The 550,725-nt window shown below is 39.9% G+C and overlaps 73 protein-coding genes, 7 long non-coding RNA genes and 1 other non-coding gene across 160 annotated transcripts; 40 read left to right on the top strand and 41 right to left on the bottom strand.

Moving 5' to 3' along the window:
- Positions 1-7,160: 7,160 nt before the first annotated feature.
- LOC136339350 (protein tolkin-like) lies at positions 7,161-13,376 on the top strand. Of its 3 annotated transcripts, none has more exons than XM_066282523.1 (16): positions 7,161-7,290; positions 8,452-8,650; positions 9,283-9,421; positions 9,480-9,716; positions 9,876-10,054; positions 10,112-10,345; positions 10,478-10,702; positions 10,758-10,911; positions 10,968-11,234; positions 11,284-11,447; positions 11,507-11,679; positions 11,737-11,920; positions 12,204-12,529; positions 12,588-12,743; positions 12,805-13,050; positions 13,104-13,376. In XM_066282523.1, exons 2-16 carry the CDS (start codon positions 8,491-8,493, stop codon positions 13,269-13,271), a joined length of 3,012 nt encoding a protein of 1,003 aa, XP_066138620.1. In that variant the 5' UTR covers positions 7,161-7,290; positions 8,452-8,490; the 3' UTR covers positions 13,272-13,376. The 3 variants fall into 3 exon arrangements, with proteins under 3 accessions (XP_066138620.1, XP_066138619.1, XP_066138621.1); XM_066282522.1 differs by having other exon boundaries at positions 8,275-8,650; XM_066282524.1 differs by lacking the exon at positions 7,161-7,290 and adding an exon at positions 7,343-7,472.
- Positions 13,377-15,602: 2,226 nt separating this feature from the next.
- On the top strand, positions 15,603-19,145 carry Galk (N-acetylgalactosamine kinase). The gene is made up of 8 exons (XM_066282537.1): positions 15,603-16,654; positions 16,702-16,872; positions 16,921-17,119; positions 17,175-17,283; positions 17,335-17,492; positions 17,588-17,843; positions 18,641-18,785; positions 18,897-19,145. Exons 1-8 carry the CDS (start codon positions 16,542-16,544, stop codon positions 19,114-19,116), a joined length of 1,371 nt encoding a protein of 456 aa, XP_066138634.1. The 5' UTR covers positions 15,603-16,541; the 3' UTR covers positions 19,117-19,145.
- A 9-nt stretch (positions 19,146-19,154) lies between these two features.
- On the top strand, positions 19,155-20,531 carry LOC136339356 (lysosomal-associated transmembrane protein 5-like). The gene is made up of 6 exons (XM_066282541.1): positions 19,155-19,394; positions 19,448-19,621; positions 19,687-19,782; positions 19,844-19,906; positions 20,217-20,279; positions 20,334-20,531. Exons 1-6 carry the CDS (start codon positions 19,320-19,322, stop codon positions 20,529-20,531), a joined length of 669 nt encoding a protein of 222 aa, XP_066138638.1. The 5' UTR covers positions 19,155-19,319.
- A 34-nt stretch (positions 20,532-20,565) lies between these two features.
- Vha26 (V-type proton ATPase subunit Vha26) lies at positions 20,566-21,858 on the bottom strand. Of its 2 annotated transcripts, XM_066282540.1 has the most exons (5): positions 21,697-21,858; positions 21,416-21,591; positions 21,144-21,312; positions 20,757-21,086; positions 20,566-20,664 (listed from the first exon to the last, which is right to left on the bottom strand). In XM_066282540.1, the coding sequence occupies exons 1-4, from the start codon at positions 21,727-21,729 to the stop codon at positions 20,784-20,786; spliced, it is 681 nt and encodes a 226-aa protein (XP_066138637.1). In that variant the 5' UTR covers positions 21,730-21,858; the 3' UTR covers positions 20,566-20,664; positions 20,757-20,783. The 2 variants fall into 2 exon arrangements, with proteins under 2 accessions (XP_066138637.1, XP_066138636.1); XM_066282539.1 differs by having other exon boundaries at positions 20,566-21,086.
- A 289-nt stretch (positions 21,859-22,147) lies between these two features.
- Positions 22,148-25,654, top strand: LOC136339354 (uncharacterized). The gene is made up of 7 exons (XM_066282538.1): positions 22,148-22,483; positions 22,547-22,794; positions 22,889-23,073; positions 23,127-23,300; positions 23,352-23,702; positions 23,774-23,998; positions 24,213-25,654. The coding sequence occupies exons 2-7, from the start codon at positions 22,559-22,561 to the stop codon at positions 24,323-24,325; spliced, it is 1,284 nt and encodes a 427-aa protein (XP_066138635.1). The 5' UTR covers positions 22,148-22,483; positions 22,547-22,558; the 3' UTR covers positions 24,326-25,654.
- On the bottom strand, positions 25,358-34,037 carry LOC136339357 (uncharacterized). 3 transcript variants are annotated; one of them, XR_010732132.1, is made up of 4 exons: positions 26,423-26,603; positions 25,885-26,363; positions 25,694-25,826; positions 25,358-25,631 (listed from the first exon to the last, which is right to left on the bottom strand). It is a non-coding gene; the product is annotated as an uncharacterized lncRNA (long non-coding RNA). The 3 variants fall into 3 exon arrangements; XR_010732133.1 differs by lacking the exon at positions 26,423-26,603 and adding an exon at positions 33,950-34,037 and having other exon boundaries at positions 25,694-26,363; XR_010732131.1 differs by having other exon boundaries at positions 25,694-26,363.
- Positions 26,636-99,392, top strand: ckn (CRK like proto-oncogene, adaptor protein). 11 transcript variants are annotated; one of them, XM_066282527.1, is made up of 12 exons: positions 85,019-86,695; positions 89,091-89,485; positions 92,620-92,796; positions 95,444-95,631; positions 95,809-96,243; positions 96,595-96,831; positions 97,453-97,629; positions 97,701-97,716; positions 97,777-97,949; positions 98,000-98,434; positions 98,727-98,923; positions 98,974-99,392. In XM_066282527.1, the coding sequence occupies exons 2-12, from the start codon at positions 89,125-89,127 to the stop codon at positions 99,074-99,076; spliced, it is 2,499 nt and encodes an 832-aa protein (XP_066138624.1). In that variant the 5' UTR covers positions 85,019-86,695; positions 89,091-89,124; the 3' UTR covers positions 99,077-99,392. The 11 variants fall into 11 exon arrangements, with proteins under 11 accessions (XP_066138633.1, XP_066138631.1, XP_066138629.1 ...); XM_066282526.1 differs by lacking the exon at positions 85,019-86,695 and adding an exon at positions 83,809-83,938 and having other exon boundaries at positions 97,701-97,949; XM_066282530.1 differs by lacking the exon at positions 97,453-97,629 and having other exon boundaries at positions 84,597-86,695.
- Positions 99,393-100,607: 1,215 nt separating this feature from the next.
- Positions 100,608-103,161, bottom strand: elgi (E3 ubiquitin-protein ligase NRDP1 elgi). Its single transcript, XM_066282174.1, has 5 exons — positions 102,923-103,161; positions 102,654-102,796; positions 101,704-102,160; positions 101,489-101,654; positions 100,608-101,260 (listed from the first exon to the last, which is right to left on the bottom strand). Exons 1-5 carry the CDS (start codon positions 103,010-103,012, stop codon positions 101,157-101,159), a joined length of 960 nt encoding a protein of 319 aa, XP_066138271.1. The 5' UTR covers positions 103,013-103,161; the 3' UTR covers positions 100,608-101,156.
- A 173-nt stretch (positions 103,162-103,334) lies between these two features.
- LOC136339067 (uncharacterized) lies at positions 103,335-106,204 on the top strand. The gene is made up of 10 exons (XM_066282022.1): positions 103,335-103,642; positions 103,692-103,842; positions 103,901-104,102; positions 104,157-104,370; positions 104,421-104,584; positions 104,692-104,844; positions 104,903-105,049; positions 105,104-105,338; positions 105,395-105,596; positions 105,655-106,204. The coding sequence occupies exons 1-10, from the start codon at positions 103,635-103,637 to the stop codon at positions 105,814-105,816; spliced, it is 1,638 nt and encodes a 545-aa protein (XP_066138119.1). The 5' UTR covers positions 103,335-103,634; the 3' UTR covers positions 105,817-106,204.
- A 200-nt stretch (positions 106,205-106,404) lies between these two features.
- LOC136339078 (E3 ubiquitin-protein ligase rififylin-like) lies at positions 106,405-107,694 on the top strand. The gene has a single exon (XM_066282033.1). The coding sequence runs from the start codon at positions 106,545-106,547 to the stop codon at positions 107,421-107,423; it is 879 nt and encodes a 292-aa protein (XP_066138130.1). The 5' UTR covers positions 106,405-106,544; the 3' UTR covers positions 107,424-107,694.
- Positions 107,695-107,755: 61 nt separating this feature from the next.
- Positions 107,756-108,884, top strand: LOC136339077 (alpha-ketoglutarate-dependent dioxygenase alkB homolog 4). The gene has a single exon (XM_066282032.1). It carries the CDS (start codon positions 107,889-107,891, stop codon positions 108,765-108,767), a length of 879 nt encoding a protein of 292 aa, XP_066138129.1. The 5' UTR covers positions 107,756-107,888; the 3' UTR covers positions 108,768-108,884.
- Positions 108,768-112,056, bottom strand: LOC136339071 (alanine aminotransferase 1). Its single transcript, XM_066282024.1, has 7 exons — positions 111,392-112,056; positions 110,548-110,681; positions 110,326-110,501; positions 110,058-110,248; positions 109,690-110,004; positions 109,463-109,639; positions 108,768-109,414 (listed from the first exon to the last, which is right to left on the bottom strand). Exons 1-7 carry the CDS (start codon positions 111,641-111,643, stop codon positions 109,085-109,087), a joined length of 1,575 nt encoding a protein of 524 aa, XP_066138121.1. The 5' UTR covers positions 111,644-112,056; the 3' UTR covers positions 108,768-109,084.
- A 380-nt stretch (positions 112,057-112,436) lies between these two features.
- On the top strand, positions 112,437-116,658 carry LOC136339073 (UNC93-like protein MFSD11). 2 transcript variants are annotated; one of them, XM_066282026.1, is made up of 8 exons: positions 112,437-112,579; positions 113,065-113,376; positions 114,877-115,049; positions 115,112-115,288; positions 115,343-115,620; positions 115,671-115,793; positions 115,846-116,150; positions 116,222-116,658. In XM_066282026.1, the coding sequence occupies exons 2-8, from the start codon at positions 113,290-113,292 to the stop codon at positions 116,390-116,392; spliced, it is 1,314 nt and encodes a 437-aa protein (XP_066138123.1). In that variant the 5' UTR covers positions 112,437-112,579; positions 113,065-113,289; the 3' UTR covers positions 116,393-116,658. The 2 variants fall into 2 exon arrangements, with proteins under 2 accessions (XP_066138123.1, XP_066138125.1); XM_066282028.1 differs by having other exon boundaries at positions 112,448-112,579; positions 113,120-113,376.
- On the bottom strand, positions 116,285-128,459 carry LOC136339076 (meteorin-like protein). Its single transcript, XM_066282031.1, has 4 exons — positions 128,132-128,459; positions 118,209-118,319; positions 117,811-118,154; positions 116,285-117,752 (listed from the first exon to the last, which is right to left on the bottom strand). Exons 1-4 carry the CDS (start codon positions 128,245-128,247, stop codon positions 117,412-117,414), a joined length of 912 nt encoding a protein of 303 aa, XP_066138128.1. The 5' UTR covers positions 128,248-128,459; the 3' UTR covers positions 116,285-117,411.
- A 5,097-nt stretch (positions 128,460-133,556) lies between these two features.
- LOC136339063 (ionotropic receptor 75a-like) lies at positions 133,557-205,751 on the bottom strand. The gene is made up of 10 exons (XM_066282016.1): positions 205,328-205,751; positions 136,059-136,240; positions 135,800-136,007; positions 135,472-135,741; positions 135,295-135,419; positions 135,065-135,244; positions 134,649-134,854; positions 134,382-134,600; positions 134,063-134,330; positions 133,557-134,012 (listed from the first exon to the last, which is right to left on the bottom strand). The coding sequence occupies exons 2-10, from the start codon at positions 136,175-136,177 to the stop codon at positions 133,799-133,801; spliced, it is 1,809 nt and encodes a 602-aa protein (XP_066138113.1). The 5' UTR covers positions 136,178-136,240; positions 205,328-205,751; the 3' UTR covers positions 133,557-133,798.
- TRNAV-UAC (transfer RNA valine (anticodon UAC)) lies at positions 141,799-141,871 on the bottom strand. Its single transcript has one exon. It is a non-coding gene; the product is annotated as a tRNA-Val (tRNA).
- IRSp53 (Insulin receptor substrate 53 kDa) lies at positions 150,810-204,132 on the top strand. Of its 4 annotated transcripts, none has more exons than XM_066282009.1 (16): positions 150,810-151,100; positions 174,346-174,459; positions 185,755-185,830; positions 192,036-192,128; positions 196,703-196,764; positions 197,826-197,897; positions 198,221-198,358; positions 198,965-199,030; positions 199,093-199,284; positions 199,337-199,559; positions 199,617-199,872; positions 200,646-200,832; positions 200,927-201,221; positions 201,421-201,550; positions 201,645-202,915; positions 202,978-204,132. In XM_066282009.1, exons 2-15 carry the CDS (start codon positions 174,394-174,396, stop codon positions 202,906-202,908), a joined length of 3,120 nt encoding a protein of 1,039 aa, XP_066138106.1. In that variant the 5' UTR covers positions 150,810-151,100; positions 174,346-174,393; the 3' UTR covers positions 202,909-202,915; positions 202,978-204,132. The 4 variants fall into 4 exon arrangements, with proteins under 4 accessions (XP_066138106.1, XP_066138105.1, XP_066138107.1 ...); XM_066282008.1 differs by adding an exon at positions 157,690-157,717 and having other exon boundaries at positions 201,645-204,132; XM_066282010.1 differs by having other exon boundaries at positions 199,623-199,872; positions 201,645-204,132.
- Positions 205,752-206,002: 251 nt separating the features above from the next.
- Positions 206,003-208,261, bottom strand: ArgRS-m (arginyl-tRNA synthetase, mitochondrial). Of its 2 annotated transcripts, none has more exons than XM_066282018.1 (6): positions 208,134-208,261; positions 207,250-208,077; positions 206,872-207,202; positions 206,695-206,819; positions 206,417-206,640; positions 206,003-206,359 (listed from the first exon to the last, which is right to left on the bottom strand). In XM_066282018.1, the coding sequence occupies exons 1-6, from the start codon at positions 208,167-208,169 to the stop codon at positions 206,209-206,211; spliced, it is 1,695 nt and encodes a 564-aa protein (XP_066138115.1). In that variant the 5' UTR covers positions 208,170-208,261; the 3' UTR covers positions 206,003-206,208. The 2 variants fall into 2 exon arrangements, with proteins under 2 accessions (XP_066138115.1, XP_066138116.1); XM_066282019.1 differs by having other exon boundaries at positions 206,269-206,371.
- Positions 208,262-208,866: 605 nt separating this feature from the next.
- On the top strand, positions 208,867-213,024 carry Prp4k (Pre-mRNA processing factor 4 kinase). Of its 4 annotated transcripts, none has more exons than XM_066282014.1 (11): positions 208,867-208,929; positions 208,987-209,055; positions 209,176-209,817; positions 209,870-210,650; positions 210,703-210,791; positions 210,849-210,995; positions 211,054-211,322; positions 211,378-211,754; positions 211,890-212,122; positions 212,333-212,397; positions 212,559-213,024. In XM_066282014.1, the coding sequence occupies exons 2-9, from the start codon at positions 209,048-209,050 to the stop codon at positions 212,091-212,093; spliced, it is 2,517 nt and encodes an 838-aa protein (XP_066138111.1). In that variant the 5' UTR covers positions 208,867-208,929; positions 208,987-209,047; the 3' UTR covers positions 212,094-212,122; positions 212,333-212,397; positions 212,559-213,024. The 4 variants fall into 4 exon arrangements, with proteins under 4 accessions (XP_066138111.1, XP_066138110.1, XP_066138112.1 ...); XM_066282013.1 differs by having other exon boundaries at positions 208,904-209,055; positions 212,559-212,697; positions 212,772-213,024; XM_066282015.1 differs by having other exon boundaries at positions 208,904-209,055; positions 209,879-210,650.
- Positions 213,000-214,320, bottom strand: LOC136339079 (inositol monophosphatase 1-like). Its single transcript, XM_066282034.1, has 4 exons — positions 214,039-214,320; positions 213,486-213,988; positions 213,275-213,434; positions 213,000-213,221 (listed from the first exon to the last, which is right to left on the bottom strand). The coding sequence occupies exons 1-4, from the start codon at positions 214,105-214,107 to the stop codon at positions 213,123-213,125; spliced, it is 831 nt and encodes a 276-aa protein (XP_066138131.1). The 5' UTR covers positions 214,108-214,320; the 3' UTR covers positions 213,000-213,122.
- Positions 214,321-214,388: 68 nt separating this feature from the next.
- On the top strand, positions 214,389-215,206 carry Alr (Evr1_Alr domain-containing protein Alr). The gene is made up of 3 exons (XM_066282040.1): positions 214,389-214,650; positions 214,700-214,914; positions 214,965-215,206. Exons 1-3 carry the CDS (start codon positions 214,507-214,509, stop codon positions 215,125-215,127), a joined length of 522 nt encoding a protein of 173 aa, XP_066138137.1. The 5' UTR covers positions 214,389-214,506; the 3' UTR covers positions 215,128-215,206.
- Positions 215,139-218,708, bottom strand: LOC136339060 (CCAAT/enhancer-binding protein zeta-like). The gene is made up of 9 exons (XM_066282011.1): positions 218,197-218,708; positions 217,771-217,956; positions 217,435-217,718; positions 217,095-217,376; positions 216,845-217,041; positions 216,002-216,790; positions 215,662-215,948; positions 215,389-215,604; positions 215,139-215,334 (listed from the first exon to the last, which is right to left on the bottom strand). The coding sequence occupies exons 1-9, from the start codon at positions 218,411-218,413 to the stop codon at positions 215,192-215,194; spliced, it is 2,601 nt and encodes an 866-aa protein (XP_066138108.1). The 5' UTR covers positions 218,414-218,708; the 3' UTR covers positions 215,139-215,191.
- Positions 218,709-218,882: 174 nt separating this feature from the next.
- Positions 218,883-220,500, top strand: LOC136339075 (zinc finger CCCH domain-containing protein 15 homolog). Its single transcript, XM_066282030.1, has 4 exons — positions 218,883-219,085; positions 219,145-219,343; positions 219,403-219,641; positions 219,691-220,500. The coding sequence occupies exons 1-4, from the start codon at positions 219,005-219,007 to the stop codon at positions 220,348-220,350; spliced, it is 1,179 nt and encodes a 392-aa protein (XP_066138127.1). The 5' UTR covers positions 218,883-219,004; the 3' UTR covers positions 220,351-220,500.
- Positions 220,388-221,779, bottom strand: LOC136339082 (nicotinamide riboside kinase 1). Its single transcript, XM_066282039.1, has 2 exons — positions 221,649-221,779; positions 220,388-221,087 (listed from the first exon to the last, which is right to left on the bottom strand). The coding sequence occupies exon 2, from the start codon at positions 221,076-221,078 to the stop codon at positions 220,521-220,523; it is 558 nt and encodes a 185-aa protein (XP_066138136.1). The 5' UTR covers positions 221,079-221,087; positions 221,649-221,779; the 3' UTR covers positions 220,388-220,520.
- Positions 221,780-221,822: 43 nt separating this feature from the next.
- On the top strand, positions 221,823-226,646 carry Sugb (Sugar baby). Its single transcript, XM_066282017.1, has 8 exons — positions 221,823-222,191; positions 223,111-223,281; positions 223,336-223,517; positions 223,578-223,980; positions 224,037-224,224; positions 224,279-224,740; positions 224,802-224,970; positions 225,533-226,646. The coding sequence occupies exons 1-8, from the start codon at positions 222,122-222,124 to the stop codon at positions 225,631-225,633; spliced, it is 1,746 nt and encodes a 581-aa protein (XP_066138114.1). The 5' UTR covers positions 221,823-222,121; the 3' UTR covers positions 225,634-226,646.
- Positions 226,647-226,857: 211 nt separating this feature from the next.
- On the bottom strand, positions 226,858-228,684 carry CSN3 (COP9 signalosome subunit 3). Its single transcript, XM_066282029.1, has 8 exons — positions 228,519-228,684; positions 228,224-228,466; positions 227,950-228,170; positions 227,681-227,896; positions 227,489-227,629; positions 227,268-227,438; positions 227,045-227,215; positions 226,858-226,995 (listed from the first exon to the last, which is right to left on the bottom strand). Exons 1-8 carry the CDS (start codon positions 228,571-228,573, stop codon positions 226,918-226,920), a joined length of 1,296 nt encoding a protein of 431 aa, XP_066138126.1. The 5' UTR covers positions 228,574-228,684; the 3' UTR covers positions 226,858-226,917.
- Positions 228,685-228,843: 159 nt separating this feature from the next.
- LOC136339080 (uncharacterized) lies at positions 228,844-230,655 on the top strand. 2 transcript variants are annotated; one of them, XM_066282036.1, is made up of 6 exons: positions 228,846-229,280; positions 229,330-229,361; positions 229,431-229,476; positions 229,547-229,635; positions 229,690-229,848; positions 229,901-230,655. In XM_066282036.1, the coding sequence occupies exons 1-6, from the start codon at positions 229,167-229,169 to the stop codon at positions 230,166-230,168; spliced, it is 708 nt and encodes a 235-aa protein (XP_066138133.1). In that variant the 5' UTR covers positions 228,846-229,166; the 3' UTR covers positions 230,169-230,655. The 2 variants fall into 2 exon arrangements, with proteins under 2 accessions (XP_066138134.1, XP_066138133.1); XM_066282037.1 differs by lacking the exon at positions 229,547-229,635 and having other exon boundaries at positions 228,844-229,280; positions 229,679-229,848.
- LOC136339081 (EEF1A lysine methyltransferase 1) lies at positions 230,644-231,654 on the bottom strand. Its single transcript, XM_066282038.1, has 4 exons — positions 231,446-231,654; positions 231,214-231,364; positions 230,852-231,061; positions 230,644-230,798 (listed from the first exon to the last, which is right to left on the bottom strand). The coding sequence occupies exons 1-4, from the start codon at positions 231,590-231,592 to the stop codon at positions 230,662-230,664; spliced, it is 645 nt and encodes a 214-aa protein (XP_066138135.1). The 5' UTR covers positions 231,593-231,654; the 3' UTR covers positions 230,644-230,661.
- A 159-nt stretch (positions 231,655-231,813) lies between these two features.
- Positions 231,814-236,089, top strand: LOC136339068 (lipid scramblase CLPTM1L). Its single transcript, XM_066282023.1, has 8 exons — positions 231,814-232,152; positions 232,210-232,358; positions 232,414-232,567; positions 234,687-235,005; positions 235,060-235,248; positions 235,301-235,503; positions 235,566-235,817; positions 235,870-236,089. The coding sequence occupies exons 1-8, from the start codon at positions 231,899-231,901 to the stop codon at positions 235,946-235,948; spliced, it is 1,599 nt and encodes a 532-aa protein (XP_066138120.1). The 5' UTR covers positions 231,814-231,898; the 3' UTR covers positions 235,949-236,089.
- On the bottom strand, positions 232,551-234,529 carry LOC136339072 (DDB1- and CUL4-associated factor 10 homolog). The gene has a single exon (XM_066282025.1). The coding sequence runs from the start codon at positions 234,249-234,251 to the stop codon at positions 232,695-232,697; it is 1,557 nt and encodes a 518-aa protein (XP_066138122.1). The 5' UTR covers positions 234,252-234,529; the 3' UTR covers positions 232,551-232,694.
- Positions 236,079-238,769, bottom strand: Ent3 (equilibrative nucleoside transporter 3). 2 transcript variants are annotated; one of them, XM_066282021.1, is made up of 9 exons: positions 238,411-238,769; positions 238,202-238,356; positions 238,026-238,154; positions 237,631-237,932; positions 237,381-237,573; positions 237,119-237,326; positions 236,775-236,995; positions 236,599-236,720; positions 236,079-236,537 (listed from the first exon to the last, which is right to left on the bottom strand). In XM_066282021.1, exons 1-9 carry the CDS (start codon positions 238,602-238,604, stop codon positions 236,493-236,495), a joined length of 1,569 nt encoding a protein of 522 aa, XP_066138118.1. In that variant the 5' UTR covers positions 238,605-238,769; the 3' UTR covers positions 236,079-236,492. The 2 variants fall into 2 exon arrangements, with proteins under 2 accessions (XP_066138118.1, XP_066138117.1); XM_066282020.1 differs by having other exon boundaries at positions 236,079-236,547; positions 238,411-238,767.
- Positions 238,770-239,266: 497 nt separating this feature from the next.
- LOC136339139 (E3 ubiquitin-protein ligase ZNRF1) lies at positions 239,267-243,248 on the top strand. The gene is made up of 5 exons (XM_066282142.1): positions 239,267-239,785; positions 240,381-240,616; positions 242,118-242,213; positions 242,296-242,401; positions 242,516-243,248. The coding sequence occupies exons 1-5, from the start codon at positions 239,637-239,639 to the stop codon at positions 242,571-242,573; spliced, it is 645 nt and encodes a 214-aa protein (XP_066138239.1). The 5' UTR covers positions 239,267-239,636; the 3' UTR covers positions 242,574-243,248.
- A 27,449-nt stretch (positions 243,249-270,697) lies between these two features.
- LOC136339051 (voltage-dependent calcium channel gamma-5 subunit-like) lies at positions 270,698-330,308 on the bottom strand. Its single transcript, XM_066281996.1, has 6 exons — positions 330,090-330,308; positions 323,990-324,482; positions 293,415-293,535; positions 281,320-281,444; positions 277,356-277,576; positions 270,698-271,910 (listed from the first exon to the last, which is right to left on the bottom strand). The coding sequence occupies exons 2-6, from the start codon at positions 324,201-324,203 to the stop codon at positions 271,281-271,283; spliced, it is 1,311 nt and encodes a 436-aa protein (XP_066138093.1). The 5' UTR covers positions 324,204-324,482; positions 330,090-330,308; the 3' UTR covers positions 270,698-271,280.
- On the top strand, positions 288,754-323,996 carry LOC136339054 (uncharacterized). 2 transcript variants are annotated; one of them, XR_010732071.1, is made up of 3 exons: positions 288,754-288,858; positions 289,209-289,263; positions 323,286-323,996. It is a non-coding gene; the product is annotated as an uncharacterized lncRNA (long non-coding RNA). The 2 variants fall into 2 exon arrangements; XR_010732072.1 differs by lacking the exon at positions 288,754-288,858 and adding an exon at positions 288,881-289,152.
- A 1,177-nt stretch (positions 330,309-331,485) lies between the features above and the next one.
- Positions 331,486-334,964, top strand: LOC136339053 (uncharacterized). Its single transcript, XR_010732070.1, has 3 exons — positions 331,486-333,183; positions 333,244-333,389; positions 334,516-334,964. It is a non-coding gene; the product is annotated as an uncharacterized lncRNA (long non-coding RNA).
- Positions 334,965-335,490: 526 nt separating this feature from the next.
- LOC136339052 (uncharacterized) lies at positions 335,491-338,988 on the top strand. 2 transcript variants are annotated; one of them, XR_010732069.1, is made up of 5 exons: positions 335,491-337,345; positions 337,958-338,195; positions 338,253-338,319; positions 338,373-338,570; positions 338,630-338,988. It is a non-coding gene; the product is annotated as an uncharacterized lncRNA (long non-coding RNA). The 2 variants fall into 2 exon arrangements; XR_010732068.1 differs by lacking the exon at positions 335,491-337,345 and having other exon boundaries at positions 337,368-338,195.
- A 3,069-nt stretch (positions 338,989-342,057) lies between these two features.
- Positions 342,058-346,236, bottom strand: Cpr66D (Cuticular protein 66D). Of its 3 annotated transcripts, XM_066282219.1 has the most exons (7): positions 346,021-346,236; positions 345,845-345,966; positions 344,702-344,772; positions 344,432-344,651; positions 342,864-343,043; positions 342,288-342,410; positions 342,058-342,235 (listed from the first exon to the last, which is right to left on the bottom strand). In XM_066282219.1, exons 1-7 carry the CDS (start codon positions 346,181-346,183, stop codon positions 342,170-342,172), a joined length of 945 nt encoding a protein of 314 aa, XP_066138316.1. In that variant the 5' UTR covers positions 346,184-346,236; the 3' UTR covers positions 342,058-342,169. The 3 variants fall into 3 exon arrangements, with proteins under 3 accessions (XP_066138316.1, XP_066138313.1, XP_066138314.1); XM_066282216.1 differs by having other exon boundaries at positions 345,845-346,236; XM_066282217.1 differs by having other exon boundaries at positions 344,432-344,648; positions 345,845-346,236.
- A 9,876-nt stretch (positions 346,237-356,112) lies between these two features.
- LOC136339486 (uncharacterized) lies at positions 356,113-357,087 on the bottom strand. Of its 2 annotated transcripts, none has more exons than XM_066282786.1 (3): positions 356,982-357,087; positions 356,408-356,714; positions 356,113-356,347 (listed from the first exon to the last, which is right to left on the bottom strand). In XM_066282786.1, the coding sequence occupies exons 1-3, from the start codon at positions 356,985-356,987 to the stop codon at positions 356,175-356,177; spliced, it is 486 nt and encodes a 161-aa protein (XP_066138883.1). In that variant the 5' UTR covers positions 356,988-357,087; the 3' UTR covers positions 356,113-356,174. The 2 variants fall into 2 exon arrangements, with proteins under 2 accessions (XP_066138883.1, XP_066138882.1); XM_066282785.1 differs by having other exon boundaries at positions 356,973-356,997.
- Positions 357,088-360,376: 3,289 nt separating this feature from the next.
- Positions 360,377-363,211, top strand: LOC136339462 (uncharacterized). The gene is made up of 8 exons (XM_066282756.1): positions 360,377-360,533; positions 360,598-360,755; positions 360,869-361,025; positions 361,332-361,696; positions 361,750-361,960; positions 362,008-362,292; positions 362,348-362,456; positions 362,514-363,211. Exons 1-8 carry the CDS (start codon positions 360,410-360,412, stop codon positions 362,689-362,691), a joined length of 1,587 nt encoding a protein of 528 aa, XP_066138853.1. The 5' UTR covers positions 360,377-360,409; the 3' UTR covers positions 362,692-363,211.
- Positions 363,212-363,844: 633 nt separating this feature from the next.
- On the bottom strand, positions 363,845-405,098 carry hiw (highwire). Its single transcript, XM_066282745.1, is given in 63 exon segments — positions 363,845-365,502; positions 365,557-365,824; positions 365,882-366,091; positions 366,770-366,877; positions 371,063-371,248; positions 371,303-371,463; positions 371,521-371,599; positions 371,965-372,318; positions 372,433-372,661; positions 372,712-373,130; positions 373,186-373,358; positions 373,417-373,602; positions 373,657-373,774; positions 373,827-374,081; positions 374,153-374,419; positions 374,594-374,765; positions 374,818-375,013; positions 375,067-375,238; positions 375,289-375,707; positions 375,990-376,614; positions 376,667-376,831; positions 376,885-377,194; positions 377,247-377,406; positions 377,456-377,530; positions 377,585-377,745; positions 377,800-378,154; positions 378,230-378,939; positions 378,994-379,211; positions 379,327-379,549; positions 395,567-395,708; positions 396,077-396,330; positions 396,403-396,600; positions 396,653-396,852; positions 396,903-397,137; positions 397,201-397,379; positions 397,433-397,570; positions 397,629-397,715; positions 397,772-397,891; positions 397,942-398,136; positions 398,318-398,557; positions 398,609-398,882; positions 398,940-399,178; positions 399,241-399,453; positions 399,500-399,770; positions 399,820-399,969; positions 400,022-400,397; positions 400,580-400,704; positions 400,757-400,893; positions 400,942-401,169; positions 401,224-401,389; positions 401,438-401,578; positions 401,631-401,744; positions 401,798-402,071; positions 402,149-402,304; positions 402,361-402,561; positions 402,612-402,999; positions 403,050-403,217; positions 403,277-403,594; positions 403,650-403,897; positions 403,953-404,048; positions 404,102-404,247; positions 404,300-404,473; positions 404,524-405,098. Coding segments are annotated over 63 exon segments (13,752 nt in total). The 5' UTR covers positions 404,595-405,098; the 3' UTR covers positions 363,845-365,386.
- LOC136339482 (uncharacterized) lies at positions 367,081-367,622 on the top strand. Its single transcript, XM_066282784.1, has 2 exons — positions 367,081-367,225; positions 367,282-367,622. The coding sequence occupies exons 1-2, from the start codon at positions 367,153-367,155 to the stop codon at positions 367,518-367,520; spliced, it is 312 nt and encodes a 103-aa protein (XP_066138881.1). The 5' UTR covers positions 367,081-367,152; the 3' UTR covers positions 367,521-367,622.
- LOC136339485 (uncharacterized) lies at positions 369,411-370,510 on the bottom strand. The gene is made up of 2 exons (XR_010732146.1): positions 370,410-370,510; positions 369,411-370,353 (listed from the first exon to the last, which is right to left on the bottom strand). It is a non-coding gene; the product is annotated as an uncharacterized lncRNA (long non-coding RNA).
- Positions 380,708-388,358, top strand: be (ben). Of its 2 annotated transcripts, none has more exons than XM_066282752.1 (9): positions 380,708-381,076; positions 385,373-385,624; positions 385,681-385,851; positions 385,903-386,037; positions 386,092-386,249; positions 386,452-386,763; positions 386,822-387,189; positions 387,250-387,484; positions 387,591-388,358. In XM_066282752.1, exons 1-9 carry the CDS (start codon positions 380,900-380,902, stop codon positions 387,943-387,945), a joined length of 2,163 nt encoding a protein of 720 aa, XP_066138849.1. In that variant the 5' UTR covers positions 380,708-380,899; the 3' UTR covers positions 387,946-388,358. The 2 variants fall into 2 exon arrangements, with proteins under 2 accessions (XP_066138849.1, XP_066138848.1); XM_066282751.1 differs by having other exon boundaries at positions 387,235-387,484.
- LOC136339465 (uncharacterized) lies at positions 389,145-395,408 on the top strand. Of its 4 annotated transcripts, none has more exons than XM_066282759.1 (4): positions 389,146-389,322; positions 393,307-393,532; positions 393,680-393,895; positions 393,951-395,408. In XM_066282759.1, the coding sequence occupies exons 3-4, from the start codon at positions 393,725-393,727 to the stop codon at positions 395,157-395,159; spliced, it is 1,380 nt and encodes a 459-aa protein (XP_066138856.1). In that variant the 5' UTR covers positions 389,146-389,322; positions 393,307-393,532; positions 393,680-393,724; the 3' UTR covers positions 395,160-395,408. The 4 variants fall into 4 exon arrangements, with proteins under 4 accessions (XP_066138859.1, XP_066138856.1, XP_066138855.1 ...); XM_066282758.1 differs by lacking the exon at positions 389,146-389,322 and adding an exon at positions 391,158-391,400; XM_066282762.1 differs by lacking the exon at positions 393,307-393,532 and having other exon boundaries at positions 389,145-389,322.
- A 105-nt stretch (positions 405,099-405,203) lies between the features above and the next one.
- Positions 405,204-407,394, top strand: LOC136339466 (juvenile hormone epoxide hydrolase-like). Its single transcript, XM_066282763.1, has 7 exons — positions 405,204-405,820; positions 405,872-406,063; positions 406,117-406,261; positions 406,320-406,475; positions 406,529-406,777; positions 406,832-407,066; positions 407,125-407,394. Exons 1-7 carry the CDS (start codon positions 405,644-405,646, stop codon positions 407,345-407,347), a joined length of 1,377 nt encoding a protein of 458 aa, XP_066138860.1. The 5' UTR covers positions 405,204-405,643; the 3' UTR covers positions 407,348-407,394.
- An 835-nt stretch (positions 407,395-408,229) lies between these two features.
- On the top strand, positions 408,230-415,803 carry Nup153 (Nucleoporin 153kD). 2 transcript variants are annotated; one of them, XM_066282747.1, is made up of 11 exons: positions 408,230-408,419; positions 408,800-409,346; positions 409,446-410,765; positions 410,818-411,107; positions 411,163-411,261; positions 411,316-411,946; positions 412,071-412,374; positions 412,536-413,037; positions 413,095-413,210; positions 413,329-413,447; positions 413,555-415,803. In XM_066282747.1, exons 1-10 carry the CDS (start codon positions 408,360-408,362, stop codon positions 413,399-413,401), a joined length of 3,942 nt encoding a protein of 1,313 aa, XP_066138844.1. In that variant the 5' UTR covers positions 408,230-408,359; the 3' UTR covers positions 413,402-413,447; positions 413,555-415,803. The 2 variants fall into 2 exon arrangements, with proteins under 2 accessions (XP_066138844.1, XP_066138843.1); XM_066282746.1 differs by having other exon boundaries at positions 413,329-415,803.
- Positions 415,430-418,233, bottom strand: l(2)k01209 (lethal (2) k01209). The gene is made up of 10 exons (XM_066282755.1): positions 417,946-418,233; positions 417,580-417,713; positions 417,437-417,527; positions 417,299-417,381; positions 416,967-417,244; positions 416,592-416,915; positions 416,290-416,545; positions 416,046-416,191; positions 415,852-415,992; positions 415,430-415,802 (listed from the first exon to the last, which is right to left on the bottom strand). The coding sequence occupies exons 1-10, from the start codon at positions 417,996-417,998 to the stop codon at positions 415,629-415,631; spliced, it is 1,680 nt and encodes a 559-aa protein (XP_066138852.1). The 5' UTR covers positions 417,999-418,233; the 3' UTR covers positions 415,430-415,628.
- A 138-nt stretch (positions 418,234-418,371) lies between these two features.
- Positions 418,372-420,094, top strand: LOC136339472 (palmitoyltransferase ZDHHC3). Its single transcript, XM_066282774.1, has 5 exons — positions 418,372-418,924; positions 418,983-419,119; positions 419,176-419,260; positions 419,314-419,491; positions 419,543-420,094. The coding sequence occupies exons 1-5, from the start codon at positions 418,655-418,657 to the stop codon at positions 419,731-419,733; spliced, it is 861 nt and encodes a 286-aa protein (XP_066138871.1). The 5' UTR covers positions 418,372-418,654; the 3' UTR covers positions 419,734-420,094.
- Asciz (ASCIZ zinc finger protein) lies at positions 420,086-421,258 on the bottom strand. The gene has a single exon (XM_066282765.1). It carries the CDS (start codon positions 421,196-421,198, stop codon positions 420,140-420,142), a length of 1,059 nt encoding a protein of 352 aa, XP_066138862.1. The 5' UTR covers positions 421,199-421,258; the 3' UTR covers positions 420,086-420,139.
- Positions 421,259-421,451: 193 nt separating this feature from the next.
- Positions 421,452-433,122, bottom strand: LOC136339474 (maternal B9.15 protein-like). Of its 2 annotated transcripts, XR_010732143.1 has the most exons (6): positions 432,964-433,122; positions 431,662-431,894; positions 426,233-426,421; positions 423,909-424,284; positions 423,685-423,773; positions 423,418-423,556 (listed from the first exon to the last, which is right to left on the bottom strand). XR_010732143.1 is itself a non-coding variant. In XM_066282776.1 (5 exons), the coding sequence occupies exons 2-5, from the start codon at positions 431,781-431,783 to the stop codon at positions 423,419-423,421; spliced, it is 825 nt and encodes a 274-aa protein (XP_066138873.1). In that variant the 5' UTR covers positions 431,784-431,894; positions 432,964-433,122; the 3' UTR covers positions 421,452-423,418. The 2 variants fall into 2 exon arrangements, 1 of the variants encoding a protein (XP_066138873.1); XM_066282776.1 differs by lacking the exon at positions 423,685-423,773 and having other exon boundaries at positions 421,452-423,556.
- Positions 432,363-443,307, top strand: LOC136339484 (uncharacterized). The gene is made up of 2 exons (XR_010732145.1): positions 432,363-432,491; positions 443,263-443,307. It is a non-coding gene; the product is annotated as an uncharacterized lncRNA (long non-coding RNA).
- Tpc1 (Thiamine pyrophosphate carrier protein 1) lies at positions 433,511-435,491 on the top strand. Of its 3 annotated transcripts, none has more exons than XM_066282771.1 (4): positions 433,511-433,901; positions 434,033-434,205; positions 434,259-434,468; positions 434,520-435,225. In XM_066282771.1, the coding sequence occupies exons 2-4, from the start codon at positions 434,033-434,035 to the stop codon at positions 435,076-435,078; spliced, it is 942 nt and encodes a 313-aa protein (XP_066138868.1). In that variant the 5' UTR covers positions 433,511-433,901; the 3' UTR covers positions 435,079-435,225. The 3 variants fall into 3 exon arrangements, with proteins under 3 accessions (XP_066138868.1, XP_066138869.1, XP_066138870.1); XM_066282773.1 differs by lacking the exon at positions 434,520-435,225 and adding an exon at positions 435,385-435,491 and having other exon boundaries at positions 433,531-433,901; positions 434,259-434,464; XM_066282772.1 differs by lacking the exon at positions 434,033-434,205.
- Nf-YA (nuclear factor Y-box A) lies at positions 435,866-437,771 on the top strand. Of its 2 annotated transcripts, XM_066282766.1 has the most exons (7): positions 435,866-435,998; positions 436,237-436,596; positions 436,648-436,808; positions 436,872-437,042; positions 437,098-437,189; positions 437,264-437,408; positions 437,468-437,771. In XM_066282766.1, exons 2-7 carry the CDS (start codon positions 436,257-436,259, stop codon positions 437,531-437,533), a joined length of 975 nt encoding a protein of 324 aa, XP_066138863.1. In that variant the 5' UTR covers positions 435,866-435,998; positions 436,237-436,256; the 3' UTR covers positions 437,534-437,771. The 2 variants fall into 2 exon arrangements, with proteins under 2 accessions (XP_066138863.1, XP_066138864.1); XM_066282767.1 differs by lacking the exon at positions 435,866-435,998 and having other exon boundaries at positions 436,005-436,596.
- Positions 437,925-440,795, bottom strand: LOC136339473 (uncharacterized). The gene is made up of 5 exons (XM_066282775.1): positions 440,474-440,795; positions 440,146-440,337; positions 439,912-440,091; positions 439,622-439,859; positions 437,925-439,557 (listed from the first exon to the last, which is right to left on the bottom strand). The coding sequence occupies exons 1-5, from the start codon at positions 440,654-440,656 to the stop codon at positions 439,499-439,501; spliced, it is 852 nt and encodes a 283-aa protein (XP_066138872.1). The 5' UTR covers positions 440,657-440,795; the 3' UTR covers positions 437,925-439,498.
- On the top strand, positions 441,139-443,307 carry LOC136339464 (facilitated trehalose transporter Tret1-like). The gene is made up of 3 exons (XM_066282757.1): positions 441,139-441,693; positions 441,805-442,289; positions 442,340-443,307. The coding sequence occupies exons 1-3, from the start codon at positions 441,645-441,647 to the stop codon at positions 443,225-443,227; spliced, it is 1,422 nt and encodes a 473-aa protein (XP_066138854.1). The 5' UTR covers positions 441,139-441,644; the 3' UTR covers positions 443,228-443,307.
- Positions 443,308-444,065: 758 nt separating this feature from the next.
- LOC136339483 (uncharacterized) lies at positions 444,066-444,669 on the bottom strand. Its single transcript, XR_010732144.1, has 3 exons — positions 444,527-444,669; positions 444,259-444,365; positions 444,066-444,202 (listed from the first exon to the last, which is right to left on the bottom strand). It is a non-coding gene; the product is annotated as an uncharacterized lncRNA (long non-coding RNA).
- A 932-nt stretch (positions 444,670-445,601) lies between these two features.
- On the top strand, positions 445,602-446,394 carry Bet3 (blocked early in transport 3). The gene has a single exon (XM_066282782.1). It carries the CDS (start codon positions 445,812-445,814, stop codon positions 446,343-446,345), a length of 534 nt encoding a protein of 177 aa, XP_066138879.1. The 5' UTR covers positions 445,602-445,811; the 3' UTR covers positions 446,346-446,394.
- On the bottom strand, positions 446,358-447,220 carry Coq4 (Coenzyme Q4). The gene has a single exon (XM_066282777.1). The coding sequence runs from the start codon at positions 447,166-447,168 to the stop codon at positions 446,374-446,376; it is 795 nt and encodes a 264-aa protein (XP_066138874.1). The 5' UTR covers positions 447,169-447,220; the 3' UTR covers positions 446,358-446,373.
- A 182-nt stretch (positions 447,221-447,402) lies between these two features.
- Neos (Neosin) lies at positions 447,403-449,053 on the top strand. The gene has a single exon (XM_066282764.1). The coding sequence runs from the start codon at positions 447,618-447,620 to the stop codon at positions 448,926-448,928; it is 1,311 nt and encodes a 436-aa protein (XP_066138861.1). The 5' UTR covers positions 447,403-447,617; the 3' UTR covers positions 448,929-449,053.
- A 401-nt stretch (positions 449,054-449,454) lies between these two features.
- On the bottom strand, positions 449,455-453,129 carry Cdc27 (cell division cycle protein 27). 2 transcript variants are annotated; one of them, XM_066282750.1, is made up of 13 exons: positions 453,074-453,111; positions 452,901-452,981; positions 452,764-452,839; positions 452,282-452,704; positions 452,103-452,226; positions 451,906-452,050; positions 451,647-451,853; positions 451,485-451,588; positions 451,275-451,437; positions 451,025-451,207; positions 450,371-450,964; positions 449,933-450,314; positions 449,455-449,872 (listed from the first exon to the last, which is right to left on the bottom strand). In XM_066282750.1, exons 2-13 carry the CDS (start codon positions 452,922-452,924, stop codon positions 449,805-449,807), a joined length of 2,493 nt encoding a protein of 830 aa, XP_066138847.1. In that variant the 5' UTR covers positions 452,925-452,981; positions 453,074-453,111; the 3' UTR covers positions 449,455-449,804. The 2 variants fall into 2 exon arrangements, with proteins under 2 accessions (XP_066138847.1, XP_066138846.1); XM_066282749.1 differs by having other exon boundaries at positions 452,901-453,129.
- Positions 453,130-453,306: 177 nt separating this feature from the next.
- mRpS35 (mitochondrial ribosomal protein S35) lies at positions 453,307-454,692 on the top strand. Of its 2 annotated transcripts, none has more exons than XM_066282768.1 (6): positions 453,307-453,536; positions 453,600-453,687; positions 453,737-454,144; positions 454,202-454,328; positions 454,383-454,548; positions 454,598-454,692. In XM_066282768.1, exons 1-6 carry the CDS (start codon positions 453,440-453,442, stop codon positions 454,675-454,677), a joined length of 966 nt encoding a protein of 321 aa, XP_066138865.1. In that variant the 5' UTR covers positions 453,307-453,439; the 3' UTR covers positions 454,678-454,692. The 2 variants fall into 2 exon arrangements, with proteins under 2 accessions (XP_066138865.1, XP_066138866.1); XM_066282769.1 differs by having other exon boundaries at positions 453,431-453,536; positions 453,584-453,687.
- Positions 454,693-454,757: 65 nt separating this feature from the next.
- Positions 454,758-455,922, bottom strand: LOC136339477 (acyl-CoA-binding domain-containing protein 6-like). The gene is made up of 3 exons (XM_066282778.1): positions 455,412-455,922; positions 455,122-455,355; positions 454,758-455,071 (listed from the first exon to the last, which is right to left on the bottom strand). Exons 1-3 carry the CDS (start codon positions 455,769-455,771, stop codon positions 454,904-454,906), a joined length of 762 nt encoding a protein of 253 aa, XP_066138875.1. The 5' UTR covers positions 455,772-455,922; the 3' UTR covers positions 454,758-454,903.
- Positions 455,923-455,924: 2 nt separating this feature from the next.
- Positions 455,925-457,029, bottom strand: LOC136339478 (histone-arginine methyltransferase METTL23). The gene is made up of 4 exons (XM_066282779.1): positions 456,873-457,029; positions 456,451-456,775; positions 456,119-456,400; positions 455,925-456,066 (listed from the first exon to the last, which is right to left on the bottom strand). Exons 1-3 carry the CDS (start codon positions 456,957-456,959, stop codon positions 456,135-456,137), a joined length of 678 nt encoding a protein of 225 aa, XP_066138876.1. The 5' UTR covers positions 456,960-457,029; the 3' UTR covers positions 455,925-456,066; positions 456,119-456,134.
- Positions 457,030-457,442: 413 nt separating this feature from the next.
- On the top strand, positions 457,443-459,047 carry LOC136339479 (SOSS complex subunit B homolog). The gene has a single exon (XM_066282780.1). The coding sequence runs from the start codon at positions 457,806-457,808 to the stop codon at positions 458,433-458,435; it is 630 nt and encodes a 209-aa protein (XP_066138877.1). The 5' UTR covers positions 457,443-457,805; the 3' UTR covers positions 458,436-459,047.
- A 138-nt stretch (positions 459,048-459,185) lies between these two features.
- Positions 459,186-461,898, top strand: LOC136339481 (LITAF domain-containing protein). The gene is made up of 3 exons (XM_066282783.1): positions 459,186-459,487; positions 460,943-461,102; positions 461,422-461,898. Exons 1-3 carry the CDS (start codon positions 459,370-459,372, stop codon positions 461,525-461,527), a joined length of 384 nt encoding a protein of 127 aa, XP_066138880.1. The 5' UTR covers positions 459,186-459,369; the 3' UTR covers positions 461,528-461,898.
- A 910-nt stretch (positions 461,899-462,808) lies between these two features.
- DUBAI (Deubiquitinating apoptotic inhibitor) lies at positions 462,809-465,926 on the top strand. Of its 2 annotated transcripts, none has more exons than XM_066282753.1 (5): positions 462,809-463,051; positions 463,466-463,833; positions 463,883-464,586; positions 464,655-465,078; positions 465,130-465,926. In XM_066282753.1, the coding sequence occupies exons 2-5, from the start codon at positions 463,473-463,475 to the stop codon at positions 465,669-465,671; spliced, it is 2,031 nt and encodes a 676-aa protein (XP_066138850.1). In that variant the 5' UTR covers positions 462,809-463,051; positions 463,466-463,472; the 3' UTR covers positions 465,672-465,926. The 2 variants fall into 2 exon arrangements, with proteins under 2 accessions (XP_066138850.1, XP_066138851.1); XM_066282754.1 differs by lacking the exon at positions 462,809-463,051 and adding an exon at positions 463,095-463,342.
- Positions 465,927-466,080: 154 nt separating this feature from the next.
- Surf1 (surfeit locus protein 1) lies at positions 466,081-467,362 on the top strand. Its single transcript, XM_066282358.1, has 5 exons — positions 466,081-466,360; positions 466,482-466,603; positions 466,657-466,848; positions 466,896-467,069; positions 467,120-467,362. The coding sequence occupies exons 1-5, from the start codon at positions 466,196-466,198 to the stop codon at positions 467,325-467,327; spliced, it is 861 nt and encodes a 286-aa protein (XP_066138455.1). The 5' UTR covers positions 466,081-466,195; the 3' UTR covers positions 467,328-467,362.
- Positions 467,363-467,465: 103 nt separating this feature from the next.
- pins (G-protein-signaling modulator pins) lies at positions 467,466-472,022 on the bottom strand. Of its 4 annotated transcripts, none has more exons than XM_066282351.1 (11): positions 471,863-472,022; positions 471,351-471,583; positions 471,152-471,297; positions 470,965-471,097; positions 470,364-470,603; positions 470,029-470,293; positions 469,790-469,981; positions 469,543-469,702; positions 469,358-469,489; positions 469,031-469,307; positions 467,466-468,798 (listed from the first exon to the last, which is right to left on the bottom strand). In XM_066282351.1, the coding sequence occupies exons 1-11, from the start codon at positions 471,905-471,907 to the stop codon at positions 468,717-468,719; spliced, it is 1,905 nt and encodes a 634-aa protein (XP_066138448.1). In that variant the 5' UTR covers positions 471,908-472,022; the 3' UTR covers positions 467,466-468,716. The 4 variants fall into 4 exon arrangements, with proteins under 4 accessions (XP_066138448.1, XP_066138449.1, XP_066138450.1 ...); XM_066282352.1 differs by having other exon boundaries at positions 469,546-469,702; XM_066282353.1 differs by having other exon boundaries at positions 469,558-469,702.
- A 45-nt stretch (positions 472,023-472,067) lies between these two features.
- Positions 472,068-473,762, top strand: beg (malonyl-CoA-acyl carrier protein transacylase beg). The gene is made up of 5 exons (XM_066282357.1): positions 472,068-472,674; positions 472,733-472,890; positions 472,950-473,167; positions 473,220-473,447; positions 473,503-473,762. Exons 1-5 carry the CDS (start codon positions 472,211-472,213, stop codon positions 473,668-473,670), a joined length of 1,236 nt encoding a protein of 411 aa, XP_066138454.1. The 5' UTR covers positions 472,068-472,210; the 3' UTR covers positions 473,671-473,762.
- Positions 473,763-473,939: 177 nt separating this feature from the next.
- On the bottom strand, positions 473,940-482,955 carry blot (bloated tubules). 7 transcript variants are annotated; one of them, XM_066282346.1, is made up of 13 exons: positions 482,618-482,955; positions 479,225-479,403; positions 478,564-478,720; positions 476,402-476,645; positions 476,200-476,345; positions 476,010-476,146; positions 475,785-475,953; positions 475,626-475,729; positions 475,338-475,575; positions 475,056-475,281; positions 474,732-474,997; positions 474,322-474,664; positions 473,940-474,267 (listed from the first exon to the last, which is right to left on the bottom strand). In XM_066282346.1, exons 1-13 carry the CDS (start codon positions 482,672-482,674, stop codon positions 473,984-473,986), a joined length of 2,550 nt encoding a protein of 849 aa, XP_066138443.1. In that variant the 5' UTR covers positions 482,675-482,955; the 3' UTR covers positions 473,940-473,983. The 7 variants fall into 7 exon arrangements, with proteins under 7 accessions (XP_066138443.1, XP_066138445.1, XP_066138444.1 ...); XM_066282348.1 differs by lacking the exon at positions 482,618-482,955 and adding an exon at positions 481,984-482,205; XM_066282347.1 differs by lacking the exon at positions 482,618-482,955 and adding an exon at positions 481,490-481,630.
- A 1,038-nt stretch (positions 482,956-483,993) lies between these two features.
- Positions 483,994-485,078, bottom strand: LOC136339252 (E3 ubiquitin-protein ligase RNFT1-like). Its single transcript, XM_066282342.1, has one exon. It carries the CDS (start codon positions 484,966-484,968, stop codon positions 484,042-484,044), a length of 927 nt encoding a protein of 308 aa, XP_066138439.1. The 5' UTR covers positions 484,969-485,078; the 3' UTR covers positions 483,994-484,041.
- A 190-nt stretch (positions 485,079-485,268) lies between these two features.
- Positions 485,269-487,813, bottom strand: RanGAP (Ran GTPase activating protein). Of its 2 annotated transcripts, XM_066282327.1 has the most exons (7): positions 487,537-487,813; positions 486,974-487,476; positions 486,682-486,925; positions 485,979-486,625; positions 485,794-485,922; positions 485,618-485,693; positions 485,315-485,384 (listed from the first exon to the last, which is right to left on the bottom strand). In XM_066282327.1, exons 1-7 carry the CDS (start codon positions 487,652-487,654, stop codon positions 485,350-485,352), a joined length of 1,752 nt encoding a protein of 583 aa, XP_066138424.1. In that variant the 5' UTR covers positions 487,655-487,813; the 3' UTR covers positions 485,315-485,349. The 2 variants fall into 2 exon arrangements, with proteins under 2 accessions (XP_066138425.1, XP_066138424.1); XM_066282328.1 differs by lacking the exon at positions 485,618-485,693 and having other exon boundaries at positions 485,269-485,384; positions 485,798-485,922; positions 487,537-487,812.
- A 184-nt stretch (positions 487,814-487,997) lies between these two features.
- On the bottom strand, positions 487,998-490,298 carry Mys45A (SDA1 domain containing protein Mys45A). The gene is made up of 3 exons (XM_066282325.1): positions 489,561-490,298; positions 489,255-489,501; positions 487,998-489,197 (listed from the first exon to the last, which is right to left on the bottom strand). Exons 1-3 carry the CDS (start codon positions 490,194-490,196, stop codon positions 488,035-488,037), a joined length of 2,046 nt encoding a protein of 681 aa, XP_066138422.1. The 5' UTR covers positions 490,197-490,298; the 3' UTR covers positions 487,998-488,034.
- A 242-nt stretch (positions 490,299-490,540) lies between these two features.
- LOC136339251 (G-box-binding factor-like) lies at positions 490,541-491,727 on the top strand. 2 transcript variants are annotated; one of them, XM_066282341.1, is made up of 4 exons: positions 490,541-490,710; positions 490,795-490,992; positions 491,049-491,232; positions 491,285-491,727. In XM_066282341.1, the coding sequence occupies exons 1-4, from the start codon at positions 490,706-490,708 to the stop codon at positions 491,375-491,377; spliced, it is 480 nt and encodes a 159-aa protein (XP_066138438.1). In that variant the 5' UTR covers positions 490,541-490,705; the 3' UTR covers positions 491,378-491,727. The 2 variants fall into 2 exon arrangements, with proteins under 2 accessions (XP_066138438.1, XP_066138437.1); XM_066282340.1 differs by having other exon boundaries at positions 490,542-490,710; positions 491,034-491,232.
- On the bottom strand, positions 491,715-493,469 carry PIG-V (phosphatidylinositol glycan anchor biosynthesis class V). The gene is made up of 2 exons (XM_066282337.1): positions 492,043-493,469; positions 491,715-491,970 (listed from the first exon to the last, which is right to left on the bottom strand). Exons 1-2 carry the CDS (start codon positions 493,157-493,159, stop codon positions 491,780-491,782), a joined length of 1,308 nt encoding a protein of 435 aa, XP_066138434.1. The 5' UTR covers positions 493,160-493,469; the 3' UTR covers positions 491,715-491,779.
- Positions 493,470-493,745: 276 nt separating this feature from the next.
- Positions 493,746-509,444, bottom strand: Rdl (Resistant to dieldrin). 7 transcript variants are annotated; one of them, XM_066282332.1, is made up of 11 exons: positions 509,198-509,444; positions 508,226-508,411; positions 506,596-506,699; positions 504,784-504,851; positions 500,680-500,751; positions 500,475-500,629; positions 500,332-500,414; positions 498,987-499,124; positions 497,715-497,999; positions 497,519-497,652; positions 493,746-497,390 (listed from the first exon to the last, which is right to left on the bottom strand). In XM_066282332.1, the coding sequence occupies exons 2-11, from the start codon at positions 508,351-508,353 to the stop codon at positions 497,070-497,072; spliced, it is 1,488 nt and encodes a 495-aa protein (XP_066138429.1). In that variant the 5' UTR covers positions 508,354-508,411; positions 509,198-509,444; the 3' UTR covers positions 493,746-497,069. The 7 variants fall into 7 exon arrangements, with proteins under 7 accessions (XP_066138429.1, XP_066138427.1, XP_066138428.1 ...); XM_066282330.1 differs by lacking the exons at positions 498,987-499,124; positions 504,784-504,851 and adding exons at positions 498,601-498,738; positions 505,301-505,368 and having other exon boundaries at positions 509,198-509,442; XM_066282331.1 differs by lacking the exons at positions 498,987-499,124; positions 504,784-504,851 and adding exons at positions 498,601-498,738; positions 504,425-504,492 and having other exon boundaries at positions 509,198-509,442.
- A 2,908-nt stretch (positions 509,445-512,352) lies between these two features.
- LOC136339245 (glutamate receptor 1-like) lies at positions 512,353-520,618 on the bottom strand. Of its 3 annotated transcripts, XR_010732109.1 has the most exons (17): positions 520,466-520,618; positions 519,979-520,131; positions 519,417-519,928; positions 519,250-519,359; positions 518,871-519,141; positions 518,366-518,587; positions 517,993-518,113; positions 517,642-517,736; positions 517,420-517,587; positions 516,944-517,369; positions 516,780-516,888; positions 516,593-516,728; positions 516,433-516,538; positions 515,200-515,412; positions 514,914-515,152; positions 513,378-513,445; positions 512,353-513,205 (listed from the first exon to the last, which is right to left on the bottom strand). XR_010732109.1 is itself a non-coding variant. In XM_066282323.1 (16 exons), the coding sequence occupies exons 1-15, from the start codon at positions 520,548-520,550 to the stop codon at positions 514,922-514,924; spliced, it is 2,958 nt and encodes a 985-aa protein (XP_066138420.1). In that variant the 5' UTR covers positions 520,551-520,618; the 3' UTR covers positions 512,353-513,445; positions 514,914-514,921. The 3 variants fall into 3 exon arrangements, 2 of the variants coding, with proteins under 2 accessions (XP_066138420.1, XP_066138421.1); XM_066282323.1 differs by having other exon boundaries at positions 512,353-513,445; XM_066282324.1 differs by lacking the exon at positions 514,914-515,152 and having other exon boundaries at positions 520,466-520,617.
- A 1,850-nt stretch (positions 520,619-522,468) lies between these two features.
- Positions 522,469-526,404, bottom strand: LOC136339250 (ras-related and estrogen-regulated growth inhibitor-like protein). Of its 2 annotated transcripts, XM_066282339.1 has the most exons (6): positions 526,168-526,402; positions 523,383-523,439; positions 523,198-523,271; positions 522,952-523,116; positions 522,784-522,900; positions 522,469-522,733 (listed from the first exon to the last, which is right to left on the bottom strand). In XM_066282339.1, the coding sequence occupies exons 1-6, from the start codon at positions 526,253-526,255 to the stop codon at positions 522,599-522,601; spliced, it is 636 nt and encodes a 211-aa protein (XP_066138436.1). In that variant the 5' UTR covers positions 526,256-526,402; the 3' UTR covers positions 522,469-522,598. The 2 variants fall into 2 exon arrangements, with proteins under 2 accessions (XP_066138436.1, XP_066138435.1); XM_066282338.1 differs by having other exon boundaries at positions 522,952-523,271; positions 526,168-526,404.
- Positions 526,405-527,816: 1,412 nt separating this feature from the next.
- LOC136339194 (uncharacterized) lies at positions 527,817-532,641 on the bottom strand. Of its 11 annotated transcripts, none has more exons than XM_066282226.1 (19): positions 531,664-532,641; positions 531,438-531,616; positions 531,314-531,385; positions 531,051-531,262; positions 530,884-531,001; positions 530,617-530,832; positions 530,505-530,564; positions 530,420-530,460; positions 530,224-530,371; positions 530,112-530,171; positions 529,844-530,059; positions 529,583-529,795; positions 529,470-529,529; positions 529,286-529,417; positions 529,129-529,230; positions 528,698-529,077; positions 528,527-528,645; positions 528,189-528,464; positions 527,817-528,138 (listed from the first exon to the last, which is right to left on the bottom strand). In XM_066282226.1, the coding sequence occupies exons 1-16, from the start codon at positions 531,969-531,971 to the stop codon at positions 529,055-529,057; spliced, it is 2,160 nt and encodes a 719-aa protein (XP_066138323.1). In that variant the 5' UTR covers positions 531,972-532,641; the 3' UTR covers positions 527,817-528,138; positions 528,189-528,464; positions 528,527-528,645; positions 528,698-529,054. The 11 variants fall into 11 exon arrangements, with proteins under 11 accessions (XP_066138323.1, XP_066138324.1, XP_066138325.1 ...); XM_066282227.1 differs by having other exon boundaries at positions 530,420-530,454; XM_066282228.1 differs by having other exon boundaries at positions 530,420-530,454; positions 530,508-530,564.
- Positions 531,837-534,732, bottom strand: LOC136339197 (uncharacterized). Of its 8 annotated transcripts, none has more exons than XM_066282235.1 (9): positions 534,328-534,732; positions 534,086-534,273; positions 533,963-534,034; positions 533,710-533,912; positions 533,306-533,660; positions 533,144-533,254; positions 533,012-533,091; positions 532,928-532,954; positions 531,837-531,934 (listed from the first exon to the last, which is right to left on the bottom strand). In XM_066282235.1, exons 1-7 carry the CDS (start codon positions 534,531-534,533, stop codon positions 533,015-533,017), a joined length of 1,212 nt encoding a protein of 403 aa, XP_066138332.1. In that variant the 5' UTR covers positions 534,534-534,732; the 3' UTR covers positions 531,837-531,934; positions 532,928-532,954; positions 533,012-533,014. The 8 variants fall into 8 exon arrangements, with proteins under 8 accessions (XP_066138332.1, XP_066138331.1, XP_066138333.1 ...); XM_066282234.1 differs by having other exon boundaries at positions 531,877-531,980; XM_066282236.1 differs by having other exon boundaries at positions 531,886-531,977.
- A 560-nt stretch (positions 534,733-535,292) lies between these two features.
- Positions 535,293-541,291, bottom strand: ple (tyrosine hydroxylase ple). The gene is made up of 7 exons (XM_066281915.1): positions 541,058-541,291; positions 539,373-539,484; positions 539,219-539,290; positions 537,683-538,169; positions 537,293-537,625; positions 536,433-536,559; positions 535,293-536,142 (listed from the first exon to the last, which is right to left on the bottom strand). The coding sequence occupies exons 1-7, from the start codon at positions 541,124-541,126 to the stop codon at positions 535,738-535,740; spliced, it is 1,605 nt and encodes a 534-aa protein (XP_066138012.1). The 5' UTR covers positions 541,127-541,291; the 3' UTR covers positions 535,293-535,737.
- Positions 541,292-550,725: the final 9,434 nt, after the last annotated feature.

Genomic DNA, 550,725 nt, shown 5'->3' with positions numbered 1-550,725 from the left:
ACCTGAACTAACCTAAATTGACCTAAAGAAATCTGATTTGTGCCGAAAGAGCTTTACGGCAAAAATTCAAATATTAGTCCGCGTTAGAAATTGACTACGCCACTGGCTTTAGCCAAGATTCCGAATTTTTGTGCGCACAATTTTTTTGTGAAATCCATGAAAATTTTCAATGATTCTGCACCGTTCTACGGGACCGACCCGGGCAAAAATCTAACGAAGGGATCATCATAATATTCGCGATTGGTAGGCACTAGTTTTCGCTAAACTCGTAACAATTTAATGTCTTGAGCATAAAACAAGCGGCAATCTCAAATGAAAAATGGGGAATTTATTCAAAAACCTATTTACATTAAACGACAAGTAAACCCGGTAATAAGCAATTTAAATTGTAAATTGGCAGTTAGCGCCTTATTTCCAGCAAACTTATCATTACCGGATCGTTTTCAATTTGGCCAAAGTCATTTTTGCAAAATATAAGGCAGCGAGATTGCTTTTATCAGGGGAAAGTGCCTCATTAATAATGTATAGTGCGGTACTTAAGTGCAATTACATCGGTACCGGTACGGGTACTGCAAGAGGTATCGAATTTAGATAAGCGGATTAATTTTTTCTTTCGATGAAAATTGCAGGATGCGGACGTTTAATGCTGATGGCGAACTCTCAACCATCTCATATTATCATCATAAGTTGATAAAGTGCGTCAAAGAGCCAAGAAATGTTCCCAATTTATCGATTTTCGAAAAGGGAAATAGCACCATAAAATAATAGAAAATCCCCAAGCTGGCTCCAAATCCAATCGAAGGCGCCCTCCATGTTGGATCTGAAGTGAAACGACACATGCGTGAACGAGTAACAATCATTGGCGTAGTTGGTTTTCTGAGGGCGTTAGCAATATTTAAAAAATGCCAAAAACTAAATTGACGTTTGGTACCCCTCACGTTCACGGAGTTGTCTACCGAATACCATATGCAAATACGAGTTTTTAATCGACTTTCAACGAAATTTCTTGTTGCATAAAAAAGACCAAGTCGTAAGAGGATTTCTAAAGGTTTTTTTTCTTCTGAAAACCAAATCAACTTCACCATCTCCTGAATTAACCGGTACTAAACTATACGCCTTTGGTTGTCCTATAGGCTTGATATATATATATTGATGTTTTCTCAGGTATTGAGTAAATTTGAAAAAAATTCAAAATCGAATTAATCTCATAATTAACCAAAGCACTCCCCACGCCCCTGGCTTACAGAAATATCTGTAACGCGCAAACGAAGAGATCATTGGTGTAGATGCGATAGATTGAACTGATGGTACACGTTCGACATTAACGCATGGACTATTCTCCTTTTCTTCGGGCCCATGTTACCGGGGTGGTCCTTCAACTCTCCGGTTAACAACCGATCGGCGAAGACCCGTCAACTTGACATGTTTCTTCATGTCGCGGTCGCGATTAATATTGATCAGGCGACGTTGCCTCCAGCAATCTTCGTAGCTTCTGCCTTTTATAGTTTGCAATTTCGGAAGAGCCCCAGATTAGGCAAGAAGCACCTGCCGTCGTTAAAGCTCACCGAGAGCAATTAGAGAACTTCTGTTTGTACAATTGCCGCAATTAACCGCAGGATATCCTACAGATAAGGAGCAATAATTAGAGTATTGTTAAGTTATAATGAGAGCGATTTCCTTTGCGAGTTGCGTGCCAGAACTTACTGGTTTTTGGTCCAGGACCGTCACGGCTCATCCGTCATAGAATTCCATCCCTTTCCATTAGCGCGTTTCCGGTGGATACTCCCTTCGGTTTCCGACCGTGGGGAGGGGGTGTTTTAAAGCCGGAAATGCCCATTTGCGGCTTGCGCTGACAAGTGTCATAAGACGGACGCTGTTTTTGAATTATGACGGTTTTTAATGGGGAGAGAGTGACAAATTTCGCATTGTTAAAACTTTATGGCTGGAAGCATCGATTTGCGGTGGATGAATCAGCTGCACGGTAAATGAGCAGATAACAGACTCATCATCGAAAAATATGGGAGTAAGAGGACTCGAAAATAAGGCGCCATTAAGAACCAGTCGTCGGATTGCCAAATTGGGCATTCATGTAAATTTGGTTAAGCAAATGAGCGTTTTTGCCCTCCCTGTATCTGCCTGCCCTCATTACGAGGCTATTATCGTTATCCGTTGGAGAAAAATGAGGATTAAAGGGAAATTTCGAAGGCTGTGTTGCATTATACAGGTTGGTGCAATTACGATTACCAACGCCGGTTAAATAAGACTGAAGCTGCTCACTAAAACGGTAAACCAATATTAAAACGCAATATTGTCAAATCTCGCTTCGCTTACGGCGAACGCTGACAACGCCGCAATCACGAAAAAGTATTTTTTCAAACTTCCGTTGCGACCTTTGCCCGCTTACAGCTTCCGAGATATAATGTGAAAATCTCATGTTCTCGTAGGCAACTTCTCAGATTTGAGCTCGGGTTACGTAAGTTAACTGCACTTAGTTTAAATTCCCCGCCACTCCTGCAGAAGATCCTCCCTTGCCTCTATTTTGCACTTCGTGCCCTCTTCACAAATTTCCACTCTCTTCCGCCTTGCAATCTCTCCCTAACTTCAACTAACCTGTAAAGCTGTTTTGGCAGTAGTCCGGATTGCTTGACCGTAATGGCGGATTCTCCAGCGCTTCCCTGCCTTTTCCTCGCTCCCAAGTCGCCAGATTGTCAGGAAATGCAAGAGAATTTACATCTTTTTTAGCTCCGTGGGTTTTGCCGTGAAATATACTCCCCCAAGTAAGGCATGGCATGAATCGTTGAGGGCTTCGCGTGGCACTTCATGGCGTTTTCCAGTTAGGTGGAATACATACGACCAGGTAGACTGCAGCATAGATCTCTGAAAGATTCGCATGGCATCTGACGAACTTGTCCAGACGGGTGGAATATGTCTCGCCAGGTGGAGCCCAGTGCGGATTTCTGAAGGCTTTGCATGGCACTTGATGGACTTTTAGACGGTTCCTGGATTTCTCTATTTGTGAGATAAGTCATTTTCCTAGCGCATTGAGTTCATGAGATGCAATTAACAGCATTTCGGGACAGTTTATCAGTTTTCAGAGGTAAGTCGTACAGAAATGAGTATCAGCGCCCGGACTACGTCCACGTCATCAAACAAAAACTCCGAGTGAGCTTTAAGGCACCGGCCGCGAGCCAATTAATGATTGATTTAATTGGATTTAAAGTTTAATTTAAAGTGTTTAAAGTACATTCTACGCATTTTGTTCGTTTTTCCCGCAATCGCGGCCTGTTTTGATGCGACGATCAATTGATACAAATTTATTCCACGCCTCAGTTAATTTATTTTGCCCATCGGGAGAAGCTATTGACGTTTGTTTTGCCGTTGCAAGAAAATTCTGAATTATACGGCGAAATTCGCAAACTCTCAGGCGACAATGGGAATTTCAATAATAAATTTATTAGTATACTTGTATTTACCGAGCTTTGAGCGCTGGATTTTCATTAACACGAGGGTTTCAGCTTTTCAATTTGTTTTTGTTCGAAGTTTTCGGCGTCTGAATGCAAACTTTTAAGAGGATTTGCGAGCGATTTTACACCGCCGGATCCCGGAAGCGGCTTCTTCCCTCAATGGGGTTAAGTCGAGCCGAGTTAGCGCTCGAAGTTCGGAATAACGAAATGCCCATTAATAACCGAAAAAACAATCGCCACCTAAAGGGGCTCTATGTGTGGCATGTGGCGGTTCGGAGGGACAAAAGGCCGCAGCTATTTTACGTCGTGTTTCAAACAGCCACCTTAGATGCGTGATACCATCTGTAGACCAGTTTTTCGGTGCTCCGTAAATTTCTGGTCCAGACAGGGCCGGCGCGTCATTAATTAACGTGCGGAAAAAATCCGCATATTTGCGGATTTAGATTAATAACGTCGGGGTGGAAGTGCATTAGCCCCGGAGCGTGAAACGACAAATGAACCCTTGCGGAGGACGCGTGTCGCTGAGTAAACTGGCCGCCCCTTCGACGGCCGTATTCATTACGGTCACGTGGCCCGTTTGACACTTTAGTGTTTTGTTTTGGCAACGTGGCCGTCCATTATTCTAAGCCCGTGCACTTGTTCGGAATTTGCCCATCGCGCCCGAAGGGCCCCCGCATTGACCGGACACGTGGCCGCGTGAAAAACTTCCCAGTCATTACGCGACGTTTTCATTATTGCAGCGGAGCGTTGAGAATCTGGCTTGCATCAGCGTCAAATTGAAGCGATACCCCCGATTCGGGGATAAGTTGCGATGGGAGGTGAGGGGGGGGTGCTTTTCTGGAACTGAACTAGGGAGATTTCGGTAACCATAAATACAACCTGGTAAATATCATCAACATTTATGGGCCCTGCGATGTTTGCTCATGAATGAGGCAGTTCTTAATCCGACTCGATCAGGGATTCAGCTGGGAAATTGTTTTTGTTGACGTGCCCTGGCCGACACTGTGCCCCAGATTTTCCAGTTGCTGAGCTGAGTCAAGACAGTTCCGCCTCTTTAGACTCTGGTCAAGCATCCTATCTCCCCGTAAGCACTACGAGGAGCAGAACTATAGGCTCATCAAGCAGCCGTGGGTGCTTATAGAATTGTAGGGTTATTCGGGTTGGATCGGGGCCACGTGAAGAAAATTTTGAGTGGTGTTCACCCTCCACTTCCAGACACAGTTCATGCGTCTTTTTAAATTCGGCATTGATCTTAAAACGTCCCTATTTGTTATTGTGATCCTTAAAGTTGTGATGACCCTTCTTTCCCAGCTCATCAATGTCGGTGGCTACCGATTTATAAATGAGGGCGCGCATAGTCCAATGGAGCAAGATCTGGTAAACGTGCCGGCTAAGGTATATACAGTTTATTGTTTTAAATGGAATGATACGGGCCACATTTACGTTTTTTGAGACTCTCCGTGCTAAATTCACTTATGATTTTTACCATTTTATACCCGAGCCAAGAAAAGCGGCGATACAAATAATTTGTATTAACCAATCCGTTGACGTCTACCAGTTTTTTTTTATCGAAAAATTTGTTATGCGTGGTGGTCCAAGCACTTAGTAAAGCCTGAATGTTATTCTTAGTTAGTTTTAACTGAGAATAATGCGCAATTCCACGTTTACGTGTGTGCGAGTCCTGATTCCCAAACGAAAGAAAAAAGATCTTGTATAAAAATGTTGGATAATAGATTTGTTTTACTACATCATCATAAAATTTAGTTTGTTATTTGCGCCACTGGCGTAGATTCGAACCACTGTACTTTCCATGCTGAATTCAGAAATTTATGCTTGCGCATCATTTCTCGCTAAGCTGAGAGATATTTAATGCGATTCACTATTGTTTCATGACGTCATGGCATGCGTAATCATGACGTCTCCGAGCAATCTTCATTGCTACACACTTGTATTGTTATTATTATTATCATTTAGTATTTGTTCGTGCCCTTAGTAACGAGGGGCAGTTATTTTGGATGAGTTTTGACTGAGAACAGTGCGCAATTTCACCCCTACTTGTGTATTAAGTCCAATTCCAAAATAGCAAAAGAGCAGATTGTCGTATAGCAATATTAGATGAAACAGTTGTTGTAAAACGTCATGATAAAACTTAATTTATTACTTACAGCACTGATCTGGATTGCAGACATTGCGCTTTTCATACTGAACTCGGAAACTGCAACTCGACGATCGTTTTCAGCGTGGCCCCGAAATTTTCAACATGAAGTCAACGCACCAACGAATATTCAATTGTTTTCGGCCATCATGGCGGTCCACGGCCGTCTTGGGTAAAAGTACCAAAGTGATTCAACATTTAGTGAGTGTGGCAGAAGTGACAGTACTCTAGCGGGAATTTTGAGGGGCTACAAATCCAAATTTTCCGCTACGCATCTCACTAACTTTCTAATAACTACAAGTAGACAAGTGAAAAATCTGCGAATTAATTACCGCGATTGTTACAAACGCGAATTTAAAATGATTATTGTAGATTTCAAAAAACCTCAGTTGTCATTAAACAATCTCAATATTTGCCATTAGAGTAGCTGCAAAGTTAAATTTGAAGGAATATGGGTCGTCTATTTTGTAGTTGCTACACACAAAACTTCAAGCATGCAGAAGTATCACAAAGACGGTACCAAGGTGCACTCCATAAGCTGAGAGAAGCTTCGTCCTCATACATCTACACGTTGAAAATTGTTATACCGGGCTACAATGACAAATTCTCAAGAGTTTGAGCCATTCACTTGTAGTGGCTACACAAAACATTGGAGATTCTGGATTCTGGATTCATTGGATGATAACTACGCCAATCTAAAGCTACTTTTAAAAACTACAAAAGGCAACACACAGGAACTTGATCCTTCTAGTTCCAAATGGCCGTAAATCCAAATTCATTGCAGTAACCATACGTAAACCTCTCTGCCTGGGGACTCACCATTGCGGCAGGATCCCAAAATCAAATGATTTTTATAGATAAAGATCCCAAAATCATCATGGAATTTTCCAATTTAGAAATTTTTTTGCTCCTTTTACGACTACGAACCCTAATATCTCCCCACGAGGCAACTCTATTGCTCTAAAAATAGTTCAGTTACTCTACTTAAAACGCTGCGTGCCATCTACCCGCCTGCCTTAAAAGCTTCTGTTTGTTTTATTGATTTTCGGTCACACTGGACCAATAGGCAGATTCCTAACATTGCGGCGAACCGAGGCTCAAGCGTCATCATATACTGCTTATAGAGTACACTAGTACTAGATTCCTGATGATGGAGTACTTGCGGTATTGGAAAAATGGGATAAGATTTATTCGAGGTACGCGTAAAGTATTGGAAAATTAAATATTTATTTACAACCCCATAAAATTTGGTCTCAAAATCGCCGAAAAGAGAGAAGAAACATTTTTTGAGAGTTAAATAATTTTGCTTCAAACGATTCGTCTTTAAGACGATGCCCCTCCATAAATACCAATATTTTCATGCCTATGCCAGAAGGAATGGTACAGTCAGGTATTCGTTTCTATAGAAAAAATGTTCTATGTTTAGAATATGAATAGTCTTAAGGTCCCAAGCAAATCAAATTTGGCCCTGATACAACGTTTTTCTACCAAAACTACCTCTCAGGTAGTATCATAAAATTTGGGTATAACGACTTGTAATTGCAACTCTTTGCAGTCAGTTTCCGCACGTCTTCCCTGAAGGTTCGAAATTTGCTCCAACATTAAACTATACTTCTGAACATCAGCTAAGTTATACCAAAATCAATTTTTTTAATCTCTAGTGCACATAAGGTAAGCTTCTAACACACACGCTATTACTAAGACCTCACTAGCACCACAGCTGGTCACTGGCCAGACAGTATGGTTCCGATCGCCGCGCTATCCGGGATAAAATATTCCCCACTCACGTGGTCTTTTATTCGTCTTTACTTATTTTTTGTGATAAGCCTGAGATTGGCGAGTATACGCAACAGGTATTTCTTGGTCCCCTCTTAAGCCCTTCAAATTCACACATCCCCATCACGAATCAGATGAATTTTGGTCAATTTACGACAATTTAAGATCCAAATGCGTCCACTCGTATCGACTCACATTCGGAGTTTCCGCGTTTTTGTAGGCATCACATTGCCCCGAAAAGCCTCATTTAGGACCTGGTGCAGTCCAGATAAGCTGGCTACAAGTCCCAATTAAAAACTATTAAGATATCCTGGAGCTAAAGGTCAGGAGACGCAAGCATCTGTTCAAGCGGCCTCAGTATTCATTTAGAAACTCTTGTGCAGTGGCGGACCTAGGGGTGATTGTGCCTCGTGCACGATCGCTTTCTTGCCTGCGCCACTGGATATGCGCAACGTTCCGGCAGAATTATTTCTCCTCTTCGTTGTTCTCAGCGCGTCAGGTGCACAGCTGCTTCTTTAGCAGTTTCTTCCACATTTTAGCGTACCTTAGCGCCATTTTAGCACTACCTAAGTCAGTGGTGTATCAGCAAAAAAATGTCCAAATCTTAAATTTTTTTTTCATCTTTCTATCTTCGCCACTGCACGCAGGAAGTTTTAGTGATTTCTCATATGACTGGTCACATGATATATGGGGGCTTAAACCACATGCTGCGGCCCGCGTCACAGGCTTTGATTAGCTTTTTCCCCAGAATCTTTCCACGAAATCAATGGTATAACGGAGGTCACGATTTTTCTGTTGAACCATAATTCACATAAGTGATTTAGATTAAGCCTCGCTCAGCTGCGATGTAAACAAATAATTAATTTGTTGTTTTTTCAGATAGTTGCGCTAATTATTGATTGATTCATCACAATATTAATGACAGTTCGATGCTGTTATATTTAATCGTCAAACGCGGGCAGAATAGGCGGAGAATTACATAACATTGCACAAACTCTCCGTCTACTTTCAGAGGGCCCCCAGTATAGTTGCTTATCAGAAATAATTACTAATTAGCGCACATCAGAGCCGAGATACAGATTACACTCAGCAACCATGTTCAGTTGGGCGGCATTGGTTCTGTGTGTGCACCACATTGCGGTCATCGCTGCCTACACTTACCAGAAAGATCACCAGTTCTCCATTGACGAACTGCTCACCACGACTTTCCCCAGGAAAATCTCCAATGACATCGGATTGAACCCGTGCAAAGCCGGTAAGTGCACTTTCTTTTAAAATCGTCGCTTTGGTCCCTAGGGCTCGGATTTCCAGCAGATATGCCGCAAGCTATTTTTAATTTTAATTGCGAAATATACTGGGCACTCAGAAATTCCCAGAAAGGGGATCAGCGTTAGAGCGTATAAAAATCAGGCCATTGAGGTAAACTTGTCTCATACGAAACCTGCTTGTTTGCGCTCGACGCGGTAGCAAAGTTGCATTTTCGACATTTTTACGAATTTCGTCACAAAGAGGCGTTCTGTGAAAAAACTCATTTCCGACAGTTTTCGAGATATTTTGAATTAAGTCATTCCGTGCATTTTCAGACTTTTGTTAATGCATATTACATTTTTAGCGTGCGCCGTAGAATACAAAAACGAAATTTTTTGCTCGAGTAGAAAATAAAAATTTCGATTTGCTCCTCTTTCCATTAGTTCAAGTTAGTTCAGGTTAGTTAGAGTAATTTCGTGTCACCTCGGATAAATTCAGGTGATACCGGGCTTCTATGAATTTTTCTATGAGTCCATGAATATTTTATGAAAATTTCGCACCTTTTCCAGTGCGCATTTCAAGTTTTTTTTTACTTATAAGTGTGCACTTCAACCATTACTGCATGGTTTAAATATCCAGATGTGTTCCTGGATGATATTGCGATCCATTTGGAAGACTCCAGAAAGCGCTACCTTTCCAAGGATAGGGAAAATGAGCAGGAGAAGAACGCTGCCATGTTAGTTAGCGCGAAGAAGATTCTGGAGAAGAAAAAAATTTGGTAATAGAACCGCAACTAGAATTTCGTTTGGGAAAATCCTTTGATGCCCTTTTCTCAGGAGGAATCTGCGAGACAAACACAAAATCCGGAAAAGGGCTTCAGCCACCACCATAAAAGACCGATTGTGGGACTTCGGGATTGTTCCTTACGAAATTGACGAGACCTGGAGCTCTTCCAGGAAAGCCTTGGCCAGACAGGCCATGAGGCACTGGGAGAACCACACCTGCCTCAAATTCATCGAGAGAGACAAGAGCGAGGACGATGATTACGTGTTTTTCACCGAAAAAGACTGCGGGTGAGTTCAGTTTCATTTTATTTTTAATATGAACAAGAAATTCCAAACATGATGCTTCAAACCTCATAATGTACTGGATGCTCGAAACTACAGTTTCGCCACCCCAACCGTGGGGAAAATCGTTTTTAAAATGAAAGCTCAATCATTTCACGTCTTCAGGTGCTGTTCCTTCGTTGGTAAGCGTGGAATTGGGGCTCAGGCCCTGAGCATTGGGGACAAGTGTGCTAAATTCGGTGTGATCGTACATGAAATAGGCCACGCGATCGGATATTACCACGAACACACTCGGCCGGATCGAGATAACTATGTCCAAGTGTTTGAGCACAATATAATGGAGAGTGAGTATAACAGTTTGTTTCTTATCCTACGGGGCAATGACCATAAGATCCTTTCAGATCAGAAGAACAACTTCAACAAAATGGGCTCGGACCAGGTGACATCGTTGGGGCAGAAGTATGATTATGACTCTATCATGCATTATGCGAGGAACACCTATGCGATAAACCAATTTTTGGACACCATCCAGCCCATTGGAATTCCCCAGGGCAAGAACCCTCCGGAGATCGGCCAGAGGGTTGCTTTAAGCCCCGGAGACATCCAGCAGACGCTGAAGTTGTACAATTGTCCTAGTAAGTCCTCCTGGGCAGATTTGAACTCATTAAAAAAGCGGTAGTACCGGGAAGGACCAATGGGGAACTTTCCTGCGTATTAACGCAAACTCTCGGAGATCTGTTTTTCTAAACACGCTAAACATTCTGCAGGGTGCGGTCGAACCTTCCAGACGAAATCGGGCACGTTTTCATCCCCCACCCCGAACGTGAACTCGGCCGCTGACGAACCCGCTTCATGTGAGTGGCGGATCATGGCGACTCCAGGGGAAAGAGTCATTCTCAACATCACTTCAATGGACATTCGTAAATCGCCCAATTGCAGCACCGATTATCTGGAAATTCGCGACGGGTACTGGAGGAAGTCCAGATTTCTAGGTAGATCTCTTGCCTGCTTTGATGAGTTGTGGTGAATGAAAGGCGACCATTACAGGTAGATTATGCGGCAGTGGTGAAGTGGGTGGGTTCAGAACGGAAACGAGCCGTATGCTGGTCACCTATGTCTCGGAGAATACCCGGGATTTCAAGGGGTTCAGCGCTAGCTTTGAAGTCGTCTGCGGGGGCGACTTGTACGTGGATTCTATAGGGTTAGTCATGGTAAAAATTTCAGCGATTGTTTGACAACTTATGGAATTAATTCCAGATATCTCGCGTCCCCTAATTACCCCGACGAGTACCAACCCAGCAAGGAGTGCGTCTGGCAAATTTCTGTTGCAGAGCAGTTCCAGGTAGCCATTCAGTTCGTCTCCTTCGACTTGGAGCACCACGTGGATTGCAGCTATGACTTCGTTTCCATTCACAGCGGTTTGGGGGAGAACTCGACACATATGGACACCCTCTGTGGCTCTCTCATTCCCGACCACCAAGTTTCAACAGGGAACCAGATGACTGTGCGCTTCTTCAGCGATAAGTATGAGTGAACCTAATTTCTCGACCTCGTTTGTAATTCATTTATTTAGAACTAATCAGAAGGGGGGATTTTCTGCGAAAGTGTTTGCCGAGTTCAATGAGTGTGAACACATTGAACATGGCTGCGCGCAAGTTTGCATCAACACACTGGGCAGCTTCCAGTGCGGATGCAAACCCGGGTTCGAACTGCACTCGGACAAGAGAACTTGTGTTGGTAATTCCCCGTGTTCATTGCGATCGTCGAATAACATAACTAACGTTGCTTCCCTCTAGATGCCTGTGGGGGCACCTTCAAAGGTCCGAACGGCACTATAACCTCCCCGTCGTTCCCCGAGTTCTATCCCCCAAAGAAGCGCTGCACCTGGCAAATCGCGGCTCCCCCCCAACACGTGATTTTCTTAAATTTCACGCACGTTGACATCGAAGGCAACAACTATGAGGATCAGGTAAGTGTCTCAGTCGACAAGGGGGCGGAATTAATGGTGGATTTATCGGAATTCCAGCCTTGCGAGTATGATCACGTGAATGTATCCAGTCTACTCACGACGGGGAAGTACAGAGAGCATGGATCTTTCTGTGGGACCAAGAAGCCGGGCATTATTGCCTCGGAGAGCAACGGGCTCAAGGTCAGCTTTGGGTCGGATGACAGTGTCCAGCAGACCGGATTCGTGGCGGTTTACTTCATGGGTACGGGTGTGCTTCCGTAGTAAGCGCTGAAAATTTTATCAGTTTCACCCATTGTGTATGCAAGTCGATTTTTTCTAATCAGACACCCTGTATATTTTATGTTTTTTAGTTCTTTCGAATCAAAAAACTAAGATTTACCAATAAATGATTACCCTTCCGCTTTCTCTCCCTCCATCCCTGCTCATCTCTCTTCCTCTCTATCTCTGTCGACGAAAAACGCATGACTATATCTGGATTCTTCTAGAATTTCCATTACTCACTAGATTTCCACTCTTCTTTACAGATTTAGATGAATGCGCCGCCAAAAATGGGGGCTGCGAGCACGACTGCACCAACACCCTGGGCAGCTTCCAGTGCTCTTGCCGCACCGGCTTCACCCTACACGAAAACCAGAAGAGCTGTATTGAGGGCGACTGCGTCCATGACGTGTTCACCACGGACATCCCACCTGAAATGGGCACCATCAGCAGTCCCAACTTCCCCAAAACGTACCCCCCCTCGAAGGACTGCGCATGGCATCTGCGAACGTCACCTGGCCACCGGATCAGATTGACGTTCATGATTTTCAACTTGGAGTCGCACCCTGAGTGCTATTTCGATTACGTGCAAGTGAGGACATGGTGTGCTGGTTAAAGTAACTGGAGTGACTGGTTTGGTTGCGTTGCAGGTGTTTGATGGAGATTCCTCCAAAGCGCACCAGAAGGGAAGATACTGCGGAGCTGGTGCTCCCAGTGCTATCGATTCCACCGACAATCAGTTGTATATGACCTTTAAATCAGACGCTAACGTCCACAAAAAGGGATTTTTCGCCACGTATCATACTGTATGTTCTTTAAACGTCAACAAAACTTCGTGACATTAATCGTCTAATTTAATTTAAAAAGCTCTGCGGAGGAATTCTCCAGGCAACCCAGGAAAAACGCCAGATCTACTCTCATCCCTCATATGGGAACACCACCTATCCAGCAATGAGATCGTGCGACTGGTTCCTCATAGGAAGCGACGGATTCAACGTCAAACTCACCTTCGAGGAGTTCCATCTTGAAGAGGATTGCTACGATTTCGTCGAGGTCTTTGACGGCCTGCACAGCGACGATTTCCGAAGTTTGGGGAGATTCTGTGGCAATGAAGTAAGCATTTTCCTCTTCCCCATTTGAGATCACTTAAAATCGATTTTTTATAGACAGAAAGCGAGCTGATATCCACGGAGAAGGGAATGATGGTCAGGTTTAGATCTGACGACAGAGAAGCTGGGCGCGGATTTTTGCTTGAATACCAGCTAGTAGAGAACGTTTATAGTGTAGAGCAAGAGTCACCAAACTACGGCCCGCGAGCCAAATTCGGCCATTGAGACTTACCTATGCGGCCCGTGGCCGCATAGAAAAAATAAATTCACAAATATTCACTATATTAAATAAAAATGCCATATAAAGGCGTAAAGAAAACTTTAAAATAATGCGTTCATGTCTTATCCAATAGCAAAATGTACCACATTGAGGGGTTTCCGGAAATGAGGAAATTCGGGAATTTACCAAGTTGCTTGTATCCAGATCATCAGGATCAACGCACTGAAACAGTTAACTCGCTTCGTATGTGTCTGTGCCAGCGTCTTTTATGTATATGCACATAAAATTTCTTTATCCCTTATTTTTATCTATTTAAAAATGTTATCAAAGAAAAAGAGATAGACAAAGAATGTCGAGTTTTTAATGAACAATGAAGATTTTTTTCATTCAGTTTAAAGACAGGAGTTTGTGTCTTATTTGAGACGAAACTGAGGCATTTTTGAAAGAATACAATTTGAAAAGGCTATGTTAATAACCAAGTTGAAAATATGAGAAATTCCAAGCACTACTGCGTGGAAAAACCGTGTTATTTTTGTTTTGTCTCGATGAAAATCTTCTAAAGGCGCCCAGGCCTGTATGTTGGTCACGGCCGGGTAATGTAGGGGATATCCTAAGACGCCTATACCGACTAAGAACCTCAGAATAGAAGGTAACCCCTTCTTTTCCGACCCTGGAAACTTATTTTGCTTGAGTATCCGTAGATACATACATACAGTACGCGCAAGGATGATTGGGCCAATTTGGACTCACACATCATATGATGCAAAATGCGGAGGGAACGGGTTAATCGGCGAGGTCAGTCTTACTTAGTACTTAAGTATCGGTCTACCGTGCTGCTATAAATCCCCCCCTTAATGTTAACTTTTTAACATTTTTTTTTAATTCAAAAGCAGCATTAAATAAGACAAAAAGCTACCTTTTGACGTTTCTTTATTTTTTTAAATATTGCTTAAGTCACCGGTAGCGCAAAATGGCCGATTTTTTTAAATTGAGATACGAGTCAAGTGATACCTCAGATTAAAGGCCTTTCAATAATACATTCAATCGTGTATTGTGATTAAAAATCTATCAATTAGTTTTTGAGAAAAGTAGGTATACATTTGGTAAAAAATGCAATACAAACTCAGTTAAATAGTACGTAAACAATGAAAAAAACTTGTTTTTTGATAGAAAATTGGTTTGTTTTCGATTTTGTGCTGAATGATCGACTTTGTATTAATGTGGTAAAAATTCAATACAAAGTGATTTTGTATTGCATTTTTTAAATAAATGTATTCCTGTTTCCCTCAAAAACTTGTCGATAGATTTTCAATTGCAATACACTATTGAATGTAGTGTTAAAAGACTTTTAAGATGTTATGTTTCTCATGTTTCAATTTTAAAAACTCTAGCATTTTGCGCTATTGGTGACGTAAGCTACATTAAAAAAAAATAGTAGTTTTTGTTATATTTAGTGCTGCTTTTAAATAAAAAAAATAATTTGTTAAAACATTAATGGGGGCGGACAGTTCAGAGTCGAATGGTATAGAGCATGCTATGCCGATTCCCTGAATAGTTCGCATCAAAACTCAAATTTATACGAATTGTATAGTCTTCGAGGAATAAAAATAAATTGTTTTCACGTGTCATTTTCACATCAATGATGTGAGAATGATAAAATCTCTCTGAAAATAGCCCCTAGTCAGCCTAACGCGCAATATATATCGTCAGTACCGGAGAAAGTCTTTTTTGCTTTATTTTCGGATTTTTAGATTATTTTCCGTGTCGTCTTGACCTTTACTCTTGGTATGGGCTTTCGTCTGATGTGCTTTTTGCTTTTTTGCTGAGGACAATATTTTTCTTTTGTGAGTATTACCTGCGGTCATCTTTCCATTCATTAGTCATCTCATCAACATCGCTTTACTTTGATGTTTTTGTGAAAACCAGCGTATCAGCGTGATCCATAGTTAATTTCTAATAGACTGTTAGACACTTATGATATTTTCATAGCTGCTTCATTTTTTTATAGATTTATGCCTATTATAAAATGCCCCCTTTTTGCATTTATAAATATCACCTAATGCTGTACAGAGGAGGTACTGACGAAATTCCTCCTTTACCACTCGAATTTTGTTTATGATAGTTCTTTTTTATATATACATACGAAGTTTCAATTTTAGTGTGTGTGTGTGTGTGTGTGTATGTAAATAGGTAGCAAATTAGACGTTCTAGTTGAGAAAAACTCTTTTATTTATGAAAAAAATATATGTAGGGTGTTTCATAATAGTATCGACGGATGATTGAAAGAAAAAATCCCATGTGAACAAAAGTCCGTTTTTTGGGGAGCATTTAGAAAATTATTTTTATTAAAAGAGCAGTGGCGTCTCTTATCTGTCGTTTAAAATAATCAGGATCACATTAATAAAAAGCCGCTGGCGAAATTAAAATTGATTGTGTTGCCCTTAAAAAGTATGTTTTTACATCTACTTTGAATCCTCCAAATTTCATAAAAAAATTAATAACAGAACGGACTTCTTAGGAAAAAACTTCATTTTTTTATAACCCTGTCTTTCACACAGGAAGCAGCCCCATGTTCACGTGAACTTTTGTCTAGAAGTCATCCACAGATTCAACCCTTCAATTCTTGACACATTATTATGAAACACCCTGTCTATAAAGAATAAATAATATGTACTACAGTTGTTCGTGACGAAACGAAAATTTCAAATAAAAGCGGAATGTATATTGGCGCCACATGTGGATACACTGCATAAGCTACTACTAGCTTGGAAGCTGAAAGCTGTGTTGCCGATCTGACGATTCACTAGGTAAAACGACCAGTAACTTACAATTATTTTTAATTTTTATCGAATTACAATAATATTTTAATGATAATTTCAAAACAATATCCAATTAATAGTACACTAGGGTGTTATGTAACAGAACTCTGTGGTAATTAGATGACAAACCGGCAACGCGGGAGAGAACCAAGCAACGTATGAAAAAACGTAAATAAACACCACATAACCTCATTTATTTATCAATTTCCGTTAATTTATGCGAAAAGAAAGCTGATTTTACACAAAACATGCTTGAAATTCAGTTCACAGATTAGAAAAAGATGGAAATAACCTTCAGAATCGCACGAAATCGTCAGAAATTGTTTAAAACGCAACTAGAAACTTGCAGTAAATCGCCTAATCTATTGATAATCATTCATCAAACAATTTAAAACCATTAATAAGTATTACTGCAACCACTCGATACATATTGGTGCAAACAACAATCAAAGCAAAATGACTGTAGAAATTTTGCCATTGCCCAGAAATAGCAGAAGTGAGAAACTCCAAAAAACATTTTATGAGGTCTATGGCAAGAGCCCAGAGTTTTACATTCGAGTTCCTGGAAGGTAAGTTTCAAGTGAAAATTTCACGAATTTAACCTTGAATTCCCAAGAGTAAACCTCATTGGAGAACATATTGACTATTGTGGCTATGGGGTCTGTCCAATGGCACTGGAACAGGACATTTTTCTTGCAGTAAGCTGTCATGAGGATCCCAAGTTGTTCCTGCACAATATAGACCCAAAATATGACAGCTTTGAGTGTCCTTTGAGTACTGATCTTAGGTAAATCATGAATCATAATCAGCAAGCATTGACCTAAATTCATTGTAGGATAACTTTAATGGAATCAGCACCACAGTGGCACCAGTACTTCTTATGTGGGCTTAAGGGAATTTTTAATTTATTGAAAAGTGGAGTTAATAAAGGGCTTCTGGTTGTTGTTAGTGGTAATGTGCCACAGAGTGCAGGATTGTCCAGCAGCAGCGCCTTAGTGAGTGCTGCAGCTTTAGCTGCGACCCATGCATTTGAGGTACTTTTATGAGTAAAAATTTTGGAGTAATCAGGGAAAAGGAATATGATTTTAGTTGTATTTGCTGAAGGAGGAACTGGCAGATTTATGTGCTAAGAGTGAGAGGTACATAGGCACTCAAGGAGGGGGCATGGATCAAGCAATAGCATTTTTAGCTCAAGAAGGTACATTTTGAATTAAGAATCACTTTCTGAGTTGCAAAACAAAAATTTCAGGGAGTGCTAAATTCCTAGAATTTGAGCCCCTAAGGTCCACAGATATAGAACTACCCTCAGGGGCAGTATTCATTATTGCCCACAGCCTGAGCAGCCTCAACAAGGCTGCTACAGACCATTTTAACTGCAGAGTAGTTGAATGTAGACTCGCCGCTCAAGTACGTGAATAATTATAACAAAACTCTCTGCTATCTCATGTTTTCCTACCAGAAAACATAACTCAAAAGCTCTGCGTGTTCATTTATTATCGCAGATAATCGCGATGAAAAAGGGCCTGGACTGGACCCAAATCAAGCGTTTAGGAGACTTGCAGAAAATGCTGAATATGACCCTAGATGAAATGGTCCAGGTCACGAAAGAATGTTTAAAAGAGACGCCCTACAGCAAGGATGATATCATGCGAGAATTAAACACCACTTCCAGTCTGCTAGAAACCATGTCGCTGACTAAAAACACGCGAGATTTGCAAAGTTTTAAATTGTTTCAAAGGGCCCTTCATGTATTTTGTGGTAAGTGCTGAAATGGGTCTCTGTTTGATATATTTACCTGAATAATGCTGGACTATTACTTTTATCTCAAATGACCAAGTTTAAGAAGGAAGGTTATGTAAAAAAAACGCTTTTTTATCCATGTTTATTTCTTTAGGGTCGATTGCAGCATAGAAATAGATTATTTTGTATCTATCATGCGGTTTTCAATACGTTAAAAAATTTGACGTACTCTATGGTTTGAAACTGGTTTCTTGGCATTTAGGTAATGAAAATATGTTAATAGTGTAATTTGTAGTTTAAAGTAGTTTCTTGACAATCAGGTGAGGAAAATTAAACCAAAAATATGACTTGCTGTTTAAAACTGGTTTCATGGTCGAAAATTTGTTTTTTCAAAAGAAAATTTGAATAGTTTAATGCTCTCCATCAATCTCTTTCTCTATTTCATAGTTATACCTCTCCTTCGTGAAAATCCCACTAAACACATATTTTATTCCCCTCAATTAGTTAAATTCACTTATACCTCGTTTTTCTGATTGTCACCCATCTCGCACAAGTTTAAACGATATTGAGAGTATTGGGAAATATCAATAAAGTTTTATTACCGGATATCGATTCGGCATTTACTTATATCGAGGATAACCCATTGAACTAGTGGATTTCTCCGTCTCATTGGCGTGGGTTTACAGGTGTTACCCTAATTGAAGATTAACCCCGATTTCCAGCTTTGTTTATCTGGTATAATCTGGATGTTATCTTGAGAAATGAATCTGTAAAAATAGTCGAGACAATCGGGTCAAATTTTCTTCATATTCCAGAGGCGAAACGAGTGAAAAAATTCCACGCAACATGCAAAACCCTTTCAGGGGCTAAGAATAGTCTTGTCATCTTAGGAAAATTGATGAGTGAGAGCCACCATAGTCTCAGAGAACTGTACGAGTGCAGCCATCCTCAATTAGATAAGTGAGTTCTGTTTATTACAGCTTCAAAGTACTCTGTTTCGAATCAAAATATATGAGGACTTTTCTCGATATCTTTCTTGGTCTTTTAACAAAAGTGGATTTTTAATTACAGAATTGTGGACATGGCCAAGGGCTTTACTTTGGGGACCAGACTTACAGGGGCGGGGTGGGGGGGTTGCACCGTCTCTCTGGTCGTGGCGGAAATGGCCCCCAAGTTCATTCAATACCTCATCGACAATTTCTACAGGCCCTTAGGGGTCACCGATAATTTTGATTCTGTGGTTTTCACTACCGCCCCCAAAGGCGGTGCTTGTGTTTACACCTGTGACTAGACTTCCGGACAATAAAGTTCTGATTATGATTTTTCCTGGTTTTATTGCACGAAACCACTTGAGGAGCTGGCTGCCGTTATCCTCGAAGTTTCGCGTTCCGGTTAAATTTCACGCGGAATTTTTATCAGTTGTGTTTAAGCTGCAGAGAAACTTCCAACTTCTGCCCTTTTAGACGCTCACGAAAGTTTAATATTGAGTAAAAAATGCCGATTTTGCAATCTTGTTGCTGCTTTAAGTCTCTGAAGAAGGCCACAATTGCCACCGGCATTTACACTTCGGTAAGCTAGAATTAATGATAATGAAAACTAATAATTTTTTACCATTCTCGTAGATCTACTACACTCTTAACGTAATTCAGGCCTCTTATGAAGAGCATGGATTGCTGAATAATTCACCATTGAGGTTGAATCAATTTACCGCCTCTGCAGCCTTTTTAATACTGATTTTTACCATTTCTTCGAGCGGAATTGTGACCTCTTTTTTGCTTTTATTTGGAGTGTTCAAGGTAGGATTTAAAGTTGATTTCGGAGCCCGTTTGATTGGCACTTTATTCTTTTCTTGGCTGAGCAGAATGCCGAATACCTTCTAATCCCGTGGATTTTAAATATGATTGCGTTCACGATATTGGATGCGACGTATATTTTTTATGGGTTGTTGGTACATGTTGTACGTATTTTAGAGTTAACTGTTAGTAAAATGAAAAAAAAAAATCCTCTGTGTTTTTCAGCTCAAATGGAGCCCTTCAGTGGCAGTTTTACTCGTTTTGGATTTTTTCCTTAACGCTTTTAATGTAAGTAGTATTCCTCTTGTTTTTGATTTCTCAACAGTCAGATCAACAAATCTTTTCAAGAGACAATTTACCAATAAATATTCTTATATCTATCTGCAAAGACCTGAAACCCCAACTAAGTTCCGGTCTAAACTTTGCGGTCGGAGGTCACCGGTAGAGCCTAAAGAGCAAGTTTGCCCTGCCAAATCCGAATGACCAGCGGCCTGTGGAAACCCAAAAATTTAACTTTATACTTCAAAATAATCCTGTTCAATTTCTTGTTCATGACTATTTTTGTCTCTGATGTATTATCCGTTCTATACTGTTTCAGTTCTACACAGTTCTTTGCGTGGTCTCCTACTACCAGGAATTAAAAGCCCAAAGCAGTAGGAATGTAGGAATTTCCTGTAATATCCTCAATTATGTCTCTTATATAATCAGTTTTCAGGCATCAAACATTCAAGTTGTGTTCCGAAAAACGCCTGCAAGCTCAAACCTCCATATCCCGTCTCAGAAACGAGAAGTTGTGCGCGGGAAGCAGGAGAAAACTGTGAAATTTTCGGAAAGGTCGCTGGAGAATGAAGCAAAAGGGGACATTAAGAAACACGATGCTGTTCCCCTAATAAATCTGCAGCAAAAACTCTAATAAAACTTAAACAAAGGAGATATAAAACACTTCCTTTTGTTATTTATGATACAATTTTATTGGTAACACTGTAAATACATAACACATGGAATATCTAATAATCATTACTGTGTCTCAGTTAAAACTTCAAAACCTAGAAAATAACAATACTTTTAATACCAATTGCTGGAATATTTACAGAGGTCCCACAGGACCGCTTTATAGCATTGAAAGTCAACTACTTACTGCTTTAATTTCCATTTCATACAAAACTTAATCAGAGAATTTACGGTTGAGGTTGCGCCCAAAGAGGGCGGTACGAATCTGCGGAATCAACTGCTGCGAAATCAGCTCCAATCTCGCCTCTAGAGTATTACTGATTTTGATTCTGTTCTGGTGGGTGTAGAGTTCAATTCCCCCAGTACTCTCTTGGGAGAGTTGTACCTCCTCGTTGACGGTCAAAGCCACATTCCGTGAAGTCTCATCATTGTACTTTGCAGTTACAGTTGGTAAAACTGACTTTACCAACTCCCGATCCTGAGGCCTCACTCTAACTGATACATTGGTCTCAAAGAGCTTTGAAAATGTGAGAAAATCATTTTTTTTTTATAATACATACTGAGATAGCCTTACTTGGAATAAAGCTTGAAGAATTAGGGATTCTAAAATCTGGGCATAACGCCCTTGATTTTGGGTCACCTCACCCAATCTTTTACGAGCTTCATCCAAAACAGCCCTAACATGGTCTTCTTTCACTTTAAGCACCTTAAGACGGGCCTGGTTCAACATGTTTGACGATTGGCTGCATATTAAAGTACATTCAATTTAAATGACCTTCTGAAGTTAAAATCACATGACCACATATTTCAGAGCTTTAACACAAATTTTCACACTATTTAACTTACATTTTCTTCTGTAATTCCACCTGTTTTTCCTTCTTCTCATAGTATTCCATGATCTTGAGCCTCTGCTGTTGCACCAGACGCCCTTTTTCAATGTTGAATTCCTCCTCAGCTTTAGCATCAATTTCCTCAGCTTTTTCATTGGCTTCTTGCTCAATGAAAGCCATCATATGCTTGATCTGAGGAAAAACGCAAATAGGACTTAACTCATCTCAAAAAGAGGGCTTACATGGGTGGTGGAACATGTTTTGGGGATCTTGCTGAAATGGGGAAAAGTGATATACCTGTTTTTGAACGTCGGAGTCGCTGAGGGCCATGGCTGCAAATTTTCCTTAAATTCTTCTTTTGAAACAGGGAAAATTGAGATTTGTTGGAAACGCCTTGCAGTGATCAAAACCGTAGCAAATAGGACGTTTTTCTATTGATCATATGATCTAACCGGATGACACTGACGTTGTCGCCACCAATGCAGGTGTTTCAGCTGAGTGAAGCATATGGGAATTCATTATGTCTTTTTCTGATTCATGACAATACTAAGAGAGAGGGAACAAAACTGGTCTGATCTTGTCACATGCAGTATCATGTGATTGACTAAAGACTATTTTTCCCATAAAATAAATCTTCCTTTCAAATATGTTATTGGCACGTGTCTTAGGTTCTTTCCTCGTCTTTAATATAACATGAGATAAAGAAAGAACGTCTTCTATAACGTCAGAGAAAGTGAAATTATTTACGTCAGTGTTGCTTTCGCCATTTTGCGATTTTAGTTTTGCAATATTTACCTGGATATTTTAGCATTTTTCTATAAATTCATTCAATTTATTACAAAATTCGAGGTACTTATACTCAATTCATCACATATTTTCTAAGATTATATTAGTAGCATCAATACTCAATTCATATCACTTCAAAAAAGCCTTTAAAAAAAAGCACCTTTGCTCACTCTCAGTTATCACATTTTTTGCTACATAAACACACTTTCAAAAATGCCTAAAAATTCTTTAATTTCATCACCAAATTCCACTAATCCCTGCTGAAAATGCTCTGCTGCAGCATCTTAAACTCTTAAGGGTAAGTTTTATTGCTTAAAATATTCCTATGAAGTCCTTTCATGCCTCCACAAAATCTCTTCAGCAACGTGTTGAAATGGATTTAGCAGAGACAATGAAGAACGTTCTGGCCAAAGGCCTTCAGCAGGCCTCAGTTAACGACCTTCCTGGAGCCAACATGGGTTTCCCAGGAGCGGGCTATGTCACTGAGAAACTCTACATGCTTTTGCAACTTTACCTGCAGAATAAGGGATGGAACCCCTCTGTAGAGCTTCTACAATGTTTTACTGAATTAAAGGAGTCATCTATGCTGCCCAATGCTACTTATTTGCAGTAAGTTTCCATTTCCTTTTTGAAATACTACTGTTCAAATTTTTTCAATATATCTCTTAGAGACTGATATATTACCATTAATTTTATCTATTAGAATGATGGCCTCGCGCGTAACCCTTGACTCTCAGGGCCGGCTCATATTGCGTGAGAATGGCAAGATAATTCTGCCCTTTGAGCATTTTGCCAATGCTGTCATGTTGAAGCACATGAATGGTCCCCATGGACTACATTTGGGAGTAGAGGCTACAGTACGGGCTGTAATGGAGTCTTATACCATTGGTACTGGCATGTTTCTCACTGCAGCCAATAAATAATGAGTAGTTCTATTATAGGGCGTGAGAATTTCGGCATGGAAAAAGAATTTATTGTAGAGGTAGTGCAAAACTGCCCAAACCCTGCTTGCAGATACTACAAGAACCAAATGGAGCTGACTCAGAAGACATTACAACATTTGGCTCCTGGGTATTTGGGAGAAAGAAGCTCTACTGGGGGGGAATTAAGAGGGCGTAAGTTCCAGAAAAAAACTGAAGTCAATTAAAGCTGAAAGACCGTCTTAGGTTTGGGAGCAGTCGACCTCAGTGGGCAGCAGTCTCTAGATGCAAAAACACAGTCTTTATTGGAGCGTCCAAAATCTGTGGCTCCATCACAACAAGAGATTACTGCAGCTTTGTTGCAGCAGCAAAGCAGGGTTATAGCTCAGCAGAACTTAGACAAAATTAACGCGAATTTAGAGAAGCAGAGGCAGCAACTACATTTGCAGCAGCAGATGGACTTGGCTGCAAAACGGGAGCAACAGAAACAAGAGCAGCAGCAGCAGCAAAATCAAAGTCAAAAGCAGCATTTTGATTTGCCTTTAATGGACCATAAGTTGACCGATTTTCTTAGGGCTAATATTGAGAATTTAGAGGGTCAGTAAAAAAAATCATTAGTTAATCAAAATCAATAATTATTTTTCTACATGTGTTTAACTCCTCCATAGGCCTAGGAGCTTCAAACAAAGATTTGTTAGCCCTGCACAATGGGGCCTGGGCCACTTCAGGCAATATGTCTAGTTCAAGTGAGGATAAAAGGCTGTCTGAAGGAGGGCAAGACAAAATAGTTCGGGCTTTCAGCGAGGTAATGAAAAATATGCAGAGAATGAAGACTTATGTAAGACCTGCAATGTGCAAACCTTATGGAAAACAGTCGGAGGCCTTACAGAAGAGTGAGTTTGGTTCTATATTTTCTTTTTTTTCCCTTTTTATGTGTTTGTATATGATGATTCTCCGAAGGTGAGCTCTGGAGAGCCCCACGAGAGGCTTTCGGGCATTGATTTGCGATTTAAACTTTGATCTTATCTGATTTTTACACTAATTCTTTGTTTTTAACCATAATAACTCCCAATGAAAGCTAACAGAGTCCTTCTTTTTTTGCATTAGCCCTCATGGACACAATTCAACTCATTCAGTCGCTGAGAAGCTTTCTGCCTCCTCCTCACATCCAGGTGAGTTCCTGGAAGAATGAGGACAAACATCGCTATGATGAAAATTGAGAGATCTGCAATATTTCTATTTTTTCTTTATAAAGTATTGGACGTTTAGGTTTTATTTAGCGCTCCTTCTGAGACCAAAGGCAGCTGTTAAAGGGTAGAAAAATGGTCTGTAACGTTTGGGAGGTATGAAACTCGCATTTGAGATGATTTTTATTCTATATGTGTAGGTTTTGTTCTTGTTGTTGTGGGGGCTTGGTTTGAGCGGTTGGGAAGCAAATAGTTTCTAAATTATATATACATATACACGGTGGCCCGGGCTTTATTGCTTGTTGATATTTGGAGCTTCTTGGACACTCCTATGACGTGAATTTTAGGGTTTTACTAAAAATTTATTTGCTTAAACTTGGGAAGAAAATGATTGAGTTTTAATGACGTTCTTAAAGGTATCTATAAACTGCATTATTTTCGTTAATTTTCATTAAATTTTTTATGGCTTTGCTTCGTTAAACTTGTAAATTCTTTGATTTATTAAATAGGTTTTTAAAGAAATTTCCATGCATCTTTAGACACATCTATGACGTTTCTAGGGGTCAGTAGGGAATTTTTCCCTATTTTTCAGGTATAAAATTACTTAACAGCAATTGCAGACGCATTTCCCGCTCGAGCAAGAATGGCGTGACTTTAGACTTTAAACTGGACCACCCTGTACATCACATTACTTTTTTTTTTATAAAGTTTTCAAATTTAGTTCCTTGGCAAGTCGAGATTCGAAAAGTATTTTTTTTTTGTGATATTTTATTCGGTACTTATTGATTTTATCGTGCGCATATTGAATCGATGTAATGCTCGTGTGCAGTGCAATGAGGCCAGAGCCTCGTTGTACCTTAAAAAATAATGTTTAAGGTTATTTACGGCAATATTACTGTTGTTTTCGGACCTATGGGGCTCGAGAATTTGTTCCTGGTTAGCTCTCTATATTTAGTAGGTTGTCGTTTAATCTGGGGCTAGGCCAGAGTGACTTCGAATAGAAAAAAATAATTGAAATCTAGTCGAAATGAAATTGAAATTAAGAAATTATTACGTTTTTCTGTGATATATTTAGGATCGCTTCGGAAATTGTGCGTTTTTGGAGTGCGACACTGGCCTAACTTGCCTAAAAAGTGCCGTTTATGGCGTTTAACTAATTATCTCCCTCAGTAAAGTGCAGATAGTTCTCTTTTTTTAATTGTCACGGACACAGTTTTATATTACTTTTAGTTTTTAATGCCGAAAATAGCATCGAATGGCTATAATTAATGGTACGTCCAGGTTGGTTATCTGCCAAACCTCTGGACCATAGAATCTCGCTGTTGTTTTGTGCAATTTCCTATAATAAAAAATCTGTAAGAAGTTTTGAGCCTCATTTCAATCCAAAATGAGTTGATTTACCTACACTTTATGCCTCACAAGGTCTCCACATCAGCCCAATTTTTCTTCAAATTCAAGTAATTTTTCTTATTTACAGTGCACGCTCTAACCTCTCTTACCCGAAAACCCAAAGTCTCATCAAACGATTGCGATCCTGCATGCATTTCTTCCAATCAAATTGGATATTTTCTTTGAAATTATGCTTAATATACCTTCAATGTTGATACACAAATCTATAATAAATCTCCAATAGAGACCTACATCATTGGTTCCGATGTCTCATAGTCTTGTTATCGCGTAACTGCAAATCAAAGACATTAGATTTTTTAGTCGACCTTTAATACTAAAACCGCAATGTCCAAAATTCATCATCTGATCCTCGTTCTGCTGCTTTTCCGTCCTTTCCAAAGGGGTTCAATGCACCCCTGCGTGCGACTGGAACTACGGAAGTTCAATTTGCGTGGCAATCAGCATCCAAGCATCTACCACGGCCTGCACCTAAAGCCCTGTAACAATACCGGAATGCACTACTACAACGACGCTGCATATCTGCAGTGCTCCCAGCTTTTTGAGGCTTATGAATATTCCAGGGATTACATGTGGTGCCTCCAGAGAGGTATGTGTGACGAAGATGGCGCTATTGCGATGTGCGCGGAAGTGACTACTATGGTTGCGCCTGACAGTACCATTTCTGTAACACAGGAGAAGGGGAGTGCTTGGTGGTGTTGGCTGTTTTTAAATTTGCTTTACTGAGTAATGCATGTGAGCAAATAAATTTCTTTGAAGATTTTGGATTTGAATGCACGAAAGAAAATAAAAAGTGCTCTGGCGTCGCGACGCTCCCCGTTTGGCAGTGAGCGACGGCCGGCGGCGTCCCATGCGTCGCCCTCCGCAAACGGCGCAACTACTAACATAGTAATCAATATTACAGTCTGACAGAAACGACATTCCAACCTCCTTTTATATACACAAAAATAGTGCTTATTTTTGTTACGTAAAGCCACTAGACTCGGTCGAAATTATCCCGGAAACGGTTAGAGTAGACCCCAGTAAAAGCAGCGGTGCCTTCATGCAAATAGTGTCTTCACTAGTAAAAGTGCTTACAGTCGGTAATAATTACTTTCTAAGATTCGAGCATACACTCCACGACCTCCCTAAGAGGGGAGAGAAGGGAGGGTTTAATGTTTTGAGGCTCTTGACCCTTAATAAGGGCTCTGACAGATCGGGCTGGCGAAGTTTCGGCGAAAATGAGAGTTTAACCTAGAAAATTTCGGCAAAAAGACTCACAACTTTTCCCTAATGACTTGACGGCAATGAGTTGAGGGTTGATCGATTTGGGCAGAATAGGAGCGATTAGGTAAGGATAGATATTGCATGTTTTGAATGATATCATAAGTAGTACATGCAGGCTTTAGTTCTATTCCCCTCGAGGGTGGGTATTAGCCCTTGCGAGCTGAGGTGGTTTTGGACGGTGAAACCCCACTAAAAAGCTCGATATTTTTTCCTAGTTCTGTTGTGGCAACTTCGTATTTAGTATCAAATAGCATTGGCATAGGTCCCTATTCCAAAAGGATATAGATTTTTAATTCACTGCGCCAAATAGAATATCTGGTACCGCCACTAGTGCTGGCACAGGCAACTTACTTAGAAATTCACGTTGAATTCCAGACGCGTAAGTCCAAATTTGTGTTAAAAAAAATTTCTTAATTCAGAACAAACAAAAAATGCATAGCGACTTGAAATTTCGGCATTTCCATTGAGGCTGAATTTTTCCCAAATTTTCATGCAGCTACCACAAATTTCACGTAAAAACCGCCTTTCCCAGTTACTCCTGCAATTCAATTCAAACGAATCGTCATATAAAACTACTTTGACGTAGTTTTTCTATTTAAAGTACTAAAAAAAATGTGAATTGCTAATGATAAACAATCTGTGCCGCCACTGAAACTAATACTTTACCCCGCCAAAATGAGTTCCAATTACTCTCGTAATTATTTTACATATTCCACACCACATTTCAATGGCACAGATATTTTTCCGCTACATCGACACATGACAGTTAAAGTGTGAAAAAAAAAAGAAGCTTGTGCCGCTACTGGAGCGCTCCTCCCATCAGGTCGACAAGCACACCCCAGAAATTTCTTTTCGCTTCCTTCTTGGAGGTGACTGTACTCAGATTGTAGAGCTTAATTTGTAGCAGCTCCAGAAACTTCAGAGAATTTTCTGGAGCCTGCCGCGAGGTGCCATAAGAATTTAATCAATTTTTGCGTCCTGTGACAATCTAATCGCCAAGATTACACAACATTTAGCGGCTTTTGCAAAAATACGGCCAGCTCTCGGCAAATAGATCCAATCTCACACACATTTCGAAACCTTTTGGGGTCACGACCCCGCAATTTAGATTGTTAATAATAATGGTACGATTTGCTTGGAGCTGCGAATTATTGTTTGTATCTCATAGGTTAAATGGTTGCTTAAGTAGGTGCTTGCAGAGATTATTGTCTGAAGATAGATTGGTACAGTACCACCCTTTTGGTAAAGAAAGAACCATAGAAGACTGAGTGCTGCTTGTTACAACTAGTAGGTTACGCGGCTCGAATGAGTTGTGTGCAGGCGTAAACTCCATAAATTGTTGTTTAAATAATATGAAAATTAACTAGAAGCAGGGGAACGCGTTAAAAAGCAGCAAAAATAAAAATAGATACTCTTAAGAAAATTCAAAATCGAAGCTAGAGGCTCGAAAGAGACTCGAACAAGATGGAAATTGGTTAGGTTCGGTTTGTTGTTGATGAAAGTTCTTGTGTAGTCACGTATGTCCCTTTGTAGCGTATCGCGTTCCCCTCTAGCCCCTTTTGTTCCTTTACAGTCCTCTTCGTTTTTCTGTAGTTATCTGTGCCTCTATGTAGTCCACTGCGCCCTTCTATAGCTTTTTGTATTCCTTCTGTATTGAGGATCTCTCCTAGGAATTTCGAGTTATTTTCAGAAGAATTTTTGAAGACTTCTGCTCAAACTGGGCAAGAATCAATTTGGTTCAAAGACACCTCTTTTGTAGCTGCCCAAAATATGCTCAACTCATGTTTATATCTTTACGAAAACGCATTTATTTATCATAGAATCTAGATATCTAGTAGGCCTTGAATTTTGAATCCCCACATCGCGTCAGCGCCATCACCGCGCTGTCTCGCGTATCTGCGCTGTTGCCGAACCTCCATCATTCATGCTTATTCTCTCGCTGCTTCTGTTATGGAGGCTCACTCCATGTGCATCCTCGGTATGGGACAGATTTGCTTAATGTGGCAACATGGCACATGTAGCCGTTCGTCCCGCGCGCGGTTCAACGTTCAGCACAAAACACTCGATCGTGTCGTCGTCGGTGGCGAACGTCATTTATTTCCCGGAATTTCCGTAAAAACTGACGAATTTGTGCACCAAAAAAAGTGCCGAAAGGGCCTTAAAATTGCTCCACTTTTCGTCATTATTTGTATGTGCCCGATTCCAAGGAGCGATCGGAGTCGTTAGTGCCACAAAGTGCTGACGTCTGCTTCCGCGTTAGCGGTTGTTTTTGTTCAGAGTTTGACGTTTCAAGAGGCGAATTTTGATTTTGAGGTGACAGTTGAGTGACGTTTTTGGGATTTGGGAGTTTCCGCATCGAGTTGGAGTGTTCCGTGCATGCCCGCATGAGGAAAATAAGCGGTGAGTTCAGTTGGCAACAGTTATTGTTGTTAATGCACAAAAGTTGATAGTGACTGGGTTGTGTCAAGGTCAGCGTCAGATAAATGGGCGGGAAGATGGCTGCCTTAGAAAAACAAAACAATCCTTTATTTATTTCCCTTTTGCGCGAATTTTTGGATTTCACACGATACCTTTGGTTGCCCGCACAGAATTTCAAATAAATTTAAAATGCGTGAGAAGACCATCTGGCACACCAGGCACACCTGTGCAGTGTACACCGGGTGCAAATTAGCGCACACTCCAATATCAGCCCGATTAGGCTTCGCCTCAAGGCAGGGTCAATATCAGAATACCTTCAAGGGCACAGGACAGGCCCCCTGAAATTTGGACAGCATTCTCTCTTGGACGATTTGCCGACTACTCTAGGTAGCGTTTAAAGGTCCGAAAGCGCTTTGCTTCAAAACTTGAGGCCGTGCAATGCACTTCAAAGCAATCTTTCAGTGCTGCTGTGCCTGATTTTACTATTGGCATATTTTATTCATCTAATTGCGGCCCTGGTAGCAAAGGTGCAACAATAATTAAGGAGTTCCCTAAAACTCCGACCATCTGCTGCCCAGCAGGCTTATGGGGCACGTGCCACTTCTCCAGCTGTTCGACTTTCCGACAGTTTTACCATTTTTCCCCAATTCGAATTATCGACAAGCCCAAATGCGTGACACACATTTGGGCAGATCTGTAACCCCCCCCCCCCCCACTCGGGAGGGGGGCGCCCCTTGACCCGCTGTCATTCCCTTGTTACGTGGAAATCCTGCGGAATGTTAAAATTAGTTTTTTCGCCTTCCACTATGAGAAATGGGAAAATCTTCGGCTGACGCCAATGGGGTCGTAAAGCTGTCACTTGGACTAATATTTAAAAGAAGTTTCACCCCTCTCCAGTTTAAATTTTATTACCAGCTGCTGCCCATAAATAGAGAAATATATGGAGTTTATATGGGTGCGGAGAGAGCGTTTTAGTCCCGGTTTTAGTACACCGCTGTCAAAAGTTTGCGTAATGTAAATTAAGGCGCAATAAATATAATTTACACCGGTGCAGAACAATTATCCCATAATTTGCACTTGTGCAAATTGCTCGCTGACTATTGAGATATCAAGTTTGACAAATAAATTCCTGGCGGGTATTTTTATTTTAAGTTCAATATTGATACACGTCCAGTATCAAGGAATTGCTGAGAGGGGAGGTTCGATTGCGTGGGCAAACAATTAAAATCAATAAAGTGACACGTCTCTAATCTCTAAATGGAGATAATAGTACGTTGCCCCACTTACCCACTGTAATGTACGCGGCAGAATCACCTGAAATGCCTTTCAATTCCAATTTTCAATGTTTGAGTTGGAAATAGGGATAATAGTGTTAATGACGACGCGCATTGAGCTTTACGGCTCTCAAAAACGTCTGATGAAAAAGTTATAATGCTTACACCACTGCTTTTTTTATAACCTACAGCCTCACGTGCTCGGCCAAACTTACTGGTTCTTCAGAAATTAACTAAGAGCGCACCAAATGGGTTTTCGAACTGTTGAAAACGACTAGAAAGTTCCTCCTAAACCCTCGGTTATTGATAAAGTGAATAGCCCTGTGTAAAAAACGATGTACGGCACTGATTTTTTCATGCTTGAAACCTCAAGTTTGGTTTATAATCTGTCCGATTTTAGTAGTTTCTTAGAAAAAAAAACAGGCGCATTGTACGGGGCTTTAAAGGGCCAGAAACAAACTGACAGCTTATACCATAACTGACAGAGATGTTGGTCTGACAACCAATTTTTCCGGCACGAGTCTCGGATGATTACGCTTCTGTTCGGCTCGATACAGGTTCGTTCATTCGTTTACGTGTTTTGTGGACTGTTGTTTATGCTCTAATTGGCGTGAAACACTCTGTATATCCTGATTCTCGTTACGTGCCAACGTTTCTCCACTCCATTAGACCCTCCTCAGACGCCAGAAACCACTCTTCCCCGATCTTTCGGTGTAATTTTGCGCAGTTTGTTACGACTCAGGCTCGCTGTTTACTTGGCCAATGTTTATTTTATAACAAAGATAAAATTAGTCTTATCTGTGATATTATTTCTGGTCGTTTCCTGATGGATTTCGTTCTAAAACGCATTCACGGACACAAAAGCTTATAGTATTTGTTATCTAGATTTAGGGTGGATATTATAATAATTGCTTTGCCTTATTGTCCCGATTAGGTCACCAAATCTTGTGTAACGCAGCCTTACATCACCGTAGATTTATCGGCTGTTTATTTCAATTGTAATTGACAATTCTAAAGGTCGATAAATTAACGCTGTAAACGCAAAAAATGCGTGCAGCCGCGTAGGAGGTTGTGCGCATTCACACATTAGTTATTTATGTATTTATTTATTTACTTGTAACATTAACAGGAGGTCCGGGCACCTTTTCACCCTTTCTCGCCATAATGAGATGGATTTATTGCCCATTGGATGGATTTATCATTCTCGTTTTAGGTTTAATTGCGTTCAGAGTTATGAACGATAAATCAATCTCGCTTAAATGTGTCGTCCATTGTTTCAATTGGCAACTGTGTATTAAATAATGCCAAAGAAGTGAAGCGGGGTCGCACCACCAGAATTGGTCGCGCATCTAACCGTTCCCGAGATCTCGTGCTTTTTGAGCGCTGAAAATTCATGCGAATCCTTCAGGGCGCCTCTTTCAAGCGCTCATAAATCCAATCAATTCTCGAGCAGTTTAGTGCAATTTCATTTGCATGCGAATTAACCAAATGCAAATTTCTCGGGCAGTTTTGCGGTGGATGACGGCGGTCAAGGATATCGGATGTCCAAATTTCTCGATAATCTGCCCAACTTTCCCACAACATATCTCCCTCCATCCGAGGAGAAAAAAAGTCGGTCTTATACCGGAAGATTCGAGCTAAAACGTCGAAAATTGGCGTGGGAACCACGGAGATTGCAAGGACTAAATTGGTACGGTTTGATGGAATCTGTTACCTTCAATTGCGGAATGGGCTCATGAGTGTGTTCGACTGTTGGTAATTATAATGAGCATCAAAGAGGCGGGGCTGGGTCCATCAAAAACCTCAATTTCCTCAGTAGAACAGGCTGCGCCATTAGATGCCTCATTCGATTTTAATTGTCGTTTGCTAACCCGGTAATTTCGTGATCTTCTAGCTAATATAGATTTTTCCTGTGAACTTGCACTGTCCCAAATCGCACGGACGTTAAAGCCCTTTTCCACTCGAAAACCTTCACTTTCCGCATATTTCCTGATATCTTGAGAATAGTAAGAGTCGTTGATCGGAGCCGTGTTCCCCTTGGGGGCGGAAGAAATGACTCATTTTTTGAAAAACTCCACTGTTTCTCCCAGTTAGTTTTCAAATTGCCCCTCAGGAAGTTTGCACAAACAAGGCAGTGACACGAACTTTGTTTCCACGTTTCCATTGTTGCTGACCGCAAACTTTCCATAAAGGACGAAAGGAGACCGTGAAGACACTCGTTATAGCACCAGTTCGCTACATAATATTGGAAAACTTACAATTTACGGCTCTCCATGGTTATTAGCCCATATGGGTTCATTCCGGTCTCAATTTGGGCACACATTTTATTGCGCTCTTAATTAAAATACTCTTAAACGATCGTAAAATGGCTTAAGAGGTCTTGTAAGATATCAGGCACTAATATTTTTTTAACCAAATAATGGTTATTAGGGTGCTTTTAGCGGCAAATTTAGCTGGTCAGGTTGAAACACCCATTAAATTTTGACCCTTTTTAAGTTAGCTTTGAACCACATTGTCCATGACTGCCCATATTCTTCCATTTTTTCATTGATGTCCTTGTTACTCCGCCTCTGTCTATTGATGGTCGACAATGAACAACGTGGAAACTCCTTCATTTTGGAAAAGTAAAATCTGCATAAAATCAAAGAACCGCACTTGCGTTGTAACTCGTTGATTTGTTCGATGCTACACCCCAGTTAGTCTTATCTGTTGGGATGTCAAGGGCGTAGGCAGCACCTTTTTGGACTAAGGTTTTCCTTTCCAGTAAGAATCTGCAATTGTCACGTTTTTCTTATGTTTTCTGTCGATTCTTTTGCTTTGCCTGTCCACCACTATTCATTTTTCAATTTGTCCATGTGGGGTTCAGTGAATGGCAGATGATCATGCCTCTGCAAGCTCATACTGTCAAAGATGTGGGATTGTTACCCCTGGAATTAGTAATAATTGTGAAAAACTTTCTGCTTTCAACTGTGCATTTTTCCTAGTGATTTCATTGGATAAGAGCGCGATCTGGCGCCCCACTGTTTACTATCATACTTAATAAAAATCGCAGTGGCGGCGAGTGATTCTCCCGGGTTGTTAATAATGTTGTGAAACTTTATTCATTTAAATGTGCATTTTCTATAGATGATTTTGTATGCTCTACAAGGCATCAGATCCGGCCCAATCGAGGAGAAAAAAGCCTCCTTCGTAGGGCCTTTCGAGGGTACTTTTGTCCCCGACCCGAACATCATTCGTATCAAATATATCGATCGCAATTTTGCCTATTTCTCAGAAAGTTTTAGGTACTTACCCTGCCAGGTTTGACCGCAATAGCCTTGAATGGTTCTCCTAACATAGCGTTATGCAATTAACCATATGGTTTACTTAGCTGGTACCGACTGAGGCGTCGACAGAATACAAATCGCACTATAAATAATGAGAAAACTCTAATCGCTTTTGTACTTTTACGCTTTTACTAATATCAATCACGAGAAAGTCGTGTATTTGCTCATGATCGCTTGCCTTAATCTTACTTTTATGGGTTAATTTCAGCGATCTCATAACAATGATCATATCTGAAGGCGATCGCTTTTTCTCAGCTCAATTGCCATCAATCCAAGAGAAAGAACCTAAAAATTCTTAAAATGTTTTCCCTCTAACTCGTACATTCTGTTCCAATGCAGATCCTCAAGGCTGTCAGCATGAGCTCATCTCCTGCATCTCGTTATGTTATCTACAGAGGATTTACTTGTTATTTATGACCTTTAGTGATGCGATCTGAAACGTCCTTGTCACGGTTCTGTTTCATCATTACCAGAATTGATAGAATCGCGCAGCTATTAGTTATTAAGCGATTATTGAATTGAATCGGTTTATTGGCCCTCGAGCAGGACCGTTCTCAGGAAGCCTCTTGGGACCATCATCGACGTGTGAGCCTCAAAATACCGAATTTCAGCTTCAATTCTTAGCTGAAATTTCGCCCTAGGCGGAGGCACCATGACATCCTAAATGCTGCTTAATATGCACTATGCGAGTTCCTGTAAGGGTACAAGCTTTGGCCGCACAGACGACTCAGTTTTGGGACAAAGCCTATGCATTGAACCCTGTATAAACTCCATTAGAATTGCTAATTTATTTAAACGAATGCTAATGGACAACGTAATGTTTTTAATGACAATGGTCTCGGCGAAACCTGTAAGTTATTACGGTTAGTTATAGTTTTTTTGTAGTAGTAAGTGTGTAGGAAGACGGTACCAGGTGTGGCTCCTCGATTTTGACCAGTTTAGCACCGTTTTGGGGCTATCACGATTTTCTGTGCCTCAAAAAACACAAAACAAAAGAGAAATCAAATGTGCACAAGTCGGGGCGTCGTGGGGGCCATTCACGTTCCAGAACTCCCTTACATCGACAAGGTAATGAGCAGGAGCGCCGTCTTGTAGAAACCAAGTACATAAGTCGTTTCTCGAAAGGCTGAACTACTGCCCCCATTTAGTTTGCCGGAAGGTCAGCTGGTTCCAAAATCATATTAAAAATAAATTATTGCAAAAAATGATTCGGGGTTGAAAATCGCTTGGTAACAAGTACTGAATGGAAAATTAGGAAGAAGTCCTTGGGATAGCCCTCTAGGGCCCCACGAAGCCCCGACTTTAATCCATTAGTTATCTTTCTTTCTTTTTTTAACACTGCATCGTGGCATTTTTTTTATTTCTCAGCACCGAATGCTCACGCGTTTCTCGGACACTCTGTGTAAGCAACTGCTTAATGATGATTCAATCGCAAGGCCCCCCTCCCGCCGATGAAGTACTTCTGCTCAGGTGCCCACTCACGTATCGTTTTTTTTATCGTTGACTTCCCCGAGAAGGAGGACTGAGTGCAGGAAGATGGCACCACGTGTGGGTTGGTGGTTTCTCGGTTTTGACAGTCAGTGCCATTCAAAGATTGTCACGTGTTAATGGCGAATTTGACCTTGTCGGCCGTAAACCGGCGATTTACGGATCCCGCCCGAAGAAAGTGCAAGATATGCAATTAAATTTTTTCTCTTTGTGAACGCCGTATCGAAAATTTAATGATTAATTCGCAGAACTGACGGATAAAAATCGGACTTTTTACTAAGATTTGCGCGTAGCGAGTGCATTGTCGATTTTCCTTTTTGCCTTTTACCTCTAGAAAATCCATGCAAAATAAATAAGATTTTCCGCACGATGTCTCTCGCAGGGGAGTTTAACCTCCACTTAAATTATTTCCGGGGAAGTTTTCTCGAAATTTGCGCGATGGCCCAGAAATTGCGATAAAGCCACTTTTGATAAAACGGGGGGAGTTCTAACACCGAGCAGAGACTTTCCACCTCAAGGCTCCTGCTACCGTGCAGCGATTTTCCTGCTGTGTGAGGTTTAAAGTTGGGATTTTTTAATTGAGCGGCTTTATTGAATTGAATTGGGTAGGCGAAGTTTTAAAATGCCACTGTAATGCGGGAGTCCCCCTTGATCTACATTTCTGGCAAGGTTCCTTGCTATTTTCGAGAACTTGGGGAAGGTTGAGAAACGTTCACTCACAAGGCTGTCTTCTTCGTGCGGCCTCCTACCATCTTTGGTAATTTAAAAAAATTAAAGTAGGCAATTTCTATCAAAAACTCAAAATGAATGACCCGATGCGCCTCTGGAATTTGACGAATCAACACGGAAATGTTTTAACTTCACTAACGTTTTAAGTCATATTGAATTTGTCCGGATATTTTAGAATGTGACCGTCAATTTCAATAATGACCGAATTAGCCACATGTATGCCAACATGTATAACATAAATGACAGTGACAGCTGACACATTTGACATCCTCTTCATGTGAAATTTACGATGCGAATGCTTTAAAAAGGACCCCACAACGTCATAGCGTTTCCATTTAACGAACTGATGTGATCAAACTATGACGTAATGGAGTTCTTCATGGGACCAACGTACTAGGCTCCAAAGCCGGGGTTTTGGGTATAGCCGATCGTTTTCTGCATGTTGCTAGAATGAGTTGCACGTGACAGAGATTATGCATTGTGAAGTAGGGTAGAATGACGATTCTCCGAGTGGTAAATACCGCGGAAAAATGCGACTGAGGCAGAGAAGTCATATTGAATTTGTCTGGAGATTTTTGAATTTGACCGTCAATTTCAATTATGACAAAATGAGTGACATGAGCCTTCGGGTTCAATACTCCAGAATTGGGGTGACACCCGAATTTTCTCGTTTTCTGCATGTTGCGACAGATGCCAGAATGCGTGTACACATGGGTTCTAGTAGCCGATGTACCATTTTCTTAAGTCGATTTGTAGCAATAAATTACCCATTCTCATATTTTATAACCCATAACGAACGTCAGCAATTACAGATAAGTGCGTTTAATGAAGCTTCAAACCGTGCGTAATACTATTACGTAACAGTGTTCAGCTGGGACGCGTTGGTAAATTAGCATATAACAACGACCACCACGCCACAACAGGTATGTTATATGTATTGATTAGATTATTAAAAATGCATGTTTTAAGTGTTTAGTCCACCCCTGGTCCATGGCCAGTGGCGGAGGAACCTAAATCATTTTTAGAAAGTATCGAGAAATATTTGATAGAATTTCGTTCAGAAAATTTCAATTAATCGTGATGAGCCTCTGGCACGTGCCTGTGAATACCCGTTCCCTAAGAGGGCTGTCGAAAAGTAAAAGCTTGATGAAGCTGCATTTCTGTAGCAAGACTCAATGGCATATCACGTTGAAACATTTTCCAAAGTTACACTTTTCTTTGTTTCATCCAACAGTCCCAAAATTCGTACAAGCTAGATCCGATCCATCGGAGTATTCCTAGAGTTCATTGGCGCACCTTCAGTTTTTATGGGTATGCAGATAACATAGTTGCTGGCGTAAGAAATTCGGCGTTCGTTTTCTCGTTTTACTGCGTGTTGGACCTTCACGAGGGTCTTTACTTTCTTCTCAACATAAAAAAAAAAACCATTTCTGGGTTCGTAAAAAGGGAAAATCATCGAATCTCGTCGGAAGGCTTCCACTTTTTCACCCCGCCAGCCCCGAGATCTGCCAGATGGTTCTGGCGCACGCAACGATTCCATAATTTTCCGATAATAGACAATTCGGTTCTTCTTGTCTGCATTCAAATGGCATGTACCTAGATGGGGCTGCATCGAGGATGGAACCGGAATGCGAGCCGCGGAACCACAAGAACGATCCTCCGAGAAGCACGAAGAAATTGCGGGTTCCCAAATAGGGACATCGGCTGCTACGGTAAAGAGGAAATTGTTACGGTAGTTTTTTTGCCGAGGAAATTTAATTTTGCCATGTTGGGATGTCGTGGAATGCGGCTTTTTGTCGCACTTTGAGGCGAAGCCATTAACAAGGCCGAACGGACTACTTCGCGGAGGTGCCAACTTTCCAGCATATTGCGAAACACACAGCCACTTTGGCAATAAAATATTGCCGCTCGTAATGTATCCGATCGATTCGCTTCAGTGGCAGATCGCTTTTCTCAGTTTCTTCATTTGCCCATGTAAAAACCTGACACGAACTCGATGCTCTACTTATGTAAACCGCTAGTTTCTAATCACTTCCAGCGCCCTTGGACTATAATAATAGTGCGAGACCAAATGGTCGGCTGACTTTCTCCAAGGACAGCTGTGTGCACACTTGAAATTAATTAAGCTCCGCTCTATTTTTACCCGATCGGGGCCTTTGAAATAGTGCAGCTTACAAATTGGCCCCTCTAATTTAGATCGATGTGCTCGCTTACGTTTCCTGTGAAAACACCTCTGGCGTTAATGGGCTTTCGGTTTTTAATTTGATGTAAAACAAAACGGTGTTTGTCAAGTCGTGGGTTGCGTTAATGGTCTCAAACTTCAGGCCGAGCCATATTGTACCATATCGCCACAAAGCCTCGTTGAGTTCGGTTAACGGGTTGTTCTAGAAATAAATGGTTTCCGTTCAATGTGGCGAATGCGCCTCTACGAGGCGCATCCACCATGTTGACCACGAACCTCATCGTGAAATAAAAGGCAATTGCCAGATCGCTATTACAGAATTATTACACTTGCTCAAAACATCTGCTCAATGTCCGACTTCGAACCCGTTGAGTTCCATCTCCCTCTCAGTTGTTTTTTCCCTGTAAATCACCTCAGATCATCGTTGTCGAGCAGCGATGCACTCCCAGGGATTAATCGCAGATTTTCATCAATTGCAATTATGCAGGCGACGTGCGCTGCACTTTATCTTTCCCCGGAGGTCTGAAGCCATTAAGATTCCAAGTGGAAACTAGTCCAGACTTGAAAAAGGGCGCGTTTTGAGGCACCTGGGAGGGGGCTAATGGAGCGTAGCTCAGGTTAAAACGATTCCTCGAACTTTAATACTTCGTATCTTCATCTTCGTAGGTTCACCGTTAAGCCGGTGCACGGTTTCCGTTTATCTAGACGTCCTAAATTTCCTCGTTTCGCTTAAATCCAGTGGGTGCAAACATACGTTCCTCGCTTAGAATATGTATGGCGGTTTTTTCTTGTTTGCTTTCGAGCTGTTATCTCGTAACGTGGGCTTAACTCCAATGGCAAACAGAGCATGCCCCAGTTCGCTCATCTACATTAAAAAAAATACCGTCTTATAGGGTATACGGAGTGTCCTAAAAATTATGGTGCAAATAAGTACTGGATCTTAGGGCCAACAATAAAGTGATAACCCTTTAAAATCCTTTAAAAAACCAAAAACAAAAGGATCAAATGGGTTTAAGTCTGGACGTCATGGTGACCACGGCCTTACTCAGCTCTGTAACAACAAACTCTCATGTATACCATTCTTTTTGGGACACCCAGTGTAACGGACAGCTTAGTGATGATTCAACCGCAAGATACCACAACCCCGCAATAGAGAACTTCAACTCCACTCAAGGGCTTACTAGGGTCCTTAATTCTCGGCTAATGTCCTGTGCACACTCACACATCCTTTTTTTATGCTTCATTTTCCCGGGGAGGGAAAGTACGATATATTGAGCATCATCATGGTGGAACATGAAGAAATTTTTTACTTTGATTTCGTTTAATAAGCTTGATAAATTGCACTGCACTGGAGCTTTAGTTTGAGGCCCGAAAAGAAATTCTGAGCGAAGGAGACTTAAAGAAAGGGCCTTCGCCGATAAACGCCCAAAAACATCACGGTTAAATGTAGCAGAACAAAAACAGGATCGTAAAATTTATCCGGACATTTCCGGCCGTGATGGAAATTTATTTTTTACGACCGCGCCGTAACTGGATTCGAATGAAATTGAACTTAGTGGAGTGAATAGAGGGAGGGGGGTAGTTTTTAGATTTATGCACCTCAGAACGGGGCCGGTGGCAAGATAATCCCTTAGGGCGAACACAAACAGGAAGAAATGAGTGATCAGCCTCGCACCTCGATTTGGCGTGCAGAAAATCGCTATTGACCACCTGTCAAAACTCCGATTCTAATTTGGCGTGCCGATATCTCGGGAACTCGACGAGCAATCGAAAAAGAAATACCGTAAATTAATCACCTCCATGAGCGCTATGACCCCGCTCGAAGGGAGCTGCAGCATCTTTTTTAGTTTGTCTCAATTTTTGAAACTCTCACGGCAGCTCTAAAGAAGGGCGGAGGCCGCAGATTTTCGTACACAGTGGATGTCCAGAATTGCTTGTAAAATTCGAGAATTTTATAGCTGAACTGCGAACACTAATGTAGCCCCAATGAACTATTACGACCTGAAAATTATCGCAAAATTTAGGAAAATTTACCTAAATATTCCACAGATCAGGGTGTTTCCAGAAGGGGGATTAAACACACAGCAATATCTCGATTTCAAGACTTTCCTTCCAGGAGCTGTGACGCTCAAGCAATTCGTACTGGCCCCCAATGATCCCGTTTGATAATAAATTTCTTCCAATCTCCCGTGTGGGCTGACCATGATATGGTACATGGTATCTTTTCAAGCCCCAGTCGTAAACTCTGGTACCTGACCCGTTAGCCCCTCTCTTTACTTTATCGCATTTGTTGGACTTATTTGAACGGATGGTGCCTGCCCACCTTGGGGCAAAAATACGTACCATTGGCACCAAGAACCAAGTTGACTTCTGACACTGCTAATCAGCTTTCTGTTTACGTTTAAACGGGTGATTGCGTATATTTCGGCCATGCTTCAATGCCGAGCAAAGTACTCAGATTTACTGCGAAGTCTAATTACAGAATGTGCGTTTTGCTGTTAAGCGACCACGAATGATCATTTTAATGAATATTTTTGTACCATCCGATGGGTTAAATAAACATTTCGCCTCCCAATCAACGCAGCATAAGTAATGCAAAAACTAGGAGTATTTACCTGCAATCACTACGAATTACGGAATTTATTGGTTTAGCGACTTATTACTGACCATGTTGCGTGGCCCATGGGTGCATACCATAAGCATGGCCCATGGTGGGCCTGCGTGTGGTAAAAGGCGCGCGAACATCTCGTTAACAACCTGAAAACTCGGAGGCCACGGTGGTTGTCCCATGTCACCTTCTAGAGGTGTGAAGTAATAATTTCCTTTATTAAGTAATATATGGGGGCCGATTTATTACTTCGCGGATTTGCGGTAATTTTTCACTCGCCTTCACTTTCGACTCAACACCTCCGAATTAGATCAGCCCAGTTTTGCCACTAGAATCGAGTTTCCTTTCAATATGCCTTAACTGCGAGATTCACCCACCAACCCCGAAAAACGGGCAATTTCGCCCGAATAAACACGGGAAAACTTTCAGTTATGTACTTTTTAGAATTCAATGATTACTTGTTTTTGATCGGCCCCACATTCAATTTACCGGCGACTTTTTCCTTTAACTGAAATGAGATTATTTAGCTTCGTTGCCTTGTGGCTCTGAGAGCCATAAAACCACCTCCTAAGCAAATGGTAACGCCACGATGTTCGCTTGTCCTAACAAAATGTCCGGCGAACGCGCCCCCTCGTGAGTGCAACAGGGAAAGAGCACTGCTGTCAAGTCGTTGCGACGTTGCCGCACTGCAACAAAAATTTCCGAAAAATGATGTTTCCAGTGACTGTCCTCGAGCCGATATTCTGCTTTTCGAGCCACGTGTTCGCGTGTACGTCTCACACAGTAGACGCATGTTTATTTATAGGCCAGCTGTCTAAATTTTTGTTGTCCGGTGACGTCAGCCATTAAAAGCGGCTGCTGACCAGATATCGAGAGTGAAATAAATGTCCGATTCTTTCCGGCGTGATCACTCCGTCTGATCTTAATTTATTACTAAATGACCAATTAGCCGGCCATTGTTGATTTGTTTGCGCGTAATTAGGCCGCCATTGTCTTGAACTAGAGCAAGTTTATTAGGGTAAGCACACAGTTGGTTAGGTACCGCAAATCGTGATTAGCAACAATGTCTTCTTTTTCTATTCTTTTTTCTTTAATTTCCGGGTAGAATGCACACTTAAACACTCCCATGGTCTTGCACCTCAATTGGGGTACTCCAAAGGGGAGGACGTGTCCACTTTGCCACTCCTCTACCATACAAAAAAGTCAGAGGTTGAGAGGAATCACCACTTTAAATCAAAGGAGGCAGACGTCGGGGGCACTCTCTTCTTTTTTGTTAAATATTTTTTGAGCCGCCCCTGTACTAGAACCCCTAACGCCAATCATAATTTCAGTACTTTGAAATTTTCAATGTTTTTCCAAGTGGAAAGTTGAAGCCTCTAGCGGCGTCCCTAATGCCTACCACTGCGAAAGACCGACATCCCAGCCTCCATTACGCATTCGCAGAGACAGATTGTCTTCGATAATTTACAGGTTAAAAAACCTTTTGGGCCACTGAGTTTGTTGAAATAAAACCGCACGAAAAAAGGCCACAGTTTATAATGATATATCATGGCAAGTGAGACTTGTTTGGCATTGATTTATGACCAACTCCATTCTTAACCGAACCTAAACGGTATCATTATCTGTATGCAAATTAGAAAGGCTTGTTTGGGGTATAATATTATATTTTTCAACGCGCATTGAGAAGTTGCTGAAAACCTACAGTGTCCCAGAAACAATGCTGCAAATGAATACTGAATGGGTGCTAGAAGTTTGGAGCTGGTCAAAATCTTCGAAAAAAACCCAATGAAATCTGATGGTTTCAAATAGGAAGTTCGTGGAGGCCACGAATGACTAGTTTGACCAATCTTAGCAAAATGCCCATTTAATTTTGGTTACTAAGGAGTATTCAATTTCCGATTGTGTGGTGTGGAATTGGGGACCTATGGAAGTTCCGGCAAACTGAATAGGGTACTTGAGCTGCTTGAGAAATTACTAGTTTCAGAGAGTATTTCTCAAACCTTAGCACAACGTTTGCGTTTTCGGCAAGATGGCACTTCCGCTTGTCACCCTGCGTACATGTAAGCGAATTCTCGAAAATGAAAGGCCGACGCGAAGTCCCGACCTAAATCCATTGGATTTTTTTTCGGGTGTTGTCGACGTTGTTGGAGAAACAAATCCGTAATCAAAAGTAAAGGGGAATTATCTGAGGTGAAGTTCCAGAAGGTATATGAGGTTGTACTATTTTTTTTGTTTGTGGGACATCCCGTATACGAAGTCAGCTGTTAATTTGTGTTAGATTTCAAGCAAAGCTGACGCATATTTTAGGGGGTGTATCGCGAAGGCATTAAGGGGAAAACGACATAAAAGCAACAAGCAAAGTTTAAAGTGCCTTTGTTCCCCTCGGTGCTTAAAATGGCGGAAAGTTGTACGACATTTAAAACCCTGTGACTGCGGGTAAACAGCCCGTATTGTTTTGACTACATTACGAGCTTTAAAAGTCAATTTGCTGTGTCCTATGGAAAACACGGTTTTCGAATGAAACTGGAAAATTCGACAAAAGTGGCCTGAGCCAGGTGCGTCGGGCTGAAACCCGGCCAGAATTATTTAGAGCGCCCCAATAATTGATGAGCACATAAGTGTAGTACGTCCTTAGGGGGAGTTTCATTAACTTTGAATTTGAATGCCTGCATGCGCAAAAAAAACCCATGGAAAAGATCGACCCCCTCAGGGGATTCAGCAATAAAATCCCGGAGAGGGATTCCGAGTCGCCATCAGAAACTCAAACATCTTTTATTGGAAGTTCGATTTTTAAAAGGTCTCGGGGTGACGCCGAACACCTTTGCGACATTTGGGCAGCATTTGCCTCCATGGGCGCGCCGATTGTTCGGCGCGGAAATCGGCGGTACGCCTCTGCGCTCGTTGAAAGACAAATCACAGGGGCGAGTCCTCGGGGAAATCACGTCGCGATACAAACGCACAGGATTTTCAGGGGTTTTAATGCCTCAGTCCAAAAACTATAAACCCACATTAATTCGCCGGTAAGGGTTGATGCAATTAATGTTTTATCGTCTGCCGGATAGCGCTATCCGGGGGATTAAGTTTTTAATAGCTGTTCATGATGGCCGTGAGACGGCGAGATACGCAAATGAACATGGAGATGACGACAAGGCCTGAATGCCCGGCAGAAACGGGCATACTTCGTATGTCCGCAGGTGTTACACGTTACGTACGTTCTTACATTCAGATGCCGAGATTGGGGTCAAATTAATTCGTTTTTTCTCGACATTGAGCCATACACGCACCTAAGCTCCGTTGGGATCATTACTGGAGCTTTTTGATAAAAAAATTCGCGATTTTGGGGCCCCTCCTTTGAGAAGCCTCCACCTTCAAAGAATAATTGAAAATAAATCAGGGCCGCTGGAATGGAGACCGGGCAATTTGCAGGGGTCATTCCGGTAACGAGCTAGGGACCTCGGGGTTAATTAAACCAGCGACGTTCCTGACAACGTGCAGGGGCGCCCCGTCCAAAAACTCTAAAAGATCGCGCATAAAATCCTCCGAGGACCCGCGGAATTCGTTATTTTTATTACCTGAAAGCACCAAATTTTATATTTTAACACGAAATTACGGTAATGGGCCCAGCATTGGAGCTCGAAAACTTGTATTGTCGATACCTCATAAAAGTGGAAAATATGGTTTTTGCCGTTGACTTTTATCTGATCGTAAAGTCGCTTACACTTCAATAGTGCTGAATGAAGCCCATCTCACTTTATATCTCAAAGATTTTAATCTCAAATTGCTTCTGTTCAACATCAAGCTCCATGTATGATTGGACAATGCGGCGATTTACTTTTTGAAGATTTTTTCAGTCTGGAAAAGCCGATTTTCTGGATGGCGACACTGATCTATTGAAAATTTGACAGATTCACGTTAAGTTCGAGGACGAAAGTTAAGCACAACGTTGCCGTTTTCTATTTATGCGAGTTTTACGGAATCTCAGACAGATCAGCGGCGCCTTTTTGGCTAATTCATCGTGATGGGACGCTTTTGATTGATATAAAAAAACTAACCAAGATTCGAAATTTTAAAAAAACTGAGCTTGACGTGACACATCTCTTGTTTGTAGGCACTCTAATTGCTATTTTTTCAAAGAATCTTTACTAAAATCATTTAAGAAAACATAATCAAAATCGCTCTTTCTTGTCGCTAAATGTAGCAAACCCTTGAGGCTATTTTTCAGAAAAAAGTCACAGTGACGAAGCATTTAAGTTCGAAATTTTAACGCGATCAATTTTTTGAAATACGAAGTGGGTACTTGACAAATTCCAATCTCGGCGTGATACGCCCCTGGTTTTAATATTAACACTCAAACATTTTCAACTCCCAATTTCTAACGCGGCAACGCTGTTTTACCGGCTGTCAAAGAGAGAATCTCCAACGTTAACAATTTGTCAAAAGTCGAACAGCCGAACGCGGCGTTGCCGCTTTCGGAACAAACGACCACTGGTGAACCTGCACCAAGATTCGATCTCTGACATTTTGGTAGTCTCGGGCGAGTTTTCGCGTAAATTATCGTTAGAAAGAAATACGTGACAATCTTCGGGTCGTTCAAGCTGCGGCAACACCCGAAACTCATCAGGATGTTTGTTTTAAAGTTCTGCGGTGGGCAGAGACGCATTTGGCCAAGATTTATATCCTTCATTTCAGAGCCCCTCCGCATTAGTCAATGTTTTCTGGCGAGGCAAAAATGATAAATTCCGGACCGCCGACACCGCCGTACAAGAGAATTTTAATAATTTGTCATGCCGGTTGCATAAACGGCGCACTTTTCCCTTTTTCTCCCCGAGATAACGATCGTTTAAAACCCCCCGAAGGGCCTTATCGGCGCTCCTCCAAACTTCCTACTGTGTACACATTTGCGGCAACAAACAAATTAAATCTGTATTCGCGAGGCTTAATCGGGCCTATTCAGACACCTACCCAACTTTGGTCATTACTCGATAAGCCGGCCCATTTGGCAAAACTTTAATATCGGATTATCCGGGCAATATCTCATTATGTTATTCAGTGCGGGCCAGACAGGCCCGGAGGGCGCGTTTTTGGGGCGCGCAACCCCCCTTCCCCCTCATATTTCACCCTGGCTGCCGGAAGTCTGAAAGCGGCTTTAGCAGACGTCCGACCATGTTTTAACTACATCGACAGTGCAAAGATAAGACGCCAGACGCCGTTTTGGCAACCCGAGACAAATTTACCCCCATTTTTAATAAATGAGGGTGTATCATCTGCAAATCCGCAACCCCCACGATAAAAACACCTCTTCTGACGGAAAATAATGATCCCAACTGTCAGGCGCATATTTCACCTCTTCGGGGGCTCTTCAGCCGGGTTTTCCTCGGAAGTTTCCCAAGTTTTCTTATGGGCGACTCTCAATCCGGGCTTTTGATAGTGCTCAGCATCAAGGGCATCTTAAGAAATTCCTCGAAAACCCATCTAAAAGTCCGTTGTTCCCGAAAGTTCCGTACATGCAGTGTTTCTACTTTGCCGTCCATCAGTGGAAGTCGATAGCTGTTATCGTTTCCGAGATATTGTCGCTTAAGCAAAGGGGAGTGAGAGTGCCAAAGACTGCTAAGTATGCATTGAGCGCGACTGGGAAGATTCCGAAATCATCGATTTCGCCCTAACTCCACCTCCCTATTATTGAATATAATTCTTATTAAATGGCAACAAGGCGCTGTTCATTTGTCAGAACAACATGGCTGGCAGTACGGACAGCCACATAAGAGCGACAAAGACGGTAGGACACGCCCGTTGTCGATGTATTTGAGTCGCAGGTTGCCAGGCTTGAATAGAAATCGTGATGCTTGTGAATTGGAAAGAGCTTCAGGCCAAGGAAGTCACTGGAAATTTTGGAGAAAAGATGATGTTGGGACGAGTCATGCGGACAGGAACGAATTTTTCGATCCACTCAAAGGGGATTTTAATATTCCTTATTATCCGACAGCACGTTTCAAACACTCGATATTTTTGCGCTTCTCCTATTTCCGGAATCCGGTAAGCAGAAAAACAGTGGTACCGTGACAACTACCTAAACCGCAATAAATTCCAACTCACGTGATCTGAATGGGCAATCGGGCAGCGGTTGAGACGCCTGCAAAAGCAGCCACAAAACGAGATTTTGCAAAATGAATAATTCAGACGAAGAGAACCGGAAATTCTCGACGTTGCAAGGAAACTTCAAGGTTGCTGTAAGTACCACCACTCACAACAAAAGGGGGGACTGAGAGCCGTTTCGAGTGCTTTAATCCCTTGCTTCTGGCCAAATTACTCCCCTTGTTGAATCTTCAAGTGGGTGCGTTTTAGGCTGCAAACGCCAGTTGAAGTCGTATGAAGAAAGAAGAATAATAAACGTGTCATTTGCAGTTCTCTAAACCCATCGATATGTCGATTCCGGTTTAGACTGATCGCAGCAGACGTTGCATTAAGTGGGTACCATCAGTTAAGGAGATTATGCTAATATTTAGAGTATCGCTAGATCTATCGATAAATTGGCTTTTGCCGGATGAAAATGATGTGCAACTCGTAGGATTTATGTATTAAATGAGATGGATTTGTTCTGTCGATCAGTACCGCATTACCGAGTAAATTTTGGTGGCGGGGCGATTAGGTATCGAAAATGATTCCTACAGCAAGTGGCAACATCGTGCTTGGTTGTCGTGTCAGAAAGAAACTGTCAAACTTTGACAACTGACTGACGGAGCAATGTTGGCGGATCGGGCAGGAACTCCCAAGACGAATTTTTTTTCTACGATTTTGTTCATACGTACCAACTGGCAACGGAGCGTTGTCACGGTGCCAAATTGTCAGGTGAATTTACTTTGGGGAATATTTGAGTCTCTAGTCCCTAGAAAAATTTAGAGATCCCGTTGAGGGGGTCTGCCACACTCCTCGAGGGAAAGCATTCTATACAGGGAATTCTCTTTCCCTGTAGAAAAATCCGTCCTAATCAATGAACACAAATATTCGCAAAAATTATATTACAGTTTTACGTTATATAAAACGTTATGTAACTACCTGTTTGTCCGTTTAAAGGCGTTGGGCGAATCGAAATGGAAATATTATTCGTATTTCAGCTCGAGGCGATGGTCATACGAGGAATTTATGACTTATTTCCTTCGAATGTGGATTGGTAAAAATAGTTAATGAATGCGCAATAAGTTTATTGCAGAGGCGGATCCGCGAGAATCATTAAAATTAGAATTCTAGTTTGGAATCTTGGGCATGTTTGAAACGCGAAAACTCTACTTTTTCATTTGAAACATCTCATATATTGTGAATTTTTTTTGTCCTGCTATTCATTAGAGCGAATTCATGTATGAAAATTCCTATACCCATCCCCTTCAGTTTCCGTCTTTATAAGGCCTCGTTTGGATTTTTTTCCTCTGCGTTCGGGACGCGAAAACTCCACCTTTGCACTAGAATTAAATTTTCTATTTATTTAATGCAGTTTACTGTAGATATATCTTTGCCAATTTCCGAGCAATTTGACTCCACCTGATGCCAGCGGTCTGAAACTCGTTTCCACCATTTTTGAGACGCAAAAACTCCACTTTTTCATATGGTGAAACTTCCTGTATATTCCTTAATATTATGCGACTTTTTGCGGGAATTATTGACGTGCGATTGATCTGAGGATAAGTTCCACCGTGCTTGTGAGGCAGAAACTCAGCTTTTTGACATCCTAAAACCCCCTGTATGTGATGCTATTTCTTTTGGGGAGTTTTCGCCGCAATCTCTTTAAACCTCCCAACTTGGCACATTCCCATGGAACACCCATATCAGCGAATACTCGTCATTCCTGGTAAATAATCAAGGCAATACGATATTTGTTGGTACCGCAACGCAGTACTGCGGGTACTAATTCGAATTTGAACTGAAAAGCTTCTTTCTTCTCTCCAACCATAAGGCCACATGTGCAGTCGTTTGTTTCCATGGCCAGCGCAGCAGTCAAGAGCTTTCAGAGCTTTCTCGCAGAACCGAGTACTACTCAGTTCACAGTCGGTACTCGACGGACCTGCTAGGGTGGTCTTGCGCGCTCGTTTGACTTATCATACAGTGATCCGCTTGTTATCGGGAGACATTAGTGAGTGGCGTCAGTCAGAGTGATGGGTGAATTGTGAGTGATTTCGGATAGATAGAGAGCGAAATCAAGCTGGCTGAAAGTATAGAGATGGTACTGCTGGCCAAACATGGTGGGTTAACGAATGGTAATCCGGAAGTTGTTTTAAAGCAGCTGCAACTTCCTTCTACGAAAAGTTCTTATCGCCGATTGATTTATTGTGGCGGAAAAAAAAATTAATGGGATCCGCTGATGGCCAACTTTTTCTCGGCCTCCATCGAGGTCATATCTCTCTTTTCAATTACGAGGATTGGACGTTGACTCCGCGGCGGCCGCCATCATCAACAATAGATCAATTTGCTGGCGACATGACATGTTTATTTCGATGACTCCGGTTCCCCCAAAAACGGGCCACGGACCCGGAAATTGCCACGGAAAAAAATGTGCTCCGATGGGGCCTCCGTGCCCCCGCGCGGAACACGCAAACCCAGGCACTCCCCCTCTCGCAGGGCGAAGTTCACCATTGCCGGACTTATTGACCTATTCGTAACATTAAAACAACAATTAAAATTCTTGCTCTATCGGAGATGAATTCGGATTCACGGAAGACGACTCACGCAGCACTGAGCATTTGATCAGAAGACGTGCGTCCACATAGACTATGATTGACCTCGTTAGTGGCAGCGATAATCGAGAGTGCCGCCCTTAGCGACCGACTTATCAATACTCTCCATAATTTTCTGCGAGCAGTTATGATGCGACTCTGATCATTTGCATATTAATACACCAGTGAAGTGGCGTTCTAAAAAGCAATTTCGGAACTCAAGAAACTAAATTTGAGTTAATTCGAAGTGTTCTCGTACGAGATTTTCACCGACTGGGGTGGTAACAGTTTACGGTGAATTCTTACTTTCGTTTTACTACGGTTTTACTAGGAAACAGACTTATTTCTCGTGGTGGTACTCCCGTCGGTCTCGCATCAAACAGCTTTGTTTGCAATGTAATCCTCCGAAATCCGCTTTACTAAGGCCGATTTTCTTAAACTTAGAACAAAGTTAATCTCCCGCCCAATGCCTTCTAGCTCTTTTAAATAGATTTTTTTTATTTCCAGGTGAGTACTTTCCAATCTCTCTATACGCGGGAAGCACCAGAAAGATGCAGTAAGTACTATATGTGTGTAATGAGTCCTGATAAGCCCCTAATTTTTGTAATTTTCCGTCATATTTTCGACTCGAAAATTGACTGCTCGGCGACACACAGTGGAGCAACATGATGATTTCGGCCCAAAAATTACGTATTTTCAAACTCACTCTCTCCTCAACCAATCGCCATTTTTGTCCACTTTAAGAGGGACGTGAAGCTGTTTTGAAATTTGAATTTCACCAAAAAAATCTACTTTTAGGGGTGAAGGGAGATTGTGATAATTAATTTGTCCGGTCCGCTGTCGGTGTTTGTAGTTTCCGCCAGTGCACATTTTCGGCCTCAAAACTGAGCATTTGATGTTACACACAGTAGCGGTACATCACAATTTCGACTCCCTAAACTTTCCGGCTAATTTCGCCCTTAGTACTTTTAACTCGGAGACTTCTAATTGAAAAACTTGGGATTGGAAAAAGAGAGAAACGTCCCTCTTAAAGGCACCTTTCGGGCAAATGAGGGCGACCTAACTTATGACAATCGCACCAAATTCGCCGAATCATTCGGGCCCTCTTGTCACGTGCTAAAAGGGCCCCTCTTAATTACGAGGGCAGGAAATTTGTTATTCGAGCACTCGATAAAAGTTTGTTTCCATTTAACTTTCCCCGATCGATGCGAAATCTCGCTGATTCGATTGATTGATGTTTCGGTAAGGAAGACACGGATATATGACATTCCATAAACCTCTTCCGCCACGAGGAATTTGCAATAATGGCCTTTTCATCCCCCCGACACGTGGGACGACGCTTTCCGGAGGGTGAAGTTGTACACGAAATTGGCACAAAACCAGGAGACAGCTCTATTTATCATAAACAGACGGGGGCACCCGGAGCGGGGGCTGAAAAATGCGTTTCCACTTAGCTCTCAATCGATATCGCACTGAGATGAAGCGAATGTCTAAATCAAAAGGTTTTTCTTATTGCAGGGGGCCAATTGTGTGTGTGCGTGTGTGTATGTGTGTGTGTGTGTGTGTGTGTGTGTGTGTGTGTGTGTGTGAGAGGGGGGAGGGGGTGAAAGAAGGCCCATTAATTGGGAGTATTTTTTCTATTCTCTACCCGGGAAAATTGGCCTCCTTAGCTGGGAAAGGCGCGAACTTCATCGGAACCAAGGCATTTTCAGCCCCCCCTCGGCGCAATAAAATCCTCCCTAAAAGCCGTTTACATAAGGCCTCTCGTGGCAAAAAAGATTCATATCTGCCTTTGATATCGTCCCAGTTTATGCGGAGCATCGCGTGATTTAAGAGCTTTTCCACACTATACGGGAAGCAGATAACTACATGCATATGTTGCCGCTCTATCGAGGGAGAAAATTGGTTTCTTTGCTCCTTTGAGGGTTCGGGATCTCCAGCGGGTTCCTCCCTTTAGAGCAAATTAAATCAGACCCTTCGACATTATCTTAATAGGCGCGGATGCGTCCCGAAAGCCAAGCTAAAACAATTATTTTCGCCAATTAAAAAATACGTCTCTCATTTTAGGTTCATTTGCATTCGCATTTGAGGGAGAAAGGGGGCAATCTGCATAATTCCGGCCTTTTTTTCGTTTCGGAAAATTGAAACGATTTATAAAGTTTTTAATCCGCCGGTCTAAACGGCTGCAGTGTGTGTCACTTTGAGCGGGCAATTTCTCAATCGAAAGTCGCCTCGGATGGTGCCCAATTAACAAGGAGTTCGAAAATGACGTAAAACTGGGTTTAATCGCCGAGGAATTGGCGATGGGTGCAGGCCTTCGGTGGCCCCGTTGGCCCAAAAGCTTAATGGCACTGCTGGTGCTTTGTGATCTCGGCAGTGCTTTGTGATCTCGGCGGTGCTTTGTGACATCTCGGCAGTGCTTTGTGACATCTCGGCAGTGCTTTGTGATCTCGGCGGTGCTTTGTGACATCTCGGCAGAACTTTGTGACCCTGGCGGTGCTTTGTGATCTCGGCAGTGCTTTGTGATCTCGGCAGTGCTTTGCGATCTCGAAGGGTTTTGTAACCTTCGTTCCTTCATAAATTTAAAATGCTACCCAGAGAATTTCCGATTCGACCGTTTTTCATTTCTGCGGGAATATCTTGAAAACCGCCAGAGCTGCCATTTGGGCCTCGCCGTCGCAGACGAAGAAAAACATTCTCAGACGTAGCTTCGATCTTATCGAAACCGTCAGGGTGGAGGAAAAATCAAGGACTATTTAAAAATGGCAAGAGCCGCGCTCTCCGCCGCTGAGATTTTTTTGAACATCCGATATATAAAAAACAAGTACCAGCTCCATCCTCCTGAATCCAGGAGAGTACGCCGGCTCGATTCTACGTTAACGAATTCCGAGAAAACTATTCTGAGAAGAAATTCGCTTTACGCCACTGGACTCCGCCACATGAGCGAATTCTTTGGAAATTTGGCGGAATACTGAGCAAAGTTTTGGGATGGTTATTAGGTGAAAATTTCAAGTTTGAGCACGTTTGTGAGCTCGGGGCAGCTGAAAACGAGCCCAAATTTGTCGCGTCTCACTGATGAAAGAGCTCGCGAGAAATCACCGAAGATGGCGTCTGGGCAGCTCTTGGATGTTCATCAAATTCTCGCGAATTTGAGCGTTATCGGTCAACGCAAATCAAATAATAACTATATAATACGTTACACATCGGAAGAAGTCAGGGTGTGGACTTAACAAAAATTGATGTGGGCATCGCGTGCGATCATCCCCTCAAAAATAGGTCGCATGACGGGGTGGTTTTCGTTGTCCGAGTGCGAAAACACGGAGGATTACACGGCATTTCCATTTATTATTTAAGGAATTTGGTACGTTTTTGTCCAGCTTGTCGGATATTAATTCGCCCCCAACGGGATGGGGGGGGGGGGGGAATAGTGTATCCGCACGACTCCGCAGGCGCCTGCTTTTTCTCGACCGAGCACTTGTGTTCCGCTCCGTATTCAGTAATTTGCGTAAGAAGAAGTGAAACAACAAGCAACGGGGTAGTTTCGGGCACCCAAAATTGGGGGTTAATGATGTCTCGAATGCCCCCTCGGGAGGGTTGTGATATATTCAAGGGACGTCTCACAAGGTGGAGGGGATGGCGGCTGTGATGAGAATAAAAATTGCATCCCGTGTATAGATATATTGCTGAGGCGATGACACATAGACACCCCCGCGGAATATCAATGAATCCCTCTCCCCCCCATTCCGCCGCCCCTCACCGTATTAAAACGTAAATAATGGGCTCTTTTGCATCGACGTAGGTGGAAAGCTTCAATCGCGATAGGGGCGGATTTTCTCTCCTGAAAGAAGGTTTTTAATCTGCCGAGTAGCTCCATTGAAAGAAATATTCATTTTCCGGGGGGAGGGGGGCACAGTCGCATCCCCGATGACAAATGAAAGAAAAGAATGGGGGAAAAAATGGGGAAAACGTGTGACGTAATTAGGGGCGACACGAGGCTATTTTTCAGGGCAATATCTAGGATTTGAATCATAAAATTTCAATTATGGTCGCTGCCGTTCGTATAGCTCGTTGATCAACGTCGCGTTTACAGGGTACACGGTGTCCCAAAATCGCGGCATGGATCCAAACAATGAACGTCTCGATTTCGATTGATGGCGTCCGCAGTAAATGAGGGAAAGGACATGAAAAAAAAACTGTCCGGCTCCCCGGGAGGGTTTTGATTGATTGCGGCAACGACCGAAACAACGACGGAACACGGTCGTGATTTTTGTCTGTTCGGTTGCTTTTCGGTGAATGCGTCGATTTGCCCGCAGTATGTGGATTAGCCCTGGGAAGTCATGTAATTTTTAGAATTTAATTGGATTGCCAGCAAGGAGCAGCTGAAGCTGCCGTCCACACAAAGGGTACTTCCCGCATCTCCCTCACAAGGATCAGAATTAGAAATTGTTAAAATACCTCACTGTTTTACACCAACCCTGGTGTTTCGCTGCTGATTACGTTGGCAAACATTTAGTTTCCAGTTAATGCGATCGATTTAACAAAAATGGGCATTTTTTGCATACAATCAAGAGACGCACAATCTGCAAACTTGCACAACCGAATATCTCAATTTCAAACATTAGATGTATCAAATTTCGCCACTGTGTGTTTTGCAAGATAACCGCTTCGAGGGTATGGTGTACTCTGCTAAAAATTGAGAAAATTTTTAATGTGATTGATTAACTAACGGTTGCGTAATGGGAACTGAATTGATCGCTCTGCAAAAAATACTTAAAATTTGCGACAAAAGCGGGAAATTTTGTAAAATTTTAACGGCCGAAAAGAAACGATCTACGTCAATGACACTCGAAGGGATTAATCCCTTAAGTATTGTGTGTATGACAAAAATTCCAAGGTCGTTGGTTAACTAGCAGTAGCCTACTTGGGTGGAAATTAATGACTGTAGAAATTTCCTTCAAGAAACAAACTTTTTTTTTTTCAATTTTATGACCGAAATACCTATCTACGCCAATAAAATTCGGGGTAATTAATCAAATTTTGTGTTTAAATGACAAAATATGTTTTATGATTGGATAATTACGAGTACAGTAATTGGGCCGCAATTAATGAGTATTAAATGCTCGAATTCAATTAAAAATGTACAACTATTTTGAGCCTCTGGATTTTAAATTATCTAAAATCTAAAGGCGCATTAGCGTTGATTAGTAAAATTTTCCCTGGGAACTCTTCAATTACATGGACACAATTTTTACGGACTTTTTTCTCGTTTGTAAGTAACGCGTTCCGCCTCTGTGTATTAGGAATCGGGCCGCAGAAACCAGCGTCGTCCCAGGTCAATTCACGGCCGAGTGTCGGGCACGTTGTTGTTCATTGGGCTAAAATGAGATAGGTATTTATTAAAACGGCCCATCTGAACGGTCTTCAAATCTGGCCGGAAGCGGGCAATTCCGCCACCCTCGCAGCCATTAAGGGTGCGCCCTGCGAAGCGCCAAAAAAGGGCATTATCGTTTAGGTCGTTTTTGGGCTTTTCGATTTGAAATTTAAATTCAGGCCTCGTTCGACGGCGGATGGAGTCGAGAGAGATTAGCCGAGAGCCCACTTCTTCTTATACGCCCCAAAACTGGTTAATCTGTTAATATAATTCGATTGTATTTTGGCAGTTTGGAATTTCTTCCCGCGAGCCCTTCTGAATATTAAGCGTTTCAATTTTCGTTGGTGTTTTTGTTCCCGTTTCGGCCAGGTAAGCAAAACCTTCCGGATTTCACCGGAGGCCTCCCGGAGTCATAAATTGAATTACCCGAGATGGAAGGCAAGAACTACGCGTTGATAGATATATTGCAGCCCTTTCGCAGTCCCGGCGGCCGATTTGAGGGCGCAGCGGCCACCACTCGATCTGCAATTGGGGAGAGATTATGTAAATTGGTCCGAAATTGACTCTGTATTGTGTTAATTAAGGCGGGCGTGTCCAATCTGCCCTTTTTTTCTCGTTCGATTCGTCTCTCGGATATTTCGGTCCTGAAACCCCTGTTGATCATCGGAGATTAACGGCCTCAATAAACCGAGAGTCATACCTAAAACGGGGGAGGGCGGGGGGAATGGAACAAAAATTAAACCGTAAAGCCGGACATGAACGGATAATTCCGGGACGTAAATCTAAAACCGGTACTAAATTTTAGTGCCGCGAGGCCCGATAAACTAGCTTTTACGATAAACGAAACGGTTTTTGAGATATTGGGCGATTACGTCGCTTTTTGCCGAAAAACCCGCTTCATTAGAGAGCTGCACCAGGATTGGAAACAAAAACGAGCCAATAGAGCGTGGAAAAGAGACAAGAAGCAGCTGCGGCCGCTGCGGTTTTTCTGACCAAATCCCAATAGAAACCGGAATTTCCCTGACCCGCACATAAAACAGTGTTTGCACTGCGAAATTTGAATGCAGCGAGTGCATGAAATCATAAAGCCAGTGGAGTGGAACGGTTTTTCAAGCCGTACCTCGGCTTCAGTGCACAATAAAACCGTGCCAGAGGTCCTATCCTAGCTGTTTGATATTTCAAACGTGATTTTTTTAGACTCATCAGAGGTGGTCCTGCTACGCCACTGTTTGTTAATCGATCAAATCGCGAATTTTTGCATTTACACGCGACACTTCAGGAAAAATCTGTCTTTAAATGTGATTTTTTTAGACTCATCAGAGGTGGTCCTGCTACGCCACTGTTTGTTAATCGATCAAATCGCGAATTTTTGCATTTACACGCGACACTTCAGGAAAAATCTGTCTTTAAATGTGATTTTTTTAGACTCATCGGAGATGGTCCTGCTACGCCACTGTTTGTTAATCGATCAAATCGCGAATTTTTTCATTTGCACGCGACACTTCAGGAAAAATCTGTCTAGAATTTCGATGGTGTAGAGGGTCTTTTTGAGGTGCTACAGATTTTCGAAATTATAACGTTTTTGTAAAAAAATTTAAGCGAGTTGCACCGAGTTACCTCAACTGAGACTCAACTGCGGCACTATTTGGTAATTGTTGGAATTTTGTCATTTACATGGAACACTCCGAGGAAAATCCGTCTAGAATTCCAGTGGCGTGGAGCGTCTTTCCAAGGAGCCACACACTTTTAGACTTGTTTGTTGTACGGGAATTTCAAGAGGGTTACCCCGATTGGAACCCAGCTACCCCATTCTTTGGTAATCAATCGAGTCACGAACTTTATCATTTCTTTGCAATACTTCAGGGAAAATCTATCTAGAATTTCAGTGGCACAGAGCGCCTTTCTGGGGCGCTTCAGATTTTCATATTTACAAATTATTTGTAGGGATTTCACGTGCGTTACCTCAAATGAGGCCTCGCTGCGCCATTGCGTGCGAACCGCCGTTTCACCGCCTAAATGCAACACTTAAACGATTATGCGCCCAGAATGTCAGTGGCGTAGTAGCTCATTTTGGGCTGTCACAAATCCTCACATCTCGAATTGATAAATATCTCGAAAACTGCGCGAGTAGCGTCAACTCGTCGCGTCTTTAATATCTCAAAAACGAGCGGTTTTTTTTTCCACCTTCAGTGCTTAACCGTCCTTCACAGCAGCAGACCTCACCTGCATTTAATTCCTGCTCCGCAGGGATTTCAACTTAAAGTGAATTTTTTTTCAGCTTCTCCGTTTTATTCCTTTTCTAGCTCCTGCGGACGCGAAACATTAAACCCGAGGCCGGTAAACCTTTCACAATTTTACTTTTGAAACTGTGTCTGAAACTTTCATGGGGCAATAAAAAGGCCAAGTATGCGGCGTAATGCAAAAATAAGAACCAAACCGACTCTATTGTGCTGGCTTGCGCCTTTGAGTCGATTTTAAACTAGTTTCTCGTCATCTTGGAATGCAGAAACCGAAACAACGCTCTTAAAGGGAGAATTTTCATTTTAAATTTACCCATTTATATGGAGAGAAATTCGAAATGGAACCTATATTCCTCGCAATCGAATAAATTGGAATATTCTTGAAGCAATTGAACCTCCGGAGAGGTTAAAATCTAGATGCTAAAATATAATTTCCGTTTTTTCACCTGTTAATTCCGAGCATGCTACCTTCCTTGAGAGTACAATTTCTTTCCAATATGGCTGAATATACAGGGTGTCCTCGAAAGGACCGTACAACGTTTGACCGAAAACTCCCGAACAAAAAATAAAGCTCTCTGGGCGAACTCTCCAGTATCCACTGCGGTTCGTTTTGCCGCTACAGAGCGCCAAATTTTTCAAAATAATTGCTAAATGCTTTTGTCGGCATTCGCCAATTTTGAGACTAAGAGCTACTGCGTAAATTGACGTGTTTTGACATGAGTGGCAGGATTTTTCAGTGCGTGGTAATATAAAAAATGGCGTATGTTTCCCATATAAAACTTGTATTTTTTTACTCCCTGTGCGAATAACTTTCATTTTTTTTCTCAGCCACAAGCGGACTTTAATTTGAAACTTTCTCGTCCGTTGTAAAACTTTCGCCGGGCGCACAGTTTCTCCGCAAAAAAATTATTTGCTTTACCCTTGCAATCCATCATTATTGTTTAGTCAGAAGGAAAACACCAAAAAACGTTTCTGTTCTGAATAACTGCTGCCAACTTAGTTTCATTCTTACAATTTTTTAAAATGTTGATCGTTTTCCGCAAATAAACTCGTTCCAAAAAATTAATCTGGATTTTGAGCATCGTTTCGAGCTTATTAAAAAAAAAAAACCTGCAGCGTTGAAAATTCATTGCAGTAACTCAGTTTCCATAGCGACGGAAGAAAAATACAATTTTGATTTAAGAGATCTTTACAAGAAAAAGTCTACAGATGCTAAATCGGGTGACCATGCTGGCCAATTTACGAGGACATCATTACATCTTCCGCTCCATCTATTAGAATGCGTTTCATTTAAAAATCTACGAAGGCTGACACTAAAATAGGGGATGGCGCCCCTCAGTGCGTAAACCACATGTCGTCACGGAATTGCAGCGAAAAAACCTCCAGTGAATCGGGTGGGGTTTTGCAAAAAAAGCAAATAGTTGTCTCCATCTAACCGCTTTGGCATTACATCAAAACAAAAAAGGGACAATTTTAATTCCTGAAAAAAATTCAATATTAATTTCAACTCGAAGCAGGGATGTATAAAGCTGAAACCTGAAACACAAAAAAATCTAATATTAATTCCTCAAAAGAATTCTATATTAATCCCTGAAAAAAATCATCAAAAAAGTTTGGACTTTTGAATTAATTTCGATCTGACGCAGAAGCGAACACAGTAGAAACCTGCAGCACAAAAGTATTCAATATGAATTCCTGAGAAGATCTTCAAAACAATTCGAGTTTTGAATGAAATTCTACTCTAAGCAGAGGCGTACTCCGTGTAAACCTGAAACAAAAAATTTAATATTAATTCATAAGAAAATTTTCAGAACACTTCTATTTGCCGATGAACTTCTACTCGGAGCAGGAGCGCTAACAGTGGAGACCTGGACAGAAAAAGATTCAGTATTAATTTCTGAGAATTGCATATTAATTACCGAAAGAAGTCTTTAAAACAGGTTACAGTTTCGAATTTATTTCGGCTTGAAACAAAGGCATGCACACTCGAAACCTGAAACACAAGTCAAACAGTATTAATTCCCGAAAAAGTGTTTAAAATCTTTGAAACAGCTCATTTGCGACTCCATTCTTCGACACGTCCAAAGATGGTTCCTCGCACCTGCCAGAAGAGCCAATATTGCAAATCATCTCGACTTTCATCTAAAACTCTAATTACGTCATTCTCAGCGATGTGACAAAACTTAACAGCAAACCACAAGAAACAACAATCAAAATTTACCCCCCGGCAACAAGAGCGTGAGTCATAATTAAGTCAGCAATATTTCCTTTCACTCAAAAAATGACAGATTAGACGTCCCTCACTTTCACTCACTGAGTCGTGGATACACTAACGGCGTACCTCACAAGTCTTTAGAACAATAGGAAACCCGATTATCCCGATTACTAGGGCAGAGCGCATGACGAACGTCTCGTTCACTGTCCGACTGAGGTTCGAGCGAATCGTTTAGGAAGTGGTATCAGTACTACCTGCCCTTTACCTGAGGTACTGCCGATCCGTCTTGGAATCGATATGCGATAGAGGGAGTAGCATGCGATGTTTCCAGATTTAATAAAATGGGGAAAAAGTTGCGAATTCGAGGCAGTAGCCTCCTTATGAAAATATACTTTAGCTATTGAAAAGAGTACTTGATTGAAAAAGAAGTCAGAGGTTTTTCTAGGAAAATATTAATTTAGACTTTCATACGTCGCGTGCATAATTAATATACGGTAGAGACTCGATAATCCGGATCAATTAAAGTTAGAACTAATCCGGATTAATAGAAAATCCGGATTGTCCCGTCTTGCATTTTTATACATACAGTGAGTCTCATGAGTATTCGTACCCTATTGATTCCAGATTTAAAAATAAAAATACTTTTTTATAAGTAATTTTCAACAATTTTTTTTTTAGTAGAAATGTTTTATGGGCGTGTAAAAAGCCCAATTCCTATAAACTTTATTGAAGATAAACAGTATTACTAACAAAATATAATTTTAAGTATAATAAGTAACAAAATCACGCCCACAAGAGTATTCGTACCTACTAAAACTAAACTAAAAGAACAGTTTAAAAATAAATAAATAAACAATATAATTCCTTCTTAAATAAGAAGAGGCTGTCGGCCTACGTGGCCTTTCTGCCCATGTTGGTATTTACAAGTGTTACAATGATAGCAATCGTAATCTCAAAAACAGTATCATCCACAACGATCACCCCAAAACCACCAGTACCAATCACATCCAGTAGAGCAACCAACATCCAACCTTCACAACACCGAACACAAGTGTAAGCATATCAGGCACATCAAACATCCCACATCTAGTCTATGTCTTGGTAGTGTTCAATCAGAGTTGTGCCCGTTGTGAGGTAACGTGAGTTTCTAGTCTGTCGGTCAATGCACAGTCCATCAACGATGACCCAATTTTTCTCTTTGTCTTTCCACTTTTTTTGTATTTGCAATAGTCTGTCTGAAATTTTTGTCATGTTAGTTTTTTCCTATAGCGCTTCGTTGGAAGGGTTGGACAGTGGGTTATCCGGGTGACGAATTTTTGTAATTCATCTTAAAGTTATTTGCTCTGTAGTTTGTATGTATTTTTTTGTTTTGTTAGTTGCGTTTGCCATAATTATGTTACCGTAGTCCAGTAGTGGTCTACAAGTGGATTTATACCGGGTGGTCCATTTAACCTGACAAATCGGGATATCTCGAAAATTACGCATCAGATTGAAAAAAGTTTCAAATGAAAGTATTTTGTCTCGAATGGATCCACGATATAACACTAACCATGACTTCCCAACTCTTTCACTTGGGGTTGGGGCGGGGGTAACTTTGAAATCTCAAATGGCAACCCTCATTTTTTATTGCAGATTTGAATTTTACGATAAAAATTACTTGGAGTTTGTCTGAAATTTTTTTTTCAATTCGCCGCAGATGGCGCTGTAATCGGAAAAATTTGTTTTATTCTGATTCTGAAAGAAATCATCGTGTCTTTCATATTTTTAATGGAAACTTGTTGGTTTTTTTGGGTACCTCCGATAGTTTAAAGAAATAAAACCGTGGTTTCAGCATGATGGTTGCCCAGCTCATTGGGCTCTAATATCCCGAGAAATTTTACATCATAAATATCGCAATCAATCGATTGGACGAGGTGGACCTATTCATTGGCCAGCACGATCGCCTGATCTTACCCCACTCGACTTTTTTTTATGGGGTTATCTCAAAGAAAAAGCGTATTCAAGAGTACCCACAACGCCCGAAAACATGATGGAAAGAATTAGAGATGCTTGTGTTTCTGTCGTTCCCGAAGTGTTAGTGTCTACTCAACAAGCATTACAGATGCGCTTAAGAAAATGTATTGATGAAGGTGGTGGACATTTTGAACATTTGCTTCGTCATTAATTTAATGTTCGAACAGTTGTGTTTAATGGAATGAAAATTCAATGTGGATCTAAGTTTATTTAGAAATTTAATAATAAATAAAGTTTTTTTGTCACAGACGGTTTTATTTCTTTAAACTATCGAAAGTACCCAAAAAAACCAACAAGTTTCCATTAAAAATATGAAAGACACGATGATTTCTTTCAGAATCAGAATAAAACAAATTTTTCCGATTACAGCGCCATCTGCGGCGAATTGAAAAAAAAATTTCAGACAAACTCCAAGTAATTTTTATCGTAAAATTCAAATCTGCAATAAAAAATGAGGGTTGCCATTTGAGATTTCAAAGTTACCCCCGCCCCAACCCCAAGTGAAAGAGTTGGGAAGTCATGGTTAGTGTTATATCGTGGATCCATTCGAGACAAAATACTTTCATTTGAAACTTTTTTCAATCTGATGCGTAATTTTCGAGATATCCCGATTTGTCAGGTTAAATGGACCACCCGGTATATCTTGGTTGCTGTGTTAGTGCTGATTCCTTTGTCCCTGTAAGTCAGCACTCTAAAGTGTTTTGCTCTTTTGGTCATTTCTGTTCTCATGTTTTGTAAGTGTTTTGTAAATTTCATTTTAGGGTCTAAAGTGATACCTAGATACTTAACGAACTTACTTGGTTTGGTGATGTTTCCGTCGGCAGTAATTGTAGGTGAGCTAAGTCCTATTTTATGATTTGAGAGCAGAAGCTGGTTCTTTTTTGAATTAGGCGTTAATCTCCATTTGTAGAACCACTTCATAGTTTCGTCTGTAAGGGATTGAAGTCTTTGTGTCGCTTTCACAGTTGTCTTGTCGTGTACAATAAGTGCGGTATCGTCTGCGTATTGTAAGATGTATGCGGCACTGTCAATATTACCTTTGTCTAGTCGATTGTGATAGTATATGTCGTGGCAATATGTGTTATACAGAAGCGGAGACAGTGGAGAGCCCTGAGGGAGACCTTGTTCAAGAGAGACAGGGGATGATAATGCGTCGTTAACAAGTATTCCTATCTGTCTGTCCAAGAGTAGATTTTTAATGCTGTGTATTAAATAATGTGGTGTACCTAGTTGGTAGAGTCGGAAAAGCATGCTCTTATGCCACACACTGTCGAAGGCTTTGTTGATGTCCATCAGAAGAGTTGCTGTTCGCCCGTTCGTTAAATGCGTGGCTTGTATGTTGCTGGTCAGGATAACCAAGGGATGGATAGTTGAGTTTCCATTTTTAAAGCCACACTGGTAACCTGGAATGTAAATCTTGGTTAAATGCTCTAGTCTCTTCTTAATGATTTGTTCAAAAAGTTTCCTCATCACTGGTAGTAGAGTAGTTGGTCTATAGTTATGTGTCTGTGAGTTATCTAGTCCGCCTTTAGGAACTGGTATTACTATACCCTTATTCCATATATGTGGGATTGCTCTGTTTTCAAGACATTCATTAAGTTTTCCAAGAATGAGCGTTTGAGTGTTAGGTGTTAAGTTTTGTAAGATTTTGTTTTGTATGTTGTCTTTTCCTGGTACAGTGTTCTTCAGTTGTTGTAAGATCAGTTTATTTTCTATTATTTCATATTTTGTCGGACCTCGCCGGAATTTTATAATACTTTTAAACCGATTGGGCATACTACTAACTAATTTTTTCGTATACGTTGGTTCAATTTTATTCCAAACATCCAAAAGTTTTACTTTTAATGTTTTTTTACTATCAATTTCGTAGTTTTTTAATCTTCTTTTCATTTCTGATCATAAACGTTCTATAGGATTGATATCGGGATTTTGGGGTGGTATTGCCAAGGTATGTGGCGTATTATATAAGATCCATTCTTTCGCAATATGAGCCGTGTGTTTTGGATCATTACCTTGCTGGAAATAATAGTTATGTTGTAACTCTAATTTTGTAGCACTTGATGCCAAGTGATTCCGTAAAATATTTAGGTAATATGTTTTGTCCATGATTCCTTCAATAAAAACCAAATCACCAACACCATTTGCGGACATACAACCCCACACCATGACGGAACCACCTCCATGCTTTACGGTTCCTTTTAAATTTTTTAATTCGTACTCTGAATTTGATTTTCTCCACGCCATTGTTCGTCCATCTGAATTGAACAAATTGAATTTACTTTCGTCAGTGAAAATTACTTATTCCCAAAAATTAATATCCTTGTCGACATATTTTTTTGCAAATTCTAAACGTTTCATTCGATTCCTTTTATTAATAAATGGCTTCTTTCTGGCAACTTGGCAACATTGTAGTCGTTCCTTCTCAAAATTCTTCTACATGTTTCTGCTGATACTTGTTTTTTGAAGTATTTTAACACGAATACTGCTAACTTGGGTCCACTAATTTGTGGATTCTTCTTTATTTCCTTAATAACTGCTTTTTCCTCGTAAGGAGTAAGTTTCTTCGGGCCTCCTTCACGTTGTTTATTGCAAATATCTCCACTTGACTTAATGTTTTTTATAACATATTGTACCGTAGATTTACTTCTTCCCACTAAATTTGCAATTTCTAAATAACTTTTACTTTCAGTGTGCCATTTAAGAATTAACTTCCTATCACTTAATGAAACTTCACTACTTTTTCTCCCCATTTTCACTAGTATCTCCTAAAGACTAACAAATCGATATGTCTATATTGATAATCGTTCGTATTATGCCGCAAACAAGTTAAGACAGGCTAAATTTCTTATCATCTTGATTTAACCCATAACAAACAGTTGCAGTACGAATACTCTTGTGAGCCTCATTTTATTCTTATTTCCTTAAAATAACGTTTTCGCCATATAAACATTTGAATTTGCAAGAAAGCACATATGAGTTTAAAAGCCCTTTAAGTGGAAAGTAGGTTTGTGATGGTACCAGTTTCAAATCGTTCATTGTAAATTAATAACAGTAATTTAAAATAGAGAAGCAATAGAGTACGAATACTCATGAGACTAACTGTACGTACAGTCGCTCAAAAAAGTATTCGTACAGCGGGAAAAAAATTCTGTGACCCATAATTTTCGACTGATTTTGTTCAAAATTTGTAAAATGAAAAATCAATCCTAAACTCAGTTTAGGTGTTCGAGCAAGTTTTGGAAATTAAATTTTTAGAGTGCTTTTCATGGTCTTAAAAAAACTCCATTTCGAAAACTTCTTGTGCGGTGGAAATTTTTCAGTAAGATTTTAATGATCCTGTAGAGGGTATTTTTCTAGGTATATCCTGAAAATTTGATCAAAGTCAGAGCACAAATAAGGGAGTTGCAGCTTTTAAATTCGCCAAAAATGTTTAAATTTTATTATTTTGCTTGAGAATCGTCACTTTTTGGCGCAAACTTCCTTATTTGTGCTCTGACTTTGATCAAATTTTCAGGATATACCTAGAAAAATACCCTCTACAGGATCATTAAAATCTTACTGAAAAATTTCCACCGCACAAGAAGTTTTCGAAATGGAGTTTTTTTAAGACCATGAAAAGCACTCTAAAAATTTAATTTCCAAAACTTGCTCGAACACCTAAACTGAGTTTAGGATTGATTTTTCATTATACAAATTTTGAACAAAATCAGTCGAAAATTATGGGTCACAGAATTTTTTTCCCGCTGTACGAATACTTTTTTGAGCGGCTGTAATTTCTTATTCCTTAATATTGTACAGGGTGGGCCACAAGTAATGCCTCGGAATTTCGTGACAAAGCCAAGAGATTTTTTAACTGTTTCTTTTTTGAGGTGTATACAGACTAACTAGAGCTACATTTTAAAATTATTTTAAAAGTATACAGAGTGTCCCAAACACATGTAATTGATCAAAGTTGCAATTTTTTTAAATGGGATCCCCTGTATATTATATAATTTTTGAACTCACCCATTAAAATAAAATTAAGTTGTGTTAAGGTTTATGGTATCTACCTCTAGCAGTTTTTGAAATAATTCAGTTTTTGTCAAGATGCAAGATAATTTTCAACACCCAATCTCTCATCCCATATTTAAGTTTTTAAAACAAAATTTTAATAGGAAGCCATCAAGGGGCCAAATTTTGTACTGTAAGTTTCAAAAAGTCGGCGAATTGTGCAGGGTGTTCTAAAAATAGCGCCAAATTCGTTCAACCTTTAACTGTTAATAACTTTTTTAAATTAAATGGGACACCCGGTATGTTGTGTTACTGTTAGATGCCAAATTTAATTATCTATCGAATATCATTAGGGTTCCCTATGCCTAGCTCTACTCATTTTCGCAAAAAACATACATTTTTATAAAAATATCTAAATCCCCAATTTTAACATTATGCCATATGAAATTGCCAAGATATTCATGCAATTTAATGCTTTTTATTTTAATGGTTGAGTTCAAAAATTATATAACATACAGGGGATCCCATTTAAAAAAATGCAACTTTGATCAATTACATGTGTTTGGGACACTCTGTATACTTTTAAAATAATTTTAAAATGTAGCTCTAGTTAGTCTGTATACACCTCAAAAAAGAAACAGTTAAAAAATCTCTTGGCTTTGACACGAAATTCCGAGGCGTTACTCGTGGCCCACCCTGTATAAACATAAATGAACTTAAAACATATTATAAAAGCAGAAAAATACTGCATATTTTCAAATGGATGCTTCATCTATATGTCCTCCACGCGATTGAATAATTGCAGCGCATAATCGGGGCATCCTTGCTACGATTTTTTTCAAAAATTCAGGTGCTATTTCGTCCCAAGCTGCTTGCTTCTAAGTTCTTGAACAGGTCATTGGTTGATGTGGAGGCCAATTGCCGAACTTTTCTGTCTAATTCATCACACAATAATTCTATTGGATTCAAATCTGGGCTCCGAGGAGGCCAAGTCATTAATTTAACAATACCTTCCATTTCTAAATTGTGTAAATATTCCTTGCATAATTTAGATGTGTGTTTCGGGTCATTGTCTTGTTGTAACACAAAATTCTGACCCGAAAGCATTAGTCCGAAAGGTATTGCATGAGTTTCCAAAATATCGCGGTATCCTTATTTTTTCAAAATCCCTTCGATTCTCACGATGCCACCCACGGTTGTGCCAGCAAAACAACCTCAAACCATGACCGAACCACCTCCATGTTTAACAGTAGGCAGGAGACACTCTTCTCTTGCACTTTCACCCACCGATCTACGAACAAACACACGTCTTCGTGAACCAAACGATTCAAATTTCGACTCATCTGTCCATAGCACTTTGTTCCAGTCTTCTGTTGTCCAATGTTGGTGTTCCCGGGCCCATTGAAGTCGTTTTTGTTTATTTTGTTTACGTAAGGAAGGTTTTTTCATAGCTAATCGTCCATGAAGACCATATTCCTGTAGGCGACGTTTTACAGTAGAAACACTAATTGCCCTTGACCGCGCAATATTTATTTCTGCAGAAATCTCTGGAGCAGTTTGCGCCTGTTTCTTTTACTAATCAGTGATGTTGCACGATCATCTGAATATGTAGTCGCTCTTGGTCTTCCAGTCCGTTTTTCGTTTACAAAACTATCAGTTTGTTTGTATTTTTTTACAATGTAGTCAACGGTGGAGTGAACTAAATGCAATTCTTTGGCAATTTGTCGATTGCTTTTGCCACTTTTGTGGTAAGCCACTGTAAGCGCACGTATTTCGATGTTCAATTCTCCTGTTTTAGGCATTTAAAAAAATTTTTTTAGCACTTTATTTCCTACACGGCCTTTTCACTGTAAAATCTTAAGCATACTAATTTTGATTTCGATGTTTTATGCCAAATCGTCAACAACGCAAAATTATTATCAGTAGGTATAATAACAATAACAAAAACAAACGTAAATTTTCCTTACGAATCATTTTAAGTTATTGCTACAGTTGTTTTTCTTGAATGTTCAATAAAGGTTTTATTTAAATTTACGGCTTCGTAGCTAATAACGTCTTCAAACTAATATTAATTGTTATAGTTTTATGTAAAAATACTATTCTAGAGAAAAGTAATTAAATGTATTCAATGAGTATACTCATACTACCTTTTTATTTAAATAATACGATAAAATAAGCATGGCCAAATATTTTTGAGCGGTAGTGTATATGCATAACACACTTTATTCTCAAAATATCGAAAAAAATATAATGCAAAATTATTAAAACGCATTAGATCAACCTACTTACTACATACAGTGGCGGCCATAGAAACAGGACCACTTCAAAAATTTCAATTTTTTATTTTTAGCAGTAAAGAGATAAAAAAGTACAACAAACAAAACTGGAATAGATTTAATAACAAAGAAAACAATATACAAAAATATGATTTAACGAAAAATAAATAAAAGTCTTTAACGAAACAATAAAAACAAAATAAGTATGTGGTCATAAAAATAGGACCGGTAAAACATTATCAAAAAAAAAAAAAATAAAAAGGAAAAAAAAAACGAAATTAGCAATTGAATATGGCCCAACGTTTAATATTTGGTTGCTTCTCCCTTTTGGGCAATCACCGCCTTTAATCTTTTAGGCATTGACCTTATTAAACGCTGGCAGAGCTCAACAGGAATAGCTTCCCATTCCCGTTCGACTATGGACCACAGTTCTTCTTTATTTCTGACCTGATGACTCCTCACAGCAGCCTTAAGGTGTACCCGAAGATTTTCGATGGGATTCAGATCCGGCGAATGTGAAGGCCGCGGCACAACAGAAATTGCTTCATTTTGAAAAAATTGTTTCACTCGCCTAGCCGCGTGTTTCGGATCATTATCTTGTTGATATTTCCAAATTAATGACATTTCTTCCGAAGCATACGGCAGCATAACGTTTTTCATTATTTTAAGGTATTCTTCTTGGTTCGGGATTCCTTTTATCCAATAAATAGGACCAACTCCGAACCAAGAGAAGCAACCCCACCATTTTATGTTACCACCTCCATGTTTAAGGGTTTTTAGAGTATGTTTTTAATTTGTTTGTTTTTGATAACGACGGTACCTTTCCAGCCACTCGGCCATGTAAATGAACTTCCAGCAATCGTCTTCGGATAGTTCTGGAACTTATTTCCAGTTTTAGGTCCTTTTGAAGTTCTTTGGAACTTAAAAAAGGGTTTTTTTGGGATTCTCGCTTTATTCGGCGGTCGGTCAAAATGGTTGTTTTCCTCTTACGACCGCGATTTTCTTGTTGTTCTTCGCGTTTGAGGGCATTTATTATTACCGTTTTCGATCTTTCTAGTTTTTGAGAAATTTGACGAAGGGAATTGCCCTCATCTCTAGGTGTTCGTATTCTAATTCTTTCAGTTAAAGAACAATGGTTTTTACGCTCTATCTGTTTTTATATTAATTATTAAAATGCATCAAAATGCTTCGAAATAATTAATTAGACTTACCTTTCAATTGCTATTCTAATGAATGAGGAATTATGAAAGTTATTTAAAAAAATAACGAGCTTTTAATACACTGGTCCTGTTATTATGACCACCTTAGTTTTGACTGTCTAAACGAAACAGAGGAAGTACGATTCTAGCATAAGGTAATTCCCCTGGTTTCTATTGACACACATAATTACCAAATTTGTAGAAATTTAGAACCCAATTTCGAACGAGATAGAATAACTTTCAATAAACTTTTTTCCATATTTGAAATTGAACCAGTAGAGGCCCTATTTCTATGGCCACCACTGTATGTACCTATTAGTATGTATCTATATACCAAATACTAGATACATACTACATTATTTAAAATAATCGGAGATTTTACTATGCTTTTTAAGCGCAATAATTGAAGAATTCTTAATTATAACTTTCTGTTGTTAATTTTCTAGCATAAGAAAGTCTGTGACGCTAAGATTACTTTCTTCAGCCCATTGCAATCGCAATGTAAAATATTTTATTGCATCCACATGCTTGATTTCTTTTGGCTGGATATCGACTATTTCATCACTGGTCTCATCGTCTATAACCTCATGCTCAGGATCGCCATCTTCCATAACATTTTCTGCATTCCCAACTCGCTGATTAATTTCAATATTTGAATGAATCTCACCATCAATTTGTGCCAGCATGTTTGACATGTCTTGGTAGCTATGGCTTATTTGCTGACATTTCTTTTGTAATGGGCTTCAGATCATCTGGGTCATAATCGGGTAAATTGCCTAATAAAAGTTTGTGCCAACACTTTTCTGAACGGTTCGTGGCCACTTTTTGTCATGAATTATGGAGCAAACAAACCGCATCTGTAAGATTAACACTTTTAAAGCAATTAACAATATCATCCTCGTCCTCAAGTACTGAAAGAATATGTGCTAAAAGGCCTTTTCGGTAATTTAGCTTCGTTAATCTGATAGCATTTTGATCCATGGGTCGAATTAAAGCTGTGCAATTTGGTGGCAGAAACATAGTGAAAATCTTTCCATCTTCACTAATCATTCCTCCTCAGAACAGTGACTTGGTGCATTGTCAATCAATAATAAGGCCTTTTCAGGAATTCGTTGGTTGTTTAAAAATGACTTCGCTTCTTTGCAAAATGAATTGTGAAGTCAGTCCTTAAATATTATAAAGTCATCCATGCATTACTGCTAGAGACATATTCCACAGGTGAAGTTCGGTTCTTGAATGGCTTTTCCAATGACAAGAAGTCGAAGTTTTTGGGTACCATCACCGTTAGTGCAAGCTAGAAACGTGATTCGTCCTTTGCTGGATTTTCTTCCGGGAGCCGTCTCTTCATTGCTGTGAACTAAGGTTTTATCGGGCAGCAACTTCCAAAAGAGACCCGACTCGTCAGCATTATAAATTTGCTGAGGAAGAAGACCGTGAGCTTCTATTACTTGCCTAAGTTTCGCAATAAAGGGAGTTAGAGCAGATCCATCATTCGATAATTTCTCTCCGCGGATTTTAAGATGTCTCAACCCATGTCTTTTTTTTTAAATTAAGTAGTCAGCCTCTGCTTGCAACAAATGTACCTTTTCCATATATGTTCTGGAAGAGCTGTCGAGCCTTGGCCCCTAGTATTTCATACGAAAGAGGAATATGTTTGCTTCGTTGTTTAATGAACCAGGTATACAATTCTTCTTCCATCTCCGGATATTCTGCTTGCCGCAAGGTTTTACGAGAATCTGGCTCAGAATGACAAATTCTAATAAATCTAAAATATCGATGAGTAAGTCATCATCAAAAGACGTTCCAAAACAAACTAGTCTTACCTCCTTATTTTATCCTCGTTTTTTTTCATTTCGGAAATAGTAGACGTTGCGACGACGCACTGTAGCGCAAGTGATTTACCACTACCACCATTTTTTTAATTTGTCTAATATTCACCTTTTTGTTTTATAAACAAAGTAATATGTTTACGTTTCTCCATTCTACACTACGTTGAAACACACCCAGCCACCAAATATGTAATATAACTTAAGATATCGCGAGCAAGAAAACTCTTTAATACTATTGGTAATACTATTGGTATACTATACAGGTAAGTTACTGGTTCAGATGTAAAGCTCTGACTGACTTCTTACTTCTGCCCCTGGCATTAAGGAAACCAAAAAGTTCTTAGACAGCATCAGCAGCAATAATAGTAAGCAATAGTGCTGGAGCAGGTGGCCTCATAACTTATGTTTTGGCGCTTTGAAATAATGCGTTAAGTTAGAGCTGATGATCACGTATGTAACGATAGCAAATTCGGATTACTAAATCATACGATCCGAATTACAAGATACATAATTTGAACTTGGTATCAATCCGGACTAACAAAAAATCCGGATTAACGGTCTCCGGATTATCGAGTCTCTATTGTATGTACATATGAGTGGGGACGCCACTGTTGCTGGTGGAAATATTCTGCCTCTTCGAGAATATACAGGGTCGTCATTTAGTGCGGTCTCGGAAGATTACGGCTAAACCATTTAATATTTTGAATTTCTTTTTTTTTGCGTTATATGGAACTCGATTATGGGTACATTCTAAAATTGTTTTCGTTTTATACAGGGTGTTCTAAATAAGTGAAAAATATCAAAGTCGTGCTTTTTTAAATAGGACACCCCATATATTAATATGGTTTTAGATTTCTTGAGAAAAATAAATGTAAGTTTCATTAAGGTTTACTTGTCCTAAATCTTAAGGATTTCGAAATAATTAAGTTTTTTAAAAAAAAATCATGCAATTTTAAAATATTTGTTTTGAAGGAAGTTTAAACTGGAGTAAATCAAAATTCATACCAAACCTTAGATATGAGACGTATTTTATGCCGGAATTATTAAAATTGAAATATCTCATACAGTGCGTCCAAAAAATAACATGAAAATTCCTTTTTTTTTGAAAGGAAATAACTTGCTTAATTTAAATAGAACACCCCATATTTAATTACTTGAAATAAGAGATAAACATATGACTAATCAAAAATCGTTACACCTTCCTATACTTAAATGTACAGGTTTTCTTCGAAAAATAAGATTTAAGAAAAGGTAGCAAATTTTATTACTTTTTATATCAGTTGCTATGGTTACCTATATATAATAAAATATGGGGTGTCCTATTTAAAGAAACATAACTTTGATATTTTTCACTTATTTAGAACACCCTGTATAAAACGAAAACAATTTTAGAATGTACCCATAATCGAGTTCTATATAACGCAAAAAAAATAAATTCAAAATATTAAATTGTTTAGCCGTAATCTTCCGAGACCGCACTAAATAACCACCCTGTATATACATTTGTCCGGCCATACTGTGGCCCTAACCTCGGGTCCTTATCCCAAACAGTTTTTAAATTATTTTAAAATTTTAAAGAAAGATAAGAATTTAAACACTCTGGATCTTGGAAACGAAACAATTTCGGACCCAAATTTATTCGTTTTAAATACTTGTTTTTATGAGCTCTACATCCCCAGAAACTTTGTCGGTATGTGTACGACACAACACCCCGTATAAAGTAGAGATAAATCCATTATCAGCCTTAATATTTTATAAGTGATCTAATAAATTTTTCTTCTGTTCTGTTATGAACAATAGCTATAATCGCCGGCAGCATGTCTCCTTCAAATTGTTCAGAATTTGTAACTTTTTATTAATAGAAGATTTCTATCTTAACCAGAGAAATATGTTAATATTCGCCATAAATATACAAGGTGTATGAAGAAATCGTCGCTCTTTAAAACTCCAAAAATGAGTTTCTGGAATATCAAATCTCGACTACAAGCGAATGAATAGAAACATGCAAATGGAAGACTCGTTCAAAGATCTCTAAAAGTTTCTTCTGCCATTGCTCTTTGCAATGTTATATTCAAAGACGCGAGCTTAATGCCGCATATGATATTTAATCAAAGAAGAAAAAAAAATGCAGAAAAAATCCATATGGCAATTTAACGCATTGAATAAAAAATTAATGAGTAGTTATTATTTGTGCATTAATTATGCTATTTAGTTATGATTAATTTTCCTGCTCGAAACTGAGAACCGCTGCTTCTGATATGTTTCTTCCATTTGGATCTCCCTCATTCGCTTACAACGTCGAACTATGATTTCCAAGAAATTCATTTTTGGAATTCTAACGGGCCACACTTTTTTCCATATGTAGATCTCATTACATGTTTGACTTCGGTAAAATACGCATCCAAGTTTGTATTAAAAAAAAATAGTCAGATCACGTGTTCCAAAAAATTTTGCTAAAATTAGAAAAAATTAGAATATCTCGAAATGTATATAGCTGTATAATAGTACATATGGCCCAATATACGCCACATCTGAAAGAGAGTGGTCAGTAGCACCTTCTTTCAGATGTGTATCGTTGCACCTGTATAAAAATAAGCCTACCTCTCGATGGACCTCCTAAAGGCTCTCTTACCATTTATTTTTATATCGGCCACTTGGTTACCAATGGGTTTTTTGCGGTTCTTTTTACAAAAAAGAAAAAATGCCGAAAAACTACATACCTGACGAAGATTTTGTAAGAGATAACAAAACTTCAAAATAAAATCGGCTCGTCGTAGGGAAAGAACGAAAGTGATTCCTACAGGGGGGTAATAAAAATACAGGGTGCGGCGCGAGACTAATACTCGAACGTTTACAATGGAGGGGTTGTGCTTCGACAGGCATTTCATTCTTTGGCCGATAGCATTTGATTATTATCGTTCAGTTGCCGTCACGGAGCCATCGTGAACGTTAGAACATCCAACGTTCCTTTATGACTGTTTTGTTATGAGTGGTGAGTCTGTGACAGCAGTTCACCGTGAGTTTCCTCGCAGATCCGATATTAATCGAAATTAGTCTGTTCCCACGCGTGACACACTCCTGCGTTGAATTCACAATTTAAAAAGAGAACGTTCAAAAACAAAAAAGAAGCCTTCCGGCCCTCAAGACACTGTGCCTACTCCAGAAAGCATTGGAAGGGTGCGGCAAGTCCACTTCGCTCTGTTCGGAAAGAGGCCAGGTGTAACTTTCTGTTCTTGATTATAAAATGCTATATTTTCGACCATGCTGTTATAATAAAAAACAAATTTTACAAGGCGTGGATTAAGTACATGTACTTATTTGCAAGTATTAATCTTTAACCGATTTTATCGCAAAAAGCCCCTTAAGAACTAGAGGATGTGGCAATTTCATTTTTAATTGTTTTTTGTTTATACAGGGTGTCCCAAATAAAGTGAGTTCCATGGGGATTATGGAAGCGGTAAGAGATACAAGATGACTCAAATTGGAAAAAAGAAGCGCATTTTTGTGCCCATTCAGAAAATGTTCTAAATTTAAAAATATGCACAGGGGTTGTCAAAATATTAGCAAAAAAGTGAAAACTGAGATTTTCGAAAATCATAAATTATGAGTACACTGTTTGAGTAAATTGTACCAAATTTGGCAGTTCTTCATTATCGACAACTGCCAGTTGAATGGCGTTTTCAGAATTTTTCCGGGCCTTCTAGATTTCGAGAATTTATATTCAACTTTGTTATTTCTTATGGCCGCCATATTGGATTTTGGTGCCGTCGAATAGACAATAAAAAAAGTTTTTTAACCGTGTATCACAAAGGTGTCCTTGAACCTGCCAAAGTAAGAAAAATAAATAAAAACATTTTTCACCTTAGTAGGCTTAGAAACAAGTGCTTTAGTGTTGCTATGGATACTTTCATTACATGCAACGAATGTCAACAAACAAATTTAAGGTCAATTTTATTCAAATTTATTTTTCTTTAGGACCCGATAAGCAGTTGATCTAGGTATACCAATACTATATTCTATTTGACGCAGTGAGATGCGAGGGTTTTCAACAACACTTCCAACAACATAATTTTCAACATCTTCATTAATCCTGCGTGTTCTGGTTTTCTTTTCAAATGATCCATACTTAAGTAGATTCACTCTAAGCCTATTAAATATTGCGCGTCCAGGTTGACGCCTCTCTGGATACCTCTGGAGATACATATTGTGAGTTCTACCTACATTTCTTCCAGTTAAAATGTAACAGTCATTAATCTCCAGCTTTTCTTGATTTGAAAATCGTTCCATAATTTTATTACTTGAAAATTTGTGCCGAATGAAAGCGTAAAACTGATAGAAATGAAATAGAAAAAATAAAAATTGACCTCAAATACAACAATAGTGAAGATTTTTTGTTGACATTCGTTGCATGTAACGAAAGTATCCATAGCAACACTAAAGCACTTGTTTCTAAGCCTACTAAGGTGAAAAATGTTTTTATTTATTTTTCTTACTTTGGCAGGTTCAAGGACACCTTTGTGATACACGGTTAAAAAACTTTTTTTATTGTCTATTCGACGGCACCAAAATCCAATATGGCGGCCATAAGAAATAACAAAGTTGAATATAATTTCTCGAAATCTAGAAGGCCCGGAAAAATTCTGAAAACGCCATTCAACTGGCAGTTGTCGATAATGAAGAACTGCCAAATTTGGTACAATTTACTCAAACAGTGTACTCATAATTTATGATTTTCGAAAATCTCAGTTTTCACTTTTTTGCTAATATTTTGACAACCCCTGTGCATATTTTTAAATTTAGAACATTTTCTGAATGGGCACAAAAATGCGCTTCTTTTTTCCAATTTGAGTCACCTTGTATCTCTTACCGTTTCCATAATCCCCATGGTACTCACTTTATTTGGAACACCCTGTATACATTTCGGTACAATGACGTAATAATCGCACAAAATCGTAAATGTGTAGAAAAGAATATATAATAAATGTATGGAAGTCGGAGGTGCACCTTTCCAAAATCTATTATAATACTAAACTAATTTCGATAATTTCAATAATTTTCATTCAATCCATTTTGCCCAAATCGTGTTAGTGGCAAATACCGTTTATCCCCAAAACGGTAATTTCTGCAGACATTTTCGAAGATTGCTCTTTTTCAATAGAAATAAACGTAGAATAAACTTGTAAATGAAAAAGTGTCATACGGTGTAGGGCAAAAATCTTAGGGCCAATTAAAATGTGACAGAACCCTGTGTGTGGCGCCCTCTATCATTAATTAAACATTTTTTTAAATTTTACATCATGTAACAAACCCGTATACCAAATTTTGTCTGATTGTTAAATCTCTGTGCGAAAATGCTCGAAGAAAAAAGCAAATTAAAAATGAAATTTGAACACCTTCAAGTTCTTAAACGAAGGCTTTGTGGGCCTACATTTATAGGGACTTTTTGTGACAAAGTCAGTTAAAGACTCATTCCTTAAAACAAGTGCACGTACTTAATTAACACCATGTATACGGTGTATACCACCATTTATACCAAAAACGGACGATTGCATGACTATTTCAAAAACGCTCGATTCCCACGACACACCCTGTACAAACCGTTATTCACGAACCAGGGGCCGTTTTCGATATTTCCACGCTTTTTGAAAAAATACCCTGCTCACGTCGAAACCGGCCAATTTATGTAGCAACCCTTAGCTCTGATCTAATCCCTGAAGATACTTCTTCAGGCATTGCGCTTCGAGATGCTCGCGTTTAGACAACAACCAAAAAGCAGTACGGAAGTCTAAAAGGCTTTTTGAATTTATTTCGGAGGTGAATTTTAAGCGGTATTTTGGGGTTTTCAACCGATCTATTCCGTCATTAACATTTCGCGAGAGACACTAACAGGACAAGGATTATTGAGGTCTCCGCCAAGTCCACCCCACGGATAAAATTCCGGTAATAACCGCCCTCCGCGACGTTGCCATCGTTGGAAATTTAATTTACAGCGAGTGAAGATATTGTTAAAGGAAATTTAATAAGTAATTTACCGACTTTTAGCATCGGTAATCTGCTGCCGGAGTCCCCAATAAAGAAAGTATTAGGAGTTTGTGTGGCCCGCGGGGTCGAAGGCGGCGCTTGCGGAAACTGCGAAGTTTCAGCTTTTCGGCTAAATGAAACTCGCCCCCTCTCGTACTTTTTACGGGTTTCCATCAAGTTTTAGGACATTTTATTATTAAGAGAAGTTCCGGCGCGAATTTACGAGCGGCAGCGACAAAACGTTTATTTGCTCGCTTCTGGCAAATTAGGACGATTTTCAGATATTTGCGTTAGGGGGACGACTCCAGCTCCCACGGACCGAACAAAACCACCAGTTCTCGGTGTTTTGGAAGTTGCGAATGTCAGCTGCGTGCAGGCATGTAACCGATTTTTTCCCCGTAGCTGCTTACGTCCCTTCCTCGAAGTGTGCCATTGTATATCGTCACGTACTTGGGCGATAAATTAAATTTTATACCGCCGTTCCAGCTAAAAACGTTAAGCACTACTCGAGTTTCTTTTGTGTACACGTCCTCAAAGGCCGGCCCCCTCCCCGCAATCCGAACGACCTCGCGAGGGCGACCGAGAGGGCGAGTGATTCTCAAAGTTAAATCTCTTATTGTTCCAAGGCGACTGCATAAATCAATTTGCGACGAACCCAAATTGCCAAAGTTCACCCCATTAGCCGGAGTTAGCTGGAGAAAAGTTCTCTTTGGAGACCATTTTTCAAGTCTGATGGAGGAATTTTAATGGAACCCGTGAATATTGTTCATATCGATACTTCCATAGAACAATGTTGCCAAGAAAATAACCCAGAAAGTTTGCGGGAAAACCATAACGTGCGGTAATGCAATATAAATACGCGGACGTCGGTTTATAGCTTATGACGGCCATTTCGCAACAATAAAGTCCATTTTTATGATCCGCCCAAGACGCTTTAAAAATCATCCCGGCCACGACATTAGAGTTTGTTCGATTGAGAGAGCGAATAAGATTTCGTTTTGATTTTCAACCCAGTTCAAGTGCCGCTAAATTCTTCGCACAAACACTGAATTACAATTTTTTGCCGAGCTTAAGGTTTCAGACATTGGTCCTCCGTGGAGGTTTAATCGAAGGTCCGATGTGGCGATGTCAAAACCTTGGCTGCACCACACATTAGGAAATTGAAGCATTGCACTGTTTGCGTCTTTTCCTGATTCCGAAGGCGCGCGCAGGTGCCGCTAGTTCTCGTTAAACTATACGTTTTTTCACCGGAGAACGTGCTAAGATGTATGAGCTCGCCTCGTACGAAATTTCAACCAAGCACCAGCAGCCGTTTTCGAGATATCGGCATTTAGATTTTTAATCTCCGGGAAGGTTAAAATCTAATCGACTACATCTCGGAAACGGCTGCTGGTACTGGGTTGAAGTTTTATAGGCAGAGAGTCGAGGTGTTCGCCTAAGTTACCACGTCTTGGACACGAGCACATGACGACCTCCCTGAAGATTAAAATATCGCAATTACATCGGCGCGTGTGTCAGCTTCTCGCATGCCAAATTTCAACCGAGTGCGAGCAACCGTTCCCGAGATATCAGCGCCTAGATGTCTAACCTTCGAGGAGGTGAAAATCTAAATGCTCACACATTGGAAAACGGCAACTCGTAACGAGATGAAATTTTGCGTGAAGGAAGCCGATGTGCCGACCCGTGCACTCACGTAGCCGACATCAATATGTGGCAACGTTTCGGCATTCACTTGAGACATTTTGGAATAATTCTGTTGGTCTCGAGCCCCGGACATAACTCAACAAAACCTCGGGCAGCTCAGACAGATATGTTCAATTAGATTTTTAACCTACCCAGAGGACGGTTATCTAAAAGGCAATATTTCAGCACTGTTAAGCCGCGTGGTAAATTCGTCAGAAAAACTCACTAATGTGGTCACTTATGCAATAATCGCACAATTACCAAACCGGGTCCGGTGCAATTAAACACGGTCGGACAAATATGGTAATAAGAAAGCGTTTTGAGCACATTATAATCTCAATAAAGCGAATTGTTTTACGCCGAATCGAGGCAACAATTAGGCGCTTTCATATATCGTAATTAAGCCGTAAAAAAGCTCGTAAACGAGCTTATTTTACCACATGTTATCGCTACTTATTACTGGGCCTAGACCTAAACTAATTAACACATCCCGCGATGGGAAGAGACATAAGGCGCGATTGTCTTTCTTATATCAGACTGAGAGGGAAATTAATGATGCTCGGGGTGTGTGTGTGTGTGCGAGATTGAGGATGTGCACATTGTTCAGGTGACTAAGATTTATTTACACGGAGGTCGATTAATTAGGTGTGAGTAGAGACCAAAAAACCAGCTCTAAATTGGGCTGAAATAAAGCCGTCGTCGAATTTAATCAAGCAAACGGTTCACAGTGTCTTTACGATACACCCTTTTCCTCTATCCCGTAATGAAATGAAGACTTCCCTATGTAGGGCAGAGGCATTTCGCAGCGGGAAGGGCGTTTACCTAGATTATTAAATGGGAGCGATGAGAAGCAAATTTCTTAACTTCACTAGGGGGTGGTTAATAAATTCTTTTATGCCAAAATCCTTCCTTTTACCGAGGGAGGTAATTAGATTTTCGTCCTCCAATCCTGCAAAAGACGGTTCGCGGGTTTAAGGCGGCATATCAGACGTGTTGGCTGACGCGAGGCATCGCTCATCAAAATTTCAACCTATCCGTCTCGCAGCTGATATGCCCCTCATATTTTTACGAATATCTTACTTCCAGGGAGGCTGCCCTGAGCTCGTACTTAATACGCGACCACAAGGGGTAACACATTACCTTTCTTCGTGCAAAATTTCAACGCCGCACAAGCGGCCGTTCCGGAGATATTCGCCGTTACATTTTAACCTCCTTGAAGGTTAAAAATCTAGATGCCAGAATCTCGAGATCGGCCAGTCGTATACGGCTGAAATTTCGCGTGAAGGGAGCTGATACGTCCGCCTACGTAAACACCGTCAAGTGTGGACACAAGACAAGGTTTCGGCGCTCGCGCGGGGCCTCATCGGGGTCAAGAGCGAAATGCGAATATCTCGCGAACGGGTAGTCTCACTGAGGTGAATTTTTTGTGTGAAGGAAGCTGATATTTGCCCGTATCGCTGCGTGTCGAATGCGAGCACACGGTGCGGTCTTACGACAGCTAACAAGAGCGGTCTTGCAGCTGATCATTATTTTCGTGGTTGTTCGTAATGGAGCTCATATTTCTAACGTTCGGAGCTAATAAGCAATCTTCCCCGGTAAAAGTACTGAATATAATGGCGGCGATCTTGGAAGTGGAAACGGTACAATAGAGAGAGAAATTTGTTCAGTACCTTGTAAAATTAATTTAGTACTTCCTTATTGTCTTTAATAAGGATTCATTTATTTTATAAGGTGATGGCAGAGCGGCGCGGTACAGCTTCTCGGTTTCTCCGGGTCTAAAATTGAAATCGGTTGCAGCAGTCACACGACACCTTGACAGATGTTTCGACTAATCTTTACCTTTAATTTCCGGTCGCTAGTCTAATTAAATCCGTCTCATGACACGCTAGAGCTGAATTTCAAAGGGGATTTCTCGCGCGTTCGTCGCAGCCGCAGGTCAGCGACTTCGCCCCCATAAAAAGTGATGAAGATCCGTAATTTCTAAGTCTCGTCCTCCGATGACAAATGATTTTCCGCGATTCCGTTCCGAATCCTTCCGGGGGTTTGTAAGCGCCGTGTCCGCCCTGCGGGCGTCTAGACGCCTTTTGTCATTACCACCAAAGGAACGTTTGTTCTTTTCGAATCCGCTCAAACATGCATATTCCATAGCGTCACGTCCCGAATGCCCGCAGTTTCTTAGGCCTATACGTGACCGAAATCCCTAGGGGTGGTCGAACGCATTTTCCGAGTTTTCCCCCCTAAATTGGTTTCCTTTGATTGGCCGGCACGTTCCAAATCAATCGGATTCATTTCGGCTACCTGTTGTTGTCGTCGTTGTTGTTGTTGTTGTTGTTGTTGTTGTTATAGTAGACGTGCTCCATGAGTCATCAGCGCCCTGAATTTTAATTTCGGCACTTTAAAACCGCCGGTAAAAGAGAAATTTGCATTTCGCCCCAATTCGTTTGTGTTTTAACCGCGGTTTTAACGGGAATTAATCGCCTGGAATTCGCCGAATGATTCGCCCAATTTCGCGTGGCTGGTCATCCATTTTTCCTATTGAATCGCATAAGTTATGTGAACGTTGCTCCGTTCGATCAGGTCCGATGCACAAATCCGCGTGGGTGTACTTTTGCATTACTTATCTGCCAACCGTCTTTTGTTATGGCGCATGTCGAACGAAAATGTCGTAAATTTTTTCAGGCACCAAAAATAAAACTTCGCTTTATAGTTTATGGCACCAGTGGGAGAGAGCGGTTATGTGCCCCACTTGACCCGCTTCTCCAAAGCTTTTTGTCACGGAAGTTCATCAAACCCCAAAATAGCGCCGTGTCGTGGGTAAACGCGACGTCTTCCCTCATGCAAAATTTCAGCTCAATAGGAACAGTCGTTTCCGAGATATTGGCGTTTAGCTTTTAACCTCCCTGAAGGTTAGAAGTCTAAACGCTGATTTCTCGGGAAGGGTCGCTCGTACTCGGCTGAAATTTTAAACGAGAAAAGCTGACATATTTGCCAATGTAACTACGAAGTTTTAACTTTCGGGGAAGTACTGTGAAAAAAAAATAAGGGTAAACTTTTCACTTAACCTTCGCGGGTGTTATAAAATCAGGATTGGTAGGTTGTAGATTGGTAGCGCTGTCTGCGACCTCTGTGCGAAGTTTCATGTTAATATATTCAATTGTTTTTGTACACGTGTTTTGGTAATTATACAGAAGTGAGTTTCTCGATTGTTGCCATGTCTGAGTTTGTTGAACAAACAATCTGCATTAAATATCGTTTGAGGGGTGTGTTTCGAAAACAACCATTTTAAAAGATGTTGCGCGTCCCAAATGCGCTAAATCTCGATTGGTTCCCACAACGCACATTTTCTCGGAAAAAAGCGTCGCGCTGAAATCTGTCAAACTACAATTTTTGACTACGGCATTTCTATGGACGTCACGAGACGCCTCGTTGCGGAAGGTGCGCGCTAGATCTATGCGCACGACCCGAAAACAGCTGAAAGGTGAAGAAAAGCTGACGGGTGAAAGAAAAGCATGAAAAAAAAAACGCGCCAAAGTCGCTCAAAAATCAACGTTCGCAGATTTCTCCCGCCAGGACAAACTGTTAAAAAGAAATATGATTTGATCGTTGTGCGTCGTTTGCGTGAAGCCATTTGCCCAGGAGGCCTGAATGATGAGCAGATAATTCTTAGTTTTTACACCACAACAATATGCCGCGTTGGTTCTCCGCGAACATGTTTGCCAAAAATTCCACCCATATAGTTCCGCAGTCACCGTATTCGCCCGAATTAGGACCGTTGGACTTCTGGCCGTTCAACAAGCTCAAAAGACTGTTCCGGAGACGTTGTTTCGACTCGATTCCGGAGATAAAAGCCGAATCGAAGAAAGTATTGAAGGGCATCGCGGAAAAAGACTTTTCCGACTGTTTCGAGAATTGGAAAACACGATGGCGTAAGTGCATTGTGTCGGACAGGGAATACTTTGAAGGCGATGAAATTTTTTGCAAGAATAAATAGAGATTTTTCGTTTTATAAACAAATTAACTTTCTTTTTTGATCGCAGCGGCATGCTCATATTTAAGACGTGCTAATTCAGGATAATGATACACATGATAAATAATGCCTCAGCTTCTTGTATTTAACATATGCGAAACCATCAGAATTATTCCAAAGAATAAGAAGATGTCTGAAGTGAATGTCGAAACCTTGTCATATTTGGACATTGACAGTGTGACAACATGGACTAACATATCCGTTTCCTTCGTAGAAAATGTCAACTCACTACGAGGGGCCATTTCCAAGATATCATCATTTAGATTTTACCCTTCTTGAAGATCAGACATCTAAACGCCGATATCTCGAGAACGGCTGCTCGTTATCAGTTAAAATTTTATTTGTGAAAACCTGATACGTTCACCCATATAATTCTGAATCTTTTATTGTCGGAGAAGTTTTCATATATTCACATTTAAGACATTATAAATGTAATGTATTCCTTCAATATTTAAGTTAAGCAGGAGCAGCGCTTCCAGAAATACTAACGATTACCTCTTATCCTTCTTGAAGGCGAACCAAAACCAGACACCTCCACTGTGGTTAGTGCACGTGCGCTGAAATTTGTATTATTAATTCAAAGTATTCCTCCATTTTTCAACAAATCAAAATTTTTACGCTTTAACGTTCCTGCAGAACAAGCTCTAAGACCCGACGTCTCGGAGGCAGTGCGTTCCGTCGGAATAAAATTTTAAGTGCACGCTAATGGGTAACCAATATTACTCATAAAACCTGAAATCAAAAACCTGAAGTCAGCCCTATCTCGGGAGAAATTGAAGCTAAAAGGTCCGAATTATGAATCCAATCTTCCCCGCATCGTTCCTAATATCCTACCCCCGAAACGACAATCACGCCTTTCGCTTTGACATGATCCTGCCGATCTAATTATTCCTGCCGTACGTTGAACCCGAAACACCTGGGAGGGGCTTTAATTAACCTTAACCACCAAATTTCCAGGGCTAATGTTTTTTTTTTTTTTTTTCAGGTGAGTACTACTTGTGTCACGTAAGTACCTACTAACAAAAGCGCATCGCACCAAGACACAGCCAACTCGGGTTTTGACCAATACGGATCCCGCGCGATAGTCGGCCTCGATGCTCGTTTGTCTTGTGCAGTGCCGATCGCGATACACGGGCCGATGCACGGTCGAGATATCGTCCAGCTAATGGGCCGGTGGCGATTTTCGTTTGTTTCCCGGTCGCGTTTTGTTTTTTCTTTCTGAGAGAGTGAGAACGAAACAAAAGAGAGCGAGGCAATGGCGGAAGACGCAAATAGCAAGTTGTTGGTGGTTTACCGCAAACGCACCAGTCGCATGTTTACCTGCGAGGAGGAGGAGGAGGAGAAGGAGGAGGAGGTTCTTCTGAACTTGTCCAGGCGTAGAGGTGCGCAGTAATTCATTCATTTAGTGACGGTGATGGTGGCGCATAAAGAAGCACTGAAATACATTTCCTAGAAAACACGAAACCATGGTGGTCCTGAACACGTGCAAGTGGGCGATCCCGACGTCCTTATTGCCCACGCATATCTTTACGTGATGAGCGTTTAAAAAGGGCCTAATTACCCCCCCGATTAAGGGAGCATTGGCGAAGCCCTTGACTAAATTACCGTAGTTCCTCCCACTTAAATTGACGATTCGACAAGACAATGCCTCCCTCAAGTTATTATGATTATTGAAACCATGGGCGTGGCACTACGTCTCTCATACAGGGCTCAAAGGCAGGATGTTCTCCTCGCCAACAAACTCGTCCTATATTTAGATTAATTATCCGCAAACTTAGACGTTTGTCACTTAGGTTCTTTCAGTTTTATTGGCTCGTTATTTGTGATTCTAACGGCTTCCACAGGATGTTTGCATTATCTAAACTCTACCGAAATATTCCTCTAACCTATTTCCCATGGCAACATGTGGTTATCACTTCTCCATGTGGGTTAAAAGAAAACACCCATAAAGGAATTTCGCAGGTAGAAATCGAGGCCCATTTCCCTTAAACTTTTTTTTACCATTGGCGTGCCCGTTAGCATATATAAATGCGAAGGTTGCGAGCGGTCCGCCCATACACTCGTTCAAAAATATGAACTTTTGGGGGTTATCGGGTTTTATTATCTCTCGTATGTCCGAGGAAGGTACGGCAGAAAAACTGACTCGAAGGGAGTTTTATTTCAGTTAAAGGTTCCTGCTCTGGGGTTGTACCTTTTTTCGCGGGTAATACCTGATTAATGTGTGGTTCATTATTACCAATCTAGCGCCTGTTCTGGACAGATCAAGTCTGGAAAATTTCGGCTCGATTGGCGCAGTAGCTTCGGAGATACTCGCATTTAAATATTTAACCCCCTTCGAAGAAAAAATCGAAATCCTGATATCTCTAAAATTATTAAAGATAGAACCATCGTTTTTTCTCCAGATGGTAGCGAGACAGATTGCGCATCCCATGAGACTCGCGAGCTTCCCGATATTCCTAGGGCTTCCGAGCTCGTTTATTTGGGAATGTTTTCTCATGGCTTAAAAATTTGGCCAGCAGGTGGTGAAATGCCAATTACTGCCGCCACATTCCGCACCTACGCAGCTCGCTATTTTATTAGCCCTAAGTTCAGGAAATGGTGGCCAATCGAGAACCAGATCGCCCACCCAGCAATTTCACTAGACTGTGTCCGCTAGTGTCTCCGCCATTTTTTTAAATTAATCCCAACTGATTTATGGCCAAAAGTAAACGGATTATCGGCATTCGCCCGATAATATCTGCGGCCTAGTCGATCGAGTAATTAGCATTTGACGCACTTTTTTCTCCGTGTACATTACCTCACCAACCTACGCGAAATTCTGCGCAGCGGCGCAGTCCATTCGATCACCAGTGGTGCGAATCTGACAATTATCGTTGGCGCGCCACTGGATTTACATAGCAAAAATTAGCAGGTTTTCTTCGGAAAGTTGATTAATACGAGATGTTATCAGGCTGGTGCCAGAAGCATCGAGCGGCCAAATTAATCAACGATAGGCCGGTCGAAACTCCTAACTTTAGTCGCATTGACGCACCTCGTTCTTTGACAATTCGCACCTCCCACGCATGCCCCTGTTTTAAATGTAAAAGCTTCTTGAATATGGGAAACTGGCACTTTCGTGGGTTTTTCTATCAATTATCATAAGAATGCAGCGAGTTTTCCCCATAGAAATTGTAGCACTGAGCAGCCGTTTTTAACGCCCATGACGTATGCATTGTCCAGTGCCCACATGGGTGAAAACAGTCGGTCACGTGTGGGTTTCGTCTGCGTTTACGCTGGCAAAGGCCTTTCAGATGTGTAAACCCACTCAAATTTCCATTGTTTACACTAAGGTGTATCGATATATCTCTCGGGACCTGCACGTACGCTTAAATGGTTTGTTGTAGTTATGGCGTTAGTAACGACTTCCGTGACCCACTTGTGCCATTTTTAGCCACCATTTTATTGCCACATATTTAGCTCGTAAATCGGAAAACTCTTGATTTCAATTTAAACAATCTACCGCTTTCGATTACGCTCTTTACGCATGCTCCAGAGACATCTAGCGACTCGTACCGCCCACAACTCTTAACTTATGTTCATTGTGAATAGATGTCGCCGATGTTGAGCGTGAATTTCTCGCGACCTCGTGGAGCAATCATAAAAATCCCCGTTTTTAATTACAAAACTGAAACCTAACGACCCTTGAAACCAAAAAACTGGTTCACTTCCACCTGAAGGTACCGCAATTACTTGCAAAATTAAGCCGGAAACGAGCCGTATAAGAAATGGTACCACGCAAAGTACTTTGCTTTTGTAATTGCGGGCAAAACCCGCTCTATGAGATAAGTCACTTCATTTGGTGCATTGATAACGATTCTTTCGATAACAAGTCGAAAATGCGCCATCGCAGGTGGGCGAGTCACTTCTCGGTCGTACCAGAGGTGCGTAGGCACTAAAACCCACTCTTAATGCAACCGCGAAACCGTCAGAGATTGCCCAGAAGGCCCCGGTACTTCGGTACACATTGCAGTCCGTGTTTACCTTCGCCAGTGTAAACATACGTCGTCTCGTTGTGTATCTTAGCTTGAGACGTGTCCGCGGTGCAACGTTCGCTGGCGATACCGCGAGTTCAGTCCTCGGTTAATTGCTCCTTCTCGAAGGTAGTACCTGAACGTGCGGTTCGTTGTTACCAGTTTGGTGCCTATTTTGTGCAATTAGATCCTGAAATTTTTATCTCAACAAGAGCAAGGGTTTAGGAGATATTCGGGATTAGATATTTAACCTTCTTGGAGGACCAAAATATAAAACCGCGTATCTTTAAGACTAGGAGAGATAGGATTCACATTTCCTCTCTAAATACTAGAAGGGCCTATCCTGCGCCACACCACCAGGGTAAAACATTGAGGACCGCTCCATTTTAACCTCCATGGAGGACGCGATTTTTCCATAATAAAATTTCACATTAGCGCCCATTTATGTGCACTGTAGTCCTCGACATCTAAACTGGATCGGTGCAGGGATTCGGGAGATATCCGCGTTTAAATATTTGAGATCTTGGAGGACCAGATTCTAAAATCCGCAATTTTAAAAATTATTGGAGCTAAAATTCCCATTTCCTCTCTAGGCAGTAGCGGCACATACAGTACTTCACATGACCGCATAAATATCCAGGATTATCAGTACCTTCTTGAAGGTTACCGGTTCTACTTTTGATACCGTAACCAAGCAAGGTTTCGTCAAAAGACAGAACTAATCGAGTTTGGTAATCATCAACTTAGCCTCATGAATCAAGAGATTTACGAGATATGAGAGATTAGATAATATGACCTTCCTGAGAATGTACGAATTCCTAAGAGGCGTTGAAGTTTTGCTCAGCCAGGCCCGAAATATCAGATTTTATTTGCCAAAGCTGACTCGATTCGGTCGCTGATTTCCGAGATATCGTTGTTTAGATGGTGACCTCCTTGAAGGACCTAAATCGAACCTCCGCAGTAATTTAGGCCGAAAAAATCTAATTTGTGTGGTGAGACCGTCGACAACACTGCGGTTTTCAGTTGGTTTTAGATCTGATTATTTGTTATATAGGTGCACGTATATTACACATTTAGCCTCTGAAGGAGGACAAGATCTAAACCGCCGTGGCAGCTAATCTTGGCGTTTTACAACAGTGCGGTTTTCGCTAATGCCTTTAAAATTGCCCAGTACTAGGCGACATCACCTCTAAAAGAGGACAGACCTTAGAACCCTGTAGTAGCCGAATCACCTGGAAAAATTAAAAAGAAAACGTTCCCTTAACGCACGGAGGAACACAAAAGACTTATTGTGAAAAGAAATCCTGATTAAATTGATCACGCGGAAAATGTCCTTTTTAAACAAAAGGGTTTTTTGAATATTAAACCTTCGGGGGGTGTAAAATAAAAATGTCTGTACTAATAGAAATGCAATCATGATTATAGTCATTTGCTGCACTTTAAAGGGGAAATCCATTAGTCCACCCTAAGGGTCATTAGTGCGTTAACCTACTTCCGAAAGGTCAGTTCGCCCTACGAGAAAAAGGACAAAAATTCCACGCCTGGTGACTTTCTCTTCTTCTCATACTGCAGTTTCTCCATATGAAAAATGGTCGTTCTTCTTGACACCGGGCGATTAATTCGGGGGGCCATTTTTCACAGCTATCAGTTACGCAAGGTTCCCCCCTTTGCACTTCGCTTCGTTATCGGGCTGCAGGTCCCCCCATAAAAACGTCAAATGCATAAGTTTTAATAATATAGAGTGCGCGGCGGTCCTATGGGACAAATTTATGACCCTTTTGAAGTCCCGAAGTGTGTTTAAAGATTCAACTTTTACTTCAGAGTGAAGAAGCTGAATAATGGACCGCAAGTCCTGCCCTGAAGCGATTATGACGAGAAGTAAATTTGGGTTGAAGTGGTGATTACAGGCCTGTAGTGGGTAAAGTTTACATGGGTTTAGTCGGTGGTCTCCGAATTATCGCCATGGCGAGACAATAGGGCCTTTTTCGAGATATTCTTCGCACGTCTGGTACTAATGGCGGCATTGTCTCTCTGCATGGTCACGTACATTCGAAGAAAACACGGGTTAAATCGATCGCATTTGCATTAATGAGGGAGAAAAGCAGACTAGGGAGAAGCACCTTTGTCTGTCACCGAGTCATCCGGGCCCCATCGGATCTGAGAAGATTTTTCTTGTTTTTCCCTTTGTGTGGACCTTATTTTGTTTCCAAATCGAAATTACTTAGAATATGAAAATTGCTCTAAACTTGGGACTGAAGTTGGAATTCACTTCCCTTTTTAAGACGAAAAAGCGAAATTGCATCCAATATCGATATTGTACTATATTTAGTACAATTCAAAAACCGTTGGAAAATCCCTAAAATTTGCCAAAAACGATGCTATCTCCAGAAGTTCTACTGCATTTAGTACATTTCGAAAACCACCAAAATATTATAGACTCACAGTAAACAAAAATTCGAGTACATGCAGGCACCAAACTGGCACTTAGAGTTGAAGAACTAACTTTAAAAGTGGAATTTTTCAGGCTGAAATGACCAAATAGCTTTTTTGTGGGCAAAATGGCGACAATTTGCTTTCGCCCTCCCCCGCTGCCCCCCAACAAAAAAGGACTGTCTGTCCGTAAAAAAAACAGCTGCGTCAACCTCTCCTCCACTTACATGAGCTTCCGCGATCCCTCGGAAGACGTCGTGGCGGCCGAATCGATCCAGATGATGACTAATGTGAGGACGAAACGTTCGCGTAGGGTGTCGCACACCAATTCGTTGAAACGGCCCTCGCGCGAGGTCCGAGTCGGCCTCAGTCGGAGCCACTCCGAGGGCAACTTAGACAAGAAAGGAGTTGAGGAGGAGGAGGTGCCTCAGCTGTCCATCAGCAGGTACATGAGAGTGCTCAGTGGCAGTTGGAAGAATTTGCTGAATCGTAAGTCCAATTTGTTTTACTGCTTAGGAAAGGGGCCTTGCAGGGCTTATCCAGGCTGAATAAAACGTGGATTAACCGCGACGAATTGAGCTGTCAAATCCAGGGTCCGGTCTCAATTCTGGATGGATTAAATCCACTTGGCAGCAACTTTATTAAAAACCTTTAAATCAAAGGGTCGTTCCGTCAATACGGAGCCCCGAACTTTTCGGGTAAAAGCCACTTAGTTGAGGACTGTATTTTATTTGCCCTCGGACGAGAAACGAGGGTCGTATGATGGGAATTAATTTGAAATTTTAAGGGAAAATTTAATTATTGCCCCGAAGGGGCACCACTAAGAGTTAACCGATACATTTGGCCTCTTTCCAGACTTATAGAAATTATATTCTCCGTTCATAGATCCACTGCGGTTTGCGCGCAACACAAGAACATGACTTGAAGCACCCCATTCGCCTGGTTTTATATATGTTTCCCTAAAACATACCCCTTAACTGCCGTTTTCTAATTAAATTTCGCATGGAAGTCCCATTCCGGCTAATGCGCCTTGCGATTTGTGTTTCTTGGCTCGTTTAAACCCGACCCGTAATTTACGGTTTGTACATCTTAGCGCCATCTATCAAGTGACGGGCCGAACGGGCAACGTGTCGCCATCTAGAGCTCGACTTGATTAAAGTCATTTAATAGGAGGGAGGGAGGAAGGGGTCAGTGACGATAAAGAACGGGAGTGCAGTGAAAATGGTGCGGATTGTGGTGCGTCTGTTGGGGGAGAAATGAGAGGATGTCAGGGGGATTTTCTTTTTCTGATGTGTGAATGGGGCCTCCGACGTCGCCGCTAGATATCAGACATTACTGCGACACGCCATTTAGCAAGGCAAACATGATTACTACAATCCACACACATTTATGGGACTGACGGTTAACAAATCGGTTCCCACGAAGAATTCCTGGTCAGAGACGTTCTGTTGACATTTCACTGCTTCGGACAATGCGACTAGAACGTGACCTTCATAGACGTACCGTCTGGCACAAAACGCCACTTTGAAAAGTAACCGAACTCAGCCCGCACACGCCACTGTCTGAAACCGAAATCGTAGCTGACTAAGCAGCTCTGCATTGTTTTGCTATCGCCCAATGAAATATCGCTTGATGCGACATTAGTGAGTTTGCCAGTGATGTGGAGTGTGATCTTCCGGTGTAGCGGTGATGAAAAAGGTGAGCCACGCCACTGGCCAACGCGGATAATCCTATTAATTTCAAAAGCCAGCGCCATATGTTCGTTGTTGGCAAATTCGGTAGAAAAGTACCGATTCATGTCGAGCTCAAGGTGCCGAGTAGGATGCAACAAGGATCGGTTAAGCCCACCACACGCCTTTACACTACAATATAGCCCAAGAATTTTGTTTATTGTTTTCTAGGCGTAACCTGCGGAATAGCGCTTGTCCGTTAGGTCATAGCCGAGCCAAAAAACCGGGCTTAAGATTCGCGGTAACCCTCATCAAGATTAAAACGGCGTCATTCAGCCCAAACAAAGGCCGATGTGGCGCCATTTATTTAATCATCATCTTCCATTTAACATTAGTCAGAAGCAGAAAACCTTATTACATAAATAAGCATATTAATTTCCCATTGAAACTATACACTTTCACGTGTCGGGCGCCATGGCATGACAAAATGTGGGCGAAACCGTCAATGTTCCTCTGATAAATGGTTAGATTTAAATGTCGGGAAGTTGGGTGCTACGCCCCTGTTCCGCGGGTTTTCCCCCAGTCACGTGGGTGGTTTCATTGACAAATCGCATCGATAGTAAAATGCCCATTGATGGAAATGTCGATTGTCGATATCTCCATTTAAACACCCGTTTCGAGGGTTTGGGAAAAAATTCGCCTTCGCGTGTGTATAACGGTGAAAGGGATCGTTTACAATATGTAAATTCGAGTTATGAATTAAATATGCGGGCAACGGGCTTGTTGGTGGGTTTAATTATTGTCATTAGGTCTAGTTCCGAGATGTCAGTGCTGCGCCACTGGCTCGCGAAATTTAACGTCCGGATGTGACGAGATAATGACACACCACTGACTTTCACAAGCAGAACCCTATATTTTTGATTCGCTACGCCACCGTTTTTTTTTTAATCATTTCAAAGCGCAAAAAGTCGTCTGCTAAAATCATAAATTTCCCACAAAATTTCTCAAGAATCAGTGGCGTAAACTGGAGGCGAGCTGGTCGCGAAGCGAGACGAATATTTTAACATTTGCTAAGGTTTTAATATATTTTTTACTCATCGATAGGTATCACGCCACTGATTTCTTAATATCTTCACAGGCGCGCTTGGAGCCACGCGAATTTTTGCATTTCAATGAATTTTTCCGTGGCGCTCTGGCCTTTGGCCCCAAAACGTCGTTGAGGGACCACCCAAGACTGTTTGGTTTGCGTTTCGCGTGCAGATATGACAAAACGAACTCGTTTACATACTGCGTATCTCCGATTCGATGGGAGAGGCAAAAATAGCACGTTTGTGGCACTCGTTGCACAAGCGAAATCACGTCCGTTTGCATATAGGGAGAATCGACCTGAGGGAGCATGCAAATGGGATTTCTGCATACTAATATTACATAGATAACATCGAAGTTGTCAGGAACATCCTTCATCAACGCCGAATGTGTGCGAAGTTTCCTGGAAACGGTCGTGTATGAACCCGGTTTTAACTAGAAAAATAAGCTTGAAATTCGCAGTTAATAATCCGGCGTAAGAGGTGTGGCAACCTTGGAAGACACTTGACAGATTTATGAGAAACGTCCGAAGTGAAGCAAAAGCAGAGCGCGGCGTTGCCGCTTGTCTAATTGTTCATTAATCAGTTTTCAGGGTCGAGCGTCAACGAAGGAAAGTTTTCCACAGGGGGGGGCGCTTTTGGTTTTTCAGTCGCAATCGCATTTTTCGTGACTTTTCCCAACTTGAAAATTGTCTCGAATCAGTGACGTAGAAGAAAAATATCAAGAACTTAAAAACAATGAATATACTCTTATTTATCGATTTATGTTCTACGAAGCCAGGGGCGCCACACGCCAAATTTTCAGCATTACGGCCGATTTTTGACTGCGTATTATTAGTTGATTATTAAAACTTTCGTTTTGTTTCAGTGGGCGGCATGTCCAGGCCGCCTAAGCCCACCGCCACCGCCAAGAAGGTGGCGCCGCCGGCGGTACCCCACGAATTCCGCCATTCCGGCAGCTCGTTCGGCAGCGCTGGATATGGGAGCTCTGAGGACGGCAGCGGGGGGTTTCTGGCACCCGCGGAACCTCCCGGAGTACCGAGAGGTGAGTACCAGTGACGACGGGGAAGTGTCCTTTTCGCACGCTCGTGAATACACAAGCAAAGTGACTTGCGTTACGAGCTGTCGGGACTGAATTATTGATCGAACGTAAGATACTGTTTGATCTAATAATCGTGCACTTTGCAAATGACAAGCGAACTCGACATCTGCGTGTTTCTCGGCTGAAATTGCGGTACAAATTGTAAATTATGGCCGCTACAAGAGCGAAATAAAAGCAAAAATCTACCGCAAACACACACCCGAAAGTCCTTTATCCGGATAAGGTGAAGTGGCCCAAACTGGTTCTGAACCATCAGGGTCTTATTGTGAGATCTACAATTACACGGCTCGCAACGAGATTACAATTAAAACCACCTGTGGAAGTCTAAATCCTGAGAGATGTACGTAAAATGTAGGAGCAACATTTCTCCGTGGGTTCGCGGGTTCCAGATTGCAAATGCCGATTGGCACGCTGGAACCACCACACCGATCCCCACGAAGATAACGGAAGACAAAGACTCCAACTGGAATAAAAAAATATTATTGCGCAATACTCATCATTCAATCGGACATATTTGACCAGAGGCCGAAGCAGAGTCCCACCGACATTCTTTATGTCCCTCGTGGATGAAAAAATACGCCCTATAAGGATAGGCCGGGTTCGGTTTCCTTTCTCGGCCTTGTGGGTATGTGTGCTTTGGCTTTGGCGAACGAGAGAATTTTTATTAGAAAACGATCGACAAAGAACCTGAGAAGACAATAAAGGCAATTGCGCGCTCGTAGGTACGAGAAAAGGCGCGTTATTGGACGTTTAGGGAAAATTGGTGGAATATGGTCAAGAGTTGTTTCGTAAGAAAAATTTCGTCAACTTTGGCGACGATTAAGACCCACTTTCTGCCCGCTTTGCAAAGCTGTTTAAGAAAGTATTCGTTGAACAAATGAATGTTGCACTTGCAGTCGGAACGAGGACCAATTTTTTGAGAGAACTTCATTGGGACACCCTGTATTTCATCGAATTTTACAAGGAGCAATGTGTCAATGACTTTTCTTATAACTATGATGTTCGTGATCCTAAGTCTATGTTCGCAAGGGTGGAACTCCATTTTTTCCTATAAACCGTATATAAATTTACTACTCATTAAGGTTAATTTACCCATATAAATTCTTTTGCTCATCTCACAGTTTTTGAGTAATATGAAAAGCAACAAGAGCACGTTTTCAGTGTTTTTCAAGGGAGTTTTTGAGACGTTTCTCTTTGCAAAAATGACCAACTTAAAATGGCAGAAGCAGGCGCGCCTGACGGTTAATGTTAGCAAGTGCAAGAAAGAACGCGTTTGTAGGCTAAGAATTTTCAAAAAATTCTAGCTGTCAGCAGAATTATTCTGCAACACTGCAACATGGCTCGATTTGAATCCTACAACGTCTCAATGCTAAAAAAATTATAAACTTGATTTCACATAAAACAGGGGCGTATCGAGAGCCCGAATGAGCGGAACAATAGAAAAAGTCCTGTGAACATGATTTTTTGAGACGGAATGCCCCGTACAAACGACCCGTTTGACCTCCGGAAATTCCCCTGAACCTATTAGAACTAATAAGCTAACAGCATCCTTTTTGCAGACAAAAGGCCTTAACTGCAATCGACAGCCATAGAAGATGGATAACGCGTCTCGATTATTGCACATAAATTTCATCGCTACGTGCATACATTAATGGGGCGATCACGCGGCACTATCACGCGGAGTCCTGTCCTGCCTTTGGTCCTGCAAGTCGCGAAATTGTCTCCATATAAGCCTGAGTCCGTGCAAATTTCCCACAAGCAACCTTCAAAACCAATCGGGACTAATTTGTGACGTCGCACACATCTGGTTTTTGCAATCGTCGATATTCATTTCTCTTTTACTACTGGGGTGCGTAATAATATAACACGAATTCGGGCACTCCGGGTATTTTATGGGCACATAACCCTGGTTTACGACGTGCCATGTACGGCCATAATTCCCCGATCGAATGGCATTTGCAAGCCTCATCCGCTTTCCCCCAGCATCGATTACGATAAACGCTAAAAGGCCAAGAAGAATCATTTTTGTCTATTATTGTTATATCTGGCATTGTCTTCACTTCATGTTGGCGCCATCGCTGGGCCATCAGGTGAATGCACTCCGCGTAGCTCTGACATTGCCCCCGGCTTCGAAGAGTGTGAGGCTTGTTAGGCGAGCTTGCTTAAGATAAAACAGTGTCAACAAAAAATGAGCAGATGTGCCCCATAAGCCCTATCGACGGAAGCTTGAAAACCCCTTCTATTATAGGCCTGGTCAGAGATTTTCAACGGCACCTTCTTCGTAATTGCTCTCGTACAAAAACTGGAACTATTTCAATAGACTTAAAGTGTCACTGCCTGAAGGCACTGCGGAGTGGGCAACGCATTACGCCTCTGTTTGTTTCTGTTCTAAAGGGATAGAATCATGCTCCGGCTCAAAAATGCCCGCGCCACTGAGTCCAAAAAATGCCTTCAGTGAGACCTGACATGTTGCCTATGCAAAAGTGAGGATTGTACTAAGGGCAGAATCTCAGACACCCATGAGATGCCGAGCGCGCCACTAATTCATATAGCACGGAAATTCGATTGCACTAAAATTGCGGTTTTACAGATGACCACTCGGACTACGGCAGCAGCGTCAGCGGTAGTACCGGGAAATCCCCGGGCCCCCTCTACTCCGCTCCCTCCTTTACCTTCCCGGGGCAGCCGCCCCCGGGGGCGGTCCTTACCCATAAGGCCGCCGTCTACTACCACAACCAGCTGAGTCTACAAGAGGACCAAGGCATCGACATGACCCAGGTAATTTCCTAACCACCAGCATTATCGATATTTGCCCAAGCCGATTTCGTATTCCGCGTTTACGACCGTGTAAACATCATCAACATTCATGGGGCCCCGCGTTGTTTGCTTATGAATAAGGCAGTTTTTAAATTAACTTGATCAGGGATTCAGTCGAGAAATTGTTTTTTGTTGCAGTCCCCCGGCCGCGACAGCCCTGGATCTTCCAGTGGCAGTGCTGGTTCGGGATCGAGACACAGTACCGCCTCTTTGGACTCTGGTCGAGCCTCCTATCACCCTTTGAGTACCGCGGGGAGGAGCACTATAGGCTCATCGAACAGTCCTAGGTGCTCACTAAGCTCCTGCTCAATCGGGTCGGACCAGGGTCGCATAGAGCGCATGATCAATCAAGGAGTGCCCGACCAAGATATCATCCACTCCTGGTTGGTTGACTTGCAATTCGAAGAGTACTTCGCCTTGTTTATAAGCGCCGGGTACGATCTGCCGACGATCGGGCGCATGACTCCCGAAGACCTGACTGCCATAGGAATTAAAAAGCCCAATCATAGGAAGAAATTGAAAGCCGAAATTGCTCAGCTCAATGTGCCTGATAATTTACCAGAGTTCGTGCCTGTAAGTGCCAGATTAATTATATAGGGGGTGCATTGCTGGAGCGCAACCATGGGGATCCATGTCACAATGCTAAATCTGAAATCCGTCGTTTCAGTTCTCGGCAACCATAATCCACTTTACCTCTCTTCATGGGGGGCCATTTTGGGTTTTACCATTTTTGAATTCAGTTGTTTCCTACTCACGAAAAATAAATGAAAATTCGAGATGGTACCCTTAGGAGAAATCAAGTTAATCGTGGTTGCCGAGAGCCGAAACGTCAGATTTCACACGTAATATCGTGACATGAATGAGCCCCAGGAATGAAGACCCTGTGTAGTTCCTGGGTCTCATCAAGCAAATTTTCCCACTCAGGGATCATTGGAGGAATGGCTAAGCATCCTGCGTCTCGATGAGTACCTCCCCGCCTTCATCGAGCAAGGATACCAGACCATCGATGACGTCGCTCAGTTGACATGGGAAGACTTAGAGGAGTTCGGGATAGTAAAATTGGGTCATCAGAAAAAGGTTATGCTGGCTATCAAGCGGATCAAAGATATTAAGGCGGGCAAGCGCATTAGCTCCGACTCGAACCGAATCTATTCCACACAGGTAAACCACCCTGCCACCCCTTTCCAGGCTTGATCAGTTCAATGTTAGATGCTCCCAACTTTGAGCATGTTTTCCGATCGATCTTTCGATGCGTGATGTCATCACTCATCACACATGTTACACACATTTTTTCGGTTTATTACCAGTTAAAGACAAACACCGAACAACATGTTCAAAGCAGTTAGGGAAACCCGAGACACTCGTCCTTGTTTATGTGTTTGAAAAGCATATGGATGAACATATGTGCTAAATCTCTGTGTTTGTTATTCGGTTTTTTCTTAATTTGATAATGACGCTGTTCATTCCGAATCTATTACATACTCTATCGACACAATACTTAAAAGCGCATTCAGGGCAGAGTCTCAAACCAAGCTCCTTGGCCGCTCGCCTGAATTCGTCCCAACCTCAACATCAGAGCTCTCTAGTGTCAGTGACATGAATGAATGCATTAGGTTCGGCACTTTACTACCATAGATAGCGTGCAAGCTCTCCACACGCTCCCCACTCTAATAGTACCTCCGAGGTTGCCACCGTAGGGAGGCTAATGGCGGTGGCAACGTCGGAGACCCCTTTGACATCACACTTGACCCATTGCTTACGCTGCATGTCTGTGTATATAAGGACGTGTTGGTGCACGTTCCCATGGAGCTGCCATCGCCAGGGGCGGTACCGCAGGTGCACAGTACCTTCCACTCGTTCCACCAGGCGTGGGAGATCGACCAAACTCGTCAAATGTCCACCTCAATAGGTCCCACCTACACGCACACCATGTACTGTCCCGATATTGTCCCCATAAAGGTACTGTTCTTTGGTTCTGCATGCGGCGAGACTGTTTTTAGTTATTTGAGGGTAATGGGGGGTTGTTTTAGATACGAACGGGGCGAGGTAAGTCGCTGGAATCCCTCGAGGATCCGACGGAAAGGACTCATCACACGTTTTCTGCAGAGAACACACAGACTTTTTACTATAATCAGCCCTCAGGGTGGCGGCCCCGGTCGTACGACGACGGCGATATTACCCCCACCAATGAAAGTGGGTTGTTCTATGAGGGTGGAGGCACCCTGCCCAGGCCCAGGGGCATAATCCGGCCTAGACCCATCGCCAAAATCACTGCCAAAGTATGATGCCGCACCAATATATATTAACAAATACTCAATTGATGTTTTAGGCTAGAGAAACATTCCCCGATTTCGAAAAGCCGCAATTCAACCCTGAGAAGTACGGCAACCCTCAATACAACAAAACCCTGCCGGGGGCCTACATCCAGTACGGCAGTCCCATGATGGGCAAAAAGATACCCCCCAATCCCCCCAAACGAAGGGATAGCGAGTGTACGGAGGAAACCACCACGGTGGAGATTCACCACGTGCAAACTTCGAGCCCTTTACCCCTCCCTGCGTATCCTAGTAGCGATAGCTTAAGCATATCTCTGGATAGTGGAGGAGACTTGCCCTTGCCACCCCCTCCCGCACCAGGGACCCCGCCGGGGGCGGTTTCGTCGCACTGTAAACTGAATTCGTCGCAAAGTTGGGGAGCGGAGGAGCAGGAGCTGATCAAGACTTTGGCACTGCAACATCGGAATGGGTCTGATGCCAGTTTTAAGGTGAGTTTCTATTATGGGAATTAAGAGGTTGTTAGAATAACTAAATTCACCCCATTCGTGTAAAGGTGTGGTTATTCACTAAAAGCTCGCTAAATCCACATTTAAAACGGACTCACTGCACTCCAATGACAATATCATAAAAATGATCAAATTGTAAATGTTAGAACGTGAGCTTTCCAAATTATTTAAATAGTCGTACGCGCTTACATCAATAATGTCAGAAGCCACGATTGTCACCTTTTAAATGTCACATTGTTCCATTTTCTTGACGTTACTTTTAATTTTCTTTCAGTCGAGCTCTAGCACAGAATCGGATTCGCTGCCCTTCGCCAATGAAAACGCTGGTACCATTCGAACCAGGGCTGGAACGACTACACGGCAGAGTGAATTTTCATCCCCAAAATCGCGTCCCGCGGGCCTCCCGGCGCATCCGTCCCCGACCCCAAGTCAGAGCCGGGCTCAGGCCCCCGGCCCTAGCACACGCAATAGGTAAATTTGTTTATCATCTCCCAATTACGATAAATTACCAAAACATCTAGGTCTGAACCTGCTGCCGACGTACTGAACGACATTGGTAACATGCTGGCGAACCTGACTGATGAGCTTGACGCCATGTTGGAAGAGGAAAAGAGACAGCAATAGAAGACTGACTGGGGTTATAAGTGTGGGAGGTGACTGACGCCCCCCTGCAACTTGATACAGGGTGTTTTCGTCGCAATAGATTTTAGCGCTGGGCCGGATCGGCCCATAGAGCTAGTCACGGTCTGAGGTGATTTGTGGGAGAGCAACGCCCTGTAAAATATACCGCGTGTCCCATGATTGCGGGGTACACATGAGCGTCTCTGTATATATTTAGATGTAGTGGCTGTAGTCTTAGATAGGGGATAAATTTGTACAAAGCCACCTTTAGTATACGGAGTTCACAAGGCGAAGAGGAGAAATGAATATTTAGTAGTTATCGGTGTTTTATTACCTTTTACACAACTCCCGCGCGTAACAGTTTTAATTTCCTTTGTGTGTATAATATTTAGTCACTTTTTCACAATTTATAGTGACTTTAACAGATTTTTCCAAAAAAAGACTGGTTAGAAAATTGTGTGATTGTTATTTTCCTTGAGCTTTGCTCTATAGGGTAATCCGACACTGTCAAATTGACGTGTTCCTCTAATCACTGTCAGAATCACATGTCACTTTGACAGCAGCCGATCGATGCTCGCGTAAGAGCAGTCTTAAATGGGCGATTTGTGCCATAGCAATTGAATTGTGAAATCGCCCCTTTTCAACCCGAATAGGGCGGTATAGATATTATTATTTAGCTGTCCAAGAAACGTTGTCCTTTACGATATAAAAAAAACTGTAAAGTTTCCCCCTTAATTATCATCGTTCGAGTGGCAGATAAACTGATGAAACGTTGTGCTACTTAATATTTTATATTCGCATTTATTATATTATTGTTATTTATATTTAGCGATTCTCTCATTGATTAACTAATTAATTATAGTTGTTATAGGCTCGGTTTCGGCCCTACGTCAACGGGTTCTGTTAAAGCACTTCCAAGAGACGGCCATGTTGGACCGTCAATTGACGCGTATCATGCAAACCTAACCTCCCACTTTGACTAACATTGACACTTATGACAGACGCTTTGGAGATTAGGTATAAATTTTCCAAACTATCCAATATGTCCGCCAAAAGTAAAAACTTTAGCAGAATCCGTGCGTTAATGAATATGGATTTCATTATATTATTTTTCAACTATTTTATTGTTAAAATATAGATTAATAAATACCTTGTATAAAAAAATTATGAAGTTTTACTGTTATTGAACTAATCCCAAATATGATCAGGAAGGTTTAAAAAAATAATAATGGCATGTCATAAGGCGGTGCTCTACGAGATATGAACAGTTTAGAAGCTCCAAGTGTCCTTTAAAATTCACGAGATTTGCAAAACCTACAGTGGATAATCAGCGGCGTATCAATGCGTAACGAAGATAAATTTTCACCATAGGAGGTATGAGAGAACATGAAAGATATGACAACACGTGAGAGGGTTGGGAGATCAAGGCGAAAAGCCACCAGAAGTGCCTACAAATATTTCCGAATTTCGAGTATAAACCTAAAGAAATGCATGGAAGAGAAATGCGTAACAGCGTACAAGAAAACAACCTTGGTCTTCACAGTCGTTGATCTTTATTTATCTTAACATATGCAACATATAATATAAAAAAACCAAAATTGGCAGCTTGACAAACCTAACAACAAATTCTAATGCCCAGGTGTATGTCCATGACGCACAAATACCAGATTCAGGGGATACACCCTTAACTAACCTGAACCTGACATCAGGGGAAAACCCCCGTTAAGGGATAGTTTCTCCGACCTAGGCATCAAGCGAGATCTATAGACTTGCACCAAATAAACTTAGAACCTAAAAGCTTTCTGGGAAACAAGGAGATAAACAAGGAAGAATTAGCTACCAAAAAAAAAACAATAAAATTTACTCTCCGACCTAATTTACACTTATAATTTAACACATTTTCATTTTTGGTTATTTAGTTAAAAAAAAGAACCTACACGAGGATAAATCGGTATGCATTTATGTATACAAATAAGCCTTTTACTCTCTTCTATTTGTCGAAATTAGCTCATAAGGACAATTACGGTTACACCAACTGAAAAAGTAATGAAGGAATGTAATTATTCTGCAGGGAAATTCGCAGTTATTCCACCCCGTGTGCGAATATCATCACAAGACCGGGCTCCACCATCATGTCTTCGCCCATGTGCTGGTTGTCGCATTGCAGCACCAGGACAGCCTGCTTACCTGCGTCAAACACCAATGTACAGGGTAGCCTCGCAGAAGAGAGAAGTTGCACAATGGCTAGAGTGCTTTAAGAAGCTTCTACAAATCCCCACGTGCTCTTTAAGTCAGTCAAAATGCCTGAACATTGTGTTTCCAATGGTGCAACTTTTCTCCCATTCAAGTAAACCAACAACCACTTTTGTGTAAACCGTCCAGTACACCATCACCAAGAAACAACACTCAACGAACCTGGCACTCTTTTGCAGACATAGTTCTCATACTGCCTCCTGTTATTCTGTCGAGTCTCCAAGGAACACAGCCCCGGCGGCCACCTACATTCATGACAGTTCTCCATGAGATTATCCAGGATGTGGATAGGACATCCCATCTCCGTTAATGTCCTTTTGATCATCCTCTGCAAGACAATGCTTTATCCTCGGGAAATCCAAACCCTAAGCAACAACCTGCAGGGCATCGTCCGGGGTGGAGATCATTCCCCCCCACCTGGTCACTCGGGCTCTTTGGAGAGAACTGCTCCACATTACCACCTCCCTATCTAACTGGTCCCTATCCATGGCATCGGCGATTGCTCGCATTGACGGATTTGATACCTTCAAAGCCCTCATGAACTCCTTCAGTAACTGCATCTCTCTCCTTTGCTCAAGGATGAAGAATCTTAGCTCATTGAATTCAAGTTGGCATTCATTCATCTTTTGCTGCTGCTTCTGAATGAGGGTGCGTAGCTCTTTGATACAATTGTGATCTTTTAGTTCATCTTTGGGGACTACCAGGGCACAGCCCTGTTCGCAGAGAACAGGCCTCTTTGGGTTGTGATCACATTCTTCGAGGTGTGCAGTCAGGGTGTCCAGATTCAGCTCGCGCGGGCAACCATACTGGGCGTTATCGCAGCTTATTGTTAATCTTGGGAAAACAGCTTATTTCAAATTCATCAAGGTGATGTGTGTAATAGGAAGTTCACCTTGTGAATTGTTAAATAGAAGTGGGTATGATGGGGGCTAGACCAGGAAGATTTTTATGGGCGAAACAGGGAGGAGGATGAGAATAACAACCAAAGGCACTGAGCACAAACCTGGACATGCCTAAATTAAAATCAAAGAAGTTTCCATCACCATTTAGTAGTGAAAGTTACAATTAAATGCTTCTTCGATGCCTTCTAAATTGGCAATTTTCATGCAATTTTGCAGGTTTGTTGTGTCATGAACATGGAAATCCCCCTACTACTAAGCGTGGCACAACAAACCATTTTTACATGTGTAATTATATGCTATGACAAGTAAATTGATACTGGTTAATTATGGCCAAAAAATTGCTATTTAAATTTCCAATTGGGCATTTTGATAAGGCAATTAAAGCGTAATTTATAAGATAGGAAAATGGTCTTTGTAGCCCTTACCTTGCAAGCAAATTCCTCAAAATTCGTGGCACTTGAGTCAATTGTGCAGGAGTTAAGTTTTGTCTGTCGACAGGACAAGTGGGCTGCCGAGATATCCACTGTGTAATGCAGGCTTTACAGAATACATGCTCACAGTCTGGGGCCTACAACAAAAACCTTAGTTTAAGACTGACTGGATGAGATGAGTGGGTCTGAATTAGGAAAGTTATGGTGTCTAGGGAGCTATAAAATAATGTCGATGTGTCCCCATATAAGGCAGTAGCACTCACTTGTAGGGGGTCTTCCAGCACTCCCGAACAAATGGGGCAAATGAGTTCCTCGTCGACGTCTCCTTGGAACCTGTTCACTTCGAAACCCATTTCCCTTCAAAAACCCACTTCCATAACAGGAATTTTACCCGAAATTTGGCGATTTTGAGATATTTATGTACGACTTCTTGCTAATTTTGCGGACTCTTCGATTGACAGATGTTCGTACATAGGACATGAAACGAGTTTTTTTTGTTTTGGTTATGATGGATTCAAGGCGCAGGGGTGAATGTGAATTCGAATCCAATTCGCTATTTTATTAGGAACTGATGCATCTTTGTCTAATTCTATGTGATAGAAAAAGACAGAACGAAAACTATGAGATACATCGAAAAATTGAAGCATATGACTAATTTATGAAGTGATTTTTTTAATGTTTACTTGTCGTATTGAAACTCAATTTTATCTGTGAAAAACTTTTAGACAATAAATTTATAATGAAAATTATCGTTCATTTAATCTTAAATTTTAATATGTTAAAACCCTACTGAGTAATTATATAGAACACAGACTAAAATAGCTGCTGATCATCACCCTACGCGCCATATTGCCATATCGTCTAATTGCTAATTGCTTATATCTTTCAAATTGAGAGATAATCGGTTTGTTGTCAAACCCCAATTAATTAGGGTTTTTGTTTATTAAATTATTTATTTGTTTACAATTATTGAAAATGGACAGGTTAGTAACACCCCATTATCTCTTTCACTCTGAGTAAAATTTTAATAAGTAGGGACTCCCACCTATATAGTGCAGCAGCGCCTTCAGAACTCGAACATGCAGAAGGTGGCAAAGAGGCTTCAGAGCTTCAGCAACTGAGCCCTAATACCTTAAAGGTGGCTGCCGCTGATTGCTTAAACAGCTGGATCGGCTACTTGCAGGTAGAACCAGCTTCCATTGAAAACACCCTAATGGGATACCGACATCATAATCTATTAGATGCTCAATAGTATGTGTGCAGCTGGTATGCGCCTATCTCAATCCCTATATAATTTATCACAACTGCAAAACCTGCCACTGGCCACCCAATGTATGAGCAGTTGGGATGATTTAACTAAAGCAACAGCAGTAGCCAGCAGCTCTGTTAAGAACCATATTGCAGCTGCAATGCAAGATATGAGCATTGGAGACACTTTTACTGGCATGTTCTTCCACAATTAAAAAAACCAAAACTTAAAAATTCATCATTCAATAGAGTGTGATGCTCAAAGGCAACTTGAGCACAACCAGAACATAGTTGCAGAAAACTTACTCACTTTCATCAATCTACAGTATCAGTTCTCCATAGCAAGTTGTGAAAATTTTGGGTCAATGGCCATGTGTCCTTCATGCCAAACGACCCCTGGAGGGGTGCACAATTCAGATTGCAGTATGGCTACAGTACAGCAGTGTTTCAGCAAATTGACAAGGTTTGGTTGATTTACCAAAATAATAATGAGAGATAAATTAGTTGAAATAGGTCTCAAATGTCTAGTCCAAGGATGGAAGATGTTCCACGGCAACACAGTCCAATGGCTGATACAAGGGGTTCGTCTCCATATCAGGAATCAATGAGGGGGCCTAGTCCCATTCATGGGTTTCCAGAGGGACAAAAGGGGATAAGTCCTCTTGAAAGTTTAAGAGGTAAGTGCTAAGAACAATTATCCAAGTTTGAACAAATATGGAGAATTTCTGAAATATACGACCTACCATTGTAATCTTGGGAATTGTTAATTTTCTCCCTGTATCAGGCCCCTTTCCTACCCCAGGACCACTGCACACCATGAAGTTGCCCTTTCCTGGTCGAGGAGGGCAGCGATCACCCCTTCACTTTCCTTTATTTCGTTTAGGAGGTCCCAGACGTTGGTCAGAAGCAGCAGCCGCCGATGTTAGCGGATCTGAAGGTTGTTCTTTACGATTTTCATGTCAGAAACTTAAAGGTAGGTAGGTTTTGATGTGTAGCAACCAAGGCAGATGGCAATGCGCGTCGATGGTCAGTGCCATATGATTCCAGTTGGGTTGGAGAGGGTCAAATCCGCCCTAGTAGTCAGGGTAAGCTAATGGTCCCTGGAGGAGGATCTCAGGACAGAAGTAGGAGTACTACTCCAGGTATTATATTTTATTTTCTTTTTGTAGTTTGGAATGAGTTTATAATTATTGCAGAGTCAGTAGCGTCTCAAACTTCCACTTCAACTACGGCCCACATTCAGCCTCCTTCTGCTGGTGGAGAGCTGCCAAGTGTTGACGGTCTCTCCGAGGCCATTCAGCTTTTGTCTTGTCGTCCTAATCGCTTTTCCATTCCCGGCACTACCATTCCTGGGCATTCATATGTCCCTGGGTGTATGGGTGACACGTATGAGGAACGTATTGGACATCGCAGAATGTTTCCCTCTCAAAGGTTTTTTATTTCTCCATTCCCCATATGATTGTAATTTATTTTTGCGGTCGTTTTAGAGGCAATTGGCAATCGGTGGACGTGCCCCACGCGAGTCACGTAGCTGTGTCAGAGCAATTCGATATTTTCCCCGCAACTTTGCCTCTGACCTCCAGGAAAAGCAGCTCCTCCACCGATTCCTCCTCCTGTCTGTCCATCCACAGCAAATCCACTGCTAGTGGTTCAGAACCGAAGAGCTCTACAAGTGAGGGCGGCGGTCCGGTAAGCTTTTAGATATTTCTATATGGAAGTTAATTCAAGTTTTAACCTGTTTTTTAAGGACGCCGTACGTCTTCACACGAATTACTACTCGATGTGGAGTGGCAGCGAGCATTTACCCTTCATTAGATTGCCGGAGAGTCAAGAACCGCAAGATGATAGCGATGCAGACGATCCTCCAACAGGGCGAAACGAATTTACTCTCTTTCCTAAACCCACATAGACTGATTTAAGACTGACTTGGATTTTGTATTTGACCCTGTCGTTTTTCTCGCTTTTCTTAACTTTCAGAGTAGAGAGTAGCTCAATGTTTTAAAGTCTTGGTGTAATGTGATATAATGTATGTAAGAAGGTAGTGAAATTGGTTATTTTGAGAATCAATTTAAATTATCTGTTTTTTCTATAAAATACTCGCAGTGAATGGAATCTCCTTTGCACGAAAATGTGGTAAGTTATTTGGTAATGTGATTGTCTTATTGGAAATGCACTCATTCTTTTCTAGTCATAACGTATAATAATTATATAGGCAATTTACTCGCTCTTCGCTGGCTGAAGGGTTTTATTTACAAACTTTAGGATAGTTTTACTTGGAGTATATAACAGTAAATCAATATTTGTATTTCATTTTATTGGCATTCTCTGAAAACCATTGACAAAATAAAAATGTTCCAAAAATGTTGGTGATAATGGTAGTGTCAAAGTTACAAAAAATGGGCATAAGCCCTATTTGCGATGTTGTCAAAATTATCTAAAGTTATTACTCATAAAAAAACTTTGACAATCAAACTTCTTGTCAACAATACCACTGACGCAGTAGACCCACCCACTTTCGTTTTCAGTTCGTTAGCAAATGCAGTTTGTAGTATTTTCTCAATTCCCATTTTGGTTCCAAAAGTAATATATTATACCGAGTTTATCCTCATATGATACACCTCAAAGTACAATAAGGAAATGCCTTGTTCTAAATGCAATTCCGACTTTACATTAATTAACTGGAAAATCAAGTGCGGGGAATGTGAAGACAAATACTGCAACAAATGCCTGAAACGCAAAAATGGAGTTCTGTACTGCGAGGTATGTCTAGTGCTAATCAAGCGGCCGCCCGACCGTGTTAAACTAATGGAGCTCCGTGTCAAAGACCTCCGAAACTACTTGAACAAAAACAAAGTGTCTACATATGGTTTAGTTGAGAAAAATGAGTTGGTAGATTTGTTGTGCAACAAATACATACCTGAGAAACAGCACAGAGGGGTGGATAAACTTACTGCAAACTTCGGCGATCCTCTGAGGCCCATTAATGGATTCTTCAATAATTTAGAATCAGTTATTACTGAAACTCGCCCAACTACAGTGCCAGCACCTGCACCAAAACCCCGAGTTGTACCACCTTCTGCACCTCCGCATGAGGAACCATTGCAGCCACAGCCAACAACCTCACAGGTTACTGAAACAACTCCTCAAGCTAGTCCATTACTACAAAGACACCCAAGATTAGAAGACTTTTCTAGAGTTGAAGAATTGAATGAATTAACTCCAAAGCAATTAAAGATTCTCTTGACTATTAATAGAGTGGAGTTCCGGGGATGTATAGAGAAAGAAGAGCTGCTGGAGAGAGCTAGAAGACTTTGGGAAGACAATAATCGAAACAAAGATATTGCTGAGGATGTGCCATTTGAGGAGCTTTGCAAGCTTTGTATGAATGCTCCATTGGACTGCGTTTTGCTTGAGTGCGGTCACATTACTACTTGCATTGAGTGTGGGAAGAAATTAGCTGAGTGTCCAATCTGTCGCAGATACGTTGTGAGAGTGGTTAGAACATTTAAAGCTTGAAATGCAGGAAAAATGGGAAAATTGTGATTTTACTACTGTTTGGGTGATAGAATTGTATCTTTGAAGTAGCTTTAGGTATAGGAACAACTGGCTAAAAGTTGTGGTATTGATGTGAGCTTTAATTGAGGTTGTAAATTTTTTAGGTTTATCCAGATTTTATTTTATTTTATGGTTTATGATTAAGTCAGATTGATAGTGTTTAAATTTTATGATGTTTTGTGGTAGTTTTAATTTTTTTCTAGTAATTTAGCCAATATATAATTCTTACTCATTTAAAGTTTAATGAAGTTAGTTTGAGCCGTATAAGGTCACAGATGCAGAGAATTAAGAAATATATTAAATTTCAGTGAAAAACGACACCATCAGCAGTGTTGCCACATATCTTTCTATTCATGCTGACAAATGGCTATAAATCTCAACCTCACTTTAAATTACTTATTATTTTTCTCAGTTTAATCAAATGCTATGAATACGACTCGTCCCTGTGGCTGCAAAGGCCACAGAACATGTCTTCGTTGTGAGTTAATCCACAAAATTCCCACTTCAGGGAATAACATCAAGAAAAGTCCCTTAAAAAAACTGGTTTACTGTCTTTACTGCAACTTATGTTACCCTAATGAGGACCCCAATTCCTACAAATCTCACCCTAACCACAAAGGAGAAGCAGTCAAATTAGAGGGTCTATACATCCAAGAAGATTTCATAACTGAAGAGGAGCATGATACGTTAATGCAAAACATTGATTCAATGCCTTGGGATGTCTCACAAAGTGGCAGAAGGAAGCAAAATTTTGGCCCCAAGACCAACTTCAAAGGACGCAAGCTACGCCTTGGCAACTTTAGCGGCTTTCCCGCTTTCTCCAAATTTGTACAACAGAAATTTGAAGAAGTGCCCTTAATGCAAGGTTTCCAAACCATTGAACAATGCTCATTGGATTATGATCCCAAACGAGGCTCATCCATTGAGCCCCATGTGGATGATTGCTGGGTTTGGGGGGAAAGAGTAGTGACTGTTAATTTGTTAAGTGACTCAGTGCTTACATTGACTCCAAATGAACATTTAGAGAGGTACAACTTGGATTTAGTGAAGACATATCCTCCTGTTTTAGGAGGTTTTGGCAATTTAGTGAGTGCAGTGATATTTGTCCCTATGCCTAGGAAGTCATTAATTATCATGTATGGTAGTGCTAGGTACGACTATGAGCATAGAGTAGTAAGAGAGGATGTGAAGGAGAGGAGGGTTTGTTTGGCATATAGGGAGTTTACTCCTATATTTTTGGATGGAGGAGAATGTTATCAAGAGGGAAAAGTTATCACGGAGAAGGCTAAAAAGTTTTACTCTTAATTCAACAAACAATTATTAATTTTATTCCATCATTTTGTTTTTCAGTGCTTACATAAAAGAGTACAGGGAAAAATGTAAAATATATTAATTAAATAAAAATGCTTCTGAATCAATCTATTTATGGTCTTTGGCTCAAATCTAATAGAGAATGCTTAAAAATTTGTCAATGTGGAGTTACATATTGTCTTAAATTACTGTTTCACAGTGAAGGGACTTTCACAGAGATTATCCTCTCTGTTATAATTGCCCATGGGGCATGTGAGTTATTATGGCCTTTTTGAAATAAAAACCGACTAAATCAGGTTTCCATTATACATTTACGAATACTTCTTGATAAATTTCTTATGGAATTCTGCAAATTTCTCTAACATACTTTTAAGTTTGTCAGGTTGTGGTAGAATGGTGGTGCGGAAGTGGTACGTTCCAGGCTGCTGCCCAAAACCTGAACCTGGCACAATACAAATTCCTGTGTTTTCTAGGAGTTCAAAAGCATAGAAAGCATCAGGTTGTTTTCCGTCTTTCTTGGCGGCTTCAATGGCTTTTTCTGGAAGAGTGATTTTGGGAAAGGCATACATGGCTCCTTGAACTTTGTTACAGCTGAAGCCCTCCATAGAATTAAAGGTGTCTGCCACCATTTTAGCGCGCAGCTACAATAACCCGATCAAACCAATTCCTCGCTCAACTAAAAAATTTACCTTTAAAGAATCTAAAACACCTTGCTTTTCTTTGATAAATGATTGATAACTAGGTTCCCCCTTTTGGGGAGGGTTGACAATGGCATCTAAAGTGACTTGTCCTAGCACTGTAGGACACAGCATAGCGCTGATGGCCTTCAAGTACATGGCCTTAACCTCTGGACACATGTTGATCACCTAAACTCCTTTAAAATCATCAAAAAATCCCTCTCAATTTTCTTCTTTACCTCTGCATAACCTCCGCGAAGCCCACACTCTCCCATATAACCCTTTGAACAAGACATGAAACTAGCCAATTCCATAGAGCTGTAAGGCTCCCCCATCTCTATTAACACCTTTTTGAAGGAGTAAAATTTTGAGCCTTCGGCATAAACGTTGTCTTGATAGACTTCATCGGCGAGCACGAACAGCCGCTCCTTATGGGCAAATTTGATTATTTCCTCAATGTTTTGGCGAGATAAGACTTGACCTGTTGGATTTCCAGGGTTGATTACCACAATTGCACGAGGGTTGCAAGTTTTTCGGGCCTCAGTAATCGATCTCTATGAAAGTTTTTCTTTTAATAGAAACATTTAAAAGGAGGATAAAGACAGACCTGTAGCTCTGCAATGTCCAAACCCCAATTGCGAGACTCGTCCAAATAGTATCCTACTTGATGAATGCCAAATTCGGCCAACGAGGCCGAATATAAGGGGTATTGTGGAATAGGGATCATTACTCCTGGGTTTTTACCACCGATGTTGCAGATTAGGAGTTTGAGCACGTTTTTTATGGCATCACTGGCCCCTATGTAGTATTAATATTTGTATAAGAAGCCATCACCCCATAATTTTTCAAACAAATTCATTGTCAGAAGATAGTACCTGCGCTAATAATGACATTTTGCCAATCAGCAGGAATACCATCTCTCCTCTCAATATACTGAGCCACATGCTTCCGAATAATCTCAATGCCTGGTGAGTCAGTGTAGGACCCTACAGAACTCCCTCGACAACCCTTAAGGATTGTCCTAGCCCTCTCCTTGGCATCATCAGCAAACCTAATGCGGTTGGTGAAAATCCAACATTTCCAATTTGGAACCTTACCTAGGGTCATCCAGAAGAGTAGGCAAGGTCACCAAAGCCAAGACCTCCCGGATGAAAGTGATGGGAACTTGGCCCATTGCATGGCAGTCTCCAATGTTCGCTTTGATGACTTCGGTAAATGGCTTTTTAACTCCCTAGGGAGATTTCATGGATTTACTTGATGTGAAGATGGGTTTTGAGGAGGTAATTGAAATGGAGCAATTAAACCGTAGCTTATTAACATGAGATTGATTTCTGTGGAAAAGTATTTGTCTGTTGACCCTTAGGTGAATGGTGATTGTGTAACTGGGTGCAGTGCCAGTAATGAATGTTTTGTGATCCATGGTCAAGGAAATCTATTTATATGTTACATCTGTAGTGTTCAGCTGCCAAGTGCTTTTCTACACATAGTTGATATTCTCTCAAAAATGAATTAATAGAAGTATTTTTCTGTCCTTTCTAACACTCATCTAGAAGTATCAAAATTCCATTGTTATAAGTAGTCACACAATAGTGGTCCAGAATTCAAGCACAGCAAATTTGTTCATTTTGTTTACCGTGCATAATACATTATTGGGCTTTTAAATAATAGTCGATTGTAGATAAACTTGTGATAATCCCTGGTCTAAAGTTCAACCTCTTATCTTGCAAATGAGTGTTTACAATAAAAATTCTAATGAGATTTTGAGGTGTTACAAAACGGTGATAATTGAATCTTTTAACAACTACCTTTTACCAGGTTGAGAAAAGGACAAGAGGCAACGTTAACAGGACCATAAAGTTCTTAATATGTATGTCACCTTGAAGACACAGGCCCATGAATGGTGTCTTACGTTGAATACGTCACTTCCCTACTTGAGCTCACCTTCTCCAGCTCCTTTTCGATCTCCCCAGCCCTGGTGACCAGGGGACCCCTCACTGCATACTCCAATACTTTGATGTTGGGATTCATGTTATCTATAGACAAACAATGCTTCTGTCGCCCATCTGTGGGCTGTGCTTGCATGGCCATGTTTCTAGCGAAAAATAGGGCTCCACTGCCGCCCCTGTCCCTTTCAACTGCAGTCAGAGCTTCACCCACTGCGGCGCGCACTGCCGTGAAGTTAGCCCTCCTCATACTGGCAGGTGACTTTCGCGTGAAGAACGTACTTATCGATCGTAGTTAATTGGTTGGATTTTTGTAAATACGGTCGGATTTCGATTAAACGACCAATCGTCGCTCAGTATTTCTCGTTTAACAAGATAATCGTAGCAGTTTTACCGGTTCCTGATGCATCACTATGTCACACAAGGCCGAATTAATTTTCTGTTATGTAATCGGTGCAAGAGAACAATTCCTGCAACTATCGCTTGTTACGAACTGTACGGCACTGCGCTGAGTTATTGGATTTATTTTCGAACTTGCACTGTTACGATTTAGACTGTGGAGCGGACCCCGCAGGAGTCAAATGTTATCATCGAATTATCGGCAGATTACAGAAGCTTTTTTGGCAGAAGCACAAAAACCCATGAGTTTGTTTTGGATATATTTCAACCGCCAGAGTGTCAAGAAAACAGAGCAACATAGCACGAATATAAAAAATAAAATGAAAATATTAATTAGATTTGGCATTTGCGCAGAAGTGGCTTGAAGTAAGTAAATATGGCTATATAATGAAAAGATTAATAATGTTTCGGTCATATGATGGCCACATTGTGTCTATAGCAAAGCACTTGATAACACGAATTATAGTCAAGCAAATTTAGCGAAAAGTAACTAGTTAATGTGGCAAAACTCTCAATTTACGTAGAAGCACATTTCATGAAAATGGCAACTATAAAAGTCCTATATGGTTAATTTGGTATTGTTTTCCTTGTTTACAACATCATTTTAGCAGAAGACGGAAGACATGCTTAACGATGATTTTGACAATAGTGTAAATTCTAAACTTCAAAATGGCCAGCTGATGAGCGTTTGTTTAATGTAAATTGTAAATAAACATCAGTTTTTAGTGTTTTTGTTTAATATAGTGAATTACCAGGGGCTTAACGATGTTTTCACATAGAAATTTAGGTAATATGCTAAATTAAAAAACGAGGAAATAGTCAAATTTCTCCAAATTATTTTCAAAAAAGTTGTCATGTAGAATCAGATAGGATAAAGCCAAAAAACCCAAAAGTCTTACACGATTACATGATAACATCTACTCAATATTAAATTTAAATCAACTTAAATGATTTTACGAAAGCATAGAGGGTCACTTAAAACTTAAAATTTTTATTATTTTATTTGTATTATTGAAAATTTTCATGTTAATAACAACTCAAAACTTCGCATCAAAACGCGCTCATCAAAACTATAAGCCAGATCTGATATTGTGGGCCTTAAGTAGAAAAGTGAAATCACGTGACCTAATACAGTATGATTTCGATAGGCCGCCCTGTATGCATACAAATGTATTGGCTCTTAAAGGTACATTAATCACAATGAAAAATTATCTTTCCCTTTCCCCATACACCCATTAACAGATAAAATTACTAAGGTATAACAATTTTCAGGCTTGTTTACACACTTATTTGCCATATCCAAGTACCCATCAACACACTGTTTCAGTGATCGGTTCGGCGACCGCAGTGAATGGTGAATTACTGCGTGGTACCACATCGCGTCTAGCAAAGGAAAACTCAAGTAACTGACGTTGCTGTTGTAACAGTATGGTGACGTATTCCTAGGGTTAAAAACGCTAAATTCAAAACTTTTCCTGTGTAATTTCTTTGGTCTAAATGGACCGTGGATTCATTAATGTGTTGCTCCTGGGGTTAGCTTTCATGCTGGTCTTTACTGCCTTCCAGACATGGACGAACATTCAAGTAAGTTTAAAAGAATGTTTGTTTAATCAGAAGTCAATATTGTTTTGTTAACTATTAACTTTAAAGTAGATGCTTCGTTTCTATGGAAATTAACATTGCTGGAAATAAGCCTCCTTCCGGCAACACAACACATAATAATCACAAATAAACCAATATATTTCTTAAATTTTAAAAGTTTTTAAGTTTTCGTACGTTACATTTAATACTGCTCTATGGTGAAACAATATTTATCTGTTTATAGATTGTGACGAGTTAAGACGGGGATTTCTTCTATCTTGTATAATATTGGTTTAATTGTCAACGATTTCCGATTTCGAATCTCTAATCTCGAAATGAAATATACGATTGCATGAATAGTCATAAGACGTACATGGTTTTGCAGTGTTGATCTGCCTACGTGATTTGCTTAAAGGACACTTTAATAGACGCTTCCTGCGGACCTTTATATGTAATAATTTCTGCCTTAAATAGCGCTTTCGATTTTTTAAATACCTGTTGGATATTCATCCTTGGCCTAATTCCAAAGGGACGTGATTTACTCAATAACATTGAATCGCTTGGAAAAATTATTGATTTACCCTCGTTTAAGCTGATAAAAATGATCATAATTTTTTAAGAGAAATCTCGTTGGCCATAGACCAGTTATACCGTTAACCTAAATGCATATTGCAACAGTAATAATATTGCGTCATCACTAGTTTCACTTGAATTTGAGTTTATATCAAGTATTAATAATGACTCAACTTATATCAAAACAACTTTAACCTTATTCTGGAAAATGCTTGCGAAAACTCCCTTTCACTGGCTCCCTGATGCCAAAAATTGTCTCCATCTCTGATCATTTAGTTGTACTTAGTCTCGGAAATTGGTTACAATGAAAAAATATGATTTGAAAGTTCCAAATTAATGCTAAATTGAATTCATAAAGACCGAAACTAGCAATTACGATCCTGATTACTTCTAGTGTTTCAAATTTGTCAAAAAATTAACAATAAATTGGCAAATGTAAGGCAAAGAGACGCTTAAGAAAAACATCGTTTATAAACCATATAAACTATTAAATAAATTGTTGTTTGAATGCGAATTTCGATGAAATGTTCCACTTTTTTATTACTTTCACAATCGAAACGAAACTGAAACTTTGGAAACTAAAAACTAAATACGTCGTTGATTATCACTTGTTGCTGTAAACTCTGATTGGCTGTACCCGAGAGGGTGTATCTATAATCAGTTAACCGAATTAAAACCCTCAAAGCTTGCTCTGAACGAGAAATACAGTTTTAAAGATTATAATAGCATTAGATCTTGTTGCACTAGAGGTTCAAGCATCAAAATTTCCTATTTGTACCCGTAACTAATGTATCTCCGGCGTATTACATTTCTTAATTATCATATGGTTTATTTTTCAATATCAAAAATCATATTGGTGTTATCAGCAATTCGAAAGTAGTTTTTATTACATTGGTGAAAGTGGTTTCATGAATTGACCAAACTTTTCAGAAAACCATAATCGACAGTATTAAAATCGATGATACAAGCTTTAAAGATGCCAACGCCTACTCCAGCCTTGCCATCATCTACATCTCCATGGCTATTTTCAACTGGAATTCCCCTTCAGTTATAAGTCTGATCGGCCCTAGGGTTGCAATGCTCATAGGAGGAATTACTTACGTGTAAATAAGCCTTTTGAGAAGAATTTCCCTTGCTGAGGCCTAATAATATTTTAATTCTACAGCCTCTTCGTAATGTCCTTTTTCATCCCTTATGTCTGGCTCTTGTATCTGGTCAGCTGCATAATGGGAATAGGAGCTGCTCTCATTTGGACCGGTCAAGGAAACTACTTGACGTTAAATTCGAATGAACAAACTATATCTAGGAATTCTGGTATATTTTGGGCTATGCTTCAAATGAGGTATAAACTTATAACACCCCAATTTTCTTTGTCTATTATAACCGTTTTTTAAAGTATGTTCATTGGCAACACTTTCGTTTTTTTCGTCTTTCGGGACAAAGAAAACATTGACAGGAGTACCAGGCAAATTGTAATTTGGACTTTATCAGCCATTGCCGTGAGCGGTTTGGCAGTCATGGTGTTTTTCCCCAAACCAGTTCATACAGAAGAAAAACTTTCAACAGAGATTTCGGAGACCGCAATCAGCAAAGCTAAATTAGCATTAAAGAGGGCAGGGCGTCTCTTTTGCACCCGTAACATGATCCTGTTATGTCTGACTTTTGTTTATACAGGTCAGCACTGAAGTTTCTAATTATTATAGTTACAATAAGATTATTTGCAGGTTTGGAGCTGGGCTTCTGGAGCGGAGTCTACGGATATTGCATCAGCACTACTAAAGTTTTGCCTAATAGCAAACGACTAATGGGGATTTCTGGAATTTTCATTGGGCTTGGAGAAGTCATAGGTTTGTTTCTTTTGAAAATTGAAGCGTAGTAACTTAACAAGCAATGATTTAGCTGGGGCGGCTTTCGGCATCCTCGGTTCCAAGACCAACAAGTGGGGCAGGGATCCCATAGTGATTTTAGGGTTCATCCTGCACGTAGTCAGCTTCTTCGTCATTTTCTTGAACATCCCCAACAACGCCCCTTTCAAAGATACCCCGGACCAGGCCTTCATTACCAGCAACGCAGTTTTGGCCATCATGTGTTCCTTCCTGCTAGGCTTTGGAGATGCCTGTTTCAACACGCAGATCTTCTCCATGTTAGGTGGAGTGTATGTTGAAGACAGCGTTGCTGCTTTCTCTATATTCAAGTTCACTCAGGTATATGACACAAAACAACTGTGAAAACGTTTCCTGGATTTATACTCCCAAACAATTTACTTTTTTTTTAGTCTGTGGGTGCAGCGATTAGCCTTACTTATGCCTCCTACTTTTACCTGTATGCGCAACTGGGGATTTTGCTCGTTTTTGCCATTATGGGAACGGTCAGTTTTGTGTGGGTCGAGTGGAGACATAAAAGACCTGTCGTAAATGCTGAGGCATCAGTTTCGGATTCTGAGTGAATATTTTAGCTTGTTTTGTATTATTATTATAAAGATTCCAAGGAAAATGTGGACAAAATGGTGAGAGTGTTTTAAAGTCTGGTTGCCATTTTATACAATTTAATAGTCGAAAGTGAATGTTTTTTACATACATATATAAACTTTCATTTACTCTGATGCGCTGAGAGCCCTCGGACCAATTTAAATATGTATATTGGACCAAATTCCGGGTAAATGTTAAATAATTTTCGAACAATTCGATAATAAATCAGGTAATTCAACATAAACACTTTATTGAAACTACCCTATCGGCATTTTTCACATTCATCCATCATCACTACATTATGAAGTATTTACAATATATTTAATATACTATATGAAACTACAAAATCTTTTATATATATAATTTTCAATAACGTTAATGTACACGAGACCATTATTATTGTTATGTTTATTGGCACCAGCACATGGGAGTGTGCTCACTATCACAGAAACGGACCATATGCGTCTGCACCATGACGACAAGGGTCACAAAAAAAGAATTGGGGAGATTGTTGTCTTGACAGATGAGACAGCGCACAATATCAAATAGATGACAAAGATATTTAATGTTAATGACAATTTATATGCGAGGTGACGCAAAAAGAATATTTTTCTGTCATTATAGTGAACGTAAAATACATGTAACACAAGTTTAGTTTAAATATTTTACAAATAGTTTAAGGGAACTTTATGACATTTTGGGAATAAGGAAACGAAATTACGTTCATTCGAATGGCAACTCTTACTGAAATAAACAATTTTTTTTTGTCAAAATAACAATCCTCCAACCCCACCTTCTACACCTACGTTAATTTACATCTATCTCAAAGAAGAATATTGGCACATAGAATTCAAAAGCTTACAGGCTTTTTTCCTCAATGCTGGCAAGCAAGAATCTAACCACATAGCTTGAGATCACACTCTTCATTGCACTCATCATGTCTCTATTTACACTCTATTCACGAAAATCACAGAACTGCCTAATTGATCAGTCTTTGCTAACTTCGCAGCATACAATGGCTACGGCCGTCCTCGTTCATGCGCCCTGACAGAAGCGCCCAGGTCTCCAAACGAGGGGCGCAGACTAGGGATAAATCCCCTAATTTTCTGCGCGCCATAAATACAAACTCCCCCAACCCGTGGTTAATTCCACAGTGTTGAGGCACTGTTACTGTTACCTGCTTGCTGGAAAAGGGGCCTGGAAGTATGTCATTACTTTCCACTTTTTCTAGGAAGTCATCAGCGGCAGAATGCCGAATGAGTTTGGTGATCTTCACCGTCACTAGGGATTGTTCTAAGTGATCGTTGTTCTCAACAGAATGGATAATTCCTCGGGTTACTATATATACAAAAAGGGTTAATCAGTAGGAATTCTAAAAAGTTTAGTATCCACCTACCTAAATCGCTGCTGCAAAAGACATTGGCCATTTCTTCATCTGAGCAGGGGCGACACTCCTCAAGAGGATCGTAGGAGTACACTCCTCTTTGCAGAGGCTGCAAATCATACTCAACTTCACTAAACTGCTTCTCAAAGGATCTTTCATCTGTAGCTTCAATGTAAATCGCTGCTTGGTAATTTTTGCTGTTGAAGCACCTCATGGGTTGCAATTCTCCCTCCCCTCTATGGAGGGGAATTAAAGAGCGAGGACCCTCTAGGTACACCCTAGTCACAGGCCACCCCGGTTTGGAGGTAGTGCGGATTTTTACGCAAGCGCGGAAGTTCCGATCCTGTGCTGGTAACCTTAAAGTAGTTGAGTTAAGAGTTGAAGTAAGTTTATGTCTGGGGGTTGTTTACCTGAGGAGTACTCTTAAGGCGCCCCTGGGGTAGAGCCATTTAACTTTTCCTGCGGAGCAGCGCAGGTAGACTGGAGTCACTCCCTTGTCTGAGGTGGGAGTGGTGAGACCGCTGAAAGCGATGAGAAATATTCAATGAGGATCAAATCAGTGGCGAAACATCGTTTTCTGCTCATTTTTCGGTTATAAGAGATAAGACAAAAGAAATATAGCGCTGCCTAAAAAGCCCCATACCATACAAGCCATTTAAATATGGGTCTTTTGTTTATGGGTGACGCGTGGGCATTTAAAGAAACAATACTGGAGCCGGCCCCACCTACGTACCACCAATGGTACCCGGAGAAACACGACCGTACCTTGCGAGATAAATATGAAAAACCGTTAAGCCAAGATTCGGTCTTAGGCGCGTGGGCGCTCAGGACCCGTATTAGTACCCGATAAAATTGCATTAGGTGGTACCCAAGGTGAGACCACCAAATAACTTTCTTTCGCGTAAACGTAATTGTAGCGTTTCAACTGTGTCAATTTCGTGGCTTTCTATACACACAGCTAATCCAGCTTCCATACCTTTTTACCTCACGAGTGAGATAAATACGTTTTTGACAAGTAGGTGATAAAAGCTTTTAATAAGGGCCCTCCAATGAGCAAACATTAATGGTGGTGGGCCCTCATTAAAGCCCACGGCGTGTGGGTCAGGGGAAATGGCGCTTAAATGCCCATTATCATTACCAGCACAAGCGAAAATTGCATTGACTGTGGGTTTTGCCGTATCGAGAGATGCATCCTCTCTATTAAAGAACGTCGGTATCTGTGCTGGCACTGATGCTGGTTCTGGTTCAATGCGGGCACGTGTGCATGGTACGAATCGATGGGTTCTAAATACCTGCTTGTTTGTAGCACGCGAAACTTGTGCGCCCCTGGTTTCCAGTGGCTCAAATGGGTCAGTTTAGAGACGGTTGTTAGCTGGGAGTGCAGTGATGTACGTCTATTGATTTCGTAGCAAAGTAGATTCCTTAGTAATTATCGTTAGATTTGTAAAATCAAGGTGTCCTAACATCTGAGCTTGTACGCTCGTGTTTGGCAGTCGCTGGAATGGACAATTTTCAGGGTTCTAGAGGAAGTTGTTGAACACGCTATTAACTCGAAATGTAATAGCGTGAATTTGTTAGCTTTTTAAATGTCGCTTTATTTCTAAAGAGGTACTCTAAATTTGAGGCTGGTACGTCCCTGTTTTCGAGTTGCTTAAATGAACAATTTTTGAAGTTTTACATGAACCTATAGTCTCATTGTCTACAAATTTATTGATGTACAACCGTACCATCAGTAGTAGCGTAATAAAGTCTTTAAGTCTCATAAGGATCGTACACTTGTCTGCCTATTATAGAGAAGAATAAGCATACGTCACGTTCGTTACGTCATGGAGTGTACGTCACAGGAGCAGCCATTTTGCTTATGTCATTCTCTTTCTAATTAAACAAGAATTTCTTACAATTTCATGACGAAGGGTTTGTTCCTCGTTGGCTGAGAATTGGAATCTTGGAACGCAGCCATTTGGTCGCAAGCCACACTTAAGATTTATAATCGGGGCAGCAAAGGCGTAAGGCGGACAAAGCCATTGTCATTTGTAGCATAAAATCTCCTATAATGGAAAAATGTAAACCAGTTTCGGAGAGAAAGAGTTCGTTACGTTCGGGCGTCGCGTTATTGTTATTTTTTATGGCCCTGCCTTAAGTGCCATATGTCGTTTTATTATGTTCCTGATACCGCCGATTTACATATTTTTCGGATGCAGAAGAGATGGAAGGTAGATACGCCAAAGCGTTCCTTGAAACTTTAGACTTTGTACTATTTTTGTCCCTGGAAACACCAGAATTTGGTCCTTAGACAGCTATTTATTAACATGGAGTTAGTGTGTTATTATTACACGTAAATATTTACAACACGTTCCAGGCATGTGAAACCGACTGAACGAGATTTTTCCCATGAAGTTAATTATTTACTCCTCGGTCTCTGTGTGTATCTTAGACGGGTTCATTAGGCGATTGATGCCATCGACAAAAACAAACTATGCAGCACTAGGTGGTTTTTAATTATTATGCATTCGTTCGGATTAGCTGCATCCATCTTACTGCACTTCAGTTAGTCGAAGGACTTGAAAGGTCGCCTTCTACTGTTGCTCTATTAGAACAAAATCTCACAGGTTTTTTCCTGGGTAATCGCGGTTGGTACACTGTTCTCAATTAGAACAGGCTCCCCGTTTCGAACTCATATAGCTAAAGTACTGGGCGGCTTCACAATAAAATAGGAAAATTCAAGCTGAAGTGGATTAAATTCTCAACTCAGTCCAGATTAATGGACTCGCGGTTTTATATAAAATCCGTCATACGGAGAGCGAGGCTCTTTATGAAGAAGGCTTTGAAACAAAAAAAAACAAAACATTTCTGTTGTCAGTGTTAATGGCATCTCCGAGTGCCTTCCCGTGGCGTTTGCGAAAAAAATCAAATTTCGAATGAAAATGTGGCAGAAATTCGGAAAATTTTGTATCGTTTACACTGCTAATTTCATAGAAACGTAATGAGTGTTCGTACGAGATGGTACCCGGCTAAAAACGCGTAAAAATCGCACTTTTAAAATTCGATTTGGTTAGTTAATACCGAGAACTCAACGTCGTTTGCATTCGGGACTCCGGAGTTGCACGACCACCCAGCAGCATGCCTCGATGACGATCAAATTGAATGTAAGTAAATACAGTCACCCGCAAAAGTCTTGGTACAGTCCACCTCTTCATTACAAGGTGTAAATATTTTCCTCGTATGAAATCAAAATTTTATTTTATTTAAATATGTATGTATTGTACTATTTATATATATATATATATATATATATATATATATATATATATATATATATATACAACTAATAATTGTAAAATCCCACAAAAACTAAAATTTCTTTAGAAAAAAAATTAACTTCATTTTCTAACAATAAATTTACATCACAAAACTCTCGGTACAGGTAACATTACCGCTATTATTTGAAAATACATATAAAGAAAATTAATATCGGGTTGGGTGTTCTTTTTGGTTAAGGACTTCTAATAAACGATTCGGCAATGACCCAATCCATTTTCCTGTTTCTGATCATCCGATATTTGTGACCATTCTTTTTAGTTAACTTTTTTGAAATCCGTTTTATTGTGAATTATGTTTAGAAATTTATTTTTCGAATGATACCATAAATGTTTTATAGGGTTGAGGCCTGGCCTTTAGGGAGGCGTTTCTAATAGGTGAAAATAATTAAAGATTAGCTAGTGATGTATCGTATTGGCTTTATGTTTAAGGTCGTTATCCCACTGGAAATAAAAATTCCCTCCCAATTTAAAATTTTCTGCACTTGGGTTTAAATTTTCCTTTAAAATCTTCAGATATTCTGCATAGTTCACGATTTCATCAATTACCACCACACCGCCTATCCTAGAACCTGACAAGTAACCCCAGATCACCAATCCTCCGCCTCAGACTTAACGCTTAAAATTGTATTTTCCCGATTCACTGTCCCTTTTGCTGTTCTCCACCCCTTTCTGCAACTTTTTAATTCAAAAAGGTTAAACTTACTTTCATCCAACCAAATTAGCTTTTCCCGAAATTTTAGCTCAATCACTCTGTATTTTTTAACTTTTTTGGATGCCCACTTCGTGATTTATTATTAATTATGTTTTAGTATTTGAAAAGATTTACAATTTTTTGATCATTTTTGAAATTTTCGGATAAAACTTTCCTTATTTAATTAAATTAATAATAATTTGTCACTCACCATGATTCAACTCCGTTCAGTCCATGTTTTACGTGACAAAATAAATACTACTGACTATAAATTATTGCTCTTTGTACGTTTATAGTGAAAAATTATTAAAAAAAAACAGTAAACAAGTTTATTCTTGTTTCCTCTATTCATATACAGGGTGTTTCCTAACTACATGTAAAAAATTTAAAGGCGTAATCCTCGACTGATTTTGAGTCAAAAATGTCTAATAAACATATGTCCGCAAATGCCTTGTTTCCAAGATACAGGGTGTTGACTGAAAGACGATGAAAAAGGTTTTAAAGGTTTCTAAAGGTTTGGTGGTATTTACTAACTTGTTTATTGTTAGTTTTTTTTTGCTACTTCCACTACTATAAACAAGATAGTCAGTGTTATTTTGGTGTTTTACTCTCTAAAGGGAAAGAATTTAGTGCTGTGTCCCAAAAATCAGATTATACTTCAGTTTTGAACATTTTTCAAATCCCTAATTACACTAATCAAGAAATGGCCAATATGGTTTTTGTTTATGGCCTTGCTGATGGTAAGTGTTTGGCAGCGAAGCGCATTTACATGGAAAGGTTTCTAAACCACCAAGCTCCCAACCACCAAACCTTTAAAAACCTCTTTCAACGTCTTTGTGATACAGGATCTCTTATGAAAACTCCAGGAGGAGGAAAGCCAATGACACAGGCATTTGCGGACATATGTTTATTAGACATTTTTGACTCAAAATCAGTCGAGGATTACGCCTTTAAATTTTTTACACGTAGTTAGGAAACACTCTGTATATATATAATGGCAATCTGGTTGGTGTGTCAAGACGTTTGTGGAATCAATTTATTATCGGAAAATGTATTTTCTTTTTCTGAATAAGTTTGAGTTTTTGTTGGATTTTATTATTACTTATATAGATATAGATAATACAATATATCTATTTAAATATAATTAAGTTTTGATTTCATATGAGGAAAATATTTACACCTTTTAATAAAGATGTGTTTTGAACGAAAACTTTTATTTATTTCGGTTATTGAGGAGAAAAAAAATCAGGGATGTACGCGAAACACAGCAGTGCTATGTGTGTCCTGCGCTACCAAATTAGATTTTTTATTACACATCAGCGAGAGTGGTTGAAGTGATGAAATTGAATTATTAGCTTAAACTCATGTGCACATCCACTGTCTAAATTTTTGATAAATTTCCTCAATTTATTAGTCGAAAATCCAAGTTCTTATATTAAAAATTGTAGCCATGTTTTAGGAAAATTAAGAAGTGCAGATTTATTCTCAGACGTATATAACATATTTATTGAGAACGGCTGTAAGGTGGGACCTATTGGCTAGAGACTCCCCGATGGGATGACGAATGTTGTTTATGCGGACAGTCGTCCATATAACACTTTTAGGAAACACGTCTCCGGCTTATGAATAAATTTGAAATTAAAAGTACCTAAAGGAAACGAGCGATTGATGGAAATGGCCTGTCCCCATCAGACAATGCCCCTCAGGGAACTTGAAAAATTATACCTCTGCTCTTTGGGAATACGACACCCTTGATTTCGCTTAAATTCCATCAGCCCCCTTAACGTATCGAATTTTGGCTTGAACATTATGACCACCTTGGACTCGGCCTGTTGAGAAGAGTTACTTTGAATTTAAGCACCGATATCTCACAATAATCCGAAACCGACCGCTGACAAAAACTGGATTATTCCGAGATAGTTTTGGTCGAGCGCGGGCACCTCCCGGCGGCGCCCCATTATGCCCGATGATTCAGCTGGTTTTGACATAATCGAACTGTTTAAAAAAGTACCCCGTCGATATGGGAGCCAAAGCGCTGGAACGGTTATTGCTTGATAGAAAACCTTTCTTGCGCTTTATAGACCAACCAACGAACCACTCGAGCCAAAAAAGTCCATATTGTTTACCGCAAACGGAGAGATTTATTTGCTGTTAATAACAGTTTTTACTGGTCAGGTGAGTGAAGAGAAACCCTGAAATATTGACGCATTTCACTAAAGAAGAAGCGATATACGCTTTTGGTCGCTTTTTTTTTTAAACGTTGTATAACTTGAGTCCAAACCCACCTTGCAACATGCACCTATCTACTCATATACCTGAAAAACCCCATCCTCAGTTTGGCAGTCCCAGTTCATTATCCCCAACGTATTTTCAGTAGTATTCCTTTTAGGACTTAAAAGGTCCGAAATGCCGGCCGTAAAAAAGTCCTTTGTGGCTACGTATCGGGAATTGATTGCATTCTCGTATTGCCTTTTTCGATTGCTAATGATCCCCACAACAAAAAGCGGTGTTTTACGAGAAACAACTGTTTATTTCCATGCAAAACGAGCAATTGTACATGGGCCAATGCGTGGGCCTGGAGCCAACGAACTCGCCCTTATTGGCACCACTTCATCAATGTGGGAAAATCCTAAACTAGTAACCCAAATGCAGCTAATTACGCTGTGTGTGTACTCCATCAATTAACTCGGTCAACGGTAGATGCTTCAGAGTTCCTCGTAGATCAAATTAATAATCGTCCATATACGAATAAAACGTCGTTTTCGAGTGGTGCCCAACAGGCCACTCGAGCCAGTCCACTCTATAATAAAGTGTACACAATATTAAAAGCTCTGCCCCTGCCCACGCCTCGACTTTTTCGAAAAATCTCCTACAGTAGAATTCCGCCTTTGCAGTGCTATGCCCACGTGTCCATCTGTCTCCCTCTTTTGCTCTTGTATTCAAGAGTCAAGAGCACACGCCAAATAACTGCGTTCTCAGCGTCACACATGCATCCAATCAGCGAGTGGATGGGACGACAGTTGTTGCATGTCTTGAGGTTTAGTCCGCCATCTTGCGCACGTCAACAAATGCTATAGAATATGCATATCGTGGGATCAATCTTGTGTATGTGTGTAACAGTGACAACTCCATCAAAACCGACAGAGATAATCGCTTTCGAGGAAATAACATCGCGTGGTGTATTTTTATTTTTAAAAATAAAAAACTTTCTTTTGACATTGACAGCAGATTAAATGTTTTTGGAGCGGTCATGCCCAGTAACAATTTTTTTTAGTAACACGTGATTTTTATATATTTTATTTTGTTGTGAAGTGAGAACGCAGTGCCCGAACCCAGCGGCCGATAAAATATTCGTATTTGCCATTAGTCCAATGGGTACCGGAGGGTTCTAGCGGCAGAACAATGGCTACGTGGGCAGTGTATTAAATGCATTCGGCGACGAGGGCCTTAAGAGCGGCCTTTTCGTCTTGTTTGCTGCCTTTTAGGGAGGCCGTGCGTTTCAATGTTAATTGGCACAAACTAAAGACCCTGATGATGGTTGCCCTGTCACCCCCGCCCCCAGGAGGGTGATGTGGAAACTTGCGTCCCCCGTTTTTCCCACACTTACTTTAAGTACAATTTCATACCTGTCCTAATAATAATAGGATGGAGCGTGGCGCAAGGGAAAGTTATTTAGTAGCTGGTATTGTTCCATCACCCTTCCGGGCACACGACTCGATTTTAAAGGGGACACTTTTGATTACACACGCAACTAGAACGACCTCGTAAACCCAGAGCGACCACGCCTGGTAAGTAATAAAGGGTCGCCTTATAGGGAACATACGTATTTGGTAGTGGTCGCCTTGTAAAAACAGCATTATACAATATAAGGTTCGCAGTACCATAAGAGTCGTTTTTGCGCCGGGTTCCGGGGAACGTTCAATGGTACATCACCTTATATTAGCGCATAATGTCTCGTTCAATGGGATAATTGCCTGGTAATGGCGTTTTTGGTCTAATCTAATGATGGTTTGTTGCATGTTTACGGTAAATTAATGATGGCAACAAAGAAGTTATCGACGAATGTGGTTGATTTTAGCAAAACAATATTGCGGTTTGATTAGATATTCATATTGCGTTTATCACTATGGGAACGGTGAGAAGCAAGGGGCCGTTAAAAAAATAAGAAAAAAGTACTCCAATTTCTTCCAATGTTGTTCAAAAGCCACATTTAAAAACCAAAATTCTCAACAGGCAATAAGCAACTTTGTGCAATAGTGCAAATATACAACGCAATTAGAGATGGACTGCAGTATCGGTTTAGTTACACTCGCTTTTTTTCTGTAAAAAAACAAATTAGCATTTTTATGGATATAATAAAGTGGTCCGTTGGATGATGAAAGAATACAAAGAACATAATTAACAATGATAAGTTAAAAATTTCTTTAAATATACTGAGTTACAGTCGAGAAGGAACTTGGGTTTTTCCACCGAACTCCCTCTATGTTATGCGTTATTTGAATACCTGAGACGTTGACTATTACTGGTACGTATATACCCACATCTACCTATTTCAATTTTAGAGATGCAGAGCATTGAAATTTGATTTATTATTTGATTACAAGTTATGAAAAAAGTCCGTATCGTACCCTTTTTCAATGAATTCTAGTAATATTTTTTCAAAATTTTAACAATTTTGCAAAGCTATTTTTTCAAGTACGTCATCGTATTTTGAGGATTACATAATTTTAGGAGTTGCCGCCTTCGAATTGATTTCAAGGAATTTTCTATCACAAATTGTAACAAAATGTGATTTAATTTCGTGTACCTCTCATGGATTAGTCGGTCGTTAACGAGGGTCATAGATAAGAATTTCAAGGGCCGTTTAGGTCGAATTTCGACAAGAGGGATGGCGAAGCGATAAGGGACTTAAAAGATAAAGAAGTTGGGTAAACCTTCCATTAAAAGCTTCTTTTTGAAGAGCACGTGTTTGGCAACAATGTGCTTTGTTACATCCCGCAATGGGATAAATGACAGTTCCGGTGTCCCAGGCGTTTTTGTACCCACTTACGCACTTAAAATTAAACTGGATTATAGCAGGCCACTCCGAATGTCTTACTCATTATCGCCTGGATGTGGAGTTGTGAAAGCTCCCGACGAGCTTTTCCCATAACTCCGAGCCAGAAAAAAAGTGTTGAAATTCCCGTTCTCAAAAGGGGGCCGTGTTTTATGAGATTTCCGAGTCCGGACCATCTGGCAACTTGTCGATGCAAGCTTATCGCCATTAGCAAACAGCTCTAAATCATCGACGAATACAAATACCCGGGCCCATTAAACCAACAAGTTCCATACACAACTTTCCTACTTATCAGCACAATAATACTTGCGGCGACGATTTAAAGACAAATACGAGCCCGCTTATCTAGTATTTGCTGAAAGCTGTTGAGTCAAAAGGTTCATAAAAGACGTGGTTCCTTTATACCTTTGAATGATAACGATTCGCTTCTAATCTCTGTGAACACGTTAACCAGATCCTGGACTAGTTTTCAGCAATTGCTGCACGCGTATGAATCATTGTTTTAATTTACTGTCAAGGTTTTAGTGAATGAAACGTTAGCAATTTCCAACATTTGTTTTGTTTAAACGTTAGGCAGAGAAGTGGTATTTCGTCAATATAATACGGTCACTTTTGCGTGGAAAATTCACTAATGAAAATCATGAAAGTTTCTGGAATACAATTTCACCTCAACAGTAAACAAATTTGTTATTTGGCCATCCCGATCGCCAGATCTGGCATTTCTCGAAAACCCAATTAGCTCGCAGGCTTTGCGGAAAAAAATTGGCCAAATGTGGGCAATTTCAACACACAATACGCCTGGGAGTTTGTTATGGTTTTTGGCATTGTTTTATCGATGGAGATGGGTACCATGTGTGGTTCTGACGCCATAGTGGCGGCAAATGCGGGCAAAAGTTCATTAGCGCAGCCCACAAAAGTACGTGATCGAGGTAGAAATGGCCCTTAATAAAGGGAGATTTTTATCCTGGCTTCTATGTCCCAGCCATTTATCTCCCAAAAGATTTTCTCTATATGTTATAAGTACCACCACTCTCTAAACAAATACAAAATAACATAAGCCAGAGCCGCAATAAAACAACATACGGTTTACGTTCTCTATGTACATTATATGCAGCACAATGGTTCTGCCTCATTTATTGTAGGCAAATTACTCGGTACCACTTAGAAGCAGCTGCTCAATTACCCCGGGCACATGCCTTAATTGAACTTTAAATCTGGTTCTATTGGATTTAATTGATTGGCGCAATTCCAGCATAATAAACTCACCTTCCAGTCCAATCGCACTCATCCCCCATGATTGAGGCGCCCGCCATGCTCAAAACTACTCCCCAAAGCACCACCGCAGGTCCCCATTTCCCCGTCAATGTCACCGACATTTTCATGGAACTACACCTTCAAAAATGTCACTGCTACATTATTTCCCGAAAAGTACTGCTGTGCGTAACTCTGTACGTAATGCGCGCGATTATCCGGACCTACCTTATCAGTACGACGCTCGAACAAGTTGTACCAACACGGACCACGGAACGGACCCAACAAGTGGTGCGCCAAAGAGCCCTCGGAGCGCCGAAGGAGGCCGAAAAGCGCCGATCGCGGTTTTAAATCCCCACTGTTGGTAGCTATATGTAACGCTCTTTTGTTATACGTGGAGATTTGTTGTGAAAGGTCTCGAAGGGGGAATGGAAATGAGGACCCCAAAATACGAGGGGCGAGCGAGAGTTCAGACTTAAGATGAGTGGGCTTTGAGCTACCTTTTGGTTAGAGGAAATGTGCCTAAAATATTGAGTAAAATTATAGGTATTGGAGGAGGAGTTTTTATGTTACGACTTTCTTGTAATTTTGATTGCCTACCTGTCACAATTTCTAAAGTTTGGACCTCGAAAAGGGCCACAGTTTTGTAGGTAAAATTGAAAGAGCGAGGCGTCGGGTTCAAACTATTTGTACTTGAAAGGGCAAAAAATCGAGCAGGCAAATGAGAAAAACTGCTTTTTTTTCTTACTTTTGAGTATTTTATTAGCGTTAGAGATCCAAGATGCGCCTCTGTGTCAAATACGAATTTATATCGCGAAAACACTGAAAATCAGTAAGAACAAAACAACTCTGCAAGTTTGGTTGCCTATCTCTCCGAGTCTCGGCCGCCCTCCTCCTGTATTTATCAGTATTCTATGATGTTTTAAATGTGACTATCCGATTTCAAAAGTTTATTTCTGCAATTTTCAACTCTCAAATAGGAGCATCTGCTATCGAATTTTGCATTTAATTAAATCGAAACATGTTAGAACGGCAAATTTGTGATAGAATAAACGAATCGGAGCAAAAAATAATTCAATTCTACATGTAAACATGACAATTTTGAGAAGAATTATGTGGCCGCTTCCTCATTTCTGATTCATGTTCAATATGTAAGTTTTGCCTTCTCAGAGGTAGATTGTCGCGTCGCGCCGGGAAGAGTTAAAATTTTAGTGGAAGAACATATACAGGGTGAGTCGGGAGGATCGTGCCAAACTTCAGGAGCGTGTTGTACATGAAAAATAAATGTAAAAAAACTCAAATGTTGTTATCCGATTTCCGTTTGTTTACAAGTTATAGCGTAAATAAAAATAAAACATAAAATTAAAAAAAAATTAATTTCATAAGAAATTCCATAAATTAACGTTTGAATATCATAGTAAATGTTGAAAAATATTGCCATTAACTTCTAAACATTTTCAGCTTCGTCTATGAAGAGCCTTCGTCGCGTTCCTGATTGTTTCATGTCTTTCTTTAATAGCAGCTGCAGCATTTCTAACGCGTTGAATTAGTGCATCTTGAACGTCCACTTTTACTCTGTACACTTCAGTTTTAAACCAACCCCACAAACAATAGTCTAGTGGTGTTAGGCCTGGCGACCTTGGAGTCCAACTAATAGGGCCACCACGACCAATCCAACGTCCAGGAAAGGTACGTTTATGGTAAATAGAATCCTAGTTAAGAAATTTTATTTACGCTATAACTTGTAAACAAACGAAAATCGGATAACAACATTTGAGTTTTTTTACATTTATTGTTCATGTACAACACGCTCCTGAAGTTTGGCACGATCCTCCCGACTCACCTTGTAGAAATGCAGATAGAACTTATGTCTAATTATTTCGGAATGTTTTCCAGCGAAAAACGATCTTTACTTGCGAAAAAGGACGATTTGAAAATGATTAGTGATGGCTGCTAGTGTAGAGTTGCTACATTAACCGAAGCTGCAAATTTGAAATTCTCCTTCAAATAAATTTTTCCTGCCTAAAATCTTCGGATTTGTTGAAATTGTAATTATAAAAACTGCAGTTTTCGCCGTTAGTAAAACATTTTTTTTCGTTATAAAGATTTTTGTGTGGCGTTAATTCTCATCATAAATGCAGCGAAGATGAATGTTGCGTTCCCAAATTCGCGAATCCGCTCTAAAGCGAATAACCAAAAATAGTTTGAAACGTACATAAGCTAAAGATAACCCCGCCGTGCATTTAACTAATGTTAACTTACCGTTCAACTATTTGGAATTTATTTCCTTTCAAAAAATATTTTGATTTTCCTGTCACATTACTTTTAACGTGCTCCCCGTATTTTTGTTTGCAAGAGCAAGACAGAAACAGTTGTCAGCAATTTTATCTGGAGGGCATAAATACAAGCCTATTATGCAGTTATTTCAGCGAACATATGTTCGTCTGTAGGAGTCAGATCTGGTCGACAAAGTTAATTTATGAAAGTATCGAAAAAAACCATTTGTGAGCAGCAGAGCGAGGAATCTCGGTCGATTTTGATTGCAATATAGTCGAGTGAGCGGCACTGAAAAACCACTCACTCCACCTACCGTGCGGGTGCTAACGAAAAACTCAAACAAAAGTGCTAAGATGGCCGGTTTCCCGGTACTACCCATCTTTTTGTTTCCTCATTTGATTAACACGTATTGGTCAAATAGCACTCCGTGTCTTCGACGGGTACTTGAAGGTGTTAAAAAGCTTGAGAACGCGAAAAAACGGTTTCTTGGTTGAATTTTGAAATTAATATCCACTCTAGAGTGAAAAAGTGTTTGTTTTCACATTTTGTAGGCGACGAACACGCATTGGAGTGTAGATAATGAGATTCAACGTTAAACTGTTTGTTCAATAAAGCGTATGGGTATTTGGTATTCGTACTTGTACGGTTACGGGCATACTTGGGACTCCATAGTGACCAAAAGTTTCATGGGAATTTCGTTCGAATTGAGGCTCAATCCTTAGTTTTGTGAGACACAGATTTGGCTCTTTCTGTTGATGTTTGGTCTGGTCTTTTCTTCGATTTTTCGGAAGAACTTCGGTGGCGTACCTAGTTTGTTTTGCGGAGCGTTTGTGCATTTACAACAGTTTAACAATTTTGAGTAATAACAAACGAGGTTTTCGTTCAGAATTTTTTACCCCTTTTGGTGCTGCACTGATTTCTTACAAACGTTGAAATTACAAACTTTTCGTTACTTAGAGCTTTCGCGAATATTCCCTACAAGTATCAGTGATAAGCGAGTTAAACGACCATAACTTTTCTCTTGGGAATTTGGCAGTTTTCGGTTCAACCTTGTTTTTTTTGCTACATTTTATAAGTATTTAAAATTTTCGTTCTGTACGTCTCTGTCTTTATTGAAATAAAAGACGTGTTTCACTATGTCTCCGTACAATGAGTGGCAGATTTAGGGGGCATAGGTGCTCCTCGATCCAAAGCAAATTCATGTCAACCACTCATCATTTCAAAGGTTTTTCAGTGTCCATGTTTCACTCATTCTTTTAAGAGTGCCTTTTTTTCCTTCGTAACGAAATTTCAGGAGAATTCCTCGCCCGAAGTGAGGCTCTTCTCTGTCATTAAGTCTTCAATCAACAGTTCAGAATCAAGGGTGATTCACCCACTCTCACTGTCCAGTGCGCATTCCACCTTCAAAGTATTTTTTAATGGTGCAGAAAATGAACGATAATCGCACCCGATTTGGCTCGATTTAATCGCCGAAATGCAAATGTCCTCGACAAGATGATCGGCGCATCGTTTCTGCCTTTTTGACCATATAAATAGCCAAATAAGCTTAACTCCATCAGCAACCCGCCATTAGTCGTGAAGCTTTTGACTTGGTTTACCGCACAAATTTAAGGTCGTTTGCAGAGCTTTCAACAGTCAAAGTGTTATACAGAGAAGAAGGATGGAGGCATAAACGCAGTCAACACAGGTCATTTGGCGCGTACCTGTCCAAATTTATTTCTCATCCATTTTTTGTGGGACTTGCGGCCGCGGGGAATTAAAATATGCGGTTTAAGACACGGATGAGAGACCAAAAGCTTTTTAGGCCTTTTTCTGAGCTTATGCAGCTCGTGTTTAAACCGCTTGTACACCAACGACCTTTAACGAATGTGCAAGAATCTGAATAATTCGGTAGCCGTGCCGGTAATAGGGCAGAAAATTAGGCCAAAAAGGATTGGTTACACCCGCTTATTTGGCATGTAAATGGAAAACTTTGAAAATTCCACAGGACCTCAACGACATCCCATCAGGTAGAAAAACGTGCTGGAAAGCTTGTGTAGGCTTAGGCGTGGTGTTTGCCCACTACATTAACAGGCTTTTAAAAATTTCGAGTGGTCTCGTAAAGTAGATATATGAAGTGCCAAAGGCCGATGCTGAAGTAAACGATAATTCCAATATTTTCGGATACAAAATCTATAACTATCGACATCTCAAAGAAGACATGCATCGATATGTCGAAGGAGCCGTGGCGTAAAAATCAATTAGTGCCTTATAATGGCCACCTCGCTGACCGGATTTGAAGGTCCGTGAGCGGCCATCATTGTCTTAAATTAGCACTTCGACTTGTCAAGTGGTTGACGCTAAAAAGACAGTGTAAAACGTGACGGTTAGGGCGATTGTTTCTATTCATTTGGGGAGTGTTGGTCGAGGGTTGCTTTGAAGATATTACCGACAGAATTTTACAGACAAACGTTACTTTTTTTACTTAATAGAAGGAGTCCTCCATGGGTGTGAACAATTTAGAAAGTTCTTCTAACGGTTTACAGTGTTCAATTTTATCACTTTTTGGCATGGTATTATTTCAAAGTCATTCTTTCCTATGATACCTCTCACTTTCTTATGCTTCGCCAATTACAATTTCCAATTGTAAAAAAAATAGTTTTTTTAGCGCCTCTAGGGTTGCCTTTTAAATAATTCAAATTACAGGACTTTTTCTCTCTTCGTGTTTTGTTTTAGGATGTAAAAAAAGGTGGGGACCAAAATAAAATTGTTTTACATTACAATGTTTATTGACCTGATGCTCGTTCAAATTTGTTTTGCCATCTACCGGAAATAGTTCTAAATTACTTTGATCGAAGGGAACATGTGTTCTGTATGGAATTCCGTTGTTTAAGCGTTTGGTGTTAAGGGGGCGCTTGCAACAAGAACTATGGTTTAAATGATTGTCATGTAGATGGAGAAGAACCTTCACAATTTCTTATAAGGAATAGTTTAGTGAGGTGGAACATAATACTGAAAAAAAACGAAGTAATTAATTTAATTTTTAATAGTAGTATTAAAATTTGATATAGTTTCAGCTAAAACTGAAGACAGAAGCAACCGCGACTTCTCTGTACCGACCAGAAGCGAGACGAATATCAATTCAAACATGTAAAGAATCAGATCGTCCAAAAATTACCGTATCGTACAATCGACATATTACATTTTTTTTCACACAAATTAACTGTTGTTACTCTTAACGCACGGTTTAGAGATCTACAAATCCCTTCCACTCCGTGCCATCTACCAACGATAGTCGTAAACTCTACATTACAGATCTCTGTCTGCTGCGGAAGCTTCGCCCTCTGTGCGCATGTATACGAGGGGTTTTTTCAAAGTCGAAATTAACAAGATACCAGAGTTCATCTAAATCTTCATTGATTTCCTTTATGCCAAAATTGATTTTATTCTGTTCCAAGTGATTTCTGCTCCTAACATGAGCAGGGAAGCCGATACTCCCATCGCCAGTAGAACATAGGGCAGAAAAAGGTCGTTTATGCCCACGGATTTAACTCGGGCACTGGATAAGCACTCGGGTCGTCTGGTAACCCAAGTGTTGTGCAGCTTTTTAATGATGCCGCTCTGCCACATCTTGCGAAGGCTGCAAACGCATTTAAGTTTAATTGGCTCTGTTTTTATTTACTGGCTTACCTCACTTGAAACAGTTTTTTGTACTGGCTCCGCTTTTGGGCCATCAACGAAGTGTCACTGTTGATCAGGGCAATTTCCGCCAAGTCGCAAATTGATTCTTGTTCGAAAGTGTCTCCAATCAAGGGGTAGGCTGTAATGGATTCCGTATGGAAGGCAAAACCTCCATGACGCACCATTTCAATGCCTTTTTCGGCCGTTAGGATGTTGGGTACGTCGTGCTCGTATATTTTTGTCTTGTTTAGAGCGTCCAGGAAGCGATCACTCTTCACTGATCTCCACGGTAAGAAAACTCAGAAACCTGCTTATTTGTACTTATTACCTCGATCAAGCATGTAAGTAATGGTGTAAGGTTGATACTCGATGCCGACATTTAACTGGCTCTCTAGCAGCTCTCGGATATTCTTCAAGACCTCGGGCTCAGTGCTGATGAGGGAGGACACTAAACTGGAGGTGTAGTAATTGTAGAGTAGCACGGAGCAGAAGAGGAGATGAAGAAATATTATGCGACTGGGGAGGTTTGCAGGGATGTTGTCCAGCCCTTTTTCAGTTGTTTGTTAATTGAGGAAAATGTGACTCACTGAGGTACCTTGCTGGGAGAAAGCTGCGACCACAACAAAGACCGAGTGGTACCAGAACGAGTCTCCTCTTTTGACCAGATACGTAACCTCAATGGCTAAGCATATTAAGCCAGTTACGCACAATGTGATTATCCAAGTTTGCGCGGAAAACGGCTTCAGCACTTCGGCAAAGTTCGGTTTTACCACTCCGGGATTGCGGAAGTAGAAACATGACCTTTAATCGAAGGTCAATTTATTAACTGGTTTAATTAATATACTTAAACTAAAGACAGCGACATCTCTGATTGAACCCGTAGACAGCAAAACTTTCTGCTGCTAATATTAATACTAGTGTATTAATAGTAACGGCAGAAAATTTACCAATAGTTTACCACTAGTTACCAGCAGTACATTCGTTAACACAATAGATTGGCCGTTTTATTACCGGAATTTATAGTATGGCATAATAAAATCATAGAAATCAATTCTTTCCGTGCCCAGAAGCCTCATTATGCATCCTGCACTGCTTATATCGACGACGTCTTCCCATAGGTACCTGGCTAGGCCTCCGTCCTCACCACTCGAGGTGTTGCCAAACCACGAAGGGGCCAAAGTCGTATTAAAACTGAAAGCCTCTTCGAGCACAAAAATAACTATTTATTTCCCTTACAATACCTGAACCCATGAATCTCAGCTAAGCACAGGAAGAGCTGATAGTGAAACTTGCTGTATATGTCGTACTTCCTCAGCTTAGGATCGAGCATGTATTCTTCGTAGGAGGTTTTAAAGGGGTATCTAATCTTTAAAAGGGAGAAACCCATGGAATTACATTAAGGCGTCTATAAAAATTACCACATTTGAGGAGCGCACAATCACCCCTTTCATGTCTTTTCTCGAATCGTAATAGGACAGTTCAGAAATCTCTTCAAATAATCGCCTCTTTAGTCCCACGTTAATTCCGGGATTATAAAGCTCAAAAATCCTAGAACCATGAAAGATTTTCACGTCCATATCCATGCGGGTTTTGAGCCTTCCAAACATTTCTTCGACTTCACCGATGCTCTGATCTGCGTTCATCAGCAAAAACCAACTGTAGAGAAAATGCAACTTTCCGAACGCGGCCTGCAATTTTCCCCTAACAATTATTTCCAGGCGATTCCACTCCAAATCCTTCGACAACCTCCTGCAAAACCGTCTCAGCTTGCCGTAGACTGCACGTCTCCAAATCCAAAAAATAACTGAATTTCTCGTGCTTCTTTGTGTCGACTTTCCCAAGGGACTGCGCTTCGGCCTTCAGGAAGGCAACCCGAACATCCATCAGGCCCTCGGTCCGGATCATTTTATGCATTTTAACTTTGTCTATCGGGGAAATAAATTGCCTCTCAGTCCTGACGCAGTGCAAGGTTTTTATTAAAAATCTCTCATGATGGATGTCCTACCTCGTCTCTTCCAGCAAAGGAAAAGCACCGCAAAGCTGGGCCTGTAAGAGTTTAAGCAGCTCACAATCAGCTTTTGCCGAGGATTGGGCTGAAAGGCGCTGGACAGAAGCAACGGCCATGCGAGAAGGTAGTTCAGCCACATGTTTCGCGTCGAAAGGCCTCAAGTAAGTCTCGAGGGAAAACTATAAAAGAATATTAAATTTCTGTTCTACAAAGTTAAGAATTCCGAATTGCATTTATGGTGTCAGCTTTGAAGTTTGATTGTTTTCGTGGAATTGAAACAATAAGTTACTCAAGAATTCTTTTAGTTGCACGAGATACCGGGGGCGATCGATGCCGCGCTCTCAGATTCCTTGTAAGAAACAAAATAAGAATTTGAAATAATTCTAAAAGGAATTTAATTGAACTTAACCGGAGGCAAAATGGAAAAATTCTCGGGAAAATAAGCGCCTGGCAAATTGCTGTTCAGACGTAATTTCCGTGCTTTTAACAAGTTGCTGGGCCGTAAGGTGAAAAGCACTTATTTATCGAGAACATTTCGAAAGTTAATTTATTCATATAGTTTCTGCTCCTGAATGCTGTCGGTTAATCGCCACTCTCTTAGCTTTCTCAATTAGTAGTCTAATTATATTAACTCCGTCGAAGTACCAATAGGACCGGAATCCTCCACAGCCTCGAAACGATTTAAGAAAATTGCCAGAGGGCCGTTAGACCGGTAATTATCATATCTCTTCAGAGTCTGTCTGCCGTTATCGTTCCTTTGCCCCAAAAATTCCTTCTTATTAAATTACGCAGCGAAAGCGAAAAACGTATATTAACTTTTTCTATAGTTCTCTGGGCGGTGGGCGAGCTATTGTGTGAGCCTTGTCGGAATATAATTAAAATTCACAAAGGGAACAGTGATAACAATGCGGGATAATTCGGGAGAAAATATTCATTACTTGGACCAAATTGCCTCAAACTGGAAACTTTGCCGGCCGAAAACTTTGCTTTTATATTGTGTAACTTTTAGCTGTCTTCTTCAGCTCCCACGTAATATTAGTTTGAAGTTTCGTAAGGCGAGTAATTATTTAAGACTCGACACCTCCAACGGTATACTAAAATAAATAACTTACCACAACGTAATCGTGAGCCGTGGCGCAAGCATATTCAACATAAATACAGTTTATACGGAAAAAATAATTTTTGACCGATAGGTGAAGGAAAGTGTTTTTGACAGAACTTACGTCTGACCTCTATAATGGGGCTTTCTGATCACCAGTAAAATTCTTTAAGTGAAATAGCATATATCAGCCTAAATTTGTGAAATATGAAGACCCTAAAACCATTTTTAAAAGAACTGTCAAGAATCATTTGCGAATTCCTGACAATCGGTGAAGGGGCGTCAGTTATGCCTAAAATACTGCGGCTCCTCTACAAGCAGCTTTTACAAACGCAATTAAGGATTATTAGTTCACTACGGTCAACGAAACTTAATTAGGGAGACATCAAGCCCTGTAAAGCAGGTCCTACTACCAATGTTTCAAGAAAATTTGCGAATTCTTGACAATTGGCGAAGAAAATTTTTACGAAAACTTACCTATGTGGTCTTTAAGTACACCGGTCGTCAGTGTTCATGCCTCCAGGGCACTAATCGAGGGTCTGTGAGAATAATAAAGAAAACCCATCACATCCTAACCGCATCACGAGGTATAATTGGTCGTATATGACCTGGGGGGAGTTTATTAATTTTCCGGTATACCGGCCGCGCCTAATTTTATTCCGATCGTCATCTCCGCCATCGAATGCCTAACAAATTTTTAATTTCGTACGAAATTTCCCGGATAATCCCGTTGCGGGATTAGCTCTCGGTTTTTCGGAAATTGAAGGTTGTATGAGAATAGACGAAATCGGATAATAAGGGGTTTTAATTGCGGTCGCGAAACGCTCGACATAAATATGAAATAGTGGGCAATTTTTCATGGAAAATCCCCCATAAAATATTTCAAATCACCGGTGGAAATGCACACTTTCCTGCGATATATATATTTTTTATATCCCCTAAATTGAATTTGGTCATATGCCCCGAACTAATACGTTTAAGGATGAGGTAAATGGGGCTTAACAATCTATACATAAAGTGCCTCGTTTAATCCATAATTTATGTTGCTTAACTTTGTTCTTTTTCAGCGCCGCAGCCTCCGCCTTAACAACGATAAATTATAAAGTTTTAAATAGAAAGTGAAGGGGGGATTTTTTATCATTCGCGTGGGGAAAGACGCCCCGAAATAATGATTTATACTAATGGGGTTTCATTTCGGTCTGATGAACAACAGAGCGGCGAATTCACGGACAAACTGATGGATTTTCCTGCAACGCAGAGCCGATTTGTTTCGTTTGAACCTTTATCTCGGCATCGTATGAGCAAAACTCGAACAACATTCCGAAAACTCGGTAATATCTCAATCAGTTTTGCCGAGAAAAGCGCCGTTTTACCTAAAACTTTGCGCTGTTCGGGGAAAAATATGGGACTCAGAGAAAATCCATATAAAAGATTACCCATAAATTTCTCGCCGATGCAACGTCCGAGGGATTTTTACGACAAGCTATTGAGGAGTTATTTTGTTGCCTCGCGAATATACAGGGGAAGCTACGAATATCGGGGTGAAGCAATTGAAGCATTGTCAATAATCCTATGTTCTTTATTCTATTTGGGAATGACGCCTCACACCCAACCGGCGGTGCGATTGCACCTTATTCTCACGATTTTCATCTAAATGCTAACTCAGAATAGTGTGACTTCAGAATATACGTGCTTTTGCTCAATTTGTTTGCCTCTATGGATGCAAAAACAGATATGCTTCTGCAGTTTCTGTGCGTTTTCATGATAGAAGAAACGACCAGAAACTCCTTTTTGTCACGTTCCTATTCATCTATGATCCACAACCTTTCTTATTCCAGTTTCCATGCCGTTTGGCCAACAGCGATATTGACGTCTCCCACGACCCTTCAAAGACGAGTTAAGGACGTACTAACGTTTCAACCTCGGCCACTTCTGGTTCCTCTTAAGTGATTTACGGCATTTCTCCGAGTTCACAAGAAAAAACGAGCATATATCTAACGGAAGTCCGCTGTCACTCCACGAGGGGCTAAAACACTGTCAAGAGAGCAAAGCTGTTGGAAGGGGGGATACGTATGTCGCACCCAATTTCGCCCTCTGACGTGTTGCCAAACTTCTTTGTACGTGCGTTTTTAGGTAGGTACGTCTGATGACAATCTATTTCTCCAGTGGAAGCCGTCTTCCCCTATTCGAACGACCCTGCACCGCAACTGATAAGGCTTGCTGGTGAATTTATGAAAGTTTTCCTTCCCCTTTTCACCATAAAAGTTGTATATGAGACGTACGCCACATACCGAATTTGTCATATCGGTTAAAAGGGGGAGCGTAATCAATATGGCGATCGGCGACACATTCCATAATGTTTGAGTCTACGGCTTATCTTGGCAATTTAGCTTGGATTGCTGAACTCTCGGCCTCCATCGGTCTAAGTTGATTTAATCTCTATGAAAACTTCTTCCTCGTGGTATCCAGACAAGCTGAATTTAATCAGAAAAAAATTCCCATCTGCGGTAATTTAGCAGAACAATGTGAATTTCCAGGCTTTCGAGGTTTATTTGCAATTTGCGCCGTTTGGACGGTAACATTCTTTCAACTGTGTGTGCTCTCAGAGGGGCCCTTTTTTGACTAAATTTAAACCACCACAATATTTTCCAGGTTTTATAGCACTGCGAAAATGCAAACGAGAGGACCTTTGAAATGTTTCATTCGTTCGGTAAATTACCACGTTAATTTGGCCGTTAAAACATCACACAGAGGAAACAAACTCTTTTTCTATAAAGGGTACCTATTTATATCGACTGTCCGGGTTTAACTAAGGGGTGAATTTCCAGCAGATTTGCGGTCGGTATTTTTTTGTGCTTTTTTGCACACATTTTTTTTTATTTCATATATTTTGTATGAATTAATAATTAATTTATAATGCATAATTAATTATTCAGCACCGCCCTACATAATTTTGGCATTCCGCCTCTGGTCGTTACTAAGAGTGTCACGGGGAAACCCAGCAGAGATCGCAGCGATTATGGTTTGAGGTTGGGCTATACAGAATGTTAACTACTGACCAAACCAACTGTCGATGAGTGGATACAGGGCCGTTCGGAATTGAAATACGAGGACAACAAACTAATTTGCAAGGCCTGTGTTAAGGCGGTTTTGGGGCGGAATACCGGGTGTGCCAGTTCCATCTGAGTCCGCGATTACACGGAGAATGGCTGGGTTACATGTTGTTTGCTCTTATGCTGATTTTATGGAATAGTTCAAGACGATCGTACTAGGGCTTTGTGAATCTCACTCCGGGGCAATGGAAAAGTGCCAAGAGGTTGTGACGATGAAAGAAATTTAACAAAATTTAGCATTTTTGACCAACTGACCAAACCGAGCTGACCAAAGATAATAAAATACAGAATAAAAGAATATGCAAGTTTATGTGCATATTTTGGGAAAACTCTCTGCTTTTCCAAAAGTTGATTCTAAGATTTCTTATGATTATAAATCCGCACTTTATCACAACTCAGAAACGACTGTTAAACCGGCGCCGGCTTGGTGTTTATACAGGAATTTCCGCCCGTCAATTCGGTGGCATACCCGGAAATCGAAAGGCACGATCAGATTATGAGATATTAGGCAACCTCAATAAGCTTAACTGGGGCCAAAACCCTCAAAATCTTTACTTTATAATCATTTCGCATAAACAGAAAGTTCTGCCTGAGAGAGGGATTTTCGCTAAACACACTCGGCGCTTTCAATTCGATTACGAAACATGTCGCACCGTGGAGAAATAAGTTTGAATGGGCTCAATCTCGTTTTATTTCCAACTGCGGACTCCAAACCGAATAGAGCTGAATTCAGGCAGTTAGTGGAAATTACGTTATGTGGACGATTATAATAAACTTTAATAAGAGTGTTTAATGATAAATAAAACTACGTGACTTTTTGTACAAACTCTTGCAGGCGAATAGCCAAATTGTATTTTGATGCCGAATGCTCTACCTAATTTGTGCCCCCATTTCACCCCTCGTCACGTACCCCCCGTGTGCTTTGCTTCATAATAAAATGCACCTGCTGCCCGAAACCCTCCAAAGTGCGGAGATGTTATATCATTGAAACGGCAAGGGTATTATTGGCGGTAAAGTGTCATTTCGGGGATGTTTCAAACACAGAGCCGAACCCAGCCGTGATTTTTCTTAGTACACATTGTATTCGAGATATACAATTAAAAATGCGCCAATCCGGCCCTGCATTTGTTTTTGCCTAAAACCGCAAACTCTCGGAAAAACGCATTAAGAGGAGAAACAGGCGGTTAAAACCGTTTTGTTTCATCACACTCTCCACGTGAAACTTTTAGCGTGCCTCTATTGAGTGTGCTTAAGAGTTTGTCCTAATGGATGATAAATGAGAAAAAGTAAATAAAGGGGAGTTAATGGTCACTTATCGTGTTAGAAGAGGGTTATAGAAATGTAGGAAACAGCTTAGATATTTTTATAATTTCATTGGTTCCGCAATTTGAGGGTCAGCCAGAGGGACAAATTTTCTTAAGAATATACATTTCGGTCGGTGTTGGATGCCGGGAAACGTAACTGTAACAATACAATTTTTGTAAAATAATAAATGAAAAAAAAGTTACACAACAAAAAAAAAGTGTGGTTCCGCCCGGGATCGAACCGGGGACCTTCTGCGTGTAAAGCAGACGTGATAACCGCTACACTACGGAACCCATGTGCTTTATGCTGTATTACGTTAATGATAACTTGAATAAAACTACTTGACCTATTAATACTAATTTGTCTAGCATTAGCATTCACAATAATTAATTTTTTGTTTGCTCCATTCACCACGAAAATTCACACAACCCAAACTATCCTCCAGACAGCCCTAATGTACGCCTCAAACACGGCTCCACAGTGCAAAAAACCGTCCATTTATCACGCTTAGCCATATAAAACTACACACTCTTATAAACCCATGAGACATCAGGTACATAATAAAACCACTCCAAAAACAATACGGGGAGGGATAATTAATCACGTTTTTACATCCTGGCTGTTCAGTCATTAATAATTTTTAACATTCAAATAAAGTTTCGTTATGGTAATAATCGGGATTCGGACGTGTGAAACTTGGCACTGCTGAAAACCATTTTCAGAAAAAAACGAGTTTTCGTTATTTGCTACATCGCCATGCAAAAGGCTTCCATATGTGTTTGCCAACAGCTGGAAATCTTTCCTCTAAACCTGTACCTCATATGGTTTCCGAGATCCTAGCGATGCAATCTGAATTACGGAATGGAAAAAGAGTTTTGGGTCAAATCCTCGTAACACCGTTGGTAAAACTCCCCTTTAATGTGTACGTGCTGTAATATTTTGTCTTGCTTAAAATGTGGTAAAAACAAGATTCAAATCTTTAAAATAGAATTAATTACGTTACTATTTGCAAACTAGTGGTTCGAAGGGCGAGTCAATCGAATTGTTAGGCAAGCTGCGGGCGAAACCTGAAAACTTGGTGATCCTGCTAAGGACGTTTTTGGTCGTGTAATATCCGGAATGCTCTACGTGGAAAAGTAGAATTTTTGTACCCTACAGCGCTATTCAAATGTTCAAAAAAACAGCATCATTCAAGGTCTGTTAACAAATTAATTTTTAACATCTCAACATGTATTTTTAGAAATTTCGAAGACATGACTTAAGATGTTTTTAGATTGCTTTAAGTGCAATTTAAGGGCTTAAAGTGAGGATATTGTAAAATAAAAAATATTTTAATCAATTTAATAATCGATTTTTGACGTTGCGATGCCTCCTTCAACTTTATAATTTAATTTTTAAACTTTAACTCTCATGTTTGCCTCAATTACATTAAAGAGTTTGTTCCCTCTTGATCTAAAGCAATCCCCATTCTGGCATCATCCAGATCGATGTTAAACGTTCTGGATACGTTGTTTACTCAATGTAATATTCTCCGGGCTGGTAATGTAGAGCAATGGGTCTGACATTATTCGGGTCAAATGGATTAGACTGATAAGGTTTCTCATTCAAGGAAAGTACGTCGGAATTTGCGGCAAAAAAGCACCGCATAAATGAACATAAAACCGATGCTTTCGCAAATAACTTTGGCCATATAAAGACGAAATATGAATATTGAAAAAAAAGTAGAAAGCGGAGCAACAAGTTTTAATATTGGCAATTTTTTTCTATCGCTTTTAACACATGGCGAATTCTTTCGGGCTCATAAATAGGGCGTTGCAAAAATAGCGAAACAATTGGGGCTCCCGTTGCACACGGAAACCTCATAAAATTCCTCTGAGCCCGGTAACGGGACAGTATATCTCTCTGCTTACGTTCAAACAGACAGTAAAAGGGGTTGCACTTCTTTGTGCCCGCATTCTTTATGTCCACCGTTTTGTTGGTTTGATGAATCCAATGCAGGATAATTCGCAAAACTGTGCTTCCATCGATTTTTCAGTCCGACACTGAAATTAAACTGAGACGCCGGAATAATGAGAGGTAGAATGGCTTCAAAGCATTCCTTTCTCTCTTTTGAAACTGAACGTGTGTTCTTATAGTTTCCACGTCTCGCAGGGAAAATGTTTCGCTCCTTTGAATTACCTTCTTCTTGTTAAGGGCTTTCTTATTATCGCGCTTGTTCGTTCGTTCGGAATATTTACCTACAGCCTTAAAAAGAACATTTTGCCTCAGTTACAGCCTGTTTCAAAGCCTTAAAAATCTCGGCGCAGCGTAGTTTAATTAGTCCACATTACGCCTTAGTTAACCGGCATTTGTTACATACATCCCCGGAGAGTGTAAAATTCAGGCAAAAGGGATCCAGTTTTTAGTGCCATTTCATCCATTAAAGCAGTTATTGATGTTTGTCGAAGTTTCTTAATGAAACAAGTTTTTGTTCTCATGGAAACGTAGCAACTTAATCGTAAACCGCAGCGTTGCGGTCAATATCTCGAGATACTTCGATGCAAATCCACTCATTAAATTCTACCGAATATCGATTTTTGTTCGCAGGAATTTTCTGGACATTTGGCGAATGTACCTGAATGTAAACTTTGCCATTTTCATATTAGGTTTTTTACCTGATTTAATCTCCGTTTGAGAGGATTTTTGGAGTAAATCTATCAATGCTATTTCCCTACGAACGCACTCATTAAGCTCTGTCGAAAATTGATTTTTTTCCACAGAAATTTTCTTGACAATTTATGGATGCATATCAATGGAAACTTTGCTAATTTTTAACTTGGTTTTCTGCCAGATTCAATCTCTATTCGAAGAGGGTTATAGCATCATTTCCACAATGCGTTTTTATATAAACCGTCTTATTAAACTTTACTAAAAACTCATGCATTTTGGCAGATTTCCGCATCATTCACCAAGCCTTCATAGAGCACTTCTTTTTTGAGGAAATTCCAACAATGGCGAATTTTCAAATTCGGTCCTGATTGGTTGTTTTTTCTGCGTCTACGTCTCTCTGTTCGTTACACATTAGTGTGTCGTTTGACTCCAAATAAAATGACGATAAAAATCCGACGGAGCTGCTTCTCAGAAAATTTGCATTTAATTGCATCATGGAGGAGTTTTTTGAGTTCGTTCTAATCGAAGCAATTATAGTTTCGTCCCTAACAAAGCTGAATCAACCGATTCCGTAAGGGATGAAGTCAATAGGGAACACGGCACAACAGTTTTTCGTGTTGTAAATACGTCAACGTCCTCGAATGGGTTTTCACATTCGAATAACGTGCCAATTTTACGCCAACTTGAGTTCCTTTCGTGTCGATGCCGAATTTCACAGTGAAAACGAGAAACACGAATTTTGTCCCATTGATACACATTTTTTAAACCGACGTCTGAATTCTGACAAGAATGTTTTAAAAGTGTGATGAGTTCTTGAACTCTAATCACTGCTTCTTTTAATTAAACATCATCGTAACCCCCATCGAACCTCTTTTTGTCCGGAAGCGCGAACGCAGCCCTAAAAGACAATATATGATCTCCATCTAAGATGACTAGCTCACGTCCCCTTTGTGGCACTGCGTGGCTTGAATTTAAAGTACATCCATGCATGCAATAATTCTTGTTCATTTTAAGCCAATATACCAAAGGAAAATTTCTCAGAAATTTGCTTTTGAGGCTCAATTTAAGGGTCAAATGAACGTACATTTAATTGCAACAATTCTCGCTGTGCCTCATAGCGGACAGCACAAGAAATTGGTCTCCTCTAAAGCGATATTAAAACGGTTCGGAAACTATTTCAAACACTCGTGTGTTCGATACCAAACGCCCTTAACGTCTTACGCCAGAATGACACATAGTTCAGACAAGTTTAAACTTTGGAAATTTCGTCCATTAAGTCAGGGTTGTTCGGTCGCCAACCGGATTCCTCGTCTCATCCCGAGGTCTGCGACGAGTCGCCCCTGACGGCCGTTTACCCAACTTGTGATTGTTCAATCAAGGTTTTAATTAATTTTCGAATGGCTCTTCACACAGATATCGCGGTTCGATTGTTCCGGGCCCGGATCACTCGGCTAATCAGCGGTTTCCTCAAATCTTCAACTGCGACCATACAGAACGTGGGTCGCGATATGAAAGCGGCAGATTTGACTTGGAAATTTGGGGGGGATTAACCCAATTAAATCGGTCTAAGTTGTTGATGGATGCAGGTTTGGTGATAACGAGAACGCGCCGGAAGCCCTTTTTGAAGAACTGAAACACTCGAATAAAATTAAAAAAATACTTTTTCGTTATTCATAAATAGTTTTTAGCGACATGGAAACGCGGCAGCTACCGTCAAATAAAAATCGTTTGGTTGCATTCTTCGCAGGATTGTCACTGTCTTTGTCTAGTTCACGATGATACTTGCTCTCTCTGTTTTACTGCGTTTCCATGGAGGCCTGGGTATTTTTTCGCTACTGCAGTTGTCTGTGATGGAATCGCGGTGACTTTCCTTAAAGTCCCGGTCCACAAATTTCCCAAATCTATTTAATGAAACAAGAGCTCGTCGTTGGCTTTTATATTCAGCCGGTGCATCGGCCTTTTATCTTCCTCCGGAGTGAGTCCCGGAGCTTGTTTATTTATCTTTCTTTGGCTTTTTAGGCGAACTGGATTTGTTCCAATAAACTGACTTTGTAATACCGACTCGAGTGGATCTGGTGGCGGAGGGCTCTCTGCATTATTGATATCCCGATGCGTCCTCTCTTCGAAGTGAAACGAGTAAACACGGCGTTTCCCTTTTCTTAACTTTTAAATATTATTTCTCCCCGAAAAATAAAGGAGACTCCATTTTCTTTGAAATTGGAAAGCCCGGGATTTGCCACTATTTCGGATATCGGAAAGGCAATTTGCGGAAGTACATTCTTGTTGCAGCATGGGGATATATAGAACGGAAGTAACGAGATTTCACACTCTCTTAACTGCACCTAGGCATGTGCGTCTAACTTCTCGGCGAATACACTAAAAGTGCAAATTTCTCGCTTCCTGCCCATTCCTACCGCCATCATCTTCGTGTCGATACTGATTAAAATTTATTGCATCGAATATCCGGTTCGATTTTCGGCTTTGGGCTCGGAACACAACACCGAAGCGCCCTTTTAACGGCACACCGTAAATCCACATTTGGACGTTGATACCTACTTTTCCAGTCGGCAGATTTGTGCTCTCCAAGGGATTAAGTCGCCTCTTTTTCTCCCCGTCGAGTTGAGAACACCACGTGGGTCTTGGAGAAATATTCGATCACGTTTTGATGACGAATGCATTTCTGCATTGAGTGGATACATTCAAGGGCGACTATCGACTTGATTTGCGTTAATCGCAGGCATTTCAGCTATGAGAAAACCCCGTTATTCGTTGATTTTTTCATTTCATGAAGCAGTGACTAATCCCACACAGTCCAATGAAAATTATTATCGTGGCAGATTCCTGGGCATTATGGCCTTGATCTTGATGTACCACTTTGCCGCAAGAGTCCATTACCTCATCTGTTAAATAAACGTTCCCAAGACCGCCATTCTTCTTCAACTTTGCAATACGCAACAATTTAAAGAGGTACAATTATCGGGCACACAGGTGCGACCTTGGCGTGCCGCATTCAATATTATTTATTTGTTTGTTACTTATCTGATCCTGTTATTTTTTCAAATTCTAATTATTCGTCTCGTTAGGCATACTTGGCATGTTTGTGCAAATCGCCTATTTTAGCATAACGAACCTTCCGTATTATATACAGTGACTCGCATTAATATTGGGACACTACGGTATTTTTGGAAGTATTAGGTTTTTTGCTAACTTATTCTTAACTAACATTATTTATTGCATAATCTTTGGTTACAACAATGTTTCTAGTGTATATAAATACATTTTTGATCTTTTAAATTTAATTATATACAAAGATACTGTCGAACAAAGAAAACAAGGCATAATTTTACTAGCGCAAAAATATTCGGACACGGAATGCGGTGCGATGCAGCGCACGTAAAAAATAATAAAAAAACATTGCATACAGAGATTTTTATGATCGTAAAAGATTAGAGATGCCTCAGACTCAATTTTCTTGTTAGTTGTGTGCAAGGGGGTTTGAAGGCGAACTTATTACTTACTAAAACCCACATTACGAAGCGAAAAAGCAAAAATATTTCTTTTGACATAGGACAATTGATTATTTTTCATCACGCTAAGGACAGATCGTATCGAGAAATCGGTAATTTTTTAAGTATAAGTAAAAGTACAGTTGGTGATATGATTAGAAGATTTGTTCGAGAAAATCGAATTGAATCAATTCCGCAAAAGGGACGCCCGAAACCTATTGATGAGTGTGAGAAGCGAAAAATTATTAAACGAATTAAAATAAACCCTGGACTGAGTGCTCCTAAATTAACAGCTGATTAACTAGAATACAGTGGCAATAAAGCACATCCCGACACAGTTCGGCGATTATTAAAAGAAGACGGGCACAACGGAAGAGCAGCCCGAAAAAAGCCCCATACGTATGGGAAGTCAATCGCAAGAGACGTCTCGCCTTTGCTCATGAATTCGTTGTGAAAGAGAAAACATACAGGGAAAGCGCTATATTTGCTTATATAAAAATTCAATATTTTTGGATCCGATGGTCGTAAAATGGTATGACGAAAAAAGAATGAAGAGCTAAAAATGAATAACCTCCGGCCTACCGTGAAATACGGCGGAGGGAGCATAATGGTTTGGGGCTGCATCGCAGCTGCAGGAGTAGGCGAATTCGTATTTATTGAAGGAAATTTAAATAAAGTTATGTACTCGGATCTTTTAAAACGAAATTTACTAAAAAGTGCTGAAAAATTAGGTACATGCTACAATTTTAAATTTTACCAGGATAACGATCCAGAACACAAGTCGCGTTTAGTCCAAGATTATTTATTATATAATTGCCATAAAGTATTAAACCCTCCTGCACGATCACCTGATCTTAACCCCATAGAAAATCTATGGGAATTTTTAGTCCGTAAAGTCCATAATAAGCCAATCAACTCCAAAAACGAGTTAAAACAACGATTAGTTCAAGAATGGCAATGCATACCTGAAGATTACATTGAAAAAATAATTGAAAACATGCCGAAACGGCTACAACAAGTTATACAACATAAAGGCAATCCTACGAAGTATTAATTTGTTTATATAAATTTTGTTTACAAATATTATGTTCCTGGTATGTGTCCGAATATTTTTGCGCTAGTAAAATTATGCCTTGTTTTCTTTGTTCGATAGTATCTTTGTATATAATTAAATTCAAAAGATCAAAAATGTATTTATATATACTAGAAACTTTGTTGTAACCAAAGATTACGCAATAAATAATGTTAGTTAAGAATAACTTAGCAAAAAACCTAATATTTCCAAAAATACCATAGTGTCCGAATATTAATGCGCGTCACTGTAGTTCACTGCAGAACTATCTCGTTTGAGATTTTCTTGACGAAAATAACACAGTTATAAAATGTAAAGTGTATTTCGGTATTGTGTAATTTGTGGGCGTTCCTAATGCAAATTTACAACGGATGTAGGATTAATATTTAATTAATGTATCGGTTGTAAACGATAAGCTAAAATCAATAGCAGCGCTGTCAAATAGTAGGGCTTAATTTTAGTGGACAATGGAACGTAGATTTAACATCAGAAGGCCGCCTAAAGATGGTCCAACACCTCTGTACAACAACAATAATAATTAATTAGTTTTATTAAATGTCTCATTCATGATATCTTTAAGAAATAGTTGCTGAGGGACTTTTTTCCGCTTTCCTGACACCGATTTCCAGAGGCGCCGAAATTGTTTTCCAACTATGCAAGTCGCATTCACCAAATCGTCAGAAAATTGTTGCAAAATCGTGTTGGTGCAATATTTTTCCACGACACTGCATATCCATGGTATAGCAGTGGTTCGGTCAAAGAATTTTTCTGCCCTTTCAATCCATGACAGGTACATCTAGCACTAATAGTACTCAAATTTCCACATGAGGAAAGAAAACACAAACATGGACTTCTTTTTGTAGTGCCCGAGCTGTCACCGTTGAACTTAAACAAACCACTCGAGCATTTCGGGTGCGCCAAAAAACCCGGTAAAGGTTGTCGCAAAACAGAAATTACATTCTGCGGTCTGGGATAACGAAGGCAGATATTGGATTCGCTTTTTCGCTTATGTTCCGAATCGGTTTTTCCGCGATTGGATGCCGCAATATCAATACCCGTTCCGTCTTTATTAGTTTTGGAAATTATATGAGCTGCTATACATCCGTGAAAGCACTTAGTTTTCTCGCGAACACCGCTAAGCCTGCTCACCTAAACTAGCAAAACTCATTAGATACCCCGGACGCTCATCAAAATGACAGTAACGTCATTTATACACGTCACAGTATGATAGGACTACTTTACTCTTCTGGCTTGGCATAGCTGTGACAGTTACGCTAAAACCATCAGCGACAATTGCTTACATGTCACTGCTAATTTTGGATCACACGTGACATCGTTGTAGTTACTGTCACAAAAACTACACCACAACCACATTGTGCTGCGTCCTTATCTAATTCATCTGCAATCTCGACGTAGTTCTCTGTCTGTTCGACCTCCAGACTCAATTATCATGAGCGCTATCATTATCATTTTCCGACTTATTAATCTCAGATCATTTGATCTTTGTTCAACTCGCGTAATTATTCCCATTTAAATTATTGCGTCGTTTACTACGTTACAAAGGGAAGCTTAGTTCGATTTTAGACTCATGAATTATGCTTTTGACACTTAAGAAATGCCTGTTCGTTTGGTCATTGGTCACACGTCGGCCGACCTTTGTTCCACGCCCATAATTGCCTTTAAGGCTTCTGCATGGCTGCGGCCCTTTAACATTATCGATGCCTCTCTCCGGGGACCCGAAACGTTAATCCGGGCGAGACCTCCCAAAGAACGGTGAAAAATGGAAAGGCGTACATCTACTTCGCCTGATTCTCATCTCAGTAATTCGTCCCTAGGGCCGTTTCTCCAGTCGACTTATCGTCGGAAGTCCGATATTAGGTCACTGTGCTTATGTGTACTTTGGGAGCGATTTTAATAGAATTGTTAAAGGGGCAGCAGGCGACTCCCTTTGCTTCTTAGTCACCACTCCTTCGAAACCTCCTTGATAAGAACGGGAGGTGGACGGTTTCATACCAAACCCGTACACCTTCTCTGCCAAGAAAGACGCGTTGATCTGACAGTGCGCGCGCTAAATTCGCGCGGAATTAGAAAGTGAACCGGAGTCGAACCCGGAGCCGCTCGACATTTCTGCTTTGCCGACGCAGAAGACACGAACGGACCGGACCCTCTGTTGCGCTCTTTTCGATACGAGAAAAACACGCGAATACCGGAAAGTTTTTTGAACTTTGTGGATTTTTACGGCTTCGAGTTTCAAAGTGGATTTCGGGCTAACGTGTCAAGAGTGACGTCAGACAGGTAGGTCTTGGCCTTAGCTAACAATTAAATGATCATTATCAATCAGACTCCAATCAGGCAATCGACGTGGCCAACACAATGGATTATTATTATTAACTATTAAACGAGAAATATTTTTTTGGCAATTTCCACTGAGATATTGCGCCACGGCTATTGTGCATGGTTTTGCCTCGTATGTGCTATATAACATAATTATAGCTGTTTGAAAATGATCGTATAGGTGAATGAATCAATCGGGCTCGACAAGTGACCTTAACGTGTAATATTCCTCTAGATTTACGTTGTATTCGTATGCTCATGAAGGAGTATTCATAGACATGAACATCATTAAGAAGGAGAACATTCATATGGGACTATGCTGACATTATCAAGAGTGTATAATCTGGAAAATCGCAATGGAATATTAGTTCGTTACTGTCGAGAGACTACGTTGTTTATCGAGACGCGTAGCGTTGAAATAAACCAAGATTCGAGACAGTACATTTTAATGAATATCTCAAAAGTTTGTCAAATTTCTTTCTTGTATGGCCTTGTAAGTTTCTGGATTCGATTGTTGAAATTAACGGATGACATGGAGATTCTTTCATATTAGACATCGATGTGCGGCCTCCGGTGCAGTAAGTTTGTTCCCGATGATTGAACAAGAAGTCAACCTCAGGCACACCTAAAGACACTAAAACTAACGAATACCACTGAAAGCAGTCCATACAGCAAATGCATTTAAACATACACAATTTTAACGAGGTATAAAGATCGAACATCAATTTGAAGTCCATTCCTCAAATTGACCTTTTGGAATAACTACATTACTCGTCACCAAGAAAATTGTCATTCCTCAGCAAATTAAAAGAGGAATTTAAATATGTGTATTTTCGTTCGTCTACTCTTTCACAAAAACTTTTGTACGAGTTCTTAGTGCATGGTAAATATTATTCCTAAGCAGTTTTTACTGAAAATGGTGGGGAATTCCATCCCTACTGGTATGTGAGATATTATTTCCAAGGGACAAAAAAAGCATTGAAAATGTTAACAAAAAAATCGACATGACATTAAAGTTTAATAAATAATTGATATTTGGCAGCGATCTCCAGAGTACTGAACTGCCCTATCAGACGTCCGTCACTGACATTTTCTGGATTAAAACAAAAACTTTTACTTTAATTCTATCCGAGTTCTATTCGGATTTGCTGCTTAATTGTCGTGCGAGTTGGGGACCCGAACGAAAACGACACGTTATCCACAGTAATGTTAAACCGAATTAAATTTAGAAAATGCGGTTTTTACGTGTTTTTAAGTGGCCACAATCTTGTACGATTCTATGAAATTATCTTTCAAACTTGTACAAAATTATCCGAATTTTTGTTACATTTTCCTTGGAAATTTGGTATTTTTCGAGAGCGACGCGGGAGAAAACTCGGAGACGCCATCACTGCTGACAACCCAAGCGTTATTGTTTTGTCTCCAACGCCTTCTTGGCGAAAAGCATCGCTATCGTGCGGTGAATTTCTGTTAATCATTTTGATAATAATTATCTAATTCGTGTTATCAATATACGTTGCGTACAAACTAATGCACAATTGAATCTGACATTTGAGAGGAAAATTTGGTAGGAAACTCAGGATGCTACGCAAAAGACAGTAATATGACTCTTACAAAATTTTAAAGCCGATAATAACAAAATAAAAATGCTAAAAAAATAGCTTAAAAAGACGAATTTTAGGCTTAGGTTTTAGGCGCGTGACCACCTAAATGAATTCATTAATAGCACTCTGTAAATACCTTATCAACATCATGAGAAAATATAAAGAAATAACAGCTAAAAGTGCTGTGCAAGGCGCTTCTAGTGGCATCATGGCTAAAATAAGCATCACTGAGGCACGTCCGAGTCACTTTGAAAATTCATTGAACAAACGTGCAAACAATAACATTAAAATAAATCATTGTAGACTGTTTATCCCTGTAAAGTTGCATTATTTTGGTCAGAAAATTCACTTCTAAGCCTTTCTACACGGCCATTTTGGGACGAAGTCTTTGCTATTTGTCCGACATTCAGATAAGAATTCAACTCGAAATAAGAAGAACAATAATAAATAATTGAAGGCCTACACCTTACACAAATAATTATCGACCATGAGGAGTTCCTTTTGCATATAATTTAATCCCATTGAAATAATTCATGGCGGATGCCAATTTGCCTGGATCCTGACAAATTTCCGAAAAGAGAAAAAAGGTTCATGAGCCACTTAAAGCGTCAAATTTCCAGGCCTGATTTATTGTCTTCGGCTGGGGGGATTCGGGCGAGGCGTGCGGCAAAGGGTGATATATGCCACTATTAAAGCGAATTATTGCTAGCAGGGAAAACTTTAGTTATCACGTGAGCCTTTCTGCGCTTTAATCTGAGCCTAATTTACGTTTTTCCTGCAAGCGAAGAAGTGGTTCTTGACCCAGCGAGTATCCTTGGTCAGGCTAATTTGCTATTTGCCAGAGTGTGATATTGCATTGCCTTGACATAAAGCCGAAGTACGTTGTCTTGTAGGTATGCGATAATGTGCACTACTTCATAGATACGGACTCGACGTTACATGGACAAGGAACGTGTTTATACGGTCGTGCTTTTATAATAGAATTGAGGTTAGAAATTCTTCGAATGATTCCTTATTGTGGTGTACATCCAATGGTCATTGCATGACGATAAAGTAAAAGTCTTAAACACCTGAAAGCCTGTACTAATGCAACTACAGCTATTAAGGCGTGTTCGATGGTGAATTTCTATAAATGGCGTATGCAAGATGCGATAAGTGACGCAATTATTTCATTTAATGTGGTGCTGCAAAAGTCATTAACTCTGAAAACAAAGTAAAAAGAGCATAAAATCGGATTAAAACAAAATCATCCCCTGATGGATTGTCCTCTTGGGCGATACACTCGGTTCAAATTTGTTTTCGCGCACTGGCGGCGCAGCCCTTGAGGCACCTTAGAACTTATCGCTTTGATTGTTACGCGTTCTCGCACAAAATTTTAAGGTTAGATTCACGAGGTTTTCTTTATATTTAAATGTAAGTCCGAAGTAATTTGAGCTTCAAAGACAAGAGAAGCTCCATGATTTGCCTAGATCAGGCACGTATCAGCATACCCAAGGGCAAGTTCTTTAATGGCTATATTGATACATGCCTGATTTAGCACTTCTTTCTGTCTCTCTGGCGAATAAGTGCCTTGCTCATGTGAATAAAATCATACGGCTTCTTTGAAACAATTTTTTTTCAGTGCTCCTTACCACAACCCTGAGCCCCACTCTCACGAAGATCTTTTAATAAAGCTTCGCCATCTCCCTTTGGCTCGTGCTACGCCTTAAATTCGCAGTAAATACAATTTAGGCCCAGCTTAAGCCAGTTTATGCTTCCCGAGGATACCTCGTTCTATATCCCTTAATCTGCGATTTACAAGGGTACGCGCTATTATAAGGAATAATCCGTCCAACTTTCTTTAATTTAGATGCCGAAATCTCAGATAAAAGGGTGATTTCGTCGCATCTTAATCAACATGCAAAAGCCGACCATCTCCAGATTAAATTAGAAGAGAATAAGATAATTTCTGGACGTCTCGAAAAACAACAATTACAAGCTTAACATTATACAATAAATCTTTCAAGCCCACCTTCAAAGGCCGTGATGGTGAGTTATTAGTGAAAGTTACAAGACATACTTGCTGTTTCATGTACCAGTAAACGTGACCACGAATAGGCAATAATGTTGCAGTCTTGTTGAGAATGCCGGCTCTCGGATTTCTGAGCGCGAAAATAAACCGAACTCTTCAGTATTCCCGACTTTGGCCGCCATATAAGTTGCACTTAAGAAAGTTTTATTGGCTTGTGTCGGGAAGAGGCGAAATAGAGAAACTTTTTTAATTGGCCTTTATTGGAATTAATTATAGTCCGGCAACTTTCGTTAGGCACTAATAGCCTGAAGTTGGACAATAGCCAGAAGTTTTTTAATATTCACTTAAATTAACAGTTGAGTAATGCGGATTTTCTCTCGGAACTGTTTATAACATGTAACAAACGGCAGACAATTTGCTTAAGAATTCAGCCGGCCAATAAACTTTCAGTCGACTTGCGTAACATTGTCAGAAACGGATTTTGCATCACAATAAGGAGACTTTTGCATATTTGCATTATTTATCAGGGCCCTTGAACAGAAAAACTCCTGAAAACGGTTATTTTGTAGCTATATAAAACCCGTATAATACGGCCTTATTTGCCTACAATGAACTGAGCATTAAAAACAATTTCACAGCCGATTTATTAATAAGAAAATAACGCACTCAGTAGAACCCAGATCGGGTGCCCACTTGCTACGACATTGAATTTAAATGCAAAGTTTAAGCACAACAAGTTCTCAGTAGGCAAAAATTGTGATATTGCGATACGCGGCCTACAAACTGCGGTATTTGTAACAATTACAAGTACTCGGTTTCGTATTGTTTGTTTCGCACCTCCTTTTCTTGTCAATGGTTTCTTTAAGCCCACAAATGAGATATTGCGACAGTTTTTAAACATTTGAATATATCTGAGATTCTGATGGGGCTGGAGCAAGGTCGTCGTTCAAGGAGTGTCTGGGAAGTAAAAAAATTGGAAATAAATGAACGAAGAAAATTACAGGAGGCGCTCGAAGGGTTCGCCATCCGCTTGCAAGCGCAGCTCAGTGCCCTTCTCAAATTCTTCATTAACCTCAAAACGTCCCTCCTTATTTTGGTACTTAAAAACTGCGAGGATCCTTCTCTGCAGCTCATTAATATCGGTGGGCACAGATTTATGAATGAGGTCTTTCATAGTTCCCCATAAATAATCTGGTAAGAAAAGATGTGGTGAACGTGCCGGCCAACGTTCGTCTCCATTGTTTGAAATGATTCTACCGGGAAATATTTCAGGCAAACAACCAGCTGGTTATGTGGTGGAGCACTATATTGTCGGAATCGACAATTGTTCAAGCGATTGCGAAAAAAGCTGAACTCGATAATGTAAAAATTCGAGATTGCGCCAAAAAGAAAAAAAAACAAAGATCTCATCTTTGATGGTTACCGAAATCCCCATGATTGAGCTTCAGAAAGGTGCGTTTTTCATTATATTTTATGATTGAGAGGAACACTGTTAGTTATTAACAACGCAATATAATGACACAAACTATGAGTACCAATGGACCGCAATATATAGCAATTAGGAATGCGGTGTGTTTCAACATACATTCCACCTACAGTTTCGCAATTTTACTTTTTGCTCTGGGTTGTAACTGTAAACGCGCTTGTATAGGTAAATGTCAGATCTGCCTTTTCAATGAATGCGTCAAGGAATATCTACGTAATTAAACCGAGAACCAAACCTTTACTTCTAGTATAATTTAGTGACATTTAATACACTGAATAATTAAATAAATATAACAAAACGCACGTCCATATATTTATGTTGTTTTTGAATTTCTGGAAAATTCTAGAATTTTCTGGAAGTCTTTTATTTTTTCATAACGTGAAACGCCTTTACAGTTTATAAAAAGAAAAAGACAAGTCAATATGTACCTTTGCCCCTTGACTAAGGAGACTCCGACGTCAACAGAGATTGCCAGGCTGGTAAGGAAGGACGACTGACTCAGGAGGGGATGGATCACGGGGAGAAAACTTGTTGAGAGTTAACATAAACGAGTTGCACGTGGCTTTAAAGATGAGACAAGAGTTTACTCTAGGGCACACAGCAATAATGTAAAATCGGACACTCTTGAACGAATTCGTTGAAAACGAATTAAAATTCACAAAACAAAGTGGCGCCACCTCTGAGCGGCCCTGTGAATGTATAAAAAAAACAAGCATTTGAGTTTTACCAATACATGAACCGAAAATAGCCGAAGTAGTCTACATGATATGGCCATTTCGCGGCATAATCGGGATAGATAATTGAGCTATTTGGTACACTAACTTTTAAATAGCTATCATTGTACAATGGGCAAATTTGCAATACATAGTTATAAACATTTCCCAACTCCGCTTATTATTAAATTAGTATTGTAGCTGCTCTAATTAGCGAGGTATGTTTGAAACGTGATACTTTGGATCGCAATCGCAATGAACCGTTCTGCAAGGCTGAGACACAAGAAAATAATTGAAATTATGATTAATTATGAGCTGCTTAATTATTATCAGTTAGGAGGATAAGCTGGAAATGTTTTTGTAGAGCGCGACTGAATAAACTTCCATAGATTTTACTTATAAAAAGCTTTCTATAGCTATATTGTAATTTCAGGCATTAAAATTGCAAAGGTATCAGTTTTTACAATGGGGCCCGTGCATGAAGAGTATCAATCATTTTATCAATTAGTTTCTTTACTTATCGTTACTCCCTATAGCTCATTAAGCTTGAGGATCGGGTTTCTTGTAGGAGTAATTAATTATGAGGGATAATGGCCTATTCGATGAGTTCCAAAATGAGTAAAAAAAACGTAAATGTTGTCTAATGATATTTATTTGAGGTAAAAAAAAACTATGTTGCTCTTCAAAATTTGTTTGTCCTCGTTAACGATTTTTATACATTTTCTTGTTGTTTCAGGTATGATGATATCAGATTATGCGTACAGGTAAGGAGGAATATATGCTGGTGGATAGCGGTACCTGTGAAATGCCGGAGCAGTATTTTTTCGAATTCTAATACGCTCAGCTTCTCTACGTGAAGAACCGGGCTTGATTATAATTTCTGATTATATTTACATCTTTCAGAATATTACCCGGTAACCCCATAATAATGATTTAAAAAATCTAATGGACTTAAGACGGGACTTCGTGGTGGCCATTTGAATACAACGTCTCTTTTTCAAATATTCAGTGATGCGCAGGAGCGCCATATTGTTCAAACTGAAAAGATTGTCTTAACACTCAATTCCCATTTGAACCGTTGTTCCTGGGACACCCTGGACAGAAACTCCGTTTTTCGTGCTCGCGCAACGACTGAATTTCTCGATTTCAACTTGCTCTTTTCCATTATAGTACGTCAACAACAAAATCATCTGCAGGACATCGCAGTCACATCCGTAACAAACACACGTAAACGCGATAAAAATGATTAAAATCGACAGTTAATTATGCTGAAAATAATTGATGAGAGCCATTCAGAAATTGGTTTCTGTGGCTCGCGGCGCTCATACGGTCGTTTCAGCAGTGAATTACTGTATTTTACGAGAAATTTGATGGCTTTCGCAGAAGAACTGGACCTGAAGTGGGTCCAATTGCCGATAATTGATCTGTGAAATATATGGTCGAAGCAGTGTTTTTAGCGCGCCTATCATATGTCGCAGTGCCTTAAACATGTCTTTCTCAGAGCGACGTTGTTGTCCTCCAGAATGGCGCTTCGTTACCCAATCTCATCCCGCATCATATCACGCATTTCTGCACATTAAATATACACGCGAATTGGCCTCGAATATGTCACCTCGTTAAGTAAAAGTGATAGTCTTTCACTTACGCTTATATTCGCACCTGAAGGCGCAAATGATACTTACGTTGTTTGGGCCATTAAAGAAAGCAGCTCTTGGTCCATGCAGCAAAAACCTGACTTCAGGCTTTTTATTGTCGCACACTTTCATTAAGTAACCGAGCATTGATTTAGATTGTTCCGTGAGCTAATTTCTCCTTGTAATGACCAACAAGTAGGACCGAAAAAGCTATTAATAGATCCGCTCTTCCTGTTATAATGATATGCCGTGGTCCGTCTCATCATCATCAACAGGAAGGAATCGGTATTAAGCATCCGCATAGTGCAGATCTAATAGGGACATTATCGTGTAACAGGCCATTAGACATGGCGAGCTTAAATGTTGAAGAAAAAACTACCGCATGGATTTTCTTTTACGTGGAAGAATGCGCAGCCCGATGGGAAAACGTCTACTTGGCAATATTTTGTACATAATACGCAATAAATAAGTTTTACTTTCATTGCGTTCCTTGAGCCATCTGACGATTGATTTAAGTGAAACCGTGATTACGTACATAAATCTAGATCATTGCAACATCGCTGCAACACCATCAGGAAGACGTCGTGTCTCGAGTACGGCAAAGGCATTTGAAAACTGAAGATTTTTCGGAAATCGCCTAATATGCCGATTTCAAAACATGCCCCGAAGCTGCGAGAAGTGAAAGTGCAGACATGAGGTTGTTGGCATTAACATGAGATGAATGGTAAACAGTTGAAATGGCACCAGTGGAAGAACATGCAAAGGTGGCATCTAAGTATTGACCAGAGGTGGGTGCGATAAAACTACATCTTCCATCGCAACGTTATCAAGAAACCGTTATGAGTATGAGTAGGTCAGCGAGAACAACGTTCTCTTGGCCCAGAGCGCGACTTTTACTTACCATCTGTAAAATGGGCAGAAATGTCGCTGGACTCGGCTGAAGGTCGCTACACTCAAATCAATGAAGGACCATCGAACTTGTGAATTTTTCCCTGTCGTTCCGTAACGGTTATAACCAATTAATGGCAAATGGTTGTAACCGTTCATTTCTTCATACTGGAACTCAATTAGATTTTAGTGCAGAACTGTGAAATTGTATCATTAAAGCGTCTTCTTCGGCACTAACGAAGTAACTAGAGCATAGTGTTCGAGCGTGCCGCAATTAATCTAACCTAATTGCGTAATTAGCACTCATTACGCAAGATTTATAATATTTTGTTGTTGGCCCTCGCTGGTCAGTCCTCTGCTAGGGAAAATGGGTTTTCTGTCCATCTTTAATACTCGAGGGCCTAATAGTAAGCAATAACCTGTCAAGGTGAATTAAGCCCATTAATAATCATAAACCCTCCCAGTTCCATTTACATGCGGTAATTAACACCTTCATTCTGCAGATGCTATCAACAGATAATTTCTTTTTATTGGTGGTTCAAGTAATTAATGCGTTTTCAATGCGACGGTTTTATGTCTCTCTTAATATTCCGCTTCGAGATTGAGAAAGATATTAGCCCGTTCTAACGTTAATTAAGGCCTCAGTTCTTAAGGAGACGCGTAATTCAATAGCATGCTCAGCTGCGTGTTGTTGAAACTGATAGTGGCAATAGCTTTTCCGGGAAAAACTCAGCTGGAAATCGGTACCGAAACTGTGGGTTTGATTTCGGAAACTTACTGAGGTTCGATTTTCCGAAAGATCGATTTTTTTAATTCAGTAAGAGCTACGTCCAAACTGGCAGTGACGATGGCTTTTCCCATAACAGTTAGCTGAAAACGAGCACCACATCGAGGAGACTGACGTCGAAAACAAGAAAGCTACAACATTATGAAATTTGGAATTTTTGCGAACTGAATGATCGCTACGTTAAACCTGACAGTGCAATCGCTTTTCCTGGAAAAATTTGCTGAAATTTGAATATTTCCAATTTCTTTGTTGTAGAGAGAAGCTTAATTTAAAAGCTCACAACTTCCACGAAGAGCTGAAATGCCATTTTGACATTTTTTTAATGTCCAGCCTACAACTGCTGGAGTAGACCACTGTTTACATAGTGATAATTTCAATAATTAATAAAAATCTTCTTCCTAAGGCTTATTTACACATTAATTAACCTGCTTCAATGCAAATAAGCAAACAGGTTTTTGCATATGAATATTTACGTATTTTGAAGTTGCATTATCTAGTAAAATGAATAAATTTAAAATAACCTGCAACATTTGGGTCACTAATGATTATCTAATGATAGAGGTTTCAGAAATGCTCAATTTCACTGAAATATTTATGGATAAATTAATCTTTTTGCAAACGTATTTTCAGAATTGTGGCATATGTGAGTCAAGATTAATGGCACTTCCCCTCTTGGTATGTCATGGACGTCGCCTCTAGGTAAACTTACCAACACTCGGATAACTTGGCCCTTAAGTCTTCGCCTCGCTCTGAAATATTATCCCAAAATCCAGCTGTGATTTCCATTTTTAATTAGAGGAGCACTGATAAATTTTTTGTCCAATATCCAATTTTGACCATACTGGCTAATAAAAGCCAATTTGGTTCATTGAAAAAGGAATATTTTAAATCAAACACATACAGGGGTATATTGGACCGAAATTAAACAATTATCCGATGAACAAGTGCATGGTTGTAAAAACGAAATATGTTTGTTTTAAAGTCCATGTATAGGTATTTAACTGAGCACCTGAATTTCGATTTAATTAAACATGGACGTTCCAATTGAAATTATGTATTGGATTGCAAAATGGGGTCTATAGTAATAGAAGCAGAAACCTTCATCCATCCTAAATCAATAGCTAACAAACCTCGTTAGCGTCAAAAGCCGTTGCTATAAATCTGCCTCTTTTAGTACCATTTCCTTAGTACCGGCAGAGATCAGTGAGATCTGTGGATGGGACCGTCTTTGACTGTTGAAGTCCAATGAAATCACTTTTGGCTATTGCGGAGAGATGAGAAAATTTAAGGGAAAGCAGCTTCTTGACACAAAGGCGACGGTAAACATAGGCAATTAAGTTAACTGCAAACCAACTTCCAACCGCACAACTTAAGACATTACTCGCAGCATTAAAAAACGGTATAATCGATAAACCAAACCAATTGCAACAATCAGTAAACATTGCGGTTTGGTTTTCTCATAGGCAGGTTACTCGCCCGTTATGTTAAAGGCGTGGCGGAAAAAGGCGAATTCTTCAAACATAAAAGAAAACGAAGGTTAAACGTGTCGCACTTTTTTCCCTCAACCAGCTGAGTCATTTGTTGATGTGTAATAGTAGTTATATGACCAGGTGACCTTTCACCAAAACGAAATTTGATCAGGAACATGAACCGATTGTTAAATTATTGAACTCTAGCCGCGTCACGCGATATACAAAATCTCCTTCGAGCGGCCTTGAAGGCTGGACGCGTTAATTGCAGAAAAATAAGACAATGAGTAGTACCCCACTAGGAAGCGCTAATACCCGTAATTAAGAGTGCCGCCATTAGTGATACACGAACCGCCAGCATTGGCCTTGCATAAGATTGTTCATCTGCTTCTCTTCGGTTTAGTTCTAGCGCTTCTACGCGTCCTTGCTTCAACTACTGTGGTAAACACATTTATTATCGGTGTTTTTTTTTCTTTTAGATTCGTTTAAATTAAAATTTTCTACAAAGTTGGCGACAATGTTTCGCAGGGATTAAGCATTAAAGATTAACTAAATCCTGGCTTTTCCAGTTTCTTTGCTCCCTTCTTTCGTACACTACAAAGCTGACTTTCTCGCAGGGAAAAAATGTTCTTTGTGGGAGATTTTCATAGTATATTACAATGCGATATTTAAAATATTTCATTACGGTCCTGAGATTTTGCTGATGACTTTTTTCCATTGTTTCATTATCCAAGTTTATGAGATATTTATCTCAAATTTGAAATATGCACTAAATACATTATATACATACGTTAGATGACCCGTCTAATAGCGGGGATCTACAGGGTGTCATGTTTTCTAAGGTCACGCCGTCTTTTTAGTCAATCGTATACAAAGTATTCCATTCCGAACGAAAATTGGTAAATGCTGACCTTTTGACCACATTCATTACGCAGGGTGTTCCTGAAGTGACTATGTAACGCTGGACCAACAATTCCTGAACCAAAAATAAGGCGCTGTAGGTAAATTCACCTTAATCCAATATGGCTTCGTTTCGCCGCTAAAGGAAGACGGTTTTCAAATTAATATCGTTTTTCGAAATTATTTCTAAAAGCTTTTTCGTCGCTACTTGTCGGTTTTCACCAATTTTAAAACTAAAAGTTACTGCATAATATGGAATTTTTTCACGTGAACGGAATCCTTTTTTAATGCACAGAATTTTTAATATTTACGCATGGTTCGAAAATGATAATTTGTACTTTTGTTATTCTTTGTGTGAATCTCCATTCTTCAAAAAAATATATATTAATTCCTAAAAAAAATTTTCAAATTAGTTTCGAATTAATTTTGACTTAGAGAAAGGCACAGAGTTGAAACCTGAAATATAAAAAAATACAATTTAATTTCTCGAAAAAAGAAATGAAAATCTAAACAATTCGTACTTTGAATTCGTTCCTGCTCTAAGCAGAAGCGTACACAGTGGAAAACTAAAACAAACAAAAAAATCTCATGTTAATTCCCGAAAAAAAATATTCAAAACGTTTAGAGTCTCGAATTAATTTCTACGCGAAGCAGAGGCGTACAGAGTGGTAATCTGAAATGCAATAAAAACATATTAATTCTCGAGAAGAAGCATTCAAAAGAGTTCGAGTTTATAATTAATTTCTACACGCAGCAGAGGCGTGCACAGTGGTAATCTGAAGCAAAAAAAAATTATATTCATTCCTGAAATAAAAAAAAATCTTCGAAACATTTCAAGTTGTAATGGTGTTTTTTAGGTACGTTCAAAATGGTCTTAAGTACCTTCCAGCAGAGCCACAAGTGCAAATAATTTCGACTTTCAACTCAAATTCTAATTACGTCTTTCCCACTGACATGACAAATCTTAACTCTAAACCACAACAAATAATAATCATAATTTACCCCCGAGCACCAAAAGTGTGAGCTAGAATCACGTCAACAACATCCCCTTTAATACACACGACATGACAGCAAAACACCACCCACTTTTACTCACAAAATTATGGATATACGAAAGGCCTACCACACGAGTATTTAGAACAATAGGAAACCCGATTATCCCGATTACTAGGGCAGAGCGCATTACGAACGTCTTGTTCGTCGCCCTAAGATTCGAGTGAATCGTTTAGGAAGTGGTATCAGTACTACCTGCCCTTTGTTGAGGTACTGCCGATCCGTCTTGGAATCGATATGCGATAGAGGGAGTAGCATGCGATGTTTTCAGATTTAGTAAAACGGGAGAAAACGTCTGGATTCAACGCAATAGTTTCATTATGCAAACGCACCCCGATGGAATGAACAATACATTTTCTATTGGAAAGGGGACTTAATCGAAAAAGAACTCTGAGATTTTTCAACAGCAACACTAATTTATAATTTTATACGATGTTAAATACGTGACGTTCATAATTAATATAGATAGTATAGCTACAGCAACGTTTATAGTAAAGATGAAGCCACCATCAACCTCAACATTTTGTCTCGGTCTGTTAAAAGCTTAACAACTTTGACGGCTGAATGAGATATCTGAGCTTATAAATTTAATTATCTTATGAACAATAGCCGTGAGCATCGTGTCGTGATCTTGCGAGGGTGTCTATTCCTTCATCAAATCGTTCGAATTTGTTGTTTTTATGAAGAGTACCGTTTTGACATATGCAGGCAAATATTTCAATATTTACAATAAATATACTGTATATACAGTGCCGCAGAAAAGTATGCGTACCCCCGTCGAACACGGCTTTTTTACGTAAGGAATTGGATAATAAAGAAAATCCTTTTGGAAAAATTATACAGGGTGTCCTCGAATTACGTGGCCAAAATAATACCGCAGATTGTTTGAGTGAAAATAAGTCGATTTAACTAAACTTCCCTCAGTCCAAAAGTTGATAATTTTGGAGCTACAGGGTGTTAAAGTTGAAAAAAAAAACATTTTCTTTAATATCTTTCGATTTCTTTGAGTTAATTTCACGAAATTTCATATTTGAGGGTGTTTTAGGATACGAAATTCAAATTTATTAACGATTTAGTTGTTTCTTCTAGGGGGCGCCACAAGCGACTATTAGGACACATTTAAATCTCTGTAACTTTTTCGTGCCACGGTGTATATTATTTTGGTATTTAAAAACCTTTTTCCCTACTTTTTATACTTAGAAAAGGTATACTTTATTGACGTCGCTAGAAGCAACGGTTTTGGAGAAAAATGCATCTAAGCCTGATGATGCATGCAAATTACCTTAAAATTATTTTCCGTTAAAAAAAAATTAAGTTTTTCAAAAATAATTATTAGTAAAGGTATAACAATAAGTTTTCAAAATCAGATATTATTAAAAATCCTTCATTCCTCAATCTAATAATTTGTTCACGCAATTCAATGCTAATCTCTTTACTTTTTGCCGCCATATCGATCAATTATTCTGTCTAACTAGTGAGAAACCTATGCTATCTGGTCAGATTACAACTATTGCAGAAACCAGACGTTAACTTGCAGCAACATATCAGATCTTAGAGGAATATCGCAAAATCTATTGCCCGTACGCATACCTTTTTGTCCTGCAATTATGAGTTTTTTAAATTTTGTTAAAAGAGGATTTTTTTAATGTTTTGTTAATAATAAAATTTAATGTATTTTTGGGCATAAATAATGTTTCGAAAAGATGTTTTTCCTTCTCTGATCCGTTCTGTCCAAACAGCCATTTTTGATGGGGATAAGCATACTTTTCTATGGCACTGTATGTATAAACTTAATTCTACCGCCCGATGCACCTCCTGAAGGCTTTTTTGCGATTTTTTTTTATATTGGGAATTATTGAGAATTCGATTAAGAATCGGTTTCTTTAGTACCTTCTACTTCCACAAAAATTCTCCCAAGTAACTGGGATGGTACCGTTTTTTTTTTCAATTTTTGACGTTTTTTGGTGAGATGGCGTTAGGGGAAGTAAATGCACCGAACATCACGTTATGAGAAGTGGAAAACCCAAGAATTGGCGTAAGAGAAATTAGTCTCGAGATCAATGAATTATCAAAATTCAACACAGAGAACATTGAAACTATGGCAACGCATGTTAAACAGTCGGACACTTAGTCACGAGTGCAGATTTTCCTGAAATAATCAATAACTCCGTTACCATTTAAGGTGTCATATGATTACCACTTTCGAACGAAATGAAGAAAACCGAATTTTCTCTCATCCCACGTCATTCCACCCACATCACCTTCAGCTTAAGAAGAAATACCTGCCCGCCAGTGAAGATAAACAACGTGGAAATTCTCCAGGCAGAATCAGTGAAATGCCTAGGAATGCACCTCGATAGGAGGCTAACCTGGAAGAAGCACATCAAGGCCAAAAGAACTCAACTAAATCTCAAAACAAAAAAACTTACCTGGCTACTGGGATACCGCTCTCAAGTATCACTAGAGAACAAAGTGCTAATTTATAAAACCATCACCAAGCCCGTGTGGACCTATGGTATCCAGCTATGGGGAACCGCCAGCAACTCTAATATCGAAATTTTACAACGTTTTCAATCTAAGACGTTACGGATGCTTGTTAATGCACCATGGTATGTTAGCAACAATACAATTCACTCCGACCTCTCAATCAAAACAGTCCGAGAAGAAATAGAGAGCTACTCAAATAACTACATGCGAAGATTAGATCACCACCCAAATCACTTAGCCATAAATTTACTGGACACAGCGACATTACGACCAGGTTGAAGAGATTCAACCCTCTAGATTTGCCACATAGATTCAACCAAGTAAGGGACTGAAATGTTGGTCCTTTTACTACACCACTTAGTACTATAATTTGTAATTGCCAGCATAGATGGTGAATGTCCAATTTATCTTTACCTTTATTGTGACAGATTGTATCTCTACAAGTAATTAAATTAAAAAAAAAAAAAATCCCACGTCATAATACCACACCACCCTCTTTGGAAAGGGAAGAAATTGAAGTTGTTATTGTGAGCCTCTTGTACGCATTTTTGACTAAATGAATATTCGTGTTTGCTGAGGTGATCTTACATGAGAATAGATTCTAAGAATATCAAAATCTCAGTTAAGCTAACTGCGATATTAAGGATTTTATGCGGCACTGCATTCCAGGTTAAAAAAATTTAGGGACGAAAGAAACGTACAGTTACTCACATAATTGAGTATACACCTCTGAATTTATCAAATATGGTTCTAATTTTCAAATTTTAACCGACTTTTTCAATGCCGATTCTGCATCTAAATAAGGCTTACAATGTCAACAACATTATATTAAAAAAAGAAATTTCAAAAAAGTGCTTTTACAACGGATTTTGAATATTTTAAGAAATCAAAGCGAATTACGATGACAAAAAATTAAAGATACGCCTGCAAATAATCTATAAAATATCTACGGAATTTAGAAAAAAAAGTTGTTAACGCACTTAGGAATTCTTGGTTTTATATGTCAGTTGCTTTCTGTAGTTACTTGCATTAGTAAATCATCTTAAACAAAAATGGCACGTGTTCGAAGCGAAATATCAATTGATATGAGAAAGCAAATTAGAAAGTGCTATTGCCAAGGAAAATCGTTTCATGAAATAGGAAAATTGATTGACAAAAACCATTCCACAATACAGAAGATCATTAATCGGTACAGATATGAAGGAACAATCGAAAATAAACCTGAAAGAGGAAGGAAAAGGATCCTGAGTTCGCAAGATGAGCGTTTTATATTGCGACAAATTAAAGGAAACCCTAAAAGAAGTGTTGCACAAGTACGTCAGGAGGTCGAGGAAAGAATACATCGGACGACATCCAATGAAACAATACGAAGAGTACTTCGGAACAACAATTTTCATAGTAGAATTGCATGTAAGAAACCCTTCATTTCCAAACGAAATCGTCTTAAAAGATTGGAATTTGCCAAAAAATATGTTAATTGTGATGAATCATTTTGAAACAACGTAATATTTTCCGATGAGACCAAAATCAATTTATTTGGCTCTGATGGTCGTCAAATTGTTTGGAGAAAGCCTTCAAAACAGAGCACACCGTTCCTACTGTAAAACACAGAGGTGGTAGTGTACTATTGTGGGGTTGTATGGGAACTGAAGGAACTGGGACTTTGGAATTCATCGACGGCATTACGAATAAGGAGAGATACCTGGAAATTAAAAAAAATAATTTGCGTCGTTCAGCTGAAAAATTAAAAATGCCTCGATGTTACCACTTTCACCAAGACAACGATCCCAAATACACTGAGGCTATAGTTAAGCAGTGGCTAATATACAACGTTCCTCGATTAGTAAACCCACCTCCACAATCACCAGATATCAATCCCATAGAAAATTTGTGGATGGATATGAAAAGGACCCTTAAAAAAAAACAATCTTCAAATATCTTCCAACTCAAGCAAGATATTATTGATGTATGGGAAAACATCCCTTCTTCCGTTACGACAAATTTGGTAGCATTTATGCCAGATCGTCTAAAGGCCGTAATTGATGCTAAGGGATTTGCAACCCATTGTTAAACAAAATTATCTTTAGAAATTCATTATTATTAAGCGATGTATCTTTAATTTTGTGTCATCGTATTTTGCTTTGATTTCATAAAATATTTAAAACAAAATGTTAAATTGATTTTTTGCAATTTCTTTTTTTACTATACTGTTGTTGGAGTTCTATCAATTATACAGGGAGAGTCGGGAGGAGCGTGCCAAACTTCAGGAGCGTGTTGCACATGAAAAATAAATTTTAAAAAACTCAAATGTTGTTATCCGATTTTCGTTTGTTTACAAGTTATAGCGTAAATAAAATTAAAACATAAAATTTAAAAAATTTATAAATTTCATAAGAAATTCCATAAATTAACGTTTGGATATCATAGTAAATGTTCAAAAATATTGCCATTAACTTCTAAACATTTTCGGCCTCGTCTATGAAGAGCATTCGTCGCGTTCCTGATTGTTTCATGTCTTTCTTTAATAGCAGCTGCAGCATTTCTAATGCGTTGAATTAGTGCATCTTGAACGTCCACTTTTACTCTGTACACTTCAGTTTTAAACCAACCCCACAAACAATAGTCTAGTGGTGTGAGGTCTGGAGACCTTGGAGGCCAACTAATAGGGCCAGCACGACCAACCCAACGTTCAGGAAAGGTACGTTTATGGTAAATAGAATCCTAGTTAAGAAATTTTATTTACGCTATAACTTGTAAACAAACGAAAATCGGATAACAACATTTAAGTTTTTTTACATTTACTTTTCATGTACAACACGCTCCTCCCGACTCACCCCGTATAGAGAGAGATGTGTTATTCCGAAAGCTGTTTAAATTGAAAAAATAGACCTTTATTTGACAAAATCAGAGGTGTATACTCAATTGTGTGAGTAACTCTAGGTCCTATTTTAAAAACTGGCAGTTTATGCGCCGCAATTTTTTGGGACACCCTATGCCGTTGTGACTAATTAAAACTTACCTTCGTTAGTCTCGCAGGCATACATCCCTATAATTGATTTCTTTGCGAAATCAAACATAAACTCGTGGGACATTTAAATCTGAAATTAGAATTTTCCGAACAAAATTCTTCAGAAATTGCAAACAAACTGTGTTCCAGGATCCCTATTAATGCATAATTTATAAACCCGCCGTGCGACAGGAAAATACGGAGAGGAAGCGAAGGACAGTAATGTGGCACTCCCAAAAAAAGTCATTAATAAATGAAAAGAGGATAAATTCCAATTTCAGTTTCACTAGTCCTGTTCACTGTGAATTGTGACTTGATAATCGAAATATTTAATAAGTTTGTTTAGGAACGGCATGTTTGCGCTGCACGCGGATAAAGGTGAAATCCCGCGGTTCGGCGTTATGAAAAAGTCTGAAATGAAAGTGATAAATAACAAAAACTAGTTCTCGTGAGTAGTAGCGGATTTCATGGCTAAATACGAGACCGTGTTCTAGCACATTCCTTGGGCGTCACGTGTACGTGTGTGTGCTGCAAAAAAATGGTTGTCGCGCCCATCTTTTTAATGCACTGAACAGACCGATAAATTATCTCCTCAAATAAAAACTCTTTCGGGCCCCAAAAAAAGGTTTCCGTGTCCGAATTGTCAGCTTTTAGCACCAAATTTTTCGAGCGGAAACATTACGCGAGGCTTCATTAATGTCGCGCTGCATGCGAATCGTTTGCCATTCATATACCTCGCACTAGAGGATTATTATCCCGGCTTAATTACATCTAGTTACGCTTACAAAAAAAAAAAAAAAACACATAGATGCGGAAAAAATTAGTCCTATTTTCACATATTAACTGATGTGGAATTGGCGTTTGCACCGTTCAAATTAAGCTTGGGGCTACGAGGGAGCCAGTTTAAGGGCCGAAAAAGCGGCCTGGCCCAATTTTTTTTTGCAGAGTTATCCAGCATAAGCGCCGGCTATAAAACCGACACGCGACATATCGGATTCGGAGGTCACGCTTTTTTAAGTCCTCTAGCCTGTGAGATATAGTTATATGACCACTTACCCCGTTATATGTTATTTTTATGACGCACCTCGTAGATGCACCTCCAGTGATAACTCAGCCGATGAATATTACACTGACTTTCAAAAAAACCGCAACGCCAAGAAGAACGCACTGTATGTATTTGAAATTTTGGTATGATTTTGGACTTGTAAAGAGAAAAAAATGATAAAAATTTCAAGTTCGTATTTTAATGCGATATGAAGTTTTTCTTTACTTTTTTATCTGTGACGAGCGTTCTTTTTGCAAATTTTTTTACAGGCGGATAGCGATAAAGGTACTATCGTTAGTACCATATTGAATGTGTGGTAGGGCAAAATGCCTCGTGTGCGCCAAAATGCAGTTAACTCCCTTCGAAAGGGGAAGAATTGTTGGTGCGCATGAGGCAGGTTTACCTTTCCGCGAAATTGCACGTAGATTGGATCGAAACGCATCAACAGTGCTAAGAGCTTGGAGAGATTGGTCTAACGAAGGGTCAGTAAATCGTCATCGTGGTAGTGGCCGTCCAAGAATGACGCGAAGACCGGCGACTTCGTCGTTCAGCGACAGGCGCCCCGTTTGAAACAATCCCGTCTCTTGGTGCTAACTGGGTAGCCACCCTAAATCGAAGGGTGGAATCCCTTGGTACGATGTATCGCAGAATTCGAAGTTTTGGACTAAATTCATATCGTCCTATGCGTCGGCTTCCATTATCACGAAACCACAGGGTGGCCCGACTGGAGTGGTGTCGTCTGAGAGTGCAATGGGTGGATGAGTGGAGAAGAATCGTGTTCAGTGACGAGAGCCGATTTTGTTTATGGCGATCTGATGGACGGTCACGTGTTGGAAGGCGCAGAGGAGAGCGATTAAATTTGAACTTTATGGAAAGGCGTCATTCTGGTTTAACACCAGGTGTCATGGTTTGGGGGTGCCATCCAGTATGGTAATCGGTCTCCTCTTGTTTTCATTTACGATAGACTGAACGCTCAGAGGTACATTAATAGCGTCTTAGAATCGGTTCTTGTACCATACATGCACGACCATCCCGGAAGTACATTTCAACAGGATAATGCGCGACCACATGTAGCCAACGATACTTTGAGGTATTTGGAAGCTGAAAATTTGGATACTTTGCCTTGGCCAACTCGGTCTCCAGATTTGTCCCCAATAGAGCACGTATGGAATATGATGGGTCAGAGACTTCAACGTTTAGCTCGCCCTCCAGAGACCACAGATGAACTCCGCGAGCAGGTGCAGATTGCCTGGGATACAACACCACAGGAAGACATTGACAATTTAATTTTGAGCATGCCACGTCGCTTACAGGAATGTATTAATCTAAGAGGAGATACCGCCCATTATTAAATTATTATTAAATTTCTTCGCTTATTGACAATAATTTTCTTTTGATATTTTAATCGTTTTTACCTATTACCGGACCCAACGTAATGCCAGAATTTCAAACGTGTACGATCAGTTCTTCTTGGTGCTGTGGTTTTTTTGAAAGTCAGTGTATTATACAAACTGAGTCAGTTTATACTGGCAGAACTCAGGTCTTCCATATAGTACCTTATTTTAAATTCGGTAAGTCATGTAAACATATACCGGTAAACGCTTCGTGTTTAAGATACAGGGTGTGAAAGAATGGATTTTTTTGCGTTTCCCACGTAGCTTCTACAGTTTTTGAGATAATCCATTAAAATTTTTACTATTTGTTACCTATGATGATTGACAAGTTTTGACGTGTCCAGACGACTTAAAAACGTTCACGGTGATAATTTTTCGGTAGTTAGACCCCCTTTTACCTTCCAGAACTTTTTATGGTGCACCAGCCACTAGTTAATCTCAAAAATGTGGATTCCCCGTTGAACTTAAAAACTTGTTAGTCCTTTGCAGTTCTGTCGTATCTGTAACTATTTTCGAGTAATTTGATGTGATGATAAAGTCTGTGAAAGGACATATGATTGTCGAACATTCAAAATCGGTTTAGCGTTAACGAATGGGTGGGAATTTTTGAAAATCGTTTGTTCGGGCCCTATTTTTTACCAGGAAGAGTCAACTCGCAAAATTGCTTAGAGTTTCTAGAAACCGAGTATACTAATATGTGGTACGATGTTTCTCTAAACTTAAAGCGGCAAGCTTGGTTTCGGTTAAATGACTATTGAGCTCATTTTGGAAGAAATAGGAGGGCTTCATTAAACTTCAATTATCCAGAGCGATAGAATGGATGTCGTATGGCCCCCACGTTCTCCGGATCTATCATCATTGGATTTTTTTCTGTGGATCTTTCTTAAAGGAAAAGTATATGCAACTTCTGTTCAAGACGTTAAAAATCTTAGAGGGCGTATAAGACGGGTCTGCGAAGAGATTAAAGTTTATCACTTAGTTTCAGTAAAGAGGTCAATTGAGACGCGATGCCGATTATGTATTCAGCAAATGAGTCGCATTTTGAAGATTTAATTTAAAAATAAAATAGTTCCGGGTTATTCATAAAGTACTAATGCCTAACTTATTATTACACGCTTTCATGCAAAAATGTTCGGTAATTTTGATGCTTTTACCTTCGAAATTTTTTTTTCATAAAATTTTTTTTTCAGGGACTTTCCCAAATTGCTCGAAAATGATTGGAGATGCGATAAAACTGCAAACGACTAAAAAGTCTCTATATTGAACGTAGACCTATATTTTTGAAAGTAAACAGTCAATTGCGCAGCACAAAAAATTTCTTGACGGTTCCAATCGGCCTTAATGCCGAAAAAATATCACCGTCAGGTTTTTAAATCGTCTACACGCGTCAAAACTTGTAGGCCATTATAGGTAACAAATGGTAAAAATTTGAATAAATTATATCAATAACTGTAGAACCTGCGTGAGAAATGAAAACAAAATCTAAACTTTAACACTACGTATCTCAAAAACGAAGCGTTTGCCGACATGTTTATATAACTTACTGAACTCGAAATAAGGTACTGTATCGAATACCTGAATCCTGCTAGTATGAACTGACTCATCCTGTATGAGGCGAAGCATCACCCGCATAATCAGTTCATTAGTTCTCTTGCTGCTTCGTGAGTAATTGATACAATCTCGCTAACTTTTTTTGAAATAAAAGTCTTAAAAAATGGATTTTGTATTAATTAATATAAAATTGTATTTCATTGAAATGGCGCATTGGCAAGAGAATCGTTCTAAGAGTTCAACACTTACATGTTAACACTTGTGTTCCCTTTTTCTGTTAATAATTCCAATGCAATTTTCCAGTCTGGCTAAAATACGAGTGGCCTCATGCCGAATCACAGCGGCGTAGATAAATTATCTTTCTAGTTCCAATTTGTGTAAGAATGAATTTTGATAATTGAATTTTCTTTGCAATATTTTGCACTGAGTCAACCTCGGCACGCCTCCACGTTTCATTAAATTTCGTTGACAATTTCTGCAGCTATGTGGACTAAAATGAATTGGTTTTGTAACATACTTCAATGACGTAGATTGATGTTCTTTCGGGTAAAAAATTTCACAAATAATTCATTTCGAAAATTGAGTATCTCCCATATTTCTCCTATTGAATCAGGCCTCAACATCTTTTTTGCCGTTGTATGGTAAGAAAAGGATCTTCCGCAGCAACATGGAGAAAAAAGAGACATTTTTGTGTGAAAGTTCAGTGAAGCAGAGGGATTTTTTCTCATGCTAGAAATTTTTTCGAGTTTTTGTGAAGTTAATCAGCATAAAACACAAATATAAAACAGATATGAGTAATTTGAAAAATCTTTAGACAACGAGATAGTTCATCGAAATGGTGTTCAAAGCGGCGTAGTTGTCCTTGTTTCACTCGCGTGCTTTCCCTTTGAGCGTCATAGAAATGGTAAAACCTACTGAAACTTTTTCCATTTGAGTGAAGTTTTCACTATAAAATACGATTTGAAACAAAACATTGTACACGAAAGTAAACAAAAATTTCAATATTAACAATGTCCCCGATGAAAACTGAATGGGGATTTATTGATGTTTGTTTTGCTTTACTATTGACTTACACGGGAGGGTAATTTTCCGAAAAGAAGTATTTGCATGTTTAGGATTTAATAAATGCTTGCATCAGAACTGGAAAAAGCTATATTGATCGAAATTCGTTTTACAGGCTCACGTCGACGGGAGGGTGAACGTGCTATGTCTGGTATGTAACTGAATGAACACCACAACCACCGCAATGGAGACCGAAGAGCTTATAAAACTCGTAGATGGGATCTATAAGGTAAGTTAATTAATAGCAAAGCCCCACAACTACTGTATAGTTTACTGTAATCCCATATAGTTGGTTTAGCGGGGAATGTTGGATGGTAATTCGATAAGTCTGTGCATATCGGATATCGGTCGTAACAACTGTTCTATCGGGTATTGTCGCGTCGAAAAAGTTATTCTGAATTATATTCTCTTCGTTTCTGAACCAGAAATTTGCCTAATCAAAACATCCCCAAAAGCCGCACGTACTCCCCGTTAATTATTTTTCCTCTTCCCGAAAGGTCACAATGGTTGTTCACGCTTAAATTTAATTTAACCAATAACATTTTGCTTAATAATGAATGCTAATGAGCGACCTTAGAAGAAGTGAAAGGCTGATGGAAAATATTAGAGTTGAGCCATAAGAAATTGGTTCTAAACTGAGCCGAGACGATCAACTGTTTTTGATCAGAAATCCGGGCATTTCCTGCTGGCAATAATTAGACCTAATAAGAGCTGAAAGGGAGATTAATGGTCGCGGTTCTCACGACCTTGATCTGTGCTAATAATAACGCGACGAATATGTACAGCCGAGGTTTTTTTGCCTTAGATTTCGAAGCAGTCGCCATTAATAACTCGTTATCTCTTCAGGACACAATAGGCCCTCCTCCATCTCTGTGGTAATCGTTTCGGACCTCTTGACGACCCGCCCTTTATTTTAACGGTCTTATCTTAATGGGCCTCGCTAAGACGCCGGCTACGTTAACAAACGGCTGCCATTTTTTTTCCAGCACCAGTGGGAGGACGTTTGGGGTTTTAGACAAATTTCACTTTTAATCGGCTGCACCGCAGAACATCTTAAGCATCAGCACGAAAGCGTGGACAGGGCGTCTAATTGTGAGATGTGGGAGAAAAACAGTGGGGGAGATGGGCAAAACTCGGAGTTCGGCAAAACACCCCGCATACGCGAAACCAAGATGGCGTCGCCTTACGACGATAAGTGAACGCCCTGTATAGTTTTAAATTGCGACTTCGGTTTGCTCTTTGCGGTCGCATTTGGAGAGGTAATAAATAATAATGGCATCTTTGTGTTTCGACGTCCTGAGCCGAATTTAACCCTAACACCTACGATAATGCGTGCCCCACATATCCCTAAAGTTCTATTATTTAGAATAATCTAGACGAGGGTTTTTTATGGCTCCATTATTTCGACAGTGTTATCTTGACAAGCGCAGCTTATTTTGCCGGAAGAGAACTAAAGCTAGCATTACAAATAACCGTCATTTTTCTTCGAGACGACTGTGTTAGCAGAGCCAAAGATTAACTTTTCCTCATTTCCTCGCCTATAAGCGCACGTATAAAGGGAGTATGTAAAGGGCCTTTCGCGAGCGAGTAAGTTTATGTACAGGAAAATTAAAATCATTAGTCTTGTTTGTTTACCCTTTACGAGAACTTTTTGCCACGGCTAAAGGCCTGTCCACTTTACCAGCTACTTAACTTGGCGGACATTTATCCCGGAAAAATCTCCGGGAAAATTAATGGATAGAAAAAGCGGGTTGCAACCTGTTGAACGACGCGGAAAAACCACGTCTGATTATTTCACGGGTTGTTAGAGCGGCACACTTTGTTAGAGCGAAGGTTTTCTCTTCATAAACGGTGGACATCGGAATTTTTTTTAAACCACACATGCTGTAAACCTAGAAAGAGCGATTATTTCCCGTGCCCCAGATCGGATAAACTATCGAATAGCCAGCGCTAAATTGATTAAGAAACCGTTAAGACCGCGTAATTTGATTTATAAAGCAAGAAACCGTAGAATCGCCCTGTAGGCCTGAATTGGACCAGTCCGAAAGCTCTTTCCAAGGAAATTCTGTCGGGAATAATCTCTATTAAAGCTTTAATGGGGATGTGCATGACCTGATTACTGCCGCTTCTAGTTTAGAGAATTTTGCAATCGTATTGTCTTTTCGATTTGTGTAAGCGGCTCACGGAGCAATTAGAGTGTTTCAGTTTTAACCCTCGATGCACGAGTTTCCCCCTCAGTTTGCAATTCCGAGAATCTCATTTCGTAACAGTAAATAACGAGGTGCAAATAAAGTTATTTGCACTTTTCAAGAAACCCGAACTGTGCGGTTACAAAACGCCGGTTCTCGGATTCCGGCGTGTTTAGCAAGATGCAAATTGATACCGCACTATTTAAATTCCGCGCATATAATTCAGTGCAAACTGGTACGAGGATTTTCATACTTTGTCGCAGCTGAAACTGAACCAGTTTGAGCAATGCATTTACATGCAGTCAGACGCGAAGTGGCGAAACCGCAGCTGAAACTGTACGAGTTTCGAGGAAAAAGGAGGACGGAGAAGGAAATATTTGCGATGCACATGCATTTAAATTAATGTTTGTTCATGAGGAAGAGCCGTTCTGTTTTGTCGCTGATACAACAGGAATTAATTTAATCCAGTTGGAAGGTGCGCTTAATTAGATTACGTTTGTGCGTATGTCGAATGTATGAAGCCATTGGAGACGCTCCTAAAAGGGGGTAGACGCTCACTAACCACCACACTTCGGGTTACTTAACATTGAAAAGGGGAACCATTACAATGGATGCGGCATTTTATGCTCGTCCTGGCGCCGCTTTTATCTTAATGAAAAAGGCTCAGTCTATTGATGGATTGAAGGACCACTTTCTTGCCCTTGATATATTAATTACCGTAATGCGAGCAGGCGTCCATTTCGCTTTCTGTGCAATTTCAAGGCGGCAATTAATCTGATTTGATCATAACCAGTCAGAAATTGTGGTCTGTCCATTGCCTTAATGGAAAAAGTGACCAAACCCTTCTTGAGGTTATGAAGTTATTAAGTAACTCGGGCAGTTGCCCGATAATCGACGCACGTAGGTTTTTTTTTTGTTTTTTTGAGAAACGGTTGAGGTACCTGATGAGTATCTGCTGGTTCTTATTTCATGCTTCGGGCACCAGGCGGCGCCGAAAGAAAACGTCGTCTGTAATTGGGAGCAGAACGTGAAACTTGGGAGTTTTTCCCTCTGGGTGATACATACATCTAAACTAAATGCAACATTCGTCTTTCTGAGAGAAGTTGGCTGAAAATGAGTTGCATGTCAGGGGACATATCAATACAAAATGGGGAAGTTACAGTTTTTCAAACATTCGAGTTTTTTGGCACAGACTCGCAGCCATGTCGAATCTGAGAGTGGCGATGGCTTTTTACGAAGGGTCGTTGCGGGCGATAGACCTCTCGATATGACACTCATTTCCATCGAGCTTTTTCCAAAAAATCGCATCCCACTATCGATTTTAACGCACTTGACACCCAGTCCGGGAAAAATGGCCACTAATAATTTTTCGCCCCTCGACACTTGTAGGGAAATTCCCCTTGTACGGAAATTCTGAAAAAACCGTGCTAATCTCCAAGAATAATCTGCGTAGGAAATTAAACGACTGGGACGCAATCCAAACACTATTTTAAAAATTTGCACAACCGAGTATTTGCAGGGTCGCGGACGGTGCTTGAGCAGAAAGAATTTATAACAAGCCTGAAGATTGAGCAAATACTTTTTGAATGAATAATTTCCGAACCCCTGAGGGATAAATATTTGCCGAGGCGCTTGATTAAAATTCGTGAAGGTGTCGGAAGAGGGAGGAGTGTTTACAAGACAGCGGCCGGTTACGCAACGACTTACCATCAGACAAATTGCGAGCAATCATCTCTGGGAAATTAAGATGCTATCGCTCGTTTATAATTTGTAAGGGGCACCTTGTACGGCACTCACTTCCTTTCCGTTACAAGATGTTCCGCGGTAATTTAATTACCAGACCTGCCACTTGCGTTTCACCCAAACAAAATCAATCAAATCGAACCGATAAAGGAGTAGTAAAAGCAATCAAGCATCCTTTATTAATAACAAATGACGTGAAATTTCGTTTGTTTTGCTCGATAGGTTATGGAGGCCAATTCTTGAAAGAAAAGTGGCAATTAAGCTCGAATACTTCATACAAGTTTGGAACATAAAATGGCTTGTTATGTGCAACTTTTGCCTTCTTGCAGTTGCCTAACAGTAGATGCATTGAGGCTCTAGTTACGCCTGAGGAGAACGTCTGATGCATACATCTTTCAGTCAATGATTCGCTGGATTTATTAGGCTATAACTAATTAATTTCTGCGTAAGCCTTGTTACGTGACTATGAATAATGCAAACTGTTGTTTCGTCATTTTCGATAATACGGTTTTTGTTATGGTTGTATAATATCGACGATTAGGTCTCTCGTTAATTCCGACTCCAACGACTCTTAATGGCCACTTATGCAGTTGTACTTGCAATTTTCCAGGCATATGTCCCCTTGAACGTCCTTTACGTAATTCGCAGCCCTAAATAATTACCCGCAATTGAATCGTTCTTAGCAATTAGCCAGCGAAGCCAGGTGGTAAAAATACATCTCCCTGAAACATTGCTGCTATAAATTCCATTTGAAACTACCTGAAATCCCAAATGTTTGTTTTCTTTTTTGCCATTAATTTCGGCAATTTCATTAACTCTAAATGCTGTATACGTGGATGGGAGCGAGCCATATTTCTTCGGCCCGAACGCCCGTATATTTTGCGCCTGCATTGTTATACATAGAGCTGCAGCGTTTCGTCTGAATACGTAAGAAACGAGAACCGCAGCTTTTTAATGCTTTATATAGATATAAGAGTTTGGGACGTGACAAGGAATGTACAAGCAATTTCAACTTCACAAAATATACACTCAGTGTACCATAAAGTCGGCCTTAAATTGACTAAAATTGCAGCCTACCGTCAGGAAAACCTCTTTGTTCCAGACATCAGGGGCGTGGCAAAATGATACGGTCTAGATCTATGTAAAGGCATTTAAAACCTGTATAGAAAATTCTTTGCTTGTTCGGCGCGCCGATGATATCGGTGCGCCGATATTTTACATACCATCCAAAGATTGGCATGTAAAATCTGAACTCCGACAGTGGGGTCCAAGCAATCAAGAGCGCACAATACCATAGCCGCCAACAGAGTCTTAATTTAAAATGAAAGTTGCGCCACTGGTTTAAGTAATGTTCGAAACTCCATTGAGTCGCCTACAAAATTTCAACCTTATGCGCCAATTTTTCGCAAATCAAGCCCGTGGAGAAATCGAAGAAATCTGTAGTATTTTGCGAATTCCAAGACGCAAAACCGTACAGGGTGCATCAACTAAATTAACCGATGTAAATTTAAGGACATAAGGGTGTATACATTTCCTAAGAAACGCCCCGTATAACGCGACTGCCATCGAGACAATATTAGAAAAACGCCGACAGTGATCCCTTACCGTTTGCAGAGACACCGAACGTGAATTAGTGTGGTCACTGTGATATTCCAAACGATTTTTTTTCGGGGCGTGGCGTTTGAAATCGAAATTCACTTGTAACATAATGTAGGTCTAGACTTACACAGTGGGGGCATGGTCGTGTATATACCCATATACAGGGTGAGTCTTAAGTAATGGGACACAGAGCAACGATGGATTTATGACATAAAAATAATGCAACATAGCTAAATTTATGTTATACCAAAAGTTGAAAATAACTGAGATACAGGGTGCCAAAGTTGAAAAATTAAATCAAATTTTCTTTAAAATCTCTGGAACAGTTCGGGCTAATTTCACGAAATTTCTGATATAGGGGTTTTTGGAGATGATCAATTCAAATTTATCGACGATTTCGGTGTATCTTCTAGAGGGTGCCACAATCGACAATTAGGAGTCATTTAAACCATTTAAACTTTTTTGTGCCACGGCGTATGTCATTTTGTCCTCATAAAATTTGTTCCCCTACTTTTTTTAGTTAAAAAAGTTATACCTTAATGGTGTCGCTAGGAGCAACGGTTTTCGAGAAATTCAATTAAAAAACTTAAATTCCCATTTTTTCTACTTATTGACATGTAACAACATAATTTTTTTGTATTGTTAAAAAAGCACAAAGATTATATGAAAACAATTTAATATCGTAGTTGGTCTTCTATTGACATTTATTTAAGCTCCAAACGAATATTTTAACAATAACAAAAAATTAAAAATTAATCATATCTTCCTGTGACAATAAATGTTCGACGTGTCCACCATTTACTTGGATGCATTTTGCAATTCTTTTACAGAACGATCTCTTTATTTTAAATAGCAATTGTTCATTCCAAAATAATGTGGCTGCATTTTGAATTTTTAAAAATAATTTTTCAGGTGTATTTATTGTATTTTGGTAAACGGAAGTTTTCACGTAACCCCATACACAGAAGTCCATAGGATTGAAGTCGGGGCTCCGTGGGGGCCAGGGTATTTCAAATCCACGTCCTATACAACGATTGGCAAAACGTGTACTTAACGAATCCCTTACTGGACGGGAAAAATGTGCGGGTGCGCCATCTTGCACAAAAAAACATTACTTGCCTTAAATTCAGAGGCACATCATCAAGAAGGTTCCCTAGTTCATTTTGGAGGAACTCTAAGTACAGAGGACCATTCAATTTGGGTGGTAATACATAGGGTCCTACGAAATAGTTGTCAATAATCCCGCACCAAACATTTATTTTAAATTCGTGCTGAAATTGGCGTTCAGTAGTTAGGTGAGGGTTTTCTGTGTCCCATGCATGTTTGTTACGGTGTTTAATTATACCTCGCCGGGTAAAAGTTGCCTCATCCGTAAAGAGGACCTTATTTAAAAACAGTGGATCTTCGTTCTGGCACATCCGAAAGAAGTTACAAAATTGCAATCTCGCTTGAAGATCGACTTCACATAAGTTTAGCACCGGCGTAAAATGGTACGGGTACAGTTTTGTCTTCATGAAAAATTCGCACTACATATCTTTGTGCTTTTTTAACAATACAAAAAAATTATGTTGTTACATGTCAACACGTAGAAAAAATGGGAATTTAAGTTATTTAATTGAATTTCTCGAAAACCGTCGCTCCTAGCGACACCAATAAGGTATAACTTTTTTAACTAGAAAAGGTAGGGGAACAAATTTTATGGGGACAAAATGACATACGCCGTAGCACAAAAAAGTTTAAATGGTTTAAATGACTCCTAATTGTCGATTGTGGCACCCTCTAGAAGATACACCGAAATCGTCGATAAATTTGAATTGATCATCTCCAAAAACCCCTATATCAGAAATTTCGTGAAATTAGCCCGAACTGTTCCAGAGATTTTAAAGAAAATTTGATTTAATTTTTCAACTTTGGCACCCTGTACCTCAGTTATTTTCAACTTTTGGTATAACATAAATTTAGCTATGTTGCATTATTTTTATGTCATAAATCCATCGTTGCTCTGTGTCCCATTACTTAAGACTCACCCTGTATATATAAATGTATACGGGGTCAGCGCTGTTTGTCGAAATGCTGATTCTTTTGTTAATGGCACCTATAGCAACCAAATCGCGCAGCTCTGGTACCGAGCAAGCAAAACTCGAAGAAATAATCATTTATCAAACCAGCCTGTGATGTAGCAATACAGCGGCATTTACTCTCCTAGTTTGGCATTGGCAAAGCAGGTACAATTAATTTTTTGTAATTGTATCGATTGCGGAAATCTTAATAATAGGTATTAATGGGTTTGGTGTACAAGATCATAAATCAAACATTATATTATTGTGGGTGGTCAAAGCATGAGCCATATCGATCTTTGACATTTTAGCACCATCCCACAAGATTGCCTATTTTAATTAAACCTTTTTCCTTTCGCAAACAAACGTATAGTTGATTACATGCCCAACATGCCTCTGGAGAACTGAGGGGGAGATAACCCTTAATTGTATAAATAAATCGCGTCCTTTTGATTGCATTTCAGTCAATGAGCGGAAATTACAGATTCGTGCAGGCTGCACTGATTTATATTGTGTCCATTTTAGGGCAGAATGCCTGGAAATATTGGGCCTGATTGAACAATAAAAACCGTTCTTCTCGCCTCGGTAAATTAGAGCGCGCCATCTCCTAATCGGACGGATAAATCACTATCTCTTTTTAATTGCGTTTCCACAAATCTTGGGATTTGGATTGTTTTTCGTTACTAATTGCGGCATTAAGGTGGTATTTCTACTATGTGTCAAAGGAGATTAGTTCTGTGGCGAAACTTATTTGAGTATGCGAATATTAGTTAATCAAGTCGGGACTGGTAATTTCATGATCGAGGCATAGAATGATTTTCGTAATCTCACCGATGGATGGAGCTAAATTAAATGAGTTTCACCATAAATTATCGGACAATTTCTGCTGTCTGTTGACGTGTAGCACCGTCCAAGTATTAGGAGTTGGAATTAATTCGTAGCGTTTTACAAGAGATGGCATAGATAGTACAGTATTGCGTCGTTACCTACAATAATATGCTTATCGTGAAACAGCGGTCGTTAGAGGTCATTTGCTTTGCATATCCCCTTTTTAAATAATAAATAACGACATTTTATAATTTATTGAATATGTCACAGTTTGTGCCGAATAAAGGGTTTTTGCGGGGAATTTTACTTCATTACTTTAATATGAACAAAAGTGCTGCTGAAGCTCATCGTATTTTAGTGGAAGTATATGATAAACATGCTCTAGCTGAACGAACGTGTCGGAAGTGGTTTGCACGTTTTAAAGCTGGTGATTTCGACTTGGTTGACAAGGAGCGACCTGGTCAGCCAAAAAAATTTGAAGACAACGCTTTGGAGGCATTGCTCAACGAAGACCCATGTCAAACACTTCAAGAATTGTCTACATCATTGAGAGTTAACTTATCAACGGTAGGAAAATGTTTTAAAACTTTGGGTATGATTCAAAAGGAAGGACGTTGGGTTCCATATGAATTGAAACCAAGGGACATTGAGAGGCGTTTTTTGACGTGTGAACTGCTGCTTCAACGGGAAAAAAGAAAAGGTTTTTTGCATCGGATTGTCACTGGTGATGAAAAATGGATCCATTACGGCAATCCGAAGAGCAGAAAGTCATGGATTAAGCCCGGTCAACATCAGTGGCAAAGCCGAATATCCGTGGGTCTGAGCTTCTCCTCTGTATTTGGTGGGATCAGAGGGGTGTGATTTATTATGAATTGTTGAAACCATAACTGGAGACCGCTACCGACTACAACTGATGCGATTGAGCCGTGCATTGAAAGAAAAACGGCCGGAATACTCCAAAAGACACGACAAAGTCATTTTGCTGCACGACAATGCTCGTCCGCACGTCGCAAAACCGGTACAAACATACCTGGAAAGACTTAAATGGGAAATCCTGCCCCACCCGCCGTATTTCCCAGATGTTGCTCCATCTGATTATTATTTGTTTCGTTCGATGGATCATAGTCTGTCTGAGCAGAAGTTCACTTCTTACGAAGATTGTCAAAAATGGGTCGATTCATGGATTGCATCTAAAGACAACGCGTTCTTCCGACGCGGTATTCGTGCCCTGCCCGAAAGATGGTCAAAAGTAGTAGAAAGCGATGGGCAATACTTTAATTAATGTATTTTTTTATTTTCATTTAAAATCAATAAATTTTTTTCTTAAAAAAAACGCTACGAATTCATTCCAACTCCTAATAATAATTGCCCGAACATGGATAGAAACGTAATTCCTGCTATTTCTGCTTTTAGAGCAAAACTGCATCTCTAACCTTTTTCGAGGTCTCCACGGTGAAGGTCCTTATACTCACTGGTTTTTGTAATGAAAATTCGTATTTTACCGTTAAACCTCTCATTTACCGCCACTGCGCCAATGTCAGGAGATTACGTTCAGCATCATATAGCCGTCTCTGTGTTCGCTGCACTATTTATATTTATTGAGTTAGAATAGACGAAGACGGAAGCTAATGCTTTGACTCTGCTACAATAAAGTAGGCTGTTGATACATACCTACGTTACACGCTTTATCTCCATTTAACACGGTGCGCCAGAAAGGGATGATTATAGGCGATATAACCATCCCTGAATGTGCGAGTATTAACGTGAATCATAGACGGACTCGGACAGTAGTGGCTAATAACAGTTTACGCAGACAAAATAATAAATGTTTAAACAATGATGGAAGATGAAGGTTTTGCAATGAGGAAATTTGACTAGAAACCGCTCTGTCAATTATTGATTTACTGCATAAAATGCGGGGCATGTTCAAAGATGGGAACTGTGCATTGTCCCTGTACACACACGGGGGAGATATTTTTATTTAAATTTCAGCCATTTGGAAGGCTGCAAGGCACAATAGACCGTAAATTACTGCCCGCGTGACAATGTTAAATTCTGGTCTATTCAAATGAGCAGAAAATAACGTACTGTTTATGTAAATTCGATTTTCTTTGGCAAAATATCTTATTAAACTCTCAACGCAAAACAGTTTAGAACAAAACAATTCGATTGTTCGCTTTGCTTTTTAGCTCGCTAAATGCCTATCGCTTTGAGGTTGTTAACAACTGCCACTCCCATCTCTATCCAGTTACACACTCCCGATAACCCGGCCTCATTAATTAGAAAACCTAACTCGAACTAAACTCATTTCCATCACATTTCACCCTCGAATTTAAACTACTTTAGTCGTTGATTTTCCGTTTCCGGGACGGCAAAACTAAATCCCTGTCGAGAGTTAAGTAGGTAGGTTTTCGAGGACAGGGACGTACTGCGGGTAAAGAGATTAGTTTGCACATTGGAAAAAAAATAATAAAGCACAATCGAAATCCCTTTTTTCCGGTCCCCTTTTATCGCACTCATAAAACTGTGATTCGTTAATTTGGCCAATGGCAAAGGGATTTTTCAGCACTAACGGTACACACATATTGGGGCGGTTTTTCATTAGTTCGGTGGCGACGTTAATAGCCTGGAAATTAAATTCCCGGACATTTAAAAAGAGGGTGGTCAAATAAATTAAAAACCGTAAAGTTGCCTTTTTTAACTTCCAGGCCCTTGGCAACGGTTAGTGCGCCCCAATGACTAGTGACAGTAATGTTTTTTTCTAACATCATCTAATAAACAGAGACAGAGATACCTGGGCCTCTCTCTAGCAGAGTAATTTCAATGCATGAGTAGTATAGACAACTTGAAAGTATGATTATATACTTGTAGGTAACTGTCCATTATCGGTAATAAATATTCAAACAGGATGCAAGTTTCCTGCTCAGGCTTTCCAGAACAGGAATCATTAAAACTTTATTTCTAAGCATATTTAACTATTATCGAACTTCACCTCGACTTTCGGTAATAGTGTAACCTGCGGGATTGGAAAAGTTCCGGTCATGTAAAATGTGTAATTTGTTCAAACTGATTTTTATTGATCAATAAGCCAGCTACTTTTGTTTACAGAACATCCTGGATAAGTTCAATCCCGGGGCGAGGCAGATGATCAACGCCGGAAAGGCTTACCTAAAGGCCCTACACAGTAAGTGTTTGTAACTTTAACTTGTTTTCTATGAAATAACGGATTGTTACCCTGTAAAAATCTCAAAATAACCATTTTAAAATGCACCCCCTTTTTCGTCAACGCAAAGGCAATAAAATTAAGGCCTTCTTTCACTTCTCCTCAGTCGGCGACAAAACCCACGAAGACGGCAATATAAAAGCGCATTTTTAAGCCCCTGATTCGATTAGAATGAGGGCTGAATAGTAGATCGGGCTTTAATTTCTTTTTTCAACCGTTTGCGAGATATGCAGCGGCGACGTGGGTTGCATATCGCCCTTTCACGGCTTTATTTTGTAAGAAAGTCGGGCCACCATCAATCACTCTTCAGTTTTCCTCTTTTTTTTGTCTGTAAATGTACTTGTTGGCAGTTTGTATGGGGGGAGGAGAGATGATTAAGTGCTCAATCGGGATTTTATGCTTCCATCCACTCTTTCAATCTCGCTCGATCTCTCAGTTTTTAGGCAGATGTGGGAGAGGAGTTTTCACACATTTTGGACTACTGACAATACCCCAAAAAGATGGATGAAGAAAATACTAAAATTTACATCCGCCGAACAACAGTAATCATGTTTGCGTTTTCGATTATCCGAAATAATCCCCAGGGAATTATTCCTGCATGCGGCTTCCTGTTTTCGCTATCTCGTTTACTTTAACGAGAATTCGTCTATGTGCGTGAAGAGCTGACATTTAAATACCTTTTAGAGTTATGCAAATACTGTTGCGCTTGTCTTGCTGGGTTATTTTTCTAGTTCGCATCCATTCGAGGGAAAAATTACTAATTTCATTATTTATTTTCTTGGGTAATTCCGGCCGAGGGCAATACATCACGTCCGAGCTCCTGATGGTCCGTGCAAATTCGAAACAAGCCCACGTCGTAAATTTCACCAGCAACAGTTGATCGGGGAACAAAAAACTTGAGCCGATTTATCAAAATGAATTGTGACTTTCGGAAAGGAAATTTCATTTTACGGTGGCAGGAAAATAAGAGAAATAAATATCATATACGTCTCGTGAGTTTTTTCATCTACGAACTTTGTAAAAGTTTGAGGGGCCCGTTTTTGTTCTGCGATTGTTCAATGAAATAATGCCTTAATAATTTTTGAACAAACACCCTTTTCTGTTTCAATCGCCTAAAAACTACAGCTTTAGTCCCTATCGATAAAATTCCATTACTTATCTGCGCACCCCTCCAGAACGTTCTTGAACAAAAGATTGGTTCACCCTTCGGCCTAGAGTTCTTCCACTCTCGGGGTGCCAATAGCGCTCCTTTAACAGATTACACAATAATTTGACTGACGAATTTAATTCCGTTCGGAACGAAAGAGAATTGTCTTTTTTTCGGTCAGCAAAGACCTTATTTAATTACCATCAAAGGGACAGGAGTAATGTCCAAAGTTGCCAAACTAATTACTCGTTGTGGCTTGTGTCTCTGACAAGTCCTTGTGCGTCAATGCAGGGTCGGCTTTAGGTCGCACTCCGAACAGAAATCTTCCTTCGGGCAATATTCGCATTCAACACACAACAATAAAACCGTCACTCACAGGCGCCCCTATCTGGAATCAAAACACAATTTGTCTTGCCCGGATGTCCCTTCAGAGTCTTTGGACAGCCCAATAGTTTTCCCCGGGTCCGGATAGTCGAAAAGTCTATTTCCCAGCAGCTTTTTCCATCACAGAAGATGGATGGACGAGAGATCAAGATTTTCCTTTTGTAGGACAATAATTGTCATAGGACATGTTTTACTGTGGTAAAGCAGGACTTCTCCTTAATTTGGGGAGCTGGCTGAATTACAAAACGCAGTTTCCATTAGACTGGAGTTTTACTTTGGTTTTGTAGCGTCGGAAAAGTCAGCTTTATCTGATGCAGACTAACAAATGGCCGCAAGTTACGTTCGAGAGACAAGCTCTAGCCAAGGTGCTTTTCTTTTGCTCAAGATAAATTAGTTTTAAGCTCCTTACATCTTGGAAAATTAATTGGGTATTTGCCGAGAGTTATGTGCTCAGAAACCGAGAGCATATTCAAATATATTCTTATTTTGACCTAATGCCCGAAAAAAGGGAGCAAAGAGCACTGCGTCGCCTTGAATGCGGGATATCCGCCGTCTGGAGTGCAATAGCCTGCCGTTTAACGCATTGAATCGAATACTCAACGCTAAAAGCGAGACATCTTTAATGGCAACTTTTAACACACAAACGCAAAAACATCAAATCTGAAGTTTCCCAATAAGAGCAACGTCAACGTTGACTCATTTTCTAAAGTTGAAAGTTTTCAAAATAGAGCTCCAACGGACAATGGAGAATGATTTGTGATTTGAGCCGTAGAAGTAACTTTCATACACCGTTCAGAAATAAAATATTTTAAAAACTTGTATGGAGTAAGACCCGGGAAGTACAAAGCCAATATAGCTTCAAACTAAGTCCTAATCCATATTAAAGACTTGGTGTGCGTCCAAAACTGTTAAGAGCAACATAAGACCGAATAAATTGAGAATAAAATTCCAAGAAATCATCTGTGAACTTTAACGGTTAACAGCCAATGCCAAAAGCCATTTGGCACGTCTGGGCCAGTTCGTCCGATAGGCTCCTTGATGCGCATACAGGGTATTTGAGATGCCATTTTTTGGGTCAACATAAGAAAAAAAAATTCTCGTGAATATTGGAAATGCCTTCTCAGAGAATTAGAGCAATTAGAAGATTGCCTTCATCAGCTTATTTATCCACAAGTTTCTCTGAATACTGTATCGCTCTCTGAAATATCACGGGAGGTAACTAATCCCCGCGCGTATGTATATTGAAATGAATATATCTTAATATATCTATTATATACAGCGTGTTTCCTAACTACGTGTAAAAAATTTAAAGGCATAATCCTCGACTGATTTTGAGTCAAAAATGTCTAATAAACATATGTCCGCAAATGCCTTGTTGCCAAGATACAGGGTGTGTTGACTGAAAGACGTTGAAAAAGGTTTTAAAGGTTTCTAAAGGTTTGGTGGTATTTACTAACTTGTTTATTGTTAGTTTTTTTTGCTACTTCCACTACTATAAACAAGATAGTCAGTGTTATTTTGGTGTTTTACTCTCTAAAGGGAAAGAATTTAGTGTTGTGTCCCAAAAATCAGATTATACCTCAGTTTTGAACATTTTTCAAATGCCTAATTACACTAATCAAGAAATGGCCAATATGGTTTTTGTTTATGGCCTTGCTGATGGTAAGTGTTTGGCAGCGAGGCGCATTTACATGGAAAGATTTCCAAACCACCAAGCTCCCAACCACCAAACCTTTTAAAAACCTTAAGCACTTAAATGCCACTTTTCCAAATAAATGGATAGGCAGAGGTGTCCCAGAGCCTAATCAGTCGTGGCCAGCAAGGTCCCCGGATTGTAATCCTCTGGACTTCTACTTTTGGGATGATCTGAAGAGACTTGTCTATGTTGTCCCAATAAACACTCTAGATCAACTTCAGGAACGTATAATTACCGGATGTGAAACGATACGCAACACACCAGGAGTTTTCGAGAGAGTGAGACAATCATTAATAAGAAGGATGGAAGCGTGCATTATGAGAAATGGTGGTCGTTTTCAGCAATTCTTATAATTATTCATTAAAGCATTCCCTCAAAAAATTGTCTTTTCTAAAATTCAAACACCCAAATTGAGTCATTTTGGAAATAAAATATCTTTTTCTTGTCACATTTCAACACCCTGTATCTTGGAAACAAGGCATTTGCGGACGTATGTTTATTAGACATTTTCGACTCAAAATCAGTCGAGGATTACGCCTTTAAATTTTTTACACGTAGTTAGGAAACACCCTGTATAAACAATGGGGAACAAATCTCTGCACTGACATTCTTCAAGAGCAAGTGACCACGAGAATTGAATGTAGTAGATTCGTTTTAATCAAAATAAATCCGTCTGTTTTCCTTGAAATGCTTTGTGACCTCCTCCCATAGTGGTTTGCGGTCGAGAAATATAAAAATTAGTTATTTTTAATTTAGAAATTACCATTTTTCTATTCGCAGTTGCTCCGCACGCCGACACCAATATTCAATTGAAGTGAACAGTCAATAAAAAGAAAAAAAAGTTCGATGTTCACCGATAGTCAGACGAACAAGGCAGTGCCGTGCATTTCGGTTTCATGTAAACATTGTGTTTTGTCACTGAATCAGCCATGAACGGCTATGCAAAAAAATCATCAAATACAGTTACCTTCGGAGCACAGCCTAAGTGGAACGAACCGTTAAATCCAGGCTGACCAGCTCCTACTAAACTTTGACAGCCCGTATCTCAGAAACAAAGCGATTGAGGAGCTATCTTTATGTGAGCTTTTTGCCTTATTTTCGGTCGAAAAATGCTTTCATACTAATTTTGTGCCACCGTGCCGGCTTGGCCAATAACTGAGTAATGGCTTGAGATATCGAAATTTGTGTATGGTTTTATCCGGGCGGACGTGCTCGTCTGCACTGAGCTCAAATTCCAAATAAATTTCTGTGAAAAAGCTAAAGCTTAGTTATTGTTAATTTTCGACACGGCGCGTATTGTGCCGCCGGGTATCATAAGCGTTCCTGAGTTTTTTTTCCTCTCAATAACCGCGATATTTACTTACATTCAATTTGAACTTCATCCGGGCGTGCTGCCGGGATGAAGTGATCGGGCGACTCCGGAGATCCGAACGCAAACGAGACGATATTCCCGGTATTGTAAAAGCAAATCGCATTTTAAAGGTGCGATTTCGACCGGTTTGCAGCCGCGCACAATCTCGCTCGAACACTCATTACGTTTCTATTAAATTAATTTGAAAATACTTAACATTCTTTTCCAAATGTCTGTCACATTTTCATTCGACATTTGATGTTTTTTCCCGAGCGACGCGGAAGGAAACCGGGAGACGTCATTAATACTGACAATCGAAGCGCTATTGCGTGGGTTTCCAAAGCCTTCTTTATAAAAAGCATCACTCCGATGTGGCGATTTTTTGATAAAACCGCGAGTCCATTTGTGAGTACTGAATTGTGAATCAAAATTAGTTCTATTTGCATTGAGCTTTTTAATAAAATTTATTTAAAGGTTTTATTTAAATTCATTTTCGTTCATGTAAGTTTCTTTCCAGTGCTTCCGAATTAAGCGCGTAGTTTTCATGAAGAACTTTGATTTAAAAAGAAATCACTGCAATATTTCCCTTTCGCATCCATTTTTAGAGCTTTTCCATATGGAACATCGGTTTAGTTTTACTTTATCTCTTTCTCGAGCGATTGTTTCGAAATCTTCCCTAAAAGTGAAAGTAATATATCGACGAAAGAGGGCCATTTATAAGCTAAAGCAGGCAGGCCTGAAGGAGACCCTTGTAGCAAAACAATCCGGCCCTTTTTCGTCCCGATGCAGTCGGATTTGACTGTGGTGAATTTCGAAATAAGCGATTTCCGAAGGCTGCTTAAATATTAATTCGCCTGTCAAATCCCATTTCGCAGGCACAATACCTCTTTCCCGATGAAAATTTCCTTCCTTATTGTCAAACGTATTTTGCTTTCGATGTAAACTGCTTTACATCGCTATACAATGGAATTCCCATCGACATCAAATGCCATTTATGATATTTCGCGATCGGGATATATATTTGGGTTTTGTGCGCCTTGAGCACTATTTATTTTTCCGTGAATGTGAATAAAACGCCGCGTAAGCGTGTGCTCACGAAGCCCATTAATTCTCGCTATTATTTCGAAACGTCGCCCTCTATTTTCTCACCAACGCCGAGTTACTTAGCGGACTTAAGTAACCGGAAAGTCTTCGAGGCCATTTATTCCAAAAAATTTCACTTTAATTACAGAAACTGGAAATAAAACCGAGCCCTCGTGCGTTTCTCTTAAGCCCCCATTTTCTGGAGCAATGCAATTAAGGACGCGAGATTTACAGGGACAACTTTGAGTTATCTCCCTCTAATTTTTTTACGTCTTTAAGGGCTCAAATTTAGTCTCATATGGCGGCATTTCATAGCCCCGTTTCACATCTGCCTCTGCATTATTGCTTCGTGGTTATCGGGGGAGTGAAATGACATTGTTATCGTCAAGAAAATGTTATTCCAGCACCAGGTGCCGGCAATGTTACGCGAGATCGTCAGGGGTATATTTTTTAGTATGGAACTAGTGCAATGTAAATGGATTTAATTAGTTAAAATTGTTCACAGGTGCAGCTGCAGCTTCGAGGCTGTACGTGGACGCAATCGGCAAATTGGCCAAGCAGGCCCAGCAAGGCACATGGGGCGGATCTTCGGATATAGGTACGTAATTTCTAATAAAAAGAATCTCGTCAAAAACTCAATTTTCGTTGATGCCGTATAGCGAAGGTGGCATTAGCCGTCATTTTCTTTTCAAAGGCGAATCCCTTAAGCTCCGTGGTTTTATACGGTCTCGCCCCTATTTACTCATGTGGCGTTCGACGTAAACCTGTTATACCGTGATTTCCTGGGATTTTGGTTCAATTTTCTACTTTTATTCTTTCACATTAAATCGAAAAATATGAAGAAATAATTTTCGTTGTGCCCTGAACTTGCATTTGGGTTGAGTCATCTTCCAGCCCGGGATCGAAGGAAGGCGCAAAATGCAGAACAAAAAATTTTAAATTTCCCGAGGTACGGCATCATCATATCAAAAAGGGCCGTCCACGAGCCCTATCATGGGAAGAAACACGTGCATCTAAAGCAGCCCCTTGCGGGATTTTATAGTTTTTCCCGGGCAATATTTATTTAACCAGGTTAAGCTCCAACCAGGAGAGATATATTATATAGACGTCTAGTTTTTTACCACCGTAGCACAATTTATGCGCCCGCCTGAGCAGAATTACATCAACAACAAAGTTAATTGCATTCCTGCTTTAATAACAATACCGGGCGTCAACAAATTCCTGTTTTATTTCAGTCTAGACGGTGTTCGTGTCTCCCTTCAGACCCTTATCCTCAATGATCACGAAATAAGGGCAGACCCGGGCTGTAACATTAATAAAGTTAGATTATCGCGTATCCCGGCATAATCCCGGAATCCCATTCAAGTAATATTCCACTACGTTTTCATTATGTTGCTGTTATGGTAATGGGCTGAGTAGCCGGAAAAGGCAGATCTTTGTGCTAGCATACGAGTGGCAGTAGCACGATAACTTTGGCATAACTGTTAGTGGTGGAACCACCCCCGTCATGGTCAATAATTAAAAAAAAATTGACAAGGTATAATGCACCTTACGTGTAAGGCCACCCCCTCTGGTATATGTTCTTGTCAAACTTACCTAGGAGCCTGCTACCTTTTTTAACCGATGATCAAATAGGCAACACGCAATACACATCAGACGATGGCGCGGCTTTCTTTAACGTTTTCAGTCTTTGTCGAAGTTATATACTGTTCTCTCTCTCTCTCTCTCTCTCTCTCTCCCTCTCTCCCTCTCTCTCTCTCTCTCTCTCTCTCTCTCTCTCTCTCTCCCTCTCTCCCTCTCTCTCTCTCTCTCTCTCTCTCTCTCTCTCTCTCTCCCTCTCTCTCTCTCTCTCTCTCTCTCTCTCCCTCCCTCCCTCTCTCTCTCTCTCTCTCTCTCTCTTTCTCTCCCTCTCTCTCTCTCTCTCTATTTTCATTGAGATCACATTAATTGCATTTCCAAAAAAGCCTTAATTCGAATTAAATCAGCTTTTTGGTTTTTAAAACGTTATGAAGGTTCTGAGTGCAATAAGTTACTAAAATGACATTGTGTTAGAATTTAGATGGAAACTCAATGCAATAATTTCAAGATCTGAATGTTAAAATGTACGTTTCAATGGAGAGCCCTCTTCGCATAAATTTTATTATCAGGCAGTTTTCATAATTGTTTTCTTTTTAATTGAAACTCCAATAATACACTGAACTGCGTGGACTGCAGTACTAATTAAAACACGCCAATTTGACTACGGAACGTCACAAATCAAACTCATTCCGGAATTAAATCGTTAGTAGCTATAGAACACTTAATCGGATTTTGAGCAATTATGGAATTAACCGATTTCCGGCCTCTCGATGGAGTATACGTATAAATAATGGGGGTCAACGCTTGTTTTTTAATTTCCAGAGGCAATTCACCGGAGAGCAGCGCACCCTCAATTATAAAGTTTTAACCCTTGAAGGAGGCGAGCGACACTGCATAACGTCGACTTACGGGGGCAATAAACAACTCGTCGCCTGAATTTGCCACAGTCTCAGTTTCTTATTACGTTTATGTAGAGAATAATAGCCCGAAGTTGAGGATTGCAATTTCCCACATAATAAATCCGCGTTGTTCCAGTCCTTTGTTTCTCTGTAGTAACTTAATTCGCGAGGAGAGCGACGCGTGTGTACGAGGAGGGGGTGCGGATGTGACTCTCGTAGCTAATTCGATACTTTCCATTTCCATACGCTTTCCATTAACGCAAAAGCCCTCGTTATAAACGATCTTCACGTATCACTTTCGGAGTTAATTGGAAATTTTCCTGGGTTTAAATTGAACGGTCGAGTTTTGCCTTCGGGTCCCAAAGGTTTTCCTCTGTCGAAGGGATGTTTTAATGCAATTCTCAACATATTCATCATTGTTTGACGCGCGTTCCATTAATAAACACATATCGTACTTAGAACGACGTATTATGTTCCATTAGAATATTACGCTCCGCTTAAAGTTTCCTCGAAAGCGGGGAAATATGCGCAAATAGAGTTTTTCATATGTAGGAAATGCGATATTAACTGCAACACTCGGCGAAGCTCGTCCGGAATATTACATTTTCCAGACCCGGATTAATCCCTTAATCTCCCTCAAATATATAATAGATGTGCTTAAAATTCCTAGCTCCTTGTACATAAAAACGGCCAGAGCATAGATAAACTTCGCGCAATCGGCAACATCTGCTTTCTCAACTTTGAACAACTTCCTGTATTGTGTGGGGTAAAAGGGAGTTATTATTTTCTTAGGCTTTTCCCTTCAATCTGCCGCTCCTGCCTATAAATGGCCGCTTTCTATATCGTTTTCACTTCGGCTTTATCGTTTGAATCTTTTGTTTTGGAAAAATTCTTAAGTCTGTATCTCTCAAATGTCCATTGCCTTCGTAATGTGTAATAAATTTTAAAAATAACACTGATAGCCATAAAACTGGATATATGTTCTTAATGACCCATTGCTCGAGCCACTAAGCTGCAGATGTTCTGTTTTGTATCGGCTTTTTTCTTGTGCTGCACTATACAGAGCGATAAACGGCAGGAGTTTTACAGCATAGGTATTCAAGGCACAATATATCGGCGTATGTCACATACATACAAACTGAGGGCTTTAGGCCGCCACTGGCATCGCTATCTCCCTGAAACAGAGCCCCGGAATAAATGGGGACACGTCCTCGCTAAAGCCTTTTTATGAGGAAGTGTTGCTGGTAGTTTTTCTTAATAAACTGGGGATTTTTTACTGGTATTTCAGCCGCAGGAGTTGTTCCTCCGTTACAAATGAGGCGGCACTTTTTTCGCTCGGCAATCTCGACGAGATTTAGCTGCAAACTTCAATATCGGCGGATATTGTGAATTATGGCTTCTAGAAGCCGGGAGGAACCCTAACGGCGCCCTAAATTTAAATCGAGAGCTTATCATAACCTCAAATGCCTTTATAGCTCCAATTGCGCCTGAGGCGGATCGAGCGGTATAATATGTATAGGTGTAGTTTGCCGGTTTAAAGCTCATCCCTCTGCAATAACTTGTAACACAAAATCCCTTTATTTCGCAAAACAACGGGCTAATTGGCCTCCTCAATCATTTGTCACCGATTTTTTTCTGTGGAAGCACATTTGGGGAAAACACCTATACCAATACTGAGGGACAATTTCTGGAGAAATGTATTATAGTAACGACGCACATATCACATATTTTTCCAGTTTGCGAGATTGATAAGTCTCTTTGATGACTCGGCACTGTTGCTGTAACAGCTTAGTCATGGAATTTAAGTTCAGCCTGAAATTAACAACCTTGTTGTGTTGAGCAACCTCCTTATGTCCCTATTTTGTTCATGTTTTGGTCTGTTGTCTTATTTGAATAGAAAGTCCTTTAAGCCTTTTTGCTTGTTGATTATAGTCTAGCGATTACCCTTTGCCCGGACATTCGAATGCAAATTCCCCCAAACCCCACTAACAACGTTATTCCAAGGAATTACTCGCTTTACTTGCCGAGTGCTCTGGGACAAATACCTGTAATTCTCGTGGAACTGTGAAATACATTATAAGAGCACTGGAAGCTCGCGCAAAGCGTAAACCACCACCTCTATATTATAAAATACTTAGGGGTTAAGGGCCCCGAGGGGAGCATCTCAAGAATCTTCCTCAAGTGTGCCACTTCAGTCCTTTTTCGGGCGGTTTTGAGGCATCATTTTGCATAATTTTGCAGCCAGTTTTTTGGCAATTGCGAGAGATATACTTACTGGACTAGCGGGTGGTATTAAAATGCCTCGAAAATTGTGTTTAAAATGGGGGAAAGCACGTAATCGCCACTTTTTAGCGGACATTTTTCGGCTTTCTTGACAATTGGCGAATGCAAATTTTATTCGAAATGGACATACAGGGTATTTATCTAAAAGGTCTGTTAATTTCCATCGCCATTTTTAAAGCTCTTATACAGTGGTGTGGATAATAGAGAAGCATAAATGCTGAAGTAAGGAAGTTCCTGATGTAGCAGATATCTTGACAATTCGGTATATGTAGTTTCTTTTTCGTACACACCCAGTGACAAATTTCCTTGATTGGTTGTTTTCTTGCGAATTTGGTGAATAAACCGTTTTACGCGTTTTACGGACTTGATCCATAAAAACGTATATTAAAGACTTCTATTGTTGGTATTTCAGGTGTGGCTTTGATGAAAATGGTTGAGGTGTACAAGGAGATCCAGGACCAGCAGATGAACATCGTAAGTTTCGGAATTTATTCTCGAACTTGAATCAAATACGTAGGTGCACACAAGGGCGAAAGTCAATTATAAAACAAGCCCGAATGTCTGGCAATTATTAAGCAAATAAAGTTCCGTCTCTCGTCGAAATTAAGTTAATGGGATTATTGCAAAATGCAAGCTACAAACCGTTCGTTCGGAGATATTTAAAGTTGGAATTAATTAAAGTTCGGGATACGCTGTTGACGAAGCCATTTGCCCTGTTCGCAAAGTATTAATCAAGTTTCCTGCGAACAGGTATATTTAGATTTGATGATTTATTATTAGGCGATGAATGTAAAGCCTTTTTTTGCATCCCTTTCCGAGGTATAATTCGAGCAAATCCCGAACAACGAGTCAATTCACAAAAACATCTTGTTAACCCGGGTTGACAAATTTATTCATTAAATCGGCCGCAGAGACACAAGAAAGACAAGCGAGCGAAAAAAGAGAAAAGCCAATTAAAGCGGAAGAGGTGCCGGAATAAAATCGATTCCGCACAGAGCGTAATTGCTTTTCGGACCAGGAAAACGAACCCTTGACGCGCGACCCTCTTCTTTAAGTGCCATCAGCCACCAGAATACGATTATGTCCAGTGCTAATGGTCAGATCTCTAGCAATAAGCAAACGCTTCAGTTTCACTGAGGCGACACCCTTCATTTAAAAAAAGAGGTCAATATCCACATTAACACTTGACCACCAGGCTTTTATTTGATATTATAATAATTACTGTTGAATTCGCTGTTTGCGTGTCACACACGAGCGAAATTTCACATAAACTAAACGCGGGGGTCATTTGCAAACTTGTTAGTGTCAAAATTTGCGTCTCTCGTCGCATTTGTTTTGACAGTGTCGGTTTGGACCGTGCGCTTCGCAGAATCGACTATTAAATTTATTTACACTGGGGGAGATTGGAACGATTAACGTTTCGCTAAAATTGCCCGCAGTTAATTTTTAATTAATGGTTCCCGACTCCGATTCCCTGCGATTGATTCGCTCCATTTTAAGTGGATTAAATTTAATAATGATCGTTGTTTTCGCAGCTGAAAGCCTTCTACGTCGACCTCCTCGTGCCCCTCGAGACCAACCTGGAAAAGGACACGAAAGTCGTCCAGGTGAGTAATCCGGTGATTTGATTAGTTACTGTACACAGTCGGGACTAATTAAAAATCCACTTTGCGACTCCCTTAATAAGGTTGGTTCTTCGAAGTAATAATAAACCCCAGATCGCCCTTCAAACTCGCAACTTTCCTAAGTCGCCATAACTCCCCCGACTAAAGTTGTTAAGCCCACAACGAACTGAGATAATACCGGAGGATAAACCGTTGGGAGAGAGGTCACCTGACCTTCGGAAATTGTTATAATTGAATTACAAGAGAGGAGGAGGGTTGAAATGTCCGTTTTTAGTCACACCTAATGGAGTCTTTGCTTATTTCAGTCGGAACAAAAGCGGTTCCTGCAGCAGCACAAACAACGATCAGAAACGTATAGCAAAGCAGCGGCAATTATGAAGAAACAACGCAAAAAGTCCAGGGGCTCGACCAAGGCCGGACTCGCTATGGACAAGGAACTTAAGGTGAGATTTCCAGAGCGGGAAAAGCGCGAAATTAGATTTGCGGGGGCCTTAACTTTATAGTCCTTATGCGGTGTTCTTGGTAATAAGCGTTAACTGCTCGTTTTCTAATCCTTCGTGTATATTCATAACAGTAGAGGTGGATCATGTTACCATAAGCCTGAAGCCAGCCATGTAGCTACTCCGTATTGTTCAGGCCTTGAAATAATTATAAAATCAACCGCACATAGGCAAAAAAACTTACTTGCTGATTTGGTTATACTAAGAAACAGAAAAATGGCAATTTTTCCGAATTTTATATGTCCTGCACCTATAATAATTCTTGAGACATTATTAAAACTCTTCGCAAAATTTAGCATCTCTATGGTCAAATCAATAACCAACAGAAAATCAACTGGAAATCGCTTAGTCCAAAGCTTTCTAAACAAACAATAAAATTCACCTCGTACCTTAAGCCCCTTTGTTGCAATTTAATTCAATGGAGCTCTGAACCTTATTTAAACGTTGACCCTAGGATACGCCGAAGGTGTTGGAAAGGGACCGTTATTGTCGCACTCTTCGACCTTTCATTTATTCAGAAAAGATACTATAACCATCGAATTGTTTCAGAACATGCAGGTTTTAGAGGAGGAGAAAACGAAGCTAGACGCTTTCTGCGAGCAGAGCTTAAAAAACGTACGTTACAAAATCAAATTGGAAAAACTTCACTTCTTTCGGTTTTTGCTCTTGTTTTATAGGCAATGACCCAAGAAAGACGCAGGTATGGCTTTGTCTTGGAGCGGCAATGCTCTCTCGCCAAGCACTACCTATCGTATCACACCCATGGGGCCGAAGGCTACAGCCAGAACCTGGACAAGTGGTCCGAAGTGGCCAAAACCAGGGAGTACCTTCCCGACTCCGTCGAGACCGTTTTTAGTAGCAGAATCCGAGTAAGACTTCCCTGTTCTATAGATTCGTTTTGCATTAAGTCTCAAATTCTAGCAAATCTCTGTGTGGCAGGATGAGGACTTATACTCAAACCCGCGCAGCCCCAATTTTGAAGAAGACCGCATAAGCATCAATTCGCAACTGCGTAAGACCAAAAGTATGGACGCGTCCTGTCTGGACATCCGCTCCATCGCCGAAGTGGGCTCCCCCGTCACCACCATGTCTAGAGCTAAGTCCGAGTACAATCTCAACTCGTCAAACGCAAATGGTGTTCAAGGTATAATAATTACAATTTTCAGTGGAGGATTGGGCTTTTAATCATGCGAACGGTTAGATACAGATATTACCCCGACGAGGCGTCCAAAGTCCATAGCGGTGCCCCCGCCGCCCACATGGGACGCTCAGTTAGCGCGCGCCCTTTACGCCTATCTATCCAGCGGTGACAATCAGCTAAGTTTTCACGAGGGGGACCTTATTGCCCTCATTGGAGAGCGCACCAAAGGGTGGCAGTTCGGGGAGAATTTGAGGACACAGTGCAGCGGGTGGTTTCCGTTGGCCTATACCGAGATTTTGATTGACGACTCCATGAGGTTAGTCTAATCTATAAGTCCTTCTGGGTAAAAGAAGACGAGGAGCGTAACGACATTGTAAAATCTATCTCGATGATTTAGCAATGCGAGTAATTTAACACAAGTTTAACACTTCGGAGTAGGTAGAACAGCAGTTTTATTTCACTCCTACGCATTCTAAATATGTTGAAAGGGCAAACAAAAGCTCGTACGGTATACTCCGAGTGGAAATTGAAAAAAGGCCGGTGGTAGGAAAATACAATGAGGTAAAATTGTCAAAAGTAAGTAAAAATAATTACATGTTATTTAAACTGAAAATATGTGATCGTCCATGCAAAACGACACGAAAGTTTTACAAAAAAAATAATTCACGAATTTTTATCGACTTCTATATAAATAACCTTCAGATGGGTGGCACCTCACTGACTTTTCCACCCACTGTATAACAATTCAGACCCGCTTTAAGAAAAAAAAATGGCGGCATTAAATTCAATTCTGCCAATGTTCGAACAGTAAATTTCATCCGTAAATCCACGATAAAAATTTAATAGAATAAAGTGACAAACCGCCCGTCCCGCTACTTTAAATTCCTCCAATAAGTTTTCGTTCTTTCACGGCCGTCAGCGCATTCCCGGCTCCGATTCGGTCTGAATTATTGTCCGCATACTTTACGTGTTCATTCCATTATTTGTCGCCATTTGTAAAAGTGAACGCCGTCATTTGTACCCCTACAAATAAAAAGAGCGTATGATTTTTAAACTTAAGTCGTTATATTGAATCGTTGTTTTTGTCAGCTCCCCGACACATCGAAGCGATGCCAGTCAGCAGCACGTGCCCACCACGCCCACCAACGTCATGTCGTCGTCACTGGGTTCAGGTGCTCAAATCGCCTCTGGCGGTGGTAGCACGCTCGATCAGCCTTCTAGAATGTTCGGTGACACCCTGCACTTGCACCGCTCCTCTAATAACGCCACCAAGCAGGTAGAATGTGCTAGATACTCGCTTTTTTCTTCTCTTCTGGGTGTCTTTGTTCTTCTTTCTCCCGCCTATTCGCAAATAACAGAATCCATTTCAGATTCGGCGAGCGATCGGTACTAACAACATCCCCCCACCAGCCGCCCCGGCGCCCGTTCCCACTCCGTCCTTGCCCTACCAAAAATCGGGCACCAACATCCCGCAGTCGCAGAGCACCAATTTCGGCACAGGGCAGTACTCGGCCCCGGGAATAAAATCCTCTGCTTCAGCGTTCAATTTTTCCAGTGCCAATTCGACCACGGGGCCGTATTCCACGCATCCGGCTCCAGCGAGAGAACGACCTTCGGCTGGTTCTGGGTTGCCATTGCATTTGCAATCCAAGGGAGGGAAAATTGGTGAGTTATACTATTGTTTCTGCAATGAATCTTCAGGCACTTTAAAATAAGCATTAACGAGTTGATACTGTGGTACGTTCACCGTTTTTCAAGAAAGATTTGGAGAACGCACTTGTTGGCTTCGGCCGCCTTCGAACTCTTCAGAATAACGTAAAAAGTGTATTGTGACTAATTTTTATGATTTGTTTGTTATGTACAGGCGGCCCCGTGGGCAATGTTTCCCTCCACTCGAGCAACGATTCCGGATTTTCCAACGACCCCCCTCCTCAACCCGAAATCGACTATTCGGATGACGACTCGATGGCCGGACAAACCAAACTGCCGGCTCGGTAAGTTTTTCTCAATTACTCAGTAAGCACGCTTGGCCTTTATCCTTTATTTTGCTTGATTTCTTTTTTATTTATTTTGCTTCTTTTCGTTCAGCCGCCCCAAAGGAGATCCGAACAATAACATGGTGCGTTCGCCTAAACTGTCCAACAGCCACGGCAACTTGATGGACGAGCGTTACTTGACCTCTGACGCGGCAGAGGTGTCCAAAGTGAAGGTGAAACGCACGAAATCCTTCTGGAAGTTTGGCAAAAACAACTCCGACTCGGAGATCCTCGAAGGAATGGCTCTATGGCGACATAGAGACTTGGTTGATCTGAGCGAGGAAAACAACAGGAATAACAGCCAGCAAAGAGTACGGAGAGCTAGTAGGGATCAGTCCAATGATTCCGACAAGACCATTAATAATAAAGACGCAAATCTCCATCACGAGAAGAAACACAGCCCGAAGCGACGAGAAAGTTTCAAGGAGAAACCAAAAGCTGAAGTCAAACCGCAGGAGCAATTTGAGGAGAACATTTACGGGAACAAGCCGAATTTCAAAGACCAATTCATGGATGACGATGGTGATGGGTTGATGTTGAAGACCGTGAATCGCAGAAATATTTTGAAGCAATACAGCGACGATTTGACCGCTGGAGAGTCGGATTCGGCTTCGGAGATGACCATCAGCGACGATCCGTACGACTGCATTGTGGTGGATGACCAGAAGGTCAGAAAACGCAATAATGGACAATTCCCGAACGTGGCAGAACTAGGTAAAAAACTGGAAAAGCTATCCAAGACCAGCAAGTACTCGCCTAATAAGTCAGAAACACAGCTGAACAACGTTAATCACATCAGGAACAGTATCAGAGAGAAGAACGAAGTGAACGTGCGAAGGAGTAAATCGAGAGAGAAGGAGATGATTGAATATCATCAAGAACAAAGACGCTCTTTTAAATCTTTTGGAGTAGACCAGGAAAACGGGGAGAAAGAGCGGTTTGACGACCGCTACTACGCTCAAACCAAGAAAAGAAACACTCAAAAACCAGGCGTGAATGCTGACATGAACCATAACAACAGAGACAAAGAAGCGAAACAGCATTCGAAGTATTATGACTCGACCAACGATGAATTATCTGAAGTGGGAGACAACAGGCAATTTCTGCCCAGGACTAAGCTTTCTAAAACCAATAGTAACAGCTCCAAATACGATGAAAGCATCAGCTTAATGGATTATGGAGAGACCTTGCAAAAGCGTTTGAAAAACCCCGAATTTAACTCCAAATACGACGAAAAATCCCTACAGAATGGAAACATGTATGGACCGTGGTACGATCTTTGGGGACTAGACGCGTCTACAGCGGCTAGAAAGTAGTTATGTGGTAGTGCATGCGCAGAAAAGTAACCTTCCGACTACAACGTTAATGTTTTACCCTGCTTTCAGGTCACCCTGTAGCAATGCAAACTTTGCAACGATAAAAGCAAGAAAACCTAGTGCCGACAGGAATAGCGCCCTTATACTCGAATGAAATTGTGTGTAATATTTTTAGTCATTTCTGTATATATTTTAAGGTGGTTGGGAATAGGTGCAATAATCCACAGGTATTGTTAGTAGATCGTATTTAAGGTGACGTTCACCAAAATGTCGAAAAAAAATTAATATGAACGGTGCAGTTTTGTTTGAATGGAAATTTCATTGGAGACTCTTTGACCAATGATTTGTGGTAATTTTCCACTTATTTGTGACCAGTTTTCGCTAATCATTCACTTATGAAATATCCACATTGACGAGCTCTTTTATCCGTAAATTCCAGACATGTTGGTGTTACTAAAAACTTATTAATTATGGTTTTTCCTTTGTATATTGCCACTTTTCTCGTATAATAAGCATCAAATCGTTGTTTGTTCGATAAGCCGCGATTTGTTTTAAATAAGCCCTTAACGAAGTAGTCCAAGTAGTATTTTATTTTGTATATCTGCTCGTGCTATACTGCCACACAGTTCCAAAAGAAAACTTGTTGATGAACTGTGATTTAGGGTAGAAAATGTAAAATTTGACGCTTTTTAAGTATTTTTGAAGTTATTTTAAGGTCCCGTTACCTATCATTTAAGTACTTGTAGCGGTTGCACCATGTTCAGTGAGGAGTTAGCGTAGAACAAGAATCAAAATTAATATTTCTAAGTCGTTTTTATAAGGGAAAAAGCCGAGTTTTGTTGCTTTGTTATACCGTCCATGAGAATTTTAACTTTAAGACACTAACCATTTATTATTGTCAGTCTGATGATTATTGTACTGTAGCAGTTGTTGGATGTTTAGGAGTAATGCTAATGTGAACTAACTCGTAATTAAAAAGGAAGCAGAGTCCTTAATTTTCTAACAAATAAGATCTGTGCTTCCCTGTCTCATTATAAATACTATACGTACTATATTGTTTTGTATAGGTGTATTTGATATGGTTATTATTGTTACACTGACCGCATTCAACCGAAACCACTGTTGTGCAACGCCTCACCAACAGTTGTCTCTGCTGAACGCCGCCATTATATTGCTGTATATCATTTTTATTAAATATTACTCAATAAACAGTTTTATTGTTTACACGACTAGCATATTATTTATCGCATCTCTCATTACGCAATCAAATGGCTCTTATGCTGCGAAGGTGCATTCTCCTTGCGATTTCACTTGGTTATATTTGCCTTGGATAATTCATTTCCTTTCTGTCTCCCCTCCAGAGTGTGTTTGTTCATGTCTCCTCAGTACTTAACCCCTGAATTGTTCCGTACGCTACAGCGATGTACGGGAGAAATGCATTTGGTCTTTCCTTTGATATGAACTGAAACTTATATAAACTCGAAAAACCCGCGATAGAGCACGTGCATCTGCCAAAACAAATTTGGGAATTCTTAATGAATTTTAATACAAGCCGCAAGGGAGATTGATGTCGCGACCGCTCTGTATCAAAGATTTTCCTAAACACCCCCAATTTTTTTACTCCATTTGCCACTTTTCCCTGGGCGCTGATTTATATCTCTTTTTCATCAGGGCTCCGCCGTAAAAGTACCCGCAAGGGAGGATTTTCCTTTTGTCGCTAATAATGCCTTATGGCATATCATCCTCGGGGAAAAAGAACTCTAGTGTTTGCTCAACGAGAGGGATTATTTAGGGTTGGTCAAATGGGAAATTGCTGCTAAAATATGTCTAAAGCGAGTGAAATGCATGTAGTGTTTGAGTAAGACTTCTATTTGTTCGGAAGAAAGCTATTTCAGTTCTCCATGCAAATGTAGTAAATTGAGATAGGAACACAGTGTGTCCACGACGTGGATGTTCCGGCGCCGTACATTCGAAAAAATAGTGGATGATCATTCTTGACAATTGAAATGTCATAGAATGAAATTAAGAGTATCATATTAAAACTCATAAAAATTGCTATGAAAAGGTGGTTTTAGGTTTCATCGATCTCTTGCCATAACTTGAGAAAAAATGTAACTCGAAAATTTCGGATTTTTTCAAATAACTGAAAAACCAAAAAATAATTTTGATATTTTGTGTGCTCGGGAACTTATTCCCTTGAATGCAAAACTTTTCTCTCATTTAACAAAGATTGGACAATATATATTGAGGTTAACACATCGTACGATCGACGACAATCAAAACCAAATCAAAATCCGACACAGACGAAAATAAATCTTAAAATTAGTTTTTGTTTTTACAAGTATGTGCAACTTTGAACAACTACAGCACAAATTCCACTTTTTCGCGTTTTTTTTAAATTAAAAATTGTTATTCCTACCTTAAAGTCCAGCTCTGTCCTGATCAAACTCCCGCGTAACCATCGTCCCTTTTCGGCATTCCGAACATAAAACTGGTAGAGAAGCAACGGAAACTAAATTTTGAACTGGCGATTTATACGTCTTTCCAACCCGCACGTTCCCGAATGAACACTCATTAAATTTCTGTGAAATCATACAATTTATCACGCAATTTGTCAATTTTTTGAAAAAATAATCCAAAATTTGATATTTTTCAAGAGCGATCCATATGAAAACGCACAACAGGTGCCATTACCCGAATGTTACTCTTTTGTTTGCAAGACCTAGTTGACAGAATCATATGCAACTGTCATATTTCATGGCGATTTGAATTTGTTTTTAATCCAGCATTTAGTTCACCAGTTAGTGTCAACAAAATAACATGAGCAAGTGACCACTCACCTAGAACCCATACCGGTTAATTCAGATTAGTTAAAAAAATTTTTAAAGGTTTTAAACTTTAAGCTAAAAGCGACATTTCGCTAGTTTACCTCCAATAATTTTTTAATTTTCATTGATCCGTAATTGACCGACCAAATATTCAACCGATTGCAATTACTAGCCGGACATTTGTGACCCCTGGAACAAATTCGCAAACAAAACGTTGCAACTTCTTTGTTAGAAACTCATTTCCACAGAATGGATTTAATAAACACAACTTTGTTGAGCTGACAAGGGCGGTTGTTCAATATGACAACGTCTAGAAATACACTTTCGAAGTTTTGTATTTGAATTGCTAATGTTGAAGTTACCAACCAAATCCCACAGAGTTTCATTACGATGCAGAAGCGATGTTTTATTAATTATTTTAATGAAATTTAATATATTCTATAAATATCTACACGTTTTTCCTTAAGAAATATCACATTTTGTTCAATGGTTTCAGCCCCAAAACGGTCATCCCATTTTTCAGAACTTCGCGGGCAGTGTTGAAGAGCAGCAGTCGCTGTGCAGCAATCTCCGGATCTGTACCTTTCACCTTCAGGTACTTCAGCGCCTTGTTCACATGGTTGCTATTAATAAATCTAATTCAATCTAAAGCCGGTTTTCAAACACTCGTGGAAACGAACCATAAGTTGAATAGATAAATCACCAAAACGCAAGCCTCTAGTTGCTCATTAGCCATATGTAACACTTCCTGGAACCTCGCCATCTCTTTGAGCAATATCGTTACCTCATCTTCCTTCAAAATCTCCGCGTTGCACAGTTCCGCAGGCTTTCCCCCGAAGTTTTGTTCTAAACTGTGAAGTCGACAGTGGGTATATTGGAGTTTCACGCCAGTGTCACCCTTAACCTAAAAGAATTTCCTGTCAAACGCAGGTTTTTACTTTTTAGATGGTTTGAGCACTTGCAGAACTCGGTCCCAGCTGAACTCATAGTCCTTCTGTCTCCGCTGCTTCAAGTCATTTATTATGACACAGCTCACTCCCAAGATGTCAGAGGTTTCCTCATCACTTATTGGCACTTTGGTGGCTTAAAAACAATTTATTTTTATTTTAGAGTTCATAGAGAATAATCCACTTACTAGGAGACTCAATTTGCCTCTTCACCACCATCTCTTGGCACTCATTCAAGATGTCCTTAAGAAAGATGGCAGTTCCTTTCCTAGTGCTCATACCTCCAATCCTACCAAATTTAACATGTATTATGTTGTCAGACCATGGTAGATCCATTTTGTTGATAATGCTCTTTAGAGCATTGAAGTGATCACTTTGCCCATTTTCAACCACATAATACATTTTGTCAAACTTGAATTTGTTATATCGATCAATTGCTGCAGCTATATCTCGAGTTAGGTACAATGTGGTTCCATCACTTTTTATGAGTGAGACTGTTCGATCACCTACATCTGCCACCTTTTACCAATTTAAAGTCTAACCTCTTAGACTACACACAAACTTACCTCTTTCCCATCATTTAGCTTCCTCAATATTTGTTTGTTCCTCAACACTTCTATAACATGACCAATATCCTTAGACCCATACATGGACTCATAATTGTACTCATCAAAGGTCACTCCCAGTCTACTATAGGCCTGTGACAGTTCCTCTTTTGTAAACTGAAGAATTTTATGCCAGGACTCCAAATCCTCCACCAAGCCATTCTCCAGTTTCAGAAATTCAGCCTTGGCCTTTTCCAACACTCTTGGATCATCCTCAGCCAATTTATTAGCATGAACATAGGATTGATACAACATCTTTACAGGGTCAGATTTCAGAGCATCGAGATCATAATTCAAACTCTCTATACCCACTTTAATGAATCCAAACTGAGTGCCCCAGTCACCCAAATAGTTCAGTCTTGTGACTTTATTCTTCATAAATGCATTGACGTTACTAAGAAAGTTGCCTATGATTGTCGATCGTAAGTGGCCAAAATGGAATGGTTTTGCCACATTAGGAGAACTATACTCTATGACTATATTCTTTGGCTTGAAATTCAAATCCGGGCAGAAACAGTTCTCTATAACATCTTTCATGAAGACGCCCCGATCGACCTCGAAACTGATCTTTCTATTGGCCCTGTCGTGCACCAAATTGACGCTTCGTATAATTTCATCAGGCTGAATTTTAAGTATGTGGTTGATGTTGGTGATACCTAAATCAGTCTCAAGGATGTTGAGAGGTAGAGTAAGGTCAACTTTGCCTTTTTCTTCGGGGTTTCCTACCCGGATAAGGTTTTGCAGTTGCACTGGGGAATATTTAGTGGATTTGCCCAGGGAGTCAATTATCTTAAATACGTTTAATAAGAGCACAGAAATTAAACCCTGATTAATTGGGTTCTTACCTTTCTTCCAACGTACAATTTGAGTTTTGTAGACATTTTAATACAGAGTAAATGAGAATTTTAAACTAAAATTCAAGGAGAAATCATTTTTTAACAGGGTTTCCGGTTTTAAACATAAATATAAACAAATGTATAGGTTATATTTACATTCTACGACAGCAATCGTTACTGAAACCATCAAAATGTAACTAGCAACGTCGAATTTTAAATATGATAACATTGGAACTGTGGGACTCTATGCTTATCGAACATTTTACAGGAGACAAAAAAGTTTGAAAATAAAGTCAACTTGTGGTAGAAACATATTAAAATAATTCATACAGGGAGTAACAAAAATATCAAAGTTTATTTACGAATCACATGTCGTTTTTAATATTTCCATGCATTAAAAATATATTCCATTTACGTGGAAACACTCCGATTTATATATTAACTCTAAATTCCTAAATTAATGAAAATCGATAGAAGAATTTAGTATTTATTTTGAAAAACTATAGTAATTTGACAACTTTGGCGCCATGTCGCGGCAAAACAAAGCCACATAGGATATAGATAAGTTTAGCTAAAATGCTTTAATTTGGGTTCAGAAATGTTTGGTCAAACATTGTTCGGCAATTCTAAGGACACCTTGTACATTTGTATATATTCTACCCAATGAAATCTCAGATTTTTGTTTTGCGACGTTGTGAAATTTCCTTAATCTTTTATTCATTTTAGATGATTCTCAGGTCAGTCAGTTGTCATTCATGAATTAAATCATATGGATATGGGTTCGTCCTTTGGTAGCGAATGAGTGGTAATGATTAGTTATATTATAATCCACATTGGAATACGTTTAATTTGTTTTTCATAGGATTTAGCTGTTCTAACTGAATTTGATTCTCGTCTTCTCATCTCTTCATTAACTGGAAATCATGGAAAAGTAAGTCAAAAGCATTTATAGCAAACACCAACCTTTACCTTTCCTACCATTCCCAAGGTGTCCCATCAATTGGTAGACCCATTAGGCTTGTATGATAGTTTATAAATTTGTTGTATGCAGGCCTGAAAAGAAGAAGGCTTCAGAATTGGAAAAAAATGAGGGTCCTTTAAAGAAGAAACATAAGAAAGAACACAAACACAAACATAAAAAACACACCACTGAGAAACTTGATAAACACAAGAAACACAAAAAGCATAAGAAATTGAAGCATAAAGAGGCAAGTCCAGAACACTATACCCCTGAGAGAAAAGCACCTACTGAAACATTGCCAGTAAATGGAAAACAATCGAAACCTAAGAAAGAACTGCGAACTACAGAAATTAAAGAAGTCACTGAATTCATTACCAAAGGCCTCACAACTAAACTGCCTTCATTAGAAGGAATCTCATCTGAAGAAAACAGCATGGATGTACCAGAGCAAGACTGCGACTCTGATGCAATTGATATGAGTGTTATTGAAGCTGATATGGACTTGGAGGAGTTGATGAAGCAAAAGGAGCTGCTTCAAGCTCAATTAGCCAGTGCTTCTGTGGAGGAGGTTTCGGAGGTTGTTACCATTACTGAAAAAAGTGGAAATAAAGAGCAAAAAGTGGTAATTGAGCAGGAAATTATCAGTTTGTTGGACTCAGATGAAGAGCCTGAAAGGAAGAGGAACAATCGGAGTTCTGTGCATTCAAAGGAGAGGATCAGGGATAAGAATAGGTAAGTCCAGTTAAACTTCATTTGGGGGTTAAATTGATAACTTGGATAATAGGAAAATTAGGGAATTATTAGAAAAAGACAAACAACGTCAACGGGATAAAGAACGTGAGCGTCAAAAAGAAAAAGCACGTGAACGACAGAAGGACATTAGGGAAAACTCTAGAGACCGAAGATCATTTGACAGGCCTGCACTGAGAGATCGGGATAGTTTCCATAGAGACCTAAGAGATTTTAATAAATACAGAGACACGACTCGTGACTCTAGAGGGAATCGTGATTGTGACAGGAATAACAGGTATAGGGAGGAAAGGAGAAGAGAGAGTGATCGTCAAGGTCATGGCAAGGACAGGAGGCATCAAGAAAAGCGTCACAAGAAAGTTAAAGAACAAGATAAATTCAAAGATTCCTTAAGTGAGGGGCAAATAAAATCCAAAGATGATTCCTCAGATTCAGATGTACAGATTGAATTGGACATCAGCATTGATGATGAGGACGAAGATTCAATAATTGAGAAGCGTCGCAAAGAGCGGGAGGAGCTGTTGAAGCGCCTTGGACCTGACGCTGAAGATTCAAACACAAATTCCTCTATGCCCTCTAGTCCTATTCTTAAAGAAAATCATGAGGTAGCTTTATCAGAGAGGAAATTGAGTTTAGAAGCCAAAGAAGACAAAATCGCAGATGAGGAGAGTGTAGGGCTGGAAAATGAGTCTTTAACTCCACCCTTATTGCCCAGCATGAAGCCTAAGGAGCCTGAGAAGGAATTTGGCAAGGGCATCAAGAAAGCTGAATGGGACATGTTTTCTGAGCAGGACGTTTTTAAGAATAATTTCAGTGTAAGTGTGGTTTAAGATTGGAGTAAATTGTGGTAATTTTGCATTTTTCTAGTCTCCGAGCGCGATAGTAAAAGCCAAAGGCATTGGAGCTGAAAATCCTGCTTTAACTGACAATTGGGATGATGCAGAGGGATATTACAGGTGACAATTCCTAAAAGTATCCATTTATTTTATTCAATAAATTTTGTTTGATTCTAGAGTGAGGATCGGAGAAATCTTGGATACCAGGTACATGGTGTATGGGTACACAGGACAAGGAGTGTTTAGCAACGTAGTCCGGGCACGCGATCAGGCTAGAGGCAACCAGGATGTTGCAGTTAAAATCATTCGGAACAACGAAGTGATGTGCGAAATTAAATAATTACACATTTTAAGGCTGTTTTCAATGTGCTGTTAACTTTAGGCATAAAACGGGCCTTAAAGAGCTGGAGATTCTCAAGAAACTGAACGACGCTGATCCCGAGGACAAGATGCACTGTTTGCGACTAATCAGACACTTTTTCCACAAGCAACATTTATGCATGGTGTTCGAGCCTCTTGCCATGAACCTAAGGGAGGTGCTGAAAAAGTATGGCAAGAACGTGGGGCTTCACATCAAGGCAGTTCGTAGTTATACACAGCAACTTTTGCTGGCCTTGAAGTTACTGAAGAAGACTGGAATTTTGCACGCTGGTAATAAGTAGGAATTTTAATGTTTCATGATCTCTTAAAACGCACTCTGTTACAGATATAAAGCCCGATAACATCCTGGTAAATGACAGTAAATTGGTACTGAAATTGTGCGATTTCGGATCGGCGTCGAAGATCAACGAGAATGAAATTACGCCCTATCTGGTGTCGCGTTTCTACAGGGCCCCAGAAATCATCCTGGGCATGCCCTACGATTACGCAATTGATATGTGGAGCGCAGCGTGCACGATCTACGAACTGTACGCTGGGCGCATTCTCTTCTCAGGAAAATCCAACAATCAGATGCTCAAATTCTTCATGGATTTGAAAGGGAAGTTCCCCAACAAGGTGATCCGGAGGGGGTTTTTCAAGGAGCAGCATTTCGATAGCAATTGTAATTTTTTGTATCATGAAATCGATAAGGTCACCGAACGGGTAAGTTCCTGCTTAATATTCTATCTGAGATAAGTCTGTGTCTGTTTCATGTTAATTTCTTGACCAGATTTTTGGCGTATTTCTGCACTCAGTTTATTATTAAAATTCAGAACGCCCCTTTTTTCCGTTCCACAGGAAAAGATTGTGGTAATGTCGGTGGTAAAAGTGAACCGCGACCTCCAATCAGAACTGGTCGCAGGTCAGGCCTTGCCCCCCGACCAGCTGAAAAAGGTGACCCAACTAAAGGATCTGCTGGAGAAGGCGCTGGCCATAGATCCCGCCAAGAGGATCAGTCTGAACAACGCGCTCACCCATCCTTTCATTCAAGACAAAATTTGATCGGCGAGTGTCCCTTGTACGCACAGGAGGTAAACCCTTGAACATGCAAACAGGAATTCCGATCCGGATTCTAAATTTCAGAGACGTTTTAATTATTATTATACTTAAGCTGGGGTTTAATAATGTACCGATTGTCATTGATTTGTGTGTAGAATAAATAAGAGCACCCGAAGTAAAACGTTGTTATTCAGCCCTTATGTGAGATTCTCAGATGTTATCATGGTTATTTTCTATTGCAGAATGGACCCCAAGGTGGCACCGTCGACGAAAGTCGTTGCGCAATAGGCCTTAAAACCCGAATAAGGTAGTTTAAAGGGGACTTAAAGCACCTTTAAAATGGTTGTTCTTTAATCATTGCAGTGCCAAAAACACTTTTGATGTGTCCAACATAATAAGTATTTTTGGCCCAAAATCCACCTTAATTAATTGCAGCATGTTTAATGCCATTTATTCTTTTTCTTTCAGAGAAGATCTTTAGGTCTGGACCTTCGCCTGCAAAGCGGCTGCAAGGGCTAAGTATGTACGCACGTGCTAAGTAGAGTACCAACTTCTCATATATTTCAGATCCGGATGTTCATTGGTTGGACTCTTACGTCAAACGGAGGTACGTATGCTTCAATCTTAGTAGTTTTCGGTATTTACTTACGAATGCATTTTCGGCGTTTTAAACGCGAAAAGTGAGGCCTCAACGCAAGGAATAACTAGGGAGGAAGTGTAAGCGCACGCAGTGTTGTATTTATATATAGTGTTAAAGGAGGCTTGGGTGCAACGCCGTTATTGCAACAGTGGCCTGCTGTAAAGGCATCTTTTAACGAATTTAAAGGATACGAATCCTTGTTTGAACAAAACCCGTAGGGAATCATAATCCTGAAGAAGAAGGTACAAAAATGAAAATTACTGTAGCCATAAATTCAATATATTATTTATTCTCTATTTAGTTTAAATTACAATATTGAACACTACGTATCAGAACCTACAATTCCGATAAACTAAAAACGCTTGGAATGTCCTTAAAACATCCCTAAAATTTCAATCTCTCTCAGGGTAAAACTGAGACAGCTCTTTGGCTAACTGTTTGGCCAACTCTAAAGAACTGGCCCCCACAACTCTCCTTGACAATCTATCAATCTAAAAAAGAACTCTTTAAAAGTACTCTTACTTTTTACCTGTTACATACATACCTCCCCTCCTGCAGGATCAATAACCACACCCCCAGCCTCTGTTATAATAAGCTCCCCTGCTGCAATGTCCCAGATATGAATGCCAAATTCAAAGTAAGCATCAGCAGCTCCACATGCTACCATTGCCATGTTTAAAGCTGCAGAACCCAAAGCTCGAAGCCTACACAATAAATATAACTGTCTGTTACCTTGTGAGAAATTAAGATCTTACCCATGCACTTGAGGCATCAACTTCTGCTGATTCTCCAGAATAATATTTCTCCTCTCTGGGTCTCGACTAGTTCCAAACTCCATTAAAATTAAAGCATCTCCCAAGTTTTTAGTCTCAGACACGCTGATCTTCTGACCATTCAAATATGCCCCCTTGCCCTTTTGAGCAGTAAACAGCTGATTCAGCATTGGATTATACACAATTCCAATAGCAGGAAGTTTGTTGACAAACAAGGCTATTGAAATACATGAGTGAGGGAATGAATGCACAAAATTCATGGTGCCATCAACAGGATCTATGATCCATGTAGGGGCATCTGTAAGATCGCAGTGCGCTCCACTGGAGACGCTCTCTTCGCCAATGAATTTGTGGTTAGGGAAAGCTTTCGAGAGGCCTTCGATGAGCAAGCGTTCGACTTCCTGATCAGTTTCAGTTACGAAATCAATGGCTCCAGATTTCGTCTCGACTTTTTTGGTACGCGATGAAATACGCTCTTTGATTAGCTGCGAAGCAGAAACTATAGAGCCTGGTGGAAATGATAAGAAGATATTACCTGGCCGCAGTCTTTCGTCAACTGAAGAGATACTGTGTAAAATGTATCGAGTTCGCTGGGACAAGACATTTTGATGAATAATGAAAAGAAGGCAGTAGTAACTAATCTATGGTAAATATTGAGTTAACCCTCCTTTTTCAATTGTTCTAAATAACGAAAAACAATATCATTTTGATAATTAAATATTAAGTTAACAAAACATATCTTCACATCAAAATTGTTACTGTTAACTTAGCCTAGTTTTCCTGAGCTGTCACAATAGAGAAATGAAATCTAACCACATTGTCATACTTGAACTAAGGGTACGTTACACTTTTTCATAGGTTAACAGCGATTTTCAATGAAACGTCACTGCGAACATAACCTTAAAAAAAAACAGAAAATTGACAAGTACGCTCAAAATTTCCTCCGGTTCGTAAAGCTCACAAATATCCTCATCTCTCCTTATAATATGCTTAACTGACTGATATGAACAGACGTTCAACGCCCTTGGATAACGAACAATGCCGTTCGTGTTCAAGTTTTTCTGACTACATAAAACAAACTAAAAAGAAGCAAAATGAGAACGGGAACGCGGTGGTTGGTACACCGGTTTCTGACAACCTGAGACATGTAAGTTTATCACGTACTCTTGAACAATGATGGTTTAAACCGATCTTAGACCGGAAATGAAGACGATGGTCATAAATCCAGACCTGTGGACTGCCCCTTGGATAAAGATGAATTGGGCAACAAATCCTGGGGTTTCCTTCACACTATGGCGGCCAGGTACCCAGATAAGCCCACCCAATCGCAGAAATGCGACATGAATATCTTCTTCAATGTATTTGCAAAGTTTTATCCCTGCCAGCATTGTGCTGAAGACTTACGAAAAGAGTATGTTGAAAAATTGTCATAATAGTGTAGTGCAAGACTAAATATTGCAGGTTAAAGATTGACCCTCCTAAAGTAGACTCTCAGGAAGAGCTAAGCCAATGGCTGTGCCGGCTTCACAATAAAGTAAACATTAAAGTCGGAAAAGAAATTTTTGACTGCTCCAAAGTTAGGGAGAGGTGGAGGGATGGTTGGTTGGATGGCTCTTGTGATTAACTAATACTATATTTGACACGTTTAGGGTATATTTATAGTTAAACAAACAAAAAGGATAAGCAGTTTATTTCGTTTTAAACTTCTTGTTTTTATGATTCATCTTTCCTTTATTTGGCCGCTTTTTGGAGAATTTTTTTCCACTTATGGCTTTATCAAACCCTTTGATCCAGTTATTCCGGTTGGTTTCCCAATCAAGCTGTCTCTGACCTAAAACTTTTGCTGAAAAACAAAGCATCTTGACTTATTTAGTAAGAAACTTACTGGCCTTGTCTTTGTTAGCCATGATACTTGAAGTGCCTGGTTTTTGCTTTGAGCTCCCTTCATCATCTAGTAGAGCTGCAAATTCTTCTGCAGATGCAAACAGAGAAGCTGTGTCTTTTTGTTTCTTTTTACTAGAAAATGATGATTCTTCTTCAGAGTCGGAAGGAAATTCTATGTCTTCCTCAACATCTCCTTCACTTAAGTCATCCATTAAATCTAAAATATTTTCCTTCAGAATGTTTTAACAGTAGTAAGAGTTTTAAGGAAGTCAACCTAAATCTTCTTCAGTCGCCTTCAACTCTTCATCGTTATCGTCATCACTAAGGTCATTTTCCTGCTCCTCTTCACTGTCTTGAGGAGCAACTTTAGTGGATGGAGATTTTTTCTTTTTCTTCAAACTATCACCGATTTCACCTAAATAATCCAATTCGTCGTCCTCGTTATCCTTAATACCCGCCATTTTGTCAAGCATTTCTTCGAATTCTTCACTTTGAACCGACTCCAAGTCACTGTCTACTTGATCACATTGGGACTTGTTCTGGAATTTCTTCTGAAGGTACCTAAAGAAATTGATCTCATTTACACTTAAATTGAAAATCGCTGGTAAACTTACGAATAGAGGAATCTCTCATCAACAGGTATGTTCTCCTCAACCTCACTCAAGTAACTCGCGGATGTTACTGGCAAAATTTTAATTCCTTTCGGCTTATAGAACTTCCTTTTTCCGAAAGTGGGATGAGCGCCGTTTCTGTCTTCTAGAGATTTTGGGTTCTTAAACACGAACCTATCTAGGAAGCGAATTAATGTAAAGTCCTTCAAAGGGTCCCCGATGTAGTCTACTTTCCGATCTTTGAGTAAACTCTCTGCCCATAATGCTACAGTTGGATGAAAATGTGAAACCAAATATCGTAGCTCTGTGTAAACGGCAAATTGCCCGCCTCCATACAAAGGGTTTCTGACAAGGGGATTGTATTTGACTATTGGCTTCAAATCTCTGGCATTTGAATGCACCCAGCTGGAACCTTTGAATGAAACTTCCAAGTCTGGTTTCTCATCTTCCTCATCGTCAATAACCACGTTATCTTCCTCTTCTTTTATGTCATAATATTTGTCCTCACCCTCTTCAAAACGGTCCAAATCGGACGATTTTAACTGGTCTAAGGCCAAAGATCGAAGCTCAGGTTTTTTTGATAGCAATTGAGAGACCAAATATAAAACTCCACAGGAAAAGGAGGGCTGCACAAACAGACTTATTTGTAACAGTCTTTTAATGAACATTTTAGTGCGATTGGACTGAGTGTCCTTTAAAAGAGATTTATACAGAAGTGAAAGTAGCATGGCTTGGTGCGTGGTAGTCAGGAGTTTGCAATCGCCCAATTTCTTGTATAAGGTGCTATAATACCTGAAATTTATTATTTTATTATAAACATACATGGGATCTGTAGTTCTTACGCACCTATCAGCCATCTTCTCCCCAGTGACATGAAAAAGCAACATCAACACTTGCAGAGCAATATTAAAGTTCGTCATATGCGCTAATCGATATAACGTATCCACATGACTAGACATGTCATCGAACTGTAGCTTTGCGTAAGGATAAGCCCGATTTATGCCCATGAGAAGGGCAGACATCATTCGACTATCAACCTCCCCCTACAAGTATGCTTTTAATTTAATGACCTTTGAACAATGGATTCAATTACCACCTTTTTGACGCAAGCTTTAAAAAATGCTAAATACACATCAATAACCTTTTTGGCTAGTTGAGGCTCCTCGTGGCTCAAGTAAAACTGGCTTAAGAAGCAGAGGCAGTAGTATTGAGCACGAGTACCCACATTGGGTCTAAAAAGGATTTTTTCCACCTCTTTTAGTACTACTTCTTGCATGTTTGGGTGCTTGAAAAGCAACTGAGTGAGGCAGTAAATTGCCTTTGATGCTACTTTTTGAGAGGGATCCCCTAATTTGTTGATGATATTTGAAAGAAGGTTCTGCAACAAAATTGTCTAAGCATATTTGTCCACTGAAGGATCTTAAAACTAAACCTACCTTTTCCTGCTCAGGGTTGCCTGAAAGAAGTTTAAACATGGCAGCAATGGCCTTCTCTTTGTTGCTGTCTACTGTGTCTTGAGCTGCTCTATTTAATGCCAAAACAAAGGAACTAAATACTTCTTTTAGCTGATCCTCAAAGTGCCATAAACTCAAAATTTTACGTCTCTTAATGCCATTTCCAGAACTCATTTCATTTACCATTGAGAGAGGTTTTGAATGGAATGGGATCAGTTTTTGGTTAGGTTTAAGTAATTCAGAGAGAAACAGCTCTGTGAGGGTCTCTAAAATTATTGTTTGTAGATTTGTGTTTGATCTAGTGAGGCTACTATGTACCCATAACAGTAAAACACTCATTCTTTTTGCCAACTTTAACCATATTCACCATATTTCGCAGCATTTCTAAATTGCACACAGGATTATTTTGGATAGCAACAGTGTGAGCAGCTATCTTATCAGACACAGTACCTTTGACCATTAGAGTTTTCATCCATTGAAAGTTGGAATTTGTTTTGGAATTCTCTATAAATCCCATTTGTTTGATTTTAATATTATCCTGAGTGTTCTGTGACTCTATGGCCATAATGAAGGATGGTTTTTTAATTAAACTTTTCATTGAAAGGCAATCTACTTGCAAACAGTCCCAGAACAGCAAATTGAAAATATTATAAAATCTTTTTGACTTCAAATTGACCAAAGACCTCACCCATACTCTAAGGCCATCGAGTGCTGGAATACCCTGGATTCACCTGGCAAACTTACTAATATTATAATTGGCTACTTCAGCCTCATGGCACTTCTGTGCTTCTTCTTTCAACTCAATTAACACCTGCTCAGTTACAGGAGAAGAGGTTTTAGGTTCATTTAGTTTTTCTTGGTACCATTTCCCAGTCTCTTTATATTCACTTAACTCATAGTTATCAACTGCAGCAGGGGGTTTTGGGGCTGATTTAAATCTGTTCTTTTTATTGAATTTCATGGTTTGTATTTGATTGATTTCAAACTGTGTCTTATTAGTACTTTGAATCTTTTTTATTATTTATTTCCCTTAACTATGATTAAAAGCATGTGAAAAACGTAAAAGAAAACAAGACAGTTGTAAGGTTAAAAATGGGCGAGCACTACTAAATTACAAATAATCGTTTTTCGAAATATGACAATGTTTTTATCGTTAAGGAGTTGTGCGTGAAACGTATTTAAAAATAAAGCATCTTGAATAAATAAAAACAAGTATCAGAATAATAAATAAATAGTCAACGAATTTACTTTAAGTGATTTGTAAAAAATATAAAATTAACATCGAAATTCAAATTATGTTATTTATTGATCTATAGTAGGAATTAGCATTGAAGAACTTTGCAATGTTGCCTTTTAGTTATGAAAGTTTTCATCATATTATCTTAACTTTCCACTAGATTTCATCTGTCTCTCTCTCACTCGGTATTTCCATTTAGTTCTTCTCATTTAACGAGTTTTGGATGTGTGTATCTGTTCAAAGCATATTTTTCTGAAGAAATATACTGTTATACTGGTTACACTATATATCTCGCGTTATTTTGATTTGAACAAGATGCCCCCAAAAAAGGCACTTGGAGCAACTGCGGCACCGAGCAAGAAAACCGAACAGAAAAAAAAGGAAAAAGTTATTGAGGTTGGTGTTAAGCTAATCATACTACATGGCAATCCACAGTAAATGTGGTCCCCTTTTAGGACAAAACGTTCGGTCTGAAGAACAAAAAGGGGGCCAAGCAACAGAAATTCATCCAACAAGTGGAGAAGCAAGTAAAGTCGGGCGGTATCCATCCCCTGAAGGAGGCGACAAAGAAAAGCGACAAAGAATTGAAGTTGAAGGAACAGAAAGAGATGAATATGCTCTTTAAGCCTGTGCAAAGTCAAAAAATTGAGAAAGGTTGCTTTAGTCTCATCATGAGCCTGAGCATATATTGTCACCAAGAAATGATTTTGCAGGTGCTGACCCAAAGTCTATTGTCTGCGCCTTCTTTAAACAGGGTCAGTGCGGCAAAGGAGATAGATGTAAGTTCTCTCACGATCTTACCATGGAGCGCAAAGCTGAGAAAAGGTCTCTATATGTGGACATGAGGGATGATGATGAGAATGATACCATGGAGAATTGGGACGAGGAGAAACTCAAAGAGGTCATTGAAAAGAAGCATGGGAAAGCTGGGAAATTGCCCACAACTGATATTGTAATACATTTCATTTTGCAATTTTGTTTCTTCTAGTTTTCTTCTATAGATCTGTAAACACTTCTTGGAAGCTGTGGAGAAGTCAAAGTATGGTTGGTTCTGGCAATGCCCTACAGGAGAAAATTGTATCTACCGCCATGCGCTTCCTCCAGGATTTGTGCTCAAAAAAGACAAGAAGAAAGATGACAAAAAGGATGAAATAACACTGGAGGAACTCATTGAAAAAGAGAGAGCAGCCTTAGGGCCTGCCCAAACTAAGGTCACATTAGAGACATTTCTTGCATGGAAAAAGCGAAAAATTCATGAGAAAAAGGAGGCTGCCAAGAAAGATGAAGACAAGAAACGCAGTGATTTCAAAGCAGGTAGACAAGTGGGACTTTCAGGTAGAGAAATGTTCAGCTTCAATCCAGACATGGCGACAGAATATGACTTGGAAGATGGAGATGAAGCATTTGACTCTTCTCTTTATAAAGATGAGGAAGAGGATGCGGTTGAATACAAAGAAATTAATTTGGATATATTGGAGAGTGATGTTGGTGAAGTGGATGGGTCTGGAACTGTGGCTTCTCAAGATAGGTTTAAAAATCTGACCAGTAGTTCATCGAATGGACTGGAAGCAGCTGCAGTGCCGATAAATGAAAATCTTTTCCTTGAAGATGATTTGGAAGGCCTGGATTATGAACTGGAGGATTTAGAGCTGGAAGATTGATAAATTGGTTGTGATCAGGCCAAATCGGATATCACAGTTGAAACTTTGAGATGGTTTTATTATTGCAGATTTAGGCAAATCTCAATAGTGATTACTAAAAAGGTTAAATTGTTCTTCAGGTACATTGTAAATACATCTATCATTACTATACTATGGCTCTTTGAAATCATCTACAGAATTCTAGCAATATCAGCAGTGATTTCATTAAGTTCATTTGTGCTATTTCCATTGAAATATCTGACATCATTGATTGCATTTCTCACCTCGGCAAGTTGCTTTAAATGTTCCGGCCACACACATTTTTCAAAATAACCAGGTACATCTGGAGGTTCATATACCCTCTTTACTCTCCTTTTGAAACATTCCTCATAGTCCAGCGTAAAGTAATATTTTAGATCACAGAGCTCTGCTAAAGGTTTGTAGTTGAATATACAAAAACCATCAACAATCACAATATGTATAGAATCAGAACTCAGTTTGCTAATGTACTGCTGTATTTCTTGAGTCATCCTTGCCATGTCTAATGAGCTGACAATATCCCAGTTTATGTGCTTTAGCTCAGGAATCCATTTATGTCGAGGCGAGTCCACTGGGAAGAAATAGTTGTCCTGGCTGAACACAGTGGAATTGGGTAGCAACTCCCTTAGTTGCTTTGCCGTGGTGGTTTTACCGCTACAAGTGGTTCCGCTAATGCCCACCACCAACACTCCATGCTTTTGGAGAGCCATGCTGCTGGACTATGGCGACAGTAAAACTGCGTTGATTATCGTAATAAGTCAAAGCCATCAGTTGAATGGGAACCATTGGCCAAGGACGCGAATCGATAGAACGTTGTTTTGTTTTGAGATTGTAATAACACTGTTATCTTATCCTGGTATTAGAGTATTTGTGATGAAAACAAATACATCTAAAATTGAACAATCATGGTTCTCATTCATTCAAATTGTGATCTTGAGCATGAAGAGATTTAGTTCAACAAAAGGGAGGAACACTCGTTCAGATGTTAGAAATAGAAGTATTTTACGGCTGCGGGTTTGCTTTAAGTGAAAGAACTATTTCGTATTTATTTACAGGCGATTGCTTATTTTTATCATTTTTGAAAGGTTACAAGATAATATCTAATAGATAAAAAAGATTTCTTTTAATGTCAAAGTTATTGACATTTTCAAATTGGAGCATCTTTGTGACGTATGCCTGATGGTCAATGCTTTTAATCTGATAGTACCTAACCCTTCTTTTGAGGACGCATATAAATGATGACCTATATTTTTGACTTAAATTAATCACTATCAACTTACACGGCATTTAAGTTAACTTCTGCAACTATAATGTGAATACTATAGATGAAAGCACCAGTTTAAGACGGTCATAACATAGTGAATAAACGTATAAAATGACGCACAAATTATTTGCAACATTGCCATATATACAATTTCGTACTCTATTAATGATTTTTGTATTTTTGACAGTGACAAATATAATTTTTCAGTGAAGGGAGAGGGATTAATTGTTGTAATAACCTCAAATAAATATTCAATCCTCCACAATTTTCAGGATAGTCCAATTAATCTCGCATCACCGACGTTGACACGTGTGGGGCACACAACCAGAATACGCGTCATTACAACTACTTATTCAAACAAACATATTTTTAAAATGTGCATTACGTAAGTAGCGCTAAACGCAAGAAGTACTCTAGTGTAAAGAGGGCTCTTTTGAACAAGAATCCGCTCGTATTTCGGATATATAAGTGCCTTCATTTCGTCAAATTATGAAGATGAAATTTAAGGTGAATAAGGCATTGTTACCAATGAAGACTCATTACTTCTTGTGGAATGCTGGTAAGTCTTATTATAAGTTATAAAAACATGGTGAGTGAAGGATAGTAGTGCCAAGCCGATTTAGAAATACTTAGAGAGTTTTTTTTAACGATAATTAAACTATCTAATCCGAAAGTGAGCTATGTTAATCAGCTAGCTGAAAAAACTCCCAAGAAAGTTGTACAGCAATTGCAATTTTTTTTCAAAAAAAACATTGATAAGTTGGTGCACAGCAAAATATTTCTTGCTTAAATGAATTTCTGTTCTGTATATGTGACTAAGCTTCTTATTAAATATTCTTTTCAGCCCTATTCAACTGTTGCACTGATTTTATTGATTAGATTCATTTATTATCTAAAACACCTACCACATCAATTCCTTTAACTAACAATTGGGTTAATGAACATTTAATTGAACAATAGTTTATAAAACACCATAAATACCAAATAACATGGCTATGCATCAATTAAATTCTTATTCAAATTGCCAGTAATAATTGGTCTATCAAATGTATTAATCAGTGATTCTCAGACACGAATCAGCAGATTGATTCTGAAGGTTGAAGCAAAAAGTTATAGGAAGATTGATAATTTGATTATTACTGCCTTACTGGGTTTGTAGTAGATACTAACCATAAATAAAATTCTCCAATAGGGTAAAACATCAGTAATTATTTTTTAGTATTGTTAGATAATATATGTGCTTACCTCACTAATTATTGTGCATATCATAAAATCTGAAAAGCCAGGGTTTGCGATTATAAAAATAGTCTGATTTCCACATCCTTTTCAATTTTATTATCACTGAGTTACTAGTCATGATTAGCTGTATAAAACTGCTCAAAACTGTTTAAGACTGCCTTGCTTTAATGAATTCAAAATACCCAAAGATTACCAGTATAATTTGCATTTAACTATACAAGCATGAAAATATGTTTAAGGCACTGGTCCTGTCACTCCTTACCTCTCTACCTACAGCAGGCAACTGGGATTCTCAAGCACAATAGTAGGAGTAATCTATACCATATTGCCCATAAGTGGCATGATAGCCAAGCCGTTTGCCGGAGCAATAGCTGACCGGTTTCATTGTCAAAAATACATTTTCCTATTCAGTAAGCCTTGCCCATAGAGTGGATATTACTAACTCTTAACAACCGATTCTTTAGCCCAGTTATTAACAGCAGTAGCTTTCATAAGCATCCTCTATTCACCCAAGATAGGCATGCGGGAGACTGCGGACTTCAGCTGCGTTTTTCAGAACGTCTCCTTACAAAATATTAAGGAGGTGACCATAAACAGTGAGGTGTTTGATAGAATTCATAATCAGAATATTGACATTGATTGCCAGGTATTATTATCACCACTAGACATAGCATTATACAGTCTTACTAAATCAAGGATATTTCAGTTGACCTGCCCCTTGTCCAGTAATGATTTAGAGGTCTTATGTGCTGATTGGCAGCTGTCCCAGTACTGTGGTAATAACGCGACAAGTGAAATCATATTCACAGCCCAAATGCCACTTAATCAGACCCAACTCCTTGATTCTATTATGGTGTTCAGAATAGCCAATATCAAGGGGGAGAACCAGGTTTTCAATCCACAGTGCAATATGCGGAACATCACCAGTAGATGTGCGGTCCAATGTAATCATGAAGATGTTGATAATTTATTGGAAAATAACCAGATTGAAGATGAGAGGTCTTATCGGACCTATCAGTTCTGGGTGTTCCTAGTTCTGATGATTACGGGGTGGGTAGGGCAGGCGGTTAACGTGAGCATCTCAGATGCCATCTGCTTCGAGATGTTGGGTGAGTGATGATATTTTTTCTCTGACACTCCTCATAAGTGTCAATTTCTCCTCAAGGGGATAAACCCAACAGGTACGGCTACCAAAGGATGTACGGGGCTCTTGGCTGGGGCATTCTCACTTTAATTGCCGGGATTCTCGTGGACGTCGCAAGTGTGGGCAAAACCTACCAAGACTATACAATCTGTTTCTACTTGGGAGCCTCGTTCCTGATCATCGATTTCCTCGCCTCGTGCAGGCTGAAGGTGACTTCCGCCAGCATTTTACATATCGCAAAATTAATACTAATGTGATCAAAGTACGCTCAAACCAAACTGTCAAGCAACATAACCAGGGACATAGGCAAACTGCTGGTTAACATCAGGGTGCTAGTGTTTCTGGTTTGGTGTGTGGCGGTGGGAATGTGCACCGGCCTCATGTGGAACTTCTTCTTATGGCTTGTGGAGGATTTGGGAAATGCGCGAAATGACCCCCGGGTCCAGACTCTGAAGGGCATTCTCATGGGCGTACAGTGCTTGGGAGGCGAGTTGCCCTTCTTCTTTCTATCAGGAAAAATCTTGAAGAAAATCGGACACGTCAATGCTATGAGCTTGGTTCTCTTAACTTTGGGCGTACGATTTATCTTGTACTCAGTAATCGAGAATCCCTGGTACTTTATACCCATCGAGTGTAGTAACGGACTGACATACGGGGTGTTTTACGCTTGCATGGCTTCCTACGCTAGTATCATCGCTCCGATTGGGACTGAAGCCACAATGCAGGTGTATTGCCGCGAAACTGCTCATCAATCAAATAATTATTATAATTATTTTATTCATTCAGGGCGTGGTGGGTGCAGTATTTGAGGGCATAGGTGCGTCTATAGGCAGTTTATGTGGTGGGTACGCTATAAGCAGTGTGGACGGAACCCTGACTTTCCGCTACTTTGGATTTGGTGCCCTCGGCATTTGTGCGTTGCATGTGATAGTGCAATGGCTGCTCAGATCTGCAGGTAATAAGCATCTTCTGAGCATGACAAAATGTCCACTGAATTGATCTCTGCGTTCGCCAATGAAGAGTAATATTTAAGATGGAGCGGGCAGTAGATAAGTGGTTTGCATTTATTTATAAAGTATTATGTATAATAATGTTCAAGTCTATTTTAATTTAAAGTATTCTACGTTTACTTTATTATAAAGGTGTCTGCTATTTCTGCTTGTTTTGCACCGATTCCTAACGAAATGCCGGATGTCTCTTTGCTCGGTTGAACTGGGTCTTCCATAACCTCGGAAATCTCATTTGTTTCTTTAATTTGTTGTCTCACTTTTACACCTGTGACACATCGCAAATCAAACAAAGAGACTGGAAGAAGTTGGTTATTTTGTCGCACTTTTTAGATGTCTGATAACCATGTGTTCATATATACAAATACTTTTAATTGTATTAAATTATAATTTAAAAAATGTCAAAATTTACTGAATTGCGCAGCTTCTTTTTTTTTCAAACCACTTTTCACAACAGTCGAATTGTAAAATAACACACACTAATCTCTACTCATCTAACACCTTTAACAGATGGATCATCGCCGGTGGTGGATAAGAAACACGCGTTCCAAAAAGTCCGCCTTGAGGACCAGAAAGAACTCACCTCGATCGGTCCACTCATCTCCAGATAGCATCTCGATAGCCACGTAATAACTGTCTCCAGATTGTAGTTTTATAGCTGCTAGGGTGTGTTTCCTCCTAATTCTATGGATAGTATTATTAGGAGGCTACAACCCTCTATAGTGATATTGAAATTATTCCTCGAAGGTTGAATCAGATCCGAATCTCAATGTTTTTTTTTGTTTATGTTGTGTTACTAAGATACGCCAGGTGTAGGGGGAGACAAAATAAAAGGCAAAACTACTTTGGCTTTATTACGTATTAACAAGCACTTAATCAGTTGGGAAACAGATGAATGTTCCTTACCCAGAGAGTACAGGGTTCCACGAGATTTGGATAGGATTTTTACCACTTTTTAATTATTTATAGTATTTATTTTATATATAATAGAATGCGTTTTATTTTACCAAAGCTAGACTCTTACAGAAACATCAGTCCCCTATCGTTGTGAAAACGAGACTGAAACAGAGTTTTTTTTTAAGTCATTTAATACATTAAAGTAGATAAGAAATAAAGTTACTTAATCCTAGTAAAAGTTCCTTTATATTGTTTACCTAGGTACAAAGTTCGGTTAATTAGCAAAACTACAAAAGAAAATGTGTGACTTACGTTCGTTTCAGCAATGAATTGACAACTAAGTAATTAAACTGATATGATGATGTACCTATCGCATATATTACCCTTCGTCTAAGCTTATATAATTAACTGGGTTCTGTACCAATTGTTACAATAAGTAATTGAAGGTATTAAAAAGTACTGTATTAATTTTATGACAAGAATGGAATTTATGAGATTTTATTGCATCAGGGCGAAACAAAGACAATTTTTATTCTGGGAAGGCATTAGTGTATCTAGGCTGATTAAGGTCAAATGTTTGAATGACACTTTAGTTCATAATCCGCATCAATATTGACTTTTCTAGCTCGTGATAATTTTATAAAAAAGAATTGTTTATGGCTTTACATCCAGTGTAAGAAATTTCGAAATGTTTTCCAAACAAATTAATATATTGTTTGTCTAAAAACTTCGCTTTTTCTTGTTAGTACCAATTTTCATCGTATGCTTTGAACGCAACTAATTTTTTGACGAGTAATGAATGCAAATCTGTGACTTAAAAGGTTTGTTTTCATCAATTCTTTTGCCCTTATCGTCGAATTCCTCCGGTTATTTTCCTTCCTTTTAATATTGCTAATGCCCGTGAAGGATTGAGGAGTCAATAAAGAACAACATCAACATTAGTGAAACTTCATATATTTATTTTATTAAAAAAAAAAGAACACACTGAACATTAAATTCTACATGGCATAGGTGCTCTTCGATGGCTGCTCTTCCTCTTGCAATCCTGCTGATTTCTTCACATATTGCGGATTTACCTAAAACCAACCCATTTGACATCATCTGCCATGTTTTAAGCTCCCTCACCTGTATCTCTTCGTCCATTGCCAAAATCCTGTTATTAAATTCCATCCATAGCATCAGTTCATCTTCCAACGATTTAAGCACTCCGGGACCACTATACTTATTTGGCTCATCACTGAAGACCACCATCCCATCTTTCTGGTTAATCATAGCGTAAATCTGACGATCTTCAATCTAAGCCCATGTTAATTAACTATAATTCAGCAATAAGCAGATCTAAACCAACCATGTTTAAAATGTGTTTTTCTGCATCGGAGGGGCTGGGCAACCCCACTCGACTAGCCACATCAGACAAGCTTAGGGTAAGAAAGGTTTTAGTGAGCCGTTGTATGTTTTTCTTGTACAGAACTGAAGAGACCTGCTTCACTAACCCCATGTTGTGGTCTCTTGTGAAAACCTGATGTAAATAAGCTTATAAATGAACTAACTTGCAAATTAAAATTGTACCTCGCTGTGTCTGGTAATAATGGCACTCAATTCGGCTGAATTGTTAGTGATGAAAGCACTGGTCAGATCATTATAAGGCTGTGATAGTGGTTTAATGAACCTCATGACAACTTTAGAGGAAGACTTTGGGATTTGTTGCACCTAGCAAAAATAGGTATTATAGATTTGTTAAATTTACCAGTTGATCCATACTTTCCCATGAAGCAACAGAGAGACCAATATGAACTTCTTATAGGCTTCAAGCATTATGTGAGAGACTGCATGTGCAGGTGTAGTAAGAGCTACCTCAAAAAAATACAGTGCCCTATCCAGATTTCTTAAGGCTAAGTATATTTTGCCTCCATAATAGTAATATAGCAAGAAGTACTTGGCATCAAATTGGGGACTATTTGCATTAGTGTTACTGACCTATTTGATGTTTATTTAATATTTTAATTAATATTTCAGTTAAAACAACTAACCTCTTGGCAGACACTAACAATATCAACGTCTAGAATTTGCAGAGCCGGCTTGAAGCACTTGGCCAAGAGGCACAACTGGCACAAATCAGCATGAATTGATGTCAGCTGGTTGTCTGACAAATAATTCAGTCTAATAATCGCTTGTTTCAGTAAACTAATGCCTTTAATTGGGGACTTCTGCTCCACCAAATAGTTTGTAAACCGATGGCAGAAATCTGCAACTAAATTACAGAGTTTCATAAGTTTGTTTTAAGAATTGCCACAGCAAACCTACACAGATCTGGAGCGATTCTCACTTGATCGACGCTGCAATTAAGAATGAACTCTTGAGCTTGTATGAACAGGTTATCAGGCAACGAAGCATTAGGATTACTGAATTTTGCCCACAGCACTGCAAGTACCCCCAAAGAGTGCTGTTGAACGTCTAGCGTTTCGAGAACGTTGTCTAGATGTTGAACATTTTTAACAAGCACATCGCTGGTCTTTATGATCACATCATATAGCTCTCGAAAGCTGCCTGAAAGTGGAGGTGTCAGAAAGCCCCAGGTTAACCTCAAATTTGCACTTACCGTGAAGGGACAAGTTCCGAACAGAGTTTACAAACTGTTCTAAGGCGGATGCCATAATATCATAGGGTGAAATCAAATTTATTAACGAAAATGTTTTAATTAGTTAATTAATTGTTGTTGATTATTTTTTTATCACTTTTGGTTTCTTTTTCGAATTGTCAATAAAGTCAAATTTAGTTTTTCAAAAACCACTTTCATTTACCTGTGAAATTGACGGTCACGTGATGGGGTATGGAATTCTTAATATAAGGTCAGGCGGGCACTATTATTTATTGAAACAAAAGAGAAGCCAGAACACAATTATACTGAACAGACATCTATTGCAACTTTTACGAACAAGTTAGTGCCACTGTCAGCCCGACATTTTTATATTATTTGCAAACAAAACCAACCAAAATAAACCCACCTTGAAATTGAATAAAAGTTGTAGCTATTACGTTATATCACCGAACAAACTGCACTACTTATTTACAGGCATATTTTCTCTAGTCACATAACTACTCTATTCGGCAAAATGATCATATTTTATCAAACGCTGGCTAGTTCCACATCCCAATTGCTCCCCTGCAAGTAATCACGGATTTTCCGGACTGCCCGGCCCCAAATGGGGGTTAACCTGAACGCAGTCCATCCTGGACTGCCAAAACTATGGGAAATTGTTGCAGTGCTTGTTGGCCGATGTGTGGAAATCATGAAGCCTTGTGCAATTTCAAGATTTGGTCCTCAAACTCTCGAAGTGATTTTTCTTTCCTTGTTGAAGAGGTAGTATCTTGCTTTTTATGTATTTAGTTCTGGACTTTTCTACTTTCAGAGACCGGATGTGCAAGAAACTGCAGCTAGAAGGTAAGTTGCAATAAACTCAAACAATAGACAGTATAATATAATGTGTGTATTCATTCCTGTGCACTCTAGAGGCATCATGGCGAGAATTTTCCGAAAACGGAGAAGTAAACAAAAGGTAAATTCTCATGGAAGACAGTTTTTTTACATTGCACACAGCACCAGAAGCTCAGATATTTATCTTCCAGCTGGGCTCAGCTGGGATTATGCAAGGCCTAATAAGACCCCAGCTTTCTTACCATCGACTTCCTGAATCACAACGAGTTTCACCTCAGAGGTAAAACCAAAAAACAAAAATCTGTATTTCAATTAACTTTCAGATGCTTCACAGTTCCTATATCAAAAAAGATATACAGATGCAATGTTTGGATGCCCGGGCACTTTTAAACCGAACTAGCATTTCAACCCCAGACATTTCATTAGATTTGGAGTGGGAGCATGAAACATTGCCTGTTTCTTCCATAATACATGACCCCTCAGCCAGTTCATGGTGCGTTTACACCACATTTCTCTGGTTGGTGATGATAGTAATTTACAAATAGGGTTACTTCCCAATATCCCTGGGAGGGGCCTGATGTAAATCAAAGCATTCTTGGAGTTAACAACACCACGGAATCTGATTGCTCGCGCGTCTCTTCTTCGGCCAATAGCCTTGAATGGGACAGTGTGCATAACTCCATTCATTCAGAAGTAGATGTGGATATGGACACCCAATTTTTGCTAAATGAGATTGATCGACTAACATTACAGGCATTAAATGAAACAGGAATTGTGGTTGAGGATGTGGGCTACTTTGATGAAGCCCTATAGTTGATTCTGTGGTTAAGTGTATACTTCGATAAAACTGTAAAATAAATAATTGTAAAGAGGAGTCTATTTTTGGAGAATATGATTTGCTAGATTATTGCACCCAGTGTAGTTGTTGTGTTTACACCAATAGTATATTATTTGTTGTTAGTGGTAAGGTACTGCTGTGTGATCAGAAGCATTGATACTCAAATTCCTTGGAGATAATTTTTTTATTATATTAATGTGGCAGAACTCACATGTTTATACATTACTATAGCAATAATATATCAGAGTTTATGAGTGTTAAATTTAGGGGACCAAATTCTTTGGTTTCACTGTACCTACAAAGAAAGCAAACATTTCAATTTTATGTAGGAAGAGAATGGTTAGAAGTGTATTAATGAACGTTAGAATGTGCAATAGAATTAAGCCACTGTTCATGATTATCCCATCACTTTGCATGACATATCACTACTAAAGGAAATAAAACACAGTGTTACACAAGAAATATCACTCATTTATTTTCTCTTTCCTTCTCATGGAAATTTGTAAAACACCAAAATTCATTGGCTAAATTATTCCTATGTTTAGGTTTGAAATTTATTTCCTGAAGATCTAGCAACTTATGAGCTAACTCCGCCATTACTGCTCCTAAAATTGGAAATTAAATCCATCTCTCCATGAACAACAACAGTTGAATGAACCTGTGCATAGAATGATTTTCTCTTTAGAGAGATATTTAATGGTTACAGCAATTTTCGTTAAACACTCGTGGGACAAAAATGGTGGATCTGCTAATACTATATCATAGTAATTGCTCCTGTCTCTAGGTATGCTTAGTGGGGACTTATAATCATAGAATATGAAGTCTGATCCAAAAGCGGCAAATCTCTTATCATATTCAAATAGAGTCACTGCAATATATTAAATTATGCATCTTAGGAACATGAACTTTTCACTGCAACCTGAATCATAAATAACACAACTCATGATCAGAGTCTAGTTTAAAATTGTTATATGGTCAAATGTTCATGTCTCTACAAAGCTTAATGTTAGGTCATTTTACCTTCAGCACTGGGGCCTGCCTTCCTTTTCATCTCTTGAAAGATTGTGGGACAAGAAACCAAGGCAATCTTTGCATTGAGCCCTACAGTGCCAAGAGCAATTTGCACTAACCTCTCAATGGTGCTGTCGTCATACCAAAATTGACTGAGTTGCTGCAATTGTGAGGCGTTGAGGACTATCCAATTTTAAAGGGGGATCCATTGAGGGAGCCCAAACGGTGGAGCAATATTTACCCAGTCTTCTTCAAAGACCCCCTCATGGATATCATTGATTTGTTTCTCTTTTAATTCACGTTCTTCTTGCTCTTGATAGAACTCTTGTAAGGCGGCGAATGTAGCTGCGGACAGTTGAGGAACATCGGAGTCTTTATCTACAGACATTGGGTCCGTTTTCACAATTTTGCTAATGTTAAATCTAACCTATAAATAAATTTTTGGGTGTGAATTTAGCGCCACCTTACTACACATACATATCTGATCTGGAAATAGTTCTCACTCACTCTAACATGTTAAAAGATCTATTTAAAAGTGAAATAAAACTGTTCATTGTCCCGGCTAAGAATGATAATTAACTGTCACATCAAAACATCAATACCAACACATAAACAAACCATTTGACGTGTCTTTTTTTTTTTAATAATCAGGGCTCCATTGACCGGTGCTCCCTTCTACTTTTCCTAACTTAAAATGAGATCTATTTTAACCGTTATCGGGTGCATAGTTTTCGTCTTCATAGTGGGCAGGTCCATTTGGGGCATTTACTCGATCTGGCAGGCCCCAAAGTGCAATCCCCTACTAATAGAAGAACGGTGCTACCATTCCTTTTTAAATGACAACCCCTCCTTGGACCTACTAGTATACCTTAGTGACAATTCCAAGACTGGCAAATTCAACTTATCATTGTGGCTTCAGGAGTTTGACTATAGAAATCAATTAGAAAAGTGAGAGCTTCTGCTCAAAAACAAATACATAATCCTGTTATTATTAAACAATTTAAGGGTTATCACCATTAGTATTCCTAAAACTGTACGTCAAAATGGCACCTTATTTGTGCATACTCTCATCATTCCGAGCAAACATACCTCAAAATATCCAAATAAAGCATTCCAAAGACTTTTAGGGCTAGAAGATGTAACATATATTAAAGGTTAGCTTTTAAGGGGTGTATAATTCGTGTGGTGTCAGTGCCATTTGGTTTCTAGGTCGCCTGACTAAGTATGCAATTCCTCAAAGTGCCACTTTTAATCTATTGAAGGAGGAGAGCTCCTTGAGAAAAAAAGAGCTAAGGCCAGTTTCTCATTTGAGGAGCAGGTATTGCTTAATAATGTGCACTGAAGAGTTGCATTTACCGCATGGGTAAGAAAATGATTTATTACAAATTTCTTATATCATACTTCCTTCTTATACCTTATCAATAATTGTTACACTTACAGCAATAATACCCTTCAATACAATAATATACAACAATATTGAAGATCCTAATCTATAACACTGGTTGGTGCCATTTAATCTCACTCCCTAAACAGCCAGTCACAAGCTGGAAATGCATTGGGTTAAATTTACAGGATACTACAACATCTCTGTGGTAATTGTTTGTTTCTAATATGGTCTCTAGTGGTCGAGCACTTTCTGGGACACATTCAGACAATTCCTGGCAGTTTCGGCTGAAGGCTAAAAGTCTTATTCCAGTTTCATAAGGGGAACAAATCACCCTACCATCAGGGGAAAAAGAAAGAACTTTGATGAAGCCTTTGGCTACATTTTTCTCTTTAATGTAATGTGTGAGTCTGCTCAAGTTTTTTACTAGCTTGTTACGTTCATGTTGGTGCTGCTTAAAATAGGCTTCATTGGAGGCTTTCATGCCTATCAAGCCACTGTTAGTAATAGCCATTTCTGCTTGGTGAGGCCGCCACTCTGTGCTGTCATTCATGTATTCTTCCAAGGTAATGTTACCCATCCACAAGTCAGTTGGTCGGGAATTTGGCAACTCTTCATCATCACTTGTTTCATTCTCTTCACTAATATCACACTCTTCAACATATTCATAAGCTTCCTCATATTCTTTTGCATCTCTCTCTTGAATATCGTGAACTGCAGTCCACTCTTCATCAATTTCCCTGTTGATGTTTCTACTCACAGCACACCAGCCATAGGGGTGGATTTGTAAGGAAGAAATACATTCTGCTTCATTTGGAAAATCGTCAATAAATTCTATTCGATTCCTTTTTTGTTTTTGACTAAATAAATAATTGTAACTCACAACTACTGGGAATGCTTGATGGCTTTTTTGCATCAGTCTGTAGAGACCTGGTCTGAATGAGCGCAAGTCTGTCGCCAAATTCAATAAATTGAGATCATGTATGATTATCATGTAGCCAGATGTGGTTGAAATTATCATTTTCTTGCTATCTGGAGTCAACTTCATCCTCATTAGTCCCTTCATTAAGAACACTTTGTCAAAAAGCATACCATTTTCAGAGTTTTCTTTTAAGTTCCAGGAGTAAATAGTACCATCAAATGCTGAGGTCACCATTACTTGATCTTGCTCTGACCATTCTATGTTTTTTACCCAACTCCTGTGCCCATGCAAAGTCTTTAAGCAGTTATTCAAATTTCTTATATCCCACAGTTTGATCAGAGTGTCATCTGACCCAGTAGCAAATGTCTTTTCATTTAAAAATTTTATACAATTCACACACTTCAGATGGGCATTTTCGATGGTTTTAATTCGTTTTTGGTTCCCGGAATCATGCAGGAGCACTTGCTTGGCCTCGCAGGCTGCAGCTAACAGCCTTCCATCGAGGTTGAATTCCAAATTGAATATTCCCCCTTGATATTGGTCAAACGTAGAACTCCTGCAACTCTGGCGAACATCGAACGAATTGTAAATGCTACTTATTAGGGTATCTGTGGATCCGAGGGGGGTCTTGAGTCCTAAAGATCTGCGGGTGATTATGTCAGGGACATGGGCGTACTGGGGCAGCTCTGATGATTTTTTTTTCAGTGCGGAAAGCAGCAACTCGGGGCTGAAAGAACTCATATTGGGGATTGATCTTGCATTACGGATTGAATGAAAAAACGTGTGATTTATAGTTTTTGGATTTTAAAGGGGCAACTTGACTTTGGTCATACCGTTCGGCTGGATTTCTGTGAAAAGTTATTGAGCCGGCTGTTCGAATTCTGGGGTTAGGTCGGAGACCGATTATTTGATTAATTGAAATATTTCAGTTTGTTTTGAGATTAAAATAGTGTTTAGAAAAGAATATGAATCATTAACGCTTGGAAGGAAGTAGTGGCTTGTATTAAATATAAGTTGATAAAAACTAGGAATTTGCATTATTGGATCGCTTTACCGGAGCTTTAACAACGTTGAATTCAGCGTTTTTAATGAGTACTATTCAAGACCTCTACAATTGTCACATTATTTAAAATCCACAGTTTAACTGCATGCTGCATTTAAATATTGTAATTGCAGTGACATTCCATATGAAATCGGCAGACTGCTACGCATAAACCCAAAAATGCAGTTCCTGCCCCTGGCCAGCCAAGATTTCCTCAATATGCGACTTAAAGATTTAGTTGAAGTGACCCCAGATAGCGAGTCTATGAACTTTACTTTCATCTACACCCCTATCTCCTTAGGCAAAAATAGGTTCTGTCTGCAAATGGAAGAGACCATAAGGGAGTTCGTCCATCTAGGTTTTACTGAAAAGGACTTGGATGAAGTCAAGGGGGTGTTCGGAGATACCAACTTGTACTTGCTATGCGCAACTATGGCCATTGGCAGTATCCATGTGGGTAATTTACTTGTGATCGTACCTCATATATTCATAAAAATAATCTTGCAGTTGCTGCTCGATTTCCTGTCATTCAAAAATGATGTCAGCTTTTGGAAATCTCAAAAATCCATGGCAGGCTTGTCCACCAGAACGGTTTTGTGGCGAGCGTTCTCTCAACTGGTAGTTTTCTTATTTCTCTTAGATGAAGGGACGTCCTTGTTGGTGTTAGTTCCTGCTGGAGTTGCCGCTTTAATCGAGGTGTAGTTTGCACTGATGGACTTACCTGTATTTTTTGACATTAAGCTTTCAGGTTTGGAAAGTAACGAAAGTCTGTAAAACCAACATGAAAATTTCGTGGAAGGGGGTGGCATTTCAACGTGACAGCACAGAATCGGCTGCTGAGGCTGAAACTCGGAAGTACGACGAAGAGTGCATGAATTATTTAAGCTACTTGTTGTATCCTTTATGCTTAGCCGCAGCTTTCTATTCCCTTCTTTACCAACCGCATAAAAGGTAACAGTTTTTTACGCTATGCCTAAAAGGTATTTTTCTGCATTAAGCATATCTTATTTCAGCTGGTATTCTTGGACGATCAACAGTTTGGTCAACGGCGTATACGCCTTCGGCTTCCTCTTCATGCTACCTCAGTTGTTCATTAACTATAGACTGAAGTCTGTGGCTGCCCTGCCGTGGAGGGCTTTCACTTACAGGGCTTTCAACACGTTCATCGACGACATTTTCGCTTTTATTATCACAATGCCCACAGCTCATCGTGTGGCTTGTTTGAGGGATGACGTAGTGTTCTTGGTTTATTTGTATCAAAGATGGTAAGTAACTGAAATGCATCTGCATACAGAGAACTGCAGCAGTGTTCTCTAGGTTGTATCCCGTGGATGTTTCTCGTACTGACGAGGGAGGTGGAGAAGTAGCTTTAGAAGGGAAACAGAAACAGGAATGAAGAAGTTTTGTTAATATTGAAATTATTGATACGTTGTTTTATTTATTTATATTTTTAATGCTGCTGCTTTTTATGGGTATAGAACGTAATGTTTCTGAGGGTCCTAGTATTGCGAATAAATAAATGTGGATTTTCATTAAACGAGTGTTTTTTACGTATTTAGTTGTTACAACAAGGTTAAATGTAATTGATATATGCGCACATCATAATTTATTACGTACATACTTATCTATGTGTATGCTAATAGATCGCCATATTTAAGTAGTGTTTCTATAAAAAGATATGGGTTAAGCTTTGGTCTGGATTTATCCAAATTGATACTACTAGATGAAGACAATTATCTCAGTGCATCTTTTTCCTCATTGGCTTAACCCAAGTTTCAGCACCATCAGTCGATATCTAACATTCAATTACAAAACTATAGAAGAACCAATCAACAAGCATTTCCTATCTTAAATCAGACTGGTTTGCGTATCATTACTGGCGTCGATGAAGGTGCCTGCACTCGTTGAAGGCTGTATCGTAGACCAAAACAAGTGAGTGGTCAGTGAGTTCTCATATACCTTGGAGGCAGTAGTGGTAAAAGCGTCTGGAACAGGCTGAAAATTACACTTTTACCTCAATGGCTCATTACTGCATTTGCCATTTACCAGGTTGTAAGGCGCAATCGCACAGGGATGGTCGTCAACCGGCCCCAACCCCTTCTCTATGGAATAAGCCACCAATGAGCCTGCAGCTAGTCCGAACATGTACATCAGCGTCATCATGTTTCCTGTATGCAGTTTATTATAGTTAATCTCGTGTTAATGGGACCAATTTCTTTAACCTGTTAATTCCCGGTGTCTGTCGTCGACTTTGGTGGGCGCCTGAATCATGGGCACGCTTCCCAATATGCCGTTGGTTAGCCCCAATATGATCGAATATATAAAGGCGGTGATTTCTGTTGAAAATTTAGGACTACGTCTGGGGGCCACGCACATTATCATTAAAGGAATCAAAATTAGCCTCATTATTGAACATTTCACTAAACGAGAGCCGGTCCAGTATCTAAATATAACAGTTCATTTGATAGCATTCAACATTAAATCCGGCAACCTGATTTGATTCAAATACGGTTACTCAAAACCTGCAATTTTAAATCAATATCATTGTAGTAGAGCTGATACGCACCTGGCACCACTAGCGATCATTTTTCCAATTAAATCCGAAGCATTGAAGAGAGCCATCATTAAAATAGGCATCCAGCTGCCCAATGTGCAGCTTACAATTTCCGAGGCCACTCCTGGGTAAATGCAAAGCGTGGCGAAATATACTAGACATATCGACAACATGTAAGGGTAAGTGGCTTTGGTCACTTCCCATCGAGCCTGGATCCCTCCTGCACGACATTCACCTTTTTAGGAATTAACTATAAATATTAAACAGTTCATACGTTTCAAAGCAGTAATTCCTACTCCAGTAGTACTGGCACTATGTCTGCCTCTCACCACCACATCCTCCACTTTGTAAGTGGGCACTGGGGCCGATGGTTCGTAGGCAGGGTTGGCAAAACTAAGCTGGTTTCCCGATGGAGGTGGACTTGTCTGGATCTTCAAAATTCCATATTGAGAGTCGTTAGTTTCAATCTGTAAATTATGCTGAAACAGTAACAGCAATATCATTTCATGTAATAATAAACGTACTAATCCCGCATCTTCTGTGGGTTCCAAAGTGATATGCGTCTTGGCCCTCTCACAGAGAGCAATATAGAACTGTATGAAATCGGATCTCTTTATTAAGTGGTACATGGCAAAACATGTGAGCACCGTGGAAACTGACACCGTGAAGAAATAGACGGTGCTACCCCTCAACTCATTTACTATTAGTTTCGTTATTACTCGGACAATCGAAGTGAACACTCCTGAGGTACTTTCACCTACCATCACCGCTTGCGTGTACTTGGGGGGCAACATGCTGGTGTAGCCGTAGAAGCTCGATTGTTGGACTGAAACGAGGATTTTTATATTTATTAGCTCTCTTACAGGAACATTTTCTACAGAATGTAGCTACATGTAGTAACCAATTTTTAAAATCCAACCTGTACATCCTACTGAGACTACAGCCACTGCTGCCAAGTTTACAGTGTATGAAGTGGTAGTACCCCATGCTTCCCACCAAATCTCGCATACCACCACGAATATAAGGGTAATAAAAGACATTATATACCCTGCAATATAATCATAAGAGAGGGTTGCTTGGAAGGACATTTATTACCAAAATTTATTCTCGAATTTAGGGTAAACGTCTCCACTAAGAGGTTATTTGTTAGAACTGTGAGGAGGGCCACCACAATATATACCAGCGACATGTCGAAAACTATAAGAGTGGCGGGGTAACGGACTTTAAAGTAGTCCATAGCCATTATAAAGCTGCAAAATGCAGTACGTGTGATACGGAGATATTCAGGATATGCATCAATTTACCTGTTGTATGGCAGCAAAAACCCCATCCCCCCTAGCACAAAAGACAAATAGATGACGTTAAAGGAATCTACCGGGGGAGAGATATTGCCATAAGCAGCCCGGGCGTTGGAGAACCCATCGCTCTGGCGCTTTCTGGTTCTGCCCACCAATTTGGAGTAGCCATGGGCGTCTTGGCTGATGGTGTCTTCCACCATTTCCAGATGAATTTTTCCAATCTACCGAATCATTGCCACTTTAATGCGCTCATATTGTCGTTGAGATTTTAGTTAGATTCAGGAAGTCGTACATGTTTATGTCGCGTTACAATGAACCAGGAATATTAGCCCTTCTGACGTCAAATAAACCGGGGGGATCGATCGTGCGAATGCGCACAATAAAGCCAAAAGTTTTTAGAGATGGCGGTTCGAAAATGGTTGAATTTTTTGTATTTTTTTAAGCTTGTTTGAATTAAGTTTTATTAAGATTTTCATTGTTTTATGCAATGGACCTGGTGCGCCTAAAAGTGAGAAAGATTTCATTGATTCTGGACTGAAGAGGTCGATAAAAGAGTCGTCTATTTTTGTGTTTTTTTGACTTCAGTGTATTTTAGATTCGAGAGAGCACAATAAATAATTATTTTAAAAAAATTATTAATTTAGCGGCAATTTCAAAGCATTGTTGTTACTTACGGCAACCAGTTATACGCTTTCACCAGTTTGCTCCATCTATGACTAGTAGCTCCAATTATAGATCTGACGTAAGCGTTATATGGGTAGAGCATCATTATCCTTTTTTGTTTCATATCCGTCCCAGAGAAGACAGAGCTACATTTATTGGTTATGAAATTCCCTTAATGTCGCTACACATTGACAGTTGATCATAAGATGTCAGTCGGTTTGAATTTGCAGTGTGACGCAGATCATGTCAACTTTATTAGTTTTTTTCCATTTTTCCATTAAAAAATCTCATTACCGTCCCCCGACAAGCGCTAAATTGCCAATTACAAATTCCTCGTAACCTCCCCTTAAAAAAAATTGCGCCCTCAAGTTCTTTATTGTGCTTAAAAACAAGTCTTGAACAGCGGTCTCTATGTGTGAGGATATGGCCCCGGTACCACAATGGTTGTTTTGCGTTTCCGCGAGAAAACAGCGTAGCGAGAACAATAAAATGTAACAAAATTATTCCAGACCTTTCCCCTTAATTTAATAATAGACCAGCACCTTGAACAAGTGGTGTAAACTCTTACAATGGGGGCTAAACTGAGCACCACAACTGAGGGGTCACAGAGCCCCAGAACTAGGGCTTTTTCGACCAGCAGCAGCACTGAGGTGGTTACTAACCCGGGATTTAGGTTTATGCGTTCTTTGGGTATGGAGAATGACAGACAAAGGGCCAGGTAAGGTTTTTGCTACATTTTCGATAGATTTGGAAGTGCACTCAAGTCTTGAAGCCAGCCCTGGTGCCACTGGATGTCGGAATTTGACCTATGCATAAATAATGCTTCCAATTGTATTTTGAATTTAAGTAAGCAATTGTGCAACAGAGCACAAGTGTACCTTTAATGCTTATGCCCAATTCTTCAATCAAAGTGCAAGGTCAGTTTGACTGAACTGTGTGGACCAGATAATTTCTTGAGTTTTCCTGCAAGAATGTCAAACTATAGATATTTCCCTACTGTTCCCATAAACAGAATCATTACATGTAGTTTTCCCTGGCAAAGTTTATTTTTGTTACCAGTCTGCACAAAGAGCAGATCAGCCAAGTAAAGAAAATAAACTAGCGCTTTAAATTGATTTCAAGGCTGCAGGCTGCAACTTGTTTATACAGGGTGGTCATTACTCAGGTCATTGCCATCAAGACTCATTGTTTCACATATGTAGCTCAAAAGAAAAACTTCAAAAAACAGGGCTTCTGCAAGAAGGCTTATCAAATAGATCCTTCAGAACCGCTAACACTGTCTCTCAACTTTGATTGACAAAAATCCTTTTCAGGTCTTTGTCCAGTGTTCCAGACTTGCATGGAAGCTCGGCGTCTGAATCCCACCATGCAGAGAATGGGGGTCCCAATTTGGGAGAGGCTTCGATGGCTGGAAGTCCTGGAGCAGATACAGACAGCAGCGTAGGAGAAGATGGGGCCCATGGGGGTCTGATTGGGCATGCCGCCGCTGCAGCTCTCACTAGGGTCTATGCAGCTCACTCTTTGCCTGGACACATATGGAGCTTAAATGGTGAGTAGGAGAAATTTATTTATGGCGACAATTAAGTAATAAATAATAATGTTTTGGGTGCGATCCAATTTTACTAGTCCATAGCGGCAATTTTGCGATAAATGTTGTTAAGTGTCCCAATGCGGCACATTTGATGCTGCTTATCGAAGTGTCAATGGCACGAAATTGTTAGTCCTAGACCCCTTAAGGCGGATCTTCAAAATAGATCATACCTTGTGTTTTTACCATTCAGTTGTGCATTGTTTTGTTGGGGAGGATGCTTAAATCACTTACACTCTAGAACCGTTTATCTTTCGAACGATCGTGGAGGTTTCTTGAACTCGTTGACGTCGCAGAGTGTGACTTGATAATTAATTTAATTAAATTATTAAAATTATCGCGTGTGTATTGAAATATCAAGTTTAAGCTCAGAACAGGTTTTTCAGTGTCGCACAAGGTGAAATATTCCTCTAAGGAATATAGCATTTCTCTCAGTGGTACAAAGCGACAAAACCAAAATGGGTCTTAGTTTTTCTCACCATCATGGTAACCACCACCATGGATTTAAGCAGAAACGCAACGATGTGGACAATAACCACCTTTGGGGCCAGGAATTGGTGATTAACGAAAGAGGTATAGTAAAGCGTCGCTCCTGTGCAAAGAAGTATCTTATTTCAGTGATTCACATTATTTAATTTATATTTCCAGTTACCCCTTAAACATACGACGTGACAAGCGAGCTTTAAATTCGTTCTAGAAATTCTTATCGGTTTGTTTTTGGAATGAAAATATTTGTTTCGGATAACAATTATTATTTTTATTTCGTCCAAATGCAGCGTTTTATTGTCGTCATGTTTTGCGCCTAATTTTGCTTTTGAGGGCACGTTTTTTGAAGAGAAATATGGTGATTATGAAAATTGAACGCAAAATAATGTGGAAGGTCCCGTTTCAGCTATGTAATTACCACCGAAGTTTGTAATTCCGTTGCCCCCGTAGACGGCCTAGCGTCGGCGTAGCCGGGACGTCGGCGTCGAAGCCCGCCATTTCAAGCGTCGCTGTTGGTGCCTAGTGTCTCGGAAACTGTTGCATCCGGCCTTTCTCTCATTATTTTCGTCGCCTGTTTTTCTCTCGAATTTCCAGGTGATATTATGCGGATTATCAATTTATTTTAAACGCGATGGGAGTCACCATAGGGTCGTGTTTACCAGAAGAGGACCCCGACACTGGTAGCAGTTTTCACCGCATGCTCTATGGTAACTTATTTATTTTCGTTTGTTAAAAATTTAAAATTAACGGACCCTGATATGAGTTGATTGTAATGCATTGCGGTTAACATATTGTGGGTGATATATGAAGGAATTATTGATGGATAAAAATCGAAATGTGTCATTAGAAAAATAGTTGCGTGGTGAAGCTAGCAAGGTCACGGCTACTAATCACCTAGAAACCGGGGATGTAGTAGAACTGTTTTTGTAAGATAATATTATGGTTCGCCCTCAATGAATCAATGCTTTTTTTGCAGGTATTAAATGCCCGGTATGTAGCAAATTCGTCGTTCCAGATGACATTGAATGCCATCTAGTAATGTGCCTCACAAAACCCCGCCTTTCATACAACGGTAAGTAATAGTTTGTATCTTTCATCAATTTCAGTGAATCTTGACAAACTAATGAACAGAATTTTTCAAAATACTCTTGTAGAAGACGTGTTGACGGACGACAAAGGCGAGTGCGTGATTTGCCTGGAGGAGCTCAGTCAAGGTGACATTATTGCCAGGTTGCCATGCCTTTGTATATATCATAAATCGTACGTAGATTTATCAAATTAACAAAGTGCAGATAACTTTACCTGAGAGTTGCGAGTCCTAATAAAGTTATCTCCAGACTTTGATTTTTCACATACTAAATTTGAGTATTTTAGGTGTATAGACCAATGGTTCGAGGTGAACAGATCTTGCCCAGAACATCCGGGAGACTAGCAACAGAATCTTAAAGTTTGAGGATGAAAATTTGTAAATTAATTGTACATAATATCGCGGTGAATGGTAATAGGACGATGTTACAATGGAAAGAGACTGCAGTAATTGTGAAGATTTATTGATGATAACTATTAAGCGTAGGTGCGTTTTCGTTTTAAAAGTATTGACTATAGTGATTTCTTGGACAGTGTCAGTCAGTGTTACTACCAGCTCCGTAATAAGCTTCCACTAGGAGATTACCGGCAAAACCTCGTTTCTTTCTGTTCAATCGTTACACATCCTGTATGTAAACAAGTGTGTAAAGCTAGGATTTAAATATTAAAAATGAAAACTTGTTTATGTTTTAACTATGGAAATTCTGCTAAAGGAATTTATCTTTGCTTCTCACTTGAGACTCCTGCATGCGTTTTCTAACCTGCACAGCGAGAAGCAAATCAAATTCCTTTTCGGTGCTCCTTGAAACTTGTTATTTTCGAGGTATTATAATTGATGGCTGTTTTGTTTTAACGGTAAGGACTAAGTTAGAGGGTTCTACACGGTGACTTGGAAGTTTTACGTCTTTCGTTGCCTACTTCTACGGTGGTGCCATATTTTATATTATGAAATGTTATACTATCCTTTAGAATGTATAATATAGTCACTAGGTTATTGAAAAAAAGTGATACGTTTACAATATTGTGAGCTTTATTTTTACCTGTGAAAATTGATTCCTGAGCGGCGCCATCACTTGGCAAATCGTGCAAGTGAGGAAAGATAATCGATAATAATGTGAATGAAGTCTGGTATTTTCGCTACTGCACACGAGGGCGACTCGCAATCTACGAAATTTGTCATTTTTACGCTAGCTGTATAATTATAGAATTGTTGATAACTCATGGAAAAATTATTCCAGCAGCGTCGGTCTCAGTTAGCTTGGATAGGATTTCAAATTGGCTGACAAACTGAAAAGCCAACATTAATTTTTTTTTCATTTTGTACTAAACTAAAAACTTAATATTTTGTATAAATAAACTTTCTTTTTGCATCAATGTTATTGTCGAGCTATGACTCAAATAAAATAGTAATTACTATGTAGCATGTAGCCATCGTTTTCTGGCACATGCTCGTAAACTAAGCAAAAAGACAACTGTATTTGTATCTTCTTGTAATTGTATCTGCGGTGAAACTTATACGTTAAAAGAAGATTGCTTTGTGCTGTGGAGTATGTAGTGCTAAATCTGTTTGACAGTGGCACAATGGTGGAAAATGAGAGTTTTAATAGTATAAACAACAATGTTTCCGACAATTCATTGTAATCATGTGCAAACTATAGAGATTGGTGATCTTGAAAATAATTGGAGATGTGACGATGATACTCTGTTATTTATAGATTCTACTGTAAACCCTTGTACATATACCCTACTTAAGAAGTTCTAACATTTTCGTCATACTGCCTTATTTCCACCTACACTTACATATAAACATGTTATCGAATTAATCGCGTTTGAGCAGTTTGAGCTCCTCTCTATGTAACCTTAGCACTTTTCCTCTATATAACATGAACTGTGCTCAGGTGTTCTTAGCACGGAGACAGCTTATGTTTCCGGGTAAATTGGATCTGCTCCGGAAGATATTAGGTCTGAAACAAGAACGGTTTAGGTCTTTTTTTTGAAAATGTATGATTTTTCCCTTGTCGGCCATAAAAGTAAAGGCAAAAATAAATAAGTGTATAGGAAAACATCCAGTGCCGGACTTTAATACGCTGTTGAGCCTTAATGGACCCGGAGAATTCGGTCGATTTAACTGCTTTTAAGCCGATTTTAAAATGCACATTTTATATTTCGCTCGCAGAGATGGCCCTCATCGTGAAGCCTCAAGATGTTTTAGTTCTTATTTTTATTTTGAACTCTTTGCCATCCATTTCCCCTTTTTGAGAATTGCTTAAATTGCGCACTAGAGGATTTTTAAAGTATAATTTGCCGGACGTGGATCTGGCTATTTACCTACCAACGAATTGAAAATTTAACTTTTTGCGTTCCTAATAATTCGCAGAATAAAAGCGCAAATGGGTGGAGAATGGGCAATATCTCAAAAATGTTATCACCTAAAAAAACATCAATATTGGCAAGGGTCTTAAATAAAAACACACGTCTTGTGGTGTCTCATATTTTCTGTATATTACTGGATATTGCCCGCCCCCGAGTCTTGCTTTTCCAATCGAAAAGTTCTACTGAAATACGAGTGCCAATATCCAAGAAGCAAATAATAACACTGTATATACCTATATGTCTGGAATGCAGTATAATAGGAGAATTTACCTCTGACTGAAATTCTTTAACTTCTTTTGGAAGCGCATAAAATTCCTTTGATATCTCAGAGTCGAATCTAAGCCGCATACGACTTCCGCGGAAGTTGGAATTGGCACCGGAGGCGGCCGATAAGTAAGACGTGAATTTTCGGACCTCCATTGAGGGTCAGTATGATCACATAAATTTTATGTTTAATGCTTCAGTTCATCCCATTTATTTCGTGGCTTTCCTAGCTCATGAGAAAAATCAATATAGAGGGATAAGATTAAATGCTCTAAAGAACACATTCATATATTCAAAGTTATGTGTTTCTATGGTGATTTCCATTAAAGTCAAGAAAGGTTGACTTAGGTGAGCCACAATCCGAGATTGAAAGGTAATGGCAGCTCCCGGCAATTACTCATAATGGAATTGAGAGAGAGGAAGCACTTAGATTAATGAAGGAGCCACTTTTTAATATCGGGATTATTTGGCACTTTACGTAAAGCGTTTCTATTGAAATTTGATTTATCGATTTATTCTTATTAAAAATCTCCATCTGGGATGCCTTTCTTAGGCCTGAAAGACTGGAGGTTTCAGTTTTAAGCTTTTTTATGAATAAAAAATGATTTCATTATTGCAAAGAACATGTTCCTAGCGAGTGAAACTCATAATTGTATTAATTTTTTGTATGTGAATGATTAACATACTGAGTTGGTTTCAAACTAGCGTATCTGCTTTTGTCAATAAAAACGCGTTGTTTGTTGCCTAAACAGGGATGGTGAATGCATCGCTTAGGAAGTTTTTGCCCTCCTTCCTCTCATGCATTGGAGTTTGGTAAATTCCTACGAGGCCGCAGCCTTGGAAATGTTACGAAAATGCAGAAAAGTAAGTAGTTTTTCTTGCCGAATATTTTCACATCATTTGATAAAACATACCCAATTCGAATACAAAATACCAGGTATACCGGTATGAGGTGAGCGTCAGGATATAAATGTCTCGATATAGGGCATTTGTTGTAAACAAACCTTTTTTGTTGTTTGCTTGGGTGGTGTGCAAACTGACAAACATATTTAATACAAATCAAGTCCTTGAACAAATAACAATATATTATTTCATTGTGCTAAAAATGTCGAATTTTGTACCACAAAATGATGATTTGCGGAAAACATTAAGTTTTTGCTTTCATTTGAAGAAAAGTGCTGCAGAGTCGCATCAAATGCTTGTCGAGGCACATAGTGATTATGCTTTGTCAGAAGCAACATGCAGAAGATGGTTTCAACGATTCAGAAATAACAATTTTTATGTGCAAAATGAAGAACGTGGCAGACCAAAAAAGTTTGAAGACGCCGAACTGCAGTCAATATTGGATGAAAAAGACACTTTAAGTCAAAAGCAAATGGCAGAAATGTTAAATGTTGCACAACAAACAATTTCTGATCGTTTAAAAGCATGTGGAAAAGATCCAAAAGTGTGGAAAGTGGGTGCCGCATGAATTGAATGAAAGACAGATGGAGAACCGAAAAAACACCTGTGAAATTTTGCTTCAAAGACACGAAAGAAAATCAGTTTTCCATCGAATTGTTACTGGAGATGAAAAATGGATTTATTTTCAAAATCCTAAACGGAAAAAATCATGGATCGATTCGGGACAACCATCAACATCGACTGCAAAACCTGATCGATTCGGCAAGAAGGCAATGCTGTGTGTTTGGTGGGATCAGAAAGGTGTGGTGCACCACGAGCTTTTAAAACCTGGTGAAACCGTTAATACTGTTCGCTACCGACAACAATTGATTAATTTAAACCGTGCATTGATCGAAAAACGATCAGAATGGGCCAGAAGACGCGGGAAGGTAATTTTGCTCCGTGACAACGCACTTGCACACAAAGCAACACCGGTTCAGGATACCATCAAAACACTTGGCTGGGAGTTGCTACCGCATCCGCCGTGTGCACCAGACTTGGCTCCTTCGGACTACCATTTGTTTTCATCGATGGGACACGCATTGGCTGAGCAGCACTTCGATTCCTACGAAGAAGTAGAAAATTGGGTGTCTAATTGGTTTGATGCCAAAGAGGCACATTTCTATTGGCGCGGTGTCCATAAATTTCCAGAAAGGTGGTCAAAATGTGTAGAAAGCAATGGTCAATATTTTGAATAATTTTTTTGTCTTTGCTTGTTAAAATTGGTGTTTTATTTTCTCAAAATAGCACTAATTTCATACCGGTAGACCGGATAGATCCACATTCTTGCAGAACCTCAACAAATTTTGTTTGTTACGTGCGTTCACTGAGTTTTTCCATAAAAGAGCATTTTTTGCGTGAAAATCAGAAAATATTCTCAACAAAAAGGCAAAGTTTGTGTAATCTGTATCTTTACATCGATCTTTAATTTTCATAATTAAGTAATTAATGAAATTTATTTCGTCATAAAAATTGCTGGACTAAATTTCGAAGATGGCCGCGAATGTTTGCTGTTTAATTCACACCAACAGCGGCGCTCCGTTTACACTCATGTGATCAATATACGTAACGTTTCAAAATTTTAAATTTTTGACGTAAGAGCTTTCGCACTAGAATGGCAATGCGTGTAATATAGAGTAGGGAGAGTAACTCTTTTTTCATTCGTTTAATGCACTAGCGATGAGCTAAGCTGTGCAGGAATTGATTAATTAACAATCTATTACGATTATCATAATTATTGCGTGCTATTCATAAAACGGTGATTAGCGGAAAGTAAGGTTGACAATGTGGACTTTCTATTAACCTTTGTATTTTGAAAATTGAAAGCAATTAATCAGAAAAACTGGAAAACAATACGTATACGACACAGCATGTGGAATAGCGACTCTGGAATTGCAATAAATCAGACACAGAAATGGTCCTGGGACAAAAACTGAACGAACTTTTATTAGACTTTCTTGCCTGTTTTAAAAGTAAGTATAAAGGCGTTTTGGAGAATTATCAGTCGGCGATGCGGCATTAAAACAAATTATCTGAATGAAAAAGGTTTTAGCTGTGTTAAGCGGAGGTTTTGAAAAGAGCTTGCTGTTGCGAACTAACCTTGAAGAAGAGCGCCTCAAAAGAGCCGACAATAAATTACACTGGCCTTAACGGAGGTTTATGCAAATGCATTCAACATGTCTAGTTTTCCGGTATATTAGCCCGACAGGGAGATCTCCCACTATCACAATGGAAGAAAGGAAACTCAGTCTACATAACGTTTTATCGTCCTCTACCTCCGATTTTCATATTATTCATAAATCCTTCTTCCGGGGGGATAATAAAAATCCAGCAGGAGCTTTCACTTTACGACTGTTATACACAATATAAGGCAAATTTACGAGGGACAAGGGAGTTTTGCTAATGGGCGGGCGTTTCTGCATGCTCGTCATCTTCAGACTAACTAACGATTTGCACAGCGGCTCATTGCGCAAATCCCTCTGCGTGCTGCAAAGACTTTTTCTAGCCGGAATAATGAATGTGGAATCCGGTACGATTTTGTAGCCATTTGTTTTAATTACGGTCACATCTAAAAGGCGAATTCGCCGCGGCCGGTTTCTCCATGTGCCCGACGTGCTCATTTGTCATTGGTCTATTCCGTCGTCGCTTTCACCTCTCACCCCCATAGGCGGCGGCGACAAGATTTCCCCGGGGGGTACGCACTGAAATTACTTTATTGCGTTTGACTCCCGGATTTGGCCACCTAAAAGCATTTTTTTTTTTTTTTTAAAATATTTAAGCAGTTCACTTTTTGTGGGGTGACACCCCTGACTATTTGCCACAAATTTTAACATTCGCAAGTCATCTGGAGCCCTGAGACAAGTCTTACACACATGTATAGGTACCTAATTGGGCCGGATGCCGCAACCCCACACCTGCCTAATTTGAAGTTAGAAGCGAAGACTAATCGTCTTTAGATAATTAGCCGCTCAGTCGGGAATAACTAACTCGATTTGTGTGTCACCTCCTTGATAGGGAGCTCTAATTACGCCCATACACTGCATCACTAACGGGGCGTTCCTTAATTAATTAGGCCAGTGTGATATATTGTTGCGGCTCTGTGGATGAACAGGTGAGATAACTGCCAGGGATTATTTGCAAATTTGCGGTCTTCTAGATCTGTCTGTTGTTATTTGCGACAAGCGGCGAGCTCCGGGTCCCTTTGGGGCACTCCCCATAATCCATCAGAGAACCTTGCGAATCTAGTTTGTATCGTACAGCGGATTTTTTTCTTTTTCAAAATGAAACGTGTTTCAATGACCTCTCGGTTATACAACGCGAGGATTACACGTTAATTAATCTCGAATATATGGTAACGTGTATACATACGTGTATATGATTCTCATATCGCCCTAACAAACATAAAGCGTGTTTATTTGTCTTCCGGCATGCTAATTAAAACAAAACGAGTCCCGTGTCGTCGTAAATATGGCAAACAAGTGAACTTGTTCCGGTTCGTTTAGATCGGCGTATGCAGTATATGAAAATAAAATGCGCGTCTTGTACGAGAGCCAAAAAAGGTAACACGAAGTAACGCCCCCGTTCCCGCTCATATTATGGAGGGATTCTTGAAGCTTAAGCCGCTTTAGGTGACTTAGAAGAATATCAACGCCCCGTAAACAAACTTATAGACTGTTAACTCAAATGATATCGTTTCACGGCAAAATTAATCGGCGCCGCCCCGCTATTAACAGTGCCGCCCTTTTGCCGACAATTTGCAGAAAACTTAATTAGAACTCTCAGACAAGTTTATGTGCGTCTTGAATGAAGATCCTGTCGGTAGTAGCGAATTTGACGCCGCTGCCTTCAGATTAATATTGCCGCCCTTCTGCGAAAAAACTGTCTTAGATCTAATCGAACCTGTCCGAGCACTTTTTCGTACGTTGGGGGTGGAATTGCACGGCATTATGACGAGATTAACGCCGCCGCCCTCTTTGGGGAAGGATCCTATGAATATAATAGAGGACCAAAAGTCGCGCAGAAATTCGTTGAAAACTGAAAGAAGTATTTTTCATTTTGGGAACAACATACCGAGTTACCAGTTTGGCTTTAAATCCAAACGTTCGACCATTCACCCACTTTTTGTCCTGACAAACAATATACAGACAACACACCTAAACGGCAGGAAAACCGCAAGTCTGTTTATGGACATCAACAAGGCTTTCGACAGTGTCTGGCACAACGGGCTTCTTTACAAACTGTACAAACTTCGCACACCAAAATACTTACTAAACATTCTTAGAAACCTACTGGAGAACAGACGACTGGAAGTACGAATCGACAACACCCTTTCTTTTTCCTTCTCCCCCAAGCAAGGACTTCCCCAGGGTTCGCCACTTTCCCCTCTTCTATACAATGTGTACTGCCATGACATATACAACCACAACTTGTAAGACAAACACGCAATGAACGAAACAGCTTACATATTGCAATACGCCGACGACACTGTACTTATTGCACATGACAAAACAACAAAAAAAGCCGTGGAGAGACTACAGATTCTAATGGACAACACAATGACATGGTTCTACAAATGGAGACTGACACCAAACGCTGCGAAGAACCAACTGCTACTCTCTAACTATAAAATTAAACTCAACTCCTCAACATTACAGGCAGATAGACACACAGTAGAACCAACTGACGAAATTAAATACTTAGGGGTTACAATAGACAAAAAACTGAAATTCATCAAACACCTACAAAACACGAGGACAGAAATCACTCGACGAACAAAACATTTTCGAACACTGATATACAAAGACAGAGCCATAAGTACCAAAACGGCAACAAAAATATACAAAACGATATGCAGACCTCTATTAGACCACGGCCACGTACTGATGGCGAATGCAACAGACGAAACAAAAAAATACATACAAACAACTGAACAAATTGCCTTAAGACTGATCACAAAAATAAGACATCCCGACAACCCCTTACATAATCCACCCACCCAAATGCTATACGAACGCACAAATATGACGAAAATAACGGAAAGACTACTGCAACTTCGGAAAAAATGGAAGGACAAACCTCATAACTGGACAATACTCAACCCCCTCTGCTTGACACGGCAAACTAGACATTCCCGATTCCTTTATCCCTCCGAAACCCTACTCGAACACTACCAACAACCATGAACGGACTGCGGATGGACGACAATAGCGAACAGCCATTCCTTTCTCATCCTTATCACACTTATGGTTGCCTCGTGGCTTTTTTTTTTCTCATTCTGTAGATTATACATGTCAATTGGGCAGAAAGGCCAAGGGGCCGATAGTCCATTCACCGGGTGAATGAAGATAGTTATTATTATTTATTTTTCATTTCAATTAGAGCGGTTTGCTAGATCGCCAGGTCTTACACACATGGACTTTTTTATGGGGTTATTCGAAACATAAGCAGTATTTAGAGAAGTCCAAAAATACAGAAAGGTTAGAAAATTAAATTGCTCGGGAAGCTCAACAAACGCGTCCTAAAATGATAAGAAAAGTTCTTGAAGAATGCGAATTGCGACTAGCGAAAAAAATTTGAAAATATATTTGCTACATGGGCAACATTGTACATACAGTATCGGACAAAATTAGAGCAACTTTAGAAATTTAATTTTAAATTGACATTGTCTCTTTAAAAATAAGATTTGTTATTATCAGTTACATGTTTACAGCCCTGAAGTAATGCTTAACGGCGGTACCGGGGCGGAAGAGGGGAGGTGGTTTTAGTGGGTAGGCGGGCGACTTCGGCCATTCCGGAAGCTCGAATCCCACACTACCTGGCCCCAACCACACCCTGGGTCAGATGTCTTTAGAAGAGTTCCACCTCCTCGCAAAAAAAAAAGTTATATGTTTACAGCCTATTATAATTTACACCTGAGACTCAATTTTTAAAAGCACATTTTAGAGGAGAAGGAGAAAGAAAACCTTTTACCACCACAATTGGAGCGACAAAATTAAAGCAACTTAAAAATTATTTGAATGAATATTATATTTAGAACAATTTTTTTGTGTATTACCATTAATATTTAGTCCAATACCCCTTGTTTTGAAGAACCAGCTCACACCTTTTCGGCATTGAAGAAATTAAATTTGAAATGATGTCCGGATCAATAGACTTCCAGGCGTTCTCTATTTCTTCAAGTAAATTATCCTGATTGGTAATATTTTTTCCTCGGATCTCGTTATCTATGATCTCCCAAAGGTTCTCAATGGGATTTAAGTCCAGAGATTGGGCTGGCCATTTCATTGCCTCGACTTTCTTCTCCACGAATCAAGCTTTTACTATTTTCGCAGTGTGCTTAGGATCGTTGTCGTGCTGATGGACAAACTTAAGGGGCATTTCCCATTCGGCATATGGATACATAACATTCTCTAGTATATAATGATACTTAAATCCATCCATTTTGTCCTTAATCCTATAAAGTGGACCAGTTCCGTAAGCAGAGAAACAACTCCAAACCATAATATTTCCTCCTCCGTGTTTAATGGTAGTTTTTACGTACTTTGGATGATTAAGTCTTTGGCCATTTGGGCGACGTACCCATTGAGCTCCATCACTTCCATAGATGCAAAACTTGGATTCATCGGAAAATAATACTTTCTTCCACTGTTGAGGAGTCCAATCTCGGTGGTAGGTGGCGAACAACATCCTGGCCTCTTTATTTTTTAGTGAAAGATGTGGTTTTTTGGCAGGTTTCCTTCCTTTTAAACCACGCTCTGTCAATCGATGTTGAACTGTTCTGGAAGAAACACTAACTTCTCCTCCTTGTGCAATAATCTGGCGAGCTGACATTTCAGGATTTTTTTTACTTAGCCTTGTAAGACGCCTAATCTAACTTCTCTATCGTTTTTCTTTTCCGACCACCTCGTTTTAAATTCGTTACGTCACCACGGTCAGTGAATCTCCCGATAGTTTTTGATACAACATCTTTTTTTATGCCAAAAATTTCCGTTTTCCCACTCTAATATGCACTAATAATTTTTTGTTTTAGATCAACTGAACAGTGAACACCACGAGGCATAATCGTAGATGTTAGTTGTTTAAAAGACCACAGGAAAGTCAGAAATACAAAATATTTAAACATTGGTTGCTCTTATTTTGTCGCAAAGAATTTTAGATCGAAACCTATTTTTTTAAATTTTTTTCTTCCCAATAACAATTTAAACTATTTATAGCAAATGTACTTTACACTAGCTACCTTAAGCTGAATATTTATGATAAAATATTTCATGATTTTTTAGAGAACTTAAATTTAGAAGAATATTTCAAGAGTTGCTCTAATTTTGTCCGATAATGTATGTTTGTTACATCGAAAAAAGACAACTAAAAACAATATTTGACGCCTTCCAACATTTTAATGAAAAATATTTCCTTCAATTTTCAACGAACTTATGTAGGACCTTTGGCCCTCCATGTGTAAACCGGCCTATAAGAGGAGATTGGGACATATTTTCAGATGGATGGATGAAATATGTAATGACTAAGTTAATACATATTTCCTATCGTTCAAATATCCCTATCCTCCGATATAGGTTTACAAGGGTTTACTTTATAAATGCTGGCAGTACTTTATATTTACTAAAAATACGTCGGATGCAGCATCGTCGGAAAACCTACACGTGTCTATTTCATATTTTCAATATATTACGAGTTCTGGGACGCTCGCACTAAATTCCCATTTCCTGAACGAAGAGCGGTGAAATATTGAGGCATTTTTCCAGGTAGAAAAAGTAAATATGGTATTACAACGAAATCAAACTTTACTGCCGATTCGACCGATAATATGATGGGATAATAACAGAGAGAAAGGATTGAAGCTACGTGGTTGAGGGATGATAAAAAAGAAACATTCTTTCCGACTCAAAATTGAGTTTGAGAAAACTGGAAAGTCATTCTGGCATTCGTTTTAGGGAATGAATAGGATTTCGCAGTTCAGCAACGAAAAGAGCCCAGTCGACGAAATAAGCGAAAGCGTGCATTTACTGTTGATAAATTAGTTTTGTAACACGATTTTTGCAGTCCTGGCACTTGTCTCTTCATTATTTTTTCATCAAAAGTTCTTCGCAACGAATTTCGACGTCCGCTTAGCCAAATGAAATTCCCAACTAGTTTCGTTTCACCATAAATGCTTCGAAGGCAGCACAAATCTCCCAGGAAACTATAGCTGAAGTATAAACTCGGCGACACAATAGAGAATATTATAGAGCCGACCACGAAACTTCGTTTCCGCAATAATTCCCATAGTTTCTTGGGCTATGTGTGAATAATGGGAGAGTTTTTCCACAATAACTAAGAGGTGTGAGTCATATTTTCCGGAATTATGCGCTTAATACTTCAGACATTTTGCCTGTTTATTATGATTGCGGGTACAAAATCACTGTTTTTGTGTTTCGCTGTTTTACTTTGGCTGCACAAAAGATGTATTTGCCGATGTTATTTCCAGCGAATTGACTGCACCAAAATGCAAATTTCATTTGTGGAGCTATCATGGTGCTGTCCGTTGCACGCACGTTCGTTTAAATCTCGTCCTCCACACTGGAAAGATATTTTTTGCTCGCGCGAGTATTCGTTTCGAGTTTAGTGTCTATATTAGAGTTTTTTTAGTCGGAGTCGAATTATTGCGGTTTTAAACAGAAAGGGCGACCGTGTTAAAGCAGGAATTAAATCAGCGCCACGAGACGAAATCGTTTATGCAATGATATTGGTTCATGTTTTTGAGATGATTTTTCCGGGGGGCGGTAAGGTTAACGCGAAAATGACAACGTTAATCGCGACACCAACTTAATGCGATTCGACTTAACCTACTCTCGGAATATCCTGTAGGGATATTTGTTTCATTTAATTATTAGGTGCGTCGCAAACGTCTCGCTCGCTTGTGCCTAAAAACTTCACAATTTTGAAAAAAAGGATTTTATCTATAGGTTTTTAGGTTTACAGCTCCTTGCGGACAATTTATGGTTCCTCTCAGTTAGTTATTTTCAGGTTTTTAGCGCATCTGCTTAGCATCGACTCTGTGCAATTTCAAATTTTAAGTTTTTAGACGTATCCAGGCCACGATTTCGTCCTTTTTAGAGGCGCATTGTTTATTAAAGCGTTCCCCGGTGAATCTGCGAACGAATTAAAAAAGTCTTCTGGTTTGTCATTTAATTGGACGCCAGATACTTCCGGCTAATTACGAAACTTGAAACTAAACGTAATGAAGAGAATAAAACGGGACAAAACGAGCAAAATGGCGATATATAATTAAGTGGTTAATTCTTGTCCGGGGAATTTGCCTTTCGGGTAGTTTCGACGGTGAACAGACGCGATACCTTTTTATGGAAAAAGTTTGGACTATGACGCCCGGAGAATGTAAAAATGTCTTTTGCGAATACTTAATTAAAAATCCCGGAAAGTTCGGAGGCACTTAAAGTGCCAGAGAAGTGGGACGTTCCATGTGCTTGTAAGCGTTATGGGCAGCTCGATCTCTGATTTATTATACGGCATGTTTATAGCATTATGTAGGCATGTAATACACTGGAAAGTCATTTAAACTCCCGTTTGCAACCGAACACGATCTCTCCAACTTTAAACTAGTTCCCGATAAAAGTTTTACATTCCCCACGGCAAGTCCCTTATACCCTTTGTACCTGCCTTCAATCGCCAGATATATCTATTACAGCTGGATTTATCAGTAGCTATACAAGTTTAATTCGTAGAGAGTTGGCGGCAATTAGAAAAACGCGAGAAAGATAAATAGTTATTGGAAATTCCAATATAGAGGGGTGATTGGGCGACTGGGCCCTATATAATTATCGGGTTATTTGTTTCTTACAGGATGTTCCTGAAATGACTGTACGACGCTTGATCGAAATTTCTTGAACCAAAAATAAGGCGTCCTAGACAAACCTATCTTTAGCCAATGTGGCTTCGTTTTGCCGCTACAGGCAGCCAAATTTTTCAAATTAATATATTTTTTTCAAAATTGTTACTGAACACTTCTAGTTTCACTAACTTTGGAATTAAGAGTTACTACGTAAATCGACGCGTTTTGATGTGAGTGGGATCTTTTTATAATACGGGGAAATATAAAATATGGCGCGTGGTTTGTAAATAAAAGGTTGAATTTACATCATCCCCTGTACGAATGTCTTTCTCAGGCATAGTTTCAATATCAACGAAACTTTTTACGACACCTTGTAATTCATCACTGTTGTGTAGTCAGGACGGAAACACGAAAAAGGTTTTAATTCTAAATAACTACCGACTTAGGTTATTTCTTATACCAAATTTTATATTAATTCCCGAATAAAAATCTTCGATACACTTCGAGCCTCGAATTAATTTTGCGAGGTGTATACAGTTGAAACCTGAAACACAAAAAGACTCAATATTAATTCTTGAGGAAAATCTTCAAAACAGTTCGAGTTTGGAAGTAATTTCAATTCGAAGCAGAGGCGTACACAGAGGAAATTTGAAATATAAAAAGACTCAATATTAATTCCTGAGGAAAATTTTCAAAATAGTTCGAGTTTGGAATTAATTTCGACTTGAAGCAGAGACGTACACAGCGGAAATCTGTCACACAAAAAAGTAGTATTAATTCCTTTAAAAAAAATTGAAATCTTCGAAAAAGCTTAGCCGCGATCTATTAATTGATGCGTCACGAATAAAGACGGTCTTTAGTACCTCGCAGAAGAGCTAATATTGAGAAAAATTTCGATTCTCAACTAACGTTGAAACTACGTCATTCTAATTGACATGATAAAAATTGACAGTAAATCGCAAGGAACAACAATCAAAACTCAACCCTGAGCATGGAATGCGTAAGCCAGAATTACATCAGCAATATTTCCTTTCAGTCAGAAAATGGCAGGTTAAACGCCTCCCACTTTCACTCACTGAGTCGTGGATACACTAACGACGTACCTTATGAGTCTTCAAAACAAAAAAAAAACGATTATCCCGATTATTAGGGCAGAGCGCCTTACGAACGTCTCGTTCGTCGCCCGGCTAAGATTCGATTGAATCATTTAGGAAGTGATATCAGTACTACCTGCCCTTTGTTAAGGTACAGCCGATCCGTTTTGGAATCGATATGCGATAGGAAGTAACATGCGATGTTTCCAGATTTAATAAAATGGGGAAAAAGTTGGGAATTTAAGGCAGAAGCTTTGTTATGTAAATATGCCCCGATCGAATGAAAAATACATCTACTATTACAAAGAGAACTTGTTTGAAAAAAAGTCAGAAGTTTTTCGAGAACAATACTAATTTAGAATGTCATACGTCGTGTTCATTATGTTATGATGTACATATAGTAAACATAAAGTCGCTATCGACCTCGACATTTTGTCTCGGTCTGTTAAAAACTTAACAACTTTGAAGACTGAATGAGATATCTGAGCTTATAAATTTAATTCTCTTATAAACAATAACCGTAAGCATCGTGTCGTGATCCTACAGTGGCATCTTTTCCTTCATCAAATTCTTCAGATTTTTTTTTTAATTTCTTTTATTTACTTACTTGTGGAGATACAATCTGTCACAATAAAGGTAAAGATAAATTGGACATTCACCATCTATGCTGGCAATTACAAATTATAGTACTAAGTGGTGTAGTAAAAGGACCAACATTTCAGTCCCTTACTTGGTTGAATCTATGTGGCAAATCTAGAGGGTTGAATCTCTTCAACCTGGTCGTAATGTCGCTGTGTCCAGTAAATTTATGGCTAAGTGATTTGGGTGGTGATCTAATCTTCGCATGTAGTTATTTGAGTAGCTCTCTATTTCTTCTCGGACTGTTTTGATTGAGAGGTCGGAGTGAATTGTATTGTTGCTAACATACCATGGTGCATTAACAAGCATCCGTAACGTCTTAGATTGAAAACGTTGTAAAATTTCGATATTAGAGTTGCTGGCGGTTCCCCATAGCTGGATACCATAGGTCCACACGGGCTTGGTGATGGTTTTATAAATTAGCACTTTGTTCTCTAGTGATACTTGAGAGCGGTATCCCAGTAGCCAGGTAAGTTTTTTTGTTTTGAGATTTAGTTGAGTTCTTTTGGCCTTGATGTGCTTCTTCCAGGTTAGCCTCCTATCGAGGTGCATTCCTAGGTATTTCACTGATTCTGCCTGGAGAATTTCCACGTTGTTTATCTTCACTGGCGGGCAGGTATTTCTTCTTAAGCTGAAGGTGATGTGGGTGGACTTGTTTTCATTAATCTTTATCTTCCACTTAGTTAGCCAGGATTCTAGTTGTGAAAGATAGTCTTGTGTGAGGTCAGTAGCAGTTTGCGGGTCAGGACTGCTAACCAGAAACGCAGTATCGTCTGTAAATGTTGATAACATACCATGTTGGCTGTGTTCTGTATCTGCTGTATATAGGGCGTACAAGAATGGACCCAGGGCTGTACCTTGGGGAACCCCTGCATGTAGGTCATATAAGGTCGACCAGGCGTCTTCGACTGGGACATAAAATTTGCGATTATTCAAGTAGGAATTAAGTATGTTAAAGTATTTTGGTATGAATTTCTTGATCTTCTATACCAGGCCCTTGTGCCACACTTTATCAAATGCCTGCTTAATATCTAAAAAGATACCTGAGCAATATTCCTTATTTTGAAGTGCTTCGTAAATTTTGTGTGTCACTCTATGGACTTGTTCTATGGTAAATTCTTCAGAATTCGTAATTTTTATTAGTGTGTCACCATTGTGGGAAATTAATTAAATTGTACAAGCAAAAGCAATTTTGTAAAGTAATTTACGTAACAGTATTAGTGAAAAATAAACCCGTTTGTACAAGGGTAATAAAAATACGAACTTTTACTAACGGACCACGTGACATTTTTAATATTTCCACGCATTAAAAAAATACTCCGTTCTTGTCAAAACAGGCTAATTTATGTAGTATCTCTTAGTTCCAAAATTAGTGAAAATCAATAAATCCGGTTCCAAAAAACCATATTAATTTGAAAACTTTGGCTGTCTGTCGCGGCAAAACGAAGTCACATTGGATATTAAAAAAAAAAAAAATTAATTGACCAAAATTAATTAAAAAGCTACGTAAAAATTAGATCAAAATTCTTACTTGACGTCTTACAAAACCTACGTATACCAATGTCGGTGTTGAGGTTATGAAAACCCAAAGGGTTCATCAGGAACTTTAAAATGAAATTTCAATGTTTAACACCTCGTAATTTTGAAAAACGTAATATTGGTACATTGGTAACATTGGTAACATGTTAGGTCCAATAGTTCAACAGGGACTGGGACTCCAATATTTTAGTGTTCCCTATCTCAGCATTTGCCATATCCCATTACCAATGAATCACCCTGTACAGTTAAGGTTGCCTCGAACACCCTATTTTCGGTTTAGTAATTTTTGGTCAAGCGTTGTACATACAGCCGTTACAGGGACATTCTTTATAAGCGAGGTCTTAATGCTTCCAAGCCGAGAAATGTTGCCGGCGACCGCTAAAACCAATTGCCGGCCCCTTTTAATCGATAAATCTATCTTAACTCGGCTTTTTCGGGAATTTGGGCAGATTCCTAGATACACTTATTGTGTACAGTACATGGAAATCAGGGCCGGTTTCAGTGATTTAGTCGCTCTAATTGACGATTTTCTTCACCAAATGGCGCAGTGGCGGATTTAGGGATATAGTTACACATGAAATTCGCATATCGGCCGTTGGGAAATTCTATACCCGCCGCTGCTTGTAATGCTCAATATGCAGTGGCCCTGCGGACACATCCAAATATGTTGGTCAACGAAGAAAGCGATGACCGAGGCGATTTGAATTCCATCTCTTTTTCGGAAATTGTTCACTTTGAACAAAGCTCGTATGTTTTGAAATATTGATTTATCCGAGACGCTAAAGCGTTTCCAGCATAAGAGAAAGAGTTTATCTTTTAAAGTGAGGGTGTACAATTTAGAGTTTGGCCAGGACGAGTTGTTCGAAAGTTCGTGTTGATTTCCCAAGGGCGATATGACCGCAATTTACCGGCTGAACTGAAACTTAAGTGATTTTTGCTTCTGTGTATTACACGGCAAACTTCTCCCTTTTTGAGTGATTGCTTTTCGCCACATAGATGTGGCACGTGAATGGCTAAAGATTGATGGTAATTTGCATAATGGAAATTCTGTAAAATTTAAATCTGCTCCTCTGATCGATCAATCTTCCGGAAACGGACATCGCACGACCTGAACTCTGATATGTCCGCATTGAGCCGCGCAGAAATGTCATTTCACGTTCCCGACTTGTTTACGAGCAACCGCATTGATAATTAGCCGATGGGAACTAATTTAATTTGCCCTCTAAGTGGAGATAATTTAGCACAGATCTGCGCCGTAAAGGAACTATTTTCCGAAGGTAGAAACTTTTCTCCGAATGTGCATTATCTGCAAGTGCATGCATACAACCGACTAATTATCCATTATGAATCTCAATATACCTGCGGGCTTAGCAGAGCAATTAAACTAAATATATCGCAATTTGGAGCCGAATCGTGAAAGCAAAGCCCGCACTTGCGGCATTATTATTAAAAGTTGGAGCGATATGGCTCGTAAATACGGCGCCGGCTTAATTAATAATAACAATTTCGTAGATTTGATGGCGCCGAAAAGTTCACAATGGAAAACTCTCAACTTGCATGTGGAAATTATACCGAGCAGAAGTACCTCAAAAGCGCTAATTAAACCGCAATTCGGTCCAACACTATAGAGAGAACCAGAATGGCCCCACCCCCATTTCATTCTCTCATTAAAGATCTCCTTTCGTCAAGAAGTGCTACATTTGTGTTTCCCTGTATAAATAAAAGACAGTGACAGTGAGTGAATTTGACATCTGAATTTGGTTAGAATTTCTGCGAACGTCATACTTTTTTAAGAATATGCTAACTTTCTGAATGTTTGAGATTAGAGGTTTGACATTCGCCCAATTTCTAACCACATTAATTTGCAAATCTACCCCTGCCACTGTGCTTAAGTTGTACAGGAAAAACATCTGTACTCTGCGGCAAGCCGAAAGTCTTTGAGACACCGATAAACAAAAAATCCTCGTTCGTTCTAATTCGAAAAAAAATTTCAAATTTTTACGAGTGTCATACATTTCGGAGAAACCAACACCTCTGCTTGCCTCACCTGCTGTTATTAAAACTCGCAGCTCTATTAAAGTATTGCGGTTGAGTAAGTGCCCTTAATTTTCCCACTAGTGGATTAAAAGGGCGAAAAATTCCGACTCGTTAAACTCACATTGCCACAATGCATCTGAATGTTGAAACCGCTTTTACCTAATTCAAGCCAGAGTGACGATTGCAGTGAAACAAGTTATAAAGGGTCTACGGCTACAAGGGTTAATTTAGGGCCTTATTTGTACTCGCAAATGAGTGATAAACGGAAATTTCACCATCTGATGGGTTAATCTATTGTTCTTAGGGTTTAGCAAACCGATTGAATGCCGCTAGCAAAATATGAACGTGTTTGCCCTGCAACCCAAAACCCGAACAAGCCTGCGAAAATTCCCACTGTACTATACACCACCGAAGTGCAAATAGAGGCAATTTAACCTCCGATTTACTCTATGTTGGACGTTTTACCTTTACCAGAGGTCTCACATGTTTTGTTTACCGGAGCTAATTGCTTTGTGAAATTTTCCCTTTGATCTATCACTTAGTTCAGTTATTTTTTAACTCCTGCGGAATAGGCGAAGTGACTTCAATCAGACCTCAAAGTCTAAGTCAAAGACCGAGGATTTAGTGGAGTCTTAACACGGTCTATTTCGCCAATTCATCCGTTCATTTTTTATGTGCCCGGGTCAGAGCTGGGAGTTATTTGCCCAGGCGAATGTTTCCGATCCATTTGAAAAAGGTTTCACACAAAAAAAACGTTTAGTGCGGCTGGAAAATCACTTTCTTTACTCCCCGAATCGCATCTATTGAGGTTCGATTACTTTCCGGCCTGTCGATGCTTTATGGATAGCTTGAACGCACGTGCGTCGAACAATTTGTCAGTGATGTTCCACGACAAGTTCGAAAATTTCATGTACAGGGCGACCCAGCAGCATTGGTTCAAACGAGTAATATATTCTCGTGAGTAACAAACTGAATATTCGAATATCGTGTCATAAATTCGTGTGCAGGTACGGGAATCTCGAAATCGGTAAGAGTTCGGGAGTTAAATTGCCGACCACGTGCGCAAATGTACGCACGTGGTCGGCGTTGTTCATAAGCCACGTCGGCCGATTTTCTCATCTTTTGCATTCAGTCCGCCCATTAGAGGGGTGGCAGGGCGATAGAATATTTTAACTTACCGAGTTGTTTAAAATTTGAAGATAGGAGCGATGTTGGTCGTCTGTATGGTCTACGTTGCCAACAAGTCTGTAGGTATTCACATTTCGCATAATGATCAAAATTCCGCCAGTGAATCGGGAGCGATTTATCGCGAAAGGCGAATTCATTATTTCCTCGGTTTTCCGGTCGCGCAGAGGCAAAAACCTTTTAAAAACTATTAATGGTTCAGCGGGGTGTACTTAAAACACCCTCGAATCGTTTTCCATAAAGACGAGTAAAAAATGGGATTTATTGCGGATGGCTGGAAGCCGGGGCCGAGAGCCCTTAATCGATTTATGCCGAATCTTTTTTCGTGCCCGCTGAATCCTCCACGTTATTCTTATTTCGGTTTTGTTTCAGGGGATTTCACTTTGTGCTTTATATTGCAGGTCAAATATTACGTGAAAATAAAGAAAAATCGGCCCCGTCAGGAAATATTGCCCTAAGCGAGACGGAAGAGATTTATTACTGACAAAATGGTCGATGTACAGCTTAATTAACTTAAATTGAGGTCGCAGTTGATGCTCGTCTCAAACTATGTATTCAGAGGTATTTGCTATCAGATTCCGTCTCGTTAAGTCGACACTATAAACCGTATTTTATTTGGGTAGTTTCAGTCCGGGTAAACCCGAGTTAAGGGGCATTTAAATTTAGTTAAAATTATTCATAACCATTTACTGTCTGGTATATTCAATTCTCCTCTATACAGCGCCTCGTTACGAATTCCATCCCTGTTTTACGTTTATTAAATTGAGATATGCACGCCTCGCAGATATATTTGGTTAATTATTGCCCTTTGTGTTGCCCGCTGTAATCTTATATCATATACGATTTAATAAAACCCTTCTACGAAAACGGTAAAAATTACTTTTGGTACGTGCATGGAATACAGTGCCCTATCGTCCCCTTTTATAAAACAACCGCGTTTATGTTGTACCAAAACTTTGCAGATGATCATTATCTTCGCCCCCCTCCTCACCCATTTTTTGTACCTTTTGTTTTAAAACTCCTTTTAGGATTGCACGTTGTGGAATCGCAGCCTCGAATAGTTCTGTAATGACTTTTGCGGAAGATTCGAGCTCAAATACAATGCGCCATGATAATGGCTTCTTTGATGCGGATAATACGCAACGATTTCCCCTCGTTGTTTGTTCTGGGGGTAATTTCGGATTTTTAAGTGGGACGCTACCTCAAAATGGAGAATTGAGACCTAAATGTTGAAATAACGTATATAACGAGAGTTTTGCGGCAATTTTTAACGATCCTGCTTCAAAGCTTCGGGTACCCTGCGACGTTCTACGCAGCCCCTCGTAATGCTAGCATCACTATACCACAGCAAAGTTTTATGGAAGAGATCGCCCATATGTTTCTGTTCCGGGGGTGAGGGTGGGGGAAAGTGTGTATAAAAGTGGCATTGTGAGTGTGAGTTGATTGACCTCTGATGGCAAAGGGACATGTAGGCAGATAATTATTCACTGCCGCGATTCAAATTTGAAGTGCAGAGGCGAAAGAAAGGAATTGAAACGGTACTTGTACAGGGGACAAAGTTTCTAGATTTGTTTTTCAGACCTATCCCAGACATACTGATGTTTATGTAATTTTACCAATGTAACGTCTACGGAACCGGCGGATAATAGATCGATACCTTTTCAAAACAAGAGCCGAGATATACGGCATTTTCCGAGACGTTTTCCAATCTTTTTCTATACGTGATGGGGAACTATTGTAATAACGCGTTTGTGGAAAACTTCACACGACTCGCAGACATACTCTCCGCCGTGCTCTGAGGTTGAAAGAATACGGGCCTTATATGGTATAATCTCAAACCACTATTTCAAAAGAATGTGGGACGTTATGAAGACTAAAAGATGGTCTGCACCAACAGAACACTGGCTATTTCAACCGTGAATCCAGTTCTGCTGAGTAGTGATTTGACAATTCTCGTTAAAGCTTAGATAAGGGTCAACAGGTTTTTAGTATAATTCGGGGTTAAGTTTAAACCAATAAAGTGTTTAACAATGTACGGGACATTATTGGTGTAGGCAACCGTCGGCCGACAAAAACACAGTGGGTATGCTGTATGGCAGCTCTCCGCTAGGTCGTATGATTCATGGACTCGGCACAAAAACATGTTGCACGGACAGAAATATGGCCCAAAAGCATGGCTGTTCGGGAGAGCTTTGCGACTTTTATAACAATAATATATAAGTGTGCCCGGCATGGCTGAGTTGGCGGAATGACCTACGATCCAAAGAAATGCGGTCCTTTTTATGCCCACCAGCCCTTTTTTTCGGTTAAAAAAAATGCATATTGCAGACGAATCTTTATTTTTCGTCAATGTAATACGAGCTAGATTCGTCTATGAACCTAGATACGTGAAAAAACAAGGGGCAAGGCGCACAGGCACACCTCTCGTTCATTTTTTTACGCCATTACAGTTCGCAACTTTTGCAATTTCCGGGGAATTTATGAAGTAGGGAGACTGTGCGGGTTCGGTTTGGCCGCAAATCTTCTGACAAATGTAGCGTGAATGTTTGCTCCAAATTCACGTTATAATGTCTTCTTCTATATTATCGATAGGCGCCTACATGGAGATTTTTTTGGTTTCCCCATTTGCCAGGTTGAAACAGCAAATTTTCCAATTTTCGAAAAATGTACATTGAAAATTTGGAATTAATTGGAATAAATCCGTTTTCGAAATATTAATATTTGTTTACGGGATTCACGGGGAACCCGTGAAGTCTTAAAAAGAGCGATTGAACTGTCAAAAGGCCAAAGAAATGATGCCAGAAGGTACTTTTTGGTGAACACATGCGCTTAACCCACCTTTCTCCAAGTCAAAATAGGAGTTCATTCTCATAATTGTGAAAGGAGTACCGATGGGTTTCGGTTTCACGCTTTGAATATGTAGGAAAATACTCCGTTCCATTCACAATTTCATCGTTCAGCACCTCCTTTGTTACCTTAATTATACGTCTATTACATAATTTGAAAAGTTGGGGTCCCGGCTCTATGCTACTCAATACGTTCCAAATTTATTTTACAGCACACCTATTGGCCTTATGACAATAGGGTAACACATCAAGGCAGTTTTAAGTTCATACTTTATCTATTTTGGGGTCACTTCCTGCCAGATGGCGTATTAAAACGGCTCGCAATCGGGGGCGTTTCGCCCCTTTAACGGTCTATTATTATGTGACTATAGAGAGGGGCCACAAATTGGGGTGATTTGGGAATGGCGCACTTACTGGAATATTATTAGTTATCGAATCTCTCCCTTATGTGTCTCAAATAGAGTCTGATAGGAGTTTTAAGGTAAACAAAAAACGTGACGATATTAAGTCCCCAGCAGAGTGCGAAACGTACATTTTAACGAGAGCATTTTAGCACCGACAATCTCTCAAAACGTTGCCGAAAACATGATCGCTGGAACTGGGGTGCAAACAAATGCACGTCATAAATAATCCCCAAAATTCTCAATTAATAAAGGAAGAGGAATGTCGGGCTGGGGAATCGTTGAACATTAATATGAGAAGATGGACTACGAGCAAGCTCTTATTACCTGATGTCGGAAATATTAATGGGGATCTTTTATCTGCTCGGCAGTATTTATATGAACTATGATACGCCGGCGATGTATTTTCAAGTCAATAAAGTTGAGAACTTTTATCTACTCACAAACAGAATTACAAGCAATCCGTTTCAAATAATGTCTCCAATTTAAAATTGTCCGTTTCATCCGACCTTACGAACAGGCTAATCCGATAGATCCACTTTATGAAATTACGTCGAAGCCTTTGAAATATATACGTTGCAAACCAGAGGAAATGTGGCCAATCAATGAAATGTCGGTTATGTGGTTCACTGGGAAGTAATTACCTTCATATTCCGTTAGGGTTTGATAAATATGTTCTATAAGTTTTAGGCGGATTGTTCATTGCTCCTTTTACTTTGTGGTGAAGACTCCACAATTAGTAGTTGAAGTGGGATCGTACGATATTCTGAGTTAAAATTAACTCAGAATAATATTCACCCTTTACTAAGGGCGCGAACGATCACTCCCCTGACATTTTCGTAACAAAAAAGTATGGCAGGCAATGGAGATTTCATTATCATCCCATAGTTTTTGCTGGTAATAACCATTTTGATATTGAAAACAAGTCGTTAGTACATAAACTGTTCGTGGCTCCATGAAAGCGTTTACATTTAATTAAATACATTGTTGATATTCGGTAATGCATGACACAGTACTGCATTGCCGGATCTGATATACATTCCTGACATTTTTCTCCCTAACGATCGAAATATTTACTTACGTTAGGTTTGAGCTCCATCTAGGTGTGCTGCTCAGTGGTCGTGCGACTTCGGACACTCGAACGCAAACAATACGATAATCCCGGTATTGTTAAATTAAATAAAATTTTATAAGTTCCATTTATAAAAGTTTTCAGTTGCGCACAATCTCGTTAGAATACTCACTACGTTTCTATATAATTAATCTTGAAAGCCGTACACATTTTTCTGAATTTCTGCTACATTTTCATTCAAAATTTAATATTTATCGCGGAGGACGCAAAAGGACCTCAAGAACGCAATTAATACTGACAGCCGAAGCGCTGTTGTTTTGTTTCTAAAGCGTTCGCAAAAAGACTCGGTTTCATATGACGTATTTGTGTAAAATCACGTGACCAGTTATTTGTCCTGATTTAAGGATTAAATTCAGTTCTTTTATCATTTTCATATTTGAATGCAACGGCGCACTCAAACTGCAATTCCGTTCGTTGTTTTTGGAAGTGACGCTTCACACACCGGTAAGAGTGAGATTTCAGTAGAAACTGTGTTCCAGCACTGATTCGTGTAGCTATCAGGAATGCGAGGTTAGTTCCGGCCAGTTTAGGTTAGGAAGCGAGTGTAAATCTGATTGCGTACGTCAATGATCTGGCAAGTGCTGTAAAGGCCAAATTGTGGTGGGGAGAACAAAGCCGCAGTGGAGCAGGTTAGGTTCACGCTAAATGGAATATGGCGAAAATTAATATATTCTAAGGTGGTGAGTGTTATTTTGGTGAAGATAAGCTTCATATGCAGCACAATCAGATTTGAAAGTACACAAGACGCGCAATTTTATTAAAATTCGTCGTATGGGAGTGGCGCTTTTTAAGAAGGAAGTGTTGAAAACAAAACCATAATACCTCAGGTGTCAGTATTAATGATATCTTAGAGTTTCCTATTGCTTTATTTGCGGAGAATATCAAATTTCAAATGAAAATGTGGAAAAGATTTTGAAAAATTTGTGCGTTGTTGAAGGTTAATTTCATAGAAACGTAGTGAGTGTTCGTACGAAGTTGGACCCGGCAGAAAACAGGTAAAAATCATACTTAAAATTCGATTTGGTGTGCCAATATCGGAAATATTGCCTCGGTTAGTTCGGGGGCTCCCAAGTTTTGCGATCGCCAAGCAGCGATCCTGTGTAGAAAATGTCAATGACGGATATGTGATGGGGTAATGTAATCCCAGGTACAGCTTTACTAAATATAAATTTTTAATTGAGTTTTATTATTCTGTTAGTATGAGTGGGAATGGTGAAATTGTAGTATTCGCACAAACTCACCCTCTCATTTACTGTTTAGATTTTTGTTGAAAATTTCTAGTAATTTTATAGGAAAACGATGAAATGAGTGTGAAGCGTTAGTACCAGAAAATACATGATAGGATTACAGTTTGATGTTAGATATTTTCATATTCAAATGACTGGTTCAAAAAGCTGTCAAAAAGAAAAGAAAGCGTCTTGAAATGCGGCGATTACTTAGCGCATTAGGACCCGTCCATCTTAATCGTACTAAGAGAATTATAACGATAAAAGTTTCCCAAAAGTTGGAAAACTTGTAAAAGCTTTCCCGTCGTTTTAAGGATATCAAGGCGTCCATTTGTTTCACTTTATGTGGGCTCATAGGCGGGGAAGTTCTTGATGGACATATTGAAATTTACGCTTTTCCCTCAGCTGTATAATTCGTGTTCTACAATACATTATGTGGGAAATCAACAAGATACTGTGTATAGTACATGACTGGCGTTTTACACGCAACACTTTCCATGACAATACCACCTAGAAATAGACGCTGTAGCATTTGAAATGTAAAAATACAGCAATTTCCTTATGAATGGGCCGAATAAAGGATCCGGATTCCCATGAAGGATCTCAATCCGGGGGATTCAGGACCCAACAAAAGGCCGAGATCTTTTTATTGAAACGCTCGTCGGTTATTTTGTCACTTTCAATAAAATTTTTCTTATAACGCATCATCCGTATGTGCCTGGGATTTAGATCGACTGCCGGTCTTTATTCCACAAATGCTTCGCAATTCTTTATGTGTAACCCGCACGTTTATTAAAGCATCTCTATTTCGTGACTTGGGAATTATTATGCCACATTTGAGGCGTGATCGGCGTTATTTCCAGGCCCCTGGACTCGTGAAAAAAAACGGACTTAAATATCCCTGTCAGGGCCAGTGAGTGAAATAAATAGAGCAATTTTTTTCTCTGTTTAATCCCCCGCCAGAGCCGGATTTCCAGTACGGCCACGTCAGTAAATTTGCTTTGTCTCATATTAATCCCTCGTGCGCTCGGAAAATTGATTTTTAATGCTGTTTGTGATTCGAGGGACTAGGGAGGATTAGTTTTTAGCAAAACACAAATTAACGAACCGTCGCAGATAAGCGAAAGTTCGTAGCCACGGACATTCAAAGTATTCAATTCAAGCGGGATGAGCTTTTCGCTTTTGACAAACTTATTAAATTGCTGAATGGATTTGTTACTTTTCAAAGGAGCGACGTCCTACATAATTAATAAACGAGTTCATTGTGTTTGCTCGCAATGCCTAAATTTCTTTGCTTTTATCTTAGTAATTAAATTTCCATTTGTTAGAAATTCATTTCTGCTGGTAGATTCACCCCGATGAGTGGCAGGGACATGATTTCGGTCCGCTGTAGCTTAGTAAACGCTACTGCAATCCTCCGATAGGTTCAATTTGCCCTATGTGGCCAATTGCACGGAAAACAGCTGCGAGTAACGATAATTCGACCGACTAATACAAAAAAATTGGTTTCGGTTTAATTGATAGGTATAAACTCGCTGGAAAAGTCGTCGGTATGGGGAAAACAATTTGGGATGAACAAATCAATGTATTACTTTATAAACTATTTTTGCAAGAACTTCTCTTTAAAGCCGGAATAAAGACGGGGGAGGATGGTTACATGAGAGGAAAACTGAAAATTTTGTAGGGAAACGTCGCTCAAACAGACTTAATCAAGCATTCGGTGCTAGAGCGGTTCTAAGTCACCGACAATTTGCTTAATTTTGGTATTTACGTTCGAAGTCGCATTATTGATCCTTAATACCGTATGCCACTCTAGTTTCCCTTTTTTAAAGGACGAAATTTATTAGGATTTAACGCAGATCCGGAGCGCTCTAGAACTACAACGAACGCTCTGAAAGTCGCGCCACTGATTTGTGATACTTATATACGTTCCTTTAAAGTTAGCATTTAATGAAAATCAGCCAGTATATTTCCATTATTTCTATCCAACATATCTGCATATAATCCGGCAATCTAGTTGAAAGAAATTTAAATCCTTGATTCGGTGGTGTGCATATCTACCCAGTGACTCACCGGATTCACTCTGCCTCATTCGGAAATACTCCCGATTCGCGTATTTATACTCTAAATGTCGCAGAGTTAATCGCAAATGGTTTTTATCGCAAAATGCGAAAAATAATATTGGCAACCGATTACAATAAATCTTCGTTAGTAAGTGAAAAATCTCGGACATTCCGGCTGTCCGTGTCATGACTGCGGTCAGTTTCGAAGCCGTTACGCGGAGCCTCAATCGCTCCGGATGCCCGATCGTTCGGAAAACGACCGCCGATAAAAATAATTTTCCCTGGAAACGGGAAAAATTGATTCCCTTTAATCGACCCATTAGTTAATCTTGTTCCTACTGTAGCCGCATTTCCGTTTTCCAGTCGAGCTTTCCGAGTAAATCGCTCCACGTGTCTCGATACAGCGGCGCGAGTTAGTTACGGCGACATTCAGCCCCATCAAAAACGCTTTTACGTGACTTCTGCCAATTTCCGCGCGGGGTAAATACGCGAAACACAAATGAGAGCGTTCTGAGGTAATCCCCTTAACTGGCTTCGCTCGCTCAAAAACACCACTCGCGGATCTGTTTTGTGTCCGGGGATTGCTAAAAGTGCATTCGGAGACACAGGCGGTAAAATAAACTTTCCTAGAGCGCTTATTGTCGTGAGAGTGTAATTTTCCATTATATTCTTTAGTATAATTAGATTTCAAATAGACACACATAATGTAACTTATTTCGAAGCACAATATGATTCACCGTGTATAGGATAATCAAATTGTAACAGAACTTATTCCTTTCTCTTTTACCATTTTATGCCTTTTTGGGAGCAGCTCCCTGCTGCACCATCTCCATCCCATGGACGTGATTTAAATGTTGTCAACCAACAAAATAAACAATTTCGAGCTTTATATAGGTTTTATTTTTATTTTAACAAATTGAATATATAACAAATCACATTTTTTTACATTGTATATACCAACCATATACATAATGTTATATTTCAATGATAATTATACCGTGTATCACAGCATTTACAGTTAAAAAAGTTATCCTACTCGATTTGCAAACTAATAACAGTCAAAAACAACTTATGTTAGTTCGCCCGCTATACACTGTGTCCAAAATAGTTTTCAAAGTTGTTAGATAATTATACATAGAGAATATCAATGACACTTTGTAGCATGACTTAGTAGTGATGAGGACATCAGCCTAATTCTCTCGTTACCGGACCTCCATCGGACACAGTGTATACACAATACTCGAGATATGGGCTGGTGATGTGTCGAAACACTTTGAAGACCACACGCACTGAATCGAAGGCCCAACCGGCACGGTTTGCCATGAATAATCGACGCTAATTAGTTTCGTGCACAGCAAAACATGCCGACTTCGAGTGCATGTGCTCCTTTCCACCTTCTTAAGACAAACATACATACTATAGACACGAAAATTTAGAATACCACGTCTGCCCCTGGCGCATCCTCTTGTCATACCGCGCTGCCCGAATACGCAAGCGCATTGTTCGTTCTCTGTTTTCCGAAACCTTCGAAACTGGTTTCCGGTACTTGGAACGACTCAATTTTTACACACTTCTTCCCAGGCAGCCGCCCTTTGGCGTGTTGCAAAGTCTTGCTCTTCCCACAATAACCACTCGAGCTGTTGGAGCTGGAACTGCCCATATCGGACACACCCAAGAACCCTTGGTGCACCGTAGTGCCTGGATGAGGCATGGTACCGTACTTGGACACTGGGATGTTCGAGAAACTGAGGGGAGCAGTCGAATTATGGTTCTTAATGGTGATCGGTATTGTCTGTCCCGCCAGGGCCTGTGCGTGGCAGTAGTTGATCTCCAAAGCACCTGCGCTGGAGAGGTCGGCGGCGGCGGCAAAATCTTGGCAGCGATTGGTCGTGCACACATCAGGTGGTGTTTTGTTGAGCAATGGGCCGCACTCATTGACCTCGTACTGTTCCGGGGGAAGGTGTTGCTCCGCCGCGATTGGGTCGTACGGACGCTGGTGGTGGGGGGAAGCGTGGGGGTGGGAGTGCCGGATAAGGTACTCGGTGGAAAGTTTATGCTCGCGTAGCTTGCGATCCCCGCCAGGCACCATCTCTCTAACCTGAAAAGGAGAGCTTATTTAAGAGAGCAACTTCTGCCATTACGTAACCCCGGAGGGATATTTTTTGCCACACTTAAGAGTCCTAAGTTTGGTATTAAAGGGCGTTATGTGGCTGTAAGCGTATGCAAATGTGTATACGTATCTTTATCAGGGAGCGAGGCCGGATATGACATTAATATTATGCTTATATTGCAATTTGCATGAATAAACTATGCTGAACAGTGCCAGAACTGCGGCTGCGATTTTGTATGCATAGAATTAATTTTTAAATTAGATTCCGAGAGTGAGAGTCGCTTGTACATACAAAATAGCAATGATTTAGTTTTCTAACTCGGAATTGAACGGGCAATTTTTGAGCCTGCATGGGGCCAGATGCAATGTCTATTTTGATTTCCGAGGTATCGGGTCAATTTGATATTTGCGCCTACTTGCTGCGCTTTGGTAAATTCTTGATGTTTTGGGAACTTGTGGACCTAGAAAGGAGAGGAAAAAAATTACCTGGAATTCGTTAACGTTCTAGTAATCTGAAAAAGAAGGAACCGCGATTTACAGGGCGCCCCAGAAACATTGGTAAACAAGTAACTTTTGTATAAGGAAAATTTAACTGTGCCAGCGAATTTTTTACCCCAATTCACATTTCCGTCATTGTTTATGGGACCCCCTGTAGATTTAGTTGATGTAGTCATTTTTCAAACTTTAAAACTTCGCTCTATTCACTCAACGAAACTGCTGAAAACCGAGCCGCCTAGGAAATATTTCCTCCATATCCCATTTCGTTCTCGTTACAAAGAACACACACCAAACAACGAGGAAACATTTGCAATTCCCAACAAACCCCAAGAAAACTCGCAAATTGCCCCAGCTATAAATCAAAACTTGTAGAAGGCGAACCGAAATTAGTTCCTGCCTCTTGCTCAGACCTGAAAATTAGAACTTTATGAAGCCGCAAGAGTCGAGTTGGAACGATTATTTATTCTTAATTTGCCTTTTTAATAAAAGGATTAAATGCCAAGACGGTCCGAGTAACTGATTGTTGGACCGGTAAGGACAGTCAATTTCTAATAACCCACAAAATCCATCGGCAATGAATAAAATCCTGAACTTAAGGCCAGGATTTAACACTGTCAAACTAAAATGAGAACGCAATCAATCACGCCGATTCACAAAAAGATCGAGCGACAATGTAATAAACCCGACAGGTTAATCCTTCATATTGTTCGGGGTGAAAAATCTCGCTCCGAAAATTTCCTCCATCTTCTAATCTAATCGTCGAGCACATATATCTTGAAGGGTTTTCTATGAGGGTTCTTCCAGCACGATTGTTCCCCTGAAAGTCGTAGCATCGCCCTTATCTTGTCGCCATTTTTAACGCTTTACTGCTTTGAGAAAAAGGTGTCCAGACACTAATATTGGAGCTCCTTTATAAAGGAGTTTATTACGTTCCTGTTTTACAAATCCTCCGCCCATTTTTATTGCCCAAGGAGCTCGTTAATGGCTTTACAATTCAATTGATGTTTGGAGCCTTCTCTCCAACTCTTCCCCGCTACTGGTGCCGAGCATTGCTCCAAATTTATCTTACCAATTAAAGATAACATCGGGATAAACAACGTATATGGGTTAGATTAAATGGGGCTTTGCAATTAGAAGCACGGTTCCTACGTTACGCGATAATAGAAATCTATGGTGTATAAGTGGTGTGCTGTTATTACTAAATATGCTCCATACGGTTGAGGTGAATTGTTCCATCTTTCTTTTATTTTTTTGGGAATACACCAGTAGGGGTGCAATTGCACACTATTCTCAATTAAAACCAACTGAGAATAAACGGGAAAGCAAAACAAACGGGCATGTACCAAAGAGTAAGGATTAAATGACTTTGGTCTGTGACGGATTGCACCATCATAGTTTCGGGTGGCGGGGGTAGTGCCTGAGGTAAATTCCACGCAGGTCAGTCGCCAGAAGACCTATGTCAAGTGTCAAAGTTAGATCATGGTAGAATGAGAAGTTAAAGGCTTTGACGGAGTCAAATATCTGAGAATATGTTGTCATCCAAATATTCCAAGAGAACGGTACTACCAAGCACTATATGGTACCACCTGCAATTTTCCGTGGGGCGTCAGCTTGTCACCTCAGTCATAATTTTGAGCGTGGGTTACAGACCTTAGTTGCGGCGGCAAATGAACGTTCAAGATAACTTGGCGAATGAATTGCTTTCAGTCATCATGGCGGTCTAGAGTCACTGTAGGCCAAAATTATCGATTGCGTATACAGGGTGTCCTCGAATTACGTGGCCAAAATAATACCGCAGATTGTTTGAGTGAAAATAAGTCGATTTAACTAAACTTCCCTCGGTCCAAAAGTTGATAATTATGGAGCTACAGGGTGTTAAAGTTGAAAAAAAAATACATTTTCTTTAATATCTTTCGATTTCTTTGAGTTAATTTCACGAAATTTCATATTTGAGGGTGTTTTAGGATACGAAATTCAAATTTATTAACGATTTAGTTGTTTCTTCTAGGGGGCGCCACAAGCGACCATTAGGACACATTTAAATCTCTGTAACTTTTTCGTGCCACGGTGTATATTATTTTGGTATTTAAAAACCTTTTTCCCTACCTTTTATACTTAGAAAAGGTATACTTTATTGACGTCGCTAGAAGCAACGGTTTTGGAGAAAAATGTATCTAAGCCTGATGATGCATGCAAATTACCTTAAAATTATTTTCCGTTAAAAAAAATTAAGTTTTTTAAAAATAATTATTAGTAAAGGTATAACAATAAGTTTTCAAAATTAGATATTATTAAATAGAAAACAAAAATAATAATTAACAAAGAAACAACAACAAGCGAGAATAACACTTACTAATTAATTAAATTAACTTATGTAAATTGTTGGTTTAATTTTTTTTCATTTAATCTGCTATCATAACAAATGTTCAAAGTGTTTACCATTTTCCTGTATGCATAAGTTCATCCTTTTTAAGAAATTACATTGTACTCTAAACAATATTTCAGAGGTATTCTTCAATAATTCCACTTCATGAATTATTCTTGCCTCCAATTCTTGTCGCGTATGAACTGGAGATACATAAACTTTTGATTTCAAGGCACCCCATAAAAAAAAATCACAGGGTGTCAAGTCTGGTGATCGAGCCGGCCAATTCACAGGTGCATCACCTCCTCTTCCAATCCAACGTTGTGGGTATTCCTCATTTAAATGTTGCCTTACATTTAAAGTAAAATGAGGAGGTGCGCTATCATGCATAAACCAAAGATCACGACGAAGGAGTAAAGACAAATCTTCTAATAAGATAGGTAGAGTTTGTACTAAAAAGTTCAAGTAGTTATCACCATTCAGCGTATCTGGCATTACAAAGGGACCAACAATAAAATTATCTACTATTCCAGCCCAGACATTTACTTTAAATCGATGCTGATAATGAGTCACTGTTGACTCGTGAGGATTTTCATAAGCATAAACATGTTCATTATGCATATTAAAAATACCGTATCTAGTAAAAACAGTTTCATCTGCGAACAAAATTTTCTTACTAAAATTTGGATTTTCGATTCTTTTGTGGATTATAAACCGACAAAAATTTAAACGTTGAGCAGAATCCACGGGCAATTGTAGGTCTTGAGCTTTTTGAATATGATAGGGGTGCAACAATTGTTCTTGAAAAACTTTATGAACTAGTGATTTCGAAACTCCCAATTGCAGTCCTACACCTCGTGTACTGGCCTTTGGATTTCTTTGAACAGCATCCAAAACCTCTTCTTCCATTTCTACTGTACTTATTGTTCGTCCGCGTCCAGAATCTGCATGTCTAGGTTCAAACTTGCCATTTTCGCGGAGACGCCTTTCAATATTAACAAAAGTTTTCCGATTTGGAATTCTACGGAAAGGATATTTTTCCTTGTAAACTCGTACACTTTTTTGACTATTACAACGGCAAAGTCCATAAATTAACAGCATATCCACCATTTCAGAATAAGCGAATTTATTGGCCATACTTATGGATATTTACAGGAACAAGAAGCGAAACTGACATTTGAGAAACAAATTCAAGTGTTAAAATGTCAATTAAAAACATAGCCAACTGAGTTATTTACTTAAAAGCGCCAACGCAAATATGCAGCGCATTAGAATTATGCGTTTTTCTCCAAAACCGTTGCTTCTAGCGACGTCCATAAAGTATACCTTTTCTAAGTATAAAAGGTAGGGAAAAAGGTTTTTAAACACCAAAATAATATACACCGTGGCACGAAAAAGTTACAGAGATTTAAATGTGTCCTAATGGTCGCTTGTGGCGCCCCCTAGAAGAAACAACTAAATCGTTAATAAATTTGAATTTCGTATCCTAAAACACCCTCAAATATGAAATTTCGTGAAATTAACTCAAAGAAATCGAAAGATATTAAAGAAAATGTATTTTTTTTTTCAACTTTAACACCCTGTAGCTCCATAATTATCAACTTTTGGACCGAGGGAAGTTTAGTTAAATCGACTTATTTTCACTCAAACAATCTGCGGTATTATTTTGGCCACGTAATTCGAGGACACCCTGTATAACACAATACTTTTTTATTTGGGGTAATGTAAACTTTGTCGCGCTCTAGAAAGGGACACTCTGTATATTTTTAATGTTGTTTTGATGTTCTTTAATTCTTGTTTTTAACGGTCTAGAAGTTTTGTCAGTATAAAAATTTCCTCACACGAAAGCGACGCTTTGTGTCGAGTGGGCTTTGGAAACAAGACAATAACGCTTCGGTTGTCAGTATTAATGGTGTCTTCGAGTTTCTTTCCGTTTGGCTCGCGGAAAATATCAAATTTCAAATGAATGTGCGGGAAAAATTTTAATAAGTTTGTGAGAACTACAAGAATAATTTCTCAGAAACGTAGTGAGTGTTCGTACGAAAGCCGTTTCTGCTGAAAATACGTTAAAATCACACTCTTATCATGTCATTGGGTTTGACAATTCGCGGAATATCGTTTTGTTTACGTTGAGGGCTGCGAAGTCACTCGAAGGCCCAGCAGCAAATCCGCATAGGAGCAAGTACAATAATCTACGTTTCCGACTAATAGATTTACGGTATTTGGTAAACATCTACAGAATGGATGGGTGGGTGAGTAGTGTACAAGTTCACCTCCGACTGGCGTGTAAGACGTTATTGTCAAAAAAGTAACAGTAATAATTCCCATTGCCAGTCTGAATGGTTTATTAACCAAGGATCCACCTATAACCAAACTTTCTCATCTTGTTAGAATTATTGAAGAAACTTTCATCAGTACTTTAATCCGCTTTATGAAAATTCATTTATGAGATTTTACTAGCAATCATATCCCTTTGAGGCGCCAACCTCATTAGGAAGTTCAAATAAATACCCCGCAGAAGTTCAAGTATTATCGAGTAAGTAAAGTTTAATTGGCAAACTTTGACTTACCATATCGTCTATTGAAGTGTATCTGTTGAGGTACCCGACGAAGGAAAAGGCTGAAGAGATGTAGGTGAGCACGAGGGCGGCCCCCGCGGTGAAAAAGCACCAGCCGTACCTGTACGTGTAGTCTGGGCCGTTGAGACTGTCTTTGTGGTACTCGTAGATTTCCACGAGGGTTTCCGTAAGGGCGGACACAAAGGTTATAAGACCGCAACCCAGGGACAAGCCTGCAACAATGAGAAAAAACCGGAGGCGTAAAGTTCCAATTAAAGCCCGAAACATAATCAAGGATTACGGCTCCATCTTTGTAATCGGCAAAAAGCCCGCAGACATACCGTATTAAGCCACAATTAAGGCAAAAACACGGGGACAAATTTACAGTTTGGGCCCTGAGGAAACAGAATTATCACTTGGGCGCAAAAAGAGGAAACCGGAGCCCTGGCAAAAACGGGGTGGCATTCTTAGCGTTTGCCCTTCCCCGGTTTCTATTACAGACACGTTATAACCGGCTAATGTGGGATCAACATGGCGAATTAATTTTCTTTTGAGGGAACAAAAACACGGGAATTTGATGAGCCACCATCGATGATTTAATAAGTGGAAGATAGTGATTATGACAAACTTGGTGAAACTCGTGCAGATCTTAGGTGAAATACGACAAATTGAGTCGGAAAAATACGTGTCGTGATTAAAAAGATTAATAGTGAAGGCAAATTCGGGCCCGTCAGGTTTTTTACGAATTCCAACTTGCGGACATATCGATTTTCAATTATCTCGATAAACAAAACAAAAAGTAAAAAACGGTTTGCCATTTTTACGGTTTGTGTCACATGTTTTCAGAAATGTACGAAGTTTTATAGATTTCACTACTCATCACTAGGCACATTCGGAAAATTTGCAGTGGTCCAGAGCTGCAGCCGCAGCCCTTCAAGCTCGAATTCGCCACCTGTTTTTTTCTGACAATTTAATTTGACAAGCAGCTGTTAATTTGATATTATGAATTATCCAAAATTCCAGTTAAACACTTTAATTATCCCTACTGCGAGACGTAACTGTTGCGATAAAGAGCTCCGGCTCTGGTGTTTCTTGAACGTGCTTATTGAGTCCAAGAATGAGCAATTTGATTAAAGTGACGTGACTCGAACTCGACATATAAACGAGTGCGAAAAAGCATGTTTAATATATGCATTTTTGTCGTTGAAATTTCCACCTTCTAAAATGTAGCGATCTACACGTATCTTCCCCCTTATTTCAATAAGAAGAACAAAGTACTCGGCAACTTTGCTCGCAACAAAATTCCTTGTGTTTCATTTCGGTCTCGAGCCTTTGTCCCCGAGTTATGCCGAAATGAACAGAACCCCCTTATTCAGGCAGTATTAATGATAAAGAGGGAACATCTGAATAGTTTCGCTATAATTAGGATTCAAATGATCTCCAGCCGCGTGGTGATAAATAAATATTTATATTCGGGTTCGTTCTTGCCAGAAGATAAAATGAAGTCGATGAATTCAATTTCCTTCAGCGTCACGTTTCAGGGCTCGTTTAATAATAGCCTGATAAGCTTATCAGACGCGGAATTAAAAAGTCCTTTCTTTTATCGCTCTATTTGTATGTTTTTTTGCCCTTTTGTGAACGCTCAACAAATTGAACATCGATTTAGAACGATGCAGAAGCGAAAAAGCAAATTAAGAAGCCGATTGTTTGTAAATCAAATAATTAATGGCCGACGATCCTTTTTTTCATTTAGGCCTCAGTGGTGAACCGCCCTTAAAACTCCGACAATGAATATTAAAAACGATTTCGCACCCCAGCATTGTCTCGTTTTCGGCGAAACCCTTCTTCGAAAACTTGTTAAGCCATTTTAAAAGGATGGAAGCAAACCCCCAGATAAAGAAAACTTTCGGCAATAAAGCCATTTGCGAGCAAAAGGGCTTAGCTTCCGCCTTGTGTATGTAAATACGCCGGGGCAAATTCTATTTAATCACTTGTAAAGGAGAATAATTCGTGTTGCCGAAGAATTCTTTACAAGTGACACTAATAATTAGAGAACTATTCCTGAAGTCTTGCCTTGTTAACGATTGGTGTTGGGAGTTGCTGAAAAGGGGAACTTTAAAACAATGAGTCAAAGTTGGGCTATATTGAAATTTAACTCTCAGGCGTTGTTTTGTCTTTTTCCACTTCATGTAGTCCGTTCAGAGAGGAATTTAGACTTTTAAACAAATCTCCTAGACGTAACTTAAGTAAAAATTCGAGCACGTATTCGGTGAAAATCCCCTGGGGTATACCAGGAAATCTCACCCTATAGCAATACGCGTCGGATCCTTGAAAATAAAAAAAGATTATCCTGGTATTTTCGGGAGTCTATCGATTAAATCTAGACGTGAATGGAAAGAGAAATCGAGGGCCTGCGGCCACCAAGGATTCCGGGCGTATTTTTGGCTTTATAGTTTTTTCGAATAAATAAAAAGAGCTCTGGTCCGGACTAGTTCTGAACCCCCTTAAGGGACTTTTCTGGTCAAAAAATTGAACCATTAGAGGCAAATTTCGTCTGCAACAAAATCGCGTTGGCTCCATCCCAAATCTGGTTTCGAAGAGATCAAATAAAAGAAAATGTTCCATTTGTGCTGAATTGCATGGTCAATACACGCGCCATTCAAGACTTTTTACGGTGGTTTTATGTGCTTCTACACGAAACAGGTGCCATTTCCCTATTAATCCCACTTTAGCACTCTCTTTGACCATAATTAAGAGGAAAAACTTCTTTAAAAGCACCAAAAATTGTTGCTTTTCCTCTCTCGATTCCTTCTTTATCCGTATAACGGTCATCACAGAGAAACGTCGTCGGATGGCGCATCACGCAGATATTGTCGTCGGTTTATTAACGCGAAAATGAACCTTTTTCATCATTTTCACAAAAATTCTTCCACTTCGCTTTAGATGAATGCAAGATACACATGTACAAATGGTTTGATTGCCTTCTTATAACATTCAGTCGTCCAATGAGACTTCCTGGTCCTTAACGTGACCCATCCAGGGAGAGTTTTCTAATTAAAATACCGGAAAATTAACTCTCGAATAAGGAAATCGCTCCCCATTTTATCTCACGGACTGAAAAATGTTATGGTCCGAGCGTGGTTTGAATTTCCTATGGTCATCGTCGTATTATCGTTTATTTTTCTTGCCGTTCACGTCCAGCTGTAGTCGTCAACTCAGAAAAAAAAAACAAATAATCCGTTTATCTCTTTGGGAGCAAGGTTTTGCTTTCAACTTCCGCCTTTTTAGGATGCGATGCCAGTGGTGCTCAGGACCGTATTAGGAACAAAAACGGCGTAATTTGTGGTCATTCAATAAATCATAGTGAATTAAAAAGCGGTCAAGGCAGATAACTGAAAATTCGACCACACAATTGCTCTTAAAAATTTCCAGGTTCCCTTTTAGATTGCCGAAAGTTTCATAGACGTCTTTCTGCATCACCCTAAAGCTGGAATTTTTCGGTTTTTTGTCCATTAAAAGTGATTAAACCTGAAACCAACATGAATTATCACAAAACCCCTTGTTTTCTGCTTATCCACATTGCGCTCTCCCGCTGCCATGATGGATAAATGTTTCACAGTTTCCCGTGGAGAATGGAAAAACCTTAATAGGACTGGATTTTTACGACTCGTGTATGCACTACAGGACATATACATTGTTAGAGAACGTTCTCGGATTCGCTTTTAGCCCCCGATCGAGCATCATTAACACGATTAAACAGCCCGAATAAACTGCAATTTAGCAGTAATTAGTGTTCATAGCATTAGCACTATTTGATTTTAACTATTGTTCATGTAGATTGAAACGTATACCCCTAGATAATGGCTCGGTATGAATTTCAATTTTGTTTCGCAATCGTATCTGAGAAAAATTGAGCATTCAGGAGAGATTCGGGCAATAATTCATGTATAATAAAGAAGGATGCAATAAAACTTACCCCCGAGGATGAAGAGTCCGCAAGCTATAATCGTTTTATTGTCGTTGTTACAGTGGCCCAGAAGGCCGAAGAACACTGCCAAAACGAGCAAGATTACAGCCGCGCTGCACAGCACTGTACAGGACCTAAAATCAAACAGATATGCTATCATTGAGATTTAATCGAATTATTATCTAGTTCTGCGGTTTTTTTTCAGTGGTGTAAAACCTACAAAGCGCCGATTAATAATCCAGAAAAATCTGCGCGTAGCTTGATGGGGAGCATTATTGCATGCTCCTAAAATACGTTTTATGGTAGAGCGTTAAACGGGCTATTAAATTTATATTACGTCGACAATATTGCCTCATCTTGCTATGAATCAAAATTAATTTAATAACTGTCGCAACGTGTTGTTCGCCAACTTGATGGAGCCTAATTTTGAATCAGAAAGGCCGCATTCAGTAGAACCAACAAATATTCAACGTTGGTGTTTTTGTTGGTTCGCAGGTAGTTAACGTCAACTTCGTTGCGGGCATTTGTGCACTCTGCTAAATGCGGCCAATCTTAACCACTTACGTATTTTAATATTTCCCTAACATTGAGTGTCTTTCGCTATCCAACGTTAAATGAACCTTAAATAAATCGATATCTCCAATATCGAAATCCAGGGGCGGAACCCTAATTTGATGCGATATCTATCGCTGTCTCCCCGGATCAATTTCGACTTCCGCCTCCGCCTATGGGCCCCTTAATTTTTTTTGCTGTCAAAGGTGAATACATTTCGAGGTTAAAACGGCTGAACATGCGGAATCTCCAGTGGATTAGCGGTGGCATATTGGAAACCGGGACCAATACCGATGCTTATTAAAGGCGGAGGGTATGCTCGATTCACCTTTAAAGGGCCAAATAAAATGTCTTTGGTTGATCCTTTTTGTTTCCTCATGCCTCCCCTATATTGAGGCCTTAAACACGCCACTTAACAGCAAATTTTGCGACAATTAAGTCATCACTTTTTACCTCTCGCGAGTGTTCCAATTCATCACAGCGGCCCGAAGCGAAGCACTTGTATCGCAAATTCAAATTTCTAGTAAAAGCCCTAAAAGCTTTTTAATACGTCGACTTTAAAAGGGCTGTGTGTACAGGGAATCTTTTAGCAAAAGTGCATCGATTCCGTGTATTTCCACCTGACGACGTTGCGAATTAGCAGCTGCAATAAAAGAAGTTTATTAACGTGGGAAATTTTCAAAAACCAACTCCATCGAGGCGAGTTTTAAAATCCCTGCAGACAAGTTTACCTCGTTAATTATTACAGGTTCGTGGGCTTAAATATTTACTGTAGTGTTGCTCATTAAAATGATGCCTAAGAGTTGACTTCAAAGGCACGAGAATGCAGTTAGGTTTGAATTCAGAATTTGTACTTTGAAAGGAACGTTGTTAGAAAAGCCCTTAAGGTGAGGCATCTTATCAGAGACGTTCCAAAGTAAACACCAATCTGGAGGGGCTGTAATTTGTCATCTTGACGAACAATTACGACCATTTTTGGTGGTTCGAGATTAATGGCCCATTCATTTATCTTCGGAAATTTATTAAAGCTCTTGTTGCGATGCGTTTATTGCCCTCCCGAATCGCGCGCCCTTCATAAGGGAGCCGTAAAGTCTTAAAGTATTTAAATATTTAATGCAGTCGCAAGGGGTCGCTAAAACTTAAATACGAAAGCCAAGGACCGAGCGCAAACACTAAATCTTCAACTTAAATACGAATCAAGGAAACTCCTTGTCAGTAAAACCTTAATATTTAACTTTCGTGTTTGAGTTGGCGTACCCGCAGAATAGTTTAAATGCAGTTTCCAAGACGGCAAAAACGGAATGCCATTACTGTCGGAAAAGCATTCTGCGACATCGAGATCTGATGGGGTAATGCAACGTAACAATAAATAGATCTGAAATATTGTCACGCATCAAGCTCGCCGACCTAAAGTGAATGGAAAAGTCATGGCTGCTCCGTATAGGTTGTTTACATCTAAATACCTAATTTCCATAATATATGTACGTCTGCCACCTGCTTGAATAATCCGACATAGATTAACCCTAGCTATAAACCATGCCTAACACCCCCAATATGGCGAGATAGAAAACTATCGGGGGTTTCGATATACAAATTTCGGAGAGAGAATGGAACCGTCACGCCTTACTCCGCTTACGATTGCTCGAAACCTTTCTTGCTGTCAATGGAATCTACAATAATTAACAGGAGAATCTAGTAACGTGACAATACAGGGTGTCCAGTTTTTTTGCAGATTGATTTAACTACGCATTTTACGCATAAAAATAATATCAATTTGCAATTTAAAATATGTTCGATGTTAAAGTTTTATATTTTTGTCATTTTATCTTTTATAGTTCCCAAAGTTTTCGAGATATATAGCTCAACTTTTGATCGTAAGTTATTAGCATGATTAGACGGACGTCCCTCACATTATTTTCTGGCGGTGAAAAACTGGTTAAGGGCAAATGATCCACAGAGAGTCGCGTAATACCAATTGCTTGGCCTCCTGAATCTCCCGATCTAACACCTCTAGACATTTATGTTCGGAGGTTTGTGAACAAAAACGTGCACTCTACTGGCGACGTTTTGATTCATTTGTAGAACGTAATGGCGATCGTTTCGAACAATTACTGTAATAATTATTATTCGAAATTAATTTAAATTATTTTGTTGTCGAATAAATTATCGCTGTTCATTTATTCTGATTTGTAGCTACTGTTGTCGTGTTGTCTACTATTACGTTTATTTTTCTTATGTTAAAAATCTGCTGTTCTTAGAGGGTCCATAAATAAATCCCTACTCCGCTTTACACCGTAGTGGGGTGTCAATATTAATGGCGCTAGAATATCAGAAACCAACCAAACCTACTCGATGAAAAAAGTAACAGGCATTACTTCAACATTTTGCAAATAACTGAAAAACGGTGACAGATACTAAAATGGATGAAAAACACATAAAATTTTCTGACTAGAACAGGCAATTTAAATTTTTAAAATTAAATACTATGCAGTGTACCACAAGAAAGTTGTGGGCGATAAAAAGGGTCATAAGCATAAAAAATATTACCCTCTATATTTTCAGGATCACCTAGTGTTACCTAATTATTTTGAACCTAAAGAGGAACTTATGCTCAAAATTTGAGCTAAATACCTGAAAAACTTTGGGAGTTATAAAAGCTAAATTGAAGATAATATAATACTTCAACACCCTGCATTTCGTCAACAAAGAAATTCTCGAATATATAATAGTTTGCACCGTGCGGCTCTAAACCGTAACCTCCCCCCGTTAAGTTTTGAACAAATTATGATTACAGTCTGTGGCTATTGTTGTTTATGTTTTTGACCTTTTTTTTAACCTGTGAGCACAAAAATCGAAAACAGAACAATTTCTTATCAAGGAACAAGTTTTTTGGTAACAGTACCGTAAACGGTTTTCGCTCCGATCGTTCTGACTTTTTAATATGTTATTCTAAAGGTCATTTTGAACAACTTTTCTAAAGGGACAAGGGCGGACAAATGCCTCTTTCACACTTTTTTTTAGGTTGAACACTTTTCCAAATCCAACTGTCTTACGGGATTGTGGAGCGAATAGGGGTGCTGGGTGGGGTAAGGTAAGGTAAGATAAGGTAAGGTAAGATAAGGTAAGGTGAGGTAAGGTAAGGTAACACATTTCCATTTTTATTTCTCTATTGAAATTGCAAAGTTACATCCACCTCAGTAAGGAAATTTATTTCATTTAGTTTCAATTCTTATCAAGCAATATGTTTTTCATTTACTTATTTTGATCAGAATTTATATTTTTTTCAATTGCGATTGCAATTAAAATAAAATTGTAAAATTTTTGTGTGTCTTTCTTGCGCAGGAGCCACGCTAGTATTTTAGTCGATTAAGTGAAGTGTCTTTCGGGATTCATGGAGTGAATTGGAGTGCTGAGTGAGGTAATTATCAACAACGTTTCAGATCTTTAAAGCAGCAACAAAATATTACATACCCATAGTGAAGCAGTTTACCCCACCCAGCACCCCTATTCGCTCCACGATCTCGTAAGACAGTTGGATTTGGAAAAATGTTCAACCTAAAAAAAAGTGTGAAAGAGGCACTTGCGCGCCCTTGTCCCTTTAGAAAAGTTGTTCAAAATGACCTTTAGAATAACATATTAAAAAATCAGAACGCTCAGAGCGAAAACCGTTTACGGTATAATTACCAGTTTTTTTTTTATGTTTAGATGTTATTTAACTGAGTTTGTGTTGCATGTTTTCCAAGTTTATATCTGCTTTTCTCAAAATCCAATCGATAGATTTTGAATCACAATGCACCATTGAATATCGTTTTGAAAGATCATTAATTTGAGGTGTCACTTGACCCACGTTGCAATTTAAATAAATCGGCCATTTTGTGTTACCGGTGGCGTAATCAAAATTTAAAAAGATAAACAAACGTTAAAAAATAGTATTTTTTGTCCTCTTTAATGCTGATTTAAAATTTTTAAAAAAATAATTATTTGTGAAAATGCTAACAGGTGTGGGGGTACAACTTAGGGGCGAACGATATAGCAAACTAATGTTATTTTTATGCGCGAAATAGGTGGTGAAAATCCTGTTACAAAAAACCCGGGTACGCTGTATATGGGGTGTTCCGTTTGAAAAACTCCAATTAGGAACCCGTGATTTCCTCAAGAGGAAACTTCTTGAAGCGATGTGACCACGTTTAGCTCGAGATTACTCGAAAACTATCGACGATTGCTGCAGGAACAAAAAATGCTTCGGAAACGTTTTCAACGGTAAAATTTTGACCCTCATTTCTTTAGTGCTTTCCTAAAATTTCAAGATCAATCCCGTAAAATCACGTGTCCGTGAACTTCCCAGGAACGGTTTTCCATGAGCCCGTTAATGGGGCAAAGCTCGAACGGAAGCGTCGCCCCACACGCTCCACCAGCAGGTGCATGGGCCGGGAAAATCGGTTTCGGTTTTGAGGCTGGTCAGTTTGACCGAAAGATTAAAAGGGAGAGTATTTCCTATATCTCCGCACCGGCCCGAACTTGTCAACCGCAAAACAAAAGGTCTGGTTGCGCAATTAAAATATTTTTTCTATATATTTTACCGCAACTCGGGCCAACTTCCCTCATTAATCAAGTTGATTTATCGCTCCGCCGGAATTGTCTGTTTAGCAAATAAAAGAAAGCGACAAAAAATGGAATGGAATTGAAACGAACGATACTTTGGATGGAGTTATTTCTGCGTGTGCACACACATTGATGAGGGTTTTTAATGCTCATCATCATTAGAACCAGAGTTTTCCAGGACTGAATCGGAAATTTCCTAGGATAACTTACTAAATTAAAAAAACTTATTCCTCCGCCACGCTTTACGGAGTTATAAATAATTCCTCGCATGTAAATAATTCCGAGATATTGAGATTCCGGAGCTGGATATTATCGATCTCCAGGGATATCGCCTTTGCTTCTAATTGAATTATTGCTGCGCCGTAACCTCTTATCGCGCCCCGGTTCGGCCCTTGCAGTACTACGGACAAGAGAGATTATAAGGCTGTTTTATGGCCCTTTGCTAACAAGTTATTGTGACACATTATTCCCGGGGTGTAATTATTTCTTTCTCTGCAATAAAATTACGCAAAGCTCTCTGTGCACCCTTAATGAAATTATTCCTTTCTGGACCGGGGAAATAAATATTTAATCTAATGGAAAGGTCTGACATACATTCAGAAGGCCAAATATTTGCCCTTTTTGTACGTATTCCAGACGTAAAAATAAAATTGTACGAATTTGATATGCTTCTAAAAAGGTTTCATCTCTGACATCCGAGCTATATTGCTTTATTTGATTGGGGTCTCTAGAAATGCAAATTGCGAGTTACGCTTCTATTTGTTTAGTGAAGTGCCTGTTTGCATTTTAACCACTCATTTTAATTGAAACACTCACTAAATATGCGGATGTTTATTTTACGTTTTGCTTCGAACGAAGCTAATAAATTGAGGATCAGGCCTAAACAACTCTCGAAACAAAGTTTGCATACTAGAACGTAGCTCACGACGTGTTGTCACTGTCAATATAGAGGAGCTGTCAATTGTTTCGCTTATGACTGCGTTCGAAAACTCCATTTACCTTTTAACCTCCCGGTTACAAAAATGAGCATTTATGCGAAGCTCGCTGAAATGATTCCTTTGATATGTTTCCAAAAGTGACCAACCACAATTTGAAACTTCGTTCCAACTCAAACAACCGTCAAGTTCGGGCCGATGCAAACGTCCCTCTAATAATTGTTTTCGCCTCGTTAGCTTTCAGAAATAGAAACTTCGAAACTAGTTAGAAGTTTTCAGTTTGAAACTCAGCTACTTGTTTAGTCTAAAAGCGTAATTCCTCCGCACCGGGTTGGTCCTTGATTGCCTCAAATAAAATCTCACTCCCATGAACCTCTGGTGGCATGTCGCTTTCCCGAACAAATTCGACTTTTGCCTCCGAATGTATAGGGAGACGAAGAGAGGGGGAATTTGCCAACCCTTATTAGTCATTTCTTGTTGATTATTAGAAGTCAGTAAATTTCATTACATTGCAGTCCTCATTCAAGTGCTAATCCACAACGTCCCCTGAAAAGCCACTTAATCAATGATTAATTGAACGAGCTGACGTAAGTACTACAGTAAACAGGGTCGGATGTAAATTACCTTGTTCATCTTGCATTAGAAACTAGCAACATCTCTTGTATTCTGCAGTTAGACCGCCATTACTCTCCATGCCTCTATATTAAATTTTCAATGTTTCGCAGGTTGCCTAACGAACTGGTGATGTTGCTACAAGAGGCTTCGGTAATTCGACTTAATTTACCTTTAATATTTCGATGCAGGGCTGTTTTTGTTACACGAGTCCTAATAATTAACACACAAGGCTACAGCCTTTCTCAAAGTTTGCGTTACATTATGTAGTGTTTACTAAACTTGTACCGAAAAGATGAAGTCTTAAGAGACTGAATTCAAGAGCGTGGGCGATGCTAAAAAGGTGATTTTCTCTAAGCTCAACAGTTCGGGTTGCTGTGGCTCGAGCCAACCATTCCGCTTCAGTCCGAGGTATTTATAGAACTTAATCAAAATGGAGAATTAAGAGTTTCTAAGTTCGGATGCGGCGCACCATTGCGTTCGCCGATCTGGCAGGTTACTCGAGAACCCCAAGAAACACCCGTAATTTTTCATTTAGTCAAATACGTCAATTGCCACAGTTAAAACGAGTAAGAAGCGTGATGTTGCCAAATGTTGCAATATTGAGGGTCTTCCCTATTAACTTGGTGGCAAACTTTGGGCCGTAATTGGCTGAATATGTGAGCGAAGGTGACATTAAAGAAGCAAAACTCCCACGGTCCAGGCCATCTAACGACTTACTAAGAAAGTTCTAGCAACAGCAGTAAACTACTGGGATATTTGACACGTGTTTCTAAAGTGCGGTTTAACAAGGAAGTGACTGATGATACCCCAGGCTTCATTGCGAGTTGCAGTTCACCTAATGAAAGTACGTCTAGCATTCATTAGCCTTAGTTGTTTTACAGAAATGCCTATATACATTTCGGTGCTGTTTTAAGCTGCAGGATCGATATAATAACCAGAACTTACAGCTTAAAATGAACATAAAGCCCCGGAAGTGCAATAATTAACCGGAGAATAATAGATGTAATAAAATATTTAGTGCAACTTGCTGAAGTGGAGGTAATAAATATAAATGGAGTCGGCTAATTTTAATAACACCGCACCTCCATGAAACTGCGCCTTTTGTACTAAAGAGTGGATCACTTCCGTTAAACTTTAAGTTCAGTCGTTATTTTTGCCCTAAAGGCCCGCATTTATCATCGTTTAGTGTTTCAGGTTGTTTAGCATAATGGATGCTTTTGCTGCGTCTGTTTCAGCCACGCCTTTTTGGGTAAGTCGATAATGATTATTGCGTTACAACACCACCCAAAGAAATGCACTATTTGTTGCTCCTCATCCCATCTGGAGATTAATTAAATGTCAAACATTCTTCGCTTAGTAATCAGAAAACTGCTAGTGCGCTCCATCAGTGGATAATGGAATTCACTTAAGGGCCTAATTAATAACCTTTATAAATTTGCCTCGTCGTTCAAGATTCAATGAGATGCCCATTACCGTTAATTGCCGAGAGCTAATTTTTAAGAATAATATTAATATAGCTGCCGTGGAATGAAAGGAACTCACCCCTTGACGCGGTGATTTAAGCTAAAAGCCATTCTGATACTCGTATAACCCAAATTTATTATCCAATTATACAACACCAGCTGTTACGAGATTCCCGCTCTCATAATTAAGTCTTATTAGCAATTAATACGATCCTAAGGAAGTGTAAATTATCCCGAAAGAGAAAAGGATATAAGGGTATAAACCGCTCGAAAAATGATACATTATTGCTGTTTCGGGTTTCTGCGGGGGTATATATCATACCCTGGCGCTCTTCATTACATAAACTCCTTCAAACCGGGGCATACAACGCAATTCCATCGGCATCAGATAGCCGTAATGTTTACTTGATTAAGTTTTATTAGCAATCAATGCGGCCCCACGGAAGTATAAATTGTCTCGAAAGACCGTTGTGCACAAAAGTATGGAATAATTGAAGGAAAATTCTTTTTCCTTGATCGTTCATGTTTTTGTCCTCAAAATTTATGTATTAAACAAGGTAAACGTTGTTGAATTTGTCATACCATATTTGCCTTAGGAATGTCGTTTTCAAGAATGTCATTGTTAAAACCGATTTTTTGCTGGACAGACGCACGGAATACTATGTAGTTTTATTGTCGATGGGGGCAATGTCGGTTATTCAGCTTAATTGTATGGTGAACTTTATACATGTTATGGCAAAGAAGAAATACACGCATTTTCATGTGAAATGCAGCACCCGGTAACCATAAGAATTAAGTTTTGCGGCAAAAACCGACATCATATTTGAATTTCTCGTCTCGTAAAATTCCCGAATATTGAATTTCATCGAGACATTGCCCTTATGTCCGAAAATACTTATGAAGAACCGAACAAAAAAAATAAAACATAGGCACCTTGTATCACGAGAACGGAGCAAGCTAGGACATGCGTTTATTAGGAGTTTTTTTCATAAAACGTGACAAGGAACCACCCCTTGAAATTAATGTCGTCATTTAGTAGACACCCTGTATACACATATACAGGGTCACTCACGGTGACTGTCCTCTTAAAAGTTTACGCTGTTCTGATGTAGTTAGAAATCTGAAATTTGAGCCAGAACCTCTTATTACTTATCTGTATCTTGTAGCTCTATAAATTTTTTGGATTTACATGAGAAACATGGGAAAATGTGTGCGATATCAGAAGGATGTAAATATAAGTGGTAAATCATAAGCTTAAATAGAACAACCTATGTTTCGAGATAGCATCTGATATATCAATAAATTCTCTACCCAAACCTATTATACATCGATGTAATTATCAGTGAGTTCTGAGATATTTGCAAAAAATAGAATTTTTGAGAGTAAAAGGTACCACTTATTAGTTGATTTGATAAGGAGAAGGCTGTGGGTTACTATGGAAGCATTATAAATAAACAATTTTTTTTTTGCAATATTTTCTATATTATTAATTAAAGCATTAGCTTCTCTCTAAATCATTAATGAAACATTTAATTGGAAATTTCTTGGGTTTAGAAATGATTTTTTAATATTTAAATAGTGATATACATATTAATTTTATTTTATATGCACAGTGAGTGTGATAGATTGACGTCAAAAACATGTAGAAAGTTCAATGTTAAGTATGCCTACTTGCTCCAATAAAAAAAAAAATTCGAAAGTTTCAAAAGAATTTTTGGCGAATATGGTTCCATTGATTTTCAAAGAAGACTGCTAAAGTCAGTTACAAATTCTGAAGGGAATGAACCCAACGTGCTCGCGTCTTTCTACGTATTGTATGTATAAACATACAAGACGTTTCCTAAAAGTTAGGCAAACATTTAAGGGACTATTCTCTGAGTAATTTTAAAAATTTAAGAATCCTCTGGCGTTTGTCGATCTTAAGAAAAATGATTCTTTCCTTAGATACAAGACCATAAATTTTTATGGACATTTTTTTTTCATTTTTATTAAAAAGATTAAAATAAGCATAGTAAGATAGTGTGAATCTTGAAAACAACACTAGTAAACTCGTGGAACATCATTTAATTTGAATATGTTTCAAAATTTCTTTCTTTTAATCTTTTTTTTTTACCCATATGAGTGCCGAGATAACTGACATACATTTCATGTATGAACTTGCCGATAGAAATTCGTTACGGGCCAGACAATTTTCCATTGAACGATTTCCGAATCGTAACGTTCTCAATCGAAAAATGTTCAAAAGAATTCATCGACGTCTTCATGAAACAGGTACATTAAAAGGAAGCGAAGGTGCAGGAAGACCAGTGACAGTGAGAACAGCAGAATTGGAAGAAAATATGTTAAACATAATAGAGGATAATCAAGGTACTTCTACTAGAAAAATTGGAACGGCTTTGGATGTTAGTAAAAAGACTGTGAGGAAAGCTTTGACGGAAAATTTGTATGTGGTACCAGTTACCGGTACCACATACAACGTGTTCAGTCTCTTTTTCCTACAGATTTTCCCTTGAGGATTACATTTTGTCAATGGCTTTTGCACACATTGGTGCAAATTTCGAAATTATTGCCGTTGATTTCTTTTTTCCGATAAAGCAAATTTTTCGAGAAATGCAGAAAGAAATTTTCATAACAATCACTCGTGGGCCGAAGAAAATCTATGCGAAGTACTAGAAGTTAATTTTAAACACCAATTTTCGTTAAACGTTTAGGTTGGAATTGTGGGTGATTGTTTAATTGAACCAATATTTCTACCAGAAAGACTTACATGCGCACTTTATCGTAACTCTTTGAACAATCACTTCCTGAATTCCTTGAAGATATACCATTGGCAACCAGAAATGCAATGTGGTTTATGCACGACGGAGCACCAGCGCACTTTAATGAGATTGCTCGTGAATTTTTAATGAAAACATATCGAGATTGCTGGATTGGTCGTGGTGAACCTCACTTATAACCAGCTAGATCCCCAGACTTGAACCCTCTGGACTATTTCCTATGGGGCGATTTAAAATCATTAGTTTACACCGATCCAGTGGGAAACCTGGAAAATTTGAGAAATCCCATAATCGAAGGGTGCAATTCATTAAAAAACAGTCCTGGTATTTTTTAAAGAGTTCGACAGTCAATGAGAAGATTAGAAACGTGCTTTCAAGCTAGCGGCAGCCATTTTGAACAACTGTTGTAGCTTTTAATAAATTTCATGAAAAACATTCATTGCCTTGTATCTATGGAACAAAGCATTTTTCCTAAAATCGTCAAAGGACAAAAAATTGTTCAAATTACTCAGAGACTAGCCCCTGAATTTTTACCTAAAATTTAGGAAATACACTGTATATAAATTCATAAAGATATGCTACAAATTTTAATTTAAATATTTAACGTTATACTTTTTTTTTAAATAGAATCTGCAAAGTATTCCTTCCTGATGTCCAGATTGGTGCGTTATTTTTCATTTTTTAATATTCGTAGAAATTAATTCAACAGTTTTTGCTCATAACATGTATTATTGAAAACATACTTGGGATTTGCATAACATATTTATTTTTAATAATAAATATTTTGACGTAAAATTATGATACGTTTCAAATATTCCATAGCTTTTGTATTCATTTACATACCATTACTTACATACCAACCACTGTATAAGTGGTGGCTAAAAGTGGTGGAAAAACGACATAGTGACGTAATTTCTCGTTTCGTGGGTGGGGGGTGTTAATATTTATTATGCCCTAACTTCCTTCATAACATAAACACATCCAAATCGAGGCGTACAATGCAATCCCATTTGCATGAGATCGTCGTAATGTTTACTTGATTCCATCTAAGCCAAGATCGCGATCGCCCTGCCTGGTCCTTTAATCAACCCTTATGAATAGGTTATAAGCCACGATGGGGGGTTTGACAAATAGTTTGAGTCTAAATCGCATTAACTCACCTCATTCTGGTTATGAAGACCTGAGCCAAGTCGAGGGGTGTCCAGGGGATGCCCAAGTCCTCATGCGTGATGTCCTCCCATTCGGCGTATTTGACCAGCGAGCAAGCGGGGGTTGAGGTGTCTGAAAAGAAATACGAATTCAATGGAAACGATCGGGCGGAGAGTGTATATCTAAATCAACCTGCCCATGCAACGAATTGTGAGAAATGGGCGGATCAACAAGAAATTGAGCTATAGCGAGGAGGTTGCCGAGTTTATTTTCCATTGCCATTTTGAATTTTATCAAATTAACACATATGAATTATGCTCGTATTCCAGGGAAACGCGGCGATCTGCAGCTAAAATAATTAAATTCGAGTGGCTTTATCGGTTCAACTTGAAAATTCGAATTTCTTCGGTTCAGCCTAAAAGTTCGGGCTAGCAAATCAAAAGTTCGTGATTTCAACCTGACATATCGGATTGCCTCTGTCCAACCCGAAAGTTTATGCCTTTCAGTTGCACCCTTCTCACATGGGTTTATCTACTGCGTCTCTGATATTTCATTTCGAATTTTTGAAATTTTCATAAAATTGAATCTTCCAAAGGAAGAGGAAACAGTGGCGTATCGGTGCACCTAAAATCCTGGAGTTCCGGTTGCCGCTGTTCCACCCCAAGAATGTGTTGTGCCGGTTCAATGCTAAACTGCAGGCGGTTCAATCAGGAAATTCGGTTCACATAGGTTCGTTCCTAAAATTCCGGTCGGGACCCGAAAATACAGATGCAACCCGGCATATTTTTTGAAATTACTGTGGGCGGAGTATGTCGGTTAAATCATACTTCATCTATCGTAATGTAACGTTCTCCCTCGTCTCTACAGTGAGTGAATGCCATATATACAGGATGTCTCAAATGAGGATGGACAGCATCGGGATCTCAGAAAGGCTAATGGATGCAAAACCAGTTGAGTTACGGAAAAGTTGCGCGATTTAAAGTAACTTAATAATCTGGTTTTGTACCGGCTAAATTTCGAATGCTTGCGAAGATATTCGAAAAAAAAAATAAATTTGACGGTTTTCGTCTTTTGCAAGTAATTCTTATCCGACTGCAGTTAGAAGAACGAAATTTTTGCTTTATTAAAACACTTTTTTTTATAACTGATTAGCAATGTTGCCAGTTTTCGTGCTGAGTCCTTATTTTCAGGGTTAAATTGTTATACTTTTGATTTTCATACAAGTACAATACGAAATAATTACATTTCTAAAATCGGCATAATACACTAACTTTCAAAAACCGCAACACCAAGAAGAACGCATTGCATGTATTTGAAATTTTGGTATTATTTTAGACTTGTAAAGAGAAAAAAATGATAAAAATTTCAAATTCATATTTTAATGCGATATGAAGTTTTTCTTTGCTTTTTTATCTGTGACGATCGTTATTTTTGCAAATTTTGCCAAAATGCAGTTTATCGGAAGTTAACTCCCTTCGAAAGGGGAAGAATTGTTGGTGCGCATGAGGCAGGTTTACCTTTCCGCGAAATTGCACGTAGATTGGATCGAAACGCATCAACAGTGCTAAGAGCTTGGAGAGATTGGTCTAACGAAGGGTCAGTAAATCGTCATCGTGGTAGTGGCCGTCCAAGAATGACGCGAAGACCGGCGACTTCGTCGTTCAGCGACAGGCGCCCCGTTTGAAACAATCCCGTCTCTTGGTGCTAACTGGGTAGCCACCCTAAATCGAAGGGTGGAATCCCTTGGTACGATGTATCGCAGAATTCGAAGTTTTGGACTAAATTCATATCGTCCTATGCGTCGGCTTCCATTATCACGAAACCACAGGGTGGCCCGACTGGAGTGGTGTCGTCTGAGAGTGCAATGGGTGGATGAGTGGAGAAGAATCGTGTTCAGTGACGAGAGCCGATTTTGTTTATGGCGATCTGATGGACGGTCACGTGTTGGAAGGCGCAGAGGAGAGCGATTAAATTTGGACTTTATGGAAAGGCGTCATTCTGGTTTAACACCAGGTGTCATGGTTTGGGGTGCCATCCAGTATGGTAATCGGTCTCCTCTTGTTTTCATTTACGATAGACTGAACGCTCAGAGGTACATTAATAGCGTCTTAGAACCGGTTCTTGTACCATACATGCACGACCATCCCGGAAGTACATTTCAACAGGATAATGCGCGACCACATGTAGCCAACGATACTTTGAGGTATTTGGAAACTGAAAATTTGGATACTTTGCCTTGGCCAGCTCGGTCTCCAGATTTGTCCCCAATAGAGCACGTATGGAATATGATGGGTCGGAGACTTCAACGTTTAGCTCGCCCTCCAGAGACCACAGATGAACTCCGCGAGCAGGTGCAGATTGCCTGGGATACAATACCACAGGAAGACATTGACAATTTAATTTTGAGCATGCCACGTCGCTTACAGGAATGTATTAATTTAAGAGGAGATTCCGCCCATTATTAAATTATTATTAAATTTCTTCGCTTATTGACAATTATTTTCTTTTGATATTTTAATCGTTTTTACCTATTACCGGACCCAACGTAATGCCAGAATTTCAAACGTGTACGATCAGTTCTTCTTGGTGTTGCGGTTTTTTTGAAAGTCAGTGTATTTCCTCTTCAGCCGTGTTTGTTATTTTTCTCAGAAACTCTATGAGTCATATCCATTAAAACATTTTTTTGATAAGTCTGCTATGCTTTCGACTTATGGTAATGGTGCACAGTAAAGAAATAAATGCCATATAAAGGATGAAAAGAGCGTATTTATGTTTGGACAATAATGGTGTTTTATGTAAATATTTGTAATAATTTAACACTTCAGTTCAATCAACATTTAGCCGTATTGTTGTTAACAGAAACATACTTTAAATCAGTAAATTTTTTTCTTATTTTCTGCAGGAATTCACACCGGTAAATATGATTACGCACACGTCAAAGTGATTTATTATTTATATTACAACTTTAAAATATTCGTGACGGTTCCATACTATTTATTTATTTGTTGCGTACCGTTGCTACAAGTCGAACTAATAGCCGACTTATCAACAAATATTCTAATGGCTATAACTCATATAGCTTCTGAGGGGAATGCCCAATGTAATACCTGGCCGAAACGGGAATCGTATGACGATTTAAAAAATGTAAATATTCAATATTGCGCCTATATGCAAATCAAAAATTTTAAAATTTATCTCGGAAAGCAAGGACTTAACTGGAAAACCTGGAACACTGCTACGAGGTGCTCAAAAAAGTGCTTTAATAATGTAAAACTCTCGTTTCTCTAACTGCGACTGCGTAAGAGTTATTTGCAAAAAACGAATTCCGCCTAATTCGTTTTCTCCCGGTTATCTTCGTGACCATTCCGAATTTACCCGATGTCAAAACAAATTCTTAAATTACGCAACTCTTTCCTAATTTAAGCCATTGTATGTGTTACTGTTTCTGACATCCCCACGCCGTTCATCCTTATCGGGGACAGACTGTATAGACTGGGTGCGCTCTGATTTGAAGGGAAACAAGAAGGGCAATTCGAGACACGTACTTTACAATACGAGTACAAAAATCTAAGCAACGACAAATTTAATCTATTCTGCCTATTTCAGATGCGCCAGTAAAGGAAATAGTTCCACTTTGCCGAGTTTGGCGTGTTCTCGAAATTGTAAGCAGATTGACAATATATAGAAAAAGTTTTTTAATCCGGAATAGAAACTAGAGAGAGAAGCAAAGGTGCGAGATTTGTTATTTTGTTGGACGGATATTGCCTTCTGCTTGAGAAGTCGACTCCAACCCCCAGTCCCCCAAGACTGGTTAACGAACTTGCTCGTTATAGAACTTTATAAATTTCCGGAGCTAATTACAATCCGAAAAGGAAGACGGACAAAGAACGATGAAACAATGGTGACGAATTAAATTTTTGTATAACTCCCCCCGTTTTTGTTTCTGTCAACAGCAGCTTTCTTTCCTTAACGGGATAAATTATTTTTAAATAGGCCATAATTTCCAAGGGGGAGATCTTATCCAATTGACGCCTTTTGGAGCAACACGGACGAAGTATATTTCAATGCAAACGTATCGTGATCGAAATAAAACAGCGCTGATTTTATATGAGAAGGGCAACGTTTAATTAATTAGATAAGCCTGGCCCTAAATATTAAGGCAATAAATCTCTTTCATCAAGAAGCACGGAGCAGTCTTTGTTAGATAAATATTTGTTTTCCTCGGTCGAAATTTATTATTCGATTAATTGCAAAAATTAGTTAGCGTAATTAGCGCCGAATGCTTGAAGACAACATTCCGTGGGGACCACTCCTCAGGAGAATGCAACAAAGAATCGTTGCCTGGACAGCTGCATATATTCTTAAAGGCCACATAAAAGAAGAGTAAAAAAAAATTTACGACCCTCATTCGGTCTCCAATATCCTTCAGGAAATGTTTTCCAATAGAGGGACTTAACAGCGATCTTAAAACTTTGAGGACCTTTGGAGAATTTATGGCGAGAGATGTTCATATACCTGAAAAAAACGTATACGCAAATAAACTTTGGAGCAGCACACCGCGGATTTAATTTCAGCTTCCATTCAGCCTCCCAACATGAAAAGGACTATCGTCACGCAAGTAATCCCCCGAAAGTTTGGAAACTCGAGAATCGGTCTTAATGCCATCGAAATTAATAATGCACCCTTACAAAAACGAAGTTTTGGCGAAGTTTCGAGTTCAAAAGTCCGAGCTTACACTGGGAGATTTGAAGAAAAATGTTTTCAACACCGAACCGAAGACGGTAGCTGGAAAATAGTACGTTAATGGACGAGCATATCATAAAGTCGTCGACCCGCATGGCTAAGTTTGCTCACGACCGAAGTGAATGACGCCCATCTTTTGAGGGGATGATGCCCATTACAGGCGTGTCGGAACCAATGCTTTGCCCCCCGACTAAATGTGCGCGCTGCCGCAGTGTCCAAAAAACGGATGGACAAGCCAAAACCATAAAACGCGGTTGAAGAAGGGATTTTGACGTACTGAAAACAGTAATTGGAATGCTGTGGAAACAGAGAAACAACGGAGAGGAGACGAGAGCTTGAGTGTTGGAATGTGGGAAAAAAAGGCACGTAAGGCGGCAATATCCGCTGTTGAACATGCAATGCATTATCGAGGCACATCACCACCAAAAGCCCGAGCGGGAGACCCGGAGAGTTGGGGACGCATCGAGGGACCCGACAACGTTCGTGGGAACCGAACGGGAGTAGCAGCTCGATCGGCTGCAAGAGGAGACAGTCAATCCTAGGCGGAACCCGTGACAAAGTAGGAAGGACTCTCACTGTCCTGGATTTAAGGTGATTTTACGAAGTTTTAAATATTCTATTAGGACCCGAAAAACTGCCGTTCCGAAGAAATTCCTTTTAAAATATCGCCGCCGAAAGGGGGTTAATGATCTAAAACAAAACGAATGTCAACGGGTCCGGAACAGACGTACATTATAAATTCCTGGGGTGAAACTCATCAGGACTGCGACTCCGGATTTCTACCTCGCCGGTTCAAACCCGGAGTCGTGGAATTTATGGGCCGATCGGCGCGTTCTCACGTTGGTCGAGTTGAAAACTGACTTTTTGCCTCTTTTCCGCAGTTTCACTGAGTCTCACTTGTGTCGATTTGTTGGGGCAGTTTGATGAAGCCACATTTCTCGGCAGGATTTGCGGATTATAATAATTCCGTGCACCAGGAAGTTGGCTAATAAATAACAGGAGGAGAGATATCCCGAAAGCGTGACCCGCTTACAATTGTGAGGCCCCGGGCTTCCTGGTTAGCACCTTCGAATACTGAAACTAGGAAATGCGGATAACGTGTCTCGCATATCAGGGATACACGCGGAGCAGCTTATGGTCGAAATAGTGATCGAAATGAAATGAATGAAAGAAAAACAACAAAATGGTGAAACATGGAGTGCATGAAACAAAAAAAAAATCCCAACGAAAACATCGTTTCGAACGAGTGAATAAAGCTCCACTGTTCGTTTATAAATTCCGAGCGGCACAGAGGCTCTATCGTAAAAATAGGTTTTTCTGGTAAATATTTTAAAACGGACCGTTTCCCGTTAAACGGCCCGCCATCAGTCAAATGGAAACGTAAATAAGCGCACGCCAAATTTGGTTCTATCACAGCAGCTATCTGGGCTGATGTATTGTGCATATTACTCTTTTTATACGTTGCATTTTCGGATGTTTTCATATGAAGATATTCCAGCTGGAACACAATGCCATAATTATTGCGAAGGAGGATTTATCTCAATAAACCATCAACGGGGATCCCAAACGATAGCAAAAACGGAGACGAACGTTTGGGAAAAGTCACCCCTTACGTTCGCCCCTTCACCGTGGCGGGAAGTCCGAAAGTAAAATATATTCGGACTCGTGCCTCCGGCATCAAAAGTGTAAAAATGAAATTGTGAGTTTCCCTTTTACACCCCTGCGAAAATAGTTCGCGTTTCATGCGAGGAAAACGCTGAGGGTCTTATTATTTTTAAATGGCCCTTCTCCTAGTGAATAATGACTCGTTACGTACTGCAGTCTGCAGGGCCACTTGGCAATCCTAAAGGGTTAAGTAAACTCGGTCGAAATAACCTTAATCCTCCAGTAATACAATGCTCGTTATGGGATATTCCACGTTAAACTTTGCCGCGGAGAAGTTTGGAATTATTGTACGAGGATACTCCCAGAAGTACCCGACCTAACACTTCATGGAAATATTTTTGGAAAACACTGCGTTATTTCTTAACGTAGTCTCCTTTGAGAGTGACACGCTTTTCCCGGCGACGTCTTATATACCCTGTTTATATCCAGGGATCATTGAAATTTCATGTATAGTCAGCTGTGCAGTTTGTCGAAGAAAAGAACGTACAGTGGTGGCCATAAGCATGGAATGTTATTTTAATTTGATAAAATGTTTATTAAAAAGTAGTAAACAAAAATTACACAAATGCTTGAAGAACTTTATTTAATTTCCTATAATTATGACATAAAATTAAGATTTCTAATTGAAAAACTTTAAAAAAAAATGAAAAATTACACTTGGACAAAAGTATGGAATATTTTTTATATCATGGTATGGAGCATGCCATCTTAAGTAAACTCAACATTTTGAGGCGTACCCCTTAGCATCCAGGACAGCCCGACATCGACGCTGCATTGAATCAATTAGATTCTGGCACGTTGAGGAAGAAATGTTTTTCCATTCTTCTTGTATGGTCCTCCACAATTCTTCAGTATTTGACACGTGTCTTTGTCTAATTTTTCGTTTCAAATGCTCCCCCAGATGTTCGATGGGATTTAAATCAGGAGATTGTGAAGGCCATTCTAGAACATCTATCTGCTTTTCAATAAACCAATTTTTAATCAACCGCGAATAATGTTTAGGATCATTATCCTGTTGGAACCGCCGTACCAGCGGCATTTCTTCCTCGGCAAATGGAAGCATATGCTGCTCTAGAATATTTTTTTATAAAAACCGATCCATAATTCCATCGATTTTGACTAATAGGCCAACTCCAGATCTCGGAAAAGATCCCCACACCATTAAACTCTGACCGCCATGTTTAACAGTGGGTGTTAAGACTTGAGGGGCCAAAACTTGATACATTGGTAGTTGATATAAACCCCAAAGCTACGCCCCTGCACATTTTGCATTTGCTTGCTTTCCAGATGTCACGACCCGTCATAGTTTAACAAATGGTTTATTAGTCAAAATTCCTCGGCTTTGTGTTCTTCCAAAGAAACTATATTGCGAGATAATCAAGTTATAAATGTGCATCGGACGTGGTTCCTGGGTGTCGGAATTCCCCATCGTTACCTTTGGCGGTGGGCGAAATTGGGGGTACCGTCACGTTTCGTTCGGAACGACGGCAATATTCCGGTCACGGGATAATCTGCTCATTGGCCGTCGGTCTGGATATAACGAGCCTTCTTCAAGGGAAAGTCATCCCGAGTAATAGTACGCCTATGTCGGTTGGCCATCATCTCCCAGTACTTAAGGGCTGGGAGAGGATGGGATTTGTCATTCATTTCTTCTCGTTATCATAGTCACTACTCTGACCAGTGTCGCTGACGGTTCAACACCTCGAATACTCCACCAAATCGCAACTCGTACTAATACTCGGCCTCGCAATCAATCAATCTCGTGTTTACTTCAATTAAGTTTAGTAACAACTATTTACGAATAAGTTAATAAATAGTGCAATAATTTGACGGGTTGTCCTAATTCCAAGACATTCGAGAGATCCCACGTGTTTACCTTGCTAAGCAGGTATCTAGTCCGTCCTGGACTCTCGTAACTAGAAGTGCAACGTCGGTACCTTGAACCGACGAGTACTACAAGTAGTGCTCGCGTGTAAACGCTCTCGTATAATAATTCGCGGGTGGTATCTGCAACATCCAAGGAAGGAACCCCTGCATATCGTTCAACCGTGGGCTTTTGGTACTTGGGGTGAAATCTCTTCCCTATTGGTCGCCGAACATAAGTTTTTCCATCCGAATCAAACTGTTTGATTTTGGTTTCGTCACTGAAAAGGACAGTATTCCATTTTTCGGGTGTCCAAAACATGTGAGCGTGCAAACTTAATTCTGATCTTCCGGTTTTTTTTGGAAATTAATGTTTCTTCACTGCCAATCGTCCAAGCAATCCAGTATCACATAGATGACTCCTCACAGTACGATCACTAATTTCAATACCACTATTAGTAGTAATTTCTTCTTTTATAAGTGCGATGATTTTTCGGGACCTTTGGAGGATATAATTTTAATACGTTGGTCTGTATGGGCTGTTGTTTTTCTGGGACATCCAGCTTTCGGATGGTTTTTAACGGCGTTGAATACCCCAAACTTCCTCAAAATTTTCGATACACACCCCTGGCTCACATTAAATGTCTTTGCGATGTCCTTCTGATTGGCCCCGTTATTTGACATCTCTACTATTCGTGATCGAAGATCTTCCCAAAAATATATTTTTTTAACCATTTCGGCTTCAAATTTTATCGAACTGTAACACTCAATGCTGAATACTAAATGCAAAATAAATTTAAATCTGTGATATTCCATACTTTTGTTCATCTAAAAAAATTTGTTTATCGGTGAAATTTTTGATAGCAATATTCTATAAATACTGCGTGGTTTAAAATGTAGAATTGACCTATCCCAGTTTAAACATACCTGAATGGACGGAAAAAAGTACAGGCCCTTTAGCTAAATAAAGTTTAAAAAAATATTCCATACTTATGGCCACCACTGTATGTCGACCATTGTTTGTGTACATTTGTTTATTAAAGTGACCAACGTCATTTGCTAATTTTTCACGTCAAAACGCTTCTTCCAGAGACATTCAGTTAATCATTATGTATTATTTTGATTATTTACCGTCCAGCCTTTGTACACTGACTTTCAAAAAAACCGCAACACCAAGAAGAACTGATCGTACACGTTTGAAATTCTGGCATTACGTTGGGTCCGGTAATAGGTAAAAACGATTAAAATATCAAAAGAAAATTATTGTCAATAAGCGAAGAAATTTAATAATAATTTAATAATGGGCGGTATCTCCTCTTAGATTAATACATTCCTGTAAGCGACGTGGCATGCTCAAAATTAAATTCTCAATGTCTTCCTGTGGTATTGTATCCCAGGCAATCTGCACCTGCTCGCGGAGTTCATCTGTGGTCTCTGGAGGGCGAGCTAAACGTTGAAGTCTCCGACCCATCATATTCCATACGTGCTCTATTGGGGACAAATCTGGAGACCGAGCTGGCCAAGGCAAAGTATCCAAATTTTCAACTTCCAAATACCTCAAAGTATCGTTGGCTACATGTGGTCGCGCATTATCCTGTTGAAATGTACTTCCGGGATGGTCGTGCATGTATGGTACAAGAACCGGTTCTAAGACGCTATTAATGTACCTCTGAGCGTTTAGTCTATCGTAAATGAAAACAAGAGGAGACCGATTAGCATACTGGATGGCACCCCAAACCATGACACCTGGTGTTAAACCAGAATGACGCCTTTCCATAAAGTCCAAATTTAATCGCTCTCCTCTGCGCCTTCCAACACGTGACCGTCCATCAGATCGCCATAAACAAAATCGGCTCTCGTCACTGAACACGATTCTTCTCCACTCATCCACCCATTTCACTCTCAGACGACACCACTCCAGTCGGGCCACCCTGTGGTTTCGTGATAATGGAAGCCGACGCATAGGACGATATGAATTTAGTCCAAAACTTCGAATTCTGCGATACATCGTACCAAGGGATTCCACCCTTCGATTTAGGGTGGCTACCCAGTTAGCACCAAGAGACAGGATTGTTTCAAACGGGGCGCCTGTCGCTGAACGACGAAGTCGCCGGTCTTCGCGTCATTCTTGGACGGCCACTACCACGATGACGATTTACTGACCCTTCGTTAGACCAATCTCTCCAAGCTCTTAGCACTGTTGATGCGTTTCGATCCAATCTACGTGCAATTTCGCGGAAAGGTAAACCTGCCTCATGCGCAGCAACAATTCTTCCCCTTTCGAAGGGAGTTAACTGCATTTTGGCGCACACGAGGCATTTTGCCCTACCACACATTCAATATGGTACTAACGATAGTACCTTTATCGCTATCCGCCTGTAAAAAAATTTGCAAAAAGAACGCTCGTCACAGATAAAAAAGTAAAGAAAAACTTCATATCGCATTAAAATACGAACTTGAAATTTTTATCATTTTTTTCTCTTTACAAGTCCAAAATCATACCAAAATTTCAAATACATACCAGGTCTGTAAATATGAAACCGGAATCTTTTAATAAAAAGTATTAATTAGCTGCGCAATAATTATAAAAAATATTTTATTCGAAATATTTCCCATCGTTACATATACATTTTTCCCATCTTTCTGGAAATTTGTGGATGCCACGCAAAAAGAACTGTTGTTCTTTTGAGGCAAACCGTTCATCGAGCCATTTTTGAACTGTTTCGTAAGAGGTGAAGTGCTGTTCTGCAAGAGCGTGTCCGATCGATGCAAATAAGTGATAATCGGATGGTGCTAAGTCGGGCGAATAAGCCGCATGCGATGGTACTTCCCAATGAAATGTCCCAATCGTTTCCTTCGCCAGTTTTGCAGTGTGTGATGGTGCATTATCATAAAGCAATATCACCTTGTGTTGCAGTTCTTGATATTCTGGTCGTCTTTCACGCAAAGCTCGATGCAAGTCCATCATTTGTTGTCGGTAACGTTCAGTATTAACTGTTTCTTCAGGTTTTAGCAGCTCATAACAAATTACGCCTTTTTGATCCCACCAAACACAGAGCATCGTTTTCCGTCCGTATCGATTTGGTCTTGCTGACGATGCTGATGGTTCGCCTGGAGTTACCCATGATTTTTTACGTTTGGGATTCTCAAAATAGATCAGTTTTTCGTCACCAGTCACAATTCGATGAAGAAATGACTTTCTGTTATACCTGGTAAGCAACAATTGGCAAGTGGTTTTTCGATTTTCTTACTGTCTTTCATCGAGTTCATGTGGAACCCATTTTCCTATCTTCTGAATTTTTACCATAGCTTTACCATAGCTTTCACACGAATGGAAATGGCTTCTCGTGTCACATTTAATTGGTTCGCTAATTGTTGTTGCGTTTGAGCTTCGTCCTCATCTAACAAAGCTCGCAACTCGCCGTCTTCAAACTTTTTCGGTGGTTTTCCACGCTCTTCGTTACTGACGTCAAAATTGCCACTTTTGATTTTTTTAAACCGCTCATAGCACTGTGATTTTCCAAGGGCACGTTCACCGTAAGCTTCAACAAGCATGCGATGTGAATCTGCAGCCGTTTTTTTCAAGTGGTAACAGAAAATCAATGCTGTCGGCAAATCGTAATTTGTAGGCACAAAATTCGACATACTCAAAGCTATTGCAAACTGCACTGCAGTATTGAACCTGTATTGTTATGATTTGAAAATCATTCTCAGATGTACAGTAGGTCAAAAAAGTATTCATACACAAACATTCTGGTCCTTTTTTTATTAAGTTTCTTGTATATAAATTCCATTTATTTGCGATAAGTATTTACTAGTTCATTTTAAACCAAGTTAGTGCAAAGTGGATTTAAAAATAATAACTATGGGCCGAAGAGGAAAAGAAATCAGTGAAGATATCAAAAAGTTAATAATCAAATATCATCAGGAAGGAAAATCTTATAGAAAAATGGGAAAATCTGTTGGAATAAGCTATCCTACTATTCAGTACATAATACAAAAATATAAATCAACTGGGTCGGTGGTAAATTTAAGACGTGGTGGAAGGCCAAAACAAATAACTCAACGAAATGAAAACTACATTCTCCATCAAATTAAAAAGAATCCCAGTGTAAGCGCACCATACCTCGCTTCACAACTAGAAGAGACCACTGGACAACAAATCCATCCTGAAACTATTAGGTATCACATGGAGGGGAGGAGAATGGGATTCCATGGGAGAAGAGCAGCCAAAAAGCCGTGGATAAATAAAGTGAATAGAAAGAAAAGAGTTGCGTTCGCTTTAGAACATACTAATAAGCCAATGGAGTTTTGGAAACAAGTGATATTCTCTGATGAGAGTAAATTCAACATATTCGGATCAGATGGTGCCAAGATGGTATGGAGAAAACCTGGTGAAAGATTGAAGAAGTGCAATTTGAAAGCGACAGTTAAACATGGCGGTGGAGACATAATGATCTGGGGATGCATGGCAGCAAATGGTGTGGGTAATTGGGCTTTTATTGAAGGAAACATGGATAGATTCATGTATAAAGATATCTTGGAGGCCAATTTAAAAAACAGTGCTGAAAAGCTTGAACTAGCTGAAGGATTCTACTTCCAGCAACCGAAGCATTCATCGAAATTAGTTCAGGAATGGTTGCTATATAACACTCCTCATTTATTACAAGCACCTCCCCAATCTCCCGATCTCAATCCTATTGAGCATTTGTGGGAACATTTGGAAAGGCAGATTAGGAAAATGGAAATTTCGAGTAAAGAACAACTAAAAAATATTATTTTAAACGAATGGTCCAAAATACCTGAAAGTATTACTTGTAATTTGGTGGAATCAATGAATCGTCGTTTGCGAGTTGTGATTGATGTTAAGGGTTTCCCACAACATATTAATGATTTCATTGTATTGGTGTTTAAAGTTACATATGTTCATTTTCGATAGTGTATGAATACTTTTTTGGGCATACCTGAAGACATTTTCCTTTGATTTTCTTGTACAAAGAAACTGTTTTTTGATCATTTCTTTTTAGAAATCAGTGTAATAGTGCCTTATTTGTGTGGATTAATTATTTTCTTATCTCAATTGTTTTTAAGTTAAGAAAAAAATGTAAATAAACGTCATTCGCCTGGGTGTATGAATACTTTTTTGACCTACTGTAAATAAGAGATATTGCACCACCAGAGAATAACACGATAAGGTGGTACCTACATTGACCTCTAGGAATATTTGGAGGCAAATTCCGGTTTCGTATTTACAGACCTGGTACAATGCGTTCTTCTTGGTGTTGCGGTTTTTTTGAAAGTCAGTGTATTTTTTGGACAACCAATATACACAATCGAAGACTTCAAGGCGCGAATTCGAGCAAAATGTATTAGGTGTATACCTATGACTCCGCGTTTTTATTTCTAGTTTCATTTTCTTTGAAAAAATATATTTTTATTTAAGGAATTTTATTTCATTTTTTGCTCCGTATTACCAGCTTTCTATTTATATATGATAATTGCTATATGACCTTTTAAAACTTTTCAATTAAGGTTTAAATATGTCCAATTTTGTGCCGAATAAACATCATTTGCGGGAAGCTTTGCTCTTCCTTTTCCATCTTAAGAAAAACGCCACTGCCGCTCACCAAATGCTCGTCGAGGCTTATGGCAATGATGCTGCATCTATAAGAACTTGCCAACAATGGTTTCAGCGCTTCAAATCAGGTGATTTCGACCTCAACGACAAGGAGCGTGGTAAGCCATCGAAAAAATTTGAAGACGAAGAACTGCAGGCTTTGTTGGGCGAAGGCGCCGCGCAAACGCAAGAACAGCTCGCATCTTCCCTCGACGTCACGCAGAAAACGCTTTCGGTTCGTTTTCACGCTATGGGAAAAATTCAAAAGGAAGGAAAATGGATGCCTTATGAATTGACGAAAAGGAACAAAGAGCAACGAAAAACGACGTGTGAGATCTTGCTTGAACGTTTTCAAAGAAAGTCTTTTCTACATCGTATCTAGACCGGAAATGAAAAATAGCTTTACTTCGACAATCCAAAGAGGAAAAAATCATGGGTGAGCCCGGGTGAGCCAACAACTTCGACCGCGAAGCCAAATGTCCACGGGAAGAAGGTATTGCTCTGCATTTGGTGGGACCAGCGCAGCATACCGTATTACGAGCTTCTCCAACCTGGCGGAACAGTCACTGCCAATCGTTACGTCCAACAACTAGTGCAGTCGCGTAATCAACTCGCAGTAAGGAGGCCAGAATGGGCGGATCGACACGACAAAGTCATACTGCTTCATGACAACGCACGGCCTCATGTCGCTCAACCAGTCAAGAACACCTGGAAGGATTTCAAATGGGAAGTCTTACCGCACCCGCCACACTCGCCAGATATCGCCCCGTCGGATTATCACCTTTTCCGTTGGATGGCTCACGGTTTGGCAGAGCAGCGCTTCCAGAATCGCCAAGAAGTCCAAGAATGGCTTGACGAATGGATCGCTTCAAAACCGACGAATTTTTTTTACGATGGAATCCATAAACTGCCCAATCTCTGGGAAAATGTTGTCATTAACGATGGAAAGTATTTTTAATAAATTTATACAGTTTCAAGCAGTTGAAAATGCGTGAAAAAACGCGGAGTCATAGGTATACACCTAATACAAATGTCGCAGCGGAAGTTCTCGGTAAAGTCTTCGAGAGCACGAAGCGTCCGGTAAATCTTTGCATCGAAGGAACTGACAATATTTTCAACAATTATTTAAAAATTTTCAAAACAGTTAAACTTTTTCCGTTAGAATGTGTTCTAAAAAATAGCCTCGGTACTTAATGGAAATCTGGAAAATTGAAATACCTTCGTTCGGCTCCTTTATCGAAAATAAATTTCAACGTCACTTTGCAGCACGTGATCAAGCTGCGACCTTCTATCTCTCTTGCGTAAAATCCTACAACTGGCTAGTTATGAAATTCGAATGATCTCGCTGTAGCAGGAATCTTCGAATGTTTCGAAATAAGCATCGATCTCGAACCCGTCTCTTCATTATTGGCAAATCTCTTTCCACCGAGCCGTTTTTCCAAGTTTGGAAATACGATATAATGCGGCAGGGGGAGGGAGGGGGTGCAAATTTAGCGAATAGGGTGGGTAAGGAAAAAGTTCGAAAGCAAGCTGATTGATTTTGGTCAACGCGATGAGAGAGGTGTGGACTGGTGCGTTGTCCTGATGAAACAAGACGTTCTTTTTTGCCAAATGCGGTCGCTTTTTCCCAATTTCTTCGCTCAAGCGCTGCAATAAATTTATATAATATTCTCCGTTTATTGGTTTTCCTTTAGGAAGATAGTCAATAAAAGTGAACCCAAAAACTATCACCTTTTCTGCAGATGAAACGGTTTTCGCCCTTCTTTAGAGCTGACTCTCCCCTTCGAGTCCATTGTTGTAAATGTCCTTTCGTCTCAGGTGTAAAACGTTGGACCCATGTTTCATCCGCGGTTATGAACCGGCGCAAAAACTCGGTTTTATTCCTGTGAAATTTTGCCAGAAATTTCCTTGGAACATCCTTTCGGCGCCGTTCAATCCTGAGTAATCGCGTTACCCATTTTGCTCATAACGTTCTCATATTCAATTTTTCAGTCAAAATGCGATATGCAGCACTGCTTCAAAGGCCTATCTCCTAGTGCTGTTTTGTGAACTTTCATCGCAGTACCTAGAGTGGTTAGATCTGGAGTGTCGTCGGGTCAACCGCAGCGGGGTTCGACTTGGCCGCTCGTACGACCGTGTTCGAGTTCTGCTAATCAGTACTTTTCAGTCGTTAAAGTAGAATTAGACCCGGAGTAGAATCTAACTCTGTTTTGAAGTTGACCGGACTGAGACCTTTCAAATGAGAGTTCTTGAATCACTTATCGGCCAATTTTGTCCATGTTCATAAAATCTCCAAAAGCGTTCACTAAAAACGGCTCCAAAACAAACTGAAATCAACTTTAGACATGAACGTTTTAAGTTTAAGTCTGTTATAAAGGCAAGTCTTTGACCAAAAGAATCGCCATCTACAGGGTGTCTCGTATTAGCGGGCCAATCTGGTTACGGGAGATTCTTTATGCGAAAATAATTAGATTCTCCTTACAGCACTTTTCTTGGGCGCTTTATACTCATTACACGGGGTGTTGGACGTTAGTAAAAAAAACTTGTTCTAATTACTCGGGTGTCTTTTAACATATTTCAAAGAAATTTTGCAGTGATGGATAGTCCAATTAGGGGCACATTTTCTACGATTTAAGTTAAAAAAAATGAATAAACAATGGGGAAAATGAACGGCCGTATACACGCCCCCCCATTCCTCCAACTTTTATTTGCACGCCAATAGTGCATTTGTTTAGTTATTCAAATTAGTTGTTTCTTTATCTGAACTTCTCTATTCCTGCAAAGTTTTGATTTGCAGCTTAGTTTAGAAGGTATTTGAACTCCTTGTCACCCAATACGTGGCTTCTATTATTTATTTATCTAATTAACCACCTCAGAAAGAAGAAATTTTACAAATTGTCCATAAAAATCCGGATATTCGCACGAGAGTGATTGATTTTCAAACGAAAAATCAAGATATTAATAAATGCAACGTGTACCAAGTACCAAAATGTCAATCATGTGTGTTTTAGAACTGCATTACTGGTCAAAATTATGGCACCTTTTTAGAATTTTAAATAATTTAGTCTAAATTCAAAATAGGTTTTGAAAATATGATTCTACAATGACTGATGATAGACGTATATAACGATAAAACAACAATAATTTGTATACAAAAATAAAAAAATATATTCATTTCGACCCGGACAAAAATATAGCAACTTTTCCAAAATAATTATAAAGAGCAATAAAACTTCAACAAATTACAAAAAAATTGTTCAATAATTAATATTTTCTATAATACCCTCGCTGCTGACTACCTTCTGCACATCTTCGTGGCATTGAATTTATTAAATTATTGATGTAATTGTTATCAATACTCTTCCAGGCTTCTTGAAGTGCCTGAAATAAATCCTGTAAATTGGAATATGTATTATTCCGAATTTTATTATCCACAAATTTTCCATGGGATTCAGATCGGGAGATTGCGACGGCCAGGCCAGAACTTCTATCCTTTCCTCTCTAAACCATTCTCAAACAAGTTTCGATTTATGTTTGTGGTCATTATCTTGTTGGAAGATGCTTCTTAGTGGCATGGTTTCCTCAAGATATGGTTGTAAATGATTCCTGAGGATATCTCGGTACATGAACCGATCCATGCGACCTTCTATTTTGCGAAGCGGGCCCATACCAAAACCAGAGAAACAACCCCAAACCATAATCGAACCTCCTCCATGTTTTACGGTTGGGAAAACAAACTTTTTCTGCAACCTTGCGCCTTTGGGTCGTCTGACGTATGATGGGCCATCACTTTTAAATAAGTTAAATTTGGACTTATCGCTGCAAACTACCAATTTCCACCGTTCAGATGTCCAGTGTTGGTAATTCTGCGCGAACTGAAGTCGGGTTTTCACGTTCTTCTTAGACAGCAATGGTTTTTTCGCTGGTCGCCTACCTAAATAATCCATTTTCCACTAATCTTCTTCTTGTGGTCTTGGAACTGATATGAGCTAGGCCCGTTTCCTCTAAATGTGATTTTATATGAGTGGATGATAGAAATGGATTTTTTTGACACATTCGAATTATCCATTTATCAGTTCTTTTTGTAGTTTTCCTCGTGCGTTTTGAATTTTTTTCAGCTGCTTCACTTCCAATTTGTCTGAATTTGTAAATAATTCGAGATACAACTGACTTGGGCACACCCAAACTCTTCACAATTTCTCTTTGCCGTTCGCCACTTTCATGCCGCTCAATGATAAATTTCCTGATCTCTAATGAGATCGTTTTGCCTCGACCCATAATGAAAATCGTCGATTTAATTTCGAATATAAAACGTCTTTAAACACACAAGTTTGTTAATCAAATGAAATTTTAAAATTCCAAGAGTTGCTCTATCTTTGTCCGGTATTGAAGAAATACGTTTTGATAGTTTCTTATAGGAATTGTTGATATTTTATCTGGATGCACTATAAACATCAACGTTGTGGAAGATAAGTAATATAAAAACGTATATTGGGTTTAGCCGAATAGATACATTTCATTTAAAATTTTTTAAATTTGCTATAATTATGACCACTACTGTACGTTCTCGACATAAATAAAAAATGAAAGTCACGTATTGGGGAGCAATAAGCTGAAATATCCTCTAAAGGAAGCTGTAAATCACAATTTTACCAGAATGAAGAAGTCCAGATGAAGAAACAACTAATTTGAATAACTAAGCAAATGCACAGTTGACGCACGCAAAAAAAATTGGGGGGAAAACGTGTACGTGACCCCCTCTTTTCCCACTGCTCCTCGAAATTTTTTAACTCAAATCATAGGAAATGTGCGGCCAATCGAACTATACAGGGTGTCTCTAAAAAGTCTGTACAAAATTCTACCACAGATTTCTGAGGTCAAAACATGACGATTTAACCCAATTTACCTTAGTCCAAAAGTGGACGGTTTTCGAAATACAGGGCGTCAAAGTGAAAACAAAAAAAAGCTAAAAAATTAATTTCTTGGTTGGTAATGCTGCTATCTACACAAAATGTATCGGGTGGTTTTTGGGGATAAGAAATTAGAATCCGTTTACATTTTCGATGCACAATGTAGAGGGCGTTGTCAGCGCTCGATGAACCCTCTTTAAAAGGGCATAACTATTTCATCACCCGGTATAAAATTTATTTATGACTAAACTTGTATTTTCCTACATTTTTTAAGGAAAAAAGATCTCTTGTTAAAAATCTCTACGAGGCTTCCTTCTTGAGATATTTGAAGCTTAAAGTTCGCTGCATGTCTTGAACAATAATTTTTATGTACTACATATCTATTCTTACAGTTCGATCGAAAAAAATCAAAACTTAAAAATAGGTTACAAATTACTTGAAAACATAGATACCAAACATAAACACGAAAAAATGATACTTTTAGTAGATGTTCGAAATGACTACCATTGACTTGCATACAAAGATTAATCCGACGCAAGAAATTAAAATGTACTCTATTCATCAATTCTTCGTCGTTCATTAAAATGTTTACTGCATTTTGAATTCGTCCCCATAGTTCCTGTTCACTATTTATGGCCGTGAAGTATACCATGGACATTAGAGTCCCCCATAAAAAATAATCCATCGGAGTTAAATCCGGTGAGCGCGGTGGCCATGGTACCGGAGCATCATTTCCTCTATCTATCCATTTTCGTGGGTACTGTTGATTTAAATAGTTGCGCACGTTTATAGTAAAATGTGGCGGAGCACCGTCGTGCATAAACCACATATATTGCCGAAGTTGTAAAGGAAGATCTTCCAATAATTCTGGCAGTGTATTTTGAATATGTTCCAAATAACTTTCACCACTTAATCGGGGCGTCAAAATGACAGGACCAATAATAAAATTGCTATACAGGGTGCAATAATTATTCCTGCTCACACATTAATCTTAAATTCATGTTGACAATGTACCACCAACTGTAAGAATAGATATGTAGTACATCAAAATTATTGTTCAAGATATGCAGCGAACTTTAAGCTTCAAATATCTCAAGAAGGAAGCCTCGTAGAGATTTTTAACAAGAGACCTTTTTTCCTTAAAAAATATAGTTTGGTTATAAATAAATTTTATACCGGGTGATGAAAAAGTTATGCCCTTTTAAAGAGGGTTCATCGAGCGCTGACAACGCCCTCTACATTGTGCATCGAAAATGTAAACGGATTCTGATTTCTTATCTCCAAAAACCGCCCGATACGACATTTTGTGTAGATAGCAGCATTACCAACCAAGAAATTAATTTTTTTGCTTTTTTTCGTTTTCACTTTGACGCCCTGTATTTCGAAAACCGTCCACTTTTGGACTAAGGTAAATTGGGTTAAATCGTCATGTTTTGACCTCAGAAATCTGCGGTAGAATTTTGTACAGACCTTTTAGAGACACCCTGTGTAACACTGGAAAATTTCATTAAAATATGTTAAAAACACCTAAGTTATTGACAAAAGTAATTTTTTTATTAACTTCTACGCCCTGTGCGAGGAAGATAACGGAGCCAGAGGAAAAAATGCCATAACGAGAGTCTAATTGTTTTTGCATAAGGAGTCACGGGGTAACGAATTGACCTACTAATACGAGACACCCTGTGTATGTTACGTCGGGCACTTCCGGGATTATCCTCACATCGATAATCCTGCAAGTAGCAGTCCGTCACCGGACACGATGGAGTGTTCAAGGAAACAATTTCCAACATGGAAATCACGTAAACGATGGCAGATCCAGAGTTGGTTAGATGAGAGAAAAGTTGCGTAATCAACTGAGCAGTTGCACCGTGCAAACACACCAACAGAGTCGTTTTTGGTTTTTCATTTACTGGAAAGTTGGGGTTTGGCCAACCCGGATTCGGCCGGGGGCAACGCGAATTTCCGGATAAAAAAGAATCACCTCTACGGCACGGCAAACTCAACAAAGATTCCCTCACATAATGAAATCTTTATGGAAATCCGGTTGAGACATTTAAATTAAGGTAGACGATTTATTGATGAGATTCAATTCATTTATGTTTCTTACGGAACGAGTAGGAGACTTCCGCTTATAGCCACCATTAGCATTTCACACTGCGGGAAAGAGGGCAAAGAAACGCTGATTGGTTTGGCATCTCATTTCAGGTTTGTTATCTCTGTGCTCGATCCATCAAAGCCACTCCAATGGGATTCTTGGATGGAGTGCTGTGCACTTTTCTCAAGTAGATACAATAAATCTTACATTCCGGTTCAAATTGAATTGAATTAGTGTTGGTTTCAGTTGTTCTAGACCGATATAAGGGCGGGATTGTGTACCCCAGGTGTTGATTACGGCTGCAGGGAAACGTATTTCGACAATGCAACGAGCCCTATTGAATTAAAGGAGAAATATACGGCTTTAATGTTGCTATTATTGTGTTTGGAAATTCTTGGCGTCGATCGCTCTAATACTATGAAGGAGACGTGCTGGGAAACCTATAGAAACTGTAAATGAATAAAAGCTTCTAGTGGTTTGTTCGGTGGTCGGGACGTATTCCCACGTTCTAGTAGGCTGCAATCAAAATTCTTCATTAAAAAAAAAAAAAATCGAAAGGTATGCCCTGAAGCGGTAGGCCGTGTTTCCACGTACTCTACTGCATAGTTTGTAGTTCGAAACTTTGCATGTGCATCGAATTAGGTGGCACGTACGTATCTAGGGTGTGTGGGGGGAACTTAATATTAAAATAACAAGGACAAAGATATGGTATGCAGATCTTGTGCACACTAAACCAACAGGTCAAAATCGATAACGGGAGTGTATACGGGTTGAATAAAGATGGTGGTATGGACGTATGTCGCCGAGTTGGTTATTTGCTACAACTCTAGCACGATCAGAGGCGTGACGATACATGTTAATGATTTCAGTGCGTCTCGTTTAACTATAAACAGTTTTCGTGATTTAGATTTTATTTGTATTGTGTTTAGTGCATAAATTAGTAATTTCTCATGTCCTGGCAGCCCTGGCCTCTCGATATTGGTTTACCGTTTAAAACGATGCTCAGTACCGATCGATTCGTTCGGAGAACGTTAAGGGCATCAGTCAGTTCCGGGTAAATAATACGTAAAGATTAACGCACGTTTTAATTTTTATCTCTGTTTCTTACCGAGATAGTTTTAACAGTTTTCGTAGCCCCGAAGGCAATGGAATCGACATTAACCTTAATATCGATATCGAGACTGATTCCACCCATTCCTTTGTTGCTCCTTCTCGAAGGCATATTGAAACTTACGCGGTCCTTCTTCCACTTGCGCAAATCCTATTGCTCCACTCGAACTGGTTGTACCTGTGTGTTCTGCTGTACTGGGAAAAGTCGTCGTATGTGTCGAGTTATTACGGAAAATGTAGCGAAAGGCGACTCGGTCCTCGGTATCAGCAGGTCCTCCTTCTTTTCTCTCTGCGTTTCGGAAAATAGACAATTTTTCCGAGCGATGGGTCCTGTTCCCACGCCCTCGCCCCCGAAACTTGGGCGCCCTTCCGGAATGTAGTCTTCGTAACGTCTTTCGGCCATTTTAACTCTATTTTCGTGCGATTGCACCTATTACAAATAGCCAATTTCCCTTCCTGAAAATACCCACAAAAAAGGTGACATTTACCAGAAAATAGTCGCGTGGCCACGGGCCTTGTTATCCGGGGTTAATCCATATTCATGGAAAATGGGAAAGCGTAGAGGTAATTAGAGAAGTCAGTTGACGCTCCGGCCGGGACTCTTTCATTTTCCAAATGAGATGGCCCTTTTAGAATGCTGCCGGGTAATACATTTTAAATGGGGTTTAAAGTGGATAAAGTGGACTATTGCGCAAGTAATGCATTGTTGCTCGATTTGGGGAAAATGGCAAAAAAAAACTGCCAGCTATCAGTATTACAAATGGGGCAGTTCATATGCCCGACTGTCAAATGGAAAATTAATTGATTTTGTTAATATTTATCGCCATTCGGATATTATATCCGTCGTACCGGAGATTTACACGAAATTGGCGAAACGGATTAATCGAACGGTTTTACAGATGCGTTACGATTATATGATGGAGAATGTATATGGTGAAACATCTATAGTTTCGGGCCTTGGACCCGGAAAAAAATTTCAAACAAACATCGAGAGTGAAATAAACGCGCCGAAAGGGGCGGCACTCTCGGAGCTTCCAAATTTGATCCAATTTCGTTTGGAGCACATTCTCATTTGTAATGATAATTTATCAAAGAAAATTCCCGTTTCTGTTACTTTCGAGGGGAAATTTCATTGACAGGCGGATGATATTATCCCTCGAAGACGCGTTTGAGGGATTTCCCGGGGAATTCGCATTTGCGACTGAAAACTCGAAGAAATAACGATAAATAATTAACTAATTTGCTGGAGCTAATTTGCCGACGTTCTGTTCGGATAAACCCCCCAGAAAAGGAACAAACGCTAAGCGGAATAGTATTTTAATCCAAATTCTGAATTTACTTTAGCCGGGCTGAAACTATGAAACAGTAATAAATTCCTTTTAAATTCCATCTGAAGTTAATGGCTCGGCATGCCGGCTTTTCGACCGAAATAAAATTAATTAAACGAAACAAGTGAAATTGTCCGGTACCCCCGTGTTTAAATTCGTTTCGGCTCATTTATTTGCTGTAACGAATTTTTTCATTTCCATTTCTTATGTAATGGCACTTTATTCACACGCCATCACAACCGCAAATCTTCGGTCTTTAAATGCCCTGAGGACCCTTCGGTTCTCCTCGACAACGACGCGCCCTCGGGATTAGAAAAACAAATATCCCGTTTTCCGTTTGTTTAACTCCTTCTCGTCCCTGTATTTGAATAAAATCATTAGGTGGGTCGTAATCGTATTCCCAGCTGAATCGCTCATACTCAGCAGAATCTCAAACACATGAGAATTCATATAATACCATCTCACGTGTGTTTGCTCTCTCTCTATTCGGATTTATGGATAATGTTTGCCGTGACAAAAGTGCTCCGGGGACGATTTAATCTTGTGCTTTATTTTAAAAAAAATTGCATCTTATTCGCTGGAGAACAAAAAAAAAAAAAAAAGGAGGGGAAAACCCCATTTTCTCGCCCAGCTGCATTCCCGACTCGCAACATTAGAACAAAGGCAATTTATTTCCGGCTCCTTTTACCTTAGCAACACCTAGTTTTCCTGTTGCCTTCGGATCAAATAATTAATTATAAAGTGCAGTGATCCCGAAATGAAAAGGCCGTGAACAATAAGGCCGTTGTAGTAACAGTAAAAGTAAATTAAGAAGGGAATAATGGAATAAAATGCCATTTGGGTGGATTGCGATTGTTTGTCGCCGCTCGATACAACTGGAATTGGAAAGGAACTCTTATTGCCTGGCAGTTTTTAATCTCGTTCTTTCCGAGTATATGGGAAATAAGCGGTTTTACATAGTCGCCAATATCGCTGACGACAACTTTCGAATGGTCCATTAAGGTAAATTATTGTATTCCATTTGTCTGTTAATATGGCGCAGGAATAGGGGAAGATCATTCGAAAATATGCGCTTTATGGCAAATGACTTCTACGGAATTTTCATTTTGCAGAATCCCTGAATCGTCGGAAATTTTGAAAAATATCGCTGTTGGCAACTTGGGAATGGCCCAGGCTTAAGCCCTCTACGTGCGTCAGCTTTATTTCTACGTAACATACGAGGACAGTCCCAAAAGTGCCCAATCTATCATTTGAATTAATAAAAAAAAAAAAAGAAGTGGTCGAAAAGTGCTGCATTATTTTCCAATGCAATCCTTCGAGATTGACGCATTTTTTCTAGAGGTGTCTTCTACACCCTGTTTATGGCAAGAAGCTTCGACTGTTTCAAAATAGGCATCAGCCTCAAACTCTACCTCTCCATTATTGGCAAATCTCTCTCGACCAAACTATTTTTCCGATTTGGAAATAGGAAATACTCCGAGGGAGCTAAATCTGGTGAATAGGGTGGGTGAGGAGGAAGTTTCGAAACTAAGTTGATGGATTTTGGCCATCGCGATGACGGATATGTGTGCTGGTGTTTTCTCATAATGAAACAAATTTTCTTTTTCGCCAAATGTGGTCGCTCTTTCCTAATTTCTTCGCTCAAGCGCTGCAATAAATTTATATACAGGGTGTTCCCTAACTACGTGTAAAAAATTTAAAGGCGTAATCCTCGACTGATTTTGAGTCGAAAATGTCTAATAAACATACGTCCGCAAATGCCTTGTTTCCAAGATACAGGGTGTTGAAATGTGACAAGAAAAAGAGATTTTATTTCCAAAATGACGCAATTTGGGTGTTTGAATTTTAGAAAAGACAATTCCGGGGGTTCCGGGGTTTTCTTCAATACGTCTTAAGATTTCTTCCTCCACTTCTGGTGTTCGACGTGTTATTGGCTGTCCTCCTCCTGGAGTTTTCATAAGAGATCCTGTATGACAAAGACGTTGAAAGAGGTTTTTAAAGGTTTGGTGGTGGGGAGCTTGGTGGTTTGGAAACCTTTCCATGTAAATGCGCCTCGCTGCCAAACACTTACCATCAGCAATGCCGTAAACAAAAACCATATTGGCCATTTCTTGATTAGTGTAATTAGGCATTTAAAAAATGTTCAAAACTCAGGTATAATCTGATTTTTGGGACACAACACTAAATTCTTTCCCTTTAGAGAGTAAAACACCAAAATAACACTGACTATCTTGTTTATAGTAGTGGAAGTAGCAAAAAAAACTAACAATAAACAAGTTAGTAAATACCACCAAACCTTTAGAAACTTTTAAAACCTTTTTCAACGTCTTTCAGTCAACACACCCTGTATCTTGGAAATAAGGCATTTGCGGACATATGTTTATTAGACATTTTCGACTCAAAATCAGTCGAGGATTACGCCTTTAAATTTTTTACACGTAGTTAGGAAACACCCTGTATATAATATTCTCCGTTCATTGGTTTTCCTTTACGGAGACGGGCAGTAAAAATTATCCAAGACACTGACGCCATCACCTTTCCTGCAAATGAAACGATTTTTACCGCCTTTGGAGCTGATTCCCCCTTTGAGTCTATTGTTTTGACTGCTCTTTCCTCTCAGGTGTGAAATGATGGACACATGTTTTATCCATGATTCTGAATCGACGCAAAAACTCGGTTTTATTGCTGCGAAACATTATCAAACACTACCTTGAAACATCGTCACAGCGTTATTTTTCGTTCAATTGTGAGTAATCGCGGCATCCATCTTGCGCATGACGTTCTCATATCCGAATGTACGGTCAAAATGTCACGTACAATACTTACTAAAATGCATGTATCTTCCGATACAGTTTTGTGGACTTTCACCACAATATCTGTAGTGGACAGATCTGGAGCGTCGTTGGGACGACCATTGCGGGGTTCGTCTTGGCAATTGGTACGACCGCGTTTATACTTGGTCACTCCATATTTTGCAGTTGTTAATGAAGGACTAGATGTCCTCAGAGTGGAATCTACCTCCGCTGCGATGTTGGATGGACTAAGACTTTCCAACTAGAAGTATTGAATCACGTATCGACAACCAATTTTTTCCACGTTCAAAGAATCTCTAAAAGCGTTCGCTAAAAACGACTCGCAACTGAACACAAATCAACGGAGTACCTTCAAACTTTAGACATGAGTGTTTGAAGGTTAGATCTTTGTAATATATACAAACTTTTAACCAAAAAACCACTATCGATTTATCACATCGTGTACTTCTGGGGCCGTCCTCGTAATGAGGCAAGATTATTCAAGAACATGCGCTTGAGTTCCCGCTATATCAGTCTTTAGATATAAAAATAAAACACATCTCAACATGATATCGGCACCTCGCAAACTAAAAGGATATTACAATCTCGATTTTAAGGACAGGAATTTCGGTTAATTGAAAAGTTAGCAGTTCGGTTAAATTGAGCAAATGTTAGATAATGTAAAGCCCCACGAACAGCCGTTCAGAAATTTCATAAATTCCGACCGCTTTAAAAAGTGTCGAAACGATTTTATCTTTCCTGGATACAACAGGGGAGAGTAAGTGTAACAGCGATCAGGGACCCGGCTACGTCTTCTCCATGGGTCAACCCCTTCCCTAGCAAGGAAAGGTGTGGAGAACCGATGAAGCCCGAGGATGAGGTGAAATCCCAATCCATCCTTCAATGGCAGAAGTCCTAAATTTATTTCCGATAAAAAAATATATATTTTCAATTAAGCCCGGAAGGATGCGGCAAACGCTCCTTACCTTGACCTGTTAAACTTACCATAAATTAATCAAGTACATTTCTGATAAGCTAGTCTGGAAAACAGGAAACTCACCAAATGCAACAAAAAAATCCTCAAAATTTAGCGATTCTTTTTAAATATCTCATAAATAAATTAACTTCTTGAAGCGTCGTTTCGGGCCCTCTCTTTAGAGGCCCTTTCAAAGTGGCGAGAACAGGTATTAAAGTGACCGAATCTCAACAACCAATTGAAGTGTTACGGCACAGTGTGTGAGAGCGTACACTTTATTATTTTTTCTAATAAAAACACTGAAACTCCATCTATGGAGCAGAGTTCAATGGGGAAACCTTTATTAATTTGTTTTCATTAATTTTTCAATAGGTAACGTAAATGTAAATATTTATCAATATCGAAAAGCCATTACATATTAATTAATATCGGAGTTGGTCCTCTGTTTTGTCCGGGAGTAAAAAAGGTGTTTCAGGAAAGTTGGGTGAATACGCATCAGCGAAGGAGTAAAATTAGAAAAAATCGAAAGTGGGAAGATTAACCTGAAACTCTCTAAAATCATTATTCTCGTCTTGCATAAATATTGTTCGCACGATTCGCGTCATAGGAAAGATAATTGGATATCCAGGGTCGAAGTTTAACCCCAGGACTTTAGAAGCGGATTTGCATAAAGGTGTTGCGGTCGAGGTGTAAACAATATGGTTCACGATGCCCCCGTATTTCCTACCATGTTTTGCTGTAGAGGCAAAGAGGGGACCTAAATCCTCTTCCCTGCAGTAAACCTTGAATAATAGCTTGTCGATTGAAAATGAACGAACTGCAGAAATTTATGGGGGAAGTTGTGCATAGGTACTCAATCTTCTAATACACAAAACTTTTATCTATATTTACATAATACCTGAGATTTAGTCCTATTAGAAGTTTCCACTACTGCTAAATTACCTCTAAAACAGTATTGCTCCCTCTCAATCATCCCCCAATTCGCTCTTTCCAAATTCCCAATTCATCTCAAACATATCGATTACGTGTTTACATTGCCCGAACACCGAAAGAGCGATAATTTCTTTCACCCCTCGGATTTATTGTATGTAAATTTTCCCTTCTCCCTGGAGTATCTTCACAATAGAGTGATTTATTTATATGGCAAGGAGTTGCAGTTTCTTTTCGTCTTATTCGAGTCGGGAGTATATTAGCTGAGGCGGAACATTGGAGCCTTACTTATTTTATGCTGTACCCGCCTCAGGTGCATCGAAGTTTTAAGATGAAGTGGCCTTTTAAATACGAAAACAATAACAAAAAACAAAACTTCACGCAATATGAATCAGCGTTTGAACGAACTTAGCGAAAGTTCCCCGTATATATCAATGTATTTTGTGTTGCCGGGTGTGGGAGCTCGTGGCTTGCACGACCAGGATGGACTTATGCAAAAGTATAAGCACCGAAACGAGGTCGACACTGCGGCTTGAAAATATACCCGGGATGTTTCATAACTTTGATTTCGCATTAACACGCCAATACGGCGGAATCAATACGAAAATTTAGCCTTTTGGTCTTGAAACGGTGCAAGTGAATGGAAACAGCCGAGCTTAATGAGTTTAAGTGAAAAAGCTGACGCACTATCGACAGTACACCTATTCGCCCTTCAGAAACCAAAAGAGGCCGTTTGATTTATGACACCCCGGATTTCAATTTTAAATTTCCTCTCGCTAGAACAAGCGATTTTCAACTAAGCGTCTAATACAGTTATTCTTAGCGCACTTTTTCTCCTCTGACATGTAAGAGCCTTTCAATTCCAGCAGCAGCGAGCGGAGGTTATTATCTGCTAGGCGTTATAGATGTTTGCCATCTAGAAATTTACGATTCTATTGCTAGAGCTGAACGACGGCATAAATTTAAACTCGATGGCGTGATTTCAATTCGAAGTTAAGCATTCGGGAACAATTCCTCCTTCCCGGCCAATTATGGAACAAGCATCTGTAAATAGTATCGGCCCGGATCTCTGGCACGAACTTAACAAAAAGTGGAAATACAAATAACGATTTATTCCGGCTCAGCAGCCAATTCTGCTTCAGGGCTGGAAAGCGTGATACGATAAAAAACAGTTTTTTAAACGGCCGCCGCAAAAACGAGATCGGAAGAAAAACCGGGCTGGGCGTGTCTAAGTTTCCGGAGGCTGTTTGATTTATGACGGTGCGAATTTCAATTTTAAATTCACCAGAGCCATGGCCCCACGGGTGCATCGACTAACTGTCTAATAAACTGCGCTGTAGAGGCCAAGTGAAACAACCGCCATTTTCCACTGTTTTGTCGAAAACTTTGAGCACCTCTTGACGATATGGTGGATGCGCGCATTATTGCATATAATTTTCCTTAAAACTTCCAAAAGGCGGAGGTGTGCATTCTAAGATTAAAACCACTGGCGTGCGTTGTCGCGCGGCTCTGGGGGGAAATTTTTCGGAATCATGAAAAACTAATTTTTCTACAAGACTCAAATTCATTCGGAAATAGTGTGTTAAATTCTAAGTTCTTGGGAATTCTAAAAGTAAACCGATCGTCGATTAAGCTGGAAAGTGCCGACACCGGGGGGAATAACGGCATATTTGTTTCGCAAACTTTGCGTAATCAACCTGACAAAGCTTTTTCCCAGTTCGCCCACTGGAACTTTGTTTCGAAAATATTAACTGTTTAAACTTCTTTTCTCGGCAAACTGTCTCGAGTAAATTTATAAGCGAGCAAGAACAAGAAAAAGCTATTTTGCATAATGCGCTTTTATGTTCTTTCAGGAGTCTTAGCCGAGGTATTAAAAAAGAAATGGGGTTGCGGCGGAGGAGAGACAAGAACAGAGGGAAGTGCAAACCCGACCCAACCGGTGGCCATCCGCAAAATAGATCGACAACACATAAATCAAGCGATTTCGTTGTTCGAGAAAGTTCCCATTCTCGTCCTCACAACTGCGATAAAAGTGGTATAAATTTCTAGATAATACAGAAAGACGACAGATCCATTATCCATCAAAACAGAGCAGAGATATTTCCATGTGGAGAAGATAATGAGTGGTATCGAGGTTCCCTGCAGTTTTCGGGAAAGGTGTTTTCGGGCCGGGTTATAGTGGTCTCTGGACGCACATTACATTTGGGATAATGAGAATCCCGGAATCGAGACCTATCCCACAGGAATTTACGCCGCTAGATTTGCATGGAGAGAATTTGCGGTCGTGTTGAAAGGTTGCGGCTTGTCACTGACACGTGATGAGTTATGTGTTGGGAATACAACTGCAGGTTTATGCCGGCAATCAGAAATTAACCGAACTGATAAAATCGATTGCGAAACACGTTAAATAATAATAATTCCCAAACTATATGCGTAAATCAGCTAACAAAACACTGGAACTCGCTCTGAGGGCCGCTCGCTTCTTGTTGCGAAAATCGTTACATCCACCGCCTAATCTTAATGTTAGTTCGTAAATAGTTTTAGAGCATTTACTTACATATGGTGCTGTTAATCTTGCGAATGGTCGGACACACCCTCCAGAGGCCTATTCGGAAAGTGACGCTGGTCCTCAGAGGTGCCTTGTCCAGGGGGATGGGCTCCGTCGTGTATATCCAGGAACCACTCACGAAAGCCACTAATAAGGTGCATAGGGCCAGAAGCCCCAAGAAAAATCCCAGTCTCGAGACGCCACTTTTTTGTTTACAACACATAACTCGTTGATTAGTCGCAGAAGGTCCAATCCATTCTTATTAGTTGTACTTCAGTTGAGGTTCCTAGCTACAACCCGTTGAGACAGCCGGGGATCATATTTCCTTCTCTGGCTGCGAATAACACAAGAAAGCTCTTAGATAATTTTCTTTTGAAGAAATAGTGGCTCTTTCCTATCCGAGTTATTTTAATCCTCACGTAGGGCCGGTATATCATGCGTCAGGGCAGCTCATTTTCCACATCCTCCTTGGGCCATTTTTTCTGCTTTCCCAGTCCAACATCTGAAAAGAGAAATGGCGTATTAGAATTTGTTGGGAAAGATGAATGGTGGCAACAGGTTCATCACCAAATCCCCCTTTGATGTATTAGCCAAACAACTTCCCCTCTGCAGGGAAGTTCAAATTAGAAAACTTCAGTTGCGATTTATTAATTCCACGGTACACGCGCCCCGATATTTCAAACGGGCAACTATAAACTGTCGCCTGCCATCCAAAGTTAGATTAATATAAGATTAGTTCGAAAGTTGCGACGGGGCAACATTTATTAAATAATTTTGTTTATGGCCGAGGTCGAAGAATATAACCTCCCTCCCGAGAAATTTCAGTTATTTTATTACCGGGGAACTTTAGGAGCTCGAGCCGAGGTAGAGGAGTACGTCAAATCGTAAGTTTCTTTGGGCGAACCTGCAGGGATAAAGGGCTTTAAGCAAAGAAATTCGTTCTTCTTCGCGTTTATCATGAATTATTAAGTTTGGAAATCATCGCCTAGTGAAGACGCAAATTGTTCGAAAACACATAGGGTTAGCTCGGGGGAGGGGTGCGGGTGGGGGGAGGAGGGGGGAGGGGGGGTGCATCAGGGAGTTGCTCCTCGCCATCGTCAAAAATTGAGGTTGCGGAAGTTGTCCGGGACAATCTCGTCCTCAAGAAGATGCGTACACCGTCGCATGAGAATAAACCCGTTCGACCGGACATGCACAGTTTTGCCGATTATTTTGACCGAAAGTGTTTGGAGAGTACCAATTTTGGTTTTAACCAACGCGAATTACTTTAAATGTTTCTTGAGACAAGCAATGCTCCATTCGCAAATCGTAAAGTAGCTACATGACTAGAATTGCTGGCGATGAGCGGTTGTCTGCGATGTTATCGATTATTCGCGCCTTGAAGGATGATCCTGAGAAGATTAGGGCTCATTACAACTTTGTGTCTGATTTCAGATCTGCATTTAATTAACTCGAGCACCCCGAAGACAGGTTTCGATCCTATTGAATCCCGTCATTTCGCTTCATTGCGTGTCAAACAAGCTCAGGCAGAAATGGGAAATGTGAACGGCACGTGTGTCGGGCCTGTAGGAAAATATCCTCGCAGCGCCATCTGCCGTGTCCTTTTTACTCCATCTCGGCCAAATTTTCGCGTGTAAGCTTAGAGGACCAGGGAGTTCCCCAAGGTAGCATATTGGGTCCGTTACTTTTTACGATATTTCAGTTTTTGGCTCAAGTAATACCGCTGTAGCTCCTCTGGCACTATTGACAGTATCACTTTTCAGCTTTCATTTCCTTCCGCTTTTCCCGTGTTCTCCATTTTAACTTTTATACTTCGTCGACAAGATTGCTTTGACAGTAAAGCATTCTCTCTTATGCACATGATGCGAATTCCCGAAATTGGCGTTTCCACCCTTTCGCCATCGTAAAAGGGTCGGAGTGCGTTTTAAAAACCCACACAAGAGCGAATGTCGCGCTTTAAACCCGAAAACTGATATGTTCCTCAAAGTTGTGTTTCCATGGAAACAAGCCATACATGACGGGCTCGGTTCTCTTCCCACGAGGTATTACATTTTACTTCGGGGACAGCGGTATCGAATATCGCGTACATTATAGGTATAAGCACCCTCCTTCGGTGGAAATCCGAGCATTACGCAACAAATGGTAAATTTCCATGCCGAGATGGGAAACAGATGGAGGAGAAAAATCAGAGAGTATCAAGCGCAATAATAATTCCGGTGGGAGCAGGGGATAATATAAGCGTAAAAGTTTATGCAACTTTATACCTCGGGCAAGTTAGAACGGGATGTCGTGGGTGATATGAATACAAAGTCGAAATTACCGGAACCTATATTTTCGCAACTGGCTGCGATGGATGGGAATGGCTTTGTTAGCAGGTAGTAGCTTGTTAAGTCCCAGTTCAAGTCGTTTCGGGCAGTCATTGTCGTAAATAATAACAATATTTTGGAGTGGATGAAAAAAGGACGCGGGTGAAGTTTTATTACGGTCGTTTCAGCATCAGGACAACAAAAAGGACAGACAGTTTAAAGAATGCCAGAAAATGGCATCCGGCAGGCAATTGTGTCACTGTTTAGATTAAATTCTTTTTTCGCTCCGAATTTCATTATTCCCGGGTATGATATCGGGACGCGTTTTAGTTTTTCAAATGATATTGGTAAAAGACCGGGAACGAGGAAATTTAGTGGAAAATCGGGCAATTTACCAGTCAAATTGTGTACTTTTTCGACAGTTCCGGTGCATGTTAAAAAAATAATTCAACAAAAGTTTCTAGGTCTCGTGGTACTCTCTAACACGTCTCGATCCGGTGGTAATGCAAAATAGCGTTGTAGCCTCAGCTGATCAATTACACGTGCAATGTGCCCCGAATATCCTTTAAGAGTCCTCGGGAACATCAAATGAGCCCGACTCCCGGAAAGGGATTTCTATTTGCTCCCCTCATAGATCTGCAGTTATTTCCCTATATCTGACAGGAGGAGCGTTTTATATTTATTTATGAGGCATTCAGCCCGAATATATGCTCGGCAATAAAGTGTCCTTAATTTTGTAAGCGATGGTCGAAACGGCGTGTAATCGATTCCCAATGCAGATTTTCTGGATATGCTCCCAAGGGGGATTTTGTTCGGTCTGTTGCTTGGCCAGAAGCCTGGTTTACTTTAAATTCAGTTCTTATTTCGTGCGCAAATTTTAATAATTCGGGGCGTTTTTTCTTGAAGTTTCACACCCAAATTTCTCCCAAAAATCAGGCCTTAATCACTGGATTTTTAAGTAACGAAAAACTTCATTAACAGAAGCGAAATGACACACAAACATCAATATTATACAAATGTTCGTGACAAATTAAAAATTATCATCAAATCCATCGATATAAACTTCTAAAACTTCAAGAAAAATCCCCTTAATTTTGCTCATTTAAATTTACATTTGCCACCACAGCTCTTATCGTCCCCTTGCCCAAAAGATATTGTCAAATTATTGGAAAGATACGTTGGTGGAATCCTATTACTCTTCCCCTGGTTCCGGAGAAATGGGCGAATGCGCCGCGGATAAATAATTATTTCTCCCCTTAGAGCATGTGCTGGAGTTTGAAATTGCTAACACGACGTGAACCAAGGAAAATACAAAGAAATTTGTGTGATTTTCCTTGGTGTGCTACGGGGACAAAAATTTTAAAATTGTACGCAAACGTCACATTTTCTTGGCAACTCAAAACAATGATACATTTAAACTCCCTGTTTGATAGTTGAGAAATTCAACGGAAAACCTCCGGCTTGCGGACCGTTAGCGATTAAGCGATATAGTTGGCCTAAGCTAAACCGACCTAGTCAAATAACGGTGATGTTATCAAAGCTCGAGCGCTTTAATGAAGAACAAAGCTGCGTTAACCATCACATAAAAACTTGCTCCAAAGTTCGAGTATAGTTTTTAATGAAAAGCTCCAAAAGTTATTAAGATTTTGCCTCAAGCTGGTTATATAATGACGGTAATGGAGTGTTAAGGGCGCTTTGTTATGTATGTTAAAAAGTAGAAATGACATTTTCGGAAAGTAATATGTCTTGGCGAAGACGATTCCCCTTTTGAGAGTTTTATAACAAAGTCATTTTCTCATAATTATAGCGCTTAAAGTCTAATGCGTTTTGCTCGAGGGTTTTAGCAAAGACGCGCCTAATTCCCTTTTATTAAATTTTAAATTTGGCCCCCTCCTCCTAATAAAATAGGGGAGAGAACTTCCGACTCCTACATCACTCACCACTCGGTGGCATAATGAACCGACGACAGATTTATGCGCAGTGTATTTTTTTGTTGACCTCGCGCTTAAACAAGCTTAATCATCAGGGGACAATAATTAATCTCCCGAAGGATCATTTAGCTTAACAAACAGGAACAGGACAACGGCGGACCATCAGCAACTTGCTTAATAACCCTTGGAATCATTTATTTTCCCTACTTAAAACGCAAGCCCGGAAGTTCGTCGATAAGGACGGCAACCTGCGAATCAGAATTTGTTATTTTAGACCATGAGAATAAAGGAGAAACTTATAGGAGTTTGTGACAAATCACCCCCGGAAAGCGATAGGAGTCATTAAGGACGAATTTTCCAAGTTTTTATCGGTTCTCTATTAGACAGAAACCTTTATTTTCAAGTGTCAGACGGGAATATAATCGTTAAAGTGAGGTCTTCATTTTTATATATGCGCCATCGAAAAGGCCCAATGAGACCCTTGCCGATCTGCCGATCTACGAAATTATTAACTGGACGTTCCCGGAATCGGTTAAAGTTCGGTATACTTAGAGATTGTCTGATGGCGTCCAGCGGACCACCTGGATTTGCCTCAGACTTGCTGAAGTTGCGAGTTTAAAAATACGACGCTGCGTTCATTTACGTAATACAATCCCAATACCCATATTACAACCGATCGTAAATCCCGTTTCCGAGAGGGTTTTAAACCCAAAGTCCCAAATTGTTTTCGCATTCCTAAACGGTTTTTAACCTTGCCTTATTAAAATTTAAACAAGAACCATTAAGGGGATGGTGCGATAAAGTTGCTCTGTCGGCTCTCCTAACCCACCATAATTTCCAAGTTTATAGTCCCCAATTTAGCTGAGAAAAGGACGAAATGATTTTTCCTCTTGATTCAATCGGCTGGACGAAATGGCGGATGCGCCCAAAAAACGTAATTTTTAACCAATCAAGTAAATAAAAGTCAACGATGTATAGTAGAAATGGGACGAATTGTTTTATTTGCACGACAATAGATTTAGTAAATGCCAATGAATTCTCGTTTGCCCAAACAAAAACGTAACTTTTTTAAATCCATTTTATATTGTGTATAGTGCAGCACTAATCCCGAATATTATTTTTCGGGCACAGCCTGTCAGCTAGGTATGTTAATCGGGGCAAATATATTGCCTTATAAAAGTGAATTTTTGTTATACAAAATGGCATTAAATCTTTTGAAAAATGGCACAATGAGTGTAACTTTTTGATCGGGTTTATAATGTCTGGCTCGCAGTTTAGATGCGGATGTTAAGGATTTGCTAAAAGTTCATTAAGATGAGGCTTTGTGCAAAGTTTACTGTTTTAAAACCAATAAAGTTTTAGGGCGGAAAGCGCAGCCCATTTACAGAGCAGTTCGCTTTTTAAGATCCTGCCTGAATTATTTATCCTCGGGGGGGCCTTTAAGTGAGACGCCGCTCTCGGGCTCATTACTATTTCTTCGATGACATGCAGTCCGACTATGACCGGTCCAGTTCATGCCAGGACACGCGTAAATCGACACTTTTTGAAAAATAGGCGCGCATGGAGATCCATACAAAACGGTACTTTTTTAGTGATTTATCGATTTCATTTTTCAGTTGGAATGGCAGAGCATCTCACGAACACTTTTCGGTCCATTAACTCTGTCAAATTCTGGTTTAGCACGAAAGTTTTAAGCAGGGATAATTTATATTTTCCATTAGCCACACACGCAAGAGGTGTCCCTTTTGATTGAATGGGTCTGTGTATCATGCTGGTTAATGTAAAAATTTCAATGGGTAGCTTTGTTCAGCGCAAACTATCCTCCGGCCTTCCCGGTCGGTTTACTTTTGTTAAATGAAATTTCCAATTTACCTAATTGTTATCGCTCCCTCCGCTCTGTTTGCCCCTCAAATATACTTCGACGACAGCATTGTCGGCCACAATAGCCCCCCCCCCTGGCCGTAGAATTCCTGACGTTCAGTTTCCGTCTTACGGAAAATTGTGCGAAAACTCACTAAGGGCAAAATCCAAAATTGCCACCACGGAATCGTACGGGAATCGGAACTTCACCAGCGAGTTCGGACGCGACGTGCGACGATCGCGGAATAACTGACGATCCAGAATCCAGAATCCAGACGAAAGCAGCGGCGCGGATTGCTTGACGTTCAGCATGCGCTGCGAATCGGGATCCGCCGCTCATTTCGTGCAGAATAGCGCTGTTTTTGTTTTGATTGTGGATCCTTGAAGAAGACACAAAAAGCACATGGAATTTTATGGGAAATTAAAAATCTGAGCACACGTTTACGGAGCGGGAATAAATTGGGGGGATTGTTGATCTCTATCGCCGCTGCGAGACCTTCGGGGTCCGATTCCCGATTGCGGCGAAAGCAACGGTTCCCGAGAATGATGTCAAATTGACGTGGGTTTGTTAAGTTCGTACGTGTGACAGCAGAAGTTATGGCACGATTTGGCGTCCTTTTCTAAATACTCCATTCAACGAAGTATGGTGGTCCGAGTCAAAGCTATAAAGAAGCAATTTTCGGGATATCGAGGGAAAAGTCATCGCGTGTGTGAGCCAATAAAATATGATCCGGTCGTGTCTCCACGCATCATCACGCGATTAAAATTGTGCGTTCTTTCGGACGCAAAATCCGTTCTTACGGTCCTATATTGCGTGACCATAACGCCACCATTTCCATTCATTAAGGGCGGAAAAGCAGGTTTCGGAGCTCGACGAACGAATTAAAAAAATTAAATCCTCTGTGATTTATGGGAATTGAATTTTTAGTGTAGCCGAACAGAGTTTGATTAAAAAATTTGAGTGAGTCGCTAAATGCACAGGCTCTCTTTTGTTAGACGAGTGAATTAAACCCCATTCGATAAACCGGTTTTCAGCGGATCAAAACCAGTTTTTGCTGTATTTCCAACGCGAACGCTACATCGAGGAAAATGACCTTAAGACGCGCCTTCAACGATCTCAGCGAACTCTACCATGCACCTCCTGCACAGTTCAGATTAATTTTGAACCCACCTGACGACTCCATAGCTACTAAGCTAATTTAAATGGTGTGACGTGTCGTCGCTGAAAAGTTCCTTTTCGCAATTTCTCTAGAATAATTGCTAAGCCATTGGGATCAAAATTTGCGTCATCCACAGGGTGGGGAAAGTCCGACTCCCTAAACGAAGGGAAGATGTGTTGAAGAAAATCGAGAATAGTTCAAGAACGGAGAGGCGAAAAGTGAGCCCACTGAAAACATGGAATATTGTTTGACCTCAACTTGGCCACTTGACCAGTTATCAGACCGAGATGGGGTGACATTCGTTTGAACTGGTGACTTCTGGAAACAACGAAGAAGTGCCTGGCGAAAGGGATTACAGGGAATTTAAGGGATTCTTTGAGGCAACACGCTGCGGCCTTCTGGGATAAAGGGCATGACCCCTGACCAAGCGCTCCATGTAGCGTCCATGCTGTGTCTGCATGTTGGCAGATGAGGGTACAGATTTAATATCCATGCGTAATGAACCGGAGTTTTGCCATTTTAAGGCCCTCGCGTCACATGTGGCTTTCATGCCTCTGCCGAAAGACGAAAAATAAAATTTTTTAATTAAGTTCCATTATTTTCCTCGCTTTAGCAGCCTGCCAGATAATATTCAATATCTTTAGTGGGTCATATCCCTTCACTGGCGAATTCTAAGCCGCAAAACATACACTTAAATGAATGAGAGGACGCCATCCAAAGGATGTACAGTCCAGAACTCGGCCTTTCATGCGGTTTTTGTGAAACAAAATCGATGCCGGAGTTTCACTTCGGGCCATTACTGATTAGAAACGCGGAGTGACCGCTGGTCATTAAGCAAATGGTCGATGGTCTTTTGGTCTGTGTGTTTAATCCTTCGCAATATCCGGATGCTTTCATTGCTGGAATCTGTCCCGAAAAGAGGTTTCGCATTTTGCGCGGGTACGCCAATGGAAGGGGGCTCGTTGCCGAAAATGAACAGTTCATATAGCTGATAGGGACGTCATCTGCAAGGGGTGGGTGCGAGGGCAAAGTAAGAGTAAATCTGTTAACAAGAAGACGCGCGCGGCAAGTTGAAAAGTTGTTCTTAGCGTATATTTTAGTGAAACAATTAGAGCTGGGAAACTATTAAACTCCGCTCTGCGGAAATGTATTATAAATGGAAGTTATACACAAAGAGGATAAAGGGATGCTGAGTGCATCTGCTGCGCTGGGTGAGGATAATTTACTTCAGGAGACAGTCTTAGTAAGATTTCCACAGTTCGAATCACCCTGGATCAGGGGCGTTCCGTCAGTTAACCCCCATGAAAACCAACCGAATTTAGAGGTGATTTCTATTACTGTTCCTGCCACTACGACCTCTCAAGTTCCTTGATCAAGTAATTTACGTTACGTACATAAAACGTGACATTGTAAGTAACAAGACTTCCTAAAGCCAATTTATCAGCCCTTCACACGACGCCCTTCCGGACCGAATAACAAGGTGATGCTTGAAAAATGACGCGTAATCTGATTAAGGCTTTTAGACACGTAGGTATAATATTTCATGCGAAAGAAGAGCTGATCAACGTGATATAATGCGCCCGCCCTCTCCAATATAGACTTACGTATGCCTCTACAAAATGTCGTAAACAAAAGGTTTTAATGCAAGGGAAAAGTGAGAAAATCGGGCTCTCGCATCGTCCCTCTTTCATTTTCCTCAGGGTTAAAGCACCCTAAACGGCACAAAAAATGTAATATTTCCGGGCGAAACATAATTTTTCAACCAGAGATGGGATGAAAGAAAAACGAGCCAATGCCAGCTGAAGCTTTACCGTTAGAAGTTAAAGGGAATATGGATCTGTCTAGGGATTCACTGCTTAACTTGATCTTCATGCTATATGACTTGCGACGTCGTTATTGATGCCACACATTCACCTTTATGATGGAATATTCGTTTAGGTTTGAAGGTATTAGCCTTTATCTAGAGACTGAGTAAGAGATGAAATTATACAATGGAAATTTAAAAGGGACACCCCGGCCTTCGAGGTTCAAAAGAGAAACCCCGGCCGGCCGGATTCGACAAGGGAACTCCTGCTGTTCAGGGCCGATCAGGGAGCCAACTCGGAACTCACCCAGAACTACTTGGACTTGCCGCTAACTTCTGCTACACAGGGTGAGTTTTTTTTCGATGATGAGCTAAAGGATCGCAGAAAGTATCAGAATTACGAGGTGAGTGGAATGGACGAAAGAATTTGCAGCTTTGGGAGACGATTTTAAATCCACTTTCGGTTTTTTTGGAAAAGTCCATGGCTTATTAGAAATTTAGCAAAAACCAAATTTTAACGATTTCTTTTAATCGATCCAGCCATGTAATTATTGATTCTAGAGGAATTATGTAAATACGAATATTGTAAATAATTTTGCCCTGAACTGACAAGACTTTTCAACAGCAGTAATTTTTAAGAAATGGCATAAACTTACGTTTTTTTAGATTAAACTTATAGATTGGAACTATTTTAGATGAACACTATACGACTTATTTAAGAACGTATTCTTTCAAGCTTCAAAATGATACTATCAAGTAGACAGTTATTTCTCAAAATGGCGGACTCGCAGTCTCTTTTCAATGCGACGTTGCAATTTTAAGATATTTGGCCATGAAATCGTTCATATTGATTTATTATTTGTTTGATAATGACAGCTGGCATCATTAAAGTCAAATATAAATTTAAATTCGTCAGTTGCTTTGAAATTAACTTTTTAAATTGTGAAAAGATCTGATACCTATTTATGAACCTCTGCATGAATTTATTAATTACCTGATTAATAATTAATAACACAGGTGTCCGAAAAATCCTCCATTATTATTTATACGTGGATTGCATCGCTTCGAAAGTGAAATTGTGACTTTTCTAATCGAACGTTCGTCGATAATATCGAAAGGTTCCTCCTCCAAGAGCCTCTATTAACTCGTAATTTTTCCTGCAAATTTCGTTTTTTACTGTTCCCCATAGAAAAAATTAACACTCGATAATATTCCGCTTTTCCAGGTTTGAAAAACTTGTTTTAGACACTTGTGCACATTTCATAGTATCTCAATTTGAATGTGAGGTTTCAGGAAAACTTTCAAGAAACCAAAAGTAATTTTAAATTGCTCCCTAAAGTTGCAATTCTTTCTGAATTTAACCGACTTCGTGACTCTACTAGTTTCCGAAATTCCTACGGTAACCATCGAAAAAATTCATCTAGTATTTATGAGCATTCCTGCTAAACTTCTAGTGGTGTCCCTTAACTATTAGGGCCCAATAATGGAATCAACCCGTAATTAACCCAAAACTACTAGGATATGCAATGGGAAAAAGGTAATGACCTTATCCTAAGTGTATTTGCACTAAACTACCAAGGGTTCCCCTCGTCATCCAAGCCCCACCAGGGGCCTTCATTATTGCGTTACTCCTTAAATTACGCAAAAAAGAGGTACTACGTTCACCCTATAAATCTTTCTGCGAATCTTTTGAGAAAATGATGGACACTGAAATCTGACCATGCCGGATATATTGCAAAAAATGGTGATGTATATAGGCTTAGCATAAGGGTACATTTCCAAACAGTAAACATTAAACGAAGCAATACAAAAGGAAGAAATTATGTCAATATTTTGTTTATTCTACTTCACTATAGGGGTCCGTAAATCGGGTAAAATCGAATTCTTATGCGCGGTTTTATTAAAAACTATAGACGTGGGTACATCGGGCAATCGCAAACGGATCGGAAATCCGTCCCTGCACTCAGATCTTCTGATCGGCCAATTTTTCAACTGTTCATGCGCGCCTAGTCTTACGATCGCGTTCTATCGTGGCCGTGAATAACTGCTGCATCTGACATTTGTGACCTGCTTGTCGCGCCATCTACTAGTCTTCCAACGTACTAGTCACACTCGGTTTGGGATTTATTGTTCCATTGATAGGGTCTGCGAGGGCTTCCCATGCAGTGCGGTAATTTCCAAATAGAATCTGTGAACGTATAAAATAGTTGATTTCTCCTATAAGGGCTCTGGGAGACACGTGACCGCCTTAATGAAAGACGACGTTGGAATATATTTTTTCAGAAGTGCCGAGGCGATTTCCAAGGTTTTTAAATTAAAGCAAAACACTTTTGAGCTTTCGTATCAAAAGTAATATCCATCGCGCTTTCACGGTAAATGAGGCATTTCCTTTTCTGTCGACTTTAATCACACTTTCGTTAAGCGCTTTACGTACGACAAATGATAAAGCTTTTGTGAGTTGAAGAGTAATTTATTTGGAAAAATTCGGCTTTTCGCTCGAAGCTCTTCCGTCGGTTAATCCCCCGATACAAGTATTAATATCCCTGACATATTGCGGCAGTCAAGCCCAAATAATTAACTCAATGCGTCCGGAATTTATAATGCGAAACACAGAGCGCCATGGATGCATTTCTAATAAAAGACCGCATTATCATAAATCCCGCAGCGGGAATGACGAAATTGATTATGAGTGTGTTCCGAAACTAAATGCATTTTTGATTTATGGCCGCATAGTTTCCCGGATTGTTTTCCTGTCGTACAGAGAGAGGAGCACTCATCGTCAGTGAGGAAAGTGGCGGTTCGATGTAAAACTTAAATTAACATGATACGAATCGAAAACTAAAATGGCTTTGACTAATGCGAATAGAAGCAATTTATCCATTAAACTTCCACTGAATTAAACTTGAATGGCCGTAAACAAAGACTGGTATGGGAACTTGGTCCGTAAACACAATTACAAAATATAATTCCATCATTCTGTACCAGCGACATTAAACTATAACCGCAACTGGGTTGTTTCCGTCCTCTTTCTGCAACTCTGCGCAAAATTAATTTGTCTTCGTGGCAGTTTTAATTGAAATTGGAACGAAATAAAGGCATAAAGGGCGCAAAGTTGGGGCGATAGATAAATAAAGGGCCATTGACGAAAGTACATGCGGTTTAAAGGGCCGGAACCGCAACAGTTATTCGGTCATTTTCGTGTCGGTTTGCGATAAAATATTGTCTGGTTCGCGACTCCGAATGCGAAATAGTTTTTCACGTGGTTTCAGAATTAAATACATTGACTTTTTGACCTCGTTCTGGTGATATACACCGAGCGTTTGGTAAACACAGAAAATGGGGTGTATTTTATTTAAGCACCCCATTTCGCCGAAATGCCTTTGGAGAAATTGAATCCCCCATGAGCCAAATAGATGCGAGAATGACACACTTATGCGAGGCGCATTTACCGCCATTCTTATGACTTAAAAGAGAGAGCAAATTTTATTGCTGCCTACTTTAGAAAGCTGCACATAATGTAGAAATTCTCCTCGCAATGCAATTGCCAACACGAAACACGTCCTCGACTACTCCGACTGGATTCCATCGGGACAGTTTCCACTAAATTATGTCGTATGGTAATGGATATTCAAATAAAACGGCGTGTTTCCCGATGCGTTCTGTCATCGAAGTAAACAAATGACTTTTCCAGTTTTGCAACGGGAAATATGCCCGTTCGTAATTTGATACTGACATGCCGCCCCAAATGAGTTTATTGATGGATTAAGGGGAGGCTTTTGGGACAACACGAATGCAGGGAGTGTGGGGGCAACAGCTCAATTTCTGAACCGTGAAAAAGCAGTTTCGAAGCATTTTCGAGACCAATCCATCCGACAGATTTTTTCCGAAAAGTATGGCAGGTGCACAACCCACATAGCTTCATCATTTAAAGAGGCAGCACCTGGAGCGAAACGTGTCTGGAAAGAACAAAGACTGAAGGCCGCCGCGCTTTCCGGACCTGAATCCGCGTGAGCCACTAGAGCTGCTGCGCAGATCGCTAGCGAGGGGAAACGAATGGAAAATGAACGTCATAACGTTTGAGCCGCCGGGGGGGCTCATGTATTATAGTCAACTAACTTACTTATAAAGCAGCGGCGCCGGGCACATCCGACAATTTTCCGGGATTTAATTGAAATTTCCTAAAGGGAATTCATCGGGTAGATGTGAGTGGAATCGAAATCTTGTTTGGAACAATTAACGATACCTCGAATGTTAATTTTATTGATTTCGTGCCCCACAAAGAATGAAGATATGAATGTACATAGGTAATGTAGGTCCAATCACGTCACGCAACATTGTAAAACTCACTATTAATTTACAACCCTATGTATGACAAAATTGCCTACGTATCATGATGCTTCGAGTTTAATTAATAGGTCGGCAATTAAGCCCGAATTAAATGGCATACATTAATTAATTTCCCTGGGATTCATTCCAGATGCAAAGGACTCGCTACTGTCAAATACGCCAAATTGGCCCAGTCGGCCATAAATTCAGAACCCCTTTAACAATATTCTGAAAATTTCGAACGCGTATCTATTCTGAACAGGTGAAAAGTCCAGATAGTCTCGTAAGGGTGAAGCTGCATTCAACCTGTTTTAATACGAATAATACGTATGTAAGCTGCTTCGCACTTTTATAGGCCGCGGGTTAACTAACTATCTAACAAATAACTCTGACGTGACGGGGCTATTAAAATTCCAGCTTTAAACTGCAATTTTATCCAGTTGGGCAATGGAATACTTAAACAGTTCCGTCCTTTTCTCTGGATGGCGGTTTTCCCTTTTGGGCGGAATGCCGCTCTCTGGATTTAGGGCTTTTTTTCTCTCTTTTGTTTTAGCCCCCGTTTATGGGTTTGTGGCTTTTTTTTCATTTAGAGCGATTTATGTTCATTTGCTTATGAGATGAGCGTTAAACTACCACGAAGCGAAATGGAAAATATTACCCATTTGAACAGCATATAGTACCTATGTCTCGGACGTCACCGCATAATAAATCCCCATCGGAGCGGACAGCAAAATCGAACTCGGACAGATACCACCCCATTAGTGCCTATGACATTGAAGTTATGTATGGGGTATTAATTACTCTGCGTATGTAGAGCAATGACCACACGTAATAGATACTAATGCCTTTATTGCGCAACTAATTAACAGCAACTTTTTCCACCAGCTCTACGTCGTCTTCGACGTGAATGCGTTTGTGAACCGCCACACGTCATTGAACCACCGAACACTTCGTAAATCAAATCCGTTGATTAATGCCCCATAAGCCTCAACCAATCCTTTACAGCTCCGCAAAATGGTTCCGTAGAAGCTTCAATAAATCAGTAGTCAGCCCCGACTGTATCTGAAAAGGATCCGACGGATACCAGAACCACAAGCGATGTGGCAGGAATGGCCTCAGGTCCAAATGTCTTCAAGCTATTTGAGGTTTTGATAATTTTATTGTTGACTTGAGGTGTTTGAGGAAGGTCCCTGATGAGGGACGGTGAGTCCATGCGCTTGTAGAATTTTCCAGCTTTCGCCCTTAACTCACAGACTTGGCAGGCCTTTGGTTTCACGAGGGTGAATCGTACATGGACCGGAATTTCTCTCGTGCGGCTACGGCAGGGGTTTCACAATACCACGTCCACTCTGCTGGGTCTGTGAAGGACGCGGTTTCAGTTTGCATCGCCGAAGTGAGCACGAGGTGCAGGGTTGGTCCGTATATTTAGACATCGCCTGCCACTTTCATTATATATATATTATAAAAAAGAAAAAACTTTACGTACAATAATTGTAAGGTTTATCCTAAATCGCGAGAAAATGTTACGACACAACAGATAACTATTGCTAAGTTGAAAAAGGACACGAAGCTGGTGAGTTTATAATGGAACACCTTGTATGTTTTATAAGAATCAAATCGATCGGTATTTTTTTATTTCGGAACATTTACTCTAGCTGCTTTCTCGGTGTTTTGACTTAAAAATCCGGATTGTGTGGTTTTTCCAAATCTCGGTTGCCGCGAATTAACGATAAAAGCCTGAGGAGTACTTTTCGAATATCAAAGAAAAATTTATCAAAAAAGAAGTCGAAACTTTTCAAAAATAATACTAATTTCCAATTTCATGCGTCATGTTCATAACTAACACGTGCAATAAAGATAAAGCCATTATTAATTTAAATATTTTATATGTGATCTAATAAATTTAATTCTCTCGTGAATGGCCATAAGCGTAGTTTCGTGATCCCGTAGGGGGCAGTGTCTTCACCAAATTGTCCAGAATTCGTAATATTTATTAATAATACATTTGTGCATAATGTCCTCGACACATTTAAAAAATCTGGAAAGCCGCTAAAATTACCTCCTGAATGCCCAAAACTCACAAACAACTTCACTCTAACCATATATGCGCACAGTAGACGCTTGGCACGCAAGACCGCTGTTTTTTCCCTTTACTACTATTAAAAATCTCGGACACCTACATATATATGTTGACCGTGGATACTACCATTAAGATCGTGGAGTTTTGAAAAGACGTTTATTCGAACCTCCATTTTCAGTAATAAAAGATCGGAAAAATTGAGTACCAAAACGATGATGTATCTCGTAGAATAAAAAAGATATTGCCAATTTTCATTTAGAGCTAACTCGATTATTGATTTATTCAGTTTTCCTCATATCTTGTTTTCCGTGCTATCACTCAGCTGAATTATCTAACAATCGATACCGGTACGAAAACATACAAAAAACTTTACAATGCCTTTTGCAAAGGTACGAGTCATGGGTCCACCGATAACGAAGATACGATGGCCTCCAAACATTCAAATAACTTTACAGCCTTTTTTGCCAGCGTACAGCTCATGACTCTAACCACAGGGGCGATATGTACGACTTAACATACGGGATCGGTAAAAGGCTTTAAAAAAAACTTTTATGTTATTTTTACTGGTACACCAACATTTGGTTTACTCGAATACAATTATCAGTGTGACAACCACACTGCAGACTCATCCCCTTTTTGTTGTCTCTTTCCGTCTGGTCAGCTTATTTTATATTGATGGTGCATCCAGTGGTTACACAACTACTTCTTTCCTAAATTGAGCTATCCTGGTTATGGGGTAGGTCGAGTTATGGGTTGACGGCTTCCTTCTGGGTTTCTTCCTTTAGCACTCGGCTTCTAAATAATCGTTTATAAAGTAGGTATAACAACTAGTCGGCCAGTCCTGATCGTTCAGATGTTTGGCCGATGCAGCTGTTGAGGACTTCATATTCAATAGGTTGCGAACACGCCTCGCTTCTTTTTACAATGGCGGCATTGAGAGACTTCCAATACGACAGGAAAAGTCTATTCTCAAATCAGAAGATTATGTAAAAAAATGATACGTACTAATGTGACGAAAAAATAATGTGAATTTTCCATTTAAACTTGGCGGGTGCCGTCAAATCACGAAATTATTTTTTTGTAGGTTGGTAACACTCTCTGTGACATCTATGCAATGTGTCATGTCAACATACTCAATTGCTGCAGAGCTGCACGTGCTTTTGTAGAAGTATGATGGTGCTTTTCTGGATTTTTACTACGCCTAATTTTGTTGAGCAGAGAATTTGCTTTCAATGTTGTTTGCGAAATGTAGTTTGAAATAACCATTTTAAAAGATGTTTTGTGTGTAAAAAAAAAACTCGATCGATTCCACAAACACTCAATTTCTTGGAAAAGAAGCGACGCGTTGAAATCTGTCAAACAACGACTTTTGACCAGCAGGGCGTCATGACACGCATCGTTGCGAGAGATAAGAGTTGGATCCATGCATGCGTCCCGGAAATAACCGATCAATTGAGTGAATTTCGTGCAAAAGGTGCCAAAAAAAAAAACGCCAAAATCGCTCAAAAATCATGTTGACACTTGTCTTCGATTGCCGCGAAGTTGTGCGTTATAAATATCTTCCGACAGGCCAAACTGTGCTTCGAAACCATTTTCTCAAAAACTCGACGCATATCGCTCCACAGCCTCCACATTCGCCTGATTCGGACCGTTGGACTTCTGGCTCTTCAACACCCTTGAAAGACCCGTCCGGAGATATCGTCTCGACTCGATCGCGGCGATAAAAGTCGGACAGAAGAAGGTAGTGACGTCCAACCTGAAAAAAGACTTCCCCGACTGTTTCGAGAATTGGAAAACACGATGGTATAAGTGCATTATGTCGGACGGGGAATACTTTGAAGGTGATGAAATTTATTTAAAAGGATAAATAAGAATTTTTCATTTTATAAATAAATTCTCATTATTTTTTGACTACGATAGTATTTTCCACTTTTGGATCTCGCCTTTGAAAGAAAAATTGCAGTTAATATTTGATTCATCCTCGTATGTGTGTGCACAGATGTGTATAACTCAATTCTAGCGACCCTCACAAACTCCAATTTCATGGGTCCTGAAACTAATTATCTATCGATACTTCATGCTCCCTAATTGTCCAACATTCAATCACATTCCTTGGTCAATTGCAGCAAAAATTCTACACTGCCCCTTGTCACGAGTGCTTGACCTCAACGCTATACAAAACTATAAATCAAGGCGTAAATGGCCGTTGGAATGGACAGGCACCTAGAAAAACCGCTTTCTACTTACAGAGGCGTCTATGCATGAACTCGCAGCTTGAATACACTTCCTATAATCATTTCCATCGTCTTTACATCCACTGCTTCCTCCTCCAAAAACCGAATTTATACATATAGAGAAGTCGTCTGCGAAAGGGCCCAATTCCGAATTCAAATTCTCCTAATTCTCCGGCATGGAATCCGACTTAAAACCGTGGGATGCAAATTTTCGACTTTCTAATCAAATCTGCGAAAGCCGCCCGTTTTCCCGGGACATTAAGCCTGCTTTAAAATGGCTTTTCCCTTTAATCCACGTTTACTCTGATCGCTGACGAGGACAATAATCAGTCATAAAGAGTTATTGTTGGTGAACCATTAACAGAATAAAAAAAAATACGAAATTGTATGATTTTATTTAAAAAAAATATTTAAAAAAACAATAAATACCCCTTATTGCTCTACAATCAAACAACCATTAAACAAAATAACTTTAACAATGGTCATTTCTATTGGTACTGGTACACGACGTTCTCTTCTTCCTGCCCCCTATGAGCCTCTCTCTGTGGTCCCACCTGCAACCACCGCGTTGTTCAAGAATGGCAAAGATTACCATCACTACGTTACCTGTATATATTGGGGCTGATGGGCCCTCGAGGGTTGCTGCTGCTGTCCTGACCTGGGAAGGCTTTGATATTGGGGATGCGGCTTAGGGATTTTGATTTTGATGTCGGTGGGTTCCCTGCTTACCTGCACAACACGTTAGCCAATTTAGATTTAGATTTCAGGCGTAGTCCTTTAAGGAGCCTGTGCTCGGGTTTCAGATTTATCACACGAATATGTGAAGTACATTAGGAGCATAAAGCTGGCAAAATGCGCCCTTATGGAGCACATAAAATGTTGTAAATCAGTTCAATGTATTACGACAATGTTCGATTATTATTGCCTGGCAGCTAAAGCGTCCTCATCCATATTGTGCTGTAGGCCCTAGAGGGCATTAGGTTTCAATTTAATTAGCCCTTAATTTATGGGTAAGTGCTGACAGGTGAGCTAATTCAGACAGGTCGATAAGCTCTGTATAAGCATAGTGACATGTTTGCAATATTCATTTAAGACTAAAAATGTAGGATGTTTTTCATAGAAACTGGGGTGGGGACCCAGCTAGAATCGTACTATGAGAATACTCCCAAAAAATTGTTATACCTCTGCCTTAAACCCTTCTTTAGGGTCAGCCGTGTACTTGACCGTCCTGATGTAACCATCTGCATCGACCACCGAATAGCTACCGGTGATGGTTTTGCCGTCTCTCTCCTCTTTGCGCGTTTGGTAATTGGTGTATTGGTCATCTTTTACGTCGAAACCAAACTGGTATGAAGGATTTGGCTAAAAATTATGTCATAATCAATTACGAAAATATCAGTAATTTCAATACATTAAAAAAATGACAAATCCCGCAAAATCGACCTTTAAAGTTATGAAACATCCCCGGTAGCTTGAGAACACCCTAGAAACTTCCGCGTCGATCTCACTTCAATACGTTGAGTTTTGTATAAGTCTATTTCTGTTGCGCACTGTCATATCGACACTTTCCTATAGGAGACGATATTCCAATAGTTACGGGGTTCTTTTGTGAAGTTCGTTGATTTGCCGTTTAATAATGAATTAATTAAGGATAATAAGGAAGTTATCCAGTAATTTTAAGGTCGCCAAGAGGTAAATTATCAACACATTTAATGTTTCGTGACGCAATTTGCCATTAAAATTGCATATTAATTTGTTGTAATTGTGCCCAACTCAATAGAGGAAATTACCCTTAATGATGGCCTGGTTAGGAGTTTATGATGAAATCGAAGTGCTTTGAATTGAAAAAGTCTTATTTATCTGGGACTCTCGCGTTGGGAGGTTATAGCTGTCCCCGGAAACTGATGATCCGACATTAAAGTCGTAAATCAAACTTCGTCGACAATAATATATACTTTGCGTTCTTGCCTTAAATATATTCCCCTTATTGGCGATAAGTATGGTTGGTTCCATCGGTTTAGTGGAATCTAACGTAATAGCCGAAATTGGGCATAAGCATATGAAGCTAATTACTTTAGGGCCATCCAATCAGTGCATTGGCAACCTCACTTGGAAGTTAATAATCTGCCTCTATTTCCACTTTTCCTTTTAATATTATCATCTCGGCAAATATGTCGGAATGTTGATCTAGTGGTCCTTAGCGAACGAACTATCATCTGTCGATCAATCAGTCAGTAATATTTAAACATTTCCAATATAGATATCCTTTTCTGGCACATAAACTGCCTGAATCAATAATGTTAGCTGCGCTTTTTACGACTGTCGAGATTTACGGGGACAGTAAACACACGAGGGTGGTTTCGTCGAGGTTTCGTTATGCTTGCGAAGTGAACGACTTTTGCCCGGAAAACGTATCGTTGCCCAATATAGCCGAGGGTCATGCAGTAAGTGCTAATAACGCACATTGCGCGCCATTGCGAAATCTACGAGTTACAATCACCTCCGTAATTTTTTCGTAGAGCGTATATACGCCCTCGATGGTTGGATATACAGACGTTTAAATACCAGTTACATAAATGTGAAAGTGATCTACATTAAATTGATCGTTAGTGGCATAGGATCGCAACGAAATTCATCAGAATCGCTTCCGCGTTTAACCCCTAGGAAATGCTCAAAGTTAATACCACACAACATTCATCCAACTCATACGAGATGGAACTGAACGAATTTAAGCATAGAGACGAGCTTACGTCATAATCGCCCTCCTCTTCCTCTTCCTCCTCGCCCTGCTTCTGGGGTCGCTGCGGCTGTGCCTGCTGATACTTTGCGCTATACTGCGGTTGCGCCACGTACTTAACCTGTTGAGGCTGCGCCACGTACTTGACTTGTTGAGGCTGAGGCACGTACTTCACCTGTTGGGGCTGATAGACGATCTGTTGCTGTTGCTGATTTTGGGAAGCAGGCGCCCTACTGAAATCGCTATCAATTAATCGACCCAATAAGCACCCGAGTCAGCTGACCTTAAGGTGGCTTGTTGCTGGGCGGCTTTCAGTGCCTGATCGTACAAATTAGGGTCGATTTGCCTGGGTCCCTGCAAAAGTCAATAACCCTGATTAAGCGTTTTCTTCTGTATAAGGTGATACCCGGTTCTGGTAATATGCGAATTCTAGATGTCAGTGAAAGTCACGTGAAATAGTGCCGATTGGGGCTTTAGATGTTGTTTGGTCGTGATTTCCGATCTTTCCTCGCCGAGTTGCATGCAAGTGATTGCACAAGGCGGATAGTTAACACGCGGCTTATGTCATCGGCAATTGGTTGCACTTATTTATTAATTTGCGTGTATAGAAAGCCGCATTGATGATTGCGTTGGGGCCCACTATGTGCCAGTGGCATGGAAAGCGCGCCAACACAGCGAGGAGAAATATGCGTAAACACACGGAGAAACGGGTTCAAGAAATTCAAGTCGTCCTGCTACTTCCGATCATTAATTGGACAACTGACTTATGAGATTTGAATTCGCATTAATCACTTCAAGCCTCATTGCGCGAAGCAGGAAGAAAGCGCCTTCTTACATATTCCATTCTTCCGCAGAAGAACAGCTGCCGAATGGCATCAGCCGAGACCCTATAAGCACTATTGTCTCTCGAAGTGGTCTCGTTAAGAAACCAATTAAACCGGAAATTTTCCATCTAGAGATCACAGGGGAAACCTGTTAATCTCTTATCGTTTAATAACGCAACCCTTGGACCGTTGTTTCCGCCCTTCTTCGAGACGTCTGAGGCCCGCGAGATTGATTTTGCCCTATTAATTTGGATTAATCTTTCGGGGGCCTTATTAGTTTGCCTTGTTCTACCTTTGCCGATAAGAGGCTTTCAGCTCTGCTCCCTTGATTTACCAGCCATTCACGGCGGTGAGTGAAAAATATTGAGATGGTGACTAACTACCACAAAAGAGAGATTCCGGAGTAATTAAGATTTAAGAAACTGAGAGAGAACTTGCGGCGAAGGAACGCAAAAAGGCGATCCGTGATGTTGTGCGTGAGCACGCACTTGCGCAAAATCGAGGAACGGCGGTTATAGTTACCGTTAACGTTAACGTTAACGTTAACGCCAAGCCTTAATTAATATCCAGTACTCCCAACTTCTTTGGACGGTCTCACTCACCTGACTAGTGGGAACGAAAACTTGCCTCACGGGGGCATACCCAGCGGTTTGAATGGCCTGGGGGCTCTTCTGCTGTTGCTGCTGTTGGCTGGCATAGTACTGGAGCCCTTCCGCCCTTGGGGCTGCAAAAATCTCCCTTAAGTCGCGGGTTACGCCTCTAGGAATCATCCACATACCTGCCTGTTTGTACTGAATCTGTTGCGGTTTATACGCGAGGGTGGGCACGTTCTGGGCACTGACGTACTGGGCGTTCTCGTAATCCGGCTGCGATATGGGGCTGCATTTCACGTTGAAGAACAAACTTATCAACAACGGCAATAAAGTCGTACAGTTCCTCATTGTTTTCGCTTGCAAGTGCCACTCGCGCTTTATTGGTGAGATAGTACCTCGATGCCTTTATATAGACTCGTGCATTGATCTCCTACTTCAGGCTACTTTCGTTCGTTGTGCGGACCTGAGGCATTAAAAATCTGCCTTATTGGTATAGAAAGGCATGTTGGGAGTTTTGTATTTGCTTAGGAAGCTCGGCGGAAACCTTGAAAACTTCACGCGGACATTTAAAAGTATAATGCCCGCGATAAGCCCGTTGAAGTTTGCGAGTTTCCAATGGCTGAGATCGCTGATACGTGAGCCTCGAGAATGCTTTAAACTTTCAGAGCACTTCGTCGTGAAGATAAGAAAACAAAAGCCGAAAGTTTTTATCTGCTCCGCTGTCTTTATATCGTATTTCGTATATGGAGATACGCAGATCATTCCTGAGTGCTCCGACTCTAAACCGTCGGGGTTGTGGCTCATTGTGCACCTTTTACATTCACATTTTATATACGTGGGGTGTCCCAGAAACAAGGGTCCGAATGGAGCGCTCTAAGCTAAAAAAAACAGAGCGATTCAGCTGGTGCAAAAGTTGCTTGTCGTCATGCTATAGAGTGTCGAAATTTTTTTTTTTATTATTATTCGGTTAGTTGCAATTTCTTTTATCAGTACCGAGAACTTCAATATGTTAACGAATGCTCATTTCATTAACTTTTCTCTATCAAAAAATTAGTCGTTTTTGAAACATTTAAGTTCACCAATTCAGTCACTGCCGGATTGCGATGTGAGCCACGAAAACAATAAAATGTCACGAGGGCGCCGTTTTTGATATTATCACTGACGTCGGCAATATTGATAACTCGCCAGAACTGTGCCAAGCGACAGTTTCAACAAGGCAGTCACTCAATTTGCGAAAAAACCGTGAAAGTCGTGCCTTTTTTAGTCTTGTAAATAAATCAATCGATGTGGTACTCATTCTCAGCTAGTTTTTCCAGGAAAAGCGACTCCCACTGCCAGTTTTGACGTGGCCGTTACTCAGCTGGAAAAGAAACGGAATTTCGAAAGAATTGTAACTCTTTTAGTTTTGTAAGTAAACCCCTCGATATGGTACTCATTTTCAGCTAGTTTTTCCTGGAAAAGCGACTCCCACTGCCAGTTTCGCCGTAGCTGTCGCTCGGTTCGAAAAAAGTCGGTATTTCAAAAATTGCCTCGGCACTTAGGACGTCACTTGGGCACGGTCTCTTTTGCAAGTTGCCAGAAAGAGCTGTTCATTCAATGGGACTGAATTTAAAATTTCCAGAGGCTGCAACGCGCTTTATGGCCGCATGCATCAATCGGTAAATCAAGAGTCAAATGGAAACTGTTTTCGGATTGACAGAGTCCATTAAGCGGTAAATTAATAGATTAAATATTCGCGCAAATATCAAATTAAAATAAACGTCTAGGAAATGGGATAAACCGCATCCGGCATTATTTATTGCAATTTATTATAATGATTTTGTTTGAAGTGCTGCATTCGGCCAAATTATGCAGAGCAACGTCAAAAGTTGCAACATCCGCAGTAAAAATCCAGTTTATATCTGGGCAATTTTTCAGAAAATGAGAAAACGCCCCGGTTTTCGCCCGCGATGTGAGGTAATATATCCTTATATTCTCTCAAGGAAAATAAATGATATTTTAACTTAATTTCAGGATGTTTGGGGATGTGTGCGAGACGAAAAATTTATTTCGCCATTTTTCCAGATTACCTCGGCTTTATGTTGTGGGATACAAACCGGGCGCTGTTAAAATTAAACCCCGTTACTTTGTCTTTGTTCCTCCGGCAGACTCAATGTTCCGAAAACTTTCTAAAACTTACATAAAACGGTGTACATCACATGATTCTCACCATGCGCGCAACAAGAATTCCACCAAAAAAAATCGAGAGCGATTTACATAACAGCAAGCAGACAATTAAAACAATAACTACTTATTATAATTAACGACCATCACTTTCACCGCATAATTTTCCCACCCTGAATGAAAAGCGGCCACCATGACGGGAATCGCACTGTAGATCTGATCCAACGGCTCTCTGCGATTTACAGGCGTCCTACTGAAAATTATGTGATGGATAATAGCGGAGAAGAATGCGCCATCGGGATCTCGAAAATGGTGAAAGACCCAGAGATCGGGAAATCCATTTTCGCGCTCGCTCTTTAACCCCAGATCAGTGCGGGTTAAGGTCAAATCCCCTTTGAACAATCCGCCCTTTCTGGCCCTCAGGATCACAAACTGTCTCAGCTGACCTCACTCGTGGGAATTAAAACCAAAAAAGGGACGTGAGCTGCGGTCTGTATTGCCTGAGGGCTCTTCTGCTGCTGGCGTAACACTAAACCTCTGCCGCCCTTGGGGATAGCGGAAATCGCCTTCGAGTCGCAGGTTGTGCACTCGGTGGCGTGCGCACTACGCCACTGGATGTTTTTAAAGGAAAAAATTACGGAGTGGGCAATAGCGCAGAAGAGCACGCTATTGGAATCTCGAAACTGGTGAAAGAGGCAGGGGTTGTCAAGTCTCTTTCTCTCTTTTAACCGCAGATCAAAGTTCGCCCTGATGTTTTTGCCCTGTTTACGCGACTTTCTGTTGCGGGTATTTGTTAAAAAAACTCGATCAACCGTCCGCTCTCTCTCTCTTTTTCTCTCTTTCTCTCTTTCTCTATATTTCTCTCTCTTTCTATTTCTCTATCTTTCTCTTCCTCTCTCTCTTCCCCTGTTTCCCTTGTCGGAAATGTACTTCGCCAAGGTACAGGGTCCATCAGCGAAAACAATAACAGTTCCGTTCGAGTTAAAAGAGTAAAAAAGACGGCGAAGAGGAGACACGAAATAAATATAAAAGCCGGAGGCGTCCGGGACTTTTTCGTTTTTAGGGGCGTCAAGTTTATTGGGTTAGGAAAGCCGGAACTTTCATCTTTCCCCATTGTAAGACAATATGTTGTTGCTGTTGCAACGCGAGTAAATGGCACGGAAAGAAATTGCGAACATAAAGAAAATGCGATTATTTCTTAGTTTTTGCGAGAATGATAATATCAGATTTGTAACTCGATTGGCAGAGCAACTGGTGCCCCTTTCCTAACCGTCCGGACTGAACCTGAGACATTTTCCAAACACACACAAAATAAATGTTGTGCCTTGCAACTAAATTCAAGTCCAGAAAGTCTTTCAAATATATATAATGTGTATAACCAACTTGCGAATTTACATCTGAGAAATTCGTCTGGGCAAGCTTTTAAGCAAATGGTTGATTTCCTCTTGAAGTAGCGTTTCTCAGACAACTTAAATTGCATTTAGTAGCTCTGCTAAAGTACGTCGTGGGTTCTTCAGTGTAGTAAGTTTTCTTTCTGCCACGTCTCATACGTGTTCGATGAGGAAAAAATCGGGAGTGCGAGGAGGCCAAGGAAGCACATTAACATTGCGACATTATAGATGAGCAATATAGGACCGTGCCTTGTTTTGCTGGAAACGCACGTTTCCAATACGTTGAATGTGTGGTAACGGGACGGCGTTACTTAATCAATTTTACTACTGCTACAACTAAATACAGATACCAAGTTTAGTTGAATTCGATGGATTAATTCTAGATGTTGCAATTTTTATGATAAGTGAGATATTCTCAAATATCAAGGGACACAATATGATGACACAGGAAATCACTTACGGTCATAAATTGGGACGCGGCGGGCGAAGGCACCGAGGACCATAAACCAGTTTGCATTCCCTCCAAGAACTTCTTTTCCATCCCAAATCTGCGCAGTTCGGGGTTTTTCTAATTTCCCGGGGGACTACTGAGTCGCGCTTAGATTTCGTGAATATTCATGGTAAAAAGGGGTTGATGGCGTTTTTTCGGCACGTTCGATACGTCCCGCATGTTATCTCTGTTGCGAAATTAATTTTCCAAACTGATACACTTTAGCTTTGCAACAGCCGAAATTTCGACCTGCAATAGGAAAATTCCCCACATTTTCCAACGAAAATATTACAGTTCCAGTACGCTGGAAATGAAATATTTTTACACGCGAACTGGCTCTGTTAAAAATACTTGAAATTCCCCTTTGGGCAAATATGATTGTTTTTCCGAGAGTGCGAAACCTGAAGATGTGAGAAAAATGTAATTTCAAAAAAATGCCCAACGTGGACCTATTGCTGACGTCTTAGCTAGATTGCGAGGCGCATCCACGATTCGCTCCACTCCTTACAGCGATTACCCCCCTTTGTGGCGCACCTTTGACTTAACAAATTCAATATTAATTATAGCCTTTCTAGCAATGTTAATTAAACAGTACTAACTCAGTTAAAGAATCAGAAGTCAATTAAATTCATTTTAATGTTGTGCCCCATCGATCACACTGTCGGGAAAATGGCCACGCTGAATATGCCGCATTGATTGTTCCTGTTGTGTCACATCTTAATGTATTCCCCGTCCCCCCACTCGGAGCACAACGAATTCTTTAGCAGCTAATAGTTCCTCCCTCTCTCAGTTCCGAACCCCGTAACCAGCATGGCGTGGTTTAAACCGATTCCGCACCGGTGGTTGTTGTACACACTTCCAGAATAGTTCTGGAAATTGTCTCCTGCTACCAGAGCAATACAGACCGGTCCCATCGCAGCGACTTTCTGCTTCAGTTGTCGCTGTCCAGAAAACACTATTGCTTTCTAAATAGAGGCCCCCTAGTCTTGGGACCGATATCGACACCTTTCTTGGCGAGTCTCGTAGAGATACGCGACTTCAATGTCGATTCCATGGTGAGCCCTGGCATAATCCATTGACGATTTCATCCGGTCCCTGCCCCATCCCTTGGTATCGTACCTTGTTGAATAGTCCGCGAAGTTCTGCTCGTTGAAGGACACTAATTTGTGAATTTGCCTGAATCACTACACTTCTACACCTCCGGTGTAAAATCCATAATGGACAATCTCGACTGGACAGACATGGTGTAGACTTATCGTGCTGAAAGCACAGCAACTACTGCACAGTCCTCGGTTCTTCACGATGCGACGCTTTTTGACACACAATCGACGCCCCCCTGCCTGTTTTCATGAACTGAAACGTAGTTGGTGCAGCAACTCCTGTCAAAAACGAGGGAAACTGTCATACTTTCTGAGCAATCAGCGTTCTAAAGCAGTTCACACACAAAATGACCATATAAAGTAAATCCTTTTCAGATCGGAACCAGACCAGAGGGGCAACTCTTCAGATCCACCCACCAGCTGCAGACTCTCAACGAGCAACAAATCCTGGTCGACTGCATTTCCAAGCTGAAGCACAGCAGTTGCAAGCAGGGTCTCGCAGCCGCAGCTTTCAGCTACATCAAGAAAAATGGCGATATCAACCGAATAACACATACTTTTGGAATGGCAAGCAGAACATCTACCACTAGAAGCAGCTAAACTCCAACCTCACAGGCCATGGGATCGTACACATTAGACGCAGAAATGAGAGCGTCCTATCCGCGTCTGCATCTAAGACCGGCCCTGTGGCATTAGCCCTGAATGGCAGGAGTAAGAAGTTCAAATTTTACAAGACTAGGGTCTACCGCGATGATCACTGCAGCAAGACAGTCTTGAGCAGGGGGGTGATGGTAGTGGGTGATAATAAATCTTCCTAGATCTTGAAGAATGCCTGGGGAAGGAAGTGGGAGGTACATGTTTTTGAAGAGGGGGAGGAACCAGTGTTGGGTGGCCACCAGGGCCTCATTTCCGATCGTTGAGCTTCGTTGCGTGAATACATGCTATTTCCCATTCCATTTTTGTCATTTTGAAGAGTTTTAATCAGTATAAACCACCCGTGTTCTGGAGCTGTGCCAAAGACGATAATAACATTTAAAACGCCGAAAAGCGCAAGTTTATTAGAAGGTAAGCGGGAACCCGAAACAATTAGAGAAGGAAACAAGGAAACAACAGGGAAATGCAGCTTTGTTTATACAATTTGCAGTAAAAGGACGGAAGTGCTTTTAGCTCGAAAGCGGCCTCGGTTTGAGCACTCGAAAGAGGATTTTCTCCCGACCATTATACATGTCAGGTGGCCATAAAACCGCTGTGTATAAAAAGAATTTTTTGGTGGCCCATCGATCAACCTGAAACAGCCAGTTTTCTTTTATTGCGATGTAAACGTCGTCAAAAATCATTTAACAAACTGACGTATTTTTCATCCAATGGAGGAGAGAAATCTCAATTCAAAAACTATGGACTTTGTAGGACTTGAACGCAACCAATAACTAAGTCCTTTGATCAACCAAAAATTGAATTCAAATCCACAAAGTTGTGTTTTTGCTCAAGAAAGAGTCGTACTTTAAACTTACGAAGCCATGAGAGGCTGTATAAAACATTAAGCGGTGTAAACGTAGCAAAAGTTAGTATTCACTCGATTTGATATGTGCAGCGTCCTCTCTCGGAAGGCAGGCACATCAACAACGACGGCTTTTCAATGCATTTTCCAAGTCTGGCGTGCGCCTCTTCGAAATTCTCGCTTAAAATGATCAAAGAGACGACCTAAGACACTTTTGTCTCGATCATTTATCTCGGTGATCTCTCTGGAGTATTTCTGAGAATGCGTGAAGACTAAAACTGGCAATTTCTCACGTGTTTTCTTTGCTGCCAAAGGCTACTTAACTAAGGGCCTTTTTAACGATAACGAGAAATATTTTAGATTTCTTTACTGCGGGCCGGGCTTCAGCCAGCGTTATTTATGTGCGGAATTCATTAAAGCAAAAAAAAGGAAGCGCACCATTAAAATTTTCATTATGGAGTGTGGAAAAGCATTATTTACTCCTAATGTTTTGTTTAGATCTAAAGCGGTTCTTGAGAGTCGGGAATTGTATTTATAGGCCCTATAAAGGGGTCGTCGAACCCAAAGCCGATGAAAAAATAATACCTTGTTCTGCCTTAAAGCTTTAAATTGCCTTTTTGCCGGGTCCTACCCCTAATTGGGAATTTCCCGGGCGTGTTTAAACGAACTAGAGCAAACAACTATCGATACTCTCAATATCGCAAATCTGGCTTCTCGTATTTCCCTTGTAAATAGAGTATTTTCGTGTATTTACGTAAGTACATAATTCGGAATATTGTAAATATTTAATGTAATAATGAGAGGTTAATTTGTTATGGGTGCGATGCGGGAACTTTTGTCGGGCTTTTAACAAATTAAACATTCTCGCTAAGCTCATTAAAGTATTTAATATTTATTTATTATGTTTAATATATTTGAGTACCCGTCCGCAAAACCACTTACCGAGGTCTAAACCTGTGATTTTTCTCTAAACATTTATTTAACTTTAATTCACTAATGTTCATTATGAGCGTTTCCGGGAAAGTCATGCGCTACTACGCAGTCCGATCGCGTCTCTATCCTGCGCATCAGCCCATCAATGGAAGTCTCTAAAAAAATAGCTATTATACCCCACTGGTGAATCTTCTCACTCCCTGTAAATCTACAGAGACAGCGCCATAAGCACTATCTCACCTCCCGGTAGAAACCTTCAGAATGCTATATGTCGGCACAACACTCTCTACCACATGGGTTTGATCACCTACTCCCTCGAAGTTAGTCAATTCGGAAACCTGACGGATGAGGAATGTGAAACCTTTTACCTTTCAAATTCGCCTAGCTCTGGCTCCATTGGAGACTCCACCGCAGATGAGTTGCGTGATGAGACTCAGGATTCCGTCTAGCTATCGTAAATTGAAATGGGGGCGGTGACTCACGTCATAACACAGGGCCCCTGCGGCTCTTGCTATGCCTTCAGTTCTGTAAACCTTACCCGCCCTCTCGTCGCAATAATAATGTCGCATTAACGTCATGTGCATAGTTAGGGGCCTTGGAGACGCAACATTATATGCTCATCCAAACCCGAAAGTCTCTAAGCAACCAGAACGTCATAGACTGCACCTACAGGCACTCCCCTTACGACAGCAGGGGCTCTTAACAGGCCTCATAGAAAGCACCTAGCGGTAAATCACAGACAATGGAGGGATGGACAGCGATGAGTCCTACCCTTACAAGGCAACAGACGAGAAATGCAGGTTCAACTGCTCCAATATTAGTGCAGTCATGTCCAAGTTCGCCATGCTTCCTAAAGGCGACAAGAAGGTTCTTTGCATAGATGTGTTTAGAATTGACCCCATCAGCGTTATGATGGATGGGTGAGGTATGAGGTTCTAATCTGGGAGGCTCTACGATGATCGGAATTACTCACAAAAGCAATGCCACGGGATATTGATAGGAGGAAATAGAAGTTAGAGAGGAATCGAGTAGCGGCTGGTTAAGAACTCGTGGGGGAAATAATGGGGGGAGAAAGGGTACGTTATGATTATCATGACTAAAAAGAATCAATGCGGGATTGCCTCCAACGCAATTTACCTCTTATTGTAACGGAATAAATTATTGAATCGATTAAAACGCACGTGTTCCGAAATACATAATACGGATGCCATGGGGGCTTAGGGCTACATGTGTTATCAATCTCTATCGGTTGCCTTCGTCCCAGGTAAACAGGTCCAATACCCTGCTTTGACTGCGTTATTTCTATGGAAAATATATCACTCCGTCTAAGATAGTATTAATATTTAATATAGCGAAGTAAAGTCAACTACTGTTTGTCACGAAAAGTGCGAGATGTAAACTAACTCGCAACCATCTTTTTTAAGTATCAGAGGAGTGATTCAATCTCTCAATTTGCGGCACCAATCTGACAAAATTATAAACGCAAAAAAGTGAGCGCTGTAAACCTGGTCAAAACTTAACAATCGCTTGACAAACTAACGCATTTTTCATCCAATAGAGAAGTTTGAACTCAAAAATAATGTATTTTGTATTATGTAAACGCAGCGAATATTCGAATCTAAGATTTAAAAAAAATGCCGGATGTAAACCTACTCAAACTCCATTTTTGTAACTGTCAAAAAAATGTATGTCTTTACTCAAAAGAGGACCCTAATTCAAAATAAGAAAACCATGAAATTGTGAGCAAAACCCTGAGTGATAAACGCAGTCAAGCCAGTGGATTGGATTTGATAGTCAGCGTCCTCTCTTTAAGGACTGACATGCCATTAACATGCATTCTGATGCACTTTTCAAGTCTGATCTGTGTCTTTTTACAACGGTCAACGAACTCTGACCATCCAAACTGCAAACCTAAGGTGTAGGGGAGAATGCAGCAGTCCATGTTTACTTGTATCGAGGACGAACAGAGAAAAGTGGACGAAAGGATGTGCCTCCTGGACATCCCTGGAGTGGACACCAAGGCGCAAGGCGGCAATATCCTAGTGAATTCGTCAAGCGACGGGGATTTCTGCAATAAGCCCCAATTTTAAACGAAGTGCACCCTTATATACAATTCATGTGGGGGCAGCTGTCTTGAGACTAAATTTCATTATTTCCGGCTTACTTTACTCTTTTAATATATAATAATTGCTCTCCGAATAGAGTTTTTTGGGGGGTAAAAATTGCGGTGTCAAACTCGATACGACAAGCGAATAAATCGCATTTCGCACTTAATACGACGAGATCTGTATAGAGAGCGGATATTCCCGCGCCCTATAATGCATGAAAATGGCGAAATTTTGAATTATTCATGTCGGCATTGTTTCCCATTTATCCATCTTTGCATACTTATAGGAAATACCTGGACTATAAAGGGGCACGTACACGTTTTTCTTTGGTATACCAGAGGGCTGGCGAAAGCCGAGTAGGCCGTAATCGCGATCAAACTAGAAATATAATTTGTTGTTAATTTATTTGCTTCTATAAACAATTTCTAAGCAACTGTCAGTTAACTATAGCTCGCTCGATTAAAATTTAATTTCTCTCGTTCCTCCAGTACTTACCAACCGATTTGGAAGTTCTAAAAGATGCTTTGGACAGAAAACTCTGCATGTGTGAACTTCTTTATTTGATAATTTCCCATAATTATAATTATAAAGAAATTATACTTTTTTATTTATATATTTCAAATATTTTATATTCTAATTAAATGCTAAAACTGGATCTATTGAGACGCTTCAATCGAAACCGTGTCATCGTCCATGGTTGTACCAGGAGTACCACTTCCCAGAATTGGCGACTGTTGTGGCGGAGAGGAAGAAGAAGGTGGAGGTGTTGACGGTTGTTGAGGAACCGCGCCTTGAGGTTTATCTGCAGCCTCAATAGTCGGACCTCCTCCTGCAATGCCATGGACAGGATACAACATATAAGTTCGTAATGATTATTAAATTATCGTACCTGTTTGCTGCGTACCGATGAAAGTGGGAGTCTGTGCCAAAAGTCCCGGGTACTGCCCAAATATGGTTTGAGGGGCGAATATATTTTGAGGTGTAAACAAACTTTGAGAGTACTGGACCACCGGTGGGGAATACACGGAGTACGTCACGGGAGCGCTGTACGTGTAGGCCAGGGCGGGTTGATTGTAGGCCACAGTAGAGGGGTGGGTGATGCTGGTCGCGTGTCTGACGAAGGTGGTGGTAGCGGGGATGATGCCTGCTCGGCAATAGTGGTGGAGCGAGAACAATCCAAGGAGAATAAGGGCGGCCTAAAGTATAATAAACATTTTCGTTACAATGTCAATTCGTCATTGTCAAAAAAATGATCATACTAATCTTGAAAATATGGCGAAGAAGAATTCTCTACTTCGGTACTAGAATTGTTTTACTAATATGTGTGAGAGATTTTGACAAAATAACACATTTTTCACCATTGTTATTGTCCAAAAAGTGTCAATAAGCAGAAATAAGGTTTTAACAGAAACTGATTTTAGCCTTGTTAAAAAATGTGAACCATGTTAACCCACCACACTCACCTTCATTTTAATGCAAAATCACCTTAAAACACAATAAACGAATTACCTGTGCAGGGCTCAAAAATCGCTTTTATATGCACTGCATGTTCAGTGGCATTTACTCCCTTCCAGTGGTCATCTTAAATGCCAAATTGAGATGGTTATTGTAGTCCGTATAGTGCGTTCCTGTTGCATTTACCTTTTTTTTTTCCTTTAAAAATTGAGAAGTTGCAATACTTTTTAACTCATCATGTTGGATCGAGGATTGATAGTTTGAGACTTGGATTCGAGCAATATTTTGCAACTGAATACATTAGAATTTTCGCAAAATTAGCTAAGGCCGCCTTCGACTAAAATGGAACGTGAACGTCGCATATACGAAACAAATTTACATGAATGACCCCGCTCGTACGAGATTAACTCTTGATAATGGTGGCATTTTACAATACCTGTATATTTCCTGCTCCAGTTTTTATCGCTATTTCGTAAATGACTTATTTAAAATATTAATGATGTTGCGAGGAAATGGCGGTGTGGACAAGACTTGTCTCATTAACCTTTGGCAAAAACATAATTTTTCATTGAACCAATAAATATTTTCAACGTAGGATCGGGTAAAAACCAAACTGACACCTAGCATCCATTACAGCACTCGTAGATCATCTTGCGAGAGCAGTGGGTTGAATTTCCCAACAAAATTTAATCTGTTTAATGGCTTTGAAGATAAAAATATGCGTTTTTCCCTTTTTAGACCAACAACGAAATTCCGCATTTTTTTTCACCTCTCCAGTTTAATTCTTAATTACGCCAATTAAGACCAAGTAATTGTTTAATGGGCCCCATTAATTGCTCATGCGTTGGGCTAATTTATAAATTTATTGACAGTATTGAAATTTTTCAGGTTCCCTCTCTTTATATCAATGCCCATTTAGTTTTTACTTTATGGGAAAATATAATGTAGCTTTAAAGTAGGCGACTGGTTTTTAAGAAACTGTTCCTTACGGCTGCTGATTTCACAATGTCACACAGAGAGTCAAGGTACACTTTTTTTAGTGTAATCTGAAATGAATTAGTGTGGTTCAAAGATATATACAGGGTGTTTCCTAACTACGTGTAAAAAATTTAAAGGCGTAATCCTCGACTGATTTTGAGTCAAAAATGTCTAATAAACATATGTCCGCAAATGCCTTGTTTCCAAGATACAGGGTGTTGACTGAAAGACGATGAAAAAGGTTTTAAAGGTTTCTAAAGGTTTGGTGGTATTTACTAACTTGTTTATTGTTAGTTTTTTTTGCTACTTCCACTACTATAAACAAGATAGTCAGTGTTATTTTGGTGTTTTACTCTCTAAAGGGAAAGAATTTAGTGTTGTGTCCCAAAAATCAGATTATACCTCAGTTTTGAACATTTTTCAAATGCCTAATTACACTAATCAAGAAATGGCCAATATGGTTTTTGTTTACGGCCTTATTGATAATAAGTGTTTTTCTAAAATTCAAACACCCAAATTGAGTCATTTTGAAAATAAAATCTCTTTTTCTTGTCACATTTCAACACCCTGTATCTTGGAAACAAGGCATTTGCGGACATGTTTATAAGACATTTTAGACTCAAAATCAGTCGAGGATTACGCCTTTAAATGTTTTACACGTAGTTAGGAAACACCCTGTATCAATATTCGCCATGTTAAGAAAATTACCCAAATAATCTTGAAAATATGTGGACGGTGACGATTCTACTTCGGTACTAGAATTTTTCTAATAATACGAGTGAAAGATTTTGACAAACAAACTCGTCATTCTCCTTCGCTAATCTCAAGGGGTAAATTCAAATCAATTCTAACATCCAACATTTTTCTGTCTATGCGCGGAAGTAATTATCTGTGAAGTCCGTTGCAAAAACAATCAGATCATTGTAGGCCCAGTACCACCCTAAATGTGGTATTATAATCTTAAGTAAAGCTTTTCTACTGGTAAAAACCCAAATGTTGGTTACACACCAAACTCTATACGATTTCGGGCGTGTTGCTTTGTTTTCGATAATCTAGTATTACCGCTTCTTTAAATGTCGTTTTATATGGGCCACGAAAACCTTGGAACTTTACATTACACTCGGCGACTAATTTGGGTTGTAAACCGAGTTTTTTTGTCCACCCATAAAATTGCAACTGCCAAACTAATTGCATCGGTTTCGTGGAATCAGTTGATATTAAATTATAAGTTATCGTTTGCTAAAGGGGGGCGACAGTAAGGCATTGCATAAAAGAATCGAGTTTTTTGCGGCGGCACGCATTTCTCCGATCTTCACCGCGAAGGCCGCGAATACTTCAAAGGAAAATTTTACATTCCAGATACCGGAAAGCCGAACTCCCCAAGTCCTGGTAATTAAAACTTGATAGACTTCTTAGTTTAATAACTGCGAAGTTCGAAAAGTGCCCGGGAACTTATTAATAAAGCCTTCGGCGGGTCGAAAAATTAATGAAAATACCCGACCAACGGCGGCCGGCATTATTATTCCCCCATATACCTTTGCATAGTAATAATCGGAAATTGCTTCGTTTCAGTGGCGTAGAATTTATAAAAAGTCATTAGCGGCGCCAATCAATAACGCTGGAGATATAATTTGCCGATTCGACGCCCATAATGCTGAAGCAAATGAAATGGCGTTAATTACAATGCAACCTGTCTGCGTGATTTGCGCTTGCATTATCTTAATTGCCCGACAAGCAATCGATATTATTTTGACGCTTTGAGTCCGGTAATAATTGTTGATCTTGTATTAAGACATTTATATTACGTTTAGCGAATTAAAAGGTTGTAGTTAGAGAGTGTGCAGTGATTTTTTCATTATTATGACCTGGTTGGTTCACCGTACCATTCAAGGCCAAAATCATCATAATTTGAAGACATTCACACTGAACTTGAACAATGCATCAAGATACTGCCCTAAGTGTTATGGCAGTCCGATAAAAGAGGGAGCCATACCCGACGGTCCTCTATTGGGAGGAATGATAACACAAATCACTCAATGGCGTACGTGACAATTGCGCGTCAAAAAATTAAGCGAAAATGGAAGTCCTCTCTTTTAAGTAATATTTGGCTTCGCAGTACATGTATACTATAGCTATTACTATGCTAGCTCTATTATGCTATAACTTTAGCATACACAGGTGAACAAACAACTAAAGTTAGAACGTATTGTAAACATAAGAAAAATGCCTACTATCTACATTATATCCGTTCTCTTATTAACATTGTGTTCGAAACAATACAATATAACATCAATTGTTTCTTAAACAGTGAGTATTACATAATTCTGTTTATCTTTTAGGTCACAATGTATTAGACAAGACCAAAACCAACCCACTAAATTCGATCTTGAAACATATATATATATATATGACACTGACAAACATTCGCTCGATAGCCATATGTCAATCGCTGTCACTAATGACAGTGACATCCTACTTGTTTTCGGTTTCTTTAATTGTTTTTGTTAATGTAAATCCTCCCATTATGTTTTATCACAAATTTATCATAATATTAATGTTAATAGGGATATTCCTTAATTCAGGTACCAAAAATTAAAGCTCAATTACTACTAGCGAAGCTTCTTTTATATGCCTTAATTTTATTAGGCTCAGCTTTTACGTTGAAACTCCAATGTGATGGCCCCACTGTTCGAGGAGCCACCGTGAATTGCACCACTTGGATATTTGACTCCGATAACGAACCAGCCAACGGGAAATTCAAATACGACTGGAGGGACGACGCTCTTCCTGTTCACACACGGGTGGTATGTTAATCAGTATATGCCATGAGAAATAATAAAATGACTTGGAGTATATTCATTTATTTAAGAAGTTAAAATTTGCAATTTGGGGTACACTAATCATAATACATTTTCAGGTTGAATCAGGGCCCAATATAGACCACTGGTCAATCACATATAACCGGGACACAAATGAAGCTGGATACTATATAATTAGAGTAGTAGTATGTGAATGGATAATGAGTTTATTTTGCACACCTAGTACTTCAAAAGGAATTACAATAGAGCTCACAGGTAAGTGTTTTGAACAATTATGGGTACTTCCCTTAGTTATGTGTTATCTTAATTTATTAATCACTAATGGAAGCAAAAAAAGCAAATAATTACATATTTTGAAGTCAGAGATATATCTAAATTCATATCCATTATTTATCAGTTAAGAGTTTTGATGTTATATCCAAAAGATTAAAAAAAAAAACTGCCATGCATGTGAATTTTTTAAATCATATTTTTGCTATAACTGTCTTATTAATTAAGTTAGGGGGTAAAGAATATGGACCTTCACTTCTGTATTATTAAAATCCTAATAATTTCTTCCAGATACCCTTAATGGCCACTTGGAGATTTCACAGCTCAACGAAACGAGAGACCTCTATGTATCCACTAATGGCTCTTTCACAAACACTGTGGCCCTCCAGCAGCCTGACAAAGAGTACCTCATGCAAGCGCCTACAGTGCTCTCATACTGGTTCGTTGATTGTGTTTATTATGGGTTGGGAATGAACTTGAGTTTCCCATTCAATTTCTCCAATCCCGAAGAAGAACATACAATTGAAACATTGGTGGTAGGAGATTTCACCCCTGTGCCACCTCCAACTACCACTCCTATGCCAACAACCAGCACCAACCCTCCTAATGCCAGTACCACTATTAGTACCACAACAATTAAGCCTACAACCACTTTGGTAGGTTTGTTAATGATTGAAAACTAATGAAAATGAATTGTCTAACCTTATAGAAATCTACTGGGACTACGAAAAAAGTTTCAAAAAGAGAAGTTGTGCCATCAACAACTAACACCAGTGAAACTCAGTCAAATATAAAAGTGTGGCAGAAGGGGGTGCTAGTACCATACAACAAGACTTTTCCTTATGTATGCAACAGCACTGTGATCACCACAGATTTTCATAAGGTTTACGGTTATTTCCAGAAATCTGTAATATCAAAAGGTGCGTTGATTAACCAATTACATTGAGAAGAAACAATTGTCTTTTAGCTCCCATCTCAAATGTGAGCATCTCGGGCAACAATTGGTTGCAGCATGGGGAACTTTTGAGTTTGCAAGTCAACTGCAAAGGATCTGCAAGTATGCAATTTTGCTACTACTTCAAGGCAGGCCTGTACAATGTGACAGGCAATGAGACTTGTCAACAATACTCCAATTTAGACGTGTGCGATTTCCCAATTCAGCGTTACTTTCAAGACCAGCATACAGTCATTATCATCATCAAGAACGACGTCAGTAGAAAAGTCACTTCAGTGGCTGTTACTGTCTATAAAGGTAATTTAATTGCTTTTCTGTCAGAGAACACAAAATGACATAAGTAATTTTTTAGTAAAACAACAAGCGCAGTTATCCGTTATAGTAGTGCCGGTAGCGTTTAGTATTGCAGCAGTTATCGCAATAGTTTTCGGAGTAGCCTACTACATCCAAAACAGGTCTCGGTAAGTGGGAGGTTTCGTCAGATTCACGGTTCTATTAAATCAAATTCAAAATGTTAGCTTCATAGTCGAAGTGGCAGACTTTGATTTTGGACCAAAATACGCTGATATGGAATACAAAACATTCAAGGACCGACTAAAAGACTCGATGGTGAACGCATTTACACGAGACCCGATTCCATCTACGTCATCAGAGGGTCCTTGGCCCTCAGGACACAAATACGGCAGCATGACGTAATGGCCCTAAAAGGCAGCAATAAAGCCATCTCTCTATTGTCTCGAGAGAGGTGAGGTGTGATGTTTTCCGGTGATAATTGAGGGTTCTTCGTTAGTTTAAATAGTACTGATAAATAATAATTATTGTTATTTGGGGCTAAGAGAGCAATAGAGGTTTTTTTTGCTTGATCTGTATTTATATTTGAAATGCTCTAATTTTAGTGTATATAGTATTTTATGTGCATATTGTTATGTTAATGGCAATAAAACGAATATTTGAAATTTGACATATCACCAAAGAATAAAGAGATATTTATTTTCTGTGAAACTAATATGGACAATGCTAGAATTGCTCACCACCGGTTAACTAAAAAACAGAACTATATTTGTTACAACGTCATAGCTGGAAAAGGAGTCGCAAATCTTTAATGTCACTTACATTTGCATGACTTTCTCCTTCGCTACTTCAACCAGAAAATTCTTCAATTAAAGCAAAAATGTAAATGTAATTAATGGCAAAATAGACATAAATCTGAAAATCACTTAGATTTTTTGAATAGATCCTTCACCTTTTCAAAATCAGAAAATATTATTGGGTGCCTGTTAACGGATTTCTGCGCCAAACATACGTTTTTAAAAATATCATAAAACTTCAATGGAACACGAAAATGTATTTGTTAGCTTTCTTTCTTTGCAACGCTGCATCGAGAAAATCAGAAACTTTGATAAAAAATCGCATTTGTCGGTTTACGTTGCCGAATTTTTCGTCGATTATAAGCTCCGACATACGTATGATATCTAATGCGTACTGAAAGTACTCAACCATGGTAGAAACAATAATATAGAATGATGACTGCAAGGATCACCGTTTGATCCCGGTAAAAAAATGGACGTTAGGTCGGGCGAAAAACTGTTGTATGCGGAGCACCCACGACTGATGATTTGGATTACTTTAGCAATCTTCGAAATTATAGCAGAAGTACGACAATGGCTTTGCGGTTATGGGATCGAGGTAAAAGTCGTTAAGATTAAACTGTAAATTTCAAATGACAATTAGTGCGCCTCTGATTTGAGCCGAAATTCAATCAATATTGACTCTTCCGGAAGCAGCATTTCCATTCATAACAAATATGGATTGTTTGAGAACCTTACTTTTGATGAATTAAGAGCCTTAATTTATTGTGAAATTTTTTATTTCGGTTTTTGTATTTAGTAAACTGTTGTAATTACGAATTTACTCATTATAAATACATATATTTTATTACATGAAATAACGGAAATTTCCATCGAGTTATTGGTTTTTTTTACCTGCTTGCATAAGGACGACTGTTTCCAATATTATTATGATGAATGCGTTCATTTTAAGGGTAAACATCAAACAAATTTTGTGTTGGTGGAAAATTAAATGTTTCTGCAACTATTTATTTGGTATTTATACGGAATAAAAGCAGAATTTTCCAACCTCCTTAACTAAAAACTACACGCTTAATACATATACAAACACCAAAAAGAGCCAAAATAAATAATAAACAAAATATGCTTGTATAAATACATTTTATTATAAAGCTGAATGCAAACATGTCTGGACTCGCCTCTCAATTGAATACAAAAAAATGGACACGCGCTGTTGCAAAAACTTTTCACGTAGTAGCAACGTTTTTTACGAAAAAAGCTTTGGAAACAGAACAATGCCGCTTCAGTTGTCACTGTTAATGGCGTTCCTGAGGCTCATCTCGCTTCGTTCACGAAAAATATCTAATTTCGAATGAAAATACGGAAGAATCTGGAGTAGTTTGTACAGAGTTGAAAGTCAATTTCACAAAAATGCAACAAGCGTTCGCACGACTTTGTGTGCGACTGAAAACAAGTAAAAATCGTACTTTTAAAATTCGATTTGGTTTGACAATTCGAGTAATATCGTGTCGTTAGCATTCGGGCCGCCGAAGTCGCACGATTACAACATGTCCGGACTGAAATTAAATTAAATCAAAGAAGTTTTGGGTTTTGAATAGAAAAGTCATCGGCGCACGGGAAACCGAGCAGTGCAGTGCGTATTGCGCTTTACCACTATGTTCATTTAGATGTCAGCATTTTTAATTATTTCTTTTATTTTTTGAGCACGCCGCCTCACATACCTAGTTAGGAGTGGCTGGAGCGACGAAATCGCTTTAGCAGTATAAACTCATACACATCCATTGTCTATATATACTCTAACTATTCTAAATCCATTAGCAAAACACGCAAATTTTAATGTTAGAAATTCGTGTCACTTTTTAGAAACATCAATCACTTACTCCAAATCAATCATTTAAAACAATAACATGACTCTTGATAAAAACTGCCATTCCTTAGCGATTAAAACGAGGAATTTTTGGCGTATTTCAAGTATTTCACATGCGGGATATTCCGTACTGAAAATGGTGATAATTTTGTAACCGAAACGTTAACAATAACTTTTGTCCGAGTCGTCAATAATGAGGAATTACTATTCTGAGCTACCTTTAACTGTAAATAACAGGAGATTCCAATGCTTTCACAATCCCTACCTACGTGCGAGAAGTTATTCTCAAGCAAAATAAAAGAAAAAAACTAGCACTAATTCTTGACACTTGCTGCCCAAAACCTTCGCCATTTCAACGCAACAGTGAAATCCTAGTTGTTTACGTAACACCACTTTACAGTCCCTCCGCAAACTAATGGTTTACATCTAAATCAACCTAGAAAGTATGCGCGTTCCTGCACACCCCACACCCTAAAGCGAACTCCTCCCCCGTGGCCGGATGTTTCACATGCAGCGGACACTCGTCCCCCTCGAGCTGCATCGCTCTCGGCCCTGAAAGGTAGCCACACGCTCAATCCTAGAAAACGCTTGGGTACAGAAACTTACCGGCAGGACATGCAGGCAATTCCGCCTTGGTCAGATTGGTGACACGCTGAAAGTCGTCGTGACACGGATTGCAAAAGTGTGTCGTGCCAAAACAAAAAAACACGGCCACTGAGCAACAGTAGCGGCACTTGTACTCCAAAAAGTCGGCGCCGTGTTTGGGGCACATTTGGGCCCGTGCCACGTCGCTGCAGGCGCCACATACTAGCTCCGCAGGGTCGTAAACGTCTCCTGCTTCGGCGTCGCAACGCGCTTCACCCCCATAATAAGCCTAAAAACGTTTGATAACTTTTGCAATTAACTTTCCATATTGCCACGTCTTTCTTACTTTTCCGCATTTGTAACAGACGTAATAGGCGTATCTGTCCATGGCAAAGGCGGCGGTGTCGTTGTAGAAACGAGCCCCCGGAGTAACCACCGCCTCCACTGTTTGCAGCCCTTCATATTCTAGGCGCATCAACGCTTTTCTACGCACGTCCTTATACAGCTCCTGAATGGGTCGCAGGAGATCCCCTAAAGTAGGGTGTTGAATATTCACCTGAAAGAAATAACATCACAGTTTTCGAAGAATACCGCCCGTTTTGTGGAAAGAATTGTCTGGTTTCAAGGCACACATGAAAATGGCATGTAATGGTGCGAGGCCTCTCCTGGGAAGTAGAGCCAAGATAGGCAGCCGTTAATTATACAAAGTTTGGTGTTACGAAATCTTATGATAGACAGAAAAATCAGCTGACGTCACAAAAAATCTTTATCTGAAAATCAGTGTGACGTCACAAAAAGCCTATTAAGAGGATCCACTAAATACAATTTCTTTTAAGGCCAAACTATAAATGTGCTTGCATTAACTTTGATATCAATTTATTATCCAAAACAACCAAGAACCTGGTCGATATTAGTAGGCTCTATGTTAACTTTCTTTTTTATCGAAATCAGCAGTTAAACGCAGCTTTATTCCATGAAAGAAATCTCGTTTCATCCGACAAATGGAGCAATTGTTGCAAATTTAAATAGTCAACGAGTCGGTTGCTTTCTAATCAAACAAAGTAAAACTACCCACTCAATAAAAGTCATCAATATCCATAAAAAAATTGACTATCATAAATCCGATTACAATCGCCTACTTACGACCTGGGAAATTTGAGATCCGCAAAGAAAAAAGTGAGCTTGATTAAGTGTTGCCCTTGAATCTAGATCAGGAGATTCTGACGTTTCTTACTTTGCATATGGGGCACAACGAGAAGGAGAAGGTGATCCTGGGCCCCGCCCAACGCTTCATCAGTACCGCCTTGCAGCAATGGAGATGGAACACATGGCCGCATTGCAACTGAAAGAAAAAAGCGAAATCAATCAAAGCTGTATTTGCTGAACTATCAATAATCAACGGAGTTTTTGGGCACTTCAAATTTGGTAAAACCGTCCTACGTAATGCTTGTGTAAAAAGAAACATAGTCCAGGGATTAATGCCTTATCTAGTAACTCAGGAGAGGACAAACATTGATTTCTTAAGGATTAAGCTCGGCTATATAAAGAGAACTTAATTTAAGATCTTTATACAGTCGGCAACGAAATTTCCTAAGGTCTGCCATAGAAACCTACAAAATGAACTCTAAAGTTATGCTTTGCGCTATCCTCTTGGGATTCGTCTATACTATAGTTGTGTCTGAAGTGCCAAGTAAGTACCACTTAAAATTAACAACGGATCATCCTCACGTGTTTTTTTAACTGAAGCATGCCCGGACACCGATCCATCAAACCCAGTTTTCTTCGACGACCCCGACGATTGTGGCGCTTTCTACGAGTGCAGTAACCAAGAAGCCGTCCACTTTCAATGTTCTCCTGGAACCTATTTCGATGAATCGAAAGATACTTGCGAGTGGGCCGAAAATGTAGACTGCGGAACTAGGCCCACAACGCCACAACCTGACTCCACCTTAGATCCGGATATTACCACAGAAGGCGCTCAATAGTACTTTATAAGTACTCTCAGAATCGGCCTAAATAAATTGTGATATCGATGTTCGAAGTAAAGCACCGCTTTCTTCTTGATTATAACACGTTTCGTCATCATATTCATATTGTATTTATTTCTATGACTGTGGCCAATACTCCAAAGTCCTAATAACCTTCCCAAAAAGGCAAATGTGCTTCAATCTAATTGTTTCTATGGAAGTTAGCTGTCGATAAAGTTAGCAGCAGCATAATAAATTAACCCTTAGAGCCAAAAATTGTTGAAGTGCTGACAAATTTAATGGGATATGACATAGAAATAGAAGCTGGTTTAATTTTACAGAAAAGTTTGGCGAAATCGGTAATATAGGACGTATGAGAACACAATAAAATAACATTGGAAATGACTATTTACAGATCGAAATAGTCCCAATGAACATGCAAAAGGCAGTGTGGGTAAAGTACATGGTTGTTATAAGTAAAAATGTCGGGCTACCGACGGTGATGTAAACATAAATTAAGAGTGCCCTTTAGGAATAAACAACCCGAGACTAGCACATCCAATAATATCTTAACAGATATCATGTCGAGTCATAAAATAACTAAGTTTGTTGCGCAAGCTTTTTGAAATTTGCGACCAAACTTTACCGTTAATACTTGAAATTCTGAGTATTTTCGTTATAACGGAGTGAGTCGGGAGGATCGTGCCAAACTTCAGGAGCGTGTTGTACATGAAAAATAAATTAAAAAAAACTAAAATGTTGTTATCCGATTTTCGTTTGTTTACAAGTTATAGCGTAAATAAAAATAAAACATAAAATAAAAAAAAAAATTAATTTCATAAGAAATTCCATAAATTAACGTTTGAATATCATAGTAAATGTTCAAAAATATTGCCATTAACCTCTAAACATTTTCGGCTTCGTCTATGAAGAGCATTCGTCGTGCTCCTGATTGTTTCATGTCTTTCTTCAATAGCAGCTGCAGCATTTCTAATGCGTTGAATTAGTGCATCTTGAGTGTCCACTTTTACTTTGTACACTTCAGTTTTAAACCAACCCCACAAACAATAGTCTAGTGGTATGAGGTCTGGAAACCTTGGAGACCAACTAATAGGGCCACCACGACCAATCCAACGTCCAGGAAACGTTTCATCTCAATGTTGCTTAACCTTTATATTTTAATTTTATTTACGCTATAACTTGTAAACAAACGAAAATCGGATAACAACATTTAAGTTTTTTTACATTTATTTTTCATGTACAACACGCTCCTGAAGTTTGGCACGATCCTCCCGACTCACCCTGTATTTAATACATACTAGATGTCTTTGGAAAGATACTTATTTATAGAACCCAAAGCTTTCAAAACGAAAATTCTATCAGGTGGTAAAGTAACGTTCTCCCCATATGAGGGCAGTAGATCAATTTTACTTGCGATTCCACCTGGAAGATAATTTCAGAAGAAGTCACGAAACTGATCAATCCGCTGTGAAAATTCCATCATTTTCTTGGACATTATCCTTTTACTTGATAGGAATTAAGGAAAAGTAAATCTTCTCCATTCACATAAAGATTAAAAAATCGTACAATTTATAGATATTCAAATTTATTCATTGATTGAACATTGAGTTTAATTGAAGGAAATTGTGCTCATGGCTTGGGTTCAGGCCTAGATCCACAGTTGACGTCCCAGGGATAGTCACACACTTTCAAATCGACGTTGTAGTAAAGCCCTGCAGGACAGTCCATACGGAAAGGTATACCACGGGAGCATTTATAAAAACAAGCACAGTTGTCAGGATCGGGAAGGAGCTCCGCCTCGGTGTCAGGGTCATCATCGTGGGTCTGGCATTCTGCGAACCGACGCCACTGTCATAAACCCTTACAAAAGAACGCCAATAAACTCACCTGGGATGTCGGCGTTGGAAAACGCCAGGAAAATGGCGGTAAAGACCGTTAAAACCAGCAAGAATTTAGTCATTTTTTCACTTGGTGTTAGGACCCAGAAAAGACACTGGTAAAGTCTACAGATAGTAAGGTTTATATAGCCAGGGGATCATTGAGATTAATCCATAATCTTTATGATAAATACGATATTTTCTAATCGACTTATGCATATTGGGCGCAAATCAAAGCGCATTGGAGTAATCCCAAAGTCACTTAACTAAGTGAAGTGGTTTGTTTTTTTTAGTTCTCAGCAGATCACCTCATTACTTTAGCACAGTAGTGAGAAGTGTCATTTCCGCTTTAGGAATAAATATACACAAATAAACAAACCTCTTAACCCCCCTGGAAATAAAAATTTAATTATTACTATATTTGTAGGTAAAACCGTATTTTCTCCATAGCGGCACTAGGACTTACATCATGAGTCAAGTAGAGAAAAGAGTCATTTCAGAGAGCATATATGACATAATGGCATTTTTAACAAAATGTTTTTCAGTGTGATATATATCACATATCTGTGGTATTCACCGGAATCGTATGAAACTGAAAAACGCCACCGCATGATTTACTAAAACGCGGCGTTGAGTCCTTCTGAAAAAAACTAAGACTTGACAACGTCTTGAGATGAAGATAAAATTCCACTAATTCATGAAGACCACTTGACAGATTATCAATTACATGAACCATTAGCTTACAATTCTAAGAGACACACGGCATACTCCTACGCCCGCTTCCGCATATAAGATTTCCACCTTTGTGGATAACACATCGCTCACAATTAGACATTTGACTTCGAAAAAATCAACATGTTCAAAAATAGTTTCTTCATAGTCAGCATTGCTGCCATCCTTAATGCAGCCTCCGCCGAGGCTCCAGGTAAGAAATTAGGGTTCGTATTATTCGACTAAAATATTGAAAAAAAAGGGGCATTCTGTGATTATTGTCCAACACAAACAACACCTATATATCAACGTTTCCCGGTTTTTTCACCTAAACCACCTTTTTTGTGTCGTAGTAGAATCTATTTTTCTTCTAAATAAATAAAATTTCTTCACAGCCGCAGTTTTGTAATTATCCAAGTCAACCACGTGACTTCCAGTTGGACCAATACGGGTGCTATTATTGTGATAGTAACTAGGAACGACGTAGTCATTTAGTTTTTTTGGTTCCATCTACGAAAGTTTGTAACTATACAGTATTTTCTCTGCAGTATGCCCCAACAACTTGAGCGACGGCAACTCGCAAATCACTCCGCCGATGTTGAGGGCTGTTCTGCCTACTTTCAATGTTCCAACGGATTGGCGTACCTAATGCACTGCTCCGTTGGTCTGTATTATTATATCGAACTACAGATTTGTAACGACATGAAGAAGATCGATTGTGGCTGGAGGTACGTGCCCCCGGATCTCGCCCCATATTAAAGGGATCGATGGGTTCAATTTCAGTTTTTTTTCCGGTTTTTCCTAATTCATTTCTCAAACTCTTGAGAAATCCCCTTATCTCCGAGCAGTTGGAAATATATCGCTTAGACAAAGACGAAAACAATAAACACTTGAGATGTACTCATACTTACTCTAAAACGTCACATCACCACTTCAAATGCAATGACTTACCTGAATGGCAGGAGCGCAAGATAACGCTTCGGTGAAACAAATCATGCACATATCATCGGAGTCCTGCCTCAAAGAGGAATCATTGGAACACCCGTGCAGACAGGGCAGGCACTGTGTTTCGCCGGACGCACCTCCACACATGTGCCCGCAATTCAGCAACTTCATGCAGGCAGTTTTTCCGTATTCCTAAGAACAAAACACTGCTAAGATGGTTTTAATTCTACGAAAACATCAACTGACTTGACACTCGGAGTCTGCGCACACATTGCCAATAGCCAAGAGACCCGAGTTGCCAGTAGTGCCGCAAAAACGACAAATACCGGTCACCCCTGCTGCCCGGCTGCGGGCCCCTCCTTCCCGGTACTCGACCAGGGCTTTTAGCGTCCGAGAATCGGCCAATGCTAAAATAAATTACAAATGCAACTGGAAATTGAATAAAATAAACGAAAGTTTCGTACCTAGAAGCCAAAACAATTTAGTGCGGCCGCAACCCTCGTGAAGCTCTACTTTGATAGCTTCCTCTTCCTCTTTGCACACCTGGAAAATATACTTATAATCAAATGTGTTAAACTTATACATAGTATATTAACAGGTGAAATAAAACATTAATGACATAACGCAATCCATTCTTTTGAAAAATGACCCAAGACGTATCGATGGAAATTTCCATATTCTTTCAAAGATGTTTTTTTGAAAATTGGTGAAAGCAAATCACCGCATCAATCGTATAGCAAATTCTTAATCACTTTTCCATCGTGACCAAATTCTAAATTAAATTTGATCTAAACTCATGTAATGATTTAATAACACCCTGTATACTTCCATTATTATGTAGACAAATATTCCCGACATTCTAAAGGTGAAACGATTTCCAAATGAATAAAATTTGTGGTGACAATCACCTGTCGTAAGTGAGCCCTCGTCTTTCTGTGCAAATGCAAAAAACGGTCGCAATCGGCGCATAGATTGCCACAAATATTGCACTGAATGACCGCTGTCGTCTCCCCATCGTCGTGATTGCTGCACATGGGTCTAGGCGGCATTGGATTGCCCTCTGCTTGGCTCCACTGACCCGAAGAAAGGCGCTCCACGTGGTCCTTGTCTAGGACGCATAAAGATGCTAGAGCCAGCCACAAAGTGGGGGTTTTAAGACACAAAGAAGGTGTTCTCTGCTCATCCGTCAGGCAGGTCAAATTAAGGATGTTCTCCGCAATGGCTCCTTTAGTGATGTTGGCCCATATTTCCGACATTTTTCCCTGGAATTAGCGGGCATACAATTGAGAAAACTTTAGGCAAAATATGTAAATTGGAAAAATAATTGGACATTTGAGAGGACATTGTTTAGTTTTAGCAACTTACGAATTACTTACCCCACTCATGTCAGTAATAAGTTGCACCATAACCTCCGCCATCTTCCTATTTGAGGTTCCCCTCAGCCACCATCTCTGACCTACGTCATCGGCGACCTGAATAGAGGAAGTAATAGTCACAGTACTGACCTCTTTGGAGGCGGCGCCGTTGCCGCTTTTGCTGCGCATCTTCACTTGCACCGTCAAATTTTTAGCAATAACGCTGAGGAAAATATCCAAAATACCCGTTCTGAAATACGGAAACTATTAAAATATTAACCCTATTTTTAAATAATCAACCTGTTGATGTCGAACTTGAAATTATTGACGTCCTTATTGACCACAGATACGAAATTGAAGTCTTTCGGGGGTAGCTCGGAAACTCCGACTATTTTTGCGAAAAATTCCGGAGTTATTTCCGGCAGCATTCGCCGCAACAGTGAAGTGACTTGTCGCTGCACGCGGGCACTTCCTGTGTGTAGCAATGTGAGTAAATCTCCCAGCAATCCACCTTGATGAGACAAATAGGCTCTGCCTACAGCGCTGCCAGACAAAGCCAGCACCATAGAGAGCATCTCAAAGCAGTATGTGTCCGAATTATGGGCAATTTCTGAGCTGCTGTGTGATGACACAGTAGAGGAGGTGCAGAGGTTGCACTCCCACTCGTCTTTGACTCGCTCGGTCTCCTTGCGGATGGCTTGAACTATGTGCACAATCACCTAGAAAATTGCTATTGGTGAAACATTTTTTTTTAGCAAAAATGAGAGAGAAAACCTGTTTTTGGAGGTGAGTGAGTTTACTTCTGCTGAATAAAATTCCCACCATATGTTCCCTCAAATCGTTACTTTCCTCCAAAGGATCTCCGATTTCGCTGGGAGAACTGTTATCCCCAATTAACGCTTTGCTGGCACACTCCTCGCCTTGTAGCAGTTTTCCAAAAACCTGAGCTGTTTTTTGAGTTAATAAGGTATAAAAAAGCCGCATTAAATCCAATGTGAGTATTACCAGTAATCAAGCGGAACACCCTCAATGTCTCGGCCTCACAGTTTCTCTGATGGATGGTGGCGGCACTGTAAAGTTTGCCCACTTTAAGACATTCCCCCTCCACTTTACCCAAAATCCGGATTTGGCGCAAACGCACTGAATTGTCTGGCCCTTTCAGCTCTAACTTAATGACGTTGTCGCATACCTCTGAATAGCAATTTCACAATTTATCAACCCACCAATTTTGGAAGCAATTCTAACCTGTAATGGGGCAACTGACCCATCCACCCAGCAGCCTTGTTTCCACTTCCACGGTGCGCAGTTTCAATAGTTCGTCAGTATTTTGTCCGGAAAAGAATGCGATTGTCGATATTTTGTTCTAAAATGTGATGTATAACTTTTACTTTAGCGGGAACAATCGTGGAGCTTACCCCCAAATCCCTGCAATTATCCACATGCACACACACTAAAACCGGATGATGCCCATGGGCGCATATGACCGTAATGCTCTTTGTTTTGTTTCGGTCCTCGTCGCCACTTTCCCAGAATGTTTCAGTAGACCCATCTGTGAGACTCGCGATCATGGCCTGTCGACTAGAGGCGCGAATTTCCACAGATTGTGACAAATCTTTGAGGCACTCCACACTGGCCGTGGGTTGGTTGAAAGCACTTTCGTGCATCGAAACCTGAAATTAATTTATTTGCTTAAAATAGGTGTTGCACTATATGTCCTATTTTCAAATAACACACTACTTACGGTAAAGTCATCCAATTCTTCACTCCTCGACAAAATTTTGCTAATATTACTGAATACTTGGGAACGATGCAGAAAGCTGTGGTCTGCAGAAGCGAATCTCAAACCCCAGCAACGCACAGCGATCTGCTGTAAGGGCGACCCCATAGGTAGCAGCACCATGATGTGGGCAATGGTCTGCAAAAGCGCATGGAAAGTAGCCGGCAGGGGGTGAACGGAATCCCCCGCTATAGTAATGTCAGACAAAGGGTGCTCGCACACGTTCAAGTCCTAAATCAAATAAATAGTCATATCATAAAACTACTCTCATCGATTTAACCATTTAATAAATACCTTCCGAGCAGCCTTTTTGAAGAATAACTAGCAACTACCTTTAAATAAAAACTAAACAAATAAAAATAAATAAATAAAAAATATATATGATATAAAGTGGATAGTACTCGCCTCTTCGGGCTTCTTTGGAGGCCTGTTGTCCTCTTCGGACTCTGCCTCAATTTCAATAGGGGTAAGTGACGTTACAAACCACCACAGTAGGTCGTGAAGGCATAGAGGCTGAGTCACAGAGCGCAGCAACCAATTCAACGCCTGCATAGCGTAAACGCGACACATGGCCTTCCTGTAAATTAAGAAAATTATTTAATTTGACTATAATAAAGACGGAAAAGGACCTAAGAGCCTGCTTCATGCAAATCCGCAGCGAGTCCAGGTCATGATGCTGCACCACAAATTGCAAAACTGGTCGCTGCGCCAAGTTGAGACTTTCACGAGGTTCCGCGTCATTTCTCAAAACTGAGGTTAGTTCTTCTTTGGGAAGCAGTCTTTGTAAGGCCGGAGAAGGGTTGCATAGCAGCGAAGAACCGCCCTCTATAATCGAAAATATGTACCCGAAAATGGTGGGTTAAAAACAACAGTTCCACCTCCGGCCATTTCGCTGCCACTATTATTCCTTCTCCGCATCATTATCACCCTCCCATCAAATCCTGCTTTGGCCCATGGAATTCCATTGGTCCCCATCGAAACTGATCGATGAAATCTCGTGCCTCTGATCACATCCGACTCGCTTTCGGATAATGATACTTCGGATAAGGGCTACAAAAATTTAAATTATTCCATTTACAAAAACAAGTTTAAACTCTCACTCTCTGCGTGGATGTAGAAGGAGCCTGTCGCGGACTATTATTGTAGAATCCATGCAAAACTTCATTGTACAAATCAGATTCATCAAACAAATTAGCTCCGCCTAGCGTCTGGAAGCACTGGAAGGGCGGCAAAGGGCCGAAGGGCCCTGTACAATCCGGCGGAGTGACGTTTTCAGAGACTGAGGGCATGGCATTTGAGGCCCTTCGCTGGCTATCCGCGGAATTTGCCAAATCCAATAAGAACATGGCATTGTTCTTCATCACAACATGCGGTTCTCCTGATGAAATGGTGGACGGCGCTTTAGAAGGTTTTCTATGCACCACCGCCTTCGCTTTGGAAGAGGTAGGTTTGTTGCCTCTGCAGCTCTTCGTGTATTTTTCGCGGCATTGTTCGCATAGCAAATACCAGGAGCTGCCAGCTAAAATTATCAAAATTATCACTGAAGACGCACCGTTAACGATAGAATTTAATATATCCGGAATGATAAAATTGATTTCAATGCTATCCTATAACATTTTTTGACAATTTGGTGGATCCAATACAAATATTTTATGGGAATTTCTAGGTGTCAATGTATGTCGGATTAAACTTTCAGAAGCATTTTTATTTAGCATTTAGCATCTTACCATCTTTACCATCTTGGAGATATTAAATGCTGCAGCTGACTAATTTATCGTTCTTTAGTTAGCTTCTAACTTACGAACTCCGCCATCACCGCAATTCCCCGCCCATCCCAAGCAGTAATTCCCTCCTGAATTGTAGCCTTTCCCCCCGGCGTGCTGACCACAACCAGGGTGCTCCTGGTGCATATGGTAAGTAACTGGATGCGGGAAACTATCTCCGCAAAGCTCACACAAAGTGTCACCGTTGCTCGAATGTAAATAGGAGCAAAGCCCAATATCCTCTAGATAATTCCTGGGTGGTACCTTCTTCTTCTTGCTCTTCTTACTCTCCTTCTCGATCGTATTATTCTTCTCTTTAGCGTCCATCTTCTCTTGCTTCTTGGACTTATTCTTCGGAGACATCTGAGACAAACATACCTAAAGTATTTTAAACTTCATAAATAAAAGAATAATTGCCTGCTCGTTCATGTTCTGCAAGCAACTGGTTGTGAGTTCCTCCCACAGAAACACCAGACTTTTCAAGGCAGGTGGCAGTACAGATACAGTTTGATAGGTATATCCATGTTCCCCAGACTCTTCGTTAATGGTGCCGTCAGTGATTTTTCTAGATCTGTTGCGATTGGCGTTGGCGTTGGCTGCGGAACGCGTTAAAGATTCTAGAGTCGAAGGCTGGATGTGTAGGTAATTACCGGCATTGCTGACCTATAAAACAAAACAACGAAATACTTTATTTTAAAGTTTTAAAAATGTATACTTCAACAGAATGTCTCTGCCTGGCCCGCTCTTCCTTAGTGAGCTCCCTGCGCCTCCTATCCGTCGACAGCGTATCGTGCCTCGTGACCACTTGAGCACCCTGCTTTGGTAGCGTGGGGTGAAACTTAAGAAACGAGGCGCAAGCCATGGCATCATGCACAATTCCCTATTGTACAAAAACCACTATAAACACCGCTTTAAAATCAGCAAGAAGCTCACTTCATGCCACAAAAATGCGGCGAAAACCGCCCTTAAAGCTTCAGCCACCGAAGGACTCATGGCCTGCTTTACCGGTTCAGTGGATTGGTAATTGGCTTTGGGCAGTTGAGGCATATTTGCTGGGGACATGGCCCTTTTAGTGCGGGTTTTAGACGAGGACCGATCTTTCCGCATCATTTTTGGGGATAGTTTTTCCTCTCTGTGAACGGAACCAATGGAAAAGTGATTGCGCACTGGGGGATTCACAGCGTTTTCCGGGGATGTCTGAGTGCCCGTTTGGGTCAGTTTCCTTGGTGGAGGATCTGTGTCCTATTTAGATCGATAATTAATTAAATAAAAAATGTGATATAAAAAAACTTTCCGAATAATCTTTCTTCTGAGGACTGATTTGCACACAGCTGCCACTGGGGCTAGGCGTGGTGCCCCTAAGTTGACTAGGCGATTGCGATAAATCCCTTGTGAGACTGCTGGTGTCCGATTGGTTGGAACCTCGGCGAGATCCCTCCGGCCCTGCAGCTGAAGCTAAAATTCAATTGTGCGAAAAACTCACAAAAACTGCATCAAAATTTACCCAGTTGAGAAATCCCTGGGCTTTTAGAGGAGCCGTGAATGGCACTGGTGTTTGAATCCGCTAAAAGAACGCGATCTGAAAGTAACCAAATAAGTTATTTATTAAATTAATTAACAGAATTAAATTTACTGGGTAGAGCTATAGGGCTGGAACTCCGACTCAAAGGTTTCGGAGAGAAAGAGCCTTGCCGGGGGCTTTGGCTTCTCTTTGGGGTGTCGGGAGGAGTGATTCCATTTCCATTAGAGCCAGAATCCTGCCGAGGGAATTCGTCCAAAAACCCTTCATTACTGCTATAAAAAATAACCACTTTCTCAGGCAAGAAAAACACATCAGTATTAACTCACGCTTGTCCATCACTTCTATGCAACTTGGGCCTGAACTTCGCCCTTTTCTCTCTTTTTGGGAGCCTCGGAGGGTCCCCGCTTGAATTCTCACCGAAAACAAAAGGATTTGAAGAGGGTAAATCTTCAGGTTTGATTGTAGACGAACTACTTCTGTTGGAAAACGTAAATTCGGTACTGGGTTTTGGATACTGGAATTGAAAGCCGCGTTTAGGACTTTCGACTTTCGGGTCGTCCGCCTCATTAACGTTGTCCAAATATAGAACATTGTTGATTCCAATGGCCAATGACCAAGCCTCTCCGTCCATGTTGAAGCAGTATTTTTCTTTTGTGGCGTTGTCCAAGAGAACCCAGCAGCCTGCAAAGCAACCCTTCATCGTGTAAAATCTGCAGATTCCATGCGAATACTTTCGATTCGATCAGCGAAACAAACCTTCGGAATTAACCACATATTCACTGACCCCAATACGATTTCCCAGCACTAGCATCCCTACCGGAGGAGCTTTCAAACTTGGCCGACTCCTGACATTATGACCAGAAGCGCCACACTTGATCACCTTGTAGCTAACCTGAGAGCTCCTAGACTTGTTCTGGATCTCGGGCAACTTCCTCATTATAGTATCCGTGATCACCTGCTCTAGAATGCTCTTGGGCTCCTCTACCGGCAGAAGCAGTGTCTTTCCCAAATGCTGATTATACTGCAAACACCAGGCTTCTATTACATGAGGGTTACAATACTGACGTATGGTGTCTGCCGACAGTCTCAGCCACACCCCATCGTCATTATGGATCTCATCAATGAAGACTATGGTGCCGTTCACGTGCACCACTCCGATCTGTTCGCTCTGGAGCGATGGATGCGCTCGCACCCGCAAACCCGCTGAATTCTTGGCGACAAATTTGCGGACTTTACTGGGCTGGTGACTCGACTTTTTGCTGGTGTTTTGATTTGGGGGGATCATGCCTTGAGGCGGCTCCTTCACCTCCACTTTGAAGGTTTCCTCCATTTCGTAACCGTCGATGGTAACTGCGATGGAGTAGCAGCCCACTGCGGTGGGAGTCCAGGTGGCGCTATACGAACCATCCATATTAGGACGTACCAGCATGGTTTCGCTCGATCTCTTTGTTGGGGGAGACGTGTACCTGCGAAAATATTCAAATAATACGTACATTTATAATTGAGAAGACCGTTATTGCCTGATCTCTTCGAAGGAATAATTCTGAAAGGGTTTCATTACAGTAATCGAATTAAAGCGCATTTTGTCCCTCACGGTGGGTTCATAGGGGTGATGCAAAGGTGGGGGTGGCAACCCCCCGAAAACTAATGGATCGGGTTGGCTAACTCTGCGCATTTTGCGCCCTCCATCATCCTGCCCCAAATCGCTTTTCTCTATGGGTATCGCCCGGACTTCAACCTTGAAACCAAACGAATTATTTAGTACAAATTCTTGAAGGATCACGAGGTAACTTGACATTACATAAGAGAGGAGAGGACATCAACCCCAATGGATTAAAATCCTTTATACCTACTTTCATATTGGGAACGAATACGGCTTCTCCGTATTGATCCCTGGTCAAAACAGTGACCGCCGTAGGCCAGCCTTGACGCAGATCCTCCCGCGCACATATGACTCGGCAAAGAGAGGGTTCTGCGCGGCTCCCCGGCTGCAGCCATTGCGCAAGACGTCCGCCACTCGACCCCGACACGCAATTGACGAAGTCGCGCAGAAAAAGACGCTCGTTGGAGTGTGCACTGAGGACGAATTTTATTTTTGTATATGGTGTTCAGTGGCATGACACATAAGCCAGTTTATGCTAAAATTTAATGTTGCAAATGCGCAATTCACAGGCAGAAAAACAGAAGAATAGTGATCGATATTTCTTTCCCGACCTGCTTACTATCGAATTGAGGGTTGTATGCCTAGAATCTTTGCATAAATGCGACTCATTATAGCCTCAAGAGTCCAAGACAATATAAAGTCAACATTGAACGCAACAGAGGTGTGCTCAGGACAAATCTGATATCTGAGGGAACAATACATAAAGGAAACGCATGTGCACCATGTGTTCAAAAATTAATCTCAATAAGCTGAAATTGGTACGACACCGCTACGGGAAGTGTAACGACAATTAATTTATTCCTTAAGTACCAGATTCGAGAAATCGTTCGGTTGAAAGGAGACAAGATTCGCAGCAGGTACCAAACATTCGCCTAATAATCGTGTCTTGTGGCGAAGTACACTTTGAATTGAAGCATTTGTGCGCTCACAACGTTGACTTAACTGAACACATTTAGCATCATTATCAAAATCAATAGACGTAGAATCGGCTGCTTATCACGATGATAAGCTATGTTTACAACACACAAAGTACACGTGATAACAAGAATTATTGTTTCTTGAGCCTTAATGGAAATCGGTAACACGGCTATGACTAACAATAAACAAGAGTAGATTATTGCTGTTATTATTTGTGTATATTGAGTAAGTTAAAATATTCATGACAACCGATAAAGCCAGATTATTATCTATTAAGCGGAAACAATCAACTAATTTCAAACCCCCATATATCAATTATTAATTGAATGGGGTGCCAGCCAGCTTCAACCCTCCTCTGGACGTTTCGGTCATTTTCTGCTCCAAAAAAGAAACAGGCCGAAACTTGCATTTCTCTGCCTGAACCGTGTGGGGTAACATTGGAAAGGACAAAGAACGACCCAGCTGTAGTGGCGGTACCCATTTCTGACCGCAGACAAAGATCGACTTAAGGGACGTACCGACAGTGTACTCATTTTCAGAGGCGTACCACCAGTCTATTTATAGACTTCAATACACCACAGCTGAGCTAGGCATGGTGCCACGCCACTGACCAGGCAACTATCAGCTTGGCCTGGGCGCTCTTTCACAAACAAAACAGCATCAGTTCAGTCAGTGACAGTGTGTTGTTGAGGCTACCGGCGTGCGCGTCTAACTGTTTCATTCACAATTCTAAGGACAAAAAAGACAAAATCGAATCGTCCGCATGGTGACGACGAGGACGGACGAAAAGTCGCAAAATGTGCAGTAATCGTGGACGATGAGTCCAGTGAGGAAGGCGGTGAACAATGATGCCGAAGAGTGCGGAAAGATTTTGGTTGTTAGTGCTGGTTCCGACCACGGTCGCTTTGGGGCTGGTGGTGGCCCAAACGGGGGGATACACCATATGCGATGTACCGGGATGCAACTGTACCATTCCCGCGGGAGGATGGAAGAACGTCAATTGCTACTTGGAGGAAGATCAGGTAAGAGGAGACTCTAACGATTGGGCACATAGGGCGGATTTATTTCAGTGAACTACTGAGATACTAATTAAACGGAGCTTTGTCAATCTAATGGACACATGTTAACAAATCTCTGTGTTTATTTCGCGGAATAACGTGGGCTCAAATTACGGTTTTAACGAAAGTAACATTCAAGGCGAACCGCGTCGGTTATGCAGGAATATGATTATAGTTTCGCGAGATAATTCAACTAATGCTTAATTGCTGCTCAACGTGATTGCATTCTTGCGAACTCTCTAAACAGGGCCAGCGAAAACATTAATTGCAAATCTCTATCTGCGGTGTTGCGAGCTGCGGTCACATCTGAAAATTACATAATTCCTTGGTGTGACGATCAGTCCTTCCCCGAAATGTCGGAGCCCTTGATGCATAGTTTTCAGATCAATTTAACGAAACTCTCGAGCGTTAATATTTACATTGTTTCGAGAGTAATGATAGACCGTGTCTTATGACATACATCGAGCTACACATAGAACTATCCCATGAAAATGGCAAGGCAATAACGATCATTCTTGCCTCCTGAAATCGGTTATTGAACCACCACTTTGATAGGTGAAACCATCGCACTACGACTTTATTATCTCCAATTAGACGAATTAAAGGTCTGATTCATTCATTTCGTCGCGGCCAAAATCGCGGTCTAAACTGCTATTTGAAGATCTTTTAAAAACCAATAAAAAACGAGATACGAATGCAAATTCGGCGCCCACTAGTCCCTAATTCAAGCTACTGTTAAGTGAATATTTATTATTCATATCCGCGCTCAGCTGTTTAATAATCAATTAATGTACAGATTTCCTGGCCGGAAAATGAACGTGCAACGCAGTTTCAGCCTTAGAAAACGAATTTAGTTTAATAAGATCGTTAATGCCCTGCGGCGATGGTAAAATGAAGATCTCAAAAGTGCCTTAAGGGGCATGGCAGCGCAGGTCGCAAGTGACAAATGAACGCCGCCTCGTTGCCACATTGCTAGCGCCACAATCTCAGTAGGAATGACTCAATTTTGGAGCAATTTCTACGACTAATAGGCAAATAACTATCAACTGTTCGTGAGGAGTGCGAATACCATGTTGGTTAAAACAGAAGTTAACTAGGCTCATTCGTCGTGGCCTGCGCGCTAATGCCTTTAATTAAGTTTCGCTTTAATGAAGCGATGGTTTCGAGTCAAGTTACTATAACAGGCGTTGAAAGATCGTCACGAAACAGTCCCGACTTTGACCCATCTGAGCGTACGGAATCAGGAAGTCGAAGCTTTTTTAGTGAAAGTGCGTGTAGTTGCGGACTGTATTAGTATCAAAACATTTACGTTCCACATCTGAATATTTGTTTACGAATTATAAATTTGAGAAAACCTCTCCTGATTATATTTAGCATTCAAAGCCGGATTTTCATAAATATTCATAAAGCTACAGGGAAACCGGGTCATAAAGCATAAACCTTTCCGAAAGCTCTTTATCCCGCGCCTGTTTAGTATTCCCAGTGCATGGGCCTCCATGATAATAAAAATATTTTCTGGTTGAAACTGAAGACTCGATTATGTTTAGACGCGCAACTTCCTGCATTCAATACCTATCAGACGCGGAATAATTTCCCTGGCGCGTGTTTACTCTTCCAGACTGATCAAGACGCTAATGGAGATGTTTAGATTTTATCCATTTTTCCATGGAAACTTCAGAAATATATCGCCTTTGCTCGATCGCAATTCTCGCGTAAGGAGGGTATTTATATTTCTGGTATTATTAGAACACCTCTACATAAATATAATGTGAACGTACCGTTCAAGGCGTCTAGTTTTTAGCCCCTAAAAATAGGCCCTGGGCTTGTTGGGAAGTTTGCCGAAGAGGTACCTTAGAAAGGGAGCCCGAGGGGGAGAAAACTGCGTGAAATCGAGGGTCCAGAAACTACTCAGTGGGTCAGGGCCCTCGATCTGCAAAATAAATTCGATTGCAACGGAACATTTGAGGCCCTGGTTGATTTGGACATTGCTGCTCGGTCGTTGCTCAGCTTCACCGAAAACCGACAAAATTACGGGCAATTCAGTTGGCTCGGCCCTTAATTAGTTTTCCTGAAACATTATGATTCCCTCGTGCGATTTGTTTTCTGGCTTAAAATAACGCCTTGAGACAATGCAGACACCGAAATGTGGTTCGCCCGAAAATTGCCTATGCAACCTGACACCCAACACCCGACCCCCTACACGTTGAAGTATCGCTTTCTCTCCTATAGCTTCGGAGGAAACGGTTTTTATCGAAAATAAAAAGAGGGAGAAAAGACGGAATTTCTTCACTTCGCTCAGGCCTAAGCGATTTTACACATCATCACATACAAGCCCGATTCAGATCTTCACCTCATTGACTGCAACAACCTCGATTCGACCGTCATCGAACCGTGGTTTAATTATTCCGGTAAACCGACAACCGGTTTCACAATGGCGCACTGCAACCGGCATAGTAAAAGCGTTTCATAAGCACTTTAATATAACTGCAATCCTGCTACTGAATAATCAAGTACTTCCGGCCAACTTACTTCGGATTTTTCGAGACCGGTCACCAACGCAATGCGGACCAACTTCAAATTGTGATTATCCGTTTGGCCCTTGAAAACCGGATTATGCCCTGAGAGATGGTCAAGGCAAAGATGCAGGTACCAGGTGCATCGAAATGAATTATTTGAGCGAAACATTGGAACAGGAAAGAATTTCGAGGCGGAGCCCACAATTAAAATTTATTTATTTCCGGCTGCGACTACGAAGCTTAATGAATCCCGTTCCACGTCACTCGGGCGTTTTTCTGGACAAGTGCAAGCATCAAAGAGTGGAGGGAAGCCATGTGGCAGAAAACCGATAAGAACTAAGCTTTTGAGGTGTTTCATCATGCTTTACATACGAAACGCAAGCGGCTCCTTTTGAAATGTTGCTTATCAACGAAACGAGTTAAAATTACTAATTATCATTACCAACCAGTGACCCATTGCAAAATTGTTTATTGTTAATTATATAAGCTACTTCTACAATCAATGTCCAAATAAATCTCTCAGGGAATTTCCCGCACGCCTTGGAATCATCCAGAGAATGCGCGAAATTTTAGGGTCCTGGAGAAACATTTCCAGGTCTAAAATTAGTTTGTTTGACTTCACGTCGCTTGGATAGAGAGAAGAGTTCTGCCACGGACTTCTATACACAAATCAGCGCCGGACTGAGCATTATTTATTGATAAAATGCGCGAACAAAGACTCCTGTCGGTTCACTAGAGCAAGCTAAACTTGAATTTTTGACTCAGTGCCAAAATCCAAAGAGGCAAAATAGTAGAAAAAGCGCAAAAACAACGCGTACGGAGGATCATAAGAGATCATACACAATTTATTTCTTCTGTAAGGATGCACATCCGTTAGCAAAAATTTACCCCAATATCCGGCAACAATGTCTTACACTATGACAATTCGCATGTAACAAATCCCTATCGGAGACCTGTGTGACAGGCAGACAAAAGAGAGTTGCGGCGTTGCAATTTCGAAAAAAATTATTAAAACCTTGAACATGTAATTTAGTTGCTTTTAAAACTACAACTTTTTACTGTATTTACATGTTATACTGTCAACTGCCGTCGATTACAATAGAAAATATAAACGCACATGTGGGGGTTAAACTTATCCAGAAGAAACAATAAACGAATGTGGAATTTGCCAGTGTAACATATTGTTTTTAGACGCAATTAGAGGAGTTTTACAGATTAACGGATTTATCGCCGTTCGAATGGCAGAACTAAGTATCCAAAGGCTAATGACAGCACTGCTGATAAGCTGAGCATTAACAGCCATTAGCAAGAAGTAATCGAATTAATAAAGGTCATGCAGTACCTCCCTAAAGTGACTCAGCCGCTGCGTTGCGAGTTCCCAGAAGTTCTTATTTGTTTAAGTATGTTGTTTTTTGATTATTATGCAGTTTTTTTTTAATTGAAACCGACTTTATTCGAACCTTGAGACCCATAGTGAACCACGCCCGATTATAGAATTAAATTATCTTACGCAATCAATTCGATTAGAATGTCCAGGTCGAAGGCAAAAGCCGATAAATTAACGAACCTGTTCCCATTTCAATGGGTCCTAATTTGCATTTCTCGAAGGGGTACGCACAGGTACTTTTTAACCCACATTTTATGCACCTTCATCCCATTGTATGTTAAAAGTAAGCTCCTTCCGGTCACGTGTTTTTACCTTTCAATTTATCACTCGAAATGTACAAATGGTTGCGTTTTGCAGGAGTTAGTCCTACAACAAGGCCACATTCCCAAAGAAGTAACCGAAATTTTCTTGAATGGGGGACGGTCGATCACCTTCGGATCCAAAACCTTCAGCGACCACAAGGCTCTAGCCCTTCTGCACCTGTCCAACGTGCAAAAAGTCGTAGTAGGCAAGCAGGCCTTTTTCAACATCCAATCTTCTAGTCTATTGGTGCAGATGTTGGGCTGTGATGATCTCATCTTCAAGAGCCAAGCTTTCTATGAAATGCTGGTACTTAAGTATGCTCATCGTCATTAAGAAAAATTCGCTCACTGAGCTCCTTTCAGGGTTCTTTATCGACTGAAATAATCGGCGCCAGCTACCTCAAGTTGGAGGAGTCTCCGTTTAGTAAATTAAGCAACGGCACTTTCCAGGATATAAAGAAAATTGAGCTGGATAGCGGTGCTTTCGAAATAAAGAACTTAGGCACTACAGGCAGGCACGGGCCTGTTTCAGTGGTAAGTGACAACGTTGCTACCAAATCTTTAATATATAATTAATCCTTGAAGGTACTTTTCGTCAATGTGGACATTGAGGAAATCCTCCAGGGAGTTTTCAGGACGTCCTTGGCACAGATCGCATTTATTAACAGTCGCATTAAAGACATTAAATTTGAAGCGTTTACGTCTGCAGAAATATCCTCGGTAAATATCTCTCAACTCTCTAATGAAGCCAGAAATAATTTCTTAATTTAACAGGTGTCAATTACTAATACCACAATCAACCAAATCCACCAAGGGGCTCTTACAGACCGAACTCTTGTGGTAGATTTTCGTATTAACAAATGCTGGATATCTCAAGTGCACTCCAAAGCCATCACTGCTGGAATGACCAATTTGACTGTTATCCATTCTACGTAAGTTCACAAAATTCCTAAATAAGTACTTAAAAAGCATCAAACTAACGGCCTACGAATGCAACCAAACCTACATGAAACAGTTATTCGAAAATTTTCTCTCAATCCATCAACGTAGCTCGGCCTGTTTCTCGTTCCAGGCTACAATTTGTTCACTTGTTTATATTTATGTATATATTTATGGGCAAATTTCTTTACATAGAATAACAGACATCCACTCCAAAGCCATTGCCAGCACTGCGGCGAAAGTGAAAATCGTCGGGAATCAAATAGTCCACTTGCATTCCATGGCATTCGCGATCCAGAACTGGAATCGCATCACTATAGACCAAAATGTAATCAAAAATCTCCACAGAGACTTCATTGTGACCTCCACATCCGAGAGCGAAGTGGAGTCCTTTTCATTCAAAGGCAATGAAATCTATAACCTCATGGAAGGATCCTTGAGCTTCGTCCAGAAAGTCGAAGATGGAAAATTGGTCTTCGACGATAATTTTTTTAATCAATCATGCAGGTATACTATTTTTATTTGTGGTGTAATAAACCGAAATGATTTCAATTTATTTTTTCAGCTGTGATTTATCAGACTGGATTTCAACTCTTACCAACACCACCACGTATCGAACTGAGCTGATCATGGACTCAAGTTTCTGCACAGTAGATGAGTCAGTGTCCAGGTGCTTCTCCCTGCCGGTGGGAATCATCAATATGAAAAATTTCACCCAGAAGACCTGCTTCAACAATACCGTATGCGCACCCTACAACGGAGAAACCAGAACTATAAACACCACAGGAAAGATCTTCGTTGCAGACGATGATAGCAGCGAAAAACGCCACTGGTTGATTTTTATCGTGGTGCTCATCGGGTTCTTCATTTTGGCTCTAGTCACCACCTTTGTGGCGTTGTTGGTGCGAGGAAGTCGCTGGCTGAAACGCAAAGGTTGGTACTGTCCACGCAACACACACTCTACAACTGATAAAATAGAGAAATCCGGTTCAGGTTACTTTAGGAACCACTACTACAACAACAATCAGAGCAACGAGGAGGAGAACACAATCGTCACCGTAGATACAGAGAATGAAAAGCTTGAAATGCCGGCAGAGCTTACAGTGGAGTTTTTGCACGAGTTGTCCAGAAGACTAGACGATCCATCTACTCATCAAGACGCCAGCGAAATGATTGAGAGGCTCTATGAAATGTTTATAGTGGACGATAGCTACGAGAACAACAATCGGTATGTATATATTTTCATTTAGTTAACAAAATATCAAAACTTCTCTTCACATAAAAATCATATTCGCCATTTTATCCACAAAAGAATAAACTTTATTTAATTTCAGCGAAGAAGAGGCTCATCTCTACGAGGAACTGGGCAACTTGAGCCTGCAAATTCCACCGCCCCCCTACGAAGAACACCCGCCCCAGGCTTCGGGGGTCGGCCAAGGCCCCCGAGGCATCCTCAAGCTCATGGAAGAGAAATTTAACCCCAACTGTACTGCTGAGGCAGCGAAAGAGGACACAGAAACGGACACCAAAAATACCAAACCTGTTTTGACCTCTATGTATTCAGAACCGATAGACAAAGACGTGCATTTGTACTCTGAGCTGAAACAGAAGGATGAGGCCAAGAGGAATGGGACTGATGGGTCGCTGACTATGAGGCCTCTACCGGACAAACCTGGTCCTTCTAAATAGTGTGTAACAAACAGAAAACACTAAATTATATTGTTAGTAGTTATCAGCACCTATTTACTTGGATAACGAGACTAACGCCCATACTTAAGGGCCAATAGATCAAAGCACTGACAACTTCACCTGGAACATAGCTTACATAGAAATGAAGCTAATGACACGCTTACGAAACTAATCTCTTGGTGAAGTTATCCAGACATTGATTTTTCGGCACTTAATAATTTTAGCGAATTTTTATTAACTTGCCCTACTGTGATAATGTACAGAAGATGTCGCTATGAGAGTGCCGTTAAAAGTTCAGAGATGTATATTTTGTATTTTACGAATACTCCCCAGTAGTTATTACTATAAATAGGTTAATTCGACGTACGATTTTTTTATACCAAAAATGTAATAAAATGCCTGTAAACAAGAAATGTGGTGTTTTTTTTCGTCAAGTTAACGCCTTCTAATCCCCGTCTCCATAACGATCCCGGCCCAATACACCACATGCACGCATTTGAAGAAAAGCAATTACTTTCCAGAGTTTTGCAATCGCCCCGAAAAACGTAGCGGAAAGCGCGGAATCCGGAACGTTTTTGCTTTGTAAAGCCAGATAAAGTGCCTTGGAGGCTCCGCTTTAAAGCACTTATGAGCTTCGATGAGAGCAAAATCACAAAAAACCAGTTATATACATCACGTCTTTATCTGGTTACCGCTCTAAGATCGAAGAGTACAATACAAGACCAGATTCGGAAAATAAACTTCTTTAAAATTTTATTAAGCCTTATGGCAATATTTAAAATATTGTTATTTCATACTAATTCCCAATTAATTATATCAGAAACATTCCACCAGATCCCGTCCAATGCACGTATAGGGACGTTAAACGTTGGACAAAACCGGATTATCATATGGAAAATAAACTTCTGTTCCGATGTAAGCCAGAATTAAATCAAGACGAAGTTCAGTAAGTCCTACCTACTAAGAGATGAAGTAACCAGTTTTGCGCGAGCTACACAATAATGTGCACTGAGCGAATGGATTTGAGACGTTAATAGGTAATCTTAAAGAACACACTCAATCCCTCTTATACTACACTGAAGATACGTGCTTTTGTCCCCAAATCAAGGATGCCCAAGACGACGAAATTGCCGCAATAAGTAAATAAATAAAATAACTAATTCATCTTGTAGCAGATATAAACGGTTTGACAAGATAAATCGGACGGCGAAAATAATAAAATCGAAAAACAAATCGCTCATCGCAGTGGCGTTTGGCATACTGGACAATTAGCGTTGGCCGCGGTACTCTGTTATGTCACATTTTTTGTATATCGCCCAGTGTTGGTACCATCATCCGATCTCCGAGAAGAGTTTTAGCGGTGCGCTTAGGTAACAGGTAAGATCATTAGGGTCAAATAATTATAAGTCTGCGGTTACCTTTAACAGCAAGCTTGCTTTCATATTGTAGAAAGAAACATCTAGAAAATACCCAGGATTTACTTCAAGGTTTCTATGGAAATTATAGGTAGAGATGAAGCTGGAGACAACTTATCACTTTTAATCTCATAATTAGTATTAATATTCAGAGCATTATGTGCGCTCCGAAGCCTTGATAAAATAATGCGGGCGCCGCACTAATTTTTACTAATTCAGCAAAATCTGAATCCCAGTTCAGCACCTTGACAATTTGAATAATTTAGTTGCCAGGCAAATAGAAAAATCGGCGTAATAAAGCAAATATTTATTTTAACGTTACTCATGTTATCTGACAACACAGCATCGATATTTGTACTTATGTAATGTACGCAAATACTCAAGGTAACAAGAAAATCATATTTCACTGCTGATGTCATGATTTTGGCACAATATGAATAGAAACAGTGCGTTTTACAACAAACACACGGGAACGAAGTCTGCAAGGTGGAAAACTCAAAAATCCTTTTTGATCCTCGCATTAATTGCAGTAGACAACCGACCAACACATGAGAATATATTGAGACAAAAAAAGAATCTATTATGATTATGAATACTCATTACAATTCGCGCTATAATAGGTTTGACCTTAACTCGAGCTCGTTTAGGTGCAGATACTCTCGTAAATAATTCATTTACATTAAAGCACTCAGCAATGCAGCGCTGTAAAATGTCAAAGTTAAGTACTACTGGCGTGAGAGAAAAAACTGGCGTCGTAAAATTAAAATCTTTTAAGCTCATAAAGCTCCGTTTGAGTTGCGCGGGGGCAGTGGTACCCCCGAAGGGCTCGGTTTAAATTACTTTTACGCACATCGGTGCGCGCAATCTATGACAAATATCGGCATCGTGTCTGCTTCCCGCTAACAAATGAGCCTCAACAATTAAAATATCCGGTTTCTCGGTACGGACGCCCTGCAGGGATGGATTTCCGAGAATGTTGCCCTGGCGTAAAAATTCTAGTGCAACACTTAACTGATCTCCCCTGAGCTGCTACCAGAACGTCTCAATAAATGGCAGCTCTGTAACAGTCTTATTTAATCGCCACGTTGCTTTTTAATTTGTCATTAATGGAATCGACATCAAGACGACTGCCATTACATCTCAAACAGTGCTGTCAAACTGAGTTTATTTCCCTAAGACTAATAATATTCAATATATTGGCGAACGACTTTCTTGAATTAACTCTTCTGGTTCTCGCCTATTTTCATATTGGTTTTGAGCGTGTTTGGCATGGTTTTTCGGTAAGAATGCCACACTAAAGAAACAAAATGCGGCCCTGCACCAACGTCTGGTTTCCATACGTGCTGCACGGGACCACACCAAACCAAATATACGAAGGAATGCACCTCGGTAATTACCTAATTAGGTGAAGACGAACATCGTGCTTATAGGGTGTGAAATGTGGAAATAATACGCCTCTGGTTTTACAAACTCCAAATTACTTAAATTTCATAAGACTTATATGTCAATCTCCTAGGTAAAGAAGCAGTGGTGTGACACACTTTTCGATCGTAAAATTTATTTACACTTGAGCTGGTAGTAATTTTTGGCAAGTGTTTAAATGCTTCGAAAAGCTCGGGGGAAAAAGCCAAGAAGTGATTCACACTAATATCAACCACCTTCGTGGACAAAATGGTGGATGTGCTAAAAGCAATGTTTAATTTGTCTACCGAAACTCATGTAAGGAGGATCGATAAATAAGGCACGAGGACCACCATGTAGGCCGCGATGCAAAACCGCAAAGCCGAGCAAATCGCATCGCTTTTGACGGTAAAATAGCCGGTAACGCCGACGTTATCGGCACTCCGTCGGTAGTTTATCTCGCGCCAGCATCGTGTGCTTCAGTTCCCGAGATATTCAGACTTTTCCTAGACGCGTTTCGAGCGAGAGCGGACCGGTGCGAAGTGCCGCCTTTTTTACCGCTCCCGGAATGTGCACTAGATGTCCTTTTTAAGTGAATTGAGAGATTAATTGATTGACATGACGCGACATCGAACAGAGGTAATTTCCTTGGCTGCTAATTGACGCGAAAAAAAAAACATTTATTTTATTGGAAAAAAGTGCCATCCCCACGGCGTTTCAACTCTAGCCTGGAGGGGTGCAATGAACCAAAGCGGCGATAAAAATTCAAATATCGACCGCTGGTGTACTTGGCACGCAATATTCCATGTGCAATTAATTTAATCGTGACACAATTAACCCTAAACACCGCACGCACACGGGGGAGAGAGGCTGTGCAGTGCTCCTCTATTTTGCCTAAAGAAGCCGCAATCGTTTGCCGATGATACAGCGATAATCTCAAAGGTGCCCTATAAATTGACCAATTGCAAAATGCATCGAACAAAGGAGAAACAGTTAATGCATTTGTATTTATCGGCTTGCAAATCATTCTCGTTTCACTTTGGCAATAATAAAAGTAACTGACTGCGCGCGTGATAAACGATACCCACTCACCAGGAGTAGGTACAGCAAAAATCATATTCTCCAAAAAATTTTGGACGCGCCATTAAGTCAACTTCAGAGCTTTGTTTGATCGATTATTGACCTTGTTTTATTTACTTAGTAAGTCGTATAATTTGTTCAGCTCCACTGTGGGCTTTTTTCTTAGTTCAGCATTTCCAATTCTGTCCTCGAGTAACCTTAAACTCGTAATAATCAAGTTACTCCACCAGTGTTGACATAATGACCCATCCACATAATAAAATCTAATGCAAGCATGCGGACATAAAGCGCGTTTGAGGACTTGCACGTCAAGAGCACAAAACTGAGCTGGACTGCAGGTAAGTGGCAGGGGTCACAGCAGTGTCGGTGGCGAAAAAGTCAGTGAATTATGAGCCCAAGATTAATTTGTTTAGAGAAAGAGAAACCATCAGAATGAATTCTAATAGAAATGAAACGGGCAATAATGGGTGTCCCCATTATTTCGCTCATTGCGAGCGTGAGTTGCAAATTCTCAGTAATTGCTTTCTTTGCTTCTTTGTTTGGAGGAGAAACCACATTCACGCACAAATAAATATAAAGAAAACGCGTAAAAGCTTCCAGGATTTTAAACAAAGTTTGGCAACATCCATTGCTAAGTTGCAACCATCAAATTGACGTTAAAGAGACAGAGGAGGTCGCCGATAGCGTGACAAAAGAACACTGCAATGTTGCCATTTTCCCGCAAATAAATTATAAGACGGCGGTAGGGAAATCGTCAATTATTTTAATGAATTAATTGGAAGAACATAAAAACAGCGTTGATTCAATTTAGGTTTGGACATCAAACAGATTTAAAATTAAACCGTGAATCATTACTAACAGAAAAGAATAATCTGGACGGTCCTGGATGGGGACCAAAAAGTATTTCTAACGGTGATGCATTTGAACATTAAATTAAATAAACATCATAGCGCTGGCAAACCTTACCAGATGGGTAAGGCCCATAAAGATGACTGAATTGAGGTCACTTATTAGATGCAAGAACTGTGAGGGTTATAAAACGGGAAGAAAGTTACCATATTTGAAAACCAAATCAGCCGTAAACGCCGTTAGAAATATATTTGATAAAAAAAAAGGTTAATACCTTTATTGTTAGTTCTTTCCGTTAGTTTCAAGAGCACTTTATAATCGTGATAGATCGATGAATCATTTGCGATGATTTTTTAATTGTTAATATTTGTTGGTGTTTTGTTCTAAACTTGGCCTTTTAATTCTTCAAATAAAAAAAAATTCTTTAGGACTAAATCGGAAACACTAAGTAGCTAACTACAAATAAATTATGGAGCCCAAATGAGAATTTTCTTATTTATTTACTTATTTATGACGTTCTGGTTCCAATTATTAGCTTTATGTAAGTTATTCTATACCTAACTAACTTGCTTACAATGTCCCACCCCTATAAGTAAATAGAACGTTTTTTTTCTAGGTGGTATTAAATTCTAACGAAATCTTATCAGCCTCGATAAAACTTATCAGGCTAGCGTTGTGACAAACCTTTTAGTTTTTACCTGATAAAAAAGAAAATACGCCTGACTAACAAATTACTGCAGAGAGTTTAAAAGCGATCAACGCACGATTTGGCTGACATTTTGGAGCTTCTCTCCAACTGTGCTTAAACGTGATTTACCATTGGGCATTGTTTTATGGCCGCAGTGAGTACCGAATAATTATTCACACAAACAATTAAATTTAATGCCAATTCCTAAATATGGCGAAAGTAAATAAATTCAATGAGTCACCTATATAATTTTACAACCTTCAAATGTTTAAACTCATCAAACTTTAATTGCTATTTTCAGAAAGTTGTACAACCTTGACCTAAGCTGAAAATGTAGTTTGGGACTATGACAGCAAAGCAACTGGTACTCAACATACTGTTACTGCTACCCCTGTTGTTTATTCATGAGGTCAAAAGTACCAACGATGACATCACTAACATTTGGTACTTCGGCTGTCGCTGGTACGGAGGCAGCACACCTACGTTATCATGCAACTGCGCTCCGGAAGCCGAAAAGGTACTAAAATCGTTTAAGAGAGATAAAGAAGAAACGAAATAAACTCTTCTTTTAGATGTATATTCAAAGAAACTCAATCCCGGCCTTTGATACAACGATCATAGAGCTGCACAACTGCCCCACAGTGCATTTCGGCCCCTACTCAATATTTGACCTCAGAAATCTCCGCACAATCATTTTGACCAATATTAGGGCTTTGACTTTTGAACCGAATAGTCTGAGTTGGGTGGGTTATAGAGATACTAGCATCAACCAGGAAAAGAGATTCGATCTCAGCATTCCAAGTCTGAAAATCTCCATAAGTGACAGTGTGGTGTCTAGCTGTGGGTCCTACAGCTTCGAAGGAAGAATCAATGAAATCAGCCTGAGAAACGTTCAAGTGGAAAACGTGGAGGCTTTTGCCTTCTCTAATTTGTTGCAAATGGAGAACTTGCTATTGACCGATGTAGTGCTGAGAAACGTGAAGCCGCAGGCGTTCAAGAAGTTCGGTACTGAGTTTTTGACTTTGGAAGGCGTGAAAGCAGAGTATTTGCCCAGTAGGACATTCTCCAATGTGACGGTTTACCGGACTTTTACAGTGCGTAATTGCCAGTTTAATACTTTGCGTCCTGGGACATTCATCATCAATAACCCAGCCAGTTTTTCGGTATTGAACACTGAAGTGCAGCAGCTTGAAGGAGAAGCCTTCATGGTCACCACCACAGGAGACTCTCTCTTCAGAAACAACACATTCGGTAATGTTGGATTCCACGCTTTTATGGGTATTACATTAAACACCAACGAAGTCACGAGTTCAAGGGTCATCACCTTCGATTCTAATACCTTTGGAAACTTAGATCGATACTCCCTGGAGGTGCAGCCTCAGTTCGAGGCGCGAGTATCCAACCTCAACCTCAATCAAACCTGCGATTGCGAAATAATCGTACAAAACCTGAAACAGAGCGAATTTTATAACGACATTCTTTGTCTCAGTCCCGAAGGACGTGACTACGTGACAGTCAAGGACTTTAAGACCGCAAATTGCTCAGTTTTAACAGGGTATTACACAATAATGATCGCAGTCTGCGTCTCTATTCTGGTGATCTGCCTTGTGGTAATTGCGTTTTATGTTTATTACGTGATGGTGTATAAAAGGCAGAAGTATGGGTGCGAGAAGGGCGGTAAACCGCCTCTCAGCTTGATAGTGCCTGATGGACGGACTTACAAGGAGACCGAGCTGCACGTCATAGTGGAAAAAGCCGATTTGCTCACCACTGATCTATAGCTACTTTAACGCGCGCATTTTTCTTTATCAGTATTTTAATTTAATAATTGTACATTTTGTTAATATTGTTGTCACCTTTCTGTGATCGCTCTTCTCATTATTTTAGGCGTAGGAAGTGATTAAACTCTAACTTCAATAGTAGGTTAATCTAAGGCCGTATGCTTCCTGTTTTGTGTTCCAAAGAAAATCAAATAAGTCGTTGTTTTTAAATTGGATTTGTGTAAGTAAATCTAGGTCTTTTATAGTCAATTTTCTTGAATTTTCTTGAAAGCTAGTGGTCAAAACAGTAATGGTGCATAATTTCTTTTACGCACCGTTTCGCATAATTTTACTTTCAACAATATTTCAATTCGTGCCTGTTTTGTTTGCCTCATTCGCATATACAAAACAAAAAGATCATTCCTTACCTATAGGGTAGCATCCCCTCCAATGCCTGGCTTACAGAGGGAGAAGAGCTCAAAGCAAGACCTTTTGCTAGCAGCGAACTGTGCTCAGTATAAATCTGCACCGATACCGTTTCTGCAGCTTCCATGTCAATTTCTCCTTCATCTAAAAAACATAAATAAAAACCGTATTAGATAGATTAAAAATATTTCTTATAATCAAAAAACGAATTTGAATCTAATGAAGCAAGTCGAAATTAACCTCATTTATGTGTTTTTCTTTACAATTTGACATATCGTTGTTAATCGTGAGCTTTTCCTGACTTTATGGTGAAAGACACATTTTTAGTTCTTCTTAATAAAAAAAAAAAGAGCAATATCAAAAAATTTATCTAAAAGTTATTATTAATATTGAATATCAATTAATTCATATTTTCCAATAAAATCATGATTGTTCAATGAAAGACAGTACCGAGAAAAGACAATTTCATTCGTGATATTTTCTCTATAATGTTGAAGGAGACCTAATATTACCTCCAACAGAGGGTAGCAATAAGTCCTTCTTCATGAGACTTGCAGCGCACATTCCACCCAAAAAAGATAGTTCAGCCTCAAGATGCTTTAGGCAGTTATAGGAGGCGGTGTCAGGGGGCCATTCATAGCCGGTAACCAGACATTTGAAACCGTAAGAGCTGGCCCGGTCGTCTTTAACGTAATCTGATGCAGTTTCCAGAGAAAATACTACCTCATTTCCAGGGAGAATTACGGAGTTTGACGGCCATTGTAAACTGTTTTCGCGTAAGTAAAATAAAGTATTAATTATCCCGAATAATACGAAATTATTATTTATTATTACTCACTTTCCGCTAAACTTGTGAAGCACTGACCAATAAGGTAAAGGCAAGCATTCCGTGTCTTCAACACCGGTCTGTCGGCGACAATTTGCGGCAAAATCTATGGCCGGAATGTAGAGCTGCAGGGAATCTTCTGGTTGGGCAGTAGCACAAGCTACATCGAATTCCAGAGACATCCATTTCACACTGTCCGGGAACAACACCCTAGAACCAACCCTAAGAAACGTCTTCAAAATTTTATTTAATAGTACCTTACCGATAATTAGCCACTGTTGCCGCCTTATACGGATGCTCACTTTCTACCCATGTAGAATGGTTACTCGTGGTTGTCATTTTATTGTCATAGCTTTCTTGATGCGAACCCGTTAATGCTGCGACGTTGGGTGTACCCAAAAGATTTAAGGCGGAAACGTGCGGTAACAGCTCTTGAATAAAGCTCAACACTTGCACTGCACTCTGCAATTTTTATTTTCTAATAAAAGAAGTGTTTCTATAGTTTTACGTGCCTTTGGATCGCTGGACGCCAATGGGCTGATATGGGCCAACATCAGAGGTAAGAGATTTTTTACGACGCAAGAATCGCTGAGAATACTCGCAGAGGCCACTTCCTCCACTTTTTCTCTCGCCAACATCATCAACTTAGCCGCATTCTGGACTATGGAACCCGTCATTGAAAGGGCTGTCTTACGGGCCTGATTCTCCAACTTTGAGGTTGAATTTCGTGCGCCTTCAATGGGATTGCTAGAGTTTCAAAACAATAATAATGAAAGTGTCCCTATATATAGATAAATAGTTGAAAGCTACCTATAATAGAGAATAATGGGCAGTTGTCCTCTAGTGAGAGTGGTACCGTTGAAACTAATAGAGCAAGTCGAAAATGTGAAAGTTGTATTATCCGATCCTTTAACAGAATTCAGTCCCCCGTCGCCATTATTGGTTCGACCACCATGATTCCTGAGACGCACCCCATATTTATTATTCTCCTATAAAATTATTACGATTGTAAGTCACGCAGTCTCAGAACAACATATAAAACCTTAATGGGAACGGCCCTATCGAACTTAATCTCCACTACATCGGGAGCAAAGTCCTCAGGCCCAAAAGAGCCTCTAGTAATCTCCAGACTATTCCAACGATGAGCTGCATGGTTCTCTAACCCCGAACTGAGACTGGTCTAAAATTACATAATTGCTGCTAGAATAATCGACAGAGAACAACCTAACACTTCTTACGTCTTCTAACAGCTCTAATTCGTACTCATAATGGCCTATGCCCCCGTATATGCCAACGCCCACTATGGAAATTCCAGGTCTGTCCACCTTGTAACAAATAATTGTCGAACTCTCAAAGTTAATTATATAACCAACTAAACTACCTGGAAACATATTGCATCAGGAGACCCATTTCCAGTATTCCAAGTACGCGACTGGTTGGTTCTTGTGAACCTAGAAGGAGTCATATGCAGTATCCTACCGCAAGGTCCTTGCAAATCTTCCTGCGGACAAATAAATTGAACTTGAACTTTTTGAGGCCAAAAAAACGTACGTCTGACGAACTGCACTGATGCACCAATTCGGCTAACACGCGAGCGAGCAAATGACAACAATACTTTGACAGGTCGGACAGACAAACTGTAGTCTGTTTCTGCAACACTCGAACGATAGGATCGGAGACTAGATTCATAAGGCGATCGAGCACATCCAGCCAAGTCCAGGAGAGCTCAGAATAGTTCGATTCTACCTGTATAGAGGGGTGTTCCAAAATTAGTAAAAAAATATGGGGAAAAGTCCATACAAGCACAACTCCAAAAACGTGTTATTACTGAGATGCAGCGAGTTGCAAAAATTAATTTTGAATAAAAATTAACCTCATTTTGAGTTAAACTAAATCGGCAATAAATATTTTTTTTAAATATACTCACCTGGCTTTTGTAACTCATTTGTTCGACCAAAATCGGGTAATTATGGCTGTCGCTGACACTCATCATAGGATGTCCTGTATTATCCGATGGACTCAGACCTCTTTGTAATGAATTCTCCATGCTCTGACTAAGGCCCAATAAAGGGAACGTGGTCCTAAGACGCACTGAAGGAGCGCAAAGTGCGCATAAGACTGCGCTCAGCAGCATTTGAGTGTTGGAGGAACTATGTGGATTGTAAGCCTAAAATCGCATTATCACTACAAAGTATATTGCAGAAACTATTTTTGATACCTCACTGGTTTCAGCCAGTAAATCGCATAAACACGTCCACTTCAGATAGGCGGTGGGATAGAAAGCGTGGAAGCAGCTAACAAAGGTGTTGTGGCATTCCTGAAGAATACTGCGCATCAAGGTTACGCTGTACGTTTTGGTTTTGCTCGACTTTTTGTTCTGCATGAGCAGGGGGATGTTGTCGGACAAGATCTGCTTTAAAAGGGAACGTACGTCTCCGATACACTCGGCTAAATGTACGTTCTCTAGCGGTACTTTGTGACTGTTGATTTGCCTTCAAATTAATATTAGAGCAAACACCTAATTTCCAGAATACAAAAACGGGACAAACCGGGGATAAATCTCGTTGGTGTAGGTGCACAAAAGCCGCAAGCTCGAGGTGCTAATATAAACAAGCCGCTCAAGCTCCAGACTTGTATACATATTTTTAATGGACTGGCCTTCCATTATGCCCCATTTGAAAGTATTCCAAGACCATTGCAAAAGCGATAGCAAGCTTTGAAAGCATTCTTTTGTCACGGTTCGAGAGAATTCTTTAGTGAGAATATGAATTGGTTCTACTATATCCACCTGTAAATATATATATAATACGTTGAGACGTCCTCTACATACAATGTTCATAAAGCACTTACTTGACGGGGCGGACTTTGATTTTCCGGGCTGACAATCTTATACAAAAGTTGGGGAATTTGACCTGCATTTACGTCTGTTCCGTTATTAGACTTTTTCGACGACTTGAAGTAAAACAGCACCTGGTCTTCGGTGGTCACCATCGTTTGCCCCGAAGACCCACAATCGCTGCTCGGACCGCTAATTCTACACCAGGCCACATACCACCGATGGGCCTTTAAAGGGATATAAAGTAAACTCGTATACTTAATTAGAACTTACCTGAAGCTGCAAAGGTTCATCAAACAACATGGCGTACTTCTGCCTGGGTCCGCACTCATACGGGACTTCCTCGGTTTCCGCCAAAAGCTCGCCATCCACCTCCTGCTCTCCTCCATTTGGTCCGATGTCCAACAGTTTTAATTTCGCAGTATATTCACCTCGCCCTCCGAAAAGCCCAAAACCACCCATTAAAATATCCGTGTCGGCCATAAAGCGAATGGCTTCGATGCTATGTCCTGAATAACCCCAACCGCCACCATGACTCTCGAATCTAAAAAATTGACATAAAACCCAAAAGATCATTCCACAACAACACATACCTGTTTACCGCCTGAAAGTCCTCCTTGCAATACTGTTTCCCCGTCACCATCTGCTGCTCATTCACTTCCTCTTTTATTCCACTTATCTGAAGATCATGAGCAATGGTCAAGGTATCCAGACAACACAATAAGTTAAGCGCAGCTTGGAATCTTTTCACAAACACAATAATATTTCATTCAATAAAATTGACAATAAAATCACCTGGTAACATGGCAATTCGCCGACAAAGGCAAAGCCAGTTCTGGCGACAAAATCATACTCAAACTGGCAAATTTATCTGTCAAACTCTTATCCTGGACGATTTTAATGTCTGAGAGCACTCGATTGTCCCCAGTCTTAATTGGTCGGCTGTTACAGCTAGCAGTTTGCAGCTCCGACACGATAACGTTGTAGCAGCACACCTCATGATTGCTCGCATCGTAAGACCATAATATATTGTATATCGGGTCCATACAGACCATTTTCGAGGCGAAATCTGCCTGATCGGGACCTTTGAACGAGTTGCAGTTGCCATCTTTTTTGTTTATCACTAAACACTTAAAATTTCTGGAGGTCATTTCTTGATTGGGGAAGAGCACTAAAAGGTACATTGAAGTATTGTAAGTATTTATGTATACATCAAATCGATAAAAATAAGATGTACGATATTTTCTTGACAAAGGTGAATTCATCTTTTTTCTCTCAATTACAGCATTGTCCTTTTTTTTACGGTGAGTCCTTCCTAAGTTCCATAACATATTTATTAAATATTTAACCCACCTATTGACTGTTTATTCGCCGTAACTATGGATTTAGCAATGCTAACGGAATTAATCAAACTTTCGTCCAATTTCAAGAAAGTCTGATCTCCAGAAGCGCCAACCCAAGTGGCCCTCCTACCATATCTGAAAATAAACTAACTCTAGAAGAGGAAAAGCATGAATAACGCCAACGTACTTGGGTCCTACATTGGGTACAGCACCAGGAATGCTATACCAAGGATTCCTGGGATTTCCATATTTGCTAGTAGAACTTTGACCCATATAGGAACTCTCCTGCGTAATGGGCGAAGGTAGACGACCAAGTTGCCCTTTCTATAAACTTTTTCTCATAAACCATTGAAATGAAATAATGGCTTTTACCTCTGAATTTCCGAAAGTAAACACCTCGCCCTTACTGGTGAGTATGACCGTGTGATTACTGCCAGCAGCTACGTGGACAGCACTAGTAGGCAACTTGACGTACTGGACATTGTTTTTCGCCAAAATATCACCGCAGCCCAACTGACCATACAAATTTGAACCAAAAGTGAAGACTTGGCCGTTTTGAAGCAAAAGCACGCTGTGGTGAAGACCACAAGCGATCTGAATCTGCTTAAATCACTACATTATTACAAAAGTTAGTTTTGATTTAAGAAAATTTACCACTGCACTGTCAGAGGGTAAAACAAGTTTCGCAGGAGGCAAACAAGCGACTCTAGCAGCATCTCTCTCCACATCTGAGCCTGTCTGCTCCTTGACGGTGCCTAAAAGGTTATTTTGACGAAGTACGTTGTTAGCTTTATGAGTGGGTGTTGCCAGAACTGAAGATCTATAAAAATCTGTGATTATCTCAATGTTTAAAATCTCAGAAACAAACCTTAAAGACGACTTTTGCTTGGATGTCTGCTTACTAGACCCGACTAACGATTTTTTACTCTTGTTTTTTCTCTCTTCCAGCCGGCTTTGCAGATGTTCTTGCAACTTTGAGGGCTGTTTTGATGGTATTAGTTTATTGTCCCTGTATATTTAAATTATTACAATTGAAAACCTAAATTAGAGAGTATTAAAACCTCATCATTCCTGCCAAATCGGCAAGTTCCGAGTTGTCCACCACTTCGCGGGCACATATACGACAACATCCACAGATAGCACAGCCGCTATCACCTTCCCCACATCCGCATTCCCTTATTGTGACGAAATTATCAATTTATCCTCAAATTTACTAAAAATCACTCACTGTCCTGGATTCCTTTCCGAACTCATAGAACTCAGACAACTGATCGAATACCCAGTACACTCCCTACATACAGTACAGACCATGCACATATCTTCATGCCACGCATGAGCACCTGCAGGGCACATATTCAGTTGTCCCTCTTCGCCCACATTCCCCTCGGAACTACCTGCCATATTATCAGAATCTTTCTGTGGCTGTGCATCCATATCCTCGAAATAATCCTGCTCCTCCTGCACGGGACCAGTGTCCATAGCAACAACATGAGACGAAGTACCTATAATAACAATAATTAAACTTTCATTCAATAAAATATAATTCAAAAAAATCATTCTTTCAAAATGTTCTTTTTACCATCTTTGTTGGGTTGTTTAACAAACTCGCGACCACACTGGAACTTATTGTTGATGCCGAAAGTGTACACTTGACCCTTGGAAGTTAAAGCTATTGCATGAGCTTTGCCCAATGCTATTTGAGTTATGAATTCGCCTTTAAGTCCAGCAACAAGGCCTACAAATATTAATAGTAATCAATGACTCTCGGCAACAAATTATCAAATAAAATACCCGTAGAAGCATCTGCATGAGCAGTGTCTTTGCCGAACATTAGCACCTCCCCATCCCTAGTAACCAGGGCAGTGGTACCGTTATTGCACGCACCAAATGCAATGCACAGGCCATCCACCTTAATCATCTTTTTGGGTTTCACCGGTTTTGGCTGCCTGCGAACTTTATTCTGATCTCCATCCTCGCCTCTTCTGGCAGTTCCTGTAATTCTACACTTTAACAAAAACATCCTTATAAAAATAGAAAATTACCTGCAAAGAGCACAGCCCCATCATCAGTAATAAAAACCGCGTGCAAACCCTCGTGACCCATCGCAATTTGCGCAATTTTTGGTGATTTGTTCAAAACCAATTCCGACCATTTGCCAGTTCGAACTCCCGCCTGTTTAATACCTAAAGCTGAGGCTTTTCCTGAGTGGAAAACTTTTCCGGTAACGGTGCGCACCAATCCAAACTCCTTGCCTGCGCAAATGGTAGCAATTTCTTCCTCAGTGTTTATACTAACGAAATAAGACCCTTCATCTTCAAAGGGAGTATACCCCAAGGTCTCCACGCATTTTCTCGCCAATTTAAGAGGGAGTTCGCTTACTAAGGAAGCGGGGGCGGTATTTTGGTTCAAAAGTCTTACGACGAAGCCATCCTTCAAAATACCATTTAAAAAAACTCATTGTTGTATGAAAATAACCTTACATCCTTAGCTGCAGAAATCGTGCCTAGAAAGTCACCATCACAGAAAATAACCGATGAGGGGACGTCTCGAGAATGCAACGGCACTGAGCCGCAAATCAATAAATTGCTACGCTCGACTATTAAAAATTCTCCTCCTCTACGACCACACAGCTTCAGGTAAAGCTTTCCCTGTGGATTTAAAAATTATTTAACAAAAGGTCGCAAAGGATCAATAATTCATTTCATACAGAACAGAAAACAAGTCCTCCATTATCATTAGGATAAAAATCTGGCTTCCACACTGACACATGTCCCTTAACAGTTCCTCCATATCCACTGCCAATTTTAAACAATCCTCTTGAAGTGAATAAATAAAGATATTGCCCATCAAAAGCTAAAGATTTGGGTACTAATTCTACATTAAGTAATTCTCCAGGAATTTTCATGTGAAATGAATCAACTCTACAGCCTACAGGAACTCCATGTGTGTGCCAATCTGGGCGCAACATCTTTCCCAGTAAAACACCATGAACGCTGCGTTGCAGTGATGACAAAACCGCAGGCATCTAGCAAGATTTTTATTGCGGAAATTTAAAATTAATTTTAATTAATTGTACCTACCAGAATATTTTGAACGCTGAGAGCTCGGGGACACATCAAAAGAGCTGCGGCGGCGCTAAGGTATTTTCCAGTGTCACCTCGGACAACTACAAGAGATAATAAGCAAGCACATGCCACAGCAGTTAAATGGGAGCCATCATTAGCTACTGAACTTTCAGGACCATGCAATGTTGCCAAGTCCAGTAATAACTCAAATAATGGGTCTATTACATCTAATGGTTCAGATTTGAGGCCTTCAGGAGTTTGACCTTAATTTAGAAATTTCATTAAAACCATGATTTTCCCAATTAAAATATTTAGTACCTTGTAAAACATCTAGTAAGGCCAATAGAGCTTTGCAACATAAAACTGGGTGTGAAGTACGGCTTTCCTTAATCAGCTCAAATACTGACCTAAGGCCTAAAGAAATTTGTATTGTATTGAATTTTAAATATTATACACAACACCCATACCAAGGCCTACAACTTTGGAGACCTTCACAGGCACATAAGTACTGCTTTGAGAGTTGTCTTCAGTATCACTCTCAAATTCACTCTGATCCACTAAAGGCATGCTGCAGCTGCTTTGCAGGTGCTCTTGAGTAGCACTCCTCATCCATCTTATAATGGCAATAAATTTTTTCTGTTGTGCTAAATTTAAACTCTATTTACCTATCTAAAACTGCCAATCTTACAGAGGCAAACACAGCAAAAGCAGAGGCATTGGAGGGTAGCTCAATTTCAGGAGCACACTGAACATCATTCTCAAAAAGCAACTCAACTTTCTTCTGCTTGAGACGCGCCTTGCCGCACTTTTTTTTCAGCTTCTTCCAGTCCATTCTTTTACTAAAATTACCATTGAAATAAAGAGAAGTTGAGGCTTTTTTAATACCTACCGAAAATTCTCAGTGTTCACTTTGTAAGACCTGTGATAAAGAACTGCGTAATTTTCAGCTTCTGGGAGCATTTTCACCCTATGGTATCTATTTGTTGCCCTTTAAGGGCGATTCTGCCAGTTCAGAAAAGGTTATTGATTTTTGCCTGGAAACGAATCACTACTGCGAAATATGAAAGGATGTCTGAAAGAAAATTTAGGGCATTTGTCGAAAAGTTCAACAGTGAGAGTTTATTGGTAGGTTTTCGAACATTTTACCTTCTAATAAAGTGAATTACATTTAAATATCAGAAGTTTTAAATGTTTATGGTGGTAGTTGTTTATTGTTATTTTTGGTTATGAACTACGAAAATAATCCACATAGATAATGTTGTCTCTTTTTCTTATATGGAGTATGTCGTGGATGGAAAAGAGATAGATCAAATTGGGTTATTTCGCATGAGTTTGGAACTGGAAGGACAGTCCTTAATAGCAGGTAACCAAAAATACATACATTTGTTTTTTTAGTATTTTTTCAAATAGTGTACGATCTAACATTATGTAATGCTGGCAGACCAGCCTTGTGGTCATACCCATAAAACTTTAGATAAATTTCCAAAATAACATGGTTATTAAAAAATAGTAAAAAATTATTATTTTTTTTTATTTCAACATCCTGTAGATCGGAAACTAAACGATTTCGAGAAAAGGTTGGTGTAAACATTTTTCTTTTTCTGCGACCTATATTTAGGAAACACCCTGTATAACATTTCAATATAGCCTCTTGATAATAACTGTGTATCACACCATTCATTATCGGCAGTTCAAAATTACAATAATCTTGCAAACGCACTTGCGCCATGCAAACTACGAGGTCTAAGAGTCTTTCTTACTCAGCGCGCGTATCTTCATTAAGATTTAGCTTTTAACCTTGAATTCCTTGGGTTCCACTTGAATTGCGTTGACCTGACTCTGCTAAGTAAATCGCTAATTACTAACCAAGAAATTTCAGTTCATCGCTGCAAATCGCACGTTTCTGCGCACTACATATCCAATCTTAACACCGAGTGCACATCTACAGATAGCAGAAACGAGCAAGGCCACTCACTACACGACAATCTTATTAATGGTAATGTAGCAGGATGGGTCGCGCTTTGAATGTAATTTTCTTACTTATTGCCGTTTCCGGCTCTTACATTTACATGAAACTAAGCACAATTCCACCTAGACCGATCATCGAGGAAAGATGGTGGGGCCCAGGATCCCCACACCGAGTAGATTCCTCAATCAAACCCTTCAGAATTGACTTCAGTAACGAGGTAGGCAACCATTGTACTCTGTACTTCCGCGTGACTAAAGATTACTTTAAGATTATCTCGGACCTCAAAAGTCGGTTAAATGCGACACTGCCCTTCCAGCCACCCTTGGAGGGGACTGCTCAGCAATATGGAATGAATACGTATCTACTGAAAACTATAGTGGATTACTGGAAAAATCAGTATGATTTTAAAGAGAGGGAGCAGTTTTTGAACCAATTCCCGCAGTTTAAAACGAATATACAAGTAAACTCACAAATTAATTTAATATTGACAGCAGCAGAGAAATCCTTCCACAGGGCTTAGACATACATTTTATACACGCAAAACCACAGAAAGTACCTCAGGGAGTGGAGGTGGTGCCATTGTTGATTATTCACGGTTGGCCAGGTTCAGTCCGAGAATTCTATGAAATGATTCCGTACTTGATCACACCAAAAAATGGTGCTTTAGTCAATATTAATGCGCTTCAAACTTATAAAACAAGTCAAAAATTTAACAGGAAAGGACTATGTCTTTGAGGTTATAGCCCCCTCACTACCAGGATATGGTTTTTCAGATGGGGCTGCGCGGCCGGGACTTAACCCTGCCCAGATCGCTCAACTTTTCAACACTCTAATGAAGCGACTCAAATTAGATAGATATTATGTGCAAGGAGGTTTACATGACATTTTATCCCTTTCTGCATCTGCAATATACTTTTTTCTATAGGAGACTGGGGAGCAGCTATATCTCGCGATGCAGCCATTCTGTATCCAGAAAATGTCATAGCAATCCATAGAAATTGGTGCTTGACAGTGCCTCTATTCGAATGGCGTACATACGTCGGTGCCCTATATCCTTCGCTATTTTTTACCTCAAAAGAAATTGCCAAGTTGTATCCAATATACAGGGAGTTTATGAATTTGATAATGATGACTGGGTATTTTCATATTCAAGCCACTAAACCTGACACAGTAGGTGAGAATATCACGAACACTTGCGAACATTTAATCTTTACATGAATAATTTCAGGTGTGGCCCTTAGGGACAGTCCTGCAGGCCTAGCAGCTTATATATTGGAAAAGTTCACCTCAGACATCAACTCAACCTTGAAGGACTTGCCTGTTGAAGTGTTATTCAAAAAATTCACCCTTGATCAACTGCTAGATAATTTGATGATGTACTGGGTTCCTAGGTCGATTACCACAGCCGTAAGACTATACGCTGAGTACTTTGTACCACCTTATAGTTCACTAAAACTCGATAAGTATGTAATTCCCTGTATTTATGCACTTGCCAAAATATTGGTATACATTTTTTTTTAGAATTCCCATCGAAATACCAGCCGGATGCGTCAGGGCTGAATACGAAGTTACCTACTCTCCGGAGGTGCTAATACGGGCCAATCACAAAAATCTAATCCATTTAGTGGATTATGATAGTGTAGGACACTTTGCCGCTTTCGAAGCACCGGAGCTGTTGGGCAACGATATAATTGAGTTTGTCAGCAAAGTGAGGCAATTATCAAAGGTCAGCATGAAATTATAAGATTTTCGTTTAAGAGTTATTAATAAAGATTTAGTTTGAAAGGACAAGGAATTTTTTGCGATGAGATAAAAGAATACATTGAGTGGTAGATTTTGGCAAATCCTGGTTAAAATGGACTTGCAGCGTCTCAGGAGCCGTCATTTTAGTAGCCAACCAGAAACCAATTATGATTGCTTGTGGTGATTCCAAAATGATCAATAATAGAAAGGTTTTAAACTCACTTTTTATTATTAATCAAGGAAGATATTTGGACCCTATACAGTTCAGTCATCTTGGGTTATAAAAATTTTGCAATTTTATTAAACCCATCAAAAAAATGAAGCACTTATCTCTTGAGACGCCGGTCAAAAGTACAGCAACATTTGAAGAAAAGCCGTTGGCGCTGTTTGTTGTCACCCGTCAGGGCGCGCGTTTTTCTTTTGTTTACATTTTGACGATACCAACTCATTGCCAACTTCACTTCAACCATCTGTGAGTACTTTCATTAGGACGGCAGTATTAAATTAAGAGACATGAATAGAAAAAACTTCTATTGCGGCCACGCAAAACCACAATTTTTAAGCTTCCTAATCATCTTCTAATTTCGCTTAATTTCTGAAGTCCCTCTTCACTCCATTCCAAAGAAAAACTACCAACAAGACGTATGAAGGATGAACGATACCCTTTACCATTAGGCAAAACTGCATACTTTCTATCAGGGATAATTACATTTATTTCAAAGTTGAATTACAATTACTATAAAAAAATAACTAATAATAGTTCGTAAATGCATAATTTCCAAATGATAAATTTTAATTTCCGGTAAAGTAAATTTATTTCCATTTTTCTTCATAAAATCATCGATTGCGCCATCTGTGAATTGACATTTCGATTAGCAATGAAGGATCGCCGGTCGCCATCTTTGATCCTCGTGTGGTGATGGTGAAAGTTTCTCGCTAAAGAAGATGTTAATTAAAGGTTTATTAACAATTATTTGGTGATTTCGCGTTGTAGGTGATAAATTAGTACAACAATGGATAAGGACCTTAGTGATAGTGATTTACAAACGAGCCAGGATGTCGACAATAACCAGGTAAACCAAATCCTACGTTCTAGCATTGGCGCGTTCTCATGGCTATTTTTAACCGTTTGCCTTTATTGTACTTTACACCATGCAAACAACTCGAAATTTACACCTTCTACCTATAACACCTCTATATGCACCTTATCCAAACTATCAAACAAACAGTAGTCTCCATAGTGTGCCATAACCTTGACAGCATGAATGTCGCAAGGCGATGCCCCTCAGTCCTAATTTCACACGAATAATTTCGGATTCTTCTGAGTTTCAAAGCGATTTTTCAATTTTTTTCACATCTACATGGTTCGTAAACTTAACTGTAATATACCTCAGATTCATATTCATCCCATTGCAGGTAGTTTTCAAATTACTAATTTCTATTTCCATTTTAGTCTCTGGTTGGTAAAATAAAGAAAAACGTCTCAGAAATCATCAGCATTACTCCATTATCAAAATGGTTTCGTAAACAGAATGAAAGCGACACTCTGACAGTAAGGAGACGTCAAGATGATGAAGATTTGCAAGAATTACAGCCTCCAGCAAAACGCACAAAGCTGCCCTCTAAAGAAACCCTCAGCCTGGATGTCAGTGAGGCTTTAAGCCCCATATCAGTTAACAATACACACAGAAGTTTCCCTGAACCAGTAGCAGGGCCTAGTGGCTATCAGACTCAAAAAGTACTGCACAGCAGTTCCTTGTTTAATAACAGCCCAACTAGAGCTAAGCATTCAGATGAGAGTGTTTTCAAAAATCCCAATAATGTGGTTCATGTAAGAGAGTTGCGTAATAAAGAGTGTAATTCAGATAGTGAAGAGTCAACAAGTGGATATTCATCAGGAAGGATTGGTAGTAAGGAAGTCGTTAGTCAGGAGAGTTCCAAGCAAACTTCTCCTACTGAAAACACTTCAAGGAAGGTGCGGTCATTATTTCAGAATTCTGGTAAGTCATGTAATTGTAACTATCATCTAAATTATTCTCCCTTTAAAATGGCAGTGTTGCAATGTAATTATGTTTATCTCTGTTATATCATTTTTTCAGGCCTATTCTCATCAGATCACTCGAGCCAAAACAGTAGCCTAAGCTCGAGAGCACCCTCCTTCAATCCCTCCACTTTTGGCTCATCCTCATTTGCTGACAGTACTCTCACTTCCAAAAAGTTACTTAACTCTCCCTTCTACAATGGCGTTACAATTTATGGTGGAGCTGCTGCTTATGGGCGTAACACAAGACGCACAGCCCAAGACCTTCAGAAAGTCCTTAGACAAAGTGTGAGCATCAAGCCAGCAAATACAGGCATGGAAAGGGGCAATTTGCAGTTAGGTAAAACTGCACGCAGAATTTTAGACACTTTGGAGCAATATAGTTCTCCAATTAGTGATGCGAAAAAAATCCCTGTGGCCTCAAAAAGGGTGAGGAATGAGGGAAGTCTTGCCAGATATATTGGTGCTAATCCATATACTAGTCGGGGAGCCTCGACGCGGGAATTGCAAATACCTGCAGTTGCAGACTCTAAGTTAAAACAGCAGAAGACTAAAATACAAGACTCCACAGAAGCTGCAAGACAGATTGCCACAAAATCTATTAATGAAACTTATCAAATACCTGTACAAAGGCAGAGTGAGAAACATGTGACTAAAATGAAGACCAAAATAACGTCAATTAGGCAGAGAATGCAAATTGATGAAACTTTGCCTGAAGTTAATTTAATTCCGATCAGTTTGCCCATAACAGAATTGCCCAAGTTTGATATCCCAGTACCTGCACCTAGTCAAAAACCTGTTGGGCAGAGAAATAGCTCCGAATCCAAAATAGTTGTGTTGGAGAACAAAGTTTTAGTGGACAAGCCTCAAGTAATGCAAAAACCCGTCATAGAAATAGAGGATCCCAAGTTAGTTGAGACACTTGAAGTGGTAGAGAAAGTTACGAAACCTGCTATGATGGAAATACCGAAGATAAAGGAGAAACCCTCAGTAGTGGAGATAGAGACCAATAAGACTATGCCTCCTAGTCCTGTTTCATCAGAATTCAAATTTTCCGCCCCTTTGACACTGGCACAATATATAAAGCCTCTAAAATCGTTAAACAACTTTAAGTTTAGCGAGCCGCTGGTCAAGAGAAGACGCAGCATACACCCAGAACTAGACAATGAAAATTCAAAAAACTCAGATGGTGAAAAGGCAAAAAAGATTAACGGAAAGACTGTGAATAAGGTTGAAAATATAATGGAAACGTTTAAACCGAAAGAGGGCACCTGGGAATGCTCGGTTTGTTTGATAAGGAACCAGAAAGATCTTGTACGATGCGCTGCGTGTGAGACTCCAAAGGAAGTGCCAAAGGCCCCAACAAGAATCTCAAATGGTGAGTTCGAATGTTGTATTAAATATTCAAATATTATTAATATAATTTCTAGACTTAAAACCACCGGCCTTATCGTTCAAACCGGCGGAAGGCACATGGGAATGCCCCACTTGCATGATCCGCAATAAAGACGCGCTGCAAAAGTGTGCTGCTTGCGAGGAGAAGAAACCAAATTCCAACTTATCTAATATTGTAGAGTTCTCATTAATCCTCAAACGAGACAGTATAAGTTCTGCTTCAAAACCTGTAATGATCAACACAAGTTTCAAGCATGATGCTAAATTCAGCAATCCCCCAGAAACATGGGAATGCCCTACATGCATGATTCGAAACAAGAACGAGGTATATAACAAAAAAGTCAAGAAGAAGAATTGTATGTTAATATTAACCTTTTCAGGACACAAAGTGCGTTGCTTGCGAAACCCTAAAACCTGGGAGCCAAGGTTCTGGCTTTGGTTCAGCTTTTGGAATTAAAGACGGCGAGTGGGAGTGTCAGGTACGCTAGTATGATTCGCTAGTTATTTGAAGCACTACAAGAAATTTGCTTTAGGTATGCATGGTTCGAAATAAGGCCGAGGCGGATAAATGCCAGTGTTGTGAAACCCGCAACCCTAATGGCTCCAACGATGCGTCTCTGCATAACTCTAAAATCTCCAGTTTTAACTTCGGGATTGACAAGGCGACGGCGCAGAGCTTCACTTTTGGAATCCCCGCTGACACCACACAGAAAATGGAGAATACCACTCATATAGTTGAAACGTTGTTTGGTGACAAAAAGCCTGAACCTCCAAGTGGAGATTCCTCTTTCACCTTCGGCGTACCTCCCAAATCAACAATTGAATCAAAGGATGTAGCCCCTACGTTTAGTTTCGGCTCAAAAGTGAGTTCAGCGGCGCCTGCAGCAGAGCCAGAGCCTTCGTTCAAATTCGGAACGCAACAGAAGAAGAGTGAGGACGTGTTAGAAAAGGCGGCACCTCCAACTTTCAGTTTTGGAAACCCAGTGTCCAAAAGTGAATCTTCTCAAGGGAGTCCCACGCTACGATTTAGCTTCGCAGCCGCTAAGACTAGTGTTGTTGATAAAAAGGTAGAGGAGAAAGTAAATCCTCTTTTGAAACCGGGAGAGAAACTGCCTGAAAAGGTAGCGCCGGCGTCCGGCGGTTTTAGTTTCGGCTTGGCCAAAGGTAAGTTGTCATTAATCATGTGAATTTAAAGGGAAATTGAGGTACCTGCCCCGGTAAGAGTGCCTTAATTCGCCAAATGTATAATCTTTTATTTGAAGAGTCACCAATATTACCAATTTTTCAGGCATAGTTTCAACTTCCACAACTATTTTACCGACCTCTACTGCGACCGCCACCATTGCGAGTTTTGGTCAGGTAGCAAAGAAGCGATCTAAACCATCCGATGAGGAGACTGAGACGTCAGCGAAAATCCCTACATTCTCCTTTAAGTCGGCCAATGGGGATGTCGCGAGTAAACTCCCCGATGAAAGTAAATCTCCGGCTGGAAGTAGCGGATTAAACTTCAGCTTTGGGGCTAATTCCGGTTCGCCCTCTTTCACTGCTAATCAGAGCGACAATCTAAAGCAAACTTTCAAATTTGGACAAAGGTAAAGAGAAGATCAATAGCCAATCGATGAAAATAGCTTTAAAGTTTTGGGGAAAAAATAAAATTAGTTCAGGTCAGTTCTGAATTATTCAATCAACAGTTTGGAGTTAATTTGGGTTATTTCAAAAATATGCTGTCTACTAACTTTTTTTTTATGTACAGTTCCGAGCCGGCAATGCCAGCAAATGGCTTCAGCTTCGCCAACATTACCGCCGACGCCAAGCTTAAATCAACTTCGAATTTCTCATTCTCGAGCCCTAAGCCCGCTTTCAACACTCCTCCAAAGACGGGAGTGTTCTCATTTGGAGCTACAAGCTCGGAAAACAAACCAGCTCCCTTTACTTTTAATGCGCCATCAACAGAAAAACCGCCAACTACCAATTTCAACAAGTCGCAGTCTTCCTTTGGATTTGTGCAAACGCCAGCAACGCCGTCATTCAGTTTCGGGGGTTCCCAGAAGCAGGATAGCGGTTTTAGTTCTTTCGGAAATGGCAGTAGTAACAACAGTATTCAACAACCGCTTTTTGGGGGAAGCACAGTCAACGGATCCTTTAATTTTGGGGCTTCTGCGGCTGCCAGTAACAAGGCAGGGTTCAGTTTTGGGGCCTCGAGTGGAGCTGGACCTGCGTCAGGTGGAGGATTCAATTTCGGATCTTCTACAGTGGTAAGTTTCAGCAAAAGTTCACTATGGCGATAGTTTTATCATTAAAAAAAAAAACAGGGCGAGGGTGCTGTATCTTCAGGAGGGTTCAATTTCTCGACAGCTGCGCCCTCTTTTGACGCCACAGCTGCGCCCACATTCAACTTTACAGGCGGCACAGCCCCAACCTCGTTCTCGTAAGTGTACTGAATTGCCTTTATATGGTTTTTGGGTTTGAAAATTGTTTTGATTGTTTTTTTTATGCAAGAATTAATATTATCAAAAAATTCAGTTGTTTTTAATTTCGATGTTAAGGGCACCTCCATTGCAAGACGGTTCAACGTCCCAAAGGAGATACAAGAAAGCCGTGCGCCGTGGGGTACGATAGGCAATCCAGTAATATGAAAAACTGCATTGTAAATAATATAGTATGAGTGAGTATAAACGTCTAAAAAAACGCTAATTCGAAATGTGAGGGGAGAGACAGAATTAAGGAAAAGTGAAAGAGCGGCGTTTGAATTCGTCTAATTATTATTTCTAGGTAAGTGAAACTACTAACAACGTCTGATTAATCTGGAAAATCCAATGAATTTGTGGGTATTTTCGGGGCAGCTAAGTGTTGTTTTGCTACGAAGCTGCAATAAAGTTCGTGTGGTAGGGCTGAGTTTTTTTAATTGCGTAATATGACCGAATCCCAGAGAGAATATCACCTACGTATATGACAAAGGTTCTTGATGACGTCACAATAAAGCTCTTTATCTTTGTCTCTTCCAATTAGGCAACTTTCCATTCAATGGCCTTGTGATGTCCCAAGGTCAGTAAATAGAACTTCGTCTAATAATGAAGGTTGTAAATATTTTTAAAGAAAGCTTGCAGTAACGTATCAATTTTCAGTGGGAGAGGGCCTTATTGTGACGTTTACCGGTGGTACTGTCAAGATAGATTCCATTGCCGGAATTCTCTTGTGTTTCTTTTAGTTTTCCCCGAGTGTATGTAAGATTGCCTGATTCGGGGCATGAATGTAGAAGTAGTCCAAGAAGTACTAACTATAGTGCATACCGCGCAACTGTATTTTGTACATAGCTATAATAGGGCCAGTAAATTACTATCAAAAAAAGTTCCTGGCTACGACCATACCAATCTTACAGTTTTTTAAGCCCCGAAAAATGTTTACACTGTTGCATACTAGCGAATTTACTGGCTCGAAGAGATGAATTATTACTGTAAATCTAGTTAGCATTTAAGTCTTTGGTCTGATCCATAGAATGTAGAATTTTTTTATAAGAAACGAGTCTTTGAGTGGGACAAATCTTTCATCAAAGGACGATGGAATTTTTTTGATATTTGTACGATAAAATCCGGGCCGATCGGGCGAGTTTTGCGCGGCATTCTCAACATCTAAATCCCCCGATATATCTATCATCTCGCCCCGCAATTTTAGAATAAGTAGGGTTTTTTTTTAATACCTCACGAGTTTTTCTTTCCTTTCGCCGCAACAACCGCTAGATCGCCGGATTAACTAATAAGATCTGTATGTTTTGGGATATACAGGTCGAGTCCGCCAGTTGTTAGGCGTTTAACTGTGATATTCTCGTGGGTCAGGCCCCTATACATAACATTAATTATTATTACCTAAGTTTTATTTTTTATGCGAGTTACACTACTTTATCTTCCAAAGCACGAGAATTCATTAATGATGGGAAGTATTTATTTTTCTATAATAAGGCTCAAATCTGATTTTCTTCGATCAACTATCTCGAAAAGGTCACGAAATTTGGCACATAAAGTATGTAACTTTACAAAATACGTATAAGTTTTGAAGGCGCAGAGAAAGGTTTTGCTCCGCTGCTATGGGTGCTTGAGATTACACCGGCGAACGATCATTGTTAATTGCTGTTGTTTTTGGGTACCGTAACGACAAAATTCGCTTTTATTAAATTTTGTAAATATTACATATTTTCATTCGTTGTCTAATTCCAATGTTGCGTTTAATTCCAAGGTAGGTATATCACTATTGCGTACAATATACCTAGAAATTGGATGGATTAAGTGCAACGTTTTAACGCGCGTTTGTCGTCTGGGGATAGGCGATGTAAGTAGGAGATTGTTATGGGTTTCCTACTTAAGGTTGGTAATTAGTTAGCTCAAAGACATAATTTGATTTGCGTTTTGCCTTAAAGTGCCCAGATGGCAAATAAGGTGATTATAATAATTGTTCTATAAGCCAAATTTTGTTGATCAATACGAGTGTTTTTCATGTTTTTTTTTTGGTTAAATAAATCAAAAATAGTTAGAAATCCGCCTTTCTTAATAATTGTCTCCTTTCTTCCCTGTCGTGTAGACATAGAGAAAAAAATAGGCAACAAGATCTAATCTTGACCAATGGTGAAGAACTATTATACAATAAAACCTATAGTTCCAACATTATCAAACATTTATTTGAAAAAGGAACATAAAACATAATTCGTAAGGATTAAGTACGTGGTAAATATCGCCTCTAGCAGAATAGCAAACATTCTACCTCCAGAGGCATTGAATACCATACCAATACTAATATTACAGTTGACCTTAAACCCTACCAAGTAACCTACCTTTACTGTCCGGTTCGAGCACACTCATCCTTCTTCTGTAGGTTCAGTTCCAAAGTACCTGTCACCGAAATTTCCAATTCCAGGCAAAACGTAGAACTTGTCATTGATTTCCGGATCAATCGCCGTGGTAACGATCTGAATCTTTGGGAAAGCATAGGCAATTGAGCGCACTCCAGATTCGGCCATCAAGAGGGACACCTTTCATGGACAAGTTAGTCTCCATTTTTTCTTCAGCCAAGAAACTCACCAATAAAATGTTACTCTCGGCAACATCGTGGTCCAACAGCACCCGAATTGCCATCATCGCGGCCGCCCCGGTAGCCACAGTAGCGTCCATCAGGATCACTTTGTAGTCTTTTATGTCTTTGGGGAGCCGCAAATAGTAAAGCTGAAATAAAATTAGATGCAAAAGGGAATGTATTTTAGGCCTTTACATCTTACCTCTGGTTCTCCGGTTTGTAAATTGGTCTGAATTAGGATTTTGCCGATTCTAATATCCTTGCAAACGTCGCATACTGCTTGTTCCATGGTTTCCCCCGCTCTTAAAATTGACACACCACAAATGTTATTCGTGGCCATTCGTTTACCTGCCAAAACCGTTTGAAAGTTCAGTTCTATTTCATTTCCAAAATGCAGGACGTCACAACAACAAGCCCCGATGTTTTCGAAACTAATTAGCTCTTACCGTGGTATAAAACCCCTTGAGGCGTCTCCACAACTTTATCATTAAATTGCATCAAGCTCAACGTATACTCGATAACTAACCGAATGAGCCTCTTGCTATAAAAAATAAATTCGTCCCTGGGAGTGTCTTTGTTGCGTATGAAGGTGTGCAAGCCTCTAATTTGAGGGGTAGTTGGCAGCAGTTTAACTGTGGGAGGCCTGGGGCCGCTGTTCATTGCATGCACCTGAGCCAGTTCTTCCCGCAACTTAAATCCTCGCTACACAACAAATTAGAGCTCATCTTGCACATAAAATAATTCTTACCAACTGCAGCTGCGTGTGCACATGCTGAACTATGAGCTGAATGGCAACTTCATTTTCCCCTCCCCTTGGTACTATGATGTCAGCGTGGGTCATTAACGGGGCAATATAGTGATTGAATGAGGGTTGCACCATGTTGGTATACTGCTTTAATACGCCCTCCAAATCTCTTCCCCTCTGAGTAATATCACGTTTAAGCCTCCGGGCTAGTCTCACATCTGCATCAGTATCCACGAATATTTTTAAATCAAGCATTTCATTCACTTTTGGGCTGTGGAAGGTTAAAATACCTTCGAAGATTATCACATTGGCTCCATACATGGTTTTCTATGATGTATTAGTTCAATACAAAGTTACATGGTGCAATCTAAGGCTTACAGTGCGATTTTCTCTGGAGTGAGTCACAAAGTTATAAATAGGAACTTCCACTTTTCGCCCTTCCTTCAGCCTTTGCAAGGTAACAATCAAAAGATCCCAATCAAAGCCATCAGGATGGTCGAAATTATACTCATTATTTTCAGCTATTTCATGCTGCTTCTCAGTTAGCACTTTATAAAATGAATCCATGCTTAATAAAGTCACCCAAGGCACCCCCAGGTATTCAATTATCTTTTCTGCTACTGTAGTCTTTCCTGAGGCACTTCCACCACATATTCCTTAGAGAGATTTAGAGAGAAATGCAGCAATGTCTTTTTAAGCTTTATAAGTACCTATGACAAAGGGCTCAACTTTCTGACCCTCACAGTTATACCATGGAGGCCTTCCTGCCGTGTATATAGTCCTTTGTGGAGTCCTAAATACACAACTGCTGTAATTTTAATGTTAAATGTACTCTGTACAGATGAGACCTTATCATGACATCAGTTTTGGTCTGTGTGGTGCTACCTTGATTCAAAGAGACTGTGCGCTGCCGCCTTGATCTGGGAGACTTTTGAGAACCTACATATGCATTTTTTTGTTTTTAATGATGATTAGGGTCTTATTAAGTTACCTGCAGAGGGGGGTCGGGGACAGAAAGGCACAGTTATGGGTGATGCAGGGGTGTTATAAAAATCCCCACTTCTCTCCTCCTGCTCCTCAATATCCGGACAGACCTCGGCGGTTTCTTGAGCATCTAAGGCATCACTAAAAGCAGTTTGATTAGTACATATTCCAACTCAACGAACATAATTAATGATGATCCATCAAACAATTGACCTTTTTGGATAAAGATTTTATTGCAGCCAAGACTGCAATGTTAATTTGATATTGCCATGTAAATTTAACATTAAATTTAAGTTTAATTTATATAGGTCTTGAAAGGAAAACGCGTTCGCTGTATTTTTAGAAAATGATTTTCCACGTTTTCTTTTTGTACCTGTCAGAACTAGCCGATGAAGGGGGGTCCAACGGGGCGAATTTGGCAGCCATGGGGTGGTTGTCTTACCCTGAAACCGGGTTAATTTTTGTTTTCCTATATTTTAATTTAAATAAATTGGTAATTGCGGCGAAGTGCAAGTTTGGGCAAGGGCAAACGTTGAACTATCAATTTAATCAGCTGTTTTATGAAAATTATCAGTTTTCACGTTCTTGAAGTTATGTACGTCTCTTTTCTTTGATTTAAGAATATGCTTCGCGCACAGGTAGGAGTAGTTGGAGCGGTGATATTTCACACTATTCTATGATGTTATCTGGTAATAGTGGGCAATCTCTCCGCCACAACTTCTAGTCAACACTAACCTATCTCGTTCTATTGTTCTAGGAAGTCGAAACAGATAGTTGTTACAGTGACGTCAGCGTCAATACTGTCTTAGTTCACCATTTTGACTTTGAAAATTAAATTTTCTCTATATTTTAATTTTTGTTTTCTATTTTGATTAAAATGTTATAATTTGCCTTTAAATAATCCCTAATGTCTCCAATTTAGTTTACACCAAAACCCTCAACCAAATCATGCGGCACACCCCATGAAGTTCCTTGAAAAACCCTATGAAGTCCTTCCCAAAAAGGGCAACAAAATCCACTCCAAATGAACAGTTGTAAAGCAAGATTGATTTATCTTAATAATCGTCAAATCATTACATAAAATGATGGAATACGATTATAACTACTTCAGGAGGGAGTCAGACTTCCATAACAAATGTTGTGGGGGCATGTTCTGGTGTATTAGGGACATTTGTGGGCTGATTTGTGCAGTCTTGACATGGTTGCTAATCTTCTATGCGGAGTTTGTTGTTATGTCGGTGATACTGTACCCCAGTCCCCACACTATCTACAGTGTGATAAATACTATCATATTCCAATTGTGCACATTTCTGGCATTCACATCGCACCTGAAAACTATGTTCACAGATCCCGTAAGTAGTTTCAGGTAATTCTGAGGTGATTGGTGTATAAGTGTTGATTGTGCATTAGGGTGCGGTTCCTAAAGGAAACGCCACCAAAGAGATGCTGAAGCAAATGGGTCTTCGAGAGGGCCAGATCATTTTCAAATGTTCCAAATGTTGTAGTATTAAACCTGACAGGGCTCATCACTGCTCAGTGTGTCAGAGGCAAGTGCCTGCTTTCAACGGAAGGGAAGTTGTGTCAGTTTTAATGTTTATCGTAGATGCATCAGGAAGATGGACCACCATTGTCCATGGGTGAATAACTGCGTAGGAGAAAATAATCAAAAGTATTTTGTACTGTTCACTGTAAGTTGTCACAACTGAGAAAACCTCAATTCTCATTTCCCATTCTCTTGCAGTTCTATATTTGCCTAATATCACTACATTCCCTATTCCTAGCAATTAATCAGTTTCTAATGTGCGTGCGCCATGAATGGAAAGAGTGCACTAGCCACTCTCCGCCAGTGACTATAGTGCTATTATTGTTTCTAATGTTCGAGGCGCTTTTATTCGCCATTTTTACTGCAGTTATGCTGGGTGAATTTAACTTTTTTGGTGGTTTTGTTCTTTGACAAGGGCCAGTTTTAGGCACCCAAGTGCAGGCGATATGGAATGATGAGACAGGCATAGAACAATTGAAAAAGGAGGAGGCCACATGGGTGAAAAAATCACGATGGAAGAGCATTCAGGCAGTTTTTGGGCGGTTTTCCCTACTGTGGTTCTCCCCATTCGCTCGGCCCAGGAAGTACAAGAGCGAGGCACATTTTTATTCCGTTTAGGTTAAGGCTGAGTTTCAGTGTGGCAGGACCGCTTCAAATTGGGTGGGTATTGTGCAATCATAGTCTGAGCTTTTTATAAATTATTCCAGCGGTTTTGACCTAACACACTGTCTTCTCATTGAACAATTTAAGTATTTAGTACTTAACTTATTGGTAAATATTTATGATAGATACAATCACCTTTTGTATTGTGATATTTGTGGTTGCTTGTGGCCAAGCCACCAGGTTGTTTATTGTAGCAAGATTTTTATCAATGCAACAGCTTCCCTTATCTTAGTCATTCATGAGGGTCCCTCTCTCATTTAAAACATGCGTTTTTTACTTCTAAGTAGTTATATTTAAAAATACTTCATTATCTCAACCCAGCAGTTTTATTTAAATAATCAACAAAAAAAATCCCTTACAGTCAAGAGTTGATGATTTCCAACATCTGTCTGAACTCTGCATCAGTTTGGGTCTCAGTGTGCACGATGTCCTTGAAGATGCTCGGGCAGAACCTATCTACACTGGACATTAAGGTCTGACTCTCAACTGATCTCAGAGTATCATGAAACACAGTCTGCGTCTGAATGTTGGTAAAGTCATTGAGGATTTCGTCACAAGTCTGTGTGTACATATCTGAGTAGTAATCTGAGGCAAACATTTCATTATCAAACATTAGATCTGTTTGGGTTTTCGTGTCGGTGAAAAAATTACTGTCAAGATTGCTCAGAGTGTCCAAATTTGGACTAAAGATGTGTTGATGTGTTTGTGTTCCTAGTGTATTCTTTTCTATATGCTCCTTAAAGGTAAACTCAAAATCCTCAAAGTTGAAAGAGGTGTTGCATGAAGTCTCTCGGCACTCTACTGCATCAGTTTGAGTCTTCATTGACTTATAGTTGTTGTCATCTTCACTGTTGTCTTGCTTCTGGAGTGGAATGGGGTCAGTCTGGGTTTCTTGGGAAACCATCTTTGGTGGCCCCACACTGTCCCTTGTTGGCAACAACAAGAGTCTATTATTAATGGGTTTGTACTCCTCCTTACTCAAGAGTTTATGATTTTTCCTTCTGCAGTGCGTCTTCAAAGTGTCATAGCACGGATACGAGGCGTTGCAGCTGAGACACGTAAAATCAACATTGCAATATGTCAGATGCCTTGATAGTTGCACCAAAGTAGAGAAGGACTTCTTGCAGGAGGCGCACTCATGTAACTTCTTCATATGCACCTTCATGTAATGCTGGCGCAGCAGCTTCAACTTTGTGAAATGCTTAGGGCCACCCCAGGTGCAATTGACATGGGGGCAAAAGTACCACTTTTCGACGGGTCCTTCTTTAAGGTTTCCAGAATTATGCGTTTTGGATAGATGAAAGTTCAAGTTGGATTCCGAGGTGAAACGCTGGGAGCAGCTTTGAATCGGGCAAGTGAGGTTGTTCCGAATTTCGCATTCTTGAGCTGTGAGATAGAGTTTTAGGGGTGCAGAAGCCATATGGATCTGTTCGATGGTTGAAAGTTATTGTTTGATTTTGGGGGAAATGTGTCAAAATCAGGTTGTTTGGCTTTGACGTACAGTATAATTCTTTTGTGTGTTAGAGGATGACAGACATATAATCCGGAGTAGCTCAGTCTCATACTCTCTATAGGTGCAGCATAATTGTTGTTTTCAAGATCTAACGTATACACAGTGGCTTGCTCACCTTCTATAGGGTAGCCCAAAGAGAAGCAGAAAGAAAAGACCGTGATTTAAATGCACTGCTTAACATTAATATATTTAAAAATGTATTTTATATTACACAGAACAATCAATAATTATTCTTTATACATATGTTTTATTATGTAACATATTTCTACAGAAAGTTTGGTCAGGGCCTTCAAACCTTGGGCGTAGACCTTAGAGGCTTGAAAAACCCGCCCAGCAGTATTAAATCAAAAACAATAGTCATGAAGATCGAAACTAGATTGCTCAACTGAGGCGAGACATCTGTTCAAAAACACCCTGTTAGTTTTTTTTTAATTATTATTAATTAAGGTATGAAAAAGTGGAATCGTTACCATTATAAAAAAAAAGTAGAAAATAAACCAAACCTTACTTACTTAGGCATTATCTAGGAGTGTTTGCACCCTCGAACACTGTCCAGTTCAAATAAGAAAATTTACTCTTGAAGACATAACCAAACCCTTACTGTAAAACAAATTAATTTCTAAGGTAGGACACTCTCAACCTTCAGCCAGGATTATTCCCGTTGTGATTGCCGCCCTAAATAACCTACGAGACATCGCGTTTTTCGTCATCAGTTTGAGCCGTTGAACGACTGCAAGTCTTGCGATTTCAGCTCAATTGTTGCGTGTTAAAGAGTAGTGAAGATCGGATTACAGTTGTTTCGTTACTAATGCAAAAAAGGTGCGGTTACAATAGTTTCTTCTTCTAAAGGATTACAATATAGATCATCGTAAAAAAGGTCCTAATACCCTGCCTTGTTTCGCTCCTACAAAGGATTCGTTTAAAGCTACAAAAATCAGTGATACACACACCCACGCACGCACACACATATTTACACAGTAATTGAAACGAAAGCAGAGTATTTTTCTCAAAAATATCCCCTATATCAGCTAGTCTTTAGCGCCGCTTTCAGTCGGCGGCTAGCAGTAACCTAAAATTTAACTATCACAATGTAAAAAAGGATTAAAATTAAATCGTACTGGCGAATAGGACGATCGTTGGTTTGACGGGAAATTGACAATATTAAATGTAAAGCATTCCAATGATTCAAATTTGTACCGTTAGGTTCATTATTTATTATATTACACAAATGCGTATGACCCCAGTTTTTTTTCAAATGCCCCGAAAAGGGAGTTAAAAGGAAACTGTGCACACTAAGTTAATTACTCGCTGCGGCCAACCAAAAGCTGTTAAAAAATCATTTCCGTAAAAATATAGTCTTTTCTTTGATAAAATATGTACACATAGTTGCTACGCTTGGAGACCCGAGGGCTTAGTGCACGAGCGCGATTTAAAGCATCCAATATCAATATGACAAGGCGATTAAAGCTGTGCATACTTGTCATGCTAATCGTCCGATAATATCACAGATAATACTAAAGAACATTGTCGCTAAACCGAAACGATACAAATCGAACAAGCTTCGTGGCGGAGCGAGTTCTTGATTGGCCGCAGCCGTGACTTAGAAACTTCGAGAACAATACCCTCTTCTTCGCTAAAAATTAATCATCACAATCGTTTTAGTAGTCAGCCTCGAAAGAGTCGTACAGTACAGTCTAATAGGCCGAACGAATAATAATGAAAATCACACTTTTACTATGTTAAAGTATCATACAGACATAGAATACACGAAATGCGGGAAATCAGAGATGAGACTAAAGACACGCCCTCTAAACCTACTTAAACGTAGTCAAACTTAAGAACTAAAAGGACGACGATAGAAGAAAAGGCATTTATGCAATGGAGAAAGTTGAACGGAGAAAACGCGTCTCCTTTATGGTGAATTAGCTTCCAGACCTTTTCTATCGACCATCTACAAGTAATCCTTAAAATACAAAAACCCCATTAGGCGAACCGGACAACAGTGGGGCGGGAGGACAGGAGGGAGGTGCAAGGCTGTCCCCGCCCACAGTTGGGGGAAGTCCTCGCGCCTCCTTCCGCCCCCACAGAGATCATCAGCCCTGCCCCATGTATAGATTGCAACGCCTCCTACACCCTGAGGACGTTCTTGTGGTAATTCCTGTTGGTCATGTTCCTGTAGAAGTGGGGCGCCATGGGATAGGGCGGTCCGTCGCAGCGGGGGTACATAGGCCTATGGTGGGGATGGCTGAATGTGTTGAAGTTCATCTGCAAAGATCAAACGTGAAGAAAAGCTGGTTTCGGGGAGCGGTAGACCAGAAGAAGACCGATGCGACAAAAAATGTAATTTAGGCAATTTAAATCAAAAAACTACTTTTGAAAAAATTGTCATTTACCTATGAAGTCTCGTCGCTAACTCTATACGTAACTCTTAAAATTAATGTCCAATTTGTGTGCGAGTCTTGTGTCAGAAAAGTGTGGCACACTAAAAAAGACATAACGGGATCAAATGGCGCCCAACATAGGCAGTTTTTTAACCATGCAAAAAAATGGGGAACCTCTACAGAACTTCTCATCGCACTACACAAATCAGCCTACAAACAACGTATAATTGACGTACCTCTCGTTGCGATTGCCTATTCGATCTACCACCCCCATTGCCGACAAAGCCGCCTTGGTTGGTTCGGAACTTCCCCACCGGCGAACCGTAGTCGAAACCGTTCCCTTGGTAGGCCCCCGACGGCGGGGACCGCGCCATCGAATTGGTGCGCGGGGCGTGGCCTTGTCGCCGGCCTTTCATCGACTGGCGTTCGGGGATGGGCACCCCGTGGGTCGGGATCGGCGACTGCAAAGGACTACGCGGCGTTGAGGCGGGGCTGAGGGCCCGCGGCGATGACGACGTGGAGGGCGGGTTCGATGAGGAGGAAGTCGTAGACGACGCATCCGATTGGGGAAAAGATGCTAGGGTACAGTACGAACCTTCAGATTCGCCAAGTCTACAAGAAAACGGAGATGAAAATGTAGCGGGTTAATGAAGAGGTACACGGATGAGGCCCGGCTATAAAATATCTCCGGGCGCTGGTTTCCTGTATTTTACCTAACGCTGCAGATCAAGCTTACAATTTTAGTGCACTAAAGCCATCTATACAGCACTATGTCTGCCAAAAAGCCTTTCTAGCGCCCTTTCAAAGCTACAAAGCCCACTATTTGACCCAAGTTGGCATCAGAGTCTTCACTTGACGCCATGCCGCTAACACCCGAATCTCCCATTGAAAATTGCAAATGGCAACACCGCATGGTTCTCGCGTTTTCATCAGTCACCAGCGCAATCGAAGATTGCGTGGTGACGGTGGCCATCGGCAATGTGCCACGCTGCCGCGCTTCAAAAACGCGCATTAGATGTAGGGAGTTTCCCCGATTTGCATTCTCGATTCCTTAATTTATCTTTTATTTAATCAAAGCATTGTTGTTTATTGAATCTGTAAAATATGCACAAACGTTCAGGCCTGCTATCCAAACAGCGATCTGATGCGAGAAAAACAATATCGACGTAAGCCAAATTTTTGCGCAGTTAGATTAATTTCATTAGAGTGAAAAACAGCGCCAATTAACGTGAAAACAACAATGCTAAGGCTTTAGACACGGCGCTTTATACGTGGCGAGTTCAAGGTTGGACACCACTGCCCTCATGTGTTCAAACGGAACGGCATGGGAGGGCCACCATATACGGGTTTGTTTATTAGTAAAATTTACTCATATATACATATATATGTCGTTGCGTCTGTTAGTCGATTAAACTGAATTAAGCATGTGTTCTCGATTACTTTCAAGCCCAGTGGCTGTCGGACCCGTTCTGCGGCATGTGGAATGGTAATGCCATACATGCACGCCTTGCTGACGGCGACCCATTAACACTAACCATTATTTTTATCCTACGTAAAAGCGATAATGAACACTACGTTCTACTACATACGAAACAATCTGAAATGAATTCAATAAACACACCACATTTCCTTATCTCTGGTACCGTCATTGTTATTGAAATTTCCAATGTGTGACACACCGAACAGGCCAATTATTAATGGCATTTCCAAGCAACAATGGAAAGGGCAAGGGAGGGAAAAAAACGCATAATAACCGACATTCGGTAACATTTCATGCGGCAGCATGTGGGTGTGACATTAAATTTCTCTTTGAAAGTACCACCAGCTGTATGTACACGATGTTATTTACCATCAGCCGTCGCCTTGTACGTAGCGGATTTATGCGATATATATACCGAGAAGCGATTGGAAAATGCAGCTTTAACACAAACGTTACGTGTAACCTCTCCGAGGCCCGCTTTTTAACCCACTGAGTTCGCAATTAAGCGAATTTACTGTTCAAGTATGCTGTTTAATAAAGCGTTATTGTTATTCGCGTTCACTACAGAAGATATGGTTTGTTGCTGTTAAATAGATGATCGATCACATGCTCCTTGTTGCAATAGTAAAAAAAACTTGATTATTGATACAGGGAAATACGTATTGCAAAATTCTAATTAAGTTTTAAAGACATGAAAAATTTCATTCACAAATTTGTCAAAAGGGTCGTCCTTCACTTATCACATCTTTTAACACAAAGAGAGATATAATTGATTGGGAGGCTTACAGGAACGCCTCTGATCTGCAACTTAAATTTCAAAGTTCTTAATTCCATAAACTGATGACTAACACACTCATGTTGCACGTTCAACACGCGCAAAATCTCCATTTAAAACTAACTCCACACCTAGAGCATCGCCCGTATCAATGCGCAATTTTCTCTCGAAGTTTAACAGCACCATTGCAACCCTCCTTAAAGCTCCCCAGTTAACACCAAACTTGTCGGCCCCGAAATCAACTCTATTTTAAACGTCCTGGGCCTCATCGCGTGAACAGAAGGATGGTTGGGGCTAGGGTTTACCTATAGCACACTTCGCTAGGGTCCACCCATACGGTCAGCTCAGTGGGAAGTCTCAGGTCCTTGTAGCGGAGCCCGCACTTGACGGCCGCCATTTCCAGGGTGAAGTCCACAGGACTGAGGCAGTTCACACGAATGCAGCGGTAACCCTGGCCCTTGCTGGGCAAGTCTGGGAACCAATGCTTCTCAAACCTAAAAATCAGAAAAATACCCATTAAGGGTGAGTTCCGAATGGCATACAAGGCGAAACTAAATAAATGAGATTGCGGGATGTTAATATTGATGACATACAGGTTTTTTGATTGCATAAGCTTGCGCTTTGACGGGTGCGCAAATAGAAAAATCCATTGGGGTCGCATCGGAAGAACTAGGTGGCCGACTAAGAAAAAAAAGAGCACCTCAATGACTTTTCAGGAATGAAGAGCGAATGTACAAGATCCGAATTTAAAAAAACTATAAAAAAAAACATCTCGCATATTGTTTACGTGCACTCGCATACCAACTTAATAAGTTACACAATAATTTCCAATTTTCTGCTGATTTAATGTCCCATTCAAGAACCTCCTTATCTTTTGCCTATTTTTACTCAACTGATTACTCTATACACGTGCTGAGCCATCGTACAATACGCTAAATTGGCATCTTTGAAGACCTAAAGCAATATCTAAATCAGCCTCGAATTGGCCAATTTCGGGCTCCTTGGTCGGCCAAGGTTGGAGGACGTCGACGTCGTAGGTTTTACGAAACCAACAAAAAAACGCTGGTTTTACGCAAGTCTCTCTCTACTCCGAACGCAACCACCCGTATTAAATCTGTTTCGAAATCGCGTTGTCTATTATATTAAATTATTATGGCCGAGAGTGATCTGAACGGTTCATTACGAGGAAGCAATTGATTTGCAGGAAATGCTGGCTGAGTAATAACGTAAAAACCTCGATTTGTAACGGGTTTGCCTTCGAGTTAACTGCGGAAAAGTCAGGCAGTAGTGTGCAGATGTTGGCACGCAAATCCCCCTTAAAAAGAGAGGCAGCCCACAAGTTCCAAGGGCCCTGTGAACGTCCTGTTGCTAAATGGTAAAAAAAAAATTCTACGAAGTAGCAACTTTCCTCTCCAGGTGGTTAATTAAATAGAAACCAAATGTATCAGTTTGTCAAACAGACACAGTTATCAAACAAATAGAAAGCTCGGCTTAACGGTTTTCAACCTCTCTTATGGCAAAGATTCAGAAATCGGGCACGACCTTCGAACCAAGTACTGCAAACCTTTAAAAGTTTGCACGCTATCTAAAACCGTGACGTCAGTAAAAACGCAAATTAATTAACAGTACTTTTTGTAAGAAATTTCACAAAAATTGCCCCAGCAAATTAGCCGATAATTTGCTTAATCAAATAGAAAATGTTCTTATAGTGGTGCCATTCGATGGCGTCCTCGCCCACCCGACCAGACAACCCTTGATTTTCACATATTTAATTATATACAACATACAAGTTGTGCAACTTGTGCGTAAGTGAAACGAGGCAAGCTTTAAGTCAACAACTCAGCAACATATACGAAAAACATTTACACGGTCCTCTGCCTGCGGTCTCATAAGGTAGCCTTTTCAAAACTCAGACCTTAAACCACTACATTTTTGCGTTTTGGGTTACTTATAAGCTAAACTGCAATTTCAACCTGCCCACCCCATGGAGGAATTAATAATGAGAATTTAAGAAGCTGATCAATGCATGTGAGAAACTCTACATTAGATTGGACGCACTGTGAAGTCCGCGTGTCATCGAACTAGGCTCTTGAATGAACGAGAAGGGGGACCTTTTGGCCAGTTTACGTGATTAAAATATCGAATAGTGATGTTACCTATTGATTTACCTCGAATTTTTTAATTGCTCGTTGTATGAGGACAAACGAGGAATATTTTATTGCTTCAAATGCCGAATAATTACATGGTAATTTCTTTAATTACAAAGAAAATATTAGACGTCGGTTTTTACTCTAAAAGGTCACGCTGCGGAGGTGTTTTTCCTGTAGTTTGCAGAGTTGTTGACTTGAAACTCACCAAAACACGCCCAAGCTAAGCATATGCAGGAAATCGTAAAAAGATTATTCATGACTTCAAACAGTTCTGATTTAGTTGTTAGGCAACATCAAAACAGAACTTTACTATCGAACGCACAACAATATCGTTAAAAAATAAACAAATATTTCTTAAACCGTTCAAAATCTTCATATTTGGTACTATTTTTTCACATGAATAAAAAATACCGAAGAAAAGAGAACCCGGTCAAGCGACTCAAAAGCGTAATTTGGGTCTGTGAGGGGCCAATACCAAATTTCACAAAAATCGCGCGATCCAATCAGGCAGAACATTTTCCTGCATTAAAGCAACCATGTCAGGACCTTTTACTGGCAACATCGCAGAAACACATTAATAGTAAACAGAGTCTGGCCCTGTCGGCACACCTTTTCGCAGTTTATCCGAAATGTTAGTGGTGCCTGTAGCGTTCTAGATTTCGAGCAAAACCCCAGTGACTTGTTACGATGAGGTTCAAAGAAAAAATGTTCTGAATTCAGGAAAAAAATCCTACACGTTACAGGGACGAAACCGCACCCTTAACAGGCGGTTTTGTGGCGGATACGAGGGAACGGCGCTCGCTCGGTTGACAACCGACGCGAGATTTCAGATTAATTAGTGTCAAGCGGCATTAAATCGACCGTACGAGCATTACAATGGCGTTTTCCCCTTTTAGAAAACGGTTCGAATAATGAAACGGTCTCGGGCAAAGTGTGCCAGCGGCACGAAAAAGTGTATCAGAAGATCGCGTGCATTAATTACGCATTGTTCTTGCCGCTCCGAACAGTAACAACAACGTCAGGCGCATTGTTTCGGAAAGAACGACGCTCGCGAAGTTCCAGAAATAAAGGCGAATGCGCTCAGTCAATGGAGCCTTTCCGGCAAAATTCGCCAACCTTTTTGCGTGACTTAAGCGCTCTTAACAAGGCAAAGTTGCACGCATTGCACTGCTGCATGAACCGAGCTATAAATACCAGCGAGATAGTCCTATCAGTCTCTCTTGGATGACCTCCCCTGCGCTTCCTCCGAGAGGTCGCCTTATCCCATTACACTACTCGGCTCTCGACGGAAAAAATCTAATTAATTGTCCCATTATCGGACCGAAAGAATAGCGTTCCATTCACCATCAAGGCTAACCTGGGAGTTTTTTAACCTTTCATGCTTCGAATGCTAAATCCTCACGCTTCGTAATTAAATTCAATAAAACTAACCGATGGTTGTGGGCGTTGCTGCTCCGCTTAGACGAATGCGCTGTTTTCACGTTATTTAACCTTTATGAGTTCCGGGAAAGCAGACTGCGAAGTGTCAGTTTTTACGTCCCTGTGGTAAAACAACCCCTTTCTTGCCTAGGAATGGAAGCAACCATTTCATTGCGCATGCGCTAAAAATTGCAACCCCCCCACAGATTTGACAGACGTTTTTCTTGTCTGCAAGAAATTGTTATTAAATGCCGAATTTTGTAAAATTTATTGGCGAATGCGTCTGTGACGCTGTTAACTCTAGTTCAATGCCTTTGATGCGACTTTTCGGGAGAACTTGAGGTCTTTTAGATGACCAAGATATCTGTGACGTAAAATAGCCACAATGGAAGTAGAACAAATTTTGCATAAATCTTTTATTTTAAGCACCGATGAAGATATACTAATATAGATCAAATTTTTGAAAAGACGAATTGAAATTTTGATTAAAAAATATCGACTCCATTATGCACTGAATTAGTCATCCAATCACAGTTTCGCCCGCTAAACACATGACTTCAAATTGGGCTACAATTGGTTGACCTTAAATTGACAGTTCTGATTATATTTTATACGCAGAGTCGTAATCAAAAATTTGAATTTAATCATAAGCACCTACCAAGTATACTCTGAATAATTATTAAGGGGCACAACGGAACTACAGATATTTTGTTCACCGAGAACGAGAGGTAATACTTAAAAACAAATTTTTATCCAGACGCGGGGAATTGTCGCAAATTGCCATTATGTAGTAGCGTGTGGTAATTCCGGGTACTTGGCGGTATCGTTGTATATGCAACAGTTTGTAAATCTCTGCAATTATTGTGTTATGTGACATACTCGAATTTCGGCTTTAAACGTTGCCAAATGCTCGTACGTATTGCGTAAGATGAATTAACTGAATAGAAAAGAAGCCGTTTGCGAATATTGTAGTTTTATTACTCGCTTCATTTATATTCATGGGGCCTACTTCTGCGTCAACAATAAAAATGTTGAAAACAATCTAAGAAATTCAACGACGTGCATACCCCCCAGGAGCAGAAGTAAATATAAGAAATCAATTACTGTGGCTGGGGGAAAAAATGTTGCATAAGTCATTATGCCTACTTCTGCACAAACTCTAAAAGTACGTAAGTGAAAATCTGTCCAACAATTTAGATTACTACAATTTGTCAAAATGGGAAAAAATCTAAAATTCGAATAAACACATCATTTCATTTAATTACAAGCATGTGCAAATGCCCTCTAGAAGAGTAAAAGATTTAACGGCCCTTCAAAAATCCTTTAATGAAACATCCTTTGGGGACCACACTGTTCCATCAGAATTTCAATAAAAAAAACTAAAACATATTCAGGACAATGTTTTTGCATCTTTTGTGCAGGTAAAAATGCAAATATTGCAATTGCAATTTGGTGGAATTAACCATAAATGAAAGAAGTTAACAATAATAATAAAAAGGAATATACAAATTTTGATGAGGACCAAGTGGCATGTGTCAATGGTGAATTTCTGAGTAAAGCTGACAGTGCTGAGGAAGAGAATGAGGCTAAAAAGAGAAATGAAAATTGGGAATAATTGATTAAAAATTGTCTGACAAGTCCAAACATATCTAGAACTCAGTAATTCTTCTTATATAATGGTCACATTACTTGCCAACACCTCTTATAGTACCTGATAATACCCCCCATAACCTTGTTGACAGTGCTCAAAATTACCATCGTAATGCTTGCAGTATCTGACAATACCTAGGAAAGTAGTTTAGTATACTAATAAATATACAAGAAATAAGGAGCAAGAGAATACTCTTCACTAGGTATGACTTAGGATCTGTAAGACAATAGCAATGACTACAGGTGAGAACATCACTGTCCACCAAAATTGCATTTGACAAATGTTATTCAGTAATTCCACATGGTGGGGTAGACAATGATGACTCTCCTGCAAGCCGAAAACTCAGAAATCAAGGCAAATTCAAAAAGATACTTGGGGATTCTCTGCAGAGATTTAAGTGTGAGGATTATCACATTATGCATTTGTTTTGATAATGTCCTTGGTACCACTGAAAGATTTCAAACCCACCGCTGTCTCGCTGTGGCCATCAATAAAAATATAGTTGAACACTGACCTTTCAATGAGAAGATCCGTGAGGTGTTTCTCAAAGTTACTCAACTGCTCCCGCGGCACCTTTTCACTCTTCTCCAGGAAGCAGGCAAAGAACTTGACCGCCGCAAATACTTCTTCCTTCATAATAATTCCTTTCAAATGAACTGTACTAATTAATTATTATCGGTCGTTGTCTTCGTATCCACATCTGTACGCGTTTTTCACTGGCCCTGCTGCTGCTGGTGTCGAAAAACTCTGAAAAAAAAATGCACTTTTACAATCTGTCGGATGCAGGGGCCTGATCTAATAAAAGCCTTTAACAGCCAGTTCGGAAGATGAAAAGTATTTTCATCTACGATTTTGGCTGCTTGAAAGTGATGGTGTTCCATGATGCTCAGCAGCATTGGGATGGTGCCAGGAGTGACTGAAGGCTTAAATTTAAATTAATAAATAACACACTTAATCATTCCCCTGGGCTGCTTCCTTGAACTAGTGTTTGTGGATAAATAGAACACACAATGGGCCAATTTGGGAGAAATTAACAGTTCTGCTATAGTAAATCTTCAGAGTTGGCTTATAAAACTGAGCCTGAACATGAACATTCTTTAATAACCTCTGATTTTGACCAATTGCTCAGGGAAGCATTATAGAGATGTAAAGATGTGTGGAAAAATGCACAGTGCATTGTCACAGTCAGAGTAAAGAACCATATGGGAATGCAAAAAGATTATTTATTTCCCATGGTACAGGTCATTTACCATGATACACATCTTGGTAGATCATAACTTATATTAAAAGGTATAAGGAGGTGAATTTAGAGGGATTGATGCTTTCTATTTGATTTTCTGCTGAGTATTGTGGGAAGTCACAGAGATAAAATTGAAGATTTGTAGACCCTTGAAGCAATTAATTACTGCAAAGCAGCCTTGCAAACACTCTGTTAACAAACGAAAACACAGCGAGTTCAAATGAACGCTGCACAGCAGCCTGAAAGCCAGCGTTAAGGCCATAATTAAGGTCGTAGTGTTTGCAGCTTTTCAAAGCGTTCCTAAACAAAGAACGATGCGTGCTAGGCAGCACGTCCTCTCTTTCAATTTAACCCTACAAATCCAGCTTTATCCACACGTAAAACGCCGAATAAAAACATTAATATTAAGTTGCGCTATTTGCTTGAACACCAACGGATATACTGGAAAATCAACACGTGAACCACGTAAGACAGACAAAGGCAAATGTCGCAACCGCACTCGAAAGTGTCCCATATTTGCGCCGATTTCACCACTGTGATGGCCCTCTAGTGGAGTTATTGGGGTTGGAAACTTACCTCGAAACGTTCGGAATCCGTGGGAATCCTTAAGAGTAAAAGAAAATTAAGAAAAACTGAAAGAAAGTCAAAAGAAACGAGGCACACACTCCAGAAAATAACAATGACGCACGCACACTAGCCGCAAACACAAACTGGACAATCATCTGACAGGTCGAGCGAGTGACGGATGGAAGATGGCCCTGCGCGTGCGCTGTGCAAAATCCACCTTCCAGGGGGCTTACCAATAATTAAAAATAAGACGATATAAACGGAAATACGGCAACGATGATTATAGACACAAGCCCAGTGTACATTTAAAATGTATTTCTAGAGACTGAAATTGGTTGCTGCTAAACAATAAACTACTAGTTTAATCTTTTGAAAATTTATAGTCTGTAAAATTATTGCTAAATAATATGAGAAAAAGGTTCCTTTATAAAGTCTCCTTTCGTCAAAGGTATCAGCACTATTGATTAAAATGCATCATTGTCAGACCTACTTTCCAGGTTTGTTAGACAACTTTTCAATATTGTTAGGTTTTTAGTTAATTAGTTGTCTATGTCATAATTTTTTTATCAAGAAATTCAAAATTCATCTTAAATTTTGTAAATTTTTTAAGAAAATCCTCACATTTTTTACCGATTTATAACAGAAAAGTTATTCCCTCGTAATTTGTTTAATATAAATAACAGAAATATGGTATTTCAGCTAGTTTCTAACTTTAAAAATTGGTCATTCGTTTAAGCATATTTAGAGATTTGCAGGCTTTTTTAAACGCTATTATTATTACAGTTTTTCTGTACTTTGCTATCCTATTTTTACTGCAAATGTTATGAAATTGCAAGCAGAATGAATCTCCTTGTTAATGTAAGAGTTAGGCCACAGTTAACCTTGAGTGTGCCTAAAAATACCCACAAAACTATTGATTCTCCCCAGGAAGGCAGGAGGGCCCAAAGGTAGGTTCACTCCTATTCTTGTGTAAACCTTGCGCCTTATCTACTTTATTGTACTATACAAGAAAAACCTTGTTCTTGAACCATCTTTTCGTCAAAGCAATAATCAGTGAAAGCAAACCATCATTTTGTAGATGGTAGGATGGGGCTCCACTCATCAAAAACTCAACCAAACTGATTTCATGCTGGCAGGTGGGGCCTCGGGCTTCATAACCCGAGCCCTATGTCAACCTCTGGATGTTTTAAAAATTAGGTTTCAATTGCAAATTGAACCTATATCTTACCAGGTTCATAAAGCAAAATATAGGTAGAAGAAAAGTTATCTGAACATAATTGTTCATCTATTCAAATACCTCATAGGTCAATCATTCAGGCCAGCAATTTAATATTTAAAGAAGAGGGTGTAAAAGCCTTTTGGAAGGGTCATATTCCTGCTCAATGGCTCTCAATTAGCTATGGAATGGCTCAATTTTGGAGCTATGAGGTGTTGGTTAGAAAAGCTAATGCTTATGAGTATTCTGCAAGTTGGACCCCATTTGTGAATTTTACTTGTGGGTCTATTGCAGGTAGGTGCAGGTTTGTGTTGGTAAATTTTTGCAGGAAATGTGTTATTTCAGGTAGTTTTGCCACACTAATTTCATTTCCTTTTGATGTGGTTAGAACTAGGTTTGTGGCTCAGAGTGAACACCAAAAAGTCTATCCCAATATGCTTTTTGCAATTAAAAATATTTGCGAAAATGAAGGCCCTGTTGTCTTGTTCCGAGGCTTATGGCCTACAATTCTACAAATAGGCCCTCATGCTGGGGCCCAGTTCATGTGTTATCGTCTGTTTGATAATTTATATAAGCGCCTATTAAAGATTGAGAACTCAAGTTTATCAAGCAGTTTGTTTGCAGGTAGCTTAGCAGGGCTCTGTGCCAAAACGTTTATCTATCCCTTCGATTTAGTGAAAAAGCGCCTGCAAATTCAAGGTTTTCAACATGCCAGAGCGCATTTTGGAGAGCATTTCACCTGCCATGGGCTGATTGACTGCCTTAGAAAAGTGTATCATTTAGAAGGCCCTAAGGGCTTCTTTAAAGGCTTGTCTCCAAGCTTAATTAAGGCAGTGTGTGCTACAGCGTTGCATTTTAGTAGCTATGAGATGGCTTGCAATTTCTTAATTTATCTCAAGGGGCTATGAGATGAGAAGAGCTTTGGCGGTTTAAAGACGAAATTTATTTATTTAAATTATTATTTTTCTGATTATGCAACGATCTAGATGAATAATGTGGTATTGCATGTTCAGTTGTTATTATTGTTGGATAGTAAAGATGTAAACAAAAATAAATGTTGTTTTTATGTTGATGTGAAAGAAGAGGTGGTAAAAGTATCAAATAGTGCTTTCTAGTTTTAAACCCAGCGGCCATATTGTATACTTTTCATTGATTCTACTCCAGAACGGGAATCGAAAACGCTGTTATTTTTAAAATGCATTCTTTGGTTATAGATGGCGCTGATGATTTCATTGCAAATTCCTGTGACATTCATTTCCTATTGGCGTTCTGTGGGCTGCATAGATTACTCTACGTTTATTTTTAATTATTCCATGTTTGTTGTTAATAAAAACATTAACATTTTTTCGAGTTTACCGATTAATATTTTAAAATAAACGTCGGACAGATTTACAGTTGTTGCTCTTACACCAATATGTGTCTTAAAGAGGAGATTTCGTAGGAAATTTGCCTAGAATTCATAGTTATTGGGGCCCCAGGTCGTTGCGAGAAATATCCACCCGTCCACTATCGAACTTGATTAAATAAACAAATTGAGGCTTGTCTGGCCGTGATTGTTCAAAAACCCAGCGATCCCCAGCCCATTGGCAGCGTGCAGAGGACGGAAAATTTGTAATTGGCCCGAATTTCCCGCGCCAATTCTCTGGTCGTTCGTCGATAAGTCCACGGAACATCGAGCGGAGCGTGCTCGACAGGGAGTGGTAACGGCCGCCATCTTCGGCCAATCGGTATTTCGTGCAACCACCAATACGGAGTGTCTTCCATTGGTCTACGATTTGTCTGAATTTCTCGACCAATCATTGGGAAAGTGCACTGTAAATTATCCAATGTAAGTTCACAAATTATCACGATATTTCTTGGTCATGTGGATTCCAAATTTCGAATGGATGTTTGGTGCTTTTGTGTACAACACACATGTCTGAGGACAGTGAACTGTATGGCCATGGACGTGGCGTACAACACCGATTAACAAAGGACACAGAACCATGGATTATACATCCTTCTTCTACATAGATAATAGATTACACTCCTCTCTCTCAAAAACCAAAAATCTACTGCTATTCCAGCCTCGCAGCTCCCCCAAGAAATGGAGCAAATCACTACCGCAGATGGGCAGGTAGTAATGGGGGTGACTCCGCAGCAAGTCCAGGTGATGCAAATGAACACAGGTCAGGTCATCCAAGGCGCCAATGGACAGCAAATAGTTGTCCATGCTGTGCCTTCAGGAGGGCAGATTCAAGTGGCTTCCCCCACTGGAGCCCAAGGCCTTCAGCAGATCCAAGTGGTGCCCGTCAGCAGTCTGCAACAGGGCCAAGTGCTGGTCCAATCTCCCCAGCAGATAGTCCAGACAATGGACGGCCAAACCTTCATATACCAACCAAGCACCCTGATTGAGGGGGGCAATCTGCAGCAGGCTTCCACTGCAGGTTAGTTTTGATGTTTTATTTAGGAAAGCAAAAACCATTTTCTTTATCTAGTGTTGAACATCAATGGCAACTTGGTACAAATTGCTAATGCTCAACCTGCAACAGCACAGCCAATAGCTCAGAGTTCCAGTCCACAGTCCACGGTAGTACAGCAGGCCCCGACAGGATTGGCAGTGCAAAATGGAAATTTGGTGATGGTAAGGAGTCCTGAGGTACGCATATTATGATAAATAAAAGATTGACTCAAGGCTTCACATCATTATTGGTTTTTTCAGATGGTCCCAGGCACAAGTGGAACCCAGTTTCAAAGAGTACAGATTCCAGGACAAGAATTCCTAGAGGAGGAACCTCTGTATGTAAATGCAAAACAGTACAAAAGGATTTTGAAGAGGAGGCAGGCTCGGGCCAAATTAGAGGCCGAAGGCAAAATTCCCAAAGAGAGACCTGTAAGTTAACTAAAAATTTTTCTAATATCATGTTGACGTCGTCTCTATTTCCTAGAAATATCTCCATGAATCCCGGCATCGACACGCAATGAATCGTATTCGTGGAGAGGGCGGCAGGTTCCATTCAGGCTCGGTTAAGAAACGAAAGTATGCATCTTTTGATTGTGTCCACATTGTGGATCTATCTTCGCCTTTCTTCAGTAAAATTTCCTAAATTGTAGGGAGGAGATGGCACGGCAGCGGCAGCAGCAGGCTCAAACGCAACAGGTGCAAGTACAAGTCCAGCAGCAGCAGCCACAACAACAAATAGAACAGATTAGTGTGTCTTACGCCAACATTTCCATGAACACCCCTATTATTTTAGAGGTAAATTGCTTCTGCGGAATTCAGTGTTATTCAGATGATTATTAATTTGTCGTTTCCAGAGCCTGCCAGACATGATAAAGCCCGACCCACTCAGCATAGACACCAAAAAAGAAATTACCTTTTAGACTGCAAACCTTTAAGTGTTTTTGTTGCTTAATTTATAGTTTATCCTGTACATAATTAAGTATTGTAGCAAGTTTAAGTTATGACAATGGATGTAATTGTAAGATATTTATCAAATTTGACGTCAAAGAACACTACTAATTTTATTAATATAACAATGTATTGATTTGGTACTTGAATTGTTCAATTTAGTGTGTATATTTGAACTGGTTTGTTTTTAAATAAAACCATTGGAACTAGTTTTATTTATAAGAGTCAACTCGATAAAATCGTCCTATGCGCCTCTGGTTTTTTCGATAACATGCATGGAGCTGATGTTTGAGACTGAAATTTACACAAAATTTGATGATAATGCAACAACAGTAGAAACTATAATGTAGACTAATGCAACACTGATTTTTGATAGATTTATTTTAAAATGGTCCCCAAAAGGTAACGATCCTTTAACCCAAATACAGGCAATACATAACAGACAAAAAATTAAAAAAATTATAATATGAATAAACGAATACATCTATGCTTCAGTGGTACAAAAAAAGGGCCTATGATCTACTCTTACTTTCTGTTAAAAAAGTCTGGCTAAGCCGCTACAGACAACCGAATAAATCTGAACTAAAATTAATTTGTGTAGGGACTCTCGTGCTACCCCGTCAAAAGTAAAGGTAGCAACTGCGCCGACAGGTCCGTAGGGATCCACTATGTCATATGGCCTTATCCCGTGCGCCTATGTCGCAACTCTTCGATTTGTTGAGGGCCTCTGTGTCGATCCTCAACAATCGTACATCTTATCGGTAAGGATGAACCGTCATCATAATTATTTACATACAAAAGGAGATATTTGTATTATTGAAAACATGCTTAGATCTAGGTAATAATAATGCGGAATGAAATTTTTATTATCGAAGTGTGCCCGCAATCAAACGAAACCACACTCAAATGCAATAACTAACGTTCGAATCTTAATTATAAAATATATCACTTAAACCAAAACACACCGCATCTGTTAATCAATTAGATAAAAAAAAAAACGCGCGGAGGAACCGCAGAAACAAGAAATAAATAGAGCGAAACACGTAAAGAAACTCTATATAACAACAAATATATGAAAAATAGTAGGGAAAAAAGCGTCTAGGACTAGCGTGGTTACTTGCATTTTATAGTTGATTGAAAACAGTTTGTAGAAGAATATTATAATCTCATTTAGGGCGGCAAGTAGAAGCTTCAAATTGGAAGACACGTGATTGTTTCGAACGGAGGTCTATGCGAGCAGAAAAGGCCCTTAAGGCATTGCTGTTTTGATTCCGAAATGAACCGACGAAAAACTGTGATAGAATTAATACCACTGACACGCCCCTTAAACTAGTACCATTTCTATGGAATGTACAGGCACTATTTACATCCCTAAGCTAAGTAAGTATAAAAATAACACTAACCCTAAACGTTTTTACGGCAGCAGCATTGACGCCATAATTTTCGAGACGAATACGCTTCGTTAGGAAATTTGGGCTGCAAAACACTGCTGCCGGCGTTACAATCCAGCGCACACGAGGCATTAACATCAGGTTAGTTTACCCTTAATATTACCGTTACAAAACTATCGAGCATTCAACACAAAATGAAGTTTATTTTCATAGAATGGTGAATGCTAATTTGACATTTTTATATTAAGGTGAATGCGCAGGCTTCCGACACTTTCGCCAAAGTATCAATAATTAATTTCTGTTTTGCTAAACGCTCTTTATCCATAGCTCTACACAAGTAGCAGACAAAGACACATTTTTTTTGCTCAAAAACATACTTGGCAACGAGGCAAAATCACCGACAAACGTAATTTTTACTGCAGTGAAAGGTGGTCTTGCCACACAGCCCACGAGATCTGACACCGAGCCACACTGAGGTCCAATTTACAATCACATTAGGCGCAAGGCCCCTCCGGGCTCAGTCCTAGAATTAGCTAAATTTTTTGATTAGTCCCTGCGCGCTTTCTTCTTGCTCTTCTTCATAGGCTTTGCCTCAGTCCAAGTGTCTGCAAATGAAAAACAAGTAATAAGTAAAAAAAAAAATGTAAGTAGAAAAAAATGAATACTTACCACCTAACTCATCGAAAATAGCCCCAATAGGTGGGGCTGGCTCACTCTTTAGCGGTTCAGCAACTACATTGGGAGGAGGATTGGCTCCCTCCACCTGTTTCTGAGGAGGCTCTGCTACAGGTTCAGACTTTAGCATCTTTGCTGACTTTGTCTTCTTAGGTTTCTCCTTCTTTTCTTCAACTACTGGGATTGGCTCTGCAACAGTTGCCACTTTCTCTACTGCAGGTTCTTCAGCCACCTTGTACACGGGAAATTAAAATACTTATAAACTTCTAAACATTAAGTCATACCTCTTCTACTACCGTTGGCTTCTCCTCTACTTTCTCATTGGATAATGGTACCTCAAGTGGTATTTTAGCCTTCTTCTCTTTTTTGATAGAGGCCCCTTCTACCTTCTTCTTTTTGTCAGCTTTTGAAGGGACAGTCTCCCAATTGCCATCATCAAAGTCTGCAGGTTTCTCAACTGAAGTCTAAACATATATGAAAATGTCTACAATTATTAATAACATTGAGAGATAATGTACCTTCTTATTGGATTTCTTCTTATCAGTAGCTTCCACTACTTTTTTGGAAGCATCAGTCTTCTTAACATCTTTGACAAGAGGTTCAACTTTCTTGTCTTTCTTCCCTGGCTCTGGAGACTTTTTTGCTTCCTTTGTGGGTGATTTTTCTGCCTTTGGCAACCCAGTAGAGACGTGTCCATTTAAGGCTGGTTTCTACACAAAACAACAAATTCTAGGACAAGCATTTCCTTCAAACATATGGTTGACATTTTGAGTGCCTTCATTTCATATCCCTCACCAAAAATCAAGAAATTATGGCAATACTTAAAAGGAACCTCTGAAATCCCACCTTTTCTTTGAGCTTCTTCTTTTTCGCTCCTGATTTTCGGTCATCCAGATTACCCAGCTTGAATCTAGGCTGCTGAGCTGGACGTATGGCGTATGTAAACAGCCCCACAATCAGTACAATCACAACTCCCACTGGCACCACCGTCAAAAACGGAGCCTGCACCAGTTCGCTGATGAGCTCCATGATTTTACTGCGACTTTTCCCACGAATTTCAACCGCAAACTGCCACGAGATATTTCTAGTTTCCACTAAAACTTAAAACGTTTCCCTTTGTGAAGTGTTTTTTGTGTCTGGATTTTTTGATGACGCGGCCTAGCGCATTCGACGTCGTGCATGAAATTGGCATCCTAAAAGTGACATTAAGTATAGCATTGATATAGTAAAAACAGGCATTGGAATAGTGACAACACCGCAAATTGGACTATGAGAAAGCAGTAGTGTTAAAATCACTAAATGTAACACTTTCCTTCAAATATTATGCAACTTAAAGATTTTTAAAGTAAATGCACTACCAAAGTGGCGAAAAAAAACGAAAATGCTGTTTTCGTGTTAAAAAAAGATTTCATATCGATATTTTGAAAGTTCTAATCAATTTTAAACTTTCTGTGAAATCCCAAATACTTAAAATAAATTGGCGGACCGCTCAATTTTTTTCCCATTTATCGATTCAACGATCATTGGCCGAATCATTTAATCGTTTTACTTCTCCGAGTTACTCGGATCATATATCTATCTTTGCATGCGTTTCACAGTGATATTTTTTGTCCAGGAACCGTCCACACCAAGAGTACTTCCCACATTTTAAAGGACTAAAATCTTCTCTGATCAAGTTCTATTGAAACGTTTATATTTATCACCTGTTCAAATATCGCAAAATCGTCGCTTTTTAACTACAATCTATTATATCATACTACAATTCGCAAAAATTTATACTACAAATAACAAAAACCCAAAGGTCAGCTATTTCCGTCTAAACTTCCTTACCGGCCATCAATAGCGCCAATGCTATATTGCGAATTCACCAATAATTTTTCATACAATGAGCTCTGATTAGCGGAAAATCATTGAAACAAAAAAACTATTTTATTAACGGTCAATTGACGAAAGAAGGCCGTTGGATGATCTAGTACGATTTATTCGTCAATTGCAGTTGAAGCGGTCAGAGGCAAACATGAGCATTTTGAGCGAAGCTTGGCTGCAGGTGGTCGCCACGGCGGTCGGTAAGATTTATTAAACCAAATAATTGCGCGTCAAGCGATTAATTACCATTAATTGAAAAGAATTGTCTTCGCTAATTCTCAGCACGTGCTCTTGTTAATCACTTATTCAAGGTACTCTCATGGCCACGTCCAATGGTATGTCTTACGGTTGGACTTCCCCAATGGTGCCCTATTTCACAGGGAACTCCACTCACATCCTCATATCACACCAACAAGCAGAGCTTCTTGAAACCCTATATTTGTATGGAGCAGCCGCAGGCCTACCCACCTCCATCTTAGCAGTGAATCGATATGGGAGAAAATCTTCCATGATCATTTCCTCCCTCATGGGGTGCATTGGCTGGATCATGATCCTTTGCACCTACAATCTCTATGTTATTTATGTGGCTCGTTTCATGGCTGGAGTTGCTGGAAACATGGTGTTCATTGGGGCCCCTATGTACATTGCTGAGATCGCCGAACCACGAATCAGAGGCTCCCTGTCTGCCTCCATCTACACCATGCAACTTCTAGGCTTTGTCATTGTCTACTCTGCAGGTTCACTACTTCCCTTCTATGTAGTACCTACAATAGGGATTATTCTCACTACCACTGAGGTATTTTTAATCCATTTAAAATCTCTATAATAAATTAATTTAAATTCCAGGTAGTATTCTTCCCATTCATGCCAGAATCCCCCTATTTCTACATATACACCAACAAGTTCAATGAGGCTACCAAATCTTTGACCAGGCTGCGCTCCAAAAAGTCCAACATAGACAAAGAAATTGATGAGATTAAATTGGCCATTGAGAGGCAAAAAAGTGAGAAAGGAAGGCTACAGGACATGATCCTCATCCGAAGCAACCGTTATGCTCTCCTAGTTATGTTTTTGTTGAACACTTCAGAGCACTGTGTGGGCATTAGTGTTATTTTGATGAACCTACATTTGATCCTTAAAACCGCCGATTCAGCCTTTATGAGCTCATCAATGGCTGGGATCCTATTCTCAGTCATAATGCTCTTATCAGCCACCATAGCTTCAGTTTTCATGGACAAATTCGGACGCAAATCTCTTCTTATCACTTCAGGGCTTTTAACAGGAATTGCATTAACTATAATGACTATTTATTTTCAATTTAAATTTTCAGGCTATGATGTTAAGTCAATTAGCTGGATCCCAATAGTCTGTGTTATGTCTTATGCAGCAACTTTTAAACTTGGCTTGGGCATCGTCCCTATAGTGGTCACAGCTGAAATTTTCTCTGCTAAAGTCAAGGCATTAGGCATGACCATTGCCGATCTTTTCTATGTCTTTCCAGCCATTGCTTCTATCAGTATTTACACCACTTTAGTGGACAATTATGGAATCCATGTACCTTTCTATGTATTCAGTATATCTAGTTTTGTGGCGGTAGGCCTCATTTATTGGTTAGTGCCTGAAACTAAGGGCAAAACCTTGGAAGAAATCCAGTTGATGCTGAAAGGGCACCACAAAACGGATATGGACGAACGGCAGGATCAAAATGCATTGAAGAATCTTATTATTACTTAAATCATATTGTTCCTAAGTGATGAAGAGTGTAATAGAAATAAAATTGAAATATTTTAAAAGTATTTTTTAAGCTTTGGAAAGGAGTATTTTGGTATAAACTGGTTAGAATCTCTTTAAACCAAAGGATTCTTTGTACATTATTACATAATATGCTTAAGAAAAACTGGTAGAAGCAGAGCTCCTCAAGGGTTGCAACCTGTAGGGGATTTACTGCCTTATGAACAATTCTTCAGATGTGCACACAGTTTACTACTCATTATCGATTATTTTATCAAGTTAATTTACAATTAAAATATCGTTTTTGTGAAAAGTTACAAGAAAATATGTAAAAGAATGCACATTAAAAAATATAATCAACCCCCAATTTTTATTTGCAATTTGTTGTTAATGTCAATATTTATCAAAATTGACAATGACACATAGCCATGATGTAAGCCAACGACATGGAAACGTCGGAGATAGATCATGTTTGGCCATTTATATTATATTTACATTTTAGGTGTAATAATTTTAAATTTATAAATCAGAGTTACATTGCGAATTATTCTTTAAAGTTGAACCTGAATTTAGCATTTATTCGAACAAAAAAAGTCGTCAACTATTACTCTTTAAATTAAAAAAGAAATATGCAAGGTGTTTTAGATTATTCTAGTCATACTGTTGTTACAGACGTTGGTACCTTAGGATTTACTGGTTATCAATACATGTCACTTTATATTATATTGCGACTCATTACGAAGCAGGACATTATCTATTCAAAGCTACTAGAAACAATTCATTATAGCAAAATTTACCGCGAAATTTAAACTTGAGAATTTTTTTACAATAAACAGCAACGTAATAAAAATTGTTTTATTAAATTTCAAGATATAGTATTAGGCAATACAAAGTTACAATATTTCCTTTTTCATATCACCTTTGTTTGTATGCAAATTACTGTTTGTTCCAAACTTTGGTTTCGCAGTGCTGAATGGCCTAAAAATTATTACTATAGTGCTAAGAAAACAACTTAAACTCCTTCGCATACTCACACTACATTTTTCCGCAATTTCCCTGTTCTGGCACCAATAAGAAGGTCCCCAGGTGCACTTTTCAGCTCCCACAGCGGTGGCCTTTTGAGGGTACGCCATGGCAACGGCTAAAAAATAACCCAATATCTCTATGTTCTTATCATTAAAAACACAACATGAAAATATCCTTGTATAGGGATTGCTTAATAAACAGTTTAGTAACAAAAAAATGGAGCTTAATTAATGGACTTTAGCGAACACGTAAAATTCGCAGCCACAACATACTTACCAAATAAAGCAAAGATAAAAGCAAATATGGCAAAGAAATTCATTTTTCGAAATCTCACACTGTAAATCTAGCTCTGATGATAGCACCAGCGTTATAGTCTGCGACGTTTTAGTGTGCTCATATTTATATGGTTTAAAAAATACCCATATGCAAAATCAATGTTGCCACGTCCATTATATTGATAATACGACGATAATTGTAATTAATTCATTCTTATTTATTTAAAAGTAAATTTACTCGAAAATCTGACCTAAATAAACATAATTATGATTCTGTTAATCTTCTTTTTTGACCTCTCATTACACAAATAAATGAGCCGAAAAAAGGCCATAACTGATAAATGAATTGGGGTAATATATACGCTCAATTTCTTAAGGAAGGTGCCGTGATTACGGCAACAGGGCATTAGCTCATCATTGATTTTGAAAACAAAAGAGCCTAATGGATTTCCTGTAATTAAGAGCAAAAAGTTCTGCGGTTTACCAAAAGTGTTTATTATTAAAATTTTGCTATTTTTATTTAAATATATTTTAATTAGATATAGTTTAAACGCAATTAATTATTTAAATTAAAAATTCGAAACTTTTCAAATAAATTGCCTACAAAATTTATTCAGTTAGGCCTACTTCAGTGTAAACACAAAAAAATCAAAACTTTTCACCATTTCCCACAAAAAACAAATCTCCTATTCAATTCAAATAAAACTGGAATTAACCCATTAACTCTCGGTTTAACTAGCTCTGTGTACCCATCAGTGTTTACATTCAATTAGTAGTAGATTAATATTTATTTTGTATTAATAATTCGTAGAAGCCCTTGACGGTCTACCATAACTAACCAAATAAATTAATTAAATGTCACTTAAAATTTAAAGACTGTTCATAAAAGACTATAAAAAATCTGTTTTGACAAATTCATATAATGTTTACACAAGGTCAATTTCGCTAATGTAATATCAATAAACGCTCATAGAAACAATTAATGTCCTAATTCCCATGCTCTAAGGACTACTTTGATCAGCTGTTCATCAGTTAATTTTTCTTAAATCAACATGATCTAACGTCAAACTGTGTCAATGTCAAATGTATACTCTCTCAATCAAAAGTAACATACAAATGAATTGTTAATTATTTGTGAAAAAACCACCTCACAAACAAAAAAACTGCTGCTTTCTGCAGTTATCAATAAAAAAAAACTTGTTTCTGTATTTCATCTTCCAACAGCCTTCTTTTCGCCGTAAACACTTCAAAGGGGGGGGTCATCACTGGCCCAACCCTCCCGCGCCATGTCCCGCTCTACGCGCTTCGACACTAAAAAAGTAAACTCGGAATTAGTCACCCTCACCTACGGCACCCTCGTTGCTCAAATGGTTAAAGATCTGGATAACCCCGATGACGTGAGCAAGCAACTGGATCGTATAGGCTATAACATGGGCATACGATTGATTGAAGACTTCCTCTCGAAAACTGGTACAGGTCGTTGTTTGGATCTCAAAGACACTGCGGACAAAATCCAAACTGCGTTCCGCTTATATTTGGGGGTGCAGCCTAATGTGGTCAATTGGAGCCCTGCTGGAGATGAGTTTTCCTTTGTGCTTGAGAGCAACCCCCTTACTGAGTTAGTAGAGCTACCAGAGGAGTTCAAACAGTTGAAATATTGCAATATCATTTGTGGAGCCATAAGAGGAGCCTTAGAGATGGTGCAACTAGACGTGCAGAGCTGGGTAGTGCAAGATCAACTCAAAGGGGATCAGAACACAGAAATCAGGGTGAAGTTTATTAGGAGGCTTGAGGATGCTATGCCTGCAGGCGAAGATTAAATATTTCATAAGTTTAATCACAATAAATTTATTTATTATTAAGAGGTAACACTAAAGGCTCTATATTAACCTCTTTATAAAACTCGTTCAGCTTCTGTTCCCATCGCTTTTCAAAGTAAATATTCAACAAAAAATCAGCATTGGTGCCTGTCTTCACAGCCCAAGGTAAATAGTGCTTTAAATACAACTGTCTGTGTTTCATCTTTAGTCGGGCAGACCCAAAAATGGCTCCTCCAATACACATTGGCAGTTTGAATTGCAAGGCCTCTATCCACTTTACTGTAACTTCGCCCAACATATTAGTGGGCATCTGCAGGATTGTATGTATCAAGTCATGCACTTCTCGATACCTCTGGATCACATAAGCCAGCTCCACATCATCTACAAACTGCACTAAAGATCTACTGTCCGGAGTGACACTATTCTTCTCAAGAAACTTGTGATATGTATATCCTAAGGTATCTTCAGGCAGATGTTTCAGGTGATTCATTAAAACAGTTTTTGTGTTTATGCGGGGCTGCTCTTGCAATATTTGTCTACCCTCCTTTGATTGTTCCATACAGGATTTCATATATTTTAAAGCATCTACTCCAGTAGTTTCGCCCAAACATGCGATTAGGTCACCTCGATACGGGTTAAGGAGAGATATGGTTGCTGAACCTATGGTTAAAAGATACCGTTGAAATGGATTTATGGAGCAGTGATTTTTCTCAAAGTCTTCTTTGAATGAGGCTGTGGTACATTGATATCTCATGATTGTTTTGTTCAGCAAATTGTGGTATTTTCCTGGGCTCTTACATAGGAATTTCAACATTTCTGACATTTTTTATTTTATTATTTTTTTTAAGATTACTTAATTGAAATTGCTGGAAATGAGGTTATGATTGAATTTTCAAATTCAATATGGCGTCTAAAGGCAAATATTAATTACGATTTGGTTATCATATTATTGTTACGAGGGTGTATTTTATTTTTCTCGCTAACAATGTTAAAAAAACATTTAATAATATTTTTTTCACTATTAATTTTTTTTTTATTCTATTTAGCTAATCAATAATTAAATACGTTTATTATTGTTTTTATCCCAGTGCCCATTTTGATTGACGGACCAACGTCACCCGATTAAATTGAAAAAGGTTAAATTAGCTTTTGATGTAAATACTAGATATTAATCCGTAAACATGTTTTGTTCGTGTATCATTTTCTTACACGAACGTTTTTCGTAATTGAAATTCAGTATTCACCACTTTAGGACCGAAAACGAGTCTCAAAATGTATCGCACTGACAAACAATTCATGAAAAACCCGGCCACTGCTGCGTCCCGGATTTATATCGGAGGTATCCCAAAAGCCATAATAGCGGACGATTTAGAGGCAAAATTCTCAAAACACGGCAAACTATTGGGACTGTCGATAAACACGGGCTTTGCATTCATTCAATATGATTCAGAGCAAGAGGCTCAGAACGCCATTAAGGGGGAAAATGGAACTGTTATGATGGGAAGAAAAATCATTGTTCGACAGGCGTTTGCTCCTAGTGGTCCCATGGTGAAAAATTTTACCCCACAGCAAAAGCCTGAAGAGGCACCTCCATCTCAGAGAACACCACAATTTGAATCTCCCCTAGAAAAAGAGAAGATTGAAGGCCAAGAAGAAGTTGAGCCTGGACCTAATATCCGGCCGCCTCCACAAAAATTCGATAATCGGCGTGGTGGGGCACGTATGGGAGGACCCATGGGTCGTCCTAGGGGACCAATGTTTGAACCTCCTCATGCAGACTCTTTCTCTGAACGTGGACGATCTGCAACTTATTTTGAGGAGTATGGGCCCCCACAGGGTGATATTACTTCAGTACCTGACAGAAATGATTGTGAAATCATTGTTGTGTCAAGAGCTTTGACTGAATATGCAGAGTTCATAGAGTCACGGCTAAAGCATCTGGGTCTCATAGTTGACTTGCTGTTTCCAAATGAAGACGTCCCTATAGGCAAAGTATTGGCCAATATCTCCAGCAGAGGGTGCTTGTATGCTATCCTAGTAATGCCTCAAAATGAGGAACATCGAAGCTTAACTCTCAATATTCTGCATGGAATTCCTCAAGAGCACCGTAATATGCCTTTGGATGATGCAATGATTTTGATACAAAGAAATTTTGAGAGTTATATGAGAGGTGAAAAAGCCCCAGAAGACCCTGTTAAAATGAGCCTGGCAGATCGACACCCAGTTCCCATTCAAATGATTTTTAATCTATTGGCTGAAAATCGTATGCTCACTACTTCACAGTATGACCGAATCATCAAATACTTGCAGGATCGCCGAGATTTGCAGCAAGAAAATGAAGTATCAGAAGGTATTAGTCAGGACGTAAGTGAGGGCTCAAAGGACAAACAAAGTGAGCTGCAAAACCGGATCTTGAGCATTCTGAACAAATCAAATGAGTTAGTGATTCCTGCGTCCATTACAGCACTGGAACCTGCAACGCAGGAAGCACCACCACCTCTGCTAAAGGATCCTTCAGTGCAGAAGGCCTTAGACAGTATTCTGATGGGAGACATGTTCAAGGAACTTACTGGTGGGGTGTAACTTTGAGTGTGGAACTATAACATATTTATGATGTATTTTTGTGTTTTAAAAGACTTATGTATGTAATTTAAGACTCTAAAAATGTTCTTTATATTTGAAATAAAAAGCATTTTGTTTGTGACAAATTGTAAACAGAATTTTTACTTTAAGAAGAGGTGAGTAATGCTTAAGAATGTCCAGATTTGAGATGATTAAAGGAGATTTGAATTTCTGAATTTGAAAGAAAAGTTAAAGGTCTTACGTTACGTCAGACAATTTTAGTTACTATTTAACAATGACTTTGAGGATACTTAGGCGTTTTTTCAATAATTTTATTTCACATTGGCGGGACTTAAAGAATCATAAATATGCACCAAAACAGCGTTGAAAATCACGCCCGCCATATCTTCAATAAACAAACAAATATCGCATCTATTAAAATAGTGACGTTAGTAGATATTGAGGTCAAGGCCATTAGGAAATAAAGTTGCAAAGCGATGACCCCATTAATTGTAAGCATATCCCTTAATGGCCGTTGCAGTTGAAGTTTTTAATTTCCATAAATTGCTTTTATTTACCAGAAAAAATCAAACAAAAGATAAAGTTTTCTCAATATTCGTACACTCGGCACCCTACATAATAACCGCAAAATAACTTTCCTCCACATCGCTGAACACAGTGTAAATGGACTAATTCAATGACTTATAATACAACAGAAAATTAAAGAGAGTATTATGCACAAAATTATTACATGAAAATTATATACGAATTATTAACATTACGAATTAATGCGTTTATTAACCGACTCGCTTTGGTATACGAAAACGCCGCTACTAAGTACCTATAACTGCAAACTTGCCACTAGGTTTTATTAAAAGCGGTTATCCGAACGTACATTTAATCGAATGTACTGTCCTCGCTATCGTCAGGCAGACCGTCGAAATTGATGCTTTCCCCTTGATTGGCTGGCGATTATCATAAGAAGAAGTTATACAAGATGACATAAAAAGAAGACGATTACTCACCGGAATTGGCCGACTCGTAATCATCGGGAGACTGGGGATTCTCGCTCATTTCGGCGTTAGAACAGAAGGAGCGGGAACCACGTCCGATAGCAGGATCGAATGCTTCTTTAACCTGACTGCTCGCACCTTTCGGATCCAAATCCGTGGCCCAGCTGAAATGCTGCAGCGCCAAATCTGTATTGCCTAGCTTCTTGTGCACCTTTCCTATGAGGTAATAGACGGAGGATTCTTTGGGGACAATCTCTTTGAGCTCCTCCAGTTCCTTTAAAGCCTCTGAATGCTGACCGATGGCAAAGTACAGAGAACCCCTATGAAACTTGCAGAGAGCCGATTTCGGGTTCGTAATGATAGCCTTGTTGAACGTTTCCAAGGCCTTTTCAGTCTTTAAAGAAAAAAAAAAGATTTCCCAAATCCTTGAGCGATTGTCATATTTCTTACCTTATTGAGCGCATGCTGCACGATTCCGATATGGCACAAAATCACAGAGCTGGTAGGATTAATGGCGAGTGCCCTATTATAGTACATCTCTCCCAAATTGTACCGCTCCTGCTTCGAGTAAATGGTCCCTATGCCAAACCATGCATTGTAATGGCGTGCGTTGATACGTATGGCGTTCCGGAAACAGCATAGAGCATTGTCCAGTTCCTCAGTGGTGATATACTCATGACCCAACAACGTATACGCGTAATGAAAGCTCGGATCCACTTGCACTGCCCTTTGGAAGAACTTGATGGCAGTATCGTGCTCCTTGTGCATGGAAAAGCAGTTGCCATTCACGCACCACGTGGCCGGATGGTTTTTGTCCGTGCTGATGAGATCTTGGGCCAGTGCACTCAGTGCCACCTCTTTCTGCAGGTGCCACAACGCGGTAGAATACACGTCCATGTAGTCCAGTCGATGGGGGTGCTGTGCGTGCACCAATTGGAAGTGTTTCACGCAGGTCTCGTAGTCGTTCATTTCGAAATAGGACAAGGCCAAGAGGCACTGCACCCAGGGGGTATTGAATTGGTTCGAGGACAGCAATTGCAGGTGCTGCATCCAGACATAACGTATTACCTTTTTTTAAAGTTTCAAGTAAATGAGCAGGCGCACCTCAATTGCGGCCTTGCAATCGTAGCTACTTAACGCATAGTAGGCCTGCCCCAAGGTCCGCAATAGCGACATCAGACCGTTAATGCTCTCCTTTTGTAGTTCAAATACATCTTCTACCTGCTGCTCCAAACCGCCCTTGTCCGTTTGAGACGTCACAGTTTCGCATTTTTCCTTACGAGGCGACTGAAATTTATCGGCGATTGGTTTGCTTCAAAGAAACCATGAATCTGACAAACTAGCACTAACTCACCTTATTTTCATTAACCTGATTCTGATTCTCCATGTTTGTGTTCTTATTAACCAGATTCCGGGCCACCCTCTGTTTGACTTTCTTCGATGCCTTTGGTGAACTTAATTTCGGAAAGGCAAACATATCACGATTCGACTTATCATTCTCCTTTACTGAGCTAGAACTGACATTTCCATTAACGCATATGAATCGTAACAAGAAAAAACTTACCTAAACAGTCTGGAGCTTCTTCTAACATTTTGATTTGGCTCTAGCATTAAAGGTGTTGAAGCACCACTCAACCCTGATACAGGGGGCGAGTGACTGGCGCTTTGCTAGAAAACAAAATATTAAGTACAGATACTAAATACTCTAAAAAATTTTAAAATGTACCCATCCTTGAGACTGGCTCAGTACAGGTTTACAATTGAGAAGAACCAATGACTCTTTATTGTGAGGGGTCACATTCTGCTCAACCTCATGAGATCTTAGCCTTTTTGCAATGTTAAAACAGGGTTCAGGGGATTTTATCAAAGGAAGCTCAGGGGTGCTCTCTAGCTTCTCCCAACTGTTGTCTAAAAGGAGGCCAAAGCTGGGACTCTAGAAAATCACTGTAAGGAAAACTCATAGCTCCTATAAGCAAAGAACTAACATCCTCAACCTCAGACTCAGTTGCTCTGAACTTCAGCAAATTGCTATGCTTAATGTGGGTGTTGAATAACAGAGGATTGCACCCAGACACCAATGTAGGAGACATGGAGTTGACCCCTGTTAGGCCTCTGGCCTTACGTTTAATACTGCAGTGGTAATACAATAAGCATAAACATTTAAAAATCAACTTTACTTTACCTAGGAGGAATGGCATTTGACAGAATTTGAGGTGGTGTTGATGCAGTGCTACATTCAGTGTTGTTATGCAAAATAACACTTTCAATGAGCCCATTTAATTGGCCCTGGCATGTTGACATATTTTCTAAAACACCCAAAAAATATAACCAACACCTCACGCATCAACCAAGTTTACATACCAATATTATCTGCCTGGAACACACTACCTGCATCAGGTTTTTCTCCCAGATTACATAGAAGCTCAAAGGCAGAAAACAAAAAGGGATTGAGTCTCAAGGCTTTTCGCCAAGCCTCTGCTGCCCTCATTCTTCCCTCATATTTAGAGGCAATTTTCCCCAACAACATTAAAGCAAATGAGGCCTGGTCACCAAAATCAGCCACAACATCATCAAGAGTCCTTGTTGAACCATCAGCAGTGGCCACAATCGCTGACTCAGCTTCAGCATACTTTTCTAGCTCAAAAGCACAAACACCATGCAACAGCTGACATTGAGGAGAATACTCATGATCGCATCCATTCAGTAGGGCATTGTAGGCCTGGGCCTTGCGGCCGCTCCTATAATAGGCAGTGGCAAGCAGGAATAGGGTTTCTGAAGACTTTACTGTAATGTTTTCAATTATTATAAATAATTGTTGTTGTTAATAAATTGTGGTAATTTACCTTCAGCATATAAACGTTCCGAGAGAAATATTGCGTCTGGATAGTCGTAATGGTTGAGACAATGCCAAATTGCTGCCTAAAAGGTGAGTTTTCAAGGGATTATTGAGTTGAATAAAGAGCCATGCTAAGGAACTTACCTCTACAGGCTCCTGGATAATCATTGCGAGACTTTACAATTAGGAATGTATGAGATTCAGTTAAGGGCCATTGTGCACGCACTGTAGGAGGTACAGGAAGGTTTGATTATTTTTTGGTTTTCCTTGCTCTCTACAAGGAAATTAGTTAATTTTTATTAATTATTTGTACTCACAATAGCTATTTCAAAGTGTCAGCCGCCATTTTACTACCTTTTGCCACCAACAAAACAAACTATAATCACTCAGGAAAAAATACAGTGTAGCACGATTATATTTTGTCTTTGTTTTCTAATATATTATGGTATGAGATGAAAAGAGATACGAAGGGAAAATCAAATTGGTATAACTAAAAGGAAGTATTGTAAACCTGTAACCAACATAACAAATCAAAAAACTTATATAAATTGTTTATCATTTCACCGAAATATCACGAAGAGTCACATTTGCAATCAACATATAACCACATTGGACTATATTTCTGACTTGAAAAAATTTAACTAAACTTATAACGCAAATTAGTTAGATACAAAATAATTAGCATGTTACACTTGTCCAGAAACCTGGAAAATCTTATTTTCAAGAGTAGAGAAAAGCTGTTGATAGCTACCTACTCAAGCAGCCCAGAAGAAAAGCATGGTAAACTCCTATCCCTCAATTATTAATCTATGAACCAATATCGTTAGTATCAACACATTATAGACCAATTCCGGGCGTTAAATATAAGAAACACGAGAGAGCACATCCAAGCAAGGCGGCAGAATCGGAAAACTTCTGTACTCCCTCCCAGGTAAACAACTTCATTGGAAACATACAAAAACGAACAAAACTACTTCTAGAACAAATAAAATGGCCATAGACCAGGATTGGGGCAGTGTTTGGCCAGGCCCTAGGTCATTTCATCCAGCCACAGTACCACTACCAGTTAGGCAGGGTTTTACCAAAAAAGGAGCTCCACCTCCTGATAAATATGCAAATGCAGAATTGATGAAAATCCCCAATTTCTTACACCTGACTCCCCCTGTTATTAAAAGACAATGTGAGGTCCTTAAGAAATTTTGCACCTCTTGGCCTAAAGGTCTTGATTCAGACTCTAAGATAGAACAACTTTTCCCTTTAGAACTTACAACCAGTGATTACTGTCATAGCAGCCCTACAATACGAAATCCAATGGCAAGGATTGTGACTTTACAGTTCAAGTTAGGCAGTTTGAAGTTGGATAGCAGAGCTACAGATAAGTTTTTGAGGTGCCTTTTTAGTCTATTTGTAGAGACAATGATGAGTTAAACAGGAAAAGCTTGTAGGTTGGCTGGAAACAAGTATAACAAGGAAACCGACATTGTTACCATAGTCACAGATAGGTGCCCCTTAAAGAAGCAAAACACTGATTATGCCATGTATTTGCTTACAGCTTTGTATCATGAGTCAAAAGTAAGCAGTTTCATATTTTCATAGTCAGTCAAAACTTGAATGTTTTTTTTAAAGAAAATGGAATCCTGGGAGGAGCTGAAATCACATGCTGATATGGAGTATTATGACTGGCAGAAAAATGAGTCTAAAAAGAGTGTTGAGGCATTATTTGGAGTCAAATTCGAAGAAATACCCCATATTAATTGCTACTCTGAGGCAGTTACTAGTTATATGAATGAGGGTGAGTTTTATTAGATCAGTTGTGGTTGTATTTAATATTTTTTTTCAAGGCGAAAATGATTACACTTTGGCCAAATATGGAGAAGCAGTACGGCAGATTTTAAACTTGCAAAAATTTAATGTTGAATAAATATAATAAAACTTACACTGGAAATTATATATATTTATCCCCTATTCTCTTAGAAACGCGGTGAAAATAATAGCCAAAAATTTCTATAAACATGTAATCATTTACCATACTGAGCAATGGAAAAACAGCTGGACTATACTAACCTGGTTGGCCCTACATATTTCATGAAAGAAACAATTTTAAAAGACTTGACTATTTTATTAATTTATATGGCAACTTTTTCTAGCTACTTGGAAAACAACACCCTTATAGCATCGTCACTGGCCACATCCAAGGGAGTACAATCATCAGTATCTTTTACGTCAAAAACTGCGCCTTTGGACAGCAGCAACAACACACATTCAGCATGACCACAACTAGATGCATAATGAAGGGCAGTCTGACCCTCGGAGTCCTATAATGTGTTTGTGAGAATCTCAAAATATTTTGCTTAAATTCTCAAACCTGGAGATTTATATCACAGCCTTCATTTATCAACAAATCCAACAATTCCACATTCCCTACATCAGCTGCATAATGTATAAGGCTCATGCCATCCTGGTGAATGACGTTTTTAGATTCTTTCAATTGGCTCAGAAGGCCCTTTACTTTGGCCAAATCTCCCTCTCTTATGTAGTCAAGTAAATCTTTATCACTAGACAAAATTTGGTGTCCTATTAGGGAAGAAACGCCAACTGCCTGAAAGCACCAAAGATAGATAATTTAAAATCCACACTTTTTATGATAATTATTACCCAGCCTTCACTTTTATCCTTCTTTAAATCTAAAGAAAACTCAGGATCAGCAGTAAAAACTTGCTCAATATATTTGTTTTTAGCCTCATTTTTTTCAAGCTCCCCTAAAGACTTCCAAGCCTCCCATTTTGCTTTGCCTTTCAGATCATACCAGCTGGGTTTAGATGTGTTGCAAGGTCCCTCTAGTGCTTGCTTATAAAAGCCATAGAGTTGTAAAAGATTTTGCTCACTCAAAGAGCCTGATATGGCTTGCACATGTCTGGCGCATTTATTAAACTTGACTGTCAATTCATCCTCTGTCCCCACCTCAATACCCAATTCAACCAAATCACTGAAGTCGTCGCCTGTAGCCGTTGCCATTCTAATTCTACTACTAATTGAAATTGTAATGCTACTCGTTTGAGGATGTCTCCTGGGAGGCAGGGGACACTTTCAGTAGTTGACCCTCAAGTTTGTGTTCTGTAGTGTTTTGAGCACTCTCAAAGCCTTGTTGGTTACCAAAAGACACAAAACCAAAGTGCTTTGACAGGCCAGTGCTCTTGTCAAAAACAACAGTGGAAACAGTTACAGGACCAAACTTGCTAAAATACTGGCGCAGCTCATTATGGCTAACAGTCCATGGAATGTTGCTTACAAAGAGTTTATAGAACTTGCTCTAGAACAAACTTTCTGTCAATTTTCAATAATTCCTCAATTTTGTGACTTACACCATTACTGGCCATTTCAAACCTTACAGGTAATTTCCAGCAAGTGAATGGTGTGGCCACCAATTATCTCGTGAATATCAATTCCACTTGCAGTCCCAAGATTGCTGATGTTGTGTACTTTGCAGGTCAATCCCCACTTTTCTAGTAAATGTTCGATTGACCAATCACTGCTCCTTTCTTGATAAGTACACACAAACCGGGCTCCACTATTGTTTGACAAGAGGTACGCCACAGTTACAATTATATCCTCAAATGTCGCGGGTTCAAAAAAACAATCTGAACCTGCACAAAATTTTATAAACACACTCTTATAAATATATAATGCAACTGACCAATAATGAGATCTAAAGGCCCCAATGAATCCAAATTACTGAGAAACAGACCCCAAGTAAGCCCAATCACTCGGATATTCTCATTTAATGTTAAGTTATTAATATGACAACTGCGTTTTGTGTGAGCTAAGCTTTTGGGCAGGGTGGCAGAGTCGCTGAGAGTGACCTGAGCCCCACACTTGGCTGCTAAAATACCTGGCAAACCTGTGCCTGATCCCAATTCCAATACTCTATGGCCTGGGAGATTTTCACGGTTCTCCCAAAGGAACCAGGCTAGCACTGGGGCTGAGGGCCAAGTGTAAAATGAGTAACTGCCTTGAAGAAGCTGTAAATTTTCACCTCTTTTAAGTAACTAACAATTTGGAAATTAAGATTCTACATAGCTACAATGCAACCCTTCCCAATACAGACGGAGAATATACCTCTGGAATGAAGATTTCCAGTACTTCCTTCTTGCAATTCGAGCTAAATACGAATTTTTTTATTTGCTCTGTGGGATTATCAGACATTGAAAAATTGGGCCGGGGATATCGTTAATCAGCCAAGGCGTGCATTGGAGACTTTTCAATGTTTTCGGGTCATTACCTCGTTGCTTGAAGAGTCTTGCGGCTTTTCTTGAATATTTAAAGCGAATTATTCTCCAAATCAACGAAACGTGATCGATTACAAGATTAGAATTTAAAAGTTAGGTTAGAGATTTACGGTTACTTTTACAACGTTGTCAAAGTGCTCTGTTAGTATATTCTCTAAAGAGCGGAGCGAATAAGCCAAAGAAAAATATTAATATTGTTTTAAAGTTTGATTATAATAATTTTAGGATAGATACATTAATAAGTAATTACAAAAATTGATACGTTGAATTTTACTCGACGTTAAAAAATGTATATTTTTTTATCACTTGCCCTGTAAATAAAACTTTCAATACAACTTGACAACAATATTTAGCAACCATTTTTGATATGAAGGTTATATAAGTACATATTTGCTCTTTGTCTTTTACAGATAAACAAGTTAGTTATTAAAAATACGATCTCCGGGACCACGTTATGTCTCTTTTTAGCCCGTGTGATTAAATAAGATAAAAACAAGAAACTTGATTAATTCCAAATCCCTGTCCTCTCGCACAAACGCACATCTGATAGCTGTAACATTCTTCTTGACATTTAAAAAAATGATATGTTTTCATTTAAATGCCCCATAACAACTTCCCTACATATCCCAATGGTTTTTACCTATTTGCGCATAATTCAAGCATAAGCTAAACCCCTAAGTCCAATATTAATCAAATCCCTCCAATCGCGATAACTCACACGTTAAGCCACAAATTTTCTAGGTTAGGAGCCTCATAGGAGTCTATGATGGACAGCAACTATGTGCAAATCAAGGACATGCGACCGGGTCTCAAGAACTTCAACGTCATTTTTATAGTATTGGAAGTGGGCCCCGTGAATTTCACCAAGGAGAACAGGGAAGTGAGGACCTTTAAAGTGGCGGACGCCACAGCTTGCGTAAATGCTAGCGTATGGGACGAGCCAGGACAACTCCTGATGCCGGGGGACATTGTCCGCCTCACCAAAGGCTACCTTAACATGTTCCGCAACTGCCTTACCTTGTACACCTCCAAGGGAGGAGACTTGCAGAAGATCGGGGAATTTTGTATGGTGTTCAATGAACAGCACAACATTTCCGAACCTAATTTATTCACGCAGCAGCCCCCGCCTCCCCCTCAAAACAATATAAATAATGGAACTAACAATGGGGTAGGTCGGGTGGGAACTTCGGGGGCCGCAAATTTACCAGTGACAACCTCTAGTGCTCCTGTTCAGCATAATAATGTTATCAGTACCAAGAGTGGGGCAAATAATAGTGGGAACTTGGCAAGGCCTGCAAGTAACAGTGGCGGGGCAGGTAATAGTGGTAGTGATTCGAAGAGGCAGAGAGGCTCTAGAGGGGGCCAGCATAGGAACCGACACACAAGGACTTAAGTTTACATTGTGATTACTATAGACTGACAACTTTTGAGTTGCCACAAGATGCTTAAAGCCATTTTATCTTTTCCTTGGTAATACAGTTCAAATTAGTTTGAAAATATGTATGTTAATGTGAGCTGATGATGTAGTATACAACAATTAAGGATTTTAAATTCTTTTCAAAAGCATCTAATACAACTGTTTGAACCAGGTTGAGACAAAATTGAGATAAATTTTCAACTCAATGTGCTCTTTTCAAAACTCCAGATTTTTCTGGAAGGGAAATCTATATTTGAAAACATGGATGGACACATGAGGACTTTGTTGTAGCTTTATTTTGAACAGTTATTGCAGAGCACTATAACTTGGTATTATATAGTACTTAAGAAGCTATTAATTTCCATCATGGCAGTTATTAACTTTATTTTGTTTAGTTTATTGGGTTTTTAGATGAGGATCCAGTAGTTATAAATCACCCGGATTAGGGGTTGTCTTATTTTGGACATTTTGTTTATAATTTTGCTGCACTTTTGCATAGGCATAAACCTGTAATGTTAAGACAAAGCAGCACATCAGCTAATAAGAGAAATGACGTATTGAATTAAATCTTTAGTTTTCCCTTTTTAATTCTCGCTAGTTCTCTTAAAAATTCCCTGAGAAGCGCAAGTTTCTCAAACTAAATAATAGCCGGTTTCGGTTAAGTGTCATCATCAAAATCTAAAAAATCGAGCGATTAGCCGTAAGCCGTCGACGTGTTTTGTTTTCGCTCGCCGTTGACTGCTCGGATGAAAAGTTTGACCTCGGCCTACCAGATTTAGAACGTGAAACAAGCGCCGATCGTCCATCGCTTGCTCGTTAGTTTTAGTCCGCGCCTTGAATCGAGCTCTTATGCTGCAATCGTTAGTGGGAATTTGACGTGCGTTTGTTTCTGACAAGTTTGATTAATAAGATGAGCAAGGGATACGACATGCCACCTCCATACGGACCACCGCCGGCGGCGCCCCCTAGTTATGCACAGGCCGTCGGGGGTGTACCCCCCAGTGCCCCATACATTCCTACCTACCACCGTAAGTATATCAAAAATCTATTTCAGCTATACATAAGATTTGTTCACCATTTTGTCGGGAAATCTTATTGCAAAACTTTCCATTGTAGTTAAGTAATGGATTTTTGATAACATGCGTTAACCTCTGCTGCGTCAATGGTCCAGTTTTTTCGTGATGTAAGGATGCACCCATCATTTGAAATACAGAATGATCTGGTCATATGTTGTGCGAGAGAATGACGTCAATGAGCAACGCTAAATTTAGCGAAGAAATGTCTTGAGCTGCTAAACTTAATTGTTTACGTGGGTACCACAATCCGGTTTATGGGCAATAAGGAAATGAATAGGTCTAGGTATTAATTGTAGAGGTGGATTTTTTTTAAATATAGATGGATTAAAGTACACCCATTTTCACCTGGAAAATAACGAAAATTGTCTATTTGATAAACTTAATTGGAGTTTGATTTTTTTGGCCTTAACGGGTCGCATAATTGTTATTTAATTATCGGGACGAGCCTACATCTTTTTTACTGTCTAGAAAGTGTTATGTCACAGTTTTCACGACACTCCAAACGTTAAAGCCAAAAATACTGAGGCTTACTCCATGGAAGAAACTCGTTGACAAGGACCCTATTATACACGTCTAACGTGGACAGATGCTTTTAGCGCTCCCTTTAAAAGTCGAAACGACACAGGGAACGTTTTCCCATTAAATCCACAAAAACGCCTCTACACGCTAACCGGAAATTTAGATTTTTGTTGAGTAAATGGTATTAGATTTCTTTCGAAGTATGTGTTTTCCAGCACGTTGTTGGGAGCATTCCAATGGGTTTAATGCAGTTCTCGTCGAGTCTTAGTACCGATATTCTTCTATAGCTCTAAGAAGCGAAGTCCGTTAGGAAAATATTAAAATTTAATTAGACATTCAAAGTTATGTAAATTTATGTGGTTCAAGCTGAGCAGGATGGAAACTGCTGCTAAATTGGTTAACGAAGAGTGGATTTATCTCCTAAGAAAAAATTAAAGGTGTAATTCCTAGATAATGGCTCTTTTCGAACCAAATTAAATGCAAAGCATCGGAATTTAGCCACAACTTTCACTTTGTTATGCGGTGAAATGGAAGGGAAAGTGTGTGTAAATTCTCTTGCAGAATTTAGCTTGACCTGAAACGCAAGGTCGTCACTCAACTCAATGACTTTAAATTAAAAGCGCCCCCAGGAGAGTTTTCTGTCCCTGTGTTTATCGCTCCAATTCCTTTTTCAAAAAGCGCTTTAATTAATGGCGAAGGAAAGGTTGGTCCCATAGTTTTAATTGTTTCCATTGGAAACGTGAATGAGCGGCACTCTATCAATGCCGATATTTTCAAAAACACAATACCTCTCCCATGGTTATCCCAAAATTACTCATCATTATTGTGCCGTGCCAAAAATCGTACACACGCGTCAGACACTTTATTATTATTACTACTACGTTTTAGTGAGGAAAGACCCAGAAATCTTGACCACAATAGTTCCAGTGGTGGGGCCCAATTCCACGCACATGGTGTGCCCACACTGTGGAGCTGAGATCGATACAAGTACCAAGTCAAAACCCGGAATCAGGGCCTACATTGCAAGCGCCGTTTTGTGTCTCATCGGGTAAGATTATTATTGTTGACAAAATGGCGAATGTCAATTGATTCTCTATGAAACTCGAAGAAGTTCAAATCCCAATGCGTTAAATTTATTACTGTTAGTGTCTGACAAACAACGAAAATTAGGCATGACACATTTGCTTAATGTGCTCATTTAGATTCCCTGCAGATTTCGGTGCAGAGCAGAGGAATTTTAATGGGCAATGAAGTAATTGCTGTACAAACATTTGCATGGCCATTATAATCGAACTGTTTCGCCATTAATATTTACGTTGATCGATAAATTTCGATGGATTAAGGTCCCGTGCTTTTCTACCTTAAAGGTGCTTCTGTGGGTGCTGCCTGATTCCTTGCTGCATGGAGCAATGCATGGATGTCTCCCATTCGTGCCCCAACTGCGACTCGTACCTGGGAACGTATAAGAAATAATGTTTATCCGACAATTGGCGATACGGGAAACTCGCTTTAGTTTGTTTAAATTACCTGAGTACCTTACATCAAGCTTAACCAGGGCTGGCAGATAACACGGGGAGATTGTTAACAAGTTGTTTGTCGCAGTTTGGGATGATTAATACGTAATTGCTACAGTGTACCCTATGCTACAGTGTAATGTGTATATGTGTTTGTAGATCTGATTACCCGTTATTTAATGTATTAATATTTAAGATCAAAGGTGACTAGCTTACCTTGCTAATAAGTAAGAAAAGTAATCGCAAAAATCACTCGCATATATATTCGATTTGCACTTTAGTAATATACGTGTAAACGCAATAAATAAACTCCTGTTTATATCAATGTTATTACGGCTTGTTTATTATTGTTTCATCCCAATTAATTCATGCCAAAACCAGCTGGCGCCGCCTTGTTTCCACCATTAACATGGCGATTAAAATTAGAATTCGCAACATCTGGAAATCCTAATTTGCTTCGGTCGCAAGCAATCGTAATTCACCTCCGGCCTTCCTTTCAGTGCTGCTCTTCGCAACGATCTAAATCCAAAGCACCCATTTCGTCACGTTTATTTTTGCTGCCGCTTATTCATGCTGTCGTTATGAATTATCGGCGAATTAATTAATGTTATTATCAGTTCAGTTTAGGAAAGTTTTAATGTAAAATGCAAAAGACAAGCTAAGAAAAGTAATAAATGTTTATGGTAATTGAGTTTTTCAGAAACTGTGTAGAATTTCTGAGTACCACCAGCTCATTTGCTGAGAACATTTCTAGGGAGGCCACGAAAACAATAAAATGTCACACCGACGCCATTTTTTATTTTCCTTATAGCTTACAGTAATGGTAATTCGTCAGAATCCTGCCAATTAATAGCTCGTTTCATTAGTGTGATAAATAATTGTATTGTGCTTTCATAAACGCTTCGACACAAAGAATTCATTACTATTTGGAGCGAGGAATATGGTTGAGACGCAGACAGATTTTAGGGCAGCCTAAGAATTGTTTCAAATTGTATAATGGAAGGTCAAAAATTGAAAAATACTGGAGTCCAGAGATTGAACCCAAACGTATCTCTAGAATGATTGCAGTTAGCAAATCATCAATTTTACCGTTTATTATCTAACACTTAGTGGTATCATTACTTCAAAGCCTATAATTATAATATATTTCTTTTATGTTAGACATTTATAACAAGCTTGTCCAATAATTTATAAAAACCGTCAGACCCTTAAAATCCTCTTTTTGTCCGTGTTGTTTGGAACGTCACCTGTTAAGAACTGTCACCAAGAGTCAACAACTTTTTTTCACATTTCCTCGACTTTTCTGCACACTTTTCGCAAATTTTTGATCGCTTTTATTTAATTAAATTGTCGCTAAAATAACGATAAAATTGAACTGTTAGTAGAGGTTACGGTCTCGGACTAGTGGTCTAAACGTCGTCCACATTTTGGGGCCGACGATTCCTTGGATATGACATTGGCCTGACGTAAAAGGTTACCGAAAGTAAGCAGCTCTAAATATTTATAATTTATTGCTAAAAAGTGCTTGTAAATTCGCGAAAGGACTATTTTTAGCTCGGTTTTGAACAAAGCATCGCCGGTGATTCAAAAGTGGTTCCTGATTGTTCATCTTACCAATGCAGTTGTAGTTTTAAAGAATTGTAAAATGGGGCTCTTCTGGCTAATTGGTAGTTGTGTCAATCAAAACAATACTAGAATTTCAGCGACAAATCCATGCTAAATCAATAAAGATAGATTTATGGCCTCCTTAAGGATTCCCACTTACAAATATAAAGTACTTTCATTCTCATAGTAATCAATTTCATGTGTGTGTTTCTTAATGACACCAAATCACTTAAAGTATCTTTAAACTATGTCTTTTCATGAGACTTAAGATGCCTTTTTCTGTCCTTTATAGTTGAATAATGGCAGTCAAACAAAAGAATGTTGTGGGCCCAGTTGCCACTTCACCAGAAGTCAGGCTTCAAATTATCTTGCGAGTCCTGCAAGACATCCAGCCACAGGACAGCAATAAACTCACCACCATATATGCTTATATTGTTACTGGACTGGGTACTGTGGCAGTACCCAGTAACCCTACTACATACATGAAGTTTATTGAAGACATCAAGAGCATCCAAGAGATTTTACTGAAGGCAAATGACAACAAGAATGTAATTTTTGTCACCTTAAAAGCTTTATATGATGAGATTTCAAATCCCGAAAAAACACCTAGTCCTGTCATGTCCATTGTGTTGCAATTGCTCAATGTGGAGTTTCTGCCAGGTAAAGGCCTTAGATGTAAATTTTATACAATCTAAAACTCTCCTTACAGCTGCAGTTAAATTTATCCTAAATGATGGTTACCCTGAACAAAAATTAGAAAGAGCTTTGCACACTTTATGTATATGGCTGACTAAATGGACCTGGACTGACAATCTTGGCCCCCTGGTCTTGACCTTTATGAAAGGACTGGAACAGGAGCAATTTTATGACATCCTAGTAGAAGTCACCTTGGACACTATTGAACCACTATTCAAGCTAATTGTACTGCACGACAGCCGGAAATGTGTCTTCCCTGTGGTATACCACATGCTAACTAGAATGCAGCGTAGTCCTGCAGCTTTTCATAAAGTGGTGCCACATATTCCAAATGTTGTCAACATCCTAGCCAAAGATGAAACAAGTAAACCATATCTCCTACAGCTGGTCACTCTGTTTACAGTTTTGATGGATCATTTTTCTGGTTTCAATGAGCTGTATGAGCCAATAAGGCAACTTTTGGCTCCATTTCGAAATACTGTAGCATATCAGCCCTTGAGCTGTGAAGGGTGGTCTTATAATGGACCATTACGCAGCCCTGATGACAAAGTAGGCCTCTACAATCTGGGGAATACCTGCTACATGAATAGTGTACTGCAGGCTTTGTATATGACCGCAACGTTTCGGAATAATGTTCTCTCACATCAGGGCGGAGCTCTGCCTCCATTATTCTCCAAGCTGCAGGTCCTGTTTGCCTTGTTGCAGCACTCGAATAAAGTTAGTTTAATATTATAACATATTTTCAAGCTTCCAAAGACTTATGTCTCCTTTGCATTATTTGTTAGATGTGTTTATCTCCCCGGGATATTCTCACACTGTTGCGGCCTCCCGGCTTTGTAATGGGGCACCAACATGACAGTTCAGAGTTCCTAGGCTATCTCCTAGACACTTTGCATGAACAGGAAAAAAATCTAAGTGGCAGTTATGAGCATTACACATGTCCGTTGGGTCAAGTCTCACAATCAACTGACACAGAGGCGTCTCTCACGGTGGTGCAGCGCTCCTTTGGTGGTAAAACCATGACGGTGTCCCATTGTGGCGAATGCGGCACCAAAAGCGAGAAAGAAGATAATTTTCGCGAACTGCAGCTCTCCTTTCCATCGAATTCTGACAATCAGAGCGTGCAGGATTTGTTGGGATACTTTTTACAGTCTGAGAAACTCTGTGGGGATAACCAGTACCGGTGTGACGTATGTGATAGATTGACTGGTAAGTACTCTCTCTAAGGAGTTAAAATAAGCTTTTCATTGCATCTCTCAGATGGAGAACGTATCACTACAGTAGTGGCAGCTCCCACCCACCTCATTCTAACCCTCAAGCACTTCCGGTACGACCCCGCCTCGCAGACCCGCACCAAGCTGTTGCAGCGCGTTAACCTGGACAGCCGCATCTGCCTAGAGGGTAGATTTTTCGATCTCTATGCCGCAGTGGTGCATCATGGCACCAGCGTGGACTCTGGGCACTATTACACCTTCGCCAAAGACTCCGCTGGCTGGTACAAATTCAATGACAGCGCAGTGAGCAAGGCGGCTGAACAAAGTTTGCACTCGCTCAAACCCCCCGAAACGCCCTACGTGTTGTTTTACGTGTGCGAAGACGTCATTGAACCGGAAAATTTGCCTTGGGACGCGCTTTCGATCCCCTTGCAGAGCGCTGTTACAAAAGATCGCGCGGACAGTGAGAGGACTTCGCGCGTTTCAGTTGCCAGGGATGTATCAAAATCCCGGAAAGACGACCCACCTCCTCCAGGCTGCGGTGGAGGAGGGTTCAATTCAACCCCTGGAAATATGTATGTGTGCTGAAGTTAACAAACACTTGTCTAAAAAAGGAGATTGATGGGTGAGAGAAATGGTTGCAAAAAGTATTAGTGAGTCTGTTGTAGCTGGAAACTTTCGGCCAATGCAATTGGTTGTTATTCTTGTAAAATAATACATCTCTGGTGGGACCGGAGTTTTCTTTGAATATAATTTTTAAGAAGGTTTGTTTTTGATTACTATTATGATGTATATTTAATTACACACAATATTAATAGTAAAATAAATGTTGTTGTTTTATAATTGTGCAGTTTTTATTAATTTTATTTCAATGTGTTCAATCTTCGAAAAACTAGGGAATTTTCTACTTTATCTACATTATTTATAGAAATGCGCTCCAGGAAGGCTCCCCCTGTTCCCCTTGACGTTGTGTTTCTCTAGGTGCGTGAAAATACACCCTATAACTGTTACCTTATCTCAGTTTTAACCTCAAAGTTTGTTTACATTTCGAGCTCAAATTTGTAAAAATAGTTCACTTGACAAAAAAAACTGAATAAGTACGCCTAATTAATATGAATCACTTGTTTAGGATAATAGTAGTTACCAGGCCCAGGACTCTGCACCATCCCGTAGTGAACTTCAGTGATAAGATGAAATTAAAACAAATTTCCCGACCTTTACTACGAAAAAAAGGGTCACCTTTAGAAGAAATTGGACCTTACGGGTGGTTTTTGTTGGTAATTAATTGCGTTCGGCCAGAAGGCTTCCTTACTCTCCATCAATGTGTTTATACATCTATATACAGATTAAGATTTCTGTTTCAAATTGTTTCTTTTAATGGTTCTACAATTGATTCAGGTGATACCTGTGGCATCTTTCGGCTTGGGAGTATGGCAAGTGAAAAGAAAATTCTGGAAAGAACACTTACTTTCTCAGTTATCTCAGACCACACAGAGTACTCCCATTGAGTTACCCCAAAGGTATTTCATCTCTTACCATTTATTAAATTAATTTCACAATCTTTTTGCTACAGCTTTGAAAAATTAAAAGACCTGGAGTATTACCCCATTCACGTCCAAGGCACTTTTTTACATGAAAAAGAAATTTACATGGGTCCTAGAAGTTTAATCAGAAAAGAGAACTTTTCAACACCAAAATCGTTTTTTCAAGACACCCAGAGTCAAGGCTATCTAGTAGTCACACCCTTTAAATTGGCTGACAGGGAGTAAGTAGTATCTATCTATCAAATTTTGAGTAATCCAGAAAACATAGTGAAACGATTTTGGTCAACCGCGGCTGGGTTCCTACCAAGAAACTAAAACCTTCGTCCAGAGCAGAAGGGCAAGTCAATGGAGTCGTGGACCTCATTGGTTTGTTGAGACTAAACGAAAATAGGCCCAATTTCAGTATAAAGCATAAAGAAGGCAGTAACCTGTATTTTTATAGGTGAGTTAACATTTCTGTTTGCAACATAGGATTATGTAAATTTAATACAGGGATTTAGCATCAATGTGTGCAGCCACTGGGGCCTCACCAATCTTCCTTGACCAGACCACAGACTATAACATACAAGATGGTCCATTAGGGGATCAGACTAGGGTTACATTGAGGAACGAACATTTATCCTATGTCATTACCTGGTTTTCATTAAGTGCAGCAACGTCGTACATGTGGATACGTAAATACGTTTTTAAAGTTCGATAAACCAGGTTATTGTGTAATATATTATGTACAAGTTGTTTATTTTATTCATTTAAGGAAAAGCACTGGAACGGTATGAAATTGATAGTTTAAAGGATTGTTTAAGGAAGAATAAGAGACTCTCAAATGCCTGTTAAAATATTGAATTAAAATACGTTTATTTTTCTTATACATAATTTGTATATTTTTAAAGACAAATAATATACATGGTACTTCCTAAACGCATGGCACAAATTTAAAGACATTTTTTCTTGAGCGAAAATTTCCGGAATACCAGGTGTTGAAGCTTGCAAAAAATTATATTTTCCTTCTGAAATAGGGACGGACTTATGCTAACAAGGAATATCTCCTTAAATTTGCCCCGCATGTTTAGGGAACACCGCGTAAACTTTTCACAAAAATAATCATCTGAGGTTGATCAAAGTACAGCACTGGTACAGTGAAGAGTATTGATCTACAAGGCTAAAACTTTCAATTTGTTTTGAGACCTTCTGTCCGTATACTTTCTTCAATAATTTAAGTTTATGTGGAAACTATCTGTGGGGCATAATTCGATTCAAAACGCAAAAATTTGGCACCTACATTTTCGTATACAATTTGGTTATCCAAACTAAAAAACTCTTAGACACCTCATATAACTAGAGACAAACAGCTGGTTTGGTTAAACATCTACATGGCGGAACATTTCGTCATAACAGAAGCCCGGAAGTTCGCCTTTAATCCTCCAGTCAAGTTTGCTATATAAATTTGCCTAAAAAATGCGGTGTAAATAACGGTACGTTTCCATCATAATAATGGAGGAACAAAATTGGCGCAAACGGTTTATCACAATTCCACAGCGCTGCGCTGCTCGATTTAGTCAAGGACCTAGTCCGACATTGGACATTTAATAAACATTAATAGCGTCTTTGAGTGGGAATACATGTGTTCGTTGGGAAACTTACACCAATCAGGAACACCCTTTATTTCAGGGAATCTTATTATCTTCGATTGAGTTATATTATTCGAATGTTGAAAATATATACGCGCTTTATATAAAAATTTAAGTAAATAGTATAAAAAAGATAAAAACTATATGATGAGAATGTTAAAAAAATGAAATTGGCACTTTAAGTTATTTGGGTGCATTTCACGCTCAGAACAAACCTGATAAATGCAACTAAAACCTAAATGAAAAGGTTAAAAATTTGTTCAATTACACCCTCTTTAACAAGAGCTCTTAAACATTAAGTAGCATTGAACTTCTGAGATTCTCAAAGGTAAGTACTTATAACAATTCAGAGGGTAATCTACTCAATACTTCTCTATATGTGAATAACAATCTTAGGTTAGTTCTTGTACTATTTAACTCTATGGTTGCTTTTTTGTTTAATGTTACGTGAAGGACCAGCTTTATTTCTTCTTCAATGCTTTTTTGGAGCTGTTTAGGCCATTCGTAGAGGGATGATGTTGTGGTACAGTACCATTCGCCATCCTGTTCAGAAACAGAAAAATTGCTGCAATTTTTCTTTTCATTTTGAAAAATATTCGTATGGAACAAAAATATTTTGTCCCATACGAATGAATATTATTGCTTGAAGGAGGTTTGTTAAAAGTAGAAAAAACTCAATTTTTGAGAATCGTGCACTTAGAGTCAATCATAAAATAACTCATATTTCTCGCGCATTAGTGATGGATAGAAAGGAATTATCTAGCAAACCATTAACCTATTGTTGCTTCTGGGCACCGCGGCTCTCTGATCATCCATACGGCCGGACTGGAAGCGCATGATCAATGAAAAAAAGTCTTCATCTGGGACAGTAGCTCCCCGTGGGACTCCCGGGGCTACAGCCAGGGACACGCTCTCCGATTCGTCTGCCGTGGACGGCAGAGGCGACCTCTGGTCATCTAGCCGCGAGTTCTGACACCGTACCAGCTGATCTAAGAAATGATCGTCCGGGATGCTGGAATCGGCCAGGCGCTGCCTCGAAGACGTTTGTAATCCTGGATGGAGTCATCATTATCAATTACGAATAAAGAAATTATAAGCTTGCCTGGTAAATTGGGTAGTTCCACCCTCTGTTCGTCCATCCGCTTGCTTTGCATGCCTGTGATTAGATCAAAAAGATCTTCGGGTTCGTCATTTTTCGGGATATTCACCATGTTCTTGTTCTCCTTGTTCTCACCTGTGTAGATATTAACAATGCTTATTGATATTGATAGTACTGTTTCGCATAACTACAATGTTCCCTACCTTTTACGTTCAAGGAACACCTCTGATCGTCCATTCGTTTGGACTGGAAGCGGCTCAGTAGATCAAAGAAGGAGTCCTCGTCTTCGTTTTTACCCGCAGGATTACCGGGCATATTAGCCCCACCAGTTTTCCCATCAGGTGTCATCTAGACACGAAATAACTCAGTTATGACATCTAAAGCTGTCTAAAATGGTGACAGAAAGGCAGAGAAAACTACCACAAAAGCAACTACCTTAATAAGACTAAGCTGTTCCATGCTTTCGCGTCTCACCCTGTGCAAATAATTATCTCGGTCGAGCCTCCCTGGAGTCTTCATCAGTGGTGGGACTTCGTCTATCGCTTCGGGGCTCTCGGGTAAATTCAATACTTTTTTCAAGTCGGCGATGTTCATTTTGGCCGTGGCTTCGCCCAAAGGATCTCCGATCTATTTGTATTAATAAATAATGTCGAAATATTACGCTTATTACGTACCTCTTTACTAATTCCCAAATGCTTTCTGGCGAAATTGAGGGCTTGATCATGGTGACCTAGCGATGCGTGCGCATTACCCAAAGACCAACAGGCCCGCCCCTCCCCCACTCGATCGCTAAGATTCTGTGCAATCAACAAATGCCTCAAGTGGTATTCAATGGCCGTTTCATAGTCTCGCAACAGGGTGTAAGTATTTCCAAGGCTATAACAGGCTTGCGCTTCTATGGCTTGATCGGCGAGTTCCTGAGCCAGTGCCAGGGTACGTCTAAAAGCAAATGCGTATTAAATTTTTTTTTCATTTTTGGAAATTAAAAATGAAAGGCAGTGAAGCTTACTTATAGTGATGAGCCGCTTCTTCGAACTGTCCAATAAAAATGTGTGAGTTGCCCAAGTTGCTATGTGCGCGCCTTTCAGCTGCTTTATCACCAAATTGACGTGCGATTGATAGCCTTTCTTCGTGATAGTGAATCGCCTGCCCAAAATCGCCCAACAAGTAGTACGTGTTGCCTAAATTACCGCAGGCGCGGCCTTGAGCAGCCACGTCGCCTAGCTCGCGCATCAGCGCCAGGTTTTCTCTACGCAGAAAACATAACTTAACAACGCTGAATAAATGTTTTTTAAAAATATATAGAAATTCTTTTACACCATTTAAAATATAAATACGATTTTAGATACTATAAAAACTACATTGCAAGGATCTAAATTCAATAATGGAGTTTGTGTGAGCAAAATAATCAAAGGTGCTTGGAAGTCATGCTTGAGGCCGACCACTATAATTCAACTTACTCATAACAACTTATAGCACTGCGAAAACAGTCTTGTACCTCCTCTGAAAAATGACTGGGGATTTTTTGCCAAAACAACCTCCTTTGCATAGCAAAACCATGTTTAATAGCTCAGTTACTGACACGTTTTGAAACAAACTATTGCACTTACTCATAATAAGAAACAGCTTCTTGAAGGCACTCTTTCACCTCCTCAGAGATTTCTCCTAGATCCTTTTGGCCTACTCGGCCAATATGCTTGCCTTTAGCATGATGCACATTTCCCAAATTATACAGCGCCCTCCCTAAATGGTATTTTCATTTATAAATAATTCCAACTCAATCTTAAAATAACAGACCTTCACTTAATTTGTCATCAAGTTCTCGTGCTAACTCTAAATGCCTTTTACAGCACACAACTGCCTCATCAAACTTCCCCATTACTTTCAGTGTATTTCCTAAGTTTCCTGAAGACTTGGCCTCCCCCAGTTTATCACCCATAGTCCTAAATAATGACCCTTAACAACCCCCCCCCTTTTAAAACAAAATTTTATCTACCTAGCCAAAGTCAAGTCATGCTTATGATACTGCATTGCTTTATTGTAGTCTCCCAAATAGAAATATGCATTCCCTAACTGGCTGTATATGGCACTTAAGGTACGCAAATCGTCAGTTCCTGCTTGAATTGCAGCTTGAAAGAAAGCCACTCCAGCTCGACAATCCCCAGCTTTACACAGCCTCTCACCTTCAAGAGCAAGCTCTAAGCACATATTACTGGAACCATCGAATTCCTAAAAAAGAATTAGCCCTCTTAACTAGTTTTACCAGTAGGAATTTAAAAAACAAGATTTCTTTATCATTGATTTTAACAACCATTAGGAAGCCTTATAGGGGACTGTTGGACATTGACGTAATTGAATTAAAGACACTTCCTGTTAATTGAACTAATTGGCACGTATTAAAAGGGGCTCTATTTGGACTTTAAAGGTGACTAATGTTGTGAATGCATGGAATGTTGAAAAGGGAGTGGACCAATTTTGGTTTAAAACGGAGAAAAAGTGTATGTTTACCTGTACAGCGTTCTGCACGTTCTCTTGACTGGTCGTCACAGACATTATTAAGACTTTAATGAACTTAAAACGGTGATTTAAAGGGATATTTGCAGTAATTAAAGCATTTTTAAAGCAATAAACTCGCTATTTATTTTTGTTTGTTGCAACCGACAAGTTTGACAAGTGACACCTGAAGTGGTTGTGTTAGAACCAGTTAGTTCGGCATATAGAACGAATAGATCGTGTTGTTCCTGACATAACCTAATTTTTTCAACGCTCATTTTTTGCAATAATATTTAAGTTACATTAAAAAAATCATTAAAACCTTATTTATATAACAATTAAAATTCCTGGTACCCAAAAAACATGGCGCCTCTTTTAAATATTTTACTAAAAACGGACCTTTGTTCAAAAGTATTATCCAAGCCCCAATTCTTAAAAAGATATAGCCCTTTCCTTACATGTACCTGTAACAAGAGCAACGACGATTCCAGAAAAGACACAGAATCTCCCTTGAAAAGACTGCTTAACGATTCAGCTTCGTTCGATGACGCTAAGCCCCGAAATAATGAACAAACTTGGGCCACAATGCCATATCCACAAGGCACTAAGACTCGAAAACAAGGAGAATATTTTACTGATAAAAGAGACCCTAAAGATAGTACTATTATCCTTTTTCCTGGGCAAGGAAGCCAGTATGTTGGAATGTGCAAAGGCTTGCTCAAATTCCCAATGGTCAATGATTTATTTGAGTTAGCAAGTTATGTGTTGCAATATGATTTACTGAAGGTATGTTTGGAGGGCCCAAAGCAGAAGTTAGATGAAACCAAGTGAGTGTTAATAAAAGATCTAAATCACAATTCATCTAATTAAATAATTATATTAAAGATATTCTCAACCAGCCATTATGGTTGCCTCTTTAGCAGCAATTGAGAAGTTAAAAGAGGAAAGACCTAATGCTATCAATAACTGTGTAGGCACGGCAGGTTTTAGCTTAGGAGAAATTACAGCTCTAGTATTTGCTGGTGCATTAGGTTTACAAGAAGGTAACTCTTTCCGGTATTTTAATTTCTTTTAATATGGTTGAAAAGGTGCTTTCTAATAGCTCTAAAACTGATCCAAATTCGGGCTGAAGCTATGCAAATGGCCAGTAACACTTACAAAGGAGGCATGCTTACAGTGTTTTATGGGCCTGATAGCAAATTAAATTATGCTTGTAAAAAGGCTAAAGAGTGGGCAGTTGATAAAGCAGATCCCATCCCTGAATGTATAATCAGTAGTTACCTTTATCCTCACTGCAAAGTTGTAGCAGGAAGTGAGTCAGTAAGTTCTGAGGATTCACTCAAAATCATCACTCATTTGTTGTGCATTTCAGGCTCTTGATTATTTGGAGAAAAACTATAAGGAATTTAACATAAAGAAAGTTAAAAGATTATTGGTGAGTGGGGCTTTTCATTCAAGCTTAATGGCTTCTGCACTGATGCCCTTTAAGAAGGCTTTAGGTAAAATTCAGGTGAATGAGCCTGTGGTTAGTGTGTATTCAAATATTGATGGGAAGAAGTACAGGGACGTTGAGCATATAGTGAGACAGCTACCAAAGCAGGTACTGTTAGGCAATTTAAGTTTTGATGATTAAATAATAATAGTGAAACTTATAGATTGTCAAACCGGTTAAATGGGAACAGTTGCTGCATGTGGTGTATGAAAGAGGGCAAGATGAGAATTTCCCTACTACCTATGAGTGTGGGCCTGGACAATCGTTGAAGACAATTTTGAAGCAGGTTAATGCCAAGGCATGGAGCAGTTGCCATAGTATTGAAGCCTAGGCTTAAGGACCACATAATATTTAATGCAAAATATAATATTTTTATTTAATAAAATACACTTTTTTATTAATAAAAACTATATTTCACTTAAAGCTCATGCGTCCAATCAAATATTCGTTTCTAAAATTATATACTAATTAGCTATTTACAACACATACATATCTACAAGAGTTTGACTTAAAATATTCTCCAAGGCAACCGAGTATTCAAATCAAAGGTCCCTAAACAAACATAAAATTTGGCACTTTCAGTCGTTGATTTCCATCAAAATTGAACTTTACGGAATGAGAACAAATTTCCTAATTTATTAACCCTAAAGCTGAGTAATCGCCTCGTGTTCATTGCTCCCATACCGTCTATGGCACACATGCCCTATATCTCCATCGATAATATACGGTCCCTTATTCCTAAAGGTGCCATATCCTTCCGAATTTGCATCATCTACAATTTTAATATTTGCAGTCACTGGAACGCTCTGCCTAATCACCATCTTGTCTTGGAGCTGTTCATTGTTTACTGGAAAAGTGTTTCTATGGTGATGATGGTGTTTTAAGTGATGGTGATGGTGCTTCGTGTCTACGGTATCCATTTGGGGAACTATGTTAATTAATAACAGCAATAATAATTTTAACATCTAAGTAAAATTATTACCTTTACTACTAGTAATTTGACTGATTCCGCTGCTGCTTACATAATATTTGGAGTTGTACTTCTTCGAACTGGGTCTAGAGTTACCATTCAACATTTCAACATTGTTGTTTATGGTCACAGTGATTCCTTCGCTTTTAGTATAAGCACCCTCGACTCCCATGGAAAGAGCCTCCTTTTTGGCCCTCTTTTTGATCGTTTTAGTGTATTCCTTGGTGCCTCTCCTTTTGAGGGTGAAATCCCGCTCTCCAGATTGTGATTTGGTGTTCCATTGCACCCAATTGTAGCGCAGCATCGGGTCCTTGGGGCCCCATTCTTGAGAGGGCTCTAAAGAAGCTTTGAGTTTCTAAATGGAAGAAAATGGAATGAAAAGTAAAAAAATGCTTAGATTTTAATGGTCATTGCATGCTTACATCGCACACAGTATATCCATCTTGCTTTCTGAGCACCACGAGGCCCATTGTGATGATAAATAGGAAGGCGGTGAGGACAACGGCCCAACCTGTGCCGTACAGCCACACAGGATCGTTCGAAAACATTTCTTCCAGGTAAATAACAGCTAACCCCCACAGGAGGATTCCAGTCAGAACGAGCGGGATTATCCACCAAAGAAAGAGCCAGATTTTGCTGAGGATGTGGCCCAGCATGAACTCGAAATCTGACTGGATTCTTGAGGTGCCTTTAATTCAAAAACGCCCTCTCTTATTAAAGGTATAAGTTGCCCAGTTATAACGTACCATAGAAACAGATAAAGGCTAGAACCTCTAAAATAACACATATGAAAATCAAATTTCCCACCACATACTCATCAAGCAGGCGGACTAACACAAAATTTGGCTTCAACAACATAGCGCAGCTAAGTACGAAGCCGCTGAAGCTGAAAATTATGCTGGTTTGCCACCATTTAAGTCGAATCCCATCATGTCCATAGATCGCTTTGAGCATCGTATAAGTCAAGGTCGCCTATAAACCAAAACATCTCTGATTTCAATAATTATACCCTTTACGAAACCACAAACCATGCTTAAAAACCCTGCGAAGACGAAGAAAAGGTAGGCAGTAATCGTCCAATAGCGAAAATCGTCGTTGCCATGGTTTATTGCTGAGTCGTAGATCATGGTGAAAAGGTGTACTTCAGGGATGGGGTGCGACGAGGCAATGGGGGTGGTGTTGGAGATGTTAGCAGTGAGGACGTGGGAGATGAGCACAGAGCCAGTTCCGAAAATCAAATTGGTTACTATGTAGCCCAGCGCAGTCCTAAAAATCTCAAGTTTTATATTGAACTTTAGGGAAGTTTAAAACCTTACCATAGAGGGTTGACTTTATTGTACATAATCCCTGCATTGGTGATGAATGAGCCAAAACCCACGTTGGTGGAGAAAAACACTTGGATTGTGGCATAGTACCATATCTGCGTTATTATGAGTATTAATTAGATATTCTATTAAGACTTAAAAGCTGTTTACCTCAGCATTTCCCAGCAAACACCAATTAACCTCCTTGAAGAACTTGTGCAGCACTCCCAATTCAGCCTCCAACAGAACAGATTTCGTAGTCAACGCAATGTAGCAGGCCATAGTGGGGAAGAACAATATTAGTAGCGACCTTATGTAGCTTTTAGTCCTTCTTATTGATCTGGCAATAAATTTCTTAATTTTTGATGCATAATGCGTTTATGTTTCAAGACTTACAGAATTATAACGACGATCCAGATGAAAAACAACAGTGCGGCGTAAATGCCGAAATAATAGGGGTCTTCAAATGGAGATTTGAGAAATGTGTCTCTTACACATTGCTGACCGTTCTTCGCGTTTGCAGCGTATCCAACCTGCGACAACAATCTCATAAATACTTCGAAGCCAAATTCCCGAATGTTCCCACCTTAGTCATAATCACGCCATTTGCACAGTCAGAGAAGGGAACTGGCTCCTTTACCACCGAGATCATATACATCAGAGCCAACCCCATATAGAGGGGGTAGTACAGACTCAGCAGACACCCCGCCAGAAGCTTCACATAACCCACTCCTACATTAATACCAATTATTGCGATTTATATTACAATAGCAGATTTATATTTTAACCTTTAAAAAACGGCACGGCCCTCCAGCTTTTAATGAACCCCTCCGGGGCTAACTGTCCGATTCCCAGTTCCAAAAATAATAGGGGAAGACCAAGGATCACAGAAACAATAGCGTAAACAACCAAGAATGGGAATCCCCCTCTGATCAGGGTCGATTGGGGAAGCCTGTAGAGGGTGCCCAGGCCGGCTGCTATAGAGATTGTGCATATTGTGGTGGAGAGGTGTGAGCACCAAGTCTTGCAAGACTGGAAAATAGAAAAAATTAGTCCTAATCGGTTGTAATGATTAATGGCCAGAGTGGGTAGTTGCTTGGTGTAGCTACTAATTTAATTGAACTATATTTAGTCATCAAGGGAAATTAGAGTGATCATTAATAGCGCAATTATGTATAATTAGCACTCACTGCGTAGACTTCTGAATTTTTTACATAATAGAAGCGGTATTTCTTAACTGAGATAATAAGTTACAATTATACATATAAATCCCTATTACGCAAACTAAACTGTGACGACGTAACGCCGTTGGTATTAATCAGGATGTAGATTTTCCAGTCGTTATCATTGTCCCAACTCATAACTTCGCTACTCGCGAATTAGGGTGAGATGTTTGCAAAATTTTTGTAGAAGCTTCGGCTTTTCCCATAGAAATGTTCTACTAAATCTGCGAGAGAGTTTACTCTAATTTCAGACGTGAGGTTAAAATAGATTCACAGTTTTTTTTCAGATTTAATTCTGATGTACATTCAGAGTAGGTGGAGGGAGTTCAGACTGGCCAGGGACAAAGACCTGATTTGAATTATTGTTTCCAATTTTAGCTGATTTTTGCTGATTTTAGATATCGCCCATCGGAAATTTTCAACAAAATTTCGATTTTTTTGAGATTTATTGCTCTAATTTATATACATATATTGATGTGATACTTAGAAAAATTCCGACGTTATTGAGGGGAGTTTTCGCAAGAACGCAATTGTAATTTTTGTCCTTCAATGAATCATACATATTGACAATTGCAAACAGGAATTCCCTGATAATTCTACCTCGAACAAAAACCGCACCATAAATCTTATCTAGCCCGATAAAACTAGATTTAAACCCATTGAAAATGTTTTAACAATAAAGCCACTCACTCTTCCATATCTCGCTTCAAATCCGTACTGTAGTCTTCTGCGCAAATAACTCTTGAGCACGTAAGACCACGAATCCAAGGTTTGGCAGCGCTTCAAATACGCCTGAGGACGGTACTGAATGTAAGCGAAACGTTGTTGCGAATAATCGAATATCCCACTTTTCATCCTATCACATGATATTCAAATAGGGTTAAAAGTGTAGCGCGTACGGAGACTCAATTTCGACTAATTCAAACTTCATTATCAAATTGATTCCACCGCAAGCACGTGGGCAGTAGACTGTAAAAAATGGGCAGATGCGTTATATTGTCGGTTTGTCGAGGTGAATTCCAATTTTTTAACTTCCGTTAGATGGTGGCTTTAAAAGGGGAAAAGGAAATGACTGAGGCGTTTTAAGGGCTTCATCACGATCTTCATACATACATAGTAGTTGTATGACATATGGAATAATTTTTGAAAGTGTTTGAAGTTCGAGTATTGAACAGCTTTTGGACGTGTTTGAAGGTGTAGTTTGCCGCTCGCCTCTCTGAGTTTCGGAAGGTCTAATTGCGTTGGTCTAATTCATTTTTTTTTGTAACGAAATGCAGCCAGATGTCGAAATATACCGTAGCGCTATCAATTATACAGTCGAAGCTCCGTTAAAATATCCATAACCGAGCCAAATTACGGTCCAAAATGATAGGCGAACAAGGGTTTTGCTTGGCCACACACGCTACTTTTAAAGTTAATAAAGCACACATACTTGAACCAAAACTAACACCTTTAACTCAGTATCACTCAACGCCATTTCTCTCACACAATTACAATCACCTACATCTCGACGCAGTTGCTGATAAGCTTCAGTGGTAAATATTGATGTAAATGTGTAACAGCTAACACCTTTGACAATTTGTAACTTAATGCGCCTTCCACCGGTGTTTTTATTAGCACAAGTTCAACATTGTAATAGTGCTGATTAACCACTGAACAAGCATGTTGAAAAACGGCGATGCCATTTGAGTCAACATCATCACTAAATCTGTGCAATACGCACGTACCCGTTCTACTTTTTCGGTAACCAATTTAACCGAAGAACCCATTTCGTTGTCGGCATAGTCTTCAGACCCTCCGGAATGCGATGTATTGATCGATTTAGTGCTGATCGTTGGATATTCGAAATCGGTCGATTTCGAGTCGAAGTCAGTCGGAAAGTGGCTGAAAAAAAATTCGAAATTTTCAATTTAAGTAGGTTTGGGGACAGTACGTCAGATGAAGCCAATTGCACAGAACCAACTTAGGAAAATTGTGAGTTTCACTAGACCAGACAATAGTGTATTAGACGTAACGAGCTGCGCAGGATCATGCAGCCTTGATGAAGAGAGAAAAATTAGCCCTTGTGAGGTGCAAAAATTATGGTTTTGCAATATTCGGGTTACAAAAATGGGAAAATTTCCTAACACTCAAGTGATATCATTTTTCAATTTTTGAGTTCAAATAGACTAAGCACCAACGCATGAGATGCCACAAATTGTGCAGATTACCTACCAAAGGCTAAAAAGAATTCTTTCTGCAGGTGTGAAAATTGCGATTTTTCCATTTTTTTTTTTAGAATTGAGAAATTTTTCAAATAGGAAGAGACTAAATTGAGAGCCTCCCATTATTCTCGTTCCGCCTTTTAAAAATATAACAACAATTTATCCAGAGAAAAACGGCACCAACCTGAAATCGGGATGCATGTAGTACTCATACTTGTACTCGTTCTCATATCCGGGATTCTCAATTCCATTGCTTTGATCAATTGGGAGGTCATTGTAGTTCCTTATGGCGCGCAAAGATGGTGAGTGGGACAATCCCTTTCGCTTGGGAAGAGTGTCTGTGATGTTCCATTTCTTGGCAACCTACACAGGAAAATCAAATTCTTGATAAGTTAAAGTACTGAAGAGTAATACTTATCAGTTTACTAGTCCGGGGAAGCATTCGCATTTTAATTATTAATGGGAGTAGTGTTTTAATATGACCATGTAAAAAATATTAATGCACGGTCAATAAGGTTTTCCTTTTAAGTCAGGAAGCAGTTATGTAAATACAATAATTATTGAATGTGACTTAATTATCTTGAACTCAAGAGTGAAGTTAAACAGCTTTAAATGGGAATGAGATCCCCTTTTAATGGAGAATTTCACACTAGTGAAAGTGAAAAAAAGCTGCATACCACACTAACTTATACTTGATGATATTACGTCCTGATCATCAGCCTTGAAACTGCATGATTCCCCATGAGCAACGCACAGGTTGAATGTAAAAATCCCAATTTACACAGTGTAATAATAATTGAAGTTGCTAGTAACAGGTAAAACAACTATTTTTATATACATTTTTAATTCTAACAATCACGGTCACGAAGATCTTCATGATAATAGTCATTGATCAGGGATTTGCTGTATGATGATGAAGAACTGTTCTTGGAAACAATATGATGATGTCAGTTAATAAAAAAACTTGCTCGATGGGCTTTCATACAAGCGAATTCAGGCCACGTTATGAATAATTACCCAGTTGCTCTCCAACCCTGAACCTTGCCCCTTGGCTAGTACCCTGGACCTGTGGTATGACCAATTAATACTACTGAAAACAGGCATAATGTGTGGATGTGTGTTGAAAACAATGCAGATAGGAAGTAATTATGGCTTAATGTATTGTGGGAAAATCCTTGCAACTTTCCCTCACCAAAGGTGGACGAAATTACGTAAACAATCGGATTAATTATAATAATTTCCCTTTGCCAGCGCATGCAGCGATCTTACGCAGAAAATTGTCATTTTCGCAACGTTTCGTTCGTTCAATTTGTTCGTCTTTTTGTTGTTGCATTTGAAGACGTTCTCCACACCTCAAATACCAGCAACAGTCGATTAAAGCAAGTGCCAACCGGAAGTTTATTATAAATAATTGAAATTTAAATCAATTGAAACGGTTATTGATATTGCCAGAACCATAATATTTGTATTCCTTTGGTACCACCCAGGGAGCCCCGTTGTCATCAAGATAAACAGCAATAAACAAAGTATATCGCGAATTACAATTTTTTTAATACGTCACTTAATTATTAATTAACTATCAATCTCGCCTTATTTCGCATGCACACTACGAAGGTAAAGCTAGAGAACGATGTGCAGACGAAAACAAAATACTTCGCGAATGCTCTGACGTTGCGCCCTCCACACCAATCAGCGAGTGCCCTTTCCAGACCGCGCCATTGCGCGAGTTCAAAACCCTCGCAACGGAGTTTGCGCCTTCAGGTTCGTGGCTGATTTTTTGCAAAATTTTGTTTCTTTTCTGGGGAAATGTGAAGTAAAAAGAGCGTTAGTGCTTTAGAGGTGAAATTTAGGCAAATTTGATGAATTTTCTGAATGAAGTTTGGTTGTTTCTTGCACGAGGGTCCGAAGGGCGGTGAATTTGGTCGACATGAGCACCAGGATAGCTTCATTTAAGAACTTTTTTCCGAATTAATTTCAATTTGATTGCTCTTGTTTATAATCTGAGTTTTTAGTGAAATTATCAGTTATAGCGATTTTTAGTTTTAATGTGAACACACTGTATTTGTTTGGTGATTATTGTTCACAGTTTTTGTGCATTATTGACCAGGAAAATAATAATTTAGCGTTAATTTGTTGCTGTGGTGAGCGGGAATGTCGAATTTCGAAGAGATATCACTTTAAAGCAGAATATCGTATATCTTTGCCTTGGGTCGATCGACCCACGTCAAGGGTCGCGCAAAATGACATCAGCAGGAGAGTTTTTGCACAGTCATTTTTTGAGAACAATTAGAGTAGTCTAAATTTCACTATTATTATGTAAATAGGACATCCATCCGTCTATTATAATACATATATACAATTAACCAAACGTTTCCCATACATCATGGGAATGCCTGCAATTAAATAATTTAAAAATCCTTGGGGTGTCATAGCCGTCAAGGCGACTTACCTTGAATTTCCGTTTATTTAAACCCATGTAACATATTTCGCTTCAACCAAGTACATTCGTCTACTGAACTAGCAAATATTTATCATCAAAAACCAACAATTTTATTATCCTGGTATCTAATCTGCACTCAGAAATTAAATAATAGAAATTGTTGCAACTTTCCTCTAAAAAAATCTATTAATAGGCATTACGCTGAGTCTAAAAGCGACACATTAATGAATTATTTTACTCCTGATTGAATTGAATAAACCCTTAATCCCTAAAAAGCCGCATGAGCACACAAAACACTATTTTAATCACGTATCGACATTTCTCAATGCCGAAACGTTCCTTTTGATTCCTACTAATGGCTAATAATCCCACGATTTATTGCTTCCACCTGATGACCATAAGTTCGAATTACATTATATAAAAAGCTTTTAATATAGGTTCAGAAAACTTTTACTTTTGAGTCCTATTAAAGAGAACTTGATGAAACTTTTATTGGGTCTTACCAGCAAACTAAACACTTTCACCATGCAGAAAGCTGGAAAATAGCACCTGGCTCTGATATAGGGCGAAGTGACGAAGTTCAGTAGAAATTTCCTATTTCTATCTAATCTGTTCCCTAGATATTATCAGTTGTGCTGTTTATAATGCTTCCGCGGTATAATTGAGCCCTTCGTGAATCACTTCGTTTATCGTTTATCAATCTCTAGTTACGTTGTACTATGAATAATGAGATTAACAGTTTTTCTTATACAGTTAAGCTTTGCGTTGAAATAATATTAAAATGAAGCAAGGTCGTAGCAGTCAGTATAAGGCATTAAAGCGTCACCGTGAGATTGTTTTCTGACAAACTTTACGCTATATTACGCACAAATTGGAAGTCAAGGATACGAGTTGCTTTAAGGTTTTGGTGGTGATACTGGACATACAACCTAACGGCAGTCAATGCAAATTAGCAAAGTCAATTAACGATAATCGTTAGGAAGTGCTAGATTCCTGAATTTAAGTGAAATTTCGCATTTAACTGAATTTTGTCATTGAACGAATTTCCTAATGCTTCAAATGCAGTACATATTGGCACGATAAGTCTGATTTAATAATAGAATTTTGAGCTAAGATTTTTAAAATTTTGAAACTCACCGGTTGTCCGTCGCTCCATCTAGGCAGTTGTTCCTTTCCGTCCCAAGTCTCCTTCATTACGATTCAGGCTTAAGCCAGAGCCTATGCACTTTTCCAAAACAAAAGTCCAACTCGATCATATTCCTCAAACTGCACGCATTTACCACCGATTGAAATCCCGTCTGATGTATGCAAGTATACCGTCACATAAACCGATGTAAACTGGCTGAGAACCAACGTGGTACCCCCCGGGTACTACTCGCGTTTTATGATAACGTGAGCCACATTTATCAGCCTTGTTACCACCTTGTATTATACACCTGTTGTTGGTGATTGGCGGCGACGCAAAGGTGAATACCGTGAAAGCTCGTTTTAGTTAAGAACTGCAGATTTATTTTATGCATGGTAGTCGTTTTAAGTATTGGGACCTACTCATTTATGTGACGATGCTTCCTTTAGTGAAGGACATGTTTAAATTTACATAGAATTTTTCATTGTTAAATTTTTTTTTGAGCGCTGCAATAAAGTCATCATTAAGCAAAAAAGGAGTTTTACACGTGAAACATTTTGAAGATTTTGTAAATTTTTAAATTTCGTTGATCTTAATTTGTCAAGTTTCGCTGTTTTCACGAGACTGTTTACATTTCATAAAAAACTATTAAAATTTTCTGACAAAAAGCGCATGTCACTGGGTACGATGTATTTTTTAGTTTAGTCCTTCATGTGAAGTGCATCTCATGTCGTCACCGTATTTATATTGCCTCCGGTATGATATTGTTGGATGTTGTCATGTCACTGACAAAGGACAGCCAAACAAACAAATTTATAACCTAAATTTCTCCCAAAACAACTTTAAATTTTTTCCAAAGTTCGATTGACAAAGCTTTCAGATCCATTTGTTATGTCCTAGGGGAGCTTAGATTTAATAATAATAGCCTGAAGATACCCGAAGTATCTTGGTATTTAGCATTGCAAGAAGAACAAGGGAACTAGCTTTAAAAGCAATTTATTAATGAGAGGAATAGGTGGGTGAATCATGGGACTGAGACTTAGCTGAGGTTTTTATGGTTGTAACTAAGTGAGGATTTAAAAATAACGAGCACCAAAGTTAAAACTACCACACCAGAAATATTTGTTTTCAAGAAAATTAAAAATCTGTGAAATTATCAGTTCTTGAAAATTTCGAAATTTGCATTATTCAATAAATATGTGACACCGCTCCGCTTCAAAGTATTTATAAATTGCAAACAAGTCATTAAAATGTCAATAATAATGAAAATTGAAGACATTTTTTCAAGGACTGTAGAATGTTAGTACAGGACTGAGACTAACTATAGACTGCATAAAAATGATAGAAATATTGCAGCTGTAAGGGTTTTGCATTTATGCATAAAATGTTAATACTAAAAATTAGTTTTATTCAGATTATTCTTAATGAAGATAAATCACAAATAAATCTTCATAGCATCCATAATATAACTTCGACATATTGGACATTCATCCTTATAGTCTTTCATTTTTTCTGAACACTCCTCACAAAGACAAACATGTTTGCATGGCAGCAACAAAATACACTTCACCCTTTCCTGACAAATTACACAGTCTTTATCAGTTGCCAGTGACTCATCTGGCTTCTGGTCTTCTGCTTGTGACTTTCTTCTTCGAAAAAGGCTTCTAATTAGTAGCAGCTTCTCCCCGCAATATGAGGTAATTGCAACAGAAAACTTACTGAAAGTGTATATTAAAATGGTGGCTATTGTCAGCCCTGCAAGGGACTTAATTGGTATATCCCAGACAAAGTCAATGATGTTTTTAATAAAGGTTGTTATGCCTTTACTTCCCATTAAAAAGATTTGGGGTGCCTGTTGATAAAGGTTTCCCACTAAGGTTGAGAAGAAGATGCAGGAATGGTAGATTGTCATTGGTATGAAAGTGATGAGGAACCAAATTGCAGAACCAAATACTATTATCATTTTCCTAATTACAAAAATTGTCTTATATATAGAATTTGCAATGAAGGATAGGGCAGCAATTAAATCATTACATATAAGCAAAAAAAGATTTAAAGAGGTTTGCAAAAACGTCGCTATATTGCAGACTATTGAAATGAGACTATTGAAAGTCGTTTCCAAAGTAGAAACAATAAAGTGGACAGATTGCTGCATGAACTGCCAATTATCTTGCAGAAATATCGTTGCGGAATCATAGAGGGTTAAGAAGAAGGTGTGGAGGGTCGTGGCTCCTTCACACGACCCCCGAACGAGCAGGTTGCCACAATTAACAAGGAACTGTCCTGCTTTGTAGCCCCCGTATAAAAGATAGTGGAGCGTGGATTTGACGGAACTCGCTAGGGTCACTAAATTTTGGAGCATTATTTTTAAGAAGCATCACTTTTACTGGTTAAAATTTCATTTACGTTAATCAATTATGATGGTAAAATAATTGAAAATTGTTTTGGAACAAATTTAGGTTAGGTTCTGTCATTCATTCGTCATTAATAAGTAAACAAACATGAACAATAAGGTGACGTCATAGGATGCTCTTTATTTAGAAGACTACTTGTGGTTAGCCAACAGGTCAAGAATTCATAGATATTACCAGACTTGTAAATTGCCATGAAGCGTATTTTGTGGTATTACGCAAACACATAACAAGTTAGTTAGGACTGATTTGTTCCGATAAAACAATTTTTTATGTATTAATATTTTATTTTTAAAAATACAATTATTTTAAACCAGCCAAAATTTCCCTTTTCAAAGGTAAATCGTCCCCGTCTTTGTTAATTTCCCTGAAATATAACAAGAGAAAAGTAAAAGGCATTTTAATTACGAAACTAATCATTCTAATGGTTGAGTTTTTTGAAGAGCTATAATGTGATTACTCCAAACTGGTTTATGGTGGGTTGATAACATTTAACAGACATATTGGCAGCTAATAGGAGCACAAATGCGTAATTAAAAAAAATTAAGCAAAAAATCAGTCAATGTTAGCATACAGAATAAATGGATAAAAAAAACTTACCCATTTTTAGACATATGAGCTGTAAAAATACTTTCTGCAGGTGCGAAAGTGCGCCTGTTTCATCAGTGTCCTTTCTCTATCTAAATTTGAATAATGTAAATTTATCAACCCACCAGCAATTGCCTTATGACACTGTCAAAACACTATCTCTAATTATTAAACATAAATCAAAATACTTGCCTTTCCATAAAAACTTTAAGAGCATCTTTACTGCTCTTGGGCACAAAACTCATAGTTGAAACATTTTTTAAGGAATTGAGGCATCCAGTGAGGTTCCAATTAGGTTTAAACTTACGATCTTCACTCTACAAATGAATGTCACTTAAATAATTAATTGAAAACTTTAAGTATTTGTATATACTTTAATTAACCCTAAGTGGACTAAGAGGCAGTTATTGACAATTGACATGGAGTCGTTTTTTTGGGCCCATATGAAAATTTCCCTATACAGAGTTTCAGCTATTTTCAATGCTAAAATTCCAACTTTTGGGTTCTCACTTAAAGAGGAAACTTTCATCAGGATTGTAATGAAATTAGATACATCAATCTTATTATTTTTCTTTGTTTCTTCAAGTAGGAGCTGTTCTCTGTCATCTCCAAGGAGCAATAGATTGTGAGCAGTGGGTTCTGAGAGGAATTCTTGAACTGTAATTTTAGTACTCATATTCTCCTCAGCATCATCAACAATTTCCTCAATTTCTACATGTCCTCCAGAATTTTCTTCTTCATCATTCTCAGATTGAGTTTCACAACCCTGACTCTCCTCCTCAGACTCCCCTTCAGATTCATTGTCCTCCAGAGACCCCAACGTATTCAACTTTCCAATTTCCTTAAGCCTCCCTCGGATATCTTCAACCCCTTTATCTCCAAACTGATTACAATCCAACATGAGACTCTTAAGCTTCTCTTTATTGATCATGGCAGCAGCCAAAGCTACACCCCCTTCTTTTTTTATTTCATTTGATTCCAGGATTAGTTCCTCAAGGTTTTTATGCCCATCTTTTAGCCCTAAAATCAGATGTAATGCAACCTATTATAAATAATTGGAGGAATAATATTGATACCTTTAGCAATCAATAAGGCCCCCTTGGTTTTTAACAAGCAATCTCCAAAATTTATTTCTTTTAAATCCTGTAAAGTGACTAATGCCTTTGCAATTGCCTCAGCCCCCTTTTCCCCAAAAGTGTTGTCATTTAAATTTAAAATCTTCAGATTTTTATTTTGGGCAAAGGCCTCAGACAGAGCAGTGATTCCGATGTGATAAATACCATTTTGAGGCATTGCTACTTCCTCTAAGGTTTTAATCCTCTAAAAACACTTTTAAATCTTCATTTAATTACCATCATAAAAACCTACTTTGAAAACCTTGGCTAAGGCTATAGCCCCTTCATTTTCCAACCTATTTCTCCCAGCAATAAACACCCTTAAAGCCAAGGGCTTACTATCTTTCTTGCTTTGCTCATAACACTCAGTAAGAGCATTAGCAAGCAGTTTTCCCCCTGTAATACCCAGACCATTATTGTTAAGTCTCAGCTCTTCTAAAGCATAGCAAGTGGGACTTTTTAACAATGCTGCTAGGCCTTCCACCCCAATTGGGCCAAAAGCATTGTCACTCAAGTCAAGCTCAGTCAAACGTGCCCGGGCCTTCACCAACCCTGCCCCCAGGAATTCAAGAGCTTTGGGAATCTCAGTTTTCATTCGCCCAGTGAACATGTCTTTCCACAAGGCTCGCTTAAATTCCGGACGCTTTTCCAGTGATTCTGCAATAGACTTGGCAGCATCCACTCCCAAAGTGTTCCCTTCCAGATTGAGGAACTCCAAAAAGGAGCATTGGTTGATTTGTTCAATTACTGGTTTTGCTAGGGGTTGATGGGGGGTTTCAGCTTTGCTGACATACAAAACGGTTCAAAGTCACTTACCATCAGATTCCGAGTTTAGTTTAAGGGATTTGCCGGCGAATGAGACTCCACTGGGGGAGACTTTAGTGCATTTTAGGACGGCCGATAGGGCGTCGACGTCAGACTCGTTGATATCCATTGTGAAGATATATAAGCGCAAGAAAAATGTGGGTTGAATCTATGGAAGTTGCTGAAAATTTAATCAAAACAGTAAACATACCGCCATTTGAATCTTTTTGCCAGTTGGTTGATATACTAAATTTTGATAAGTAGGTTACTTTAATCATCAAACACGTATCGAGTAATGTATCATCTCTCTTATTTACTATATATTAGAAAGTGACAGATATTCATTCATTTATTTTAATATTGTTTTGTTTTATACAATGGCAACGTTGGGTGATAGAGCGATTTGGTAACAATATCCCATAAAGTTTTAAAAATATCACTTTAAAATAAATAAAAATTTAAATCAAACACAATTTTACTTTATTTTGAAAATCTTAACAAACAATAAATTTATTTCATCTTTTTTAACTTAATGAGATGATTCCTAAGGGCAATTTGCTTGTCCTTGAAGCTTCTCTTCACTTTTCTCTGCATTTTGTGCTTGATCATCTGGTAATTCTTCTTTTTCCTTTTTTCCCTGTTGGTTTTTGAGCAATGAATATTAAGTCTGCCGTCCTTATACCCGAACTTCTCCCTTCCCTCCTGGCCTTCCTTTACGGTCTCTATTCTCGTCTGCTTATCATGTTTCCTCTTCTTATAGATGTTCTCTATGTCGCTTAATTTGACCAAATCCTCTGTGTTTTTGAGTATTTCTGCCTGATCCAGTTTGCGCTTCTGGCCCTTATTGGTGCTTTGTAACTGTTTCCGAACGTTAGCCAAATCGATTTTCTTAAAATCTTCATCAGTAAGTATTTTCTCTAACGTCGCTTTATGAGCCAGGATGTTTTTCTCCTTTAAAATTTCGTGCTTAGACTTTTTCTCATTTTTTCCTTCTTCTTCTTCATGGCTAACTATCTCTTGATCTGAATTATCAATATCAATCCATTCTTCATCGTCCGATTCACTCTCACTATTCATCTCTATATCTTTCACTGATTTTTCTTCAGTAAAAAGTACCTCAGCTCCAGGGACATAATCTTTGGCTTCAACTTTACCATAATGCAGCTGCTCAATTTCATCTGAAGCTTCAGTGGGGCGGCCCCTGTCTCTTTTATGCAACAACTCTGGCCTTAATCTTCTAAAGAGCTGAATTAAACTTTTTGCTGCCATCATCACTGATCTATCCTTATAGGACTTGTATTGCACTAAATCCCTCAAAAGATCCTCATTTAAGCTCAAAGGACATCTAGTGCAAATTTCTCTGACTGCATTCAGTCCTATGGCCATTACATCTGAGGAATTACGTTCAGTAATGAAATTATTTGCCAAAGTTTTAAGCAGTGGCTCAATCAGATCAGGGGGAACAAGATCATGACTTGCTTGCGCGGCAAACTGCAAAATACGCGTCACTTCTCTTTGATGTGGCTGCATGAAGCGTTGAATGTATGAGTAAAAATTGAAAACGAAGAGGTTATGCAGACCTATAAGGCGTGAAATTACGTCCAAAGTCATGAGTTTGACTTCAAATCTTTGATTGCTAGACTCAATTTGTTTGAAGAGCTTTTCAGCCATTCCTAGAGGAATAATTTTTGGTTGATAAGTGAGATTTTTTTTATGGGCTTTGAACTTACCTTGAGGGTCGTGCAGCAAATGTATGGCACTGAAATTGAAGGTTACAGCCTGGCTTTTCTTTTTATAAGCCTTAGCTGCTAGTTTCTTGACCTTGTTCAGTTCCTTGGCTCTTTTTCGTGTCTTTTTGTTCACCTTGTTGGCCATAATCACTTCCTTGGGGTCAATCTCCTCCTCAGAGTCAGAATTATCAGAGTCTTTTTCTTCGGGGTCTTTGCCAAGGAAGAACTTTAAGGAAGCTACCATAACCTATAAATATATAAAATTTTTCAGGTGATTTATTTGTTCTGGAAGCCTGAAGCTTATACCTTTGTAACCTTAGAAAAGCATCCAGTGCCAATAACATTAACAGTTTTAGAATCGTTCCACACATTTTTTTTATATAACTCAATCATAATATCTAGTGACATTTTTGCAGCCCTGGCATTGGTGTCTTTAACCATTGTAAACATAAAGTTCTGTAAAGTGGTGTTAAGCTTAGCATTCTTCTGCTTGGTATTCAAGTTTTTAATGTCTGTTATAATGTGGGTCTCTAGAAACTGTCTCAAAGCTTTGTCCTGGCATCTCAGCAAGTGAAAAAACAGTTCTAATAAATCAGTAGGGGCCAAAAGATTCTTATTTCTTAGCAGAATCAGGGCTTTACACAAATTCATGCGAATTGACTTGTCAAGTACAGTATTGTGGCGCTGCATTAAATCGATTAATTGCTGAGGGAATTTTTGGAGCTCGTCAGGGTAACACTGCGCCACTTGAGCCATAAACATCACTAATTCGTCCAGGGTTTTGTTGGGTTGATCAGGGGCCAGCTGGAACACTTCGATGATGTTTTGAAAATGCTGGTACTGCTGCAAAAACTCCTCATTGTACGAGGCCGGATCACGTTTTATGAGATTTTGCAGTTGAGGCAAGTTCTCTGGTAGTTGATTATTGTGTTTTCGTACCATTTTTATAATGAAACAAGTTAACTTGGGGTTGATTTATGTTTATACTTTTTTGTAGTTGTTAAAAAGTGTCAAAAGCACGTGTTTTTTTATGAGGTAGTGTTAAGGTTTTCAAAGCGGCTGATAGATGGTGCTACGTGAGAATTGATTTGATAAGAGATCTTTAATTAATGTGTTTCTTTTATTATTAGGTTTTGGTTTTAAATTTAGGGTAATGTCAGTGAATAAGTGAAAATAGGAACAATTAAAATTTGATATCCTCATAGATTATTCTGCTAATATACGAGTACTCTAAGTGACGTCGGCTTAATCAGTAATCTTCTTTCACTTCTATTAGCGACACTGTCAATATGCTTGACGTCACGCGTTTGCGTACCATCTCCTTGAAAAGCTTATTTACTTTTCTCCTATTATTTATTTATTAAAAATAAGCTAAATTTCCCTTAAGTTTTTTTAAAAAGCTACGTTAATTTCGTTGCCGAGTCAGTACGCTGTGGCTGTGGATTAACACCATGAGGTAAGCCCCACCCCCCTCACCAAAACCCCGCTGCAATATAATACAAAGCCATAAACGTTTGCCCCTAAAAACTTGTTATTGAAGCGGTCCGCGGATGGGCAATATGGGCCCGATGAACGGCAATCGCAGGCCTAACATATCCCGCATGAACTACCACGAAAACAGGCAGAACTCTTATCAGGAGCACCGGCAGTCCTACCAAGAGCATAGACAGTCCTCCTATGAGGGGAGACAGCATGACAATAGGCCTCACATGCACGACTTGCGCCAGCACGATCATAGGTAAAACGTTACAAAGAACAATGTTTTACTGTGGCACATAGACCTATGACTTTCAGTAGATCCCATGATTCTCGTTCATATGAGAGCAGGCAACAATCCGTTGCTCACAATAACGTGCAGCAGCACACACAGCATGATGAGTTAATAAGATATATTTACGATTCTTGGTCAAAAGTTGAACTGGACCGGGGGTCTAATAATGTGGTGTATTATCAGGAGCTTGAGAATCATCAGTTGAAGGTAGGTTAGGTTTCCAGGTGGTTCTGTAGAGGTTAATTGAAATGATGTGCAGGACTTTCGCCCGTTCGATTTAGAGGCGTTTTGGGGCAGACGAATGCATCAAAACCATCACCAACAGCAGCAGCCCCCACAGCAAATGTCATAGCAACTTTTCAGATTAATTTAATTCCCCATATGAATATTGGAAATGTATAATTTTAGTAGTGTTTTTCTTTGGGTTCCAGTTGGTTCTCTTTGATAATTATTTGTGTGGAGAGAATAGCAATAAATGGTGTTGAAGTTAGGGCAGAAAGGGAGAGCTGGCAGTGCTTGGTTCCCTCTTGTAGTAGGTACTTTTTTCATTTTAGTAAATGTTTTTTAACCGGAGACAAAACCTTTTTTTACAGTATTTTATTGTTTTTTAGACATTCCTCTATAATCAATTTTTCCAGTGTATGTTGTTCTTTTGTAAGAAACAATTTTATTGTTGAAATGAAAAAATATTATTTCAGAAAACTTCCTTTTATTTCCTCACAGCTCATATTCCTGTCAAACATCACAGATAGGTTTATGTCCAAGGCAGGAAATTGCAGAACATTACAGTCCCAACAATGAAATATCCAAGAATATAGAACCATATAACTTTTCTAAATACCTGAGACTTACAGGCTCGAAACGCACATATCCAGTAAAAGACAGGACTAGCCGAGCAGAGCATTCTTGTGGAAATCTGCACATTGACAAAGAGTAGGCAGAATACTGAAAGAAACAAAGAATGTGCATAAAACATATGAACCCTTGGCTGATATAAATCATCACATGGGCTGTCACCTTCAAAAGCAAAAACTTTTAGATTTCTTCTCTTCAGAAAGTTGATGTAGAAATGCTCAATGCAACTAGAAATGACTATATACAAAATAGGTAGAGCAAGTAAAAAATTTGGGGTCTGCTTCAATTGGAAATACTTCAAAAATCCTACATTCCAATAATGGCTTTGCACATATGTATAAGGAAGCTCCAGAGAGTTACACCAAGGCCTTGATTGGTTGGTCCAGGCATAGGGCAGTACATAATGCTCCATTTGCGCTTGCAGTTGCAAGTCTCTACTTATAGGAATATTTATTAACCCTGTGCAAAATAATTTCCTAGAATAGACAATAAAATACACAAAACCCGAAAGGCATGTCATAATACTTGCCACTATTTTAAACACATAATACACTTTAACCTTAAAATTGCCTTTAAGAGCCAAGCAAATGTTCAAAAACACAATAAATCCTGCATTTAAAACCCCATTGGAGCGAGTAGTTGCACTTAGAAGAAAGGGCAGCAGCACTGCTATAAGATTCTCTTTTCCTTTATACCACATTACTGAATTATGCATTCCAGTAAAGGATAAGAAGCTGAAAACTGTTTCTGTGTAAGGGGCAGAAAAGAACACTGAGGCTGGATTGAAGCAGAAAATTCTGACAGCAACATATGCAGTTTCCTCATTGAAGAACAGGAGAGTCAGGCGAAAGAGCACTAAAGAAGTTTGCTTGAAAATGAAAGTGTTGATTGCAATGAAACTGACCAAAAGAAGGGAGTCGGTGGACATAAAATAGAGAAAGGGGGCTAATGTCTTGGCAATTATTGATCCAAGGAATGGGTAAAATGGAAAAAAAGCTAGAGAATGCTCATAAGTGTATCCATACTTGGCAATATGCATAAAATAGTGGGCGTCCCATCTAACAAACCCCCCAAGAAGGGTACTAATAGATTTGTCTATTAAGGTAGTGTTGTTCCTCTCAGCAACATAAACGAAGGCTTGGGCATTGTGATCTGGTATGAGAAGATTTGTAGCACATTGTAGAACTATCAGAAAAACTCTTGATACGTAAGCAGTGTGGGCTATTTCCTTTTCATAGCGCTGCGAGACGCTGCTTCCGGTGACTCTAGTTGGGGCCATTTTACTTGCCAGGCGTCTTTGATCTGGTGCTGAACTTGTGAAGGGAATATGCGTAGATTATGTAAATATTTTTTCTAATTTCGTGTTGCTTTCTAATGACATATTTACTGTTTACTTTATTACATGCATTTTAAAGCTGGATCTTTTGTTTACATTCGTAGCTTACGTCAGATTTGACATTTCTGTCCAAGGATGTTAGCGCATGACCGCGGCTATGTTCAGTTTCATATAGCAACAAATTAAAAATAGCAATAAATATGATTATTACTCAGTTTCAGAAATACAATAAGTGTGAGAGATTACTGGACAGGGCCTTCTGCATCCATTGGACCTTTAAGGATTTATTTCTTATTCTTTGAGATCATTTGTGATCTCTCAGATGTAGCTCAACTTGACCGATGGCGATTAGAAATTACTCCAATGTTTCTCCTCTAGTTGGTCCAGTGACGCTTTTTTTCTAGCAATACGCGTGGGACTACTGACTTGACACAATAAGGAGTTGCGTGGAATCCCCAGTGCGGTTATCGAAATGGGGATTTTTTTCTCTATTTTTTCCTTATTTAGAGAATTAAAACTCCGTAAAAAGTGTTTTTTACAATTTTTTATTCAAATAAAAACGCCAAACAGTATATATCTACGCAATACGTAGTCCTTATTTCATCTTTAATAATAATAATAATAATACAAGTAATTAAATAATTGGAATAATTCTAACTATCGGGGAACTGGCCTGGATTCAGTTCCTTTTTCATTCATTAAGACCACAGCTGTGCCCCATATCACGCCCGTAAAAACGAACCCAGGAATGGTTCCCCGATCACTCGCGGTATAATACAACTTTCCCTTATTATTTAGAATATCTTGTAAGTGAGCAATAAGTCATCCGCAACGCGGTGTAAAGGGGGTGTGGCCCTTAATTCTGTTTACGCCACTTTGGACTGGAACGTCCGAAAAATGGTTGCATGGGTAATAATCGTATGAGACGCTACTGCCTGATGAACTTAATAATACAATAATAATCGTTAAACCACTCAAGAGAGTCATGGGAAAACTTAGTGATAAAGCCATAGTTAACTACAGTTGTTGTTTCTTCGCGTTTCACCCGAAAATCTTCTATATAGTATAAGTCTATCGGTTATATTAACGTTTTCTAGGACCTTTTTTTTAGTGTTCTATACTTTGCTTATAACAATTTTATAGGTAGTTTTATTACCGTTAAAATTAATCCCTTTTTGAGGTGGTGAAGGAGACTATTACATGGGGCTTCGCCGCAGCATGAGCGGCGAGGCGGGGGCCTGGAAGATGTGCTCTATCAGCGAAACGAAGGATGCACAGCCATATTTGACAATCAGCCCTAATTATTCTGACGAACATTTTCGCAGGTTCCCCGCACTCCCCGCCCCATTTAGCCCCTTTCAGCTGGTTTCCTCAAACACGACCACTATAACAGAGAACCCTTCACGGACCACAAATCACCTCGACTCATGACGAAAAGAAGGAAGCATCATTTCGGCACTAGTTATACAATAATAATCATAATGATAATAATAATTTTTAAGTATTGCTCGGTTCAGTCAGACTCTTGCTCTGTGCACGTGCTAAATTTCTTAATACTTTTAAAAAGATTTTAAACGCGGTGTGTACGTGTTGTCGTAATTAATTATATAGGTACTTAACAAGGTCGATTTTCCTATACGAAGAGCACGCCCTGTCTCTGGTAGTACTATAAATTATCTCCGTGAGCTCTATTATGTACAAACTCGTTGGGTTGTTTGAGAGTCTTCTAGGGCTGTGAGCGCGTCGCTCAAAGCCCTTTTGGCGCCGCCCTCGGACCCTTTAGTGTGTCCAAAGGACAAGGAGAAAACGTGCGCATCGGCGAGAACCGAGCCAAAAGGGCCTTCATCCAAGGGAGTGTATAATATACTTTCTTTAATTACATTATATTATATTATTTTACATATTTAGAATTTCGTTTCTGCGCGACATGCGTCGCGCCGTTGCGCAATAATAATTGTTGGTTATAAAACGCGGTCATGGGCGGCGGGCCCTTATGTAAATATCGGATTTGTTGTATAATCTCTGTGTGTGTTTAAGGGCTACAATAATTCCTAATCTAAAAAATAATTGCATTATTTGTTTAAATAATGTGTGTGTGTGTGTGTATTAGGTGCGCGTTAGTTATAGGTATAAAAACAGGAACGTCGTATTTACATGGGGGAGGGGGTGGGTGGGGGCGATAAATAAGTTTGTCGCGCTATACCCACATATCTCCTTAGACGATAATCCCTAAAAAATCCCGCTATAAACTACGAAAATATATTCAACGAACGAATAAACTATCGAAAATGCATAACAGAAACTTACCGATTACTTCTATAATGGAAATATATTTTGACAGTGCTTTTGCTTTTGTTTTTTTGGTTGGTTGGCAGGCTGCGCGGCAGCCACGCGCCGAAAACCAGGCCCGGATTAGGGCCGATTGATCAAAGGTACTGGCAACTTAATCTGTACTTAAAAAATAATTTCCGTGGACGTCAAGAAACTGACTTATAATTAGTTCGTCACTTCCGTGGAAATTATTTTCTGGGTAAAGTTATATAGACACACAAGGGTTGATAAACCGGGCCCTAGACTAAAGAATAACGTGAGGTACTCACTCAATAGTTTTCTGGTTATGCAGGGTGTCCTGTGGAGGCACGCCCGATGTCGTCATCTGGGGAATAGTGGAAGCTATCAAATCGGCTAAATAAGACAAAATACCGTTTGTATTGCTATTGCATGAGTGGTATTGTCAGATCGAATTTGGCTTCCGTATGATTAAAAAGCTTAACATGTGTTTTTGCCGAGTTCTTCACAACTTAAGTGTTTTTTCCCTTCATCACACATGATACATGACCTTCAAGATACTGATACCTACCCCACAATGTTTTTAAATACGGACCTAGTGTTTTTATATTATAATTCCAGAGCGCAACTATATCTTAAAGATTCTCCTCATTTTCACTACAATGTATTTTTCTAATATAAAAAAATGCAAATTATACGTTAATTTTTCAGAAATAAATTCGGCTTTAGAGGTACCAAATAAAAATGCCAAATCCATATTTGAAGAAAATGCAAGGCAGTATCAATAGCTTCAACGTGAAATATCATCAGATAGTTTTGGCAATATTTTCAATTGAAAGTTTTCTTCGATTTTCGTAAAATCTTGGAAACCAGAAGCTATTTGACAATGCTGTTAATGTAAAATTATTCATGCAAAAACTGAAGCATTTTGTTATTCAACCCATATTACAACTCTCGCTGTTTTCGAGATGGCAATAGCGGGCGCACCTGAATAAAACACCCTGTACGGAGCTGATCGGTATAGGGTGTTGGCAATACACCGATTCTGAGATGTAAACTTTTGTCCATCTTTGAGTAGTCAGGTAAAGACGTTTCTATAGGATTCTTTAGCTATGACTTTTAGGACCGAAAATAAACGTGCTGTTGAGTGTAACTTCAAGCCAATCATCATAGAAACGTGAACACAGGGTTTTAGTATTAGTCAGGAGATTCTACGGAGACTAGCTTGACGCTAAATTTAACAGCACATTATAATTCAGCCCTTAATCGTAACTTTTCAACGTGCGTACAGTGTAAATGCTCACTCTTAGTTGATTTTTATATAAATTATATTCATCCTTTTTACTAGTACTGCAAACATGATTTTATGACATATAATGACGTTTGTGTCACTTCCAGTTACGCTACCAGCTCTGCTAACTAATGACCGACCAGCCCCATACAACACCGTCATCCACCGCTAAAAACTAGTATTCCTTAATTTGAAGTATGCTAGTCTCCCTAAAATCAAGGTGAAGTCATCACAGGTGTCCCACGGGAACCAGACCTGCGGCGCTTGCGCCCATTATTTGTCGACCTCGAGGAGCACCAAATCGTCCGCCACCACGTCCGAAATGTGCAGATAAATGATCCAGTACATTAAATTGAAACAAACGAAACAGACGGGGAACACGATTCGGGAGTACTTGTCGATATCCGAGGGGGTGATGCCATACAGCTTGTTGATGTCTTTGTTGGGGTGCATGATGTGCTGGGGAATAGGAGGCCCACCCGCTTCCTCGTCGGGGCCCCCCTCTCGCCCTCCGCGGCCACCGTTCACCGTGCTCTCCAGGGTGCCCCCTTTGCTGTGCGCTTTGGGGTCGTGCACTTTGAAGCGTACAGCCTCCTGGAACAAACGTCCCCACTAAGAAGCATCCAAATCCGAAACCGACCGGGTAATCAAGTCCCGCCAATTATATGAAAATCGTTGGAAAACCTTCGGTGCTTAAAGGGTCTGACTGGACGATTACTCACTGTTTGTTTGGGCATGTGGTCATCGGGGCCTCCATCGACGTTCAACTTCTTCTGCTCGGCGATTTTCTGGATTGCAAGGAAGCGATTCTTGCGCATCTGGATTCGTTTCGCCATGTACCCCACCGTGGCATATTCTGCAACAGGAGCGTCCTCAAAACGATATCAAACCGGATCGGAGGTGAGTGAATTAACATACCCAACAAACTGGCGAACACCATCACGAAACATGTCCCCAGATACACATCGATTGACTTCACGTAGGAGATCTTGGGCAGGGCTGCGTTAGTCGAGGACATGAGGGTGGTCATGGTGAGCACGGTGGTCACTCCCAGAGCTACTCGAGCGGGGGTCGCGTTTCTGTTCAACCAGAAACTAACCCATGAGATGATGACGATCAGCCCGGACGGGATGTAAATCTGGATCAGGTAGTAGCCCATAGAGCGCACGAATTGTATCTCGCAGGCTAATCTGGAGTAGTTTCCTGTGGGAGCATCTCGTTATAGTACGATAATTGAGGCGACATACAGCACTTAAATGTCGAGTTACCTCCCCTAATAAATCAATGAGCGTGAAAAATAATTAATTCACTGCGGTGTCACCTCTTGTAATTACGAATGCTCAGTGAATCCATGATTTTTTTTGGGAAAATACAGCTAAAAAATGAGCCCAATATCGATGGCTCTATCATGGAAAATGGCGAAGTTGCAGAATAAGGAATTTGTTAAGTAACTTGTGAATGGTTAAATTTAGTAGTAATAACTCGGAGGTTTAATTTTCAAAAATAGTAAGTTTGCTAATTAAGGATTTGAGGATTTTGGGAACGATTTGAGCCATTAGATATTAAAAAAAAATTACATTCGAAAATTAATCAAAACTAAAGAAGGACCATAAGGTTTTGACTATTTTTTTGGATAGAAGGATTTAATGTGCACATTGGCAACGCCGCAGTCAGCTACTCAAAACGAGTTCGAGAGACTGAAAGTACTTTACTTTAACAATTGTTCGTAATTTTTGATATTACGGAAAAGAGCCGGGATTATATTCTGTGAAGGGTATTCACCGATTTTCGTTAGAGCACAAACCTGTGGTCAGCGATATTTCCATGGCCCTCTGTCGGTGGCCCAGGACCTTAAATTGGGGCAGCGACACCTCGTTCGATACCCCTACTGAATTGGGGCCCTCGTTCCACTTATACCGGATGTCGCGCATAGTGTAACCGACTGCAATCAAGGCGATAGTGGTGCCAGTTCGTACTGGGTGTACATAAGAAAGGCCGCGAAACCAATCAAAAACATAATATAAAATGGAAAACCGGCTTCAATGCACAACTCCTCCGCGACCTTTCATCCGTTTGTCCACCCGGTACGTAACAATGAAGCCCTTTATTGTGCCGACCTGTATGTTCTCAGGGCGCTGCGGTGCGGTTTAAAGTGTTTTCGCGCCAGTTTAAACACAAAAATGGCTTTACCTGTGGTCAGGGAGATAAATTTCGTGGTCTGCCTGTGGCCCAGGACCCGGAACTGTGGCAGTTCGACTTCGTTGCTTATTCCCACGCTCGTCAGCCCCGTTTCCCACCGGTACCGTATGTCTTTCATCGTGTATCCGACTATCCCACCCATCAAAACAATAAAAGCTGTCACTTGTCAGAAATCCCCCCTCCCCCACACCTCCGCCTATGTGCGAAAGAGGGGAGGTCTTTAAGAGAGAAAAAGAGAGAGAGAGAGAGAAAGATAGTGAGAAAGATAGAGAAATAGAGAAGGGATTGAGTGGAAATTTGAGGGATTATAAATGAAACAACAGTGAGGAAAGAAAATAAGTTGGTACGACACTGACTAAAATATATAATATAAATAAATGGTGAAGCGAAAGCGTTTTGATATGTGTGTGGGTGAAGCAAATTCGCCTTTGAGGTCGTGCAGAGTGCATGCGTGATCGTTTCCTTTCAATTCGTTTTTGATAATGGGGATCATGCTTAAAAAAAAACAGTGGCAGGGAGAGTCTGAAAACACAGCGTTTTCGATCAAAACCGGTCTTAGTCACAGTTCCAGGTCCGGCCTTAGGCCCCGAACAAAAAAGCCCTCGGTTCCTTGCTGTATCTGAGAAGGTCCGACGTAGATTTTCGGTCATAAATTACAAATGCTCCGCCACCCATCTGAGAGAGACATCCAAACATACAGATCAACACAATAAAGGAAATAAAAAAATTATTGATCTTCTCCTATTTACATTAACCGGGATCAAGAGCTATCTGTCAGTGCTTGTTGCCTGTGTATAGCTTGATTGGTGCTCTGATTGGGAAAACATTTAGTTAAGGCTGCTTTGACCTATACAGGGTGTTACAAACAGGCCACTCGCTAGAGGAATCCGCTCGGCTGCGTATGTATCTCAAATTTGCAGTTTTGACCCCTGTTCCTTTGCAACACCCTGTATTGTATCCAATCAAGCGAACTGTGTGTTTTGATAATCAGCTAAATGTTAATAGCGTTGAATAAAACTCCACACACACACATGCATTGATTTTTCTAGATTTTGTATGTTGCCCGCGTGAGTATTAATTTATGAAGGATCTCGAAAGTCATCAGAGCGAGCTTGCCCAAATTTTTGCAAAAATAATGTATCTCGAAATAACTGGAAAATGACATATTTTTGTTAAAACAATTACATTTCCCGTGCCGATCAGTAATCAAAAATCGTTTTCTTTATGTTGCTCTCTTTCAGGAGACCTTCCCTTGAAAAATCAACGAAAAAGCACATGTACAGGTACCTTTTGACGCCCCTTTAGTGACTCTATCAAATTCAAGGTTACTACTTACAACTTTCAATTTCTATGTGGCAGAGCTGCCTGTCCATAGGAAAATACTGCAGGTTCATAGGGCAGGACGCAGTGATCGTCAATCTAGAATATAGAAGATCGCTAAATGCATTGCACCACACTGGCCCCCATTTCGAGTCTTACCGAATGCTTCTGGTGATGCTACCCGAATGGTGAATTCGGATGAATTCATTTGAGGTGGTGGCTTTGTGGAAAGATGACGTTTTCTCGTTGACGAAGAACGTGTCGGGCACCCAAATATTGGTGATGAATTCCGAACCTACAGACAGCATTTCCACCTGGAAAATCACTGATAAATTTCCATGGAATTGGCGATTGTCGAGAGTACCTGGGGCCTCTTTCGGAATGCAAGTCTCGGATCAGTCCAGAATTGCCGGAAGTAGAAGTCCAATGTGAAATCCTATTGCATAGAAATGAGGAATTTACTTGATTGCTCTTGAGGGACCGCTTAGGCGCTAACAAAGATTAATTAACATTCGCTAAGGCATATGCAAAAGCCCTTCTTGTAGCCATCTCCAACATTACATGCATGCAAAAGAACCCCCCCCAAAACACCTGTTCCTCCGCGCCATTTTAATCAGAAAAAACTTTAGACAAGGACCCGGAAGGGGCCTCTGAAAAAAGTCTTAAAAGAACCTAGAAAGATATATTTAATGGCGCGATTAATGCCTTTTTAATGCAAATCGTTGCTGAGAAATGGTCGCTGAGACTGTTCGATCACGGAGAAATGCACAGTTAATTATACCGCCTTTTATCACGACATTTAGCTACGTAAATTTAGGGAGGGGGGTAGCAGCTACCCTCACTGAAAGTGCATGTCATGAGCATTTTTTTAAATTTTCCATCGTTACAGAAGGTCGCTGCAAACGCTTTGTGCGGTATGGGGGTCACAGAATAGGCTCAAGGTGAGGGGGAATGTAGCTAGGCTAAGGGCAAATCGATTTGCGGAAATCGCTGGAAGTATTGTGGTGCAGTTGGGAGTAGTCCGAGGGCTGGTGACAGTGCCATTTTCGTTCGAAGTGAAATTCTGGAGGTTTTCACGACCCATATCTTTTCAGAAATAAAATATTCTTCTGTCTCATGCGTGCTCCTCTGATGTGATTTTTGATTTGATATTTGTTTAGATTACCCACGTCCCTAATTTTTTTCAAGTAAACTTGAAAATACATTTTTTTGGTTTTTTTAAAGTTCCCCCTAAAAATAATCTTAATTAAACCCCTAGATTGTTGTTAGTAAACACCATTGACGCACACAGAATTAGTCCAGGTGCACGTATGTTAAACGGAACTGATACTCAAATTCTTCACAATCTGCAGCTCCGTTCGTTAGACGATTCTTGCAAACTTTTTTGATTTTGAATACACGAATATCGACTGACGCGAACCACAGTCTTGTCTTGACCCTGACGCAAGAATTCCAGGGTCGATACCTCGGCACCGGCACTAAGCATCAGTTAAACGCAAACATGCATTGCCTATTATGCAGTAAAGTAACTTGTGCAATTTTAATCTTCTAGAAGTCACGCAATTCCGCACTAGTTTAATCAAAACCGTTATATATAGGTTATGTATCGGGGGTGGGAAATGGGTGCGCCAGCGTCCCCCTGCGGTTTTTCTGTAACTTAAAAAATCACCCCTCGCCTCCACCGAAAGATTCACGACGATAACAGGCAAATCGATTTAGTGAGGGGGGGGGGGGGAAGTTGTAAATAATAAACTGCGGCAAATTAATTTCCGAACCGAGACGACCTGCTTTTTTATGTACCCCTTGAAGTTACGACCTTGGTTAACTGTCGGCGGCAGTTAAGGCAGTAATTGAAAAGTTTGCATTAAGAAAACCCAAACTTGCAGTTGGCTCAACATTTAGTTTTTCACTTCGTTTACTCGGGCAAAAAAACTTTGCGCGGTGTAAACGAAGTCGGTTAAAAATGATCATGTTTTTCATTGAGTGAAATGGCACCCTTTTGGCGATTGAAATTGGCCTTATCCTGGAACACGGCTTCTGAGTGTGTTTATTTGGAATAAAATTATACTCTCTTTTCCTTTCACGCTAGTGTCGTCTGGGGAGTAAAACCCCAGGTAGTACTGAGTGCATTTCGCTGGCTGGAATCGGGTTTTGGGTGTGTTTACCTGGAAATTTTTCTTGATATTCCAGCAAAGAGCTTTGCCTGCGTTTACACCATCCGAACTTCCATCGTTTCTTAAAACCATTTCATTACTGACCTCTGACTATGTTTACACCGTTCCACTTTCACCTTCAAAGTTCTCACAACGCCCTGTGTGTTTCGTGGCTGCCAGAATTGCCTAGTATTTTACTGCAATTCCTAAGTGTCATGTGTTTTTCCCCCAAAAGACACACCCTAACATCCTGACCCTGCAAGTTCTGGATAGAAGCCAAAAGCCCGGATGCTGCGCCCCGTTCCCATTTCGCGAATCCCGTTATTTATCGTTTATACACGATTTACTGCTGCGAAAACACTAAAGAGCATACTCAATGACGTCACCCGGTTTCGCAATACTTACCCCCCATGCATGTAAGTGTATAATAATGATAAAAAGAAGCTTAATCAGCCATTAAAAGCAACATGACAAATCGTGCTACATGCGCCTGCGCATCCATCGATCACACAAATGCGTATTTTAGGGGGTGGGGGTGGGTGGGGTGGGGGGTGCTTGAGGTTAGTTCATGATTTCGAAGAAAAATAATAAAAATTCGTTTTGTTCTGTACTGAAATAATGCAGCTTTACAAGGTCCTTAAACGCGTAAAGCCCATCAAAAACATAACTACTACCACAAAAATCATCGTGATGGTTCAAGGCCAGGCCAGAGGGGGTCACGTCATAGTGTGACCTTAGTTGTCAACCTTGATTTGGTTTCCATTTACTATTAAAATAGCATTAGGGCTCGGTTTCGCCTCCGTGGTTAACAATAGCTACTGCTTTTCCTCCCAAAGGACCAGATATAGTGAGAGTTACGACAAAAGCTTTGAAGAGGCGTCTCATGCACACAGTCCAAGTATTCAAGACTGCGATTTTAGCAGAGCCCTCTGTGAGGGAGGTTGAAAGCTCGCAGAAGGCTCCGCTAGCGCCATCTTTGATCAAACGAATTGATCCAAGATGGCGACAGCACCAATCACAAACACACATTCAAGTCCGGTACGTCGAGGCCCGGATGTAATCGACAATTTGATTATTGATTAAACACAGAAATTAAAACACACGCACATACTTTTCATATTAAAGTACTTAAATAAAAAAAACACTGATATTGTCACTGTAAAATTGTAGTAGTACACAGGTCTGTAGGATGGAGTGAAATGTAACATTTCTTCGACATTTTCTGCCTCCGGAAATATCGGGGAAATCGAAAAATGTTTTTGGCTGTCAAGAGTTCGAAGAATTAAAGTTTTTTTAGCGGATTTAAGCATTTTTTCGTACTGTATGACAAATACGTCAAAATTTATTTCGAAATTCGCTTTCCTGGGGAAAGTTAGCTAGAAATCAGTACCATATCGAGGGGTTTGCCTCTCATAATAATAGAATTAGAATTTTTCTAAAATTGTTGTTACAGGTACGTGAAATCTGACAGTGGCATTCTGTTTTCTAGAAAAAAATAACTGGAAATGAATATCATATCGGGAATTCTACCTTTCGTAGTAAGAAAATTTGGATTGTTTCTCGCCGGGTAACAGACATATCAAGTCTGACTGCGGCACTCGTTCTTATGGAAGAAATAGCTGAAACTGAATATCATCTTCAGGATTCTACCTCTTCTGATAACAAGTCATATTATTTTCTATGAACAGCCAAAGACAACACTACAAAAACTACGTTATGATTTGGACGTACACACGCCAAATTTTCCTCATATACGCTAAAGATACAGTCTTCACTCCACCCTAATAAAATAAGACAGTCATGGCCACCGACCATTCATGCTAAGACGCGTTGAATGATGAGATGCATGAATGGTCCTGTGACATTCTTCAAATTGGAGCTGATTCACAGATAAATGAACATGATTGATGGCTTCTGTGAATCATCCCCGTATGAATACGTAAAAGATGCAAGTACCATTTGGACTTCCGACACTGAGCTGATACTGAGAACATACATGGTGACTCCTACATCAACTGGAGGGCCTGTAAAAATTGTTCGTACAGAGTGGTCTCGCGCTTGGTAAGGTGAAAACCAAATCAAAAACCGTGAACCCCGGGCCTGTCCAAAGCCCAGCCCCCCGGACTCGCCGAGGAGCTGGAGATATGGGGGACGGGGACACTAAATTCAACGAACCGAACACTAAAATCGACTAAAAGTGCCTGTGAAAAGGGGGCGCCAGCTCCTCTAATTAATCAGTTTTCAGGGGGATGGGGGGGTCTGTCGCCCCCTCTTGCGGCATAAACACTTGGGGATTTCTTAAGATGGATAAATACCATTTGCACTTCGGAAAGTGAGCTGATAGAAAGAACGTACATGGTCACGCCTACGTCAACCGGTGGGCCTGGAAAGTACACAAAATTCTCAACGAAAAAACAAAAGATGCATGGTGATTTGATTTCCGCGAGGTTCCAGAATCGTCCCCAGAACCATTCTGGAACCTCGAGGCCGGTGATTAGAACTCAGTCCGCCAAACGCTCACTTAGTGCGCCTCAAGCTTGCTGAAGAAGCGTCGCACGCCATCTGTTGGTGCGAAAGTGACTCTCTCTTTAAAATACAAAACACCGAGGACGTAACTCTGTCACAATTCGATAGATGGAGCCACGTTCGGCGATTACTAGATCTATAGGTGGCGCCACGCGTAACAAAAAGCTTTTTATTCAGAACTGTGTTTTCTAGTGTAAATACAAACGTCTCTTAACCATGCAAACCAACAAGAAAAACAGGGCTACGTCCCGGTAAAGAATGTCAAATAAGTATAATAATATAGCTAAAACGGTAAAATTCAGGTACCATTCGAACTTCGTTGAGCGAACTTATGCTCAAAACGTACATGGTGACTCCGACAACAACTGGGTCCCCTGAAAGAACAACAGTAAAGACCATTTTCATGGCTCTAGTTAGCGCTATTCTAGTCTCTATGGTGCTGACCTCTATGTGGCTCTAGAGAAAATATTGCGGAATCTGAATATTTTCGTGTTAAAATAAAAGGATTTGTATCTGGGTTGAAGGTCAGTGGCGTGCTGCGAAGGAAACTGTGTTCGGTTCAGGGGCGGACTGGATAGGTGCTGGCCCCATACTCATCTATACATGTACATGTAGGAAAATAATTTGTTGGCTCTTCATCATCAACTGGGCCAGTCCGCCTCTGATGCAGTGTTATATAGGGTGGTTGATCATTAAAGGATTTTATCGGCAATTTCAAGTCGGTACTTATTTGTTGCGTTTGACGGGCTGAGCCTGAATTTCCTGCTGGAAGTTAAAGTTAACCAGCATCCGAAAACTTCCATTAAGAACTAGCTCAGTTAGTTTGTTCTCAAGGAAATCGCTTAGGGCTAGAAACAAAGAGTGTCTCCGGCTGCGCCGCCCTCTCCTAAAGAAAAAAAAAACACAAAATCCGATCTCCCCCCTTAAGATTTCCCGAAAAACCTGAAAACAAACGAAATCGAGCGTCGAGCGAAACGTACACATCCCGCTTTGATCTCCTTCTCTCCTGGTTGCTTAGCGACGCTCAGCATCGATCCCTGCCGGGCCCCACCCGTCGCTATACAGCCCGGCGACCGCTCAGCTGCCGGGCTCGTATGTGACCGGGTCGGCTTTGTTACATGACGTCACTTGTACCTCAGAGACAATTTTCAACAACACACGCATACGAGCCCGACGTATTTGAAACCAAAAGAAAAACACGTTTAAAGTCGCAACAAACCAAACCAAATGAAAAACGAATGGAGAGATAGATAGATAGATAGATAGATAGATAGATAGATAGCTAGATATATAGATAGCTAGATAGATAGATAGATAGCTAGATAGATAGATAGCTAGATAGATAGATAGATAGAGAAAGAAAGAGAGAGAGAGAGAGAGAGAGAAGGAGAGAGCAAGAGAGAGAGAGAGCAAGAGAGTGAGAAAGAGAAAGAGAGAGATAGATAGATAGATAGATAGATAGAGAGAGAGAGAGAGAGAGAGAGAGAGAGAGAGAGAGAGAGAGAGAGAAAGAGAGAGAGAGAGAAAGAGAGAGAGAGATAGAGAGAGAAAGGGTTAAAAGTGGCACACAAAGCGATGTCGAATGCAGTCATGTGACTCACCTCCATAGTTGGGTCTTACGCGTTTGTCGTAGCTGACGCTGAAGGAGTCCAGGATGGCCGAAACGTTGACATCGCCCAAGTAGCTGCCGCCTCCTTGATTTCTGCTGCAAAACAAGCGGAATGTGTTAGTCAGTTGTTGTGGAGAATTTTTGAGATTAGAGTTACGTGAAATCTGGCTATGAGAATCGCTTTTATGGAAAAAGTTAGCTGGAAATGAGTACCATGTCGATGGCTTTATACCTCACAATAACAAAGTTAGCAATTCTGTCGAACGAAGCAGATACATTAAAATTCTTCATACATCCAATCACAATTATTAATTTCGGAATACCGTTTTCGTTAATCTCTCTAGTCTATATTCAAATGAAGCAGATTCAACGCTTCTTTTCGGTTTGTTTTACTAACGAGCCACTGTTACTGTTTATCGAGCACAGTGTACTTTATGAATTACACAGTTCCCAATAAAAACATGCCGAATCAATAATTTGATGAAACCCGAGCATGTTTTTAAATTAAAAAGGGGGACAAAGGGAACGAGTTTCGACGCCCGCCAAACGGGCGACTCAATGGTGTATAAAGCCATGAAGCGAACGGAATTTTTTGGCAAGAAATCACTTCTCTTAATGGGAGAACAACCGAGTTACCTCGAGCGTGAGTCGTAATGGAAATTTGCAAATGCTCCGAACACCCTGTAGGCGGCTTTTAAGCCTCTTTTGTCGCTTCGGGAGATTCGCATTAAACGTTTTTGTTCCAGTTTATATGGAAATAAGGCCCTAATTTGCCTTGGGAAAGGTTTTTTCTTGAGACGCTTTGTGCGGCGCACAATGGAGAGGGCGCTAATGCCAACTTTAGTAAACAAATATGGCATTTTGGGGGGAATATTAATGATCCACCTCTAATAGTAATCAACGCCAAATTTCAATTTATACCGCCAAGGGGTAATTTATGCAGTGGTCGCAATCAAGATCGGACCGAGCTGTTGAAACATTCTTGGAATTATGAGTTTCCAGCAGGTCGGATGTCGCGTGATATATGGTCCTTTGAAATTCGCCCGCTTGGGTAATCTAAAGGGACAAAACGAGGTTGTAGTAGCGTTGTTGAAAAAAGTCATTAATTTGTTAACGGGCAGATATGGACCTAAGTGGCAATTTTGGACAATAAGTTATCTCACCCCACATTCTTCATTGACAGATCGTTGCCAGGAGAATAGATAATCAGCGCAGCATTTCGAGGGAAATTTGGGGCCGACACCACAAGTCGGTCGGAGGTATTAGAATTCCGAATCGTTGTGAGGAAAAATAGTTTTTTTAGTATTTCTCAAAGTGAGTTATACTACGTCAAATCCAACTATGGCTTTCGCTTTTCTGGGAAACATTAGTTGAAAATTAGTACCGTGTTAAGGGTGTATCTTTGATAATAATAAATTTAAGAATTTTCTCGACCCGAGTGACGTATACGTCAAAACTGATTGCAGCATTCGCTTTTCTGGGTAAATGTAGCTAGAAGTGGGAATCATGTCGGGGGGTCTGCCTTTCGCAACCACCAAGTTACAAATTAGTCTAAACTATCCCGAATTAACTTGAACGTCATTTTAACCATTAGCAATTAAAGTATATGTCAATGTACTTACCCGGCATTTACAATTGCGGTCGTGCTGAGCAGTCCCATCAGTATCACAATCGGTAGTAGTATCGGGTTGCAGCCGGGCCACGGCCCTGGGCCAGCCCTGTACCAGGGCTTGGCCCCATGGGGCCCCATCTCGCTGATGGGGCTCGGCCAGCCCAGCGATCGTCGTGTCGACGGCCTTTATCCTCCCCTGGAAACCGAAACCGCCAACTTGTAAAACGTGAAATCGGAAAAAAGGGCCGAAGAGACAATTTGGGAATAAGATCGATGGAAGTATCAGGATGTATAAATTGTTTTCCTGCGAAGAGCTGGAAGGGGATTAATCCCAGCTGCCCAGATAACAGAAAACAGAGCGAACGGGCAAATTAGTTTCTTAATTTTTAGATGTTGACGGTGATTTGTCCGCGTACAACCTTCGACATTTGAGCCCCCTCGTTCCGGATTTTTTCCCACAAAAAAAAACGATCGCAATCGCTTCAATCGGGCCATGAAAAGGCAAAATATTGTGGGCCCCAATTACGCAACTTCAACACCTGGCACCATTGTCATCGGCACAATTTCAAGAAGTGCACGTAGCTCAATAACAGCAATACCTTGAAATCGTGTATTTTCGACCCCGTTAAAGGGACCCCTTTCGGTGTAAACACCCGAAATAGATCGCATTAGTTCTAAAATTAGCCCCTTGCATCGATTGATATGTGGATTTTTTGCGACAGGACTTTGCAGTAATTAAATTCAAGGCGTTGTCAGTTGTAATGGCGCTGCCGCTGTTCGGTGGTAAATAATAGATTGAACCCTTAAATGGGCCGCAGCCCTCATTATTAGGGAGAGCCTGTGAAAAATCATGCGTTAATGTTGTCATCCGCAGAGGGGCAAATGTCAAAGGTTAGTGAGGGGAATGGGCCCTCACCGATCTTAGGGTCTCAACAGACCGATGAAGGCCAAGAGTTCTCCAATAACAAACAATTCCTCTTACCTTTGAAGTGGGGCCCTGCTCTCGGGCTCTATCCTAGACCGGGCACTGTCAAACTCCCAAAGAACTGTACTCATCTCAAAAATGCGGCGGTACCACTACTACTCGAACTTAAGGGGAGTTCGCGGCAGTTGCACCGAAATTGAAGTTAACTCTGGGCCATGGAGCCTCGTCGGGTTAGTTGCGGTTTCGTGAGGGCTGAAAGTTTGTGTTCGCGCTGCAGCCTCCTCTACGTATTCCGAGCTCTTCAAGGAGTGGTCGGTTGGCCGGGTGCGACGAGAGGTGCGCGGGCATGCTCCCAATGGGTGGCACTCGCTGTTGGTTGGAAGAGTGTAGTCATGGGTCGAATGTACGAATACGCTTAATGGGGCCGAAATACTAGGGTTCGCTCCCCTTCGATAGTTCGATGGTTCTGTTCCCGAGTTGGGTGAGAAGTACCTCAAATCTAAGTGCGGCATTCGCTTCCCTTGGAAAAATTAGCTGGAAATGAGTACCATGTCGAGGGATCTAAATCTCACAATAACAAAATTAGAATTTTCTTTAGTCGAGTGCGACGTGCGTAAAATCTTAGAACGGTCGCCGCCACTATGGAAAAATTCCCTTTAAATTAATATGAGATGTTGATGATCGAGGGTTTTTGGTTTATGAGGACGTCAAGCTACATTTTTCAAGTCATTAGAAACCCTCTAGCACTCCCAACAGACCTGTCAAATGTCGCTCCAAATCGCAGCGAGTTTTTCGCTTGGTAGTAATTTCCAGCTGCATCTAACCGATTCTTGAACGGTTCTTCGGGACCATTGTCGCGCCATAGGCATCCGGACTATATTCCAAATTCTCACCGGCCTGCCGAGGTTTTACCTTTTCGGGCCCAGCGAGACAGGGACGGCACTATCGGCCTCGCGCAGAGCGGCTCCAGCCCGGGCCGCTTTCCGGGCCTCAGGATCGATACCCGCTGGACTCGGCTCCGGATCGGGTCCGGAGGAGCCTCACCGACATCCAGGAACTCGCATCCAGAGCGATCGGTTATCAGTCTTTCTGGGTCTGTCGAATCCGTCTCGAAGGAGGACGCTTTGTTGTTCCCGGATTGGCGTCTTGAGTGCCAATTGCGACTTCTACGTCTATGAAAAAGGGCCACTCAGAAAGACAAAAGGGAATGAGAGGCCCTTCAAAGGGAATTCCCAATATTTTCTCGTTTATCTTTGGAAAGCCCATTGAGTTTAGTGGTTTGAATTCTCTCCTCGATGAGGAGCATCATTGATTTAAAAGAGGGCTACGTGTTGCTTGTGCAATTAGCCCCCGAAAAGATTGGAAGTTCTTTTTGGGGCCGCAAGATAAATGGGCGAATTTAATTTTGGGAAACGTTAGTTGCCATTCTAATGGGATTCATGACGAATGGGGGATGGAGCCGACAAAGGCCAACAAACCGGGGTTGGATTCGTTTATCAATCACCCGCAGATCCCTATCTTTATGTATATATCTTGAGGAAAAGATTGTGATGTTCTTCTACATGACACTAACCACTTTCTAGACAACTTTTCAAATTTCCGGAGATCGCATGGCACGAGGCGATTTCACGGTAATTATCCTCGCGGCTTAAGCGACACTCAACACGTTGCTCTTCAATTAAAATGCGAATTTATCACTTTACTATCGAAAATTCTTGTCCCTCATCAGTCGATTCAATGAGGCTAATGCAGAAGACTAATCGGTTTATTAACCAATCACCATACGACGAATTGGACGGCCGGAGGACTGAACGTTTCCATGGCCAATCGGCGACGGGCACCCGTTCAATCCTTCTTTCGTCTAAGTGCCAGCAACGTCATAAATCCGAATTCTCCTGCACTACTTAATGGACTTCTCAAAAATATCCCCCATTGGTCAATAGGTGTTCCCGCTTATTTACAGTCTGGTCATATTTTTCACATGTCACCAGGAAATTGGGACCTGAGCATAATAAAGCTGAAAAATTCAGCGATACTGCTGCCGCGAGTGGCAGAAGCTTTACTTATTCACCTGCGACTTTTACTTATTATCTTTTGTTTTCCGAGCCGCCGAAATTCCCATAAAAAATGCAGAGAAGCGTTCCTCGGGTTTCTAAACGATCTTCCCGATGCCGGGAACTGTGACCGCAATATATAAAAGATTGGGCCGTTTGCGGAGTTACAGTGTTGACTTTATTATTTCCCGGCCCGCCTGTCGGACCGGGGCACTGCCTAAATAAAAGATCATCCCGCGAGATGTCGCGTTAGATTGGACGTTTGCTCCTTCTTTTCGAGCTTTATGTTTGTTTTCCACGGGAAAGCCTGCTTTATTTACAAGCTTTACGTGGGTTTAGACTGAATGGCCGTGTTAGAAGTTAGGAGTTCTCGCTGAGTACTTGATCGGAGGTCTGCCAAATCTCCGGATGGCATTCAGTTTATTGAAAAATAGTAGATGAAAATGAGTGCCATGTCAGAGGTCCTTATTTCACAACAACAAAGTTCGGATTTTCGAACTAAGTGATAGGTACGTTATATCCGACAAAGAAATTCGTTTTTCTGGAAAAAATGAGCTTAAAATGAATGTCATGTTCAGGGGTCTATATTTTATAATAACGAAATTTGCATTTTTCTGAAACTGGGTGACAGATACGTCAAATCTGACTGTGGCACTCGCTTTTTTGGAAAAAAATAGCTAAAAGTTAGTATCACAATCGAGGGTCCATGCCTCAAAACAACAAAATTGCAAATTATTTGCAGCGATGAAGCTTCAATTCACCAACTTGGGAAGTTGTAAGTATCATTCAGTGCTCCTGCCGTGCCACTCAAGATGGCGCTGGTAATAGTCATTATTCACTGTTGTAAATTTGCGTGCTTTATCAGTAAAGTGCGATCGAAAAACTAAAAACTCGGTCCTAAACGGACGCGTTGCATGTCGAACGATTTAAAAATTAGCAGAAATGAAGTAGTGGCGTGCTGCTCGCCATTCCTCCTTCTCCTCCATTGAAAAGTTGCCGACCAGAAAATTTCCTACTTTAATGGTCGAAAAAAAAGCCTTGGTTTATCATCACTTATTTAGCAATCAAGACATATTGGAACACGCCAATTTCTGCGAAAGAACCGAGTCACTGCACCCCCTAAATTGTTTTTTCGAAGGAAAATAAGACAACACTAAATTAATTTAAAAATGTTTTAATAATGGCGATATAACAAACCATAAACTGGAATAACATTTAAATGTAGTAATAAACTAGCAGCACGGTGAGTTTAATCCATGGACAGTTCTCGCATGACTCTGTCCGGAGGCCTTGAAGTGGCCCTAATCAAAATCCATTATCGTCGCGAAATTATACGGTGGACAAGGCACGCGATCGTTTAAGGATTTAGCGGCAGGTTTTTAATTACGGTGCAATATTCGAGCTCTGCTGGATCCTGCTGACACGCGGTAATTGCGTTTAATCGCTTTAATTATCATGCTTATTTTGTCCTTGGACCACTTTCGGTGCCATGTTGAGTAGGCCGGCCGGTGACAACAGTTTGATCGAGAATCGACCAAGTCAGCGTAGGCCGGGTTAAAGACTGAACGGCTTTGGAACTAATTGGGGAGTTGCAACGATCAGTCTTCCGCCCATCCTACCCAACATGGCGCTGAGAGTAGGCATCTTCATGGATATAACTCTTCAGTTAAATTAATTATCGGTTTAATCTATGCAGACATTTACAGATATGTAACATACACGAGTACATATTTAGTCATAATATACGTACAAAATTATTTGATTATATTTTTAGACTTGTGGTTGTTTTTTGACTATTCGCTGGTTACAAAACTTAATTGAAAACACTGTTGGTTTAAGTTTAAACTAACACCTCTACGCAATCAACAACGGTAAACTTTATAGTAGGAAATACACTGAACACCAACCTTAATGAATTGCCAGCTTATTCACATTCGATGCTGTTTGATGGATGGCTTCCGTAAGTTTCCAGATTACGTTTTATACCGTGCACGATGGCGTATACGGCGATCTAAAACGAGAAGAAAACTCTTTGTTAAAATCAACATTGATTGGTGAATAAACTGGCAGACAACTGAGGTGCAATTAATTGGTAATTTAGACCTTGTTTTGATTATTATTATTATTATTATTATTACTTTGAGACCATCGTTTCGGCTGACTGGTAAAAAAATTATACTTGCGTGTGCGTGTTACTGTGCGGTGCCTCGTTATCAGTAGTGGGTCCTATTTGATTGGCTGGCGTGTAATACTGCAAATAATACGAGATATTAGTTGAGCGAGTAGGAGGGAGTAGAAGGCAACGCCCTCTCTTGACGCGAAAAAAAACTCGTATAAAGGAAAGTGGCAAAGTTTCGCGGAACTGCAGCGCTTAAAGTAATTACCTTGATAACAGTAAACCACGGAAAGTCTTAATTGCTTGTCATAAGTCTAACGGGATCGGAAACTTGCCTTTCTGGTGATTTCGCTTAGAAAGTTTCCCTATAGTTCGAAAAGTTATTGTTTTTATGCGATTTTTCCTTTTTGGGGCTTTGCCGTGATGGCTTTATTGGTTTTTGGATTAGACGACAGAGTTATTTTGCTAAATTTGTGCCATCTTAAGAGTTAGGGGTCCGTCTAACTATAACTGAGAAATTGAAGATATTTGTCATTTTCTAACTTTGATATTTTTGTAGATATTCCCCTCGATATGGTACCCGTTTCAAGCTATTTTTTTCCAAGAAAATCGATGGTGTGGTCTATTTTGGACCATCTCCAATCCTAAGGGAGAAATTGTAAAAATCTCATATAGTCCCACTCCGTTATTTTTGTAAATGTTTTCCTCGATATAGTACTCGTTCCCAGCTAGTTTTCTCCTACAAGTTCGATGCTTAACAGAAATTCCCAATAGAACCTAAATCTGCTAAAGAACTTTAAAGTTGTTCCCATGCGTCTCAACAAACCCAACTTTTTGTCCCCCACGAGATTTTTCCATCAAATGTTATTATTTCCCTTGCACTTAAATTCTTCGCAAATAATAGACCTTCCGCTTTCCGCTGAAGGGCCCGCAAATGAAAAAAGGTCAAAGGGCGAGAAAAGCTCTGCTCTCCACTTCCTGTCCTTCGGATCGTTAAAAACGAGCATCCCTTGACCGTATAATTAGGGTCGCGACGAATCCTCCTGGATTTCTTAGGACGCTCAAAAACGGAAGATAGGGACGTCAAATGCCCGCAAAAGTCAATCAAAGGCAATCATACAGAGTCGGACCGGGTGAAATTGGTTAGGGGCTTCAAAAAGCGACGAGGAAATTAAGGTCGCCGGCTTCGCTTCTTGTCGACGTGGAAGGGCGACGATAATTTATTTTTCCCATCATTTCAGGTTGAACAGTGTCGCTTCGACCCCTGAAGGAAGTGGAAGTGATTTATTTCCCTCAGAAAAATAGTGGAAGCATTGAGGCCATTGCCCGGAGCTCTGCCCCAAACAAAGACGATAAAGTATGATGAAAATGATATAAAATATAATCAGTTTCGATATTGGTAGAGGTTATCACACCTATTTGCCATTTTATGTTATGACTCATCAGCTATTTTCCATACCATAACTCATGTTATATTAGCCTGAAGGAGGCATGATACATCAAGCAGCAGCTAAAGACAGTACCTATAATGTCCGGGAGGGTGCCGACAACACCGATCTATCACTAAGTGCAAAGGGGTACATTCAAGCAAACAAACCGCTACCTAGCGAGTTAAGTGGTGGCTAGCAGCCCCTCGGTCAAGCTAGCTCTCGCATAGTGCAGTCTCTGCTGTTGATAAGCAGGGTGTTGCTGATTTCTGGGCGTGGCCAGGTTACCGTGAACTGTCATGTGACCAGCCACGTGTCTGGGGCACCGATTCAGAGTGCCAGTATTATTTGTGTGATGATGGTGATGGTTGTTAATTTGTTGTTGAGACTGCGATTTGTGTACTTTGTATGGGGGCTGAAACTGTCGGTGAAGATAAGAGATAAGGGGTGGGAATAGCTCACCCTTCCATTGTCGAAGTCCCTGCCTACTCCCAGGGTGAGTCGAGCTTTGTTCTTCAGAGCGTCTCCGATGGGGATTTTGGCCCTTTTGGCCTCCAGATGGGACTTGTAGCAGAACTCTAAGGCGGCTACGCCCATGGCCACAAAAAGCCCGCCAATGAGGATGTAGAAGACCCCGGCTACGTTGCTGAGGGAGAGCTCGTTCCTCATAGAATCCTGAAACGTAGCAATAAAGCGGTTTAATCATTTTTCCCGTTAAATGCACCGGATTTTCACACATATCTGCGCTAATTCACTATTTAACGCCAATTTGCATGACGGTTTGCCTCGGTAAATTACCAACTTACCTGGTTACGAGGGGGCGTTCTTGCGTGTGGAAAGAGATATCTGTATGATAATTTCGCAGGCGATTATGCATATGGAAATTCACACTAAAGCAATTTTCCGCCCAGAAAATCCCAGCCCTCGTGTTTTATTTACAAGATAAGCCGTGACGTTCGGGTGTCGCGGAATTGCGCTCGCACCTCCGGGGCGCACCATTGCTTCTGTTGACAATACGCGATCCCCCACGTGGAAGGAAAAAGGGACCGAATGACTTGTTATTTATAGGCAAATAACCCGAAGAAGCCTTGACCGGAATTTTGGCGGATCCATCGATATTCCTCACGCATTTGCATGGGAAAATTGAGCCTGCTTGTGGGCGGAACGATACGGTTGAGTTGCAGCGAAACTAACATAATCAGTCGGTGGAAAATGGAACACAGCAGCCCTCCTGAAAGAGTGCCGAAAGTGCACGTATTTGCTCGGCGGGTGGACACTAATGCCAAAAAGCTCTTCATTTCACTACAAAACCGATTTATTGCCTCTTTAATTTTACTTACACAGGGACGGTCTTAACAAGTTCGTTGGACGAAATTTTCAACGCATCGCCCTCCTACCTTCCGAACGGTGCCGACGCCCAACCTCTCCGTCTTAAGGCCGGTACTGCATATACACTCTCTTTTTTCTACAGGGCATGATGCATGGCAAGATCAAGTATTTATCATGCATTATACCAAATATGCTAGTTTTCACGTAAGCTCAGGCGTCCTCATGCAGAAAGACATGATGAACATTATGCTCACTTATAGAGGGCATGACGCCTTTCCATCTTTAGCCCGAAAATTGTCGGATTTGACTCATTCTGAGTTCATTTGATTTGATTTACATTCTCTTCGGTTGAGCCTGATTACCCACCTGTTTATCCTTGAGGCACTCAGTCCGATCGTACCACCATTTGTTCTTGAGCTTAGTTAGCTCACCATCTTCCTTGAGACTCAGCACAGCCAAATTCACTGCGTCCCTAAAACAGGAAACTTTTGCTACGCTATTGAACGAGGAAGTTTCGACGGTTTACCTGAGGGGTGATCCTAGAGGGGTAGCCACCCCGAAGCCCTTGGCGTCGAAGTTTCTGCCCACTTTCATGGTATCGCAAGGCTCTCTCTCGTTAATATAGTCATTTTTCGGGGATTCAATGAGGAGGGCGTACTTCCCTGTATAAGAGTCACTAAAAGTACCGCCTTTAGAAACACCCTAGCACCCACCTTTGGACTGGCGCACCCTTCGAATCCCATCGTCGTACGTCTTGACAAAGACGTGCTTTCTCGAGTTCATGAACTCCCACATTCGGGAATAGAGGGTAATCTGAGAGCGCTGAAAGTGGGGTGTTTTAAAACAAAATTTCTAGACGACGAGTGTGGGTCGGTACCTTGAAGAAGTCGTACGTGGCTCCCCCCAACAAAGTCCCATACTCCACTTCAGTCTGTGATGCCAAATCCTCGGGAGAGTTTATGGGGGCCACCATTCTCTCCACTGTGAGGAATGCGGCTAAATTGGCGGTGTAGCTTGATATTATGATGAGGGTGAAGAACCACCAGCAGGCGCCTACTATCCGCCCGGATATGGATCTGGGTGATATATCTCCTCCTTGCTGCATGAAAGCAGCCAAGGAGAACCATAAACTGTTAAGCAGGCTGAAGTCATTGGCCATAGTACCACCGCTGTTGGTGTGGAGGTGCGGAGGGTGTCTCACAGGTTCGTCACTATGGTGGAGGATCCTCCACTCGTAGGGCGAGAACCTGGAGACTATGAACAGCACAATGCTCACTCCTACAAAGGCAAACACCACGCTGATCTAAAATGGCAATTTTAAGCTGGTAAATGGAAGAAACCAGATATCCGTACCCAGATCTCCTGAGACAGGGGGTTGAGGAAACTGAAAACTCCAGGTTTCTGCTTCATAGGCTTTTTGATCATAATGGATATACCCAGAGACATGAAGGGCTTGCTGAAGTCGATCACCCTTTCCCTTTCAGAGGTGATGGTAATGGGGGCGATGGCCAAATCAGCCTCCTAAGACACGAATGCTAAATCCTAATTTGGTTCACTCTGTATGTCATAGCTTACGTTGCGCACGAGCTCGCCAACCATACCATCCCAGCCACCCTTGACATCCGTGTTTTCTGCGCCGTATTTCCCATCTTTGACTATGCGCAGCTCATCTAGAATAAAAGCGAATCCATCCAGAATTCAATAGAAACTTCTCTTGAATTCTGGATGGTAAAAATAATCCTATTCCAGGGTTTAGGGCGAAATAAACACACAATTAAAAGCGAGTCTAATGTACCTTGAATAGCCCTCGCCTCTATTCATAACCTTAATGGCGTTAACTGTGCCAAGGTTGGTTCGAGCCCTTGCACCGTATAATTCCACGGCAGGGCATTGATTTTTCCGTTTGAATTATACACACACACTCACAATTTATATTCAGTTTCTTCGCGATTAGTTCCGCCAGGTCCTTGCAGTACCCCTCGAATCGATCGTTACCCATCAGTAGCTCCCCAGACTCCTCTTTGTGAATCATTATGTATGGTTCCTCCTATATAACATATAACATTCCAAGGAACTTATAAAACAAATTCGGTGTGCTATTTGTGACAGTGACAGTCTCCTAATTTGACAATTTTCAGGTTAAGAATCCTGCATATATAATATTTTTAACCTTATTCACTTGTCAAATGCGGAGACTGACACATCCATGAATAACCTCGGAAAGACGTATTGATATTATCCATATAGAAGGATTGAACAATTTGGACGTGATTAAGATAGAGAGCAAGAGAACGCGTACCACAATGGTGGTCACCACATAAGTTTTATTGCGTTCGATGTGTGCCGCTGGTTTGAGTCGTGTGTACTTTGCCGCAACTGGGTTGAAGCCGTTCTGGTCAGTCCATTCGGCCACCTTGACCATGGCGCTGTTGATGGTCATTTCCACCACGTGGAGGGTGTAGTTGCGTCTTCTTCCTTCTTCTGTGAAGAGAATGTCGCCTGTAAGGCCCTCGATTTCCACCTAAAAATGGTTTTTTTATCTTCGTTTTTATCTCATATAGTGTTTTATGATGTAAAAACATGGCAATTAGTGGCGTTCTTTAGAGCTATCTCGAACTTTTCTAAACTAAATAGAAACTTTTTCTTGATTTTTTTTTGGTGTTTGTGAAAGTGACGATTTTGACAATGCCATATTTCTAACCTCATAACCTTGTCAAATCTGAACACTGTCACTATTTAAATGACGTATATTCCCCACCCATTCTTCAAAACCATTGACGTCACTTCTCCAGACTGGAACTAACCTTCCTCAAGTATCTGGATATCTTGTCTCCGTGTTCCCAAGGGGAGACCCATCCCCCAGAGGGGTTGCAGTCCAAAATTTTGCTTCCGTTGTTGTAGAACTGTCCCCTCCCAGTGCGTGTATTGATATTCTTGAAGCTGTCCGGTTTTTTGCGAAGGATTTTGTTGAAGGCTTCTACCAGAACGAAAACTGCATCGTACATTAGAGCAGCTTGGGCTGAGATGGTCTCCCTTCCCGCCCCTTGGGACTGGCTCGGGTCTAGACGCTTCCAGCTGAAAAGATATTAAAAAACATAAAAGACAAATTTTAAAAGTAATTAAAAAATAACAATAATTATTAAAAGACAAACATTTTTCGAATAAAAATTGAAAGAAACTAACCCTTCCAGGAAATCTTTAACAGGCTTGTGTGAAACATCAACAATTCTAAATCCTGTGATATTTATGGCTCCATATTCCGCAACTTCCGATTCCCATCTATCGTCCATTACCTTGAAAAAAAATTCTAATTAGGAAGATTTTCAAATGAAAAAAAAAACAGTGATTACCAGGCCTGACAGTAAGTAATGGTAAGTCCTTCTTCCTAAGGCCAGGTCTCTCACATGCCCCACCACAATCTCCTTCGCCATATCCGCGGAACAATCCAAAACAACATATTTATTCTCCCATCTGGACTTGTCTTCCAACCCTCTCAGGAAGTGCAGAGCTTCCGTGACGTTGCCAATCCTTCTCACCGTCCTCACTTGAAATTGCTCGTTGCCGGGGCTGAGGCCCTGGTAAATTTGCTGCAGCCTCAGCAACCCGTCATTGGAATCATACAAATAAATAATCCGCCTCCAGCCATAGTATTTGACGGTGTCGATGATGGCCTGATGGTACTCCGGTCTCATGGAGATAGCAAAGTCCAGGAAACCAGAGGACGGCGCCAGAACTTTTTCCGGGAACCAGGGAGTGACGAAGGGCATTTGGAAAGTGTTGCTGTAGGAGTGGAGAGTGTCGAAGGAGTCTGGGGAGACTGCCCCCACCATTGAGTAAACTCCCCTGGAGAATTGGTTGCATACTGAGGAAATTAGATAGAGAGAGAAGATTTTTTTTGGTTGGTACACTCACTTAGTCTTGAGAGCTTGAAGGCGTCAGCAGTATTGATGACGTCCACGTAAGCTTGGAGTTCGAAACGTCGGCCTGAGTCGTTTTGATTATGCTGCGCGATGGCAAATTTGAAGGCGGTTTGCACATCATCAGTACCCTGCTCAAATATGGCACCTGAAAATCGGTCACCCTGTATATATCCAAAAATTACTATGGAGATTATCTCTTGAAATATTGGAACGTTCTGAAGCAGATTTTTAAAAATTCCCATGCATCGGCAAAGTTGCCAGTTGGCCCATATATCCGCAACCCTGTGTTATTATTTGCGGCGTTGCCTTTGTCAATCGCTGGCCAGTAACACCGAATGCCGATTTTTCCCTAATCACCGAATTTTCTCCTGTATTATTCTCCGAGATATGCGTTTATTTTTTTTGGCCACTCTGTATATGGTGTAAATCAAGAACATTACAACCTTTAAACCAGTGTAAATATCTCAAAAACTACTTACCCAGAGGAATTTTTTCACTGACACTACCCTCACATGCCCTAAAATCCAGCGAGAAGATGAGAAATAGTGCTAAAAACAACCCCATTGTGGATCGAATTGGGGATGCTGGGATGAAGTTTGCTCTCGAGGCGTGCCCTGGCCTTTTGCGCAGCCGCAGCACGATTATCTGTGATTGCTTTTCATCCTCAGTTAAGGGATTATTGGGGGAGAGAATAAGATAATAATTGTCCGGTGGCGCGGTTTTGTCCTGAGCAGGGCCGAGAAAGGAAATGTGCACTCGTGTCTTGGGATTTTAGGGACAGCTTTGCCCCATGTGGACAAAACGGATCTGCGGTGTACAGGATGAGTCAAAGTTAACAATTAGGCCCTAAACCTGCTTAAAAGACATATTTTGGATACAAAATCCTGTGTAGTGGCAAAGGCGTTGAAAGGCATAGTGTTTAAGTAATTTTCTTCGTCAAAACAATATAGTCATAACCAAGCTGTAAACAGGGACTCCGGTGGTCTAGGTTAGGAAGGAATCCCGGCCTGAAAGTGTGGCTCTGTTAGCATAGGACACAATCAGGTGTTATGTTCCATTATCATACCAAGACAGAGGTACAGAGGAATTGGGAATATGGAGAAATAAATTACTAAAAACCAAAACGAATTTATTAGACTCAAAGTTAATTAATTATTTAATGACAAAGCACCCATTGCCACCTAAGTTTGGTGACGTCAGTCTAACAGAGGAATTCTAACTACTCACGCGTTACATGATAAATTCGGAGCTCAATTTTGAAGAGTTACAGCGCATTCCGTTCTTGATTTATTAGCTAGAGTGGGGAGGGGACTGGAGGGTGTATGGCTATCTTTTTTTAATGACAACGCTACACCCAATGAAATTCTGTCCTAGCAATCTGTCATATTTTTCTTTTGTTTTTTTTTTGTTGGTTATGCACAGTATCATGGCGGAATGTATTTGAAAACTATATCTTGTTCGCGAAAAGACTTTAACATTCGAGGATTAAACAGTGTTTTGCCGATTTGTAGTGCGCACTTAACAAATTCCGATGCTTAAATGATGAAACATTCGCTGGAGTGGCTCCGAGATTGCCGTTTGAAAACTGCGAAATTGACTTCAATACTGGGGGTTTTATTACCATCCCTCGGGTAAGTAGATAAAATTATTCCTATTTTAGCTGATAAATTCGCTGTGAGATAAATTAAGGGAGTATGGGGATTAAGCCATTGAAATAATGCAATGCATAAAATATTTAATATAGTTATTCCTAATAATTTTGGTTTTCCGAATCTTGTTTTAACATTGATCGGTATTTATGCGGTTTTGGCTAAAGTGAGTTTGGACCATCATGATGACTGATAGGAAATTCATTCGGGATAACAATTGCGAATAATCATTCCCCATTGGATCGAAGGTCTCGGGAGGCAATTTCAGCATTCAACGCGAAAAGTATAATAGTCTGCCGAACAATGCCGTAGTTGAAAAGTTAAGTTTAAAGATTATATTTTAAAACAAATGTTTTGTCCACTGCTGTTATGCAGTAACTTTTTTTAAATTGTATTTGAGATTAAGGTTTCACATACAGGTAGAGATGATATTTCGCATTAATTTCAGATGAAACTAACCGAAATTGACATTTATTTCAAGCGCTCTGCTGACTATTCAATAACGATAACCATAATGTGTAAAATCAGTGAAAACTCTTGTTCTTTCTAAAGAGTTAAATTACTCTGTCACTTCATGAGAAGTTCCTAAACTATGGCTTAATTTTAGAAAAAAAATTTTTGACTTGGCTTTGACCCGCTGTAGAATAAAAAGAAGCAATTTTCCTATAGAACAAGTTCAATTGAATTGCCTTTTTTTCCCACTATCACCAACATCCATTTATATCATAGCTTCTGGAAAACAGTTCATGAGTTTATTTTATGTGAGAAAATCAGGGCCGTATTAAAGAAGGTAAAATTTTAATTGTTCATTTCCAAAAAGGACACTAATAGAGCAGTCTGAAGAACCTTTAATCATTGCACTGCATTATTCACATTTACATAAAAGGTACAAAATACAATAATCCCCTATTATCCGCCTATACATAAAAACTTAAATTACAGCATAATTGTTTTTAATTTTCATCAGTCCTTGGGCAAAGCGCTGTCACTCTTTCCCCTCGCATATACCCTCAAATTTGAAGACCTAGTGCCCAACATTCTTTCTAGTAAAGAATGCTTTGATTTCCTTCTTGAAGCCAGGACAGCCCTGCAAACCTCCTGAAAATCGAAACAAACTTAGTGGCGCCCTCGTCCGCACAGTCTCCTACCTGAAACACAACTGCAACTGGCGCTACCTGCTCCGCTGCAGCAACTTCTGAAAATCCACATTCAAGACTCCGCGCCAAGATGGCGCCCTCTTCTACGCTCACTTCCCTTAGGTGGCTCTGGAAAGTTTTCACTTTTAAAATAGAGCTTTTTTGGAGGGAGTTTCTTACCATATCATTCTTGTTGCCTACAATATACAGTGGAATGTCGTTGTCTGGTATGAGAGCTCCAACTTTCTTGAGGAAGCTGAAGGAGTTTCTGTCGCATATTGAGTAGACCAGCAAGAGGCAATCAGCCCAATTGAGCGTCTCATTGGTTGGAAAGTCGTTATAGTCCTGGCAAATTTCATTCTCACTTAGTAATAGCCAGAAGCTGTTAAGTGCTTGAAAGCTTTTCGGCAGTAAAAAGCCACTTACTTTGGGGCACGTATCCAGAATTTCGTACAAAATAGGATCGTTGTCTATTAATACTTCGTGCTTGTATCTGGTATCTGCAAACAAAATTTCCAATTTACATGGAACACAACAAACTCATTTGTGCCAGAAATACTCCAATATGTTTTGTTGATTATTTGCGGCAATTATAATAGTAGAATTCATACCTGATTTGTGGTCGTACTCTCCGATATACCTTCTAGTGAGAAATCGCACTGAAAGCGCTGAAATCAAAACAAACAAGTAATTAATGAGTATCACTCAATGTCGAGTAGGTATTTTAAATATATCTACTGCAAGGTAAAGTGGCGCCCACATGGTCTTTTACAGTGCGGCTCTCAAATTCACTTCTGTAGACGCGAGTTTCAACGAATTCCATCTTATTATTTAACGGGAAATAATAATGAATGTGTGTAATTAAGCATTCGTCGGGTTAAGCTGAAATTTCTTTTTATTGCGCCTGTTAGTATTACGCTGGTTATTAATGCTATAAACCATTGAGTGATCGCGGTTTGTGGTTCAGGTTTCCACTATTTTCTGCAACTTAATGTGGTTGGAATTTTAATTTCTCAGTACGAAACACATGATTTGGCTACTATCGAGGTTTGAACAATGAACTGAGTTCCGGAGGCACTGAAAAGCAACTTGGGACACATTAGAAATTGTCTGTATTTCGAAAACTAGAAACATCTTGGCATTCTTTCGAATGCCTTAATTTGAACTATTTTTTAAATTTAATTACTGCTTTAATTGCTGAGATACCGACGTTCCATGTTCCACTAGAGCATCTGTTTTGCTGGAGTATCTGGACTGTTTTTATTAATCGCTTCACCGCGCTCCTTTGATTTTTTACGTTCAAAGGCGACGTGCAGTCCCTGCTTTTAATATGTCGAGCAATTCAGAATTTAAGCGAAAAAATCTGGAAGTTGAACGCTGCCTTTGCATGATCTCCAGTGTCAATCCAAGTTGAGGATCTTCGGTGATCTAGACCCACTAACACACATTTTTTCCTTGTCAACACCGATTACTCGCATCCATTACGCATAACGCGAAAATAGATCGACAAATGGTGTTTATATCGCGTTTCAGTTTTCCTTCGCCATCATCATCAAGCATCGATTGCTTCACATTCTGTTGTTTCAGCTTCACATTTAAATTATTAAAACAGTATGGTTCGCGTCGCAAGTAATTAGGCCAACGAAATCTCGGGGAAAAAGGCGTTTTATCGATTTAATTAAATTTTAATTAAAACCTCAATGTGTAAACCAAAAGCTCGGATTCGTGCCAAGAATGCGAGGACTTGACAAGTATCCAAGATGGCACCGCGTACATTTGCTACTTACCTGTTTTCGAGCATCGGGAATATTTATGCGGAAATTTCGATTTATTTTCGTGTTTACTTCATCGATAGAACGAAACACTCATTGATTGGATGGAACGTAGGTATCAGGAGCAGCTAGGAAACGGCCTTTCTTCGAAATCCCCAATGTAGTCACAACGCATCCATCTGCATAATAATTGTCCATTTTTCGCGAATTTTCAATAAACTCCTTATAACTTTCAATCCGGCAGGCCTCATAATTGAGATGACGATAACTTCCTTTCATCGTTATTTTACATACGGGAAGTATAAAATTTTATTATGCAGTAAACATCAGCAGGACATCAGGTTTTTAATAGAGGATCGAACTATAAGTTCTTGCGAAAACGCTGAATTGCTTGAGAATGAGGCAGTCAATAAAATAATTATTTGGCTGTTGCAGGATGTTCACGAGGGCCAATCAGAAGTTGAACGGTAGATGTCATATGGTCCCCCCCGAAGTAATGTTTAACGGCGGTTCCGGGGGGATCTAGGGTGAAGAGAGGAGGTTTTTAGTGGGTAGGCGCCCCATTCTGAGGTGAATCCCACATAACCACTGCCGACAGAACATCAGGCAGTGGTACTTATGAAGGTTTTCCTTCCCTATAAAAAAAAAAAAAGGTGTCATATGGAGGGTAATTTTTCGTGAAAGAGGGAGAGAGTGTATGTGGCGCCATCGTTGAGTACGGTAATCTTGAGGTTGCAATTTTTTTTCTCCATTTTGCGTCAAAATTAAGTAGCAATTCTGATACTTACGCAGAGTACTTCGGGCCATCTTTGAACATATTTGGAAATCAAATTTACATATCTAGCTATTTAAGAAACCACACACATACATTCAAAAATTGACTGAGACCTATCAAAGATTGAGGCCCTGTCGTTCCTTAAATCAGTATGTAAATTGCGTGGTAAATACAGCATTTTTGGTGTGGTCGAAAATCTTTAAATAAGTCAGTGGCGTGACTATGTTTTAAGCCCATTTTCAATTTTTCAAATTCCGTAAACGCACTTTCACAAACCAGCCAGTATATTTTACGGACAATTCTCCCTAAAAATCTTTCAGAGAGAGATGTTTGGATGGAATTATAAACACCTCTTGACTAATCAAATTGATGATAATTTCGATTCTCCGGTCGTTATTTGAGATTTTTTATGTTTTTATCCATTTGGCAAAGTTTGCACAATGAAAAAACAACCACAAATACATAAACAAACCGTATTTTTCTAAGCCGCTAATCTAAATATACCGGGAGCGTAAACAAAAATAATAAGTGACGTCTTTCGGTATTATGGACAAATGGTCACGCGTTGTCCTTTCGACTATATGCGTGGGTCATATTTTTTGAATCTATATGGTACCTCAGGGCCAATTATTCAATCTCCAGATAACTTTAACATATGGATAGTTATTCGTTACTGATTAGTGTCCGCATTTTCTTACCTTCCAGATAAATTAAGTCATGGCTGTTTATGAAATGCACCTGAAGTTAAACTTAAGATTGTGACAATTCATCACTGTGAGTTAAGCCAAATCTGGAGCCTAACCTTCTGGTCTCTCTATCGTATTGCTCCTGAAATTCACTTTTACCTACCAGTTTTTCCCACCCCTGGAGCCCCAATAACAGCGACTTTCACCTCAGAAAGCGTGGACTTCTTGCGCTTCATCACTCGCGAATTCATTATGCCACTAAATCTACCTCATGCAGCACTAGTGCTGTAACGAGCACTTTCCGGCACCAGTTCCCTTCGCGTTTTTCAATGGGTCAAACGGTTTGGACGCGCTCCCGTCGATCCCATCGGAAGTCCCTCTAAAATTAACCGAGTGGATTGGGGGGCTACAAAAAGTTGGATTTTACCGCCTGTGTACAGGTGGGAAGAATAAATTTAGATTTATGCGTATGCGCAGACTTGGTAGACTGGATAAAAATTAGCTTCAATGTGGAAGAAATTTATTACAATAGACAATAAGAAACTATGTAGCCTTGCGACTTCTAGGCGAGCTTACGATGAGCGAGGCTCGTTTACGGTTCATTATGAGGTTGAGTCTGAAAGAGAGCACTTAAATTCGCTCCTTTCGACCTCTCTACATCTTCGAAAATCGCCCACCTCTAGCTCTTTCTTCGGTAAAGTTCTGGGTCCTAGAGATGTTGCTCATCTTCGGATGGTGCGGCATTTGGCGAACAACAGTTATGGGGAGAATTTATGATGTGAATCTACTCTCAGTAGAGTTTTAAAATGTATCTTTTGAGGTCTGAGATATTTCTGAGTTTACGTTTTCTCTCATGTCAGAAGGTGTTTCCAGATTATTTGATGGTCGTCTTCGGTATCCTTATCGAGAGCTCTGTACGTACCTTTCCACGTAATTGAGGAAATATCTGTCACGTGAAGCATTTTGCGAATTTTAAAAAAAGAAAACATCCATTTTAATTCGGAAAATTCGGCAGTTCCTGAGATAGCAATAGACAAAAATCGAGCATTTTCGAGTTTTCAAAATCGTCATATATTTTAGAAAATTTTTCCTTGCTAAAGCGGTCAATGTCGGGATGGACAACAAATCTAGCCGTGAAAAAAAGCTGAAATGAGGCCGATAAAAATATAAGAAAAGTATATGTGACCGTGACGCGTTTGCCTGATGCCCCAGAAGTGTCAGGCATTGCCACAATGCGATTGATTTAGTACATATGTTATACAAAACGACCTCAGTCGCTCACTCAAGGCCAGTAATGCCATAATAAAGAACCTCCTTGCTTATATCCTCGTCCTCCCGCACCGCCACTTTCACTAGTATCTTGCCTTTCTCCTCCTCAATGGTATGCAATCTAACTCTTCTTCTCTTTGAGGCACACGTAGAGGACGTTCAACATAGTTGTGAAGTCGCTAGGATGTCGATAATATTATCGAACATGGCATTCGATATCTCCTGCTCGCACCCCTTGAGTGTCTGCCTGGGCAGCTGCGGTCCTTTGCTTATTTTTTTACGTGAATTTTGTAAGGGATAAAGTGCCTGGAAACTTTCGATTGTCGAAACATAGTTTCACATTTTTAAGGGTGATTTTACCAGGGTGAAAGACAGAACGCCACCATCTTGGGTTAACACATGGTTAACATCTTTTGACAACTCTAATTCCAAATTTGTCAGCTCATGAGCCCATCAATTTAAGTTAACATCGTCAGACACACAGCTTAATTTACAAATTAACACATTTTAATTTGCAAATTTTACTGAAAAAAACACTAAAAACTCGAAGAATAATTTTATTAATGTTATTATGAAATAATTATATTATGCAAATTTCCATCATGAACTCTCCCTCTACCTTTGAACGAATAGTCCCAAACAAAAGTTAAATTGTACAAATCCCCTTAAGGCTTACTTGGTTTCCCACTTGGAACTGGAAGCTACCATTGAAGTAAGCGGGAGACAGCAATACTCTTGTGGCACATCTGCACCGTTTATGGACTCTTGGGTATTCGTCTGGATGATTTTGATGAGTGAAAGATGCTAAAGTTTGTCAGAACTCATAGTCGAATGATCCATAATTTTGGTAAGCTCCTGAGGAGCCCTATTAAGATTTTTAATAGTTTTGGTGGAATTAAAGCTGGGGTTGACTACCTGTGAGTACTCGTGGCAGTCAGGAGAACATGGTGAGTGTCCTCCTCTGAAAGAGCTGTCGGTGACCTGCGACCTCGGAGAGAAGTAAGCGGAGGAGGGCCAGTAGCTGTTGGTGTCTGTACTACTACCAGCAGAGTAAGACATATCGTAATTTCCTGAATACCCCATTTGCCTTATCGGACTCGAGGTAGTTCTTGGTCGAAAGTCTGATAGAATAGGAGATTCTGGAGACACCTTAGTCGGATTAGAGGTTTTCCCTGTTAAATTAGCAGTTTTCTGTAACAGCAAATAATTAGCACTGCAGCAGCAAACCAAAGAAAATTTTTCAATCATCCTACATGAAGAAGAAGAGCCTTCAGCACTTCCAGCTGGCGCATCTCCCTACGCTTCTCCATCAATTTCTTGGAGATCCTCGCCATCGTCTGCTGCAACTGCATCTCTAAGAGGTTTATCTCATCTATAAATTTCCCAAGTTGTAACTCAATTTCAAAAGCCGAGAGCCGACGTACCATTGAAGGATTTTGACATCCCTTTACGCTTGGACTCCATTTATTTTTTAAAAAATCACTGCAAATTTCGATTCTTTTTCATCAAGTATGACTGAAGTGTGAAGTTTCGGACCTCAGGTGGATTTATCGACATGAATTTTTACCTTTTGGTTGAACTAGATTAAACTATGAAGGGCAACTTTTGACCTCTAAACATTCTTTATCCAAAATCAAATTAGGCCAAGCAATCCAGGAAATATTTATTTGAAAGTGAGACATGCGCAATGTTATTGCAGACTGAAATAACCAATTTTCAACTTTCTTCAAGAGTTCTTCTTCTTTACCCCCCGAAGGTCAAGCCATACAAGTCGTTACCAATCACTCTCCATTTGTAGGGGATTCTAGAACACACTTCTAATTAGTCCCCATTTAATCCGTACTAATTAAGATACCTTTACTGTCGGACTTCAATGTGGAGCGCACGTTGGTCTCCCTTTGCTCATCCTCTACATCAGGGTCTCCATATTTGGCAACACGGCTCCAGTAAACTGCATCTACCAGAGGAGGCTTGAATCAATTCTCAGTTTTTTTTATTTTTCTTGGAGTTACCAGGAGTGCTATCCTTGTCCTTCCGTGAGGAGGTCTTTATGGCGAGCAAACTGGAAGGAGTGGAAGTGTCTACCGTTGAATGTGAAAGGGGCATTACAGGGGCTCTCTTGCCACTCTCGCTCATTGAAGAATCTAAGAATTTCCTTCAAAACCGTGCAATGACAATTGTGGAATGCACTCTTACCAAATTCTCTTTCATAGGCCTCCGGAGAGCTTCTAATTGGACTTATGTCAGAGGAAAAAGCTGATGAATGAAAGATTAGTGATTTTATTTCGTTTTAAAGGTGAGTAGCTCACCCTTTGGAGAGAAAACATTAGGAATTCTTGAGGTTTCTCCGGGAGACGCACTAAAAGTGCCTGTTCTGTCCATCTTCACTCCGGACTCTGGTGGGATTTTCGTTAATGGCGGACCAGCAGGGGTGGAAGTGTGCACCGGAGAGAATTTTCGTGCCCTTGAGCTCCCAAAGGCCCTTACAGGGGTCTTCTTATCATTCCAAGGTAATGAAGAATCTAACACTTTCTTTTGAATCGGTTCGAGTATAATTGTAAGTGGCTCACCCCTTGGAGGTAAAACATTAGAGGTACTAAGGGCCTGCACAGAGGACTGACTAGAAGGGAATGTTTTGTCTATGTCTACTGCAGGCTGTGATTGAGTCTCCACGTAGGGCGGACTAGAAATGGTGGAAGTGTTCACCGGATAGGACTCTCGTTCGCCCCTTGAACTTGCGTGGGTCATTATAGGGGTTCTTTTACCACTTTTCTCTATTGAAGGATCTAAGACTTTCTTTTAAACCAGTTCGAGGGTAACTAATCAAATTATTTTTACCAAATTCTCTCTCATCGGATTTCAAAGTGCTTCTGATTGAACCGATATGGTAATGACAAGCTAATGAATGAAAGGGTTAGTAAGGTTTGCTTGACAGACACAAGTGGCTCACCTCTCGAAGGGAAAACATTATGGGTGCAACGGGTCTCCATAAAGGGATGATGGAAAAAGCCTGTTCCATCCATTGAAGTCGTCATTAAGGTTTGACTAGGGGTAGAAGTGTCTACTCGGGACTCTCTCCAAGACGCGCAAGGCTCCTGCTGCGAAGAAAATCTTCCTATGTTCACTAACTTTGCAATGGGCCTTACTGGGCTCCTCATTCCACTTGTTTCCATTGAAGAATCTAAAACTTTTTGACATCGGTTCAAAGATATCTGAGGAAATTATTTTTACCACATTCTCCCCCGTAGGGCCCCGAAGGGCTTTTGCATGAACTTATGAAGCAAGGACAACCTGATGAATATGAAAAGATTAGTAAGTTTTTTTTTAAGTGTGACTGAACCACCTCTTGGAGGGAAAATGTTAGGGGTGATACAAGTTTCTATGCGAGAATTATTAGAAATGGCCGTTCTATCCATATCCATTGCTGGATCCGCTGAGGTCTCCATGAAAAGCGGATTACAAGTTGTGAATGTGTGCACTGGATGGAACATTCGTGCCCCTCCTGAAATTATAGGGGGCATGACTGAGGTCCCCATATCGCTCCTCCTTATCGAAGTATCTAAAACTTCATTCAAATCAGTTCAAAAATAATTGAGCAAATTGTTTTTACTAAATCCTTCTTGGTGGGGCCATTGTGGTTCACACCCTGAAGGGAAAACACTAGACCTGCCATTAGGATAGGACTGTTCTCTTAGAGGGCTTAAAGTGCGTTGAGCCGCTGCCATCGCCTGTAAAAATTCAAGTTTCCAACGCTGATTAGTAAAGCCAACGGTTTACCGCATTGTCTTTCATAATCTGCCTACACAGGGCTTCTTGCTTAAGCCCACCATGAGGATCCATTCTCTTGAAGGCTTCTATCTTCTGCAGTTTTACCAGGGCTTCTTGTAAACGCAGAATTTCCTGCTGGACATTGCCCAGCTTTTTCACTATGTCCCTTACCATCGTCATGCGGTGTTCGAGTGTGGCATCCCATCCACAAATTACCTCAACTATCCTCACAATGATCATAAAGTATTCCTAACAAATCAAACCACACTAACTTGCATGGTCCTCTGGAGGCTGTTCTTCATCTTCTGCCTCTTGAGGTTTGTTCTTGGAGGAGCTGAATCTATCTGGAAATCACCGTATCGTAATTTTAACTTTGGATGTCACTTTGGAGGGTACCTTTCTTCTCTTCTAATCGTTTAGTCCTAATTTCTGCGCAGGTACATCTGTCATCTTTTCCACTCTGGGGAACAGATTTTTCAACTGCAAAAGTAGTACCTAAAATATTCTTCGAGGGCACTCCTCTGTCCCTCCCGCAAGAAGGGCTAGGCCTACACGACTGGCATTCTTGTTCAAAACTACTTCCAACGCTCTTATATAATCCTCCTTCAATAACTTCACTCACCCTTCGATAATCTCATTCAAATTATCCTCCTCCTTAGGAGAGCTCTCTCTATATTCAGCTCTCACTTTATTGGCGATGATTTTCATAAAATGGGTACAGGCCTGGATGAAGGTGACCATCGTGTCCATCAGATTGTTCCATACGTGGACCTCTTCGATCGAGCCATTGGTGGATAGCGTGAGGTGGTTCATGTCTGATACATCCACTGCACTTAGAATTTTGGGGGCCGAAGCTCGGATTGGTGTAGTTATTGTATGAGGGTTTGATGGTTCTGACAAAATATGACGTATTTTTTTGACAGATTGCATGGTTACCTGCTAGAATAACCCAGGATAAGAGTAGTAAATATAGTAAATTTTTAAGATAAGAGCTGATAAATTTGATATGATACGCCTCAGGAGTGCACCTGTAATTGGAAGAATATGGAAGGGCATGGTGGTTGTTTTTTTTTTACAGTTTGTCATAAAAGAACCACGTGGATACGTCTCTGGAAGAATACGCAATTTATTGACGAAGAATGCGGGTTTTACATAATAATGCCATGGTCAAGAGTGGACACGCGCGAGCGCTTGCAGTCCAGCGAAATGCGTACATGGTCAGTGACTCACTCTGTATCGGTCGATCAAAACATGCCTGTCTAAGGGCCAACATATCAAATTCCTGGTAAATTTATCAACGAGACATTTTCCATTACGAAATCGACGCAAAAATACTCTCTAATGAATAAAGTTGCCCCGACCTTGATACTATAATGGGTCGTTAAAGGGCATGCGCATGCGTACTTCCAGTTGACAATATTTCGAATCTTTTGAGTTGAAGGAAACTGCCCAGACAATAGGGCCCGGGATTTTCTGTATTGTGTCACTGGTAAAATTTAGCTCCCTTTAATGAAATTTCTGGACGCGCTTCGGCACTTATAATGGACTGAGAATCGAATTAGCATCATATACTTTGATGATCATGATGAGAGAAGGAGAAGTAACTTCACAGCTCTGCAATGTGAAAAAGGCCGACATACAGCGTGTTCTATTTTCCAATGAATGTTGCCAGTACTTTTGATCTTTAAACACTCATTATCCAGGATCAGTTTAAACCGGAAAAAGCAGGAAATGTTTATTAGAAAATCATAAAAACACGCACAAAATCATCACGTCCTGCATTTCTTGCTATACTATCAACCTGAAATAACGAATTTTTCAACCCTTCGTGAGTTTTCTCATTCTTCTTCACCGTCAGAGGGTGGCGCACTAAGAGGTGTACTTACCGCTATTCCCCAAGAAGCATTCTGAAACTAACTCCCGATTAGTCCTCATTTAAGCCCCATAAATTGGAATAATAGTTGTCTTACGCTTTAATGAAGGGCGCACCCCAATTGATCCTCAGCATCTGAGTCTCCATGGACTGCAAGACGGCTCCAGTAAGCTGGATCTAATATAAAACCTCAATCAATTCTCGGAATTATCTTTTTCCTTGAAGTTACTGGGGCTGATTTCCTTATATTCCTGCGATGAGGTCTCGATGGAGGCCTGACTAGAAGAAGCGGAACTTTGCATTGAAGGACACCCTTGTGTCCTGATGACACAAGGACAAACTGAGAAATGAAGGGTTTAGTAGGGTTTTTTGAGTGGCGGCAATGGCTCACCTTCTGGAGGGAAGACATTAGGGTTAGTAGAGATTTCCATTGAGGACTGACTAGAACGAGTTATTTCGTCGATTTGCACAGCGGGCGATGATGGGGCCTCCATCGAGGACGGGCTGTAAGGCGTGTAAACGTGTGATGGACAATACCTTCGTGCTACTTTTAACGCCGCAAGGGGCATTGCGAGTGTCCTTGTGCCACTTCTCGCCGTTGAAAAATCTAAGACTAAATTGTTGTTGTCAAATCTACCCATTAAGGGCCGTCGTGCCTCTCGGCCGGAAGTGAAAACTTCAGGAATTCTAGTAGGGTAAGGCAACCCTCTTGGAGGCTTTAAAGAACATCGGCTTGCAATCATATCCTGCAAAACTCCCACTTTCTAATGGTGATTTATAGGGTTATAGGTTTACCGCGTCGTCCTTCATAATCTCTCTATAAAGAGTTTCTGGGTTAGGCCCACCATTAGGAGTTATTTGATTAGAAGTCTTCATGTTCTGCAGCTTTGCCTGTTCCTCCTGTAAACGCGATATTTCCTGCTGAGCAGTGGCCAGCTTTTCCATTACCTTGGAAACGCGGTTTCCAGGAGTGTCATCCCATCCACAAACCACCTCGACTATCCTCATAAATATCTCAAATATTCTTAAAAGATATTATCGCACTAACCTGGATGTTCCTCTGAAGAATGTCCTTCCTCCTCCCGCTCTTGAAATTTGTTCCTTGGGCATCTATATCTGTCTGGAAATAATTTATATTAAGTGTTACGTTGGATGGTACTTTGGAGAATACCTTTCTTCTCTTCAAATTGCTTGGCCTTAACTTCTACGCAAACGCATTTGTCACCTCCTCCACCTTTGGGAGCAGATTTTTCAGCTGTCGAAGCAGTGCCTGAGGCACCCCTCAAAAAGGCTCTTTTCTTTCTCCCGCAAATCCCACAAGACGATCTAAGTTTGCACGGTTGGCATTCTGGCTCGAAACTATTTCCAACACTCTTCTATGATCTTCCACACTTCCTCACTGATTTCACTCACCCTCTCATAATCTCACTCAAATGACTTCCTTCTTTGAGGTAGCCCCCTTTAAGTTCAGCGTTCACCTTATTAGTCATTATGTGCATCACATGATTGCAAGCTTTGAAGAAGGCTACTGTGGAGTCCATCACGTTGTTCCACGCCTGGATCTCCTCAAGGGAGCTATTGGGAGACGGCAGGAGTTTGTCCATGTCCCATACATTCATCTCACTTTGAATTTTGGGGGCCGAAGCTCGGATTCGGGCGTTTATTGATTTAGGATGTTGGTAGTTTTGGTGATATGTCGCAGATGTTTTGACAAACCATTGACATATTTGGTGGTTCGCCGGTGAAGAGATGAGAGGATGATGGGAGGATAAGGAGAGCAAATAGAGCGAATTTTTGATTGAGCTGTTGAATAAATTTAGTTTGGTACGCCTCTGGAATGTGTTATGAAATGGGAAAATCACGAGCGGCTTCAGTGATATTTTTTATTTATAGTTTATCACCGAATAGTGGCATGGGTACGTTCCTGAAATATCCTACAATTAGTCGACTAAAGTTTATTTGGCATTATTGGGAAATTTCAAAAGCGGAGTATGTACGCTGACACAGTGCGAATGTATTGAACTTATATTCGTCGAAATTTAAAAAAATGATATTAATCTTGATTTGTCGATTTTTTACTGAAAGAATCTCACGAAATTCGCTTCAGAATCAATATGTTCTTTAATATTTACAGAATTTTCAAAATTATGCGGTAAAATATAGTCTTTTACGTTCATCACTGCCCTGTTCGGAGATCTTGAATCGATCCATTAACTTCACCCCTCTCTCGAACAACACATACTTTTACGTCACTGGGAGACTCTAAATTTACCTCTTAAGAATCCCATAAACGACCAATTTCAGCATTTTCTTGTCATAAAACTCAAAACACCTGCTTTATCGACCGGTTAACCTCCAATAAAAACAAACCACCTGTATATGATTGCACTTTTATATTTATTTTCAATACGGACATGTATATACAGTAAATAGCTTATTGCGTGCAGGGTGGTGCCATATAAGTTAAGATAAATATATTATATTATGCATTAATATGGGCCGCTCCGTCCCTGACTTGGCGCCGAGACATTGAAGTCCAAGATAACCTTACCCGGAGGATAAGTGCTACCTTAAGTTGATTTCCGGGTATGGTCAACAGTATTATCAACGAATAATTACTTAAGGGCCGGAGCCGCTGTCTTTTATGTTGTAATATGCGCTAAAGACAACATCATCACAAAGTCTGCCTACTCACTACTGCTAAAACAATGTAATACTCTCTTTACTCTGACTTAAACCTTAAGGAAAATTTAATTATAAATAAAAAACACTTTTTTACACATACAACACAACCTAAATGAGCTTGCGGCAACTATCGATAATTTAGCTGAGCGTAGGGGCCTTCATTTTGTTGATCGCATTCGCCAAATGCATGATCTCAGTGTTCAGCTGATGCAGCAAACTCTCCAACTTCTCAACCGAATCCAGGACCTCCACCCTTCCAGTGTGGGGGTTGAACCTCACCTCGAAGGGCCTGCTCATATCACTCACCCACCTCCTGAATTTGTCCTTCATGTCCTCGAAGCTCTCGGCCACATAGTAAATGGGTTGGTACTCTTGGTCCTGATAGGGTTGCACCGCCGTGGTCGCAGGGTCGAAGGGTCTCAGCTCCGGTTTGTCTGAAAGGGCGTGGAGCAATTCTCCGTAGGCGGACAATAGGCCTGCGCCGTAGACTTTGGTCTCTCCAGCCTCTTTACATAGACCGAATTCGACGGTGAACCAGTAAACCTAAGAATGTGGGTTTTACATAATAATGCCATGGTCAAGAGTGGACACGCGTGACCGCTCGCAGTGCGGCGAAATGCGTACATGGTCAGTGACTCACTCTGTATCGGGTCATAAAAACATGCTCGCTTAAGGGCCAATGCATCAAATTCCTGGTAAGTTTACCAACAAGTTATTTTCCGTAGTGAAATCAATGCGGAGATGCATCTGATGGTTAAAGTTACCACAACTTGATACATCGGGTCTTAATCGGTTTATGTACCTTAAGGGCTGATATGAATGTGCATACTTACAGTGGACAATTTCTCGATTTCTGCGTCAGAGGCGCCCAAGGAGGCTAAGCCGATTTCTTGGGAGAATTGGGCGAAACTTGGGTCGGCCAGTAAGGGCATGTGGCCTAGGATTTCGTGGATTGCGTCCCTGAAAAATTATGCTTTTGAGTTGGGCGAATTAGAGCAGAAAGAATATTTTAGAAAAATGGCCGTGTGACATTGAATAACATTGTTATTTGTTCAATTTTGGCAGCTGGTTCTAATGCGATTTTGAAAAAAGCCGTAGCGCATATCAAGCGGCAACGCCGTGAGCTTCTTTTGTTTTTTAATTTTGAAGCACTGTTGCCAAGCGCCGCTCCTGGAAAGCAATTCCCAAGCCATAAGGCATTTAACAAAATTATTGGTGGATTTTGTAAAGGAGCTTAAACTGAAATCAATCGCGGAGACTTTTTACGTTTCCGGGAAGTTCAGGCTTGCGATATTAAGCCTCTACGGAAGATTCTCTCGAAGTTCTATCGGATGAAGCAAAAATGGCGTTTCCGAGAATTAAATTTGGGCCCCGTTTAATGGAAGTTATAGAGGCGCCTCGGCACTTATAATGGGTCCAGAATCGAATTAACATCATCACTTTGATGATTATCGCGAAGAAAGAAAAAGTTTCTTCGCGGTTCCGAAATGCGGAAAGGTCCGATATACAGGTTGTTCCATTTTGAACACATTAAAATTGATTTTTGCGGCAGATTCGTCTACGTATAACTCTTTTTGAAGCTTTATAACTCGGAAACAACGAGAACCAGGTTAAGGCGCAAAAATATACAAGGTGTTCCATTCAATCAGCAAGTAGAATTTCCGTTTGTGTTATGAGCAAAAAAACAACTTACGGTTCCGGGGTGTGGAAAGGCGAATTAATGTGCCTGATATACTGGGTGCTCTGGAAAATTCTGAAGGCTAGTGAGGCCAAAAAGTCCCTGGCGGTGAGCAGGCCTGCGGCTGGCCTCAAGGAAAATCCTGTGTGCTTCTGCATGAACTTGGACATGTCCTCAAGCTGAGGAATTCTCTCCGCCACGAAAAGTCCCTCCTCTTGTAGCAATTTGAACACTTTGCGGTATTCTACGCAGGCGTGTTTTGGAGCCAAATCCATCACAGTATTGAAAACGGATTTCCAGGTTTTGTTCTCAGTGTCCGTGTATTCGATATGTGGCATCGGGTCTCCACTAAAAAGATCAAACCCTGTTTACTGACATCGACCCAAAACGCAATGGAAAACTTACAATTTGTATCCAAAAGCGATCTCGGCGATCTCCTTCCTTCGCTCTCTATAAACCTTATCAGCAAATCCTGGATGATTCATGTCTAGATCCGGTTCGTATTTGGTCATCAAATGGTTGCAGTTATCCAGTTCACTGGCATGTCGCGGAAACCAGGGGTTTTTTACCGAAATGTTATCCTCACCGATAAGGTTGGCGTGTTGCAAGGTCTGCGATTGCCTCAAATTCTTCAGCAACTGCAGCAGGTTGATTCTGGACATATCGATCTTGATCAAAACGTCCAGCTGCAAGTTATCTTTCTGATTCGGACGGGTTTCCAGGTGCACCACCACCCCCTGGTACTTTTCGATAGATTTGAGCACGCGGGATAGGGAGTTCATTCCCTCTTTTAGGTAGAGGATGAGAGCGGCTCTTTGGATGGTCTTTTCGGAATCTGGATCTTCGGAAATGGCATTGGCCAGGACCACTTCTTCTTCTGTGAGGTTGGCATCTGGAAAATTGGGGAGAGTACATTGAAAACATATTTGTTTTTCAGCGAAATTGATCCCGGGGGCCCTGTGGTCCCTGGTTTTTAAAAACGAATTCGCATTAAGGAATTTTTTAACAAGTTCAGAGTGGCGTATTTGCAACGCCCTCACAAAACTTCCTATTTGGCGGCAACATACCAAGATTCTTTTGCTTTTTTACACAACTGTTCAATTTGTACTTGAGATGAACTTTTGGGGCGCTTCTAGCTTATTTCAATTGCTCAAAATCCCCTAAAACTGGCGTGCGTGAGGTGGTACCAAGTTTCAAGTTCATTTCGCTCTGTTGACCCCCTTGTGCAATGGCCCATATTTTTACCTGAAGGCCACAGAAATGGGCACTTACGAAAAGCTGCTAAAGTTTTAATTACACCACTTGCAAAGCACTCTTTTACTTTTCTAGTGGTTGTAATAACGTAGAAAGTCAATTTTCACAATTCATTTCACTCGAGATGGAGGAGGAAGTGAAAGAGAGGAAGTGAACGTGCGGGGGCGCAAATTTATATATTTTATGAAAGCTCGAAGTATAATTTCAGGATTTTCTGTTAAACCTGTGAATGATTGTGACAGATTATGTGGACGACCAAGTTTCCTGCGAAGTGTAAAAGTGTGTTCCTTTTGTGGGGTTTTCCGCACTTTATCATCCCGAGAGGGGTCATTTATAAGGGCTTATTTTTATCGAAAATTGTTTCCTATAACTGATGGATTTTTATTTGAAAGTCGCGGCCAGCACGCAATTTCAGAATTTAAATTTGGTGATTTTCCTACATTTAAAATTTTTTTAATCTCATACAATGACGCATCAGAGCGTATTAGAACTAGAGCAAAAAGACTATTATGAAAAAGGATTCTTGCGCTATTGGTCACCACTACCACCTTTATTTGTTTCCTTATTTTCAGGCGCTGTCACCAAGTCTCATCTTCCAGAGCAGTTCGCAAATCATGAAATAATATAACTAGCAATGCACCTAGATGTTTCTACCCCAAACCATGCATAAACATAGAAATTCCTTACCGTCTTTGTTGCCGGACTGCCCTTCTGTCTGTTGATTGGTGTGTTGCTCAAACTCGGGGTCTACGCTAGAATCTACATGTTGGAAAAAAAAACACCAAAATCATGCCACATTTCATGCTCAAACAAAATCATGCTCGAAAGCATTTTCCCGTACCATTAGACCTAAGCCTCGCTTCATCCAGCACTGTTTGCTTGGTCTGCTTCACGACCAGAGTTTCGAACCGGGCATCGTCGACCAAAGATCTACGCCTGGCTGGATACCCATTCTGCAATGTTAACAATCCTAATTATTCCCTTTACAGGGCCAGAAACAGAGAAAGGAAACTCATTATTCCCCGGAAGCCGCCGCCATATTGAGCTTTTGGAGAGTCGGAAACTGCTCCCGACATAACTCGTTATCTCGAGATATTCAACATTTATTGCTGATAATGAGCAAAAAGTTGGTACTAATGAACGATTTTTCCGTTTGAAATTAACAATTCAAATGCCTAATTAGAGCTTAACACGGCGTAATTGGCACGTACGCCTATGAGCTAAGCAGGGGCTTGGCCAAGGCCTTGAAAAAGGGTAAGAGGAAGTCGATTCTCGGGCAAGGTTAAACCGTGAAAAGTGATTGGGTTTATTCGGTATCTGGTGCAGCCTTTGATTGATTCATTTGCCTGGTGGCTACAACATTGAACTACTTCGTACCGCCCCCGAACATTGCCGGTCGCCGTTGGTGGCGAATGGATGCGAATTCATTGCCATACAAAGAGCTTTCAACACGTTTTTTTGTTTAAATTTTCGACAAACTTTACATTTAGACTCCACGTTTTTAAATTGGGATTTAATGATTTAAAGCAGCTCTTATTGAATTGTAAATATCGCGTTTAATTTAAGTCATGTGAATTTTGAAAGAAATTCTCCAATTTATTGTGATTTCAAAAATCAGTAAACGTCGCTTTTATTAGCCGTAGGATGAAAAAGGAGAAAAAAGCCCTGAGAGGGCAATTCTCTTCAGTTTCGCTTAACTTTAATAGCAAATTTTGCTTTGCCACTTATTTATTTTTTTTTAATTTAAAATCACTTTTATTGACCATGAAATAATTGATTTTTTAGTAAACCCATCCCCAGTAAAACCAGACTCCCATCGTGTTCCGTTTTTGTGGGGCCTTTTTTTGTTGAGCGTTTCAGCAATTTCGTTACTTAAATCCACTCTCATTAACTCTGAAATATCGATATTAACTCACTTAACCACATCGATTCAAAACAAAAATTACTCTTATAAGTGGCCTATTTCGCATCCGATTTAGTTAACTTTAATAACGTGAAATTTTGGGACAGAATTTCACCTTTTTAGGTCAGTGTTTCCCTTTCCAATGGATTTAAAACATAAATTTAATTTTCAAACGTGCGTCCCAAAATGAACAGTTTTCGTAATTGGTCAATTTTCCATATTGAACTGACTTTAATGGAAAATTTTTGAACTTCGATCGAATTTGATGATTTAAAGTCACTTTTATAACACTCAAAATAGACGACTTTACTACAAAAAACCTTAATTAAAGTTCAATTTAATTTGACTAAATTAACTTGAATTTAACAAAAAATAACTAGGGATCATTGACTCGCTTATTTTAGGACAAGTGCTGTAGGGTAAGGCTCAATTTATGAAGTAATTGTTTAGCTAATGAACAGATATATTGCTAGAATTATCACTCAATGAAGAGAAATTGGAAAAACTGAAGAGGTGAAGCCCCACTTGCGATTAAAAATCTGGGTTCCAGCTGTGTTTAACCAATTCATTGTTAACTCTATCCGAAGGTTAAGTATTTGCAGATAAATAAAATGAAAACTCACCTCGACACTGTAACTCTTCTTGATGGCGAACATCTCGCGATTCTTCTGAGCAGCAGCGACGGCGGCCATATTCCCTCGAAATTCACTCAAAAAAATCACTCACTTTACCTCAAATCGACCCAGAAACTTGCTCCAATTCGACCACAATGGTAGACCAGTACCACGTCTGTCGAAGACTCAACAATAAATTTTCTGGTCGACAACTACGGTCGTGAAACACCTCCAACGGTCGCAATATGAATGCGTTTGTGGGACTCATCTGGACCACTTTTATGGGGCATGGGGAGCCCCCCTAGTGAGTGGGGGGTTCCACTGAGGGGGTGCGAGATGCACGGCTCGCGTCGCCGAAGAGTGGACGTTGTAAACGTACCCTCTAGGCCTCCGGCCAGGCCGGATTTTGTTCTACTACATTTCGATGATGAGCGAGGAAACTCAACGGTGTAGTAGGCTCAGCTGTGACAAATGATTATGCAGCAGGTTCCAAGACAGGTAGCCGTTACACGCGTCCACCGGATTTACCAACAATCGCTGGGACTCCCATGATGTGGGCGCTGACGTCACCGCCCTGCACCTTGATTGGATTTCTTCAGCAGGCTCGCTTCATTAGTAACGTAAATAACTAGATGAGTAATTTTTAACTTTTTCCGATGATTTTGTTCTCTAGTGCCAGAAGGGGATTTATCGCGTTTCCAATCTTAGATGTTGTGCTACGTCGAATGTCGGAAATCCCAGCAGCGGGTTTTTCGAAGATGCCTCATGTTCTTCAGCAGATTCGCAGTTTGCGACATGTTTTATTGAGAAAATATTCATTGTTTTTAAGCAAATCACTCTCGATAATTCGAATGGTTTAAGGGGAAATAATTTAAGTTGATAAGGAAAAAAGATAGCGAAATGATATCGTGGAGCTCCATATTTAAATTTAAAATTGTAGTCACTATTTAAACAAATGTAAGTCATTTTAACTTATTTTAATGCTAAATTTCACGTGAAAACTTGACGCAATTTCGTGCATTCTAGCTGCTTTTACAAAGTCTGAAATAAATCGCTGTGCGGAAGGCAGAATGGTTCTTATTTTACATTGATTTCTGATTTATTTTTTTTCGATCTAATTTAAGGTAGTCCGACTTAAAGCTACTTTTACTGATCTCGGAATATCGGCTTTAGTTCATGTAGTTTTCGAAAAGTGGCGTTATGGATGGACGAACTTACTCAATTTTCCACTGACATTAATGGCAAATTTTGCATGAAAACCTAACGCCATTTTATGACTTAAAGACGCTTTTATTTAGCCTGAAATGTCGACGTTAATTTGCGGCTTTTGAAGTCGAAAGAATCAGCATTGCAAGCTTGAAATTTGTGTTCAGAATTGGCCTTATTACCGGACAAATGCCAATCATTTTTTTTTCTCGTTTTAAAGGTAAATTTTGCTTAAAGCTCACATCGTCTAGTAATTTAAAGTTTATTTTATCAAATCCGACTTAAATCGCTTTACAACAGTTGGAGTTTTCCCTAAGTTATTTTACTTCTGAGGGAAATTCTCGTACAGCATTTCAAGGTGCTTTGGGACTTAAATTCAGTTTCGCAAGATCCGAAATAAGTGACTTTCTGACAAGCAATTGTTCCGCCGTCTTTAACCTACTTTAAGTTAAAATTTGATGGTGCAGAGAGGTTGAATATTGCGGCAACATTTCATGCGAATTTGGGCGTTTAGGGAGTGGGAAATAGCGTCTAGTTGAGCGAAAAGTGAGCGATAATAAGGCACTAATTCCGCTCATAGGGAGGTTGTTGCTGTTGATTCATGGAATAAGCCCTGGAGACACGTCGACCCAAAGAGATTGTGATAGTCTTAATTGCCCTCTCAAGGGCATGTTTGTTCTAATTGATTGAGCTATTACCAAGTGAGATAATTAAAAAATAAATTCATTTGCATACGATTAGATTTAATGGTCATTTAGAATAATCTATATTTTAATTTGCTTGCTTGAGAGTGCAGCGAATGAGGAGCGATGGAAGTGAGAGGAAGAGCAGAATAATCTGTGAAAAACAATTTTAAAAACTATTTAATGGTTCTCAGAAACCGTAAATCTTCCTTGTCCCTTACTTCCGCCCAGCACTTAGCACCGGATGATCAGACGCCTCCAAGATCTAACTTTGCGTGTCCCAGGACGTCTCCGATGTCCTTGAAGAAGGTCCCGAAAGCGCCATGAAACTTCGTTAATGGTCCAATAAAATTACGGCTGGAAATCCATTTTAATCAATGAACTACGACGTCATTTGAAATAGCTGCGGTTGTCGAATTTTACATTAATGAACTATTATCATTCACGTCAATCGATCGAAGACAATAGCAGATCCGATTTGTTACTGAATCGTCCTCTCGAAGAGGACCTTCGCCATCTCGGTCTTCAACCAAGGACACCAATTTATTCGCGACTTTGGAATATTCCATTAGTGCTGCAAATTTGTCGGTCATAGAAAAAGAAGGAAATCGGCCTGCCCATAAACACATCGGATCGATCGACGGTTTACCATGGTGGTCACGTAAGCACCCACCAATAGGAACTGGTCGTTTATTTATGTGTAAAAATCTAATGAAATGGGTCATAAAAGAGGTGAGTGATGAAATATCCTTGGGGCCATAAATTTATTAAAATCGCTGTTCAGGATACTCAGATCATCGAATCCGGTTAGTTTCTGGACTTCAGAAAAGTCCTCCTTTGCCGTTTGAAGAGCGGATTTCCCTTAAAATTCAGAAGAAGCCCAGCAAGGTACAAGATGAATGGGACGGCAGGAGGTCGGAAGTTTCTAGAGTCATCTGAAGGCGTCTTCATTTCGTCTCATTGAGGGCAAATTCGAGTGGCCACACAGTGACGTGTCACATCTGGACAGAAAGGAGAAGGTGAAAGGGTTTTTTTGATGACGGTGGAAAGTCGGAATTTCGTCGATTTATCGGGAAGTGTTAACATTGATTTCAAAGTGGAATTTCCCTTGATTTGAGCATCACGAACTGGGATTTACAGCGAAAGACAGTGAAAAAGATAGTCGTTTTCACGATTTGTTCAGGATGGTGGCACTTTCCAGAATCATGTCGAAATGCTTTCGAGTGCAGAATCTTTGTTTTTTTTTTTTTTAATCCGTATCATTGATTGAACAGATTTACGTGGCCGCCACGTCACCTTCGAAGTTGTTGCGCTACCGAACAAACGTATCGCATTTACAGCACGCACCCCTTCCACGTCAATTACCCCCTAGCTGTAGCTACAGCCTCCAGCTGCGTCATTTTCCAAGTGTTTACGAGCTCGTTCTTGTCGACCGTTTTAAATGTGCCTATAAACATTTTACCTTCGAAAATAACCAAATAAGGTCGTAAAATCAAACCGAATAGATCGATCAATCCGACAAGTGTACACGGGTTTGATGTGTCGAGAGCGATCTGCAGTTGGCATTGAGAGCTTTGATTGACACACCACTCGATGATGGCGATTATAATATAATATGCCTGCTTGGTTAATACAGGATGATCGCTTTTATCGCGGTACGAGATCTCGACCACGGCGTGTGTGTTTGTGCACTCCGATATTGACTCATTCCGCAGCAATTCTAACACACAAAGAAACCAAAGTGTTTTAATTGGCGTAAAGAGCAGTTAAAAGTGCATAATTGACGTGCGAGGTCGCCAATTATGGTTAATATTTTTATTGTCTTTCGCTGCAGGAGGTTTCTGAAGTTTTCCCAATCCTCAATGAACCAATTTTGGCGTTTTTTTTTCAATTAAGGCTTCCTGTTGCCTTCGCATCCTGGCCTGGTTCGTTCGGCAGGAGGATGGCCGGTACAAGTCAAGGCAACTTCTGCAACACACGTAGCGATTTTTTTTTCTTCGGTGATATCGTGCAAGCCTAATATCCGGAAAGATTAGCGTTTGATTTGAATTTAATGAACTTTTGAAGGAAAAAAAGAGCGCCGCAAAAAACGGCCTTCAACTTGCTTTAATTCACCACGAGAAGAACGACAATAATACACCTGTGCAGCCAACAGAAAAAACTGTAGGAAATTCGAATCTCACTTAGAACTCTCGGAAGGCCTTGGCTTGTTACACACATTATTATGTAAAGCATGCGTGCAACTCTGTAACTTATGATTAATCGCATAGGATTGGGAAATGTCGAGGAAAGGTTGCTCGATTAACGTGTCAATCACATGGTTCTGCCGGCCATTTCCTGGAACAAAAACCTGCTGAAATGGAGCAGGGAACTTGTACCGCTGCTGGGTTTTTTTCCCGCAAATTGCTTACACCTGCTCTGCAGGTATGGGAATTTCCCAATTGGCTGCAGGTGACACCTAGGGGGATTTCTGTTCGGTAGCCAACCTCTTCGGAGAACGCCAAAAGCGCGGCCATAAAAATAGACGTGTGACGCACGAATTCAAACATATACAGGGTATTCCAATGAAACTTTTGAGCTGTCCTGAGGGAGCATTAGTAAGATTCACTGCGTAGTGATGCCTCAGAATTAAATATAAACTTTATCGTGTGTATGTGTGCGTGAGTCTCTCTCTCTCTCTCTCTCTCTCTCTCTCTCTCTCTCTCTCTCTCTCTCGCCCTCTCTCCCTCTCCCCTTCTCCCTCCCCCCCTCTCTCCCCCTCTCTCTCTCTCCCTCTCTCCCTCCCCCCCTCTCTCCCCCTCTCTCTCTCTCCCTCTCTCCCTCTCTCCCTCTCTCCCTCTCTCCCTCTCTCCCTCTCTCACCTCTCTCACCTCTCACTCTCTCCCTCTCCCTCTCCCTCTCCCCCTCTCTCTCTCTCTCTTTTCTCTTTACCTCTCTTCGCTCCATCGTCTGTCAGGTCGCCGTCGTCCTTAGATTTAAAAAAATGCATCTATTGTTTCTTGTGGAATTCACTTGGCTCTGTAACGTGACCAGTCAAAGGGCGCCGCGTCCGTCTGACACAGTCAACTCCTTTCTTTGACAAATCCGCACATTTCGCCGTCAAAGTCGTTGCCTTGTGGCGATTTGAATTTCGCCCTTGAATTAACGAAAGCACTTCTAGATTGTCGTAGAGAGCTCTTCGCCATCTGGGAAAAATTATAAAATCGGCTCTGTTTTTTGGATTTCAAGCTCTGACGCCTCCTCCCTCCCTCACTCCCGTGATGGCTAGAATCAAAGGAAATTCCATTCTCTTAACAACGAAGATACCTCCAAATGGGCTCAGAAAATCCCGACTCTCGCTTATCTTGTAAAAACCACCAAATCAGCCCTCGGCCATGGTTTTCCTGAATTTAGACAGGTTCCCCAAAATAATTACTCTCCCTACAGAGCTGTCTCCGAAGCATTTTTACGCGCTTCTTGCGGGTCCCCTCGGAAGTTCTGCACAAGGATCACTGCGTCGGTCCCGTTCCCCCTGAAAGCAAGAAATCCGCATCGAAATCCGTGAACACGCACTAAATCCTGGAATTATCATTTTTCAGAAATAAACATCAGGTTGCCGACAAACAGGATATTAAAACGTAATTTCTGCAATGTTCGTTAACGTGGGTGTGACCCATACCTACAAAAAACTTGACCAGAGAAAGGTACCGCGATAGTTGTCTCCTTGTAAGTGTATTCATGGGATTTTTGGGCATTGTCACTTGGGGACCTTCGTGAGCCGGGCAAGGGGACATTCAAACACTAAAATTTGTGACTAGGAGAACCTTCACACTGAACTAAAATTCAGTACGATCGCTGCAGGAGGGAATTTTGTGTCAATGTTAAGGTGTTCTACCATGAGATTCTGAAGGCTGTCCGAGATTAATTATTACGATTCAATATTTGTGGTTCGATAATTTTTATTATAGATATCTGGGTTTAATTGTTTCGGGGGGAATGGTCCCCCATCGACGGTCCCGGGGAAATTGGGCAAAGATATCTAATTTGGTGCGTTAATGTGACGAATGAAAAAATCGTATTAGAACAAAAGCGTTTTTTGCGTTTATTAGTGCTTGGCATTGGATCGCACCGAGACCTTTTCTTTTTATGTAAATACAAAAATTATTATTAACGCTCGATATCCGAGATTTATAATATAATTTCAAGGTTAGTCGGCATAAAAACCGGCCAGCTATAATGGCTCATTAGCTTCGATTTTTTGCCAATAAAGTGAATCAATTTTTTTCCCCTTTTCGCTATATTTTCCCATTATCGTATCGGTATGTGTTTTTACCGTTCCCCTGTGCACATTTTTACACCTTGACTGATTACGTGTCCCCAGCCAATTAGTCGCGAAATCAGCGCCACCTGTGGCGGTTTGTGTCTCCCCGGTAGCGAAACGCCCAGTATTTCTTCTTCCTAGAAAAAGCGCTTAACATAGCTGGAACAACTAAGTAGGGGGAAAGCGCACCAATAAATCTGTGAAAAATCGCTTGGAAAATTCCCACCTATCAATGTATTCCGCATATTTCAGTGCTAAGTGGCTCAACCTAGAAGCTTCAGGTGAAACCCCTGTATATTCAATGCTCCTCATAAATTTCAGCTGAGACGCAAATGCGAAGCGCGTACGTGACATTCGCTATTCCTTTTTTTTTTTGCAATTATCGCTACATTTAATAAGCGAATAATTTATTCATTGTATGTAAAAAAGCGTTCATTCTCTTGATGCTAGTCTGGCAGTGATTTAAATATGGGCGCAGAACCAACGACACACCTCCGTTCTTTTTATGGCTGCAGGTGCAAATATTTGTTTTATTTTTTTTTTTTTTTTGTTTCTCTCTCATTGAATTGTTTACATTTATCTAAATTGCGATCAAATCTTGAGGAGGTGGTGCCCGAGGCAGAGGCACATGTAAATAATCGTCAGAAATTCGAACAATTGAGCTTTTTTTGAACCGAGCGAAAGCTGTAGTGAAATTCATGTTACAATTCGATCTTCTGGAAATAGTTCACTGAATTTGAGTACAAGCTCGAAGAGAATCTCTATAAGGATCGGGCAGTTATACCTTTTTTCCCTGTTAGTTGGGGAACTTTGGAAATTTAACAATTTTCTGCCCGTCGTATTTTGACAACGGAGACCATGTTGCGGTGGCAATTTTTAGCTGATTTTTTCCAAAAAAATCGAAGCCGATGTCAACTTTTGATTCTCTTTAATTCAGCTTAGAAGAATTGAAGACATTGGAAATTTTATAATTCCCTTATTTTTCAAGGCAGAGTCCAAGATGCGGTACTCACTTTCGGCTGTTTTCCTGGAAGCAAATCGATACTTCAGCCTATTTTTATGTATCTTCAACTCAATATCAAAGATTCTGTCCTTTCAGGCCACTTTCCACAGTTCCAAAGTCGCTTCTTATGGCTGCCAAATACGTACATACGAAATTATGAGAATTTTACGAGGAATCCAAATATACAATAATATATAGGGGGTTCCGTTAAATAAAATGAATAAATATTTTGACCCGTCTTTATGCAACACCCTATATGATAAAAAATATTTTTAAAATGTAGGCTGTATGTTTACGTATAACTTTTATACGAACAGTTTTTTTTTTAATTTTGTAAAATAAGGAAGATATGGTACTTTGTCATACTATTGCGCCACCCTGTATGTACATATGATCATGTTTTTGTTTTTCTTCTTAATTTGTTGAAAATTTTCTTGGTTGTTCAAGTAAATGCGTACGTACACTCACCCGCAAAAGTCATGGTACAGCACGTTACTGCATCAAAAATTCCGAATATTTTCCATATGTGAAATCAAAACTTCAATTTATTTACGTAGAAGTAATGTGTAACGTGTCCATACCAACAGCAATATTATAAATATTTACAAAAACTCAAACTTATTCTGATAAAAATCTAATGTCATTTTCTAACAATAAATGGATTCCCCAAAAGTCTTGGTACAGGTAAAACACTCGCTATTATCCGTAAAAAAAGAAAAAAATTAATACCAAGTGGAGTACCCTTTTTGTTTAAGGACTTCCACCAAACGATTTGGTATTGATCGAACCAACTTTCCCGTAACCTCATTGGATATTTGCGACCATTTTTCCAAGATAACCCTTTCTAAATCTTCTTTATTAGAAATTATATGTTTTCTAATTTGTTTTTCCAAACGGTCCCATAAATGTTCAATTGGGTTAAGGTCGGGACTTTGTGGGGGTGTTTCTAGTAGATGCGGAGTATTGTATATCGACCACTGGCGTACCGTATAAGACTTATGTTTAGGGTCGTTATCTTGCTGGAAGTAAAAATTTTCTGCCAACCCCAATTTTTCCGCACTTTGTTGCAAAATTGCCTTTAATATGTTCAGGTATACTTGTTGGTTCATGATCTCATCAATTATTACTAAATTGCCCACACCAAAAGATGACATACAACCTCAGACCATTAGTCCATCTCCTCCATGCTTTACGGTTCGAATTGTATTTTTTGGATTAAAAGCTTCCCCTGGTTTTCTCTGCACTTTTCTTCGTCCGTCTGGTCCAAAAAGATTAAATTTACTCTCGTCTGTCCAAATAACTTTTTTCCAAAATTCGCTTTCGATCGCTCTGTATTTTTCGGCAAATTCAACTCGCTTCTTTCTATTTACGGCACTTACATAAGGTCTTTTTCGCGCACTACAGCCTTTATACCCTCCTTTATGAAGAGTTCGGCGAACTGTTTCTTCGTGAACAACAATTCCAAAATGTTTCCTTAGTTCAGAAGCCAACATCGACGAGCCTTTCTTCGGGTCCTTCTTGATTTCATTAAGAATGTATCTTGTTTCACGTTCCGTTAATTTTTTTGGGCGCCCAGTTCTTGGTTTGTTATTAATTCTATTGTGATATTTGAAACAATTCACTATTTTTTGAATAGCAGAGCGACTCCTTTTTACAATTTTTGAAATTTCACTGTAAGATTTTCCTTCTTTATTTAAACGAATAACAATTTTTCTTTCATCCTGACTGAGCTCGGTTCTACCCATATTTTTAACTTTTAACCACTCTAACATAAATGATACTGACTATTTGTCCTATTTCTGCAAAGAAATAAACAAATGCATTCTTTTTTTTTAATAAAAATTCAAATATTTTACCTGTACCAAGACTTTTGTGGAATCCATTTATCGTTAGAAAATGACATTAGATTTTTATCAGAATAAGTTTGAGTTTTTGTAAATATTTATAATATTGCTGTTGGTATGGACACGTTACACATTACTTCTACGTAAATAAATTGAAGTTTTGATTTCACATATGGAAAATATTCGGAATTTTTGATGCGGTAAACTGCTGTACCATGACTTTTGCGGGTGAGTGTATGTCCGTTTACCAGGTCTACCGGTATGAAATGAGCGCTATTTTGTGAAAATAAAACAACAATTTTAATAAGGAAAGAAAAAAAATGTATTCAAAATATTGACCATTGCTTTCTACACATTTTGACCATCTTTCTGGCAATTTATGGCTACCACGCCAATAGAAACGTACCTCTTTGGCATCAAACCAATTAGACACCCAATTTTCTATTTCTTCGTAGGAATCGAAGTGCTGCTCAGCCGATGCGTGTCCCATCGATGAAAACAAATGGTAGTCCGAAGGAGCCAAGTCTGGTGAATACGGCGGATGGGGTAGCAACTCCCAGCCAAGTGTTTTGATGGTATCCTGAACCGGTGTTGCTTTGTGTGCAGGTGCGTTGTCATGGAGCAAAATTACCTTCCCGTGT

This window comes from Euwallacea fornicatus, chromosome 5, assembly GCF_040115645.1.
Source record: "Euwallacea fornicatus isolate EFF26 chromosome 5, ASM4011564v1, whole genome shotgun sequence".
Taxonomy (NCBI): domain Eukaryota; kingdom Metazoa; phylum Arthropoda; class Insecta; order Coleoptera; family Curculionidae; genus Euwallacea; species Euwallacea fornicatus.
The sequence above is the reverse complement of the archived record's forward strand: the minus strand, read 5'-3'. Positions and strand labels throughout refer to the sequence as shown.

Bases quoted from the DNA above. Each gene is read 5' to 3' on its own strand.
- Sugb (XM_066282017.1), top strand. From the start codon at position 222,122: ATGAAGATGAAATTTAAGGTGAATAAGGCATTGTTACCAATGAAGACT. The intron at 223,518-223,577 runs GTATTATTATCA...AGGATATTTCAG, and splicing joins ATATTGACATTGATTGCCAG to TTGACCTGCCCCTTGTCCAG. The intron at 223,981-224,036 runs GTGAGTGATGAT...TTTCTCCTCAAG, and splicing joins CATCTGCTTCGAGATGTTGG to GGGATAAACCCAACAGGTAC.
- be (XM_066282751.1), top strand. From the start codon at position 380,900: ATGATGCCGAAGAGTGCGGAAAGATTTTGGTTGTTAGTGCTGGTTCCG. The intron at 381,077-385,372 runs GTAAGAGGAGAC...TGCGTTTTGCAG, and splicing joins GCTACTTGGAGGAAGATCAG to GAGTTAGTCCTACAACAAGG. The intron at 385,625-385,680 runs GTACTTAAGTAT...AGCTCCTTTCAG, and splicing joins AAGCTTTCTATGAAATGCTG to GGTTCTTTATCGACTGAAAT.
- LOC136339071 (XM_066282024.1), bottom strand. From the start codon at position 111,643: ATGAGGAGGGCTAACTTCACGGCAGTGCGCGCCGCAGTGGGTGAAGCT. The intron at 110,502-110,547 runs GTAAGGTTCCAA...CAACCGCATTAG, and splicing joins ACTCTTCTGGATGACCCTAG to GTTTGCTGATGATGCCAAGG. The intron at 110,249-110,325 runs GTACTATCTTCT...AATACTACATAG, and splicing joins AAATGTCATTATTAGCGCAG to GGGCCAGTGATGCCATAAAA.
- LOC136339474 (XM_066282776.1), bottom strand. From the start codon at position 431,783: ATGAAGGAAGAAGTATTTGCGGCGGTCAAGTTCTTTGCCTGCTTCCTG. The intron at 426,422-431,661 runs GTCAGTGTTCAA...TCTGATTTTTAG, and splicing joins ACGGATCTTCTCATTGAAAG to GTTTGAGAAGCATTGGTTCC. The intron at 423,557-423,908 runs GTACGTCAATTA...TGATCTTTGCAG, and splicing joins ATAGGCAATCGCAACGAGAG to ATGAACTTCAACACATTCAG.
- LOC136339356 (XM_066282541.1), top strand. From the start codon at position 19,320: ATGCCGATTTTGCAATCTTGTTGCTGCTTTAAGTCTCTGAAGAAGGCC. The intron at 19,395-19,447 runs GTAAGCTAGAAT...CCATTCTCGTAG, and splicing joins CCACCGGCATTTACACTTCG to ATCTACTACACTCTTAACGT. The intron at 19,783-19,843 runs GTACGTATTTTA...TGTGTTTTTCAG, and splicing joins ATGGGTTGTTGGTACATGTT to CTCAAATGGAGCCCTTCAGT.
- LOC136339478 (XM_066282779.1), bottom strand. From the start codon at position 456,959: ATGTCTGATAATCCCACAGAGCAAATAAAAAAATTCGTATTTAGCTCG. The intron at 456,776-456,872 runs GTATATTCTCCG...GAAAATTTACAG, and splicing joins TGGAAATCTTCATTCCAGAG to CTTCTTCAAGGCAGTTACTC. The intron at 456,401-456,450 runs GTCAGTTGCATT...AATTTTGTGCAG, and splicing joins GCCTTTAGATCTCATTATTG to GTTCAGATTGTTTTTTTGAA.
- mRpS35 (XM_066282768.1), top strand. From the start codon at position 453,440: ATGTTACACTTGTCCAGAAACCTGGAAAATCTTATTTTCAAGAGTAGA. The intron at 454,329-454,382 runs GTAAGCAGTTTC...TTTTTTTTAAAG, and splicing joins CTTTGTATCATGAGTCAAAA to AAAATGGAATCCTGGGAGGA. The intron at 454,549-454,597 runs GTGAGTTTTATT...TTTTTTTTCAAG, and splicing joins TACTAGTTATATGAATGAGG to GCGAAAATGATTACACTTTG.
- LOC136339063 (XM_066282016.1), bottom strand. From the start codon at position 136,177: ATGGCCGTTGCTTCTGTCCAGCGCCTTTCAGCCCAATCCTCGGCAAAA. The intron at 135,742-135,799 runs GTTGTCGAAGGA...GGAAAATTGCAG, and splicing joins CTGAGACGGTTTTGCAGGAG to GCCGCGTTCGGAAAGTTGCA. The intron at 135,420-135,471 runs GTAATTTTTATA...TCCCTTTTAAAG, and splicing joins TTGTGCGCTCCTCAAATGTG to ATTAGATACCCCTTTAAAAC.
- Cpr66D (XM_066282216.1), bottom strand. From the start codon at position 346,183: ATGAGGAACTGTACGACTTTATTGCCGTTGTTGATAAGTTTGTTCTTC. The intron at 344,773-345,844 runs GTGAGTGAGACC...TGACTTTTGCAG, and splicing joins TTTTCGTTCCCACTAGTCAG to GGACCCAGGCAAATCGACCC. The intron at 344,652-344,701 runs GTCAGCTGACTC...TAGCGATTTCAG, and splicing joins CAGCAACAAGCCACCTTAAG to TAGGGCGCCTGCTTCCCAAA.
- LOC136339067 (XM_066282022.1), top strand. The intron at 104,103-104,156 runs GCATGTTCTTCC...ATCATTCAATAG, and splicing joins CATTGGAGACACTTTTACTG to AGTGTGATGCTCAAAGGCAA. The intron at 104,585-104,691 runs GTAAGTGCTAAG...TCCCTGTATCAG, and splicing joins TCCTCTTGAAAGTTTAAGAG to GCCCCTTTCCTACCCCAGGA.
- pins (XM_066282351.1), bottom strand. From the start codon at position 471,907: ATGTCTGTGACGACCAGTCAAGAGAACGTGCAGAACGCTGTACAG. The intron at 469,703-469,789 runs GTAGTTGCTTTT...TTTCGTGTCTAG, and splicing joins AACAGCTTAGTCTTATTAAG to ATGACACCTGATGGGAAAAC. The intron at 469,490-469,542 runs GTTATGCGAAAC...ATATCTACACAG, and splicing joins AAAAGGTAGGGAACATTGTA to GTGAGAACAAGGAGAACAAG.
- ckn (XM_066282526.1), top strand. From the start codon at position 89,125: ATGGCGACAATTTGCTTTCGCCCTCCCCCGCTGCCCCCCAACAAAAAA. The intron at 96,244-96,594 runs GTAAGTGCCAGA...TTTCCCACTCAG, and splicing joins ATTTACCAGAGTTCGTGCCT to GGATCATTGGAGGAATGGCT. The intron at 98,435-98,726 runs GTGAGTTTCTAT...ATTTTCTTTCAG, and splicing joins GGTCTGATGCCAGTTTTAAG to TCGAGCTCTAGCACAGAATC.
- LOC136339473 (XM_066282775.1), bottom strand. From the start codon at position 440,656: ATGGAGCTCATCAGCGAACTGGTGCAGGCTCCGTTTTTGACGGTGGTG. The intron at 440,092-440,145 runs GTACATTATCTC...ATATATGTTTAG, and splicing joins AGAAGAAATCCAATAAGAAG to ACTTCAGTTGAGAAACCTGC. The intron at 439,558-439,621 runs GTAAGTATTCAT...TTTCATTTGCAG, and splicing joins TATTTTCGATGAGTTAGGTG to ACACTTGGACTGAGGCAAAG.
- beg (XM_066282357.1), top strand. From the start codon at position 472,211: ATGGCGCCTCTTTTAAATATTTTACTAAAAACGGACCTTTGTTCAAAA. The intron at 472,675-472,732 runs GTGAGTGTTAAT...ATTATATTAAAG, and splicing joins CAGAAGTTAGATGAAACCAA to ATATTCTCAACCAGCCATTA. The intron at 472,891-472,949 runs GTAACTCTTTCC...GCTTTCTAATAG, and splicing joins TGCATTAGGTTTACAAGAAG to CTCTAAAACTGATCCAAATT.
- LOC136339078 (XM_066282033.1), top strand. From the start codon at position 106,545: ATGCCTTGTTCTAAATGCAATTCCGACTTTACATTAATTAACTGGAAA.
- LOC136339250 (XM_066282338.1), bottom strand. From the start codon at position 526,255: ATGAATTCGCGAGTGATGAAGCGCAAGAAGTCCACGCTTTCTGAGGTG. The intron at 523,440-526,167 runs GTAGGTAAAAGT...TTTTGATTTCAG, and splicing joins TCCAGGGGTGGGAAAAACTG to CGCTTTCAGTGCGATTTCTC. The intron at 522,734-522,783 runs GTAGGAGACTGT...TTCGATTTTCAG, and splicing joins CAGTTGCAGTTGTGTTTCAG to GAGGTTTGCAGGGCTGTCCT.
- LOC136339462 (XM_066282756.1), top strand. From the start codon at position 360,410: ATGACAGTGACATCCTACTTGTTTTCGGTTTCTTTAATTGTTTTTGTT. The intron at 361,026-361,331 runs GTAAGTGTTTTG...AATTTCTTCCAG, and splicing joins AATTACAATAGAGCTCACAG to ATACCCTTAATGGCCACTTG. The intron at 362,457-362,513 runs GTAAGTGGGAGG...TCAAAATGTTAG, and splicing joins TACATCCAAAACAGGTCTCG to CTTCATAGTCGAAGTGGCAG.
- LOC136339479 (XM_066282780.1), top strand. From the start codon at position 457,806: ATGATGGACAGCAACTATGTGCAAATCAAGGACATGCGACCGGGTCTC.
- LOC136339080 (XM_066282036.1), top strand. From the start codon at position 229,167: ATGGGAAATTGTTGCAGTGCTTGTTGGCCGATGTGTGGAAATCATGAA. The intron at 229,281-229,329 runs GTAGTATCTTGC...TTCTACTTTCAG, and splicing joins TTTCTTTCCTTGTTGAAGAG to AGACCGGATGTGCAAGAAAC. The intron at 229,849-229,900 runs GTGCGTTTACAC...ATTTACAAATAG, and splicing joins GACCCCTCAGCCAGTTCATG to GGTTACTTCCCAATATCCCT.
- Mys45A (XM_066282325.1), bottom strand. From the start codon at position 490,196: ATGGTACGAAAACACAATAATCAACTACCAGAGAACTTGCCTCAACTG. The intron at 489,502-489,560 runs GTATAAGCTTCA...ATATATTTATAG, and splicing joins GCTTTTCTAAGGTTACAAAG to GTTATGGTAGCTTCCTTAAA. The intron at 489,198-489,254 runs GTAAGTTCAAAG...TTATTCCTCTAG, and splicing joins TTTGCTGCACGACCCTCAAG to GAATGGCTGAAAAGCTCTTC.
- blot (XM_066282343.1), bottom strand. From the start codon at position 480,144: ATGCCTGTTTTCAGTAGTATTAATTGGTCATACCACAGGTCCAGGGTA. The intron at 475,576-475,625 runs GTAAGGTTTTAA...TGAGATTTTTAG, and splicing joins AATAAAGTCAACCCTCTATG to GACTGCGCTGGGCTACATAG. The intron at 474,268-474,321 runs GTAATAATTTTA...TAATTAACATAG, and splicing joins TCAAATTACTAGTAGTAAAG to TTCCCCAAATGGATACCGTA.
- ArgRS-m (XM_066282018.1), bottom strand. From the start codon at position 208,169: ATGTCTACAAAACTCAAATTGTACGTTGGAAGAAAG. The intron at 206,820-206,871 runs GTAAGTGGATTA...ATTGTTTTTAAG, and splicing joins GAGGCAAATTGAGTCTCCTA to CCACCAAAGTGCCAATAAGT. The intron at 206,360-206,416 runs GTTCGTTTCCAC...ATTTATTAATAG, and splicing joins ATTTATCTATTCAACTTATG to CAACCATGTGAACAAGGCGC.
- elgi (XM_066282174.1), bottom strand. From the start codon at position 103,012: ATGGGTTTCGAAGTGAACAGGTTCCAAGGAGACGTCGACGAGGAACTC. The intron at 102,161-102,653 runs GTAAGGGCTACA...TGTTTTCCCAAG, and splicing joins TTGAGGAATTTGCTTGCAAG to ATTAACAATAAGCTGCGATA. The intron at 101,655-101,703 runs GTTGTTGCTTAG...ATTGTCTTGCAG, and splicing joins CCCCGGACGATGCCCTGCAG to AGGATGATCAAAAGGACATT.
- Alr (XM_066282040.1), top strand. From the start codon at position 214,507: ATGAACAGACGTTCAACGCCCTTGGATAACGAACAATGCCGTTCGTGT. The intron at 214,651-214,699 runs GTAAGTTTATCA...AACCGATCTTAG, and splicing joins TTTCTGACAACCTGAGACAT to ACCGGAAATGAAGACGATGG. The intron at 214,915-214,964 runs GTATGTTGAAAA...TAAATATTGCAG, and splicing joins GCTGAAGACTTACGAAAAGA to GTTAAAGATTGACCCTCCTA.
- LOC136339482 (XM_066282784.1), top strand. From the start codon at position 367,153: ATGAACTCTAAAGTTATGCTTTGCGCTATCCTCTTGGGATTCGTCTAT. The intron at 367,226-367,281 runs GTAAGTACCACT...TTTTAACTGAAG, and splicing joins AGTTGTGTCTGAAGTGCCAA to CATGCCCGGACACCGATCCA.
- LOC136339252 (XM_066282342.1), bottom strand. From the start codon at position 484,968: ATGCTCCAAAATTTAGTGACCCTAGCGAGTTCCGTCAAATCCACGCTC.
- LOC136339197 (XM_066282235.1), bottom strand. From the start codon at position 534,533: ATGAATGTATGGGACATGGACAAACTCCTGCCGTCTCCCAATAGCTCC. The intron at 533,661-533,709 runs GTAAACCTATAA...GGAGTTTTGCAG, and splicing joins AGATTATGAAGGACGACGCG to GATATGATTGCAAGCCGATG. The intron at 533,092-533,143 runs GTAACTTCAAGG...GTTTTATATTAG, and splicing joins ATATAAGGAAATCAGCCCCA to ATCCAGCTTACTGGAGCCGT.
- LOC136339076 (XM_066282031.1), bottom strand. From the start codon at position 128,247: ATGAAAATGTCGGTGACATTGACGGGGAAATGGGGACCTGCGGTGGTG. The intron at 118,320-128,131 runs GTGAGTTTATTA...CATCGCTTTCAG, and splicing joins GAGTGCGATTGGACTGGAAG to CGGTCTCACCACTCCCACCT. The intron at 118,155-118,208 runs GTAAACAACCCC...AACTACTTTAAG, and splicing joins GCCTTAAGAGTACTCCTCAG to GTTACCAGCACAGGATCGGA.
- LOC136339465 (XM_066282762.1), top strand. From the start codon at position 393,725: ATGACAGCAAAGCAACTGGTACTCAACATACTGTTACTGCTACCCCTG. The intron at 393,896-393,950 runs GTACTAAAATCG...CTCTTCTTTTAG, and splicing joins GCGCTCCGGAAGCCGAAAAG to ATGTATATTCAAAGAAACTC.
- LOC136339194 (XM_066282221.1), bottom strand. From the start codon at position 531,971: ATGCAATCTGTCAAAAAAATACGTCATATTTTGTCAGAACCATCAAAC. The intron at 530,565-530,616 runs GTGGTTCAGTCA...CATATTCATCAG, and splicing joins TAACATTTTCCCTCCAAGAG to GTTGTCCTTGCTTCATAAGT. The intron at 529,078-529,128 runs GTATCTTAATTA...AGTGTGTTCTAG, and splicing joins ATTGAAGTCCGACAGTAAAG to AATCCCCTACAAATGGAGAG.
- ple (XM_066281915.1), bottom strand. From the start codon at position 541,126: ATGGCCGCCGTCGCTGCTGCTCAGAAGAATCGCGAGATGTTCGCCATC. The intron at 539,291-539,372 runs GTACGGGAAAAT...TCCAACATGTAG, and splicing joins AGCGAGGCTTAGGTCTAATG to ATTCTAGCGTAGACCCCGAG. The intron at 536,560-537,292 runs GTAAGTTGTTTT...ATAATTTTTCAG, and splicing joins CCTTTCCACACCCCGGAACC to GGACGCAATCCACGAAATCC.
- Rdl (XM_066282332.1), bottom strand. From the start codon at position 508,353: ATGGGGCCCCATGGGGCCAAGCCCTGGTACAGGGCTGGCCCAGGGCCG. The intron at 499,125-500,331 runs GTAAGTAGTAAC...TGGGTGGGATAG, and splicing joins CCACATAGAAATTGAAAGTT to TCGGATACACGATGAAAGAC. The intron at 497,653-497,714 runs GTATGTTAATTC...CTCCTGTTGCAG, and splicing joins GGTGTTCGCCAGTTTGTTGG to AATATGCCACGGTGGGGTAC.
- LOC136339075 (XM_066282030.1), top strand. From the start codon at position 219,005: ATGCCCCCAAAAAAGGCACTTGGAGCAACTGCGGCACCGAGCAAGAAA. The intron at 219,086-219,144 runs GTTGGTGTTAAG...GTCCCCTTTTAG, and splicing joins AAAAGGAAAAAGTTATTGAG to GACAAAACGTTCGGTCTGAA. The intron at 219,344-219,402 runs GTTGCTTTAGTC...ATGATTTTGCAG, and splicing joins AAGTCAAAAAATTGAGAAAG to GTGCTGACCCAAAGTCTATT.
- LOC136339477 (XM_066282778.1), bottom strand. From the start codon at position 455,771: ATGGCAACGGCTACAGGCGACGACTTCAGTGATTTGGTTGAATTGGGT. The intron at 455,356-455,411 runs GTAATAATTATC...TGGTGCTTTCAG, and splicing joins AGGATAAAAGTGAAGGCTGG to GCAGTTGGCGTTTCTTCCCT. The intron at 455,072-455,121 runs GTTTGAGAATTT...AACACATTATAG, and splicing joins GCTGTGATATAAATCTCCAG to GACTCCGAGGGTCAGACTGC.
- LOC136339481 (XM_066282783.1), top strand. From the start codon at position 459,370: ATGAGCAAGGGATACGACATGCCACCTCCATACGGACCACCGCCGGCG. The intron at 459,488-460,942 runs GTAAGTATATCA...ACTACGTTTTAG, and splicing joins ATACATTCCTACCTACCACC to TGAGGAAAGACCCAGAAATC. The intron at 461,103-461,421 runs GTAAGATTATTA...TCTACCTTAAAG, and splicing joins GCCGTTTTGTGTCTCATCGG to GTGCTTCTGTGGGTGCTGCC.
- Asciz (XM_066282765.1), bottom strand. From the start codon at position 421,198: ATGGCTTCTGCACCCCTAAAACTCTATCTCACAGCTCAAGAATGCGAA.
- LOC136339139 (XM_066282142.1), top strand. From the start codon at position 239,637: ATGGGGGCTAAACTGAGCACCACAACTGAGGGGTCACAGAGCCCCAGA. The intron at 240,617-242,117 runs GTGAGTAGGAGA...CTTTTTTTGCAG, and splicing joins ACACATATGGAGCTTAAATG to GTATTAAATGCCCGGTATGT. The intron at 242,402-242,515 runs GTACGTAGATTT...TGAGTATTTTAG, and splicing joins CTTTGTATATATCATAAATC to GTGTATAGACCAATGGTTCG.
- Galk (XM_066282537.1), top strand. From the start codon at position 16,542: ATGACTGTAGAAATTTTGCCATTGCCCAGAAATAGCAGAAGTGAGAAA. The intron at 17,284-17,334 runs GTACATTTTGAA...CAAAAATTTCAG, and splicing joins AGCATTTTTAGCTCAAGAAG to GGAGTGCTAAATTCCTAGAA. The intron at 17,844-18,640 runs GTAAGTGCTGAA...TTCATATTCCAG, and splicing joins GGCCCTTCATGTATTTTGTG to AGGCGAAACGAGTGAAAAAA.
- DUBAI (XM_066282753.1), top strand. From the start codon at position 463,473: ATGGCAGTCAAACAAAAGAATGTTGTGGGCCCAGTTGCCACTTCACCA. The intron at 463,834-463,882 runs GTAAAGGCCTTA...CTCTCCTTACAG, and splicing joins CAATGTGGAGTTTCTGCCAG to CTGCAGTTAAATTTATCCTA. The intron at 464,587-464,654 runs GTTAGTTTAATA...ATTATTTGTTAG, and splicing joins TGTTGCAGCACTCGAATAAA to ATGTGTTTATCTCCCCGGGA.
- LOC136339082 (XM_066282039.1), bottom strand. From the start codon at position 221,078: ATGGCTCTCCAAAAGCATGGAGTGTTGGTGGTGGGCATTAGCGGAACC.
- Cdc27 (XM_066282749.1), bottom strand. From the start codon at position 452,924: ATGATTATCCAGGAGCCTGTAGAG. The intron at 451,854-451,905 runs GTTAGTTCTTTG...GTGATTTTCTAG, and splicing joins CTGAGTCTGAGGTTGAGGAT to AGTCCCAGCTTTGGCCTCCT. The intron at 451,438-451,484 runs GTAAGTTTTTTC...TGGAAATGTCAG, and splicing joins AGAAGCTCCAGACTGTTTAG to TTCTAGCTCAGTAAAGGAGA.
- LOC136339072 (XM_066282025.1), bottom strand. From the start codon at position 234,251: ATGAGTTCTTTCAGCCCCGAGTTGCTGCTTTCCGCACTGAAAAAAAAA.
- PIG-V (XM_066282337.1), bottom strand. From the start codon at position 493,159: ATGGCCCCAACTAGAGTCACCGGAAGCAGCGTCTCGCAGCGCTATGAA. The intron at 491,971-492,042 runs GTGACAGCCCAT...TGTTTCTTTCAG, and splicing joins AAAAGTTTTTGCTTTTGAAG to TATTCTGCCTACTCTTTGTC.
- LOC136339077 (XM_066282032.1), top strand. From the start codon at position 107,889: ATGAATACGACTCGTCCCTGTGGCTGCAAAGGCCACAGAACATGTCTT.
- Surf1 (XM_066282358.1), top strand. From the start codon at position 466,196: ATGAATCACTTGTTTAGGATAATAGTAGTTACCAGGCCCAGGACTCTG. The intron at 466,361-466,481 runs GTAATTAATTGC...CAATTGATTCAG, and splicing joins CTTACGGGTGGTTTTTGTTG to GTGATACCTGTGGCATCTTT. The intron at 467,070-467,119 runs GTGAGTTAACAT...AATTTAATACAG, and splicing joins AGTAACCTGTATTTTTATAG to GGATTTAGCATCAATGTGTG.
- LOC136339350 (XM_066282523.1), top strand. From the start codon at position 8,491: ATGTTCAGTTGGGCGGCATTGGTTCTGTGTGTGCACCACATTGCGGTC. The intron at 11,235-11,283 runs GTATGAGTGAAC...TCATTTATTTAG, and splicing joins GTGCGCTTCTTCAGCGATAA to AACTAATCAGAAGGGGGGAT. The intron at 13,051-13,103 runs GTAAGCATTTTC...GATTTTTTATAG, and splicing joins GGAGATTCTGTGGCAATGAA to ACAGAAAGCGAGCTGATATC.
- Neos (XM_066282764.1), top strand. From the start codon at position 447,618: ATGTATCGCACTGACAAACAATTCATGAAAAACCCGGCCACTGCTGCG.
- LOC136339079 (XM_066282034.1), bottom strand. From the start codon at position 214,107: ATGTCTTGTCCCAGCGAACTCGATACATTTTACACAGTATCTCTTCAG. The intron at 213,989-214,038 runs GTAATATCTTCT...TCTGCTTCGCAG, and splicing joins TGACGAAAGACTGCGGCCAG to CTAATCAAAGAGCGTATTTC. The intron at 213,435-213,485 runs GTAAGATCTTAA...TTTATTGTGTAG, and splicing joins TTGATGCCTCAAGTGCATGG to GCTTCGAGCTTTGGGTTCTG.
- LOC136339068 (XM_066282023.1), top strand. From the start codon at position 231,899: ATGAGATCTATTTTAACCGTTATCGGGTGCATAGTTTTCGTCTTCATA. The intron at 235,006-235,059 runs GTGGGTAATTTA...ATAATCTTGCAG, and splicing joins TGGCCATTGGCAGTATCCAT to TTGCTGCTCGATTTCCTGTC. The intron at 235,249-235,300 runs GTGTAGTTTGCA...TTAAGCTTTCAG, and splicing joins GAGTTGCCGCTTTAATCGAG to GTTTGGAAAGTAACGAAAGT.
- Nf-YA (XM_066282766.1), top strand. From the start codon at position 436,257: ATGGAGCAAATCACTACCGCAGATGGGCAGGTAGTAATGGGGGTGACT. The intron at 436,597-436,647 runs GTTAGTTTTGAT...TTCTTTATCTAG, and splicing joins GCAGCAGGCTTCCACTGCAG to TGTTGAACATCAATGGCAAC. The intron at 437,190-437,263 runs GTATGCATCTTT...CCTAAATTGTAG, and splicing joins GGCTCGGTTAAGAAACGAAA to GGAGGAGATGGCACGGCAGC.
- LOC136339466 (XM_066282763.1), top strand. From the start codon at position 405,644: ATGGGTCGCGCTTTGAATGTAATTTTCTTACTTATTGCCGTTTCCGGC. The intron at 406,262-406,319 runs GTGCTTTAGTCA...AAAATTTAACAG, and splicing joins CTTGATCACACCAAAAAATG to GAAAGGACTATGTCTTTGAG. The intron at 406,778-406,831 runs GTGAGAATATCA...GAATAATTTCAG, and splicing joins CACTAAACCTGACACAGTAG to GTGTGGCCCTTAGGGACAGT.
- Vha26 (XM_066282539.1), bottom strand. From the start codon at position 21,729: ATGGCCCTCAGCGACTCCGACGTTCAAAAACAG. The intron at 21,592-21,696 runs GTATATCACTTT...GTTTTTCCTCAG, and splicing joins ACTCCGACGTTCAAAAACAG to ATCAAGCATATGATGGCTTT. The intron at 21,087-21,143 runs GTAAGGCTATCT...ACATTTTCAAAG, and splicing joins TTCTTCAAGCTTTATTCCAA to CTCTTTGAGACCAATGTATC.
- LOC136339251 (XM_066282340.1), top strand. The intron at 490,993-491,033 runs GTAAAACGTTAC...TGTGGCACATAG, and splicing joins TTGCGCCAGCACGATCATAG to ACCTATGACTTTCAGTAGAT. The intron at 491,233-491,284 runs GTAGGTTAGGTT...AATGATGTGCAG, and splicing joins TTGAGAATCATCAGTTGAAG to GACTTTCGCCCGTTCGATTT.
- Bet3 (XM_066282782.1), top strand. From the start codon at position 445,812: ATGTCCCGCTCTACGCGCTTCGACACTAAAAAAGTAAACTCGGAATTA.
- CSN3 (XM_066282029.1), bottom strand. From the start codon at position 228,573: ATGGCATCCGCCTTAGAACAGTTTGTAAACTCTGTTCGGAACTTGTCC. The intron at 227,216-227,267 runs GTTGGTTTAGAT...ACATGGGCTTAG, and splicing joins AAAAACACATTTTAAACATG to ATTGAAGATCGTCAGATTTA. The intron at 226,996-227,044 runs GTGAGGGAGCTT...GGTTGGTTTTAG, and splicing joins CAATGGACGAAGAGATACAG to GTAAATCCGCAATATGTGAA.
- LOC136339073 (XM_066282026.1), top strand. From the start codon at position 113,290: ATGGACCGTGGATTCATTAATGTGTTGCTCCTGGGGTTAGCTTTCATG. The intron at 115,050-115,111 runs GTAAATAAGCCT...TTAATTCTACAG, and splicing joins ATAGGAGGAATTACTTACGT to CCTCTTCGTAATGTCCTTTT. The intron at 116,151-116,221 runs GTATATGACACA...CTTTTTTTTTAG, and splicing joins CTATATTCAAGTTCACTCAG to TCTGTGGGTGCAGCGATTAG.
- LOC136339060 (XM_066282011.1), bottom strand. From the start codon at position 218,413: ATGAAATTCAATAAAAAGAACAGATTTAAATCAGCCCCAAAACCCCCT. The intron at 217,377-217,434 runs GTAGGTTTAGTT...ATTTTGTTGCAG, and splicing joins GCAACCCTGAGCAGGAAAAG to AACCTTCTTTCAAATATCAT. The intron at 215,605-215,661 runs GTTGACTTCCTT...AAAATATTTTAG, and splicing joins GGCGACTGAAGAAGATTTAG to ATTTAATGGATGACTTAAGT.
- Coq4 (XM_066282777.1), bottom strand. From the start codon at position 447,168: ATGTCAGAAATGTTGAAATTCCTATGTAAGAGCCCAGGAAAATACCAC.
- IRSp53 (XM_066282009.1), top strand. From the start codon at position 174,394: ATGAACACCACAACCACCGCAATGGAGACCGAAGAGCTTATAAAACTC. The intron at 185,831-192,035 runs GTAAGTGTTTGT...AATTGTTCACAG, and splicing joins TTACCTAAAGGCCCTACACA to GTGCAGCTGCAGCTTCGAGG. The intron at 200,833-200,926 runs GTAGAATGTGCT...AATCCATTTCAG, and splicing joins CTAATAACGCCACCAAGCAG to ATTCGGCGAGCGATCGGTAC.
- Ent3 (XM_066282020.1), bottom strand. From the start codon at position 238,604: ATGGTGGAAGACACCATCAGCCAAGACGCCCATGGCTACTCCAAATTG. The intron at 237,574-237,630 runs GTACGTTTATTA...CATAATTTACAG, and splicing joins CCACAGAAGATGCGGGATTA to ATTGAAACTAACGACTCTCA. The intron at 236,996-237,118 runs GTGCGTATCAGC...TGTTATATTTAG, and splicing joins ATGATCGCTAGTGGTGCCAG to ATACTGGACCGGCTCTCGTT.
- LOC136339464 (XM_066282757.1), top strand. From the start codon at position 441,645: ATGAGCATTTTGAGCGAAGCTTGGCTGCAGGTGGTCGCCACGGCGGTC. The intron at 441,694-441,804 runs GTAAGATTTATT...CACTTATTCAAG, and splicing joins GGTGGTCGCCACGGCGGTCG to GTACTCTCATGGCCACGTCC. The intron at 442,290-442,339 runs GTATTTTTAATC...TTTAAATTCCAG, and splicing joins TTATTCTCACTACCACTGAG to GTAGTATTCTTCCCATTCAT.
- LOC136339245 (XM_066282323.1), bottom strand. From the start codon at position 520,550: ATGGGGTTGTTTTTAGCACTATTTCTCATCTTCTCGCTGGATTTTAGG. The intron at 518,588-518,870 runs GTTAGTTCCAGT...AACCATTTTTAG, and splicing joins TATCCAGATACTTGAGGAAG to GTGGAAATCGAGGGCCTTAC. The intron at 517,737-517,992 runs GTGAGTGTGTGT...CTTTTATTCTAG, and splicing joins GAAGAAACTGAATATAAATT to ATGAGCTGCGCATAGTCAAA.
- LOC136339354 (XM_066282538.1), top strand. From the start codon at position 22,559: ATGGATTTAGCAGAGACAATGAAGAACGTTCTGGCCAAAGGCCTTCAG. The intron at 23,074-23,126 runs GTACTGGCATGT...GTTCTATTATAG, and splicing joins AATGGAGTCTTATACCATTG to GGCGTGAGAATTTCGGCATG. The intron at 23,301-23,351 runs GTAAGTTCCAGA...AGACCGTCTTAG, and splicing joins TGGGGGGGAATTAAGAGGGC to GTTTGGGAGCAGTCGACCTC.
- LOC136339486 (XM_066282785.1), bottom strand. The intron at 356,348-356,407 runs GTACGATAATTT...ATGGCATTGCAG, and splicing joins CATCGGTACGCAGCAAACAG to GAGGAGGTCCGACTATTGAG.
- Nup153 (XM_066282747.1), top strand. From the start codon at position 408,360: ATGGATAAGGACCTTAGTGATAGTGATTTACAAACGAGCCAGGATGTC. The intron at 411,108-411,162 runs GTATATAACAAA...TAACCTTTTCAG, and splicing joins TGATTCGAAACAAGAACGAG to GACACAAAGTGCGTTGCTTG. The intron at 413,038-413,094 runs GTAAGTTTCAGC...AAAAAAAAACAG, and splicing joins ATTTCGGATCTTCTACAGTG to GGCGAGGGTGCTGTATCTTC.
- RanGAP (XM_066282327.1), bottom strand. From the start codon at position 487,654: ATGGATATCAACGAGTCTGACGTCGACGCCCTATCGGCCGTCCTAAAA. The intron at 486,926-486,973 runs GTAGGTTTTTAT...AAGTGTTTTTAG, and splicing joins CCTTAGCCAAGGTTTTCAAA to AGGATTAAAACCTTAGAGGA. The intron at 485,923-485,978 runs GTATATACAAAT...ATTCATTTGTAG, and splicing joins TCCACTTAGGGTTAATTAAA to AGTGAAGATCGTAAGTTTAA.
- LOC136339051 (XM_066281996.1), bottom strand. From the start codon at position 324,203: ATGTGTTGTAAACAAAAAAGTGGCGTCTCGAGACTGGGATTTTTCTTG. The intron at 293,536-323,989 runs GTAAGTAAATGC...ATTTCTTTTCAG, and splicing joins CAAGATTAACAGCACCATAT to ACACCTCAACCCCCGCTTGC. The intron at 271,911-277,355 runs GTAAGTCAAAGT...TCTCCTTTTCAG, and splicing joins ACACTTCAATAGACGATATG to GTTAGAGAGATGGTGCCTGG.
- Tpc1 (XM_066282771.1), top strand. From the start codon at position 434,033: ATGGTAGGATGGGGCTCCACTCATCAAAAACTCAACCAAACTGATTTC. The intron at 434,206-434,258 runs GTAGAAGAAAAG...AATACCTCATAG, and splicing joins GTTCATAAAGCAAAATATAG to GTCAATCATTCAGGCCAGCA. The intron at 434,469-434,519 runs GTGCAGGTTTGT...TATTTCAGGTAG, and splicing joins TGTGGGTCTATTGCAGGTAG to TTTTGCCACACTAATTTCAT.
- Prp4k (XM_066282014.1), top strand. The intron at 210,996-211,053 runs GTGCGAAATTAA...TGTTAACTTTAG, and splicing joins ATTCGGAACAACGAAGTGAT to GCATAAAACGGGCCTTAAAG. The intron at 211,323-211,377 runs GTAATAAGTAGG...ACTCTGTTACAG, and splicing joins GACTGGAATTTTGCACGCTG to ATATAAAGCCCGATAACATC.
- LOC136339472 (XM_066282774.1), top strand. From the start codon at position 418,655: ATGATGGAATACGATTATAACTACTTCAGGAGGGAGTCAGACTTCCAT. The intron at 419,120-419,175 runs GCAAGTGCCTGC...TGTTTATCGTAG, and splicing joins CACTGCTCAGTGTGTCAGAG to ATGCATCAGGAAGATGGACC. The intron at 419,261-419,313 runs GTAAGTTGTCAC...ATTCTCTTGCAG, and splicing joins AGTATTTTGTACTGTTCACT to TTCTATATTTGCCTAATATC.
- LOC136339081 (XM_066282038.1), bottom strand. From the start codon at position 231,592: ATGTCTGTAGATAAAGACTCCGATGTTCCTCAACTGTCCGCAGCTACA. The intron at 231,365-231,445 runs GTAAATATTGCT...TCACAATTGCAG, and splicing joins GGGTCTTTGAAGAAGACTGG to CAACTCAGTCAATTTTGGTA. The intron at 230,799-230,851 runs GTTCATTCAACT...TTCCAATTTTAG, and splicing joins GAAAATCATTCTATGCACAG to GAGCAGTAATGGCGGAGTTA.